The following is a 437,039-nucleotide window of genomic DNA, read 5'->3' on the forward strand; positions in this document are numbered from 1 at the left end:
CGGAAAGCACGTGCAAAACGTATTGCACGTCTCAAGGACGAAACCATTGACGTCAAGGAACGTGGCACGTGCATGCATGTTGGATACATATCACCGATCTCTGAGTTCAGTTTAAATCCTTATGTGTTTCCACAGGTTTTTAAAAGTTTTCTTTATGTGCCTAGTATATTTTCTGTAATTGTTATTATCATAGATGAACATTGAGATAGTTATTACTGGGTCACAATGTTTGAATTTTGAGTGAAGCTATTATGGGTCACTTTTCGCGTCGTTCACTGGCACAATGTTTTAGCGGCGTGCCTTTTAAGGTATTGCCTTGGTGTTGCCTCCCACTGGGCAGTCCTCTGTGCATGAGAGTGTTTTGACTGTTGGTAAACACAAGGCCGATCGCGAAGGTTCCATACTTTGCTGGAATACTCAAGAATCAGTGGCTGTGTAGATGAATGCTGGTTATTGTGTTGACGACACACAGACGGCCTTACACTCGGATTTATGCTGGAGTTGTGTCATAATTCGGCCTACATACACCTGTCTGCTTCTTCGTCAACACTTAACCTACATTCAAGACCGTCCGCTGTGGAACATTTAGTAGAACCGTTTCTCATTTGAAAACAAGACTATGGTGAGATGATATTATATACATATTTTACCCATTACCTAAGAATTGACTCAGCTTCATTGTACTAGAAACCTCTGTTGTGAATCAGTGTATCTTGCTGTTTGGTCAATATACATTATATAGATTTGTCAGTGTTATATTTTTCAGGTTCCAAAGTGATTTCTGATACCTTTTGTCGCGGCAAATTTTTGACCGTAGCAATGTGTGTGTGTGTGTGTGTGTGTGTGTGTTTGTGCGTGCGTGCGTGCGTGCGTGTGTGTGCACTCACTTTAGCTTCCTACTGATGCGACATAAGACTTACTATCCCAAGCCGAGGCGAACAGCTTCCAGGCAGAGAACACTTGTCATATATGAAACTAAACAACTGCATCATGGATCGCAAACTGTCGCACGCGGTGTTGACGGTGTTTGCAGAACTGTGTTTCACGTGTTTTGCGTAAGATATTCATACAGACTGCTCCAAGGCACATAGCTCTATTGGGATTCGCTTGAAATGATGTTCGACTCGTGGAGGGAGTGAGAGTCTGTTGACTGCAACGTTGCATTAATTCATTCGATCTTCATAATCTAGCGTTGTAATCTAATACGTTTATGGGCTAATCTTTAGTATTGTTGAGAGAAATGCATTACATGCATATATGTTTAGAAGTGTCTTGAGATGCAGTGGCTTTTAGTAATCTAGCACCAGACAATTCAAAGACAATTACATGAACACTGATCTTCGAAAATGGGATTCAATGACATGTTTCAAATAAGTCAGCGAGCCTGAACACTCCGTCTAGTCTTACAAACATTGCTGTTTGTTCGTCCACCAATAATATTCGCCACGGCTACTGCAACATCATGTGACCAGTTTGAGCACATGCCTTTGCTGTCATGATCAGTGACAGTATACAATGGATATGTAGCATATTCCACCACCGCCCCCTCCAAAGTGTTGACCGGTCTCTGAACTTCATTAGCCGTTTCCTCCGTTACAACGGTATTAGTGTAATCTTGCATCGATGTAGTAGCCAGGATTTGATCGAGCTGGGTCTGATTGATGGGTTGAAAGGAACAGAACCAAATTAACACGGTTCTAATCAAAGATAGAATTTGTTGTAAACCCATAATCCCTAAAACCATGTGGCCTTGAAATGCCCTGTTGATCACGGCTGGTACAGAAGCACTGTTATTATTGGTAACATCTTAGTCGATATCTCATACTAGGAAGTTAATCGTGGACAGTTAATTCTGTCCATGACTGTATAGCGTCTCGGACATGTTTACACCAGTACGAGCAAACCAATGATACACGTGAGTGACAATTCCATGCTGGATTTCTTATACAGTGTATACTGTCTGTATGGTTATATCTACACTTAGCTCTCAGTATTCTTGGCATGTGTTTATGTATATTATTATATCTATATATGAGTGAGTGGTTATACGCATTACGTGTCCAGCAATATCACGGGCTTCCCACGTTATACGTGGGAAGTCGAAACCGGCTGTGTGCGTGACGAATGAACACTTTAACTATTAGGCTACACCACCGTCCTTATTTAAGAGTCCTTGCCTTCGGAGCTAATGTTCATACATTGTATATAAGACTCAGGCCTTCGAAACTTAATATGTTCACATTTAGAACTCAGTGCCTTCGGAGTTTATGTCTATAGATGGACCTCACGTTTTTCGGAGCTTGTATTTGTAGTTGGGGCTCTCTGATTTGGGAACTTATGTCTGTATTTGAGACTCACGGCCTTCGTCTATTATGCCAACGTGTTAAACTTCTTGTAGCGTATTTTTCAGCTAAGCGCATGATCACTGTGACGCATGTTTGTATAATTCACTTGACTCAGAGCCTAATGGTCTATCTGACCTGGCATTGGAGACAAGATATCTCTCTGTCGGCGACATCGCAAACGCCTCTATGAGGTCTCATGGTGACTGGTGACTGGCTGTGGTGTGTTGTATGCAGAGGTTTTGGAGCTATTACAAGGTATAATTGCAGCCCTCTGAGCCTTTTTGCCACAGGGCCCATAAGTAGGTCACGGCTTTTCGCGAATAACCATAGTACTTCCGATGACAAACAACACACCTTTTCCGCATGGTCTCATTATTGACAGTTGACAATAGGGAACCGATAATCCTTGCAGGAATACAGAATTTCTGATCTAACATCGCAAAGTTAGCCAACCATTGCGACTGTCAACAGCTGTGACAGTTAAGAATGGTTGTACGCCTAGTTCGGTTTAGAAATGTCACAATTTGACGGTCGCGCAATTTTGAATCACAACTGGTTCTTGAAGCTACGCTTCTCACCGGAAATCCAGTACCGGGGGTAAGGTGGGCAAGATGGCGCTCAAAAAGAGCAGGAAACCAACGTAGTACAGGAAGCAGCGCCTCGCGAGTCCCATATTCCAAGAGCAGCGGTGTTCAAAAAAGCTCATCATATCAGTCACTCTTAAAGGTGTATTTATTACTAAGCGAAGAGCATTTTTTTAAAAAAATAGATAAATAGACAGCACTGACACCGTGTCGCAAATGCGGACGCCACAGAACACTTGCAGAGGAATCACCCGATCGGTGACCGCCTGATTAGGGATAAGTTCCAAGATATCTATTAACCCCGGTCATGTTGTTGTATGACACACTTCTCAGAGTATGATGGGTTAGATAATCAATCTTAAGTTATATCTTCTGGGAAATGTACATAACAACTACAGAGTATGTGCAGAGGTTCTTAAATTATAGTCTTGTGCACTATAATGGCACCAGGATCAAATAATAACACACCCACGTGGTGACTTCGGTGCCGGATGCTTTTGTAAAGAACCACATAACAAGAATATAGACCCACCCAACGAGAATCAAGGCCCGCCTATCGAGACTAAAGACCCACATAACAAACATAAACACCCACATAAGGAGAATGAACACCCACATAGAACGAATGGACAGTAGGGTTCAGGTTTGATACCCCACATGGGTAGAATGGTTGAAACTTATCTACTTTTCCCGACTTGATATTGCTGGTATATTGCTGAAAGCGGCGTAAAACTGTACTTTCCCCTCAGTCTGTACAGTAGTTGTTTTGGCCTGACAACAATTGCTGAAACAATGCAGACCCAGCTTCTCACATGATAAAAGAAGTGATACGCTCGTCTCTGTTATAGTATTAATTATCGTTCATGGCCCTCGCATTATGGTAGTGTCTCTGTTGTCGTCATTTGACGTTACAGCTGGTGGCAACAGTGGGAGACGAGATACGTCGTTATAAGTGATAGTAAAGTTACGTTTGTGACGTCATTTTGACGTCATCTAGTAACAATAGTGTTCGATCATTTTTTCAGTGCACTTAAGAATCGAATGTCAGTCTGCTGAAAAATGTGCTGAAAAATGAACGATGTTTACACGTGGTTCAAACTCTTGTGTGCGAATGAGTTTACGACATTCAATTCTTGTAATTTCGTACTTTGATTTTTACTTATACGTTATTTACCCACTTATACATGATCATTGTTTACATTGATGTGTTTTAATGCCGCTCTGTTCTAGAAAGTATGTTTCTATACCTGACGATGTTTTACACATGTATCTGTGAAGAAACAGTTCTCAAAGCATTCCTTGAAATATCACAACAAATTCGTTATTAGGTTTGAAACTGCTTTAATAGGTATAATGTCAAACAAAAACAAATATGATAACAATAGCAATATCATATAAACAACATGACATTGCATCTTTACAGAATGACAGATTCTTTGGACCGCTCGATAATACACTGACCGTCTTCGAAGTTGTGTGGCTTTGCGAATGAGAAGCAGATCCCATTGTTGTATTCCGTTTATCCGTGATTGTTTAGTGTGAAGTTTTTTAAACAGGCCACGGGGCAGATGAACCCGCAAACGGTTAGAGATCAAACTATTATCAAAAGGGAAAATGTTGGAAACTTAGAAGTGATGAAGTGACATTGCCAAACTTGGAGTGACTTGAAACAGGTTCGGTCGCTAGTCTAACCATCCAATACCGATAAAGTCTATTAATCATTTTTCATAGAGCTATATTCATATGTAAGTTCCAAGGGTCGTCTGTCCGCCCAGCGAACACAACTACAGACACCAAACCAAACGTATCCAACTATTCTTCTCTTCTATGTATAATATACATGTCTCTGGAGATGGTATACTTGTGCGGTTCCGAAGTACCATTATTTATAGACATGTAGTACCACGAACATGTCCTTATTGGGGATGTGCTGTCCAATCCAATGCGTTCAGCTTAAGCTGGTATGTCAGGGGGGAGTCTACGCCATAGCGTCTCTATTGATCGACCGTCACACCTGTCATCTGTCACTGCGATACATCCTCGCTAGTTGGCGGAAGCATATCACAGTGTCTGGTCGTAACCATCTGATCTTCAGGCCAGGTAGGCTATCTTTCAAACTTACAGAAACAATTACGGTGGATTCCATTTCATTTCATGAGTAGTTCGAACGTGTGAATATCTTGTTTCGTCACGAGTGTAGATGCTTGGAGCATGTGATAGTCTTCATCATATTCAGATATTGTAAACCATAGCATGAAATTATTAATAAGGTGTCATGCATGGTCGATGTTCAGTTTCAGTCTGTTTAACATTAATGTGTTCAATGGAGTATATATGTTCATGCCTGGGAGATGTATAACTCCAACACTGATGAAATAGAAATACACGGTGTGATGTTGCATACATTACAGTATGCCAAACTTCCATGAAGCTGCAACGATGTTCTTATCATGATGTTACATGCTGGCGAATATTATATTAGGCCATTGGTAAAAATACATTAAACCCGTTTCACTTTAATTATGATGGAACGTACCATATATGCTAAGCTTAGGGAAGATAATCAAATTGCCCAGTCAAAGACTGATCCAGATTATCCATAGTATGTATGATTATCGAGATAAGGTTCATGTTCTGCTGTCATGTCCATCACAAGAGAAGATACTACGTATCCAAACACTGTTATGTTGGTTCTCCTGTTTACAAGTAGATAAAACGTTTACCTTACATTACGCAAAATACGTTTGAAAGATATTCTGTTTGTTTCGCAGCATTTTTGCACATATATCAAATTGGAATCTATTTGATGTCACTAGCAACCCTCAAAATTTCTACTGTTATGTTATATAACCACATTAGTATATATTTTTGAAAGGGTTCGTTGATAGGAACGTCCGAGAAACACCCTTGCCGTGTTATAACTGTATTAAGGCCGATCAAACAATTATATAAAGATCAGAAGCCAGCCGTGGCTAGAGTCGATAAAGATTGTTTGTGTGGTATATATACGTAGCGCGTTAATACAGCGAGTCGAAGACTCTGGTAGATGGGTTATTATATTATACATCACACGTGTCCTATGTGGGCGATTCTAGCTCTACACATCTACTTTGGATTAGTGGCTGCATGAAAACGCTAGACCAACGCGTGGTTATAAACATGGACTTGAATCAGTCCATATCCCATGACGATATTGTATATAATAGCATACATCTGTCACAGACTTTCACTATTTGTTACAGCATCAAAACGTAGATGAGATGTAGCTTGTGTCTGTTCTAGAATGGTTATGTATGCGTTCGTGTGTGTGTGTGTCTGTCTGTGTCCGTGTGGGTGCGTGTACATGCTCGTGAGTGTCTGTTTGCGCTCGTTTATGTCTCTGTTTGTGGGGTCTGTGCGTGCTGGTATGGCTGTGTGCGTGTATGTGTGTCCGCCTGTGTATGTGTGTGCACATACCTTTCACTTTCCCCTAATCGACACGTGGTATTTCCTGGTATCGATCTCAGTGCCCGCTGGACAATCGCTGTTCTTAATGAACTCAACAACAACAGGAATAATCGTAGTCGACCTGGCCGTTGGATGTCGGCTATTTAGAACGTTTCGTTGACATTTGAGACTTTGTTTCAGTTACGTGTTATGTTATTGTCAAAACATAGTTGCGTTGATGAACACCTCAGTAACCGCTGAGATTTGCATCAAGCCCTTGAACAGCACTGAGAAGGGATAAACACAGGGAGAGTGTTGTTTATGGATATCAGTTGTGGGGAGTGTACGGTTTCTGGCTCATCATGAAGAGGATTATGGGATTAGTATTATTTATAAAACACGGTTGCATTAATGGACAATTGCTACATTTAGTTGACCTATCCGTAATGCGCAGGGTTTATATTGGTGTTTGGTTTGTTTGGATAATGTATGACAGTAACGGGTGAAAGAGGAAATTATGATACAATGGATCATAGTTATGCTATTCACCTGTGCAAGATGATTACTTTTTAAACAAAGTGGACTCGTAGTCCCAGACAAAAATGTTAAATGTTCGCATTTATGGTTGTCAGTTACAAGAGACTTCCTTTTCAAAATGAGTATGATCACAACCATCCCTGTGTGTTCCTCCTCAAGGTCATCAAACTACATGCCTCCGTCCTCAGATGCTGCTGTAGCGTTTGGTCTGATGGATACTAATAAGCATTCCCCTGGGAACTTATTAAGGTTCTGTACTGTCAAAGTTCATGGAGGGAGGTACTGAATATGGACTTGTTTGTTCTTGTCAGAATCTGATGTCAGAAAATGGTTTGGAATGCTGCTAGTTTACCATTAATTCCTCCTCCATAACTAACAAATGTCTTCACGTTGAAGAATGCTATGCACGCCACATCAGTATAGCTGGGATCAGACCAATACAGTTTTTCAGCTGTTGCTCCATACAAAGGTTTCTGCCCTTGATCAGATTATCAACTCAGAGCAAAGCAGTCTTTTGCCAAACCCATTTGACATTGTATGTCAATGATATTTGCTGAAGCGAAATAAACAGCCTGCTTCAATGATTAGGCAGATTTGTGGCACGAACAGGTTATATCGTGTTGATTCGTGCTAGAGGTAATATGACTGACAATGTGCATGGAATACATCTGATAGCTGGTGTCCATTGATAAAGCAGATGTGTCGCATTGACAGGTTATATCATGTTGATTGGAATTTGCGTGTAAGAGTCAATATGATTGACAATGTGTGTGGAAGCACTCGGATATCTGACATTCAGTGAGATTTGTCGCACTAACAGGTGATACTGATTCGTACTTGAGTGCAGCAGGCAATATGACTGACAATGTACATCGGTGGGATCTGATGTTAAATTCAGATGTAAATCATATCAGTGTCTGTAATTGGACAACAGGGTCTTTGTGTTTCAATAAGCAGCTTAATGGGGCATTAAACGAACAGGGAGATGATCCCATGAAACTACGTAACCAAACAGCGAGTAAATGGTACTTAGACATGCACCTCTTGACCAGTATCCTACGCACAAAGTCCAAGTGTTCGATTATGTTTTGTTTTATTGTCAGTCATTCATCGTTACGTGTATTGTTCTAAAGGACTCCAGTGTCTCGACATTACACATACATACCCAAAACTTCTGATACTATGTAGGTTTCCCATGCCATCTAGCTTATTTTTTAATGAGACGTATAGCGTAACAAAGCTTTGGTAAGAGCTTTACATTTTGGCGTTGAAGGTGATTTAGTGTGTAGTTAAATGTACATGTTAGAGCAAATGCTAAATAGCAAACTTAAACAAAAAGGCCGGGGTCCAGACCTATACACAGATGGCGCGTGGCCTCATTGTGTCAACTGTCGTTTGACATAAATCAATGCAGCATACTAGTACATTCCGTGAAATATCCCAAAATTGACTTACCGGTTCAGGCTGATATTAAGTCATAGCATAACAAAGTATGTTATGAAGACTCACAGTAAAGAGTATGGATGCAGAGAGTCTACAAAACGTACATTTTGAAAATATGTCTCTCATTTTCAAATCCAGATTTGAATTTCCCTCTGTGTCCGTCAAGTGGTCAGAGGTGGTACGTTTAGAAACAGGCCTATGAGTGGGGGAATGTTTCATTCATGGTTTCCTATTTCACTCAGGCAGAGGAAATGCCTCCCACTCCCCTAGGGCTGAACACATATCTGATGCGAAGATCCCTTGCTGAAAACTTTATGTTCAGAAAATAAGTAAAATGTGATATTTATACATGATGATAAACTAAATCTCTTTAGTCATCAAACTATGTAGTGAAAGGGTTGTTTGACACTTACTATAAGGCACAGGTTTGGTCATTCTGGAGTCAACTTTTCTTATCAAAGTGTATTTGAAATAAGAGAACAGAAGATGGTATATCTTTAGTCACCTTTCTTTTCAAATGAAATGAGAGAATCAGAACAACCAGACACGAATCTTCTATGGCACCGAACCACGTGTATTAACCAATTCAGTCTCCACGCTCTACCTTTGAGTGGATAATCTCTGTGTGTACACTATGGGTAATGTAGCAAATTATGTATCGCTGCATGCAAGCTAAATTATTCTGGAGACACAGTTCTCCTGTTCTATAATCACGGCCATGTCCTTGTAAAGACTCCCTGGTGTATCTGGTCCCCATATAATCACAGGGTAAGGTAAAGTCATCTATCGAGATCTCCGGGTTCTCATCACAACATCCGTAATTCGCAGCACCAGCTCCTAACCGTTAAACAACATTCTAATGTTCGATCAATGCACTAATGGAACTTCATCTATTACCGTTCTTTACGGCACTATCTGTAAGACAGCTTCAAAGTATTGTCAGTGTCAAATGGTCCTGTGACCCAAGTGTTTATTTCGACATTGTTCAAACTATTTCTGTCTCAAAAACGGGCCTTAATGAAAGAAGAAGAGGGAAGTGTTGTCTGTAAAGTAATGAGGCAGTACGTCTGCACCGGAAGTGAGTTTGCATCAAACTTCGTCTCCAATGATCTCCCCGTGTCATACACATGTTTGTAGGTTTTGCCTGAGTGGTGGTCTTCTGTAACCGGAAACCTTTGGAATTGCTCGGTAGGATAATATTCGAGTAGCCTTTCCCTGGTCCAAGGTTGTCCTCAGGATACTTACAGGTCCATTGGGACACAGGCTGTAGCTGACTTGAGGAAGCTCAGCGGCTGCTCGTCTGATGATCTCAGATTCAACTAAAGATGCTCTCGGGATGACCTACGGATACTCACACGTCTACGTGACGATACTCACATGGTTCACCTGGGATACCAAGAGGACTTCGTGACACTTCCATGTCCACCTACTTTGAATGTGAGTGAGTTTGGTTTTACGCCGCTCTTAGCGACATTCCGTCACGCCGGGGCACACCAGAAATGGACTTGACACATTATACCCATGTGGGGAATCGAACCCGAGTCTTCAGCATGGTGAGTGAACGCTTTCACCACTAGGCCACACCACCGTCCCTGTATGGCTAGGAGGACCACTTGAACATAATCTGGTTCACCTCTGAACGTCGTGGACATACTTTCAGGTTCATCTCGGATACTTAAAGGACTACATTTACATGCTCCCAAGTTCAGTTTAGATACTGCGATGTCTATCCGAGCATGCACGTCGGATGCTACGAGGAATATGTAATGTTCACCTCGGATGTTAAGAGGTCTACGAGAAGATTCTTTCTGATTCACTTCGGATTTTAAGAGAACTACGTGAACATACTCTGTGCTGAGAGAACTATGTAAACATACTTTAAGATGCACTTAAAGAGTTAAGAGGAACACGTAAACATACTCTCATTTTCGTCCCGGATGCAATAAAAACTACGTAAACGTACTTAAAGGTTTAGTTCGGATGTTAAGAGGACTACGTAAACACACTCTCAGGTTCACTTCGTAAGCTAAGAGGACTACGTAAGGATACTTCAGTGTCCACCTCGGGTGTTAAGAGGTCTACGAGAACATACTATCTGATGGATCTTAAGAGGACTACTTGAACATAATACATGCTGAGAGGACTATGTGAACATATTCTGAGGTTCACTTTGGATACTAAGAGAACTACGTAAACGTACTTTCATGTTCTCCTCGGATGGTAAGAGGACTACGTAAACATACTTCCACGTTCACCTCGGATGCTAAGAGGACTACGTAAGCATACTTTCAGATTCACCTCGGACGCTAAGAGAACTACGTGACCCCACTTTCTGGTTCACCACGGATGTTAAGAGGACTACGTAAGTATACTTTCAGATTCCTCTCACACGCTAAGAGGACTACGTGACCCCACTCTCTGGCTCCCCACAGATACGTAGTAGATACGTACTCTAAAGTTTACCTTAGGATGTTCACTACTCTCAGGGCGACCTTATGATATCCTATGGTCCCCAGAGTCACTATTCACACTCATCTTTTCACTTTCTTGGGGCCGTGGAGTAGCCTAGTGGGTAAAGTGTTCGCTTCCCCACATGGATGCAAAGCCCATTTCTGGTGTCCCCGATCATGATATTACTTGAATATTGTTAAAAAGTGGCATAAACCCATACTCACTATCTCATAAACCCATAAACACAAACTCGTTTCAAAATTCACCTATTTACATCCCACAACAACACTAACCTGTGATGACGCATCTGCCACCAACCTTTCCTCACTGAAATATACCGTGTTTTATATTGTATTCCTGTTTGGCATATTTACGAAAAAAGAGGCAAACAAATGCTGTAATTTCATGGTGAATACGAAGTTTAGACAGCATGTTTTATTAGAGTTGAGTGTATAATTTACATATTGCATTAACAAGCTGATGTTATGATAGATTTATGTTGGTTAACCAAAGGTGTATTGTTATCTTCAGGTGTGTCATGTCTGCTTTATTACAGGATACGTCTGTTATGTATGGAATACTGTGAGGGACATTCTCGCGATCCCGCATTCTCGACCTTTGGAAACGCGAAAATGTCCATTACAGTATTCCATAGTTATGATATATACTAAAGATTTAGACACGATTTTTAACGAATTACAAAAACAAAGGAAGGGTCACGATATCTGCTGCGCATGGTGACCTCTATTATGCCTTTGGCATGCGATAAACTCGCAGGAATAGTTGTTTCACACTCAGTGACAAGTGCATGTGAAACAGGTACAGACAAATCCAAAAATAATCACAAATAATCAGCCGCCATGTTGCTAAGATATCAATAGAGTACTGGAGTTACCGTCTCTGGTCATATGTCATGTTTTCAGACGAGTACCGATTCACATCGACGTCAGTGCTGACTTCCAGTTGCACACCATCCACGGAAGGCCGTGGTCAGCATGGAGCCCAGACCTACACCCCCACCACCCTTGTCTGCAAAATGACAGGTGTACGTGGTCGTCAACGTCATATCGTTCCGGTCGCCACTGGGAAATTGATATCCAGTATGTCTCTAGAGTAAATGAAGTTAACAAATTGTGGCGGTATTGCACACAAATAGTCAAAAACTTCAAAATATATTCCGTGTTGTAACATGGAGCCCGTCAAAATCGCTGGTGGGAATAACATCTGCTGTTATACCTCACTACCTTCTGAACTTGTTCTAGTCATAAATGTATTTATAAATGTACTAAAACTATAGTGAACAGCAAAAGAGACGCAACTCTGTTTTTGTCGATTTTTTAGATAGGAGACAAATACATCAACGCTTACTTTTATGCGAATTTTTTTCGACACTTGCGTTTCTTTTGCTGTTCAGTATATTACTAAGTAATACTGTCACTAGAAACTCTATTCCCTATTAGGAAATTATTTTTTGATATTTATGATATATGAGAAAGTAGTGTCTTGTAATTACTGGTTGTGATAACCATGTTGTACTGAGTACAGTTCATGTTGGTGTCGTCATAACTAGACTTTGCATGACAATATAAAAGTAGAGGTCAAGTATTTGTTGACGTACTTAATAATTGCATGTACATATGCAATAAAATTACCCTAATTGTGTTAGTGTACATGTAGCACCGTAACTAAAGCATCATGAAAAGCTAGATATTCACATCGCAAGACAGCTGAAACCAGTCCGCATTACAAGAACTGACTGGTGATGAATAATGCATCCCTCCTTACACAACATTTAGATAATCTTGTCTCCACCAGGATGTTGTGCCGTCATCTTGTCAGCCGTCTTATCAATACAGTTCATTCAAAATGACATGTAATCACATGGTATTATAAGTTTAAGGTACTGGCTGTTTGATGTGGAGTTCAGTATGCACATGTGGTCACATAGGTTAGGTTGCATTCCATGAAGGGGTATTATATACAGCTCTTTGATAGCGGATATAGTTGAGACTCTTGCTTGCTTCAGCTTAGTAGTTAGTATGATGGGAACAGTTAGTGCATGATACTGAGGGAGTCACACTGCTCATATGTTCACTACAGCTTCATACAGTTGTTGTTACACCATACACACACGCACGCACGCACGCACGCACGCACACACACGCACACACACACAAACACACACAAACACACACACATCTGTGTGTCTGTGTGACCGTGCGTGTTTGTGTGGGGGTGTTGTTTTGGGTTTTTCGTTTGTTTGGGGTTTTTTTTTTGTTGTTGCTGTTGTTGTTGAGTCTAGTTTATTCCTTTTTTATGTATGTATTTTTTCCTTTTGTGACGTTTCGTGTCTTACTTGGTGTTGAGGTTATTTTGTTTGATTTTTGTATTTATTTTTGTGTACAACGTTTTGAAACTTCCTTGTATAAATACATAAACATGCGATTTATGCAGCCTTTGTTCTGAAGCAAAGCTCTATTCCTGTTCGTTTTTATACGAATGACTTGAACTATTGGCTTTATCAGAAGCTCATATAAATGTAAATATGTCAAACATTGTTTTCCTTTGCTATACCAAAAAATCACAAATGAAAATGCCAGTATTCAAAGAAACTCAAAGTTACCAAACTGACTGTTACGGATTAACTAGATATGCAACTTCCATAAATTCCAACACCGCCGTGGGTCATATAAGTAAATGCATGTAAAGGAGGTTGGTAAATGTGATAGTAGACCACATGTTACGCTGTCTGCCCAGATTTGATGGTCACCCACCCCGCTTTCCTCCATACCAAAACCAAACCCCTCCCAACCTCTCACACACGGAGTGTCATCTTGTCTTTCTGGCTTGTTCCTAGGGTAATGCTAACACTGGTTAAAACAAAGTTCCTTGAATATTCTTAACTATTTGAGACCTCAAATAGTAGTCACTTGTCTAGGTTATTCAGATAATGTACGAAAAGTCTTGATTAGTTCTACGTGCTTGCAGACTTTGAAATACACCCACCACCACCTCCTCCCATTTCCATCACGTGACTAGAAAGCTACGCAGAATACCTAGTACAATCCATTTGCGACAAAACTAACCCGATGAATCGTTAAGATCGTGGACAACACATGTACGAGAAAGGACTGTAACCAAATAAACATTTTTGATAATAACTGTCCATCGGTGTACCTTGTCACAAACAATTCCAGAAAAGATAACAAACTAAGGTGTCAGGTTTTTAACTGATTCAAGAATTACAACTGAACGGAGGTATGGGCGTCTTTAAGGAATCTCTTCTCCGGAGGCGGTTCACCCAGTGTCGACAGATGCTCGCTGTTGCTGTCTGAATTCTTTTCCTTTGAACGATGTCATCTACATTTCTGGCCTGTCTTCGGACGTTCGCTGAAAGGAACATCAGTGTTGTTAGAGAATCTTCTTTTTAATTGTGTAGAGGTATATCATGTCATTTGTTCAGAAACAGACATTATATGTGAGCTTCAAACAATGTTGTTAATACACGATAGAGATATTAGTCATTTAACCGTAAATCTTGGTATTCATATTAAGGTTTCCAGCTAACTGTGGCATAAAAAGCAGACATGTGTCTACAAACATATTGCCGTACTTAAGAACTGATACCTAACGGCCTCGAACGAGCCTTACGAAACTAATCGACGGATTGAGGACTTTCTCCTACACATAGTGAACACCCAGTTCAGTATTCACAGTCCCATGTCAGGGTAAACACTGTACAATACCACTTCCCTTTCTGTCTGTTGTAGACATGTAAACCTGCAGTCAGCAGTAGTCTTCTGCTGCCACCATGGAGGAAGAACTGGCAGTTGACCTCGGCATCCAGGCTTCTCTCCCTGGTCTCTCCAGCACCTTGCCACAGGTAAATATTGCATGACCATGTCACAAGTAAATATAGCACAGACATGCCGCACATAAATATTACATGACCATGTCACAGGTAAATATTACATGACCATGTCACTGGTAAATATTACATGACCATGTCACAGGTAAACATAACATGATCATGTCACAGGTAAACATAACATGACCACGTCACAGGTGTCACAGGTATATATAGCATAGCCATGTCACAGGTAAATATAACATGATCACATCACAGTTAAATACAACAGGGCCATGCCACAGGTGTTTGTAACATGCCTGCATCAGGATGCGTATGCAGTGGCTCCGTCAGAAGAAGACATAACATGACAGCTCTCGTGAATGGCTGATAAGTTACATAGAACATGGTAATTACAACATTCATATCAGTTATGGTAATATGGAGTACAGGGAGGTGTAATCTCGTTTAAAGAAAATCTGGAGCTCCGAGCTAAATGCTCGAAACAAGATTAAAGCCACTAATACCTTTGCTGTGCCAGTCCTCTCCTATTCCTTTGAAGTAGTTGATTGGACAAAACAAGACATCCAGAGTCTTGACCGCCTGACCAGAAGGATCATGTCTGATAACAGAGCACACCACCCTCGTTCCTCTCTTAATCGTTTATACATGCCAATCAATTCTGGAGGTCGGGGTTTGATTAATGTGGAAGCTCTTCATGATAGAATTCTTTTGTGCACTTTTGCACATATCTATTTATCGGATGATCCTCTGGTGATGCACGTCAAGACTCACGATGAAAGCAAGGAATTCCACAGCTATTTTAAGCGTGCCAAGGTTGTTGGACACAATCTGAAATTTGAAGTTGATTTTGTTGATGGCGATGTACTACTGGACGGTACAGTGATGGGAGTAAACCAGGTGAAGTCCTTCACCAAGTCTGCTCAGAGTCGGTCCTTTGTGGAGAAGCTATCTGAGAAGCCACTGCACCGAGTATACATGCAGTGTACATGCAGGCACAAACAGCATATCTTAAAAGACATGATGGCATGGCTCGCTGCTTTTACTATCGTCTCCGCCATGCCTGTGGCTTTGACCCCGAGGTCCATCCAGGGTACGACCCTGAACATGTCCAGGGCGTCCTGGAAAATGATGCTTTCAAACTTCTTTGGAATAGGCCAATATCCGGCCTGAGACGAATTCCAGCCAACAAACCTGATCTTGTGCTTTTTGATAAAACTAATGAAATTATTTATATCATAGAATCTTCTGTCCCTTTTGACAGCAATGTGACTGGCAAGATTCATGAAAAGCATGATAAATATGCGGACCTCGCCTTTGAAATGTCTCGCCTGTATCCCAAATACACTGTCGTCAGGCTCCCCATTGTTCTCGGTGCCCTTGGTTTGGTACCTCCTGATCTCTTGGCGCAAGTCAGGAGAGTGCCCGGGTTCTCCACCGGGAGCACAGCCCTTCTGACAATCTGGGTAATGCAGAAGGCTGCAGTGTTGGGGAGCCTCCATATTCTCCGCAAAGTTCTTGGTGGGTTCGACGAGGCAGTGTTTCCTGGGAGAAGTCCCATTCGCTGTCTGGGCTGCGTGTAGAGGGGGCGAGGGCCCTGAGCTGATGATGAGCCTTACCGGCCTGACTGTGCCAGGATCACTTGAACCCTCTCTGCTGCATTTCATTTCTAATCTGTAAAACATGATAATAATAATAATGTCATGCGCATGGTAGCTCCATGTTGAATGGAACTGAAGAATCATACAGTCATGAACCATTTTCCTGGTGCTGGAATTGTATAGATATGAATGTCACATCAGTTTCGTTCAATTATTCCTTAATTAAGAATTCACGTCGAACTAGCCCAGTGTATAATGTAACAAACTATACGCAAGCGTCCGTGTACCTAGACAATAATAGTTCAGGGCAAATGCGTCAGGTGTTCACTGTTGTCTTTTCGCCTGCATGATTCCGCAAGTTCTTCCTTGTTTGATGAAAAAACGATGTCATCATATCATGATCAATATCACAGATATAACCACAACCGACAGCTAATGCACTTGGACCACGTTCATTTCAAGTTTCAGGATTGGGCGAGCCCTTAATATTATTTAAATATAAACTTTTCTTACACATTCTGTGGAAGTCACTGTGGCTGAGGGGGTTAGGCGGGTGAGTTAAGTGCTGACGATTAGGTGCCTGACTCTGATGGTGCGGGTTCGAATCCCGAATAGGACTCAAGCGAAAGAGTACTAGAATTTGTACTTTTCTAACAAAGTGTAATCCCAAATATAACATACGTTAAATCTGGAATTAGCTTATAGCCTGTTTCGGCCTAACAAAGTACACACCATAACTTCCTCTCAACTTTTTTCAGCAGTGCAACACGTGAAGTTGTAGTTTGAATCATTAACCAATCAGATTACCGGAGGTCGTTAAGCCCGTCCCTGACGACCTAGTTTCGTATACTTCCGGCACAGCAACTCGGTCTCTTGGCGATTGAATAAAATAACAAAAACAAGTGCATACCCTCGAAAGGCCTGTTATATGCCCCACACACACATTGGAAATGTGGACAGAAGCTTTTGATGCTTTTAAAATACGATATATCCAATGACGAGTACGTAATTGTCCGGTTTTCGATCACCGTGATTTGGTGATGCACCTTTACAGGTTATATAGTAAGGGGGTTGGATACTCATTAGTAAACCGGGATTTAGTTTATCGGTTTTTGGACCCGCGGTGGGCGCCTGTGGTTTAAACATACAATCATGACAATTCTTGTGAAAAATGAAAGCTTTATGTTTTCACAATCTTCTGTCTTTTGATCTTATTTGTCACCTGCTTTGCCGAGCTCCCGAACTTGTTTTTATAGATGATTCAGTCAAAATCGCGTGTTGTCATAATGATTATTAACCGTTCTGTTCCAAGCTGTGTCAAGTAAAATGGCAATGATTCAAAAACATATTTAACTATGAGTAGAAAGTAGTTTTGATTTTCTAACTCGTTGAAAGCAAACTATGCATTTCTAACTGATTCTCAAACTGACTTTAGGCGGTGACACCACGATTTTCAAAAAGTGGAAGCGGGAACATCCGTCAGTCTGAGAATAAATGCTATTTAGGTTTGTTTTCATTGAGTTAAAAAGATTTAATTACCTTGTACTGGTAGTCAAATATGTATTTGATTGTTGGACAATAGGATTTTGCATGACATTGCTTATGACATAACAATTTCAGTTTGAGGCGAGGTGAGTGTCAATATATTACTACAGTAGAACCCCGTTTTTCCGGACGTGTTGGTTTCACTCGAATATCCTCCGGATAGCGAGACGTCCAGGAAACTGGATCAAACAAGCAAACCGTAAAAATTAAGTGAAAGCAAAATATTTCCATGTACGTATATCAATAAATCAACAGTCAATAGTAATAGCAGTGAATCATCCTAACATATAAGTGTACCGATAATACATGGAAGGTGGAACGCAGGTTACCATTTGTCAGGTTGTCTAGGACGTAATCATGTAGCATGTGGAGCTTCAGGTGGTAAGTTAGATGACAAAAAGTCTCTATTTTGCCAGTTGCATTTTCTTTTTAAAATTTTAAATGCCCCCAAAACATGACATCGCGTCGAACTCATGCTGTCTGCAGACATTAAACTTCCGGAATGGATCACGTGACTTATATCATTTGGCAGGCTACCTTTAACTTGCATCGCGACAGATAGTAGTACAGAAGAACTTAAATCATTACTGTCACTTCAACCATAGTTCTATTTTATGGTCCCTGCTTGCACATTTTGTATACAACCAACTGAAAATCCTTCCTCATATGACGTCATTGTGGTTTGCCGCAGTGCGCGTGCGACAGTTACGTAACCTGTCTGTCGTTTCATTAGCAACAGCATGAGCATCGATCTTCGCAATTAGGAACCGATGACATGTTTCAACCAAGTCAGTTGGCCTGACGACCCGATCCCATCAGTCGCCTCTTACGACAAGCATAGTCGCCTTTAACGGCAAGCATGGGCTGCTGGAGGCCTATTTTTTGTTCTTTTTTTTCTTTTCTTTTTGTTTATACATTACTTTTTACAGTGCATGGGGACGATGTTTATTTCGTGTTGGATAATATTCTTTCCTAATTTTATGTTATTATTTTGGAGGGGTTGGGGTTTCTTTAGTTCTTGTTTTGAGGTTACTGTGGTTGTTCTTGATTCTAATCTTATTTTATCTATATGTTTCTAGGGAAACGCGAGCATAAGATGTTTAACCAGCACAGACATCGTCGCCATGGTGAAAATTTGGGCCGAAAGTCCGAATGTGGAGATGGCGAACTCCTCCAACTGTACATACGACGACGTCATCGACTGGCTTGACCACCAAGATCCCAGCAAACCCGCCATCTTGACCATGGGACGCCAGTTTTACGCCTACTTTACCCCTATTATCATGATCGTGGGCATCATTGGTAATTCATTGTCTCTCAACGTCTTCTTATCGAAGAACATGCGGTCCCTTTCCGCCAGCACCTACCTCGCCGCTTTATCCACGTCAGATTTAACAGCGTTGTTGTTCTATGTCATGATAGAATGGCTGATTAGGGGAATCCCCGTATTACACCCAGACAAGCGGGTGACGTTTATGCACGTTAATGGCATTTGTCAGATGATCATGTACTTCCACTACGCGTCCAGATTCCTCTCTGCCTGGCTTGTCGTGGCCTTCACCGTGGAACGCTACATCGGCGTATGTCATCCGTTACGTCGACGGGACGTTTGTACACTGTCTAGCACCAGACGTATTGTAGGAGGACTCGTCATAGCGTCTCTCGTCCTGAACATCTTTAAACCAATACTTAGTATTGTGAACGACGTGGAGAAATGGGGACGGATGTGTACCACAAACCCGGAATACAGACACCTGTCGTTTATCCTAGATAGTATCTTCGCCGTCATGATAACTCTTGTACCCTTCTGTATCATCACAGTCCTCAATCTGCTCATCGTAAGGAAGCTAGTTCGAAGGAACAAGCGGCAAATAGCATGTAAGATCATCACGGAGGAGAGTATCATACGACTGGAGTTCACCTTGATACTCCTAGCAGTGTCCTTGTGTTTCATAGTGTTCAATGTGCCCTATTTCTCCACGTGGTGTAAACTGTTCCTCACCTCCAAATTCGTTCATTTAGCTAAATTCGACGACTTCCGTGACTTTGAACATTTCCAAGGAACACTGTGGATTACTCGTTCTATTTTCTATATTAATTATTGCATCAATTTCTTCTTGTACAGCATCACAGGTGCGTATTTCAGGCGTGAGCTAAAAATGTTATTCTCTTACCGATCTACAAAATACAAGACGTATACACGTTGTTCTCGCTTTCATTCTAATTCCCATACTCCCCAGTCGTGGGTCTGAAGTGCCTGCATGTGTGGCCTGCTCTTACTGTGAAGAAGCATCGTCCTGCTAATATTCATAGTTTCAGATCGTTTTGACTCCACATCATGAAGTAAGACAGGAAGTCTTATTAGATCAAAAATGTAATATATAGATAATTCAGTTAACACTTCTGGATGTACAGCTGGTGTCCGACTCCCACCATTCCATGTTATAAGGATAACCGGGTTGTATCAAGACTGGCCATATGAGACTGAGATAGTTTAATGCTTGTTGTTGATGCTTGTTGTTTGGGTAGCGCACCCAAAATGTGTGTGTATGCGTGTGTGTTTGTGTGTGTGTGTGTGTGTGTGAGAGAGAGAGAGAGAGAGAGAGAGAGAGAGAGAGAGAGAGAGACTGTACTTGACCAAAACATTACAACCCTTACGAAACCTTTACAGGACTGAAAACAGTCGCAAAAAACCCTTCAAGCTATTTGTCTCAATTAAAGGACGATAGCCGGTATAAATGCATAATTTTTGTTTGTTTCGTTTTTGCCATCATCAAACATTGGGGTGTACATTCTATTGCGCGGCAGATATATTGTCGTTTCTATTGATTTATTTTGTCCTTTGTGTTTCTTTGTCTGTGTGTCTACATCACAGTAGCAAAAATTGGAAACTATTTCCAACACTGTATACCGCGGCAACATTCAGTCTCCCATTAGCTCTGTATGTGTATTCACCCTTCTGTCAGTCCTCCGCCTCCTTCTTATATTTGAGTTGTCTGTCTGATGTCGAATCCATTGCTGTCAGGTACTTTTACATTTGTACTTGTTAGTCTCATTGACATCCCATTTTCATAAACGTAACGTAAGTCCCCGTAATCAATTCTTCCGCAGCTCTCATTGGTACAATGTTCCACTTATGACATTGCCACAAACGAAGGCGTAACGCCCATAATTGTTAATATATTATTCTAGTAAAATTCCTCGCCAACAATGCACCTTTATACGAGGCTGTCAGTCACCTGCAACTCATCCACACCAGATACCCATGCTTTTGCTGTCTCCTTGTTCCCTGAGTTATGTAGCTTCATCATCTGTGGACATATGGGACGGGTCCTCTTCCACAGAGCGAGTTGGGTGCTATGACCGTCCAATAGTAATCGTCTATCGCTGAGATTCCTTTATGAGACGAAGTCCTGGGTCCAATCTCATGAAGAAATCTCGAACTTTTGTAGCTTCCGTCCTTTGACTTAAAACCCTTCAACGAAAAGTGGTCCTAGCGTTACGATAGCACCTGTTACTGGAGTTTCGTGTGGCAGCCCCTACTGTTTTCCATGTTGCCCATCTCCCACTGTGTCGCCCATCTCCATCTGTGTTTTATAGTATTCCCAGAAATTATTGAGAATCATGTTGCGTCATGTAACTCATTACGTTTATTAACTTCTGGCGTTTTACTTACATAAACATGTTAAAACATCATCCTTTTACAGTCTCAGTCTAGACCTCCTCGCTCAGCAATGCATGCCTGAATACGCCTAGGCACACTACCCATCAAAGTTTGTTGGTAATCGTGTGACAGGGTATCCCAATATTGGACCACCTCGGCCTTCATATCTTCAATATTTCTCAGTCCCTTTTGGTTTATTCTGTCCTTCATGACTCCCCACACATTCTCAATTGGGTTTAGGTCTGGACTGTAACTGGGCCAGTCTAAAACTTGAACATTTTCGCCCGACAACCACTGTTTTGTGTAGCGCGCAGTGTGTTTTGGGTCATTATCATGCTGGAAAATCCAATCATCTTCATACAGTGTTTGTGCTGTTGGAAGAAGGTGACCATTTAGAATGTCAACGTATCTTTCTTTTGTCAAGTTTCCCGTGAAAACACACAATGGCGTCACTCCGCAAGCCGATATGCCACCCCACATGTGAAACTTCGGGCTATGTTTTGGTCGCTGGTAGATAGGTTTGACAGTATCTTTGGTCCAAATTTTCACACAATTAGGGAAAAGCCAAACAGAACTTTCATCCGAAAAGAAAACATTATCCCAATCTTGATTTTCATGAGCCCGACACCAGTTTAAACGTTTTTCCTTTTGTGCATCTTTCATCAACGGCGAGGGAATTCCACGTTTTTTCACCCAATTAAATCTCTGTAATTCTTGCCTAACTGTTTCATTGCATACCTGAGGACTTCCTCTGCTAATCATTTCATTTCTGATGTTCTCAACACTTTTCAGTTTGCCCCTACTCACAATCTGCCCAAGTCTTCGGCGATCCACAACACTGAATTTCCTAGGCCGACCTGCCCCTGCTTTGTGCTCTATCCCGGTTCCTATTTGAATATTCTTCAAAGTTCTGTATACTGTAGACAGAGGAATACCATGTCTACAAGCTAACACTTTAGCATCAGCCTCACCCCTTTCAAAATCATCTAGAATGAGCTTTCTTTTCTCTCTTGCTGTAAATTGTGCCATGTCAACACAGGAAACCGTCTGCTCAGACAAGGGAGATAACTCTTGACGTAATGAGCTGCCTTCTAAGCCTTCAAGAGTTGTCTCCCTTATTTAGTATGCTTAGTGCATAGTGAAAGCCCTTTTTCCAATCTTAACATCATTAGAAAAAAACAAAGATTTTCTCATTAATTTCTGGGAACACTGTACATCTCAAATTGTTTCTAATTTCCACCAGTGTTTCCCAAACTTTGACTGCGTTTCCCATCACCAACTGTTTATCATCTGTAATTTTGTTTCCCATCTCCGACTGTGTTTCTCATCTTTATTGTGTTTCCCATCTCCGACTGTGTTTCTCATCTTTATTGTGTTTCCCATCTTCGACTGTGTTTCCCACGTTCAAATATGTTCACCATCTTCTACTTCCTGCATCTCTTTCCAAACCGAATTTTCATTCCGACGTAAAGTTTTCCCCTCTTGAATTCCCTTGCCTACGTGGAAATGTATGCTCCAATGTAATCAAACACTCACTCGCACACTCATACGAAACCAACATCAGCTTTATACCACGTCATGGAATACGTTACGCAATGAGATTTTGTTTCTTCTTAATTTTCCATTTTACTTACATTTTTCACCTTTCGTCCACACGCGTTAGTTCAAGTTGGAGTTGAGATACACATAAAGATTACAGATAGCTTCATGCTGGTCCTTCACTGCAATGGAGGCTTAGCCACGCCACACAACTCATCTAAAGGACAATGTCACCGTCCGTCAACACTACTTCTGGCACTGGCAGTGATACGGCACTTAGATACCATGTGAAAGTCTGTTTGGAGTATGTGCCTGTTAAGTAAAAACTGTATCATCATTGTAAAGTGTCGTTGTTCGTTGTTACTGTCATGTTATTGTTGGTTATGCTGCACTTTTTCACATGTTGTTTAAGTCTATTTTTGTTATATGAATAAATATTTGTTTTAATTTTGTTTGTGTGTCACACTTTACACATCCCATCACTTGAGAGGATGTCCAGCAAGATACGTGACTCATCCGAGATAAAGATTATGAGATGCAAGAAATCTTTAGTTCGAATACTGTTTTACTTAAAAGAAACATACATATACGTATTTCCCAGGGCACAACGCGCTATGACAATGTGCATACTCCAGTTAAAACATTCATCTAATTAGAATTTACAATCTTCTGGCTGTGTCTTATTTCTTAAAAGAATGATATCATTAAATCGTTGTAGATGGGACAACGGTAGCATAACAGTTTGCTCAATAAGCACAAGAGCATTCTGAAAGAAGAGTAGAATTGAGGGATAGTTCCTTTCAAACGAAACGGAGGGTACACATTACTGGTTGATTATCTCTTCTGACAAAGCCACTTGGAAACGCCTCAACCACTGAATGGCAAAAACACAATGATCTCAAGAAGACATCTCCCAGGAAACATTGTTCTACCGCATATTAGGACACGTTTTTTATTTCTGTGTTTCTCACCTCCCAACCGACATTTAGTGCAGGCCAAAACATTGTAGGAAAAAAGTAGTTTTCAATACCACCGCCTGGATCTCAGAAAATAATGACTGCTAAATGAATTGCATCCTTCCTGTGTCAGAGCTGGAGGATGAGTGTAGAGAGAGGACTCGTGAAACTTCACAAGACGAATGAGCGCTTGTTTTAAACCTTCTCCTTTAATCACATTATATTTATTAAGACGCTTTCATTTATTAAAGAGTATCGAATTTTCAAAGTTTAACATTTTAAAGACCAAGGTGTCTAACTTTGTGTTGTGACAGTAACTTCTGATCTAAAATATTTTTATGTTCTCCGCTGCTTGTGCTTGCAGTGCAATTAGTGTGATCGATTCAACATCTTACTTGACAACAAATTATTTTACTGCATGAGCAGTTTATTTCCCGAACGTCAAAGAACACAGGATAAATTAAAGGTCTTTTCTTCTTTTCTAATAATTGTCATCTATTCAGTGATGTGTTAGTCATAAAGACATAATGTCTCGCTTGATATTGTGCAACAGTTCTCTTACAACACACATCGTAAATAAAAAATCCCACGCAACATGACGGAATAGATGAGAGTGCTAACAGATTAGTTCTACAGGTAGATGAAACACACGACGTTATAGAAGTACGTCCACACAAAAACCCAGTCAGGTGAGCAAATGTTTCAGTCAGTGACAAAAGCAGGAGTCAGTGACCTTTTGGACAACGGAAAAAAATATTAACGTGCACAAAAATAACTCATCAAAAGCCATCCTCTGAGTCACCGAAAACAGCACAAGCAGTACATCCGAAGGGGTGATTGGTTGGTTGGTCGTTAACTCCAGCAATATTCCAGCTATATGGCGGCAGTCTGTAAATAACTGGACCAGACAGTCCAGCGATCAACAGAATCAGCATCGATCTACTCAACTGGATAGGCTGACATGTGTCAACCCGATCACTGTTAGTCGCCTCTTAGTCAAGCTTTGACTGATGAAGACCAATTCTAACAGTTAAAGAAGGGAGCTTTGAAGACCTGTAAAGTCAGTGTGAAGATAACCGACCGGCGAATGACACGTATTGCTGGTTCAGTAGGCATCTCCTTAGACGGATTACTCGAAATATCACAGACTTCTGGCAATGATAAACGTACCAACTGGTTAGCCTGTGGTGGAAAGGTGCTGGCAGCTCAAAAGAGCACCGAGAAAACCGCAAATTATCGTAATCTACCTCTGTATGAAGCGAATCCAGTAACGTTTTTGCAATGTTTGCAACTGTAGATACAACCTGTGTTCGACACTTCGAACAGGTAAAATACAGTGGAGGAACTGGTCAACATCACATGGTCCAGGCTAGAAAGGTCATAGGAATCGTCTTAGATGCCCAGAGTGACATCACTGATGATGCCCATTCAGAAGTTCAATAGTAAACATATACAATTAACATATTGTGTTGCAGTTTTGACGCAAATACAGAAGTAGTCTTAAACTATGGGGCATGGAAGGTTTAAAAAAGATCTACTCCAAACAGTCACTGTTACGCGACGATCAAGGAGTGTGGTGTTGAACGGATGTGGATGAACAACTTCATCGACGTTCCGTTGTAAGTTATTACTCCGTTGCAGGTTACTGACTGAGAGGCACATATACAAGTGTGAAGAAGTGTTTGTTCAGTAAAGTGGGTATAGGACTGTAATAACATGGGAAGGTTAGTTGACAACAATTCTTTAAGATGCACTGAAACGTTTACGCGTGAAGACGTCAGTATATAAAGTGGATAGTGAAGACTGAGGTATAAATGAAGGGATTATCACTTGGTTCAAGAACAGCTTCTTCCACCACGTCAATAAAACCATCATGTTATCACCATTGCTTTGTCATCTTGAGCAGCTGTCCAGAGCCAAACCATAAACACACAATCATACCATACTGTACAATACACGCTTTCAACTGACCAGCCAGGAGATTCAAATCTCATTTTCCTGTTTCTTATCAAGCAACATGTTGACTCCGGAAATGGAATAAACCCGTCCCGAAGTAAACAAATGTATTCTTCAAGAATTTATTTATCATGTTCAAAGCGGCGCCAATCTTTCATTGTTTTTTACAGAATTGCCTAAAGTATAATTCCGTCAGTTTTACTTGTTTACAATGCATGTTCAGAATTACCTGTGCAGTCAAATAACAGTATATGATCATAATTGTTTTATAGCGGAATGCGTCGATGTTGGCTCGTGCGAGTAATTTTGCTCCTCGAACTTTGTACATGACCATTCAAACTGGTAGAATCTCCATCTAATCGGCATTTACAAGAATCAGCCCCGTTTCTCAAATGTTTTGTAGCGCTACGACTGTAGTACCTCCTATACTGTAACATACGCTTACGGCTGTCGTACCTCCTATACTGTAACATACGCTTACGGCTGTCGTACCTCCTATACTGTAACATACGCTTACGGCTGTCGTACCTCCTATACTGTAACATACGCTTACGACTGTCATACCTCCTATACTGTAACATACGCTTGCGATTGTCGTACCACCTATACTGTAACATACGCTTGCGACTGTCGTACCTCCTATACTGTAACATACGCTTGCGACTGTCGTAGCGCTACGACTGTAGTACCTCCTATGCTGTAACATACGCTTGCGACTGTCGTAGCGCTACGACTGAAGTACCTCCTATGCTGTAACATATGCTTGCGACTGTCGTAGCGCTACGACTGTAATACCTCCTATGCTGTAACATACGCTTACGACTGTCATACCTCCTATACTGTAACATACGCTTGCGATTGTCGTACCTCCTATACTGTAACATACGCTTGCGACTGTCGTACCTCCTATACTGTAACATACGCTTGCGACTGTCGTAGCGCTACGACTGTAGTACCTCCTATGCTGTAAGATACGCTTGCGACTGTCGTAGCGCTACGACTGAAGTACCTCCTATGCTGTAACATATGCTTGCGACTGTCGTAGCGCTACGACTGTAATACCTCCTATGCTGTAACATACGCTTGCGACTGTACTAGCGCTACGACTGTAGTACCTCCTATGCTGTAACATACGCTTGCGACGGTCGTAGCGCTACGACTGTCGTACCTCCTATGCTGTAACATACGCTTGCGACTGTACTAGTTCTACGACTGTAGTACCTCCTATACTGTAACATACGCTTGCGACGGAAGTACCTCCTATGCTGTAACATAGGCTTGCGACTGTCGTAGCGCTACGCCTGTAGTACCTCCTATGCTGTAACATACGCTTGCGACTGTTGTACCTCCTATACTGTAACATACGCTTGCGACTGTAGTAGCGCTGCGAAAGCTTTGTGAAATGGGGATCAAAGTGTCTCGTCTCCTAACGAAGGTATGACAAATAGTGTCGGTATTTCATATAACAGATCTAAAGACGTCAGATGTGAAATCTACCCCCTCGTTCCTTAAGATAACTGAAGGCCAATTTGTGCATGTGACAGAGGCATCTGTGTGTTGTATATAATCGTAAATATAATAAGCATGTGAATCTTTTAAAGTTGTGTGTGATAGTTTTAATGAGATATACAGTTTCCTTAAATGATCTAAATCTTACCTTTTTATCAATTATTTTACATTTAACATTCTATATCATAACCCCTGAGCATCAATCTAGTTTTAAATGTAATGTATTTCAGCAATACTCATAATTTGTACTGCATTCTTTTCTCCCGTCAATCCCTTGTAAAGCATTTCCCATGCTCAGACTAGTGTGTGGGTTCTGTTCTCTGTCCACCCAAGCCTATAAGGTATCGAGGTGTTTAAAGGTTAATTTCATCAGGGCACTTGGTCTGTATCTTAAGGGGTTGTCACCGCACATGTTGTGGTCTTGTTATTCTTGAGGATCGAGATCATGGTGATTTGGACTCTTGCATGTGTATACGATGACATGGTCGTAGATGTGCCGTTTGTGTCTCGGAAAAGTTAAATACACAGTTGTTTAGAGTTATTCTCTATTGCATACCTTGTAATAAACGTCCATCACCTCACACCCTCGTGGTTTTGTGGTTCTTGCCCAACAGAAGTCAGCAATTCCTGTTGCATGCATTAGTACAAACATCTAAGAAACTAATATCTTTTACAATTTCATTGTTTACGTTATTTCCTAGTGTCCTAAACGCGTTTAAAGACTAATCGTACGGGGCAAAATAAGGTGGACGTTGTTTCTGATAATGTTCCCACTTGCTATGTGAAGTCAGATTTTTTCGTAAAAGTTAAATAAACAGTTGTTTAGAGTTCTCTTTAAGTGGTTTTGGTGGCATCTCACATTGTAAAACAGGATAGAGCTCCGTTGTTACAGATACTTGTGAGACACAAATATGCAACCAAAAGTTTCTCTTGTGTAATAACTAAATGTCAAATATTTATTTACAATTATTTCAATCTTTACTCTGAATGTCAAAGAAGACGCTCACTTAGGATAATGTCGGCTGGTGATAATGATGAATGCATACATAATCTTCTTTAATGTCATCCTAAACATCAAAGGGAATGGCCTTGCAGTTGTAAATATCTGTGGCATCCATGTAACGTAAGGTGTAAGGTGTTTCGGAAACAGATGAGCTGTATCAAACTGTATTGACCCGAATTGATTATTCAGAACCATGATGTCAGCGTGAAGTCTTTTGACCATGATTATAACTAACACGGATATAACGTTAATAACATCTGCTTGGAATGTTTCCAATATATACTGAGGGAAACAAAAAAGGGAACACAGCTTCGTCGCAGTGTTCATTCACTCTCAGACTCTCATCCTCAATGACATACAAACAGCATGGAAAAGAATAAAAGAACGCTTGTAATTTTATGTGTTCCCTTATTTGTTTCCTTCAGTATATCTTCTCCTATACATATCATGTATATTTTTTCTGTGTGACCACTTTCGAATTTACAAATTGGTAGAAGACCAAAGCTAACATGTCGGTTTTCCGATTCAAGCAAGATGGTGGCGACCGATTTAAATCAGAGTCTAGTAGTGAAAGCGATCGCTCGTCTCAGAGGTCGAGAACCATCCGGAATTCTTACCTACACCCTCGAATCGCCAGCGCACGATGTCTGTGGTACTTTACTGAGAAAGCATAATCCCAAACATAATGCTATGTTACATCTGACCACTTACAAGCTGCATCAGACATCTGCCTTCCGCACGCTGTAGTCTGTCGTGTTTGTGTGTTTGAATGAAACATGGTGCTGTTGTGTTTCAACTCTATTGTTTTTAACTGTTATGAAAACGAAACTTATTCAGTCGTGTCATTGCATGTTCCAACATGTGCCCTTTAAGCACACAAAAAATTACAGACAGGCAGACAGACAGTATTTTTTCAGGAGAAAGGCCTTCGCTCGTAATACTATCAGACTGACATATTCGGTGAATGCGCAAAACACCTCTACAGCTCTATGTTCTTGTGTTTATCAATTTCTGCTCATAGTATAAATATAGGCCAACATCGTATGTAGGCCAACATTGTAACTAAAACACTGCATTTACCATAGAGTATAAATAACCTCGCAACGTTTAAGTTTGTATATGGCTATCAAATGTTAGGTCGTTCCCATATTTTTTGTACTTTAAAATCCTATCATTAGTAGGTTTACAAACAATTCTTTAGTGTGTCGGAATGTCACTTAAAAGGTATCTTTCAACATTCGTCATATACTTATATTCTATAATGAATGCACAAATCCGTATATAAGTGCATTGACACTGAACGCTATACTAAAGCAAATATCTGTGCTAAACTGTTAAAACACGTCACATTTTAATTCTGGACTCACAATTGTCCAAAAACTCTCCGCACTGACCACTCTCCCACAAGGGACTTGACAAAAATATATATGCAGCTGTTATGAGCGAACAGTGTCCCATGGATAGGCCCATGGGCGAGAATGTTTATTTTCATCGAGAATGTAATAATTAGTCAGTGCTACCCAGCGCACAGCGGTGACAACAAATTGTTGGCTCTACGGACGCTTTGCAAAGCGGTTCCTTGAAACATAAAGAGGTCAACATCTACAGACCAATGACAGCTATTAGACTGAGGTACAGTTGAATGACCAAGTTCAGGTTCCAATGTCAGATCCGCCACTCAAGAACACTCGCCACTCTTTCTTGTGTGTAGTGTTAACAACGAAGTCAGTATCAAATCCACTTCCGTTCTTTATAACTGAATCAATGTTCGGGCTGGTCAGTGGCTTATGTCAATGTTGTCAATGGCTTACATCAATGAATGTAACTATCAACCCACTACTTTGAGCAGAAGCACGAATCAGCCTTCATCATGAGAGGCCCACTTACTCGCTGTCAACAATTCGCTTTGCTACTTGGTGAACTAATTTTGATTGGGTTATGCTTGCGGGACTCTAATCCCATCAGTCGTGTTTATCAGGCCCTAGATCAATCCTAACCCTCTTATGTCGCGTGGATGACGGATGGCTTGGCAACTGTAACCTATTCAAAGCAGACCATTCCAGTTCGTGGAAGTCTGTGATATTTGAAGGTGTTCGGAGACTTAATGTACAGCTTTGTAAAGGTAACTGTCAGATGTTACCATGTATCAAACACCAAGGCCTAGTTTTTCGAAGTTCTCGTAGCCCTAAGATAGTCATAAGGTAATGTTAATGCATGCCTCTTAGTGCTAAGAGAGCCCGGGGCCCGGGTTGTAAAATGCGATGTATGTGCAGCATCTGATTATATCAAGACTGCATTCGGATGGGCCCTATATCTTCGTATGCCACGGTGAAGAAGTCGAGAGAAGGCATTATGTTTGAGACCGTCTGGGTTTGGGTGATTGTTGGAGGGTTGGGTTATTAGAGGGTGATGATGCTACTAAAGTCCTCACATATAACATCCTCCGCTGGTGCTTGTCATTTTTTCACCCTCCTCATTTTTTTTATTATTATTATTTGCATTTCATGCATTACTCTTGACGGCCAGAATGCATGTCATAATAACCTATATATCCATGACAAAACGACCATTCCCAAACAGGCCGATAAAGACGTGAGTTCGAACTGATCTTCAGTAACCCATGCTTGTCGTAAGAGGGTCGGGTGGTCACGCTCGCTGAATTGGTTCACACATTTCATCGTATCCCACTTTCGTAGATCTATGCTCGTGCTAATCACTGGATATTCTTATCCAGACTCGATTATTTACAAACAGCCGCCATATAGCTGGGATATTGCTGAGTGCGGCATAAATCTAAACTCACCCACTCAGCCACCCCTTCCCAAATATTGCTATTATTGCTACCCCAAACCGTTCATCGAGGACGGCCCTCGAGAATATCCCTTCCAGAAGGTACTTGTGACCGACCGCGTTTCAACTTCGCGGCGGGGTGGAACTGCAGAAACGGAACAGCCACTATCTCGTCGTGCACTGGATACACATGCCTGATGAAAAAAAGTTAAATGCTGACGTGAGACACTTGATGATTACAGTGTACGACTTTTCCCTGCTGATGCCGAAAGGGGCACATCATTTTAAGACATTGATAAATTCCAAAAGCGGGCATCAAAAGCTTTAGGAGTATCAGCAAGGGTACTGGCAAATGTTCTGGAACACAAACTTTCTGAGGGTGATGCGAAGCAGACAGGGGTCGTGACAAAATCACATAAATTAAAACATTTGGACAACTTTCAAAAGAACCATGTAAGGCAGTCTATCAACAAGCTCTATTCTGAAAACAAATACATATCGCTGAATTTTTTTTAAAAAGCATTTGAATCAAGAAGACAACCTCAGAGTATCACTCTGGCTACTCATACACTCTTTCGGGTATCGTTATAAGAAAGTTTCTTCGGAAAATAGGTCAGTACTGTGTGAACGCCTTGATATCGTTTATATTTATATACATTTATTTATTTACAATTTCCTCAGGGTTATAAAGAAGAGGCGCGAGGAAGGCTTCGAGCCAATGTACTTGGACGAGACCTGGGTCAGTGGGTATCCGATGATAAGGGGGTGATAAGGGGTCACGTAGGGAGGTGTTCTCCTTGCTGGTTACCCCAGCAAAGGCTTTCCAGCAGACTGCGACTTGGTATTCAGGGCAAAGTTCACAGATAACAGAGACTACCATTCCGCATTGGTGCGGTTTTTCCTCGATTGGGTTAAAAACAACGTGGTACCAGCTCTACCAGAGAATTCTTTTATCGTAATGAACAATGCACCATACCAAAGCGTGCAGGACCCGAACAGTAAAGTCATGACATCGAACAGTACGAAAAGGTGATCTGATATCAGGGCTGGACAAATTTCAGATCGCACGGCCTTTAAAGGCAACGAAGCCTCAGCTGTATGAGATCATAAAAACTCACAAAGGTGAACCTTTCTACAACGTTGACAGTTACATAAAAAGTAAGGGTCACCATATTCTGCGGCTTCCACCCTATCACTGAGGACATGTTACCAGATCAAACACAGCTTTTAGACATAGAGATTTCGGTTAAGGAATCCCTTAACAAAATCACGACTGAAATTTGGCATAACTGTGTCAACAAGGTAGCTAACGTCATTGAACAAGGTTACTGGTCTCGGCGATGGCTTACAACCGGCAACTGGCACCACTTGTCATCCCTCTAAGTCGTGACTATGACACTACGACAGACGAAGAACTGACAGGTCTCCTGGTACAGATTCTGAGATGTCCCGCGCCATGACTGGGTGTTCCGTTTCTAAGTTTCACCCCGCCGCGACAGATAACGTTTGCGTCTTGCAACAATGATAGTTTCTTAAATACCTTTTTCGGTGGAGTCCAGAAAAAAATCAAATATACGAAAGCTGTTGGGCATTAGTAAATGATAAACATGTGTACTGTTAATATTTACGTGACAATTTTGTACAAATATAAAATTTGCAATTCATCGGTCTGTTCAAACGGACTGTATAAGTTGAAAGGCGGTCGGTCATGAGGCCAAAGATACCTCACAAGTACCTTCTGGCAGGGATATCCTGTAGAGATCCCGTATGATCTCAACCCGTCTGAAGGTGGGAAATTAGATTGTTCCCCTAACCGTATTATACCGAACGGCTTTAATGTGTGTTTCTTGATGTTACCCTGGCTGACCACCAGCATATACGTAACAATAGACACACAAGTCAGCACGAGTCGATATAACTGAACTCACTAACAGTGTTAAACTTTGGGTCGGACCTACGAAAGTGGCCTTTCAAGATTAGCAGAACAACAACAAGCATATATTTTCCAACTGAAACCCAATTTGCCATCTCATGACTGCAAATTTAATCGATTTTGTGATCCAGCGTTCCTAGCTCCACGAGCTTGTACCACTACAACAGAGCTGATATATCGGAGCAAAGCGTCAGGCTTGTACCACTACAACAGAGCTGATATATAGAGCAAGGCGTTGGGCTTGTACCACTACAATAGAGCTGATATATCGGAGCAAAGCGTCAGGTTTGTACCACTACAACAGAGCTGATGTATCGGAGCAAAGCGTCAGGCTTGTACCACTACAACAGAGCTGATGTATCGGAGCAAAGTGTCCGGCTTGTACCACTACAACAGAGCTGATATATCGGAGCAAAGTGTCAGGCTTGTACCACTACAACAGAGCTGATGTATCGGAGCAAAGCGTCAGGTTTGTACCACTACAACAGAGCTGATGTATCGGAGCAAAGTGTCAGGCTTGTACCACTACAACAGAGCTGATATATCGGAGCAAAGCGTCAGGCTTGTACCACTACAATAGAGCTGATGTATCGGAGCAAAGCGTCAGGCTTGTACCACTACAACAGAGCTGATGTATCGGAGCAAAGCGTCAGGCTTGTACCACTACAACAGAGCTGATGTATCGGAGCAAAGTGTCAGGCTTGTACCACTACAACAGAGCTGATATATCGGAGCAAAGTGTCAGGCTTGTACCACTACAATAGAGCTGATGTATCGGAGCAAAGCGTCAGGCTTGTACCACTACAACAGAGCTGATGTATCGGAGCAAAGCGTCAGGCTTGTACCACTACAACAGAGCTGATGTATCGGAGCAAAGTGTCAGGCTTGTACCACTACAACAGAGCTGATATATCGGAGCAAACCGTTAGGCTTGTACCACTACAACAGAGCTGATGTATCGGAGCAAAGCGTCAGGTTTGTGCCACATGGATTGTATCAGTATATAGGATGATCTACACAGAGAGCCAGACATGATTAGACCTGGAAATCGACATTTAATACATGGTGAAAAATGTCTAAAGTCAATATTACAGTAACTCACAGGTGTATTCCATCAAGAGCTGTGTTCACCTTTAACACACTGATTCCTGTTAAGGTACGGTGTTTTGTAGGGAATTCACAATTTTGTTCAGGCGACTCAGAACTATTTTCGAGGCCATCAATTGCAAATGTTTGAAACCGGAAACTACCAACCCGTGATTAACTCAGCACAATGCAAGGTGGAGTCACCAGACATAGTATAATTAGCATAGCCGTCATCAAAGCCAGGAAAAATGTTTCAGCTCATGTTACCTTAGTTTTCAGAAAGTTAATTCAACGACATTAGCAACTATTTTCGACATAATCTTGACAAGGGAGATAACTTTTCCATTCCACTGTCGGCAGTCTTTGGGCGCCAGTAAGTCTCTTCTTTTAGCCAAACTGCGCCCTAAATTCAATTACGCCCACTGTTTAAAATGGTGAATATTTAAATCGTTTTCTTCACTGAACAAAAATAAGTTTTGTCGTTCGATAGCTGTAATAGGTCACGTTTTCAGCCTACGATTTTTCCACATTGGTGGATAGTGTGCAGGGGGTTGGAAGTTTCGTGAAAACCGATATTGAGGTCTTTACACAGTGCATTCTAAACTTAAAACTGCGATATAATACCTCGTTACGGTTCTTCCTGAGACAGAAACCCAACGTAAACCTTTGAGATGTGATTTTTGTTGAAGGAATGGTGTGTTGTTATAGAGCATATTAAAGAATCACTTGCTACTGGGCCAACTTGAACGAACAATCCCCCACATACGTGATAAACTGCCCATAGAGCGATAAAGGCAAGTCGTTTATTGAGTTAGGGCAGTTAAAGTATCATACTGCCGGTTTCGGAGCATAATCATAAAGCAGCAGGTCCTAGATTTTCGAAACTCTCTTAGCGCTAAGATAGTAGTAAGTCAAGGTTAATGAATGGCACTTACGACTATCTTAGCGCTAAGAGAGCTTCGAAAATCTATACCCAGGACCTAGATTTCCGAAGCTCTCTTAGTGCTAAGATAGATAAGTACCATACATTGATATTAACTTGACCCAGGGTCTAAGCTTCCATGTACATGGGAGGTAAAGTTAGGATTATACGTTTCATACAGTGAATTTTGACTCAGGGTCTAAGTTTTCAATTACATGTCAGGTAAAGTTAGGATTATACGTTTCATGCAGTGAATTTTGACCCATGGTCTAAGCTTTCAAGTACGTGTCAGTTAAAGTTAGGATTATACGTTTCATACAGTGCACGTTCCACTATCCAGAACCCCTCTCAAGGCGGTAAGGTAGCCTTGTCGTTTTAACCGTTGGATCATCCAAAGTCCGGGTTCGATTCCCCACCTGGGCATAATTTGTGAAGTCCATTTCTGGTGTCCCCCGACGTGATATTGCTGGAACGTTACTAAAGGCGGCGTACTCCAAACTCACTGAGAACCCCTCTTCTGGTATTGCTAATCGAACCACCTACACAGATACACAAGTTATCTTCAAACTATTATTACATACGTCAGATCACAATGAGTGAGCGTCTACCAGTTTTCAGATCATATCAGTTTAATTAGAAGAGCAGGCCGAACTTACTCGTCAGACCTTAGGGCTAACCATTTCAATGCTTGCGACATTTGTCCTGGCGATTTACTTCAGCGGGGAGTTGCTTGACAAGGAAAGTGAACAGTTACATTTACACCAACTTTCAAGGCGTGACCCTAACGGATAGAAGGCGCGTGGCAGTATTTTTTCAGGACTCAGAATTCCAGTCATTGTTTTCTCCCATAACACAAAGCCTGCTAACACCGAAAAAACAACAGGTTGATCAACAGCCTGACATCGCAAAACCTCTGAGGTGTTGAAACCAGCATTGGTCATTGCTTGAACAACGGGTGTGTGTTCTGTCTGTAGTTGACAGAACGCTTCTACCTGCTACAGAGAGAACTGACACGTGGTTTTATCTGTGACAGGTGAATAGGTCATCACTGCGCCGTAAACGTGATGAGGATTTCACAATAAGAAAACCAGGTCTTACAGTCAATAAAGCAATGAACTGCAACATAAATCGATGAATGTAATTCTTTCTTGCCCCACGTTGTCCTAATAATGTGAAAAAGAAGTAAAGATGTCGTATGTTCGTGTGTTCCGGTGAGAAAGTCTGCATTTTACTAGTGTCCTTTATGTGTTACTAAATTACACTTGTGATGTCATTCCATTGTCTTCTCGCGCCATTACTTTTCAGGAATGGAGCCATGAATACCAGGTTCAATTGTTAGACTTTGCTAGACCTTGCTAGACCTTGTTAGACCTTGTTAGACCTTGCTAGACCTTGTTAGACCTTGATAGGCTTATAAAATGACCAATAATTTGAATGCAATTTAAATTGGGTAATATCCTCATAAGTCCCCATTCCTTAAACATAATGTGCCTAGCTTCCAATATGTTTCAGGAACAGATTCGGCTTTTGGTTTTCAGCATCATAACCGTACCGTCAGAGATACAGTATGGTTCAAAATTATTGAGAATAGCTAAAACATTTCATATTATTAAACGAGAACAAATCAGATAAAATTGAATGTATTGTGAAAGTGAACTGACCTTTTCATGTTGTGTAGGTAACAATTTAATATTTTATCAAGTCTCCTTGAGCTTCACGGCACAGTCTAAGACGGGTAGGCATAATTCCTATCAGAGAGGTTAGTGTCTCGTGAGTTATGCTGTCCCAGTATCGGACCACTTCTCTCTTCATGTCTTCAATTTTTGTCAACCCCTTTTGATTCACACATTCCTTCATCATCCCCCAAATGTTCTCAATGGGATTTAAGTCAGGACTATATGCAGGAAATGGTAATGCAGTCACATTTTTCTCCTGAAACCACTGCTTGGCATGTTTTGCGGTGTGTTTAGGTTCATTATCTTGCTGCAAAATCCAGTCATTTCCATAAAACACACGTGCACTTGGAAGGAGAAAATTATCTAATATGTTAGTGTAGCGTTGACTTGTCAGATTTCCCTCAAACACACACAGCGGGGTCGTTCCTAATAAGGATATCCCTCCCCATACATGAAACTTTGGGCTGTATTTAGGTCGTCGATACAACGGTGCTGATGCAGACTTTGTCCATATTTTCACATTATTGGGATATACCCATATTGAGCTTTCATCAGTAAAAATCACATTTTCCCAGTCAAAGTTTTCATGTGCCAAACACCACTCAACACGCCTGTCTTTATGTTCTTGTTTCATGAGAGGAGAAGGAATTCCAGTCTTTTTCTCCCATCCAAGATCAATCAAATTTCTTCTAACTGTAGATTCTGATACAACTGTTGATCCCCTTTCTATCATTTCATACCTGATGTTGGAGATGCATGCCCTTTGCTTTTTAGACGCTAAAATTCCCAGCCGGACGCGATCTGAGAAGTCCAATTTTCTGGGTCTCCCTGCTCCTTTCTGGTGCCCAAAATCCTTTCCCTCTCTATAATTCTTCCTAATCCTATACACAGTAGAAAGAGGAGTTCCTGTTCTCTCTGCCAATGTATTTACATCATCAATTCCTTGATTACACAACTCAAAAATCAACCTTCTTTTATCTTCAGCAGACATTGTTGACAGTGCTGAGGAAAATGACGTCTGCTACAAATTCAGGGGAGGTAACTCTAATTGTACTATACTCAGTAGGCCAAGATGAGTTACCTCCCTTATACCATTACTTAGTTTTAAGTATCAGTGAATCAGTTGTGTTAGGATAGCTCAAAGTAAGAAGAAAAATTCTCAATAATTATGAACCAGACTATAAATACCGTTATTGTACCGTATCCAAATTACGTTAATCAAAATTTATGATGACATGAAATTTCAGGTCTGGACGTTTGAAAGACCGGCAAACGACACATGCAAACAATATTTATGCATGTAAGAGGTTGCGGTTCACGAAGTGATCACGTAATTTATCACGTTCAGATATAGATCATGCCAGTGTAGGTAATGTCTTTTCTCCCTGTATTGATGTTGTTTGAGTGAGTGTGCATATTACGGAGAGGGTAATATTTAGCTTACAGTATAGAGATAAGCAGTTGAGGAATTTACTGTTTCCTATTTGATACTATTCAAGATGAACAAGTTGATTTGCCAGTCACTTTTTCCATCAGTATTCCTACACATTCAAACAAACACTTCTAAACTTCTCTGTATTTTGCTGTCAGATGTGTTTGCGAACACCAAAGCTCAAGATGTTAGGGGTGGCCGTTAAGACGTGGCACCGCACTGTCTAAGCTTCTGACCACAGTTACGTCACCCACTTTTACCATGACCCGGAAGGAAAGTATGAAAATCGCAGGCACACTTTAGCGCAAATGGGGTTGTGCAGCATAGAGAATATGACAAGTCTTCTTATATGCGAGCGAAGCGAGCACAGGTTGGCAACCTACTTTCCTCGCTTCGGATCGAAATATATTTTTCATGTCAAAATAAAATGTCGCCATAATCAACGGTACACTCCCATTTTCTCACTTGGTTGCGCACTTAGATTTCCTACCTCATGGTTTGAAATTACTCACGTGAAATATGTTTTGTTCAAGATTTTAACCGCCACTCGTGGTATTCGGATCGTTCTTCGCCTCCACTACCCCTGCCAGCTTCCGGCTGAATGGAGTGACGGAACAAATATAAGCAGAAATTAAAAAAGAAATGCCATATTGCCTAAAATTATCATGAACTTGTTGGAGTTTATTTGTCTTATCTCTTATCTTCGTCGTCGCTATTGTTAGAATTTTCGTAACATGTATTCTACATAAAACACTTCTGGCGTAATGAGCTAATGGAGCAAGGGGGGTAACTGTAAACATTCAATATGGAATAATACCCTCCTGTTCCTTCACTCCCTTGAAACGGACGCTGGAAGAGGGGAATGGAGACGAAGAACGGGCTGATATGCCACAAGTTGCGCTTAAAATGTCGAATAAAAAATATTTCAAGTGAGTAATTGTTCAGCATGGAGTTGGAAATGTGAGAGCACAACCCAGAGAAGGCATGGGTGTATACCCTTGATGGTGGCGATATTTTATTTTGACATGAAAAATATATTTCGAAGCGAAGCGAGCAAAGGTTGGCAACGTAATTTCCTCGCTTCGCTCGCATGTAAGAAGACTGGACATTTTCTCTATGCTGCGCACCCATTTGCGCTACAGTTTGCCTGTGATGAAAATATAGTGCCTTGTTTAAATGGGCTGTTCTGTCTGTGTTAATGTTTCCTGGATGACTTGAGATAGCTTAAATGAAAGGTCAGACATTGCACTTTATTGCGAATTTATATTGGCTCCTAATCTGCACATGGTATGGACACTGCCATGATGTGACCCCACGTTCAAGGCTGTTTAGCGTGTTTCGGCTCGAAGCTTCCGGTGACCATTGTTGACACTGCATAGAAGGAAATCTCGGTGGTCAAACACGGTGATATTTTGCTGGTTAACTGACCAGAAGCAGGTTGGTCAGCATGCAACAGGTGAACAGGATATGAACGATATTAATTATGGCGGAATGGCATGTCACTGTAGATAGCAATGAGGGAAAATAATTGTGGTCTGAGGTCGTCTCCTCCCAGGGGTGAACAGCGTCACCTGTTGCGGAAGTCACCGCTGGCATGACAGTTGTTTTAATGTTCAAACTACAGTAAATGTCAGTAACAGCAGAATGCGGACATAGCCTTGGTCCTTTCGTCTGTCAAACGGCAGAACTCTGGTAACTAAAACCCTTTCCTTAAATCGTCAATAAAATCAACAATTAGTATACCCAAATTCGGATACTAAACTAGCTCAAGTAAGATGATCAAGCAAGTGTTGTTGTTTTTCTCACGTGTAAAATTTGTTTTAATCCCTTCAGTTTAACGTTTGAAATTCATGATGAAACTTGATGTTGCGTTCGTTTTTTAAAGGAATTAAACCTGAAATTTAATCCACTTTTACTCTTGTAGGAAAATTTTCCATAGACGTAGTGTCAAATGCCAACGCCTGAGAGTATTCTCCCGTGGAGATAGGTAGTACAGCACTGAAGTATTGCATTGTACAGTGCATAAAGCGTACCTGTCTCCTCGCATCATTAAAGAACATATTCATCATTCTGGTCAGCGGGCACTCAAAGAGCAGTTAGCTTTCCCCTTAATCGGAACATCTGCGCAGATTTTATTGACATCTGTCTTTAGGGAATGGCTGTCCTAAAAGGACGTAATTAACAAGCAGTGTGGTGTGGGTGATTAGGGTGAAAGCATGTACTTCCTCTGACTGAAAAAACACTGTAGCTTTGTATGTACGTGCAGGTTGGGTAGCCTAGTGCTTAAAGCGTTCGGTCGCCACATCGAAGACCCGAGTTCGATTCCCCACATGGGTACGACTTGTGATGTGCCCCCCGCCATGTTGTTGCTGGAATATTGCTGGGTAAATCTAAATTCACTCACTCACTATATCAATGCATGTAGGTTTCCATTACATTACTGAGTGAGTAAGAAGTACAACTGTCCAATTTTTAATTCATTAATTTATTTTTATTTGCACTTTTACACCACTTGTGTAAGGATGCTATGTTGTGCGAGTTAGTGACTGAATAGGGTCTGTCACCAATAATATATCATGATGTGTCAGCTTATTGTCGGAGACGAACCGGTTTCAAATTCATAATCACAGGTTCCTGGTCTGTCTAAGGGGCGCAACTCGAGAGGGTTTGCCTCAGACTGCGGGGTCACCTGTGTCCCTTCAAAAAGAACATTTAATGATATTAAGAGTCACGTAAACGGATCCTTGCTCAACTTACCTCAACTCCCTCTCATATACCAATGTATAGTCTGGTTCATAATTATTGAGAATTTTTCTTCTTACTTTGAGCTATCCTAACACCTCAACTGATTCACTGATACTTAAAACTAAGTAATGGTATAGGGGAGGTAACTCATCTTGGCCTACTGAGTATAGTACAATTAGAGTTACCTCCCCTGAATTTGTAGCAGACGTCATTTTCCTCAGCACTGTCAACAATGTCTGCTGAAGATAAAAGAAGGTTGATTTTGGAGTTGAATCAAGGAATTGATGATGTAAATACATTGGCAGAGAGACCAGGAACTCCTCTTTCTACTGTGTATAGGATTAGGAAGACATTTCAAGAGGGAAAGGATTTTGGGCACCAGAAAGGAGCAGGGAGACCCAGAAAATTGGACTTCTCAGATCGCGTCCGGCTGGGAATTTTAGCGTCTAAAAAGCAAAGGGCAAGCATCTCCAACATCAGGTATGAAATGATAGAAAGGGGATCAACAGTTGTATCAAAATCTACAGTTAGAAGAAATTTGATTGATCTTGGATGGGAGAAAAAGACTGGAATTCCTTCTCCTCTCATGAAACAAGAACATAAAGACAGGCGTGTTGAGTGGTGTTTGGCACATGAAAACTTTGACTGGGAAAATGTGATTTTTACTGATGAAAGCTCAATATGGGTATATCCCAATAATGTGAAAATATGGACAAAGTCTGCGTCAGCACCGTTGTATCGACGACCTAAATACAGCCCAAAGTTTCATGTATGGGGAGGGATATCCTTATCAGGAACGACCCCGCGGTGTGTGTTTGAGGGAAATCTGACAAGTCAACGCTACACTAACATATTAGATAATTTTCTCCTTCCAAGTGCACATGTGTTTTATGGAAATGACTGGATTTTGCAGCAAGATAATGATCCTAAACACACCGCAAAACATGCCAAGCAGTGGTTTCAGGAGAAAAAAGTGACTGCATTACCATTTCCTGCATATAGTCCTGACTTAAATCCCATTGAGAACATTTGGGGGATGATGAAGGAATGTGTGAATCAAAAGGGGTTGACAAAAATTGAAGACATGAAGAGAGAAGTGGTCCGATACTGGGACAGCATAACTCACGAGACACTAACCTCTCTGATAGGAAGTATGCCTACCCGTCTTAGACTGTGCCGTGAAGCTCAAGGAGACTTGATGAAATATTAAATTGTTACCTACACAACATGAAAAGGTCAGTTCACTTTCACAATACATTCAATTTTATCTGATTTGTTCTCGTTTAATAATATGAAATGCTTTAGCTATTCTCAATAATTTTGAACCATACTGTATTATATCCTGGATCTGCCTGTGCTCTGTATTGCTTAATTTATCATAATCTATTATCTGAACATGATAGCTTATGTCTAATTAGTTATTATTAATAACTATACACCCATACCTGACATATACTAACTAACTATAAACGCATAATATCACTAAATGTAACACATTTTGTCATCTGCAAACATGCAAATTCTCAACATAGTGCCCATCATTTTTCATAATGCCACACTGAAAGGCACAGACCCAACTGCTTATCTGAGGCCGTAATTGTGTTTGCTCCAAGAATCACTTGTATTGATTATCCTTTAAAGCAGGATCTAGTGGTGATACATTGTGCCGACTGTGGTTTCAGCAGTGGAGAGGAATGGTTTAAAACAAATTTTACTCTAGTCGGAATAAAACACATATTTGATCAGGTCACTGAAGCTTGTTTTGAATTCGAAATTGTGTATACAATTTGAGTAGTTACTTCACTGGTCATGAATAATAGGTTTATTTTATTTTAGAGTTCTGCCATTTCACTGTACAAAATGTCACAACCAGACATTATCCCTCAAATGACCATTTAGCCAATGGCTTGAAAATGCGGTTGTTGTGCGATCGCATCGTTGCCGATCATTATCAGACATCATATTTGCAAGGGAAGCTTGCAATAAACGGATTACACCTATCTGGTACCCAGAGCTATCTTTACGAAGTATAACTGTTATTCAACACCGTCGGGCATTTCTGTCAAATTAAGAAAAGAAAGAAGATATGTTTGAAACTGATCGAAACAGCGGCAGTGTACAAGGTTTTGCAATTTATCCTGAACATCGTGGACTATTCATGGACATGAATTATCACAATATGCTATAGGATACCGACTGTATTGAAAGTTGTTTATTTAGTCTTAACTTAGCCCTGAAGGCTCGAAAAACCTTTTAACATTTAGTTTTCTCGCGATAAAACGTTATTGAGGGCATTTTTTCTACACGATTTCTCGACGATTTCTCGACACTGAGATGTCAAACGGCTGTTCTCGGCTGTTCTGTAACCGGAATAGTGTTTGGATAATAATAAATCCAAGACACAGGGGTGGGAACCTTTTTTCCCTAATGATAACACCCTGCAACAATACATGAGTCAATAAGTACGAAGTCACCAGATATACTGAAGATTTAAAATCAGTCATCATGTCATTTAGATGGAGTACTATTACCACAAATAAACCACAAGGGGCGATCACTCCGCGCTTTATAATCATTAATATTGTTAAGGTAGAGAAGCGTATGAAACTGTAAACATGTCCAGATACAATATGTGAAGTACAAATACAACATAAATATATACTATCAAACTCAATGTAATGTCTACCTGGTGTAAGGCACTAGAGTGGAGAGTACAGCCCCGTCAAACCAACCGTACGTATAATCTGTATGAACAATAATTATAACGTTAAAGTAAGAATAACCTAAACTATATATATTCTACCATTTCAAAACCTTGGATATAATATAACCAGTTCAAACTTATTTCACATTCTTACTTACATTCACATACACACTATAATTTCTCTCATTTATGAAATCAAGAAATCAAACTTCCATATGTGCGACCATCCACTCACAGGAGACTGAAAACACTAAACTAAACGACTTATGTGAATATTTTCATATTAAATATAATACACTTAAACGTCATGGGATTATGATTTAGCTCACTGACCATGACAAGGTGAACCTAACTTGTGAACTTACACAGAAGTTACAAGTTTATATTTACACATACATTACAGCTTATATTTACACATAAACAATAAACAAACATGGCATTTAAAGGTATACACACAGATTAATTACTATATAGATATAATAATTAAAGATTATACTGACTTGTGGTGATGTTTTAAGGTGGATGCATTCCAACACAGAATAAACATTTTGTCGGCAGTGAGCTAATGCAAGCAGTGAGAGTGAAGTGTAGATTTGAATTAGTAAAAGAGGGCAAGAGTTTGATGGTCCATTCAGACTGGGTCAACTAAAGGCCCATGGTAATGTAATGACCCTACCAAACCACCCTCAATGAAACTAAATAACGCTGACCTCATAGCTATTAACCTTTAGCCTGCTGAATTAATTTCAGCATAAGGCGCTGAGAAGAGGGTGGGTAATTTCAAACAGTCGGTGTGTCACTAAATAAGGAACAACTGAAAAAATATTCAGCTCATTAATACTAGATAGAAAAATAAACATTATTATCAAAAAATATCCAGACAATTTCAAACGTACAGATATTAATTGCAAGACAATCATAAATAAAGTAAATTTTATTGAATTTAACTGAACTGCTCGATTGACAGCCGGATGCATTTTATATTAGGAGCCGTATAAATTGTTCAATTATTGCAAACCGATTTCAGTCTTCTTACTACTGATATTTCATAAGTATCTGACTTTAATTTCGTAAATTTGTATCGGCAAATATCCGCGCGACGACCAATTAAAAATTAATTCTGAAAAAAAATAATCGAAAACGTTCGTCGTAATCAAATCATATTTTCGATGTCATGACAGGTCTTACTGAAATGGCACGATTAGGTTTATTTAAACGTGTCATGTCATGAATAAAATACATGATTTATAAACATTCATGAGTGCAAATTTCAAGTGTTATGGTTCAACAAGTTTTGCACAAACCCGCAAAAAGACGGTGTCAGATCGTGTTACACGTACGAAAAACAAACATGGCGCGCTTTGTCCAACTCCTACATAAAATATAGCTTTTTTGGTCAGAAGAAAGATTACAGAACTCTTCTGTGTAAGACCTGGCGAAAGAGGGAGAGTTTCTCATTCTATAAGTGTTCCATGTATCATTTTCCGTTTAGTATGACGAGAGACAGATGAAAATTAAGATCGTGAAATCTAACTTGTTTTCCAGTAAATGCAAAGGTCACCGGATGTGATGTTACAGACAGGGATTGTCTGAGGAAATTAATTCGTTATTGAATATTAACAGAAAAGTTGGAGATATTTCGTCTGACAAACCCAACTTTAGCACAACTAACTGTTCAAAATGATTAATCAGAGCTCATGGATTTTTCTTGGTGTATTTTTGACTATATAATTCGCAAATAGCCGAACCAGTTTGACCTTGTATGCTCCCGTGACCCGGAAACAGTAGTCGATCAACACTGCCGATGCAAGTTTTTCAGTATCTTTATTTGAATTTTTGTTCATATTAGGCCCATTACTTTATTGTCCACTGAATATAAAGATAGCAAAGATATAATTGTGATGCATGTTGATCCCAGCTTATTCATTTTTTCACATGGTCCGACACAAAAACGTTTACAAACATCATTCTCAAGAACAGGTGCGCGGATATGGGCGTGGCATTTGTGTTTCAAAATAACATTCATGCTTTTCTTTTTGTGACGATTTAGTGTAGTAGCAACTGCAGTATACATGTTTTATAAACTAAAATATATTTTCAGTTATAGTTTCACGTAACAACGGAGATGATTTGATAAATATTGCGTTCATATTACATGATTGGAAAAATTATATGTCTCACTTCAGAACAAGTTGAATTACATTCATAATTTTATGCAATAAATTAACGTTCTTGTTGAATAATTATGATAGATTTGTCAATGCTTTATGTTTCATAACTGGTTACAACTTTAAATCTTGTCATATATTTTCAGATGTTAATTGATATTAATAATATAACAATTATTTTTCTGTCCAACATACACAAGGGCAAAGACACTTACAGTCTGTCAATGCATTAGCAACGTGTAAATAACCAAATTTTAATTAATGTCTTTCAGTAATGTGGAAAACTGACAATTTTACACAATTCTTCAATACAACTACATGTATGCCATAAAATATGTGGACAGATGTTACATATTATTTTGTGTATTTTATTTCTTTATAATATCGTGCCAACATGTACATCAAATACAAATGGGTGATGAGCTATTTTTGTTTTCAACAGTACCACTTTGTTTACTGAATTATTTTGAATCACACATGACTAATGTCATTTATGTTGTTGTAGTAACAGTATATTTATCAGAAAATGTTATCATTTGATAAAAAAAGAAACCATATACATATAATAAGTTATATTGTCTCTGGTGAAAGTAAACAGGCTTCATGTTCTGTAAATATATATTATTCTACCTTATTGTCTTTTCCTGGGTTTAGGAGCAATGTCACAATATGAAATGAGTCTACTGAACTTTCAAGGATTGTTTCTGTTTGCTGAAGTGTCTGATGGTGATACTCCAATTATTTAGTGTTCAATAGCCTAAACCATCATAAAACAAGAAACATCAAGAACAGTCTTCTTTGAATAACAAAATGCTAAGGACTGAGCAGTCTTTGGTTTAAGATCTGGAAGCATTTGATATATATGTCTGTCATATAAGTATTGCAATGAAAAAAATCTAAATTGAAATCATAATGAATAGTTCCAAACTGGACAACAAAAACCACTCACCGCAGAGCTCAGTATTAGGAAAAAAGAAATCTACTTGTCCGTGGTGCCACCACATGATTACCTTGATGCCACAGACTAACACAGGTTGCACCTCCTGCTCAACACTTAATTATCTGTCACTTGTAGTTTTGATATTCCATATTCAAAACATCACTACAACAAAATTATTCTAGGTCTGGTATGATAATTTCATATTACTTCATGAAATTTCATCACAAGAAAAAAATGAGTCTGTCTTTCAATCACTGTCAGTATAATCACTGCTCCAAGAGTTTGGATCATCAGTCTGTTTCCCAGATGAAGTCTGTTACAACAGTAAAATATGAACATAGACACTTTAAAAAGTATGACCATGAACATGAGGTACATGTTGCAATATCTAAAAGCTGTATGGACCCACGGACTGAGCCACATGACATGATTTTTCTTTATACAAATATGCACACACGTCAAACAATTTGATCTGAAACATTACCTGCATTATACTAGGTAGAATTAACTCCGAAAGCTCTGCTGTTTGGAGTAACAAACTAATTTCAATTTTGCTCCAAATTCGTGAACAAAAGATGTGATGTTTAGCTGTTTTAATGTCTAAAATAAATACTGATTCACACAGACGATGACAGTTGTTTTCTAAGCAGTAATTAATTTTTATGAAATGCATTTACTGTACGTTACATTCTCACACTAGCTCTGGTTTCGTTCGTTTCTGCTAAAGGAAAATGATTTTTTTCATGACATCTTCAATCATCAAAATTGTACCTCTTGTGACGATATACACAGAACAATATAATGTTATTGTTATGACACACTGACAATTTATAAGTCTCCCCGTGTCAGAACATTCTTCGAAAAAAATAGACCGCGAAAATCATCGACTTCGGATTTGCTAAACTAAAGATCAACACATCTAACTTGAGGAGAAATACTACAACACAAGCAACAAATGACAACTGCTATTGAACACAGCTAACAGTAAATAACTGAGGATGACTGAAAGGTAATTCTGGTGTATAGTATGGATCTTACGGGAATTTGAATCAGTTTAGAAAATGTATCAATGGTCGTTTTCCAACTCGTTCATATTTTACTTCCACGAGTGCCATGCCGTGTGCGTGCTTCCGGTTTCATCAAGGGTGGGTACAATTACAAATATTGTGATATTGTTTCATGATCTGCATTATATAGGTATTGAGTCGTTTTCTTTCAATGTATATGTGTTCAGATTCTGCTTATGAACGCGTAGTTTCAAACATCCTTCGTATCTTTTCATTTAGACAGACCGCGAGTTTGGCCACGCCCTTTCGGGTCACCTACGGCTGTCAACTTTGTGAATGTTGGAAGGTTTATCAAACAAAATCAAAATAAAATCGCTAAATCTGGTAATTTCTGTGCAGAGACAATAACATTTACCTATTAACACCGTGTAATTAATTCCAGATAAAATAATTGGATATGTCAAAAGGATGGCACATTCTCTTCGGCATCACGATACATGTGGAGTTGTTTGTTTACCGCCGTTGCCATGATCGTTTCTGTTCGTCCAATCGATGATGTAACATTGAGATTGGTTTTGTTTATAATTATTTGAGCCGAAAGTTACTAATTTTTAGAAAATGGGAAACTTATGGGCTTTCTCTTCGTCAAGGAACAAAAATATTGATTAAACTATCAAAAAATATTTCATTATGAAGAAAATATTAGACTGGGTACCACACGACGGTGGTGCGCTGGAAGTCAACAATGGCCGTTATTTTCGACTGCGTGCCGAGAAATTCGGCGATCTCATTTTTATTTTGCGGGCGTTTCGTTTTAAGGTATATAAACGTATTGAACATTATATGTTTAAAAAGGTGAGAATTAGTACATTCCATACATAATTCATATGACACGTAAATCCGACTCGTTGACTAATTATTGCAAGTTTTATTTGGAGATGTCATTATCCTGCACTCCTGTCGAATGGGTTCGACGGCAGCATTGAGAGGATTAATAGACATGCGTTAAGATGAGTATCGTCAGTTTCAAAATGACCAGACCTGCTGATAGAAAATCATTCATTACTATAAACAAAAAATGTTATACCTGCAACGCAAAGTGATTGTTAATATACAAATATCCATAAATATCCAAATATGAGTGATATATCTGCATCCGCAGTGAAACGATAAATAGAATTTTTTTGTAGAATATATACATGACTGTAAAGTACAGTTTATACATCTGCCACAGTTCGGACATGTTGACATCAACTTACAAAGGTGCACCCCTTCACAATTATAGACCCAACCAGTTGTGACATGGTCACGCAATGCATTTAGTTTAGTATTCACTCGATCAGGTCAGTTTTCAGACTTCCACTTAGTGCAAGCGGTAATGACTGAGTGGGTAGATCGCTGTTTTTTATGCTTGCTGTGAACTTGGGTTCGAATCCCAAATGGGACTCAATCAAAATAAGTGCTAGCCCTATCTGTACTGTGTGAGTGTATTTCCAAAACAATACATGCAGTGTTTTGTTATTTGAGTACATATGAGTGCAGGTGAATGTAGGTGCAATTGTCCAGTAAACCTGTGCAGCACGGGAACTGGACATCAAAGTATGCATGAGGCACGTGACCACTAACGCAGGGTACGAGTTTGTTATAGAAACTCAGCGAGCAATTGTAAAGAACTAAATTGCCTCATGTGAAAACAATAATCGCCTTATATTAACTCTGAGTGCCATTAATAAAAACATTTCTCAACGACAGCAACTCCACGAGCGAAGTTTATCCCTCCACACACATCGGGAAGTTAATTTCTCAGAGAGTGTCAAGAGTAACTTCCCTTCAGTCTCGCCCTCTCCAGGAGACAAGTTTGCCATTCAAAAAAACCTAGAAAGGTATTGCGGCGTATGGACACAAGAGTTGTCTCCCTTCAACCACAAGCAACCAGTAAGTTGACGAAAGGAGGGACCCAGGAATTTTAAAGCCCTCACATCAAAATTTAATGACGAAGGGATAATCTTACTGCCAAGCAGTGGTGTTGTTCAAAAGAAAAAGATTCCAGATTCACTATATTTAGTTTTATTGATTACTTCACAGTTTTACATTTTGATGTCTTTTGCAAGTAAATAGAAGAAACAAATATAACATACCTCAGCCGTATATACAATCACAGTTATGTGATGATGTTTCTTGACGAGGCTTGCAATTCGCAGAGTGCAGTAAAAAATGTTTGTCTTAGGATGTTGCCATATGTTCCCACTCTCCAATCATCCCGTTTTCTAATTGCCTGATTGCGCTTGATTGGGTGAATTGCGTGATTGGATTTACCCCTAGTAGCATTCGTCAAGCTTGTATCCTCAGTCCTTATTCCTTTCATTTTGTTTATAAATCAGTTAGTACATGAATTGGTACATTTGTATCCCAGGATATAATTAATATTATGTTGCTTCTATTTGCGCAAGATATTGTTCTATCCTCCGGTACTTCTGTAAATTTGCAAAACCAATTATATGTCCTGCATTCATTTTGTTTAATTAAAGACTTCAATTAAATTAGGTCAAGACAAATACGTGTATAGAAGTATTCAGAAATGGGGAAGTAGTTGCAATTGTAAAATTGAAAATTGTATCGTATTATTAATATCTAGGTCCCAGATTGGGACCCGTGAAGGTCCCGGGTTAGAATAGGCCTTCAGCAACCCATGCTTGCCATAAAAAGCGATTATGCTTGTCGTAAGAGGTAACTAACGGGATCGAGTGGTCAGACTCGCTGACTTGGTTGACACATGTCATCAGTTCCCAGTTGTGCAGATCGATGCTCATGTTGTTGGTCACTGGATTGTCTGGTCCAGACTCGATTATTTACAGACCGCAGCCAATATAGCTGTAATATTGCTGAGTGCGTCGTAAAACTAAACTCACTCACTCACTCACTCACTCATCCAGAATGGCTTGGTCAAGAGCTTGCTGACAGTTTCTGTGCATTGCAGGATTCTAAAACCGTTTCCCTTATACGCAGACTATTTTATAACAAGAAACTATTTCGACAGCATGTAATATCTTCGATGGTAAAATTGCATCTATTTTTGAGACATGCATCGGAAACACGTGGGCTTAAATATCAAAATAATTTTACTGACAAAGGTTCAAACATCCTATTTCAAACCTTTAATTTCTGTTGCATTGAATAAGACAATATTAGGCGAAATTGGTCTTACCGAAATGTTTGTCTTCAGCAGGCAGTTTATTTTAACTTATCTTTATTTCAGTATCGGAACTGGTCAGAATGGGTGTAAACAGATACCCACATCAATGTTATAAAATGTTTAAAGAACTGACAGAGGTTAAACGAACTGGGTTTCAGATATCCCTCTGGCTGTGTGTCTTCAAACCTATGATTATACCAAAATACAAAAAAAAATGTTTTTGTATGTGTTTAAGCAAAGATTAGAGGACATTAATGTTCAAAATTGGCAAGTCAGTCGGCATGCTTCGCATTTTCTGGTCAATGATACGGATGCGAAAACACACTTTGTGTAACCATCTTGTAACAGTGGGCAAGTAATGTCATATTTTACTACAATGTCCAGAATATCATGTTCCGAGCATAAAATATTCACCATTTCTCAATGGCAAATATGTATGTAAATCCCAAATGATAAATTTCTTGATTTCACGCAAATGATTACCGATAAAGCAAAACCACATTTATAAAGCGTGTATTTTCGAAAGGATGTTTGAAAAAGTTTTTGTTTCTATTTGCTACACCAATAATGTGGTAACACCAATTGTAACATGGGCCGGTAGGAAAATATTACTGAATAAAATCAGTCTACCTGTCTATGCAGAATTTACCATGGCGGGTGGGAGCAGTAGAAATAACGCCATCAGATTATGCAGACTGTATCCTAACAGGTATGGAACCAGTTTCTAACGCAGTAAGGTTGGTGTCGTACCGGGAGAGTTTACCGTGACGGTTGAAAGCTATAGAAATTACGCCCTCACATTATGTACAATTTACCATGACGGTTGAAAGCAATAGAAATTACGACCTCATATTATGTAGAATTTACCATGACGGTTGAAAGCAATAGAAATTACTCCATCACATTATGTAGAATGTACCATGACAATTGAAAGCAATAGATATTACTCCATCACATTATGTAGAATTTACCATGACGGTTGAAAGCAATAGATATTACTCCATCACATTATGTAGAATTTACAATGACGGTTGAAAGCAATAGAAATTCCGCCCTGACATTATGTAGAATTTACCATGACGGTTGAAAGCAATAGAAATTACTTCATCATGTTATGTAGAATTTATCGTGACGGTTGAGAGCAATAGAAATTACGACCTCACATTATGTAGAATTTACCATGACGGTTGAAAGCAATAGAAATTACTCCATCACATTATGTAGAATTTACCATGACGATTGAAAGCAATAGACATTACTCCATCACATTATGTAGAATTTACCATGACGGTTGAAAGTAATAGATATTACTCCATCACATTATGTAGAATTTACAATGACGGTTGAAAGCAATAGAAATTCCGCCCTCACATTATGTAGAATTTATCGTGACGGTTGAAATCAAACCAACTAAAAGTGCTTTATGGTTCAACTTCTTTATTATACAAGGTCACAACGTTTCGAGACAGATTCTAGTCTCTTCAGGTGAAGTGAGGGTAAAACTAAAGGGTTGTAGTATATATACACATAACAGTAGACAGATAGCAATGGGTGACACGATATACAGGTTTCAATTAATTGATGTACGGGCTTCGATTGATTGATGTACAGGCTTCAACTTATGTACAGGCTTCAACTGATTGGTGTGCAGGCTTGTGTTGATTAGGTTAACGAGTCACATGTAAAGAAGTTGAAAGCAATAGAAATTACGACCTCACATTATGTATATTTACCATGACGGTTGAAAGCAATAGATGCTACTCCAGCACATTATATAGAATTTATCATGACGGTTGAAAACAATAGAAATTACGACCTCATATTATGTAGAATTTACCATGACGGTTGAAAGCTATAAAAATTCCGCCCTCACATTATGTAGAATTTACCATGACGGTTGAAAGCAATAGATATTACTCCATCACATTATGTAGAATTTACCATGACGGTTGAAAGCAATAGAAATTATTCCATTACATTATGTAGAATTTATGATGACGGTTGAAAACAATAGATATTACTCCATCACATTATGTAGAATTTACAATGACGGTTGAAAGCCATAGAAATTACGACCTCATATTATGTAGAATTTACCATGACGGTTGAAAGCAATAGAAATTACTCAATCACATTATGTAGAATATACCATGACGGTTGAAAGCAAGACGGTTGAAAGCTATAGAAATTACTCCATCACATTATGTAAATTTATCATGACGGTTGAAAGCAATAGATATTACTCCATCACATTATGTAGAATTTACCATGACGGTTGAAAGCAATAGAAATTACTTCATCACATTATGTAGAATTTACAATGACGGTTGAAAGCAATAGAAATTACGACCTCGCATAATGTAAAATTTACCATGACGGTTGAAAGCAACAGAAATTACTCCATCACATTATGTAAAATTTTCCATGACGGTTGAAAGCAATAGAAATTACGACCTCGCATTATGTAAAATTTATCATGACGGTTGAAAGCAATAGATATTACTCCATCACATTATGTAGAATTTACCATGACAGTTGAAAGCAATAGAAATTACTTCATCAAATCATGTAGAATTTTCCATGACGGTTGAAAGCAATAGAAATTACGACCTCGCATAATGTAAAATTTACCATGACGGTTGAAAGCAACAGAAATTACTCCATCACATTATGTAAAATTTACCATGACGGTTGGAAGCAAAACTACACAGACGGCTTATGTAGAAGTTACCTTCACAGAGGTGGAAGCAATAGGCATAACGCAGTCAGTTTGTTACAATGTACAATAAGGAGATGTGGAATTTACACAGAGTGAGGTGGTACAGTGTTTCACTCCAGAATCAGTAAGCGAAGAATAATAAAGTTTGAAAGCAAGATCCGTAACATAATCAGGAGATGGGTGTTAACCCTTACACGGATGGAAGAAGGAACACAATCAGGAGATGTAGAGTTAACATAAGAGCAATCTATCAGACCCTAAAGCAAACATATATGAGAAGGTCCACGTAGGTCTAGACAATGTCGAAACTCTAGATTTTCCCAGCTTCATGAATGAAGAAAGTTTCAGGGATCCTTTTCACTATATTTTATTTTGTTTAGTGTGAACCTTTTCTGTTTCAGAGAGTAGATGTTAGTCTAACGTAAGAGAAATTGAAGGAGAAATACACACAGATATATCAGAAAGGCATTTTACTGCATGTTAAATTCAAGTATTTTCCCCACCCCCACCTAGAAAGCTTCAATGATAATAGCCCAGATGCGCATTACAGTTGATCGATTGAGTAAATCTTTAAATTGGTAAAAATAGATTTTGTACGAGAGTGCGATAGATCTCTTGGGGTTACAGCGAGTTAAAAGTACCAATATCGGCCGTCGGCGCTGTACGACTTCCGCGTGTATCTGCTCGCCTGTGTCCTAATCCATCAATACTGTCATGCCGTATTAGGTGATGCGGAAATCTACTGAAACATTCTGGTCACGAAGGTGTGTTTCAGATCTTGCAACAATAATCACATTGGAAGCTTCGTCTGAAAATATGACTTACTGAGCTGTGCGTACTATCATCATCAACATATCAACATATTTGTTTACAGAGCCTGCCTTCCTGCTCTGAACGCAACTCAGTGGCGTTTATCGGAAGTTTTACATAGAAGAACAGAATATGTCAGTGTTTGTGGAAGATCTGTTGAAGAGAGATAGAGACTTTCATCGTTGGAAATGTGACTGACAAAGAACCTCCCCCAGCTGAAATGAAACCCACCAAAACAGCGTCCTTTGCAAACAATTGCAGTCTTAGATTCGAACTCATGACGGCGTATTCACCATGACGAATTGACGCAACTCTCAACAACTACTTTCAAACCCCAAGTAACAATGATGAATAATGGCACTACATTCAGGCCATCAGTATCAGGGGCGAATGAGTCACGCCGGGTTCGATTCCCAATATGTTTGCAATGTGAGAAGCCCTTTTCTGGTGTCCCCCGCCATGATGATGCTGTAATATTGTTAAAAGCGGCGTAAATCTCACACACTCATCAGAATCAGGTTCCCCCTACTGCGTCTTATCAACCTATCAAATCAACTTATCAAATCAACTTATCAAATCTGGCCCACCCATCGCTTGTTATTTCCGTCCCGGCTCCAGTTACTCAGTGTCATGGTAACAAATGCTGTGGAATGATCAGAAAGCTGGTTACCGTCTGCGACCACTGATCAGGATACAAGTAGCCAATGCTTTCATCACGGACGTTGAAGTGATGTTTATGAAATTAAAGTAAGTGTCTCAACACGAAGAATCGCCATGTCCTTGTAATCATGTTTCAACCTTGGATAAAAGCCTTTCTCTACCATTAAAAGGTTAATTGTGCATACCCTTGTGGCGCCGAATTAGACAACACTCTTGCAGTCAGGCCAAATAAGGACACCCTCGAAACAGATTTGTTGCTGACTTTAAAAGGCAAGAGAAACAAAAACAAATAAACTTAAGACTTAGTTTTGGGGTTTTTTTTGTATTTTGGTGGTCAGACTTGGTGAACTGATTGACCATAATCGACGAGATGGGATGATGTTCATATTATCAATCACAGTTTTTTCAGAAGTTACATCGACACAAGTTTTCGTGGGGAAGCTGGAATATTGATGACTATAAGCATAAATGACAATTTGTTCTTATACCCGTATATTTGTCCGCTCTACAGCGAACTGGACTACGTTCACGTAGAGTTGGCTAGTCAAACCAATTCCAAATGTACAAACATTTTATTTATTTTTTTCGTCCTAAACATATATTCATAAAACCTGCATGTTTAATTTTGTCCAATCCCATGTCCGAAAGTGGCCACGGCACGAAGAGTTTCTGGAGTTTTTGAGTCCAGAATGAAACTGTGACGTGTTCAGACAAACACTGCATGAACCGGACGTGATGCAGCGAAAACTATATGTACAAACCTAAATCACTTACTTACAGATACCACAAGTTACAAGTGCACGTATTATTTTATTTTCATTGCACATGACAAGAAATGCAGGTCATCTAGGTACTGACACTTTGCTTACTTTTTAAGTCATAATAGGATGACGTGCCTTCATTAACAAAAACGTTCTTCGACACAGAAATCTATTGTGCACTTTTGCATAAAGTGCACTGAATTGAAAAGAAAAGCAGCGATACTGAGTCTGCCAGTTGGATGAAGTCGAATGACCTAGAAAGTGAAACAGAGGTCACGGTCAGTTAAAAATCGTAACCAGCAAAGGTGTGATTTATGGAATCATGACATGTAGATTATACAATGACACAGTCCTACACCCTGTCATCGGATGCTCATCGCTGGAACAAAGGCAATCTTTTAAGCGAAATAATGGTGTGTCCTTCAGCCATACATGCAGGCCCATTCCAATGCACCCAAAGTATGTAAAGAGCATCATGGAAAGGACAAATTTAACATTCCCAGTAAAGGGTTGGTACACAGTCTCTTACGCATTGAAGCTAACAAACCTGCTCTCGTCGTTTCAATTAAATACGAAGCATTTTATCACCGAATTTTCGGTAATTTTTCACTCTAAACAGAATGATTCAGGGAAAGCATGGGAAATATGACTGTAAACATGGGACCTCGTGTACGAAATACCACGCTTACATACCCGGTATCAAGACCTCTGGCTCCCCATCGTTCTTTGTGTCTCAGGCCCGGTACCTCCCAGTCTCTTGACTGACACTGAGAGTAACCGAATGTTCAGCTCAGAGCACAACCGCTCTCACACCCCGGATGCGGATTTGGAATATCTTGGTTGGTTCGATTATGCAGCTCTCCGTGGAAGGAGTCCACTTTGCTGTAGATTGGACAAATGTACGCATATAAGAAGAAGAAGCAGAAGAAATGTTTTATTTCAAAGTTCGTAGCATGATGCTCAGTATAAACCACCATATATATAACCGGCAGTTGATTAGTACTTGAATTACGTGAAGCTATCCACATACCTTCCTTTGACCAATCATACGTATTGTACAGTATGAGCAAGAAGCCCGTTTATAGTTCTTCGTTAGATCCATTCTTTCCCGGCACATTCTAACCGGCGAAATGGTGTATCATATATCAATGTCATTGACTGATGTATAAGATATCGACCTTTTCACCATCCCCAGAGACAAACTGATTACAGTTTCGTGTTGCTCTAAATACAGTAACTGCAGTGGGTGAAAAATACTAGTCACTGAATTGGACATGTCTTCACGATCTGTTACCACGTAGTTTTCACACGTGAACATCCGGGTCATAATTGCTCTTCAGCAACCTATATTTGTCGATCGAGACGACTAACGGGAGCGGGTGGTCAGACTGACTTGCCTGACGCATGTCGTAGTATCCCATTTGCGTAGATCGATGTTGATCACTAGATTGTCTGGTCCAGACTCGATAATTTACGGCGAGTGCGGCGTTAAACCAATTTTTTTTTATCAAGATCCAGAAATGGGATTTCCGGAACAGGTAAAGACGACAAATCGACCACGTCAGTGGTTGCAATGCTGCAATCGCTGAACACACTCTCACATACTTGAAACCGAGAGCCTGAACACCTGACAAAACACAATGCCCGGTGATAGCCGATGGTAGTTACTGGATTCGTATGTCCACAGCAGGTGGCGGTGATTCACGGGCTGTCAGAATTTCAATATTTTGCAATTTTTGTAGTTTCGAAAAACTTGAAGGTAGCTTAACGTTTATATTTCTTACGGTTTCGGGAGATTAATGATTCTACCTCTGCTGCAATCTGAAAATCTAAAACAAATCTGACTGCCTTTGGTGCAATTTGTACTGATCACAGGTAGCGGTTAGTATTGCCACTTTTACCAGCACATCTACGGAAGCTTGAGATTAAAAACAGTTTTTTAATTACCATCAGGTCAAAAGATGTTGTTTTGTGTTGCAAAAGTTAGAAAATCTGTTTAAATGAATGTTTAAATTAACTGTGATACATGGTAACAGATATAGTCAGAACTGCTGTTGTTTACTTTCCCAGTACTTGAGATTGTTAGTGACCCCTCTACATCACGTCAAACAGTACCGTAGCAAAGTCTTCTAGAGCGTTGAAACTGACCGTGCAGAAATGCGTCCTAAGAGAAATGCTTGATTGTAAGAAACCTTGTCAGAAACCCAGGGGTTCGAATCCTGGTTCGACCTGACTAAGTTTTTTCACCTCAGTACCCGTCGACGTTGGGTTCACCAAGAAAAGAAGGCGTCTGAGATCTGAATCACTCAGCGTATCCGCCATCATACAACTAGGGAACTGGTTGATTCACTCACCCACTCACCCAACCACTCATTCACCCACCGCCTCCCTCACCACTTGGTGCAACCGAACTTCCGTCAGTTTGAGACTTAATGAACAGGCGTGACCCGTATTCATAAGACGTGTAACTACACGTCTAGTCGGCAAAGCTACATACGTTTCATTTAGAGAAGAAAATTGTTGACATTATTTATAGCAAATTAATGGATTCTTTGATGACAAATGGGCGGCTTCCAGCGTCACGCGGCCACGCAGCGTCGTGTTTGTTCTCCGTTGCTCCGATAATGAGCTTAAATGCAATGCCTTAACATGCAACCGATTTAAAATTCTGGAACCAAAGTTAACAAACCGGTTTGAGTTTACCTGTCCATGTCTATGGCCTTCGGTAATGAAGTCCTGTGTCTGCACATTAACCGGAATGGTTTATAGATTTTCCGTGTGTTTGGTTCGTCAGATTGATTGCGTTCGCCGCGTACCTGGTTCCATTTGACGAATTCCTTCGTGACGCTGACATCAGATGTGAGCAGACGACACTCGACTGACAACACAACCAGAACCGTTTTCATTTATCCAGGATTCCTGCAAAGGAGCATCATGTCTGAGAGAGGTAGGCTACATATTATCCTTCTGCTCACTCCTCTCATGGGACGGTTTGAAATAGGTCAGTGGAACTGTGAGTTGTATTTATTGGTCGATGTCAGTTGCTACATCGGCTCTCCAAGGCGTGCAGTAAGTTTATTCCAAAACATCAATAACCACTCTGAGAATGCGAACATCGTCATAGTAAGTGGAATTTTATCACATCAAAACTCATGTCTTGCATTCCGTGACCACGAATCAGAGAATTATTACTATAACGACAGCTCGTTTCTATGACCATCTCTCAGGACCAATGCCAAATCATAAAGATATCTTAGACTTGTACCATCATCTTGAAATTTTGGACTGGAACCATCATGCGACAGTGTGTATCAGTCCTGCACATCGATAATACATGATTGACAAGGCTTTGTATGTTAACTGAGATCACAATGAGAACGTACACAAAGAGATACATTTTCTGCCTCCTTCTCGGACAAAGCAACACGCAGTGTCAGCAGGATATCATGAGTGCTTAATTTGCTCAGTGTTGGTAACACATGTAGCAGTATGTCTTTGGTAAGCTTCCGACGACAGTGAAATGTTTTGATAGTATTAATGCCTTGTCTCATCCCGCCGTTACCAAGACAACGATTATCCTGCTTTTGATATAAACGTTAGAGTGAACATCGCGTCATCTGTATGCACGTACACCTGTGGCCGTCCTCGCTCACGTGGACATAGTCTCTGTTGTTCCTAACCACGCGTGAATATTTTCTGTTTTCCCATCCACATCTCTGTTGTAGTATGAACGTCTAGATGCTGTCGGTTGTCGACAGTCATCTATGAATGTTGACATGTTCTGTTTGACAGGAACGTCGACATCTGACCACACACGAAGGTTGGTCTCCGTAGTTCATTCTTGTTAAATCCCTCTCTGGAATCCTGTACTGCAGGGTCCCGTGGTAGTGATTCTGCACAACAAGCACGCCAGTGGTACTGATCGGGGATTAGGGAGGTATGTGTATCGGTTGATGAAAATATCTGCTTTAATTGTCACAAGCAAATCATAACTTTCAAGTGAGGATAGTGCAAGCATCTGTATGCATCAATGCATCCCCCCATATTATTCACAGTATAGGTAGGTGTAAAACTGAGGGAGTTAAGATTAGTAGCATTCTGTAAAAAAAGAAAAATAAATAAGGTATGAATCAACATATATTTGTCAGGAAAGAAATATAAATGAAATTTTATTTGCTATAATTTGGTGCTCATTGGGCCAATATTCTACTTATTTACTTTACTAATTTTAGAAAATTTATCAAATTTATTTGAAGTGATCGTCATCGTCTGACTGTAAACGTTCTGTACGTGCTTCCACTGATTGTGATTTCCTTGTTGTAGTTAGCGATGACAGCCATTACGCCACTTGCCTCATAACATCTAAAATGAGTGAAGTTGAACGTCTTGATCTCAGCTTTATTGTCATAGGCAGCGGAACAGAACATGCAGTTGAAAAATTAATGTAAAGCACGTTGATCATAACGTTGTATAACAAAAGTATCATGACACGGCATTTGAGAAAAACACACGACACAAGCTTGAAATATAGTTGTTATTAATGCCAAAACGCCTTCGTCAGTAGAAGTATCTTAAAACAGCATCTGAGGAAACACGAAAGCGCAAGTGCATTACACAAGTAATGCCAAGTTACATAGACCATCCTATTCACAGAGGGCCCACAACAAGAAAGTTCATACGGACAGGTCACTTGGATAACATCAAAAGAGAAAAACATAAAAATGCCCCACCTGCTCTGGCAGTTTCCAATATAGCCACAACATGCTCTGTCATTCCAAACGTTGCCGTGTTCCTGAACAGAGTTTGTAATTATGCAAAACCTGTCAGGTAACTTTTCATATCCGAAAAGCTCTTAAAGTGCATAATACTACAAAACATTACAAAAAGACAGTATCATGCCCAACGGTCCAACAAGGCACTAAAATGTATGAATTTACCCTGGAATATACTCTTCACAAAATGAAACGCATAGGTGATGGAGGAAGACTGGATTCGTGTCGCTGCGGCAAAACCAATACAAATGTGCTGTTTGTTTCCAAAACGTCAACTTTATGTGACTGTTAACAGATTCAGCGCCAAAGTGGGTCAATTGTAATTCTTTTTCTCCTGTTTTAGAAACGTTTGGACGTCACCTAGAAACCATGAGTGGCAAAAATCCACATTGGGAAAAGCGGAAAGGCACGCGCTATCGATCACAGTAAAGGCAAACGTTGTGATTAATTTTGTCATTTGTTATTGGCTGGAAAGTATTATGCCACGACTGGGTGCCGCCAATCTAAACATCTCTATAAACCGTCTTGAAGCTAGGGAGTCGCAGTCTGCAGGTGCCTGACATTTCAACGTTTGAGATAGTTTCCTGCAGGAAAGTTCCGACCCCGACCGCCCGAACCCGGCCACACCAGGGTTCTGAGACACGTATGTGCAAAACAACAGGATCAATACAATGGCACGTGAACTGTAATCGAGGCTTTCCACAAGCGTGGTCTGCATATTTACGGTTGTATATTTTGGCCTCTTCCAAAATTATTTCTAGCACAAGACGTTCATCTTTGTTTTCCCCTCATCCTTTTATCGCTCCCGTCTGCTCTTTTGGGATTTACCGCTGCTACAGCAGTAGGATGACTCGAGGTTTGTCAGACACACTGTGAGTTTTAGTTTATGTATGCAAAAATGTTATACGGAGCAAGCTCTTTGGCTCAGCCATGTCTCCCTTTTTGGTAAGACGCATTGTATGACCTTTGCAGAACCATACACGGACATGCCATGTAGCTGGTATCTGTCATACAACACAAAAACTGTGCAAGTATTTTCTCATAAATTAAATCACTGTAATCACGGGTCTGTGGTGCCTCAAAGTTACAGTTGCTTGGTATAGACCACAACTGTTTTCAGACCCTCCCTTTGGAATCCGTGGAAGGCCGTTGATAATGATCGTCGTCACAATTCGACTTGAGTTGCCCGTAAAACAGCTTTCATTTTTTAGGAGTTTATTCTCTTTGATAACTAATATTCATATGTATTTATATATTTACCCGGCGTTTCTTTCAGTCATTCAACCTTTTATTTTGCCTTCAGGTAAACAAAAACTTAGAGAAACGCTTTTCCCTCCGCTGTCTCCAATTTAGGTTGTTTTTGCCAAATTGACATTTGCTTTCGTGACACCAGATTCCTTCACAATTCTTTCATGAAAAGCCAAAGCTTGTTCCGGGACATTTTCTTTTAGGTTACTCGAAACTGGTTTTTCTATGGCGTTTTATTGCCATCGGTGAATGTTTGTTTGTGTTTTGAGGTTTGAGCGACGGCATACACACAACAATCAGGTTCATGTAATGAACATTCCGCAGAAACTAATAAACAAGTAACTTCATTATCATTTATAATTTCATGTTTAACAACAGAATCATTTAGTTGTTTACCGAAAGGTAAATCATATTATTTTAATATATGGAGTAGAGTTTAACAAAATACGAACGGAGCTTAAGCGACTTTCCATTTATGCGGCAATTTTCAAGCCATCCAGCCGGTTTTACTCCCAGACATGTAGACTGTCTTTTATATCTTTTGACCAGGATATTCTTCGTTGTGTTTTGCGATATTACCTGGAGCAAGTCCCATATCACGTATGCATGGTTTGATTACCGAGGGGAGGATGAAAAGGTTGTAGATTTGAAAGTTTTGACTTTCTTCTCTGACTGTAACCCAGTATTGAACCATCTTCAAGGGCTCAGCCCAAACCAGATGATGTACATTTGGTTCATGGAATGTACAAGTACCCAGTCGAGGCCCAAACCTAACTGATGTGCTGACAGTTCAGGGTATTAATTATTCCCCATCGTGGCCCAAATCTGAGTGATGTATTGACAGTTAAGAGTGTTAAAAATTCCCAATAGAGGCCCAAAACTGAGTGATGTACCGACAGTTAGAGAATTAAGAATTCCCAATCGAGGCCCAAACTAGACAAAACTAGTAAACTAGTAAATATTCCCTTATCCTAGCCCAAACTCAACCAGATAGCTTCAAGTATATTTACCTAAGAAAATGTACAAATCCTCAAAAATCCCCAAGCCGCAGAGGTGTACGTCACCAGTCCTTTGGTGTTTTATTATTGTCGTCATACCTATTATTTCTTGCCCAAACCGAGCACACCATCTCAGTCAGTAGCAACCCTTGAACTACCAGTAACGGCAAACACAAATTGCATTGTAAACTGACAACTGATAGTAGTAATCGCCAACTCCCAATAAAATCGATTATCAGAATATAATGACCGTGTTAAAATCGACCCACGTGCTTCCACAGCTGATGGGTGAATCAATGTTTATCTAATCCAAGGCTGTTTCAAACCTTCCACTTCTGCTGGAGCATCAGGGTTTCACAACCAAATACGATATGAGTAATTTCCCCATCTGACATATTGGCACCTCTGTTGGCGTCACACATGGTAACATTCAGCCTTCAATTGTTCTACTCAATAATACGAATATTGACTATTATAATGGAGCCGGGTGGCTACGTAACGTTATGAATCTCTGATGACGCCATCATTGTTCATTATGGCATTACATTCAAGTAAGGCCTGCGTGGAGCTTATGCTTGAATCAGTAAATTGGCCTTTGATATTTTGATTTTTCACTGCTTAAAACGAAACACAGTTAATACATATATTATGATTAGTCTTGTAAACCAATAGTTATAACTATGTATCACGCCACCCCGTGCCCCAGATGCACTTAAAAGTCATTGAATGACTTCATCTTTTATTCCACCATGGTTAGAAGTGTCTCAGTGCAGTCTCTGGGTAATGTGAGCCCAGACAAACCAGTGACTCTAACTGCAACCACCTCCACAGTGTCTCCATCAGTCGACAGGGAAATCGTTTTAAGTGTTATTACACAGAAAAACAAACGGCCTCGGCAGTGCTAGGAGCACAATAGACACTATGAGTAATTTTCAATCCGTAAGGTCACACTTTCAGTACAGGTATTTACGAGATCATCACTTAATTAGGATTCTTAAGAAGATCAAGAGTTCTAAACAACGCTTTATCTGTCCACCCAAGCTCGTCACTCCTGAACTGCGTTCCTGACGTTGATACTAGCTCGGTCTGAAGATTAGAGCCAGGGTGGATACTAATTTCGTGTCTTCACTGGAGCGATGGTAGAGCCTGGTGCTTAATTATAAAGCGTTCGCTTGTCACCCGCAAGACACGGGTTCGAATCTCAACATGGGTTTTATGCGTTAAGCCGAACTCTGGTGTCCATCGCCGTGATATTGCTTGAATATTACCAAAAGCCGTGTATACCTAGAGTCACTCACGTATATCTTTACTAACGGCATTCATCGTGTAATAACTCACACACATCTCCCTTCCGCTTCAAATGGTGATCGCATAACAACAATCCAATACTTTATCATTACACATCAAGGGTCTGTCCCTTAGCAGTGTTCTACTTTCCGACTATCATAAAAGAGCAGAACAGAGTCTATTTCAGAGACTTGTGTTCTACGAGCCCACCATCTTCAGTATAAATAACAGACAGATAATACGTACCGATCATTTACGATACATACATTCTGTGAGACTCTACTAACGCCGTAATTTTTACACACAAATTAACCTTCAAATTACAGAAACGCCATGTTTATTACAAACAAAATCCCTCAATCAGTCATTCTATGAATATGTATCAGATGAGTATATATAATATGATGATCTTAAACGTCTTATATAAAATGCGAGACACGGCGGAAGATAGACAAGATATGTTTCATAGAAGAGACATATTTTGAGTAGTGTAAAATCTCCCCACACAAAAATAGCCTGGTTTGGGGATAGTTTTTTCATCAGTAATACATTGTCTCCTGTACTAATCAGTAATCGATACGTAAATGAATGGGCCAGCCATCGCATCTGTCTCATGGTGGATATGTCACCACAGAATATGTACGCATTCAGTACACAAAAGTCAAAGCACTAATGTGCTATCGACCGAGGTATGAAACGTTGAAACAAGACCATTATTGATTAAACTAACTCTCTCTCTCCCTCTCTCTCTCTCTCTCTCTCTCTCTCTCTCTCTCTCTCTCTCTCTCTCTCTCTCTCTCTCTCTCTCTCTCTCTCTCTCTCTCTCTCTCTCTCTCTCTCTCTCTCTCTCGCTCTCTCGTCGTTTAGTAGTAGCAATTGCTTATCTTTATCGTAATTGATTTTAGCTCACAACGTCCTTCCAGACGCGGTTGTCATGACGACTAGTAATCATGTCGTTCTTTTATCTATCTAACAAATTCAGAAATGATCGGTTGATTGCCTCACCTTTAGACGTCCAAACTTATAAACTTATGGGATGAACTGTGGTGGCATTCTTACATTCAAACGTATAGCTAATCTTAAGATGTATGAAACTTGTGGTCTCCATGCAGCAGCACTGTGCAGGTGAACATTTCCAATACCGTTACGTTACATCTGAACACAACACCTAATCACAATTCAATTTCCCATCACGAAGGGTTGTGCACACTGAGGCCAAAACGTGTGCCCCTGTGGCTTAAGGCACAATCAATCATGAAACTGGGCTGAACATACGTTGGAGACACCGCCGAGACAATGTGCCATTTTACTGACACATAAGGAATTGTGGGTACGATAGAGAGGGGAACGTCTATATCTCGACGTTGGGAAAATGTCTGGCAAATCAAAAACTGATATGACTCAATGTCGGACAATTACCGCCCTGATCAACTCACCCAACGGAAATATTACAGGGTGTAGTACAGTGTGAGGGAATAAGGTTGTGCTGTTGTTAGTAGGGTTTTAATGACTCACTTCAAGTAACATTGCAGAATTAAGTTTGTCATTCGGTCCCTCTTGGATAATGGTATGCCCTCAGATAATGACATATAAAATATTTCAGTTGTTACGATTAAGAATTTGCCGTGACAAACGATGTAGGAAACCCTCTGTGAATCCAGCAAAACTGAACAAAGACAAGTCTAAAACATTCAATTATTGTATTAATAATAAGCAAAGAGAGCAAGGTATAGAAAGTCACAAGTCAATACTGATTTCAAATATAATACAAGTGAGACAAAATCTAAGGCAATGGGTCACAAAATATAATATAGCAAACTCACCAAAGTCTTAGTGCGAGAGAGAAACAGTCATGCAGAATGTAACACGACGAGCGGTCTGACGTACAGCAGTTCCAGGCGTTGACCCATGCAGAAAGACTACTCCAGCTCCGGTAATGTGTCCCCGTCTCAACACGGCAACTAGCCTTTATATATATATATATATATATATATATATATATATATATATATATATATATATATATATATATATATATATATATATATATATATATATATATGTATATATACACACACACACACACATATATATATATATATACACATACATACATATATATATATATATATACATATATATGTATGTATGTATGTATGTATGTATGTATGTATATATATATATATATATATAGCCTGCTACCAAAATCTTAAAAATGTTGACCATCTATTATACGAAATGTGACCCATCATAGTTATTATTCAAAACACTAAACGTTGTGACCCAATAATAATTATTACTTAATTAATAACAAAAATGCAGAAAATACTCGTAACACAATATAAAATTAGATGACTGCATAATCAACATTCACAGATTGTGATTGCTTGATTTACACTTAGACGGGGACTGTTTTTCAATACACTCATTTTAATCTTTCAAAAAAATTGTGTCCAGATATCCTGTCCCTGAACGAAACGCATAGGGTATTTGTATTATTTAAAGATCTCTTAATTACCGATTTCACAGGAAAATGTTGATTTTCATGAGATATTTTACAAGGTTACGAGGATTAGAAAGGCATCGCCACAACGCAACAGAAATCGCCTTCCAGTTGAAACTGTGCAGCAAAGAGCATTCATTGTATTTCACTGCAATAAAAAAATCCAGATTATTTTCACAAACTGGCATTCGTTTTGAAGGAGTGTCAAGGTCAAGTCACTATGACAAGGCTAGACCCTGCGACACGGAACAGCGTCATTGAAAAAATGCATGTCGGAGATTACCACTCTTCTGATGCCAGGTGTCTGAATGATAGTACTAGTCTGAGCAAGATATCATGGCTTGCAGCTCGTTGCAACCAAACAGATATAACAAATGACCGTCCCTGTGCAGGCAGACCTCGAGTTACCACTGCAACCCAAGATAGGTACATCCGGGTACTAAAGTTGTTTGATCGTACTGCCACGGATGAGAGCACAGCAGCCAGGGTGCCTGGACTTCAGAGGATACCCGGTCAAACTGCACGGGAACAGGTTGAAAGAGATTGGTCCCAGAGCCAAGAAACCCGACGTTGTTCAGTTGTCTAGCAAATACAAATACTTTGTACAAATACAAGGTAGACAATTAGTAAAAGCTAATAGTTTATTATAAGTCCACAACAATGTGAAAATGAATGTGGGTGTAAAAGGGTTTCTTCTTTCCTTAGAAAATGTCAGATTGTCTACCAATAACAATAACAATATTCACAAAAACGCTATTTTCTGCGACTGTTTACTCACTGTTGACAGTAGATGCAGCATGCTTCATGTGCATTACCCGGTAGCGATCGTACGGAAAATAGCATTCGGAATCGTTCGGGTATAAACCTTTCGGAGGTAAAGTTCAAAAGGTATGTGCGAATGTCCACTTTCCGCCATTTGGTAAGCTGTGTTCTGATTGGTCAATCTCAAAGGTTACCTGACGCGTTTTTTTAGACCCATTGTTTCTCGCGTTTGATTGGACGGTCATAGGTTGCTCAAGGGTTACCTGACGCGATCTCCTACCAGGTTTTGTTAGACTCAGTAGTCGGGTGTAAGGAAAAGTACTGAGACTGCATATATGAGTAAGTGAAAACATGAGAATAACTTACGTCCGTACGATTACGTCATCTGAAAGGGGATGGTTTGTGTCTCCAAAACAAACTCTGTCAGTAAACATGAAGGGTGGAATCACATTAATAAGCGATTATAATTTCAAATTGTTTTTCTGTGCACTCTGATATCTATGTTTGGTTCTAAGTTTCAAAACCATTCTCTACATTTCTGAGTATTTTGGGCTTGACTGTTGTGTGAACGGGTAACAGGCAGAGGATTGACCCATGTTATCATATTCCAGTTTCGTAGATGGATGCTTATGCTGTTGATCACTGGATTGCCTGGTCCCGACTCGATTATTTACCGACCGCCGCCATAAAGCTGGAATATTGCTGGTGCGGCTTAAAAGTTAACCCGCTCACTCTCTCACACATTATATATACTTGTACACCCCGACGTGAATGTATATGTGTCTAACATGACTGTATACGCGTGTGTAACATGACTGTGTATGTGTCTGACGTGTTTATATGTGTATCTAACATGAATGTGAGTGTGTGTCTAACATGACTGTATACGTGTCTAACACGAATATGTACGTGTGTCTGACATAAATGTATGTTTGTGCCTGACATGAATGTATGTATGTCTGACATGCATGTACAGATATATGTGTGTGTTTCTAACATGAATGCGTATAGAAAGAGAAGCACGTCCACAAATGCCGACAAAGTTTTTGATTCATTAACCTGTGCTGTGCTGTCTCCATCCTTTCTCGCACACCTGGCTGTCCCTTTCTCTGCACCCCTCCCTTGTCACAAACAGTAAACTGTGTCAATATGTTGATGACAGTTTGTTTAACAACTTTTATATTTTTAGGACAAACATACAGCAAAAACCTCACTGAGTTGGTATGATATGTTAATAATGATCAGCTTTTCATTGAGCATTTTATGTTTATTAGTTTTCGAGTTCATCGGTCCGCTTTGGAACCAAACGGACTATTTCATGAATTTATGTGTACCTATCATGATGTCTAGGTGTGCCTAACATGATTGTACATATGTGCCTAACATGATTGTACATATGTGCCTAACATGATTGTACCTATGTGCCTAACATGATTGTACATATGTGCCTAACATGATTGTACCTATGTGCCTAACATGATTGTACATATGTGCCTAACATGATTGTACCTATGTGCCTAACATGATTGTACATATGTGCCTAACATGATTGTACCTATGTGCCTAACATGATTGTACATATGTGCCTAACATGATTGTACATATGTGCCTAACATGATTGTACATATGTGCCTAACATGATTGTACATATGTGCCTAACATGATTGTACATATGTGCCTAACATGATTGTACATATGTGCCTAACATGATTGTACATGTGTGCCTAACATGATTGTACATATGTGCCTAACATGATTGTACATATGTGCCTAACATGATTGTACCTAAATGAATGTATGTGAGTCTCTAATATGAATGTATATGTTTGCCTGACATGAATATATGTATGCCCGAGATAAATATTTGTGGACCTGGCATGCATATATGTTTGCCTGACATGAATATATGTATGCCACACATAAATGTTTGTGGACCTGACATGAATATATGTATGCGTAACATGAATGCATGTGTGCTTAACACAGATGTATGTGTGCCTGACATGGATGTATGTTTGACTGACATAAATGTATGATTGCCTCGTATGACTTTATATGTGCTTAATGAACTCAATGTCTGCTTCAGTGGACGGCAATCTAAAACAAGGACATGGGTGAAGATTACTTAGTAGCGGCGGACTTGACGCTGTACGCAAACCCCCTGAGGGTCCTCCAAAGCACCACCAAGAAGCCTTCCCAAACGAGTGGCGAAAAGAAAGAGCAGGAAGCGGCCAGTTCCAAGGCTGCAGACAAGGGTGGGGACATCATAGCGGCAGATCTGACAAAATACGGAAGTCCACTCGATGACAGGAAGAAATGAATTCATCAGGTCAAATGACAAAATCGGTTCTGAATGCTGAAACATACGCATCTGATGAATTTGATTAATTGTAAAATGTGAATGGGTTGCCTCAGTGTATTTTTAATTTAAAAACGCTTGTAGGAATGTATTTTAACACACACCGTTGATTACCAAATTATATCAATGACACAAATATAATGCTATTTGACAATGGAACATTCAAAGTCTAGTCCATGATACTTTGACAAATGTTAATAGGATGCGTTAGAATAGACACAAGCTTAATCAAGCTAGTTTATTGTGTTTTGGTTACACATATTTTCACACTGGCGTATGCGTGTTATGTTAGACTAAAGTATAACAGGCGACAGTGTGGATTTTGTCATATATTTTGGTTTCTTGCTAATAAAGTCTCATTTCACAGTGGATCACGTGTTCATGGTTTGATTTCTCGGGAGATATTGACGAGGTGACCTCAGACCAGAAACCGCAGTCTCTTAAGTAGGACCCTCACTCTCCATTCCGAGGATCGTTCTTCAGCAGGGGTCATGAGATTGGGACTTGCCAGACAAATTACTAGGACTCGATCGTCACGCTCATTGGACGACCCTTGTGGCCACGTCGACTCATAATTGAGTGTTGGTTCTCAAGCTCAGAACACACCTGCCTTATGCAGACAAATGAGTTGACAGCATGTATTTTCTGAAACTCCGTGTCTTGTCATGTCAAAAAAAGATACTGTTGACTTTGCTGCGTTCACAGCACAAGGATATGCGACCTTATCTTTTCACATATTGACGAGATTTACATGTTCATTCTAGTATGTTAGTGTTCCCGTTTGGAATTTCAATTACAGATGACATTCTTAATTAATATTCATGTGTATATAATACTGAACATGACGTCAAATCCCATTTCATCTCGTCTATTCGTGTGTGTGGTAAATGTGACCATCAGTTCTGCTGTTTGAACTAACTGCTTACACTGGGATCAGTATAATTTCAGTTTCACTGTAACTCCGGTTTTGCTACGTTCGTGGTTACTTGATGTGCTTCCAAGTGGTAATTTCCAAACAACTCAACGCAGCGACGTAGTCCTGGAGGTGTCGACTCTATACTTACGCAGTACTATCAATATGGTTGATGACTGAACACACAGACTGAAGTATACAGGCAGTATAGATTGTTAAGGCTCATTGTTTACTGGCATTTTGCTCAAGGTCAGGCCATTCATTTATTGAACAGATAATGACAGGCGTCGCTATTCCCACGGGTAAAACAGTCGTGGATTGGTAAGGTATTGGTAACTGCTCTGTGTGTGTGCGTGCAGATGCCTGCGTGAGTTCACCTTCATCTTTACATTGTTACCTTTGCACATTAATCCATTAATCCTATCTAACTGGCTTCATGTTATCATGTTATCTTTGTACATTAACATTAACACACACACACCCGCGGCGCCGCCTTCCCCCCCCCCCCCCCCCCCCCCCCCCCGGTTGTCGGTTTTGTCATTACAAAATAGTGTTATCTCTGTGCATTAACCCTGTCTAATTGGCTTTGTTATTATTTTAACGTAATTATACTCTTCAAAGTCTTCAAAAATGTAGGGGAACTTGTAGTCTGGTAGAAAGGAAACCCACTGAGGAACGTTACAATGACATTCATCATGTGTATGCAGCATCATTGCACGGTATCACCACACACAAACACAATGCATGGGAAGCACGTGCACAACGTGGGAACCTCCCACACGTGCATGGAGTGTCATTATGAGTCGTCACGTTTTTCAGACAGGTTGATAGATCACTGTAGACCAATTTTTCGATAATTTTCTTTCTTCTGTGCATGGTCAGAGTTTTCAGGGTCAAATCACACACTACTGACTGAAAATTGTAAACCTGATATTTTCATGCCACACTCCAGTCACTTAACAAGGGGGATAATTGAACGAACAGCTTTGCTTTGAATGAAATCCATGTGGTGATGCATTCTCAAAACATCCACTATTATTGTATCAACATTGATTCAATCCCATATCCCATATATCTCCCCATTTCGACGATCGTACATTGAAAGTACTTTTGGGGAGAGTATATAACGCCGGTGGTAGATTGGACAGGGGCATTGCCAATAACAATGGTGATAAGTGCCACAATCTTATTATCTTTCAGTGATACAAAATGCTAGGTTCTGGAAAACCCTTCGAACAAACGAATGCGTGTATGGTTCGGACAAAACTACAACCCCGGTAAATATGGGATTCCATCCCACGATGAGCAAATTAATGGGCTGTGTGACACAGCTCACTGTACGGCATTGTGACGTTTCAGTCATGATGGGTTTTATATATATATATTTCTGAAAGGTTTTGGGTCCCTGTCAGTGTAATGGTTCACCAGATTGTCAGGTAGGTTCAACGTTTGTTTGTCCACAAAAGAGAATGATGAACTACACATTAACCCAAACTCAGAAACAGTCTACTTTAGTCCGTCAACGCATCTTTTGGTGCCCGGTTTTTCAAAATTTACACAAAGCTTCTGAATAATTTAAAACATAAATCTGTTCATATGGCAATTGTATCCAGTGAGCATAGAAATTTTAAAACAAATATTACGAAAATTGAAATAGATTTGTGATGATTATCCTAGAGGTTTACTTGAAAGCGTAACAATGTAAACAAGGGGCGGGAGTTGTCAACCATGTTACTGGCTGTCCACATCAAGTAATCGATCGATCGACCGGCCCACCCACAATCAATCGAGCAAGCAAGCAAGCAAGTAAGCAAGCAAGCAAGCAAGCAAGATCAAACCCAAATCTGGAAAGAAGCGACGATTGTGCCAGTTCATAAGAAGGGTAGTACTCATGAATGTAGTAATTACTGGCCAGTTGCTTTAACAAAGTTGTTTGTCTAAAGTCTTTGAAAAATTAGTCTTCAAATACGTATTCAATTTCCCTAATGACAATAATGTACTTTAGAACCTGAAATCCGGTTTTATGCCCGGTAACTCAACTTCTACTGAGTTAACATTTCTCTACAACTGTGTCTGAAAATCATTAGATGAAGGCAAAGAAACTAGAGTTGTATTCTGTGATATAAGCAAAGCTTTCGATAAAGTGTGGCATAAAGGTATAATCCATAAACTTGAGCGCTACGGTATTAAAGGTAGTCTATTAAACTGTTTTAGAAGCTATCTAAATGAAAGAACACAGAAAGTTATAAACTCATCTCAGCCGTCTGTATTAGCGGGGGTTCCACAGGGGTCAGTGCTTGGACCCTTGTAATTCATGATCTATATAAATGGTATTACAGATGGTATAGATAGTAATATACGTTTGTTTGCTGATGACACCTCACTATATATCGTTGTCGAGGATCCAGAAGTTGCAAATCGTCACCTAAACAGAGACCTGGCAAAAATTTCGTCGTGGGCCAAAAAAAGTTTCATTTAATTCATCAAAAACAAAATTCATACTTTTTGCTCGGAAAAAAATTCGAATTCTAAACTACAACTCTTTATGGATAATACCGTTACCTGCAAAGTCGAATATCATAAATATTTAGGGGCTACTCTGCAGAGCGACATTCATTCATTCAATCTTTCATTCATTCATTCATTCATTCATTCACTCACTCATCCCGATAGTGCAGAAAAAAGCAAGCCCAGTGATAAATTGCTTACGCAAATATAAATACCCGCCTTAATCGTAAACCACTGAAATTATGTATGAACAGTACATTTTACCCTCGTTTGGCTATTGCGGTCACGTGTGGGACAAGTGTACCAAGGAGCAATCTGATCTATTAGGAAAATTAAACCTGGGTGCTAAACGAACAAAATGTGGAGCTGTACGTGGAACTAGTCAAAACAAATTATATCATGAAACAAATATCAAGCCTTTAAGGATGAGACGAAATAATAATAAATTAATTTTGTTTTACAAAATGGTAAATAAATTAACATCCGACTGTCTAATCATTTTTTCCCCCTCGTATATCGGATTTACACCAGTATGACCTAAGAAATCGTAATAACATCCAAGACATTAACTGTAGAACAAGTAATTACGAAACCTCTTCTTACCCGATACTATTAAACTATGGAACAACTTACCTCAACATCCTACTCATTCAGAGTCATTGTCAAGTTACAAAAGGCAGTTGAGGACCTCAAGTCCACCATGCATGTGTTTCAGTCTCAACTATGGTAGCCGTTTTGATCCTCAAATCGTTCATTCCCGCTTGCGACTCGGTTGCAGTGATTTCAGTGCTCAGAAATATGATAGATACATTCCAGAATGGCCGTTATGTTCATTTGGTCTAGCAAATAACCATTTTTTTCTTTACTTGCCCATTATATACTGTAACACGTAATGCTATGTAGTTGTACCAAAAAGCATGTACATCAAACCTAGTATTATTCGGAAATGTCCATGCAACTGAATCTGCAAACATGCAGATTCTTGAATCTGTTCATTTATATATCGCAAAATCAGGCAGATTTGACGATCTTTCTTCAGGTTAACGATTGTTTACTTTCAACATTTGACGTGAACATACGTTTATTTTTCCTAAGATCCACGTACTGCCTGTAACAGCTTTCACGTAACTATATACGGTTATCTTTTGTTCCTGCAAGGGAGAGGTGTTCTCATAAGGTTTCAGCTTGTTCACCGATCCCTGTTCAATTTCACCTGAATACAATTATGCTTAAACCACAATATCATAGAAAGGAACAATATAGTCTCATCACAATATGTTATATCACATCACATGTATCACATCATACAACATCACATTACACATATCATATATCGTATCGTGTCATATATCATATATCACCACATCATACCATATCACATCAAATAACAAAACACTTTCTATACGTTACTGTGTGTATTTCGTGGAGACAATGCCTGGTGGATAAAGGTTGACAACTTACGGATAAGGACATTGTCATCAGTACTCATTAGCAAAGAAAATTTAACCCTATCAGGTTATCCATAACAATATGTTCGGACATTTTTTTTCTTAACTCACAATAGAATGGGCAAATTAAGAGCACGTGATATTCATCTTCTACACAATCAAGATAATAAAATGTACAAGTTCTATTTTCTCTCTCTACTTCATGATATCTCCCTGTTTCGACTGCCAAGTCATGTGAGGAACACCTAAACCGAGCCAGTGCCTTTAGAAATTTCTTAAGTTGTAGTGAAAACAGATATTTCTCTCTCTGTGCATATGGGATTTAAACATTCTATAATAGAAACTGAGTAAGGTTAGCCCCAATGGTATTCCTTACACTCCTACACTGGGTCTAACAAAACCAGGTAGTAGGTCGCGTCAGGTAACTTTTCAGCGACCTATGACCGTCCAATCAAATGCGAGACGGCTAAACGGATTTAACCAATCAGACAAAGGTTACTGTTTGGGGTTTGGTAGGACTCACAGTGATCTCTCAACAAACGAACATTCGCATATAGCACTGATATCTTGCCTGCAATATATACGCGTTTGGTTTCTGTTGACATGGTTACCATTACCTGTTATTTCCGCAAGCTGACATCCTTGGATATTGCCATAAACGCTATTTTCAGCAATTGCTTATTTACTGTTGTGGCGTGCACCATATGCATCACCCGGAAGCGATCGTAAAGAAAATATCATTCGGAATCGTTCGGGTACAAACCTTTGCGCGGGTAAACATTCAAATGGTATGTGCGAGTGTCCACTTTCGCGGTTTGGTAAGCTGTGCTCTTACTGGTCAATCTCAAAGGTTACCTGACGCGTTTTTTGGACCCAGCGTAGGAGTGTAACGAACAACACTAGTTTTCGTTGGGAGTTTTGAGTTCGAGTTGAGGGTCACATTTCCTAATCAAGGTAATACAATTTTTAGAGGCAGGCCTTTTAAATAGTGCGCCAGGGTTACCTGACCTTGGCAATCGAATGTGCGCTTCCTGCTTGAAAAAGTTTTTAGTGAATGGCGACAGCCACATTTTGCTCGAATGATCTCGACTGTGTGTTGCATATTATAAAAGCGACACGGAAGATCACACACACACGGTCTTACCGGAATCGTGGGCATTTGCCTCTTCGTCTGTCTGGCTACAGCGATTTGATGTGTAAAATTCCACTGTAACAAAATCAGGGGCATGTATGTATGTATGTATGTGTGTCTGTCTGTCTGTCTGTCTGTATGTATGTATGTATGTATGTATTTGCAACAAGTTTTATTGTGTAGCCAGCGAAGTGGTGTTTGAACTTGAGAAGTTTCTTAAGCCCCCTGACTCTGAGACTTTCAGACAGTTGCGCAAATCAGATTAATTGCAAATTTCTTCACATCTCAACCTTGATGCCAAACCTGCGCTGAGGAACTTTCAGATTTTGAAAATTGTTTTGTTACAAAATATAATAAGTATATTTATATATTATGATAACTAAGCTTGTTCGATCAAGATTCTGTCACAGACATTCCTTAAATTAAAAGGTCTCAGTGTTTACAGAATCATACAATACAGTGACTAAATATCACAAGTGACCAAATATCACAGGAAACAAAATAAAAATCGCCCCTTTTGTTGCAGAGGATTGTCTCGCGTCATTGGGACCGTGTACTGGGACCCAGAACTGAGACCCTGTAACAAAAGGTGCCGGGTAAGTGAGAATGGACCGTTTCAAATGACACCGCGTATATTACCAACGCTACATTACAGTGCAATGCCGGTGTCATCACGATCGAAATGGTTTGGAGCCAATCTCACGATGAACATTACCGCACTCCAATACACAGTCCTTTGTCGTGATCATTAATCGCCTTGAATTAGAAACCAAAAGGCTATTTTCGGTCAGTGGACGAGTCACGAGTCACTACCTCGTCATGTAAAATCACAACAATTTAGCTGTGAGTGGAGACAACATAAATGGGTTTTAAGTTGGTTATTCACAGACTTGCCATTTGTAGTAACTTCATGACTTTACAACATGAAAAACGTGTACGAAACATGATGCAGAGGAGGAGATCGGGATTGCCCATGCTTGCATGACCGTCGATGGATGTTTCATGAAGCCATGATCACGTAAGCCCGTCCAAGTAGGAACAGATGCCCTGCCCCGAAGTGGCCACACCCCCGATCACACACCACCACAAACAGAGCGTATTATGTTGATTATGTTGGTTGTTTCTTTAATGGTTGATTAATAGAAAGGTTTGTTTGTTGGATGGTTGGTCGGTTGGTCTGTTGGTCTGTTGGCTGAAATACTCCACTTGAGCTGACCGCCAACTGGATATGTACTGAAAGTGGAATGCCAGGGAAAGGGGGAAGCCACCAGACGTTTTCAATATTTCTTTCACGAAGTGGCGCAATATCGATAGACTATAAACGACTACCAAACATTCCCAAGGATCGCGTTTTGGCCTAAGCAGTTACAGCCGTTATTGTAAGTCTACTTACTGTTCCTATAGCTAGTACACATCATGTCAATGCAGACTTCAATCACAGGCAATTACTGATCGGAGACCGAAATCGACCATTTCCATCAGGAGCCTTGGGCTTTAATGGGTTTTGACATCAAAAACAAGAAGCTTTTACACTGACAAAGATATTTGCTAACTTATTGGAGATAGTGATTTAAATGTCATTTTCCCATGTTGCAGTTACCATGACAACTGGTTTGTTGAGTAAAATGTTACAGCACTATGAGTCATAAATGAAAAGGTGAAAAAGGGTATAAACATTTTATCAATAAAGGGACTTGGGTTGCCTTTGAAACATGAAGGATATTATGTTAGCTATTGATTCCAATCTGAAACACAAAGGCTAACCAACAAGGCATTAGTTTGTTAATTTGTAGACGGTCACACAAAATCAACAATCAACAAATGACTTTTTATCAATCACACAATGTTAGGTTCACATGTTGGAACACAAAGGGTAGCCTGTGTGGTGCTGTGTGGCCTTGTGCATTGAGCTTACGTTACCAATCAGGTTAAACGTCGAACGCGGAGAGTACTTGGATGGGTGACCGTGTTTAGCATCTTCACTCTTGAGAATTTCTGGGACTTCGGTCCTATCCCTACGTAAAAACACATGTGGCAGAGTAGTCTCACCATAGGCACCTCCGTTCGTTCAAACTTGCCTCTGTCCACCCAGCAGATAATGGGTTCCCAGTGATATGAGTCATGGGACTCTCAGCGGTCAGGTGATATCAGCTGGCAGCAGTTCGGTGTGTACAAGAAGGTACGTCCAATCCTCGCCCGTAAAATCGGGGAATAGGCTTCTTTCTTAAACAGGTACCATCGGCCTTCATGAAAAATGTCATCCGGAAACATCACGAAAGATCAGGGTTTCTGGACTAGTACGTTCAGACTGAGAGACGTGTGAATTATATTTTCACTTCCCTGTTGTTGTTGTTGTATTAAGCAAGTCACCTATCCCGAATAGCAGATCCGCCCAGTTGCCCCTTGCGACCAGCACCTGGAAAAGAAGTCCAGGGGCTCCTTCCACGAAGCATCCTTTACTACCTTAACCCCCATTCTTTAACAACGCACTAAGGTTACTTTTGTGACTTACGATCACTTTAGCGCTTTGTGAAAGGAGGCACTGTTACACATTGTACTAGAGTGTCATTACGACAATACGGAGTTGTTTGATTAACCGTGACTAAGCCTGGTCCTGGAAAGTCAAGTGAAGCTACATTCCATGTATCAGTCGTCGTCAATCACGTGTTGTAATTAAAACATAAAATACTCTAACGAAACTCAGCCAGTGTCCCGGTCTCAAGGACCAATGATAACAAGGTTTGGACCTGTCCTGGAATTTGGTAACATCAGGATATTTTTCTTAACTTTTATACATATGTTAAACAACTCTTATCTCAAATTGAATGAAATTCAGAGAAATGAAATTTCACGAAATGACTGTCTGAAATTACACAGTCTGACTGAAACATGTATATCATCGCTATATATCATATATGTGTCCTCGGTTCCCATTTGCGCAGATCGACGCTCATGATGTTGATCACTGGATTGTCGGGTCCAGACTCGATTACTTACAGACCGTCGCCATATACCTGGAATATTGCTGAATGCGGCGTAAAAACAACCTCACTCACTCATCGATACAAACGCCCCCATCAAATACCACGTGACTTTACGAGAAAGCTGTTCAAGGGCTGCATCTTGTAAGAGGTCGGATCCTGTTCCTTGCTCTGAAGCCGACTGTTAATGAAAATGATCAGATACATAAGCATCTCCACGGATTAGAGTGAAATATTAATGTGGCAGCTCACAAGGGGAAGCATGTCACTAACACGCCATGTACATGTCCACTGTTAGCTTGATGGTCAGCAGTGGACATTATCCTCGCCGGGTGTACATTTCCGTTACTTCCTGGTGCATTAGAGTCAAGGCAGCAATGAGACCGTGTTTCTGTACATATGCTGAGACATTCCTGAGCAGGTAATCTCAGAAACCATATAATAGACTCTGGTAATCTGAATTAACTCTTTTGAAGACCATTCGCTTTTACTGATGTCCTTCCATTGGGTGTGACATCTTACTGGACAATCTAGCACAGCCATTAACCTATTGCTCCTTTTCTTGAGACAATACACAGAAATGTGTACATCATTTCTATATCATTATAAACCTCGAGTGACGTCACTCTATTGTTCTCGGGGACACTTTTTCCGTAATATCCTTTAAATGTGATACAATCTCGCTTCCTCTGGCAGTTATTTAAATTCTGTCCCTCTGACAGGGGCATTAACTTTATATTGTCCCTCTGACCCGTAACTTTGAATTTTTACTTGTCATGAAGAGAGACACGACTTTGTCTTGTCAAAAAAGAATACGATCGTAAATTATGATATTATTAGCATTTTCAAACATGCAGTTCCGACACTCAGTTTTGAACAAATAACCCTTACTAGCTGGGCGGTTTTACCCAGAAGGCTGCGAAGGATCGCTGTGAAGAGAGATTGTTTCTCGATATGAACAGTGTGTTTCTCATGAGACTGGTAGTGCGGGCAACGCACGTGCAGGGCACGGTTAGCGCGTGCCAGTCTCATTCCAGTTGATTTCATCGTTGAATACCAAATATTGAAATGATATCTGAAGTACACATCTTCCGTCGGTTTGTAAATTGGATATAACATGACCTGTGGGCATTATTGAAAGGTAAGCCCTCGTCCCTTGGGAAGTGGACTTACTTTTCACACAGGTCCTGCTAAACAGAGCAATATCCTACACTTGCAACCTATGCCTGTTTAGGAACACTTTAATCCTTACTCCCATGAGTACAGGTGCTAAGACACACAATCTCCACTGTACCTATGGGTCCTCCAAGAGCTAAGACAAATATTCAGTCATGTACACATAAGTCCTCCAGGTGCTAATACACACTTTCAGCACTGTACACATCGGTCCTTCAAGTGCTAAGACACACATTCAGTGCTGTACACATGGGTCCTCCGGGTGCTGAGACACACATTCAAAACTGTACACATGGGTCCTCCAGGTGCTGAGACACACATTCACCATTGTACCGATGGGTCCCCCAGGTGCTGAGACACACATTCAACACTGTACACATGGGTCCTCCAGGTGCTGAGACACAAATTCAACACTGTACACATGGGTCCTCCAGGTGCTGACAAACACATTCACCATTGTACCCATGGGTCCTCCAGGTGCTGAGAAGCACATTCAACACTGTACACATGCATCCTCCAGTTGCTATCACTCCTGTACCCATGGATCCTCCAGGTTCTACCAAACATTCAGCACTGTGCACATGGGTCCTCCAGGTGCTGAGACACACATTCAACATTATACCCATGGGTCCTCCAGGTGCTGAAACACATTCAGTGCTGTACACATGGGTCCTCCAGGTGCTGTGATGCACATTCAGCATTGTACCCATGGGTCCTCCAGGTGCAGAAACACATTCAACACTGTACACATGGGTCCTCCAGGTGCTGAGACACACATTCAACACTGTACACGTGGGTCCTCCAGGTGCTGAGACACACATTCAACACTGTACACATGGGTCCTCCAGGTGCCAACACACACATTCACCATTGTACCCATGGGTCCTCCAGGTGCTGAGACACACATTCAACACTGTACACATGGGTCCTCCAGGTGCTGAGACATACACTCAGCATTGTACCCATGGGTCATCCAGGTGCAGAAAGACATTCAGCACTGTACACATGGGTCATCCAGGTGCTGAGACACACATTCAACACTGTACCCATGGGTCCTCCAGGTGCTGAGACACACATTCAACACTGTACACATGGGTCCTCCAGGTGCATGAAACACATTCACTGCTGTACACATGGGTCCTCCAGGTGCCGAGACACATATTCAGCATTGTACCCATGGATCATCCAGGTGCTGAGACACACATTCAATACTGTACACATGTGTCCTCCAGGTGCATGAGACACATTCACTGCTGTACACATGGGTCCTCCAGGTGCCGAGACACATATTCAGCATTGTACCCATGGATCATCCAGGTGCTGAGACACACATTCAATACTGTACACATGTGTCCTCCAGGTGCATGAGACACATTCACTGCTGTACACATGGGTCCTCCAGGTGCCGAGACACACATTCAGCATTGTACCCATGGGTCATCCAGGTGCTTAGACACACATTCAGCACTGTACACATGGGTCCTCCAGGTGCATGAAACACATTCAACAATGTACCAATGGGTCCTACAGGTGGTGAAACACACATTCAACCCTGTACCCATGGGTACTTCTATGTGCTGAGATACACATTCAGCCATTGTGAGACCTCCAGATGGTAGGACACACATTCAGCCCTGTACCAATGGATCTACAGCAGGCTGAGACACACATTCAGCCTTGCCAACCTTGTACATAGGGGTCGACAGGGCTGTAAGCCAAACATCCTGTAGGTGTGGCCCATACAGATATTAATATCCACACTCAGCACTAAATAAGCTAGTACTCTCAGGCAAACACAATTACAGTGGAAGCTGTCTAAACCAGCTCTCATCAGGACTGAAGAAATAATCCGGATTTGACGACATGCCAGATTGTAGAGCTCATAAATGTACATGCCATGGATGGGACTGAGATTTCATGTCGGTGCTGACAACTTGCCGGATTGGAGAGATGCTGGTTTTGACAGCTTCCACTGTACATGTTATTTTCACAGTCAAATCCTATTTCAACCAACAACTCTGTAATTTAGTCACACTTAATAAACTGCATAAGGAATTATACTGCTGGCAGGACTTGAAACCCTCCAGTGAAGAATCACTGCGTCATAATCAGCTCAAGTGAAAATCACAAGACCTGACCCAAAGTTGAACAAAATCTACTCATCCAGCAGCTTCTTTCATGTCAGTACACTGAAGCCACCACTAGATTGCCAACACACACACTCGCCCGACACAGTGGATCCGACTCCTTGGTGTATGATCAGCCTGGAGAGTGGAAGGTCTCAGGTGAGATCCATGGTCAGTCACACCAAAAGACATTAAGTTATGGTACTTGCTAGTCCCTACCTGGCACTCGGCATTCATGGGTACAACAGAGACTGCTCAGCTCGGAGTCAATGGAATGCGTCTGAGTTGGGTTTTTATGCTAAGTCATGGTATGGTATCTCAGTGAGCTAGCAAAATACCACTAGCTTAAATCTGGGGTAGTAAAAGCAGCCATACATAGAGAATCTCACCTAAGTGTCTACTGATATCAAATTTATCAACACGAGTTGATAAAGTAACAAATATCCGAGGACTGCCAAGGATATTTTCACCTTTATAAACAAGTGTTGATATAAGTGATGTCAGCAGACAAAGGGTGAGATATTATTTATCACCCAAAATATTTCTTCATAAGTTTTAAATGAAAAATGTACATCTCTGAACACAGCATTTCCCTTAGATTTGCAGTGCGGCGATGTCATAGCATTGTGACGTCATCAAGTTAATGACTCCTAGCAGATATCATCTGATCTAACACAAGCGATATCTCCTGCAGAACAGTTTTGGATGATAAACACACACACACATGCACGTTGTCATATGTGCAAAATATTCTCAAGTATGACATAAAATCCCATTTCACCTCACCTCACCTAAAATTTTGACAATAACACTCTTACACAAAAAACAAAAACGTTAATTATTATCTGACAATTGTATTCAGCAAAAGGAATACATAGAAAACTATCAATCAACTTGCCTCACTGGTTAAAACAGTAACATAGTTGCTGATTAGTCTGGTAATTAAACAATAAATGTCACATTGTTCGGCATTGGCTATTCCAGTATTCTCCTTGAAGAAACAACCTTTAAGTTAAATCAAAGCTGGTCAGCTGATTACTGGGGAAAATTCAGGGTATATGTTAGGTCACAGAGCAAGAATAATAATATCGGTCAGATCTGTGATTCTACTCAAAGCTAAGCTGATCTTAGCATGGCACAGGCTAAGGGGCTCAACTGTCACCTCCATTGCCCCTTTGAGTCGGTGAGTTTTAGATTTACACTGCTCTCAGCATTATTCAGCTTCATGGCAGCATTTATTTCTCTTCACAAATCAGCATTCAGTCTTCTGACCTGTGGCTATGCTAGGCTGATGTCCATTGCAGCCACAATATCCACTTTGTATTGAAATTACTCAGCATAGTACTAAAAATATGATTGTAATTTTGGTTAGCAATCATGCAAGTTCAGGCACAGTAGCTACTGTCAACACTTAAACCTGAATTAATGCTGAATTACCACATTTTTCATATCAACAAAATGTCAACAAACAATATTTCTTACTAGCTGTATCGTAAGTTGTCACAAGATCACTCGGTTCATCATCACAGGACCTGAGAAGGCCCCAGGGTAGCATAGGCCTTCAGCAACCCATGCTTGCCATAAAAGGCGACTATGCTTGTCGTAACACATGTCATCATTTCCCAACTGCGCAGATCGATGCTCATGTTGTTGGTCACTGGATTGTCTGGTCCAGACTCAATTGTTTACAGACCGCCGCCATATAGCTGGAATATTGCTGAGTGCAGCGTAAAACAAACTCACTCACTCACTCATTATCACGGAGCCAGGTAAGTGTAATGAACCAGTGGCAAATGAAAAGGCTTTGTTACACCTGAGTGCACACCTACTGGCTCTGACTGGGTTCAGTATCGTGGCTGCTTCGTTTCATGGGAGGTAAACGCAAATACAAAATACTGCACTTTTGATTTGCAATTATTCGCTTATAATTTTGTTTATTTGTTTTTCCTCAATCGGCAATGAATTCTGTATATCATGAATAAGTGACTGTGTATTAATTATGTTGGATTTCCTGGTTGCATGTGACCTTTAAATGTGTTATACTTGTGAGTCACAAACCACTGTTGTCATAATTTGTTTTCATTCGGTTTTATCCTCCACACCATTTTCTCCTCATCCGTACATTCTGAAACATGAGAGATGTAACCAGGCAGAGAATTCACATTATCACCATAATCAGTACATCCTCGCTATTATCAGAACATCCTCACTAGAGTCACTAGATCCTCATCATGATCAGTACACCCTCGCTATTATCAGAACACTAGAATCAGTACTTCCCAACCATGATCAGTGCACCCTCACTATAATCAGTACACCCTCACTAAAATCAGTGCACCCTCACTAGAATCAGAACATCCTCACTATAATCAGTACATCCTCACTAAAATCAGTGCACCCTCACTAGAATCAGTACTTCCTCACCATGATCAGTACATCCTCACTGGAATCAGTACATCCTCACTAAAATCAGTGCACCCTCACTAGAATCAGAACATCCTCACTATAATCAGTACATCCTCACTAAAATCAGTGCACCCTCACTAGAATCAGTACTTCCTCACTAAAATCAGTGCACCCTCACTAGAATCAGTACTTCCTCACCATGATCAGTACACCCTCACTGGAATCAGTATATCCTCACTAAAATTAGTACACCCTCACTAGAACCAGTACTTCCTCACCATGATCAGTACACCCTCACTGGAATCAGTACATCCTCACTAAAATCAGTGCACCCTCACTAGAATCAGTACTTCCTCACCATGATCAGTGCACCCTCACTATAATCAGTACATCCTCACTAAAATCAGTGCACCCTCACTAGAATCAGTACTTCCTCACCATGATCAGTACACCCTCACTGGAATCAGTACATCCTCACTAAAATCAGTGCACCCTCACTAGAATCAGTACTTCCTCACCATGATCAGTACACCCTCACTGGAATCAGTATATCCTCACTAAAATTAGTACACCCTCACTAGAACCAGTACTTCCTCACCATGATCAGTACACCCTCACTGGAATCAGTACATCCTCACTAAAATCAGTGCACCCTCACTAGAACCAGTACTTCCTCACCATGATCAGTACACCCTCACTGGAATCAGTACATCCTCACTAAAATCAGTACACCCTCACTAGAACCAGTACTTCCTCACCATGATCAGTACACCTTCACTAGAATCATTGTATTACTCCCTTTGCTGTCTTTTTATCCGATCAGGTTTGTACAATTGGACTTTGAGCATACCAATCACAAGTCTCCTGTCATAGCTAACTTTCTAACTGATTAAACTCAATTGTTGCAGAAATACCCTGAAAGAGGTAGGAGTATTCATTTTTTAATTATTTTTTATGGTTTCACACTTGTCAAATTGTCTGTAAGATTTCTTCCCTAAGCACCTTAGCTGACACCAGGATGTTTGTAATTGATCATCTGATTGGCCTTTGTGAAAAGGAGGTAATACAATTATTGGGCTGAGCCGTAGATGCATCCAGGGTACTAGTGGAGATTTGGAGAACACATACCCTGGAGAATATCGAGGATATACTCAAGACTGAGCACATGGTACATTTATCTCATATGGCTGGGGTACATTTCTATACTCACCAACTTTGTTTTCATCCCTGAGCTTCTTCAGCTGCTGGAGAACATTTCCAGCTGCTGCCATGTGGAGATTCTCAGGTGTGTCCTGAAACACGGAGATACCATCTACACCAAGCCGTGTTCTGTACACATGAACATGGCAGTTTTCCCTATCAAACATATACGCACCCATACCAAAATATTATGCATATTCCAATAAAGAGTAACAGTGCACTAGTTGATGTTATACCATTTTTAATGCAAAAAGATAATAGCATGAATTGTGGTCTCTCCCTTAATCACTGTTTACAGCTGTTGGAACTATATCAAAATTTGTGGAAATAAGGTCAAGGTCACCAAAACTGACTGGCGTCTGCATAATGTCCTAATGTAGGTTGTCACCAAACTTGAAGATATTGGGCACAATAGTTAATGTGTTAACAAGAATCTAAAAAGTGGCCAAAGTGTCGTGGTGACCTTGAAAATAAGCTCAAGGTCACCGAAACTGTTTGGTGTCTGCGTAATCCCCCAGTGAAGATACTGGGTATGGCAGGTCATGAGATATCGCACACATCCAAACATATATACAGACGCCACTGAATACGGCTGGGGACAAATAGCATGCAGCAAATGAGTAAGTTCATAGTGCACCAAGTGCATGTGCCAAGTGCAATCCATGACCTAAAATTTCATGCATGGTGGTTTGCTACATGTCTGTTAAGAGTTATCTTAATAATTTTTCAAATAACTTTAATTTATGCAAATTTCTGTTATGTACTGTTACTTTTCTCCTTCAGTACAAAAAAAACTGCATACAGTTGACCAACTTGAGGACGTCAACATTAATTTTTCATTGCCAATGTGTAACTGTGGATTTGGCATATTCTGATTTGTACAATATGAATTTAACCAAACTTACAGGCAAACATTTCTTCTTTAATACCAGGTAAAAGTTTGCATGTCATGGTTATGTGGTTGTGCAGGTTTCAATGACACATCGATGCACAATACCATAGAAAATGTTCTCCAAAGTACACAAAAAGGGGAAAAGAAGCTTGTCCCATTCAACTACATCTAGTTATTTCACCAAGAAGGAATTCCAATACTCACAACATAAATTGCCTTGACAATGTCCATGATGCTAGCCTCAGGCTGGGTTTGTGTCTCCAGATATCCTAGAATCTGATCCTCTCTCTGTTTGCGGTGTTGGATGTAGTACCTTATGATGTCACATGGGTTGGTGATTACGTAGCCGTGCCCTGGGTAGATGATGCTTGGTGCAAGCTCAAGGATGTCATGCAGAGACTTCATGTACTGACTCAGATCCGAGATTGTCTGAAGTATGCATTGACATTCTTAACTCTACAGACTTGCTGCACCATGCAGTCGGCATTCTACATGTAAGTTCAACATGCACCTGGTTTAGATTGGGACATGAAAACATCTAGATTGTATGTTGCCTCTGAACATGACAACATCTAGCTTGCATGTTGGCTCAGGACATGACAACATCTAGCTTGCATGCTGGCTCATGACATGATAACATCGAGCTTGTATGTTGGCTTTGAACATGATAACATCGAGCTTGTATGTTGGCTTTGAACATGACAACATCTAGCTTGTATGTTGGCTCAGGACATTACAACATCTTGCTTGCATGTTGGTTCAGGACATGATAACATCGAGCTTGTATGTTGGCTCAGGACATTACAACATCGAGCTTGTATGTTGGCTCAGGACATTACAACATCTAGCTTGTATGTTGGCTCAGGACATTACAACATCTAGCTTGTATGTTGGCTCAGGACATTACAACATCTAGCTTGTATGTTGGCTCAGGACATTACAACATCTAGCTTGTATGTTGGCTCAGGACATTACAACATCGAGCTTGTATGTTGGCTCAGGACATTACAACATCTAGCTTGTATGTTGGCTCAGGACATTACAACATCTAGCTTGTATGTTGGCTCAGGACATTACAACATCGAGCTTGTATGTTGGCTCAGGACATTACAACATCTAGCTTGTATGTTGGCTCAGGACATTACAACATCTAGCTTGTATGTTGGCTCAGGACATTACAACATCTAGCTTGTATGTTGGCTCAGGACATTACAACATCTAGCTTGTATGTTGGTTCAGGACATGATAACATCGAGCTTGTATGTTGGCTCAGGACATTACAACATCGAGCTTGTATGTTGGCTCAGGACATTACAACATCTAGCTTGTATGTTGGCTCAGGACATTACAACATCTAGCTTGTATGTTGGCTCAGGACATTACAACATCTAGCTTGTATGTTGGCTCAGGACATTACAACATCGAGCTTGTATGTTGGCTCAGGACATTACAACATCTAGCTTGTATGTTGGCTCAGGACATTACAACATCTAGCTTGTATGTTGGCTCAGGACATTACAACATCTAGCTTGTATGTTGGCTCAGGACATTACAACATCTAGCTTGTATGTTGGCTCAGGACATTACAACATCTAGCTTGTATGTTGGCTCAGGACATTACAACATCTAGCTTGTATGTTGGTTCAGGACATTACAACATCTAGCTTGTATGTTGGCTCAGGACATTACAACATCTAGCTTGTATGTTGGCTCAGGACATTACAACATCTAGCTTGTATGTTGGCTCAGGACATTACAACATCTAGCTTGTATGTTGGCTCAGGACATTACAACATCTAGCTTGTATGTTGGCTCAGGACATTACAACATCTAGCTTGTATGTTGGCTCAGGACATTACAACATCTAGCTTGTATGTTGGCTCAGGACATTACAACATCTAGCTTGTATGTTGGCTCAGGACATTACAACATCTAGCTTGTATGTTGGTTCAGGACATTACAACATCTTGCTTGCATGTTGGCTCAGGACATCACAACATCTAGCTTGTATGTTGGCTCAGGACATTACAACATCGAGTTTGTGTGTTAGCTCAGGACATGACAAAATCTAGCTTGTAATTTGGCTTTGAACATGACAACATCTTGCCTGTATGCTGGACCTAAACTTCATCATATCTACCTTGTATGTTGGAGCTACACATAACAACATGTCTTCGGACAAAGATTTCATCATCCATCCACAGTTCATGACATCCTGGTTGCATACTGAACTCAGGCTGATGTTCAGGTTTGTTTGTTGTTTTACTCAGCAATAAATCAAGCCTGCTGACAGCAGTCTATGAGTTTCAATCTGGGCCAAACAGTGCCATCATTCACTTCAATCAACAGAGTTGGGATAAAATGACCAGAATCCATCCAATCCAACTAGCGTCCTCTTATAACAAGCACGGACTGCTGGAGTCATCTCCAGAGATCCTCACAGGTTACTGTTGTTACTAAGCTTAGTACAGCTGTTACAGTGCAGACCTTTCATTACTACATTTATATATGAAATCCAGCCATGTCTGTACCATGTATAGCATGCAATGAGTGAAATATCACTGACAGGTTAGTTAATCAGTTAACCATGCATGTCAGAATCCTGTTTCCTTCTACTTTTAATTTCTAACATCTAATACGAACTACTATTTACTTTCACTGATGTGGAAAAGTACACTTATTTGTTGTAATGTTTCACTTCATTGTATATTATGTTAACTTCAGGACATGTCCATTGTCTTACTGTTGTTGTTCCTCCCAAAATACTGTCCCCAGAGAACACTGCATTTTCTTCCTCAAGCAGAAGGATCATATGATCGTCAGTGTGCCCTGGATTGTATACTGCCCTAAAAAAAAGAATTGAGTGAGTTTGATTTTACGCCGGTTTTGGCAATACACCTGCAATATCACAACTGGGGACACCGGTAATGGGCTTCACCTATGTGGGGATTCAAACCTGGGTATTAAGCATGACAAGCAAACGCATTACACCACCAGGCTATCCCACCCCTCCCCTGAGAAACAAACATAATGATGACACATGAGTGTACAGTTGGATACTGACATAGAATACAAGTTGCCATAGAATACAAGTTGCATACAAGTTGCCATAGAATACAAGTTGCATACAAGTTGCCATAGAATACAAGTTGCATACAAGTTGCCATAGAATACAAGTTGAGTGTCTTGGATTCAATCTCTTTTTAATAAAGAGACGCATTTTCCTTTTGGTCCATATGCTGGCAATATTTTATAAACGCATGTAGTTCAATTTACAGTAATCTGATGCATGGAAATGACAAGATTTCACTAAAGCATCAGATGTCAGATTACCTAAGTGTGGCTCCATCAGTCTTGAAGATGTGCTTATCATTGATGAAGTTGTACGGGATGTACCCAAGGTCGGCATCTGGACCAGACACCCGCTTAATCTTAGACACCCTGGGATTCTCATCACCTGTGGATATACATATTTCTACTCTAATTATAAATTCATGTACGACATCATGATTTCACATGCCCACATTCACATTCACCTATCATCATACAAAGTGATGAGTACCATCAATAGTAAGGTCTTAATAGCATAGTAAGGAAGTGATACAATATGTATCATCCTAGAAAGTCTCAAATGATTCTGTCATAGTAAGTATGTGATACAAAATGTCTCATCAGAGCAAGGTCTCCATAGGATACCAATTGTCATAGTAAAGTCACAGTACAATATATGTCATCTTCCAAAGGTCTCATGGGTACAATGTGTGAAGCCCATTTTCTGGTGTCCCCCGCCGTGATATTGCTGGAATATTGCTAAAAAGCGGCGTAAAACTAAACTCACTCACTCACTCCAAAGGTCTCAATATGATACAGTGCAGCAGGGTAGCCAAGTGTTAAACGAGTTTGCTTGTCAAGCTGAAGAACGGAGTTCCATTCCCTGCATGGGTACAGAGTGTGAGGTCCATTTCTGGTGTTCCCTGATATTGCTTAAAGAGATGTAAAAACCATACTCAAAAACCCTTTCTATTTGATATCCATCATCATTATGAAGCTTCACAGAAAGGTCATAGAATGATAAGTTTGAAGATATGGAAAAACCATGATAAGTTGACCATGCATGGAAAATTTCAGTATGGTTGAACTAAATAAATCCATTTTCAGCTAAAAGATGTATGGACATGGTACCAAATTACATCAAACATCAAACTTCAATCAAGACACAACAGTACAGGTCACATAATATACAATCAGTGGCCACAGTCTGTTCGCAATGGCGATGTCACAGCTATTATTACCGGAATTGGGTCCCTTTTTAAAATTTGCGTATCTATGTAAATAGTAAACATAGTCACATCACATATTCAGAATCTAGAGACCATGTGCTCTTAGCACATCTTGGTGTCACATTGGCAAACTGTCAAATGGACGACAAATGTATACGACACTTAGCCCAATCCAAATGTCATTCATCACCTGGCTGAGCTCTTGTCTCGAGTTAATGTCACCTAATTTTGCTTTGTGTTGATATTCAACAATTTTCAAAACATTTTCAATGATAATGAGATCTGGGCTTTGTGGGGGCAACGACTAAGTCGGCACTTGATTTGCTTGTTACCAACGGTTAGCCCGAACAGACACATGACAATGGAAAGTATGTCTTTTAAATGCTCAATCAGTTTGCAACAACTGTGTTGACATTGTGGATTTGGTATTGGATCACCACATTGATATGCTAGTACTCGTTGAAACGTGGATTAAACCTTGGGGAGATGAATCAATGATTGTGCAACGAACTCCACCTGGATACACAGTCAAACATTAGCCAAGGATTTCTCGTGGAGGTGGAGTAGCTATTATCTTTAGGAGTAATTTTCACATTAAATTTCTGCAAGTTGACTCCGAGGAGACATCATTTGAATATATATTTTTTCAAACTATTCATGGAAAAACTGCTACCAATGTTTTGGTTTTGTATCGAGCGCCACCTACCAGGAGGAACAAATTAACATTTTCAATGTTTCTTGAATAATTCTCTAATTTACTGGATATGTTGTTTGTCAAGTCAAACAGGTTGTTCATTCTGGGGTACTTCAACATCCACTTTGATAAGAAACAGAACAGTGACACAGTAAAAATGATAGAGCTCTTGCAATCGCACAACTACCTTCAAATTGTAAATGATTCTACATACAAAAATTACCACATTCTTGACTGAGTAATTAGACGTGAAACTGACAAATTCATCACAGACGTGTCAGATCTCCAGCTATCAGACCATTTCCTTATCACACTGCATCTCGACATGACTCGACTCCCGCCACCTGTACACACTGTCAGGTGTAGAAATATTCGAAAGATGGATATGACATCATTCCGTTCTGATATATTGAACACTGATCTTCTTAAACATCCACTGACTCATTGTGAGGACTATGTCAAAGTGTACTATTCTGTGCTTCTTGAACTGTTGGATAAGCATGTTCCTGAGAAAGTGAAAACATTGCCTCAGAGATCTGATGCAGGATGGTTTCTCACTTCAAATGTGAAGACAGCAAAGGCTGAGAGGAGGAGTGCAGAACGACAATAGAGGAAATCATCATCAAATCTATTGTGCCACTTGGAATAATGTCACGCTTTTACTGAACCTGTCAAAACAGGACTTCATAAACTCAAAAATTTCTGAGAGTAAATCAGACACTAAAGCGCTATGTGAAGTTATGTTCAAGCTGTTGGGTAAACAGAGTAATGTCTCACTCCCTGACACTGGGTCTCTATTTCCAGAAGAAAATTGAAGACATTCAACTTCAGAAAACTCTGGATCAGGCAGCATCTGACATAATCAACTCAATTCTTTAAGTCCTTATTTAACAGATGATGTATTGAAGATTAGTAAGGCTTCAAAACCAACAGCATGCATTTTGGACCCAATTCCTACTAAAGTTGTGATCAGTGATATTGATATACTTCTCCCTGTCATCACAGGTGATGTGAACTGTAATCTCCTGTGTGGATCCACGCCTGATTTCTATCGACATGCAGTGGTAAAACCATTGCTTAAAAAACATGGACTAGATGTGGATGTTTTGAAACATTAGAGGCCAGTCTCAAATCTTCCATTCATTTCCAAGGTTATAGAATGGGCTGTTCGAGATCGTTTGGTTCAGTATCTTGAAGAACACCATCTCTACAACCCATACCAGTCTGCATATCGCCCACGACACTCTACAGAATCTGCATTTCTTCACATGGTGAACCCACTGAGACTTGGTATTGACTCAGGAAATCCAGCATTGCTGCCATTGCTGGTATTGCTGGATTTAAGTGCGGCCTTTATACAGTTGACCATTCTAGATTACTTCACCGCCTAAAAACTGACTTTGGAATCACAGGTTCGTGTTTGAAGTGGTTTGAGTCATATCTCTCAAACTCTGTTCTCACTAGGGTCAACTGTCAAATCCAGTTAATCTTACTTCTGGCCTTCCACAAGGATTGGTCTTAAGACCGATTCTATTCACCCTTTATACCAAACAGCTTGGAGAAGTCATTGACCAGTATCAGCTACTTCGTCAACAATATGCTGATGACACCCAGCTATCCACAATCTTCAAGTCACAACCAAGAGAAGCAGCAGCTGCAGCTGAGTGTGTCACATCTTGTTGTGCTCATATCAAGAGCTGGATGAATGTTAACAGATTGAGACTGAATGACAAAAAGACAGTGCATGCTATCTGGACCACGTTCAAGGTGTGAGCAGTCTGATCTACATGGTCTACAGATTGGGAGATGTTTCATTCCACTCTCCACAGAAGTTAGAGACTTGAGAGTAATCTTGGATAGTGAACTATCAATGTCCAAACATGCCACGTACATTGCCCAAGTCTGTTCAAATCAACTTCGCAATATTGGCAATATATGTAAATTCCTAAGTCAAGTTTCTACGGCTACCCTGGCACTTTCTCTTGTGATCTCAAGAATTGATTACTGCAATGGACTGCTCACCAACACTCCAAAGTTGACCATAAACAGACTCCAATGCATTCAAAATACCGCTGCCAGGATCGTGTCTTGCTCCAGGAAGTATGATCACATAACCCCAATCCTTCGTACCCTCCACTGGCTTCCAGTGCAACAAAGGATAAGCTATAAGACCCTGTGCTTCGTGTAACAATGTCAGTTGGGTGATGCACCAGACTATCTCAGTGCCTATATCGTACCATATATCCCGGCTCAATCTTTGAGATCAGAGTCCAAACATTTGCTGACTATCCCAGTTACCAAAACAGTTACCTATGGACAGAGATCCTTTTGATTTGCAGCTGCGGCTGAGTGGAATCAGTTACCAAAATACATTAAAGACTGTGACGCTTTCTCTCTGTTTAAATCCAGACTTAAAACATCTGTATAAGCAAGCATTCTGTGATGAGTCAGGTCAGTGAACTCTTGGACTGTGCGCTTAGAGCATGAAATATTCATGGAGTCATGCACAATAAAAATGCACTATTATTATTATTATTATAACTTATCAGTGTTAATGTTGCCACCAATGACAGTTAAAGTTCCCACACCACACCATACACCAACAAACACACCCAAAATATCACTGACAAACTTCAAATTTCATTCATGATCAGCATGAATCCCCAAACAATCAGGTCATCTGACTTTTTCCACACACAATCTTTTCCATCTTTCATGATCTGGACTTGAGTCTAATCACTACAAATGACATTATCTAGCTGATTTCTTCTCCAATGCAGTTTTGTCTGACAACATTGCCTCTTCTGTCTAGTCTCTGTTAGCACAAGAAATGGTGATTTTCTTGCTTACCATATGTCTATGGTACCCTTCAGTGAACAATCTTCTTCTAACACTACGATGAGACACTGAAGTCTGTATCTGATGTTGTATTTTGCTGTTAAATCCCCATGTCTTTGCTGGCAATTCCTTTTCACAAGACAAAAAAAATCGCCATTCACTTCTTGGTTAAGATTTTCAGGGTCACCCACTTCTCACCAACGATTCAACTGAATCATACTCCTGAAAACACTTTAAAACTTAATGACTTGTACAAGGGTTTGTATCTGTCAAATCAGCAAGTACGTAGCTTGATTGGTTCCTTGCTGAGTCAACTGAACAATTAGATTTCTTTGGTCATGTGTCAGTTCTCAGTTGACAGGCAGCATGATAGCAGATGATATAAATGTAAATAAAACAAGGGAGGTAACTGTGTATTATTGATGCTATGCATATTTTGTGTCCTGAGAAATTTGTACCCCAAATTACATTACGATTGGTGGATTATCAGCATGGCGAAATGCTTTCAAAGCCAACCTATGACACAAAACATAGGCAACATTACATGATTTGCAAATAGACTATTGACCACTGATTGCACCATATATAGTACATAACATTGTAATGCATCTTTCTGTGTCAGTCTAATAAAATCCCTCTATCGAAACTTCCTTCACTTTAATGCACTCATGTAACATTGAGCCATATCCCAATGTTAGGCCAGTGAGTAACTTGTACTCATAGATTTTACTAACAAAACAGCTGCTGAGACTGACAGAGCACCTGCCTGATTTTACAACTGCTTCACTGTTGACCTTTACGAAACCTTTAATCACCAAATGGCACACAAAATTGATTCAAATGATATCAACTGTGACATCAAACCTCACTTCAATGACAAAGACCAGCAAGCTTTGGTTTTTTGTATCTTTCTTCTAATTCATTTTTTTTATACTATTGTTTTTATGATATAGTACAAGTTCCTCAGATTAACAAACAATAGTAGGAGATTGAACTTTTAGTACAGGACTTATAGCAATATTCAAGCAATATCGCAAAATTTGTTTCATGCATTATACTCATTGCAAAATCAAACCAACCCGACTCTGTAGTGTGACAAGTGAACACTTTAACGATTAGGCTACAACACAACTGCAAAAACCAATCTAAGCCTTACTTACATTGAACAACATCCTTGCAAATGTCCTTGACACCACCCACATGGTCTGGGTGAAAGTGAGTGACCACAATTTCCTGTATGGATGCTGCATAATCTGATAGTGTTGACTTCAGAAGAGTGATGTACTCAGGCACATCTGCATCTCCCGTATCAATCAAGATTTTTCTGAAAAGGATTTGGAACTTACATGATCATTATGAGAACCATAACTAATCCCACTCATTTTTCTGCATGATGTTCAATGTAGGTGAAAGGTGGAGTTGGCATGAGTACCCTTGGGTACAATTCGAAATACAGAAATGTATCCAACCCTAAATCATGATACATGCCTGTTCCAAGAATGGTATACAAGTAGATCTTCCTTGACCAGAAACCAATGCATGTTGCAGTTATTGTTTTTCCTGACAGCATTTAACAACAGGTCAAAAAGTGTAAAGGATAAAGGGTCAAAAATGACAAAGTCAAAAGGGCAAAAGAAAACTCAAACTGGCAAAGGAAAAGTCAAAAGGGCAAATGTATCATGAGAACATAATAACCACATTTCAATGGCCTGATGTGTTTTTCTAAAATATTAAGAAAATTTGTAAATTTCAAATTTGCAAATTTGTACATATTTAAAACAAAAACTTACAACTTTAAAGAAATAGTAATACAGATAGCTTGATCCTTCATCAAAGACTACACACTGATACAAATATAATGACAATTCAATGTTAACTGCTGAAACTGTTAATATCTGTTACTGAAAGCCATTCCCATAAAACACATAAAGTGCACATCAGTTTGCATGTTCTTATTTGAATTTTAATGTATGGCCCTTTGACTTTCTTTTGGCCCTTCCGGCTTTTCTTTGGCTCTTTTGACTTTTCAGTTTTTACACTTTCATCCTTTCAACTACAACTCTTTCTGGATAATGTGCACTGCAATATATAACAGCTTATTCAAATTAAATCAAATATAAAAAATCGTAATATCTTTGCAATCATTCAAACTAAGCATATTATGCATTACATCCATAATCAGATGTACTGAATTTGATGCATAAATATTCAAAGAGTTGAAGTTACTAAGTTCAAAGTCGAGATGTTAAAGGGGCACTGATGCGGAGCGAATAATGTTTCTCGCCTACGGTCTAATTACGAAACCAAACTGCAAATTGGTCAGCGCCCGCTCCTTCGACCGTGACGGACAAAGGAACTGGGCTCCTGTCCATATTAGCAGAATTTCTTCACCCAAAATAGTCAGGAGGCCGGATGCCCATCATATGCCATTATTTAAAAATATCCATGGTATTCCTTGTCTGATCCTAACAAAATATCCCAGCAGTGTAGTTCTTTTCGGATGCTTGGATGGTATAGTTACTCAATTTGATCCAATTTCTCTGTTTGTAACCTCGATATTTAATCATGTTACATGAAAATATGATGTCTACAGGCACGTAGCAAGCCATTTGTTTCACTCCGGAAGATTGCAAAGCTTTATATTTAGGTAATTTTGAGTGTTGGTTCAGCTGTGATAGCAAATATCCTACGTAAATTTTGGTAGCTATGGTAGCTACAATGGTTTATTATTTATGATAATAAAAACACACAGTTGATTTATTTGAATTCGTAAACAATAAACGATGACTTTGCCTTTGGTAGAGGAATCTGAAAATTTTCTTACGTAAAAAAAAACTTATTTCACCTATTTACCCAAGTACACAGCAAATGCCTGTATGTATTCCTTATGTAACGAAATTCCGTTGGTATCCTCAAAACATTATCAGCCCATAAGTGTTTTCAGGCTGCATGCAACACAGAGATTACATCTTCCTTGCTGTAACTCGCGTTTGATGGTGTAAACCTACACGTGTTATTTGTCATCATTCCTGGATGGTCAATTAATGAATTTATAACAGGTATAATTAGTAGTAACACCACTTCGGTTACTCAACAAAGGTTCCCATTGGGCATTTCTCCTGTCTGGCGTAAATACTCAACATTATAAATTAAGGTCTGTAATGGCAAATGTATTGTATGTTATGTGATATGTGCATGTAAGTGATGCAAGAGGGTTTATCAGATGAGTTACAAAAACAAACATCGATCAAAGGATTAACCGATAACACACTGATTGATTAATTACTTTTGTCAAAAGGCAGTGTGTGTAGATGACTACACCCTGTCGTAAAGTGTGAGTGTAAAAACAACATCCTCCCTTCAAAGAACTAACCACCCTTGCGTTGATTCATTGATTGCTCATTATTGGTTAACTAAATTACTTAGAATAGTGGACATCATACAATTAATTGCCAGGTGTGCTATCTTGGGTGACCAATGAGGTTTATCAGGTTTTCACCAACAAAAGACGTGAAACGATGTGTTACTTTTTCGCAAATTAGACAGTTGTAAGACACGCGACACAGAGCAGGATTATTTACCAGCTGCAGATGAATGGAATCCGATTTCTTTTACGTGGATATTGATGGATACATTCCTGAACAAGGTAGTAGCCTGACATTGTTGTTATAAAATTAGTCTGTTTTACATTCATTATTTGCATTTTGTTTTAATTTATTTGTTGTAGCATTCAGCAGAATCTGTATGACAGAAAACACACACTAGATCGCGTATGTGTGTGAAATAGGATCCACATTGGCAATCTATACAATGTATAAATGTTGCTGTCATGTTAGAAATTTACTATGAGTATAAGCAGACCGTTAATTTTCAAAATCATACAAATATGACAATAAACTAATTAGGGTTACGAGACAAAATATAGAGACGTACATTGGCTTCCTTATTCTTCCATCCTAAGAGTTTTTTACCATTTCTACCACTGGCAGATGATTAACCTTCAAAGTGTTTCATTTGTTTTCATAATACATATTTAATGAAGTAAAAATGACTTCACCTCAGTTGATCTGTATATAATTAAACTATCAGTTGCGCATACAAACTGCGCAGCAGAGGTCACGAACCAGTCAAGAATTCTGGGATATCATCCGGGTACTCATGGGAGAAAAACAATAACAAAAGTTTACACCAGTCCACGGAAATTGCTCCGCATCAGTGCCCCTTTAACTGTTATTCTCTGAGAACAATGCTGTCCTAATGTTTACCCATTAAAATCTTTCCATTTCTTTCGTCTAAAAAAATCTGTCCTTGCAATGTTTTATTTGTTCTTTCAGAACTGCAAAGTTCAGGCCCCTCTAAGTAATTGAAGGAATTACAGCAAATTTGAAGGAATTGCATCTCATATGTAAACAAACGCAGCCCACTCGCGAAACAATTGCAGCGATATCGGTAATTTAGCGGTAATAACAGAAACACATCGGCCCTATCAGAAGCAATGTCGGTAATACTGGAAACACGCTCGGCCATCTTCGGAGATTTTTCGGTCGCGAGCGGAAACTCACGCAGCAAAACATGGCGTCGTTGGAAGAAACACCCGTCTCGGTGAGTTGTGTTTTTAGTTCCTACTAATACATTTTTATACTTATCCATCTTTGACCACCCGTGTTGAATGCGTTTAGGTATGAGGTGTTGTTGGGACAATAGCTTATGTTTATAGGAAAAGATAGTCACTCTAGACGAGTGTCACAAGTCATGCCCCTGGAGGTTGTTTACATCTGAACATCGAAGTCGTGCCAATGATTACGAACGTGCGCTAGATATAACATCATTTTTTTTGTAAAATGTGTTTAAATTTGTCAATTGCACTTCATAGAAAGAAACATTATAGCTCATAAACTTCTTCATGGCGCACGTTCATGATGTTCGTAATCATCTGCACGACTTCGATGTTCAGGTGTAAACAATCTCCAGGGGCATGACTTGTGACACTGTTCTGCAGTGACAATCTTTTTCTAAAAACATAAGCTATTGTCCCGACAACACCTCATACCTAAACGCATTCAACACGGGTGGTCAAAGATGGATAAGTATAAAAATGTAATAGTAGGAACTAAAAACACAACTCACCGAGACGGGTGTTTCTTCCAACGACGCCATGTTTTGTTGCGTGAGTTTCCGCTCGCGACTGAAAAATCTCCGAAGATGGCCGAGCGTGTTTCCAGTATTACCGACATTGCTTCTGATAGGGCCGATGTGTTTCTGTTATTACCGCTAAATTACCGATATCCCTGCAATTGTTTCGCGAGTGGGCTACGTTTGTTTACATTTGAGATGCAATTCCTTCAAATTTGCTGTAATTCCTTCAATTACTTAGGGGGGCCTGAAGTTGAAAGTCCGCTAGCCGAGAGCCGCGATGCGGTCGTATACAGTGAAGACATGATCTTGACTGTATAAGACCGCATCGCGGGTCTCGGCTGAAAGCCCGCATGTCTGACTAGGCTCATCTTCAGCCTACAGATTTCTGCCAGTTATACTTGGACACTTGACGCATTTTTATAGACTAACATGTTATTTCAGTCTAACATAAATAAGTTTCATGAAGAGAGTTTTGGATGGATCTTTGTAAAATCTGACAGACAAATATGAAGTCATCAGTAGCGCAATAACCCGTCTGAAGCCTCATACTGTATCTGTGGCTAAGATTATTTTTCATATGTGTCAGTTGAAAGATCGTTCATGACTGACTTGGGACCAGTTCCCACGAGATATGTGTTAGTTCCCTGTAGACGTGATCCTCCTGGATTACAGCCCAGAATGCGAATAACACGCTGGGAAAGTTGTTCCAACTTCGGCAACACAGCCGCCATTTTGTTAAATCACATGACCTTCGGACTGTTATGACATAGATTAATCATTATATATGTAATACTGATAATTTTCGGTTTGAATAATTCATAAAACCTGATAATAAGTTTTATTTCATTCTATCTTAGAATTATCGTATTTTCTTTCAATAATATTGCGGTATGAAATAACGGAATGTACCGAACACACATGTTATTTCCGGACAGAAACGGAAGTGCCATACTTTTGTTCAAGATGTCTTGCCGATCGTGATAAGATTGACCAAGTAATCAAGATTGTGATATGACATATCGAAAATGTCGAATCAAAGGTAACTTGAGTTAGTTAGAAGCTATGTGATGTATATACGGACGGATGTTTTAAAATAGATCTGTGAACTGTACGAGGATCTTGTTTTCGCCCTCCCCTGTCAACTTCTAGACCACAAAATATTAAAACATTTATAGTTGTCATCGTTCATTTCCCTTTTGCTGTTGAAATATTATTAGTTCATATAATAAAGTCTAAATATTCTTAACTCTGAACGTAAGCATGGCCTTGATCAAGCTTAGAACGCCTGGTCAGTTGACAGGATACTGAATACTGCACATTGCATCACAGGGCCTTTTCAATTAGGTTGTTCATCTGGCTCACACATTTTCAGTTGTGATATCCATACTTTTGACCATAGTCCGCTGCAAGAGTCATTGTGAAAGTATGTTGGTGCCCTTGAAGTTCTTAGTTTATCTTCATATTAGTTTCTGCTTGCAGTCAAGCCTCCAGTTATTGTATGCATTCACAGAAAGTTATGACAACATTGTGATGGTTTTGGAGTGACAGACATGCAGACATTGCAATATGTCAATGATTAATAATCAACACACGATCATTTGAATGGTTACTGCATACGGCATTGTTGAACCGATGCATATCCAAGAAAACATCTTCATCTAAGGTTGTGTATAACTCATAAAAAAACCCAGCTGGATTCCCTGTTAGTATTTTACCTATCTCTACCTGTCAGCTTCCTCTACATGTGCAGACAGTCTGCAATATGGAAACCTGGGTTAAATAAAACTCCTTCTGACAGTACTGTCTGGTATTCTCCACTGATATTAGTAATAACCTTGATGCTAGTCTTATTATTTACTGGAAAAACACTGAGCAAGTTGTGCTGAAGCACTTTTCTCACTGAACTTTCCTTAATAATTCTGGATGGAAAATAACAAACTGATGCTTTGAGCAGAAACAGGACAGGTAATTCTGTAAAAATAAAAATCGTAACTTTTTTCCAGTTTGTGATTTGAAGTCAGTCTGAGAAGTAAAATGCTTTGCAGATCCTTCAGAATTAATGGAAGTCACAGAGAGATTCCTAATAGGCTATTGTTCACATTGTCCACAACCTACAATTTAAGAACAAGCAGAACATATCATTGTGTAATGAAACTGTAGGCAGAATGTGATTAAAGTGTGGTCATGTCACATGACCATGATGACAATACTAAAAGGTAAGGTACTTTATCATGCTCATGCATCATGTTTATAGTCTTGTGACCATGGTAACCATAATATCAATAACAACTTAATAAGGAGATACAGCAATTTCATGTTCAAGTGACCTGGATAATTTGCCAATGAAAAGGACTATGACTCTGGCTAAATTATGTGATCATATCATTCTTATATTTCTGGACCCTTGCCCATAAGGGGTTTTACCTTTGTGTTAAAATTTGTCTGAAGTTCTGAACATTGTGTTTTCTGGCCTTTAATACTAATTCTGGTGGCACATGCGCAGTGTTACAAAGATCATAGGACATAGTTCATAGTCATTATACCAGTATGAATCATTGAGTGCTGAGGGATACCTGCTTTGAAACACTGTTGAGTATTATCTCAAGCAGCACAGAGACCAAACCACAAACTCTTAAATTTCGGACACTGTCATGTATAAATTGTGTATTTTTCTGACATTAATCATTGAACAAATTTGTTTCCTTTAATTGTTTGTTTTAACATGTCTTTTTCTATTCAGCGAGTTAGTGAAATTAAGTGAAGAAACACTTGCCCGCCAGCCAGATGAAGTGTTTGATCTTATTTGTAAAATTGGAAGGGGGTAAGGACAAGATTTTTGATGTGCTCTCCGGGAATGTGGCCTGCATCATCTAAATCTAGAGTAGAATGCCCTGCATTGATTGACTGTGGACATCGTGAATATATGGATGCATCACTTCTTGTATCAGTCATGTCCTTGTATTCTCAGATATTTTGCAAGTATTATTCTACTTCAAAATCTGCAAACATGTTTGTTTCTGTTTTAATCAGTTTCATTGCCATATTAAATTGACTGAACAAGAGTTGTTAGATATGTTCACAATGTTCACGACCCCATTTCCTGGATCTTACTGCAGTGGAGAGTGCACATGAAATGTATCATACCATGTGATGATCCGATAACACTGACTATTGTAATACAGAAGTGTTTGTTTAAGTTTGCAACTATAAAAATATTATAAATTGCACATGAAAGTGCTTGTTTGTTTGAATGATGAAACGTCTTCAGTGTTGCTGATGATCATATTACAAGATACATTCACCTAATGCGCTTCTCTGCCTTTAGTTAGGCTCAGAACAGTCCTGTCAGAAATTTACACTCACAGTAACCATAGCAACTGACAGATCACCAAGACCATTGTCATGGATATATTACATGAGGAAGTACTTGAGTGTCGGATACGAACAGAAAACAGTTTTGATTTTTTTAAACCAACAGAAGTCTGTTTTGTAATAAATATTGATGGTGGAGTTTAAAGTGGAATTTCTATCACCAATGTGTTGCAAATTGGGAAATTGGGGAATTTTAGATGGTGTGTGAGTTTTGTTGACAGGATTGTTGTGATTGTGACAAGTTCTGATGTCAGAACTGAGCTGTTGCATGCTGTTCCTCTGCTGTCTGACCTCTCTGTTTAATGTAGTGCACACTTAAACCGATTAAGTGAAGAAAGCCTAACCAGGCCGCCTGAAGAGGTGTTGGACATTTTGGGCAAGCTGGGAGAAGGGTAAGCTTCAAGACAGAGAGGACTTGAAACATTCTCTAAATAAGTTTGTCAAAACCAAAACCAATTTTGACCAGACAAAATCTGGTAACTTTTCACAAGGACTAATATATGTTAATATGGTTTAACCAATCTTCTAAAAAGAAAAATACCATAACCATATTTTCAGATAATTTTCAAACATGACTTTTGAGAATGAAATGCTTAGCTATATTCGCATGTTCAGTCAGCATAGTGTTTTCTTGTGAAGTTGCAATTGCTCTGTTTGTTAACAACTCCATGTAATTTTGTTCATAAAACAATAACCAAATTGCTTCTTCTGTTTATGTGCCATTGTTCATTTTCCTGAGGGTTATAATAAGTCATCTAAGTTTTACCTGACACAATGTTTCACCATGTTATGACAGTGGGGTAGCCCAGTAGTAGAAGCAGTCACTGGTCACACCAAAGACCCATGTTCGATTCCTCACATGGGTACAATGTATGAAGCAAATGCCTGGTGTCCTCCGCTGTGATATTGCTGGAATATTGCTAAAACAGTATAAAACCCAATTCCCTCTCTCGTGGTTTAGTGCACACTCTTTGAAATCATCATTATATGAAATATCATTTAAATCATCAGTTTCGTATTGTGCCATATGTGTCTTCCTTGATGATTAAAATAATACAGCCATAACTGTTGGCTAAACCACCTCATCAATACTTCGTTTTCCACTTGCAAAACCAACAAGTTACAAGGAAGGTGATCATTTTGGATGTAAACTGTCATGTTACAGTAAGGGTAGGGTTAATTGTAGTTCAACAGTTCTGCTTATCATCAGCTGACTTTCCTTCCTCTCACCATTTTTTTTTTTTTTTTTTTGTAATTCTAGATGTCTTCATTTAAACACATATCATTGCTCTGCTTGTTTGCTTGCTTTGTTTCTCACTCTTTTGTCAGTTTATTTTTAACTTTAATATTTTACATGAGGTAAGTGTTTTTATTGTTTTTGATTTGTGGAAACTTTGTGTAGGATCTGTGTGTTTTGGAACTTGATCCACAGTAGAATAAAGTAACGGAGCAGAACAGGTCGCACGTGACCAACACTGGTTGTGAGAGATGACAAGGTGGATCTGGTGGTCAGCTTTAGTCACCATAGGTGACTTTGTTGATAATTGAAATATCAACATACACAGATGGTGTAGATAATTGTCTGGTCCATATATGATTCTAGAGGTTATAGCTGAAACATTGCTGAGTGAACTGTTAACCAACAAAGCGCTGTCAGCCTATGTCTGCTTAGTGGTGCCAACACGCACAATTACCTGTTTAGGAATCCATATTCTACTGTACATCATTCTTGTAAAGCATGTTGTGTGATATATTGTTATCTTCTGTTAACCATGATGATTATTATGCTGGTGTATTCTGAATCATAGAATAAATGAGTTGCATGTGATCTCAGTGGCTGTCATCCACCCATGTTTGTTAGCAGTGTGTTATTTTATATTCCGTTAAATCTCTATATTTCATTCTCACCAGTTTTCAGTATGCATCAACTTTAATAATATATGTTTCAAATCTCATCACATTTTCAAACAAGAACAGTTTGTGTAACTTATTGATACTTTTATCTCAAATAATCTGATAATAGTTTTCTTCCTATCTGAAGCCATGTTTTTTAAACAATTCCTGTATTCTTATGTTTATGTCTATCATGTTTATGTTTAGTTTTTACGATCACCTAACATTGACATGACACATACCCTGATGCTCTTCAGATACATTTACATGTCTGCAAGGCTCCTTACAATTCCCTTTGGTCTACCAACCCATTATAGACATGTATCAGTTCTCAAAGGCATTGTTATTGACAATATGAGCAGTGTTAGGGACCACAGATAATCTATGGCTGGGGATGTAGATCACCTGTTTTATTCTGGGCAGGCACGGAATGTTATCAGCTTTGTATGCATTTACATGTATCTTTGATTTTTTTTTTTTATTTCATTTAATTTATTTTTATATTTTATTTTTTCATTTGAGAGGGAGGGAGTAGGTGGTCATTGTTTTTGTACATGACATGCAGGGGGTCACTTACATTATACATCAACTTTAGGGATTTCAATAAGGCCCGACGTGAACTGTAGCCTTGGCCTGTTTGCTATCAGAGCTCTAGATAAGCTGCATATTTGCATAAAATAGAAAAGTTGACTGCAAGCAAAATAAATGCCAGCATATGAAAAAAAACCTAAATATTTACATTTACAGTGTGTCAAAATAACAATGCATATTTACCTAATACATCAAGGTCATGTTACATATCGTATCAATTCAAGCCTATCAAACGTAAAGTTTTTCCACCTCTAAATTTCATGATTGAAAAGCTTCTAAGCATTCATAAAATTGTGCAACAGATATAGAATACCAGTCATGGTTCAACCCTTCACATATTGGCACATCTATAAATAGCGACCAGTCAGATAGCTGTTTTTTGTTTGCAAACAAATTGATAATGGTGAATAAGTGTTTTAGAAAGCTTAAACACTCTGAAAGTAAAATATTTAGTTTCTGATGCTTTACAAACAGAAACCTGCTTCATTAGAGGACAGCTAGATGAATCAATAGTCAAGTACTGTGTTTCACAATCAGAATCAGTTGCTAGTGATATTTTGAATGAACTTGTAACTTTAGCTATTCGTGGCATGGAAGTGAAACAACACGATGGGAACAAGTTTTATTAAAAAAGAAAACTAGTTCGTATCTAAAACTATCGATACCCACCTCAAAATAGAAATATCCACTTAGAAGTTAGATTCAAATGTATAGATATTATGCCCACATGGCCAGAAGCTTATCCGGAGTTCTGTGCTATCATTCTTGTATAAGTCACCTATCAATGTGGTGTCACACATTCATTACATTGCCTAAGTGAACCTCAGACAATTTCTATCCTCAAATAGTTCTCAGACATTATTCCAAGGGTGGGAACTGTGGTTGACTGAGTGGTCAATGTGTCAAACGGTTTGATGGGTACAATGTTGGAACTTGGAAGCCTATTTTTTCTAATGGTGACATTGCTGAGAGTGGTCTAAAACATGTAAAACATCTACAAGGGTGGAGAAGACTTGTTAGTGTTTCACTGTATCACTGGTTGTATTGGATCAAGCTCACCATGTTCCATTCTGTTGCAGTGGCATAAGAATATTCTGAATACATGTAATATGTTTTTTCATATATTCTCAACCACTGTAGCCTTGATGTCTTAAGCTGTGTACATAAGAAACAATCATTCCTGTATGATCTTCCTGTGTATCATGAATTTTTATTCTGCAGTTTCATATGTGAACAGGATTCATTCTAGAAATATTTCCTTCAAGAGTGTTTGAGCATTAAAAATAGACCAAACATTTTTATTTATTTGTCAAGTTTCACTTTTGACGGGGATATTGGTTGATATATGTGAGGTCGGGAACGTGTCTGATACTTTATTATCAGAGACAAGTTTCAGGCAAAGACAAAACATGGCTGATGTGTCTGGGGCATTTGGGATTTGTCTGATATCTGTCATGAATGTGATATCAAATCTCATGGCCATGTGTCCTGCATGTCTTCTGTGCTAAAGACCTGGTAGTACTGATATGTGTCTGATGTGTCAGATATGTTTAGGTTAAGCTTTTGATGTGTCTGAGACCAGGGTCTGATATGTTAGTTGTGTGTCTTTTGTACGTGAGACATGTGATGTGATAACAGTCTGTCTGAGACCAGGGTCTGATGTGTTAGTCGTGTGTCTTTTGTACGTGAGACATGTGATGTGATAACAGTCTGCCTGAGACCAGGGTCTGATGTGTTAGTCGTGTGTCTCTTGTACCTGAGATATGGACATGATAACAGTCTTATGTCAGGGTCATGTGTATGCCTAACGTGCCTAGGCTAGACTACACATCTGTCTTGTGTCAGACATATTCAGTGACAGGTATGGGTCAGACAAGTTTGGGGCGTGGGGAAGCCTACTGGATAAAGTGATTGCTTATCATGACAATGACCCAGGTGAGATTCCCTGCATGGGTACAAAGTGTGAAGCGTATTCCTGGTGTCCCCCGCTGTGATATTGCTGGAATATTGCTGGAATATTGCTATAAGCGGCTTAGAACTAAACTCATTAAGACAAGTTGTTCCATGTTTCATACCAAGAAGGGAATGTCATGAGGGTAAAAGCTTATGTGTCCAGTGTATACGTAGAATGTGTCCAGCTGTGTCAAGGAATGTGTGTGACCAGTCTAGGGTATGTGTCCAGTGTATACGTAGAATGTGTCCAGCTGTGTCAAGGAATGTGTGTGACCAGTCTAGGGTATGTGTCCAGTGTATACGTAGAATTTGTCCAGCTGTGTCAAGGAATGTGTGTGACCAGTCTAGGGTATGTGTCCAGTGTATATGTAGAATGTGTCCAGCTGTGTCAAGGAATGTGTCTGACCAGTCTAGGGTATGTGTCCAGTGTATACGTAGAATTTGTCCAGCTTTGTCAAGGAATGTGTCTGACCAGTCTAGGGTATGTGTCCAGTGTATACGTAGAATTTGTCCAGCTTTGTCAAGGAATGTGTCTGACCAGTCTAGGGTATGTGTCCAGTGTATACGTAGAATGTGTCCAACCATGTCAGGGATATGTGTCTGACCAGTCTAGGGTATGTGTCCAGTGTATACAAAGAGTGTGTCCAACCATCTCAGGGCATGTAAGTTAACTGACAAGCTTAGGTTATATGTATATGTTTACATATAATGTGTCCAACCACGTCAGGGCATGTATCTGACCAGCCTAGGGTATGTGTCAAATGTGTCAAGGCCATTTGTCCAGTGTATAATGTGCATGCTGTTCTACCCACCTGCTCCCAGGTCCTATGGCAGTGTGTTCAAGTCCCTGCACAAGGAATCGGGCCAGGTCCTCGCTATCAAGCAGGTCCCGGTTGACACTGACCTCCAGGAGATCATCAAGGAGATCTCCATCATGCAGCAGTGTGACAGCCCCTTCATCGTCAAGTACTACGGCAGCTACTTCAAAAACACGGACCTATGGGTATGTAGTCAGGTGTTAATTGTCAGCTTCTGCCCTCGGTCGAAGAGGAGCATTTTAATTCACCTAGCTCAGAGTTGAGGCAGAAGGATTAATGTTTGTGGATATTAATTACTTCAAGAAGATCAAAGCTTTTTCAAGGCATTTCTGTTTGTACTCAAAATCCTAGCTGGAAACTTTGTCAGTGTCAGGTATCATTTACTCTTTTGATTAGTCCACTGACACATGAAAAATTCTTTTACTTCAGATGAAACAGTGATACACTGCTTACCGGTATGAAATATTTCAATATAGAGGTGATGGAAACACTGTGGACATAAGGAAATCCCCGACTACAGTTTTTTGTATGTTAATGCCATCGAGCAGGTCATGTGACATTCATGTTACAATTATCTGATTGTGTGTTCTCTCAACCAGATCGTCATGGAATATTGTGGAGCAGGATCTGTTTCTGACATAATGAGGTTGCGGAATAAAACAGTAAGTAGCCTTGGTAGTAGTCGCTCTCATCACTGCTTGTCACAGTGTTTGGAACTGAGTTTCCTTCCTGAAATGTTTTAAGACATGATTAATGGGATCTGGTGGTTAGGCTCGCTGATGTAGTTGACTTATGTCATCATATCCCAATTGCGTGGATCAGTGCTCATGATGTTAATCATTAGATTGTCTTGTCCAGACTGGATTATTTCCAGACCACCACCGTATGGATTGAATATTGCTGATTGTAGCAGAGTCAGCCTACCAGCTCTGGTAACACTACTACATAAAGGCATACCTCAGGCCGTATTACCCTTGAGAGAATCATGCAACTTATATAATCTTGCACAGGGCTGAGGGCTGTCATAGCAATGTACAGTGTTATAAGACAGTATTCAGCCTTACACAAGGCTCTGCAATCAGGGGAGCATATGTGCTATCACACAACTTGAACGTTTTCAGTTTCCTGCACTTCAGCTATTGTTGCTAGTTCCTTGTAATTGCTGTTTATTTGTTCAGTATGCTGTGACAATCCATGTCACATGGTGTCCACAAGTTGTTTTTGAAAAATTGACTAAACAACCATATCATACTGAGTATGTCCATGGAATAAGAACTAAGCCCATGTTGGGAGGGTAGCTCAAGTATCAAAGACACCCATCACACCATAAGTACACAACATCAAGCCTATTTCTGGTGTACCCTCGTTTGAAAAGCAGTGTACAACCAAACTCTCTATGTTCACATTAACTGAAACATCTGAGACTCATACTGATAATCCACACCTTCAGGTAGGGTATATTGGAATGGTGTTCTTCAGTCTTTCTTATCTTCAAGCTGCTTCTCAATGGGCTTATATTTTCTAAAAAGATGTTTGAAGAACTTTATTTTTATACACTGACTGGAAGAGTTCAGAAATCTGTGTCTTAAATTAAGTTTCTGCACAGTTGTTCTGTGCTTTTCAGTTTGTTACAAACTGTGTTGAATAGGTTTTCACAGAAACTGCTGAAATTACCCAAAAATCTGTGAAGCAGTGAGATAATCTCCGTGGAAAGATGTGACATAAAATATTAAAAGTATTCCAGAGTTACTTCCCTTGCTATGTTTTGGTGATCTTACAGGTTACACAACACCAAATGTTTTTCCATAGACTTCTATAGTAACCTTATATTTTTTAAAAAAATATCCAGGCTATCAACAGCCAAGCCATGTACACAGGGTTACAGTCTGACCTTTAAACTACAATAAAACACAAATTCTGTCCAACTTGTCCAGCTGTTTTTCACAGCACAGGAAACGGAACACATCAACCCATCATTCCACACCAAATGTCACGTACTTGAAAATATCGTTGCACACATAAGCATAAGTCAAGGTGATAAAAAATGACAGCAGTGAATACTTGAAATTGTGGTCAGTTTTATTTACTGGATGGATGTGCTTTTAAAACACATAAACATCTTACACTATTTCATCCAATCACAGCTGTCACAGGCCTCTGTCCGTTTGAGTTATTTCCATACGGTCCTCACACTGGGAGCATGTGATATTTATGTAGTGTAGTGGAACCTGTATTTAGCATAGCCATTTCAGGACATAGCACGGGGACATGTATTCTGAAAAAGTACTGAAGTTTAGTGAAGTTGCTCATGAATAGGTTAGAAAATTATTTAAAGCAGCCCTTGTGTCCATGACTCTTGTATCTTCATGTGGTTTTATATCATACTGTCCTTTCAAGATGGCAGTTGCTGCCATACTATTCATTACTACCTAAACAAACATAATTCTAGAGTGCAGATCAGGGATCACACTATGTCCATGAGTGAGTGCATCCGTGAATACATACGTACCTATCTACCTACCTACCTACCTACCTACCTACCTACCTACCTACCTACCTACCTACCTACCTACCTACCTACCTACCTACCTACCTACCTACAGACAGACAGACAGACAGACAGACAGTCAGTAAAGTCAGTCAGTCAGTCAGTCAGATGTGGCAGTTTACAAGTTGTACATTCGACACTCACAATACAAAGTGACTTTTACATGCTGCTGACTGTCTTGTTCAGTCATGTCCAATATACACAGTTTACAAGCTGTGTATTAGATACTACTGATATCTTTGGGTATTAGATGGTTGAATGTGACGACATTACAAGCACTTGTTTGATTCCCCACATGGGTAAAACAAGTAAAGCCCATTTCTGGTGGCCCCTGCCATTATATATTTTTGGAATATTGCTGAGAGCAGCACAAAAGTAAATGCACTCACTCACACATTATTCCCGAGGACATGATCTGGATAAAGAATCTGGTGGTCTGATAGTTTGTCATTGTACCCAGACATGGTGGACTGGTGAGAATATCTTTCTCAGGACTGTCCTGTGCTGTTAGAATTACTTTCATAATACGAAATAATATGGAATATTGCTCTGTTATGTGTTACAAGAAACAAACCTAAATAGATTATGTAGCAAACAAGCATAAATGAGTGATGATGTTGTGTGCAGCTGAATGAGGAGGAGATAGCCACCATCCTGGAGTACACACTGAAGGGACTGGAGTACCTGCACTCCCGGAGGAAGATACATCGAGACATCAAGGCAGGCAACATCCTGCTCAACACGGAGGGCCATGCTAAACTGGCTGACTTCGGCGTAGCTGGACAACTCACAGTGAGTAATCACTATGTGATTATAGTCTTTGTATGCTGGCAATTAGGCTCTTCGCTCTCAGAGTGTATGTTGGAATCCTAAATGGGATACAGGCCCCATCTGAATCTGTGCTGAGAAAGTGTAATCCCATATAAAACAATATGGATATGATTGTGTGCAGGGAATCATGATAACAAGAATCCTCTACTTCTAACATAGAGCATGTCAAGAGACAAGTGTAGATTCATGTAGGTCTACCCAAACTGCTCTTCAGCACCCATGCTTGTCTTAGGAGGCTACAGATGGGATCAGGTGGTCATATCCATTGTTGATGCATGTCATCAGATTATGTCTCTGCTCATTACAGGATTGTCTGGTCCAACTATTGTAATTACAGGCTGATGTCTTACAGTTGAAATATTCCCAAGAGAAACACTATATAAAAGACTAACATGTCATAGTCCATTGATTGATTTTCTAACTTGTCAGGACAGGAAAGAGAATCAACTTTCTTCCATAGGGACCGGTCCCAATTTCAGCGGACACTTCTATTAAAGGTCACATGTAACAAAAAAATCAAGTTCATTATATATAAAATGCAGTGGTGATTGTGAAGAAAAAATAACAAAATTATAACGGTATAATCGCAAATCAAAAGTACAATATTTTGTACAGTGGAAGCTGTCTAAACCAGCACTCATGGGGACTGAAGAAATATTTTGATTTAGACAATATGCAGGATTGTAGAGCCGATGATAAATGTACATGCCACGGACGGGGCTGAGATTTTATGCAGGTGTTAACAACTTGCCAGATTGGGTAGATGCTGGTTTTCCCAGCGTCCACTGTATTTGGGTTTACCTCCCTCAAAACAAAGCAGCCGTGATACTGAACCTAGTCAGGGCCGGTGGATGTGCACTCATGTGTAACTTGCTTTGTCATTGGCCACTGGTTCATTTGCAAATACACTTGCTGGCTCTTTGTTTATGGCTTATGATCCTGATAGGTGTTCATTTCAAATTGCAAATGATCAGTAATTGAAGCTGTGCATTGCAGACAGGCAGGCAGACATAAAGGTGTCAATAAACCAGACATTTAATTTTCTTTGTGACAAGGCTGCTTATCACAATCAACATGTTTAATATGTAATAAGTAGATTATATACCTGTTTATGTACTCAACCAAGATTAGACATCTGCTCATACGCCGGGCAGGCATAGTGTTTCAAGCTCTGTGAAACTACTCACTGCACATGCATTTCGGCACAGCACAGCTGTTGAAACCACTTTTTCCCACAGCATTGGGAGAAAATTAGTGAATTTTTCAACTCCGATTTCGCTGGCTTCTTTTCAACGCATTTTTTTTCTCTACTTTATGGGTTGAATTGGCATTTTTTATGATTTGTTTCTGTAAGTGCAGACTGAAAGGTATCAGAATCTGTTCTACGTTGCATGGGACCTTTAAACATTTCCTGGAGTTGATGCTGATGATGTGTAAGCTGTAGTATGATCTGTGTGTGAGACGTGTCACCATCCAGATCTATACTTTCAGGACACAATGGCCAAAAGGAACACAGTGATTGGGACACCCTATTGGATGGCACCAGAGGTCATTCAGGAGATAGGTTATGACTGTGTAGCAGATATATGGAGTTTAGGTGAGTTAGTTCTCACCACACAAGTGAGACCATCTGTGGAACTCCAATAGTAGTTTGTTTGAAGTATGATGGATTTCACAGCCTTGCACATGTTAACATATTATATAGCTCTTATCTCACAAGATATAAAATATTTAATCCATCTGTCTAGTAAGTGGAAATATATGTAATGAAAGCTTGTCCATAGATCAGACATATGTTTTAGCCAAGTACGAAAGGAAAACAGCTGCTAATAACATATAAAGTACATGTTCACGTGCATCAGATGTCCTTCTTAAGCTGAAACTATATGAATCCGCAATATTCACCATGCTGATCATGTTTTTGTGATCTATGTACTGCAGTGTATGAAGTGGTAAAGGTGTGGTAAAGGAAGTGTGCGTATATCTGTGTGTATGTTTCCAGGTATCACTGCCCTGGAGATGGCCGAGGGGAAGCCACCATACGGAGACATTCATCCAATGAGGGTAGGCAAATGTTTCCAGCCTTGTCTTGAGAACACCTGTCAATTTGAACATGGTTGTGTGACTAGACTGCTCTCTGTGAATTTAGCCTCTAGACAAATTCAGCTACTTGACTGAAACCAGAGACTGGCTGGTCTGTGGAGTATTCCCTCTCAGTAATACAGTATACCATGTCTATGATAAATATACCACCCATCAAAAGTTTAGACTCACTAAAAGCACTTACTATATGTTATGGATGCATATATGGTTACATCGGAGATGAATTTCACCACTAACTTGGGGAAACCAACTGGAAACCTTAGCATGTGAATTGCTTGAGGTTCATGCTTCAAATTACTGAAGATGAATTTTACCACTAACTTTGGGGAACCAACTGCAAACCTTAGCAGGTGAATTCCTAGAGGTTTATGCTTCAGATTTCTGAAGAGCATGTGCAAATATTGTGCATGTGAACAGCTGCATTTTGGTGTAAAGCTTTATAAAGAAATCACCTATTTTCACTAAGTTCATCATTTATTGAATGCATGACAATAATCTTTTCAATGTTACGAATTGGTTTTACAATCCATCAGTTCATGTGTAAAAGTAGCTTTAAACAGTATGTAGTATTTTGCAAAATGTAGTTTAGAACATGCCTTGGTAAGATGCCATTTGAAGGTTCAGTGTAACAAGGACACGTCTGTACCATGTGTGCACTGCTACTGTTTGGGTGGTGATATCGGAGGAAGTAAATACAAGTGTATGGACTGTGGTATTGATTACAGGCGATCTTCATGATTCCCACCAAGCCTCCGCCATCCTTCAGGAACCCAGACAAATGGAGCCCTGAGTTTATTGACTTTGTCTCGAAGTGTCTGGTGAAAAATCCTGAAAGCAGAATCACAGCATCAGAACTTTTACAGGTATGTGATGGATTATCTCCCTTTGGTCTTCTCAAATGTTTGTTCTGCAGCATAGCAACTAGAGGAACATATACTTCATAGAATTGATAGCATGATGACTTTTTAGGACTAAGCTGGTACTGCTTGTCTCTTCATAATGTGAATGTGAGTGTGAGAAAACGTGAACCATTCAGGCATGTAGGAAGCTAGTTATGATTTGATACAACAGGGAAAGACCTCAAATGACATGTGTATATATCAGATTGTATATATTAGCTATGTTCCATGACAGATGTTTTGGTTGAACAATTCAGTCTGTCATAGGTTACCTCCCCTTCATTTCACCTTACTTCCTATAGTTAAATCAAGTAGACATGTTTCAAAGCAGTCTCAAACAACTGTTCATTTGTGTGCCTCAAACACTACATATATGTCGTGACTTCTGTGATGAATAAGCTTTCAGAAAATGTTCAATTTACTTTTCTAAAAAGTAAGACATAGGATATATTCAAATTCAAAACCCAATCGATGTTGAAATTTCCTTCATTTTCATCCTAATTTGGTATGATTTATCATTGAACCTTTTCTTTCATGTCATTCTATAACATGAAGTATCAGTGACTGCCCTTGTTTCATTTTTTATACAAATACCACATCTTTGTGCGACATGCAGCATGGCCATGGTCAGATATAGAAGTAACTCCCATCTCAGGAAGTCACTTATACTCATAATGTAGGACTTGTCTCACGCTGAATTCTTCTTATAGTATGCAGTTAACAGGAAACTGATAAGCATGACAGTGCATTGCACACTGACTGAATGTCCCTCGTACTGATAGAATGATCACTGCTGATAGCAAGCCTTGTTCATCTGAAGTCATATCAGACCCACTACTGTCTCAGTGATGTAGTACATGAAAGATATTGTTTCCTACACCCTTCTCTGTTTTAGCATGATTTCATCAAGCAGTCCAAGTCTTGTGAGGTTCTTCAGAAGATGATTCAGGAAGCCAAGGAGATACAAGATGCTCATTCCATGGTGACGCTCAATGGGGATGATTCAGTAAGTCCAAAACATGTAGCTTGTAGTCTCCTTGGGGTTCCTCAGGGGTTTCCCACGCATGTCTCCTGAACTCCTCCATGACTAAAACTGAAGAAGAAACTTACTCAGAAACACTACAGAACAAGAACTGAAACTAGTGTTTAGCGCTTTCCATTGGAGAATGTGGTTGTTAATTCCTTCAGTGATTAAATATGACCTCTTATGCAGACCATGTACTCTCACACTGTGCATGGAGTTGGAGGGTGTGAATTAAAGGGAGGTAATTTGTAGAATACTGAGGTGCCTCTCTTAGTTGTATTTGTTTTGCTATGGGCAAGGTAGGTCATATACAAATTGTAAAATTTGAGTAGATCCATGTAATCTAGTTGAAAACTGTATAGATTGACATTAATAGAGCTCTCCAGGTATGACTATCTAGAACTGTCTAGATGTGACATTGTATAGAGATGACTAAGTGTAATTGTAGAACTCACAAGATGTAACTGTGTGGCTTGTATTTGCCAGGGGGATGAGGACGAAACAGATGGAACAATGGTGAAGAAGACAGAGGATGTTGATGGAACCATGAAGGCTCAGAGAGAAACTGGTACAGCTGCAAGTTTTTTGACAGCAGTTTTACCCCTGTCACACAAGAGTTAAGCTATGATATGTGTGTGTAGAAAATGTTGTTATAGGCCTAAGGTAGCTTCAAGGTTAGGTCTTTCATTATCAATGTTTTAGTCATAAGTAGCTAAGATTTGTCTTAACGAGGACAGCATTGTGACATAATTGCCAAATCTACAGACAATTTTTATAATTTGTTGACAATTTTCAATGCACAGAGCAATCATTTATTTGTATGCAAGCTGTTCACCTTAAAGGATTTTTAAAAGTGTCTCTACACACTGTTTAAATTCAGTATTAATGTACACCAAGGTACATAAAATATGCACAAAGTACAGTTGTAAACAGTAATATTCATTATACAGCTTCTGTGGCAAATCTAAAACACAAGTCCCTCGAAAGCATTTCGCCATTTCGCAAGATAATGAGGTGGGCAGTCATGTGGGCGCGTGATGTCATTCATGTCAGAAAATACAGGGGTACCAAGCGTGTTGGCTAACTGAGCTCTGCTTGTGGTTTAGCAAATAAATCAATCCAGGAAGTAAGACCTGGATTTGGATGACATACTGGATACAGATAATACCACATACATACAACCTTTTCAATTTGAAAGTATTTCTAGTGGCAAGACTGACATGAATATTTACGACAATTCAACCAGTTTACAACTTACAGCAGTGGGATGATCCTGATCTTGATTAGATCTACGTTTTGAATAGACTACTGCAAACTGGTATGCAAGCCACTTGCCTATCATATGTTGAAAACCAATCAGATGCAGAATTAATACTTCAGCTGTCACGGAAAAATTTGCAGTCATGATAACATCAATGTCCGATCAAGACTATACAGCCAGTATACACCGGGAAGGTAAACACTGAAATAACTACGTTCCTGGTTCATGATTTTAAGGTTTTTAAGGAAGTTAAGATTTTTTTTCAAAATCTGCTTTTTCTGATAAAATTAATCCGTAAAAGTTTTGGCATGGTGATAATCTGCATCATTACATAAGTCGACAAGTTGGATCTCTTTACTGTAATGTAGAGGAGTATCCTAAATTCGTTAGTGTATGTTTTCGTAGTAAGTAGAGATTTTATATCAGTGCATATCTGCAAAATATACATGAAATGTAAAATGATAAAATCCTATAGCGTCCTTAATAGATGTAGTAAAGAAGTATAAGTGCAGTATATTCTGGCAAATCCTCACAGTACTTCTTCATTCTCTTCAACTGTTAGCTAGTGGAAAAGACATCTTCATTGTGTTCTAGTAGTAATGTGTAAAGTGCGATCAGTCCCAAAGAAGGACCACCAATTAAATCAAGAAACAAGCACACAAAAATTATAGCAAATAATTCATTTACATACAAACTGTGTATGACAAAATAATGAATACAGTGTGTACACCAACATCATGAAGGCGAAGGTTGCTTGTATATTAACTGGATGGACTCATATAAGCCTAAGAAAACAAGATCACTCTCCAGTAACATCTGACACAGTGGTGACTGCAATTTGAAAACATTTACCATCTGAACAAGTGACAGGATTGAAACAGGAATAATATAGACCTTATGACATCCGGCACAATTGGTTTCACTTCACACCCTAGACACACACACCTGATTTCATTTTATGTCTTGATGTCAGTGAATTCCCCAGTTCCTGTTTACTAGTTATAAATGACAGTGTCTGGCAGAATATCCTAGAAATTTAGCCTGTTGTGTCCTGCAACTGCAAGGCTGTAGAAAGGAAACATGTTTCTTCTCGAGAATGGCCCTGAGTAGGAAATCCTGAAAACTCTGAATATATCTTTACATACAGTTAGAGGCATTTTGTAAGACAATTTCAAGAAATTTTGTTTTGGCTACCATAATAATAATTTTCTTTGAAAAATGCAGAAATAACGTAAGTATTTTTGTCTTAACAAATGCGGAGAGGAAAAATATAAATGAAGATTAAAAACAAGTGTTTTTCCAAACAAGATTTAGTGTTGCCTCATTAGTTGGAGAAAGCATGCAGTACTAGATCTTTTTTCAAACTGGAGTGTACCAGAGGGAACAAAGAAGCAAAATTGTTGATAATCAGAATTATATTTACAACATGTTGGTTTCTTGTTCACTGACTAGGCCTCTTGGTTTAGCTTTAGGGGTAAGTAATTGCCATCTTGGGTTCCCCAGCCTCGGTCACTGCTGTGGCGTTTAGGCTGTTTCAGTGAAGTGAAATACTGCTATGTACATCCTAAAAAAAAAATTAACGTATCATATTTACATTTACAAATACAAAACCCACCGAAAAAGTACATTATCTGAATGACCATATTTCCCCAATTTCCTATTTTTGGAAGCGGGTTAAATGTTACCTGTAGATACAGCTGCCATGATTATTTTTCAGTGGGGTTCATAAATAAAGTTTTATGCCAGTGCATAAATTAAATTTATTGTACATTGCCTCTAAGAGGGAAAGAATGAGAGGGTGTCAACATCTTAATCATGTTTCAACACCCACCCCAACCCAACCCCACCCACCCCTATTCAACCATTTGAAGGGGACAAGTTCCTGATCGATATGACTCATTATTAATTACTTTTCAGTAATTACGTGCTCTCTCTTACCACCACCTCCATATGTTGCAAGTTCTTATTTGTCCACGCCTGTACCCCTCCCCATTCCTTCATACACTCAACACACCCGTCTAGGGAAATAGATAACTGAATAGCAGTTATAGTGGTGGTAAAAATATACATATGGAAATTAATTAAGCAACACCAAATTCAAAGACACATAAAAACTTAACAAAGTTTAACGAAGTAATTTTGATGATTGATTATTCAATTTTGATGTATTGACATACAGCATGAGCTTTTCATGGGTTGATATGACGCGCGTGAAGCTTGCACAGCGCACGTGCATTGCTTTAACCTCAACTTTCGAAAAATGCACTTTTTCCCTGGGGTGTTTACAAGCGCAGGTTGTCGATTGCATTCGGTTTTTCATTCATTTCAATGTCATGGCACGTAGGAAATTATCAGAGGCCACTCGTTGGCAAATAATCGGCATGAGGAATGCTGGTATGTCTCTAAGACAAATCGGGACTCAAATCGGACGACATCATTCCATAATTTCAAAACTTTTGAAAAAATACCGGGCCACTAATGAAGTTAAAGACCTGCCTAGACCAGGAAGACCCAGGAAGACCACAGTCCGGGAGGACAGAGCTTTACTGAGACTTGTACGGCGCAGGTCCTTCGACTCGAGCTCTCGGTTGAGACAGGAGTGGCTTCCAGGGAGACCCATCTCGAACAGGACTGTTCGGAATCGTCTGAAAGCTGCAGGATACCGGGCAAGGAGGCCAATCAAGCGACCCAGACTGTCTCCAGCCCATAAGGCAGCCCGACTGGCCTGGTGTAATGACCGTTTGCACTGGAACATTGCCTCTTGGAGGAAGGTCCATTTCTCAGATGAGAGCCGGTTCTTGCTGCACATGGTGGACGGTCGTACTCGGGTCTGGAGGCAGAGGAACACAGCAATGGCTCCACGGAACATCCAGGAGACTGTGGCCTTTGGGGGAGGTTCCGTTATGGTATGGGGGTGCATTTCCATGAACTGCAAGTTGGATATCATTACCATCCGTGGCAACCTTAACGGTGTTCGTTACCAACAGGAGGTTCTTGACAGGGCTGTGGTACCTCATTTTGAGAACCATCCTCTGGCAACGAGACCCATATCTATGGACGACAATGCTAGACCTCACAGGGCGCATGCTGTAAATGATTTTTTGCGGCAAAATGCAATTGACAGAATTCCATGGCCTGCCATGAGCCCTGACCTCAACCCCATTGAACATTTGTGGGACTTTATTGGCCGTCGTGTGAGGCAGAGAGACCCACCAGTCCATAATCTCAACGAATTGACGGCTGCCCTGCATGAGGAGTGGAACAGGATCCCCCAGAATCAGATCCGGAGACTCATCCAAGGAATGAGGAGGCGTCTGGAATCGGTGGTGCGTGCGCAGGGAGGACACACTAGATATTGATGAAAGTCGGTGTGCAGACTCTCAGATGACTGTTCTTTCTTTCCATGTGACATTTGTGTTAATACACCTTACAACAACGTCTGTGGATGAATAGTAAATTGTGTCCATTTTTTTATGAATTTAAGACAGTTTTAAGAATTTGGATTTCGTTGCAATAAAGCAAAGTCTTGATACTTTTTCCCTTTAAGTTGTTTGTCAGAGATCGTCTGTTGAATAAAAAAGTGTCAAACTATATCAACCCGGCATATTTTGATTGTCAGAACACTTCAAAGTTGCTCCAATAGAAAAAATTGGGGTGTTGCTTGATTAATTTCCAGGTGTATATATCTCTGATCGAAAATAGGACATTTAGCAGTAATTATGACATACTTTTACATCAACTATTTCTTCATGTTGCTACCTACTTGAATGTTTATGTTGCTCCAAAGCAACTACATTTAAACTCTCACCTGGAACCAACATCGTTTCCAGAATGCAACTCTCTCAGTCTCTGTCCAAAGTTGACATTTCGGCCTCTGATGTTTGTTTAGAATGTCGAAGGAATGTCAGATACATAGCATCCTTATACAGTTTTACCTTTTCATTTCCATGTTTTGCCAGTTGGTAGGTCTCTTTCTTAGCTCTTCTTTAAACAATGTAATGAACACAGGTTACATTGCATGGAGGGGTTCACAAATCCACACAACAGCAGTTAACAATCTATGCCCTTCTTGTCAAAAAGAATTTCTCAGGAAATGTACATCCGTGTTGTTTACACAAGTGGATCATCAAAACTAGAAGTGCAGTTGCCAGTTATCTAATACCTAACCACAACAACGATTTTTTCAAAATATTGCACTTTGTATCACTTTCAACTCCACACTATTGAAATGTAAACACATCAGGCTGACTTTCGGGTATGAAGCAGACTGCAGACTGCTAAACATACAAATATGCATACGAGTGAGCGGGGCTAAAATGGATTTCGTTTTGGTGTATATTCATAATTTTTAGGACATTTTTACATAAATGTATGGTGCAGATGTGTTATATATTCCTTTAAATTACATTATGTAATAAAAATGCATAGGGTTTAAGCTTTTTAAAAACCCTTTAAAGTTTCAATTATCACTTTGAGGCAAGTCAGAAGGGGTAGTTAGTCGTTTATTGTATCAGTAGGAAGGCAAGATGCCTCATGTGTGATGGTCCAATCCTATTAGATGTCTTTAATGCTTTCCACCACCTTTGTCAGTATTTAGCAATATCACAGCAGTCATTGTGGTATAAGAAGGGGTATAGCTGAAGACTTCATGCAGTTGTTCCCTCTGGCAAAGGATATTGTGTTGTATTTTGTAGACACACTTGTCCCTGGCAGCAACAGCGGCACAGTGGTCGTCAACAGCGAGGCCAACACGTTACAGTCAGAGCTTGGCACCATGGTCATCAACGAGGATACCGAGGATGACGATGGAACAATGAAGAGTAAGAGAAACATCTAGCACCTACTGGTTATTGTTATCGCAATCCCTTTTCCTTTGTGAACACAATGCTTTCTTTGTGGTCACAAGCCCTTCTTCTTTTTAGTTACAATCCCTTCTTTTTTGTGATCTCACTCCACACATCTGTGGCAATGCACCATTCTAAATTTATTGTCACACACGTAAAGAGCCTTTTCACTTTTTGAGAAATCAGTTTAGTTTCCACTCTGTTTTCTACAAGTTAATATCTATATAGATCATTTGTTTCAGTGAAGGATGTGTTGTGACTTACATGTGACTGTCTGCTGACATGATTGTAACTGTCTGCTGACATGATTGTAACTGCTGATATGATTGTGACTTTCTACTGACATGATCATGATGCTTGATGACTGCCTCTTCCCAGGACATGATACAGCAACTGCGGGGAAGGAGAAGTACCGTCCAGCGTATCTTGACCATTTTGAAAGGAAGGAGCAAGAGGAGAGACAGCGCTCCACGCCACAGCCAACGTCTGCTCCACAACCTCACCTACAACCCGCCCAGCCAAAACAGATCACCCCACCACACCACTTCCAAAGATCATTCATGGATGGAGACTTTGAGTTTGTGAGTAGCACTTCTTGATACATGATCATTATTCATGCCAGTCACTGGATTATGTGGTCCATTTTTTTATGTTTCCAGGCTGTCATCCAATTTCTTCAGTGTAAACAAAAAACAAACCGATATAAGTTCAAATTCAAAAACTTGTAACTGTCAAAAGAGTCCAAATGTTGCACTTAATATCTGCCATATTGCTGACACAGCATCAAACAGAAATCCCTTATTAATAAGAATCTCAATAAGTTTATTGGAAACAAAATGACAGCCAAGTTTTAGATATATTTTGACATGACTCACCCACATGTGTTGACTTTTATTGCAGCTACGAAACCTTGCATATGAAGAACTGGAAGCACGCCTAGCTGACCTTGACCCTGAGATGGAGAGAGAAATTGACGAGCTCCGTGCTCGCTACCAGGCTAAACGACAGCCTATATTAGAAGCTATTGATGCCAAGAAGAAGAGGCAACAAGTCATCTAACCTTCGGTCATATCGAATAAGTATCTCTGGGAAATGTGTGACTGGCAATGTACATAGCTATGGGAACTTTTTGATCTGATAAACTGAACTCTCATAATATCTTTGTTTACTATCTTCTCTATTTACCTTCATAGTTGTAGCTGAAACTTTATCTTTGGAATCAAATGGATTGGTGAATGGGCATTTTATTCGTGGCTGGTGTATACGGAATAGTAACGGCAATGTTTGTTGATTGCACTGATTCAAAACTTGCATGAAGTCTTCCTTGTTCAAACACACCAATACACAGATGTTAGAGTTCAGTTACATGGACTAGACATAAAGGACTCAAATCATGGTAGAAATTTTTTTTTTACTGTAAGATCAGTCCCTTTCCCACTATTTTTGTCCCTTTAAGGAGACTGCTTGTTATCTATGTGAAGTCAGCATTATGATATTATAAGGACGGTGCTGCAATGTCTGTAAGTGTCTTGCATATTCCCTCCAGTGCAAGGGTGTCACAACCTGTCCACAGCATAGAGGGCCCAGTGAGAAAGATCATACTGTCTCAAGTATTACGGTAAATCAGAATCTCAAAGTCACTTTTAGCCAGTTGGAGCGTTCGGGTAGTTTAGTGGTTAAAACTTGATTCCCAACAGGGGCACAATGTGTGAAGCCTGTTTCTGGTGTCCCCGGCTGTGTAACTGCTAGAGTATTGCTACAAGTGGCATAAAACTACTCTCTCTCTCACTCTTAGCCAGTTGATTCATGCTGATGTTTCTTATTCAGAAAAGTGAAGCATTTGAATGTAATACAATACTACATATATTTTTTTGTACTTTCTTTTGACTTTTTATTGATAGGTGCTGAAATGCAGGTAGGTCACAAAGAATAAAATTTTAAAAGATCATGTCAGATTTCTTTGATATTTTTTTCATCCTCTACAAGTTAGTTGGAAGAAATGAGAAGCTACTGCTAAAAAGGGTAGTTTGCTAGAGTTTCGTTATTTGATATTGATCCACAATTAATACTGAACTTTTCTCGTTCAGAAAGTATTTTTAAGTGCAGTATGCCATTGGCTTATCAATGGGATTAAAGGTGGAAATTCAGAAGAAAATGTCTCCTTTTCAGCCAAATCTACTGTCAAGAGATGCTTAAGCAAGTTTTAAAAAGTGTGGTCTAACATTTTTAATTGATAACCTTGCTTCATTAATATTTCTATGTACATATTTACATGACGCGTGTACTCTATAAGTGTATGTTTACTGATCGGATCAGAAAGTTCCCGCTTGATCTGAAGTGTATGTGTGGTGTCCTACACAGAGATAAATCATGGTCCTTATTTTCAGAACAAAATTGTATGTATTTATTATGAACGGACAGCTGTCAGATTGGCTGTACCAGGTGTGTCTTTGTTACTGACCCTTGTAACCTCTCGTATCATGTGTCACCTGATGTATCACCCACTCACGTACCCTGTAGTGCTGGAACAGTGCACCCAGTCATGATGTTATATCTATTATGGTACTTAATTTTTTATATGAAGCACTAGCTCTGGTGCTTAGTTCTTGACTCTGTTCAAATCCTGGTACTTATGGTATCTCTGTCCCTTTCATGATATAATACAAGTGATACATTTGGTGTCATGGTACCTTTTCATAATATACTACTCAAAGGAGTTAAAGAACATCTGTGTTCCTTCAAAAGTTTTGAGTAGTATTTGATCCATGTTGCAATGAAAAAGCTGTTACATTTGAAGAAGATCATGTTTGTTAAGGACAAAACAATAATGGTCAGTTTGAATGTTATACATATTGAGTGTGATGCTATGTATGATGCACTGTTGATCATTACTAGATTTTTGCAGTCTAAACTTATCCTCAGTGCTTTTCGTCACACTCCACTACCGAGTCTAACAAAATCTTATGGGAGGTCGCATCAGGTAAACTTTGAGACTGACCAATCAGAACACAGCTTACCAAATCGCGAAAGTGCACATTCGCACATACCTTCTGAACTTTTTATCTGGAAAAGGTTCGTACCCGAACGATTCCGAATGCTATTTAGCGTACGCTCGCTTCCGGGTGATGCACATGGCATACATACAACCATGACAACGGAGAGTAAACAGTCGCTGAAAATTTCGTTTTTGGCAATATTCAAGGATGTTATATTGCGGACATATTAGCTAATGGTAACCATGTCAACAGAAAACCCAACGCGTATATACTGCAGGTCAAATAACTGTGTTATATGCGAATTTTTGTTTGTGGAGAGATCTGTGTCAGTGACTTCAATAGTTTGAAAGACCCTCCAATCGCTAAATAGTAGTCGTTGTCTGATTGGTTAAATTTATTTAACCGTCTCGCGTTTTATTGGACGGCCATTTGTCGCTCAAAGATTACCTGACACGGCCTTCTACTAGGTTTTGTTAAACTCAGTGGTGGAGTGTAAGGAAATACACTGAGACTAACTTTACTTTGACTGAGATTTTTGAACACTGATGTTGAGATAAATTTAACAGTTTCCTGAAACTTGAACATTGATTCGAAATGTACATGCTAAGTACATTGTGTATAGTGTTGCTGATATCGCAGGCATCATTTCAGCCACAGTAACCTCAAGGTATTACTCAATGGGTCTGACCACTCTCATATCTGACAATGTGCAATCTTAGTTTTAGATTCAAATATATTTGATCATTATGAATATTTTTTTTTCAAACATTTTACAGGTTGACAGGTATCAGAGGATCTGATTATAACAAGAATTAAATGTTCATTTCAATTTACAATGTCCCTATGTTTCCAAATACATGTTTATGTTCAAGATGCTACACTGATCTTTCTGTACTTAATAGCTAAGTGATCCCTGAAAGCAGCATGCCAAGTCAGTGCTGTATGGCCATAACTATCTGTTTAGTCATTTCATTATGTCACACTGTCACACTGTATCATTTACAAAACAACATGTTTATTACAGCTGGTTTTGTGATGTGATATAAAGTTTACAGAAGCAGACCTTGGTATGGCCTAAAGTTTTAGAAAGTCTGGCTCCACAGCCAATAGTTTTGCTCCAGCATCAGTTGTCTGAGTCAACAGTTTGGCTCCTCTGAGAGTTTGCTGTGTCCACAGGTGGGGTACCTGTGTCCATGGTGTGGATGCACAATGGGGTACTTACAGTTATAACTTTGGCACTGACAAACAGGTAGATGTGGTAACAGTCACTTTAGGATGTCATGGTGTATGTGGATTCTGCTATAATTCTGTTTAGTGAGTTTAAAGCAATGTTCAACTTTGTTATGTTAGATTTAGGCTGTTGTTCATTTTATCCAATGTATTATGCACAGTTTGCACTTCCCCTTTTATCTGAGTCATTTTTGGTTTATGACAAACTGGAACAACATTAGTGGTGTGAGATGTTTTTCTTTCACATCGGACGTATGTGATGTGTTGATACACATTGATGTGTTGTTTGGAATTTGGAGTAAAGTGCAGCAGTCAAGGGATACAATAACTGTGCAGTATTTAACAGAGAAGAACCTTTCTTTTGTTGGTCTGAGAATTTGGCGTTTTAGTAGTGAGTGTCTTTATCTTGTAGCATCCTGGCATTGTGGTGGACCATGGATCTTTGTGACTATATGCTACATGGTGTGCCATTGTAATGTGTGTGGCATCACAGTGGCTGGAGTATAGGACTCGGATTATATTTCCCCAGTCATCCTATGCTCCACTGCATGATTTTCAACAGATGAAAAAAACAACAGTAAAATTTTTTCAAGTGAATGTTTGCTAAAGGAAAGTCTAGTCACTAAAATTATGCGATATAAACAGCGCTGGTTAAGTTTTATTAAAGGTTGGTGCAATTGTTTATCTGAGGAACCTTTCCTGTATTCCTCTTCTGGAGCTTCATATATTATAATGCAACCAGCATTGTTCCATTCCTCTAGACTTTTAGGAACCATTTAGGCCAGTGTTGATGTGAATCGACCCCAGGTCCAGGCTTTAGTAGGCAATCAGGACGACACAAAACTGTTGATCCACCTCTCAAAGTACAGTCCCTCTACTGCTATTTTTGTCTCAAGTTGTCTTATTTTCATGACATCAGCATTATGAAGTTAACAAGATTTTTTTGCACTCTGCTCAGTCCACTTCCATATATATTCCAGGGATCCTACCCTTTTAACAGCAGTATCAGTTGAGACACCTCTTTCCCTTGTCACGGGACTCACCAGGTGGACAACAGTACATTCTTCTCTGGTCTGGACCAATGGGAACTGATCAGATGAGGCCTACTTTTCTGGATGGCCAACAATAAAGGAATCTGTATCAAAACTTAGCATCACCTGAATATAGAAGTTATTCATCCATACAGTTTGTACTTATCTGACTATCCAACTTCTGAAAATTCCAATCTGAAGAGGAACTGATCAGGTCTGTTAATCCCTAAAGTGGGAAAAACATACCACATTTGACCTCAGTTTTGGTTATGTTAAGTATGTCTATCTAGAGGGAATGGTTAACACCATCACAGAGAGGCATGATCCACACAGGCACTAGGTTAAGACATGGACTGTGAATGAGCCCCATGGAGCTTAGTTCTCATTTAATGCTCACATTGAGTGATGTTCCATAGGACAGTAGGTTCAGTGTATCCCACATTGTTCATCACCATATACTGTACTGTGGCTTGCTAACCCTTCATGGACACTAACACTTGTTGATGGAACAGTTCCGCTTTTTGAGAGGTACAGGGTCTTATTGTATAGAAATCAGTGTAGATACATATGAATTGTAACAAAATATGAGGGAATGTTGAACTGTATTAACATGTATATTGAAATAAAAACTGAAAACTGAACCTGTTTTGTTTGGGAGTTTTTTGGGGGTTTTTTTGGGGGGTTTTTTGTGGATTTTGAAAGTGTTGCTGGGATCCCCATGTCCAATTATACCAAGCAAGCTTGGCACTGAGATGAGGTTTGCATTGAGATTATCTTGGCACTGAGATGATGGTAATTCCTGTTTTTAACGTATTCTTCTGGCAGTCCTTAACTGTAATATTTAGATCATGCTGAATTGCCTGAAGATCCAGGGTAGAATAGGCTTTCAGGAACCAATGCTTGCCAAAAAACGTGACAACAGGATCTTGTGGTCGGGTGGCTGACTTGGTTGACACAGGTCATCGGTTCCCAATTGTGCAGATCGATGTTCATGCTATTGATCACTGGATTGTCTGGTCCAGCCTCGATGATTTACAGACCGCTGCCATGTTTGTGGCTGCCATATTTTACTTGTGGCGTTTAACTACACTCATCACGTTCCCTCATGGTGATACCTGGTTTCAGGTTGATCCCAAGCAGCCTATGCTTGTCCAACAGTGAGTTGAGTCATCGCATAATTATGCCACATTATCATTAAAAAAGAGTAATCTACTATTCATAGCCAACAATGCCGTCATCACAGTTCTAAAATACTGGTTGTTGTGATTGTATGGCCTTACCCCTGGAGTTCACAACAGTACCTCTTGCAGGCAACCTCGCACAGATAACATGTGCAAGCTCTCCTTATACGGGCTATCAAACGTTGAAAATCTCAGCTCAGAATTGAAACCCAGGTGATGTTTAACAGGGAGATGGATCTCCAGGTCTTATCTAGGGACACCTAAAAAAGTAATCTTGTTTCTTATCACTTTTTCAAAACAGTATGGGACCGGCGGATTTTATTTGTACGTTTTATTTTATTTTATTTCGTGTCAAAACCATTTCTTTGGAAATTTGCTCATTTCATCCGATAGAAAATCAATTTCAAGAGTCAAAGTTTTCTCAAGCGTAAAAAATACCTAAGCTCGGATCGAATTGTGTCGGGCGATAGTGAAAGAGAAGATTATGTGTATGTATACAGGCAAGGAGACGGTTGTCAAAATGTGGCACAGCGGCGGTATTATGTATATCCTGTCAATCCTGTTAATATCGTTGACCATTGAGTGTCCGAATCACTGTGAGCAGATCCAGTCAGAATTTCCAGTTCGATTCCCCACATGGGTACAATGTGTGAAGTTCATTTCTGGTGTCCCCCGCCGTGATAGTGCTGGGATTGCTAAAACTAAACTCACTCCAGTCATCCGAAACGCAACTCATCGACCCACCACCAAAGGGTTAAATTGAATGGATCATCTGTTTGTGATAAGTCCCTTTACGATCTCTCGCCATGCCGGTCGTTGGCAAGGTGTAGTAGATAGCGACTTACCATTTGACTCTACGGATTGCAACCATGCTAATTTGTGACATGGGAACGTCTTCTAAAGCGGCGTTCACTCCTGCTGGCGCTGGGCCTAGATTTTCGAAACTCTCTTAGCGTTAAGGTAGTCGTAAGTACCATATATTAACACTAACTTACTACTATCTAATTCTAAGAGAGCTTCAAATATCTCGGTCATGGTTTCGAGTCGGACTCCCGGGCGTAGTTCTTCGGAATGGATCATAGGGTTGCCTCGTGCCAGACCAATAATTAGGATTCGATCACCAACATCACTGGTCTTCATCGGTCTTCCGACCCGTGAAGGTCCCGGGGTAGAATAGGCCTTCAGCGACCCATGCTTGCCATTAAAGGCGACTCAGCTTGTCGTAAAAGGCGACTAACGGGATCGGGTGGTCAGGCAAACTGACTTGGTTGACACTTGTCATCAGTTCCCAATTACGCAGATCGATGCTCATGTTGTTGATCACTGGATTGTCTGGTCCAGACTCGATAATTTACAGACCGCCGCCATATAGCTGGAATATTGCTGCTAGCCCCGATGTTTCGACAAGACATCCCTGTGTCATGTATACAAATATGTTGCAATTGTGCATTTTCTGAAAGCAGTTAAGTCGACATTTAATGATGCGGTGGCTTGTAATGCTCCATTACCATGACGACTGTAAACATCCAAGTCCGAAGCCGGCAAGTGGTTGATGACATGAGCAACGATTGACGCGTGGGCCATGTCACAGATTAAGTATTGCTAGCCACACTGTGCACATACGCTCCTAAACATTGACGGTTAGAACTTGTCTTCTGTAAGAAATGCTTGTAAGAGGGGACTAATTGGTGGTCAGACTCGAAGACTTGGTTGACACATGTCATTGGTTCCCAATTGTGCTTATCGATGCTCCTGCTGCTAATCACTGGATTGTCTGGTCTAGACTCGATTGTTTACAGACCGCCGCCATATAGTTGGAAACTAAACTCATTCACTCAGTCACTCACTCACCCACTCAGTCACTCCATGTACAGTCAAAGCTGAGATAAACACAACTCACTCACGTTGTACACAGTATGCAGAACGCAAACCTCTCCCCTCCCGCCCCCTCTGAAGAATTATCATTAATGTATTAGTCTGACTCCAATGTTACACAGCCTTTGAGTCACCTCACTCGACACGAATGCTCCGGAAGCTGGCTGATCTGATAGTGCCGACCAATACCACTCATAATGGGATGCGCAGACCATTGTCTTGTAGTTGACACTATGCAACCTTTGACCCGGAAACGGCCTATGGATCATGTGACCTGGCACTGTTTACTAAAAGAGCACATCCTTATTTCTATAGCAGTGTTTTGCAGCGGAGGGAGGATTTGATTGTTAGTAAGGAAGGTAAGTGTAGGTTTTTTACTGTACTGGTTTGTAGTTTTTCAATCGTTTTCAATCTTCATCATAACATTTTTTTTTCAAATTAAAATTTAATGTTAATATAACCGAACGTTGTTCATACTCATGGCAATATACAAGTAAGTATATGCCATCTAATATCAAAATTATTATTTTTTAATAGGTGTGACTCTTATATAAAAATATAATAGGTGTCTCTTATATATATATTTCAGAAACTACTATGAACAGTCCATTACTATTGTTTTATCAATAAACTGGACAATGTCATTACCTTACGCCTCTATCGTACTGGCATCCATTCGGCAGCATATTGGCATCCCTTTGGCATCCCTTTGGCAACACGACTATGCTTGTCGTAAGAGGCGACTAACGGGATCGGGGGGTCAGGCAAATTGACTTGGTTGACACATGTCATCAGTTCCCAATTGCGCAGATAGATGCTCATGTTGTTGATTACTGGATTGTCTGGTCCAGACTCGATTATTTACAGACCGCCGCCATATAGCTGTAATGTTGCTGAGTGCGGCGTAAAACTAAACTCACTCACTCACTCACCCTTTGGCAACACGGCATGGGGATACGACACCGGCTTTAACATACCATACGCATTTTGATATGGGCTCCCCATTCGACTAATTTATACTGTGTCTGTTTGGACCAGCCCTCGCTTGACCGTCCCATCCATATAATCTCAACGGAGAAATATGAGTTGTTGAAATGTTTTCATTTGATCTCTAACTCGTACGCTCAGTGATTATTTTACTCTTAAAATCGACTTTTCAAGACAGTTTCTGTCTAATGAAAAATCAAGGTGGCTTGACGATGATAAGCGTGTAAATAATAAATGAGGTGTTGTTTGTTAACATCAAGTCTTAGATTTGTTGTCCCTTGTTTATCGCAAGTTTGGTTGCTAACGGGTTTTGATCTGTTTCCGCCAGATGAAAAATCAAGGTGAAATGAGTAAATGTACGGGAGTAAATATTACCTAAGGTGTTGTTTTTATAAACAAGTCTTTGGATTTGTTGTCTCTATGACACCCTGCATGGTTACCGGATATACTTTAGGGGTAATCAGTTTGATACACATGAACTAGGGGAGTCAGCGACTCTGGACCTTGATATATATTGTTAAAATGCTTAAAACTTGGGAAGGGGAAGGGGAGTATTTTTTGTACATGACATGCAGGGTTTGGGGGGTCATTCACATCGTAATGCTTCTCCATAAAAAATATTATCATCCCTCTCGGTCATAAATGACACAAATGCACAAACGTACAGTAGCTCTACAACAGGCGTACGTCTAGTAATGTAGCATAGACTTATGACTGTAGTAGCGCTACAATAGCTTTGTGAAACGGAGCCCTGATGTTCGTAAAAACAGGTTCGTGTTTCTGGTGTGTGCGACTTACTGTGCTAAGTACAACGATACTCATTATAATGGCATATGGTCGATGGTCCAGTAACTTGTTTGGCTTTCTAAACATGACATACTGGCATCAGACACGGCCAGTTACATTTTCACAGTCCTGTCCCTCATCATTTTTATCAATGTTTATCACATGGAACGGTGGGGGTAGCCTAGTGGTTAAAGCGTTCGCCCCTTAAACCGAAGACCCGGGTTCGATTCCCCACATGGGTACCATGTGCTACGTGTACCGACGTGAACCGATCAACATTGACATCGATCTACGTAACTGCTATACGAGGACATGTGTCAACCAAGTCAGCGAGCTTGACCACTGGATGTCTCTTACTACAAGCATGGTTACTGAAGACCAAACCTAACGGTCAATACATATCAGAAGATACCATATACACTTGACTGATTTTATCAGCAAGATGTAGGTATGTTCATAATTTCGGATTCTGAGAAAGTACGGATATGTAACCATTTTTCACATTAATCCTCATTGAAATGGTAACATTTCCTTTTTCTCTTTGATAGAGGATGTAGGTATATGTATATTTTCGGATTCGGATTCTGAGTAAGGACGGATGTGTAATTTTAAGTCTTCTGATAGTGACAAAAGCTGAGAATACAACACAGTATCCGGAGCACTCGTTGAGTTACATTTAAAATACCTTGTCGTCACAATGAAAATTTCAAATCTTGCATCACTTACAAACAGAGGCCAAAGTGTATGTCCCTATTGGGATCCTTACAATCGCCAATGAATTTACCCGTGAAGATCCGGATAGAATTGGTCTTCAGTACCCCATGCATGTCACTCTAAAGTCATTGAAGTCACTCACCTTCGTTAAGCAACCAACCAACAAATGTATCTAAGTATACATCAACAATCACAGCAATAAGTACTTGAGGGCTGTGATAATCACATATTGGGGTATAAATAGGTGATATCAATTAGAAAGTGATTAAATGTAACATAACTTTATAAGTAAAGTAAGGGGCGGTGGGGTAACCGTTTGTGTATGCAAAGTCCAGGGTTCGATTTCTCACATGGGTACAATGCATGAAGCCTCTTCCTGGTGCCCCCCGCCGAGATATTGCTTGAATGTTGTAAGAAGCAGCGTAAAATTAAACTCGCTCACTCACTCACTCACTCACTCACTCACTCACTCACTCACTCACTCACTCACCATCCGTCTTCGTCATGTTGATATTTCCCACCTTTAATATCTGGCCAGCAGGGAATCTACAGATTTGTCATTTCCATGCGCAAATTAATTATTATGTAATTTACATTTACATCAAGTCATGATTAAGAGATGAGACATCCCAAAAACCATCTTTTTCTGTATTATCTGATACTTGTATGTTTCTATTTATCAAAGACACCTACAACATTACAAAACACTGATGACGACAAAATTGTATAAATTGTCAAACTGTGGTTCTTAATGGCACGTTGTTTCTTTGAAACCAACATTCATTGACAGAAAGAAATATTAAATGACGTGGAACAGAGAAAATGTCATTTTTAGGACACGTGGTCGGGATATACCGCTTACTGCATGAACGGGTTTATGGTAAATCAGCACTTCAATTTACACACGGAAGGCGGAGGCGGAACAAATCTGCCCCTCTCTGTTATATCAACATTCTCAGTAATCTGATGTATCTCTCCGGATATCCTAATGCCATGTCCCTTGTGAGGATCAGTAACCCTTGCTTGTCTTTAGAGGCGACTGACGGGTTCGGGTGGTCAGGCTCGCGGACTTGCTTGATGTCATCGTTACACAGCTGGAATATTGCCGAGTGCGGCGTAACACTTACCTCACTCACCCACTCATGAAGAGGGAATGTTATGGAATGATTTGTAGGTTTTGGAGGATTTGTGAGGTTTGACAAAACGAAAGCCTTTCCTGTCATGAAGACTATTCCCCACTATAGGTCATTACTTCTGTCGGAGTGGACAGTGAATCTAAGAAGATAATAATCGTAGTACAATGCCCACAGGAAAAATCACAGAACATCTAAAATCCAATTGCCAGCAAGGTCAGAATGTTGTTCCCCATGTCCTCGACCCCACGTCCAGCAGGACAATGACAGAGAATTTGTCATTTCCGCACTTCCTGGCCGGAAGCTGTAGCATATCAACCCTCTTGGTAAGATGAGTTTCTGCGAAATTAATGTACATCGTAATATCATGTACGCAATACTTATATGAAGCCTTTAACAACTTGCTCCAAAGGTGAAGATAGTGGAAACATTTGTAAACTGCAGACATGTCCATTGTAACACAGCTTACATATGTTAGAATAGACTAGTAGACAATTTACACGCACAAATGTCCATCCACTCAGTGCCTCAATGGGTGCTATATGTTACGAAACAGCTATCGCCATACGCCATGCTTTTCTATTTGAAAACCCGAGATATTCCCTACTAGGTCGATCTCAACCAATCCATACTTGTCTTAAGAGGGGACTAACGGGATCGCGTGGTTAGGACCCGAGAGTCTTGTAATCGTATACCAGTCATGATGTACCAAACACGATGATCATGATGTCAGTCACTTGATTATCCAAACCTCGACAATTTCCGGAACACATCTGGATCGTTGCCGATGTACGTGTTGAACAGCAAATGTTAATAACTATTAGGAAACTACAACAGCGTCTTTTTGTCTTACAGGTCAGACCGCCATGGAACCTCCAAGAGATAATTCAACAACATTGTATCCTAGTTCCATGGGTCTGCATACCGACAACATGTCCGTGTCAACCACCAGTACTCACCCAAACATCGACAAATCAGAGTACCTCGACGGACTAAGCAATGAGGAGGCAACAAAGCTACTTCCGGTTATAGTGTACCTTGGGATACTGATGATCGTTGGCCTGGTGGGTAATTGTCTAGTCTTGTACGTCCACTTCCGGAAGTTCAATCCAAGTACGACCAGAACCTACGTCGTGTCGCTGGCGTTCTTTGACCTCCTCAGCTGCCTCTTTTCAGTGCCCGGGGAAATAGTAGATTTAAGGTATTCCTTCACATTTGAAGCAGTGGCCCTATGTAAAGCAGAACGGTTCTGTACCACCTTCTGCTGCTTGGCATCCGGTTTCACGCTGATGGCGGTTGCTGTTGACCGTTACAGGCGCATCTGTCATCCTTTGAAACAGCAGCTACAGACAAATGGGGCACGGAAGGTTGTCCTTGGGGCATGTCTCCTTTCAGTTCTCTTCTCATGGCCCGTTATCGTCATCTACGGGAAGAGGTCAGTTGACACGGATTATCAAGCTATCAAAGGGATGGAATGTTCCACGGACGATGAATACAGAATTACAAAGTATCCAGCGATATACAATGGATCCTTGAGCCTTATATTCATCATATCCTTCGGTACCATGATAGTTGTCTACACACTCATCGGGAGGAAAGTCTTGCAGCAGAAGAAATTCAGAAAGCATTCTACGAGCAAAAGTCTTCAACGGTCGCGAAGTCTTTCAGGAAGCGACAAAATGCCAGCTTCACCTTCATCACAGAGATCTCCGCCTGAACTGGAGAGGCCCTCCTATGACGAAGGTCCATCGGAGTATTCTATCGGGTCCATAGATCCCCATGCCAAGGATGTCAGTCTAAGCCGGAAACCCTCCTTTATGAAGCGCATCCAAAAGGGAGCCAAGGATTCCAGGAGCAAGAAGACAACCTTCATGCTGTTTCTCATCACGGCGGTGTTTGTTTTGAGTTTCCTTCCTCACCTCATCTTGAAGGGAGTCCAAGCGGCCAAAAAAAGCTTCCCAGGTGATGCCAGCACTGCGGCCCTCATCTTCTACAACATCTTTGTGCGATCTTACTTCCTCAACAGCATCTCAAACGCCTTCATCTACGGGTTCTGCAGTCCCCGCTTCAGGAAAGAATCCAAAGCTCTCTTTCGAGCACTGATTTGTCAAAAGAGATGCGCCTCGCTGTCCATTTCTAAAACCAAGGTGTGAGTGATTTGTTGTAAGAAAGTGCCGAAAATGACGGCAAGAGCACACGTTGGTGAATCACCAGGTGTATATTAACGCAGCTACATGGCAGGTGTTAGAACAGATGAACAGGTGTGCATGGCATGTGTTAGAACAGATATACAGGTCCTCATGACAAGTGTTAGAACAGATATACAGGTGTTCGAACAGACATACAGGTAATCATGGCAGGTGTTAAAACAGATATGCAGGTGTGCATGACAAGTGTTAGAACAGACATACAGGTGTGCATGGCAGGTGTTAGAACGGATATGCAGGTGTGCATGACAAGTGTTAGAACAAATATACTGGTGTGCATGACAGGTGTAAGAACAGATATACAGGTGTGCATGACAGGTTTTATACAGGAACGCAGGCGTGCATGGCAGGTGTAAGATCAGATATACAGGTGCCCATGTGTTCAAACAGATATATAGGTGTGCATGACAAGTGTTAGAACAGATATACAGGAGAGCATGACAGGTGTTAGAACAGATATACAGGAGAGCATGACAATACTAGAACAGGAATACAGATATCAATGCCGGTTGTTAAGATTAAGATTTGCTTGATATGAACTAGAACCGATTCTGGTGTGCATGTGTGTGCATGGTGATTGTAAAAACAGACACAGATTCGTGCAACAAGATGCTACATAGCCGCGTGGCATTGATGTGCAGGTCACATTGACAGTCAGTGTGTTGTAGATGAATATGATTAATATTTTGATGGACAGTGTCAAGTGTGTGGACAGAGTTCGGTGTGACTACTCGAGGGAGTGTACTCTATGGGCACAACGTTCTGCATGACAACATGAGACAGTGTAGTGTGTGGGGACACTGTTCTGTATGACAACATGAGACAGTGTAGTGTGTGGGGGACACTGTTCTGTATGACAACATGGGGGAAGTGCAATATCTGACAACATGGAGCAAGTGCACTGTATTGCAGATAGTTGTCTGGATGACACCACAGGGGAGTCCACTGTATGTAGACTTTTTTCTCCGTGGCAGCATGGGTTTGTACTGAGTGTGAAAAGTGGTAAGATTAACGCGATTGGAAAACATGCAGGTTTCATAGCAACCTCTGCACATCATTCGGTTTGGAACGGCCTAGATGAACAATGGCTTATGTCAACGTATAGATGTTGCCGTGACTCATTGCATGTATGACATCTACAATGGCTGGAGGAAGTCGGACATTGTATACACAGTCAGTAACACAAGTAAATTCAATCTGTGCTTCAAATGATCAGTTTGTATTCTCTCGGATAGGAGGACGTACAATTTCATTTAATCTCAGGGAAGCAGCTACCACTTCCGATTCAATCTAATGTCGGCATAGACACTACAGAATTCTTCACCAGTTTCCTAAAACACTGATAATTGCCAGGCGCACATTTCGGTATACCGTCTTTAGTATGGTACATGAATGAATGCAGAGAGGTACTTTAATAACAATAATGAGTATTCATAATACGTTGTATCCATCCACAAAGCTCATGCTCAATGCGCATTTTAGCTTGTTGTACGGAAATCATATTAAGCTCATATTGCATTCCAATCCAGACGCACTTTCCAGTTTCTTACACAACGTACAAAAACAATAAACAGGATAGCATCAACTTGTATCTATTCTGTTCTGATGCTCACAACGGCACATAATATTTCGACCTCACAGTTTTCAATAGTTACTTCACGTGGGTTTCTCATCGAGTGAAGTGTGAAAGTAGTTTACGTCTCAGGTGAATCAGTTAAGTACCGATAGCACGTGGAACGGATATCAGTGAAGAAGAAATATTTTATTTGTTCATTTCTGATTTATTTCGCATGTAGTCAAGAGATATTTTTTGAGTTTCGATTTTCTGAATGTTATCTTCAAAGTAATACTTTTTTCCTGTACATTTGTAAACCCAATTCCTTATTTAATTTTGTGTCAAATAAAACTTCATCTATGGTAAACCTGGGTGTGTTTTACTTCAGTCAGTCAAAAGATAGAGACGTAGGGATACTTATAATGCGAAGATCCCAACACAGGCTAAAGTGTGAATGTTGATTTACGTCGTTAATGGACATGCAGTGCGCGCATGCGTGCGTGCGTGCGTGCGTGCGTGCGTGTGTGAGAAAGCGGTTGGAAGACATACATGCTGTCACTTCACTGACATTGTGGTCACAGACATGGTATGGGTCAAGCATAGGGGGACTTGACTTTGGTCGTAGACTTTGTTTTCAAGTGCCACAGAGAAGCCATTTCAATGAGTGAGTGAGTATGGTTTAAGGCCGCTTTAACAATATTCCAGCAATGTCACTACGGGGGACACCAGAAAAGGGCTTCACACTTTGTTCCAAGGTGGGGATTCCAGCCCTGGTCTTGAGTGCGACAAGCGAAGGCTTTAACCACTAGACTACCCCACCGCCCACAAGCTATATAAAGACAGAAAGTTTGGCGTGATGAATTTTAAAGTCATTTTTGTCATTTCACATTGTATTGGAACAATTTAAATTCCATTCTGATGATATTGCTTCAGATACGTAGAAACCGACACCTGTGTTTAACATAAGATGCTACATCGAAACGGATATATGGGCATTCACACTCCTTGGGAGATGACATTGAACCGACCCACAGGAATGGTCTGGAGCCACTGTCAATAATCCTTTCTCCTCACCCCGCCACCCACCCAACACATGTAGACATAGACACAGACAGACGGGCACGCACGTACGCACACACGCACGCACCCACACCGTGGGTGTGTTTGATGAGAGGCTACAACCCAAGATAAGTGACCCCTATTACCCGTTAGGCACTTACTGCACTAGCATGCAGCAGGGTACAGGTCTGGTGATCTGGTGAAGTAGTTCGGTTAGCCGGAACCCTCATGGAAGTCCAGTCTTAATGACACTGCCACGATCAAGGGTAAGAGGCGGAAACTCCCTCATGATGAAGTCATCATAACCTGAATTAGAGATGTATGCTTCGAGCCATCTAGATCATGCATGGTTCACTGTATTTAGCAGGCAGGCTTTCGGCCGAGAGCATTATTACTTGCTACTGTCAAAAGCCATAAAATTTCGGTTAAAATCAGAATATTTGATTGTTCCAGAGGCGCAGTCTTCTATAATACAGCCCAGCATCTTGCCAAACTACTATCACCACTGGGAAAAGAGGGAAAAAACCTATAGTGATTCCAGTTCCTTTGTACCACAGTAAGATACACAAAGCTCACTTCTAATGGTCAGGTATGATGCAGTAAAGCTTTTTACAAACATACACGGCAAGCAGTCCTCCAAATCCTAAACAGCAAGTTCAAGACTCGCATTGACCAGCTCGACCGCCCCCTGCTTTACAGCTTTATAGCTTCGTACTTCCCATGGAACGGCAAGATCTGCCATCAGTTTCAGGGCCTCCCAAAGGGTTCCCCCTTGTCACCAGTAGAGACAGGAATATTTATGACCAACTTTGAAGAGGCTGCTTTAATGTCGTCCCCTTTCCAGCCGCTATGCTGGTACAGAAAATTTGATGACACATTCACCATCCTAGACAAAGACCTAGACCACCTCAGCCTACAGCACCACAGAATCAAATTCACAATGGAATCAGAACGAAGCAACCAAGTTGCCTTCCTCGATGTGCAGCTCGACAACAGTCAAGACGACATCCACACTGCCGTATACCGACGAACTAACCCACACGGACCTGTTTATTCATTACCTGCCACATCACCACCCTCAGATCAAATAAGCCATCATTGCCACCCTCACCCGACGAGCCATAGCCAGCTGCAATCCAGAAAGCCTCAGAAAAGAAATTTAACACCTCAAGCACACCTTCCTTCCTCAACAGATACCCTTAACAGCTAGTGGGGAGAAACATGCTCAAAACCCTGGCCTCCCAGCAAAAAGATAATTATAAACCAACCCAATGATCAATCCTTGTCAGTATTCCATATTTAAGTACCATAAACCGCCAGATCTGCAGACTGCTCACCAGAACGGCCAAAATAGAAGTCGCCTTCAACTCATAGAGAAAACTAAAGTATATGATACATGTTAATGGGAAAGGTCCCACTGAGTCCACCCCAAACCCTAGATGACGCCACCCACATATGATTTGTGGATACGAACTGAAATCCAGACCACAAATGTTTTGTGGATATGAACTGGAAACTCTTCCCACAAATGTTTTGTGGATACGAACCGGAGTTATTGGGATGTATTTCTCGCACAGCGTTGACAGTTGCATATTACACTATTTATTTGTACGTTCCTGTATTTTAATGACTTTTAAAAGAGATATCACGTGTACATTGTGCAGCCCTGAGTAGTCCTTCAGGAATATTGCTAAAAGCAACGTGAACCCAACTCACTCACTCTGTCACAATAATCCCATGTAGCAAATCTTTGTCAAACTGTCGATACCACCATCTGTTTACCGTACGCATGTACTTACACGCCTGTAAGAAAAAAGCGACATTCAGGGGTACGTTGATAATTTCAATTTCATAACTTTATTATGTTCTGTTGTTTCAACATGTATCCAAACTGTTATGAAACTCTATCGTGTATGTCTTTATCATGCACTCACGTACAGTTGAGTCCCCCTTCTATCATACAATCTGCTCCCTTAATACCAAACATTATCTATAAGTGTCAAATAACACCCCAAGTAACACGTCACGGAATCTTACGAATGTACATATGTGTTGGTCAATGACCTTGCAATGCCCGACGTAACACCTCTGCCCATTAACCCCGACTGACATAGTCAGTGAGGAATATGAGCGCACATCATCGACAGACGCATATGGATTTTGCGACTAGTTCTTGTGTCGACCAAGGCCGTCTCCTTACTAACTACTACACCCTCAATGAAGAATCTCCCTCACAGTTCTTCACTTGTGCAATGACGGCGGATCACGTCACCGGGCTCATTGGTCAAAGGTTCCCGACGTGCGTTCTGTCAGTTGTTTACCATTAACATGTACCACTTCGACCAGTTTTATTCATCAATAATAAACATGGTTGTTGTCGTACACGTCAACCCTGAGTTCTGTCTTCCTTTGCCAACCCGTGCAACCATCCGAGGGAGCAAGCCGCATGCACTGAAGACGCTATATCCTGACAGTAGGCCTTTTAGAAGCCTTGCTTCGCTACTCCTTCAGCGGCGGTTGGGCAGCCCAGTGGTTAACGCTTTCGCTTGTTACGCCCTGGGTTCGATTTCCTACATGGGTATAATGTGTATAGCCCATTCCTAGTGTCCGCTACCTTGATACTGCTGGAACATTGCGGGGTAAACCTAAACTCACTCACTACCCCTTGACTTAGTTACTGGTACTTAGCCCTTAAACACTGGCATGTGCATCTGTAGTTGTCCTTCGTATGTTTATTAGGCACGAAGAGCATGCTGTGTGTGCATTGCCCTCGATCAACATGCGTTGCTGTTGCAAAATCTCTGTTGAGCATGCAGCGACACTGACATCAAAAGCCGTGAAGGTCCCGGGGTAGTATAGGCCTTCAACAACCCATGCTTGCCATAAAAAGCTTGCTTGTCGTAAGAGGCGACTAACAGGATCGGGTGGTCAGGCTCGCTGACTTGGTTAACACAGGTTATCGGTTCCCAATTGCGCAGATCGATGCTCATGTTGTTGGTCACTGGATTATCTGGTCCAAAATCGACCATTTACAGACCGCCGCCATATGGCTGGAATATTGCTGAGTGCGGTGTAAAACTAAACTAAAACTCACTCACTCACTGCCATCAATATCACTTTACTCACCTGACCCGTGAAGATCCGAGTTACAATAGATCCTCAGTAACCCATGTTAATTGTAAGAGTCGACTGACGCGATCGGGAGATCAGGTTTGCCGATTTGGTTAACACATGTCATCGTATCCAAATTGCACAGATCGATGCTCATGTTGTTGGTCACTGGATTGTCTGGTTCAGACTCGATTATTTACAGACCGCCGCCTTATAGCTGGACTATTGCTGAGTGCGGTGTAAGACAACCAACACACCGACCAACTTCCCCTATCTCTTACACTGTCACCTATGTTGTTTTGTTTTCAGACATTTGGGACGAATTCTGTAAAGGAAACAGGGATACTGCATTTATTTACTTGGAGAGAATGGATAAATTTTAGAAATATTTTATCATTTTATTTCTATTCGATGTGAATATTACAAGCAAACCGACAGTGTTCCACTGAGTTAAATCTAACAGGGTCCAACTGAATCCCGGCATCGGGCATACTCCAGTATCTCATATTGTGCTGGTCAGATAGACTAACAGATCTAAGGCGTAATATACTTGCCTGTATCACCGCTAAGTTCATCGCCTACTGTATCCAATCACAGATACCTCGTATGCAAACGTTGGAATACAATCTGAGCAACTGATCTCAATCATACTGAACTTCAGATATGAACACCGTTATCATCAATACGTTCATCTGGATAGATTATGCAATTCTGTCAAGATAGTGTAACTTTAGTCCACAATAACAACCTTATCACCTCTCTAATCAGAATATATTACAACCTTATCACCTCTCTAATCAGAGTATAGGATTATCTGCAGCAGCTAGAATATTGCACGTGTACGGACGACAGTCAGCCACATATCACCCTGCGAGAGATGTATAAATTCATCAATTATTTGTTAAGGTAAGAAATTTTACTATCTTGTAGGTAAATCTTAACTACTTTGCTAGTATGTATTAACGATAAGCTAGTGTAACTTCTCTGTCCAATAATACCCGTGTCAATACCTTCAGACTTTTTAAAAGTCAGTGAGTGTAGTTTTATGCCGCTTTTAGCAATAATCCAACAATATGACGGTGAGGGAACACCAAAAATGTCGTCACTCATTGCATCCATGATGGGAATCGAACACACGTCTTCGGTGTGACGGGCGAACGCTTTACCCACTAGGCTTCCCAAACGGTTATTAGAAGGACATGATATGTGATGTATGTTTGAAACATTTTCGTGCTTGCTTGGGATCATGCATTTTCAAATTCTGTTCAACGTTGTACGTAGTTTCCCTTTGAATATATTGTTTCTTGTTGAATAACCACTGGGATTAGATTAGGTAGGTTGTGTCTAATGTATTCAGTTCCATTATGTGTAAACTGTTGTCTTTCGTTGTTCACTTTGGAACATGTAACTATCACCGTTTATACTTTGTGTTATTCCTATTTCCTATGTTTTTCCTATATGTATGATGCCATAGACAGATTGTACCATTTCCTAAAACTTATTTGCAGACACTGTAGTCTTGACTAATAATGTAAACATGCTTGTCGTGAGAGGCCGCTAACGAGATCGGGTGGTCTAACTCGATGATCACTTGATTTGTCAAGTCCACATTCGATTATTTACATTCCGCCGCCATATAGTTGGGGTATTGCTCAATGCGGCTTAAAACTAAACTCACTAACTCCATTGTGGGATTCTAAATTTAGCACATGTCGAGTTTTAGCTTGCCGATGCAGCCATAACCATCATTTCCATCCCCATCCGATCCCCATCCGATCCCATTAATGGCCTCTTACGACAAGCATGGGTTACTGAAAGCCAATTCTAAGCCCAGTCTTTACGGGTACCACAATGGAAGTAGTGCAATATAGGCGATGGAAAGAGGATTGTAGCATCATTTAAACTGGAAAATAATGTGTTTGGCCTTCCATTATCCCAACTTTACAAGGAAAACGATGTTGACTCAGAAGAAATCGATAATGAGTGTGTTCTCGGTTTTGACGACAACACAATGTGTCCCCCTGTACACGAGGACCTATCGGAACACTCTGACTGGAAGTCCTCACCATTGGTCAGTGAGTGTTTGCCCATATGCTTGCAACGTCGGGGTCAGTTCATCTGCTCTAATCCTCCCATCTCATCCCAAAGGCCATATGGTCACCGTTGATACTGGAGACGTTGCGCGTCAGACCTTCAGCATGGGGTGTAGAGTTTTCATGTTTAAATGTCCGTGTAGGACGATGAAGCTGCGTCAGTGGCAGAAGGGCTGTTGTCGAAAAATGGTAGTAGATGCTCTTGAGCTACACGCAACTGAGATCCACCGTTGGCACAAAGTGTTCCCTAAACCATTGCGTTACCCACCTCAAATCCGATCAACCTGCCAATGACAGAGGAACACCTTCTTGTGTTCCTCTGTCATTTGCAAAGGACAGCATGACTCGGCAATGAAAACAATCCTGTTCCCTTATCTATGTTTGATTCTGGTTCGTCTGAGTCTGGTCGATTCCTGATAACCTGTGCTGATACTTGTGACTACTGTTGCTCGTGGAGTGTTACCAGTGATATCATGTGCGGCATTTTGGTGTGACGTTACACGCCACAAGACACTAAAGGGAATCACTCACCTCACATTTATTACCAATCATGTGTATGTCAAATTTCAACTTTGCTGGGTAACATGACTTTCCACCCCACCCCAACCACTAATATGATGGAAGACCAATTCCAAAGTAACGTTTAAAAATGATAAACTGTGGATTTATACCTGTGCTCTGAGACCAGCCACAAGTCAGTGCACGACCATTCCCTATTTGTGATTTGTTGAGCGTGGCAATCAATTATCCAGCGTGTTTTATGTGCAGACAATTAAGAAAAACAACCCCGTCCAAATGACCACGCTTATTTCTGTCATCCAGTCAAGTCACTATCAGTAGCGATGCGTATATCGTGCTAAATCAGAGATACGTCGACGGGGCAATGGCGTCACTTCCTATGCGTAAATATGGTGGCGAGTTTGTATCTAAAGAATGGAGAAAAATCAATCTTGGTTCTTGAGGTTGACCTAGAATGGATGTACTTCAAGATGCGATATTTTCTTGTAAATCTCCGTTCTTATGTACAAGAGGGATTGACCAGTGCACGTGACCGCGTGAAGCCGAGGTCAGGTAATTCATACAGTGTTACATCTCGCTCTTGAGGCTTCCGGTTTCCGGTCCACGCGTTCCGGTCTGTGGTGATTAAACATGGCGTCATGTCGAGTAGGTTTGTAGGTTTGTCTGAGGGTGAATCGAGGTGAACTTCGATAGAATAGGCAGACTGAGTGTATCAGAGACAAATACAGAGAGAGACCGAATAAGGATTATAAACTAGTATCTACTCACCCTCACACCCACCCCCACCCCCGCGCCCTCTCATACCCTCTGGGATATGTACTATTGGGTAATGTACAATTGGGATATCCACGATTGTATAGCGCTGCCTAGTCTAATGCTAAGTCTCTGAATATATAATAATTTTGATAGTAACAAACAAACCCATTCTGATTAAAAAGGGGCCCCAGGGAGGCCGGAGATTTAGACCTGAGCATTTAAGGATTTAGCAATGCAGAGAATGCTTGACAGTGGGCAAAATATTGTGGTTCAGGGACTGTGAAACAAACTCCTTTACCAGGAGCCAGTGACGTCACCATTATACAACATCATTTGTAGATTAGATTTAAGAAAGTCCTTGATAGTGTTCGTAGCAGACCCCTCCATAATATCATATGCTGTTCATTGTTAGCGTTATGAGCATACGTGATATGGAGTTGTTGTTGTTGTTGTTGTTGTTGTTGCTGTTGTTGTTGTTGTTGTTGTTGTTGTGTGCTCTCTTCCATACATATTATGAAAGAGCATTAGTGATATAATTACTCAAGGTAGTTTAAATTTTCTTCTTTGATGTGCTGACCTTTCTTTGAACAAAGTCCCTGCCTGGCGCTCGGCATTAATGGGCACAACAAGGACTGGTCGGCTCGGAGTCAGTATAATGTGTCTGAGTGGGGTATTCATGCTTAACTGTGGCATAGTATCTCAGTGAGCTATCACTATAAAACCAGGTCTGGGCTAGTACAAGCAGCCATACATACACACGCATGCACGTCGTCATGTGAGCGAAATATTCTTACGTGCGACGTTAATTTCACCTCACCTCTTGAACAAGGTGAACAAGGTGAGGTAGTCTCATGGTTAAAGGGGTACGCTCGTCACGCAGAAAACCCGGGTTCGATTCCCTACAATACATGAAGCTATCTGCGGAACTGCTGGTCAAGATCTCTCCCCGATGGCAGTAAACCGGTGTTGTGAAAACTCAAGCCTTAGGATTGCTGATGACCAATTTCAACAACCATTGCATTGATTGAATCGGTCGTAAAATATATGCACCTCTCACCGCCCTGACCTTTATCTCCCAGTTATGTCCAAGGTATCTCAAACGGAGCACTTGCTCTCAACTAGTGTTCTGTTGAAGTCTTGACGTTAGAAATGTTGTTTTGTGTAAAACTGAAACGTTGTCATAACCTAATATAATATTTATTGCTCCGCGGATTTAGATCATGCGTGTGAATGAGTGTTGTTTGAATGATCAGGAAGTGTTTCCCTCTTTCAGGTTGAACTACCCACACCTAGTCTGATGCATGTGTAAAAGGAATTAGTGACTTATGAATGTTGGTCAAACATGTGTGGTCAATTGGACAATTTATGACCATCATATTCTAGGTAATATGAAGGCTATCCGTATTTCACTATGTTTCTCGATTTCCATGGCGACCTAAAGCGATTTCTCATATACTTAGATCTGGCCGAGGACTCATAATTGCAAACCACGACGAGCGAGTTGATCTTGTTTCCCTTGCATCATCTAGATTTAGAAATATCCAATTCAGGTCAATTCAATTTATTACCCAAAACACCACCAACGGTGGTACATGATAATGCAATATATTGCACACACACACACACACACACACACACACACACACACACACACACACACACACACACACAGCATGTGTGTGTGTTTATGCTGTATGTGTGTGTATGTATGTGTGTATATATGATGCATACACACACGCGCATACAACATATATACACACATACAGCATACATACATATATATGTGTGTACGTATGTATGTATGTATGTATGTATGTATGTATGTATGTATGTATGTATGTATGTATGTATGTATGTATGTATGTATGTATGTATGTATGTATGTATGTATGTATGTATGTACACACACACACATACAGAGAGAGAGAGAGAGAGAGAGAACAGAGAACAGAGAACAGAGAATGGAACTCATCTCCGCTGCATTAGACTTACATAAAGTGCACAGGCGATATTCCCTAAGAACATTTGCCCAACGGCCAACTTCTGTGAGGAGGTGGTGATTACTTGTACTGAATCCTAAAATCGGGAAATAGATATGTTTGGGCAGAAAGAGATATGTCTCCAAATCCATTTTGTTTTTAGGACACGTTATACAGAAGATTTGGAGCTCTATATCATGGAGGTATGCCATTTCTGTAAAAATTGGTCCTTCAAGATCTCTTAGATCTGAAACGAGAGAAACTTAGCACAGAGAAATGAGTTATAAAACATTTCATTTAAACCACAGTCATTCATTGTTTTTCTTACAAATTCAAGACAGGGAAATATATTGATTTCAGAACTAACTTGCATGATAGAATATATATTGTTATGGTAATTTGGCGTGGCAGGTGTTTTTGTGCCAAGAACATATGTCTTTTGTTTAATTTAATATATCGACCAAATTCTCCATATATCATATAATCTGGAGTTGAATTTCAAAGACCTACAACAAGTTTCATTAATTTTATGAACACCAAACTTCACATCCAGATTATAAAAGTGGTTCTATCATTACATCGAAAGCTGAAAGAATTAGGACTGTGACGGGTACCACGGATACCAGGGACGGGTAGGTAATGAGTTGGTCCCGGGTATCCGTCCCGACCCCCGGACCCGTTGTGATTATGTGACTAACGGATTAAACAATGTCATTTTTTCATGATTGAAAGGTTGTATTGTCTTGAGGATTTAGGCATTATTTACAAGCACCTGCTTTGAATATGATACATCAATAAGATATAAAAAAATAGAAATTAGACTCCAGGTTTTCTTACAGAGTTGATATCAAGAATTGACATATCGGGTATCCGGGTAGGGAAATAGGGGGTGGGATACCCGAGTAGAAAATTTGAACCAGTCCAAACCCTATAATACGTGATTTTTCAGAAGAGAAAATATTGCCCTTGTACCTGCATTTAACTGCATGAATGAATGTTGTATTACGATGAAGGGACATACCAAGATAACAATAAGAGTCTACTCCCTATAAAGGCTGAACACCACAGTAACGTTTCAATTTAGATGACTTTGCAGCACCACTACCAAAACTTTAGTTTTGGATAAACAGACGGATAACTTCCATTCATTACTATAACAATAAAATATACTGAGGGGAGGATCGTGACGATCATCACTGTACGGGGTTGTATGATCGGCGTACAGTAATATCACAAGCTGAAGACAAAGAGCTATATAGAAATCTGAAATTGTAGGTTTACACTGACACACACTATTTACTAAGTATGATTCAAGAGCATTGTGAGGAGTACAACCTTGATTCACCAAACTTTTGAGGTAGATCTCGATGACAGATATTACCTACACAGAAAACCTTGATAAAATAAGCAAGGATATGAAACTTTGGTCCTAAGGATCGCTTACACCTATTGGGAGCAGTGTCTTTCTGAAATCATTAGGTTTACCAAAGGTTAGTCATTGTTTTCTTTTGTACGCAGCCCGCTAGATGATACAATCGACAAACTGCAAAAGAAATACTTAACTTCATCTGGCAAGGTAAAAAAGACGAAAAAAATACAGAAGTGACTTCTACCCAACATATGGAAGACTTAACCTTCCAGTTATAAAACATACTATTGCAGCCCGAAAGTTGATGCGGATATTACTGAAGGAGGATACTTTATGGAAGAATACAGTCCAACATGTCAAGGGTATGGACAGCTGAAGGAGGATACTTTATGGAAGAATACAGTCCAAACATGTCAAGGGTATGGACAGCTGAAGGAGGATACTTTATGGAAGAATACAGTCCAACATGTCAAGGGTATGGACAGCTGAAGGAGGATACTTTATGGAAGAATACAGTCCAACATGTCAAGGGTATGGACAGCTGAAGGAGGATACTTTATGGAAGAATACAGTCCAACATGTCAAGGGTATGGACAGCTGAAGGAGGATACTTTATGGAAGAATACAGTCCAACATGTCAAGGGTATGGACAGCTGAAGGAGGATACTTTATGGAAGAATACAGTCCAAACATGTCAAGGGTATGGACAGCTGAAGGAGGATACTTTATGGAAGAATACAGTCCAAACATGTCAAGGGTATGGACAGCTGAAGGAGGATACTTTATGGAAGAATACAGTCCAAACATGTCAAGGGTATGGACAGCTGAAGGAGGATACTTTATGGAAGAATACAGTCCAAACATGTCAAGGGTATGGACAGCTGAAGGAGGATACTTTATGGAAGAATACAGTCCAACATGTCAAGGGTATGGACAGCTGAAGGAGGATACTTTATGGAAGAATACAGTCCAAACATGTCAAGGGTATGGACAGCTGAAGGAGGATACTTTATGGAAGAATACAGTCCAAACATGTCAAGGGTATGGACAGCTGAAGGAGGATACTTTATGGAAGAATACAGTCCAAACATGTCAAGGGTATGGACAGCTGAAGGAGGATACTTTATGGAAGAATACAGTCCAAACATGTCAAGGGTATGGACAGCTGAAGGAGGATACTTTATGGAAGAATACAGTCCAAACTTGTCAAGGGTATGGACAGCTGAAGGAGGATACTTTATGGAAGAATACAGTCCAAACATGTCAAGGGTATGGACAGCTGAAGGAGGATACTTTATGGAAGAATACAGTCCAACATGTCAAGGGTATGGACAGCTGAAGGAGGATACTTTATGGAAGAATACAGTCCAAACATGTCAAGGGTATGGACAGCTGAAGGAGGATACTTTATGGAAGAATACAGTCCAAACATGTCAAGGGTATGGACAGCTGAAGGAGGATACTTTATGGAAGAATACAGTCCAAACATGTCAAGGGTATGGACAGCTGAAGGAGGATACTTTATGGAAGAATACAGTCCAACATGTCAAGGGTATGGACAGCTGAAGGAGGATACTTTATGGAAGAATACAGTCCAAACATGTCAAGGGTATGGACAGCTGAAGGAGGATACTTTATGGAAGAATACAGTCCAAACATGTCAAGGGTATGGACAGCTGAAGGAGGATACTTTATGGAAGAATACAGTCCAAACATGTCAAGGGTATGGACAGCTGAAGGAGGATACTTTATGGAAGAATACAGTCCAAACATGTCAAGGGTATGGACAGCTGAAGGAGGATACTTTATGGAAGAATACAGTCCAAACATGTCAAGGGTATGGACAGCTGAAGGAGGATACTTTATGGAAGAATACAGTCCAAACATGTCAAGGGTATGGACAGCTGAAGGAAGATACTTTATGGAAGAATACAGTCCAACATGTCAAGGGTATGGACAGCTGAAGGAGGATACTTTATGGAAGAATACAGTCCAAACATGTCAAGGGTATGGACAGCTGAAGGAGGATACTTTATGGAAGAATACAGTCCAAACATGTCAAGGGTATGGACAGCTGAAGGAGGATACTTTATGGAAGAATACAGTCCAACATGTCAAGGGTATGGACAGCTGAAGGAGGATACTTTATGGAAGAATACAGTCCAAACATGTCAAGGGTATGGACAGCTGAAGGAGGATACTTTATGGAAGAATACAGTCCAAACATGTCAAGGGTATGGACAGCTGAAGGAGGATACTTTATGGAAGAATACAGTCCAAACATGTCAAGGGTATGGACAGCTGAAGGAGGATACTTTATGGAAGAATACAGTCCAACATGTCAAGGGTATGGACAGCTGAAGGAGGATACTTTATGGAAGAATACAGTCCAACATGTCAAGGGTATGGACAGCTGAAGGAGGATACTTTATGGAAGAATACAGTCCAAACATGTCAAGGGTATGGACAGCTGAAGGAGGATACTTTATGGAAGAATACAGTCCAACATGTCAAGGGTATGGACAGCTGAAGGAGGATACTTTATGGAAGAATACAGTCCAACATGTCAAGGGTATGGACAGCTGAAGGAGGATACTTTATGGAAGAATACAGTCCAAACATGTCAAGGGTATGGACAGCTGAAGGAGAGTTTTTAGTATAAATATACTACCTAAAATCACAAATAAGTTTGGGGTAGATGTATTGGATAAGGCATGGTCGGAATAGTTTAACTTTGGTCACAAAAAGGCGTCTGGGGGGAAGGATATATTAAGCCAATCATTATAACATCTTAACAGACGGAAAACCTAGTAGCAACTCAGATGGTGACCACTGTACACGTCCATGATGACCGGGAAGCTATTTCGTATATATGCATGTATTTATTCAATACAAAATGCCTGTTGTATGTAAGTCTACCTTGACCTAATGTGGTCCCACATGTAACAATTAACGATGACGATGTGCTATTATTAATCGGATATTTCCACTACTTAGACAATGACCACTATATGATGACCGTGACAAGAAAGCTGACTTGTATGTATGCAAATATACAAGTCTACCTTGACCTATTATGGTCCTTCAAGGAATAACTATATGATTATATACTATTAAATTGCCTGCTATATGCGAGTTTTCCTAGACCTACTGTGGTCCCACATGGAGTACTTAAGGGATGATTTACTATTATTAATCAGATAATATCATTAATGTGATAATGATCACTGTACATTTCCATGATATAACTATACCTAGACCTACTATCCTGCCTAGAATAATTATTTGAGGATGTACCACTATTAATCACCATCCACATGAGATACTGTAGATGAAATCAGCCCAAGAATCCAGACAGGTGTATAGAAAAAAGAGGACAAAATACCCAAGTGCGTGTGTGTGTGCGTGCGTGAGTGTGCGTGCGTGCGTGCAGCGTCCTGTTAAATACATGCAACGTGAAGCCCAGCTCAGTTGCACGCTGTCTGGTCAGAGATTCGGCACAATCCAAGGATCTGGATTGTTATGGATGTTGATGCCGTGGTGTTTAAACGTAGATGCCTCAACCGGATGTAGCTGACACATATCTCAATTGCACTCTTTCTTTTTTTCTCGTAGTGAAGCCAATTTCTGGTGTCCCCCGCTGTTATATTGCTGGAATATTGCTAAAAGCGGCGTACAACTAAACTCACGTTTTCTCTCGGAGCGCCATATCTTTGTTCTTATGTACTGAGTCACCACCGAGTTTTGACTTTTGCCATGAGACCAAAAGGATCGTGTGATTGATGTCATTTTTGTAAGTACTGATCTTATTCAAACAGTGACAATAAATATCAGATAACAATTGAAACTGATAAATGTTTTCCGTTACTGCTCTATATCTTATATTTGTGACAGAACATAAAACTAACAGTCTTTAGTTTACACTTTGGAGAATGCTTGGGTATCGTTCATACAATTTTCAAAGAGAAATGATGTTTTAACTTAATGAAACAAACTTGGAAAGTCACACACTGAGTCGATCAAGCTAATGTGCAGCCAATACAGCGAACCAGACAGCCGTCATATCGTGTATAAGCTGGTTTTTAATCGCATCGTCGACTAACGTGTGATACGAAGAGACGGAACCAAGTTTTTGTCTTATTATCATTGCTGATCATTCAGCATACAGACTAGGTAAAACACGCACATGCAAATATCGGAGAGTTACTAACTTCCTTCTATCCATACGGAAAACATTGCTTAACATTTCTGTTTCCTTGAATTTATGTGTCTAGTGATTAACAGAGGTTAAAGGACTAGCCATCTAAATCGGTTATCGAAATTATATGATGAACTGTCACAGCCCTATACTCTATAAACTGTTAATAGTGACATGAAGGATAAATATTTGTGTGTTTGAACTGCTACAGAGAAGAGTGTTGGTGATGTATGTCACCTTGTAAATTTATAAATTAATAAAAGTTAACATAGCCACTTCTGCCGGATATACATCAGTGACTGACATCTCAGTGAGTTTCATCATCTCCTGCATCTGCTACGCTTCAGCCTTCATATGACCAAAATGTGAATATATGCTGAGTAAAAAAAAAAATTCACATTCTATCTTCATGGCACTATAAAAGAACAAGAGATGGTAAGATGGTTAAATTGTTATTATTTCATTACTGAGATCTGTCTGATGTACTCGATACACTGACAGTGCCACAGTCAGTTCCATTAGGCAACACCGCCGTTCCAAAACATGGGTTTACAGAATGTCAAGTCACAAGAATAAAAATTCGAAATTTCTCAGTTTAATATTGTGTATGGCCGCCCCGTGCATTCACCACTGCCAACCACCCTCTCCTCATCGACTGCCTGATGCTTGTGAAAACGTGGTTGGGGATTCTGCGCCATTGCTCTTGCAAGGCAGCGCCAAGTTCCTGCAAATTCTGAGGTTGGTTCCCAAGACAAGGCCTTCTCCCAAGTGCATCCCAAACGTGCTCTATTGGATTAAGGCCAGGGGACCTCAATGACCAGCCCATGACGTTGATTCCAGCGTTTTGAAGCAAATTTCGTGTGAACATCGGGGTATGCGGTCGAGCATTATCATGCTGGAACTATAGACCTGGGCCATGAGCCGCCATGAAAAGAACGAGTTCAGGGGTGAGCACCTGGACCGCGGTAAGCAGCAGTTGTGAGGTTTCCACGGATGACCAGAAGTCGGGAACGTTTGAAAGCACCCCACATCATGCAACTTCTGCCCCCGAATCTGTCGACTTCCTGTACACAACATTGGGCATACCGTTCACGACGTCGTCTCCAGACTCTATGGTTGTCGTCCGTGAATCTGATCACACATTCATTAGTTTTAAAAGAAAATGTGAAGTTTCTTTTTTGACCCAGTATATTTACTTTAAAGAGTTGTTGAACCCAAAAGTAAGTACTGACGGTGACACAGTGTTTGATGACCTTGTAGATAGGTATGTCGATGAACACGATTCCCACGAGTGTAATGCCTGTATGGATTTTGATTATCTTTCCTTTCACATAACCGTAGTTGAAGCTAAAGCAGCAACAGAGAGATTGAAACCTAATAAAGCGCCTGGTGATGATGGGATACCATCTGAATATTTCCAGAAAGTAAAGGAATTCACTGCACCATATCTTGCGATATTGTTTTCTCGCATACTCTCTACAGGAAAGTTTCCATAAGCCTGGAGTTCAGCAATGATCATTCCAATCCATAAGAAGGGAAGTATTAAGGAACCTGGCAATTATAGCGGCATTTCAATGCTGAATAGTATAAGAAAACTGCTTACAACTATAATTAACAGCAGAATTGATGAACACGCCGAAAGTACTGACTTTATTGGCGAATATCCATGTAGTTGTAGGACACCACTCAACAGTTGACAATATATTCGTTCTACAATCTATTGTACGAATGTATGCAACGACAAAACAGGTATATATTATGTCGATTTTGAAAAGGCATTTGACATGCTAAATAGGAAAAGACTTCTCTACCATCTATTTAAAAGTGGTATTCATTTGAGATATTCGATATGTAGATTGTACCAATTATGATGTAGAGCGAACTATGGGAATATAGGGAGGTGAATCAAATAGAAATCGTCCATCGATGATTTTGTAAATTTGTCTTGAATGTCAGTAAATCCTTTCTGAATGTTGGTATGTACGGAGAATGTGGGAGATGCCCCTTGAATGTCAGTCAATACAAACTGTATCAGAATACTGGTTTAGAGTTATTGCCATGCCAACATATAAATACCCGTACCAATCATATCTTGCGTTGATGTTGTGTCATAGAAAATATTCAAATTGATCATCAAAAGGTTTTGGTCATGCCTTGTTGTATACAGCAGGGAGTAGGTAATAATGATATATTTTTAAAACTATTTAAGGAAAGATGAACTGATTGTGCCAAGCAAGACTGACATGCCCAACTAACAAACAAAACCTCCTTAATGTTCTGTTCTATTATTAAGTCATCACCTACTACAGAACTGTATATCTTTGATGTTAATAATATTAAATATCGTAAAGCACTTCTTGTCTTCAGAAGCTGTTACAACAGTCTAGCAATACAATGTATTAGACAAGGATTTTGTGATTATGCGCTTTATGTAATGTAACGGAAGATGGAAAGCATATTTTGTGTATCTGCCCAATGTATCAAACGCTTCGTGATGTTGTAACTCTTCAAACACAGTAGGAATACCAATGGCTGAATATCGTTAATGAATTCCATTGATCATAAATTCATGTTAGCAAAATATATTTTTAATGTGTTTCGTATCCGTGGAGAACTCCTTTGATACGAATGCGGATAGAATCATGTACATTTTATGTAGTGTATCATGGGTCAATTGGCTTTGAAACAATAAATAATTGGATTGAACTGAACTGAATTAAGTTTGCGCCCTTAGCGACAACTACTTGTTGAAATTAACATAACCACTTCTGCCGGATCCTCACTCACATGCAGGGTTAGCATAATCATTTATGATCCACTCCACATCGAGACTGACTGAAAGGATCACCATGAACAAACTGTGACATATATCACCGACACTTACGTATTGTTAATTGCGTCAAAGATTGCTAACTGTTGTAAACTACGTCAGAATGCTAAACGTTTGCGACCAGCTGCAGGTATTTCCCCATATTATCAATCTTCTTTATTCATTATCAACCTTGTGCGGCAGTTGAGGCATCTTTCAGCAACATCTTCTAGCAGTAAGTATCAGCAATCTAAAGTATTGACTTTAAGGCACAATATTCCACAGCCTTGTGCAGCAGACCTTAGCCACTCAATATGTCAGATACACATACTGCCTGTAGTTTGAACACCGACTATAATATATCGCCCTACCGTTTACTCTGATGTCTTTGGTTGTTTTTAATATAAGGATGATACCTGTCAATCACATACAACGGCGGCTTTTCTTCTGGTGACGATTATATATACTTGCAGTTTTTCATCGGATGGTGATAATATACATGTATACTGGCGACTTTTCCTCTGTTGATGATTATTATTATATACTGCCAGCTTTTCCTCCTCTGATAATGATTTTATACATTATACTGTCAACCTTTCCTCTGGTGATGATTATATATACTGGCTGCCTTTCGTCAGGCGATGATTACTACTATATATATACTAGCTACCTTTCCTCTGGTGATAACTACTACTATATATACTGGCTGCCTTTCCTCTGGTCATGATTATATATACTGGCTGCCTTTCGTCAGGTGATGATTACTACTATATATATACTAGCTACCTTTCTTCTGGTGATGACTACTACTATATATACTGGCTGCCTTTCGTCAGGTGATGATTACTACTATATATATACTAGCTACTTTTCCTCTGGTGATAACTACTACTATATATACTGGCTGCCTTTCCTCTGGTCATGATTATATATACTGGCTGCCTTTCGTCAGGTGATGATTACTACTATATATATACTAGCTACCTTTCTTCTGGTGATGACTACTACTATATATACTGGCTGCCTTTCGTCAGGTGATGATTACTACTATATATATACTAGCTACTTTTCCTCTGGTGATGACTACTACTATATATACTGGCTGCCTTTCCTCTGGTCATGATTATATATACTGGCTGCCTTTCTTCTGGTGATGATTACTACTATATATATACTGGCTGCCTTTCCTCTGGTCATGATTATATATACTGGCTGCCTTTCCTCTGGTGATGACTACTACTATATATACTGGCTGCCTTTCCTCTGGTGATGACTACTACTATATATACCGGCTGCCTTTCCTCTGGTCATGATTATATATACTGGCTGCCTTTCGTCAGGTGATGATCACTACTATATATACTGGCTGCCTTTCCTCTGGTGATGATTATATATACTGGCTGCCTTTCTTCAGGTGATGACTACTACTATATATACTGGCTGCCTTTCCTCTGGTGATGATTACCACTATATATACTCTCAACCTTTCCTCGGGTGATGATTACCACTAAATATACTCTCAACCTTTCCTCTGGTGATGATCGCTACTATATATACTCTCAGCCTTTCCTCTGGTGATGATTACCACTATATATACTGGCAACCTTTCCTCGGATGATGATCACTACTGTACATACTGGCTGCCTTTCATCTTGTGATGATTACTACTATATATACTGGCGATGGTTATACGTTTACGGTCGGTTTTTCTTTTATGGGCAATGTGTGAAATTAATTTGATGAAGACAAATGTGATTACGTATATTTATGCATATGAAATTGCATAGCTTACACTGAATCTGAAATATGTATAAATTGCCAGTTACTAGAGCAAATTCTGAATAACAATCATTAAATTAAATCAAAATTGATTTTGTCATAGGTGACTGATAAAGATACATCCTTGGCATAATGAAAGATGTAAGTAATCCTAAATACATCTGGCATTTAATGCATCAGTTGTGAGTCCCGACGTGTGAAAATTGATAACTGAAAATAATAACAACGTGAGAAAAATATGATAAATTCAATAGAATGTACAATACGGTGACGTCATTGGAAAGTTTACTCACGTCAGACACCATCATTTGAACTGACCCTTCCCTAATGAACGTTTATTACATTCAGTGATGTTAAGTAGGGGCTTTCAATGCAGCGTCTTAAAAATAACCTTCCAAACTCTGGAGAAGAATTTGTTAAATGCGTTTGATATTTTTCAGCCTTTTAGGCCATTAAATCTAAAATGCACCCGTGAAGATCCGGTTTAGAATTGATCTTCAGTTACCCACGCTTGTCGTAAGATGGGACCAACAGGCTCGGGTAGTCTGGCTCGCTGACGTGGTTGACACGTGTCATTGTATCTCAGTTGCATAGGTCGATGTTCATGCTGTTGATGTAACAACTGGTGACTGAAAGCCTAATAAAATGTCAAGATGCGCTTGCGAAATTATGATGTAAAACTCTATTAAGTTCCAGACCAGGCTTGCACATTTCAGATTGCACATGTCGGAGGGGTACACACAGGGCTAGACTACCGATTGTCATACTTCATTTTGTGTAGAACCAGCGGTGGCTGTGTGGGATTGGACGCTGACTTTGTGTGCTGGCAACTAGATGTCTTACTCTTTGATTGTGTGTTTGAATCCATGATGTGACGTGCTCCTAAAACGTGCTAGAAACTGCACCAGACTGAGAATCTGTAACATCAAATATAAAATTGTATGAACACCTGGTTGCCTTCATTTCCTCATCACTACGCTACCCTTAAAATGATAACAAACAGGGCCCTTGTAATCTTCTTCAAAACACACTGTCCTGTCGGTAGGGATTTTGGCTGCTGCGTCCTCCTCCCTAAATTTAACCAAGTGATATCTATCCAGGAGGGATTCTTCAAATGTATACTGTCAGAATATTGAATCCCTTCTTTGAAAACGTACACAAAGAATGATCTCTAGAAGTGCGGGCCAAATTGGAAGTGGAATCATTCGCATTCGGTTGAGCAAACATTTTACACCATCAGCAAGCGAGTCTCCGTCTTCGGCAGGTGTGTGTATGTGAGAGAGAGTGTGTGAGTGTGTGTGAGTGAGTGAGTGTGTGTGTGTGTGTGTGTGTGTGTGTGTGTGTGTGTGTGTGTGTGTGTGTGACAGAACCTTCTTAACATAATCAAACCCATTTTTATAGTCCCCGAGTTGAGCAGCATACATGTTCGGCTACAAAAAACCATCTAACTAAACCTCAGAGTTAGCTGCTGACTCCCCAAAAATGACAACATATAGTGAACACCGAAAGAAACGCAACTTTGGCTTTTTGTCAAGGTTTTAAATAGGAGGCATAAACATGAACGTTTACCTTTATGATATTTCAAATTTCTTTTGCTCTTCTGTATATGTTTTAAACAATTCAAAATTATCAGTATCCCTGACAACAGCAATGAGTCTGGAGCTGTCAGATTGAATCGACACAAAAGGGCCGCGACCGGACATTAACTAAAGCAAAGGAGAAGAATTTCTTGTTACAAGTGTACAATGAGAAACCGTATGCTCTAGCTTTCGAAAATAACTGCAGCCATAACAAGCTACATAGGCAATAACTGTTACATGACGGTGTAATATGGTTACATGATAGGCTGATTATCAAATTGTTTGTTGTTCGTTGGTTTCACAACGAATTCTCCTGCATATAGGTGTCTGGGATCTGAAACCTATCATTAAATTTGGAAATTGACACCTAACATATATTCGGGGCTTGAAAGTTAAGAAAGGCCAGCCCCGATATAACCATGGCAAGAGAACAAAGCCGTTTGCTGTCACTTAAACACCCTTTGTATACAGTGCTTATATGTCTGGTGCAATAAATGAGCAATACACGATGTATATAATATGTGGTCATTCCCTGTGTCATTTCAAGGTTTGACCTTTTCACGTGATCACGTACTCACGTCAGTTCAAGTTTCTGTTGTTTTCCATGTCCTTTTTTATACTAAGCGGAAACTGTAGATATTTCCTATTAATCAGGTTTGATCTTGGGTGCATGTTTTTGAAGTCAGTTGTTTGTTTTCTAGTGATGTAGAAACTATTCAGTACTTCCTATGAGTGAATGGGGTGGGAGCTATGCATGCTTGTGTCTGTAACCAGTCACTATCTTCAGGTTTAGTAAGTTTATTACTTCTTCGGCGAGCTGTATTGTGAAAGTGGTATCTATCTAAGTGGCTGTATCTACTACTTTCAAAATCAAATGAAAATCATAAAAAATGACTTAAAGAACATTTGTATTTTATCCTCATCCAACAGTCGATGCATGAGAATCTAACGTTGGGTTTTTGCATGGCAGGCAAGCACTTGAGCAACTGTGTTTCCCAAATGTTCCTTTTCAAGCTTGTAAGCAGGATCATTAACCCAATTCTGTAAACCAATGGACTTTTATACACATCAGGTTCACTATCTAGAACTTATGAACTTACTGCATTGTCGAACAATGGCATTTGTCGAAGGAGACAGCATATGAAACTTACATCAGTGTGAGACGGGGCTGAAGAACTTTCAGAAGTCAGGCCTATCGATCAGAATAGCCCATCATGACAGCTTTCATGACTGTTACTACTCTTGACAGGACAAATTTATCAGGCTTGATTTTGTGTTTGCCAGAGACATGGCTATCAATGTATCCCTCAACTTCTCGGCATTGACTGGTGAGGCATCATACCTGAGTATGAAAACATCAGTATTTAACGCGGTGTGAGTGGCACTGTTGTCTGCCATTCGCAGTGGAGAGTTGGGTCCCTTCGGTGTACTAGGATCCCTTTCTCGGGGACCTGATGCTACTTACGGGCGTATGTCGAGTTTTGAATTGTCATCGGCACATGCCTGTGTTCATCTGCAATCTGCATCAGTTTCATATTTCCAGTTACTAAACAGTGAGTTAAATACCATGCGCATCTCAAATGAATGGTGTTAAAAGCGGCACTTACGCTCCACGCTAATTAAGGCGGAGAATGCGAATGGTCATATGACAAGCTAGAGGTAGTGACTTTACGAAACAATGTAATCACAGCTGGGACGGTTCCAAATTTTCTACCCACGTACCTCACTCCCTGTTACCCTACCTGGATATCCGATATGTTAATTCCTGACATCCACATACCCGAATGAAACTCATAACCCACCCGCCACAGCAATTTGGCAACTCGTCACTGCCCTGAATGCAATATGTTCCAATCGGTCAATCTGTCGGTATCGCAGTTCCCTTGTTTGTGGCCACTGTGTCCAAAGGATGCAACCATATCTTCACGGGAAAGTGTGAGTGTGATTTTGTGTCGCATTAAGCTTTGAGCACCATACTAACATAGCGCCCCTAAAATATTTGCCTAAGATGTCAGTTGCACTTAAACTGGGGTATCAAATGTGACGACACAGGAAAATTACTGGGATGTGACAGCTTCGCTTTGTGATAAACTCCCTGATCATTTTGTCACCAAAGTATAATGTCGGAAGTGACATCTCAACCTCCCATATAAATTCTGATTGCACTTATTTCTTCCCGCTCGTCAGTCGCATTTGACTGGACGACTGTTTCGTTCCTTTTTCAATTTGAAATTGGGTTAAAACGAAGTTTGGGTCGATGTGTGTATCACACATACCGTGGACATTTATTATAGCAATATAGTTCGGGCATCAAGAGCTTACGATATTGCTTCGTTTCCATGGAATAGAACCCATATCATCTGCGCGATAAGCAAGCACATATACCACCAGACCATCTGATCTGCTCCTCACAATCCTGCTGAAAAACAGCTGACAGTCGTCGTCTAGCCCGAATGGTACACATACCATATAAGCTATAGTGTGTCAGTTCATAAAAGGCATGGACCAATCAATTTCAATGTGACGACGTGCTTCCAATACTGTTACACAAGTTTGATAAACAATATTTTTCAACTATGTGCTCTGGTCCGAAATTAAGTCGATTAGATGAAAATGGCCATATATACTTTATTCGTGATTTTTATATAGTAGCCTCATAGCATTTCATAACTTATCGAAAGCAGTATGGTATAAATGGATACGCCTGGTTTTGAAAAGTGTCCGTTGTTGTTAAGACAGAAACTAGGTCATCCATTGTCCTTGGATTAGACAGGAAAATAAACTCTATTGTTAATCGTAATCCGCTTAACATCACCCGAATCATCTTGTGGCAATCTGCTGTCTGTATTATCCCGTTTTGATTGCAATGATTAAGTTTAATTCCTGGGATTGCCTTCATTCTGTCAAAAAGCATGGATGAAAATACAGCCTTTATTAAACAATAGATTAAAGTTCAACTATTATTTTTACAACTTTTTTGGGTAAAATATCGATGACGCGGTGCGCCGCATCAGCAAATTTAAAAGGCAATGAAAAGATGTTCACTTGATTGCTCAACGTGAAACTAATTACACACTTTACGGCAGAATGAATCAAATTAAGAACTATTCAATTTCTTCAAATTTTACATTCGTCAAAAAATTAAACACTGACAAAGCCTGACACATTATCTGTCATGAGAAAGTAGTTCGACCAGCTGCTGCAAACCTAGGTAAACCCAACGCATACTGATAAGAGAACAAGGTAAACGAGATTGACAAGGGAGACAACTGCCTACAGCAATGACTGATCCGGTACACAGTTCAGCATGCTAATCTTTGCCCCAATTTCTTGGATCAACGTGAATTGTAGCCGTCCGCATTTCCACATACAAAACGCCCACCGAACGCGGTTATCGGAACAATCATTCACGCGCAGGACTGTAATGGTTCGAAATTGATGAACATACATGCTGGTGAAAAAGCAGATCGTGGACGAACGCTTTAGAAATGTTTGCAGTTGTTGTTTCGGGAACTATGTTTCCTGACGCAGTCACATCAGTATTTACATGCGCGAGGAGGCCGCTTAATCCTCTTAGGATATGTAGCTTTATCTGAGAGGGAGGGTAGCACTGCCTTGTAATGTCGTTATGTGTCTCTCCCAGGACCCAAATACTCAACTTAGACACTTATAACCATGACTATTGGGAAGCTGGAAATTTTGTGGACATGTCAACTTGTGAATGTGCGTTTCCCGTGATTTGAGCGACCGAAAACGATAATCCATCTCTGCATATTGTGTCTTAGAGGAACTCTTTGTCAAGCGGCCATTATTTCGGCTGCTGGCGTATTTCAGAAAAAACGTCAGCTTCATCGAGATGGACTTTCACGCGGCGATGGAGACTTTTGCTGAGGCGTGGGTCGCTGCTAACACCCAAACGGCGGTAAATTCAGATCCCCAGGTAAGGCATCCAACTTGTTGAAGTTTTCGTTCATGTTTACCTCTTCTGAGGAGCAAGTGACAATGTCATCTTTCAAGCATGCGACACTGTTTATTTTTGGTGAAGTTTGTAAACACTATTTTGTGTGTCTCTCAAACAAACACAGCACCTGTTTGTATTCTTAGACTTGTTTTATTTTGGCGTTAAACACATCAACAATTCCATATACACTTATTTTCACTGGCATTTAAATCCCATTGACTAAGGCATCAGACGCACATATTTAAGACAGATCAATTTTGAGATAAACAGTTAATAGCTGAATATTTTTAACAGAATAATAATAAATGAAGTTATGTTGAAATAGGGTTTGGAAGGTTTGAGAAGAACATTTAATGTCCATTCATCTCAATGTTGGCTGATCAGTATTGCCACACTTATCCTTCTCAAAGACCATTAGTCATGTATTTATATCCAGTAAAACATTCGAGTTTGTGAAGCATGTTCCCATCACATTTTGTGTGTAGCATGTGTCACAAATATGTTACTATTGATATCTCGTGAATGTTCATGTTAGATGTAACATATCTATGTGTACAACCTTGTTGGTAATATACTACAATGATTTAATCTGAGAATTATGACCGGGGAATATAACAATATAACATCTACTTTGACAGATCAGTGCGATATTCTCACAGATGTGCTAGTTAGTGTATGGTCAAACCCTCCAGCTACTTCATATGGATGATACTATGATCTGCCATGTGTCATCTGTTCTATGGTGCATATTTTCATATGTATGTTAATAATGGTAATATCCCATGTTATTAATAATGCATGTCTTTAATTCAGTTTTGATAGCAAAAGGAATACTTGCTGGATCTGTTGGGACGTCGTCAATTAAAAGTTAAAATTGTATCTGGAATTCCCCTTCTTCCATGCATTCAGGATCAAACTGTCTCTCCAGAAAAATGTGTTGTCTTCAATTTCTCTTAATGCTATGAGCTACTACCAAGTACAGACAGAAGTAAATTCATGACAGTTGGTCTGATATTTTTGCAGTGGTGACAAAGCTTGTTATTGAAAACACTGTCTTGTGGTAAGCTTGTCATGAACTGAGAAAACAAATACTTTTTAACTTTTTTGTCCAGCTTGTGGTTGAAGAACAGTTGTCAAATCTCTTTATTGTGATGTTTCTATTTGTCATATTTGACTCATTTTAAGTAAACCCGTTAAACTTATTTCTCATTTGCGTCACTTCAAACACATCTGTCATAAAGGTTTTTGTGTGTAAGATAAAAATATATTCAGCAACACCCAAACATATCTGTTAAGAGGGCATTTGTGGGTAATATAAAAAGTATATTCCTACCGAAAATCGCCTGTCTTTAACTTGCTGTCTGTGTTATGGGTGCAGGCATTACATGATGGTCAGTTGTGTCTATGACCATACTGGTCAGATCTATGGTTAGGTGTGAGCTTGGTTAACGACCTGTGTATTAGGACAGTGTGTTGCAGACTTGTTATACTTAATTGCTTTCACGTGCCTGGAAATGTTCTGATGATTCGGCCTTGTTGATTAGTGTCTTAGTGTCACCCATACCTCCATAGTAAATAGATGTGATTTAGTGGTTAAAGCGTTTCCTTGTCATGCTGAAGATCTCTGGTATCCCTTTACTTATTATTTCTGGAGTACTGCTCTAACTGATATCACTCCTCTCACTCACACACTCTCTTTCACAGCAAGTCATGATTTTGTGCAACGTTTGGAAGTTTTCCATTTTACTTGGAAGGTGTTCTGTTTTTGACTAATTTTGTTTGTTTCCTTTTGTATCACATGAGATTAAGGTTTGCTTTGAAAAAAGGTAGGTATCTATGCAAACATACTTGTGTCACAATTAGCTTTCAGCGTTTTGGAGTTGGTTCTTTTTTGTTTCATGATATTTGTGGAAATATAACTCAATTTGGTAGAGATAATTAATCTCAAAAGTTTATTATATGCCATGAAGAATAGTTGTTATCATGCTTTCATCTTTAGATAGAGCAATTGATCAGGCTATTGCAGCTGTCCTTGGCAATCCATCAATGAAAAGTTAGCAAATAATGGTTTGTTACTGTGATAACCCATTCGTAGTTTCAGTAGATTTAAAATGTTGATAACAGATATGGGATAAATTATTGAAGCTTGGACATGGTGTTTTAAGCAAGACCTTGGTAGCAGTGAATATGTTGAATATGTATTGTTCTTGGAAGGTAGTTATGATCATCATTTTATTGCAATTCTATGTTTTGGAGACCACAGCATATGTGTTCAATATGAGACAGTACACATGGTACAGATGGAACTCTCTCCTTGAACCTACGAAGTAGTATGCCCTGTCTCATATGGTAAAACATGATTTGACAGAGCATAAAGAAATACAATAACCCCTTTCTGTTTTGACAGGGGTGCAGACACATTATGTTTTGTCTGATTTGAAAAAGGATACAGACACACATCTCCTGTCTGATCTGGCAAGGGATACAGACGCTTATCTCCTGTCTGATTTGACAAGGGATACAGATGCGAATTATCTCCTCTCTGACTTCACAGGGGATACAGACACATATCTCCAGTCAGATTTGACAGGATACAGATGCATATCTTGTGTCTGATTTGACAGGATACAGATGAATATTATCTCCTGTTTGATTTGACTAGGGATACAAACACATATTATCTTGTGTCTGATTTGAGAGGGGATACTGATGCATATGTTCTCCTGTCTGATTTGACAGGATGAAGACACATATTATCTCACGTCTGATTTGACAGAGGATACAGACACATATCTCCCGTCTGACTTGACTGGATACGAACACATATTATCTCCTGTCTGATATTGACAGAGGATATATACATATATTGTCAAATGAATGCTGAAGGTCCATGTTTGATTCATGTAGCAGTTCAAGTGTGAGGTCAGCAGTTGTGTTCAGTTCAGTGTCATCTTGGCTGCAATGTTGCCTACAGTGTCCTAAGACGTGATTGCCTTGCCTGTTTGCTTCTAGTCATAGTGTCATTTGCATCTCCCATGAGAAAGTGATTTGAAACAGAGTAAGGATAATATATGTTTTGTCTTACTATTTAGTAATGCATGTATATCTTGATGCATTAGATATTCATCAAAGCACATGGCGTGCTACTTATGATAAATGGTGATAAATAGTGATGATAAATAAGGTGGGTGACCAGATTAGACACCACCCTGTGACCGACTGATGATAGTGCATCATGTCTTGATGGTGATAGACTTTACAATTTGCCTGCTTTCACACATTTTCTTAGTGTTCATTTTAAATTGTGTTTATTTTGTGAAATACATGCACTGCCACAAAGAGATTTTATTATTTTTGTGGGTCAGTGTGGGTTTTTTATTAATTAGGCTTAATTCCAGTGCAAGATAGTTACAATGTAAAAGAGCTCCAGTGTAAGATAGTTACAATGTAAAAGAGCTCCAGTGTAAGATAGTTACAATGTAAAAGAGCTCCAGTGTAAGATAGTTACAATGTAAAAGAGCTCCAGTGTAAGATAGTCACAATGTAAGAGAGTTCAGTGTAAGATTGTTACAGTCTGAAAAGTGTAACATTGTACAAATGAGAGATAGCTTTTATGATACATGATATACTGTAAGAGGCACAGTCAAAGATAGTTACAGTGCAGGAATCTCATTTGGGGTGTGATAGTTTTGATGGAAGTGAAAGGTTTGTGACTGTACTTTGGTTAACATAAGAAGTATCAAAGTGAAAGGTCAAGTACAGGGGTTTATATAAATGGTACAGCTTTGAATTAGCTCTTAGATATTATGTACTAAGTTTAGAATAAAAGCAATGTCTTTGCTTGTTTGCAATCACTTTATGTAATCCAAGTTAAAGCTGCTAGTGCATGTTATAGCGAACAGTCCTGCTTGTCTATCATGTCTCTCTTGTCCGTGGGTCATATGTCTGCAGTAGGCTGTAGATATAGCTACAGTGGTTTACAGTTTGGATGATGAAATAGTTGCTACATCGATGAAGGGCAAAAATAAGTTTATTTATAGCTTTTTTGACATTTTTATAAGTTCCTTTCAAAATAGTCTTTCATACAATATGTCATATGTTGATGGTCAAGATTACCAAATTTTCTGAAAATATAGAATGTCATTATTCTCCTTTTTTTATTTTAGGGGATCAATGGGGTAGCCAAGTGGTTAAAGTGTTCACTTTTCATATCGAAGGCTCAGGTTTGATTCCCCACATGGGTACAATGTTTGAAGTCCATTTCTAGCATCAGTAATATTCCTGGAATCAATGGGGTAGCCAAGTGGTTAAAGTGTTCACTTTTCATATCGAAGGCTCAGGTTTGATTCCCCACATGGGTACACTGTTTGAAGTCCATTTCTAGCATCAGTAATATTCCTGGAATCAATGGGGTAGCCAAGTGGTTAAAGTGTTCACTTTTCATATCGAAGGCTCAGGTTTGATTCCCCACATGGGTACACTGTTTGAAGTCCATTTCTAGCATCAGTAATATTCCTGGAATCAATGGGGTAGCCAAGTGGTTAAAGTGTTCACTTTTCATATCGAAGGCTCAGGTTTGATTCCCCACATGGGTACACTGTTTGAAGTCCATTTCTAGCATCAGTAATATTCCTGGAATCAATGGGGTAGCCCAGTGGTTAAAGTGTTCACTTTTCATATCGAAGGCTCAGGTTTGATTCCCCACATGGGTACACTGTTTGAAGTCCATTTCTAGCATCGGTAATATTCCTGGAATATTGCTAAAAGCAGCATAAAATGTATTCTAGGAATTTTTCTGTGAAATATATTCATATTTGAAGCTGCTGAAGATCCTATACAAGTACAAATATACTCCATGTTTATCAAATTGGCGCAGGTGACTATATGTTTGTCAGCATATGTTGAGAAGTATACATATACATTGACTTGATTGGCAGTCATGTTCTGCTTTCATAATTAGTCCCACAATAACATTATTGAAGCCCTAAAATATTGGTTAGACAGATCACCTGTAAGATTTGTTTTGTTGTTTATTCATTTGTCACAAGAATTTTTGTTTGTTTTGACTTGCTGACGTGTCAGAATCAGGTATAATTTTGATATATGTGTGACCACCTGATCCATCTAGTGCCTACTATGATCATGAGTGATCACTATGAAGAAGCCCTAGGTTACCAGTTAAGTGCCTATGAGGTTCAGTGATGAAGTGCTGGGATCATCTCAAATGAGACCCCTTCTCTAATTCAGGTCCTTTCTCCCACCAACGCCTCTTTTCTAGCCCAGGTCCCTTCTCCAACCCCTTCTGTAACCCAGGTACTTTTTCCAACCAAGACCTCTTTTTTCTAACCCAGGCACCTTATCTAAGCAAGACATTTCTGTAGCCCAGACTAGCCCCATCTCTTACCAAGGCTCCTAACCAAGGCCAATTCTCTAACCCAGGTCCTTTTTCTTATCCCAGGTCCTTTCTCCAACCGAGGTCCATTTTCTATGGCTTCTTTCTCCTACCAAGGTTTCTTCTTTAACGCAGGTCCTTTCTTCAATCAAGGTCCCTTCTTTAAAACTCTGGTCCTTTCCCTAACCAAGGTGCATTTTCTGACCCATGCCCTTTCTCTAACCCAGGCCCCTTCACTAATCCAGGTCCTTTCTCTAACCAAGGTACCTTTCTCTAACCTGTACCCTTCTCTAACCTGTACCCTTCTCTAGCCTGTACCCTTCTCTGTCCTGTACCCTTCTCTAGCCAAGGTCCCTTTCTCTGTCCTGTACCCTTCTCTAGCCAAGGTCCCTTTCTCCAGCCTGTACCCTTCTCTGTCCTGTACCCTTCTCTAGCCAAGGTCCCTTTCTCCAGCCTGTACCTTTCTCTGTCCTGTACCCTTCTCTAGCCAGGGGCCTTTCTTCAATGACCCTTCTTTTAATGTGCATGTTACTTGTGGTAGTGACATCATGGATATTCATGCATCCCCTGACAGCCTGTGAATTAGCAATACATTTGTGAAATGTTGTGTTCATTTCCCCAAAGAATGTACCTTCTTTTTGGATTGTGCCACCGGTTGAGTAACTTATTGAAGTTTTTATGTGTTTCAATATTATCTCCTCGTCCTTGGTAGGCAGCTGTTACTATATGGATCCATATAGGATTAGTGTGTATGTATTAATAATTCTGCAATCCTCTACAGCACCTACACAACTGAGTTGAATGCATGAGTTAAAAAAAATAGTATGTAATGTATAATTTATTGATGCTGTGCACAGATGCTCAAACGTTATGTGTTTCCATTGGAGATGTGAGTATTGAGAGGAGATATGCCATTGATTGGTAGGTATTCGCAAGTGCTTGACATCCTGAAATGAATCACGTATCACAGTTAGCATGCCACTAGGCAGTATTGACATGTTCTGGTACCATATGGTGCAACTTGATGAAAAGGTTCCTATTAAGCCACAATTCTGAATGCCACGTTATGGTATGGCCCTTACACCATCATGTCAACTTACACATAGAAACATTAAATTAACACAAATATAGATGCTAAAGAATTCAGTACCTTCAATTACATGGAAATTTTATGAAGTTAACAGTTGCATGTGTGTTATAGCTACAAATTAACACAAATTACTTCAAAGCAAGTACACTGGCACTAGACAGTACAAAATTCAGTGGCAGTAATATTATGGTGGTATAAAATACATTATCACTGGTAATAGCAAGAAATTGTGTAATGAATATATTTACCAACCATCAAGAATGTCAGCCTTCCAAAAAGGCGAAGGTACAATATCCAGGTTGATCTTCACACTACTGCAGGTTTTGAAGGATTGGGAGATGATGCTTGCCAACTTAAATCATCTTAATTCCTTTAAGAAGGCTTGATGCAACGCTAGATTCATCACTAGCTCTTGTCAAAGATTCCCAATTACACTTGACTCCAACATTGCCAATATATAGTAACTTCCACACTAGTGCCTACATTACATAGTAATTCATTCCTGTTGTTACAACTCAATGTTACGAAGTTCTGCATGCATTTAGAGCAACAATGAAATACAATGATAACATTGCTAAACATTAAAAATTACCCTGACATTTTAAAATGTATGGTGGGTATCGATGGTTTTAGTAAACCCTACACCCCTTCTAGTAGAGGTATCAATAGTTGGATAAACCATTTACAGGCTTCCGTCCAGGTGGTATCAGTAGTTGGGTAACACCTACACTCCTTCTAGTAGAGGTATCAATAGTTGGGTAAAACCTACACTCCTTCTAGTAGAGGTATCAATAGTTGGGTAAAACCTACACTCCTTCTAGTAGAGGTATCAATAGTTGGATAAACCATTTACAGGCTTTCATCGAGGTGGTATCAATAGTAGGGTAAAACCTACACCCCTTCTAGTAGAGGTATCAATAGTAGGGTAAAACCTACACTCCTTCTAGTAGTGGTATCAATAGTTGGGTAAAACCTACACCCCTTCTAGTAGAGGTATCAATAGTTGGATAAACCATTTACAGTTCCTTCAACTACATACCTGTCCAAGTGGTATCAGTAGTTAAGTAAACCTTCAACAGGTTCTTGTCCAGCTGGCATCAGTAGATGGGTAAACCTTCAACAGGTTCCCATCCAGCTGGCATCAGTAGATGGGTAAACCTTCAACAGGTTCCTGTCCAGTTGGCATCAATAGATGGGTAAACCTTCAACAGGTTCTTGTCCAGCTGGCATCAGTAGATGGGTAAACCTTCAACAGGTTCCCATCCAGCTGGCATCAGTAGATGGGTAAACCTTCAACAGGTTCCTGTCCAGTTGGCATCAATAGATGGGTAAACCTTCAACAGGTTCCTGTCTGGTTGGCATCAATAGATGGGTAAACCTGCAACAGGTTCTTGTTCGGCTGGCATCAATAGATGGGTAAACCTTCAACAGGTTTCTGTTCGGTAGGCATCAATAGATGGGTAAACCTTCAACAGGTTCTTGTCCGGCTGGCATCAATAGATGGGTAAATCCTACACACCTTTATGCTGAGTTAGTATCAGTAGTTGGGCAAACCCCAATACCTTTATGAAGATATATTTCTGTAATTAGATCTAATAAAGACAGTATCAATAAGAAAACCAGAAATAGCATGGCTAGTGTTAGGAGCTACAGGTGAGATGCCTGCTGTGGTGGCAACTCTTCAGTCTGTTTAATAACCTGGTAGAAATGGCCAACCCACCCTGGGATGGGATATGCACACAGAATCACAGTAGGTAATATAACTGTTATCATAAAGAGGATAATAGAAGGTGGTAGGTTATTGACCTGCATAGTATGTTTTTCAGTACTGATGCTGTTGCTTTATAATGTTTACACATTGGGGGTTTCAGTGGTTGGGTCAGTGCCCAGTTACTCTGGTGATTTATAATATAATCATGTGATCATGACGACTTACGCTTATTGCTGAGTGTTCTTAGATGGTAGCCATGAGAACATCTGCTTCAGGCTTCAACCTTACTGACAAAAATCGGTAGCACAGTGGATGAAGCCACAGCATCAATACCCCCAGCTTCCCCCAGCTTCCTCCAGCTGCGTAAGAATTCCCTCACTCACCCTGTTCATGTCCATCCTTGAGTTTCTGTAATGTTGATCCTATCCGTGTTCACAGAATTCTCCAAATGTGATTATTTTTATCACAGATGGGGTTGGCTAGCTTGAAGTGAGAGACCAGTCTTGATGAAGTATAATTCATAAAAGAACTATAATGACACTTATCTTTTATCTGCATAAGATAATATTTTCGACATGTCACTAAAGTGACAAAGACATATTGATTCTAAAACTTTTGTTAGCTAAAGGAAAAATATGCAGAATTATATGAAAAGCGACTGATATTGATGCATGACCTTTAAGAGATCAAAGGACAGGTGGAGAGTCTTATCCAGACCGGCCAAGGTTGTCCCTGTCATAATGCATTGTTTTGTTACCTTCCTCCAATATTCCAGAAACCTGTCATCACTGCTGCCATAGACTTGCAGTGGTAAGTTGGTCAGCATTGTACCCATGCGTTTGGGTTTCATTAAAACGGTAAATGCCAGAAACAACTTTGTTTTTGGTATTAAATTGACATCAAGATACAACAGGATTACAATATAAGGTTTTATTAGTATATTACACCTCACTCATTCACTCACTGCAGCCAGTAATGCACCCTTGGCAGATTGGGATAAGTGGATAAAGCACTTGCTAAAGATCCTTCTTTGATTCCCATCATGACTAAATTTCCTAGGCCCACAAACTAACAGCTCACACATAGATCTGTGATAATGCTGACATTGATACTTTAATCAAACATTTTACCCCAAATGATTTGTTTTTAGATTAAAAAGTATTAAAGTTATTTTATTATTCAGAGTCATTGGTTTTATCAAAACAGTTTTCTGTGCTTTTTTAACAGTTGGCAGTTAATTAGCTTTGATTGTATTCATGTTGTACTGTAATAACAAGATAGTTTACAAAATGGGATGAAGGCTGTAATTTACCTGAGACATGAAAAGCAGGATAAGTGATGCTTTATATATCAGTGATGCTGACTGCTTATTGCCCATCAAGAGTTAAAGTCTTATGATAGAGCAGCTGTTCGTGACATGAACGGCCACATGGATTATAACACAATCAACATCCATCTTTCACTTCAGGATTTCACAAAAGAAAATTAATCATGTATATCTGTACTTAATTTGGCCCAGCTGATGAATTGCTGCATCTGATAACATTTCAAAATCAAAGAAAATTATAAAAAGACACAAAGCTATAGTAAAATGGCTGAAAATTACATAAATTGCTAGAATTTGTCATGTTTGTTAGAAAAGTAAGATCTATGTCACTTTATGATCTGACCTAATCTGTTAGTCGATATGTTGCCTTTGATTTGCAGTCTGAAGCACATGGCTCTACTTAAAGACAAAATCTCTTTAGAGCTGGTATTGAATTCCATTATTGTTTGGAGTGGCATCTGACAGCAGTAATGCCTCAGTGACAGAAGACTCCAGCTGTTTCACTCTCACAGCCAAGTTGTACTGTTGTTGTGAAATTGTAAGACCTGCATCATGAGGTGATCGCAATATTGACATGGCACTGTATCTGCCGGAGTAATCTCCCTTCTCTTGACTCAGTCACCAAATGTTTTTTGTAATCAGATGTCACATAGGGATGTCCGGGATTAAATGGATTAAATATTTATGATTGTGAATGTGAGACATTTGCGTAAAGTCTCAAAATATCATTCCCATGTAATGTAAAGTTTTGTAGCTAAAACTAAAACCCTGAAATGTTATTAACAACATCAATATTCCATTTGGATGAACCTCAGTACTGTAAACAGATATATTTGAACTTTCATGATCTGTGGCTAAACGTCTGTAAATATCAGATTCTTCTGGGTAATCTAAGATAATCAAACACTATGGTGTCATTGAAATCTTGTTTTGGAAAGGTCTGGAGCACAAAAATACATACTTTCTGACTTTGAGTTCAAGTTGAATATGGGGTGTTTTTTTTTTGTTTCTTGTTTTTTTATTTTTCCTTTTCTGTAAAATACAGTGGAAGCTGTCAAAACCATCATCTGTCCAATCCAGCATGTTGTCAATACTGGCATAAAATCTCAGTCCCCTCCGTGGCTCATACACATATCGTCAGGTCAAGATCTGAAAGGCATTCTAAACTGGATTATTTCTTCAGTCCTAATGAGTGCCAGTTTAGACAGCTTCACTGGATTTGAAAAGTGTGACTAGTCTACCACTTTGTTAGTACCGGAAAGTATGAAAGCGATTCCACCACAAATGACATCCTCCAGATGGATTCTTTTGACAATATGCTTATGCCATGCTAGGTTGTCCTTTAACACAGCTGAGTCAGATTTTCAACCCAAACTTCTTGTGAAATGTCCATTACAGTTAATGATGAGTATATTTTGTTAGAATATAAAATCCAGTCACCTGCCTGTTCTGGATGTTAGTGGTAAGTTAATACAATGTTTTGCGTTATTTCTTTTTTTGCTGAAGTGTTGCATTTCTTTCCTACCAGGCCCTGAAGCAGACTTCTGTGGAGGACCTCCCTACCCTCCTTCCAAAGGATCAGCTCATGGAACGTGGCCAAGGCGGGAACAGCAACACTGTACCTGGAGTAGGCAATATGGTCCTTGGGGGTGGCACTACTGGTCCAGGGGGTGCCAACTCATCTGGGGCAACTACTGGAACCGCTAGTGGCAATATCCAAAGAGTTGAAAAATCTGCTAGTCCCAAGAAACCAGACACAACAACACAGGCCAGTGGAGGTGAGTAACCTTAGAAATACTCCTTGTTTAATCATGAACAAACAAAACAGGTGGGGTTGTTCAGTACTGGGGCATTGCCTAAGTTATGGGAACTTTATTTATACTGTATGACAAAATAGACAATGATCATAACGACACAAGTGTTCATTATGACAAGTTAGGATTATGACTCAAGCATTGATCATGACACAATTTATTATCCTAAAACATGATGAGCACTTGAAAACTGTGTAAACACACTTGCATTGCCAATCCAGAAACACTGTGTAACAAAAGCACTACTTTATTGAACTTATATGTCGAACAGTCTCAAAATTCAGACTGACAACACCACAACAATTTTCACAGGACTCCTAAGAGAGACTAAACCTTATCACATCCCACATTAAATAAGAAGTGAGGGAAAATACTTATGATTGTAGTTTTGTCACCACAAAAGAAACACCCTGATATCATGTAATGGCACATAAAATCTGTATATTTGTTTTAGACTATGACAATCCACGTTCTCTCTGTATAATGATAATGAACATGAGCTTATGCTGCTCAAAACTGGTTAAGGACATCTGATTCTTTTGTGTTGCTATAGTTAATTTGTCAGGCAAGGACAGGTCAACTGTACAAGGTATTCAGAAGCTAAAGAACTCCTAATTTCATGCTGCTCTATCACTGTTATGTTACCATACTACATGCTGTCAATCGTATGTTATTTAACTTCTTTGACAAGCATTCATGTGCATGAATTCTGATGTCATGTTCAGAGGATGGGCCTTCAAGACATGGAATGAGCAGAGACAAGGCATTTTAGTCTAGTGAAAATTTTGCATATCTTCAGGTGCAAATATTTAAATATTTCACTACAGCGGTCTATCAATATAGATTACAGAGATTGGTAATGGCTAACTAAATATTCATTGATTATCAATAAATATGAGATAAGCAAAACTGGAAAAGAAATATCAAAAGAAATTAATGTTTCAAGTCACTCATGAGTAATACAACATTTATGCATGGATTACAGCGTTCTGAACATACTTTTTAGTGGAAGTGATCTCACCACACTGTTGTTATGTCGCTGCATAATATGTTACCAGGGATACTGTATGTCTGACATTTGGTGACTCATTGCAGATCTTTGTGTGGATGGAAGTATATCGGAAAGTTTCTCTCACAACTAGATATTTTCAAATTAGAATTGTGATTCAGATACTTTTCTTTGTAAGTAGGTCATGTGGCGTTTCTATTTTACTACTTATGTGTGTGACTTCTAACCCATTCAGAGACCTGGGTACTGTTGTACGTAACAACCTTAGTGCTACGGCTACCTTAAGTCTGTGTTAAGGTATGGGAGTTATAGTCAGTCACCTTAGCAAGATCACTCTGGACAACAGCACCTTGAAATGTTAACTGGCATGTAATGAGCTGCATTCTTCTGGTGTTTTCCACACTTTAGATAATTTTTATACTTAGCTTTTGACATTATTGGTGTTATTGACATATTTGCAACACCTGTGTCATGAAGTTTGTGGTGATTCATGTGTGTTGCTGGGATGTCGAAAGTTAACAGATATTTTCACCACAAAGGCTAAAAGTGAAGTACAAACTCCTCAGTATATAATCCCTATGATCTAAAGGTGTTGTCAAGATTTGACGTGATCACAGATGCATTATTGCTGATTGATGTTACATTTTCTGTCTACTTTAGGAACTGAACATGAATACCCCAGCAACGTGCATACCGTATTCCCTGTATTGAACACTGCAAGTTACATACACGGCAGCTTCTAATTAGCGAAGGGTATACAACAATAGAAATCTTGGATCATTTTAGAAGCCTCAAGTAGTGTCATATTATACACCATGACATGTTGGTGATTAATTATGACAAGTACAGTCTTTGATTCATGTGGGATCATCAAGGTCATGATTTGACACCTGGATTTGGGGGTTACCTATATTTAAGCTGTTTTGTTACTTTTGTTTAAAACACAGGAGCTTTGTTGGAGACGTGTTACCAGAACTATTTTGTTTCATTATGTTGTCAATATGATACAGCTATCTCATCTTTATGATGTCTTCTCTGAGACAATTAGAAATGGATGTGTAAAGTTCAAGTGTGTTAAAAGACCGCCTGGGCAATATTGAAGCAATAACACCAGAAATTAGCTCCTCTATCCTGGTCAGAATAGAACCCACATTTCAGTGTGACAAGTGAATGCATTAATCATTAGGCTATCCCACTTTTCTCAGCTGAGGTTTGTGAATATGATCCCTTTAGGGGAAGTGAATGTTTATAGCATGTAGTGCTTTTGTGAAACATTTTTAATTTTGGGCAATTTGTTCAATATTGATTGATCAGTTTTAGACTAATACCTAGTCTTCTGACTTAGATACAAAGGTTAGGGAGATTCTCTCATCCTGACTGAAGTACCTACTGACCCCTCGCATGACTTGAATATTGCTGTGCTGCTCAGCAACACACAATAAGAACACAGACTAACTAATTTGTCATCCATAATGAACACAAGGATACAGTGAGACGATCTGTTTTGAAATCATCAAAATTCTGTTGAATGTTCAATGCCATGGAACTAGTGGCCCATTTTCGCTTCCTCCATGTAATGTGGTCGATGTTTTTCCTGCCTCTGACATACCCTGATGGATTACTAGGGATTTAGGAGGCCTGATCCTTTCATCCCAAACGTATACAGGCTATGTAAGATGGTTATAGCCTTGGGATTAAGCTTCAGTGACCTGTTTGTGTTTAGCTAATGGATTAGGAGCAGAATATATTAATTCCCTGTGAGGATTAGGATGGGACTGCATTAATTCAGGTCAGGGATTAGCCAGGTATTTATCAAGGAGGACTGACACGTTGCAAATAACCACGCAGATCTACAGTGTTGTTGAGTTTCTCTTGGATGGATTTAAGATCAAGAAAAAATTATGTACAGGAAATGTTTGTGTGATCTGTCAAAAGCAGTGTGAATTTCAGAGTGTGAAATAGGTGTAATCTTGTGACAGTATTGCTAAATTAAGATTCCTAGAGGATTACGAACATTGTCATGCTGGTACAATTATTATTTCTTTCCACTTTATCATAAGCAGATTATATTACAGTGTCAGCATCATCAAAATTACTGTTTAGCTTGAAAAGTAATGTCCTCCTTAGGGATATTATGACCTACATTCTGCTACCTGGAGTTGCAGATCATAACAAAGGTGAACCTCAGTCTTTAGTCGTGTCATTGTTCACCGCTATAAACACTGACATTTTTTCTTGTTTTTCATTTTAAAGTGAAATCACAATGTATGCCTGCATCAAAACTCATTAAATGTATGTATGTATCCAAAAAGAAAGACAAGATTATTTGAATTAATTGTGTGAAATCTAAACAGTGATGTGATATATCAACATCTTCCTCAGTGTTGAAGAATAAATATGTAAATAAATGTAGGGAATTGATTTTTTTCTAATTTTCTTACACCTGTTTCCATAGAAACAGTTCACAAAGATCTATGTCTGTCTAGAAAAGTTTGCAAGTTTGGTAAAGTTTGCAAGTTGCTTGTCTGCAAGGAGACGGCCCAAGATCACAAGATATTACGACACATGCGGGGTGATTTTCTTCTCTTGGTGAAAGAATTTGTTTTTGGAAAGAAATAATCCTACAAAGTCTGAGGCAAATCTTCCCTGTCGAGTAATTATCTGGGTTTTGTCATTCACATCAATATCTGCGAGTAAGCCTGACGGGAAGATAGCAGAGGAATTTATCTGCAGTACTGGACGTCTTGCTACCATTATTTGGGGAATAAAAGACTGGGTATTAAGCTGACATTGAGGAAACGTTGGGATGCTAAATTGGGATTTAAGTGTGTGGAGCAATCATGCCAGGGGATTAATTCTAGGAGGATTAGCCGGCATACCCTAAATGTGTTTGCTTATCGCTCGTCCCTCTGTGTACCTTTAATCTCCCGATTTTAAAGCCCCATTTGCCTAATGCTATTCTGCTGTCAGTCGGAATGACGCGGCAAGCCACTCCAAACGTCCGTCTACAGAATTGCCGGGGATTTGTTTTTTATTAAGCTTGCTCAACAAAAATTGCTGATAAGCCTCTTCCTTCAATGGTCCTATTTTGGAGAGATAGAAATCCCATTTTATCAGGGATTGATTCTCCGAGCTGTTTGTCTCTGGGCCTCTCCTTCGCTGGCAGCTCGCCGCTAAATCCCCCATTTAACATTCAAATTACTCTTCAGCGGAGAAAGTCATGCATGGGACAAGTCTTCATGGCTCAAGTAATCGGTAATCTTCTATGATTGGATTTAACCAAATCGACTTGGTCTCTCAGCCCCGCATTCTATCAGGCTTTGTCACAGGAAAGCCGAGTATTTTCTATATTTGAAACGATGGAATATGTTGGCGCTGTAATCCTCGGAATATCCCGTAGTGATGTGACAGCCTGATTGCAACTGAGAGCTTACGGGACCTCCAACTTGGAAACTTACTTTTTTTTATTCTCTTTGCAACATGCCATAGACATTTTTAACAGTAGTGTAATACATGTGACGAAGATTGGAGGATCTGTCTCACCAATGTTGGTCACTCCTCGCTTAACTATGTCAGGTTCTCACCCACTCACTCACTCACTCACTCACTCACTCACCCACCCACCCACCCACCCACTCACTCACTCACTCACTCACTCACTCACTCACTCACTCACTCACTCACTCACTCACCCACCCACCCACTCACTCGATGACATAATCCAACTCCAAGTTACAGACTCTCTGTAAGATCTCAGTGGGATTTGAGTATAAAGTAAAGAGTGTGAGTCTTATGAATGAAATCCACAGAACTTGTAATTCCATATCAGGTGCCATTCTGCATGCAGGGAATGTAGAGAATTTGTTGTTTATCTGTGTCAGGGTTGTGGCTGATAGTGTCTTGCTTACAAACATGTTAAAATGTCTTTTGTTTAAAATGGAAAAATAAATAAATTATACAAAAACTGTGTTTACCATAATCATCTCACATCACTTCACAACTTACTTCTCTGTAGAGGATGATGGAAGCCTGCTTGTGTCAAAAAGTAACTGAACAGTGCTGTATTGTCTGAGTCAGATAGTTGTCAGTTTTGAGATTAACTGTTTCATGTTATTACTTGGTGAAAAGTCAGCTGTCCTGCTGTGGAGCTGAATTGAAAGCAGGGTGGCTCTGGACCAGGACTGTCTGTTATGCCACTGAGGCTTGATACAAATGCCCTTCCTGTTTGTGGAGCCAGGACTCTCGCAACAATCAGGGGAGGTCCCTCACAGGTATGATCATCAGGTGTGGCAACAGTTGGAAACAGTCTACCCGTATTCAAGATGGAGTATCATAGAGTTAAGAGGCCGAATGATGGCACTTAACATTAGCTTCAAGCGGTTTGCAATCCCAGGACAGGACTATTAGGAATGAGAGGGATCAGGATCCCAACTAGACCCGACCCCATACTGAGTTGTGAAATGAGCTAACTCCATCAGCTTTAGCTTCCCAGTCTGTCAGAAAGGCATTAGCCTTATTATCACAGCAGGACAGTACCCTCTCAATATAACACGACATTCAGGACACATCCAGCTTCTTAAGGGAAGCTTTGTAAAATAATCAGAAAGATTTGATATTTGTACAATTCAATATTTGATATAGGTTGGCTATGTCTTTTGTCTTCAGAAAGTCTAGATTGCAAGTTTGGTGTTATAATGAGGCAGTATGGAAACAGGTTGATTCAGGTGTATAGCCCCTCTGTTAAATGCCATGAAATGAGGATATGACTTCACGAGGGCTTTTTGGTTTCTTTATCTATCCCATTGAGGAATTTCTTTAACTAAACTGCTGGGTTTGAATAAAAGTAACGAAAAATCAAAATGGCAGAGTAGGAACATAATGAGATTCTGTCGGGGCCTGCTGTTCGGGAGATAAAGACTCCCGTGATCCCTAGTGTTTGATAAAGATGACCAAATATTGCATGGGCTCTGGGATAATAGTCTTACGCTGGGGTATCCAGGCAAATCTGTATTATTTTTCAAAATTTTAACTTTTAATATCACCAAGATGAACGGTTTTCGTATTTTCATGCAGAGAGGAAAATTGAAAACGATTAAGACAGGATATTAAAGGCGGGAATGGCGGGCGTAGCATCGACAATGGTGACAGGTCGCAGTTGGGGATTCAGCTTAAAGTTATTTACTTATATACATGATTTAAATTGTAGATAACATGATTTCAAGTTACAGGACACATTTGTGAAATGAGAAAGTTTTATCATTTGAACAGTATCAGATTGTACTGGCTGCCATTGGAACCAAGGTGTTCTTGGTCCTAATTTGATCATGTTTTGTAATCTACAAGATGGGATTCATATTTTGTCAGTGTTTCACAAGAGTACTGATATGCACTGATGTGTACTCATTTTTTCCAATGGTTTTGCAACATGCTCCACAGTTTGATGCAAAAATTGTCTATGGATTGGAAATCTCTTTCTTTGGCTGAACAATCACTAGGTCAGAGTAAATGATCAAAGACAGGCTTATTTTGGGAAGAACTGTCTGTTCAAAGTATCTTAAATTGAGTATTTGGTTATGGATCGGGTTTGGTTGATCTCTGCACCAAACATTTAGAGAAGTGTAGTCTCAACAATATTGAGAATGATTTTAGTGTTTCTGGAATAAGGCACTGAGCTCGGTTAGGACAGAAACTAATTATGTTTCTGCAAAGACAGACAATACCATTAATTAGGGAGGGAGGGAGATTTACAGTGCTTTCAGCAACAACTCAGTAATCATTATGTCATGGTGGGTACAAGGGTTTGGCATCACGTATTGTTCTTATTTTGGGAATCAAACCTTTATCTTGGGTGAATTGCAGATCCATCAACCTTAAGAGTAGTAATCTACCTACCTTGAATTTAATAGAACATTAATTAATTATTGTAATTTATTGTAAACGTTGTAATTATTATGGTTGTGTGAGGTCTATCACAATCAGAAATGTGACTTTGTTACTGATCTGAAAGCAGGGTAATTTGTTTCAAATTTATATACTAGAAGCTTTAAGTCGTACCATTGTTAGGATTGCCATGGCAACATTCCTTGTTGATTTAGGCATGGATCTTCATCTATCCTTCCCCTGGTACACTTCTGTTGAGTGTGTAGATACATGTATTCAGGTGGTATTTTATGAGTCATTACGAGGATGTCTCCATACGTAAAGAACATGCCAAGTTGTCACAGAAAGTTTGGAAAACTTTTTTTTGACATTATGCAATATCATCGATGTATATAGGTTGAGTTTAATCAGGATATCAGCATGGGTTAGCGATACTGAGAAATGATTAGTTTGATAAGACTCAAGTCTGAGGAAGCGGTTTATGGCTGGGATTTACCTTGGCTTTACATCTGGGGCCTGCCAGGGCTGATTATCTCTAATACTGCAGGAATCTTCCTCGGGGAACGCACTCACGTACCCTCCATGGCCTAATCCGTTACACATGAGTCTCGGCAGCAGCTTGGTTATCTGTCCGTCAGTCTTGCAAGATGAGAGGGGATTGTAGATTAATCGGCCTGGGCCCGCTTCCATCTTAATGCCCCTGCATCTGCCTTATCTCCTCGCAGTACAGCTTTTCCTGTCTCCATCTAATCCGCTCCAGATTTAATTTTCACCAGTTATCCTACGTAAAGTAGCTCTCTGCCCTAATCCCCCCATCTGTCTTATTTTCAACCCATTTTCTTGACAAAGAAGATTATTGCGGATCTGTTGTCACTTTTGTGACTGGAGGCTAATCGAGGGGCTACACTTTCCCCAGGAACTTGCAGATACGCTGTGGCTATAAACTGTCCGACGGAGAGAGTGGAGTTAATACCATGGCACTCTGGTTGGAATATCACCACTATCTACCATTCCTCCATTGCTTGGCTAACAATTCACCTTAAGTTAGGGCTCTGTGGAGCTCATCAGATTAAGTCTACTCAGATACATATGTTGTGTCTCTGTTTCTGTGAATCTGTTTTCACAAAAGTCTATAGCTGTGAGATTTTTGTATTGGTGGTATGGTGAAGCAGGTTTGGCTGTATTTGTATGTATAAAATGTCAGTTGATAAATAGTTGCATTGATGGTTGGTAATGTTTGGGTTTGTAATAGGGAGTAGGTTAACAGTTATTACAAAAGAAAATAGCAGTAAAGTAGGTTAACAGGAGAAGAATTGCAAATAATAGTAGATAGTGTTTATGCATTAACAGAAATACTACAAACAAAAGTAGATCAACCAATTGTAGGTGGTACAGTTGTGCTGCTTATGTAAGACATGGACAAACAGTCAAGTTAGGGCTTGCTAATATTTAGCATTGCATCACCTTTACTTCAATGAGGAAGCAATGATGTACAGTAGAAGCACATTTTGTTATTTGTACTGAATGTGAAATATTTAATAAAAGTGTGTTATAAGTGGATTTTAAGCACAGGATAATAGGGATATTCATTGGTTTTTAACAATGCATATTTCACACTGATTAATATTTGTTAATTGTGATTAAAAAGTGATTTTTGCAACATGTAGGATTGAGCATAGGGAACAGTGGTGTAACTAAAGTGCTCTAGAAACACTGCTACATGTGTTCCTTTCTTCAAGACATCTCATTACATTAATAGGCCGTTTTCCTGACTGGTAATACTTTCTTACAACTGCTTAATATAAGAATATCTTATACCTCATGGCTGTTGAGTGATGAGTATTATATATATCATGCTCTGTAAGCCTATTAGTATATAGGTAGGTTATCTTGTCGATCCATTTGCTGTCTAACTCTGAGATTCAGGTGAGATGGAGTGCCATTGGCAGTGAAGTATTAAGGAGAATTCCCATATGTACCACTTTCTTGTGCTGACAGTGTTTTCTTTTATGATTCTAATCCAATTATTTTCCGTGTTTGAGGATTTTGTGATTAAAGTTAGTGACACAATGTAGTAAAAATAAACTTTTCAAAATAGTCTCCAAAAAGGTTTCTGGGAAAGTATGACAATAATATGTATAAAAATGTGTTTTTAAATATTTGGAATGTACTGTCTAGAGCGTGCTATTTTCTTACACTGTATCATTGTTTCCTACCTCAGCAGCTCATTGTGAAGACACATTGTAGCCATTACTTGTCTTAAGAAACTGGCCGTTATAAATCTAGGGAGGAGTGCAAGTCAGTATATTTTGGGGTATAATGCTGTCGACAAATTTTTAAAATCCAAAACAAAATCCAAACATCTCCTTATCATACATGGGGTTATGAAATAGAACAATGTTTGATATCTGGTTTGAGTAAGTGATTTGAGTTTAACTCTGTATAATGTGAAGGAAAGAAGCATTCCGGGATAAAGGGGTCAAACATCTTGATAAAACCAAGAACAGTTATGCTGTTGACATGCCAAGAATCACATATAGAACATTTTGGTTTTGAACCTACAATCACATTATTCTACTATGCCTAAGTAATGCAGTTCTGTACAGTGACTTCTGCTTTAGACAAATCCTAACTGACATACCTAACAATTGCTTCTTGTCCTGAAGATGGTGAATACTCACACCAAAAGCAATCAGCTCCTCTGCTACTGGACCGGCCATTTTCAACACTGAGATGGCTGTGGATAGCCTAGTGGTTAAAGCAATGGCTCATCACGCCAAAGACCTGGGTTCGAATTCCATCATGACTACAATGTGTGAAGCCCATTTCTGATGTCTCAGTACACTATGATATTGCTGGAATATTGCTAAAAGTGGTGTAAAACCAAACTCAGTCAACACTGAGGCTTTTGACCTATGTGTGGTATCCCACATCATTCATTGTTTGCAATCAAGGTTAATGTAGAAGACATCCCCACATTATCTAAATATTGGAGCAAACCTTACTTGACTGATGTTCATTTAGATGGTTGCCTAGATCAGCAGCATGTCAATGTTGTAAGTGACACCTCCACAGATTGCTGTGTTAGACCCTTGCAGACTGAAATAAATGCAGAAGTTGTGGATAAGTACAGGGATTTGAAAGAATCACCCATAACCTTTGGAATATTTGCCAACATGGGAGCTTAACGACCATTGTCGTAGGTAATCCCATCACGGGGAGGATTGCTTCTGTGATAGGCTTGGTGTGTCTTATCTCCTCTGACCGACTTACTCTGAGAATAGTATGATATCACCAGCCAATACGTACATCCTCCACCTTCAGCCGCCAATCACACCCCAATATATGTGGTGCTTCATCGATAAATTAGTATACATTTGCCAATCAAATTTTGAGAAAAATATTTTGAACTTGAAAATAAATGTGGAATAACATATATTTGGTCTCACTGAAAAGATTGTGTGAGTTATGCAAGCATTACATGAAAATGAGATTCAGGTTCTTCAGTTAGAGATATCTGCTAATGCTGATTTGACGTTTTTGTCATTACAGAAACGGTCTTGTAGAAATTTTGGTTATGAAGGCACATGTTATACTTTAGGAGAGTTGGTTCCATTTGGTCCCTTTGCCTTCCATCCAGCCCTTTTGACAAAGCAGTTAATTTGTCATGGTACACAGGTGAACTGTAGAAATTTGATTTGAGGTGTAAATATAGGATGTTAACACTAAATTCCACAAAAAATGTATATATTTTGTATAATTAAAACATGTGTTTGCTATCTTAGATCAGACCAATTTTATTTCATGTTTTACATCTGAGTAACAGTTGCTTCCTGAAGATGGTGAAAACTCACACCTACAGCAGCCAGCTCCCCTGCTACCGGAACAGCCATTTTCAACACTGAGGGAGCTGTGTTTGGCTGTTGTTTTAAGAATACAAAAGAAATACTCTTGAAATCAGTGTGATACCAACACTTGCTTATCTTATTTTTAGTTATTGTGAACAAACCAAAAGAATTAGCGTGGAAACTCATGTGGGATTTGCTTTGACCAGTGATTTTGATTTTTAAAAATGTAGCCCCCTGCCTTTAGGTTTTCTGAGGACAAACCTTTGTAAGACAAGAAATAAAATTAGTCCAGCTTTAATAAGAGAACACGCCTGCATGCATGTAATACTTACACGCATAAGAAATGAAAGTTTTTTATTCAAATAAGAAACAAACTCGGAACCAAGAATTGATATGAGTTTGGGGCATAAACTGAAGCCTGATGGTGTTATCAATAATTTTCTTGCTTTTTGCAAGGTGTGAGTATAAACTCATCAACAGAAGAAATCAGCAAAACGCACCATACCAATGAACATGTGGATACCATGCACATACATGAACATGCACAAATTGTCACCACCATTAGTGGTTATGAAACTGCACAAAAGTTGGATCTATCACTCCTTGATCAACAATGCCACACTTAACTCAGATTGAAAGAAACCAGGCTATTGACATTTGGAAGCTGGAAGATCAGTTCTTGTCAATGTTTTAATCTTACGAAAACTTAAGTCTTGGCATCCTAGAAATGACTTCACTCAATGTTTTGTTGGTCTAACCCTGTTTGTATTTAATGTTGAAAATTACCTACATATTCTCTTCGTACTTCACTTTTATTTTGATGTTTCAATCACATGTCAACAAAGAGTGAAAACACCCCTACCCAACAATAAGTGTATTTAACAGGATGGCGAAAAGCTTTCTGTATTACAACGTCATTGGAGACATTAGGAGACCGTTTTTTTATCACTTAATCTTTTTCAGAAAATTTAATGTCCATCTGCTTCCATGCAAAGAAAAGTATGTAATAATCACTTTTTTTAAAAAAAACCCCATCTGGCCACAAAATACAATGTGCTGAATATAAATCTTAAATTAATTATATTTTGAGTCATATTCGTATTGTTTAGACTAATGAATGAAAGCCAGTTATTATACATCACAACTGGATTCATGGTAAAAACTGCAATATTGAACCCAAATACAATTGTTCAACAGAGTCAGACAAATTTGTTTTGTAAGAATTATGTTTTTTTATTTTCACATTATATTTTTGTTGATTCTTACTAGAATAAACCGTAAAAAATACAAGGCATAACAGCAGGATGTAGCATGTGTTTTGTGTGTTCCATGTAATCATTTGATTGTCAGGGGAAATGTCTAACTCCATATCATTTGAGAATGTTTCATACCTCTTGATAAGGTTCATATTTGTGTATTTTACTCAATAAAAGTCACATTTACTCAGTTAATTACAAACCTGGGACTACAAAAAATGCATAAGAATCACTTAAAATGACCCAATAGGTCTATAATACCTTGCATACATTGCTCAGTTAACTAAATTTGCTCATATGATTCGTCGTGGCATCCAAACTCTACAACAGCATTAGCTAAAAGTGGGCAATTCCTATGTACTGTTATAGCTGTATCCTCTGTACCTGTGGTTTAGTCTAATAGTCACATGACTTCCATGTTGAATATTTAGAAATGGCTGCCAAATGTTTGGCATTATGAAAATTACTAAAAACTTTCAGTCTATTGAAAAGCATTTTATTTATATGTTTTATGTTTACCTAATAAAGATAGGAAACTGTGTAAAAGAACTCAATTCTCCTAACTAGTGGGAGTGCACAAAACGCCAGTCATTCCTCAAAAAATGCAATTACTCATACATAAATAGACATGGGAGTAAATACCCAATTGCTTCAAAATATTATCCAGAGTTCTGATATTTCATAGCCTATGATGGAAATATGGCACTTAAAGGGAGACTAGATCCCAGCAGTGGGACAGATCTGGCAAAATAGATTCCATTTCTTAATACCACATTGACCAAACTTAAGAACCAAACTGTGGAGTGCAGTGACCTCCCTTAGGAAACCACTACATGCAGAGAATGTTGGTTATGTGAATATCAAGAATTGTAGTGAGATTTCTTAATACTACTGAAGAAATTTTGTTAGTTTTATCATCCCTCTGTTTATAAACCAGTGGATAGCCTTCAGTATGTTCACTTCTGTCTGTTCATCACTGATGGCTTTTACTTTCGAATCTGTTTTGTCAGGTACTTGAGACTGATTGTTCAACAATATGACTATATTGAATATAGGTTATAGCAATTTCAACAGAAAGACAGTTTTGACAATTTCATCATCTGGTTGCTTCAAGTTGTTTCTCAGAATGTTGGAGGTATAACTGGAAAATCATTTGATGGGATCTTAGCGTGCCATATAGTCTATGAGAATAGCCTTGGAAAGGTATTTTGTAAAGATTATCGTTGCTGGAATGATTTGTTAGGTAACACCATTGATGAGCTACTTGGTATGGTTCTCAGTAAGCTTGTGTCTGCACGCAGTGGAGTGTTCTGTACACACCTCCACACCATCTTATTCCCTTAAACACCATTACTCATTCCTCCACACCATCACACATTCCTCCACACCATCACACATTCCTCCACACCATCACATTCCTTTACACCATCACACTTTCCTCCACACCATCACACATTCCTCCACACCATCACATTCCTTTACACATCACACTTTCCTCCACACCATCACACATTCCCCCACACCATCACACATTCCTGTACACCATCACTCATTCCTCCACACCATCTAATTCCCTTATATATACCATCACACATTCCTCCACACCATCACATTCCTCCACACCATCACACATTCTTCCACCACATCATACATTTCCCTAACATCATCACACATTCCTACACATCATTATTTCCCTTATACAGCATCACACGTTCCCCAAAACATCATCACATATTCCCCTCTACATCATCACACATTCCCCTCCACACCATCACACATTCCTGTACATCAGCACACATTCCTGTACACCATGACATATTCCCCTCCACATCATCACACATTCCTGTACATCATCACACATTCCTGTACGCCATCACACATTCTCCTCCACATCATAACATATTCCTGTACACCATTACACATTCTCCTCCACATCATCACACATTCCTGTACACCATCACACATCCCTGTACACCATCACACATTCCTGTACACCATCACACATTCCTGTACATCATCACACATTTCTGTATGCCATCACACATTCTCCTCCACATCATCACACATTCCTGTACACCATCACACATCCCACCACATCATCACACATCCCTGTACACCATCACACATCCCTGTACACCATCACACATTCGTGTACATCATCACACATTCTCCTCCACACCAACATGTGTATGGCATGTCATCTTATGCATGATGTCTGAAGTATGAGTGATTTAATGCTAGTATTGAACAGTTCCTAGTCAGTCACCTGTCAGTCAGTTACCTGGATGACACCAGCACTAGTGTTGCAAACAGACACCAGACAAAAGCACTAGTGGTGCAAACAGACACCAGCACTAGTGTTGCAAACATCGTAACAACAGACACCAGTACTAGTGGTGCAAACAGACAGCGGCACTAGTGGTTGAAACAGATTACAAACACCAGCACTAGTGGTTGAAACAGACACCAGACAAAAGCACTAGTGGTGCAAACAGACACCAGCACTAGTGTTGCAAACAGACAACAGACACCAGTACTAGTGGTGCAAACAGACAGCGGCACTAGTGGTTGAAACAGACAACAGGCAAAAGCACTAGTGGTGCAAACAAACACCAGCACTAGTGGTTGAAACAGACAACAGACAAAAGCACTAGTGGTGCAAACAGACACCAGACAAAAGCTCTAGTGGTGCAAACAGACACCAGACAAAAGCTCTAGTGGTGCAAACAGACACCAGACAAAAGCACTAGTGGTGCAAACAAACACCAGACAAAAGCTCTAGTGGTGCAAACAGACACCAGACAAAAGCTCTAGTGGTGCAAACAGACACCAGACAAAAGCACTAGTGGTGCAAACAAACACCAGCACTAGTGGTTGAAACAGACACCAGCACTAGTGGTGCAAACAGACAGCACACTGGTGGTGCAAATCATGGGATAAGCTGGACAACTGTGACACGTCATGGCCAGGACAGAGTCAAACTGTCACCATTACCGATGTAAAAAATCTCTAATAATGGGGACTGTTGTTGTCTGCAATGTGTTCCCATGAGTTAAAATGTAATTGTGGGGAATTATTGGCACCATATGTTACCAGTACTTTGTGGAGATATTGACAACTATTGGATCTGAGAATACTCTAGGCTTTATAGTGTATGATCAATGGGGGAAATAGTCACCCACCTTATTGTGGCTTTCCTAACTTATTTTGATGATAGTTCAGGTTCAAAACATACATCAACCACTAACTATTTTGTAGCAATTAGCTGTTTAAGACAGCGCATGTACACAGTTCATTTGTCTTATGTAAAATATAGTAAATAAGAAATTTCTGTGAAACTTGGACTGTTGTGTAATTCAGACTATTTAGTCCCAAACTGGTATGAATTAGACAGAGTGCACTGTAGTTGCAGCATATTTTTCATAACTGTTTCTTTTTTTAAGCTTTGTTTTGATAATTTGATAAAACTGGAAAGCAAAATATGGACAAAAGTCAGTGATGAGAAACACTCAACGTAAAACTTTTGAAAGTAAATCTTTGCATTGATTGTTTGCCACTGTACTTGCAGCAGCTTGCAAGGCTGTGGCTGTGCTCCATGCATCATAAGCAATATCATATCTATATATCAGATTATAATGTAATAAAGATTGTCCAATTTGCAAGGACGTCACAGACGGCCAGCACTGGTACCTGAGCTTGCCAGCAAAGCTGTATGGCGTGCAGCAGGTGGATTATTCTCATTGACAAGCCTAGCTGATCAATCGCAGTCGAATTTTAACTTAATGCGACCGAAGAGGTTTACTGTTGCTTCTTTGAAAGAAGATTTCTCAAGCCAATGGAATCATGAGCAGTTGTGACGGAATTCCTCCTGAGTGCCGTCCCATCTCACAACTGAGAGGACAGATTTAGGATCAAGTCTTCACCTTGCTGTATCTTTATGTAGGTGAATACTACAAGCAGGCTGGCGTATGCTTGGACCACTCAACCACCATGCTGTGTCAGGTGTGAAGATATGTGAAGGTGTGATTGAACTCTAACAGGACACGTCAGTGATGCGACCCTTTCACACCTTGTGCCATTATATTAGTGTGAATACTGATTGTTGTACCATATTCACCCACACTGCATGATAGTAGTGTGAAGAATTTTTTATTGAACATTGAGAAGAACAGCTCTCCAACAAACATCTCAGTGTATGATGGTAGTTTGAAGATTTTGTAAACATTGAGAGGAACAGCTCTCCTACCAAAGCCTCAGTGTATGATGGTAGTGTGAAGATTTTGTAAGTTTTCAGAAGCACAGCCCTCCTGAAAACACCACACTGCATGATGATACTGTGAAGAGATAGTAAACATTCAGAAGAATCACTCTGCATGGGAAAACACCACACTGCATGTTCATAGCGTGAAGATATAGTAAACATTCAGAAGAATCACTCTGCATGGGAAAACACCACACTGCATGTTCATAGTGTGAAGAGTTCATGATTGAACTCTGAGAAGAACAGCTCTCCATCAAACACCTCACAATACTGTGATAGAAGATTGAGTGAGATAGCTGTAAAACAAACACCACACTTTCTGTAATGCACATATTGTGATGACACTCTGATTGAACTCTGAGTGAGACAACTTTAAAACCACACAAGCAAGTGCCATGATCTCAGCCTGAAGATGGATTGTCTGATGTACAGCTATGATAAACTCTATTCTACCATCCGGTTTCCCCATCCTTGCTACCTGCCATCCGACTCAGACTCAGGTATTTCACAGGTCTATCTTGATGGGTACATTGTTTGTTGTGTTTTCTCATTTTTAATGTAATGCATTTCTACGTTTCGGAAACATGTACTCTGTACTCTGTGTGTTTATCTGTGTGCGTGCGTGCGTGCGTGCGTGTGTGAGATAGAGTTAGAGAGAGAGAGAGAGAGAATGTGTGCATGCACATGCATGTGTACGCGTGTTTGCTCTGTCTAAACTAAGAGGATGGTTTTGTCCCATTACAGAATGACTTTTCTCAGAGAGATTATTCTAATTGTAATTGATTTTTGTCTGATACAACCATTGTTGTATTTCAGATCAAAATGAAGGGAAAAGACAGGGATAAAATGATATTTTGACTAGTCATGCGACAAGTCAGACAATACACAGTTGCAGTATGGTGATAGTTCACTACAGTGTGTAATGATACCTGTCGCAGCATACAATATTGGTCATAAGTGGATTGTAGTCAGACAGGAAGCTTGTTATTGTACAGCGTCACTATGGATATTTGCTTCCAATATCAATCACTGGATTTTCTGGTTCAGATTTGATCAATTAAGTCATATACTTAAATATTGTTGAGTGCAATGGGAACAAAAACACCTTTAAATGGATGAGTGATATATAAAAGTGTCTCATATGATCTGGCTTCCAAATATATTTTGAACCATGGCACATGTTAACAAATGTACAATGAGTTTGAATAAGCCAGTAGATATCAAACAGATATGTCACATGCTTTTATCCCACTATTTAACGTGTAGTAGGTCAAAGAAGACGAAAATGATATTCATCTAACACAGTAGAGTATTATAATAAGAAATGTGTTAGTAAGCAGAACAGTTTGAATTTGAATATTGAAGAAACCCCAAGTCAGCAGGGTTGTCGTGTTTGTTGTCGCCCCACATTCTTGTCTGTAGGGGAATTCTGGCCACATTTCACCATTCAAACCTCAACCTGGAGAATGTGAATCTAAATGTTAGAGCAAGTCCAATAATGCTTCCACATGACTACAAGTCCTACATGGAAGGGGCGAATTCCCCCTTTCTAAGTCTTTGCCGATCTTCATCGTCACCTATGTTTTCAGCAAATATACTTTGTCAGCGAACGTGCAGTCCCTTCATTTATCTTTGATTTAGGCTAATGCACATGCAAGAATTCCCAGGGGGAAAGTGTCACTGCGTTTTCTTACTATATTCTGACAAGAATGCAGGGCTTTCGTTTAAAGGACATGAAAGATTGTGAGACCAAGTTAGGAACTTAGAGCTCCGTCCCTCTTTGATAGATAGACTAATCCCCCCTAACTGTGGTGTATCTAAAATAAATATTTGTTTTGCAATGGTTTTGGAAAGTTTTTGAAGCTGGTGAAATGAGAAATAGATCCCCAGAATTAAGGTGGATAAGACCCCGCAAATTTGGAGGCTTCTGAGGATAAAATGTAATAATTGTGGAATTAGTGGAGGGCTTTGTCGTACGCCTCATTACTGACGGTCTTAGCCAGGATTACCTCGCTATTTCAAATATCAACGATAACCGCCACTGATTCAAATCCTATTACCTTACAAAGAGCCTACTCGGGCATTTTCTATCAAAAAATGTTCTAAACTTCAGTTCAGGATTTTTTATACACTCATTTATCAGAATGAGAAATTGCTGTGCGACAACTTTTCTTATGATGTGATATTTTATCCTAATCCTAATGTTATCTGTTTCTCATTATTGTTGTGCAGCCACGACTAGGATTAACACAATGTGTAGTACTGCTGGCGTAAGTCTTAGAAGACTGGTGATTACAGAACTGGTAGGGTATCACAACACCTAGAGGAGGGCAGAGAGTAGGAAGATGGCCTCACAGGTCCACAGGTGTTTCAGACCATATAGGTCTACATATTGTCATAGACATAGTCGTATGTTGTGTACTCTTTTCATATACTTTTTGGGAGTACAACTACTTTAAAACAAACATTTTAATTGTGATCAATAGCTGTGAAAAACACTTATGAAAGAATGACATTTTGTTATTTGGTTGCAATTTTTTTTTAGTTTGGGGAAAGAATGAAGTTTTATTCTGAATAATAGCATTTTCCATTTTCCAGTGTCTTATCATGGAATAATAATTTATACAAAAATTCATTTCTTACCGCTACAAGCATTATACATTAGGATTCAGATATTAGGAAAATATACATATAGAATATTAATTTTACCATGATCAGTAGTAGCTTGGAGAAAGACACCAGCTTAGAGCAAAAACTAATTTCATAGATCTACAATTCCACAAGGGTTTGAAGTTTGAACTGCATAGTTTAAAGATGTTTGTACATAAATCTTAGCCTGAGGTATTCAAAACACTACTGTTTTTGAACTATGTAACTTTAAACCCTTGTGGAATTGTAGATCTGTGAAATTAGTTTTTGCTTTAAGCTTGTGTCTTTCTCTAAGCTACTGATATAGTAGTAGTAGTATAATGCTTGTAGTGATAATAAATGAATTTTTGTATGAATTACTATTCCATGATAGTCTATTGAATAACCCGAAACATGATTTTTCACAGCGTGTAATTACATGGCCTGCAGTTATTTGATATGTAAATTCAGAATTGTTGGCGTGGAAGAGATGATGATCAGTTCTTAATGACCCACAGGATGTTAACTGTTTCTTCAGCAGGATTTCTGTTGTATATGTGAACTGTTACACACCAGGAAGCACACATTGTTTCATGTGATCAAACTGCGAAATGTACCTTGTTTGAAGTAACTGTACTTACAGGTAGGACATTTGTCAGAGCAATGGCATGTGCACTTAATGTATGTGATACTTTGATCTTCAGTTAGGTCAGACTGGTGTATATTTATGTAAATAAGCCTACTATGTGCATAAATCAAATGAAACTGTGTACACAATTAATAATAAAGAAATACTTTGAAGAAGCTGTTTTTGATGTATGATTTTTTAAGCATATTTTCTTTTTATATCTTTAATTTTTTATTTTATTTTAAGACTTACACCTACTTCAATTATATTCTATTCTAAGATAATTCAGTGAATTAAGGATGTATGTTGCTTATTTGACAATAAAAATGGAATGTATTTTTAATGACAAAGATTCTGATGAGTTTCTACAAGCACAGAGTGGGTGTTTAATGCTTAAGAGATGCAGGTAACAACTATGGACAAATTAACACAAGGGATACAAGCAACAGATTAAGGTGTTTGTCATTCATTAGCATTAACTGGGGACGTGCCCTGTTTGATGCAGGGTCAGCTGATGACTGTGTACAGCCATGTCAGTGCTGAACGTGCTCAGCAGGCAGACTCCCAACAAGACTCTCTTTGTTGTGGCTTGATCCACAGGTAATGAAGGGTAAACTCTGCTTCAACAGGGAGATTGATCAGCGTAGTTTGTACTCTAGCCTTTGTTGTTGCTGATGACGCTTCCTCTTGCAGTAAAATGTTGAAATTTCATTATGTTTCATTTTAAAATGCTTCGACTTGATTTATACTTTGATGACTGATTTAGTTGAGAACAGTTGTGTGTCAAGTAGTATTGGTGTGTTGGTCAGTGTGTGCGATATGTCATTATGTAGAGACAGATTACCGGGGAACGACAGTCCAGAAATGTATCCCCCTGTTTGCTTGTCACCATTTTACAGACACTTTGGATACAAAACGGGAAATTCTTTCGGTTAGTATGTTTTATTTCCTAAGTGCTTTTTTCTATTTTTGACGTATATTGGTTTTGTTTGCAAGACCCAGAACTTTCTATTTGAAACTTTTGCCACTAGTCTGAAGCCGGCGTCCATTAAAATTCTGTTTGGTCTAGGAAGCTCTGGCTACAAAGTCTCATATGACAAAGTAAGATATTTAGAAATGAGTCAAGGGGAAAAATCAAGTCATGCAGACTAAACTATTTTTTTGCAAAGACTGCTGTTTGTGATTTGCAAGTTTTATTGATCTGATTTTAATAAGTATGTGGATATGAAGCTGATCTTTGTGAATATGGTTCTGACACTGTGATGGGGACAGTTACAATTAGATCACAGCTATGTCTTCATCAGAGCAAACTCACATTAACATAATAAAAATAATTCCATATGGAATTTGGCAGATTCCATTCACCAAGTGAGTTTAGTTTTACACCACACTCAGCAGTATTCCAGCTGTATGGTATGGTTTGTAGTTGATTGAGTCTGGACCAGACAATCCTGTGATCAATAGCATGAGCAAGTCAGCAAGTCTGACCACCTGATTAGTTGCCATTTATGAAAAGCATGGGTTGCTAATGATCGATTGTCTTCATGAGTTCCACCAAGTCAATACACATAGCCCTACATTGTCATTGCCACTGTTTATGAATCAGTCTGGCATACAGACCATGCAAGTCTTAGTTTTTAGAAGAATATGTTAAAAGTTAGATTAATTAGTTTCTGAAAATAAAGTCTTGGGGCTCCTTTTTAATATATTTTATGAACAGAACATGGATGCTGCTTCTTCTGCATCCTCGATATCTCCAGGGTATACGTTCCGATAAGTCTCCACTATACCCTGGACGCATCTATGGCTCTGCCAGATACATTTATTACCTCCCTTGACTGTCTTTTGATCCAGTCAGGTGTCTACGCTGGGAAGTTGAGCGAACCAATCACAACTCACTTTCGTTTTTTGAATTATCTAACCGATTGTACTTGGCAACAGAAACCATGCAGAGGTTCTCTGGAAGAGGTAGAAGGCGTTCTTTCATATGTTGTTTTAAAGTTTCGGACCTGTCAATTTGTTTGTATGATTTCCCTAAAATCTTAGACCCACTGCGAGCAATCCTTTGCAGTTGCGCCGCTACCTTTGTTGACACTGGCAAGCTCGGTTATAACGGCGGCCTAGCTGATTGGCTACAGTGAGAAGGCGGAGCCAGCAAAGGGAGGTAATAAATTTATCGGGCAGAGCCGTAGATGCGTCCAGGGTATAGTGGAGACTTATCGGAACGTATACCCTGGAGATATCGAGGATGCTTCTTCTGTAAAATATGGTTGTTTCAGAGATGTTAGTCTGTGAATGAAAGTGTATTCAATTTTCAATCTCAACTCCTTGGGACATATACAACCTTACCTTTGCATGTAAGTTTCAGCAGAGTTGAAAATATAATTTGTGTGTTTGATTCAGCATTAGTCAGGACTAATACAAGCACACAGACATTTACCATTGTGTTTGTACAGTAATCATGAAAGCAGCATTAAACTCTATGTCATACAGTGTAATATTGACAAAAATGCTGTCGAGAGTGACATTTCACCCATGTGCTTCCTGGATGTTCAACAGCTTACCTGCTAAGGGGTGAATCATGTGTATCAGTTTGGCTTGGGGAATAATTTTTTACAGTTAGTGGGACATTTTCTCAGTTTGTGACTGAGTCATTATCCATGTTTCACACATTCAAGTCTCTCGATGATATCATTTTTCTTTGTTTCTCACAGTACTTACTCACAGTAAGAAAACTGTGGAGAGGGGTGTGTGTCCATGTGAGTTTGTTGTGAATCCATTTGTTGGAGGGGGTTGTAAGTATATGTAGTGTTTTTTGTGAGTTCATGTAGAATGACTTATGAGTCCATGTAGAGATTTTTTCCTGTTGAGTCCCTGTGGTGTTTAATGTGAGTCCATTGTTGGCGTTTGAGTCCATGTAGAGATTATTTTGAGTTTATCAAGAGTTTAATGTGAGTCCCATGTAGAGAGAGTTGTGAGTCCATGTAGAGATTTTTGCCTATCAAGCCCCAGTGGTGTTAAATAATGAGAGTCCATTATTGGGAGTCCATGTAGAGATTATTTTGAGTTTATCAAGAGTTTAATGTGAGTCCCATGTTTAGAGAGTTGTGAGTACATGTAGAGGTTTTCGCCAGTCACGTCTCTGTGGTAATGAATGTGAGTCCATTATGGGTATGAGAGTCCATACAGAGTGCATTACAAGTTCTTGTAGAGTGTTGCAAGTCTTTGTTGAATGTGTTTACACTGAGGATACGTTCAATACCAGTTTTGTATAACTGTATACCTCTCTGGTATTATCGAATTGCATTGTGTTATAGATGTGTTTTGATATCCATGTCATGGCATGTAAAACAAGGCCATTGATGGTCTGCTTGTAAAATATCACTATATTCCTTCCTTAGGGAGTGGTATGTATATTGGGTAACCAAGATTGGGTGACACTATGCTACATGTCAGGATGCTAAGTCCCTGGAGCATGAAGTCATCCTGTGAGCCAATTAGTGATAAACCATCATGATCCAGACTCCTTAATACAGTATTGTAAAAACAATTAGCGTTATGTAGTTAGATAATACAAGTCTGAGCTATTACAAAACATCATAAATATTTCTTTTCGAAAATCAATACAACATTGGCATATGAATAGAAACGTGAGCAGGCAGATCAGGTATCATATTGTCAAGTGTGAATGCATCAATACACAGGTGAATCAGGATACACACTTTGTCTCACATTTTACAAAAAAAGACACAAGAAAATCATATGTCATTTAGTATGTCGAAAGTACACTTCCAGCTTACAGTGTTCATGTATATTTATCATTGCCCTGAAATCATAAAAATGACTGCAAGATTGTGTGTTTATTCTCTGGATTTTGACACTGTCTGTCAGACAGAACAGGGAGGACGACATTATACTAGGTTTGCCTAAAGGAATAAACAATGAGGAACAAGGAATTAATGATTATCTGTCTTGAGTGAAGTTAAAGCCTTAGTGATGATCTTGAACATTAATTCAAGAGATGCATATAATCCATAACTCCTGAGTTGCAAGGAGTTATCCCTGATATTACCCACAGCCATTCATGGAGGTTAGTGTATATTCCTGATAATAACCCTAGCCATTTCATGGAGGGGAGTGTATATCCCTGATAATACCCATAGCTATTTCATGGAGGGGAGTGTATATCCCTGATAATACCCATAGCTATTTCATGGAGGGGAGAGTATATCCCTGATAATACTCATAGCCATTCATGGAGGTTGGTGTATATCCCTGATAATACCCATAGCCATTCATGGAGGGGAGAGTATATTCCTGATAATACCCATAGCCATTCATGGAGGGGAGAGTATATCCCTGATAATACTCATAGCCATTCATGGAGGTTAGTGTATATCCCTGATAATACCCATAGCCATTCATGGAAGGGAGAGTATATCCCTGATAATACCCATAGCCATTTCATGGAGGGGAGAGTATATCCCTGATAATACTCATAGCCATTCATGGAGGTTAGTGTATATCCCTGATAATACCCATAGCCATTCATGGAGGGGAGAGTATATCCCTGATAATACTCATAGCCATTTCATGGAGGGGAGTGTATATCCCTGATAATACCCATAGCCATTCATGGAGGGGAGTGTATATCCCTGATAATACTCATAGCCATTTCATGGAGGGGAGTGTATATCCCTGATAATACTCATAGCCATTCATGGAGGTTAGTGTATATCCCTGATAATACCCATAGCCATTCATGGAGGGGAGAGTATATCCCTGATAATACCCATAGCCATTTCATGGAGGGGAGTGTATATCCCTGATAATACTCATAGCCATTTCATGGAGGGGAGAGTATATCCCTGATAATACCCATAGCCATTTCATGGAGGGGAGAGTATGTTCCTGATAATACCCATAGCCATTCATGGAGGGGAGTGTATATCCCTGATAATACTCATAGCCCTTCATGGAGGGTAGTGTACATTCCTGATATTACTGATTGCCCTTCATGGAGGGTAGTGTACATTCCTGATATTACTGATTGCCCTTCATGGAGGGTAGTGTACATTCCTGATATTACTCATTGCCCTTCACGGAGGGTAGTGTACATTCCTGATATTACTGATTGCCCTTCATGGAGGGTAGTGTACATTCCTGATATTACTGATTGCCCTTCATGGAGCATGGTGTACATTCCTTATATTACCCATAGCCCTTCATGGAGCATGGTGTACATTCCTTATATTACCCATAGCCCTTCATGGAGCATGGTGTACATTCCTTATATTACCCATAGCCCTTCATGGAGCATGGTGTACATTCCTTATATTACCCATAGCCCTTCATGGAAGGTAGTGTATATTCATAGTATTATCCACTGACTTCATTGAAAGAAGTCTACTACCCATGGAGGGTAGTAAAATCTAAACTGACACCATTTCTGGTTTACAGTATTACCCATAACCCTTCATGGTGGGTAGTGTACATTCCTAATATTACCCATTGCCCTTCATGCTTGGTAGAGTATATTCCTAATACTGTAAACCGGAAATATTATGTGCCTTGAAAATATTGCGTCAGCATACTCCTAGCCTGTTCTGTGATGTATTATTTTTGCGAGAGTAGTAGGCTTTGCAATAAAACAACATGGTAAACTAAAAAGACATTGCTTCTTACATCATAATGTAACGTCATTGTTTTGATATGATAATTAAACAAATTGAATAAACTGAAGAATAAAATCGATTACAGAACTCATAAAAGTTGCCAAACCACAACTTACTATTTTCATCTTTTCAAAACCTATCGTGATACATCCACTTACTTCCATAATATACGTTAGGTGGTGATTTTTTACGCAAAACATTCAGAATAGCATGTGTTCACCCAAAACTTGCATCTGAAGCTAAAGTTTTCTGTTTGTAAGGATGGTACCCATTGCTGTAATATGTTTGGCTCTCTAAGGACACATACATGATTCTAACCAATCATGGTCCTAATAGTAGACTGAGGCAGAAAAACATAATTAGAAACCAACCTTTACCCCCCAAAAATCACTCCTTACAACAAATGCTCTTTTCAAGGGTCCTGTGATATTGTTGATGTTCAGGGCTTTCGAACGATACCCGCCATTACAGGAAGCCTTGCATGTTATTGGTATGAAGCTTCCAAAATGGAACGTATTTTCCTCTGTTGTGTCCTGTAACCATGCGGAAAGTCACTGATATTGGGAAATAGACAACCATACATATCATTTGAGAAATAATTTTATAATAAGTAAATGCATCTGGTTGACTGGCATTGAAAGAGTTAATATTACTGCACCGCATATTTTTTGCATGGGGAATAGAAATGCAAATACACAAAATATAAACTGATGCAGGATATTTCCAGTTTACAGTATTACCCATTGCCCTTCATGGTGGGTAGTGTATATTCCTGTTATTACCCATTGCCCTTCATGGTGGGTAGTGTATATTCCTGTTATTACCCATTGCCCTTCATGGTGGGTAGTGTATATTCCTGTTATTACCCATAGCCCTTCATGGTGGGTTTTGAAGAGTTCTGTTCTGTGGCAGCATGAATATTTACTATCTGACAGAGCTACTCCTAATCTATTAAAAAAATATGTTCCTGTGTCTTACTATATTTGTAACATAAAAACTGTGATTGATTTTGTTGCAGGATCAGGAAAGTCACTACCAATTCACTGCCTAGTGGAGCAGATATCCGGTGTGCCATCTTTTGCTGGGGTGACTAGTTCCACATGCACAGGGAGTCAGGTTGAGCTGGATAGTTATGCCATCCTCCCTTGCTCAACACTGCTGGGTGATCTGGTCCGCACTGCTCTCCTCAAGCTTGGTTACTCTGCCACAGATGCCATGAATGCAAAAGGTAGTACAACATCTTACACACAGAACTGTACACGTTTCATGTCCCAGGCCATGTGCACATCAACCTGAATCTGTCCCCACTAATCCCATCCAACCACATACACACACAACACCTGTGACCACACCACCAACCTCACCCACCCCACACCAAGTATTGCCACTCCACATCTCTTCGTACACTGCCCCCACTAATCCCATCCAACCACATACACATCCAACACCTGCTACCGTTCCACCAACCTCACCCACCCCACAGCAAGTGTTGCCACCCGACATCTCTTCATACACTGCCCCCACCCAACCCTTCAGAAACTAGAGTATGCACAGCAATCCTGCCACAAAATACACTGCCATTGTAATTCACACACCCCACCACACACACTGCCCTGCCTAATCCCAGTCCCAGTTATCCAACTCCACCTGTAATCTCACTCTACAGCATGCACCCTGACCTCCGTACAATACACCATTCTCCAATCCAACCCACACCAGAATCTTCCTCCACCTCATCCCACAAGTCTCCACACCGTTCCCCTCCACCCCCACCCACACCTGCCTCTTCCACGACCCCATACAACACCATTCCCCCATCCCACCCACACCAGTATCCACCATCACCATCAGGTACCCCTGGTACCATTAGCAGTTATACCAATCTTCAAAATATCTGATTAAATGTTGATATCCATAAGATATATTTAAGAGTTTAGCAATAATAACCACATGACATTGAGGAAATCAAGAGCATGACAATGACAGGGTATTCCTGGCACAAGATACTGATTATACTGCTCCAACACCATATACCCTACTTAACTGCCATGCCTTAGGTGTACATCATCTAGTGATGGCTAACATAATCCCATGCAGACCAGTCATCACTCAGCTACCAGAGAATCTCCATGTCATGTAATGGCTGTCTCCCATTATGGTCTCTCATTGTCCTATACCTGTTTACTTTTCAGGTGCCATTCAGATCAAGAACTGGAAACCACTAACATTTGATGCCATTACTGATGGCCCCCAGTCCACTGTGGATGATATACTCAGTGAACTCACCAATGTTGCCACTCTCAGAATTCGCTTAGCAAGGTAGGAATTTAGAGTTATCTCCGTTTTCAAAAACTTTCCTTCCTTTGTGGTTGTGGTGGTGCTTTGTTTTCTGTTAACAATATAGGTGTTTAGGATTCTGGGTAAATATTTAAGAAAACATTGTGAATATGGTATAGTGGGTGTAATTGAATAATTCAATTTTACTACAGAATTTTCAGTTTGGGGATACTTGTGAGATTCTCAAGCAGGTCCGGTACCTCATGCTTGAACACATACTTACACAAGGATTGGGTGATTACAATTTGTGACTTAACTGATAGTGTATTATCAGGCAGAGGTGGCTGGATTTTTGCTCAAGATGTCATTTGCTGGTTTGATAATTCACAGTCAGTAGTGCATGACAACATTCACTCACTCACACCAAATAACTCTGCCAGATGTTAGTCAATATGTACAGTTAGGAAATAAACATCATGTGTTGGCCAATTTCCGGGTGTTATTGAGTATTTGAAGCATTGGAATGCATTTGGAACCAACGCCATCAGCTGTAGGTTTCAAATGAAATATTCCTGTGCCAGTTTCCAGGTGTTATTGAGTGTCTGAAGCACGGGAATGCATTTGGAACTGACGAAGTCAGCCGGAGGTTTCAAATGAAATATTCCTGTGCTTCAAATACTCAATAACACCTGGAAATTGGCCAACACATAACGTTTATAAACATTGTAAACAAAAATGTGAACCAAAGGGTTTCACTGTCTGCACTCATTTACATCGAGTACAGGTACAGCAGTTATGTGTCATCAGCTGGCCGTTTCAGCTGGTTCCCCTGGTACCATCTGGAGCTGCTCATTTGTGACGTCATTCTGACTTTATGTCACAATATCATTTGAATGACGTCAACACTGTTGATGACACAACAAAACAATTGTTTGCGATGTTTCTACATGTCAATACGCAGCGAACAGTCTTGCAGTTTCCGGGAATCAAATACCATTTGATCATGTTTTTCAACCATTCAGATTATAGAACACAGTGACTTTTGGTTTACAGTATCACATAGCAGGCACCAGTTACTTAGTGTTCTTCATGAAACTCTAGTTATTGATGTCATATGAATGTACATACACTGAGATGGAAGTTGAGCATATAGGATTAGGCCACTTCCTGCCTGAGTCCTTTTTTGAATGTTAATCTTGTAGCAGCAACACTTTGATGCCTAGATTTCAGCAGTCAGTCTGCACTGTACATCTGTAGATAATGTCCCTAGTAGATGTCTGTCACAAGACAGAGACAAGTATCGGGGGGAGGCTGTCAGTGGTAGAGCTATGTTTTAGACATGTCAGCCAAACTAACTGACAAAATGCAATGGCAGCAAGAAGTCTGTTTCTGAACTGAGTGATCTCCTTGACTTTGATTCGCTTCTGCTCAGCCAGATATTTATTTGTTTTTCTTGATTGAGTTTTTATTGTTGGTAGGATGAAACAAGACATAGATGTAATGCATTTTATTGGATGTTTGTAGTCTTCATTATATTTTATGGGTACATTTTAAATCTATTTGTGGCATTTCATTATCATACTTATTCTTAATAAACATCTGAAGGTAACTTCATTTTAATCAGATTATTCTAACATTATTCTTTATTGTCCAAGGGTCTATGAAAAAAGCAAGTCTTCTTCCCCCTGCCTCCCTCGTCATGAATGGTTTGACTGTAGTTATGTGGCACCAGCTACAAAAGTTGAAAGTGTGTGTGGACGAGAACTCTCCCACTGTTCCCCTCCTCCATGATTCCGTATCATCCTGGACTTCTTCCCGTCCAGTTGCACGTGGCGTATGTCCGATTTTGTCCGCTGCGGTAGTTTTGCGTGTTGACCGATTTGTTTCGTCTTGCAGTCCACCCAAAGCAAGCACGGCGGAGGAGATAAAAGATAAGCTCCTGCAGCTCCTGCTGTCTCACTCACAGGGGCTGCTTAATGAGGCAGGATGCCCTATAGAGAAGGTAGGTCCCAACGTCTCATAGTGTCAGTGTCATCTGGGGAATATGGGGCCGATGGGGTAGTGGTAAAAGCCTTTGCTTATCATGCTGAAGACCCGGGTTCAATTCCTCACATTGGTACTATGTGTGAAACCAATTTCTGGTGAACCTGCCATATTGCTGGAATATTGCTAAAAGCAGCCTAAAACTAAACTCACTCGGCCTATACAGAGTTGCAACCCTTGAGCACTCCAGGAACCTTATGTTCATGGGTTAGAATCCCACTTTCTTGGTTCGTCAGCAATACAAACTTTGATGGTTTCCCCAAGGTGATGACATCTGGGACCTCCATCACTCCAGATTTTCCTCACATACCAAGCTATGAACTGTGTAATAGCATGAATGCCATGGGAATTGGCATTGAACTCTCTCACTCAGTGAATCCTGAGAGCTTGGAGATGTTTCCATATGAATACTAGTCTATTTTACAATAGAGCTGTTATTTTTGTGTCAGCTTCATATGAGCTTTGAACAAATGAAGAATAACATGAAATATGGCCAGTTTCCTTAAATTAGGTAAAGTAGTTTATTTTAGTACAGTTACATTGAATATTAATGTACACCATGCCTAGAAAAACTGGTAGCTGTATGGAGATACTTCATTACCATAATGTTGATGTCCACAGGAGTTAAACTTCACTGCATTAATACAGATAGGGCACTTGTCTACAATGGACATTTCACTGATTTATAGGAAGTGTTTGAATCAAATATTAAGGATATCACCATACTTCATGTTAAATATTTATACTGAAAAATCACACACAAAAAAAGAATGAACATCTAGTTTCAAGTTGTTAAAAGATATGAACATGCTTGTCTAAGCAAATAAACTATAAAAAGCATATAAAAAGGTCATTTCCCCTTGTTGGCTGAAAGGGTATAATGCTGCTGATGCCCTGTTTGAACCTACTAGACCCAGCTCTTTCATTGCTGTCTATATTCCTTTTTCCTACTACTACAAGAAAGTCTGCTATCAGTTCAGTCAGATAAGGACATATTGTCAATGTATTCTTAACGCTCCAAAACTTTATGTTAGTCTATGATCTACATAACTATATTGCAAGCTAATGAATGTGTCACAGTGTATTCAGATGTGTTTACTTTTTCAGACACTTCTGTCATCATTGTCCCGGGGTGAGAAACCTGACAGCCTTTCAGATGAAGTGCTGAATGCGTTTGACAAGTGGTACCGGGACCAGTTGACAAGGAGGCAGCGTCCACCTCCTCTGATGCAGCAACAGCAGCAACAGCAGCAGCAGCAGCAACAGATGAAGACTGCAGAGAGTGACAAGCTGATGGAGCCTGTGAAACCGGCCAGTCCCATCATCCCGTCATCTGAGTCCAAAGAGAACCATACCACATCACCACTGTTCAATCACTGCCGCACACGTATCCGCACATCATTTGACCCAGAACACGAGATCCCCAGGCTTCAGAAATGGTTCCAGGACAACCAGCATCCATCAAGGGAGCAGATGATTCAGTACATGAATGAACTCAACTCGCTAGATTCAAGGAAAGGCAGGCGACCCCTGGACCTTACAAATATTATTTATTGGTTCAAGAATGCCCGTGCTGCTCAGAGACGGGCTTCAAAGGCTATGGATGATTCTTTTGAGAATGAAGAAAACGGTGATGTGGCTCCCTCAAGTATCCCCTATCTTCCAAATAAAAATGCTGTGTATATGATTCCGTTTCCATTTAATTCCCACATCATGCCCTCAGATGGCCAGGCCGATGAACCTTGTGACCTCTCGGTTGCTAAGAAACGGGAGGAAGAGGTATCGGAACCCCAGGAGAAATCACAGCCAGTACAAGACAGTATTGTACCAATGAAGTCGTTCAATGGAAATAACGTTAATATGGCACACAGTCCTTATGAGGCAACGATTAAACGTGAAACACCTGATTCTTGTCAGAATGAGAATGAGACTGAAGCCAAGAGTGACATGAGCTATCCATGTATGAATGGCTCTGTGCAGAATAGTGTGGAGAGTAGTCAGAAACAGGAACAGGAAGTGGACAACTTCAACAACAACCATGACGACGACAAGATGGAGGACGTCGACCAGGATGATGTCGAAGATGATGAGTACGAGTCTAGTGATGACATGTCAGATGTGAGCGTCTCCGGTGAAGAGCCTATCTCTATGTTGAAAAAGGAGCAAGACAGCGAACACGACTACCGCAATGCCATGATGATGCCAGTGTCAGTTGCCAACTCGAGTGCTGCCAATATGGCCGCCCTCTCTCTTGCCCAGATGGCCCAGCCTCTACATGTGCCCCAGTTACCTCCCCCACTCATGACCTATTACCCGGTGAATGCACGCTTTTACTCCCCACAGTCAAACTCTTTACCTCATGGCCCTCAGCAACACAGCTCCCCCCACAAGCATCATGAGACGAGAAAGCGACGCACACGTGTCTTCATCGACCCCCTCACAGAGATCCCCAAACTAGAGAAGTGGTTCCTAGAGGACACCCATCCTTCGGCGTACATGATTGATAAATACTGTGAAGAACTGAACAGGTCTGAGTACCGGGCCAAGTTCCCTCGTCTCGAACCCAAGAATGTCCAGTTGTGGTTTAAGAACCACCGGGCCAAAGTTAAACGTATGCGTCTTAGTGCATGATTTGGACAGTATTGTGTTCCTCCATCCTATTGGTCAATAGACCAGTCTCACTTGAGATTATTCTATTTGTCAAGAAGCCAGTCTCCCTTGAGATTATAATGTTGAACATGCAGTTAATCAGACATTTAACCATCCCTCAAGCAAACTATCACCAACATAATCCCCATGTTGTATTAAACACTAGGCTCTGTGACTCGGACATCTGTTTACTTAAACCTGTTTCTGGCAGTAACATTTCTGTAGAATCTTTTGTGTAAAAGAACTGGTTTGAATTTAGCTTATTTATAAAATTTTTAATGAATATAGATTAATTGTTCAATTTTTATTTATTAATGAGCTAATACTGCTGTTGTTTTATTTAAGGTTATCAGCTCATGTTTTTATTTCAAACAGATAGAATTAGATTCCAACTTTTTGTCCTATTTGACCAGTGAGAAACAAGCTTTTCTCACTGTCTAAGAATGTTCTAATCTATACATCAGATAAAACATTTCAGGTATGAGATGTTTTGCTCACGGCATGGTTACTTGGCTTATTGATTGTGACATGAACATGATGTGAGTTGTCTCCCCTTATTGTTGACGGGGACTAGGGGTGGTATAAGTGTTAGCAATAAATACTATTTGCTGGAGGCAGCAGATGTTTATAGCAGATACACTATACATGCTATGTTTTGCTTCCATTGTTATTGTCTGTTGGTACGATCGCACAAGTAACAAGATTACTGATATTATAGTCTAATGGATGATGTTGCTGGCAGTGATATTATTCTACTTAATCTCTCATTTGATTTGTACATTGATATCTGAACAGGGTCAGTGTATTTACCATAGATTGTGCCAAACAGCCAAGGAGTTAGTGTTACAGTGAATAGTGCCTCATATCAATACAACCATTGATTCTGTGCTAAATATCAGGCAAATTTTCATACATACTGTAAATCTGTATGTGCTCTAATGCTAATCATCACATGTAGCAGTGACGTATCTGTACTGACAGAATGGTCAATTAAAAGATCATCTGCTTTAAGAATTAGGAATGTATGGAAACAACAGGTTTATTTACAATGTAATTTTGGGTGCTGCCCTAGATCATGTTTCACGGAAGTGCTTGGATTGTCTTACCTTACAGTGTTTAACATGGATTTATCAGCTGGACAATCAGGAGCCCTGTACTTATATTTACAACAGTCAAAATTCAGCAGCGATATTTAATTGGTTTAACATTCTCTCATGAATTCATGTTCACATGCTTCTCTGTCTGACACGCCCTCTGGGCTTATTTAGACTATTTTCTATCTGAATCATGTTTTTGTTGTTTCCAACCCCTGCTTCTTCCTGGTAAATATCAAAGTTTACTTGTATAATCAGGTGACTAGTTGGTTGGAACTAATAGACTGTTTGTTTCCATTTTGGTCCCTTTCGTTTTGTACCCACTGCAAGCACTGAGCACCTCAGCACTGTTTCATATCTGCAACATCTCTCATCATTCACTTATACTGATCAGTACTCACTAAGAGGAGAATTACTGAACATCTCACTCGATGTTGCATGTGTTAATATTGTTCTTACATTTATAAAATTTGATGCCTACATTTGGTAACTAAATACTTGTGCGTGAATATGTGTGTATGTTTCTGAGAGTGTGTGTGACCATCTCTGCAAGTATCATCTCGTTGCTCCGGAAACCACATGGAAGTGAGGTCCTGATGCTCCTCATCAATCCATCCATGACTCTCTAATACATTGTGTCTTTAATGCTAATTTGCCTTATTTGGAATTTTGGACAGTTTGAGCCACAGAGGTCCAAGTTCAAAATATTTCCATTTTAGACCTGTCCCCAATGACTGATTTGACAGGCTAGTCACATTTTAAGAGCACTTTCCCTATAGTTTGATTACTTGAATGCAATGTCCACATGCTTATATTACCAGTTTCATGAATTACATAACTAGTCAAATGTTCAGAATATATCTCGCAAGGGTGACAACTATTATATGTAAATATGGCGTGTGTGATCCAATACATTAATAATTTATGGTGAAACTGAAAACTCACAAGAAAGAGCAGGGACTGTTCATCTAAATGTTTGTCAATGATTGTTTGAAATTGTTGACTTGTAAGATATGACTAAGGATGACGTTGAGGGGTTGATGTAGAAAGTCAATGATCATTTGAAATACTAAACTGAAATAGTTGACTCATGAAATGTGACTAGGGATGACGTTGAGGGGTATCAGGGTGGACTTCCATGATATGGTTCTGTGTTGAATGTCTGAGTGCAATAACAAAATCATCAGCATATTATGGGTACTCATCACCTGTTGTTTTAGTTGGATCACTAGATCTGTTGTTTGTTGCTGTTATTTTGTATTATGTTAAGTTAGATTTTGTGCTCTACGCAAGCTTTTGACTATCAAAAACAATATGACTAAAAAAACTACCATTAGAAATTATTGCAGTATTTGACCAAATACTTACCTTGACTACCAGGAATCAGTAGGATTGCCAGTACAGGTAGAAATAATCACAACATCTTTGACAGATGTTGAAAACGCTGAGATAGGACATTACCTGATTTCCTTCACATAAGCATTAGATATGACAAATGTCCACGGTGTTTCTATTATGAACTCTATCAGTGATCAAAGACTCTTGTTTCTTAAGTTTCCAATCAGTACAATGTTTTTGTGGTAAGTTCTGCAAATCCATGTTTTTTTTGTTAAACAAACAAAGCCAAATTTGAAATGTGTGTCACCACTGACAGGCCTATATTGATTGCAGAGGTAAGCTTCTCTTTGATACTTGAAAGATCAATGGTAGCTTTCATGTCTGTAGTTCTGGGATTGACGAACAATGCCGCACTGCAGATCTTCTCAGAGGATTAGGTTAAGCTGGGGATGATCACCCGGGAAAATTGTGTATTGATTTCCGTGGCCATACTAAGCTTTAATCTGCTAGATTACATTCCCAGTAAGGATTGACATGTTCACCGCACAGCAATCAATATCAAGAGAGGAGGCACGCTCATATGGAAGGTTTGGGATCTCAATTCCTAGAAACACATGCACAGAGCTATTGTTTAGCATAGGGGCAAACAAAGAGTTTTGAATTCAAACATGCAAAATTGCAGCATTTATTTGAAGGAAAATTTGTTTTTTATTTCGAATTTAATTATATTCATTAATGGAAATATGTATGTACTGATTTGAAAAAGAGTTTTTTCATAATGGAATGAATGCTATGTTGTAGATGTTCACATTTGTGGATCCTTTCATTGTACATTCATATGGATAGTTTCTGCACAGTTGCCTATGAACTATGGTTCTTATAACTGTGGAAATATTAACCTTTACACAATGTCTCTGTAATATCTGTCTGAGGGTGCCCAGAACCCTGTGTCATGTCTCTGCAATGCTCAGTAGATTTATCCTACCAGTATTACCTAGGGGGTAATGGGACGGCAGATAGGGGGAGGAGAATGTGTATGGTGAGATTAAAACCAGAGTAGCAGCAGGGATGGGAGGAAAATGGGGTGGATAAGGTGGGAAGAGAATACAAGAATGTGAAGAATTTGATATTGAGAATTTACATTGGGATAGGACGTATATGTTTGAAAGCACAAACGTGTAGAGTGGGAATACAGTGTGGGGCCCTTGAATATAAAAATGTTTCATCTCATTCAGTCAACATGTTGTGCAATCCTACTGTCAGCTGATTTTATGAGGTAGTGCTTATGTGTGCCCATAGTGCTTGTGTAGCTCCAGGACACCTAAAGGCCAAGGTCAAACTCACCACATACTCAGTGTCTCTTTATATTGGTCAAAGGTAGATAACTCCTCCCTGAATTCATCATTTCAGCACTTTTTGTTATGATTTTCACACTTTGTTAAAGTTTTATACAAAATATGAGAATGAAGAAATAAATGTTTTGTACCAGAAATATTCTATACATCATGTTGACAAGATGTCTTACACATAAACACTGTTGGAAACAGACCTGTAGTTTCTATGATGTGCTCATTGCTTCATGTATGTACATTCTAGTACTTGGAAGTCTGAAGGTGTATATTTCTCCCACATGAGCTACATCTGTATAACTGTCCATGTAAGCTTACTGCAATATTTTGCACCCATATCCTCACATCATAATTTATTATTGTGCATGCCTGTTATTATTATCATCATTACTATTATTGTCTGCATTATGTAATCTAAGCATATTATTATTATCATATTTTGTGTTTTGATTCTAGTCAAATGTAAATTACATAACACTTCCCTCTTTTGAGAATTGTCATTTAAAGATTTGTGCAAGAAATCTATCGGTTCATCCAAATTTTGCAAGTCAACTCCAAAGTGCTATTAGAAAGTGTTTGATATTGTACTGATAGAGTTTGATTGTTGGCTGAATTTGAGAGGTGGGACTCTGCTCTAGTCTGTCATACTGCAAACCACATCAGCTATATACACTGAATACTAAACATTTTATTGCATTTTCAGAAACAAAGTATCAAATTGACGGGAAGTTGAATGAAATTGTAATTTTTTTTCTTTTCTTTTTTTTTTTTTTTTTTTTTTTGTGTTTTTTGTATAAAATGAATGTTACTAGAAGCATAAATATCAGAAAATATTTCCAGATTCTTATGACATTTGTAATTTTTGAGAGGAATGTCTCTACTGACTTCTCCGTAATGTCCAGCATAGTACTGTTTGTGCAAAACATAATATTTTCATTGTTGCGTTTTTTTTATATGCACTTAGGTTGGTGATAAATATACTCATTTTTGACATGAATACATTGCATAGTTGGAAAGAACTCACAGTTGGTTAGTGGTGTACTGATTAACTCAATGCTTTCTGAAATATGTTGTTCCTACTTGTTAATGGTAATTGATATTCTACCTATGGGTAATCAGCTGAGAAAGCTATAGACCCTTCAACACAGCTGTTGTCTTTATCACAACATGTCTACAAGCTAAACGAGTGCAGACATTGTGAACAATGTTAATGCATTTCAGTGATTGTCTCCAGAAAAGAATGTTGCAAGTTACCTCCCATTTTTGTGAACTATGTTGCAAGGATATTTAAATGATTTTCAGTGAACAATGTTGCAAGGACATCTCTCTGATTGTCTTGTGAACAATGTTGCAAGATACATCTCACTGATTGTGAACAATTTTTAGCAAGGACATCTCTGATTGTCTAGTGAACAATGTTGCAAGGACATCTCTCTGATTGTCTGTGAACTGTGTTACAAGATACATCTCACTGATTGTGGAAAATGTTGCAAGATACATCTGACTAATTGTCCACAAACAATGTTGCAAGGACATCTCACCTATTGTCAGTGACCCAGAGAATGCTGGTCAGCATGGTCAGTTGTACTTTGAAATGTTGTCATGACAACATTCTGTTTTTGAAACCCCAATTTTCCACCTTCCTTTAGAAGTTTCTTGCAAGCGACCTGTCATCTGGAGTCTCACCTGTCTGTACCTCCTCATTTTGTCTCTCTTATTTAAGTTTTCTACAACTGTAGCTAGCAAGCACAGTGTCTTTCCGTCACTTTCACTGGACAATCAGGCCAGGTCGACATGATACGCAATGTACATAGAGTTCTATACAACCATGTCACTGTACTGAGACGTGTACTCATGAATATGCAATAAAATGGTATTGATATATGTTACATCAGATCCTGTTGTTTGTCAATCTCATATAGAAGGGAGGGGGTTATGGAAACTATCTGGTTTGAATCCAGGGTGAATACGTGACTGTCATGAAATTGCCACAGTAGTTTTGTCCATGTGACATTACTAGACATGTAGATCCCATGTAACTGTAGAATACGAATCTGGTGGCCACAATGACTGCCCATGTGTATTGTCCTCATATGACATTCCAAGAGGAGATGTACTTCACATGCAACTGTAAAATGGGGATGGGATGGCCACAATGACTGCTGTGTGTGTTGTCCCGATATGACATTAGTAGAAGACATCTCCATCCCATGTAACTGTAGAATGTGTATAGGGTGGCCACAATGACTGCGTGTGAAAATTGATGGCACTTGCCATTCATTGTGACCACCTGGAAAGTGAAAGTGCTGTTGTGGGTACTGAAAATGGTGTGAGACCAAATTACCACTGAATACACAATGCCATTTAGAAAGTGGTCAAATCTAGATACGTGAGTCACTCACTCACTCTATCACTCACTAACTCTGGGATGGAACCACTGGGCAATTCCCATCAGCCAATCTTACCCATCAAGTCTGTAATTAGCTAAACTAAAACACCTCTCTCAGACCCTTCATTTCCCAAGCCAACATGGAGCAGAATTTTCACTAACTTATATGAGACATATTAAAATGCACGTGTGTTAATTTTATACCTGCACACAACCAGATTAAATTTCATTCTTAACAAATAGCTATGCCGAACTTACATGTAACATTGAAGGTTTTAAAGAATTGTCTTCTGGGAAAGTAAAGCGGGGCTCTTCCTCATCACCATCGCGGCATCAGTTGAATGTTTAATGAAGCACCTGGGCTTACAATAGCCACTACATATTTTCTAAAAGCTTTTAAGAAAGCTTGAAAGCTTTCACATATGTCAAAGTCCAACATTTGTAATGACGGATCACTTCTTGAATAACCCAGTCCGTCTGTCTGTGATGACACTAAATGCTTGAACCTAAAATTGCCCATCATCATGTGATCCCGATTTCGTTATGTCATTCAAAATAACGCTTTTTAAAATTATGAGTACCTGAGACTTTTTAAGAATAGTCTTCGGAGGCCAAGAGAAATATGCGGATTTTTGGTTTCCAAACATCATTAAAAATACAGATTACAAAATAAACAAACATGAATTATGAACCATTTGTGGTGCAGACCATGGAACATACCTTGATGGAATGTATGAGTGAGTGAGTTTGGATTTACGCAGTTTTATTTAATGAAGTGATAGCAATATTCCAGCCATTAATGTCACCACGGAAACACCAGAAATGGGCTTGACACATTTGACCCTTGCAGGGAATAGAACTCAGGTCGTAACCTCTAGGTTATCCCACAGCCCAAAATATGTTTAAAAAGAATTAAGTTTATGCTCTTGCGTGGGGTGTTTTTATTGTTATGGGGGACATGAGTAGGTGACTAAACATCCAGGTGAGCTACAGCCCGGTGGCTATAATTGATGCACATGGCATTGTTTTGACTTCAGACGAAATTCCTACAAATCCTGACTGACAGTAAAAGCTATTTTCTAGTTGAGACGTGGTGTTCCGTTTCAACTGTTTAGAAATTCGTGCACAGCACCTGTGTCGACATTGACATAAAGCCACGCTGAGAGCGCAGGCAAGACGATCTCAAAGATGGCGTCGACCAAAGTAGCACCTAGTTGACTCGAGTAGACTACGTCTGCTGAAGAGAGGCATTGGCCGCCTAATCTCTGCTCCTAGTCACCAAATCATTTCCAGCAGAAACTCCGTTCCGTAATCCGTTACCATAGCAACAAAAACTTAATCCAATCTTTTCCTAAATTGACCCAGGTTCCGTAACGTGCCGGTGTAATGACATATTAGTTTTAATCAAATCCATGATGAAAGCTTGATCTGAGTGAATCAGACAGCGTTCCAATCTAATTATCACTTAATCTATTCCGTGGTGGCCGCTTGACTCGCCTAACCCTACATAATCCTTGCCAAGCTTCTGGCGTGTGCAGATAAGCGAAGAGAATCGCGCGTTATTTTCTTGCCATTCCCCGCATCTAGTATTCAAATGTCAAGTATTATTGTGATGGCAAAGCCACGATTAATTTTACCGGGAAGACTCCAATTAAATCCGGTTTAAATCTGGAGAAACTCTCTCCGGGAAATATTGTTCTGAATAGTCTTGACACATTTCACAGTGGCGCTTTACTGGTTTAGTTACTTAAAGGTCTACAGAGCATCTGTCTGTCTGTGTCGTCCTACCCTTAGCTCTAGACAATACGTGAGGGAGCCAAACCCTTTGCTGACTGTGTCGTCCTTAGCTTTAGAGAATACGCGAGGGAGCCAAACCCTTTGCTGTCTGTGTTGTCCTTTGCTTTAGAGAATATGTGAGGGAACCAAACCCTTTGCTGTCTGTGTCGTCCTTAGCTTTAGAGAATACACGAGGGAGCAAACACTTTGCTGTCTGTGTCGTCCTTAGCTTTAGAGAATACGTGAGAGAGCAAACACTTTGCTGTCTGTGTTGTCCTTAACTTTAGGGAATACGTTAGGGAGCCAAACCCTTTGCTGTCTGTGTCGTCCTTAACTTTAGAGAATACGTTAGGGAGTCAAACCCTTTGCTGTCTGTGTTGTCCCTAGCTTTAGAGAGTGCGTGAGGGAGCAAACACTTTGCTGTCTGTGTTGTCTTTAACCTTAGAGAGTGCGTGAGGGAGCCAAACCCTTTGCTGTCTGTGTTGTCCTTGGCTGTAGAGAACACATGAATGAGCCAAACCCTTTGCTGTCTGTGATGTCCTTGGCTTTGGAGAATACATGAGGGAGCCAAAACATTTGCTGTTCGTGTTGTCCTTAGATTTAGAGAATACGCGAGGGAGCCAAACCCTTTGCTTCGTGTGTCATCCTTAGATTTAGACAATACAAGGGAACCAGCCCTTTTCTGTCTGTGTCGTCCTACCCGTAGCTTTAGACAATATGTGAGGGAGCCAACCCTACGCTGTCTGTGTCATCCTTAACTTTAGAGAATACGTGAGGGAGCCAACCCTCCGCTGTCTGTGTTGTCCTTAACTTTAGAGAATACATGAGGGAGTCAAACCCCTTTGTTGTCTGTGTTGTCCTTAGCTTTAGAGAATACTTTTTTAAAATTTTTGCCCTACCCTTAGCTTTGGAGAACACGCGAAGCAGCCAGACCCTTTTGGCGTGCCGGATGCCAAACTGGAGGCCAGGATGTCGTTATGCAGTACGATGGATGTCATGAGCGTAGGATGTTTATCGTATTCGTGTATGCCAATATTTCAGCGTATATTCTTTTTCTTCCAAAGAGTGACAATCAATAAAAGCCCAGTTGAATTCTAATGTACTTGCTGTGTACACTGAGAAAGGCCACGACTTATAAAACTGGAACGCAAGACAAATCTAGTGGTATGCAAGGTGCCTAGAGGAGGGGTTGCGTTTGATCAAATAGGTTAGCTTCTCTGAGTAGCATTTTTAGAAATTGGAGAGTCAGATGAGGACAAACTTTATGGTGGAACAATTGGTTTCTTCAGGTGATGCGATGTTTCCAGATTTGTGTATACTGCGTGACTACGATACAGTAATCTGTATCGAAACGATGCATAATCTAAATAATGAAGTTGTTCATCCGTAACGTTTGCCCTTATCGAAATAGGTTAGGTCAAACCACGCATATCATTATTGTGGACAAGCGTAAACGTCAGTGAACCACCAGTGTCCATTTCGTCTTTTATTCTCTCTCCCGAGTTGGCAAATGAAGACTGTGCGGTCACTGTGTGATCTGGCTTGTCCGTTCGTGCTCTAGATCGGTTGGTTTGTTGTTTAACGCGGTACTCGGCAACATTCCGGCTATATGGCGGCTCGAGACCTAGGACTGATTGGTGTTGATCTAAGTGACTACAAGATACTTCATGTAACATCGAAGAGCAGGTTCTGTTCCTCACACAATGTCTGAAGCCCATTTCAGGTGTCCCCGCTGTGATGTTGCAGAAATCATGTTAAAAGCAGCATAAAGTCATACTCACTCTGCCAGACCCAGACGTATTTACAAACCGCTTTCACACAGCTGGACAATTTCAAACTGGTGTGTGACACAACAGTCCCCCATCGCCAATCAGGACACCCTAGATTTATTACGGCTTTCTCGCCAGTGTTCCCAACAGTCAAAGAATCCCATACTAGGCTTATTTAACATCTCCAGATCTTCGCCACGAGGGCTTAATCACCATGTTATATCATCTCATGAGAAGAGTTATTAGTGTTCCTCCTTTGTGTATTTCGTTCAAAGTGGACGGTTTGGTAGCCTAGTGGCTGTAGCGTTGGCGTGTTACGCTGAATATCCGGGTTTGATTCTCCACATGGGCACAATGAATGTGCGAAGACAATTTTCTGGTGTCCCAGTCGTGGAATGTTGCTAAAAGCGGGGTAAAACCATACTGGCCGACTGTTTACTATTCCGTTGGGGACGAGGGCGTTTAATTCTACCCCATTCTCTATTTCAGAACGTTGGCCCTTATACATGATAATGTACTGATGTGGTATCCCATCATTGATGTTTTCTGAAGTATGTTTATAAAACACAATGTCATTCGAGTAGAAGGATACGCTGAGAATCGATTTATAACAAAGGCATGTCACGTGAAGCCTTTTTTATGGTCCTACGCCGTTACTAACTCTCTCTTACGTCGCACAGTATCCGATTTCCTTAATCTGATGCTCATACTATTGATCACTGGATTCACTGGTCCAGAATCGATTAGTTAATCGAAAACCAAACCTATTCACGTCGACTAGATATGCCAAGTTCAGTATTGCTACACAGGACGCGTTTACAAATTTCAGACAATCATAAGATCTCTCACAAGTCAGTGAGCTGGACTTACTCCGCCGAACAGTTGGAAGCCACACAGATCATGATGACACCCTAGAAACATAATACAAGGGGATTCGAACTCAGGATCATAGAAATCTAAGAGATGCATCTTCACATCGAGTTGTTTCATCACATACAGTGACCTAAGGAGACAATCCAAGATACTAATCATTAACTTGTAACAGGTAGCAATATGAGAAGGTAACTATTGAGTACTTTAAGTTGAACATATGTGACATAATGTGTATACCCTCCCCTTCCACAACATATGTTACACGTGATATGTAATTAGGTTGAAAAGCAACTCTGACTGATTTCCCACAATAACGGACAAAGAAAGAGAAGACATTCGTTGTTAAACACGATTCATGCTTCAAAATTCAAAACAATTTCGATGTAATCATAACCATTGGAATGGCGTAAATTCTGCCCCACTACGGAACTAACCCACTGGGTCAAGTGCTAACACGTGAAATAATGACACGGCATGTGATAATATATCTATATACGTACAAGGTCAGTTGGAGAGGGATATAGGATGTATACACTAACGTATATCTAGTTACAAGTGTTCAAGTGATCGACAACAACTGCTTACTATGGCAAAATACTGTTTAAAGTTCCTGTTTTGAATAAGTGGACTCAGGTCAAACCACTCGTTCCTTACATAGTTCACCAGCGGCAGGTCATGACTGTTGTTGTTTCCAAGTCGCGTTCAGTGCATATGACGAACATCCTCGATATCTCCAGGGTATAGGTTCCGATAAGTCTCCACTATACCCTGGAAGCATCCACGGCTCTGCCCGATGACCTCCCTTGGCTGTCTTTTTATCCAGTCAGGTGTTTACGCTGGGAAATTGAGAGAACCAATCGCAACCCACTTTCGTTTTTTAAATTATCTAACCGATTAAGCTTGGCAACACAAGCTTTGCAGAAGTTCTCTGGTAGAGTTAGAAGGAGCTCTTGCATATGTTGTTTTAAAGTTTCGGGGTGGTCAATTTGTTTGTATGATTTCCCTAAAATCTGAGTCGCACTGCGAGCAAACCTGCACAGTTGCGACCGCTACCTATGTTGACAACGGCAAGTTCGGTTATAACGGTGGCTTAGCTAAATGGCTATTGTGAGAATGCGGAGCCAACAAAGGGGGTAACAAAATTATCGGGCCGACCCGTAGATGCATCCAGGGTATAGGGGAGACTTATCGGAACGTATACCCTGGAGATTATCGAGGATGTCTGACGAAGTGCTTGCTGTGAAAGGTGACTAACGGGATCGTGTGGTTGACACGTGTCATTGTATACCATTTGCCTAGATACATGCTCATGCTGTTGATCACTGGATTGTCGGGTCCAGACGTGATTATATACAGACCGCCGCCATATAGCTGCAATACAACAACATCCCATATGCAGCCAACCCTTTCTGTGCAGAACTGGAGTCTTTTAATGATTTGGGTGATTTTAGATATGCCAACAGCCATTTAGATTTCTTTACCGAATTTGGCATGGAGGGACATTACGCTGAAGATCGGGAAATGTTTCATCTCCTGATAGCTCGTGTGACAGAGTTCCTTGTTGTGTTTATTCTCACTTCAATTAATTTGTTGCTTGATTGCTCCAATGCCAACCGCTGATTCACGAAAGGTTCTTTGTTTTTGACAGTGCCAAAAGCACAATGTTGCTTTAGAAGGTCACTTGTTTGGGTCCACGGCCGTGTGATATATTTTCCTTTGACATGGCTCCTTGTTGTGCCGCTATTCCAATCACTGGTTGATGCAGTTTCCTGTTTTGACAGAGGTCCTGACCCGAAAACGACAAAGGACTGGAACGACCACAACGTCCGTTGTGCAGTTCTCTCGCTCTTAAAGGAAATCAACCAATCGACACTTGCGAAGTTATCTCCCCTCTGTCAGTCGATGATTTCAAACATCGCTAACGGCAAGTACATCAACAAGTTGAGCAGCGACAAATGTAAGGAGTTTGGCGAATGGTATCAGCGTTACACGAAACAGGCAGCAGGTAAGACTAATACTATTAAACGGCAACGCGCTTGACACCCAACGAAACCGATTCCACTAGACTAACAGCGGTGAAAATTGTATGAATGATCACTGAAAATTAGTAATGTCGCCAGGCCCCGATTTCTCGAAACAAACTGAAGTCTGAGTTTTGACTTAAGTCTGAGATTTTACTCAAATTTGAGAAAACGCATTTCTCAGAATGAACTGAAATCGGCACAAAACTCAAACTGTAGGAAACAATTTGAGTTTCGTGAACAGATTACTTAATTTGTTCGGGTTTTATATGTCAAAAATGCAGTTGAATTAAAAATTCAGCTGTTTCAAATTGTGAAACTCAGTTTGAGATTTGAGTAAAAACATAAGTTTGTTTCGAGCCAGGTATTAGAGAAAAACGAAAGCATTTCCTCACAAGATTCACATAGTTTACAAAAAAGGGGGTGCGTTTCAAACGCCGTTTGTTGCCGGTCACCAGATGTAGCACTCTAGTCTGTCTCACAGTCCCTGAACCACATTATTTTTCCAAATGCCAAGTCTTCTCAATAGTGCTAAAGCCTTAGATGAAGCAAGTCTAGATTTCCTCAGGTTCTGAATCTCTGGTCTCCGTGGGGCTCCTTTTCAGTTAAAATGGGTTTGCTTGTTACTATCAAAATTATATATATTCACAGGTTCAGCCTTAGTCTAGTAGCACTCATATGAGTGAGAATGGTTTTACGCCGCGTTTAGCAGTATTCGAGCAATATCAAGGCGAGGGAAAACAGAAATGGGCTCCACACATTTTGCACTTGTGGGGAATCGAACCGGATCTTCAGGGCTGACGAGCCAACGCTATTAACACTGGGCTACCCCACTACCCCCGGAGGCATGTAATTGCAAACAACTAGGTCATAAAATTTCTAGGCGATATGGTAATTTTGAATAAGTCTTCGACAGCTTGTTCAGCTTGACCTGATCAAGTGAATACTAATACATTGCGTGACCGTGGCACAACTGGTTAAGCCTTTCTCAGTTGATTGTCGACATGTCCGAAAAGACAAGACAAGGTCGCCTATGGACATCTCAGTGTCGAAAAATCGTCAGCAATGTCTTAACTTTTTTAAAAGAGAAGCTACAGATTACGACAGGCAACAGAAACATCGACCCAGATCAGATCAATATAATACGTCAACGCAAAACAATAACCAGTCTTAATTATCGAACAAAATACTTGCCTTTGGAAATCAATACACACTGGTAGTACTATCTGTGGGGTGTATCCATTGTTAAATTGTTGTGTGTATTAACAGATTTCCCATCCCTGGACACGAAGGGTGTTCCAAAGGACACCCGGTTGACGTTTCATCCAGATCTGGAAATTCCTCTTCTGAAGACGTGGTTTAAATCCTGCAAGACACCTTCTGCCGAGAAATTACGTTTTTATGCAAATGAACTGAACAAAGGTCATACTCGCCAAGAAAGACCCAAAATTACCCCGGCTAGGTTGAAAATATGGTGGAAAAATGAGAAACAGAAAGTGAGGCGACTTCAAAGAGAGCACGCAGGACAACTTGTGTACCAGCAGACGACACGGTTACCAGGAAGACCTGACTTCGAACAAGAATCACAGTTGCCCGAGCAAGGGACGCGGTCAGTGATGTTGTCCGGCATTGAGTCGTTGCCAGAAAAACCAGACCTAGACAGCGGAGGGGAGACCCGTGACCTTGTGTTCACAGGGGAGCTAAGTTCCATGCAAACAGACGAACTACCTTCATGTTCCTTCCCCGATATGTTGTGATGTCTTCTAATGAACCAATTTATCCAAATACGGTGCTTCTTGTAGGAGATTATTCTTGTGGATTTCAATACAGGCGCGTGTTTATCGGAGCATACGGGGGTCCCAGCACTGCAATTTGCAGTGCAGACTTGCTTCCGTTATTGCTGTACTAGGATCTGTTTATCCTGGGTTTGAATATCCATATGACACGGCCATGATTCTTGATCTGTGTGAACAAATTCCATGCTGACTTCCGGAGCTATATCACTTCCGGTTCTTCTGGCATGATTTATTAACTTCGCATTCCATCAATTCAGAGGAGTATAATATGGCCTAACGTGAACATGCTAATCGATTGTTTTTAGGGGTAGTCATATTTAAGGGAGGTGTGCGCGCGCGCGAGTTAGTGTACAAAGGAAAGAATAGATAGCCTTGTCGAGAAAGGAGTTCGAGATAACACAAATAACAGCATTTGTACCAAGGGTTATTTTACAGTTCATGTCTTAGCCATGTACTTGTCCTCGTGGTGTTAAATGGGCGTTTGACGCCGTGACCAGTACAGAGAGCCGGTTGAAGAAATGGGACGGTTACTATGCTTAACCAAGCGATATGAATGTAAGCCCGACACTCAGCATTGCTTACGATGTCACTAACTGTGTGCTTTTCCCATGCACAATTTCGGAAGCAGAAATATAGATGTATGTGGCTGGCAGAGGTCATCAGCATTAACTCACTTCTTGCAGGAAGAATCTCACGTCGCTGTGATGTACTGGGGCATTTCAGCACAGATATTTCGCGTGAGAGGTAGTCGAAGCTCACGTAAAATAGTCTTGTGGATAGAGGGGAAACCGTCAGATTCTTGTTACATCGATAAGTTACTACAATATATTACATATATGTATATGATTTAGCATTTCACTGCACTGCACACAATGTGAATTTATGATGCAATCAATCAAAGATTTACAAAGGTGAGTGTAAACTCAGCATCGCTATTCGAAAGAAATACACTAGAATTCCCATTAGCCAGTACAATGGTGTCTGGAAACTTCGCGTTCCGGACGATATTTACGTGAATCCAAATATATACCACAAAAACTCATTCATTTAGCCAGGAATTCGGCTTCCGAAATGAATAGCTCTTACCAACTGTGGAAATTACACAGCATTCTTGTGTCTCCCTACACCAATGATGCTTTACGATACGAGTTGGCAATTCATCACCCGGCATTCAACGTCGGGTATCAAGTGATCTGTGCGATTCTACTCGTGTCATTTAATATGCTTGTTGTAAATAAATGTTCATCCCATATATTGACTTATGTCTGAAAGACAATGGTTAATTTTATTCAAATTCCATTAATATATTAACAATATTTTTTGCAAAGTCATGAACGACCAATACAGCTGGATTTACACCAACCACTGGAATATTAACTCAACTTTAGCCATGATACGAAAGTAAGTTGATAATTGAAAAATACATCGTAAATGTCATGGCTCAGTTATAACTAATATTAGTTTAAGTATAACAATCATATTCCAAAATAACATTTTCCGAAATATGAATAGCAGTGCCGAGGAAAGTCTCACGATGACTCGTAAACACTGCCACTATACTATAACACGATGCGATTTCTTCTGGTTGTTACCCTCCTTGGAGGTGACGAGGAAACTTGTTTAAGGGTCAATCACCAATGAAATTAATGTATTTTACATGAAGGTAAGGTAATGGAAAATACGAGTCCTGATACCAAATCGAGTATTAGGTACAAATTATTATGCCATCGTGTCAAACTTCCTTGTGTTACATTACTTTATATTTGTTACATTACTTTATATTTACTGGTTGATTATGAAGTAACATGTGTACACCTGGTAGCTATTTCCTGGCAGCATAGTTTTCATTTTTGTGTTTATATTCAAGGACATATCAGGTGCCTTGACCTGAAACAGGGCAGTGTTCAAAACTGGGATGACATAACTCAATATGGAATCTGGTTGGGCAAAACGGTTTTTTCAAAATTAATAAAAAAAAATAACAAGCGTCAAAGAAACAACAGGGAAGAAACATTCTGTGCTATGTTAGAGATCTGAGCAATGGAGGTGGTTAGGTATCCAGCTTTGGAGTCCAACGGGTTCCATATATGTATCAAACAGAATGGTCATGTTATACTCTGGGTACTTTGAGGAAACATGTCCGATTTGATTTTGTCCTTTATTTTAAAGAAATGTAGAAAATGTCACAGTGAGTGAGTTTAGTTTTACGCCTCATTCAGCAATATTCCAGCTATATGAAGGCAGTCTGTAAATAACCGAGTCTCGACCAGACAATCCAGTGATCAACACCATCAGCATCGATCTGCACAAGTGGGGACCGATGACCTATGTCAACCAAGTCAGCAGGCCTGACCGTCCAATCCCGTTAGTTGCCTCTTGAGACCAGCACTGTTGCTTTTCATGGCAAGCATGGTTTGCTGAAGGCCTACTCTAACCAGGAAATCCATGGGTCAGAAAACGTCACAGGTTGAAAGTGGTCACTTATTTGTTTGGTGCAATAGTAGCAATGTCCCTAGCAAACACATGAATATATGACAGATTTTAAAGGTAAGAAGTTCAGAGCTAATTCTTGCTGAAACACTGCATAACAAATTAAAAAAGACGTTGTTATCCATAAAAGTTAAAACGTGTCATGTATTCATATTGGTTATGCTTCTAATGGCTTTCAAGAACACTAACAAACAATAAGCAAAGACCACGATATTTGGACTTGCCAATACTCATTAATGTACACTTTTAACTGCAAGCATGGTACACAGCTGAATTGTCTGTGAACCATAATTGTTAGTGGTGAGTTTCCACAGTTTCCTAGGTGAGTGATTGGGATCAGTTTATGTCACTTCTGGCAACCCCAACACATTCTTTTCAGTGTTTGGCCATATTTCGGCACATATTTACACATTCTTTCCAGTGTTTGGCCAAATTGAATCCAGGTTTTCGGACAAAGATGAGCAAATTCCCACCAACAAGTCCTAGTTCACTAGTATTTCCACCATCATCAGGTTCCGGAAAATGTGACCCACTACACTTTCCCTCCAGCTGGCTGCTGTTGTCATGCCAAGTGTTAAACGTTAATACTTTATTTTCTGTTACACACTCTTAACATAAACATCAGTTTTAATGACAAGACAAAACTAAAGAACTTTTATGCATGCTTTATTCACCCTCATCATCTTTCATTTTGCCTCCACCTGAGAACAAACTGGAAAGGAATGACTTGCTTGACCCTGCAGCTTTTGAACTGAGTCTTAGCGGCTTCTTTCCACTTCCAAGCTTTTGTTTCTTAGCCAGAATCTCATCTTCTGTGTCTCTCAATTTGAATTTAAAATTCTGTTCCTCAAACTCTTCTCCCTGTTTTCTTTTCCTCTGCTCAATATCTTTCAACATTCTACTCTTTTCAAAATTCTGTTTATGGAAGTCAGCTTCCCGTTTAACCTGAGATATCTCTGTCCTCATTCTTTGTTCATGGACTGCCTTCTCATAGGCAAGTCTCTCATTGAGATGCGCCCATTTGAATTTGGGCAAATATTTAATATTCCAGATTTCTTCAAACCATGGACTCTTTCTTTTGCCTCCTATCTGCTGATTGTTGAGGTTGGCAGCCACTCTCTTTGCCTTCCTCTTGTCTTCAAACTCCACCCAACCTTCACTGAAACATCTCACTTTCTTCCCTCGCTTGTGGCCTTTGGCTGTAACAAAAAGAACAAATGAAACTTACTGAGACAGTTCGGTTACGATGTTTCATTCATAACAAAGGAGCTGATTCAGTGTCAAGTATGATGAGTAGGTGATGTGACCATGTTAACCATTGTCAGAAAGTTGTTAAAACTTCTGTCTAGGTAAACTTAGTCTCAGTGTATTTTGTTACACTCCACCACTGAGTCTAACAAGACCTAGTAGAAGGTCGCGTCAGGTAATCTTTGAGCGACCAATGACCGTCCAATCAAATGTGAGACTGTTAAATAGATTCAACCAACCAGACAACGGCTACTATTTAGGGATCGGAGGGACTTTCAAAATATTCAGATCACTGACACAGATCTCTCCACAAACAAAAATCTGCATACATGTATAGCACAGTTATTTGACCTGCAGTAAATACGCTTAGGGGTTTATGTTGACATGGTTACCATTAGCTAATATTTCCGCAAGACCACATCCTTGAATATTGCCAAAAACACTGTTTTCAGCGACTGTTCACTTGTACGTACGCTGTGTGCATCACCCGGAAGCTACGTAAGCTAAATTGCATTCGAAAGTATGTGCGAATGTGCACTTTCGCAATGTGGCAAGCTGTGTTCTGATTGGTCAATCTCAAAGGTTACCTGACACGACCTCCATAAGGTTATTGTTAGACTCAGTAGTGGAGTGTAATGAAAAGTACTGAGGATAAGATTAATTAGACTGTTAAAACTCAAAATATGATAATTAATAATGAGTTCATTACAACAAATCTATCATGGTAAATAATTGGTTAGCGTCATTTATCAAATTTTCCCTGTTATGTATTTTAATGAACAAGAGTTTGGGGGGGGTTCTTTTTGCAAACTGCACAAAATGCATTTATACATTCAGGATTACTGCTAAGTTAGGAATAGGAATATAAATTTCCTGGAGTCTTTAAGATAAATTCTATCATGACTTGGTATGTTTATGTATCATTCATTAAATGACACAGACAAACCCAACCTTGTGAAAAATATTGTTAATGCAATCAAGTGTTCCAGAAATGTTTGTGTTCAGTTGTGAGAAAAGATTATCGATTACTTAGTCATTTAGTCACTGCAGCCAATCTTTGATTATTTCAATTAATCAACCACCATTATTGTTAACCTAGCATCTCACATGCAGCTGAAGATTCATACCTCTCAGCGTGGGGTGGGGGGCTGAGAATTAAAATTGATAGCACACTGCCCAGATGACTGAGAAACTAATCTTTTGAGCATTCTTTATCATGTTTTTGGTGCAGATCTGATATGTTAAAGATATGCCCTCATTGTTATTATCTTGCCAACAAAAATCACATAATCTCTTTTCGATCAACTTGATGAAACACCTGTTTTGAGAATTGGTATGCATTTTGTTACATTTCCACCAGTTGCTACAGTCACACCATAAACTGATGAAAACAAAGGTTGGTGCAATTACAGAATCTGTTCGCCACCATATTTTGTGACTTTTTTTACCATGCCTACAAATAATCCTCTAACACTCAGGGTTAGTGTCTTTGGGTTGGTTGGGGTTAGAGTTTGGGTTAGTCTTTCTTTCTTTCTCTGCCTGGGAAGCGAACATCCTACAGCGGCACCCAAAGGTCACTCACTTCTGTATCAAAATAGATTCACTTGTGGCAGATTGGTGTACACAAAATTTGTGACGTACTGGTGACTGATCATGCTGATGTTATCAGACATCACATATCTGTACAGTTAATAACCTGTCTGTCACAGTTCGTACATCTTCTAAAGTTTTCAAACCCTGCTTCGATAGGTCACACATACAAGTTTAGTGTGACCTTGTGAGTACAATGTGTACTTCTGTATTGGCCACGCAAAGAATGAGCATCGTATTTTATATCTGAACTTTGATATCACACTAATCAACGATAGCATACCGATCCTACACAACAACATTGTAAGCAAACGTTTGGTTATGAAACGGGATCATATCAACAACAATACGAAAAATAATCATGGACGTTGTGCCTAAAAACACACAACAACGTGCATAAACATGGCCATTGGAAGAAAGCTAATAGGTACTTCAGAAACAAATAACACCGTCAACTCGTTTGTAAAAAAAACCCTTCCGACTAATTATGATCGAATACCGAACAATCTTGGTAGTGCATTTGTACTTACTGTCTGGCTGTAAGAAAATCTTCCCTACTTCACCATACTGACTGAAAATACTTCGGATCGTCGTAACGTTCATCATCATTGGAATTCTACTAAGGTATATTATGCCAGGTTCTTTTGGTTTCTTTGCTTTCGATTTCGATTCAGATTCAGATTCATCAGAAACGCGAACGTGATCCTCGTCGGAAGCCATCTTGGGAGCTCTTCGCAGCGTCGTAGGTCCCAAATGAGGTATGCGCTGCAATAGAGCATTCATTAAAATCCGGAAAATCATAAGGTGTCTGAACCAGGCATGCCCGTGAGAGTATCCCAGATGGTGATATCCCAGAATTATTAGTTCGTGACCTCTGCTGCATAACTGTATGACAAACAAACAAACAAAAATGCGAACAAAAAACCCAAATGAGGGCCTGTAGACAAAAGATGTGCGGAGAACTCCCTTGTGGATAGACAAAAAAGAGAGAAGAAAACAGGACAAAACCACCATGTAGGAAAAAACACAAATCTCAAAATAAACGGGTTGTTTATCATTCAGATGTTAAATTTTGCCGACATCACATACATTATGAGCACCAATGAACACTAGCACAAACTGGGTAAATCGCAATTCCAGCATAATAACGGATGACATTCCAGTGCTCTGCTTTGCATACATATAACCTTCGTAGCTAAAGCTGACACCACAGGGGCTTGTATTGCTGAAACTAATACGTCCTGGATCCAACAAGCGTACACTGATATCCATACACATATAAAGAAGGAAAGGGATGTAACGCGCACAAAGTTGTCAAACACCCCACTCTCGAATATGGGCGAATTCTGTGTGGGGAATTGTGGAATACACAGTCGCGATTCTTACAGAAATAAAGCCAGATAAATTCCCTTTCGAATAAATCCAAAATTTATAAAATCGGTGCACTATGTACCGAGTAACATTGCTTGGAACTCGGGAAAGGACAATTTTTTTCATGTTAATCCCTGTTAATCTCTAATTCAAGCAAAACATGTCTCTTAAGCCAGCCAATCAGCAGTTAAACAGGTTTACGGTTTAGCCTAAGGTCCCCATTTGTCTTTTTTTGTCCTAGGGGACTTTCGTCCACAGTTTCTTTTTTTAATTATTTTTTTTATATGTCTTACAATCGTGCCTCCCCAGCTTTTGTAATGAGATCTAACCTGTATCACTGATAGGTTCAGCTGCATAGATCACTTCTTGATACTACGTCTCCATATTTGACAACAGCTGTGACAACACCTTATAGAAATAAAGCCACTTTCATTCTCTGAAGTTGCAATTCTTTGAGTTTGCACCAGACCAGACGTTTCTCACACGGTACAGCCTCCTTCAAATGGTAATGATGAAGAGTCTGTTCTTCGGCATGGTTTATGATACTGATGTGATACCAGACAATTTTACACCCGTCTATAATGGTCACTGATGTTCAGGGTTTGGATGACAAACTTCACCGGTGTCCACGTAATTTCTCGTAGGCGACAAGATTCCTCTAGGTGGACTAATAGACATGTGGTTACTGTATAAGTTAGCTACAATGTTGAGACAGGGTATAACTGCATTATGAAGCCAGTAGCTTGCCATCATGTATTTTCTGAACGCCTGCATCCTTGTTTGAGATTGCTTTTTACTACTGCCGTCTTTTAAATCCAGTTTATATTAATTCCTACGTTGGAACGATGAAGCGCTGGCTTAAGTTAATGACAATGCATGATGGACGCATCCCGAAAAAAAGGCATATAATATGTTATACTACTTAGACACAGCTGGGTACCACACGTGGGCGGCAGAGATCTGCCATATACATTGCTCGCGCGGCTTTGGATTTGTCTGGTATTCACAAGCAGTCGGTGATCCGTGTGCTTTTATTCACATTTTAGAGAACGCTTGATCAATATGTTTTATCAAAATTGGACATCTACGCTTGACAAAAGCTCACGTTACAGGTTGTATGCGCAATATAAGAGTCTTCTTGAGTCTGAGGGATATCTATCCTTCAATATGGAATATAAATTCCTTAACGTATTGGTCAAATTCAGAGCTGGTGTTTTCCGTTTAAAGAATAACGTGGGTAGGTGGCAAAATAATGATGTATCTCAAAGAAATTGTCCCGCACGTGAAGTAGACCTAGAAGATGAATATCACTTTTTGTTGAAATGTCCAGCTTATAAAGATTTTCGGGAAAGATTTCTGCCTGACAACTTGCAAGTAAATATGATATTGTTTAAAAATATCCTTAAAGAAAACAAAACTGAAGACATAATTAATCTAGCTCGTTTAATATATCATGCATACAAAATAAGAGAAAGGTTAGAATAATAGAAATTAGTATTAAAATTAAATTTATTAAACAATACAGTACCGACACACGTGTACATATATATCATGTGCTCTGACATTTCGCATTGGGGATGTAATTAAAGGAAAATACGTCACAGGCAGACAGGTAAGTGCTGAATCCTTTAAGAACTGTTTCATGATTTTATGCCCGTTTCGAAGATTATATTACTATGTATATGGGGGCCTGTGGCCTTCATACGTAAAAAAGACTTTGATGATGATGATGATGATGACGACGAAATCCTTTTAGGACACTGTAGCGGTACCCCCGGGACCATAGCGTGATGTGAAAATGGGACCCATAGGAAAAGAGCAGTTTGAGACCTTAACAATGGAAAGTTTGTGGACAGACAAGGGCGCCGAGTTAACTGTATGTTAAAGGGGCAAAGAAGAGCTGGAAACAGGAAGAGTCACGTTGAACTCTGACTTGTCAGAGTGTGCATTGGGCGTTAGTCAAATTTAAATGATTCCTGTCAGTATTAAAAGCAATACGTCAGCCATTTCACGCAATTTCATCTCATCTTAATATGGTGGACTGGAGTTTGTGAGATGTGGCTGCTCCGGGCACGACAAGTATCAAACAAACAGGTGTAAATGGTTCACAGCCAAGCTGAAGTGCAATAGTCGCTGCCACAATAATTTAATCTGTTACTGACAATAGGTGATGTTGAAATTGTGATCCACTTTTGTAGATTAAGTTTTCAAGTGAAATTTTATGAAGTGGCTGAAGTATGTTGATTGTCGTTACACTCTTAGTCATTTCACGAAATGACTGATTTCACAATCTTACTGTAACATGTAAAAGCAGGGCGTCTTTATAACGCCCCTTGATATAAGCCACAATGTTTATAAGACACACATTTTCTGCGATAGGAAAGATAACTCTACTTCAAAATGTAATTGCGTGGATATATCACAGGGGAAGAAGTCCAGTGATTCATGTCAGACATTTTCAATGTCTGTTACCTATAAGCCCGACGGGTAGTTTAATTGTGAACTTTATGGGTGTTACGCTTCGCGGGGTCTCCTATCACACATTGTCTCGAATAAATTGGGATATAAAGTTGGCATATCACCGTGTTGTAGGATTATATTGCCAAGTTCGTGCCGTGGAAGAAATACGTGTTAAACCTGCACAAATTATCTGCGAATGCCGACCCAACACTCCACACGTCCCCACCCCATAAAAATGAGACACCGGTTAAGATTACCCCCCTCCCTTTACGGGCAGGGTTGCCCAGATCCACCCCTTCTCACACTCTGTCTCCCCAGCAGGGCAATAAAACGGTTAAATCCACCATTATCTGTTTATGAAATCAATAGCCAGTGCATTCCAAGTCGCACGTATATTTAAATTATCCGGACTTTCCAAGTGTAAGGTGGGTTAGTACATCAGGTCGGGTCCACTGCGCTCTACACCAGCATGATGATCAGAAGCAAGGGCACACAGCGATTTGAGCTTTGTTTCGTAAGTTGATTCTTATAGCCATTTAGCTTTTGACAAAGGTCGAGGGTCGGGGATTATTTTACAAACGATAACAGTGCAAGAGCTGAACAGTTCTCGTCTGAAACTTGCGTTGTTGGATTATACATATATACTGATCAACAAAAGAAGCGCAGATTTTGGAAACAATGAAATCTCTTAAAAGTAAACGTTCATGTCTTCTTAGAAAAGTGACAAAACGTGTTGCGTTTCTTTTGCTATTCAGAATATGTTGCGACAGCCGACCTGTACCTCATTCGCCTAGGAATTCAGTTATTTAACTCACCTGCTCATATTTGAATATACTTTCAAATTAAAGTTTGTTAATATGCCGGGTTATTAATGCACTGGGAATTGAAAATCGGATCGACGACTCAATCAAGCAGATAGAGCAGCTCCAGCTAGGCATGTTCGTTCTACGTAGTGAACGACTCCATACAGTGAGCGACTCCACAAAACGGACGACTTAATTTGTTTATGTCAATAGTCGCTCCAGAAAGTCTCTGCTCTGTTTATCACAAGTACAACGACGTTCAAGGGGATCAAGGATGTGATATATAGAGATTGAGACGCTTTTGAATGTTTTGCAGCCCTAGGTTCAAATAATGCATACGTGGTCATGAACTGCACTATTTGTAACTGTAAAAATAAAAATTTGAGGATGTATAATTTATCTTTTAATAATACACGAGGCATGTAGCCATTTCGGTAGGTACGAATATCGTTGGTTACGAATTAATTTTACAGAATGTTTTGTTTTATAACTTTTTTCTAACTTTTGAATTTTACATTGGCTTTCTGGCCGATGGGTTTGGGCTAGGGAGGATTCAAGAACATTATTTAAATTAAATATAAGGCAGTGTCCGAAAATGATTCGTAAACAAGGTTTCGAAAAATGATTAAACATGTCATTTTCTAGTTACATTCGGACGAATGGACTCTATGAATTTAGTGGTCACTTTCACGTGGCTTACATGAAGACGTAGTAGCCTGTTGACCTGATAAGAATTTGGTTATCACAGTTAACATCAAACTACATGCTTGTGCTAGACAACGGCCGCAGTTTGCGGATGTTCAATAGTTCAACGTTTCTACGCGGGTAATAGAATCCAAGGCATTGCATACATTATTAGTGTGCCATCCTTTCCTACATTTGCAGTCTGCAAGTAACACATCCTGACAGCGTGTCACTTATAAATTGTATTTAAATCTGGAGGATGTGGTTAATAATACAAACGGCATTTTCTGTGGGCGAAGTCCGCTGTCGTTGAAGAGATTTGAACTAAACCATGACACCGCTGTGTAATGCTCGGGTTGACATGACGCTGGACAGAAGATCATGTTTCAGAGATACATTCTTGTAATTACTCCCCTGTAAAAACTAGTGTTACCTTTATACAAAAGAAGATTTCCTAATGTCTGTTTCACCTGGGCCACACACTTGTGGTATGCTGTAAATATGAAATGATCTACTGGAGGATTTCAGCACAGTGACAATAGAGTCATGGAATGATAGAGTTCCATGAATTAAATGATTTTCGCATAATTAGCAGCTTTCAACGAACATAAAGTAGACACACATAGGTTACATTAGTAACATATATCCTTAAAGATGATGTTAAACATTAGTCATTATCTGTGTTTAAATAAGACGGCATCTGTGGTGTAGTGGTTAGATTGTCCGCCCGGAGAGCGGAAGGGTCGCGGGTTGGAACTCCGTCCATGTCATACCAAAACACATTAAATATAGTACTTGTTGCTCCCTGCCTGGTATTGGTGGGTACACCAAGGACCGGTAGGTTCGGAGTCAGTACAATGTTTCTGAGTGGGGTATCCATGCTTAACTGTGGCATGGTATCTCAGAGAGCTAGTTTCATAAAGCCAGTACAAGCTAGTACAGGCAGCCACACGTACACGCGCGAACACGTCGTATGAGCGAAATAATGAAGTACGACCTTAAACTCAATGTCACCCTTCGCATTTAAATCCGTGTTCAAGACGCTAAACTGAGTTTCCTGCACACAATATTGTTCTAGATTGTGATGGCGTTGCTGCTGTATGACGTCAGAACTGCCCCGGATCCTTGTAAGGTAGGAACATGTCGGTGTTATTCTGTCTTACATATACATGTACCTAGTACCCATAACGCTATCTGTTTGTGGTCAGGCGCACACAGATAAGATACAAAGCATACATGAGACTGCTTCAATCAATCACTCCCTCCCTGACCGCTGGAGTGTGTTACGTCAGATAACAACGCTTTATTCAAGATATCATGACTCCTATAAGCTGTAGTTGATGTCACAGTCCATCTTTAAAAAAAGACAAAACAATGAGTAATCTTCTACATCGCTGATGACATTTTTGATATACATTGTACCCGCCTTACGTAACTTTATGTTCTGACCTTGATTACATTTTGTATCTGGACGACTTTGCCCTGGCTTAAAACGTCCAATTTTAGCTAATGTCGGTAATGTTTACACAATGAACACCATCTCTGTCTTAGCTGTTTGAACACTTTTTTCATGATCTCCATTTCATTGCGTTGTTTCAGATGTTGTCTTGTAGGGAAGGGACTGTTTGTAAACTAGTAGAAATATGCGCTCCAGTGTGCGCGGTTGTTCCAGTCTGTACAACTCCAGGTAAATTATCGGCAAATGCATACCAACCAACAGATAACGGTTGAGAACATTCATTTGTCTACGATGTACCCTGTTGCACGTGCTGGTAGCTACGAGAGGTGGTGGGAAGGCTAGAGGTTAAAGCCGAACACCAATAGTTGTCGTTGCGATTATTTACCAACAGGGACCAACAAAATCTTCTGTGAGCTACGAAACGTCTTAGTCCATGGTAAACGTGAATACTTCGATAAACGTAGCTGTAAGAACGCCTGAGACCCGGGTTACATTTCCCACAAGGGTCCCCTATCTGGTCCTCTACCGTAGTATTGCTTGAATATTGCTACAATAGTGTAAAACCACTCACTCCCCCACTGGAAGCTACTGGACCACTGCCAACACAATAGAACAAAGCCAGTTTGTAAAATAGACACACGGATCATATGTCGACATCATCAACTGTTACCAATAAGAAACTGGAGGACCTAAAAATCACGTGACCTAAACATGTTCACTCGGTAATTCCCTTCCATATCATGTCATCACTATAGTTGGACGTACATTTTGCCAATCAAACAATATATTGTTTTCAAAGGTCTACATCAATGCAAAAAATAATCCAAGTTGTATATTCTCTTGGCCAATGTTTCAGCCCCATCCACGACCAGCAACCCATGCGTCGAAGGCAGTCCCTTGATCACCACATTCGGCCTGGAGAAAACTTGCACAGAGGGTGTTGATGAATGTCCCGGGGGTCTGGGGTGTGTCGCAGAATCTGTCGGCAGCCAGGGGCGGTGCTGTCCCACCGGTGGACCGGCGTCAGTTAATAGTAGGCAATATGGAACCCTTGGCAACGTGTTACCTATTTCAGGCTATACACCCTGTAGGATATCATGTGTACTGCGCATGCTGTTTTACGCCGCACTCAGCGTCGCCTCTGTATCACGCTGTACAAAGTAAAACCTGAGTTTTACAGACCAGCCGTCGCGTCAATGTGATGGCACACATATCCCCTGTAACGAACCTTAACTTTCAGGGCCCTTATTCTCGAAACGTTCGTAGCCCTAAGAATTCGTAACATTGATCGTACCCAATGTGTTACGAATAGCCCTAAGAAGCTAGCCAGGTCTCACAACAGAAGGAACTGGGGGCCTCTTCTGTCCTGGAACATCAGCATGGTTCTTGTTCCGTTTAAAGCAAAGTTCCAGTATCTGAGGACACAAACAATGGGACTCGAACGTGCCGGAATGTTTATCCACTTAGCGACCTCACGGCCCTATAAATCTGATATTGCCATCGACACACAACAAACGTCTTAAACCTCTCCTTCGTATATTATTCCATCCCAGATAATTTTTAATACACATGCTGCTCTAAACAGGTTTAGGAACGTCCATAGTTTTTTTGGTTTTGGGGGTTTGGGTTTTTTTTATTTGTTTTTTTTTTTTTTGTGTGTGTGTGTGTTTTTGTGTTTTTTGTTTGTTTGTTTGTTTGTGTGTGTGTGTGTGTGCGCGCGCGTGTGTGTGTGTGTGTGTGCCTTAGTGTAGTATAATCTACAGCAAATTATATTTACCGGTATTTAAGTCTTCACACGCTACATGAACCGTATACCTTTGTCCAACTGTCATATATCATACTTTGTTAAAGGTAAGAAGCCCGGGTCATGTCCTGCGTCAACCGGGAACGGCATCTGTTTCAATTTCTGTGGCCGAGACATCGACTGCGTAGACAGTCAGAAGTGCTGCTTCAATGGTTGTGGCCACGCATGCGTCGACCCTCAAAGTGAAACGTCCCAAGTACAACCTTCTCACCGCAACACAGCTTCCTTGGCGAACTCCCCATCACCGCCTGCCACTCCTGGAACCTGCCCCACAGTGAAGACATTTGGAGAGTGTGTCAGGATGTGTCGGTCTGACAGCGAGTGTTCCAGCGGCACAAAATGTTGCAGCAATGGATGTGGGTGGACGTGTCAGTCTCCAGTTCTCCCACCAAAACCCGGCACGTGTCCACGAGACTACAACAATGAACCCTGTTTCTCACTTGACCAATGTGAGCACGACTCCGACTGTACCGGAAGTCTGAAATGTTGCTCGACAAACTGCGGGAAACAGTGTCGGGAGCCGAACAGTACCCCACCCCCTCGTCCTGGAGTGTGTCCCGCCATTGACCGACGTTCTGCTCTCACCGTTACCTGCAGCGTTCGTTTTGATCTTTGTCTGGTGGACGTACAGTGTCCCGGGACCATGAAGTGTTGTAAATCTGTCTGCGGCAAGAAGTGCCAGAATGCCCTGCCCCACCAGGTGAGGGGCAAGCGTGGTCAATGTCCCGCCCCTAGGGACAACCCGAGCGGGTACGGAGCCTCCCTGTGTGTCAGCTTCTGTACCGGCGACTCCGACTGCCCGATGACCCAGAAGTGCTGTCTGAGGAGCGACGGCTGCAGCCACATCTGCACCAAGCCCATTGGCTGACACATACACTTAATTCTTTTCTACTCTGTAAAATGAATGATATGAATATCGACTGAACAAACACCAATAATTTTAGCTCATACACACGAAACACGAAACCCTCTGGATCGTCTCCCAGACATATATAATACATGGACACGTCGTATCTCAAAGTTTTCGGAGACGTGTAGAGTTATCAGCAATACTAAGGGCATATAATTTAGGAGGATCCATCGAGGTACCACACAGATGACCATTAATATTTAGTTCAATCCAAAGTCATGAAATAGAATACATGTTTTGAAAAATCGTCTTTCGAATGGAGTTATGTTTTGCATATTGTGTTGATTGTTTTGCCTCGACAAGCTCCCGTGGTGTAACACCCTTAAAGGTCCGGGTTAAAACATTGGCCTTCAGTAAACCATGCTTGTCGTAAGAGGCGACGAACGGAATCGGGTGATCAGACTCGGTTCCCAATTGCGCAGATCGATGCTCCTGCTGTAGATCATTGGATTGTCTGTTCCTGACGCGATTATTTACTGACCGCACCATATAGCTGGAATATTGCTGTGTGTGGCGTAAAACTAAACTCACTCACTCCCATAGTATGAAAATTTAACGTTAGTGTACGTTTGGGAACGTCCAAAGGGACATAACCCTCTCGCAAAAAGTCCCGCACTCCTGATGTCGTTACCCGTTCTACATCATGTGAACAGTACATCAGAGTTTATTTAAAAGTGAAGCACGTCAACGGCTAACTGTCAGTACATACCGGAAATGATTCAAGTCGTTTACACTTTTCCCTCATTGCGGGGATTATCAATAAAACAGTTCTCTAGTTACACCAAGACTAAAGCTACGTTTCCTTGTACACGATTGTTTCGTACGACGTCTAGGACGATACACGATTTGTTCATTTTGCCATCCAACGATATCGGTCGAGCTGTCCGATTCGCCGGATCTGACATAGCAATTGTGGCACCCGTTTCCAGACGTTACTGTCTATTGTACGAGCAGAAACTGATTGCAATTCTTGGATTATATCTCATGGTCAAAAAAGAAAGAAGTATTCGAAAAGAACGCATCGTTTTGGGGTTCATCCAATTTTGGTGAGAAGGAAAAAGCAGGGGGCGTATCGTAATCTGGTACAGGAGCTGAGCCTTGATAACATGAAATTTCAGGAATATTTTCGTTCAATGAATTTTTCTACATTCGCCATTACAGAGTTCGAAGCACATGGTCAAAACTGAAAATTGGAATTTCTCGGATTATTTTTAGCACAGTTGCCCCTTGAAACCCGTACGACGGGCTCCGTCACACGACCAGATCGCTACATGTAGCGATAGAAAAAGCCGTTGTACGACGTCGTACCACGTCGTGCGTCAAAAACGCAGAAAAGGAAACAGTTACTGATAATTCAACGTGAGCGAAATCTGTCGTACGACGTCGTACGAAAAAAAATCGTGCAAAAGGAAACGTTACTTAACGTTACTTAAGTTAAAGTAAAACGTGTAGTTGCCTCTGAACTGGAAATGTTGCACTCTCGTTCCAGTCAAAAGTTTAGACTCACTAAAATCATTCACTGTATGGTATCACTCGCCCGTAGAAGATACTGCAGTATAATTCAATTTTCATTGTTTTCATAAAAATTCTGATTGGTTAATTGGGAACATTTCTTTTGATTTCATTTCCCAATGAATCTAAAGCCACGCCCACGCCCACGCCCACCGAACCGGACTACTTTCGGACCTGAGGAATGTCTGGCAATACCTTTACACGGCGAGGGAATTCCCTTGCACTCAGGTACCTTAATGAACTTTGGATAAACATTGAAGTGATACATTGTGGTTACCATAAACAAACAACTCAAAATTATCCGTGTGCGTTAATAACGTTGTAACGTCTCGACAAGAGCATGTGCACGATGAAACATCAGTTCATGACATCGCAATCCCAGTCACATCACACCCTCTTTCCACTTGCGCAAATACTGCTGCCACTAACAATCTCAGTGCCACTAACTCCATGTCATCGGGCTTCATTTCCAATTCTCACTTTTCTAACTGAGTCTTTCAGTTCGCTGGTAACAATGGTTTGGTAGGCGTGTCATTTTATGTAAATGAGTCACCTGAGTCATGTCACGCCATTACCGAATTCTTACACCGAAATTGTTAATCGGAGTTGACAAAGATACCCTGCTTCGATGAATCTGATTATGTTTAAAGGAGCACTGATGCGGAGCGAATAATGTTTTTCGCCAACGGTCTAATTACGAAACCAAACTGCAAATTGGTCAGCGCATGGTATTCCTTGTCTGATCGTAACCAAATATCCCAGCCGTGTAGTTTTTTTCTGATGCTTGGATGGTATAGTGACTGATCCAATTTGATCCTATTTCTGTGGTTTTACCTAGCTCTATGTTAAATCATTTTGTGTAAAATTATGATGTCTACAGGCACGTAGCAAGCCATTAGTTGTGGTCCGAAAGATTGCAAAGCTTTATATTCAGATAGTTTTGAGTGTTGGCCCAGCTGTGATAGCATATATCATACGTAAATTTTGGTAGCTACCCTGGTTTATTATCTATGATAATAAAAATACACAGTTGATTAAACTAAAAACAATGACTTTGCCATTGGTAGAGAAATCTTTTCTCACGTGAAATACCCAACCGATTACTCCTATTTACCCAAGTACACAGCAAATGCCTGTATGCATTTCTTATGTAACGAAGTTTCTTTGGTATCCTCAAAACTGTTTCGGCCCAAAGGTGTAACCGAAGTGGTGTTGCTACTAATTATACCTGTTATAAATTCATGAATTGACCATCAAGAGAATGATGACAAATAACACGTGTAGGTTTACACCATCAAACGCGAGTTACAGCAAGGAAGATGTAATCTCTGTGTCGCATGCAGCCTGAAAACACTTATGGGCCGAAACTGTTACATAAGGAATACACACAGGCATTTGCTGTGTATTTTGGTAAATAAGTGAAATAAGTTTTTTTGTACGTAAGACAATTTTCAGATTTCTCTACCAAAGCCAAGGTCATCGGGGTTTTTTTGTTTACGAATTCAAATAAATCAACTGTGTGTTTTTATTATCATAAATAATAAACCATTGTAGCTACCATAGCTACCAAAATTTACGTATGCTATTTGCTATCACAGCTCAACCAACACTCAAAACTACCTAAATATACAGCTTTGCAATCTTCCGTACTGAAACAAATGGCTTGCTACGTGCCTGTAGACATCATATTTTCATGTAACATGATTAAATATCGAGGTTAAAAACACAGAAATAGGATCAAATTGGATCAGTAAGTGTACCATCCAAGCATCCGAAAAGAACTACACTGCTGGGATATATGGTTACGATCAGACAAGGAATACCATGGATATTTTTAAACAAATGGCATGTGATGGGCATCCGGCCTCCTGACTGTTTAAGTGAAGAAATTTCGCTAAAATTGACAGGAGCCCAGTTCCTTTGTCCGTCACGGTCGAAGGAGTGGGCACTGACCAATTTGCGGTCTGCTTTCGTAATTAGACCGTTGGCGAGAAGCATTATTCGCTCAGCCGCCTAGCCCGCTCAGCCACCGCGACTTCTAGCGGGCTAGGCGGCTGACTTTGTGTGCTGGTGATTAGGTGCCTGACTCTGAGGGTGCGGGTTCGAATCCCGGATGGGACTCAACCGAAAAAAGTACTAGAATTTGTACTTTACTAAGAAAGTGAAATCCCAAATATGACATATGTTGCATTTGACCACTTTCTAAATGGCATCGTGTAATCATTTCGTGAAATGTTTTGGGGGCGTTTTATCAGGTACATTTTCGTGTTGGTTTGGAAGCGATATGAAGCGAGTCTAGATTTCCACAAGTTCCGAATCTCTGAGTCCAGTGTTAGTCCTTTAACATTTACATGGAGTAACTTGTTTGTATCGGATATATAGACATATTTGGAGATTTAGCGTTAGTCTAGAGGCTGATCTACAATAGTCTTTTCCGAGAAATATTGGCTCGAATCTTAAATAATGTAGGACAGTAATAAAGGACACAAAAAAATGTACCTGAAATATTAGAAATTAATACAACATCTCGATCTGACCAAGTGTAAGAAACAAAGAAAAGTGCAATGACTTCTATTTGTTTCATCTGCAAGTAAAGGTGTCTGTCATCAATTAATTATTCATGGCTTGTGTGAGTAAGATGAAAGCAGTGAACGACTTTTGACGGAGCATCTACCGTCACATTTAGGGTGTATAGTCGCGATGTACGTCTGTTTAATAATGGTCTCATACGCTTGGAAATGAACATTCGTATTTTAAATTAGCAGGGACAATTCAAAACAATTATTGCAAAGAATCGCAAAAATGTGATCTCGTCAGTCACCAGTGTGTTGAAAAACATAAAAGTAGCAGCTGCGCATGCGTTCCACGAAGCGGAACCCGCAACAAGCAACAAACTTCAACTGGTTTTATCATGGTAACACGCAGTCATGAATGCGCTATTGTTAACACCAGCTAGGCGGGACCCCAGTCAACAGTCGAAGCCCGACACGCTGCTTGTTTTCATTCGCCAACAGTGGAAATCAGTAGAAGTAGCTACGGCAATCGCCAGCTCACTGACATTCAAGCAGTTCGGCAAAAGGACATCCAAATATGCAGAGTCCGAGTGTGTTAGAACGGCTGCGTCAGTTTGATGCATATCCAAAGACGCTGGAAGATTTCCGGGTGAAAACGTTCGGAGGAGCTGCAGGTGTGCGAAATATGAGTCTCAAAGCAACCCGGGTCTATCTTACGTGATACGTTGTTAGAAAGTTTGATGTGTGTCAATTAAGTCGTGACCTTTCATATCTCATCATATTCTATTTTTAGAACTCAGTGTAAAGCAACCCCGTATGTATTTCATGTGTCATATCCTGACACACATTGGAGGTGGAAACAGGCCACAATCTCTCCAGGCCACCCGTTGATAATCAGAACCCTCAGGACAGTTAAAGAACGTAGGAAGTAATGTGTTCATGGAAGTTGTGCGTTGAATTTCAGACCAGATTTCTAACTCCAAAATACAGTCAACCCAAACAGCATAATAGACTGGATGTAGTCCTCTTGGTAATCACTGATGAAACAAAGGTATTGCTAAAGGTGTATTATGTCACATGTGATCCTTTCTCAGCAAAGTGTGTCAAAATCCAAGGCAAGATAAACGTTGCCTGATATTAGAGAGTAAACAAAAAGAGACAAAACAAGATGTAGAACGACCTTTACAGTGATTCGTGTACTCCAACCAGTCAGCTTGACTTGCAGAACAACTTTCAGTGAAACAGCTGGCTAATACTTACAAATACATACACATAATATCATGTATTGTGGTATACAGAAAACTATGGTTATAACAAACCCAAAGGGAACACAAACTTGTGTTTTATATCACTGTAGTTTGTGATATTCATTTCACTACTATAGCAAGTGACCTGGACCTAAACACAGTTTCTTATATCCATCAGATTGTTGTTAGCATGTTCGTTATTAACATAGTTAAGTGGAGTAATTATTGTGAGGAAATATGTTGATGTTTGGTCATTGTCAAATTACCAGTCCAAGTAATAAGTATATGTGTATGTTATGTTTGTATTGACTAATTGTACATAATGTATTTATCCAAGCCACTGGACATTGATTTTGTTGACCTGCAGTGACAAAAATAATGCCAGTCGGACTGCATTGAAAGTGGCTATAATAAACACTGCCGAGATGAGATGAAATACCATGTGAATCAGTATTAATACTGTTAAACTTTCTTTCCTCTATGTAGCCTCCAGTAAACATCCGGATTAGAACTGGTCTTTCGCAACCCATGCTTGTCGTAAGAGATGGCTCACAAGTGGTTAGGCTCACTGACTTAGTTGACACATCCTTGTATCCCAATTGTGTAAATCAGTTATTGACTCATGCTATTGATCACTGGATTGTCTGTTCCAAAGTACTGTGCAGACATCCGCCATCTAGCTGGAACAATGCTGAGGGTGATGTAAAGAACAACCAAACCAAATCTTTCCCCATTTAGCCATGTATGTTATTAGGACTAGGTTTCTTTCTTCTTAAAAATGTGTATCACTAAGTGAAATGTTGTACCTCAGGACTTTATGATGTTACTGGTATATTTCTACAGTGTCACGTTTCCTTTTCAGTGACTCTGTCCAGTGCAGTGCTGATGTTAATACTGTTTGTGTCAGAGTTTAACTATTACCTCACGAAAGAAGTGCAACCTGAACTATTTGTGGATACTTCAAAAGGCCAGAAGATTCGAATAAACGTTGATATAGTATTTGCCAAGTTGCCTTGTGCATGTGAGTTCTTCCATGTGTTGAAACTATTTCCATTTTGTGAATGTTCATGTATAAAATATGTTTTAAAGTCCATGTTTATTGAGGTGGTTCGGTGTATTTTGATTGATGGAATAGTTTTCAATAACATGATGGGTGCTGAGTTCCATAGTTAAATTTTGTGCAATTATCATAATATTTATCCCATCAAAGCAAACTGCATCATGACATTTCACTAAATTTGATTAGTTTCACAGGTGTTCCTGTCCAATGAAAACTCCAATACTGCCAGTTATAAGTGTATTATCCATAACTGATGTATGATGCTATGAAGATAATCAATAAGTCAGTATGTAAAATGACATTTATGACTGCAACACAATACCAGCAGTTGTATTGATGTGATGTTCCAGATTTAAGTATAGATGCCATGGACGTGTCTGGTGAACAGCAGATTGATGTAGATCACAACCTGTTCAAGCAGCGTCTTGATAGTGGCGGAAAAACTGTTGATGACAAGCCAGAAAAACAAGGTTAGTTTGAGAGAATGTTAGTGATAGTCAGAAAAACAAGAGGTGCTTAAACTTGTGAGAAAAATGTTAGTGATCATGTGATTTGTCAAAGATACAAGTTGGTTCCTACAGCATGGGAGAGGGCCTGTCAATTATAGGCCAGAAAAAACAATAGTCAACCTCTCATATCACTATTATACAATACCACACTTGAGTGAGTCTCTTTTGAGGTGCTGGAGGCTCCAGAAACTCAACAGAGCTGCCAATTAGTAAGGTTCGGATGGGTCCAAATTTTCTACCTGTTGGTACCACACCCACTATCACCCTACCTGGATATGTGTTACTTCCTGACATCAAATTTGTAAGAAACGGCAATATTTTCTTCAACTCAGAGTGTAAAATTTTCTGGTTTTTATATCTTAACCATGTACTATATTCGAAATAAGTGAACATACAACATTTTTATCATGAAAGAATAACAGATTACATTATTTAATTTATTAGTCACATGATCATAACAGGTTGGGGTACTTAGGTGGGTACCCAGCTCCACCCCATTACCCACCCAACCTGGGTAGTTTGGTTACCCGTCCCAGCCTTACTAACTAGGCAAACGTATGACACAGTAATTGTAAGTAGCCATTGAATGAAGTTAGCAAGTATGTCAACCAGTAAACATACATAGATGTGGGTTTCCGGATCACTGGTGAAGACATCGTCTCAGTTGACCTACTGCTGAAGCAGCATCTCATATTAATATAATTGTTTGCACCGTAGACAATGGATGGCCTCTTGTTTGAATTTTTACATCAATGTATTTATGAGAAAATGATTTGCACCTCTTCTGAAATTGTAATTGAGTTGTAATGAACAAGACAGTCAGCATGAAGTGAACATGATAATGCTCCATGTGAATATGTGATAATATCTCTGTAATGTTCATGCTACTGTGTTCGCTGTAAGCTTGTGTGTGCATGTACAGCAGGCATATGCCCCAGCAGAAAGTGGTGAGGTCTCTAGTGGGTTGCGGGGTCCCCAGTAAACATTTTTACATTAAGACATTGTTTCCTTCCTTTTTAGAGCAGGTTGTCATCATTTACAAGTCAAATTAGCTGAGAGAAACTTTTTTCATTTGTTGTTCCTTGGGCAAAAAATTTACGTTTTTCAGTTATTTGTTCCCGAAACACAAAACACTTTGCTTGCAGATCATGCAGGTAGAAAATGTTGCGCATGAAATGTGGATTTATTTGCATGAAACATGCAGGTTTTTGCATTATTGCGAACACTGATGCGCCAAGCAGGCTTGTAGGGAACATTTCACTCTGCTCCATATTTACAGAACTACAGCTTATCTCAATCTCATAGATGCATATACTGCTTGGCATGTTCACACTGAGGAGTAATACAGGATAGGTACACAAATATTCAACATGTTTATGATCTTAATTCCATTTGGTTTTGTGTCAGTGCAAAGGTTTGTTTCTTTACTTGTATCTTGTCTTTAATCGGGTTTCACGGCTTATTCATAAATCTGTATTTCTCTTGCAGTCTTAGGTGATGCATCTAAAGATTTGGCTGCAGTGAGTATGATGGTTAATAAGAACTGACTTCAGTATATTTATATTTTGGAATAGCATAGCAGATTTATCCAAATTATGCAGATTTATCCAAACTCTCAGCTTTTGTTCTTAAGTACAAGAATGTATTGAAGTTATTCCTTATAAATATATTCACATTGATATCTTCACAGACTGATTATTTCACCATCAGTGCACAAAAGACTTAAGACTACCATATGAATGAAATCAACAAAGTCGTTCAGCACAGCATTATAATGGAACATTTTATCATTATCCGATGGAAAACCCATTACGCTAGGGTACATTTTGTGTCTTTTCTCATCAGCATCTTTGGTGCTGATTATTATATTGCATGTTTCAGAATGTTACAAAGCCTAAGGAACTTGATCCTAATCGCTGTGACAGTTGTTATGGAGCTGAGACTGATGACAAGAAGTAAGTACTGTGTGATGACGATCACCTTAGAAAGGTCGAAGATATCGTGATATGTTGTTGTGTCAAATTCTTTCCAATGCAAACAGTGTAAATATATTTATTGTAATTTATGTCTCAATAAGATAAGGACAGAAGGAAGCGATGCCTGTATTTCTTCCCTTTTGGTGGGTGGAGCAGTAGCCAAGTGGTTAAAGCTTTCATTGGTCCTGCCAAAGACCTGCGTTTGATTCCCAACATGGGTACAATGTGCAAAGCCCATTTCAGGTGTCACCCTCCATGATATTGCTTGAATCTTTCTAAAAGTGGTGTAAAACTACACTCAGTAACTCTTAGTCTTTATCCCTTCTGCCATGATGAGTAGCATTCTCTTGCTCTGTAGATGCTGTAACACTTGTGAAGATGTTAGAGAAGCCTACAGGAAAAAGGGCTGGGCTTTCAACAACCCATCTACCATCCAGCAGTGCAAGCGTGAGGGTTGGTCCGAGAAAATGTCTGCACAAAAAAATGAAGGTTGCAGGGTTTTTGGTTACCTGGAGGTTAACAAGGTGAGTCGCTACATAATGGACAGCAGGATATGATAGTTAAACAGTTGCAGGGCTCGAGTTAGTGCTGTGTTACTTGCACTAGTGCAACCCAATATTGCTTGATGAAACCTAGTTATTAGTCTAACGTGCACCAAGTGAAAGTCAAGTTCTAGTGGGTAAACCTCTGAATAAAACATGTAAATAATTCAACAGCATGTTACTTTTATTACATATTGTAATAAAAGCAGTGCAACTGGAATTTGGTCGGTGCAACTAAGGTTTCATCTCAGGCTGTCTCTGGTGCAAGTAGGTGAACATCTCTTAAATCGAACCCGGAATTGTCTAGGACAGGTTGACCATACGAGGCAATTGGCAACTGGTGAGTTTGGTGTTAAGGTCATGTCCTACAGATTTGTAGACATGATGAACCCTAGGTCAAGGTCAACAAGTATGGTGTGTGAAGTCCATTTCTGCCATGATATTGCTGGAATATTGCTAAAACTAAAGTCACTCATTAGTGAAGTTATCATCTCTTACACCACCTCCTTAGTTAATAAAATGGTTGTCCGGTTCAATCCCCAGGCTTGTCATACCAAAAGATTTTAAAAGATGGTACCTATTGTTTCCCTGCCTGATGCCCAGTATTAGAGGCATCTGTGTGTAGGTTTGGGTATCATGTAAAACTACATCATGCATATTTTCCCACTTGCCCTGTTAAATGGACGTTACAATTTACACCCAGACAAGAACTGACAGATTCAATATGATTTTTCATCAATTCTTATGTGAAAACTGCCTCCTCTCTACATGTCAGGTAGCCGGCAACTTCCATTTCGCTCCTGGGAAGAGCTTCCAGCAGCATCACGTACATGGTAAGGATTATACTGAAGCAACAATTGTGTCTACGTCTGTTGACAGCTTACCAGATTGATCGCAAAAATTCAAGTGATAGACACAATCCATAAATTGTCATTTAACAACTATAACTTTATTTGGAATGTTAGTTATCTGGTATTGGTAAAGACAAATAGAATTAAGATTATCCCATCTTAGTTTGATCATGTAATTTAATTATATATTTGTGAGAGATATGTGTACAAGCCAAATCCAAATGAAGTGTTTGTGCTCCTATTAAAACTGACCAGAAAAGGATAGGGCTCACATAGAAATTGTGCGTTTTGAGAAGCCATGTACATGTATATTTTTAGACATTGTTTCTTTTCATCCTATGATGTCAGTGTACTGGTACATGAATATTGGGGAGATATACCAATAAAAGAGTATGAAATGAGCCAGAAACCATGCAGGCATTTGTTATTGCCTCAACCATACCAGACACAATTATAGGGTGAATTTACTCAGATGTATAGAACAATAGGCTGTCCAGCTGAAATCTAGCCCCTCTCAGGCGGTTTGATGGGCCTTTTTTCATACACTGCTAATGACAAGATGAAAGGTCAAGACTTAACTGCAAATAAGTTTCTAGGGATAAGTAAAATACCCCACCTTATAACAATGCATGCTGGTGTTGGAGAGTATATCTGATGATAAAGGATGATGTTTACTTTCAGTTCACGACCTGCAGGCATTTGGTGGACAGAAGGTAAGTTGAAAACACTTCATCCTTTGTAGGAACCCTGTTGTTTGTTTCGGAGCCAATAAACATGAATAAGGTGAAATGTGGCAAGAACATTTACAAGAGAGAAAGGGACAGAAGTCAGTGCAACAGCGCTACACTGCAGAAAGAGAAAGGGACTCTAGTCCATGAGGAAACATCTGAGAGGGTTGGTTGTGTCAAAGAAGCTGCATGAATTTCTGGACAGAATTATAATGTAGACTTATGCTGTAGTGTGAGGCACTATTAGGATGTGATCATCATGGAGACAAATCTTGGCTATGTTAGGGCCAGGCTGTGACAAATTTGACTTGGCACCCTTTGTTTCATTTTACCCAAACACTGTCCATGTTTAGTTAGTATGACATCATTCACTCACTCCTGTTTTCACCCTCTTGATCCCCACCAGGGATTCAGACCAACATACTCTATTCCATGATAGTTGTATGGTTACTGAAGCTCAAGTATTGAGGTTTTTTAATTTGGCCAGTTCTTTTTGTGTAATGTTGTTCATTATATAAGTGAAGTCATTATACAACATCAAAGCGAAAATGGATTGAATTATCATTAAAACACCCACATGTTATCAGAAACGAGGGGCCACTGAAACTGTAATGCCCACAAAATGCATGACGATGGGCCACATAATGTTGTGGAGTGCTGAAAAAGTGGCGGTCCATGGTCAAGGTCAAATGTTGTCTCTCTCTATGGTGATGTCACCTCTATTCTCTGACATTTCCATATTTGTTTCCATATTTATTTTAAAAAAGTGTGTCTGTGGCCTCCATTGGCGGACAATTAATGAAAGTCAGGCTTCTGCAAATGATAATGCTCTGAAAAAAAAGCATTACTGATCTATTCACTCACTTATGCTATGGGGGACGACCCAAAGTTTTCCTTGAGTATTAAGGCTAAAGTATACATTCTCAGTTAGGTAAACATTCATTCAAAGGAAAAGTATATACTATTTAATTAAAAGAACACACGATTCTTAGCTGTTCCTAAAATTCATCTGTTGTGTGAGGGCACATAAGTGATTAACCATGATATACATAAGTATTTCTTGAACAGTTTTAGTGACACATATTGTTATGAATATTTCAGTTCAACATTTCTCATCAAATCAACCATTTGTCATTTGGCATCGACTACCCTGGAATTATCAATCCTCTCGATGCTACATATGAATCTGCGAACGAGGGTAAGATGTGCTACCTCCCCTTTCATTATATTGCGTGGTAGAAGAGTAAGCCTGTGGTCAAAGAATTTGCTCTTGCTGACAGCCTGTGTTAGATTCTGCAAACGGGTGTGATTGGCGTTTCTGCTACTCCGTTTTTCAAGCATACATCCATTCTTTGGAGTAATATGTCAAAGTTTGTTATTCTGTTCAGTCCTTGTAGATTCAAGACATAGTGCTTACATTTGATACAAGTAAAACTTATAAGACAAATATATGGAAGGCAACTTTTTCTTTAATATAAGTATAAAGATATATCTTATAACATTGTTGTACAGTCATGAAGAAGTTGCCATCCATGTGCATGGCACTCATTTTATATATTTTCCAACTTCTAAGTGCCTCTCAAGAATCTCAAAGTATTGTATTGTGCAAGTAACTGCAGCATTTGATGCCTTATAACGGTCATGTATCTAAGTAATGTTGGTTTTCTAACTGTGTCATGTACTCATTATCAGCATGACAAACAGACTTTTCAATCACAGGGCTATCCTACCAGTCATTTGTACTCCCTGCTCAAACTGCAGAGTTGAGTTTATGTCTCTTTAAGTGATATCCCTGTAAAAGCATGAGAGGCACCAGAAATAGGCTTTACAAATCGTATTTGTGTGGGGAATCAAACGAAGATCTGGATGCAGCTCGGGCTCGTCCCGATAATTTTATTACCTTCCTTTGCTGGCTCAGTATTCTTACAGTAGCCAATCATTTAAGCTGCTATTACAACTGAGCTTGCAAGTGTCATCAAAGATTATGATTGCTGTCGTGAAGGTTTGTTCGCAGTGCAACTCTGATTTGGGGGGAAATCATAATACAGACAAATTGACAAGTCTGAAACTTTAAAAAAAATATATGTGCGATATACAAGAACTCCGATCTCTTTCAGAGCATCATTTGTGTTGCCAGGTTTACGTAGTTTGATAATTTAAGAAGCGAAAGTGAGCTGTGATTGGTACACTTTACTTCCCAGAGTAGACACCTCCTTGGATAAAAATAAATGAGGGTTATAGTGGAGGTTTATCGCAGCGTATACCCTGGAGATATCAAGGATGGCATAACAGGCAAATACATTAAACATATGACTAGCCCATCATCCCCCTCTAACTGCAAAGGGTGGTGGAGGTAGCTTAATGGTTAAAGCATTCACTGCACATCAAGGATTGGAAAGTTATCTGAGTATATCATGCTCAAATCACAAAGTGCATGAAGTAACTGGAAAGGGTTGAGGGAGTAAATGAAGATAAACCCACAGGTGCCAAATTTCACAAGAATAAAGTTGAGTTGGCTCCATTATTGTTGATAATGGAATCAAATGTTTACACAGACAAAGCAGGTTTAGAGTTACAGCCAATACTTGTGCAAGGATTTCCAGAAATTATCATGCATTGACACCAAAACTCTTATTTTGTTCAGTGTTATTCAGGTTCACACATATTATCAACCATGAAATCTGAAGCTTTTTTAAGGGCTGTTTCAAGACCTAATCAACAGTTTGAACAATTTGTATTTATTTCATCAACACTGTGCAAACAAAGCATCAAAAACAGTTTTTCAATTTTATTACATATACATTTATTAACACATAATGTAATGATGACATGATAGAAACGCTGCATTCACGTGTAAAACTGGCCATATTGGCTAGAGCATCACTCATGAATGTCAGCTTTGGTGATCGTCAACTCAAGCATGCTTCTGTAAAGTCTACTGTGAAACACAAACTCATGTCAACACCGGATTCCAGTTCCTATTCCCATGAACGTCCCAAACGTCCCTCCTCCCTGTACCATGGTCTTTCCCACCTGCTGCACCAACTCACGACCACGCATTCCATACCTGCAACAATTAAGTAGAAACATGATAATATATCAAGATCTTTATTGTACTTAAGGAGACAAGTTCAACTAATAGCAAAGCATGATTATTAGCCTGAACTAAATATCAACACATACTTCTATGACTGGTTCAATGAGACAAAGTCCTGGTTTGATAAACTAGGTTCCATATACTTGTACCATCATATGTTATTTCCGTCTGACCTCTGATCATGTATTTTGTATCAAAGGAATGATTTTAACTTTCCTTAGGAATCTGCTGACATAACTTGTAAGGTCGTTCAATTTTTATTGTGTCAACTAATGTTTCTTAAAAGCCAGGAACTGTTGATTAGAATATTTCAAACCTTTTAACGGACGATAATTAAAACCTTTAGAAAGTTTATCACCAAAATGCTTGAAATTGGGTTACTCTTTTTCCAGTTTAAATTTCTCACTAATATTGCCTTGATGTGGGGGAACACTTACTTTCGCTCATATGCCAAGATGCCAAGATTAGCAAATATACCTTTCTTAAATTACAAGATTACACCATATTCGTCCAGGTGCAACAATGTTTAGCCAATGTAAATGATTGTAAGTCATAGGTACAAGATAATATGACCTTGCTAACCTTATACAGTTAATAACTAGGATTATCAAACTCACCTGAGAGCTGAGAATCCCCCAAACAGAGCCCCAGAAGCCATGCCAACACAGAATCCCATCATGAAGCCCATCTTGACCCGGTCCCAACAACTGGGGCCATGCCCCATGGAGTAGCTACTTGGCGGTGGAGCTGGCATTATCAGGGCAGATGCACGCTATGAAAGTACTGAAAAATAACAATGGTTTGGATATACAAGTACATGTTTCTGCTGATCAAAAGTATTGATACCAACTTCAGAAAACTCCAGATAATGACAAAATATCAACATATGTCATATTTGGGATTTCACTTTCTTAGTAAAGTACAAGTTCTAGTACTTTTTTCGGTTGAGTCCCATCCGGGATTCGAACCCGCACCCTCAGAGTCAGGCACATAATCGCCAGCACTCAAAGTCAGCCCAATCACATGATTGATTCTTCATTGTGATTGAAGAAGTGAAAGACATATCCCTGATCTGATTTGTTTAGGTGGACAGTTGACAATAATTTTACATGTTTAACAATTGAATTATCTCAGTATCCCACATAACTGCTGTATATGACAGGCCACCTATTATTACCTCAATAATTTTTACTGAACTTGAAATAAAGTTGTGATAATTAAATACTTTGATCACCAATATACTGCTAAAATCTATTAGACTTGTCCTACAAAACATAAGCATATATACTGCAAAATCAATACTTTGGTAAAATTTCTGGTCCTGTTCCCCATCTCAAATAATTTTTATTCATTGATATATACTAGAATTATTATCAAAATTTAACTCAACAATAAGGTGACTCACAAAACAGTAAACGTCCCAACATTAAAGACTCACTGATATGGAGCAGATAGTTTCTCACCAACATTCTAATTACGAAACCAAGCAGCAAATTGGTCAGCACCCGCTCCCTCGACCATGACAGACAATGGGACTGGGCTCCTGTCCACATTAGCAGAATTTCTTCACCCTAAAAAGTGAGGAGGCCGGATGCCCACCACATGCTGCCTGGATGGTATAAAGACTGATCCAATTTGATCCTATTTCTGTGTTTTTTACCTCAATATTTAATCATGTCATGTGAAAATATGATGTCTACATACACGTAGCAAGCCATTGTTTCATATTAGTCCAAAAGATTGCAAAACTTTATATTTAGATAGTTTTGAGGGTTGGCCCCGCTGTCATAGCAAACATCATACGTACATTTTGGTAGCTACAACCCTAGTTTATTATCTATGATAATAAAAAAACACACAGTTGATTTATCTGAATTCGTAAACTAATAACGACGACTTTGCCATTGGTACAGAAATCTGAAACTTTTCACGTTTACCCAAGTACACAGCATATACCTATGTGCATTTCTTATGTAACAACGAATTTCCGTTGCCTCAAAACAGTTTCGGCCCAAAAGTGTTTTCACGGTTGCATGCGACACAGAGATTGCATCTTCCTTGCTGTAACTCGCGTTTGATGGTGTAAACCTACACGTGTTATTAGTCATCATTCACTTGATGGTCAGTTCATGAATTTATAACGGGTATAAATAGTGGTAACACCACTAAAATTACTCGACGCAGGTTCCCATTTGGCATTTCTTCTGTCTGGAGTAAATACCCAACATTATAAATTAAGGTGTGTAGTGGCAAATGTATTGTATGTTATGTAGTATGTGCATGTAAGGGATGCAAGAGGGTTTTTCACCTGAGTTACAAAAACAAACTTCAATCAAAGGATTAACCGATAACACACTGATTAATTACTTCCACAGCGGATTTGTCAAAAAGGCAGTGTTTATGAGTCTAGATTTACGTAATCTATTCTGAATACACCCTGTTGCAAAGTACGAGTGTAAAAACAACATCCTTCCTACAAAGAATTAACCGCCACTGCCTTGATTGATTGATTGTTGCTCATTATTGGCTAACTAATGGCGGACATCCTACAGGTAGTTGCCAGGTGTGCTGTCCTGGGTGACCAGTGAGATTATGGATACACCAGTGTGAAAATTTCTCAAACGATGTGTCACTTTTTCGCATATTAGACTGTTGAAAAACACAAGACATACAGCAGGATTATTTACCAGCTGCAGATGAATGGAATATCGTTCTTTTTATGTGGATGTTGATGGATACATTCCTGAACAAGGTAATAGCCTGACATTCTTGCTATAACTTTCGTCTGTCTTAAATTTAATATTTGCATTTTGTTTTAGTTTATTTCTTCCAGCATTCAGCAGAATCTGTATTACAGAAAACATGCACTAGATAGGGTGTGTGTGAAATATGATTCATGTTGGCAATCTATGCAATGTTTAGATATTGAAATCATGTTAGAAATTCCCTGCAAGTATAAGCAGACTGCATGTTTTTTTTTATTAACTTTCAAAATGTATACAAATGTGACAAGGAACTAATTAGGTTTATAAGACAAAATATAAAAACGTACACTGACTTCGTTATTTTTCAGTCCTAACAGGTTTTTTTTATACCACTGGCAGATGAGTAAACTTCAAAGTGTTTGAGTTGTTTTCATAATAATGAAGTAAAATGACTTCATCTTCTTTTATCAGTCTACACATAAACTATCATCTGAGCATATGAGAAGCACAGCAGAGATCACGAACCAGTCACGAATTCTGGGATATCATCCCAGTACTCACAGGAGAAAAACAAAAACAAAAGAAACCACCAGTCCATGGAAATTGCTCCACATCAGTGCCCCTTTAAGTCACTAAGTGTAACAAATAGGGTTTAACTACTTTGTGTTACCTCTGTTTATCTGTAGAAGAAAGGATATTGGGTAATGGAAGTAACTCTTTCCACAGGGAAAGACAATGATGCATGAAAAAGAAAATGCTAAGTATACTTGTGACTTAGTGAGTGTTTGACCTGTGAAAACTAACACAACTAATGTTAGGTAAATCCAAAGAGGCACAAAAATATAATTTACACAACACTTGAACAGGCTAATATTAGCTCTTGTGTTGAAGAAATCAGATGAAGTGGAGTAATTTTGAATTCAAAGCAAGACACTGACTGCAACACCAATTTTCCCTCTGGTAAAACATCATTTGAAATGCCCTTATTCGTAGAATCTCCGAATCCGTTCGCTTCAGCACGTGCGATGAGCTGGAACACTCCAAGGGTAAACCCAACCGAACTCATAGAAAAGCCGGAGAGGGTGACATTTCTGAGATTTGATGATGACGTATAAGTATACTGTCTACTGGGGTATGGCGTTTAAATGATATTACTTAGAATGTTGCGTTTTCCACAGATTATCGAAACAGTTGAAACCTGACCTTGCGTGTTTGCTTTTTGACCCATTTGACAATAACGATTGCCACCATAGTACGCGAGAAAGAGGATACCAGTCTACTACAGTCCGACTCCGAAACCTAATGAAGTCATTAGCAAAATAGCAATACGATGATTACATGTGTGTACCTTTCCGAATTGTGAAAAAGTTACAGTGGCCGAGGCATCGCGCACCTGCAGTTAAGCTTCGGAAACCATTTTGTATCCCATGAGCACTCTCTTCATTTCCGGTTTCCATGTTTTGCCCTTCGAATTTCGTTTACTGAACATTGATAAGTCTTTTGATCAGTGCGATCGTTTAAAAGAAACACATGTGTGCCTATTTCACGAACATATTTTCAAGTGATTACACAGTCGAGTGCGGAAAAGCATTAATTTGAATGTATTCAATAACAATGTCTCATTGCTAGCGTGCTGGCCAAGTGGTCTAGGGGTATGATTCTCGCTTCGGGTGCGAGAGGTCCCGGGTTCGACTCCCGGCTTGGCCCCAAGTATGTTTTGTTTATGTCAAAATGTAACTTCGTGGCAAGTCTTACTGTCTGCGAGGGTGTGAGCAATGGTTCCTTAGGGAAAAGGTGAAAGAAATAAAAACGCCCACTGTTGACTTTCTGATTTATGTATGTACACATTATTCAGCCCTCTGAATTCTTTTTTTTTTGTAGTGAAACTGAGTAATGTAGGATCAACTGCATGGTGCTTTTTGTCGAACCCCTCTTTAAGGTTTGCCATGAGATTCCTACCTGTTAACTTCACAATATTGCCTCACCAATATCCTCAATGAAGTACAGTTAAGTGTAATTTGCATATTAGGCATTCATCGGTCACATCAAAGCATGACAGGCTTTGTATGGAGAGACATTCCAAATATAGTAAATCATGTAATGAAAATTATTGACTTATTTTTGGGTAGGTTCATTTCATGTATACTGTATGATTGAAAATGTAGACTGTAACTAAATAATAACTCTTTGTTTACAGAACAGATGATGTTTCAGTATTTTGTTAAAGTTGTGCCAACCACTTACACCCAAATTAATGGCAAGGTAAGTGCATCAGGATTTATGTGAAGCTGTATTTGTGGATACCACATGTCAACCTTTATGATCTTATCAAATTTGTTACTGAAAAACTAACACAAAATATTCAACTACAGTAGCAGTGAAAATATACCCCAGAAGTTAAAAAAAATAGTTTAGATTAAATCATGAAATAGCATACACAATACATTTCAACCACATTTTATTCAGTATCAAGCTATATGTGTATACTTACTTCTGATTTAGGTAAGTATGTGGTTAATAGCACATTCCTAGAATATGTATCTTTAATTATTTAATTAAATATGAAAATTCTTTGAAAAGGATGCTACTAATTTTGGCCCCAAAATGCTAATTTTTGCATCAGGTTTTGGCCAAAACACTAAGTTGGGTATTTTGACAAAGTGAGACATTTCGTGCTTTCGTGCATTTCGTGGCTTTTTTTTTTTTTTTTTTCTTTTCTTTTCTTTTTCTTTTATAATAGATTGTAGATTTGATTGCTACATGAACAGATATTGTAATAAGGACAGAGAAACAAGCTCTACACAGGAAACATTTCAAATGTTGAATATAGACTGACATATTGTTTAAGAAATGCCACCCCAAGTGCCACGCACAAATATAACTTAGTAAGTAGACATGCGAACAAATATAAATTGAAAATTTTTAGATTTAAGCAAAATTACTTTGATGTTCAATGTAGGCACAAAGGTTTGGAACATTAATTTTCTGAGTTTTTAAGTGCTTGAACTGTGACCGTTGCTCCAGACGCTGCACACCAATCAGTTCTCAGTGACCAAACATTCCAAGACTGTGGCAGGGGGATCAGGTGAAAGCGGCCTGCCAGGAGTCTTCTTCATGTATGAGCTGTCACCTATGATGGTAAAATATACAGAAAGACAGAGGTGAGTGCTTAAGGAAAACTACTTATCATTCTCAGCTTTGTTCCTGGGTTATACTATATATCACTAAACTTAAAACATATTATGCGTGGAAACCACTGGATCAGTGAAACTGGAGCATAGTGCACTTCTTCCAAATAATGATGACACATAAATTAATGATACTTAAAATAATTTTCAGTTTTGACACTATGGCTGCCATTTTGCAAAAATATAACTGTGGCCTCTACTCAAATTTTGTTTGATATATGTTTGGGGTTGAACATTTATCTCTTGATTTAGCAGTATTTCAAACTTGATTCCAGCAGTTTAATATTTATGCAGAAGATATTCAAATATCATCCACAAAAGCAACTTTTGTCCATGAGTTGTCTTTGTTTTTTCAACTGTTGACAACATATCTAACATATTTTTATGATAAACCAAAGTCTCTTCTGTGTCATGACAGATATATTTTCCTAATGTTATGTTATGTGTGAAGACTGCATCGTTTGTTCCTAGATATAGTCTGTTTGCAGTGAAAATTGTGCCAATGAGTTTCTCTTAAACAAAAAGTAAATTGAATAAAGTGAAATTAAGATTGTGAATCCGCAGAACTCTTCCTTGCCAGTTGAATATTAAAGTCTCGGAAGTTTAATCAACTTATGATATAAGTTGTTTTACAATGACATTTTCAGATCCCTTTATTTGTTTGTATTACAAGGGGGTATGCACATTAAATGAAACACCGAGAACAACAAGGGTTTGACTTAGTTTTTTTTTTTTTTTTTTTTTCTTTTTATATTGGTTCATGTGATTACACATAGTACAAAACACAGGTACATATGGATGGATGATATACAGAAATCATATCAACATTTTGGTAATAGACATATACAGGTTGATATAGGTGATTGGTAGGTATATAGGAAGATTAAAATTTATCCAAGTACTGGGAAAAGAGGGCCCCATTTTTGACTGAAATGATCTATTTTATTAGTTTTTTGGCATATATGTTTCTCAACAAAGAATATTTCTTTTAGGGTTTTTGTAAATGAAGTCATATCAGGATGTATATTCTTAATACTACATATGTAAATGTGTCTTTTGGCTGCAAGGGTGATGTGGTTTAGTAATGTATTTCGGTTTAGAGTACCAAACCAAACCATATGTTTTGTAAAGTGAAATGGATGAGGGAATGAATTGTTGAGCCAAATTTGTAATTTTCTCCAAAATGTTTGGGTCACTTGGCATTCCCAATACACATGACAGACAGTCTCATTTATATCCTTGCAGAAACAGCATGTACTACTATCAACTTTCTTCATTTTAAGCAATTCTCTTTTAGTATAAATAGCACCTTGTAGAAATCTATATTGAAAATCTATGAGTTTTGTGTCTTGCAAATCTTTTCTGTATCCTGTGAATATTTTTTCCCAGTCAAAGTCTGTTTTTGGGAAAAACCGCTGCCACTTTTTACAAACATTTTGGTATATATCATTGGAAATAAGTTTATCATAAAAAGTTCTGCATCCTTTAGATGTTTTTATGAGACAAGTCTGGCAATGGTTAATATTTAAATCCCAGACTGGTATTGAATGACATTGATTTAGAGTATTTTTCCAAGAATCTGGAAATGTGTGTAGTAAATATCTATAATCTAAAAAAGTACCTTGGATATCATATACTTCTTTTAAAGATTCCAATGACAATAGTCCATTTTCGTCACAAATATCCCTAATATTAATAACCCCTTTATCTGCCCAATTCTTTATATAGTTTAATGAATTTTTGAAATTGTGATTAAACCATAATGGTTGTGATAGAATTTCATTGATGTTATTTGGGTCAATATAATGTTTTTGGTGAAATAGTTGCCATGCTTTCAGTGCATCCTGCCAAAAAGGGTTTTCAATCTTAATGTAGGCCTCAGAATTTGCTCCTAAATTAAATATGTCTTTGAAAGGTATGTTGCATGGATTTTCCTTATCACCTTTTCCGAAGTATCGTCGCAACGTGGATAATTTCAAAGCGTCTATAAATGTTTTAATATCGATCATTCTCAAACCTCCTTCTTTATAGTTATTTTTTATTATATTCCTCTTTATTTTGTCATTCTTGTCATTCCAAACAAATTTAAAAAGCATTTTTTCAATAGAAGTAATAAAATCTGCTGGTGGGTTGGGCAGGGAATTGAAAATATGAACCAATTTGGAGATTGCTAGAGTTTTTATTACTGTTATTTTACCAATAAGTGTTAAATTTCTCTTTCTCCAAGATGCTAGGAGTCTATTAATTTCTTCAAGTCTTTTCCTAGTGTTGATTACCCATAGATCTTCAAGATCTGGTGTAAATTTGATACCTAGTACATCAAATTCACCAACTACCCATTCAACTTTTAGATCATGACATATCATATCAGTAGATTTAGCTTTTGATCCAATCCATATTGCTTTTGATTTATCCACATTAATTTTCAAACCTGACATCTTGTAAAAAGTATTAACTGTGTCTATTGCAGAGTACAAACTCTCTTCAGTTCCATTCAGAAATAGTTCAGTATCATCGGCATATTGATTCAGTTTATATTCATTATCATAAATAACTATACCTTTGATATTTTCATTATGTCTTATCATGCAACCAAGAATCTCAGCTACAAAGAGGAAAAGATATGGGGATAAAGGGTCTCCTTGTCTACAGCCCCTTTCATTTGAAAAAAACTCAGATAAGTTACCATGCTGGATGACACAAGATGTTGTTTCGTAAGTTAGTGTATTTATCCATCCTATCAGTTTGGGGCCAAATTTGAATTTATGGAGGACTAGATTGATAAAATCTTTTGAAACAGAATCAAAAGCTTTTTCAAAATCAATAAGGATTAGCAAACCAGGGATGTTCTGTTTCTTTGTTTCGAACATAATATCATATAATAATCTTGTATTTTCACTAATTGTCCTCCCTGGTATGAAACCAGTTTGGTTAGAATGAATGAGTTCGTCTAGGGTCGTTTTTAATCTGTGTGCTATACAGGAGCTGATAATTTTGTAAATAGCATTCAGTAAAGTGATCGGTCTCCAGTTTTTAAGTAATGTTCTATCTTTATTGGTTTTTGGAATACAGGTAATAACACCTCTTTTCCAATTCACAGACATTTCATTCTTGGCTAATACATCTCTAATGAATCTATAGATCCATGTTTTTAATTCTTTCCAAAAAAATTTAAAGAAATCAATAGGAAAACCATTAATCCCTGGACTTTTATTATTCTTCATTCTGTGCACAGTATTACTAATTTCATCTAAACTGATTTCTCTTTCAAGATAGTCCCTCTGTGTTTGGTTTAAGATTGGAGTATTAATATCCTTCAAACAATTTTCATCCTCATATTGTTTGTGAGAGGCATACAGATTTTTGTAAAATAATTTTAGTTCATTCAGTATTGACTTGCTGTCAGTAATTTCACTATTATCATTAGTTACTAACTTGTTGATTGATCTTTGGGTGAACGTTCTATTTTCCAGGTGACAGAAATATTTTGAAGGTTTTTCACCTTCTTCATACCAAAGAAGTCGGTTTCGAATTTGTATTCCTTTCATTTCCTCATTTTTAATTTCTTCCATTTCTTTCTTATATTTTGATAGTTCACTCAAAAGTTCTTCATCTATGTTTTGAAAGTTTTTTCTTATAGTATCTTCAACCTGTTTTATTTTAAGTTCTAACTGTTCTGTATTTTTTGCTTTTGTTTTCTTCAAGTAGGATGAGAAAGATATAGTCTTTCCTCGAATTTTCATTAGTAACGTTTCCAGAAATAAGGAGTTAGAAATATTAAGTATAATATTTTCGGTGTTATTAAGATCATCCAATTTTTCTGTTGCATATTCCTGAACTGTGTCGTTCAAAATAGATCTGACTAAGTTTCCATATTCAGGATTTAACAGCAATGAAGTGTTAAACTTCCAATATCCATGTCCTCGTTCCTGGCCTAAAGTGTTGGAAAAGGTTAATGTAATTGTTGAGTGATCACTTTTATAGCCTGGCAAAATATCTGAGTCTAGAGTTATGTCAAATATATCCTCTGATACAATAAAGAAATCCAGTCTGGCTTGTTGTCTTGGATTTTTTTTCCACCAGGTGTATTTTCTGCATTTATCATTCATATTCCTCCAAACATCAACAAGATTATAAGATTCAATAAATTCTAAAACAGTATTTCTTGATTTAGGGTTGTTTACATGTTTATAATTCTCAAGATCAATTGTTGGATCAATCACCAAATTCCAGTCTCCAACTATTATCAGAGAATCATTCTCAAGATTTAGAATATTTTTAAATAGATTAGTGTAAAAATTACTGTCATCGATATTTGGACCATAGAGATTCGTTAGTGTTAGTCTTTTATCCTCTATTGTTACATCAGCTATTATATAATTTCCATTTTCATCTATTAAGGTCTTATGTATTTTAAGATCAACATCATTATTAAAGAGAATGGCCACTCCTCTGGAATTAGATTTAAAAGGTGCAATTATGGATTGTAAACCCCATTCATTTCTCATGAAATTGCAAGTAGATGCATCAATATGAATATCTTGCAGACATATGATTGAGTGTAGTTTTTTCCGGTGTATGTTCATTAATTCTTTTCTTTTAAATTTGTCTGCAAGTCCTCTACAATTAGCTGAGATAACTTTGATTTTCTTAACATTATCCATTGTAGTCAATGGTTACGAGAACTATCAATATACCTAAAATTAAACTGTCTGACACAGTGGTATCCTTGCCAACTGAATGGAGGTAGAAGCGCTCATAACATGCTTGTGGGAGAGCTTGTACAGTAAATATTTGTGTTGTGATATCGCGAGAACCTTTTTTTCCTGATAAATAGAAAACATGTATTAAAAGAAATAGAGGGTAACTAAAACGAAATAGCGGGCGAACCATGTTCTTGGTCTTCGAAGTCAAGCCGCATGAATGATAGTCCAAATGTGTGCAATGTGAACTAGAGCTAGATGTCCAACTGACGTAATATATATACATTGATGCCGGGACCTGCCTCTAATAGTATTGAAAGAGGAATACTTATCCAGAAACATCCTTATACTGAGTGGAGAAAAAGCGTAGAACGTCATAGATAACATCATACGAAATTCGTCTAACTGTGCTAACACATCCATCAGAGTAACGTAACAACATCCGGTAGCCCCGGGGTGAATGAAGCCGCTATAAATAGATTACCACGTGTATTTGTTTACAAACATTAGAAGCAAAGCAAGGATGGAAACGTTTTGGTGAGAATGGCTCCCAGAAAGCTTCTCGTTGCCAGATCGTCGAATTGTTCGGCACATTTGGGTTGTATAGTCATCGTGCCCAACTTCAACAGTAGTCTTAGATGTATATAAAGTAAATTACGTCGTTTGAATACTTATTTATCCCTTTACCCGAGTGGTGCACATGTTTACATATCCGTGCAAACAGAACACAAAGATTAGAAAGTTTCGTACAGTCCAATTGTTCTCCAGTTATCTTGTGGGTTCTTCCTGACCTGCAAGGAGATGTCGATTCCTTTTTCAAGAATCCGTGTCTGTACTTTATGGGTTTTTCTCAGTTCAAAGGCTTTATTTGCAAGGCGACCACGGTGTTTTTTCAGAGAGACAGGGAGATCAGTTCGGATCGTGACCTTCTTTTCCTTCAGAATTCCCCAGTTCTTGCCTGCAGCACTGTAGACATTCTGTCTATCTATTGCCCTGACGAATTTCACTACGATTGGCTTCGGCATTGAAGCCCTGAAGTTTTGAGGATCCGTGCTTTTTCTGGGTAGTCTGTGCACATTGTCGAACATCATCTCCTTGGCATGCTGTATCCCTAGTAGACTGAAGATTTCTTTTGCGGCTGTTTCAGGATCTTTTTCGTCGGGTATGCCATAGATTAGCAAATTGTTTTTCCTGGAGTAAAGTTCAAGAGTGAGAAACTTTTTGTCATATTCTGTTTTCATCGCCGACATATCATCTTTTAGCTGATTTATTTCCAAAATGTTCGCCTCAATTTGTTCAGCATTGTAGTGAACAGTGGCAAGTATGTCGGACGTTTTCGTGTGTAAATCCTTTATCTCAGTATTCATTGATTCCATTCTACTTACTATTTCCTTAGTTTGTACTTGTAGAGCTTCAGCAATAAAGCTTTTTAAGTCGTCCCGGTCTACCTTGTCCGAGTCGAGAACAATGGCGGCTGGCGTGGTTGACAAGCTAGATGTGCTTGTTGTTTTCTCGGTGATCATACTGGATCTTGTCTGAGCCCCATCATCTAGAATTGTGTGCGACGGCTTACCGGGCGCATCTGTATCTTGTTTTGCTCTGTTGTTTCTTTTCATGTTGGACATTTTTAACTTAAAGCCGGCTTTTCGAAGAGCAAATGGTTAACGTGTTGTCATGTGGTGACTGTAGGTGGCGCTCTCGACTTGGGTTTGACTTTGTTAATGCTCATCACATACCACACATGCGTTAGTTTCACAGTTCCAACTAACTATCCCTTGTAGTACAAACCAATAATAATGATTTGATAATAATAATAATGTTTGATAAACAACTTTTATCTTGTTTATAGGTTAAACAAGATAAACTTATAAACAAGATTATAAGTTCTTGTTCTTGCATGAATTCTGAGACTTAATTTTCAGTTGGCAAGATAAAATTATGAAGATTGGCAGCCTAATTTCACTTTATTTGGTTTACTTTTTAATTTAAAGTGAAATTCATCGGTACATTTTCACTGCAAACTGACTATAAATGATGTGTAATGTACACCAACATGCGTAACTGTTACAATGAAATGTCATCTGATGAATTGAAAGGCAATTAGGAACAGGTTTGGCATGTTTTGTTTGTGTGTTGTACAGCATTGTACCAGTAACTCAAGTGTGAGTCCTCACATGTGATATCTAAAGGCTTTTTCTTCAAGTACGATAAATCCAAACTCCCCCAAACATATGTCAGTATATCTATATATATATATATTGGTATGTGTATGTCGAATATTGTTCAATATTGGCTGTTGTCTAGATCTGTCTGGGAGGTCTAGGAGGACTCAAGAGTTGTCTCCCTTGGACAGCTATCCGGTTTCATCTATGATAGGCTAAGATGATTATGGGCCCCATATCTCTAGCACCAAAAGGAACTATTTGCATGTGAACATGACTTTGTGTTATGATTTTTGAAAAAATCTAGTATTGCTGACCTCGTGCTGACCACTATTTTCTTCACTTTCAGATCCTTCATGCATTTTCTGACAGGTGTTTGTGCAATAATAGGAGGAGTATTTACAGGTAAGTACACTACACCAGTAGTGGTCATACTGATCCCTGAGGAGTCATTATCCAGAGTCTAGCAGTGAACAGCACTGGAGCAAGGATGACTTGACTGAACAGTGCTGTCTACTGGATCCTTTGGACAACTACAAACATGCATGCACACACATGCACACGTAGATATGTCTGCATAAGGGCAATAATCTTGAATGCAACCTTAGACCCCTGCTGTACCTCTGAGTGCCTGAGAGAGAGTATCGTAGCCCAGTAGTTAAGGCATTCTCTCATCATGATTCAGACACGGGTTCAATCACCTACATGGATACAATGTCTGGAATCCATTTACAGTGTCCCCCTTTCTTGATATTACTGAAATTGGTCCCAAATTAAACTCGCTGACTGTGAGTGCCTTGTCAGCTGTTCTAATGCTGTGATATGATATTAAAGTGTGTGAGGGACATTCTTTTTGTAAACATAGCATTATGCAGAGGGCCCTTGGTATCCTGGGTCTGAGGTGGCCCCCAGTACACCATGTGTGTAATGTAAATGTGCTGAATATGATGCATGATGGTTTCTTATTAATGACTGTGCACTGGCAGCTTGAATCATTTTCCAGGGTATTACTTACAGGACAACCGTGTAGTTTAAAGATACTTATCATGCCAAAGACTTGGGTTCAGTTCCCAGCACAGGTAAATGATGTGAAGCCCATTATTTTTGTCCAACAGTTATATTGTTGCTAAAGGCTGCCCCAGATCTATCTGGCTCACTGTTGCTTACAGCCTGATACAGCTTGAATATTGCTGACACACACTCATCACCTGTATGTAATGATCCATTGATTGTGTGTCTCTTTTATCACCTGTATGTAATGATTCATTGATTGTGTCTGCGTTTTACAGTTGCTGGTCTTATAGACGGGATGATCTACCATTCTGCCAGAGCCATCCAGAAAAAGATTGACCTAGGAAAGGCATCATGATTTAACCAATATATTTTAACTGCAGACTATTTGCTCTCAGACTACTTGGCATCATAACTGAAAGTCCCATCTATGGGTATCTGTTGCTTAAGGAGGAACGCTCTGCCTGTGTTTAGCTGTCCAAATAAGAAGGAAACAAAATACTTGACATTACCAGACTGCTCAATGTTCTTATGCTCCGCTGTATAATATTTGAGCTTCAATGTTCACAATCACTTTAATTTGGCTGATTAGTTAGTAAATTCCCTTTGATTAATCAGTTTCAGAAGTTTTGTCTGTCAGAGGCTATTTTTCTGAAAGAGTGCTTGATTAAGCTCATTTGCATTTGCAGTTGGCCGTTTGAATAGGATTTCTAAGAGTATTTTAGTCAAGTTCAAATACATCCGACTAGCAGTAAAAACTTACGGACAGTCCATCATTTGCACACAAGAATCAGTAACCGTTGTGACATATATCAATTTTGTTTTCTTTAGATATTCATCTAACAGCCTCTTTGTAGAGAAATTAAGGAACACAATGTCAAGAACACTGACATACCCTTAAATGTTAGTGATACGATACGATTTGTACACTGTCAGCGCCAAATGTATTTTGTATGTCAAGAGTGTGAGGTAGGTATGATAACACAAGGCCAGTGTGATAGTCTGTGATTCCCATATGTCACATATAGTCCAAGGACTCTCATTGACCTGTGCATTTGAAGCGAAATAGCCATGCATTCCCCCACCCCCGATCTGATACTGCTGGAATATTGCTAAAAGTGGCATGAACCATGGTGATTGGGAAGAGCCTAGAAGAACAGTGTCTTGAACTATAGCTATTGTCGTGGCCATGCTGTATGCCATTTAGGAACAACATTGGCATGTGACAATGTCAGTCTACTTCTAATGCACAGATGCTATGTAAGACCATCCCGATACTGGTATTAACTGACTGGTTGTGAAGAATCTTATTATCTACTAACCCTTCCACTTATTGTCCCTGTCTCGTACTCTATGATATTATGCCTGTAGTAAAAAGCCTCCGAGAGGGCACCAAGGTGGTCTCAGAGCAGATATTTATGGTATTTACTATCTATTTTTGTTGGTATTTTGTTTCTAATAAAAGGTGGAAAACTATCCCGATGGATATTTGTCTGCTTTATCAGTCAGTAACTGTATATCACTGAGAGTATGGTGCGAGGTGTATAATGAGGGTGCGAGGTGTTTAAAGAGAAGTCTGGTCCTCATTTATATCCTTGCAATGACATAATGACGTCTGGATGTGGCGATCAGCAAGTTATGTAGATATAATGACCAATGATAATAAGGCTGAAAGATGAGAATTGGGGTGTCAGAGAGTGTGGCCTGGCGTCTTCGATACTGTTCAACGTGTCTTTATGAAACTACACATATGCCTGCAAGATGGAGATATTATCACCCGCCAACACTCAAAATTGCTACAGCAACTCAGTTGCATAATGCCATACTCATCAATTTTTCAACTCAACAAAAATCGTCTGTAAGTAATCGAGTCTGGGCCAAACAAGTCATTGACCTTGTGATTATCGGTGTGATTCGATGACACCTCATCAACCAAGTGAGAGAGGCTTACACCAGATGCTGCTAATCGCATTTTACGACAGCATGGATTCACTATACTGAACTGCAAAACAAACGCAACTCGTTTTTTTTTCAAGTTTTGAAAAAAAGACATTAACCAATGCTTACTTTTAAGAGAATTCATTTTTCGAAATTTGCGTTTCTTTTGCTGTTTAGAATAGTACTAAACGTGATTATTACGTTGCTTGTGAAAAAGTTTGGCAGTATTGGCGATTTACGACTTCAGAGGACGTAAATCAGTGGCTTACCCAGTCGTCGAAGTCGCCTTGTTTTGCGTATACTTTCTGTACCCCAAATCTTTGGTTGGGGATTCGATTCTCAGATACGCCATGATTGTTTCTCTTAATTTATGAGCATCTACCAGTATGTGTTTAACCTCAGCTATTGGTTATTCTTGGCTGATCCTGTTTGCTATATCCAATCTGATATGGCAATGTGTTCAATGTGGTTTGTGAACACCAGTGGTGTCTCCAAACTCGTGAAGATCATAGAACAGGTTTTCAGTCACAAAAGAGACGACCGGTGGGATCGAGTGGTCTGGCTCGTTGACTTGTTTGACACATGTCTTTGGTGCCCAGTTGCCCAGGTCGATGCTCATGCTGTTGATCACTGGATTGTCTGGTCCAGGATCGTTTATTTACAGATCGCCGCCATATAGCTGGAATGTTGCTGTGTGTGGCGTAGAACTAAACTCACTCACTCACTTGTTGTCACCCAGTTCGCGCGTGAAGTTAGAATTGTTTTTCTGCATCCTATCGTCATAAAAGTGGACCTACTTGATCGGGTGGTCAGGGTTGCTGACCTCGTTACTTGTAGTGATACACAAAGGTAATGCATGTATTGTATAGTTTAATGGAAAGTAACGAGGCCCGACCGCCTTTTCTATTTACAATTCATGATATCAAACATTTGCACAATTTCCATATAATAATTGTGAGCGAATTCTACGGTGCTTTCAAGTGCAGGAGAATCGAGGAATGGGTTTCACACACCACGCTCATCCACAGATAACACAATAAAATAAACTGGAATATTATGCTTCTCTCAAAGTGTAGCATGCATTGTGCCTGTCTACACGTATGACATCATTGTTTCAAACATTCAAACGTTTAATAATATGGCGTAAGAGAAAAGTGTTTACCATCATCTTTCAAGATGGCCGCCAGCAGCCATCTTAAAGTAATACCCTTGATGACAGAAACAGTATAATGTATATTCTAACAGTTTTGTAAACATCGTTTCATGGTTCATTAGAAGTAATCTTGACAAAATATTTATTTCTTTTTTGAACAAGTGTTAAGCACGCGCTCTGAGTTTGACCTGAACCAGCCTGGCAGTCTCTTTGTAATATTTAATGACCATTTTCCGTTGTTTCACTAATTGCCTGGCCCGAACCAAATCAAAATCCAACTGTTTTCCTTTACGGTATAAATAGCCGAGCCCTGACCGCGATATGGAATACAACCGAACCGAAAATAGATTCATGTAACCAGTTCGGAATCCAGACAGACGAATGTGATCCGTTAAGCTGTTCATGACTGAAAACGTACTGAACGTCTGTCCGTTTGTTTACATATCACGCTGATGACGTATGTATTGTATAAAATATATGCACACATCAAACAGCAGTTACCTCGATTTCTAGAAATGTATAATTTCATACTGACTTCTGGTGCTAAAACATATCTTAAACAACCATATACGTGCAACTGTCAAATCATAGATACTTGAAGTATGACATTAAATAACAAAATAGTCAGTTTGTTCTCTTTGGCTACCCTAGTCAGCCGATGGGTAATGCTGGATTAACTACTAGGTAACTATGAAACTATTGGCATTTCAAGTTGGAGAATGAAACGTTTAAACTATAGAGCAATGATTTAGCATATCTAAGTAATTCCTGGGTAAAATACGCCACTTTTCTTTGCAAAGTCAAGCGTGACATATTAGATACCAAACAGTGAATATCTAGTCCCTAGCTTTGTTTATATGCCAGAATGGCTCAAAGTTCGAGTCTAATCACCATAGATTCCCGTGATGTCCACTCTGATGTCGGGACTGAGTGTCAGGTGCTTAGACTCGCACTGTCTGAAGAAAGTGAAACTTCTTCCCTGGACTGCCCGCCATTTGTCCATGATGTTGTAAATGGCGCCGCCATCAACCATCACTCGGTCACAGTCGGAGTTGCCGTCCTCGATGTACATAGAGCGAAATGAAGCAAATGGGTAGTAGGCAGTGTTCTTGTACCGGATGTTGGACACTGTCAAGGTCGTTTCGTCCATTCCCACGTGAAGGTCAAGTCGAGCATATCCACCGTCGTAGTAATGCAAGTCCATGGACACATCGTCAGTGAGAGAACGCAGGATGTCCACACGATGAATAGGAGACGCCGGTCGGAAAGACGTGGGCTCTGTTGTACCCAGAATCATAGACGAACCGAACGGAATCCAGTCTAAACCGGCAGGGGGTAGCTGGAGCAGACGAGCGTTTCCGTCTTGATATAACACAAATACCTGTGCATAACCTTTCGCCCACGGCACTGGTCGCGAGATCCTGAAAAAGTCGACGTCTGCCCACGTTTTTCCGCTTTCGAGATGTCTCATTTTCATTTTTTGAGGCTCACGCCACCAGAAATCAACATCTACACCTTCAATTACGAGTTCGTCACTTTTGTAAATTACAAATGGCCTTTCGGGCTTCATATAGCGTCTCTCCATTCGGAATTCCTCAACGTGCACCTCCACCGGAAAGAGAGACAGTAACGACAGTGACACATAGTTCTTCCAGAACTCGCTCCATGTGAAATCCGGAAAGTTCCAAACCACCTCCCTCTGTCCAGGAAGGAGATATTTGATATCCAGGAGCGTCATATCCCTGTTTTTCCCAGTATATGTAGCGTTTAGTAAAATTGCAAATTTCACTGGACGGATTTTCAGCACCATGAATGACCCTATCTCGGAGTCAATATGGCCACGGCTAGGGCCATCAAGGTCAAATTTGGCCTCCAAACCTGATGTTCGCATTATTTGTTTGTTGTTTCCAAACAACCTCATCTCCGCTCCTTTGGTATATAACGTTCCACGTTTTGCAGACAATTTAAAATCTTTGAAACTCCAGTGAACTGGTGGTAGAAAAGGGCAGTTGCTTTCATCCAGCTCTCGCCTGTTGGAGAATGATGTGTACATCGGCAGAGTGGCTGTCAGGGTATAGTTGGCGATGTTGGCCATGTATATTGGAACGTGTACGTTGTCTTCTTCAGCACATTTGGTTCTGTAGCTGCGCTGGGAGACGGTTGCATTCTTTGTGTAGAGGTTGGGTTTGCCAAGCTTCTTTATTACTGACTCTGCCTGACAGCGTAGTTTACAGTCGAAGACATCTTGAGTAAGGACGCTGTCTGATATCTGTAATTTCACGACGTCAATCTCGACACCGTCTGGTGAACCGCATTCTATGTTCATACTATGAACTCCGTGGTAAAGGCCCATTCCTTTCCCAATCTGTCCACTATTCCGGAAAACGTTCCATAAATTACCGAAATTGCTCTCATTTTTGGACATGAATGATCCAACGACATTACGGTCAATTTTGATGGAGCATTTGTCTTGAAGCCCATCATTCGAGAAGAGTACACCCGTCACGGTTACCCAGCTGAAGTCTTTTCGTAAGCAGAACGTCAGTGAAATGCTCTCTCCATCTCCAAAATACACTGTCCTCCCCAATGTAGCGTTTGAGCGGAAATTGATTGTATGCTCACCCTTTGAATTGGCAGCATGTAGGAGAAGAACCTTCCCATTACATATTAATCCAGCGCCGAGCAACACACACAACGCGGGCACTAAACTGGGCATCGTGCTTCAACGCTGCAAGTACCTTTGTCTCAGTTACGCCTGACTGTCGTTGGATGAAGATATAACCCGCAGCTCAGCCATATAAGACAGTCGGTGTTTTTTCATCTTTAATCACCTATTTAATTACAGAAGTAGTCCTCCGAGGTCGCACTAAACAATGCTATTCTCACCGCCTTCCCTCCTCCTCGTCACCTGGAAACCGCCACTTGGCGCTCTGGCTATTTGTAGATGGATACAGTGTTTTTTGTCCAGCAGAGGGCGTCTGATTAGTCTCCTGCGACTGAAGTGGAAGCTTTCAAATTAACTGTGTTGTATAGCTCGTTTAGTTCTTTGCTTCGTTCGCCTTAAAAGAGCAATAAGTTAAAAGAAACACTTCTTTTAGTTTAATGGTCCTCACTAACCTGTAAGACATAAAACCAACTTGTTTATCGGGGCTTTGTAGGGGAGATTAACAGGATTTACTGATGACGTCATGATAGAGCCGTCCCCCTTTCGCCATCCACATGTCAGTGTACTCCGGCCGGTAGGTAAATAAATGCGCTAGTAGGGCGACGAATGTTTCAAGTTGAGCCACCCATGCGACGCACTGCAGAATTTCAAAGATCCTCTTTTAAAGTAAACTTTCAATTTGAAACTTGTTTGACTCACGGCTCCTATATAGTACTCTATCACTATCCCTCTTCCGCTTTCAGAAAGCCAGTCCCACAAGTACCGCTGTGTTGGGTAATCGCATAACTGCGCGCTCTGTGTTGTGCATCCAGACTGAATATATTTTCTACGCTGAAAATGTTATTCTGAAATACTCTTTCGTGTGTACTTTGCGAAACTTACATGGTCACAACTTGGTATCCATGCAACAGAGACGAAGAAAGCATATTTATAGACTTGCACATATTTAAAAACGTGCACACCTGAAAAATGTTGTATTTTTTTATCTAAATATTCATTTCTAGAATATATGAATAATAACAACCTGATACTACAAAGACATGCATCGCTAGATGTTCTGTCCGATGGCCTATTATATGCATAGAATCACGTACTACTCACCCGTGTACCCGTGTACCCGTGTACCCATGTACCCGTGTACCAATGGATCATTCAGTACAACCCCTAGAGTAAGTCTAGAAGCTTATTGTATTGACAATACATTAATGAGTTTCTTCCACGGAATGTTTCGTAATTTAAGCTGTATTCCGTGACAATATGCGTAGGGAATATTCGTCAAGGGACTGATGAAATGCCAACGTGTCAGCTGTCACTTGCGTGTAGTGAAACCCCCAGGACTGTTGACGTAGAAAGGTCGGAAGAACGGATGTTCGATAGTCAACCATAGAGATATAGAGAATTGGACCTCAGTGTCTACTGGTATCAAATATATACCAGTAAAAAGTAAGAAATACTGGATTTACAGCATTGATAAAATGCGTATGATGAAGCCAAGGGGTGAAGAGAAAATAGGGGAAAATGTGACAATTTATTCCATTACTTTCCCGTGGAAATCTTTCATATTTACTTTATCTTATATGCATTGTCATTGGCTAGGTCTATGTTCGCAAAATAGAATATTCCCTACTTTTTTTTAGTGGTATATGAGTTTTAAACTCCGACGTTTATCAGTGTCTCGATGCAGAAATCAGAAAGTACATCTAACCAGGTTCACTTACAGAGAGATAAGTCACATCATTTCATTGTGAGTTCATGGAATTTAAGTGAGTGAGGTTAGTTTTATGCCACACTCAGCAACATTCCAAAAATATATGTAAATAATTGAGTCTGGACCAGAAAACCCAGTGATCAACATCATGAGCATCGATCTGCGCAACTGGGAACCGATGACATGTGTCAACCAAGTCAGCGACACTGACCACCCAATCCCGTTAGTCGCCTTTTACGACAAGCACAGTTCCCTTTCGTGGAAAGCACGGGTCTAATGGTGTTTAAAGTATTGTAATGTAATTCCATTGAATCATATGGATCTAATATCACTGGATCTAAATAGAGCCACTTTAGGGCGATGAAACAACGTCTCTATACAAAGGTGTGTTACCTTGTCTTACATGATATACCTTGACACTGTTCTAGTTAAAGATGTTTGACCTAATATGTACAGTATACAAGGTCCAAACAGCCTTTTACTCTGGCTGACTTTCAGGATAACTTTCTTTACCTCACTGTGTGCATAGATACATAAATTCATATTATTGCATTGTTAATATCCGCAAATCAGTGTAAAACGTTTGAAAAGAGAATTCAGCCGTCTGTATGATCACTATTCTTTTGCCTGTTGTATGTTTTACATATACATGTACTTTATATGGCAAATCGCAGATAACATGAAGAGAACTGTACGTTGTAGTTACTGCCCCAGCGTTCATTGTAACGGTTGTAACTACGTCCACATTCATCGCACAGACGGATATAATGAGTTTCAAAGTACAGACTAATCTCGAGATCTCTCTGAAGTTAATTCTTCTCTTTTCATATTACTAATCGCACACATACTTCACATCTCACATGCATTATTATGCTCTGTAAGAAATAGCAATGTTGTTAAAAAAAACATAATATTTTTAACAAGTTAATAGGGTTTTTCGATTTCACCCAGTGTGGTAAGTCTTTGTCAAACATTTGCCGCCCGACGCAACTGGCGTAAGATCTTTTTGTTGTGTTTTGGCGGTCAGGGATTACGCGGTAGTAGAGCACTGTGTGTGCGTTTTCCGCAGCTGAATGTTTCTGTCAACAATTTAACCCAAGAGAGGTAACCCCGGATTAGACTTCAATGCCTTTGAGTGAGAGGGGCCGTGTAATATTTACTCACATACTTGGCTTGTTTGTGATGCGACTCGATATGTCCAAGGGTGAATGTGTACATCTACTAAATGAATTAACAAGTGTTCTTATCATCTGACACAGGGTGTGTGTGGCAGATGGTCGATACTGATTGTAATGTAGCCATGTGATCGATGAGCGTTATACCGAGACCTCACCACGATCACACGCAGCAATCCAAAATAGTGAGTGTTGCCTATTTCAATGTATAAGTGTTGCCGTGATGGAGGAGGGTCAGTCGATATACTGTCTTTCTTTGGTAGGTACAAGAGCTGATATGTCGTCACTATTTACATACACCAGTAAGGAAACTAGGGGACATTCCAGTTTGCGAGCATACCACTTGCCAATACTAGTGCATATGAGAAAAAGTAATATATATTCATACAGACAAAACATTTCCAAAGGAATGGAAGAATGTGTCACACTTTCCCTTTTTTTTCATCGTCTGTTTCATTCTTGGCGTCATCAGTTGCATTTCATCAATCTTGTAAATCTACCAAACTGAATGGTATATACACCATAATCATTGTAGGTAACAATATGACCATGTTAGAAATCCATCTGTCACCATGTTAGTGTCGACAATGTTAATAATGAAAAAGAGTGCTAAAGCCAGGAGACACATGCTAAATTGAATGTCCTTTCGAACACGGTTGTTTGAGTAAACTAGGACTGTAATCCATGACCGTTCTAAACACTATCTGCGGAGTCAGTGAGTCAAGAGAAAACGGACTGATATACATTTCAGCTACGCATGTGTTGTTTTAAGTGGAGTCACGAACCTGTAAGACTACGATAAACATCCAATTCTGTCCACACACACGACGTCTTTACAGTAGAGAATACATTGCTATTAAAATGATTGACTCGGTGTTTTCAACAGGAAATGGAATGTACTACAAAACAAGCCTTAACTATTTTGCCCATGTTTTAGCTGTGTTATTCATATATGTTTAGATCCGTTGTCTTAACTGATCAGCTATTACTACCAATGTCAATATTTACCTTGATATACAGACTGTAAGTGCCGATTAATAAGCTAGATGTTGTTTCTGTTTGATTTATACTGTATTATGCTTATTTTGAATGTACCCTGATTATGTATCTCACTGAGTGTAATAAAGAAAAGGAAAAAAGCAATTCCGTCAACACAGAGTGATACTGTGTCAACATGTGCTGTAGTCTGACAATCTCGCCTTGTCCTCGAGGGTTCTGTATCACGGACAGGGCATTATATGACGTCTCATTGTTGTGCCTTTGTTTATCAGATTTCCACAACCGCTATATTTCGCATATCTTCGAATGCATAGTTTAGTAAAGTAAAAAATATGACATGTTTGGGTTTTTCCAACGTCTTTGTCATATACCAATCAACAGTTTTCAAGTAGACCAGATTATCCAGTGATTCACATAATGAGCGTCTTATTAACGCCTGGTCTGAAAATGTATAACATATGACTAGATTTGAAAGGAAGCCGTTTTAAATGGGATATTCAGACCCCGTGGAAATCAAAAGCAGTGACGTACGGTGAGTTTGTAACCACGCCATCGAGAGATACCACACCTTCCTTTGGGTTGTTGAAAACCAACAGTAACCCGGTTGTGAATGAATTTGTTTACAGTTATAGTTTGCATGTACTTACAAAGGAATATAGTGTGGTGTCTTGATAAATTATACCACAGGTTCTCCTTAGCCCATTATATCGTCTGCCTAATTTCCTTTCAAAGTTTATTATTAGTCGGCCAGCAATGACAAATAATGAGGGCTTCTGTGTGTCTTCCATTTATCAGCACGTCCGGGTTGTCGGCAGTGCTTAACTCGCCATGGCAAGAAGACTAGTAATAAGTATTGTCAGTAAAAGTTCTGGCATTACTGGAATTACTGGATGAACAATGGAGGCCTGGATTCGTGAGTCAGGTTACGTAGATAGTGTCAGCATGTCCCACAAAGGGCACACGTGACATTGCCCACGCCTGGTAGCTGGGGACCGGAAGTTATTATGGAAATCACGTGTTCTGATAGATTAATATCCGTTATGGCTGTGTCCTCTCGCTGGTATTATTCATGTTGGGCAAAATGTTTGTGGTATTAGTCATGTTTGGAATTGTCTTTCTGGTATTCATCTGCTGGTATTATCCTTCTGTGCTGATATCGGTCAAGTTCGTGAATGTTTTGTCTCATGAGATTTCTCTGTCGGCAGTGTTCAGTTGTGATTAGCTGATATCAGCCATTCTTGCCCACAGTGTTCCTAAAGCAGTGTTTTCAAGAGAATGTTCTGCCAAAATATATATTCATCTCTGTGTGTTTTCTGAAATAATTCATATCTGACAATTTCGATAGTCTTCTTGAAAAACGGGTATCACTCTGTAGTGGAATATCTTGTCACTGTGACGTCAGTAGCAATATCATTATTATCCACAATTCTCTGAAGCTCACTTTAAATGTTTAATTTTAAGGAGCTAAACTCTATTCACAAAGAAGATATGCGAAACCACAGAAGGATTTAACAGCCAAACATGCCCACTTTACCTTTCCAATTTCTTACGAAATGACAGATATGCTTACTTTATATGGTCTGGCAGTCAGACCATGAATGCATGGAAACAGCTGTTAATATACCACTGGGAATTCCGCAACAGAAATGGTAGAATGAGTGAATCGCGTTTTAGTCCGCTTTTAACAGTCTTCCAATAGTATCACAATGAGGGACAACAAAAACATACTTGAAACATCGTTCCTATGAAGGGAAGCGAATCGAAACTTCGGCGTAAACAAAGTAGAACAATCATGGCGTAAAACCAACTAATGGGATAGGGATCAGTTTTGCTAATTGCATGGATTGATGTATCCCAGTTAAGCATAGTTCGATATTCACGATAGGATTTACGAGTTCCTGGCGTTCCCAAGGGACGCAACTGTGCTGCACAACAAACTGCGGCGCTGTAGCTGGTTTTGTGTAATCGTGCGAAGGGAGAGAGGAAACAAATTTGACACAAAGGTAAACATTTTGAAGACAAATGTATTCAAACATCACTTTCAATAAACAACAATTACGAATATCCGAGGTAGATGACCCGACTATAGAAGATGGCATGAAGTGCTATTCCCGACTGCAATGGTCCTGTAAATGATCCAGATACATACATTGAATATTTGAAGTAAAATACAACAGGAAAAAGCTAGGGAATATAAGAACAAACCACATACGATGTACTGTTCACACAACACGGTCATAACATGTTCGGTAATCCTCGGCAGTTTCCGCATGCGGTCATCTGAAGCCAACGAGTTCAGAATGCCACTCAGTAAATATATTTGGCTCGTTTTCCGCTACACATGCACTTCATCCGGAATCTGGCGGTGTCGAAGAGGCAGTAGCCCCCACACTCCTCACTGCAACGTGTGTAACACACTTCCACCTTGAAGGGGTTATGCTCAGCTGGGGTCCATCGCCGGCTTTGCTTCTGGGATATGATGCCACCTTCACCTGTAACGTACACACACACACACACTGTGTTAAGTTCAAACCAACTTGAACACTTGATATATCCACAGAAAGGGCAGAACCGGTTTAAATGATATTTCCCATGTGTACCCTTAACCCTGAAAAGCTGCAGGCACGAAAACCATATGTTGCGGTAGGTGATTAGAATGTGTAGGCCCGATATTTTAATATGGAATAATACCCTTAGGTATTGGCAGTGAAAAAGCTGTCGGCCATAGGGCCCTGCAGAAAACAACAGCTGTGGGCCCGAGTGGTTTTCAGTTGTCTGCGGGCATAAGAACCGACGTTACTTTCGAAAGCAGAAGATTTCTGTTTCAAACTGGTGTTTTGGTTCCGAATTTTTTTATCATATATGTTTAACAATATCTTTCTTGTAGACACGGTGTGGCCATTTTCGAACCTTGCCAGATAGAAATATAGTAAATGAAATAGTCGGGACATCCAGCAGAAAATGCATACCAGACAATGTCATAACTGCACACTGTTTGATATTTTAAGCTAAGAGAGCTTCAAAAATCAAGGCCCTGGCTTGAGTATCTTACAGTCAGCACTATGCCAGGGACAGAAGCCACACGTCATGTAGATGCTAATTTTACGTTATGGTTGTTAACATACAGGTTCCTTAGACCCAAACCAACTTGTACCCCACATTCGCAAGGCCGAGTGGATCCGCATGTCAAGGGAAAGAATGTGCAAACAAAAGTCTAACCAGGGACTGAAGATCGTTATCGTATGTTTATGCAAGAAAGCATGTTCTTTACAAACTGTTGCAAAACAATAATTAGGCCTTGGATTCTACATACACTCCATAGTTAGAATGGATATGGTGGGTTTTCAAGGTCCTAACTGTTGTTTGATCCTCTTTTTAACAGAATTAGACACATAGTCAGAATGAGTGATGCCCATTCCTCGTAGGATATCTTGCTAATAGCGGCGTAAAACCGAGCTCACTCTCACTCACTATTGGCCCTTACACTAACAATTAGAAATAATAAGATACATTATTGTACAGGCGCATTGGCGCGGTTACAGATTACCGAGTGCATAAACTTAAATTATAATATTTGTAATATAATTAAATATATCGACAGTCCCTACGGGAGATTTAGTATGTCTGTTGTGTTGTGTTTAACAAAAGATGAGTGTCGCCTTCTCGAGGTATGATTCAGACTTGTAGCATTTTAAACAGGATTGCACGACTGACATACGGAGGTTGTCTCACGAGGGTCTCCACTAAGGACAGAAAGTCTCCTCGTCAGCTGATGGCGACTGTAAATAGGTTTGTGATGCTGGCGTGTTCGGTTTGGTGTCCCATAGGACAACAAAATATAATTACCGGTGAAAATACAATCATTAAGCAATGCCAACATTGGTAAACCCAAGAGACGCTGTTCAAACATGGATAGACTTGATCTTGTGTAAATGCACATACGGTATGTAGTGTCCTTGCGGCTGGAGAGAGAGAGAGAGAGAGGGGGGGGGGGGGGGGGGGGCGGAATTGAACACTAATTTGAACACTAATGTGGCTTAATGAACTGTAATGAAGGGGAGTGGCAGCTGTGTGATGTCTCGCAGTTTCAGTCGAAATGATGACACCGTAGTCCCTGTAGAGTCTCCTCTGCGCCACTTCTTTTCTCGTTCCAAACTGTGCTTTAGACTGCGATAAAAATACCGTGGGCCATTTTACCAAGAATTGACCCAGGATCATCTCTCGTCGCTATGAGTGAGTGAGTATGGCTTTACGCAGGTTTATCAATACTCTAGCATTATCATGGTGGTGGACACAAAAAATGGGCTTCACACACTTTACCCAAAGAGGGAACCTAACTCGACTTCAACCACTAGGCTACCCACTCGGCCCCAAGGAGGAAAGCGTTGGCTGAGCTACATTGTAAACCTATAGTATACTTACGACAAGTTCCGAATGCAAAACAGAACCTAAGCCGACTTTAACCACCAGGCTATCCAATCGGCCCCAAAGAGGAAAGCGTTGACTGAGTTACATCGTAAACCTATGGCATACTTACAAGTCGTAACGTTTTGGGCGCTTTGTGGATCGAGACCTTGGAGAAATAGGATTTAACGTGGCCCTCAAGATTAACGCACTTGTATAGGCACATAATAATGATAATGATAGGGCAGGGACGCGGATCAAACTGTCGATCGGCAGCTCTACCGGAAGTCACTCTGACGACTAGACGACTGAGATGTCGAACGTCCAAATATTTTGAAGGGTTATCAGCGACTTACCTGTGTTGAGCAGGGAGAAGAGGAGACAGATGGCAGAGATATAGGCTACCTTCATGTCAGTGACAGTCTGAAACAGAGTACGTGAGTTTGTTGTAACGCACCATTTACGTGGAGAGACAGACAACCAGTCTCTGAAATGGATATATTTCGCAGCTAAAAAGCAGTTCATAATGAAAGAGATAACATATAATGAAAAGGAACCCTTGTCAAATAATCTAGACTTGCAGAGGGTTTCTTGGATATGTTTGTTTCAAAATCTGTATGACAGCCGAAGGGAGAGAAATTGATCTGTATGACACTTTAATGCGTGAACACCCGAAAACACATGCCCGGGAGGATGTGCCTGGTGAACGCTGTAACCCACCAATCACCATCAAGTCTATAAGTTCTTGCCAGACATGGCCGAAGAAGCACATCTTCTTTCTATGTCTGGTAAATGAATATAAACTTCCGAATGCAAAACAAAACCGCAGTAGTGTATTATGGGAAATTCATATAGTCGTCTCAGAGCGCAGTGCCATCAACTGTCAAAAGTGGATTGGTTGATATGTTGTTTAAAGCTGCACTCAGCAATATTCCACCTATGTAGCGGCAGTCCGTAAATAATCCATTCCGGACTAGTTATAAACAGCATAAGCATTCACCGCCATTGCTACACCAAGATGATGACATCGAACGCCGAGCCAGTTTCGACGAACCAATCACATGGCTAACAGGAAGTTGGTAGAAGTCAATAAAGCAGTTCTCGCTCACTTTACAGCACCAGTTCATGAGTTAGCATGCATGGATATGCGCGACTGTTAGCGTCATTCCAGCAATATGCATGCTGGAAAAACATGATGTATTGATGAAACAGGAATAGATGGGCGACTTTACCCCAGTGTCATTGCATGAACGCCCATCATTGTTACCTTTGACATTTGGTAAAGCATCTTACATTGAATGCATGCGTTAACAAAGCGACACCATTCGGAAATTATGGTAAGTCGAAAATAGACGACCATTACACCTGGTCCCGCCATTCATTCAGCAGATCCGTTGATTATTCAGGATTTATGGTTGACACAGACAGTCTCGTCCTGGAGAAAGGGATTTGGGTGCTCCTTTGTTCTGAGTGAGTTTAGCTTTAAGCCGCATTCGGCAATATTCCAGCTATATGGCAGCGGTATGTAAATAATCGAGTCTGGACCAGACAATCCAGTGACCAACAGCATGAGCATCGATCTGCGCAATTGGGAACCGATGACATGTGTCAAACCAAGTCAGCGAGCCTGACCACCCGATCCCGTTATAGTCGCCTTTGTGGCAAGCATGGGTTGCTGAAGGCCTATTCTACCCCTGACATTCGCGGATCTCCTTTGTCCTGAAAGTTTACTCTATGACCATTGACACTCTCGGGGTCGGGTGGAAATGAAGCGGATTTTGTTGTGTAAACGTAGCGCAATACAGCGAGAACCAACGTATATTCTCAAATAAGTGATAGTTTCCTTCTTACGTTTCAGGTAATCCTCTGAGGTAATAATCAGCGTGACCACGTGTCATTAACCATATTTCAGCTTCTTAGCTGTGAGAACAGGAATAGATGGGCGATTTTAATTTCAACTGGAAGTACGGAACTTGTCTGTAAGTTAATTTCCGTCGTAGATTAGCTGGTGATACTAATGATGGCACATGCTCCCCGGGGACCTCCTTGTTGTCAAACACCATCAGACATACGCCATTTTAATGCCAGACCAGGTCACGTGGTTCAGTATGTCGTGACGTCTACGAGACCTTTGGAGCACTATGCTAGAGAGTATGTATCACTTTAACAAGAAATCTTCCCAATTCCAGCTTTGTAATGGAGATGGCGGTAAATCGTTCACAATGGAATCAATACTGTAGAATCGGAAATCCGAACTCACGATTCCTGTTTGATTGTAGAGGATGGATGTTTCTGCGAGCAAAACGCTGACCTTGAGTACCCATAGTCTTGTTTTGGTTGCTGTGTATTGCTGAGTACGGCGTTACAAAACAAATATACAGACGTTCTTCTGTACCGCTGATGACTCTGTAAAAGTCATTTTGAACAGCATCCCAGTAAGATCACCTCGTTTGCGTATCTAAGGTAACATAGCAAGAGTTTCACTTGTATTAAGACTCAGCGGTAAATCTTCCGAAGACTAGCACCATTAATGATGAACGTGGATTTCGAATAATGACGCCATTTTTTATCTGTGCATACTGAATTGTCCTCACTAGTTAGTGTAGCGGACGGAATCCGTCTCCTGGTCGACGTCTAATATTTATCACGACTAACATTTATCGTTCTTCAATATTTGGAACGTTTGCACTTCTGAGTTGCGTATTGGAGAGCATTGGCGGATCCAGTCTCTCTCTCTCTCTCTCTCTCTCTCTCTCTCTGTTCGTTCGTTCTTGTGTGTCAAAAACAGCCCCCTGAATGAGTAAACAAATCAGGAGAAAAATAATAAACTAGATCAAAGAATCAGATTCATGTTTTTTATTGCTCTCTTCTTAACTGAAATTATGACGGATGAAGCGGAAATAGACCGCCAGCAGTCCCCAAGACGCTCAGAAACTCAAGTACAAAAACACACAAAGTTGTCGTCGAACATGGATACAAAACATGTGTCTTAACAATAATTCAGCTGTAAAGACGGTCACAATTTCATGGTTTTGAAAATCGTATATTGCCTGCGACGTATTTTGAAGGAACATGTACTCTGCACGAGGAACAACGTCCTCGTGCAGCACGTGATTTGGAAGCAGACGTGAAAGGAGTTGTGTGCAGACAGTCAAGGACCAACTGCAACGGAGGTGAGTTCTTTCTTGTTAGTTAATTCTCAACTTCAAAAATGGAACGACTCGTGGCACCCTTTGTGTTAATTTCCACTTGAGAAATGTTTAAATAGTAATTGGTAAGAGTTACGCCCGTACCCCCTACGCTCTTCATAAACCAAATTTACAAACTGACATGCATACATCGCCCTCATTATACATCCAATAAAGCAGAACAGGTACAAAAAACCAAATGAACTTATTTCATTGTTGAAACATTACACCAAACTATGTGAAAAGAGGGGGTTACGCGCGGAACTCTTTCCCCGTGGTTTGCCTCAAGGCTCTATCAGTGGTAGTCACCACATGTACTTACAAACCCTTGTACAGCTGTTATCACACCAGAGATATATGTCAATTAATCTATGAGATAATTAAGATACACGCGCTCGATTTACATAAATGATTATTCATGACTACAACAGTGAGTGTTTACTATGGATATGATCCATCTGGTACACCAAGTACGTCTTCACTAGATTAATACAGTGATCTGTGACATATGAAGTGTTGACTGTGAATGTTCACCTTATAAGAGAGAATATTTTTGTAATTCATTATCACGAAACAATATTCTTTGAAGAGGCCGACAAGGAATTAAAGAGTCGTGCAAAAAGTACTGGGCAACTCGACGTCAGTATTATTTCAGTGTAGCATAAATAATTTAAATAAAATTTGACCGTTCAGTTTTCCGACCACAATTATCTGATGACATCACATTTATCAATTAACGTATGGTTCCGCAATGCACAATCCCACAGGCCGTTGTCATACAGTTGTTGATCACTGGATTGTCTGGTCCAGACTCGATTATTTACAGACCGCCGCCATATAGCTGGAATATTGCTGAGGGCGGTGTAAAACTAAACTCACTCACTCATTCTCGTCAAATGGTATGACTAGAATATATATTCCTGGTGTGACAACCATGATTTAAGATGTTCTTTTATCTGTATATTAAGAATATTAAACGTCTTACTGAGCGGAAGTCTTACAAACATGAGTCTATGAAAATTCCGTCAAGTGTCCAATACGTAAGATGTTGTCCATCCATGAGTGAAAACCAGTAGTCCACTGGTTAGTCGCATTACACATAGTGGCAGTTGTCCTTTTTTCATAACAGAGCCCTAAAACACTGTCGGAAATCTGAATCAGTATATATTAGCAATATGCGTTTAATGTTTCAGAGCATTAAATAATGGCACGTTATCTGCTGCTGGTCCTTGCGTTCGCTGTAAGTATAGAGCTGAAGGGGACCGTTAATAATTTATGACTTGGGGGCTTATGATTTTAGGACTGGGTGATGATTTTAAGGGGTGGGGGTGGGGGTGGGGGTGTTAAATGGGGACACCATTCATCAGTTTAAACAAGTGCACTAGGGGGATGGAGGTCAGCAAGTTTGTACATAGACTATTAGAGTGTGTAATATACTCAAGCTAGTGTTGACAAAGTCCATTTCATTCATCATTGGCAGCGTCTAAGAATATCAGGTTGTCTGATATTTGCATATTAAATTGAACATTTTATGTTGTACCTATTCTTACGTATGTGTGGTGTATCAGAAAATTTAAGGACGCCAACGGATGACAGCGTGAAACAGAAATATTCATTGGCGGTTTCTCCTCTTGCATACAAAATACAGTGAGTCTGAAGCACGAAAATTATTGTTGAACAAGACATGATTCAAGCGGCAACGTTTAAGAGGAAGGGCAATACTGTAACACACAACTTAGAAAAAACACGAATAGAGACAATAATACAATGTAGGGTTGAGCCCACCACTGAGCCACCAAGCCTGAGGACAAGACTTGCTTTCCTTGAACCCCGCCACAAGACTACATAATATGGTTGGGAAATCTATTGCAACTGTATGAATGATCTTCACCTTTAGCTTCTGGCACAAAATATACACAGTGAACTTCCGTAACCTACCTAGACATATCTCACGATTGAATGATCCCCTGATTTTGATCCTTTGGAAAATGATTGGTGTTACATAGGGATCCTTCTGGACAGAACCTAGCCCAACTGGAAGCCGCTTTACACTAGCAATGGAGTAGATTGTCCCTTCAGAGGATCAGGAGACTGACAGGGGTATGAATGAATATGGTATTCATACTCACGATAGATTCCTCTACCACTAAGAACCCTAGTCACTGTTTGAATGTTTTGCAACGCGGGAGATGCTGATCACTAGATTGTCTGGTCCAGACTCGATTATTCACAGACCGCCGCCATATAGCTGAAATATTGCTGAGTGCGGCGTAAAAGTAAACTCACTCGCTCATTCTCCACGAGGAAAAGTAAACTCTCATTTTGAATCGACCTTTAAAACAAATGTTAATTTTTTATTCTTTCTCGGAATCCTAAGGCGATAAATACACAATTTACACACGGCCCTAAAACCCAATGACTATTACACGTGTTGCAGTCTAGACCAACCCATTCCCTACCTTGCACATCAATCAAGCGAATGTATATTTCTGTGGGAACTGCACTGCCTGTTTGTCTGAAATATAACGTAACCAATGGAAAGAGGATCCCCACATTAATATCCGGTAATGGGAGGAAAACCCAATGAAACATCCACGTTATAACTTGGATTAACAGAACATCTTAATGCTAGTAAACTCAGTACTAAGGAAGTCCTAGCGCCGTCTCCCCTCTGAATCCGCCTACGATACATAAAGCATTCTTAGCACCACATACAAGTTAGGTGAAACGTTATCCCCTAACTCCCGGAATCGTTGCTTTGTGTTAAAACACCACACCCCGACAGTGCATTGTGAGCACCAACGTGGCATAGCCATCGAAAGACGTGCAAAGAAATGCTTAAAATATGTGTGGTAACCAAATGACGTGGTTATTAGAATCCATGATCGTTCAGCTTATACGGCAAGTCCATTTCATAACATTTACTACGAGAAAATGATAGTTGATGACAACTTCCGGTTGAGCATAGAGAGAGTTTACCCCTGTGAAGCACTCTCCTACCCAGAGTTCCACGCGGTGAGTCAAGTCATAGCTACGTCAGAGTGTGCCCTGTGAATTTGCTGAACAGTTTCCGAAAGCACTGGTTAATAATGTTTTGATTCCAGACTGTCCCGGGTGGTAATAATGGCCAAAACGCCGTCTTTCCAAAAGGATACATCATGGAAGGTGGGTAAAAAGAGGTGCAGATGTCCCCTAGTAATTAGATTTGGTACATATCAACCAGTTCTTGTCGCAGAGGTTGTTCACAATATCAAAAACTTGACTGAATGGTCAAACGAGGCGACTAACGGGATCGGGTGGTCAGGCTCGCTGACTTGGTTGACACATGTCATCAGTTCCCAATTGCGCCGATCGATGCTCATGTTGTTGGCCACTGGATTGTCTGGTCCAGACTCGATTATGTACAGACCGCCGCCATATAGCTGGAATATTGCTGAGTGCGGCGTAAAACTAAACTCACTCTCTGAATGGTCAAGCCTTTGATATGGTAATTTTTATAGGACGCTGTAATAAAGATATATGTGACCCCTGTTAGATCGTCATAATGAATGCCTATATTTATTGTGGCTGCTTGTATCGAATTGTTTCCTGACAGTTATTGCTTGCATTTCAGTCCAGCCGAGCTGTGGAAAAAGCATCTCCGATAGTCCCTCCATCTCTGTCGTTACCGACCTGAAGGCCCAGGCACGAGCCGTGTGTGGCAACGGGGTCTTCTACTTCAACAACGCCAACAAGGCTAAACTCACCCTCCCGGTGTCCTTCAAGGGAAAGAATTCTGGCTTGTGCGAGTTTGTGGTGAAGACCTCTCAGTGGGCTTTGTAACTTGAACAGACTATTATAGAGATTCTCAAACCAGATATATTACTAAATAGGTTAAATGTAATGAGTAAACTATGTTTGCCAGAAGGTATTATTGGACGAAAATGAACGTGTTACTATGGACATGATCATATTCTCGTGAATCCTGCCAGGCAACTATTCTTCTTGTTGGTGCCAACACTGACAAGTATCATGGTTGTTTATTAATAAGGATCAAACTGACAGCGGTTGCTCGGAGAAACAGTGAGTTTAGTTTTACGCCATATGCTTTTAGCAATATCCCAGCAACATTACGGTGGAGGAGCACCAGATATGCGAGTCCCGCATTGTAACCACATGGAAAATTGAACCCGGTCTTCGGTGCGACGAGTTAACTCTTTAATTGCTACTGTCCACCTATGATTTTTTTAAGTTAGATTAGAATTACCAGTACAGGATACGGGATCGATACCAATACTTCTGGCCCTGTCATACATGCGGCAGAATACATTACAGCTTTCCGTATTAATCGATTATAGATATTATTGATACAATCAAACCATGAATGTTTCCATTCAGCGTGAAGGTTTTTCATTGCCATATCTTGTCAACATAAAGGGCAGAGACACCCATTCCATACCTGGGCCTTGATTTTCGAAGCTCTCTTAGTGCTAAGATTGTGGTAAGTGCCATACATTACCTTACAACTGTCTTAGCGCTAAGAGAGCTTCGAAAGTCATTAAGATGTGTGCTGTCAGTTTATGGCTGTACCTGCAACAGGCCTTGCTTCACCGCACTGGTACTGTGTGACGTTCATTTCTTGTTCCCTTTTGTAATATTGCTGGGACATTACTCAAAGCCACACACAACTATACAACCCTATGAGTTGCCGTTACAGAAACGTGCCGGAACCCCGGTGTACGTTGTCAAGGTGATAGTTGTATTTGGAGAAAAGGGACGCATGCTGGCACTGAAAGACCAAGAAGTCACCGTCACATGCACGTACGACGCCAAGAAAACCAAGCAAAGCGGAACCCATAAAGTCCACGGCGCGTGAGTATCACCAAAGACCATGCGATAGACAGACATGATTCCTTGGGTAGGTTCAGTAACGGCCCCTTCCCTGCACGATAAGCAAAGACGTAACACAGATTATGCCTTATGTTACTGCTGTGTAAATGGCTTCGATTGGATGAGACAGGAAAATCAGTATACATGTCGCCCAGTAACCAGTTTGCTCTTAAGAACAGCTATATGATCCCGTCTTCATTGCTGAACTCAGTTTGGAGAAGAGCATTGATTAAAGGCCCACTTGCGTGCCACATACCATTGGTGTCCGTTGTGAGTCCCTGAAGTAACTGTTTAATATGAACCAAGCTTAGGCCTGCGCTGTAGTTGCACCGGTGTTGACATTTGGCGCTCTAAACGATTGTAGCACTACCGACTACAAAGCAATTTAGGATGCTTTTGAGAAACGCAGTCCTTGTGCTTACTCATGCATCAGTAGACTTGAGCCAAGGTCGTTTCCTGCAAGTAGGCATTGGCTTGTCTATGTAATGCAGCTGATGCCGATTTGATATAGACATGGTTAATCTGTACTGCATATACACATTATCATAGAACCCAGGGCAGTGGGGTACCCTCGTGGCTAAAGCGTTCACTCGTCAGGGTGATTGTAATTCCCATTCTCCAACATAGGCTTCAGATAGATGTAGTACTAAGATCGCTTTATGCAAGTAGGTCCAAGCCGAATATGGGAGTTTGATTCCCCATATAGGTACAATGTATGAAGTCATTTCTAGTGTGCAAGCATTATTGGAATATTACTTAAAGCAGCGTGATACCATGTACCAGTGTAATAGATGTGTTATATGTTAGACATGCTGCTGTTTTGAGTTGAGGCTTAACTTTAAATGGATGTTTTGCAGGCTGATTGCTCCTCCCGAACTACAGAAAAACCAGGGCAAGCTGAGCACCACCTCCGTACTGACACTCGAGCTGACCGACATCCTTGGCAACAACATCACGGGGCAAAGTATTGACCTCGGGAGGAAGGTTCAACTAAAGGCAACGACTAACGGTGGGCATACTGCAACGCACCTCTTCCGTTTACCTAGATCCAGTTGGATCTTCTCTGTGTAGATTTGTATTATTCATTTATAGCCGCATGGAGCACTTGCCAAAATGTGTAGAATCTCTCGAAATACATATCTTCACACAGGTCAAGAGTCGATGAGATGTTCTTTGTAACTTTGAAAATTATTGGCAATTATTGTGGATCCTTTCATCTATCAAATAAGCTATATTCCTTGAGGTGCCATTTTGACATTGGGTGTAATGCCTTTGGTCTGGGGATTATCCAGGTGTTTAAAGCCCAGAGTGAGAGCATACGGAGGCCTTGTATGTCAATGGCTTTTTGTCCAACAGGGATTACATACATGATAGCCTACACCAAGGAAGACGACATAATAGGAAATAAGAGTGTTGAATTATTGCATTGACGCCTCGTGCGGGTTCACGACTTCCAGCCGTTCTATTCCTTAGTGCATCCACTAAGAAGTTACAACTGGATTATAATACAATGATATAGTTAATTTCTCACTGTGAAGTACATGTAGTCAGTTCTCTACATCTAATAGGCTTTAAACCAACTGTTGCCTAAAATCTGTCAGGTGGTTCAAAAGAGAAAGGTCTGCATCCCGTGTCGTGCGACGCTGTAGGGACTACGAGCAAAAAGAGATACGCCATTCTTAGGGGAGGGTAAGTATGAAGCACAAGGTGGGACCGTCGATCAATAAAACACACCTGTTAACGGTCACAGTCCAACAGCTGCCACGTTACACTTTCAATAGAAAATAACCTGAAAATAAAATATCACTCTGCAAACCGTGATATTCATTCATCAGATGATTTTTGTTTACTCTTGTCAAGGATCTGTGTGGTGTTTGTGCAGGTGCGGTGACGGCATTGTCTTCAACAAGAGCGCTGGGTTCATCGTGGACGGCCTCACTGCCCGCAGCCCCTACTTTGCCTCCTTTCATCTCGGTGATGACCTCGAATTCAGTTTCGACTGTAACTTCACACTGTGTGTGAAGAAATGTGATGGGGTGAGCGAGTTACATGTAGCAAAGCTCTCTTTTAATGAACTGCTAGATTGCACTTACACAAGTATGAACATATAATGATTGGTTTGATCTTTACATTCATACACAGCGGTTTTAGTCCAGACCCAAGTAAGGTTGAATGTACAGCCACCACCGCGGCTCGATACACGTTTATGTACAGACCGCCGTCATGAAACTGTAGGCGAACAAATACTGTTCCGCAACAAAGAGAAACTGACAATGTTTTTTTTTATATAGGGGCGATATGGGCTTTTCTCTGTGGTGCATCACGGGACGTACTGCTCAGTGCAGCATTGACGTACAGAACTGACTGTTCCAAGGTCATTTCCCTAACCGTGCTTGTATATCTTCTCTTCCTCTCTCTCTCTCTCACACACACACACACACACACACACACACACACACACACACACACACACACACACGGACGGCTCCTTCGTATGCATAACTCATGTCTTGAAGTGACGAGGTAACACAGCAACGGTCTTCGTATATCCAATGGCTCTGTATTAGTGTTAAATACAGGAAATTATTATACTTCAGAGTTCGTGCGCCAGCGATAGAAGGCGGCGTGAGTCTAACCATGGTAGGTATTCCAGAATTGTTGCATACCAGTCATGGAAACTGCGTCACTCATTCGCAACGATGGTTAGTATCAATTTGTGTAGAATTATCTTCAGAAAGTCTTTAAGGACTTTAAAGACAATTTCACCTGCTTGGCCATCTCCACACCATGCCCAGTAATGGCCGAAGCGGTAATGCAACTTTTCACTTGCATGGTCTGTGAACGTAATTGTTCAATAGAATACTAAAATCGGCAACAGATTACATGAAATGTTCAGCCCATGCATCGTAGGATGCCCAGTTGTGCCTGAAATTTGCTCAATGTAGAATCAAGGACACACTCACAGAGACAACAAGAGTCAAGACCCACTTGACTCTTGCATTACAACAGTTACTGTCGCGGCATTAGCTATATTGAAAATGTTTATTTACCTTTACAAATATTTATTTGTAAATATTTTAGTGACCTTGGATATGGGTTTATGGACTTTAACATTTGCACGAACAGTAACAGGAGGTTTTCAACATATGTTCAACAATACAAGCGTAATATTGTTTGCTTCTGACAGCCAGTTCAGACAACTACATCCAGGTGGCGTCGGCCTCCACCATCTTCGGACCTGCTCATGTGGACTTTGGCGATGTGGAACGCGAAGTTGATAACGTTGAAAACGACAATTACGCGAATCGCTATGTTGAGACTGAAGAATAAACTCGGGCATTCCAATACTGGCTTACTTGCTTTTTACGTCACTGGAATCCGACATGGGCTTCCGTGGCTCACTGCTCATTCCTTCTGTTGGTTCAGCTTGACTTGATCAAGAGAAAGCTACAGTGGATTCAGCTGGACTTGATCAAGTGATTTTCTAATGCATTGCGTGACCGTGTCACAACTGGTTGGGTCTGTTATTGTGAAGGGGTGCATTTTGTCAGTTGATTGTCAACATGTCTGAACTGCCAAGACATGGTCGCCATTTGACATCTTAGTGTCGAGAAATCGTAGGCCATATCCTAACCTTTAAAAAAGAAACGGATGGTAGAGAGTGATAGCGAGAATGAATTAGATTGTGAAAGCAACTGACGTCTGTACCTTGTAAAGTTAGATAGCATATGGCTGTATAAACAATTCAGTTAAAACATGACATGATTGGGTTTTTTGTCAGTTGTTCGAGGCAGGTTCTGTAACGTATGCACGTTTGGCGCGAACGAACATTAATAACGTGCTCTGCTCCTGGGTTACCTCGACCTGCCGTTTGTGCAGCAACCTAGACTCAAAATCATTTTGAAAGAAGTATGCGAGGCTAAGTCTCTTTTGTCTGTTGACCCGTGAAGGTCCCGGGGTAGAAGAGGCCTTCAGCAACCCATGCTTGACACAAGAGGCGACTGTGCGTGTCGTAAGAGGCGACTAACGGGGTCGGGTGGTCAGGCTCGCTGACTTGGTTGACAAATGTCATCGGTTCCTAATTGCTCAGATCATTGCTAGTGTTGTTGGTCAATGGATTGTCTGGTCCAGACTCGATTATTTACAGACTGCCGCCATATAGCTGGAATATTGCTGAGGGCGGTGTAAAACTAAACTCACTCACTCACCTTTGTCTGTTCATACATATGGCTAAAACGGGGACTGGGAAGCTTGACAGTCTGAGCCTGTGTGAGTCTCCGTACAGTGTCTTGTCTTGTCCCGTAGGGATGTACATTCCTGACTGGGACGTGAAACCCACAGCGGTTCGAATCACTGAATCACATTTTTAAAAAAAACTACATATTTGGACTTTGCAGTCGCATATTTTTTAATATGTTATGATTAAATATATATGTAACATTTTAGAAAAATTCAACAGCTTGATGCGTCTCAGTCGAAATGCTCAGACCCGGCAATAAGAATCGAGTCTGTAACAGGAGTACAGGAGGATCCGAAATCAGTCTCGCATGAAACTCAAACGGTGAGGCAAATTGCAGCAAACGTGCATCGCCTGTCCGTGTGAGTTAAAGTGATGCACAATGAAGGATATGCAATGTTTATATAAATGAACGATGCACGGAAAGTGTCTCCAAGTCAATCCCGCAATCATTCTGAAAGCGCCTTGCAACCTCAGGACTTGACGCCTCGATCGGCGTGATTACCATGGGTCGCTAACAGTTAATGCAGTACCCAATACGGTAACTGACAAACCCGTGCTCGCATAGATAATGAACAGCTTTTTCTGTTTCATTAACAGCGCGTAATCAAGCGACGGGGATCAGCGGTTGACACGTTCCTTTCTCTCAGTTACTCTCCTTGTATTAACTGCTGCGTGACTTATGTTCCTATTGAAGTGTGTAACGACTTTTCCGATAGATTTAAAGAGACAGCTAACGTCAACCACGGCGTCATTTGCTGAAGACGCGGGGGGAAATCACTTACAATTACAGTTGCCTCTTCCCTTGTAAAACATTTGAAAAAAGTCCCAAGACGATTATTTCAAGACTGCATTATGGAAGCTCTTGCATATGGCTGCCAGGGGATTCCTGGCAGAGATGTCGAAGAGGCAGAATGCTTTGCTAATCAGAATCGAGTAAATGGGCTTCAGGCGGTTAAGCGGTTTCCTTGGTGTTTGGGTGCAGGATTGACAGATTACCCGTGCACCTGAGCGACATCGCCAGATGGTCGGTAGTTGCATTCTCGGCCGCATCATTCCGTCAAGGCGATATGATGGTGCGTCTTGCTGAACTGTGGCAGTTATACGTGGACAGTTGAAAAAACAACCAGTAGTCCCAACGGGAACGAAGAGACATATAAGCATGTGCACATGCGCTAATAGTAATCGCTCTGAACGTCGGAAAGACGTTGACATTAAGGTCGCCAACGCCGTATTCAGCGGCAAGGATCTCCTGATCATATCAACTATAACAGCAGGTTTGGCTCATGTATGTCCAGTAGATGATATCGGTATACAATGACCAATATTTTCTTTCGAAATGTTTCCCAACCAAATGAATAAACCACTGGATATCCTTGGTTGGAAAATGCTTTGACAGATCAAATTATCCTTACGGAGAAATCTCGTTTTTTAATTGATATACGACTTATACGTATTCTCACACATACTCCCCTACGTTGAATGTCAATCAGGTCGGTAGTGTAACCTAGTGGGTAAGCGTTTGCTCGTCACGCCGAAGATCCGGGTTCAGTTCCCCACATGGATACAATGTGTGATATTGCTGAAATATTGCCAATGCAGCGTAGAGAATACCCACTCACTGAATGGCCAGTCCTCTAGGGCTGTTTCTCAATTTTATTCACGAAAAGGGTTTTCGCGTAGTTCAAAAAGGGTTTTACAAATATTCAGAAGTCCTCCGAGAGCGGATGATTACACGGAGCAACGTTCTGTCATTCCTCGCAACCTACTGGTAATTAGTTGAATGTCGAGGAAACATCTGTCATCATTTCCCCTGTAAACGTGGTTCAACAACTGGGACTGGGGCTTCCTCCAAATCCCTCTCTCAAAGGACTGGTCTGTATCGGCGATACATGCTGTCTAAATCAGAGTGGGTCTGCTGAATGAATGAATGGCGGGACGAGCTGTGATGGTCATTTTGTCGCAGCAATGCCCATTGCTGACTTATCTCTATTTCCGAATGTTGTGGTTTCCTTAACATTCAATTTAAGAGGCTTTACCAAACTCAAGGTAACGATGATGTGCTTTCCTGCAATGACACAAGAAGTTTCAAAGGCTTCACTATTTCTAGCCGGAGTAAGATCAAATGGTGTATAATATTGTTACGCTTCAAACACTTAAAATACTATGCGATACAGATGTACTCGGGAACGAACTTCTAATTTCAAAAATCGCAAGGTAACAGCTGTCTTACAAGAATGAACGCATAACAAACACATTGAAACAGGTCAGATTGTGAAGTCTGAAAATACGTGCTATGACCGCTTTGGTCACATGGTGAACTTTCATTTCAAATGGTGAACCGTTTTTTGCCCTCAGTCGATTGATGCACGTATCCAGTAATATGCCACACCGTTTGAGCTTGATGTGTCGTAGAGCCCGGTTTCGGATAATAATTCCTGTACTACTGCATGTCCCAGACACCCTGAACGGGGTCGATCGCCATCGTTGGCTCCTGCCAAGTCTGCCGATGAGGATGTGAAAAAACGTACTGATCACTCCATTTTGACTTCTACTGGTTTTCAGCATGCCTGTGACCCACAGACAATGAATGGAATCAAATCCCAACTGTATATTATTGAACAGCAAAAGACCTTTTCAAAACCATTTGCAAAATCTTATTCTTACAAGATGGTATTTCTGTTGTGACTGTACCGTTTTGTTTTTATATATATTGACATTTATCACCAACATTAGGGTATTTTCTGATGAAAAAGTTTATCGACCAAAACGCACCTACTGGCAACCGAGGATAAGCTGGACCGGCTAAGAGAACGCGTTTACGAGAAGTAAGCGGTGCATGGCAATGACGAACCCATTTGGTTTGTTAACGGTGGGACAGAGGTAGACTATATTCCGTTTACTCCAAAATCGTGAAGGTCCGGGGTAGAAGAGGCCTTCGACAACCCTTGCCTGCCACGAAAGGCGACTAAGCTTGTAAGAGGCGACTAACGGGATCGGGTGGTCAGGCTCGCTGACTTGGTTGATACATGTCATCGGTTCCCAACTGCGCCGATCGATGCTCATGTTGTTCATCACTGGATTGTCTGGTCCTGACTCGATTATTTACAGACCGCACCACATAGCTGGAATATTGCAGAGTGCAGCGTAGAACTAAACTCACTCACTCCCCAAATCGCACCGATGAATTACTAATTATAAGGAGTTGCAAGTAAAATTCGTCAACAAGTTTCACTTCTGTCTGAATTGTTTTTCCGTACCAACTCATCTAAGTTCGGTGCATTGATATAAAATAATAAAAAAAGTTGTTTGACAAATTATCATAACAGTTGTTTTAAGACATTTAGTGACATATATGTATTTAGTATGTATAATCATTGTAACAGCCGACTGTGAAATACATGCCAGTGTGATCATTCATTCATGGAATTTACCCTACATGGTGGCATTCAAGAGTGCACACATCTGAAAAGGAACACTGGGTGTTAGTTATCAAATATATTTTGAATTAAAAAACGTCAGTGGTGAAGAGCTTTATACAGTTAGTTCATACATTTATGCTATCGTACGAAAAGTCAGTTTAAATGAAACCCATGTCTACATAATACATAGCACACGCATCCCATATCCAACACACATCAGAGCTTCAGACAACCTTTCATGCAATTGAGTATTTACTCACGTCTATTTATGAAAGTGATTTCACTTATTGAGGAGTAACTAGTGTTTTGTATAGTCCCGCTAGCTTAAAGAATTGAGTACTTTTACAGTGTTTCGTCTCCTTAGTGGGTTAGCACTTTTAAGTATATAAAAATAAATGATACGAAAATGACCGAACCTTTAAATAATTCTTATATTGCCAAATATTTGGCAGCCAGTTGAAACACTCAATATGGAAGTTAAGTGAATACTGAAGTAAACTACGGACAGTGGCTACAGCTGTAACAGAGCTGTATGTATAGGCCTCACTTAACATTTCCTAACGCTGGAAGCCAATTTAGTTAATTGAATGAAGTAGGCAAGGTGTTATAGACCTAATTGGGTTTTAAGTGATTCTTGTGCGATTTTTGTGCTCCCACAATTTGTAATTGAGTAAATGTGATTTTTATTGAGTAAAATACGCAAATAAATAAATGCGGTACATTATGAAGTTCACTGATTTGCAGAAGCTTGTCTGTCAAGCTTATAGAGTATAGTTTATAGTTTTGTAAGACTGAAAGAGATAGAGTGAGGCCTCTTAACCCTATATATATATATACATATACACACACACACACACACACACACACACACACACATACATACATACACACACACACATATACATACATACATATATATATGTGTGTGTGTCTGTGTGTGTGTGTGTGTGTGTGTGTGTGTGTGTGTATGCATGTATGTATATATCAGAAGCGAGATGAGTTAGACAAGTAACGGGGTCGTCTCAGAAAAGGATTTCAGTTATTTAACTTGACAGTTTTCAAAAGAGGATCTTAAGAAATGCAATCCGAAGATGGTTTGCAGAAAACAAGTTCATTTCATCTCTGAAATCATACATAAAGAACATTCGTTGATTGTGTCCAAACAATGTCTGTAGAAGTTATTGCATTCTTTTCGATACTGCTACAAGAAAATCTCAGGTTAGACAAGACATGTTTTGTGCGAGGGAAATGACGTCATCGCATCAAGGAACAATTACCCTCGTAACCATCAAGAAGAGGGATGCGAGATTATCTACCTTGATGTGACCTGGGTGAATGCCTTCCATACGACAGAACGTCAGTGGGTTGCTTCCCCTTGGCAAAAGAGAGACTAATCATTTCACATGCTGGGTGTGAAAGTAAAGGATTTCTACCGGTCGCCGAATTGGTCTTACGCTCGAAATCCAAGGACAACAGGGACTACCATACAGAGATGAATGGCACTAGTGGACGGAGAAACAACTGCTTCCTGCTCTCCCAAAGAAGTTCCTCATCGTCATGGACAACACCTCTTACCACAGTGCAGGATCTGAACACAAAGATCCCAGCGTCATATTCACGGGAAGGGAGAAATGATTGGCTGCAGTCGAACCGTGTTCCCATTCCAACTAAAGCAACAAAGGCTGTACTGTATGACGTCATCAAGCTGAATGGCACCAAACGTGTATAAAGTGGACAAACTGTTGCATGCACGTGTGACTTGAACCCCATCGAGATGATCTAGGGTATTGTGAAAGGTGATGTCGGCAGACAAAACGAGACGTTTAAACTATCAGATGTTCAAAAACTTGTGACTCAGAGTCTTGGAAATATTTCACATGAGGTTTGGGCCAGGAATGTAGCCATAATTGTGAGAGATGTGGAATCCGTGTACTGGAGACGTGATGGTTTACACCATGCAACAATCCAGCCCATTGTGATCACAGTGGACTCCCGTGTCACTAAATGTCTTAAAACAACAGCAGTTACATGATAATGTGTTAAACAACTTTCTCATTATTTCACATCAATGCACCAAACTTAGATCATGAGTTGGTACGGGAAAAACAATTCAGACAGATGTGAAAATTGTTGCCGCTTTTTACTTGTAACTCCATATATTTAGTAACTCAGCGGTACGATTTTAGAGCAAACGGACTAGAGTGCCCGTGGTGCATGACGATAAAATTGATTCCACGCGTAGGGGTTTCCTGAGAAAGGCCTCGCGCTTCACTTATCGCACTACACTTGATCGCGGAAAAACTGGGGCCCTTTCACTCATAATGGCAAGGGTGGGTGGGACTCCTACAGATTGTTCAGCTTGACCTGGACTATTCTACGTATGCATGACCCACAAGGTCAAATGGCACAGAAGGCAGCTCGAGTTAACTCGGGAGCAGAGAACGTTATTAATGTTTGTTCGTGCCAAACATCCGTACATCGGAAACATTAAACCAGCTGTAGTTTATTAAGAGGTAAGGACATTTCTGACAATTTCTCGACACAGAGATGTCAGACGACAGCCTTGTCTCGGCTATTAACAATCACCTGCACCCCTTCACAACAGTAGATCCAACGAGTTGTGACACGTTCACGCAATGCATTAGTATTTACAAGTCAAGGTCAAGCAGAACAAGCTGTAGGACATGGCGTACAATTTCTCGACGCTGAGATTGGTTCGCCAAATCAGATTTACAATGAAATGTTTTTGAAAAACATTAGCAACGCAAGTATGATGAAACGAATACAATCAAACGTGTGATACATCATGTGCATTCATCTTGTAATTATCTTGAACAACGTACCACCTGAATTCCTGCTATCGCCCAGTGATTATCCAACCAGTGACAAAATGCCTCTGATTCTATAAGATCTATCAAATAAATCCCTTTAGACAGAAACTGATGCATAAATTATATTTCGCTACAACATGTTAAGCTGGACCTGAGCTTCTCTACATATGCAAGACACGGGAGGCACAATCGGCAGGTCGAGTTAACTTCGAATCATCACATTGGGGAGCAGAGAATGTTATTAATGCGAAACATGCATACATGGATACGTTACCGCACGAATCGGGGTAAAAATAACAACCTGTAGTTTCTTTATTAAAGAAAGTTAGGACATTGCTGACCATTCCTCGGCATTGAGATGTCAAACGGTGACCTTGTCTCTGCTGCTCGCATATGTTAGCAATCAGCTGACAAATGTGCACACTTCCATAACCAGCCACGGTCACGCAATGCATTAAGTATTCACTTGATCAGGTCAAGCTGAACATGCCGCCCATGCTATTGCGGATCGATTTCCCAATCGGTGCTCAACTTATCCTTGTTTGCTTGTAAATAACATACGTGGTGAAAGGTTCCGTATAGCATTCTTGAAAATGAAAGCGCACTTGCTTATCCTGACTACCCTAACGACTGTGGCAGCGGTGTCAGGTCACTGTAGTCTGCATGCATTGAAAACGTACCGGTTAATTTCACTTTAAACCAAAAATGAAAATCGAATAAAGTGAAATTACCATTGCATAAAGCAAGACAACGCTTGTGCCCACACTGCCAGGGTGACATTGGACTTCCACAGACATTCCCGCTTGCCATAAAAGCCGACTCGGCTTGTCGTAAGAGTCGACTGACGAGACCGGGTGGTCAGGCTCGCTGACTTGGTTGACACACGTCATCGATTCACATTTGAGCAGCTCGATGCTCATGCTGTTGATCACTGGATTGTCTGGTCCAGACTCGATTATTTACAGACCGCCGCCATATAGCTGGAATATTGATGCGGCGTAAAACTAAACTCACTCATTCATTCAGTAAGACAACATGAGATTCACACCCTACAGTGGCCTGCACTCATTCCGGATCTGAGGCCAATAGAATGCCTTTGGGACTAGATTCATAGAAAACTGAATGGCCTCCAATCAAGGCAGACAACTGCAGCTAAACTTGATCAGGCATATCGCAGAGTATGCACCCAAGTGCCCATGGCCTTCATTAACCGGATAATTCATCCATACACCTGGAGGGAAAATGTTTGTGATGTACTTAAGCAAAAATAAATGCATTCATGATTACATTTGTAATACACCCGTTGTAGGGTCTAATCGTCCAAATACATGTAAAAACCATAAGCTATGTGACCAAGCCACATGGAACTTGTTTGTTATTACTTTATCCTGCAACCTTCATCCTTATCACTACCGCAGCGTACATTGTCTTGTCAGTTACCCTGTACCTCTTTGTCACTTCCTTTGTTTACATACATACATACATACATACATACATACATACATACATACATACATACATACATACATACATACATACATACATACATACATACATACATTCAACGTGTTGTTCATCTTAATCATGAGCTAATATCCCAGTCAAAGACCACATACCACGCAGTGACAACGTTTTAGTTAACTTCAGATCTTGAAATCTCTACGTGCCTACCATTAACATCGCGTATCAATGATAATTCTACACGTTCCAGGGACTCGTGAAGGTCCCGGGGTATAATAGGCCTTCACCAACCCATGTTTGCCATAAAAGGTGACTGTGCTTGTCATAAGAGGCGACTAACGGGATCGGGTGGTCAGGCTCGCTGACTTGGTTAACACATGTCATCGGTTCCCCATTGCGCAGATCGATGCTCATGTTTTAGATCACTGGATTGCCTCGTCCAGACTCGATTATTTACAGACCGCCGCCATATAGCTGGAATATTGCTGAGTGCGGCGTAAAACTAAACTCACTAACTCACTCACACGTTCTAGGTCAAAACTAAAAGATTGCAAGCGTCTTGATAAACATGGACCCTCAATGCCTCCATCTTGAATGGAGCTTCATGCAGCAACCACCTAATGGACAACCTACAAGTGAAGGGTGGAAAGCGAGATACCACAGACTAACCAAGTACTTGCGTCTCTCCTGCAGAGATCTTATCACAGCCATCAACATGGAGATTCATACAGAAACAACCTCACGGACATCTTCAAGACGGACATTGTGTACAAGACAGGTCATCAGGACTCATTTATCTCTGTGTACGTAAAGGGACTCTGTTCAGGATATACTATGTGTTATTGTTGATAAGTGCAGCCTCATTCGTATCATGTGTCAGCATTAAGGCATCAGCAGCAATATTTGGCATTTTAGAATTTTGAAGTAAGAGTTGGGTATTGTTAATATTTTATATTGGGCATAGCACCCACACTATATGGGCAAGCTCCGTCACAGACACGGGAACAGCACCAATCATACATAGTCGCGCGGTAAAGTTAGACACATGGTTTCAAATTTCTTGATGTGAAATATTTGTTGAGACGTTTAATATATACTTTTTATGACACTAACTATTAATCATTATTTAGTACTGAGCCTCACAACAAAGCCAGACTCCAGATTTGAATATCCTTCTCTGAAATATTTATTGAATCTGTCCGAATTAACCAATACCTGAATGTGAAATGTAAATTACAACGATCATATGATTATTATCTGAAGTCTGATTGAGACGATGATCACTCTCCTGCCGTCATTGCGTATATATATTTGCTGCGCGGGATGACGACATCAAGAATCAGACATCAGTGATTATGTACTGTATCGCACTATTGGTATTTACACAGCTTCGTTTGCCCACAGGCACGCTGCAGCGCAAATGGGGTTGCGCAGCACAGGGGATATGACAAGTCTTCTTATATGCGAGCAAAACATGTACCCTTTTTTTTCGTTCAACACTGCGAACATTAAAGGTCACATGCAACCAAAAAATCAAACATAATTAAAACACAATTATCACTTATTCGTGACACATTGCTGCTTGTAAAAAAAAAACAAATAAAAAATCATAAGCGTACAATCGCGATTCAAAAGTGCAATATTTTGTACTTGGGCTTACTTCCCTCGAAACGAAGCCTTTGGGAGACCGAACTCAGCCATAGCGGGTAGGGGTGCACTCAAGTGTAAAGACGGCTGCCGATTGGCTGGTTCATTTGCTGATACGCCGAGGGCTCATCTTGGGTTTTGTTGTTTTGGGGTTTTTTTGTTTTGAGTTGTATTCTTTCATTCAAAACAATTATGTCCATTGTGCAGACAAACGATTAAACTGGCATGTATATTCTGAGGTGGAGACATCACGGCAGTCACCATGGCAGATTAGTTATAGTCAGTTTTAAAAGTTAGGTTTTCAAAATGTGACGGATTTGTAGCCGCCCTGTTTTTATTTGTGTATATGCCCGAATGGGAGCAGGCTACGTTTCAGGAGAATTAGGCATAAACGGATGAAAATGTGTACCAAATATTGCATGACTTTACTACAAATCACATATCGGCCAATCCCTGCGCTAATAATTCTCCTGGAATATACAACGGCTTAGAGAAATTAAGTTTGAAGTTCAAAGCGAAGCAGCTTTAATCATAAGGGTTATGGCAGCTGCCAAATTATAATCAGATAGTCACCTGAACTAATGAAATTTGAACAAATTTTGAGTGGTGAATCCTCCAATTCAGGCCAAGATTACCCAGGGGATAGAGCGGCGCCGAGCCAGGACGCTGGGTCTGTAATGTTCTCATTGATCTAATAGATTCTATTATCCGGACGCTAATTTAATAAACGATTCAAATTACTTTCCCCCACAAAAGCAAACAAAACATGCAGCTCCGTAGACATGTACTTGTACGTGCGTGCATAATAGTACTGTTGAATTTACAATCGTAATATTGTACAGGTCATCTTGGCTTGTTCCCACAGGTCATTCAGGTCATTCAAAGTTACTGATGTAAATCAACACGATCTGAGTTATAAATCAACATATTTCAGTTTCTGATTACTAAAACTGTAATACATGTTCACATTTTATCAGTTACCGTGGTCACACTAGCAAAGACTCAGGATGTACCCAGTTGCTCTGCACATGTGGACAATGCCGTGATGCACATCTGTAATTACAGTTCAGTTATAGTTTGTCCTAGTTAATAAACACAACGATTCTTGTCAAAAACACACACATTTACATTGTCAAGTTTTCATGAACCAAACAGATGAAAAAAACACCAGCTATTTCGGACCAATTTCAGGGACCAACTCTAGCACGTCCACATCACTCAGTCCTATGTCATGGCATGATTACACAATACACCTCCAAAGTAGATGGGGTTAATGCTTCAGAGGTATGACACACCTTTTAACTTTAACGTATACCTGGTGCGGGAAGCAGAGACCTGCATACCAATGCTTAAGTGAATGCTGATGCTCAGTGAAGACTAACTATTAGCATGGATATATGATCACTAAATACGTGGAAACAGGTACTCACATGTTTGGTGACAAGGAATGGCGTGTACTGTTCTGACGATGTCGCGTTGTGTGAGGCGTCCTTGGTCACTACTGGCACCAATAGACTGTGGTCGTCTCCTGTCACGTACCGCAGCTTCAGAAAGAGATCACGGCTCCAAGGGTTGCTCAGCAGTGTCAACGACTGACAGTGGTCGCAGGCCAGTGCTGTTGAGGCATTGGTGTGAGCGATAGGGTGGAATCAGGGAGTTTGGTTTTATTCCGCTTTTAGAAACAGTAGGACAGCGACATCCTGGAAATGTGCTTCATATTTCGTATCGATATGGTCCAACGTCAAACTCTACGCCTTAAGACTGGAGTGTTAAAGTTTAAGATACTGCTCAGTCGTCTTGGAAGCTTTCAGTGACTCCTGATTTCATGGGTTATGAGTTAATGTTGCCATGATGTCCAGTAAGTTGTTATTAAAAAAATATTCACTGACGGATTATTGTTGGACATGAAATAAAGAGTGTAATCCACGGATATCCTCTTGAGGTTTTACATATAGGGTGTAAATATGACTAGTGCCTCTGTTGGTTGCATATCGAAATCTTGCGGTTTCCATGTGTGTTGTACATACAATATTCGATAATGAAAATGTTCGCATTTACTCACAATTAATATTCAGGCCTCCTTTCACAAAGCACTGAGGTGATCGTAAATCACAAAGGTAACTTAAAGAATGGGACTTAAGTTCAGATTAACATCAGTAACAGTTGCTTTGTGGAAGGAGACCCTTAAAGCAGCACTTAAATTGCGAACATGATTGCATAACATGCACATGTAGTAAGCAAAGAATTGAAATGTTGTTTTTGTTGTGCGTGTGCGTGCTTTCTTACTATTCGTCGGTTCACTTGAATGCAAACCGACTTGATATGTCAATGGGGAAGTGTAGACAACCTGAGCTTGCTTCATCTGTAACGTCAGACAAGGCAACAAAAAGTATCAATACTAGGTATGACCGGGCACCAAACCACAGTCATTCCAGTCTCCAAACACAAGCTCTGTCCACTACACTATGGACAGACTGTTGGAGAGTATCAAGTAACCCTATGTAATGGCTTGTGTAACATCTCTTACACTCTTAAAATATACTGTCGTGGTGACATACAAAGAAAGGTCGTTTTTATTCACCCAGTACAACTGTGTGAAGCAGGGTGAACAGTTTACACAGAGACTACCGGGGAAAGTCATGATGACACTCAGCCAGATGAACTAACCAGCCAGTGCTCTCGATCCTTGTCCTTGGCTTGCCATTCTGCTGGTCTGTCCCCCTCTTCCCGTTGTCTGTCACTCTCCTTCTGCTTGCCTTTCTTATCTGGACTGAACGCAGATAACCGGGGTCATAGGTTGGGTGAAGGAGAGATTATTTTTTGTACATTAAGTATTGATGTAATACTCTTGAATGGCACATACCATCACCGCAGCGCTGAAATCCACACCTCAATTAATGATGCATAGGTTGCAAACTGCACACCTGACAGATGATCAGACCACAGTGATACATCTAATTGATTACAACAACCTTTAATAAATAAAATATGGAATTCTGGGCAATGACATAAACTACCCGGAACCCTTAAAGCTGAAGATACGTGTTCCATGTGCTTGAGGCGGGAGGATAAAAAATAAACGAACGGATGACTATTTATTTGCATGTTATACTGCATATCACAGACTCATATTTAACATATTAACGTACAATCAACATCCTATAAATTGTTAAAATCTGACCAAAAGCTCATATGATGAAGACACAAACCTTTTGTCCTTAACCTGTACACATGCAGCAATATCACTTTTAAGTGAAGGTCAAGACTTTGTTCCGATTGTGAGATCAACACTTTCCAGCAGTTGTCAGTCAACTAGAACAGCTAGTATCACTTACAAAGTGTGGTGCAGCTTGCAGACAATCTGCGCCTGATTTCCTAACATGCACAAAGGGCAAGTCCATTCATGCTGTTCCCCAAGGTGAAATAGATAAAACCCACACTCCTCGCACCCAAAAATGCCATGAATGTATGTTTTAGATGGTTTACACAGGTTTGGCAAAATTCAGTGTATGTGGCCTAAAATGATAAAGTAATGTCCTTGAAAGGCATATAGAAGTCAAAGGTGACACAAAAGGGATAACAGAACAGGTTTGAGCAAAAGACATAACAGCCAGTCCAGATAAATTGTTATATCCCAAGTGCTTTTGAACTTTCAGTTTAGTATTGCTGGTAATACTCAAATCATCAGGGGAGTATGACCATCAGAGGATACAAATGACAGTTGATTATTTGCTGTTTTATGCAGTCTATTCAAAATTTCTTGCGTACAGTTGCATGTGCTATTTCATTTCACATTGTACATCCCCAACACTAAGTATTTTTATGTCTAATTTCTTTTTGTATTTATCAGTTGGTTTTGTAAACCAGAAACTGTAAGGTCTGATTTGATAGTAATGATTCATGGACTCAGCCCATCAGATAGGATTATCCCTGACACTCATTTATAAAACAGTAAGAAGCACATTTTAGTTTGTATGAGATGAGTATAGTGTAGTTTGTTATTTTCTGATACTTTGCATATAATTCTCAAGTCAGTGTATGTTTCACGGGGTTTCAAAGTTCATTTCATGTTTCAATTACTACATGTAACATCTTCATGTGGACCTGAGGATCAGTGTGAATAATTTCACAAATACAGGATCCTCACAGCTGGACATTCCCTATTGGATGACTGCTTGTTGAATGTTAGAATGTGTATCAACATTACTTCTCTCTGTTGGCGTGCCATGAACTGTACATAAAGTGACCATCATCCTCTTTGCCCAGTCTGCCATGTGTCTACAAAATGTGTACAAAATTCTCTTCACTGAATCGACCCTGAAGATCAAGGTTAGAATTAATCTTCAGTAACCCTTGTTGTGAGAGGCACCTGAGGGGATTGGTTGATCAGACTCACTGACTGGGTTGACTGGGTTGTAAAACTAAATTCATTAACTCACTCTTCAAAAACAGCTGTCATGTGCCTTGTACAATAACAGAATTCTCTTCACTGAATCGACCCTGAAGATCAAGGTTAGAATTGATCTTCAGTAACCCTTGTTGTGAGAGGCACCTGAGGGGATCGGTTGATCAGACTCACTGACTGGGTTGACTGAGTTGTAAAACTAAATGCATTAACTCTCTCTTCAAAAACAGCTGTCATGTGCCTTGTACAATAACAGAATTCTCTTCACTGAGTCTGCCAAGTGCCTTCAGAAAGTGTTCTCTTCTCTCATTCTGTCATGTGCCAGAGCTGCTGTCAGGTTCTACTAGCACCTCACCACTGTCAGACTTTTCAACAGATAATGTCAAGGAATCAATGCTACTTTCTACACACACTTCACTAGCTTTGTGGTTGTTTTTCCTTTGATTTCTGGGACTGTTCGGCGATGTGTCTCTGGATAATGACCGGAAATATCTGTCACGGAAGGAGGCCCCAGCAAAGTGATCGACATCATACGAAGCTCCAAAGTCATCCTCCTCCTCCTAAAAGATGCACAATGAAATTAAGATGAGGAGGATTCATGGCAGTCTCCAAATGACTATTGCAACATTTAGTGTATGTGAGAACATGAGGAGAGATGCCATCATCAACATTCAAAAACTACTCTAGAGATGCCCTTATTACAAGTGAGGTGTTCTGTGTACAAGGGGGTTTTCTGTCTACAGGGAGGTGTCCTGTCTATAGAGGTGTAATGTCTATGGGGGTGTCATACCTGGTGTTCTTGCACCTTCTCCATGGTGATGAGTCTATGACCCACATGAGTTAACAGGCAGGGAAGGTGTCCTGTCTATGGGGGAGGTGTCCTGTCTATAGGAGAGGTGTCCTGTCTATGGGGGAGGTGTCCTGTCTACACAAGATGTTTCCTGTCTATAGGGGTGGTGTCCTGTCTATGCAGGAGGTGTCCTGTCTATAGGGGAGGTGTCCTGTCTATTGAGGAGGTGTCCTCTCTATGGGGGAGGTGTCCTACCTGATGTTCTTGCACCTTCTCCATGGTGATGAGTCTACGGCCCACACGAGTTGTCAGACATTGTTCTGAGTTGGCCACGACCTGGAAGCACGGGTGTCGTGGCACATTGGCATCAGAGTACCTGCAGGATAAACACTACAGTAGTCTCCTTGCATGAGTGAGTGAGTGAGAGACAGAGAGAGAGAACGAGTTATATTTTTGAGAAAGAGGGAATATGTAATGCCCTTAATGTAAGTCTCACACAATGGGAATATTTCTCCATTCCTTGACACGAATATATTCTCAACTCTACAAGATGTATAGAATGACATGCTGTTAATGAATTAAGCAACATTCTCAACTGATGAATCAGTGAGCTGAATGGTTATACATCCAAAAACTGTTGATCAGCCACAGGGCTGTGTACATGAGGATGTCTGTTACTTACTCTGTTCGGATTGTGGGGAACCAAAAGACTAGACGACCATGAAGACGGAGAAACTTAGCGGAGAAGTTGAGAAGATCCTTAAATATGTCAGACAGCTGGTACTGTTGGCGCTGAGGGATATGATTCTCCCTGCTGTGAAGTGAACAGATAGGTCACAAGTAGGTTTTGCTTGTTTCTTGTTTAATGCTGACTAAGCAATATGTAACAATCAAACTAGAGCCTATAAAACACTGAGTCTTGACCTGACAAACCAGTTGTTGCTATCACAGAGCCTGGCTGACTGATCCAGTCAGTTGCCTTGTATCACAGTGCATGGACCTGGTTTAATAAAGCAATCATAACTATATAACTGCTGTATCTCTACATCAGACATCCAACAGTCACAGCACTACAATCTCTTTGTGAAGCTGGGCCATGGGAATCCCACACCCAGGGAGCATGAACGCTGCATCTACTTGTCTGTAGCTCTGGCGTGAGTCAGTTTAGTATTACGCCGCACTCAGCAATATTCCAGCTATATAGTGGTTGTCTGTAAATAATAGAGTCTGGACCAGACAATCCAGTGATCAAGAGCATGAGCATGAGCATCAAGTCAGTAAGTCTGACCACCCAATCCCATTTTAGTCGACAAGTATGGGTTACCTGCAGCTATGGATGGAGTGTATGGAGAAGACGTTGCCAACAACATTGTATCATGGTGTACACAACTATCATAAAACGGCATGGATTCCTTCATTGATGTCACAATGGCACTGACATATGAAGTGAGTGAGTGAGTTGAGTTTTACGCTGCACTCAGCATTATTCCAGCTATATGGCGGCGGTCTGTAAATAATTGAGTCTGAACCAGAAAATCCCATGATCAACAACATGAGCACTGATCTGCACAACTGGGAACTGATGACATGTGTCAACCAAGTCAGCAAGCCTGACCACTCGATTCTGTTAGTCGCCTCTTCAACAAACACAGTCACGTTTTATGGCAAGCATGGGTTGCTGAAGGCCTATTATACCCCCGACCTTCACGGGTCACTGACATAAGAAGACCTATCAAATGTCTTGTGATTGCTTCCCTGTTTGCAGAATACTGCACTCCCCCAATGTTCCAGCCATATGACAGTAGTCAGCAAATAACTGTCCAGACCAGGAAATCCAGTGCCTGACCAGCAGATTATGTTAGTTGCCATGTACGACAAGTGCAGGTTGCTGAAATACAGTTCTATACTGACTCATCCTCAGAGATCTCCTTCTCATTGTTGCCGATCTTCTTGGCTGGTTCCCGGATTCCATAGGGAGCTGGACATGAAATACACAAGAAAGATTCACATACTTCATCAGACCTGGCAGCACTACTGCAGACTGAAACTTGAGAGGATAGTTTAAAGTAGTTCTCACATAAATATACATAATTCACATAAATATAGTCTCAAAAGAAAATTTTAAAAATGTAAGGTCAAGGACATGTGTAGAGTATGTATCTGGGTCTAGATTGTCGGAGCTGTCTTAGCGCTAAGATAGTCAGAGGTGTCATACATTAGCATTATATTATGGCTGCACTTGACACTCAGGTATAATCATTCTTTCTGTACTTGATACTCTGGTATAATCATTTTTTCTGTACTTGGTACTCTGGTATAATCATTCTTTCTGTACTAGATACTCTGGTAGAATCATTCTCTCTTTACTTGATTCTCTGGTATAATCATTCTTTCTGTACTAGATACTCTGGTACAATCATTCTCTCTTTACTTGATTCTCTGGTATAATCATTCTTTCTGTACTTGATGTTCTGGTATAATCAGTCTTCCTGTACATAGTACTCTGGCATAATCCTTCTTTCTGTACTTGGTACTCTGGTATAATCATTCTTTCTGTACTTGATACTCTGGTATAATCATTTTTTCTGTACTTGATACTCTGGTACAATCATTCTTTCTGTACTTGATGCTCTGGTAAAATCATTCCTTTTTTATTTGGTACTCTGGTATAATCAGTCTTTCTGTACTTGGTACTCTGGTACAATAATTCTTTCTGTACTTGGTACTCTGGAATAATCATTCTTTCTGTACTTGGTACTCTGGTACAATCATTCTTTCTGTACTTGATACTCTGGTACAATCCTTCTTTCTGTACTTGGTACTCTGGTATAAACATTCTTTCTGTACTTGGTACTCTGGTATAATCAATTTTTCTGTACTTGGTACTCTGGTATAATCATTCTTTCTGTACCAGATACTCTGGTATAATCATTCTCTCTTTACTTGATTCTCTGGTATAATCATTTTTTCTGTACTTGATCCTCTGGTACAATCGTTCTTTCTGTACTTGGTACTCTGGTACAATCATTCTTTCTTTACTTGGTACTCTGGTACAATCATTCTTTCTGTACTTGATACTCTGGTACAATCGTTCTTTCTGTACTTGGTACTCTGGTATAATCAGTCTTTCTGTACTTGATACTCTGGTAAAATCATTCTTTCTGTACTTGGTACTCTGGTATAATCATTCTTTCTGTACTTGATACTCTGGTATAATCGTGTTTTCTGTACTTGATACTCTGGTACAATCATTCTTTCTGTACTTGATACTCTGGTACAATCCTTCTTTCTGTACTTGGTACTCTGGTATAAACATTCTTTCTGTACTTGGTACTCTGGTACAATCATTTTTTCTGTACTTGGTACTCTGGTATAATCATTCTTTCTGTACCAGATACTCTGGTATAATCACTCTCTCTTTACTTGATTCTCTGGTATAATCATTTTTTCTGTACTTGATCCTCTGGTACAATCGTTCTTTCTGTACTTGGTACTCTGGTATAATCATTCTTTCTGTACTTGGTACTCTGGTATAATCGTTTTTTCTGTACTTGATACTCTGGTACAATCATTTTTTCTGTACTTGGTACTCTGGCATAATCCTTCTTTCTGTACTTGGTGCTCTGGTATAATCATTCTTTCTCTACTTGATAGTCTGGTACAATCATTCTTTCTGTACTTGATACTCTGGTACAATCGTTCTTTCTGTACTTGGTACTCTGGTACAATTATTCTTTCTGTACTTGATACTCTGGTACAATCATTCTTTCTGTACTTGATGCTCTGGTAAAATCATTCCTTTTGTATTTGGTACTCTGGTACAATCATTTTCTCTGTACTTCATACTCTGGTACAATCATTCTTTCTGTACTTGGTAATCTGGTATAATCATTCTCTCTGTACTTGATGCTCTGGTACAATCATTCTTTCTGTACTTGATACTCTGGTACAATCCTTCTTTCTGTACTTGGTACTCTGGTATAAACATTCTTTCTGTACTTGGTACTCTGGTATAATCATTTTTTCTTTACTTGGTACTCTGGTATAATCATTCTTTCTGTACTAGACACTCTGGTATAATCATTCTCTCTTTACTTGATTCTCTGGTATAATCATTCTTTCTCTACTAGATACTCTGGTACAATCATTCTCTCTTTACTTGATTCTCTGGTATAATCATTCTTTCTGTACTTGATGTTCTGGTATAATCAGTCTTCCTGTACTTGGTACTCTGGCATAATCCTTCTTTCTGTACTTGGTACTCTGGTATAATCAGTCTTTCTGTACTTGATACTCTGGTATAATCATTTTTTCTGTACTAGATCCTCTGGTACAATCGTTCTTTCTGTACTTGGTACTCTGGTACAATCATTCTTTCTTTACTTGGTACTCTGGTACAATCATTCTTTCTGTACTTGACACTCTGGTACAATCGTTCTTTCTGTACTTGGTACTCTGGTATAATAAGTCTTTCTGTACTTGATACTCTGGTATAATCATTCTTTCTGTACTTGGTACTCTGGTATAATCATTCTTTCTGTACTTGGTACTCTGGTATAATCGTTTTTTCTGTACTTGATACTCTGGTATAATCATTCTTTCTGTACTTGATACTCTGGTACAATCCTTCTTTCTGTACTTGGTACTCTGGTATAAACATTCTTTCTGTACTTGGTACTCTGGTACAATCATTTTTTCTGTACTTGGTACTCTGGTATAATCATTCTTTCTGTACCAGATACTCTGGTATAATCACTCTCTCTTTACTTGATTCTCTGGTATAATCATTTTTTCTGTACTTGATCCTCTGGTACAATCGTTCTTTCTGTACTTGGTACTCTGGTATAATCATTCTTTCTGTACTTGGTACTCTGGTATAATCGTTTTTTCTGTACTTGATACTCTGGTACAATCATTCTTTCTGTACTTGATGCTCTGGTAAAATCATTCCTTTTGTATTTGGTACTCTGGTACAATCATTTTCTCTGTACTTCATACTCTGGTACAATCATTCTTTCTGTACTTGGTAATCTGGTATAATCATTCTCTCTGTACTTGATGCTCTGGTACAATCATTCTTTCTGTACTTGATACTCTGGTACAATCCTTCTTTCTGTACTTGGTACTCTGGTATAAACATTCTTTCTGTACTTGGTACTCTGGTATAATCATTTTTTCTTTACTTGGTACTCTGGTATAATCATTCTTTCTGTACTAGACACTCTGGTATAATCATTCTCTCTTTACTTGATTCTCTGGTATAATCATTCTTTCTCTACTAGATACTCTGGTACAATCATTCTCTCTTTACTTGATTCTCTGGTATAATCATTCTTTCTGTACTTGATGTTCTGGTATAATCAGTCTTCCTGTACTTGGTACTCTGGCATAATCCTTCTTTCTGTACTTGGTACTCTGGTATAATCAGTCTTTCTGTACTTGATACTCTGGTATAATCATTTTTTCTGTACTAGATCCTCTGGTACAATCGTTCTTTCTGTACTTGGTACTCTGGTACAATCATTCTTTCTTTACTTGGTACTCTGGTACAATCATTCTTTCTGTACTTGACACTCTGGTACAATCGTTCTTTCTGTACTTGGTACTCTGGTATAATCAGTCTTTCTGTACTTGATACTCTGGTATAATCATTCTTTCTGTACTTGGTACTCTGGTATAATCATTCTTTCTGTACTTGGTACTCTGGTATAATCGTTTTTTCTGTACTTGATACTCTGGTACAATCATTTTTTCTGTACTTGGTACTCTGGCATAATCCTTCTTTCTGTACTTGGTGCTCTGGTATAATCATTCTTTCTCTACTTGATACTCTGGTACAATCATTTTTTCTGTACTTCATACTCTGGTACAATCGTTCTTTCTGTACTTGGTACTCTGGCACAATTATTCTTTCTGTACTTGATACTCTGGTACAATCATTCTTTCTGTACTTGATGCTCTGGTAAAATCATTCTTTCTGTACTTGGTACTCTGGTACAATCATTTTTTCTGTACTTCATACTCTGGTACAATCGTTCTTTCTGTACTTGGTAATCTGGTATAATCAGTCTCTCTGTACTTGATGCTCTGGTACAATCATTCTTTCTGTACTTGATACTCTGGTACAATCCTTCTTTCTGTACTTGGTACTCTGGTATAAACATTCTTTCTGTACTTGGTACTCTGGTATAATCATTTTTTCTTTACTTGGTACTCTGGTATAATCATTCTTTCTGTACTAGACACTCTGGTATAATCATTCTCTCTTTACTTGATTCTCTGGTATAATCATTCTTTCTCTACTAGATAATCTGGTATAATCATTCTCTCTTTACTTGATTCTCTGGTATAATCATTCTTTCTGTACTTGATGTTCTGGTATAATCAGTCTTCCTGTACTTGGTACTCTGGCATAATCCTTCTTTCTGTACTTGGTACTCTGGTATAATCATTCTTTCTGTACTTGATACTCTGGTATAATCATTTTTTCTGTACTTGATACTCTGGTACAATCGTTCTTCCTGTACTTGATACTCTGGTACAATTATTCTTTCTGTACTTGATACTCTGGTACAATCATTCTTTCTGCACTTGATGCTCTGGTAAAATCATTCCTTTTGTATTTGGTACTCTGGTATAATCAGTCTTCCTGTACTTGGTACTCTGGTACAATCATTCTTTCTGTACTTGGTACTCTGGTATAATCATTCTTTCTGTACTTGATACTCTGGTATAATCGTTTTTTCTGTACTTGATGCTCTGGTACAATCATTTTTTCTGTACTTGGTACTCTGGTATAATGAGTCTTTCTGTACTTGATACTCTGGTATAATCCTTCTTTCTGTACTTGATACTCTGGTATATTCATTCTTTGTGTACTTGGTACTTTGGTATAATCATTCTTTCTGTACATGATACTCTGGTATAATCATTCTTTCTGTACCAGATACTCTGGTATAATCATTCTCTCTTTTCTTGATTCTCTGGTATAATCAGTCTTTCTGTACTTGATCCTCTGGTACAATCACTCTTTCTGTACTTGGTACTCTGGTACAATCATTCTTTCTTTACTTGGTACTCTGGTACAATCATTCTTTCTGTACTTGATACTCTGGTACAATCATTCTTTCTGTACTTGGTACTCTGGTATAATCATTCTTTCTGTACTTGGTACTCTGGTATAATCATTCTTTCTGTACTTGGTACTCTGGTATAAACATTCTTTCTGTACTTGGTACTCTGGTATAATCATTTTTTCTTTACTTGGTACTCTGGTATAATCATTCTTTCTGTACTAGACACTCTGGTATAATCATTCTCTCTTTACTTGATTCTCTGGTATAATCATTCTTTCTCTACTAGATACTCTGGTACAATCATTCTCTCTTTACTTGATTCTCTGGTATAATCATTCTTTCTGTACTTGATGTTCTGGTATAATCAGTCTTCCTGTACTTGGTACTCTGGCATAATCCTTCTTTCTGTACTTGGTACTCTGGTATAATCAGTCTTTCTGTACTTGATACTCTGGTATAATCATTTTTTCTGTACTAGATCCTCTGGTACAATCGTTCTTTCTGTACTTGGTACTCTGGTACAATCATTCTTTCTTTACTTGGTACTCTGGTACAATCATTCTTTCTGTACTTGACACTCTGGTACAATCGTTCTTTCTGTACTTGGTACTCTGGTATAATCAGTCTTTCTGTACTTGATACTCTGGTATAATCATTCTTTCTGTACTTGGTACTCTGGTATAATCATTCTTTCTGTACTTGGTACTCTGGTATAATCGTTTTTTCTGTACTTGATACTCTGGTATAATCATTCTTTCTGTACTTGATACTCTGGTACAATCCTTCTTTCTGTACTTGGTACTCTGGTATAAACATTCTTTCTGTACTTGGTACTCTGGTACAATCATTTTTTCTGTACTTGGTACTCTGGTATAATCATTCTTTCTGTACCAGATACTCTGGTATAATCACTCTCTCTTTACTTGATTCTCTGGTATAATCATTTTTTCTGTACTTGATCCTCTGGTACAATCGTTCTTTCTGTACTTGGTACTCTGGTATAATCATTCTTTCTGTACTTGGTACTCTGGTATAATCGTTTTTTCTGTACTTGATACTCTGGTACAATCATTTTTTCTGTACTTGGTACTCTGGCATAATCCTTCTTTCTGTACTTGGTGCTCTGGTATAATCATTCTTTCTCTACTTGATAGTCTGGTACAATCATTCTTTCTGTACTTGATACTCTGGTACAATCGTTCTTTCTGTACTTGGTACTCTGGTACAATTATTCTTTCTGTACTTGATACTCTGGTACAATCATTCTTTCTGTACTTGATGCTCTGGTAAAATCATTCCTTTTGTATTTGGTACTCTGGTACAATCATTTTCTCTGTACTTCATACTCTGGTACAATCATTCTTTCTGTACTTGGTAATCTGGTATAATCATTCTCTCTGTACTTGATGCTCTGGTACAATCATTCTTTCTGTACTTGATACTCTGGTACAATCCTTCTTTCTGTACTTGGTACTCTGGTATAAACATTCTTTCTGTACTTGGTACTCTGGTATAATCATTTTTTCTTTACTTGGTACTCTGGTATAATCATTCTTTCTGTACTAGACACTCTGGTATAATCATTCTCTCTTTACTTGATTCTCTGGTATAATCATTCTTTCTCTACTAGATACTCTGGTACAATCATTCTCTCTTTACTTGATTCTCTGGTATAATCATTCTTTCTGTACTTGATGTTCTGGTATAATCAGTCTTCCTGTACTTGGTACTCTGGCATAATCCTTCTTTCTGTACTTGGTACTCTGGTATAATCAGTCTTTCTGTACTTGATACTCTGGTATAATCATTTTTTCTGTACTAGATCCTCTGGTACAATCGTTCTTTCTGTACTTGGTACTCTGGTACAATCATTCTTTCTTTACTTGGTACTCTGGTACAATCATTCTTTCTGTACTTGACACTCTGGTACAATCGTTCTTTCTGTACTTGGTACTCTGGTATAATCAGTCTTTCTGTACTTGATACTCTGGTATAATCATTCTTTCTGTACTTGGTACTCTGGTATAATCATTCTTTCTGTACTTGGTACTCTGGTATAATCGTTTTTTCTGTACTTGATACTCTGGTACAATCATTTTTTCTGTACTTGGTACTCTGGCATAATCCTTCTTTCTGTACTTGGTGCTCTGGTATAATCATTCTTTCTCTACTTGATACTCTGGTACAATCATTTTTTCTGTACTTCATACTCTGGTACAATCGTTCTTTCTGTACTTGGTACTCTGGCACAATTATTCTTTCTGTACTTGATACTCTGGTACAATCATTCTTTCTGTACTTGATGCTCTGGTAAAATCATTCTTTCTGTACTTGGTACTCTGGTACAATCATTTTTTCTGTACTTCATACTCTGGTACAATCGTTCTTTCTGTACTTGGTAATCTGGTATAATCAGTCTCTCTGTACTTGATGCTCTGGTACAATCATTCTTTCTGTACTTGATACTCTGGTACAATCCTTCTTTCTGTACTTGGTACTCTGGTATAAACATTCTTTCTGTACTTGGTACTCTGGTATAATCATTTTTTCTTTACTTGGTACTCTGGTATAATCATTCTTTCTGTACTAGACACTCTGGTATAATCATTCTCTCTTTACTTGATTCTCTGGTATAATCATTCTTTCTCTACTAGATAATCTGGTATAATCATTCTCTCTTTACTTGATTCTCTGGTATAATCATTCTTTCTGTACTTGATGTTCTGGTATAATCAGTCTTCCTGTACTTGGTACTCTGGCATAATCCTTCTTTCTGTACTTGGTACTCTGGTATAATCATTCTTTCTGTACTTGATACTCTGGTATAATCATTTTTTCTGTACTTCATACTCTGGTACAATCGTTCTTCCTGTACTTGATACTCTGGTACAATTATTCTTTCTGTACTTGATACTCTGGTACAATCATTCTTTCTGCACTTGATGCTCTGGTAAAATCATTCCTTTTGTATTTGGTACTCTGGTATAATCAGTCTTCCTGTACTTGGTACTCTGGTACAATCATTCTTTCTGTACTTGGTACTCTGGTATAATCATTCTTTCTGTACTTGATACTCTGGTATAATCGTTTTTTCTGTACTTGATGCTCTGGTACAATCATTTTTTCTGTACTTGGTACTCTGGTATAATGAGTCTTTCTGTACTTGATACTCTGGTATAATCCTTCTTTCTGTACTTGATACTCTGGTATATTCATTCTTTGTGTACTTGGTACTTTGGTATAATCATTCTTTCTGTACATGATACTCTGGTATAATCATTCTTTCTGTACCAGATACTCTGGTATAATCATTCTCTCTTTTCTTGATTCTCTGGTATAATCAGTCTTTCTGTACTTGATCCTCTGGTACAATCACTCTTTCTGTACTTGGTACTCTGGTACAATCATTCTTTCTTTACTTGGTACTCTGGTACAATCATTCTTTCTGTACTTGATACTCTGGTACAATCATTCTTTCTGTACTTGGTACTCTGGTATAATCATTCTTTCTGTACTTGGTACTCTGGTATAATCATTCTTTCTGTACTTGGTACTCTGGTATAAACATTCTTTCTGTACTTGGTACTCTGGTATAATCATTTTTTCTTTACTTGGTACTCTGGTATAATCATTCTTTCTGTACTAGACACTCTGGTATAATCATTCTCTCTTTACTTGATTCTCTGGTATAATCATTCTTTCTCTACTAGATACTCTGGTACAATCATTCTCTCTTTACTTGATTCTCTGGTATAATCATTCTTTCTGTACTTGATGTTCTGGTATAATCAGTCTTCCTGTACTTGGTACTCTGGCATAATCCTTCTTTCTGTACTTGGTACTCTGGTATAATCAGTCTTTCTGTACTTGATACTCTGGTATAATCATTTTTTCTGTACTAGATCCTCTGGTACAATCGTTCTTTCTGTACTTGGTACTCTGGTACAATCATTCTTTCTTTACTTGGTACTCTGGTACAATCATTCTTTCTGTACTTCACACTCTGGTACAATCGTTCTTTCTGTACTTGGTACTCTGGTATAATCAGTCTTTCTGTACTTGATACTCTGGTATAATCATTCTTTCTGTACTTGGTACTCTGGTATAATCATTCTTTCTGTACTTGGTACTCTGGTATAATCGTTTTTTCTGTACTTGATACTCTGGTATAATCATTCTTTCTGTACTTGATACTCTGGTACAATCCTTCTTTCTGTACTTGGTACTCTGGTATAAACATTCTTTCTGTACTTGGTACTCTGGTACAATCATTTTTTCTGTACTTGGTACTCTGGTATAATCATTCTTTCTGTACCAGATACTCTGGTATAATCACTCTCTCTTTACTTGATTCTCTGGTATAATCATTTTTTCTGTACTTGATCCTCTGGTACAATCGTTCTTTCTGTACTTGGTACTCTGGTATAATCATTCTTTCTGTACTTGGTACTCTGGTATAATCGTTTTTTCTGTACTTGATACTCTGGTACAATCATTTTTTCTGTACTTGGTACTCTGGCATAATCCTTCTTTCTGCACTTGGTGCTCTGGTATAATCATTCTTTCTCTACTTGATAGTCTGGTACAATCATTCTTTCTGTACTTGATACTCTGGTACAATCGTTCTTTCTGTACTTGGTACTCTGGTACAATTATTCTTTCTGTACTTGATACTCTGGTACAATCATTCTTTCTGTACTTGATGCTCTGGTAAAATCATTCCTTTTGTATTTGGTACTCTGGTACAATCATTTTCTCTGTACTTCATACTCTGGTACAATCATTCTTTCTGTACTTGGTAATCTGGTATAATCATTCTCTCTGTACTTGATGCTCTGGTACAATCATTCTTTCTGTACTTGATACTCTGGTACAATCCTTCTTTCTGTACTTGGTACTCTGGTATAAACATTCTTTCTGTACTTGGTACTCTGGTATAATCATTTTTTCTTTACTTGGTACTCTGGTATAATCATTCTTTCTGTACTAGACACTCTGGTATAATCATTCTCTCTTTACTTGATTCTCTGGTATAATCATTCTTTCTCTACTAGATACTCTGGTACAATCATTCTCTCTTTACTTGATTCTCTGGTATAATCATTCTTTCTGTACTTGATGTTCTGGTATAATCAGTCTTCCTGTACTTGGTACTCTGGCATAATCCTTCTTTCTGTACTTGGTACTCTGGTATAATCAGTCTTTCTGTACTTGATACTCTGGTATAATCATTTTTTCTGTACTAGATCCTCTGGTACAATCGTTCTTTCTGTACTTGGTACTCTGGTACAATCATTCTTTCTTTACTTGGTACTCTGGTACAATCATTCTTTCTGTACTTGACACTCTGGTACAATCGTTCTTTCTGTACTTGGTACTCTGGTATAATCAGTCTTTCTGTACTTGATACTCTGGTATAATCATTCTTTCTGTACTTGGTACTCTGGTATAATCATTCTTTCTGTACTTGGTACTCTGGTATAATCGTTTTTTCTGTACTTGATACTCTGGTATAATCATTCTTTCTGTACTTGATACTCTGGTACAATCCTTCTTTCTGTACTTGGTACTCTGGTATAAACATTCTTTCTGTACTTGGTACTCTGGTACAATCATTTTTTCTGTACTTGGTACTCTGGTATAATCATTCTTTCTGTACCAGATACTCTGGTATAATCACTCTCTCTTTACTTGATTCTCTGGTATAATCATTTTTTCTGTACTTGATCCTCTGGTACAATCGTTCTTTCTGTACTTGGTACTCTGGTATAATCATTCTTTCTGTACTTGGTACTCTGGTATAATCGTTTTTTCTGTACTTGATACTCTGGTACAATCATTTTTTCTGTACTTGGTACTCTGGCATAATCCTTCTTTCTGTACTTGGTGCTCTGGTATAATCATTCTTTCTCTACTTGATAGTCTGGTACAATCATTCTTTCTGTACTTGATACTCTGGTACAATCGTTCTTTCTGTACTTGGTACTCTGGTACAATTATTCTTTCTGTACTTGATACTCTGGTACAATCATTCTTTCTGTACTTGATGCTCTGGTAAAATCATTCCTTTTGTATTTGGTACTCTGGTACAATCATTTTCTCTGTACTTCATACTCTGGTACAATCATTCTTTCTGTACTTGGTAATCTGGTATAATCATTCTCTCTGTACTTGATGCTCTGGTACAATCATTCTTTCTGTACTTGATACTCTGGTACAATCCTTCTTTCTGTACTTGGTACTCTGGTATAAACATTCTTTCTGTACTTGGTACTCTGGTATAATCATTTTTTCTTTACTTGGTACTCTGGTATAATCATTCTTTCTGTACTAGACACTCTGGTATAATCATTCTCTCTTTACTTGATTCTCTGGTATAATCATTCTTTCTCTACTAGATACTCTGGTACAATCATTCTCTCTTTACTTGATTCTCTGGTATAATCATTCTTTCTGTACTTGATGTTCTGGTATAATCAGTCTTCCTGTACTTGGTACTCTGGCATAATCCTTCTTTCTGTACTTGGTACTCTGGTATAATCAGTCTTTCTGTACTTGATACTCTGGTATAATCATTTTTTCTGTACTAGATCCTCTGGTACAATCGTTCTTTCTGTACTTGGTACTCTGGTACAATCATTCTTTCTTTACTTGGTACTCTGGTACAATCATTCTTTCTGTACTTGACACTCTGGTACAATCGTTCTTTCTGTACTTGGTACTCTGGTATAATCAGTCTTTCTGTACTTGATACTCTGGTATAATCATTCTTTCTGTACTTGGTACTCTGGTATAATCATTCTTTCTGTACTTGGTACTCTGGTATAATCGTTTTTTCTGTACTTGATACTCTGGTACAATCATTTTTTCTGTACTTGGTACTCTGGCATAATCCTTCTTTCTGTACTTGGTGCTCTGGTATAATCATTCTTTCTCTACTTGATACTCTGGTACAATCATTTTTTCTGTACTTCATACTCTGGTACAATCGTTCTTTCTGTACTTGGTACTCTGGCACAATTATTCTTTCTGTACTTGATACTCTGGTACAATCATTCTTTCTGTACTTGATGCTCTGGTAAAATCATTCTTTCTGTACTTGGTACTCTGGTACAATCATTTTTTCTGTACTTCATACTCTGGTACAATCGTTCTTTCTGTACTTGGTAATCTGGTATAATCAGTCTCTCTGTACTTGATGCTCTGGTACAATCATTCTTTCTGTACTTGATACTCTGGTACAATCCTTCTTTCTGTACTTGGTACTCTGGTATAAACATTCTTTCTGTACTTGGTACTCTGGTATAATCATTTTTTCTTTACTTGGTACTCTGGTATAATCATTCTTTCTGTACTAGACACTCTGGTATAATCATTCTCTCTTTACTTGATTCTCTGGTATAATCATTCTTTCTCTACTAGATAATCTGGTATAATCATTCTCTCTTTACTTGATTCTCTGGTATAATCATTCTTTCTGTACTTGATGTTCTGGTATAATCAGTCTTCCTGTACTTGGTACTCTGGCATAATCCTTCTTTCTGTACTTGGTACTCTGGTATAATCATTCTTTCTGTACTTGATACTCTGGTATAATCATTTTTTCTGTACTTGATACTCTGGTACAATCGTTCTTCCTGTACTTGATACTCTGGTACAATTATTCTTTCTGTACTTGATACTCTGGTACAATCATTCTTTCTGCACTTGATGCTCTGGTAAAATCATTCCTTTTGTATTTGGTACTCTGGTATAATCAGTCTTCCTGTACTTGGTACTCTGGTACAATCATTCTTTCTGTACTTGGTACTCTGGTATAATCATTCTTTCTGTACTTGATACTCTGGTATAATCGTTTTTTCTGTACTTGATGCTCTGGTACAATCATTTTTTCTGTACTTGGTACTCTGGTATAATGAGTCTTTCTGTACTTGATACTCTGGTATAATCCTTCTTTCTGTACTTGATACTCTGGTATATTCATTCTTTGTGTACTTGGTACTTTGGTATAATCATTCTTTCTGTACATGATACTCTGGTATAATCATTCTTTCTGTACCAGATACTCTGGTATAATCATTCTCTCTTTTCTTGATTCTCTGGTATAATCAGTCTTTCTGTACTTGATCCTCTGGTACAATCACTCTTTCTGTACTTGGTACTCTGGTACAATCATTCTTTCTTTACTTGGTACTCTGGTACAATCATTCTTTCTGTACTTGATACTCTGGTACAATCATTCTTTCTGTACTTGGTACTCTGGTATAATCATTCTTTCTGTACTTGGTACTCTGGTATAATCATTCTTTCTGTACTTGATACTCTGGTATAATCGTTTTTTCTGTACTTGATACTCTGGTACAATCATTCTTTCTGTACTTGATGGTCTGGTACAATCATTCCTTTTGTATTTGGTACTCTGGTATAATCATTCTTCCTGTACTTGGTACTCTGGTATAATCCTTCCTTCTGTACTTGATACTCTGGTACAATCATTCTTTCTGTACAAGGAGTAGACTGGTAGTCAGTGTGAGCTCTCCCAGTAGTAAACCAACTAAGTAATACAACACAACACAAACTCATTACTGTAGTGAATGGGCAGGGAAAGAACTTACGGTCAGTAATGATTGCATCAAACATTCCTTGATGCCTCCACAGGTTGTGCTTCGAGGCGTCTCCAACCAACACATCTATGTAGGCCTTCTCAAACCCGTACTGACGAAGGTTGGCTCGGATGCTCTCCCCTGGATCCCTCTTAGTCTGGTTGTGCCGGCTTGGCTTGCCTGGGACACAACAAACTTCTAGTTAGTGAGGAAGATGATCTAGGTTTTCTTACTGACCTTGTCAGGCAAATCTGGGAAAATCAGCAGTGCTTTTATACTTGCCTGATGTCACACAAAGCTTCCCTACCTTCACCTAAAATATAGTACAGAGACAAAGTAGAAACAGATTGAAGTATATGCCCTGCTAACTTTGACCTGTCTACCATGGCCCATGTAACCTAATATTCATGGCCCATGTAACCTAATATTCATGGCCCATGTAACCAAATATTCAGTACTATAGCAGACATAGTATGGACTGCCGTTTTGCCAGCATAATTTAGGGACCGTTCATAATTTATGGGTAGCTGGGAGAGGAGGTAATGATGATTCTATGAGGGCACCTATTTTTTTCTTGTGGGGTCATCAATTTTGTACACATGTATTGGGTGTGGGTGTTGGGGGTATCAGCAAAATGCACGTACAAACACACAGAAGCACACACACTCATAGCCATAAATTATTAATGGTCCCCTAAGAAGAAGATAACATATCCCCCTAGCCCTGACATATTTGACAGGTCAAATCATCTGACAGTTACTGTTTTTAGATATTAAGAAGTTTTCAAGTTGTGCTCCAGAAATGAAGCCCATCCCTCCCTACTGAGACGAAGTCTGAATCATTTCTATGGAAACTGGGAGAATGATAAATCACAAAAACCTGTAAATAGCAAAAGGCACCACTTTAGGTTCTGACTCATACATCTACCAAGTTTTGTAGAAGGTATTGAATGTTTTTTGAGTTATGCTCCAGACACGAAGCTCATCCCAACATTCCATTCCATGGAAAAACAAAAAAATAAAAATGCCAAAATTCTGTAAATAGCAAAAGGCATAGATACAGTTTATTAATTTATTATATCTACCAATTTCGGTCTAAAAATACTGAACAGGGTTTTTGAGTTATGCTCCAGAAACAAAATGATGACGGATGGGCAGACAGACAAGTGTTGACTATTTTGATACATCTACCAAGTTTTGCAGAAAAATATTGAATGGCTTTTGAGTTATGCTCCAGAAACAAAACAATTATGGATGGATAGGTGGTTGGACAGACGAGGCAGTGACTTTATCCCGGGGGAAGACAGGCTTGATTGCAAAGGCACCATAGAAAGATCCACAAAAATCAACAATCAGTGTTGCACAGGCAAAGGTAAATGACTCACCGCTTACATAAATACATACTTCACTGTTTCTACTGTCTGTTCAAACTTCTGTTTGGTTAAGGGAAGCTAAAACACTGATAAGTCTAAGGTAAGGCAAAACATACGATATTTAATTCAAAATTTGATTTTTTTAAATGTTTGTATCTGCTTAAATTCACAGGAGTTTGAGATAGTATTGTTCAAGAAAATGATTCCATAAATAAATCTATGTTTCTCAATATTCTTAACCAACCCTTCTGTTAAGTCCCCTCTTTAAACCAGCACAGGTGCTGTGTTCCATTCTGACAAGAAGTCCCTAGTCTTGTATGGGTACTGTGTGTCCTCACCTCGAGCATGCAGCAGAAGATAGTCGATGTCAGTCCCCATTACATAGCCACCAAAGTGGGCGCTCGCCACCAACAGACTACCTATAACATGGAAACCACACAGATTAATGCATTACTCCCTAAAGGCATGTTATCAGGCAAAGCTAAACCGCCACAGATATTTGTCAGTCTTAAGGGCAGTGTAAAATTTTTCCATTAATTTTCTCAGTTTTAAGATAGTCCTTTGTCAACAAGACAAACATGTTTCCTATGTTTACATCTATCAATTTTATTAAGTTCCAATTTGTACTAATATTGAAGAATTGAGAACTGATTCACAATTACTTTACATACATGCTGGTGGACAAAAGACGCTGAAGACCCTGTTTGATTCCTCACCTGGATACAACGTGCAAAGCCCATTTTGGGTGTCCCATACTGTGATACTGCTGGAATGTTGCTAAAAGCAGTGTTAAGATTCACTCACTCACTCACTCACTCAAGATAATCATTGTGAGTGAGTGTGTTGGGGGGTTAAAGCTGCTTCAAGTAATATTTCGTTTATGGCATGCCAGTTCAAAGCAGTAGAACAAAACTGATAAGTCCACTTGTTTAGGAGCATAAGTATATTGCTGACAAATCACTGGAGTGAGCATGGATTTGAACCATTCATTATGAATTCCAGGCATGCTGCTTGAGATGCATCTCTTCCTTGCTAGTTCCCAGTGCTTCAGACAACATGACTGCCTGTGCCCTCCCAGCCCATGATAATCAGTTTGGCAAGCCATTGCAAATAATTATGACAGGTAACAGATGCCTAAATGCTAAAGGACAGTAAACCTGCTTAACCCACCTGTCCCCACAAAGGGATCAAAGACAAAGGTGTTTTCCTTGACCAGCCCCATGTTGGCCATGATTAGGGAGAGACAGGCGTCCATGCTGGTGTTCCCTGAAACAGACCATGTTGTGGGCTTCATGTTTCAAAAACACATCACTTAATGACTAACGAGACCACAGATGACACCATCTCATGGTGTTTATTTCTGATGTAAGAGCTTGGAATGTTCACTTATCACGAGGGCTGTGATCATGCATCGAACTATTGATGGATTGCAATTGTTGAGTCTCCTATAGCAATGTATAGGTGGAAGAAACAAAAAGCTATTGATACATCAATAGTTTCTGTGATTATTGATAGTTTAGTAATTGACTTTTGTTGATATATGTGCAACATAAAATTCAGGATGTTTGTGTGAAGACTTCCAGCTTCACTGACTTCATGTTTTAACTGTTCACCTGAGCTGGGTTTCAAGTTTCCTGTCAGTTATTAAGAGAGATGGACAGAAACTACTTCAACTTGGTTTTATTTCATATAAAGTGTACAGTCATTTAGAAATTCACTTTAAATGAAGAAACAAGGTCAGTCACAATAGACGATCGCAATCATATGCTGCAATACACTATAAAAATCACGGTAGCTGTTCCCCATCAATAGTCACCCCTACCTATCATATCCCACAAAGACTATTAGGAAACCAGTGAGTTTGTTTTTCCGTCAGACATCTGAAACAATCCCAGTATTGTAACTGATTATGCTTCCTGATTAATACAACACTGCTTCCTGATTGACAACAATGTCAGCGTGGGCCAGACAATCCAATGACTGAAGTTGGGTATGAAGAAATATCTTAAGAAATTTACTTGCCAGCTGTACATGGGCTGATGGAGGTGAGTATACTCTCACAATTTACTCCTAGGTGACATGCATGATTAGCTTGTTATACCAAGTCTCACCAATAAACTGTCGCTTCTGTAGGTGGTAAGCCTGTATCTTGTCTCTCTGTCCATTAGCAATCTAGAAGTAAACATGAATGTGAGGCCAAGGACACATGTAGAGTATGTATCTGGGCCTAGATTGTGAATGGTGTTTTATGCAGCACGCACAAGGTTCATGCAGATGAGGAACACTGAAATTTGCCTGAATCTGTCATTATTTTTTTCAATACCATAATACTTCACTAGTTGAATGACTTAGAAACCAGTATGACTGTCATGATTTGCCAACCTCAAGATGCTACGTCATAAGTATCACTTTGTAAATCTAACTTGTGAAAAAAGAACAAAACAAGTCACTCACCCATCTCCCAAAAAACATGAGGTAGGGCTGATCTGGAGGTGGGGAACCCTCTGGGCCATAATACTCCAGGAGACTGAAGGTGTTGGTGGGGTCCTTCAAGTTGACCTTGCCCTGAAAGTTGACTGCCTCCAGAGTGATGTCCTGCACAGAGGAAGATGTTCAACACATGGTTTGAGGCACAGCATGGGATACAATATATATGAGAAGGGTTAGGGGTAGGGTTAGGGTAAGCACTACTATGACACAGAATGTTTTAAGTATAGTGTTAACATGGCAAAGGCAACTTTACATCAAGGCTTAACATCACACAGACAATTTAAATGTAAGTGTTAATATGACACAGGCAATTCTAACTCAGATGCTAACATCACAGAAACAACTTTAAGTCAAAGGTTAACATTATACAGACAACCTTAATTCAAGGGTTAACACATTGACTGACTATCACAAGTATGCTTGTAGTATCAGTTCTGGTAGAATTTGTCACTACAAGTTATCCCATAGTGCCAATTGAGGTATTTTAGGACAAGTTTCACATGCTGGCAAACAAGCACAAGAAACAACTGCTCATGGCTCTCTTTGTTATTGCCAGGAGACGATTGCTTCTTGTGCCTGTTTGCCAACATGTAAAAGTTGTTTTATAATATACCGCTGATGTAGCTACGGGAAAACTTGTAGTGGCAAACTGGGCCAGACATTGACACGACAAGTATACTCGTGGTGGCACTCAACATGTCAACATGACACAGACAATTTTAGCAAAGGTGTTAACATGACAAACAACTTTAACTCACAGATTAACATGACACAGACAATAATAACTTGAAGACATATTAACAAGATATAGGCCACTTTAACTCAAGGGTTCAGAGCATAATAAATCAAGGTTAATATGATACTGAAAAAGTCTCCATGATGGATTATGATGCTGATAAGTATGCACAAATGTATCCTACCTCAATTTTGCGGATTTTTTCTTTCTGCAACACTTTCTTGTTAAAGGTATCCACCACAATTTTGAATGTGGAATCCTCCATCAAATATGGTTTCTGAAAGAAAAACATCACCCACAGATTTATACCAGTATTGTATCTGTGTCTGGTCATTACTTCTTCTCTTGGTGTACATGATTTTATTCAGAATGACAGATTCTGTTTGATTAGTTTCTCCTGATCATTTTGATACTCCAACATGTTTGTTGTATTTCAGCAAGACAATACATTTATGAACATCATGGCTATGTCAAGTTGGATACAGCGATGTGCACCAACTGAGCCAGCAGGTCTGGGCACGCAGTCAGTTAAGTAGCGGTGTTCCAATTACTTCAAATTATCGAAGATTGGTCGCAGTGACCAAACAACCAACCAATCAATCACATTTTCACATAACTGAATGCAAACGATTTTGGAACTACTCTTTGAAAGTCTTTGTAATGCTAGATGATGGAACGTATGCTATATGTTGGTGGGTCTGAAAATGAATTTATTTCTTAGAGGACTCACTTGACTCACTGAAAAGTCATGTCTGAATATTTCTTGAATATTCCAGCACAATTATGTTCATCATAGATTTGACATCACTTTTAAGTAACAAGTAGCATCATGTTATTATATATCTGCAATATCAACCAGGATTGGAAAACTGAAAAATGATGCTAACCAATTTATTTCGATGATTGCTTGTTGGCAATGAAGCAATCACAAATTATTAGATTTCAACCAATTCCCAACACTACAGTTAAGTCACTCATAACAAGTATGGGTTGCTAGGTATTAATTCTGACCAGTCAATATGCAGCTTTAAGTGATCATGTCAATACAAAGTTAAAAAATACATGTATTGTTGGTAAATACTAGTAATGTGTGAAAAATATGTACACTTAGTTCTATGGGATATTTCCTCAAGTTGCTGTACAGCTCCTGTTTGTTTGAACCCTGTCCCCACAGTTCATACAGAGACCTGAAAACAGACGAGGAGAGTAATGATACTGATATACAGTTACAATGATCTATATGAGTAACTGGTTTAATGACAGTTGTATTGTATAGATCAGTATGGTGAAACTTTGGCTGTTCACAAACTGCTTCTTTTGTCTGAGGTCTTGAATTATTTTTCTCTTTATCATTGACCTTCATCTGCTCATAAGTACTGAAAGAAGGGCTTGTGGCAGCCTGTGCATCATGTCCATCAAAACTGTTGCCCGCTTGGGTTCAAATGTTTTTTTAATGGCCACTTGCCACCGTGCATGTGACTTTAAGAAAGTAACTTATCCTGACTAATTTTCCACCTACGCTGACTTTTATGATATAATCAAATGATGAAATTATGAAAGAATAAATCAACATGGTATTCGATGTTTGTGTTTAGTGGACTATTCATCAAAAAGTGATAAATAGCAAAGAAAGATAACCCATCTTTGTGATCAATACGAAATTTAATTACTACTTTTTTATAAGATATGAAATGAAATCCAAGTTTATTTACAAAGTGAAACTTAAAGCTGAAATTATCTAGAAGCCCATGGACAAGTGAGACACCATTATCTGCATGAAATGAAATTGGACTTGTCGATGAGATTTTTTACCCCTGCTGTCCACTGAATTCAAGGAAATGGTATGGATGAAATACTGAAAATCACACTGACATGAGAGGCTCACAACAATATTGCAGTTATTTAACAGCAACCTCTAAATTCTTGAGTCTGATCAGAGCATCAATCAACAAAATAGCTGAGCTTGACCACCCTATCCATTTAGTCACTTCTTACAAGCAGCAGTGGTTGCTAGGGAACCAGAACCCCCGCAAGGATCCACAAAAGTATGTGTCTGTGGTGGGTTATTTCGACAATGATATGCATCTTCACCTCTAAAAATGTTCTCTGCCCGTTAGAACAGATTTTTCTACTTAGTCTATAAACTTTGTACAATGCTATAGTCTGTTATCTTAGGGACTGTACTTAATTCATGGCTTGGGAGAGTGATGAAGAAGCACGTACAATGTGAGTGACCCCCCACCTCTCCCTAAAATTTATGTACAAAGTAAGTAACCCTCGTTGCATGTGATGCACAAAATCAAAAACCTGTCCTTCCCTTCCCATATTTTTAGCATATTTTCAAAATATTTATGTACAAAAATGCTGACCCACCCCTACCCAGCCCCAGTGCATGTGTACAAAGTTGAATAACCCCCCACAGAACAAAATGGGTGTCTTACAGATATGTTTCTCAAGCACATCCAGAAAGCATGATCACTTGAAATAAATATATTCAAAATATGTTAAAGTATCAGTAAATCATCTAATCAGTAGGATAAATATGGAGACAACAATGCATGACCAATTATATATTCATAAATATGATGTAGCAGAAAACCGTTCCGTAACCATGGTATGCAACAATGATGATGATACTAGATAGCATATTCAGCAGGAGGAAAAAGTAAAAACAGCAAAACGGTCTACAACACATGCCTACTATATTTGTTATGTGATTGTCATTATGCTTTGGTATATACAAATTCACCTACTTGACAAGGACAGTCCGATTCATGATCCGCTTTGCATGTTCCAATGACGGCAACTCAACAACCAGAAACGGATTCTGAAGACAAAAGCAATCACAGTTACTGATGATTCTGCATACCTACTCTTTTGCCAATAATCTCACATGATCATGATAATGTCTATCATCTGGCCATGAAAACAAATGTTCAAAAACATGTTTTGTTGACTCCTAATCATGTTAATGAGAGGATTCTACTCACACTATATCTAATGAAAATTAGGACCTTTCTATCCTGGGTATATGCCATTAGTTACTTACTTTTTTTTCCAGTTTCTCTTCATTTATGGTGATGTCAAATCCCAGCAATGACACAATTGATTTCAATTCCTGAAAGAATGTAAGGCATAATCACATTTCGTCCAAGCCGACAACAAAGACACATAGAAAAAAAATTTTTTTACAGAAACTATTGATACCTAATACCACTCTATTTCTGAAGGAATTGGACATGCCAGTGAGTTTGTTTGTACAAAAGTATCAAGATGCATCACACCCAAAACTTTGAGTTTCTTAAAGGTCACATGCAACTCCAAATCAAACATAATTAAAACACATTTATCATTTGTTCATGATATATAAAATGTATTGGTGATTGTGAAAAAACAAATAAACAAGATTTTAAGAGTATAATCGCAAATCAAAAGTGCTGTATTTGCTACTGCTCGAAACGAAGCAGCTGCAATACTGAATCCAGGCAGGGTCTGTGGATGTGCACTCATGTGTAACGACACCTTGTCATTGGCCACTGGTTCATTTGCCAATACGCTTAGCCAATTCTTTGTTTTTTGGCTTATAAGCCTGATAGGTGTTAAATGCATGTGGTCAGTGATTGAAGCTAGCTGCTGTTAGCATAGCTGTTGAAACCACGTTTTCCCCGAGCACTGGGGGAAAATCAGTGAATCGTTTGTACTCCGATTTCACAGGCTTTTTTCATTGTCACTGTTGGTTAGAAGCAAAATTGATTTCACAGCGCACAATATTGTATCATTCTGAATCCTGATTCTTGTTAGGGTACATGGGGAGTCGTGCACTTTACCGGGCGCACTTTTGGGAGTGCCCAAAGGCTAACGATCTCGAAGGGGGACGGGGAGGACCCAAGGGCTAAGGATACAGCAGCGCGCTCATTAGCAAGGTAAACTGCACTCTAGCTGGTATATGTCTGTATACAGAAACAAACCCGGGGTATGAGTGGGTGCTGTTTTAAGCTAGCAACATCCACCTGACAATATAGTGACAGCACTGATTGACTTAGTTCAGCAAGCTGAACGTCGTGTTCCTGCCAAGGCATACACTTGGCAGGAACACGACGTTTAGCTTGCTGAACTATGATTGACTTCACTAAAGGGCTTCAGACATTGTACTAATTTTGATCGAAGTCGGACTCGGGTGTTAGGCGTGATGAGTGAAAGTTTCACGGGTGTACGGCTATTGGCGTCTCGTCAAGACGGTTGATCAGTGATATGAGTCTGAGACACTCAGTTTCTAAGAGCAAGCCCATAACTAACAAATTAACAATTCCCTAGTTATACGGTGGAAAGATATCTATAGCTCCCGGGAGGTCTCACAATGGCAATAAATCTGTATACTCACCGGTATTTTAAACTCTATATGTTCACTTGCAAAGTGAAAAAGAAATTGAGAACGAATCCCTTTAGCGGGCCCCGAGAGCACACATTTACCCATGGGCGCAGCCATGTTTTCACTCTTTACTGTTGAAAACAGTTATGGTCGTACGTTAAAAAGAGACATGTGTGTTTCCACTAAAACGGAACACAGCGGGTTTATATGTCATAAATGAATTATATAAGAAAACATAGACTAAAATCAAATTACCTGTATACTACATCTTAATGTCCTGTATTTATGTTACAATCATATATGCCAAAATAGTGCAAAATGTAGTTATTATTTCAGTATTAATTCGCTTTCAATTACGTTTTTAAGAAACTGTTACCGGAAGTTTACATCTGCAACTTGCCGATTCATGACGGATGGATTACTTGTAGATTTCATCAAACTGTTGTGAAACATCATTTTATTGGACAAATATGTCCCGGGCTGGCCTCGAACTGCTATTTGACACTGTGTCGGAGCAGCTGACGTGCCAAGGGGATGCTGTCATATGTGCCTTACACTGGAATATTGTTTCAAATGGGTTTAAATGCACAGGAGTTGGAGAGGTATAATAATTTTTAAAGTTAAGGAAAGAGAAAGTAAAAGTAACGTAACCCAGTAGTTAACAGGCACCAGTTAACTGGAGTCCAAGGAAGATGTAAGGCTAGAATCGGCAACAGTGTGGCTCGCCTGCAGTTTTCAGTAGCGCCAATAATCCTAATAAAGTCAATACATTTCGAGGGGTTGTGGGGTTGTGGAGCCATTTTCATGACCCCTAAAGGCTAGGCATCCCTTTTTGATCGAATACAGGATCCTTAGGGCAGGGAACTCATTTCTAGTAAAGCAAAAACAAATATTGAGGAAAGGTAGTACCTTGCACGGTTCTTATTGTTAGTTGTAACTCAGCAAGCTCTTTAAAGGGGCACTTATGTGGAGCGAATAATGTTTCTTGCCAACGGTTTAATTACGAAACAGTCAGGATGCTGGATGCCCATCATATGCCATTATGAAAAAATATCCCAGCAGTGTATTTTTTTTTCAGATACTTGGATATGATAGCAAATATCATACGTAAATTTTGGTAGCTGTGGTAGCTACCCTGGTTTATTATCTATGATAATAAAAACACACAGTTGATTTATTTGAATTCGTAAACTAAAAACAATGACTTTGCCTCTGGTAGAGAAATCTGAACATTTTCTTACATAAAAAAACCTGATTACACCTATTTACCCAAGTACACAGCAAATGCCTGTGTGTATTTCTTGTGTAATGAAGTTCTGTTGGTATCCTCCAAACAGTTCCGGCCCATAAGTGTTTTCAGACTGCATGCGACACAGAGATTACATCTTCCTTGCTGTAAACCTGTGTAAACCTACACATGTTATTTGTCATCATTCTCTTGGGGGTCAGTTAATCAATTTATAACAGGTATAATTAGTGCTAACAGCACTCAGGTTACTCAACAAAGGTTCCCATTTGGCATTTCTCCTGTCTGGAGTAAATACTCAACATTATAAATTAAGGTCTGTAGTGGCAAATGTCTGGTATGTTATGTAATATGTGCATGTAAGTGATGCAAGAGGATTTATCAGCTGAGTTACAAAACAAACATTAATTAAAGGATTAACCAATAACACACTGATTGATTAATTACTTCTATCTTCTACAGCGGATTTGTCAAAAGGCAGTGTGTGTAGATGTACCAATTTATACTGACTACACCCTGTCATAAAGTGCGAGTGTAAAAACAACATCCTCCCTTCAAAGAATTAACCACCATTGCGTTGATTGATTGATTGCTCATTGTTGCTAAACTAAATTATTTAGAATGGCGGACGTCATACAATTAGGTGCCAGGTGTGCTATCATGGGTGACCAATGAGAGGTTTATCAGGTTTTCACCAATTTGAAAGACGTGAAACGATGTGTTACTTTTTCGCAAATTAGACTGTTGTGAGAAACACGACACAGAGCAGGATTATTTACCAGCTTCACGTGAATGGAATTTCGTTCTTTTATGTGGATATTGATGGATACATTCCTGAACAAGGTAGTAGCCTGACATTGTTGCTATAAAATTAGTCTGTTTTACATTCATTATTTGCTTTTTGTTTTAATTTATTTGTTGTAGCATTCAGCAGAATCTATATGACAGAAAACACACTAGATCACATATGTGTGTGAAATAGGATCCACATTGGCAGTCTATACAATGCTTAAATGTTACAGTCATGTTAGAAATGTACTATAAGCATGAGCAGACCGTGTGTTCTTTTATTAATTTTCAAAATCATACAAATATGACAGTAAGCTTATTAGGGTTATGAGACAATGGTTATGGTATACGGACGTACATTGGCTTCGTTATTTTCCCGCCCTAATAGGTTTTTACCATTTCTACCACTGGCAGATCCTTCAAAGTGTTTCATTTGTTTTCATAATACATTTGTTATGACTTAAAAATGACTTCACCTTAGTTGATCTGTCTATAATTAAACTCTCAATTGCGCAAACGGACCGCGCAGCAGAGGTCATGAACCAGTCACGAATTCTGGGATATCATCCGGGTACTCACAGGAGAAAAACAATAACAAAAGTTTAAACAGTCCACGGAAATTGCTCCGCATCAGTGCCCCTTTAATGGAATAGATCGCTGTGAACTTGTCAATCCAACACAGCTCCATACCTTTTAATTAAGATTCTAATTTCACAAGGAAGATGGCAGAATGCAAAGAAAGGTAAACATTAATGCTAATGACTTGATATGCAAATTTGGGAGCACCTTTAGAATTCAGCACCACAGTCTCTTGTGAGGACGTTCTCAGCCATAGGTCATGTCACTGAGACAGGCAACCAGTTTGTGAGAACCCGTGGGATGCGAACCCACGACCTTCAGATTGTTAGCCCGACGGCTAACCGACTTAGCTACGTCCAAATTGTTGCACAATGTGCGGATTTAGCTAGTCATTCCTGTGACGTCACAGAAATGAACGAAAAGAGTTGAATCGGTTACGAACAATTACGAAGGGTACAGGTAGACTTTATGTCTCGTGCTTTCAATCTGCGGACTGTTGCTGAATGGCCCTGATACGATTTGGTCCAATGGTCCTATTCCGTATTCTACCAGGTACCATGTTATGTGGAATGAACCGATATGGTTCTAAAATGTTTTTTGGCCCTGATACGATTTGGTCCAATGGTCCTATTCCGTATTCTACCAGGTACCATGTTATGTGGAATGAACCGAAATGTTTTTTTTGAATGACATGCTTGTATAAAAATCATTGGGTGCTTTTGTGAAAGAAAAGTGTTGTAGGGAACAAAGGAAGGATAATGAGGATCATGCTAAGGAATGAGTGAGACACAGGCATGTCTAGTGACGGCATATGGGTGAGTTAGACTTCAAATCATTACTGAAAATATGTAGATCTAGAGGTGAAAGTGGCTGGAGTGCAAGTTTGAGGCCGTTTTCCATCAGCCCAAAATTTCTACATTTGGCCACCATTTGTGATAGTTTAATTTGTCTTATGGTCATGATGGTGATCAAAGCTATCAAAGTGGGTTGAATCATTTGCATGGTCCTAATGTAGCAGAGCTAGGAGTCTTCCAACATATGTCATTTTATCTTTTTTAACTGGTTAACTGGGGTTAGAAGGCCCATTGTTTAAATCCCAGCATGGGACATAAAAATATGGCAGCAACCCTGGTGCCCAATGTTGGTCTGAGCATGTACATATTAAATTTGAGCAAAATTACTACGTGGCTGCCCAGGGCGTGCCTTCTGTTGACAAAAGACTATATGTAGAGCATGTAGTCATCACACAGATGACATCCTTGATTGGTTAGCTTGCTAAAAGGGTTAACCTCTATTGTCATGTGGTCACTGGACATTTTGGTCACTACACTAACTGGAGTTAGAAAAATTGTACACTTAGTACAGTGCACAAGTCCTAGCCAATCACCCATATTCTGAAGTGCTATATGCAATTTTCATTGTGTAAAATTTACTTATTCACCATGAAATATAGAAGTATAAAATGAGAATTTTATTTCATATTCAGTATTTTGGGTCCATGCTATCACTGCAGTATTTTCTATCTATTGTCGTGATGGCAGTAAAGTGCTGCAAGACCAATCCTTGGTGTAGTAGAATGTAGTTTGGTCCAGAGAAATCATCTAACAAATGGCATATAATAGCAGTAAAATGTAAGCTAAGCAAAGTTCTAGCTAGTGGACTCACAAGGCTTTGGCACAGACTATGGCAGTAACCCATGGAGAAGAAGTATTATATTCCTGCGAATAAGGGCAGGGTACATAAAATATTTTAGTCTGTGTCCCAGGTTTTGAAATCATTTAAAATTGTTAGGATAAGGTACATACTTGCACAAACATGCACACAGACATGTAGAGGCACACACAAATAGATGTAATAATCACTTAATTATTGACACTTCTTGATTATCTTTAAAGATAAGGTAATGTTTTCCTTTTTTGATACTGTCCAATAACCTGTCATGCTAAAGTGATGATAGTTTGTGAAATCATTACTTTTATGACATGTGTACACATTGTGTCACCAGTGATGTCTACATCATCACTTCAGAAGTGTCATTTCTCAGCATGTCAAACCATTGTTACTCTGATATCATGTATTACTGATTTTATTCATAAACAAATAATGCTAAATATATTTATCAAATAGTTTTCAACAGCAACTTTTTGAAGTACTATGGTATAGATATTATGATAATGAATGAAAGAATAGTGTTATTGATTTCAGGATGGGCACCTGCCAAAAAAGACAGAACGTTTACCCTCAGGATGGAACAACTCCAAAGAGCTGTATACACTCAAGTATAACCAAACCAGATCCAATGATGACTTTGTACTTAAAGTGGTGAAAATTGATGAAAGTCTCCTTGTGCATTTCATGGTAGGTGAACAATGTGCTCATTACTCATTGACTGTCCTGTGACCTCTATCACCGTATTCTTAAACAGTGTATAGATTTAACCTTGTTTTTTTTTAACTCTGGTTATACAGAGGTCCCTGACAACTCATCCTCTGCAACAGAACCATTTAAAATGACGAGTTACTGTTAAGAGTTTGTAACTCGAATGATTGTGACTTAGATGGTTGCTCACACTATCAACCACTGGCTTGCCAGGACTAAAACCGTTTACATAGTGTACATGTAAACGTGCTGACTGTTGTATGAAACAGATATGTATTGATTTCTAATTATATGTTTATGGTATTTCAGAGACGGAGGGATGAGAAAGTGTCAAGCATGAATATCCATCTAGCAACATACACAAATCAGGATCTCACTGACGTAGATACGTGAGTTTCCTTTATGTCTGATATCAATGACATATTCATAATTTAAATATCTCAGTCCAGTATCACATCCTTGGGAATCTCATATGTATATTTACCATGTACACCTAACTTTAAGTATAGTCTGTTTCAACATATTTAGGATTGATGTGTATTTATGATAATTACCATGAATATCATGAATACCATGAATTAGCAGCATGTTATAAATTTCACATGTTTGATCAAATTCATTCTGCACTAGTACATGTTCTTTCAGAAATTTCTCTGGTCTGTTTGATTATCTTTGGCTGATCAGGTGGTTTTCAAACCAGGTCTAGCAAAAGTCCAGTCATTTTGACATGCAATCGTGATTTGATAATGTGTCCATGCTGTTTGAACCATTACTTACAAAACCTGAACTTGTATATTAGTTCTGAACCTTTAATGAATGTGATTACAGAGCTTTCAAGAGGTTAGAGGAACTTGAAAAAAACATTGAAAAGGAAATACTCACAGTGTTCCTGTCTGGCACCAACACATCAACTTCACAAGCATCAGTAAAGAGGACACAGAGTAATGAAGGGAGATCACCCTTGTTGGAAGATGATCCATTGCGTGTTCCCAGCCGGAGGCAGCCTGTCCCTCCGGATTGGTAGGCTCATCTTGTCACAATTTAGTGATGGCGATGTGGGCAGAATGTACGATGTTGATAATAGGGAGTGGATTAATGTGAGTTGGATGTGTAAGTTATATCATCACTTGTCAGCTTAGTGTCGTCAGAACACAAGCTCATGTGAAGGTCATGGATGTTTAGCACTATATTGCTAAAACAGCTGGAAGCCATTAATTCTAAAGTAAACAATTGAAATCATTTTTTTCTCCTGTACGTATTTGAGGGATATATTTTTGATGTGATGCACACAGGATGAAAGTCTAATAATTTAGTGCGATCTCATCATGCGTTCTTTATGTTCTCCTAGGATGCCATCCAGTGACCCATTCGCAGTCGGACGATCTGACCTTGACCCTTTAGCAGGTGGGATGGGGGGGATGATCATGGACCCTCGAAGGTCGGGTGTTCCTGGGTTTGCACCAGACCCTAATGCTGGCCTGCCAAGCAGACTCCCTCCGTAAGTAACATTGAGAGACAGGTGTATCTGACCCTACTGCTTGCATACCAAGTACACTTCCTCCACAAGAAGCACCATAAAGAGATAGATGTATCCCAGATCAGTGTAGCATCTTGAACTGATGTAATCTTGGTAGTATTCAGAAGAATTAACATGTTTAAAAGGGTAGATATTGTGCAAATGTGGATGTTGTACAAATGTTTTGTAACATATGAGGTAAATGTAACATTTTGATGTCCGTGTCATAGAGTGGTGTAGAATTTGGAAGAATCAACATGTCTGATGTTTTGATGTCTGCTTCACAAGCAGCAGTGTACTTATGAAACATATTAGTTATCTTTGACTGATTTGTTTTGCGTCAATGACTTGATGACTCAGCAGTTGTTACTTAGAATTTGAATGACAATTTTAGCCAACACCTACATATTTTCATGGATCTCCTCTGTTCATCTCATTGGTTACACTGACTTAATGACATTTCCTGCTTGGTTTTCATGATCAAGGGGAGGTAATCAATGAAGCTCATGCTTGTCATGTAGACCTCAGTCACTTTTGTATATATTGCACTAGTATTGGTTGTGTTTAGTCCAACCATTTGACTGTCTCTCAATTCCATCTATGGACTGCACCCATGACCAGGTCATCGTTGCATGTCATGCTGTTACTGGTGAGAGTCACATGTTGACCATATGTCGGTGTACTAAGGTACAAGTAATCAACAACAGCTTGTACTTTCTAGGGGAGCAGTTCCACCAGGAGCAAGATTCGACCCATTTGGACCTCCTGGAGCCAGACCTGGGTAATAACTGACATCTATTTGTAGTCAGCCTCAATTCTACAGCTCATGCTTTGTAAAAACATTCACCTTTGTGATTCAGTGTAATCTACTACAGTTTTTTTGTTAGCTAGGCTTTAATTCATTTTTTGTTAATAGTGTCCTTCATTTAATGTTTTACACAATGTTGCATATTTCTCTTCACAGGCCTGATCCTGACCACATGAAACCCCCAGGCTATGATGATATGTTCATGTGAACTGGTTAGTACTTGATCATGTGACCACACTATAGCAGGATCATGTGAGCTGGATAGTGCTGTGTTCCTGGCTCTGGTAAACCATGTGACCTGGAAATGGCTAGATCATGTGACCTGGCCACAAGTAGATTATGTGACCTGCCAATTGCTGGTATGATTAATCACACAACCTGTCTGCTACTAGATCCTATGACCTGGCTACCACTGGATCATGTGACCTTGATAGTAGCATTGTTTAAAATACTGGTACTGAGTGATGTGCCCTTGGTCTTACACATGGCTCTCCATCACTTGACTGTTCTCCTTTTGCAATGTGTTCATGGTACTTGTTTAAACTTGGATGTTTTGTATATTGTTGATTACAGAATACCAGTAATGGATGTACAGCACTCTTTTAAACATTCTTAGGACATGCTTGTTGTTGGTTCACGTTCTTGGGAAGTGAAGATGCGTTTGTGAATGTTATGAGTTGGCGAAATATTTAAAAAAAAGTAAATGGCTTTCTGTAATCATAGCTTATGGGTGTCGGAGCCATGCCAACTTTACCCTTTGTACAGAAAGGTACACAAAGTCTGCAGTCTAGACTACCAGTTGTCCCACTTCTCATTTTAGTTGAAGTCATGGTGGCAGAGCTGACTAGGCAGCTGACTTTGTGTGCTGGCAGCTAGGTGCCTGACTGTGAGGGTGGGTTCAAATCCCGGATGGGACTCAAGAAAAGTACTAGAATCTGTAATTTACAATGAAATTATGATCTCAAGTGTAACATGTTACATTTGACCATTTTCTAAATTGCATTGTATAATCATTGTGTAGTCAGATGAGATATTTGTTTGGGGTCGAGTACTCAGTAACTGAAAAACTAAACTTGTCAAACTCAGCCTTGATATTTTTCTGTTCATTGAGCATGTTAAACTTTCTCTCATGTAATGTCCATAGTTTGTTTTTTCTTTCTGAGAAACACTTTTCATGACATGACAGATCATCCGTCGTAGTACAAAAGGATCAAATGATCTGTAACTCCTGTGAGTAGTGCATGTCACAACAATGTCAGAGCATTACTTGTAAACATAATGTTGAACTCAACCCTGGTCATTGAATAATTGCATTGTTGGTTTTAATGTGAAGAACCCCCATACCCTATACTACTTGTGAAGGTTTGGCCAATAACAGGTAGGTCGACTGCAGATTGACATGTCACAGGGACTAGTAACAACACAACATTCTTGTTTATTTTAAACATCAGCTAAGTACATGATTGTCAAGAGAGACTGGAAGATTGACTGCAGATAGAGCTCAATCACAGTGGCAAGTAACAACACAATATTCTTGTTTATTCTAAACGCCAGATGTATATATATGTGATAAACTCCAACATTTATATTCATTGAAACATATAAGGGGATACATGAAAGTACATGTACTAGTGTTCCGTTATGTATTTCCAGGATTTCACCCACAGTACAATACATACCTTGTGAGAAATCTGGAAAACAATAAAGGAGCACTTGTACTTTCTTGTGTTGCCTTATTAGTTTCCATGCATATATACTATATGATTTCAAAGGAATGTTGCTGCCAGATTTAAAAATGCTTTGTATAGAAAAATCAAAACATTGTGTACATGTTGATTATTGTGTAGCATTTTGATGAGATATACATGTATAACACATTGAGGGTAATAATTTACACACTGAAAGTCATATTGACATGTACTTGTGTGTCAGTTAAAAAAATGGTGAATGTTAAAGGGAAACTATGCTGAGGGGTTTGGGCAAAATTGTCTTGTTGTGTTTACCTGGTTTAAAGACTGAAATCTAAAATCACTAATATATATGTACAATCCATGATATTATATCAGATAATGAGATGCTACCATGAGAAAATATATACTTCCTTTCAACAGTTTAGACTCACAAGTGTAATTATAGCCACTTACTTCAGGCAGCTGTTCTAAACAAAATTTTCGAAAATAATTCATACTGTTTAGGGGTACTGTTCACATATGAACTGTTTGTTCGATTGTTAAGCAAATTTGTAACATTGAAATGATTATTGTCATCATCATCATAACAAACTTTACAGATAACTTCTTGATTTCGTAATTATCTACCAGGTTAATATTCCTCAAATTAAAAAATGTCTCTTAAATAAATCATCATCATTATACATTGCAATAGTGAAAGTTAACAAGTCATCACTATGACATGTAGGTATGACAGAAATCTGTGATTGTGGGTTTGAATCCCAAGTACATTCATTCATGTTTCTTGGTTTGCCTGTACCAAGTGGTAGCCCTTCAGACACCACCAAGATGACACCATGTGGTTTAATTCAAATACATACCTATTGAACATATGTATGTTGTACTAAACTCACTCATTCTGTCATATCATCCTAAGAATATATCGTGACACTTATCATCATGGTTAGAATTGGTCTTCAGCAACCCATGCTTGTTGTAAGAAGTGATCTGGTGGTCAGGCCTGCTTACTTAGTTGACACATATCATCGTATGCCAGTTGTGTAGATGGTAGATTGATGCTCATGATGTTGATAAGTGGATTGTCTAGAGAAACATCAACAGACCGCTGTCATAATGTTGGAATATTGCTGAGTGCAGCCTTAAAACAAGAAACACTTATTCACACACTTACTCACACACTTACTCACATGCTTACTCACTCACTCGCTCCCTCACTCACTCTTCAGAGAGTCTGAAAGTAATCATTCTCTAGATCTCGTTGTGGGTCCAACTTGTTTTTCAGTTCCTTTTTCTCCACTGAAACAGACAGAATTATGTGTTATATTGCATACAATGCACATCTCTGGCAACAACCTGGTAGTCTGGAAATGACATCTGTAAAGGGTGGATTGAGTAATCAAATATAGTTAACTGACTTCACCGAGTCCCTGACATACAAAGATTCTTATTTTTGGGTGCACAGGTGAATATGTTTTGGGTATCTCTGAATGAATATGTAAGGAAACTTCATAGGGTGTTAAAAATCCATAAAAATCATTGACACCCCCAAACCGTAAATTATGAACAGTCCCTTACAGAAGAAAGTAGATTCGGTATCTTTAAAAGAATGCTTACAAAGGTAAACACACTTTGGGTATCCTTGGATAAATACTTACACAAGTAAACAGGCTTTGAGTATCCTTGCATAAATACTTACACAAGTAAACAGGCTTTGAGTATCCTTGGATAAATACTTACACAAGTAAACACGCTTTGAGTATCCTTGGATAAATACTTACACAAGTAAACACGCTTTGAGTATCCTTGGATAAATACTTACACAAGTAAACAGGCTTTGAGTATCCTTGCATAAATACTTACACAAGTAAACAGGCTTTGAGTATCCTTGGATAAATACTTACACAAGTAAACACGCTTTGAGTATCCTTGGATAAATACTTACACAAGTAAACACGCTTTGAGTATCCTTGGAAAAATACTTACACAAGTAAACGCGCTTTGAGTATCCTTGCATAAATACTTACACAAGTAAACAGGCTTTGAGTATCCTTGGATAAATATTTACACAAGTAAACACGCTTTGAGTATCCTTGGATAAATACTTACACAAGTAAACACGCTTTGAGTATCCTTGGATAAATACTTACACAAGTAAACAGGCTTTGAGTATCCTTGCATAAATACTTACACAAGTAAACACGCTTTGAGTATCCTTGGATAAATATTTACACAAGTAAACAGGCTTTGGGTATCCTTGGATAAATACTTACACAAGTAAACACGCTTTGAGTATCCTTGGATAAATACTTACACAAGTAAACACGCTTTGAGTATCCTTGGATAAATACTTACACAAGTAAACAGGCTTTGAGTATCCTTGCATAAATACTTACACAAGTAAACACGCTTTGAGTATCCTTGGATAAATACTTACACAAGTAAACAGGCTTTGGGTATCCTTGGATAAATACTTACACAAGTAAACACGCTTTGAGTATCCTTGGATAAATATTTACACAAGTAAACAGGCTTTGAGTATCCTTGCATAAATACTTACACAAGTAAACAGGCTTTGAGTATCCTTGGATAAATATTTACACAAGTAAACACGCTTTGAGTATCCTTGGATAAATACTTACACAAGTAAACACGCTTTGAGTATCCTTGGATAAATACTTACACAAGTAAACAGGCTTTGAGTATCCTTGCATAAATACTTACACAAGTAAACACGCTTTGAGTATCCTTGGATAAATATTTACACAAGTAAACAGGCTTTGGGTATCCTTGGATAAATACTTACACAAGTAAACACGCTTTGAGTATCCTTGGATAAATATTTACACAAGTAAACACGCTTTGAGTATCCTTGGATAAATACTTACACAAGTAAACACGCTTTGAGTATCCTTGGATAAATACTTACACAAGTAAACAGGCTTTGAGTATCCTTGCATAAATACTTACACAAGTAAACACGCTTTGAGTATCCTTGGATAAATATTTACACAAGTAAACAGGCTTTGGGTATCCTTGGATAAATACTTACACAAGTGAACACGCTTTGAGTATCCTTGGATAAATACTTACACAAGTAAACACGCTTTGGGTATCGGTGACGGAGAACCAAGACGATCAGGACAACACTCCCTACCACCAACAGCAGCCCCAAGACCACCGCCAACACCCACCACATGCCAGTCGAAGCTGCCTCTCTGATGCCTGCAATACAACAACGTGTGCTTTATCTTGTAATAAACGTCACCAATAGCAACGAGCCTATATAAAAACCTGCAGCAGACACAGTGAAACAGTGAAACTCGGTGATACAGACAACTTCCAACATCACGGATGAGGTCAGTGTAAGTGACCGGTCATCTTCTCCCGGGGTCGGGTGTCAGAGGACTGAAATCGGGAGTCTCACCGAAATATATGCAAGGGAAACAAGAATGTAAAACATTTGAGGTAGAGCATACAAACATGGGCTTTTTTTGTTTTTCTCTCGTGAGTATCATCAAAAACATAACACCCACCAACAGACATTCAATATTTTCAGTATGTTAGTGCCATGAGCGAATCCATACAGGAAGATATTAAGGATCTCTTTGTACGTTGTACAATGGCACCCTGACCAGTAATCTCACAGCCAGAAGAACACAAGAAGTGGCTTCACACATTGCATCCATATGGGAATCGAAACCGGGTCTTCAGCGTGACGAGCGAACGCTTTAACCACCGGGCTACCCAACCACCCTTCAAGTATACAGACCTTCCGTGACCGGCTGAGCCTCTGTTGTGGTGGGTTCTGTTGTTGACGGCATCCTCCTTACGTCGGAACTGACGACCACGTACTGAACATCATGGCTGACAATACACGCGTACAGCCCCAGCACAGTGTCCAGGTTCTCAGGGCCAACGTTTGTGGTGTTGATGGTGATGACGCTGTTAGTGTCGTTGCTACGCAGTGTAATACCAGGTTGAGAATGCCTTATGTCTTCACTGTTGAGCGTCCAGCGGAACACGAGCGTCCGACTGGGGTCAGTGACAGCAGAGACCGACAACGTCTTCACATCTCCTGGTACAACGCGGATAACTGGAGACGGGCGCGCCTGTATTGTGATTGGGGCTGTAAGAAAACATCTGTGTGTAATTAAAGATGTGTACACGTCATGCATAGACTGACGGATATTTGTAGGTTATCAGGGTCGGCATATCCTTGGCTCTCTTGACCATTATTGATATGACCCTGGACAATTTTCCACTATATTTTTGTTCCGGAAGTGCGTCACCAGCCATTACCCCTAATTCTAACTTAGCATGGAATTTCTCTCGACACCAAAGGTAATTTCATCGGACAGCAAATTTAACGTTGTGTAATTCGAAATTCGGGCATTGAAAAAACAAACAGTGGAGCACATAACTCCAAGGTTTACACTCGTTATTCAGTATAGTATAGTCATTAAATGGCTCTAAACAATCGAGGTTGTGGTTCAATGTATTGTTAACATGTTCCTAGCTCAATCTTCCACTGTATGATGGCGGCGTAACTAAATGTGGCAGGACAAGCAGGGAATGGGTTTAACGCCTTTTAAACTTAATTTCAGTTCTACCTCGGAATGTCAGCTTATTATTATTGGAAGACCAAAGAGAATCTAGCATTTGACTCCATGATCAGCGAATTCATACTTGCTAAGGGGCGTAACCCCACACACGGGCCTTTGGAGACTTCGTCACGAGGCCATCTGATTTACGAAATAATGTATTCACACTATGCTAGATGTGAAGAGAAGACATGACTGACATACACAGAATATTCAAATATGCGTCCTGGAAGATGCTGCCAAACTCGTTCTGTACTAAACACTGCACGTTCATGATGTCCGTGTCACGTGATACATCGAGCAGTCGGAACTTGGTGAAGTCGATGATTCTCTTGTCGTCTGGAAAAAACCCCAACATAGTTACAGTAACAGTAGCCTAAGAGAAACTAGTAATCATCAAGTGTAGCACACTGGTAAAGAGATAGAGCTTACTGTATCGAATAGAATCCTGCACATTGCTGTAACACAGCGACAGATAGTTAACCCAAATAACGAGTGTTTGTTTTCTTGGTAGTTTATAACCCATTCGTTAATAATCCAATCTGAACAAGTCAGTCTAGTCACTGAAATCATGAGTATCTCTCCTCGCAACTGCAATATATGATATCCATCAAACGTGCCAGCATGACAGATATTGTCTCTTATGACAAGCAGATCTCTACAGGGGTGTCATCATAGTAATTTGGTTGGTTTGACGTTGAAGGCCGTATTCAGCAATAATCCAGCCATATGACGACAGACTGTGAATAGTCGAATCTGGACCAGACGATCCAGTGATAAACATCATGAGTATTGATCTACGCCGTTGCGATACGACGACGGCAGACTGTGAATAGTCGAATCTGGACCAGACGATCCAGTGATAAACATCATGAGTATTGACCTACGCCGTTGCGATACGATGACGGCATACTGTGAATAGTCGAATCTGGACCGGACGATCCAGTGATAAACACCATGAGTATTGATCTACGCCGTTGCGATACGATGTCAACCAGTGTTTCACGGGTATCACGATACTGAACGATGAGATGATACGGGTATGTCTAGACAACATGTTACATTGTGTTAGACTGATGCAGATCTCGTACTCTGGGGAAGCTGTTCTCCGTTCTGATACCATATTGGGGGCGAAGGTGTGTTTTCTGTGTCGGCGCCTTTCGATATACAGGTGAACGTGACGTTGCTGCCCTCCACGACTGTCTGTGACAACGGCGGTTCCACCCACATCGGCCGGGCTAAAACATGACACGGTGGTTACAGTTTTATGTTTGCATACCTAACTATGTATGCTCGTATATATTGTGAAAATGTGTATAACACGATTGAAATATTTATGACAGTATTCATAACTATGTATCTCAGAATGTATGACGCTTTCATGACAGCATGTATGAGAGCGTATGTACCGATATTGTGTAGTACCATGTACGACAACTATGCAATAACTGAAGCATATGACAAACTATGTAATTACGTATGAGAAACTATGTAACCATGTATGAGAAACTGTGCAACCGTGAAAGAGAAACTATGTAACCATAAGCAAACTATGTAACTAAGTATGACAAATTGAGTACTAGTAATCATGTATGACAAGTTGTAACCAAGTATATGTGAGTGAGTGAGATGAGTTTTACGCCGCACTCAGCAATATTCCAGCTATATGGCGGCGGTCTGTACATAATCGAGTCTGTATCAGACACTCCAGTGATCAACAACATGAGCATCGATCTGCGCAATTGGGTCAACCAAGTCAGCGGGCCTGACCACCCGATCCCGTTGGTCGCCTCTTACGACAAACATAGTCGCCTTTTATGGCAAGCATAGGTTGCTGAAGGCCTATTCTAACCCGGAACCTTCACGGGTCACCAAGTATATGAAGTCAAATATAACGATATACAGTACCATGTATGACAATATATTGAGTCAAGTGTAACAATGCATGGTACCCAGTATGACACTTTATAGTCATAGGAATGACTGTATAATCAACCATTAGAGTTGGCGTACAGGTAACGTTGAGGAACGTCGTCTCCTTCAATCGCCCTTGTGAGTTGCTGGCTTCACACGTGTAAGTGCCCTCGTCGTAGTCGGTGACCCTGGGAATCTTCACGCGTCGACCATGGTCCTCGATGTTGAAGTGGGTGTTGTTGGGGAATATAGCGTTGTTGTACTTGTCATACCACTGGATATCAGGAACAGGTCTACCACGAATAAAAACATGGATTCACTTGCAACGAGTACCATAGTTCAGTAGCTCAGATCTGTTCTGAAGTTGATCGTTACACGCCGGATTAGAGCATGATCGAAACTGCAAAGTGCTGGGGCATATCATGAAGAAACATTTTTTGGGAGTGTACCGGATTTTTTAGGCCCATTTTTCGAAAGTCCAAGATGGTGTCCAAGATCCTTGATTTTTAGCTGCCATCTTGGACGCCATCTTGGAGTTGACGGAAAATGGGCCCCCAAAATACGTTCTATCATGATATTTCCCGGCACTTTGCCACGGAACTAGCATCTGGCCTTCAATGGCGTAGGCTGCATGGCTGTCGCTCCTAAAAGTGGCCATGGTTGGCACTGATTCTAGTTCACGAAAACAAGAAGATGCAGGCAACTGTCTTCTGGCAACCAACTAAGGGCTACTTGATAGTTCAGAGTTGTCCCAAATATGACATGTGTAACATTTGATCACTTTCTTAATGTCAGTGCGTATTCATATCAATCTATCCTCTAGGCGCGAAAGAGGGCGGAGGGGTAGCATAGTGGTTTAAGCGTCAGCTCGTCACGTTGAAGACACGAGTTCGATTCTCCACATGGTTCAGTGTGTGAAGCCCATTTCTGGTGAGACTCGTCGTGATATTGCTGGAATATTGTTAAAGGCGGTGTACAGCCATACTCACTCAATGAGCGCGAAAGGCAATGCATTGGTGAAAGATATATGAAAACAAGCGTAATCAGCAACGACAAGTATTTTCGAAAATGGAACTACATGAATAGAAAGTACCATGAAAACTATTCGTATGAGAGCATTATCTCTGCGAACAGCGTCATAGATGGATTATCTTACTTTCCACCGAAGAAACATTCAAGGATGACGCTCTTGCCAATAAATCCTTTCTTCACTCCGCTCATGTACAGTATTCGTGGTTTACTGTCACTGGTACCTGAGACAAAATACATACTTATAGAGCTACAAGTAATGGACAAAATGATTTAGGAACAGGTATTTTTATATTGATCAGATTGTCTATGAAGAAATAGATCATTACTCATAATTTCAAAATTTATATACATTAACTACTAACTATATTTGTCCAGTATATTATGTGGATACCGCATTTTGGGAAATTGGTGATGCACGCTCTTGAGAAAGGCGCTGTACTCCCATTTGGATGCGCCTGTACATATAGTGGCAGTTAGATGTACGCGGTAAAACTCGCATCAGCAATACTGCAGCCATTTTAAGATCATATCATAGTGAGACACTCAGTAGTGATATGTAAAGTATGTGGACAAATGCAGTGATATAACTGTTACTAGATTATCACATTGTTGTATTTAAAACTAATATGTGAAAGTACTTAGACGTCACTGCACAACAACCACAACAATACTACACGTAACATAGCTAGTAGATGGCTCGTGGGGTGCGCACCCCTGTACCCCACTCTGGATCCGCCTGCGTTCATGATATTAATCAGTGGATTGTCTGCCCGGGACATATTCTTTCACAGACTGAGATATTGTCAGCTGGGATATTGTTGCGTGAGGTGTTAAGGAAAACAAACCAACCAACCTCAGCTGTCAAAATACGATATATTAAACTGGTATAAATAGGCTATAATACCAAGATAACGTGGTGGTGTTTTACTGAATGCTCAATCTTTTCCGAATTGCCTCACTGCTCTATAATACTGATGAAAACTACATCTTTGGTCTTATCTCAGAGGCACACCCCGTAATCCAGAATCGAATATAGTTACAGACAACTTGTGATTTCTTCTATAAAACCAAAAACAGAGGTCCTCTGAACTGAGTGACGACTTCACTATTTTTCAACTGACCGAAATCTGGCATGAGTCAGAATGTTATGTCAACAGCATAGAGCCAGCAATCTCGACTATAGCCAAACAAACTGGGCTAAAAAGGCAATTGCGAGTTGAACATGGTAGGAATCACTCACAAGCTGTAGCGACACCGGGTGTTCAAGTAGGATAAGCATGTACCTGTACCGACGAGTTGCACCTAATATTCATATCATTTGGCTTGGTTTGGTCAGGATATTGTTTAACGCCGCACTCAGCAATATTCCAGCTATATGACCTCGGTTTGTCAGGCGAGTCTGGACCAGACAATCCAATGACTAACAGCATGAACATCGTTCTACTCAAATGGGATACGATATCAGGTTTGGGATACCAGGCCTGACCACTTCATCGCTCTAGTCGCCTTTTACGACAAGCATAGGTTATTGAAGACCGGTCCTAACCCGGATCTTCACGGGTCCACACAATTTCCATGAAAAGTGTTTCTTGCCTGATGCATGAAATAGGACTTCTTTGCAACATGTGGGTCAGAGGTCGTACCTGATCCAGGTGTAACTGTGAGGTCGACTTTGCTGCCGAGGTAGATGTTGTCTGTCTTAGGGTTGTGGAGGCCGCAAGCATACAGCTTTCCGTCCTTGCGGTCATCCTCTTCCAAGTAAGCAAAATGTAGCGTACCTGGATTAAAGAAACACGATATAAACACCACACGCTGAAAATTGTTACACGTTGTATTTAAAGACTTGAGAATACATTCCCCCAGTAGGGTTTGTGATTACACAGAGAGATCCACTGGCCAACCTGTCTCGTCCACGCCGTATCTCTTTGCTGGGTTGAAACTGCGTTGTTTGTCTTTGCTGTCGACAAGATACCAGGCGAAGGAGCCGAGAGGGACAGAATCAGGGGGATTTTCACACCGCATTGAGGCACTCTCTCCTGCTACCTTAGTCATCGGTCGGAAACCGATGTCATCAAACCTGTTCCCTCCTGTAAACCAATGTACACCGTGTCAACCTCGCTGTAGGTCAGTTACATATGAAACTTTGTATGACATTGTCTCTAACTATGCTGTAACAGTGTATGAAACTATGCATGACAGTGTGTGTAACTGTGTATGACAGTGAAACTATGTTACTACGTAGGGCGGTGTGTGTAACTGTGTATGACAGTGTATGAAACTGTGTAACCATGTATGGCAGTGTGTGTAACTGTGCGACAATATATGAAACTATGTAACCATGTATGGCAGTGCGTGTAACTGTGTATGGTAGTGTATGTAACTATGTAACGATGTACGGCAGTGTGTGTAACTGTGTATGACAGTGTAAGTAACTATGTAACTATGTATGACAACATATAAAACTATGTAGCCATGTATGGCAGTGTGTGTAACTGTGTATGTCAGCGTATGAAGCTGTGTAACTACGTACGACAGTGTGTGCAAATGTATATAACAGTGTACGAAACTATGTAACTATGTATGACAGTGTGTGTAATTGTATGACAATATATAAAACTATGTAACCAGATATGACAGTGTGTGTAACCGTGTATGACACTGTATGAAACTATATAAACTGTCTATGCCAGTGTGTGTAACTGTGTCTGGCAATGTATGAAACTATGTAACTATGTATGACAGTGTGTGTAAATGTGTATGACATTGTATGAAACTATGTAACCAGGTATGGCAGTGTGTGTAATTGTGTATGACAGTGTATGAAACTAACTATGTATGGAAGTGTGTGTAACTGTATATAACAGTGTATAAATCTATGTAAACGTGTATGTAACTATGTGTAACTGTGTATGTAACAGTGTATGACATTAATTATGACATGGTATGAAATTATTTATGACACTGCGTTTAATCACTTATGATCTTGTATAAAATTATTAATGCCAGTGTATGTATACAATTGTGACATTGTGTGTAATTATTTATGACAGTGTATGTAACTAAGTATGAAATTGTTTGACTTTAGTCACGACAGTGAATGAAACTTTGTATGACAGTATGTGACATTAATTATGAAATGGTATCAAATTATGTATAACCTTGTATAAACCGTATATTTCACGACAGTTTATGTAACTATATATGACAGCGTACGTAACTATGTATGGCAGTATAGTACATTATTACTCGCCCATTGAAGATACTGCAGTGTAATATTTTCACTTCAGTATTACACTAGTGTAATACCGCTTGACCTATGACGTCAAAATGGTTCAAAGTTGTGACGTCACAATGCTAATGCTGATGTCGCGATTTTACTAGACCTTGCTTCATTTGAAAGCTGAGAGTCCTCACACTGTAGGCAATTTCGTCGCAGTTTCTGTCAATTTATGTTGGCGAGTAATAAACAGAATACTAAACTCGCATCCGTGAAGTAGCATTTTCATGAAACTCGTTAAAGATTTAGTATCAAACTCGCTTTGGCTCGTTTGATACCAAATCATTAACTCGTTTAATAAAAATGGTATTACACGGAAGCGAGTTTAGTATCCTCTATGTATTAATGACATTGTATGAAATTATCTATGACAGTCTATGAAATTATTCTGTACGTCAGTATGTATGACAGTGTATGCAACTATGTATGACAATGTATTGCATCATTTATGACATTGTACGAATTTTTTTTATGAAAGTCCGTACGTATGACACCATCCGATATATAGACATACCCCACTTCCGTCTTAACTCAGATACAACTGAAATAACTCATTGTCATTTTTCACCATGTATGAACTGTTGCTATGCTCTGTTGCATGATTGGCTAAGGTTTGCGTGGAGTGTGCATGATTGTCTTACTGACCACATGCATTATCCGTGATTGACGTACTGACCATATGCATTGTGCATGATTGACTAACTAATCACATGCTTTATGTGTGACTGATGAAATTCTTCATATTTGATGCGACTTACACAAAGCATGCATTGCACATGATTGCCGTACTGATCGCTTACAGTATGCATGCAGTGTGCCTTATTATATACTGGACCCGTGAAGGTCCCCGGGTAGAATAGGCCTTCAGCAACACACGCTTACCATTAAAGGCGACTATGATTGTCGTAAGAGGCGACTATGCTTGTCGTAACAGGCGATTAACGGGATCGGGTGGTTAGGTTCGATGACTTGGTTGACACATGTCATCATATCCCAACTGCACAGATCGATCCTCGTGCTGTTGATCACTGGATTGTCTGGACCAGACTCAATTGTTTACAGAGCGCCGCCATATAGCTGGGATATTACTGAGTGCGGCGTAAAACTAAAATCACTCACTCACTCACTCACTATTACTTACTGACGAGTAACATCTCTACTTCTTGTGACACCGCCGTGCCCCACGTGTTGGTTGCTAAACATCTGTATCTTCCTTCCTCGCGTATCGTGGCGGACTTCACCAACAGAGAGCCTGTGATTGGGTTGACACTGATGTAATCAGATGTGAAATTCGTGCCATCTTTGTGCCAAGTGTACCTATATTAACACATCAAGCATTAGGGTGAGAGGAGATGTCATTGGAAGGGCGCCGGGGTGTATCTAGATCCATCGAGCTCCCTGACAAAAATAACGTCACTGCCAACGTTTTTAGTCTCCCACCTCATCATTGTCCTACCTACCTGGTTGTATTACACAACCAACGTATGTTAAATATGTATCTCCCGCTCTTTCTCGTCCCCATCACTCCCCCAATCTCTCTATCTTCCCTCCCTCTCTGTCTTTATCGATCCCTTTCTCCCCTCTCGCTTTTTCTCAATCCCTCGCTTTCTTAATCCCTCACCATCTTCCTTCTTCCTCCCAGGCCTCTCTCTCCCTTTCACCATTCCTCTCTCCTACTCCTCTCTTTCACCCTCTCTTTCTCACTCCCCTTCATTCTCTTTTCCCCCCTGTCTCCTCTCCCTCCCTCCTCTCTTTCAACCCTTCACTCTCTCTTCCTCCCTCACTCTTTCTCTCCCTCCCTCCTCTCTTTCACCTCTCCGCCTCCTCTCTCTCTCTTTCTTTCCCTCTCTCATGTGAAGGTGCTGGATGTACACTTACTTCGGTTGTGGAGTTCCAGTCGCATTACAAGACAACGTGAAGTTTGATCCTGTGCTGAAGTAATCTGTCCGTGCTAAGAGAGGTGTATCCACTGTGGGTGGGACTCGAACTGAAAACACAGCGACAAACATGTATCTTCTATAATCCATACCAACATAAACATTGATTTAATGTCTTCCTCTGAAATTCTGTGATCTGAAGAAGAGGAGTATTCACGTATTGTCTCAATGTAATCAGGTGAAATCACCACTATAAAAGCGATAGCAAACACAACTGTGATCGATCTATTAGCTTAAGGACCTGTATTCGTGTAGGTGCACATGAATCAGTCATGCTAATTGTTACTGACATCGCCTGTGTACAAGTCATTCTGCCAAAGCCACATCTTGCCTATGTTAACCGTTAATATGCTGCCTACTTCTTGGTTCATCAATGTTCAGTTAATTCTATCCACATCTCTATTTGTCTTTGTACAGCCCATTCTACCAACATGTGTATTTGTCTGTGTACAGCCCTTTCTACCCACATCTCTATGTGTCTGTGTACAGCCCATTCTACCCACATCTCTATGTGTCTGTGTACAGCCCATTCTACCCACATCTATGTGTCTGTGTACAGCCCATTCTACCCACATCTCTATGTGTCTGTGTACAGCCCTTTCTACCCACATCTCTATTTGTCTGTGTACAGCCCATTCTACCCACATCTCTATGTGTCTGTGCATAGCCCTTTCTACCCACATCTCTATGTGTCTGTGTACAGCCCATTCTACCCACATCTCTATTTGTCTGTGTACAGCCCATTCTACCCACATCTCTATGTGTCTGTGTACAGCCCATTCTACCCACATCTCTATTTGTCTGTGTACAGCCCATTCTACCCACATCTCTATTTGTCTGTGTACAGTCCATTCTACCCACATCTCTATTTGTCTGTGTACAGCCCGTTCTACCCACATCTCTATTTGTCTGTGTACAGCCCTTTCTACCCACATCTCTATTTGTCTTTGTACAGCCCATTCTACCCACATCTCTATGTGTCTGTGTACAGTCCATTCTATCCACATCTCTATTTGTCTTTGCATAGCCCTTTCTACCCACATCTCTATGTGTCTGTGTACAGCCCATTCTACCCACATCTCTATTTGTCTGTGTACAGCCCATTCTACCCACATCTCTATGTGTCTGTGTACAGCCCATTCTACCCACATCTCTATTTGTCTTTGTACAGCCAATTCTACCCACATCTCTATTTGTCTTTGTACAGCCCATTCTACCCACATCTCTATTTGTCTGTGTACAGCCCTTTCTACCCACATCTCTATGTGTCTGTGTACAGCCCATTCTACCCACATCTCTATTTGTCTTTGTACAACCCATTCTACCCACATCTCTATTTGTCTGTGTACAGCCCATTCTACCCACATCTCTATTTGTCTGTGTACAGCCCATTCTATCCACATCTCTATTTGTCTGTGTACAGCTATTTCTATCCACAAGTCTCTTTGTCTATGTACAGCCCATTCTACCCACATCTCTATTTGTCTGTGTACAGCTCATTAAACCCACATCTCTGCCTATATACAGTACTAATTCATTCTAGCCACATCTCTGCTTGCCTATGTACAGTTTCTTCTATCCACAAGTCTACTTGTCTGAGTACAGCTTTTTCTATCCACAAGTCTGTTTGTATGTCTACAGTACATTCTATCCACAGGTCTTTTGTCTGTGTACAACCTATTCTATCCACAAGTCCGTTTGTAAGTATATCGCTCATTCTATCCACAGGTCTGTTTTTTCTGTGTACAACCCATTCTATCCACAAGTCTGTTTGTCTATGTCCAGGTTATTCTCTCCGGTGTCGTACCGGGAAGGCTAAAGTTTATTCTTCAGATGTCCCGGGACGATTAAAATGTATTGTTCTGTTTTCCTGGGAGAGTACCGTCATAGCTAAAGATAAGGTGCCGGGAAGCATAATCCATGTCAGGTGTAGAGAGAATTCTTTTCAGAACATAGTTATAATCTTCGATTCTTTAGAACTTTATACTTCAACTTCAAAATCTTTATTCTCATAAATCACCATCGGTGGTACAAGAACAAAGAATATACAATATTAACAAGTGTACATAAAATATAAACATGTGCCATGATGATGTTTACGTAACAATTTACACAGGTGAGAGGTAAATGGTGATAAACATTTGCTAAGCTTAAAATTGACAGGCGACATGACCTTATGAAGTGTTGATAAAATGGCCCAATAAAAGCCAAATACGTTTAAGAAGACAATTGCATTCCTGTGTTCGTCTGTGTTTGTCTATCTGCCTCTGATTCCGCCTTCAGTCCAATATTCCTGCTGTTTATTGCCTGTTTACAGTTCATTCTGCCAAACCTGAGTTTGCCTTCCTGGGTATGGCTTGACGTCGGGTTGCACTCATTTCTATTGCATTAAGTGCTTCTTTTTTCGTTTTGGCACCAAACACAGATAAGTGAAATCATTCTCACTTTGATAACTGCATATGTCATATCTGATCATAATTACGTACACTGATAAATACTTACCTGTAATAATATTCATTAAAATACTTTCATTCATTATTTCATCAGCTAATGAACTTTAGCGATGACATCAGGCGTGCAGTCCTCGTCAATGTAGTGCACCATAGTTATCAAGTAGATATGGATAACTTTGGACAATGACCTACGACTCCAGAGAGTTGATGTGTACTTAGTGCTCCATTGTCGTGAACCTGGGTATATGTGTGTTTACCATGGATTTTAACGATTGGGTATATAAGAACATACGTATTGTGATATATGTCTGGGAAACTAAGCTTGTTGAAGGTTGCGATGAATACCTTAGAATAATGAATGAATGAACATATTACATCCGTTTTTAGGTTTCATGAGATATTTTCAACTTTCTCGTCATTTTCATGCATTATGGACAAAAGCTATACTGGCAGCTTTACTTGCCAATAAATCTTGTTAACCCGTGGTATAAATTCTTTTAAAAAGTCAAAAAGTTTTACCTGGAATATAGTTCAATACACTCCCTCATGGTAATGCACATGTCTATAGTGTCCCTCCCACTGTAGTCCACGCCCTTTTTTGCGTTCTGAACTTTCTTATTTCAGGTTTAGTCCTAACCTACGCTTGATTGATAAAGGAAAACTCTGTTAATTCTGATTTATCCTACTTGCCAGACATGTGGTAACCTCGGTTGAGTTTATCGTAATATGAATAACCATACGCCTCTTCTCTTTCCTTCAGGAAATGCAGGGATTGTCAATGTTGCTTTGGTCAGGGCTCGGTTGGTAATCGTACAATAGGAGTATTGTATCCATCGTCAAGATTCGTGCCCCATGCGTTAATAACCCTTTCTCTACTCCCACACACAAAGGTACTTTGTGGAAATCTATAAATTGGTTCCTAGATATAGGTCCGGCCACCACTTCGATGAATGAACAATTACAGAAAAGTGAATTCACGAACTAAATGCCGTTACTGCCTTTTGATCGCAATACACCTGTCATGATACAGGATGGCTTTCTGTTCGTTGTTCCTTACTATAAGGATTCACTGTTATGCGACGCAATGCGAAGCGATGGCCACTCATCTCATACGTCTACATAGAATGTATATTATTTTATACAGCTGACAGTTGTTCATGCTGGTATACCGTATATGGCTGGAATATTGCTGAGTGCGGCGTAAAGCTAGACTAAAAATGTCCAGTTGTTCTACCAACATCTACCAAGACGCCTAAGTCCATTCTTACAAGAAGATGATCATGGCTCACTGATATGGCTGCCTCATGTCATCGTACCCCAATTACGTAGTTCATTGCTTATGATGTTGATCACTGTATTGTCTGGTACAGAGTCGATTATTTGCATGGTACCACCATACAGAAATAATGTTGCTGAGTGCAGTGTTAATAAAAGGCAACAAAACTTATCAAATGATCTTCGTGAAACTCGAGGTACTATTACAACATGTTTTAATCGTTTCGTAAACTGCCAAGTAAGCGAAAGTCTACACTACAGTACTACTGGGTTGAACTCGAAAATAACCAACTTTAAGAAAACATTGTTGAGCTAAGAAAGGTAAGGGCGAACTTTATGGATGAACAGCTTCTTCATTCAGGTGACGTGACGTTCGATACAGACTCTTGTCAAGATGGTACTGTTGATATACCTGGTTGACAACGACAAAAGAATCTGTATCGAAACGTCGCATCACCTGAAGAGAGAAGTTGTTCATTCACATAGCTTGTCCTTACCTGACTCAATTTTCAACAGTGCCATCCAAAGAAGGAGTAAACAAGATCGCCGAAACATGGCAAATGAGAGTTCCAAAACTAAGTCAACATCAAATATGTACATCAATAACGAAGAAGTAATATTGAATGGGCATGTGCATTAATTTCACTGGAATATACTCACCATCGGCCTGGTCCTGGCTTAATGTATACCCACAGCACAGAATCACCAACATTCCCGACAGATACGTCGTCAGCATATTCATCTCCAGTAAATACCAGCACCTCTATCTCGTATTAAGGGCTTAATCGTTCTTTCACCAAATCCTTAAATATTCACAGTGTTGCTGTCCGTCAGCAGATGAGGGAGCCGCTGTTCCGGTTGTGCGGGGACGACGTCCGCTGACGTTCTGACTGTGGTCACTGTTGGTTACTAGGATGTATGGCGAGAAGGATGTAGAATCAGAAGACTAGAGTATGATAGCGCACACTCGCCCCTCCCCCTTCCTACATCATGTCTCACTCATCCGGCGGAACTGCAACTCTTCCGATTGGGACAAGGGCGGGGAGCTAGAGTCCATCTCATGGCTACTGATGTCGATCGGAGGGGGATCGTCCACTTTATGGCCATAGATGTAGGAGGGGAACGTGCATTTCATGGCGATCGATGTAGGAGGGGATCGTCCACTTATGGCCATAGATGTAGGAGAGGATCGTGCATTTCATGGCGATCGATGTAGGAAGGGATCGTCCACTTATGGCCATAGATGTAGGAGGGGACCGTGCACTTTATGACCATTGATGAAGGAGGGGATCGTCTACTTTATGGCCATAGATATAAGAGGATCGTCCACTTCATGGCGATCGAAGTAGGGGGGGATCGTCCACTTATGGCCATAGATGTACAGTTAAGGGGATCGTCCACTTATGGCCATAGATGTAGGATGGGATCGTGCACTTTATGACCATTAATGAAGGAGGGGATCGTCTACTTTATGGCGATCGATGTAGGAGGGGATCATGCACTTCATGGCCCTAGATGAAGGAGGGGGTCGTCGACATTATGGCCATTGATGAAGGGGCATCGTCCACTTTATGACCATTGATGAAGGAGGGGATCGTCCACTTTATGACCATTAATGAAGGAGGGGATCGTCCACTTTATGGCCATTGATGAAGGGGAGATCGTCGACTTTATGACCATTGCTGAAGGAGGGGATCGTCGACTTTATGGCCATTGATGAAGGCAGATCGTCCACTTTATGACTATTGATGAAGGAGGGGATCGTCCACTTTATGACCATTGATGAAGGAGGGGATCGTCGACTTAATAACCATTGATGAAGGCGGGGATCGTCCACTTTATGACCATTGATGAAGGCGGGGATCGTCCACTTAATAACCATTGATGAAGGAGGGGATCGTCGACTTTATGGCCATTGATGAAGGCAGATCGTCCACTTTATGACTATTGATGAAGGAGGGGATCGTCCACTTAATAACCATTGATGAAGGCGGGGATCGCCGACATTGTGCTGAAAGTGCTGTGTCCGTGAAAGTACGGCTTAGAACAGACTAACGGGATCGGGTGGTCAGGCTCGCTGACTTGATTTTGTTACGAGAGTGTTACGTGTGTGTGCTTTATGTAACTTGTATTATTGATTAATTGATAATTATTATTGGGTCACAGTGTTTAGAGTCACGGCAATTTTAACCGTAGCGGTTGACACGTCATCGTATCCCAATTGCGAAGATCAATGGTCATGCTGTTAGTGACTAGACTGACTGGTGCAGACTCGATTATTTACAGACCGCCGCCATATATGCTGGACTATTCCTGAAGGAGGAGTAAAACTAAGCTTACTCACTGACTCACTCACTCACTCAAAGCGCTAACAAGATACAATTCATATGTACAAGAAAATACAGGAATCTATGAAACAGCGTTGAAAGACGTGTGCTTTTCAAGAGTGGCAGAGTTGGAACTAGATTTAGGCCTAGTGGCAGAGCGATCTAAAGGGTAGCAGCGGCAAACTGAAAGGAAAGGTTTCTTCTGTGCCATTCGTTAGAAGGGTCAAACCAACTTCACTTTACGATCCCGATGACTGCGCAATAATTTTCAATGAACGAAGCGTGGTTATTAACTCATGAAAACCAGTCTACATCACAATCCCTGAACCACGCCATATTTCATTCCGCCAAAGTCCTTTCTGACATGTAAAGCCCTATTGAGCTAGAACCTTTAGACTGGGAATCTCTCGAAGGAGACAACGAACGGGATCGGGTGGTCAGGCTCGGTCACTTGGCTGACACTTGTCATCGTATCCCAGTTACGCAGATCGAGGCTCATGCTGTTGATGACTGGATTGTCTGGTCCAGACTCGATTATTTACATGGTACCACCATACAGAATGAATGTTGCTGAGTGCAGCTTTAATGAAAAAAAGCAACAAAACTTATCAAATGATGTTCGTGAGACTCGAGGTACTATTACAACGCGTTTTAATCGTTTCGTAAACTGCATACATCAATCCTGAATTGAAGTTGGTGCACCGATCCTTGGCTGAAGCTGGTCGTCGTGGTCTGATGCAAGCCGTCCAAGAGGCTAGGACCAGTCTATTTACACCACCGCTTCCATCAACGCCGCCTGGGACACGCTAAATACACGACAAGAATACACGCAATGCGTGATATTTGATTTCTTTGTTTGATTTCAGTGTTGTATGTCGGGGATCCGTGCCTGCATGATATGCAGGGGAAATGTCTGTGGGATGATGGCAACAAGGCTATGTTGAACTGGGTTTACATACGCTGACCTCTCTCCGTTTTTCTCCGTAGGGACTGGGCTCCCTCCGTTGTAGACAGCGCAGCTGAAGTAACGATCGGCTGATGATCATTTCGTATATTACAATCCACGTGGATGTGTTTAGCTATCAAATGAGGTCAACTGATTCTCATGTTTTGTCGGAATCCAGCTTTCGTTAATTGGCGTTATTGCAAGTTGTATGAATCTTGTATAGAGTGCCAGTAGAGAGCATTCAATTTTACTTTCACAAATACACATCCTAAATATTGCATTCCGTGCTGTCTATCCAACGGAGATCAAGGGGCACGTTGGTTAAAGGCACACGCCTCGTTACAACAGATTCGGGTTAGCACAGCTGTTACAGTGTTCGAAATACCACACATCGATGTTCAAACAATGTCTGAGAAAGCAGTAAATTTATTGGACGCAGCGCTGCTCTGCCGCAACAGCATGTAACAACGTACATGTGCCACAAATGTTGGAGCTGCAGGCCTTACTGGCGGAATTGTAACAATACATTACTTTTTCAAAGTAGGAAACACACACGGCCTACATACCATTGTAGCAATACAAGATGTATAATAAACTGTAGGACTACAAGGTGTGCCACTACAGCCCCTCTACTATAAGATGCTTAACAACAAAATGTAACGCTACGATATGAATCGCTCTCAGATGTGCCAATAGAAAATGTTGCACGACAAATATAGCACTACAAGGTCAGACACTTCAAAATGTAGCACTACAAGGTAAGGCACCACTAGCTGCAGTACTACCAGATAAGCTACTTCAAGATGTATAGAACTACAAGATGGAGCACTGATAGATGTAGCACTTACAGATGTGGCACTACAAGATATAGCATTACAAGATGTGACGCTACAAGCTTTTGTACTGGGAGATGTAGCACTACAGGATGCCCTGTTTAGCTAGTTGTCAACTAACGAATACAAGCACTTACATACGCCACTGTTCATGTGTTCAAATGTTTCAGTTGTAGAATACTTTATTACACATTATCGCGCGAACAGTCGTGACCAGCAAGGAGAACGGCCAGTTGAATCCTGCACAGAATTAAATCTACTGATTTAGGATACTTTCCAAAAAGACAACGTAAACATTTTGAAATGATTTTTATTGTGACTTACAAGTCACAAACTGACAACTGCTTTGCTCACACAGCAGCTGACAATGTGTTTGGTTTTATAGTATTTACGTGTCTTAAAAGCACTATTGCACTCTGTTGCCTCCTAAATACACTTAAGTGAGTGAGTGAGTTAATATTTACCGTCACATCGGCAGTATCTCAGCCACATTGTGACGAGAACATTTAATTCTGAAATGAAATATATGCCTATTATAAAACCTGTCAACGAAGGACAGCAAAACAACTAGAATATCACAGAGCAGAATATAAAACTAGTAACTATACCTAAAACAATTTACCTATAGAGGACAATACAATATAAAAATGGGCTATAGATTGCTAACAACTGAAGGTAGATCACCATACTAGGGACCATGGGGACTTACAGTACCTTTGCTACCTGCGTGGACCCTAGCTGGATTTACATCATCCCCTCAGCCGTCAGCAATTCGGGAAATCTAGCCATTCAGTAAAAAGACACTTATTCTACGATTAAAAACATGGAAAGTTTGAATTTACTTTGAATGTTTGTGGACCCCTAAATACACTTAAACATAATACAATATTGCGGGAAGGAACAAAATAGAAACGGAGACTAACATGATGGAAAAGTAGTATACAATATGTGAATGTGCTCTCGCAGGGGAATGTATTTAAATACACACGCGCGAGCGCATACAAACGCGGATGTGTGCATTCCCTGTCTCTAATCTGCTGGGATGTGTAAATAGGTCCAATTCGTAATTAGTACAATTAGCAAACTGATTGAAAGTGAAATTTGTGTACAACATATGCAAATATTACAAAGTCTAAAACATAATGTCCCATTATTTGCATACTACATTATACAGTGTGCCTGTAACTTAAAGGTCACATGCAACATAAAACACAACTTTGCAGATTCTGGTACCTTTCGGTATGCACTTACCGAAACAAATCATAAAAAATGCCAATTCAACCTATAAAGTTGAAAAAACGCGATGAAAGAAAAGCCCGCGAAATCGGAGTTCAAACGTTTCACTAAATTCCCCCAGCGCCGGGGGGAAAACTGGTTTCAACAGCTGTGCTGCGCTGCCTCCATAACGCATGCGCAGTGAATAGGTTCGAGGAGCTTGAAACAGTATGCATGCCCAGCGTCTGAGGTCGTGAGCAGTAGTCTAATCTTGGTTGTGTACACAAACAAGTAAATAATCTACTCGTTACGTAAAACAACTTGTTGATTGTAGTAAACAGTCTCTGTCACAGAGAAAGCTCAGTGTCTGGTTTATTCACACCTATATGTCTGCCTGCCTGTCTGCTAAAGACAACATGCAATACACAGCTTCAATCATTGACCACGTGCAATTTGAACTTAACACCTATCAGACTATACGACATGAAGAAAATAAGTTGATTTACGACTCCTGCACTCGAGTCCCGTGTCTGCCACATTATGTAATTAGACACATGTGATACACATGACATGTTTTTATGTCAGTTTCAAGTCCTGCTTTGTACTTGGACGAATGACAAATTCCAGCCACGCAGTAGTTTACCATCTCTACTGACATGCTTTTTATTGGATCGAGCGCAAATTCAGAGAACATGTATTTTCCAAACCCAACATCTCTATATACATTCTTCATGGATAACGACTTCTTTTCGTGCATATGATTTTGTTTGACAACAGTATATGAATACACGATGCCATTTAGAAAGTGGTCAAATGCAACATATGTCATTTAGTGTAAATTGGCATGGCTCCCACAACCGAAAAAAGTACTAGAATTTGTACTTTACTAAGAAAGTGAAATCCCAAATATGACATATGTTGCATTTGACCACTTTCTAAATGGCATCGTGTAATCATAGCTTTCGGCCGTGGGAGCCGTGCCAATTTACACTCATCAGAGGGGTACACAAAGTACGCAGTCTAGACTACCAGTTGTCCGACTTTCATTTTTGTGGAAGTCGCGGTGGCTGAGCGGGCTAGGCGGCTGACTTTGTGTGCTGGCGATTAGGTGCCTGACTCTGAGGGTGCGGGTTCGAATCCCGGATGGGACTCAACCGAAAAAAGTACTAGAATTTGTACTTTACTAAGAAAGTGAAATCCCAAATATGACATATGTAACAGTATATGAATCCATACTGAAACGACGCATCAAGTACACAAAAAGAAGTTGTTATCCATAAAGAATCTTACTTTCTTGTGACTGGCTATACTTCTAATATGCCCATCAAACAGATCACCTTTCTGTACACACAACGAACCCTCAGCATATATATCAGCAAATGAAACAGCCAATCGGACGCCGTCGTTACACTTGAGTGCATATCCACCCGCTATGACTGGGTTCGGTCTCCCGAGGGCTTCATTTCGGGGGAAGTAAGCCCAAGTGCAAAATATCGCACTTTTGAATCGCGATTGTACGCTTATAATTGTGTTATTTTTTTTTTAAAGCAGCAATGTATATTATATGTCATGAATAAGTGATAAATGTGTTTTAATTATGTTTGATTTTTTGGTTGCATGTGACCTTAAACGTGAAAGAGTTACAGTGTGTCGAAGTCAAAGTTCAATGATGTTTATTGTACAAAATACCTCAGGCCGATATACATCGGAGTTATAGGTATACATTATACATATGGGGCTTGAAGTAGTAAATAGTGATCCAAACAGCAAATCGTGCTGCCGGCAGTAAATTGCGAACAGGTAGAGAAATACGATGTGTCTACAGAACGCTGTATTTGGGGTATCGTATTTGATCGTGAGAATGTGGATATGTCCCGTGTCCTTAACCTTTAGCAAAATTACAATGGCAGGAATTTGTCATGGTGATAAGGAAGGATATCCTCTATTACCAGTGCAACGTTGTGTTACCAGGAATACATGTGGGTACACAATAACGCCGTTTTGGTCAGTACACAAATAGATTGTGTAGAATGCTATTAAATAACACTGATAGCTGAATGAATTTCAGAAATATGGTGTAAATGGAAGGATATTTTCTAATTTGGATTTTTGAAACTTCAGATTCTTACACCTAAACCTAAATGCAACTTGATACATATGGAAGCATGGTTGTTTCCAGTTAAAGGTCACATGCAACCAAAACATCAAACATAATTAAAATACAATTATCAAATATTCATGACATATGATATACATTGCTGCTTGTAAAAAAACCCAAATAAACAAAATTATAAGCGTACAATCGCGATTCAAAAGTGCAAAATTTTGTACTTGGGCTTGCTTCCCTCGAAACGAAGCCCTCGGGAGACCGAACCCAGTCATAGTGGGTAGGGGTGCACTCAAGTGTAACGACGGCTTCCGATTGGCTGGTTCCTTTGCTGATATGCCGAGGGCTCATTGTGTGTACAGAAAGATGATCTGTGTGACGAGCATTTTGGAAGTATGACAAGTCACAAGAAAGTAAGATTCTTTACGGATAACAACTTTTTTTATTGTACTTGATGCATCGTTTCAGTATTGATTTACATACTACCGACAAGAAATAAGGGTAGAAACTGCTTTAAATATCCACTAAATCAATTTTAGGCGTCAAGTTCAATATCTGGTGTGTCCACCATGTTGGGCAACACATTCACGGCACCTTGATGGCATGCTGTTAATCAATTTCCGAATGGTTGCCCGTGGTATTGCCCGCCATTCCTCTTGGAGAGCTGCACCAAGCTGGGCCAGGTTAGCGGGTCCTGGGTCCCTGGCGTACACCCTTCGAACAAGAACGTCCCAGAGATGTTCAATTGGGGACAGGTCTGGGGACTTAGAGGGCCAGTCCAATGTATGGATACCTTCTTATCGGAGATAAACGGAGACAATTCGGGCCCGATGAGGTTTGGCATTATCATCTTGGAATACAAAATTTCGGCCGATAACTCTAGCCAATGGAGCCACAACAGGACGCAATATTTGGTCAACGTATCGCTGACCAGTCATGGATCTGTTAATGATGACCAAATCTGATCGTCTGTCATGTGTAATCCCACCCCACACCATGGCACTAACACCTCCATATCGATCACGGTCAAGAATTGCTGCTCTGGCATATCGCTCCCCGCTCCGACGCCAACAACTTTTCTGCCATCTGTGAATCGTAGGCAAAACCTTGACTTATCAGAGAACATGGTGTAACGCCAGTGGCGCATAGCCCGTCCCTGATGCTGCCTAGCCCATGCCAATCTTTGGCGCTTATGGTGAGCTGAAAGGGTGACACCCTTAAAAGGCCGTCTTGCTTTCAGACGAGCTTGATAGAGTCGGTTTTAACGGTTGAGGTTGAAATGCGTCTTCCAGTGAGTGTGCGGAATTCTCTATTGATGGTAGGGGCCGATTTAAACCTACCGCGTAGAGCAATTAACGTAATGAGACGATCCTGTCGTGGTGTCGTTGATTTTGGTCTACCACGCCCAGGTCTCGTTGCAACCCCACCCGTTTGACGGTACTTATCCCACAGGCGTGAAATTACACTTTTTGATTTACCCATCTGCCGGGCAACTTCACATAATGATGTGCCTTCCCCCCCCCCCCCTGCCTCGGAGGCATTTCTGTCAGTAAGCCTCAATCTCTATTGCATTAGTGATTACGACTTCTCCAGTACATTTACAGGAGTTAACTTCTGTATGCACGTGTAGCACGTGCTGGGCATGCATTATGCAAAATTCCATTGTCATTGGATGTTGCGTTTGGGAGATACGCCACGATAACGGACCCTGTCACAGTCCAAGTCATCTACATTCAATTTCTTGGTTCCCTTATTTTCTGTCGGTAGTATATATAGTTGTCAAACAAAATCATACGCACCAGAAGTTGTTATCCATAAAGAATGTATATAGAGATGTTGGGTTTTGTAAATATATGTTCTCTGAATTTGGGTTCGATCCAATCAAAAATCATCTCAGTAGAGATGGTGACCTATTGCGTGGTTGGAAATTGTCAGTCATGTTTAGTTGGCGTTAGGCAGGGTGAAAATTTATCTCCTGTTTTATTTTCACTGTTCTTAAATGATTTAGAAGCTTTTTTATGTCCAGTGAATGCCCGAGTGTAATTATCAACTCAGAAACATTCAATACCATGTTAGACTTCTCCCTCAAACTTTTTGTTCTTATATATGCCGAAGACACCGTCCTCCTAGCTTCTTCAAGGGATGATCTCCCAAAAGCTATTAATCATTTTGAAGTTTATTGCAAAACCTGGAAATTAACTATAAATATAAAAAAGACGAACATTCTTGTATTTGGTGGTAATAAAAATGATATGCGTAAAGATATTTTTCTACACAAAGTACCTTTAGAGTATGTGAATGAATATAAATATCTTGGGGTTATTTTTAATAAAAACTGTTCTTACAAATCAACTATAACAAATCTCTGCCAACAAGCTACTAAAGCCATGCATTTTGTCTTACGCAGAAGTAGAACGCTAAATGTGTCAATACAATGCCAACTATATCTCTTTGATTCGATGGTGAAACCAATTTGAATGTACGGTTGTGAAATCTGGGGATATGTTAATTTAAAACAACTTGAAAATGTACACATATGTTTCATGAGAAAACTACTACCTGTTAAATAAAGTACCCCATTGTTCATACTTTACGGCGAACTAGGTAGACTCCCACTTTCTGTTCATGTTAAAACCCGCATGGTAACGTTTTGGTCTAAATTATGTACAAACAATCCACCTAAGTTGTCTTCAGTCCTATATTCTATCGTGTATAATCTCCACAACGAAGGTACCCATGGTTGTAGCTGGGTTTCCTGTATAGAGAACATTTTTAATAACATTGGTTATGTATGGCTCTCACAGTCTCCTATTTCATCTTCCTGGATAAAAAATACAGTTCACCCAATCTTAAATGACAATGCTATTCAACTTTGGAGCTCAGAGGTAGACAGTTCCTCAAAAGGCCAAACATACTCTCTCCTGAAATCTCAGTTTGAATTTGAAAGTTACCTCACGTCTCTGCCCTTCAACAAAGTTATCCCCTTGCTCCAGTTTCGTCGTTCTTGCCACCATTTACCAGTTGAAAATGGAAGAGGGAATAGGATTCCAAGACATGAGAGAAAATGCAAGTTATGTTGTTTAAATGACATAGGTGATGAATTTCATTATATCTTTAAATGTATACATTTTAGAAAAGAAAGATCAATGTATGCACCAAGTCACTTTGTAAAAAGACCAAATATGCTAAAATTTAGATCACTATTTACGTGTAAAAGGATATCTGTCCTGAAAAATCTCAGCAAATGTAAATTCTGTAAATGTATCATGCAAACTGTAAAAACTTCCGGCTAACCACTATTCTGCTAAATATTCACATCTAACTGCCATTTGTACCTCATATGCCGAGGATATCGGCCTGAGTGTAATAAAAAAGTTCTGTTCTCTCCAAGTACAAAGCAGGATTTGAAAATGATAAGAGTTTCACCAGTTTCCTTCGGATCCATTCAGCCGAGAAAAATGGATGTAGTTTTTTTGCAATCCATACATACAAACCTGTCATGTGTACAAGTATCACACCTGCCTAATTACATAATGTGGCAGAGACAGGACTGGTCAATTATTGAAGCACAGAAACCCGATATCGCACTGTAGGTTAAACATAGACCATAGATCTAAAATCACGTCATATAGAGTTAATATATATGACGTGAGTGTAGATCTATGGTCTATGTTTATCCTACAGTGCGATATCGTCGTATGTCGTATGTTCAACCTACAGTGCGATATCGGGTTCCCGTGGACTGAGGCTGTGTATTGCATATTGTCGCTAGCAGGCAGGCAGGCAGACATACAGGTGTCAATAAACCAGACAATGAACTTTCTCTGTGACAGAGGCTGCTTACCACAATCAACAGGTTTTTTATGTAGCAAGTAGATTATTTACTTGTTTGTGTACACAACCAAGATCAGAAGATTAGAATACTGCTCACGACCTCATACTCCGGGCAGGCATAAGTTGTTTCAAGTTCCGCGAACCTTTTCTCTGCGCATGGGTTATGGGCGCAGCGTAGCACAGTTGTTGACACCACTTTTTCCCCCAGCGCTGGGGGCAATTTAGTGAATCGTTTGAACTTCGATTTCGCGGGCTTTTTTCCATCGCGTATTTGTTTTCAACTTTATAGGTTGAATTGGCATTTTTTGATGATTTCTTTCGGTAGGTGCATAAGTTGTGTTTTACGTTGCATGTGACCTTTAAGGCTGAACATGTACGTATATGATTAAATTTCCAAGGATGAATGCCACTCCATAAAAGCAGAAAGCTTTTGCTGAAAATCCAAAATCAAGATATCCCACGGTAAGCTAAATCCAGACTGTACTATATCCTTTGTTGAATATGACATACTCACCGTAGCCCGCGTGTATCTTTCTGCATCACCATGACGTTAAACCGATATGGTAGGATATTGTGTCTTGCGTGTATAAGTCCAGTCTTCACTGGACTAATACCTGTAAAGGCAATAAAGTATTATTAGTATCATTTAACAGTCGGGTGATCCTGGCACAGTCAGCCTGGTTAGGTTCAGCATCAGCTCAGGGCCCTTACCACCTCAACATGCAGTCCAGACAGCAAAAGGTACAGGCACTTCTCCCAGGAAACGCTACCTAATCGCGCGCACCAAGAACTTTCCCGAGTGAATGTAGACTCCCAAACACTACTTCCGGAGAGTATGTAAACTCCGAAACACTGCAGCCTTATGTATTATCCAGGGTGTGAGGATGGCTCCCAGTGGAAAACCCGGGCACTCTCCTGATCTGTGCCAAGAGATCAGGAGGTATCAAACCAAGGGCATCAAGAACAATGGGTAGACTGAGGACAGTGTACTTGGGATCCAAGTGGGTCATGTCAAAGGTGACGTACGCATGTTTAGCGTGCTTTTCCTGAATCTTGCCAATCACATTGTTGTCAAAAGGGAAAGAAAATTCAGTGATACAAATTAATTCATTGGCCTTATCATGAAGGACAAGATCGGGTTTGTTTGCATAAGTTCTTCTGGGGCTGTATATGGACCTATTCTAAAGAAGCTCAAAAGCATAATTTCCCTGGACTGTTCAGGGTCGTACCATGGATCAGGGAGCCTATATAGAGCATCCCTGCATGGATACACCTCGGAGTCAAAGCCACAGGCATGGCGAAGACGGTAGTAGAAGTAAGGAGTCATGTACACGGCATGTACACACGATGCAATGGTTTCTCAGGAAGCTTCTCCATAAATGATCCACTTTGGGCTGGAATAATCCCATCAATTCACATGCTCACCAGAGGATCAAACCCTGACCTTCTGAATGAATTGACATATATAAATGATTACGAGAGGGACGATGGTGGTGGGCCCTATTATCAGACATGGTCCTTCTGGTCAGGCCCTAAGACTGGACATTTGGTTTTGTCCAGTTAACCCCCAAAGGAATAGGCAAGACCTGACACAGCAAAAGCATTGTAGCTTTGACCTCGTTTCGATCATTCAGCTCTAAGCTCCAGATTTTCTAAAGAGTTTTAACTCGGCCCCAAGTTTGTCTTGAACCTGGACATTTTGACGCTTGTGTCGCACTTGCATTCCAATATTCCGTTGCTCTTGTGTAGTACGTTACAAAGGATCTTTGCCACACTCTCCAGGGGGTCCTGTTATTTGAATTACCTTCCTTTGTTAAGGGCAACTATCAAATTGCATCGTTCTTCTTCGGTTATTTTTCTTTATACTCAGTATAATATTTATACTCTCATAGGAAAAAAACTGCTAACATGGATTGCTTCTGCCTCTGTAAATATCAACGTAAATCAGTGTTTTCAGATATTAACCACTGTGAACAGCAACTCATATTTTAGTCAGGCAGGTCAGGATTACAAATCACTGTTTGCGTAGCAAGTTGATTGTCGCGACTGATATTTTAGTCAGCTGCATCCGGATTTCGAAGCAGTGTTCACATATTTAGTTGATTGTCGGGACTGTAGTTTTAGTTTGTAATTCGTCAATGAGAAAGTCCGGATTATAAAGCACGTTTTAATGGTAACTCTTGCTGGGACCTAGAGGGTAGTATGATAACCACGGATTACAAAGAGTCCGGATTTGGCAAATAACCCTGTATAAAGTCTGCAAAGTCTCGATGAATCAAGTCCGTATATTTTCATTTAACCTGTATGAAATTACCCTGACGTCAATATCGTAACACATTATTTCAACTACATGTACCATTCTTTTTACGTTGTCTTCATATGACAAGTGTCTAAATATACTACTCAAAAAAGAAACGCATAGCTGAAAATTGTTATCAATTTATACACTTAAGGTTCAGTAATACAGGGCAGTCATGAAGAAAACCTGAATGAATATTAACGGGGCAATACTCCAAGAAACTGTACGTCACAAATGACAAATGTTCCAAAGTCAAGGTTGCAGAGCAGTCAGTATCTTGTGTGGCCACCATTAGCATCAATGGTTGCTTGGCATCGGCGTCCCATAGGCTGGACCAGATTCCGCATGAAGTGCCTGGGAATGAGTTGGTACTCTTCCCCAAGGCCACAAACAGAGCTGGTAACGTCTGTGGCTGAGGGTCACGCTGTCGCACACAACGATCCCATTTGTCCCAGAAATGTTCAGTAGGGTTAGGATCCGGTGATCATCAGGGCCAATCAAGAACCTGAACTTGTTGTGGGCAAGGAAATTGCTGAAAAATGACGTTCTGACGGTTCATGAAAGGAAGGACATGAGCTATGATGATTTCATCACTGTAACATCAAGCTGTCAAATTGCCCTGGACCTGAATGAGATCTGTCCTGCAACTGTATGAGATGACATCCCAAACCATGACACTTCCATCACCAAATCTGTCAACATCCTGTGCACAATTTGCAGCATAGCGTTCGTTAAGTTGATATACACATGCTCTTCCGCCGGGACGTCGCAGCATGTAATGTGACTCATCACTGAAGATAACAGTTCTCAAACTTTGCAATGGCCATTCAAGATCTTGGCGACATCACTGTCTGTGTTGTTGCCGATGTTAGCGTGTAAGGACAGGTCCTCACAATGGTCTTCTGGTACGAATACCAACCATACGTAAGCAGTCCCTCACAGACTGATCAGAAATTTTTCTAGCACTGTTCTAGTCCTGGCACTACCGATTTTGGGGAGGATCCTGTGGTGAACCTGGTCTGCAAATGTAGAAGCTGAATAAACATGTCCTGAGCGGGCGTGGTCACATGGGGTCAACCTGACGTGTTGACCCTTGCTGCTGGTAGTTGACCCTTGCTGCTATGGCACTCTGTGACGATCGCAGACTGAGATTCCCCAGCCTCCAAATGACCAATCTCATTGTTGCGCCCAGTAAGTCTGGGCATGACTTTAACACCAACTTCAGGTTGTCAACTGTCGCAAGAGCACTGAAATCCCCCGACTTTTTTGGGAAATGATGCATGGAATGTGTGTGCAAAAGGAAACGCATGAATTTCTTCCTGTTTACGATTTATTGCATTTATTGAGGAAAAGAGATCTTGGTGTGTTTTGGTGAGTTGTCCTCAATGACAATGGATTTGAACTCAGTAATGTTTGCCAACGGTGTTCACCATACATATACTGATTACATAGACACCAATGATTCAAATTCAAAAAGTTACATGGGAAAATGCGTCTCCTTTTTTTTTTTGAGTAGTTTAAATATTCCAGTAACTATTAATTTTGGGTAAGATGCAACTAATGGGATTGGGTTGTCAGGCTCATGCACTTGCACATCACCTTATCCCTATTGCATACATCGATGCTAATGATGTTGATCACTGGCTTGTCTGGCCCAGGCTGCGGCCACATGGCGTTGATGTTGTTATACAGGCTGAAAGATTAGAATACATGAGTAGGTGATCTCCCAACTGACAACCAACCATTTGATAGGCTACTGGTATAACGTAACAGTCCACTCTTGAGCGAGTTTAGTTCTATGCCACACTCGGCAATATTCCAGCTCTATGGCAGTGGTCTGCAAATAATTGAGTCTGGACCAGACAATCCAGTGACCAACAGCATGAGCATCGATCTGTGTAATTGGGAACTGATGACATGTGTCAACCAAGTCAGTGAGTCTGACCACCTGATCCTGTTAGTTGCCTCTTACGATAACCACAGTCGCCTTCTATGGCAAGCATGGGTTGCTGAAGGCCTATTCTATCATGGGACCTTCATGGGTCCCACTGACTAGTGAGTAGAATAAGTGAGCTTGAGAAGGGTTCGTTACTGAGAAGTTTGTGTGTAAATCCAACTTTATTGTGATCTCAAAATTGTTTTACTATCAATGACTATTACTGTTACTGGGAAGTTTGACTGTATTTATTGACTGAAACATATTTTATTCATTCAAGAAAGTACGAATTCTCTGAGGGTGTGGGTTCGAATCCCGGATGGGACTCAACCGAAAAAAAGTACTAGAATTCGTACTTTACTAAGAAAGTTAAATCCCAAATATGACATATGTTGCATTTGACCACTTTCTAAATGGCATTGTGTAATCACAGCTTTCGGCTGTGGGAGCGGTGCCAATTTACACTCATCAGAGGGGTACACAAAGTACGCAGTCTAGACTACCAGTTGTCCGACTTTCATTTTGTGGAAGTCGCGGTGGCTGAGCGGGCTAGGCGGCTGACTTTGTGTGCTGGCGATTAGGTGCCTGACTTTGAGGGTGCGGGTTCGAATCCTGGATGGGACTCAACCGAAAAAAAAGTACTAGAATTCGTACTTTACTAAGAAAGTGAAATCCCAAATATGACATATGTTGCATTTGACCACTTTCTAAATGGCATCGTGTAATCACAATCTGATACATGATCTTGATCTTGCAATTCATCTGCAAAATGTTTGTGGAGACATATATCTGAAAACATTCCGATTTTCAGTAATTGATACACCTGCATTGCCATGTATGATAAGATTAATATCAATAAAAGTTCATCTTTCATAGTAAATATTATGTCTTTCTAGACTTTTTCTCTGGATGATGATGTGCAGGTAACAGGTAGCAGCTAATCTGTTTATTGAACTGTAAATGTTGTTTTATGTCATCTGTGAACTGCCTGTGAATACTAGTACTTTAAGTTCTAATCTTCTCAATCAACCTTATGGTTAACCTATCAAAATGCAGAGGGCTATAGTAGACTACATGTGAAAATCAAGGAAAGCATCTATCCTCAGCACCTGATGCTTGTCAAATGAGGAAACTAATCGGATCGCTTACTTTACTGATACAGATACTGTATTTGTCATCATATCCAAAATTGATGCTCATGATGTCAACATCTTGTCCAGGTTCAATTGTTGCCATCTAGCTGGACTTTTCTCAGAGCGACGTTAAACAAACTGTAAAATTCTAACACAGACATTCTTGAGAGGCATTTAGAAGTTGGTATTGAAGTAAAACCCAGACAATATGGATAACAACTTTTTGTTTGTGGCATGTCTCGTTTCTGGGCTATTCCTTGCCCCTTCGTCGGATGAACTGATGGTCATTTCTGGTCAATTCACCTGACAAAGGGGCAAGGAAAAGTCCAGAAACATTGTGACAAACAAAAAACAATGTCATCCATATTTTTCGCCTTTACTTCTGACACAGAAACACAAACTGGAAAACATCAAGTATCAAGCTACTCTACGGGGCGTTAAAGGATGTAGTTCTTGTGGGTGAGCTGATTGTCCATTTTTTGGTGTGCATGTATGCGTGAAGTACTCCCCCATCTGGTCATTTAAGTGGTTTGTATTACACACCCCAATTTGTATATCACAGGTTGTTAGAGGGCACACCCTTTTTTATCATTCAATGAATCGTAATGTTTTTATTGTTTCAGTTTTGTATAGTCACTAATTCCAAATCTATTAAATAACATATACAGACAAATACTATACCACCAAAATAAAAATTATCAAATGCATTAGATCTGTGTCCCATCACATACTCGTGTCCATGGCAATTACATAACAGACCAAGCTGCCAAACTTGGACTCCACTCAAAACAAAATAAAAAATACCTTAATCCAAAACAGACCTAGCAAACAAACTTAAAAGTATAATAAATACATTCAATTACAACTGCCAAAAAGTAGGGTAACATTACCTACTCTACCAAATTCAACAAACACTAAATACAAAATGTGAAAATATTATCACCAAACACACTGAACTGATGTTGCCATGACCAGACTAAAATTAGCATTTTGCAATCTTTTTCTCTATCTACACAAAATCAACCCACATCCAAACGGCAAGTGTATCACTCGCCAAATTTTACTGAAACAACAGCCCACACTATCTTTTACTGCACAAAATATGATAATAATGAAACCCATTTACCAATGCTTTAACACAGTACCTCAGCAATGTTAACTCTTCTGATCTCAAGCACATTCTAACAAACATCACATTAATGATTAAATTTATTCACAGAAAATTACACAAAACAATCTAACAAAACAAAACCCTAATAATACAATAATTCCACTTTTTACCATTTTAAAAAATGTTATAAATATGTGTATATGTTCTAATAACTTTTGAAATCAGTTTTCTCTTTTTACCAATTTCATTTTTTATCATTTTATTTGTTCATCATTACATTATTACACATTATAAAAATGTTTTTAAACATACTAACAAAATACAATAACCATTTATTATACAGCATCTATATTAAATTCCAAATCTCTATTTCTCTTTGCGTATTTCATATTCTTTACTTTAATTTTGCCTCCCATGTAAATCTCCCTATTCCTCAGCTTTTAGTTATTTTATTTTTTGTGGGTAGTAAAATCACCCTTTCAAAATTTCTACGTTTTTTCTCCCCTCCCCCCCCCGACTCATTTCTTAATAAGTGTACTACCCCGTCGCCAAAAGGGAACAGGTCAAAATGGAGCAAATAACTAACAAATATTCGTCAGTAAGCTTCAGATTCTTTCAACATTGGACAGCTATAGCCCCGAGCCCATTCTTGTAAATAAAATTGTGATTAGCTTCTTGTGACCTAAGACACTTTGGTGAGTTAATTTCCCAGAAGCAGACCTGCACATCAGTTAGAAAAGGGGTTTCACCAGAACCCAAGACCTCTATCAGTACCCTACCATGACATTTTTGGAATATTGCATACTTTAAGTGGTGTAGAACTAAACTTACTTGTTATATCTGAGTGAAAGGAAACTGGGATCAGACTGATCATACTTTTCACAACACACTGATATGTGTTGACGTTAGATTACACAAACTGGATTTGACAAAAACCTCAATGCCAGAAATTCAACTACCTACCTACCAAGGAATCACAAAGTCAACATGTGGAAATATACTTAGGTAAATTTCGCGATGTCTGTTGTACTGTGATTCTATGCTTATTAGTTTTCCACTGATGATTTGTATATTATATTACACAGACTGTGCAACTTTGATCTGTAAGCAATAGTCTTTGTTCCATAAAAGAATAATCAATGTATCAACCTAAGTTCATAACAGCACCCTACTGAAGGCTGCTGAACTTATTCGTATCATGAATTAATTCATTCCTGTCAGGATAATTTTGTGTCTTGCATGTCGTGGTCAATCATCAACTTGCAAGGGAGATAACTATTGGGACACTACATACGGGCACTTTACATATCTCGGATAATGGCGTCATCAAAGATGGCAGCCCCCACAGTCGAGGACGATGATGCTTTTGTTTTTGTGTTTGACAGACGATCCACAGATGCACCGGAGGTTAAGATTCCTACCGGAGGGTTATTTAACTTCGTGGATTTCAAAGAGAGAGTCAGAGAGGTATGTGCATTGATAACACTTGCAGAGTACGATTGTAAACCATTGCAATTTGCAATACCCAATTCCAAGATTGCAAGAATATGTTTGTTTAAAAATGAAATACAAACTGTCTTATATGCCACTTGTCAGTATTTTGCACTAATCCACTATTGCAATTTTGCAGGCGCTAGAGATAGCGAAGAGAGACCAGTTTGTTATCGCAACTACCAATCGCGATGAGATCAAGGATGATGAATCTTGGGGTTTGTTTTTGTTTTGATTTGATGTTGTCCTGTTTTCGTGCACGCTATCAGCACTTGTGCTTCCGGGCCTTTGGATCCGGCTTACAATGATAAGGAGCTTTAAAGTCTATATCTGAAAGTGCATGCATGCTTATGCCACTAGAAATTATCCTTTTTCAAAATAAATGCTTTGATTTTATATTTTCTTGAAATCTAAATGTTTCACAGATTATTTTGCATTTTGACAAATTAACTCTTTTCATTCCTTATTGACAGTCATTGTTATGAAAATACACTGGAAAATCTGGCAGCATGTTTTACACATTTTTTGCTAAAAGTCTTTTGGTATCATGAATATTATGTTTTTTCAAGTGATAAAGATACATTTTTGTTTTCTCACTAATCACATGAACAACTGTTGAACATGATAGTATGATGTTATTTTTCTACTACATTGTTGGAGTAAAGTAAATGGAAATAGAACCTAGGTCATTCTCATAAAAGACTGACATATATTATGTCTCATGAAGTTAGAAATGGTCTTTTGCTATTCAAGACTGTCATGCCACCTGGATCAAATGATCAGGCTCATTCGATCACTTGATGCATTTCATCATTTGTCATCTGAGGTAGTTCATGCTTATGATATCAATCAATGAACTGTCTAATCCAGACTTGATTATCGACAGATTTTCATCCTATTGCTTTCTGCAGGGTTAAGAAAATGCAAAATGAACACAATAGATGTCTCCTGTGCATGCCAGTATTTCACCAAAATGGGTTAATCCTGAATTTGCTTTTCATTTCCAGACATGATTGACAAAGGGGACACCCTTTATGTCATGAAACATGTCCAGCAAGAGTTGTGTGCCCCTGCGCAGGAGCGTGTCAACTACCTGCCTCACTATGATACCATTGTCAAAGGTGGCATGTATGAGTATTATGCCTCAGAAGGACAGAATCCTCTCCGTAAGTTGCTATGAAATCAAAGGAAAATGTAATTGTGATCAATTATTATTGTAATTATGAAAATGGGATCTGAATAGAGAAGTGAGGGGAGGTACACGAGTGCATTCAGTCAGCGCTACAGAGGTTATGCTGTAGCTAACCAATGGCTTTATGAACTTTGTTCATGTTCCAAGGTGTTACATGAGACATGACTTTCTGTCAGGTCAATTGCAGTGTGGTTTATGAACACACTCCTCTGACAAAGTGATCATGATTATTACATGAAATCAGGAGAAGATTCCAGGTTTTTAAACCTAAGTGTATGATTTTGGTAAAATTGTAAGTTTAGGTTCCAGTTGTTTAGAAATCAAATTCAAACTTAACTAAAATCTATTATAATTATTTTCAGACAATGTCTGAATGTACAGAAATTAAATGTTGATGTCAGTTTGGGTGGGAACAATCCACGACTTTGTTATATAAACTAGAATATGTTCAATGTATCGGCTGCAGAGTTGTTCAGCATGTTCTCTATGAATACAGTCAGTCTTTGCTTTGAGTATAAGTATGTGAAAACTATGGTTGCTTTGTGTTGCAGCCTATGCATTTGCAGAGCTAATTGATAATGCCCTGGCAGCTACAGCTGACAACAATGGCCCCAGGAAGATTGACATTAGACTTGTGAGTTTTTTCATTTATATTTCCTTATCCTGACTCATGCTTATTATACTTGTCTCCTCCCTCTATGAGAAGATAGTTGAACATTTGAAATCCCTTGAAGTTCTCTTCTAATTGAAGCAGATGTACAATTCACTCATACACTGTAAGCTTCCCTATCCTACCATATGGTCACATGACCAGCCATGCCTGTCACTGTCTACTTCATCGGCCTATGAGGACAGTTGGAGGCAATATAGGTCTTGCTAAGGCGATGAGTTTTTGGCTTATATTTCAGTCCTTTAAAATGCATTGTGTTGTATTCGTTTTTTGGATTGCATTTATTATGGTCATGATGTAAAATTATTGTTGAAATATATAAATTTTCATGTGTTTAAGGCATGTTTTCTTTGACTGAGACCTGGTCTCAGTGGATGTAATCATGCTCCCAATGTAAGTTATGGCTTTCGGCGATTGATCCCCATATATTGTATCCTTCATGCAGACTTATTAGTTTTTCCACCATTTGCTGTGAACTTTGAAGGTCAAACAATGCAGGCTCAAGTCATGTCTAATAAATCAGTTGATTCTGCGTCTAGTAACCGTATGTTGACCACTAATGACACTCATGATTTTAGTGATCAGCCACATGTATCACGGGGGCATGGTCAAGATACCAGCGAAACTTTGTCTAGATCAAAGAAGAGGGTGTCCTCTGAATTAGGTTCATCTCAACCTAAGAAGTTGAAGTCGTCATCGTCTACGACTAAGTCTTCAACTACTAGATCAGCGCTGAAACTACACTCTATGGCTTCTATTAAGTCCTGCAATGTGACCACAATAACTGACACAATCTCACACACTGCTACAGCAAACCTTTCAACTCTACATCATCATCAATATCTTGAACCTTGCACGTTCTCCCCTCCAGTCATTGGCTGCACCTTATTGGCCAGTGAGAGAGAGGTTCTCAATACTCATCGAGAAAATAAGACAACCAGCACTACAGCTACCAGAGTGGAAGAACTTACTCGTCCATCCGCATACCAAACAAACACACAATCCAGCATTGTTCCAGCTTCATGTCTCAATTGTATCAAAGCCTGTTTAAAACATGGAGGAGATTGCACAGGAGTGGCAAAGGTAGTCACTTTAGCTCCACGTAGATCTACCCATACCTTATATGACGATAAAAGAATGTGGTTTGGAAGATACACCAGGAAGAAAGGCTTCACTGCAATGAAGGCCCTACATCCTCAAGTAGCAAACTACGTACATCGTCTTCGACATACCAGAGGACTGAAAGGTTCTACACTTTGACACTTGGCAGCACTCGGCTCTGTTATCACCATGGTAACAGGGATCAAGCTGACTGAAGTACCTGAACTACTCGCCTTGCAACAATCGTTCAAGCTGGAATACCAACAACACAGATTTAAGGCTCCAGCTTGGGACTTGAATGTTGTACTACAATACCTGTGAGTGATGTCTATGAGCCACTAGTCTGGACATTGCTTGAACTATTGACACAAAAACACTGTTTCTACTTACCCTGGCAACAGTGGCACAGATGTCTGAAACACATGCTCTGAACTTCAATCACACACAGTTCGACTGCAGTCGAATGAAGATACTTACTTGTACATGAAGAAGGGTCGCAACTGATTGGAAATCTTGACTTACAGTTGCACTATACACTAGCAGGATGCTAGCTTATCTATATATATCATCATGTTCCAGTAAATGAATGCTTCATGAGAAGACCAGTTTGACTGGATGTGATCCCCACATCTCACAGATGAATATTGGAAGAACAGGACTGAACTCCCAAAGGGGGAAGTAGTGGACCTGCTTATATAGTAGTCAACAGAGTCGAGCATGCCCTGACCCACAGCTGTTTCCATTGGATTCTGTAGGCATAATGAGCATGAGTCAGGATAAGGAAAAATATGTAATTTTCTGAATTAGATTGATATTTCATACTTATCCTGACTCATGACGTCAAGCGCTCCCAACTACTACTCTCAGTCATGCTGTGTGCAGAGTAATTTTCGCTTTGGACTTATGAGATTTCAGACAAGGCTAACTGATCTGCAACCCTAAACATGACCAATTGTTCCACAAATGCTCCCTCCCTCCCTCCCTCAGTCAGACACTCACTCACTCACTTAATGTTATTTTACAGCATTTTGATGATGCCAATCCAAGCAGAAGCTGTATCTTTGTGATCGACAATGGCAAGGGTATGACACCACGGCAGCTGAACAACTGGGCCATCTACAGACTGTCCAAGTTCATTAGGAAGGAGAAAGGCCGGGGGTGAGTGTGGCAGAGGTATATAGAGGTGACTCACGAATAGCTATATTTGAGGACTCATCTTAATATTTGTAAACTGAACAATTTCTTATTTGCTGATAATCTTTTAGTTGATGAAATGACATTGGATATGTTGCAGACACACCTAGAAATATGGATTCAAACTCATACTCATAGGTTATGGCATGCCAAAGGGAGGTAACTTTGCATGCCAAATTAGTACCACCAGACATGTTAAATGAGGGCACATCCAGAAGAATTTTGTTGGATGAACAAAAGGAAGTGTTCATTATATCACACTGGATGACACACTCTAGTGTACCTAATATTATGTTACATGGACTGAGGCTCTGTTCACAAGATTATGTTGAATAGGCATAGTGATGCAGTTGTTGGTGAAATAAAACATCCGTTCTTTTCAGTCCTGGCTCTGAGCCCCGAGATTCCAACAACTTGTCCTTTGTTGGTGACGAGAACATCCCCCGCTACATGAATAGTGATATCTCCTACTTCGGTGTTGGTGGCAAACAGGCAATATTCTACATAGGCAGTTCAACCCGAGTAAGTAACCAAATTCACCTTTGTGTACTAACAATGTTTGTGTGGCGATGACATCCTCAGCTGACCGTGTGCCTCAGTAGTAAAATGATCAATACCCTACACCTATTCATCACAATAGTAGATGGGGCAAGGGGTAGTCTAGTGGTTAAAGCATTTGCTCATCCTGTGAGAGTGATGGGTTCGATTCCCCACATGTACAATATGTGTTGTTTCCTGTTGTGGTATTGCTGGAACAGTGTTGGAAATTAACTTGTGTAGCTAGTACTTGTTAGTGTTACCTGGTTTGAAATAGGTAGCAAAGTCCATTACCTGGTATTGGCATATTTTTGGATTGCATAAAATGCATCATATAATCAGTTCATAGCGTGTGAAGTACCTCTACATACAGGTATTTTTCAAGTTATGAAAAAATAATACCTTGACTTGTATTAGCAGAAAACATTTTGTCGCTCTTATGCTTCAGGAAGTGAAAGCGATAATGTCATACTTCTGCACATGTGCACTGAGCTGACTGGTTGTCTGTTGCAATTATGCGAGTATTGTGATGCATAAGTGACCAAGAAAAGCTATGATCAGCCCTTTTTTAAAATCAAAATACCACTATTACAAGAATTGGTAACTTTATGAGTGAAAGTGCACAAGTGGAGATCTTTCCTTTGAAAATGATGTCTTATTGATGAATGTAAGCATATTTACTGAAAACACCAGGTAGCAAGTTGTTGCTACTGTGTGTTCTTTTTCTGGGGTATCAAAATAGGATTTTGAATATCTAATTTGCTACCTCAAAGCGTTAATTTTGAACCCTGTGGAATATTTGTAAAATCAAAATCAAGGTTAAAACTAAATCCACTCATCGCAAAAATTAGGGTGGGTTTTATACCCAGGGTGCAGACCATGTTATGTTAAGACGCACAGGATAATTGAGGATCACCTTCTTCATTGCTTTATATTGCAGAGACCAGATCATAAACATCTGAAACATACAAAGGAAACACTTTTTCTCAACAATATTGTGACAAGGTCTTATGATTATTAAACTTGCTTTTCATTTTCCCATTGTATTAGCTTGGTTAACGTACTGAAGGTAGACTGAAGCTCTGCCATCAGTCAGACATTCCAACCTCTTGGCCTGTGTTTGTGATCTGTCATTTCTCTGTGCATGATCAGCCTCATGACATATTGGTGGTTTTGTGTCCAGATGATCAGCAAACCAAAAGACTCAAGGGATGTTCATGAGCTGACAATATCCAAAGAAGAATTTGAGAAGAAGGAGAAAAACAATGAAGCAATATACAGCGGATTTATCCGGAACAGAAAGGTCAGTGGTCATACTAAAGTTCGAGATCCAGATAGGAACTGGTCTTCATCAACTTATGTATGTCATAAGAGGTGACTAGCAGGATCAGGTAGTCAGTCTTGATGACTTGGTTGACACATGTCATCGTATGTAAAATACGTAGGTTGGTGCTCATAATGTTGATCACTGGATTGTCTGCTCCAGACATGATTCCCATAACATAGCTGGAATATTGCTTAATGCGGCCCTAAACTACTGCTGACTTGTTTGACAAATGTCATCATGCCCGAGTTGTTTAGATTGAGGCTCATGATGTCAATCACTGGATTGGATTTACGTATTCATAGACTGTTGTCATACAGGTGGAAAATAGCTGATTGTTGCAGTAAGCAAGATAAAAGTGCTTAATGTTACATTTTGTACCTTGAAGATGTGCACAATGGCTCATACTGGAGCATGTGTTTCTCTTTCAGCAATGTGACAACTCTCATATCCCCGTGGAGGATGAGATCATCCGGCGACTAATCCTTGAGGAGAACAAGCGTGAGAGTTTCACAGCTGTAGTGATCCAACTCATAAACCCATCACACATTCCATACCTAAAACACAAGATGACGGAGTGGACACGCCAGTTATCGTATGTAGACTCCAAACACAACACACAGCATAACAATTTTAAACTTCAGATAGATTTCACTGAATCATTCTCAAGTATTCTTTTATTCAGTATGTATGTTTAATCTCTGAAAATTAGTACATGCAAGGTGTTAGTGTTGTGCCTTACAATGTTTTCTTTTAGATGCTAACATTATTGACATGTTATTGTGATGTTAGCATTTACACAGCATTTGCTTAATAATAGTGTTGGCATGTACACCAAAGTTTTACATCCTTTGCTATTTAAAAGTGAACAATCCTTTACAATCTGTTTTTATGTTGTTTACAGGTGTTAAAAGTGCTGCTTGTTTGCTGTATTTAGCTAACATGTCTATCCCTCTACCCACAGTCACATCTACCACTACTATCTACATGGACCAGATGGTAACGTGAATGACGAGAACCTGACAATCAAGCAGAACAACCCATTCAAAAACATAGATATTGAGGTAGGGTGATTTGGCATATTGGTTATATAGCCTGTGTGATAGTGGTACAATTTCTAGTGGTAAGGGACCCATGAAGATCTGGGTTAGAACTGGCCTTCGGTAGCCCATGCGTGTCATAAGAGGCGGATAACGGGATCGGGTGGAAAGGCTTGCTGACTTGCTTGACTCGTGTCATTGTATCTCAAACGTGTAGATTCATGCTGCTATTGTTGATCACTAGATTGTTTAGAGGTCACAAGCAACCAAAAAATCAAACATAATTAAAATACAATTATCACCAATTCATGACATATAAGATACATTGCTTCTTGTAAAAAAACAAACAATTATAAGCGTACAATCACGATTCAAAATGCAATATTTTGTACTTGGTCCTCGGGAGACCCAACCCAGGCATAGCAGGTGAGTGTCCACTCAAGTGTAACGCCGGCTTCAGATTTGCTGGTTCATTTACTAATACGCTGAAGGCTCATTGTGTGCACAGAAAAATGATCTGTTTGATGGGCATCTTAGAAGTATGGCGAGTCACAAGAAAGTAAGATTTTTTATGGGTAACAACTTCTTTTATTGTACTTGATGCGTCGTTTCAGCATTGATTCATATACCGTTGTCAAACAAAATCATATAAACTAGAAAAAGTTGATATCCATAAAGAATGTATATAGACATGTGGGGTTTTGTAAATACATGTTCACTGAATTTGTGTTCAATCCAATCTAAAATCATCTCAGTGGAGATGGTGAACTACTGCGTGGCTGGAAACTGTCATTCGTCCAAGTACAAAGCAGGACTTGAAACTGACAAAAGTTTGCACCAGAACCAGTCATCTGATGAAAATGTACATAGTTTGTTTGCAACCCACAGACATGAAAACATGTCATGTGTACAAGTATCACGCCTGCCTAATTACATGATGTGGTAGAGACAGGACTCGGGTGCACGAGTTACGAATCTGCTGCCGGAAAATGTCATATGACAGTTGTAACAATGTTTTAATCAAACATTGTACAATAAACAAAAAGTCTTTTCCCTCTGTCGCACATGCGCAGGCACCCAGGTAAGCATCCAAGCCCATATCATCATTCCCTCTGCTGTCACTGTGCTGTTTGGACATGTGCTGGAAAAGAATTGCAAACAAGAAAGTTTAACTTTACTTATGCGTACTGTGAAGATGACTGAGTCTTCCTCAACTGTACGTATGGTATATTCGTTCATTAATAGAGAAAACGGAACGTTTATTTAACCAGGAGTTGACTTGTTTGTCAGTGACTTTGTATTTGCGCTGGCTTTCCCATGGGTTACGCACATGTTGCTTTCCCATGGCGGGAAGTCGGCGCCCCTGCGCGTTGAAATATTGCTTCTAGTACCAACTAGTTTACGTAATTTTCAATATTTTCTATGTGTAGAAAAAAAATATTTGCTGCTGTGTTGGCCGTCAGCTTATGCTTTGCATGTTGGCGTGTTCTACCTGTGGGACAAACATTTCTCCACAGGACAAGCATTACAAATGCCTGTGCTGTCTGGAGAAGGTGGGCCATGAGCCCGAGGTGTGCGAATTATCTTTGGGCTTCTACCCCCGGGCCAGTAGACGAAGAGCAGTGGACTTCCTCTTCTATAAAGAGTTGCGGGAGGTGGGAGGGGAGCTGACGGAGCTTCACCCGTCTAATACTAAGAGAGTTAAGCATGATAAGGCTAAAGAAAGTAAGTCTAAATCTAGCGGCAAACCTATGCCTGCCACTACGATGCAGTCCTCTTCGTCTCCGTCTGGTTTTGATATGTCACTTATCACCCAGTTATTTCAACAGCACATGGACTCGTTGAAGTCCCTCATCCATCAATCAGTTGGAGGTCTCCGGCAGGAGTTCCTCACACACTCTGGGCGGGGGACGGAGAGTATTTTGGGGGTGGATCGCCGGGCTCTGCTCGCTCTGTTGGCCTGGAGGTGTTTGTTGATCCATTGCCTTTGACTTCTAGTCCGGACACCTTGGCTACCCAGGATAGGGAGGGTTCGCTCCCAGTCCCCCTGTCGGTCTTGTCGCAGGTTCCGTTGAGGATTCCTTGGGTTCCAGTCTCTGCGCCACCCCTCCCCATGAGAGTTGAGGACTCGGTTTCGTCCGAGCTTCCTCCTGCGTCTCGGGTGGAAGGTTCGGATGGTACTTGATCGGATGGTACTGGAAGGTGCCATCCACTGGGTCTGGATGTGGGTCCTCTTTCCGTCTTGGCCTCAGACTCTGAGATCAAGACTATGGATGTCGGGGAGGTTGAGGAGTCCGAGGGAGCTTTCCGCTTTTCCTCGACCTCAAATAGCACAGTCCACAGTCCTGACTAGCTGCCCAGACCCGACCGAGTTCCGCCTGCCGGGCGAGGCGTTTGCTTCTAGGCAACCCTTGCAGACGCAGTTCCGCCCTCTTCCTTCCGTCAAGTGGGATGTGATGGATCCCCTCCTTGCTGGTAACCCACCTGCGCTTTGCTTTACCAAAGCTTGTTCGGTGCTACCAGCTGGGGGACGATTCTCTGTTCCTAGTGCCGGTCGTGGATGAGTGTGCCTTCACTTCGGGCTTCCTTGGGTGCAGCTCTGGCTGCCAAGCAAGGGTGGTTAGTTCCACCTTTTGTCCAGTTGCCATCACCAGCAGTTCCTCTGGTTCTCTTACGACGGGGTGTGTTACCAATTCACAGTGCTCCTTTTTGACATCTCCACAGCCCCAAGTGTGTTCACCAAACTGGCTACTCTAGCCAGGTCGCAAGGAAGGCGTTGTCACCTTTACCTGGATGACTGGTCGCTCAGTGCGCTATCTCAACCAGCGAGTCTAGATTCTACTCATCCTCAAGAAGTCCGACCTGGTACCCACCCAGTGGGGTCCCTTTGGAGCGCCAGCTCTTACAGCCCTGAAGCAAGGCAGCACGGTGTCCCCAGCGCTTCTTTGGGAGACATGGGAAACATGGGTTCTGTTGGTGTTGGTGTGGAAGAGGGTCCGGTGGCTTCGACCATTTGTGGCTACTCCACCACTTTTTCCACCTTTCACAGCGTTGTCGATGGTGCTCTTCTGGGGCAGCACCCTCACACGCAGCGCTTTTTTGCTTTCATGGATCAGGTGCGACCTGATGTCAGGCGTACCAGCCCACCTTGGGATTTGTCACTCACCCATTGGATGTCCATAAGACCCTCGAGGTCTATATCAAACAAACAAAAGAGATCCGTACGGGTATCTATCTATTCTGCTGTTATGGTGGCGGGAAGGCTGGGTTGCCGACTAGTAAACAGACCCTATCTCGTTGGCTAGATTCGGTCATCTGTGCTGCTTACCAGGCTAAGGGCAAGCCTCCCCTTGAGGGGTTGAAGGCTCACTCGGTCAGGGCAGTCGCCGCTTCCAAAGCATTCGCATCAACATGGCCCATTGAAGAGATTTGCTCTGCTGCTATTTGGAGCAGACCTAGCACGTTTATCAAGCGCTACCAGCTTGATACGCACTCACATGAGCGAGCGCACTATGGCCGTACTGTTCTCTCCATTGGACAGTGTCCTGCCAGCCTGGCCGAGTGAGTCTTGGTTGATTTTCAGTTGACACTGCTGATATACTGCATATAAGTGCATGTCTCCACTGTTGACGTATCTCACAAATGAGATCTCGATCGATTTGTTGTCTTCGGTTGGGTGTTCCCCCTTACAGTACTTTCTATAGAAATCACAATGTGGACAGGCTTATGTTTGCACTTTTACAGTGCTATTTATCTCATGCTTAGCTCTGAAGTCGGTATCAGTGCAGTTCCTCCCTGTCAGTTCTCTACCCGTAATGCCTCACAGAAGATCATCGGGAGTACAGAAGTGAGAATTTTTTGTGTAAGTTAATTTTCAAAATTACTATCGCTATAATTCCGTACTGTACCAGAATTCCCTCCTCTCCAACCTCCGGTCTTAGGGAGTCTGAATTTATGCATATATGTACCCCAAGGACGATCTCTTTGAAAAAGAATTAGACAAACCTGTAGAGGTTTGGGGTAGGGCCACCCACCTCCTTGCAATTCTGTTCACTGATTTATCCAGCAGAGAGAATGATGATACGGGCTTTGATGCTTACCTGGTTGCCTGCGCATGCATGGCAGAGGGGTGATGCCACTAGGTGAGAGGCCGTAAAATGAACAAAAAAGACTTTTTGTTTATTGTACAATATTTTATTAAAATGTTGATACAACTGTCACGGGACATTTTCCGGCAGGCGAAAATGCATATATGTACCTTAAGGACGATTCTCTTCAAAGAATTGGAAACCACTACTGGTTTGTCTAAGTTTTTTTATATTGCGAGTAGATTATTTACATGTTTGTGTACACAACCAAGATTAGACTACTGCTCACGACTCATACTCTGGGCATGCATACTGTTTCATGCAAACCTATTCACTGCACATGCGTTATGGGTGCAGCGCAGCACAGCTGTTGAAACCACTTTTTCCCCCAGCGCTGGGAACTTTCGTTTGAACTCTGATTTTGCTGGGGTTTTTTTATCGAGTTTTTTTTTTCAACTTTATAGGATTAATTGGCATTTTTGATGATTTGTTTCGGTAAGTGCATACAGAAAGGTATCAGAATCTGCAATGTTGTATTTTACGTTGCATGTGGCCTTTAATCCAGACTCAATTATTTACATACCACTGCCATATACTATAATATAGCTGGATTCATTTTCAGAAGAGCTCCTTCTTAACTTATATGTAAGCATTTTTATGTCCATTAAAATCATGTGACAGTTATAGCCATATTTTCTAATAAAACATTTACAAAACATAAACATCATTTTTGTCTGTCCTCTCTTCCCCTTCCCACTCTACACCAACACCCATAATGTTAAATGATTTGTCCTCCATCTTGCAGCAGCAGATGACTTTGGTGTGGTCATTTATCTCGGATACATGTCCGATCTCCAACAGGAAAACAGTATATCCATACAAGGGATTGTGGCAACCCAGGTCGTCTTTTGGAGGTGCCCCTACCTCAGGTTTAGAGTTGTACCTCCTGCCTCCAGGGGAGTGCTTAATCTCAGTGTCAGTTTGCATGACTGCCTCTCTGCCAGTACAGCTGTGTCTAACTTGAGCCTCTTCTCTGCTGCTGTCCAACTCACCAGCAGCAGTCCACTTGGTTCCAGTGTATCCAGATGGTGCTCCCTCAGAGTCTCGGAGACTAGGTTCGGCCTTGAGCATAGGATTGGTCAAGCCAGGCACCTTGGCTCTCCTTGATCCATTGTCATCTATGGACCCTCCTTCCATGACTCTTAATGCAGAGAGCACTGTCATGGAGGAGTGGGAGGAGGAAGCCATGGATGAGGATGGGGATCAGAAACAGTCAGGGCAAGCTATTGGCTTACACACACAATAGTTTATCTCCCGGCAAAGGGTTGAAAGCTCATTTGGTTCGAGCGGTTTGCTCCTCCAAGGTGAATCCTGCTGTTCTTGTTCATTGAGGAAGATCTGTTCCATGGCTATATGGAGCCAACTGAGTATGTTCATTCGTCATCAGCTGAACAAACACTCCCATAAGTGTGCTCGGCTTGACCAGTCAGATCGATCTCCAAAGTGGACAGAGTAGTACCTTTCAAGTTGATAGAGCTTGCCCAGGCTTGGCTGGCTGTGTGATGTGGTTTGTCATAGTTTTGGCAATTCCCTCATACTTACACTTCTCCGAACCTTGGGTTGGGGTTGTTGTTGGGCTTTAATGTGGGTGTGACACCAATAGACCAATCGGCATATAGGCTGATTGACCATTTTTTATGTCTCTGCAAATGTCACTGCAAAAGGATCTGTCTGTCAGACTGAATACCACACAAGAGTTTATTGTCTTTTTGAGTCTGTCTAATGCTTGTATATATTTATATATGCTTATATGGACTTCTTCTGAAAAAGAATTGTACAAACCTGTACAGTGTGCTGATTGTTTGAAGAAAGTCCTCCTTTGGGTACAGCCACCCGCCTCCCCTCATTCTGTCTGATACATTCAGCATGAAAACTGAGGTACAATGTTGACAGCAAGAACTACCTGCTCCTGACTATAGGGGGCCCAGTGTGGCCCTGTAGTGGTGATTTCACAAGACATGAATGAGTTTTTTGTTTTGTAAATATTTTGTTGAAAAATATAGTTACACTGTCACAGGATTTTAAAATTCTTAAAATTATATTATAATGTCAAGCTGTCAATGGTAAATGTCATGGTAAAGGAGGAGTGAATGAGTGTTTTGAATTCAGGTGAGTCTGTACACAAGAGGTGGGCCCCAGCCCAAGGTGGTGAATCTGCGAGATATTGATGACGACATGCAGTCCATGTTCCTACACACAGCTTCAAGCAGTTTTGAGTTCAAGGCTCTCGTAGATGGGACAAATATTGTGGAAGGTGTCCTCCGATACCATCCTTTTCTGTATGATAGAGAGACCTTCCCCTCAGAGGCTTATGATCCACGAAGTAAGATATTTGGAATAATTACAGTTTTGTTTACATACAAGTAAACCAAGGTGTGAGATGTCTCCAGATGTGATAAACTGTTTATCTTTCCTTTCCTTCGTTCAGCATGGCTGATATAGTTAACAAACTTCAAGCAAAAAACACCAGAAACAATTCATCCAAAAATAATTTTATTGCATCATATGATTTAACAGGTCTAACAGGTGGTAAGATTCACTAGTTAAAAACCTGCTGCTGTATTGATATGCTTATATTTTAAGTATTCATTAAGCACTTTCTAAAATTTGTGATGTAAATGCAAAAGTAACCAACATATTTGGAATATTATCAAACAAATCTGTTTTCAGTTTGTATGTTGTTATGTGGGTATCATTAATTACGTTGATAAATTTGATAAGGTTTCCAATTTTCTGAGCCAAAACAGACTACCTATGCAAATCACAAGTTTGCACAGTTTTTGATCAAGGAGGTTCCATGTCTTAACACTGCTGATGGTATGCTTCTGTCAGCTGATATACAGGGTTATATTAGTGCTGTTCCCTAAATGTTCTATAGTGGACCCTGAACCAGAAGATGATCATGACTACGCCATCAATGACAGGCCAGCTAGGGGAAGAAGACCGATATTTGAGTGCTACTGGAATGGACGACTTATCCCATACACCCTAATTGAGGAGTAAGTTGATCCCTTGTGATCTGGGTTTGAGCAGCCTGTGCTTGTCATGAGAGAAAACTAACAGTGTTGCATACTCTTCATGGAGTCGGGAATAGAAGTTGAATGTAGACTGATCTACTTTGAAATCAAAATAATATAGTGGACATTATTTATTATTTCTAATTCATGATATTCATGATGTATGATAGTTTCTGCCTACCTGTGAATATTCTTCCATGTTGGTACCACTGATGTCAAGGCAGTTAATCTGATATAGGAAGATATTCAAGCTGTGAGATGGGCACTGATGATTCCACATCAATGCAATCAAATTTGAACTTAATACACAGGGCTATCATTACATTTTGAACCGAGCATACATCGATCGGAAATTGTCTCATGAGCTTTCATTATTTTCAAACATAGTTTCCTTGCAGTTCAAAACACTAATTCCATATCATTTCCAGGCCAGATATTCCTCATTTCCTGTTTTGCAGATTGTTAACTTTAGGTTGAAATCAGTTTTTTGGTCAATGTTTTTTACTCAAATTTATATGGTACTTTGTAGGGGTCAGATGTGGCCTGTATGGCTGATGGGCCAGATGCTTCTGTCTGCATCTTGCAACATGGCTAGTGTGAGCTGGACCTTTGTCTGATGTCCCCTTGTAAATTCTGTTCATGTAATTTGACAGATGTTTCAATGCATGTTGTATTCGTCAACAGTTTTGAGTGGTGCTCCCCTCCCAAGAAACCCAAGGCCATTCCATCAGATTGTTACAACAGGTAGGTGAAACTTTAGCATTCTCTACACAGATTCGCTCTGTGCAATTTTACAATATCAAACTAATGAACAGTGGTTCACAACATGTCAGAATATACTGAGATGTAATGTTGAATATTGAGGAAAAAGAAATAGTGGCTGCTTTGTGTCTTTCTCCTCCCACAGACAGGAGGGAGATAACACTATGTCAAGCCATTTTTCTAATTGCAGTGGCTTTCATTACAACAACAATAATGTTGGTGTTATCTTTTCATACATATGGAAGAAAGGAACCTCTGTAGCTTAACAAGAGGTGCAGTTGCACATTTCAGTGTACAAGGATTCAGGTTATTATAGATTTGTTTATGTTCAGTTGCTGTTCTGATCCATGATGACAGCAGTATCTTCCTTTTTATGACGCTATGCAGACCTGTGACTGCAGCAATAAAGTGTGTATGCGTGTGTCTGGGAGGCACAAGAATTGCAGTCAGTGTAAATAAGGTTAATGCACATGTATATGGTTTTCTCTGTTTGTGACCCAACAGACCTTGTTTTGAAACTGTAGTAGCTGGAGTAATTCTTTAGGGTGTTACACTGACAGTTCTTCCATATCTTTTCTATCCATGTACTCAGAGTATCAGGTGTCCTCTGGACCAATGACAGCTTCCAGGTAAGCACCAACAAGCTCACCTTCCTGGATTTGGAGATGAAACTGCGAGACAAGTCTACCAGCTTCAGCCGGATACACAGCGGCCATGTGAGTACAGCTTCTACAGCATAGACATGACCCCTAGCCAGCAAGAGAGTCATCTGTACTTAAATGTTCATACAGGAAAGCAAATTTATTGAAGATCAATAAGATCAAAATTAGGTTGATTCAGACTACTTCATCAGTGAGACAATCTGTGCCTGCAGTTACGGCAGCTATAAGATGTTCTAATGTTGATGATCAACCACCTCTGTCATCAAGGACAAGAACAGTGTAGCCTGGCTGCTTCAAGAAGATGAAGACAATGATTCATCATTCATGACCACTTAGACCTCATTCAGTCCATGTTGCAGAACATTGTCCCAGGTGTTTTCATTAAGCAACTTATAATGCAGATGATCACTATGTTGGATCAACTGGGGAAATAGATGCACGCCAGAACCCATTGATTTCACACAACGTTCATGAAAGCACCAAAAGTGAATCTCCGTCACGCTTGCAAACATGACATTCACAGACAGCAGACTGCCGAGACAGAAAGGCCCAGATTGTTATACCTGGCAATTTCAAGATGTACCTCTTGTGGTGGAAAGAGAGATTAAATATTGTGGAGGAAACAATTTACAAGAGCAGGGATTTGATATGCACCTCAGCATAGATGCATCACTACATGAATGAGAAGCACATCTTGACACCGAAGTGATTTTAGGGAAGTGGTCAAAAGAAGAACAACACCTTTACATGAGTCAGCTGGTGTTGAGAGCAGTGATGAATGCCTTATAACACTGTCGCCAACAGAGTAGATACTCCACCCACAGGCATTCCAGCTCAACATTGAGGTAATAGTATCTCTCCTCATACTCGTCACAAGGTTCAACAAGTAACTGTAGGCATTTTTCTCACCAGTACCAGATCCTCAAGTCTGGGCAACAGACACAGTGAGAAGAATGTTATCATGGCAAGGACGAAATGCATACGCCTTCCCGCCTCCTGTTCTACTACCTCATGTATGATTCCGACTCACCCTATCCATGGCAGTTCGGATGTCAGACATATGTGATGAATTTTGGACAAACTAGGTTTCACTCAGGAGACCATGCTGCGGTTTGGGCCTCTTGTGGCACAACAAGTAACTGATCCACAGTTCGATAAGTTGAAAGTCTCACCCTTTATCATGTTGACTTGGCCATAACCTGCACTCTTGCGCACCATCTAGACCAGACCAGCATGAGTGATTAAGACTGTACAGGTAACGATTATGCCTGTATGTTAAGGGGCCGCAACTTATTTATGATAACGATCTTACCATGATCTATGGGTTGTTTACAGAAAATTAGTAAGAAGAAGATACTAGTATATCTAAAATTCACATGAATCTACAAGATTCACTTGTCTTAGAGAAGCATGACAAGACATGGAGTTGACAGCAGAAGTTGGAAGAACAGGATCCATGGAAGGGAAATACAAGACGATATGCATAGCTTCGGAATCCATGAAGTAGCCTTTCGTTTCTGTCAGATTCTGAAAGCACAATAAGCATGAGTCAGGATATGGAAAAACATGTAATTCTTTAAATAAAATTGATATATAATACGTATCCTGACTCTGGCGTCAGGCCCTCCCAACCTCCCTACATCAGACACTTTGAGTTTCCTAGTAAACCCAGGTGCAAGGGCTTATTCGGGGAAATGTGACAAGCATGGCAAGTCACTGTTTTGGCAGGAAAAGGGAGGCAATTTGTGGGTGCGCAAACTTTTACATCCACTTTACAGGAACTACAAGAAAATACAGTGTTCCACTGTCATTGGCATAGAAGGAGACAAGCATAATAAACATGAATCAGGATGCGTATAAATATATCAATTTGACTGAAAATATTACATTTTATCAATTTAACAAACAACTGCTTTCAGTGAAGTTTTTGTTCTAATTTTTCTAATTTATTAATTCTTCTCCTTAAAATCCTAATGAGTTTTAATTAATTGGTCCTTCCTTTGTCATGTTAATGGTTAGTTTACCAAATCATAAAGTTCTGATTGTTGATTGGAACACTGACCCTTTGAAGTTCCGCTCAGTGAGGATAAGTTGTTGTAATATATCCAGGAAAAGAGAACATCTATCGAGAAGGAGTTTGTGTCGTGGCTAAAGGAGTGTCATGACAAGCATGACAAACAGATCCTCTTCAGCAATTTCCGGGGAACCATCACCAGGACAGACCTCCCCAAACACAAGCAGTCCCCATGGGCAGTGTATGACCAGGTGGAGTGGGATGGGAGACTCTACAAGAAGGGATCACTGGTGAGTCAGTTGTGTGAGTCAGCTGCAGTCTTCTGCAGTCTTTTGTGGTGGGTATGGAGTTGGGGACTCTACAAGAAGGGATCTGGTGTGTCAGCTGCAGTCTTCTGTAGTGGGGGTTGGGGATGGGAGACCCTACAAGAAAGGATCTCTGGTGAGTCAGTTGCATGAGTCAGCTGCAGTCGTCTGTAGTGGGGATGAGGGTGGCAGGCTCTACAAGAAGGGATCTCTGGTGAGGAAGCTGTAGTCGTCTGTAGTGGAGGACTTTACATGAAGGGATCTCTGGTGAGTGAGCTGCTGTCTTCTTTGGTGGGGACTTTACCCTGGTAGTGAAGTTGGGAATGGGAGACTTTACAAGAAAGGATCTCTGGTGAGAAGAAGTGAGAAGTTGGAGGAAGTTGTTGAACACAATGTTGTTGGTTACAGGTGAAGATCATGCGCACGTTGCCACCCATGATGGGAACGATCAAGTGTTTCATGTTGTACGGAGACCATGATGGAGAAGTATACTCCACTGGGGGTGACCTCGAGATCATACAGGTAGGAATCACATATTGATCAACAACTACATCATTAACAAATTGCAAAGGCATATTTTGCTTAAATAACTTGGACATAACAATAAGATTACAATATGGTAATGTGTGGTAACACAACGTGTGAATGATGTCATTTGTGATACCACAAATATAGAGCAGCAAGATAGTAACTATCTTCAGGTTTTGATTTTGTGTTTTTGTAACAAAGCATTAAAGTGTTACCTCAGATTATTTAACTTTCAGGAACCCAGAGCACTCTATGATGACACGAAGATCGTACCTCTGTCTCGCCTTGACCGTACAGCCTCCCACCATGTGGTCAAGAAGTTTATTGAAGATGAAGAGGCCAAGTAAGGCAACCGATTCTAATAATGTACCGAAGAAATGCAACAACACACTCCATTGCTGAAGCAATACATAGGGAGCCAGCACTGTTGGTTAGAATTACACGTAGCCTCACAAACTGCTTCTTGATACTTGATGTTGGGTTTGATGGACTGACCCTTCGTTGTTGCAGACTACCCGACAGCTTGATTGTCAGTTGGCCAGAAGGAAATGAAGTGAAACAGAATGGCCGTCGCCCTGCAGGAGAGACTGTTGGTAAGAATGGACTTTGTTGCACTTCTGAACATTTTGCATGAATATTTTTTGTATCATATTACCCACTGTGCAATGCATGTGTTAATGGTGTAGTTGGTTGTCTGCAGGTGATGTAAGGATACAGGTTATTGTCACACTTGTACAATGTAGAGTTGATGGTACAAATGATTGCATGTGATCTGAAGCTTGACATTCTTGTCACACCTGTACTATGTAGAGTTGATCCTCTGCAGGTGATGTAAAGGTGGAGATATGTAACAAGAGGGGTGAAATGATTAGCAAGCTACCCGGGACAGCTGCCACATCCAAGAAGCTGCTGGTTGAGCTCAAGATCATCTGGCATTGTAAGTGACACTCGAACTTACCACTGTTCCTAGTGAACATGGCTTCTTAAGTACTTGTTCTGAATTCTGTACTTGTTCTGAATTGTTGTTGGCAAGTCAAAAGCTCAAAATGTACCTTTGCACACCTAGAAAACACTGACTGCATAGCTAGTAGGCAGTGACCTTCAGTTGACTTCCAGTTGGAAGTTTTGTCACTGATGTGTGTTTTGTTGTTGATGTTGCAGCTCCAGATGGTGATGAGGTTATTGTGTCTCACATCAGTCAGCATGGCAAGAACTGGCCATACTGGTTCAGGAAAATGGGTATGTGCATCTCATGTTTATGCAATTGGGTGTGATGGAGACACATCCTGCCACATCCATCTGTAACATTTCGTAGAAGTCCCTCTACACACGGAGACATGTAGTCAACATCCATCATGGAGATGTTCAGAAAGTAAAGTTCAGTCTGTGACATGTTGCAGAGAATGTGAAGAATCTTGGTCCCCACACACTACAACTGCAGACAGTCCTTAATGAGAGTGGAGCCACAATATTTGCAGGGAGGGAGCTTCCTTCGTACAAGATCCGCTTTACTGTCACAGGTAGATACTCATTATGAAATCATACATTATAAGATAGGGGAGCCTGTGTCCACCTACTAACATTGAGTCTGGTCTGGATACAGACTATTTTCACTTTTCTGTATGGGTAACGTTTATCTCTTATGACTTGTTGGTATTTGCAATACGCAGCTTCATTTTGTTGGTGTCCTTGAACTTACTCATACAGAAACTGGACCTTGTTTTCACCCAAGAGTGAAAGCATTAATTGTTTGACTTAAGTCTGGAGTCATTTCATACAACCAATGAACTACAGCTTGGTGAGTTACCTGTTCATACTTGTAGAGGCAGAACCAGAGAGGTTCACAGTAGGCCTGCTGGATGGCCCGTTTAAGGTGGGCGTGCCCTTCCAGATACCACTAGAGTTCCAGGACAAGTACAACCACCCAGCCAAGCCTCCCTCCAAACTCAAGCCAGACTTCACAGCTGCGTAAGTTCACTAATCCAAAATGTTTGAGGAGTTTTAAGGGAATGACTTATAAAGAGCAGTTACCATGAACTTTGAATCATCCTATGACTGTGACTCACTCAAATGCATACGGAAACAAAATTGCAAATACACAGATGTTAGAGGGAATATAGAGGTGTTGTCAGGCTGCATGTGATAATGTTTACAGAGGCCTTGAGTTGTCCTACAGTGATGCTCACATAAAGGGAAACAGCATCATCATCCGTGGTGTGGAGGCCAGGGGTACCGTTGCAACCAGTGCAGGCAAGGTAAGGGGGTAGACTGATACCAACAATGAACATGTCTCATGTCAAACCTTCTCATGCCATATGGTAGATTTGCAGCTACTAGGGCTTGTCTCTATGGGTATTATCAGAGCCATGTTTACAGATAAGACTTTTTCCCTTTGTATTCAGGGTAGCCATAAAGTTACACCACACATGTTGGAGTGTCACCCCTTAGGATCTGGGTTAGAATTGGTCTTCAGCAACCCATCAGGTTAATAGGCTCTCTGACTTGGTCACATGTAATTGTATCCCAGTCATGTAGATTGATGCTCATGCTGTTGATCACTGGATTTCTAGTCCAGACTGGACTGGCTACAGACCACTGCCACCTAGCTAGAATATTGCTGAGTATTGCATTAAACAGCAAACAAACTCTGAGTGTCTAGGTGTAGCATTTGTGTAATGGCAGATGTAGATATTATTTATGCATGTATTTCAGAACTTCAGTCTGACAGTGAAGATCCCCGGACTGGAGGAAGATTCGCAGTCTTTAAAGATCCGACTGTTGCCAGGTATGGCTTCTGACATTTACACTCCTGGCATCTCCCAGTTGTCTCGTACTCACAGTCTAGTCGATGGAGCACTAGAAGCTTGGTGGTTCAGTGCCAGGCTGCACAAATGTTAAAGGATGATAGTTGTTGTTACCCTGCCTCAGGCTGGGATTAATGTGATGATACCAGAGTTGGTCAGCTAAGAGTCAGTAGACTGTGTAAGTGAATATCCCCTATGAAACTGCCACATTGTACCTCCATGGCTGGCATGGCATACATACATTCGTCCTGACAGTACAAGCAGCTTATCACTTATCCACTCATACATGCATGTACATTGCTTAATAACTGCATTAATCTTGTTATTAAACCCATTTCATGTACTTCACATCTTCCTGTGACCTATCTTCCAGGTCTCCCTAGCTCACTGGTTGTCACACCTGAGGATATGGTTGAGATTGAGAATGGCAACCCAGTGTCCTTCAATGTCATGGTCCAAGATGTCGCCAATAATGTCACATCAGAAGGGAAACAGATCATAACATGCAAGGCAAGTCTACACTAATTGTTTTATTGAGCAATGGTTCATCTGGTACAGCTCAAGAAATCAAGATGTGTCTAAGATAGTTCCAACCTCAGCTATTAGAATAGGGTTGTTGAGTGCATGCATCCAATACTCTGACCCTGGTATGCCCATTGGCTTCATTTCATAAAGGTGATTGTAAGTCAATGTTTTAACATTTGTGCATTGGTAAAGAATAGGGGTTAAAGTTAACCTTAGTAAAGATCGCTGCATGAGAGGAGCCCCTGATGGACTCCTCATTCGTGCTGGATCTTCTCTGATCTGTCCTGACATGCTGTGTGATACTACCCTGAGTATGTTAGCTCTTAGCACTTAGTCTTGGTATCATTCCATACTCATACTCATTGTAATGTACATAGCTAGGCTGTGCCATGAATTGTTGCCAATCATGGCAGCAGTTTGTAGGACCCAGACTGAATAATTAGTTTTTGACATGACTTCACTATGGCTGCCAACCGGTAGCTCCCTCATTGATGTATGCTATAAACAAATCCCCAAACACAAGCGTTTGAATCAAATATGGTCCTTGGGCTCCATTCTCAAATCAACCTTTTCTAAGGTTAACTGTAACTCCGATTTTTTAACAATGCCCTGAGGTTACCTTAGACTTAGTAACCTTAGTGCAGTGTTAAAGAATGGGAGTTAAGGTTGACCTTATTGCAGTGTTAAAGAATGGGAGTTAAGGTTGACCTTATTGCAGTGTTAAAGAATGGGAGTTAAGGTTGACCTTATTGCAGTGTTAAAGAATGGGAGTTAAGGTTGACCTTAGTGCAGTGGTAAAGAATGGGAGTTAAGGTTGACCTTATTGCAGTGTTAAAGAATGGGAGTTAAGGTTGACCTTAGTGCAGTGGTAAAGAATGGGAGTTAAGGTTGACCTTAGTGCAGTGGTAAAGAATGGGAGTTAAGGTTGACCTTAGTGCAGTTTTAAAGAATGGGAGTTAAGGTTGACCTTAGTGCAGTGTTAAAGAATGGGAGTTAAGGTTGACCTTAGTGCAGTATTAAAGAATGGGAGTTAAGGTTGACCTTAGTGCAGTATTAAAGAATGGGAGTTAAGGTTGACCTTAGTGCAGTGTTAAAGAATGGGAGTTACGGTTGACCTTAGTGCAGTGTTAAAGAATGGGAGTTCAGGTTGACCTTATTGCAGTGGTAAAGAATGGGAGTTAAGGTTGACCTTAGTGCAGTGTTAAAGAATGGGAGTTAAGGTTGACCTTAGTGCAGTGTTAAAGAATGGGAGTTCAGGTTGACCTTATTGCAGTGGTAAAGAATGGGAGTTAAGGTTGACCTTATTGCAGTGTTAAAGAATGGGAGTTAAGGTTGACCTTAGTGCAGTGGTAAAGAATGGGAGTTAAGGTTGACCTTATTGCAGTTGTAAAGAATGGGAGTTAGGTTGACCTTAGTGCAGTGGTAAAGAATGGGAGTTAGGTTGACCTTAGTGCAGTGGTAAAGAATGGGAGTTAAGGTTGACCTTAGTGCAGTGGTAAAGAATGGGAGTTCAGGTTGACCTTAGTGCAGTGGTAAAGAATGGGAGTTAGGTTGACCTTAGTGCAGTGGTAAAGAATGGGAGTTAAGGTTGACCTTAGTGCAGTGTTAAAGAATGGGAGTTCAGGTTGACCTTAGTGCAGTGGTAAAGAATGGGAGTTAGGTTGACCTTATTGCAGTGGTAAAGAATGGGAGTTAGGTTGACCTTATTGCAGTGTTAAAGAATGGGAGTTAAGGTTGACCTTAGTGCAGTGGTAAAGAATGGGAGTTAGGTTGACCTTAGTGCAGTGGTAAAGAATGGGAGTTAAGGTTGACCTTAGTGCAGTGGTAAAGAATGGGAGTTAAGGTTGACCTTAGTGCAGTTTTAAAGAATGGGAGTTAAGTTTGACCTTAGTGCAGTGTTAAAGAATGGGAGTTAAGGTTGACCTTAGTAATAGTTGCTTTGTTAAAGGAGCTCCTGGTGTGTTTTAACCTTATTATTCACTATTGTGGACAATATTTCATTTCACCCAAACTGAACGAATATTGAATCAGTTGCATCACTGCATGTTCCAACATGTTGTTTAAAGTGCCTATTAAGCACCCAAAAAGTTGTTTTTACCTCAGAGGGTAAATGACCTCAGCACATATAACTTACAGATGACTACCAAGTTTTAGGGTGTACCCATACTTGCTGTTTGTGGTATATGTTTGTATAGGTCCTCAGTGACCTCATTTAACCCTATCTCACTATGAGTTAATGTTGACAGTTTTCTGGTGCAACTGGCCTGCCAACATACACGGCTGACTGCAGTAACAGCAGCAGCTGCACCCTGACTGGCGACCCCCTTACTTTGAAGAAGCTCCTCAAGGAGCAGGTTATCACAGCCAAGATAGACATTCAGGTGAGACAGACATATTTAGTGCAGTGATAGTGATGGTAAATATTTATTTGTATTGAACTGTTGCTGAAGTCATTTGTGTATTTTCCAGGGAATGAAGAATGTTCCAACAGTTGAGAGGAAAATCCTTGTGAAGCCAAGTTTTCGTGTGACTAGTTTCAACTTGACCTATGGTTCTGAGGTCAACAGCAAAGGAACCAGGGTCGTCATACCTAGCTCAGGGGAGATAACTGGTATTGCCGGACAGCCAATTAAAGATATCTGTGAGTGAAGGAATTAAAATTGTACTGTCAGTGTTGCTATTCTCCTTATCCTGTTTACATGCTACTTCTTCACCAATTTTATCTCTCGTCACTGAGGAACCACTTATTTATTATGTAGTGGTGTTGGGAGGCATCTGATGATCTACATTTGAAATATTGTCCCCTCCCCTACTGGCTGTCATACTTTTGATAGTCCCTTCACATGTCCATATTTCATGAGCTTCTACAAGGGACTGTCACATGTAATGGTGACCCTCTTCTAATGACTTCACTTTTTCAGCCTTATTGTATATGTATCTGTAATAAATCAAACTCCTTGGGTGACTGTGAGAGTAGGTTTAGTTTCACTCTGTTTTAGCAACATTCCAGCACTCTCATGACAAGTGACCCCAGAAGTTAACTTTGCACATTGTATCCATCAGGGTAATCAAAACCCAGGACTTCGGTGTGATGAGCAAACACTGAACCACAAGGCTACCCCACCGCCTTAGACTTATTGACAGAGATTGCAAAGATTTTCCATGAAATCAATGCAAATCAATTGATCAAGAGGTTCGTGTAAATCCAGGAGGAGAAAATATTTAGAGTGTTTGGCTTGTCAATGTCAAGTACCCACATCTGTTTCTTGACTATCAAATTTCAGAATTTCACTGTACTTCTTTAGAGACTTGTTGTGGCCTGTAGACTCCCAGCTGATTTTCAGCTGAAATCACTTTCTCCTGTTGCCATCCTTGTATTGATTACTTCTTTAGTATTTATGAATAATTATTTATACATTCATCACCAACACTCATTTACTGACAGTTATGGATGGCAAATATTATTGTTCATTGCTCAGAAGGTAACACATCGATTATGATAGGTATTTGTCTGATTGCTAGCATGTGTTGCTGTGTCTCTATAACCATTCCGGCACAATGGGGTAGCCAAGTGGTGAAAGTGTTCACTCATCACGCCAGAGACCTGGGTTTGATTCCACCACATGGGTAGAATGTGTGGAATCCATTTCTGATGTCCACTGCTGCGATATTGCAGGAGTATTTCTAAAAGCAATATAAAACCATTCTCACTCACTCATTAGCAGTTCTACGTGGCTGCCAGTGTTCATATTGACCATGTGTGTTTATGCTGTATCTCCAGGTTTCAAGCTGTTCGATGAGGGGGGACGGGAATGTGCGCTTGATGACCAGCTTGCAAGTAAGATCAAGGTCAGTATCTGATGGCAGTAGGTTTGGACCAGCTGTCAGGGGGATAGTCTGTATGAGTTCAGCAGCTGCTTAGTATGAGTGGTAGGATATGCAGTTTACCATGGTAAATACAGGTGACTGATGTAATACCACTGGTACATGTGACAAATGTGAGTCATTGATATTGTCAATAATGAACCCAAGGTTAAAGAAGCCATAAGTGAACATCAAGAGCTGAGTGAGATTAGTTTTACACCGCACTCAGCAATATTCCAACTGTATGGTGGTGTCTGTAAATAACTAAGTCTGGACCAGACAATCCAGTGCTCAATGGCATGAGCATGAATCTGCACGGTTTGGAACTAATGACAAACCTAACCACCTGACCCCCTTAGTCACCTCTTACGACAAGAGTAATCGCCTTTTGTGACAAGCATGGGTTGGTGAAGACCTATCTACCCAGGATGTTCATGGGTCTCAAGCAGAGCTACATATGACATTGTCTAACAAGGAGCTTGATAATGGTCTATCATCAAGCATTTTGCTGACATTATCAAGTGGCCCGCTCATTTCTGATAACATGTGGGCATTGTAATGATAATTCTATCCATTTTAGCTATGATTTATTAGAGAAAAGGGTCTGAGCAACTGAGGTGTAAGGCCATATGATTATAAGTGAGATGTCAGGTCAGTGATATACAGTGTGTTGGGTGACAGGTCAACTGATTGTATGGATGCCACCTCTCTCAGGTCAATGATTATGAGTGTGTGCTGTGTGACAGGTCATCTGATTATATGGGTGCTACCTCTCCAAGGACAGTGATTATGAGTGTTTGCTGTCTCTAAGGTCATCTGATTTTATGGGTGCTACCTCAAAGACTATGAGTGTGTGTTGTGTGACAGGTCAACTGGGTACCAAAGGTGTCAAAGGAGATGATACTACAGGGGAGGCTACCAGACATCAAGATCCCCAACTCTGTCAGTGAGTCCAAATATTGTCATGTCAACCTACTGCAGGGACCTGGAGTAGAGTTCACCTTCACTGTCAGGTCAGTTTTCATTCAGTTCCTGTTCTTGTGATTTGTCAACACTGTCAGCTAAATAAGTTTGTTTGAATGTGTTTCTTTGTCATGATCATTCAAGGACTGTATAGAATGATGCTATGTACAAGTGGTTTGTCTAGTCAAGTCATGTAGCTGGCAGTATCTAGTCTATGTTAAGGTAACAACAGTCTACATAGTCATGTTGATGTTACAGGTGTGTACCAGGACCCCACTCACTATTACCCATGTGAGGGTAATAGTTGTCTGTATAGACATGTTGATGTTACAGGTGTGTACCAGGACCCCACTCACTATTACCCATGTGAGGGTAATAGGTGTCTGTATAGACATGTTGATGTTACAGGTGTGTACCAGGACCCCACTCACTATTACCCATGTGAGGGTAATAGTTGTCTATATAGACATGTTGATGTTACAGGTGTGTACCATGACCCCACTCACTATTACCCATGTGAGGGTAATAGTTGTCTGTATAGACATGTTGATGTTACAGGTGTGTACCATGACCCCACTCACTATTACCCATGTGAGGGTAATAGTTGTCTATATAGACATGTTGATGTTACAGGTGTGTACCAGGACCCCACTCACTATTACCCATGTGAGGGTAATAGTTGTCTGTATAGACATGTTGATGTTACAGGTGTGTACCAGGACCCCACTCACTATTACCCATGTGAGGGTAATAGTTGTCTATATAGACATGTTGATGTTACAGGTGTGTACCAGGACCCAACTCACTATTACCCATGTGAGGGTAATAGTTGTCTGTATAGACATGTTGATGTTACAGGTGTGTACCATGACCCCACTCACTATTACCCATGTGAGGGTAATAGTTGTCTGTATAGACATGTTGATGTTACAGGTGTGTACCATGACCCCACTCACTATTACCCATGTGAGGGTAATAGTTGTCTGTATAGACATGTTGATGTTACAGGTGTGTACCAGGACCCCACTCACTATTACCCATGTGAGGGTAATAGTTGTCTGTATAGACATGTTGATGTTACAGGTGTGTACCAGGACCCCACTCACTATTACCCATGTGAGGGTAATAGGTGTCTGTATAGACATGTTGATGTTACAGGTGTGTACCAGGACCCCACTCACTATTACCCATGTGAGGGTAATAGTTGTCTATATAGACATGTTGATGTTACAGGTGTGTACCATGACCCCACTCACTATTACCCATGTGAGGGTAATAGTTGTCTGTATAGACATGTTGATGTTACAGGTGTGTACCATGACCCCACTCACTATTACCCATGTGAGGGTAATAGTTGTCTATATAGACATGTTGATGTTACAGGTGTGTACCAGGACCCCACTCACTATTACCCATGTGAGGGTAATAGTTGTCTGTATAGACATGTTGATGTTACAGGTGTGTACCAGGACCCCACTCACTATTACCCATGTGAGGGTAATAGTTGTCTATATAGACATGTTGATGTTACAGGTGTGTACCATGACCCAACTCACTATTACCCATGTGAGGGTAATAGTTGTCTGTATAGACATGTTGATGTTACAGGTGTGTACCATGACCCCACTCACTATTACCCATGTGAGGGTAATAGTTGTCTGTATAGACATGTTGATGTTACAGGTGTGTACCATGACCCCACTCACTATTACCCATGTGAGGGTAATAGTTGTCTGTATAGACATGTTGATGTTACAGGTGTGTACCAGGACCCCACTCACTATTACCCATGTGAGGGTAATAGTTGTCTGTATAGACATGTTGATGTTACAGGTGTGTACCAGGACCCCACTCACTATTACCCATGTGAGGGTAATAGTTGTCTGTATAGATATGTTGATGTTACAGGTGTGTACCAGGACCCCACTCACTATTACCCATGTGAGGGTAATAGTTGTCTATATAGACATGTTGATGTTGCAGGCGTGTGCCAGGACCCCAAACACAGCTCATGTGTGTGTGAGGTTAATACCTCTACATAGACATGTTGATATTGCAGGTGTGTACCAGGACCCCCCTCACAGCTCAAGTGTGTGTGTAAGGGTACCAAAGCTCTCCAGGTCGGTCAAGAGTTGGATGAACCTATCTTGATTACTATCAAAGACAAGCATGGAAACACTATCAATGATGTGAGTAGCGAGATTGGCTTAGGCTGGTATTTGTAGGCTCTGTCACTGTTCTTACTTATTTTGGGTTCAGTTGGATGTCAGGAGCAGGCTGTAAAATGTCATGTGATGTCTTCAATGGTGAAATTAACTATTTTGTGTCCTTTCTTGTCACTCCCTGTTTTTGAGAAGTAGGTCAATCAAGAATCCTCTTTTGCTAAATGATTTTAATTCTAGTATTGTTTAGTGCAGCAGATGGAGTATTTAGACTGTTTTAATGGCTGAAGACATGAATCTTATCGATGCTAACTTCTGTTTCATGTGAATCACAGGCATTTACTATTTCCTGAAAAACACATTTACATTTTAACTTGTTACTTAGATAAGCATTTACTGCAAGATGAAAATATGCATGATTCTGAAATGCATGATTAATATACAAAGAGAACAAGTTGATGATGAAACCACAAGGGTTAACAGGTGAGACTTTAGTCCGAGGACAATAATCATTATGTTGTGTAAATATGTCACCTAAAGGGTTAAGAAGGAGCCTGGAAATGTTGTTTTGAACAATAAGGAAGCTGCTTTTAGTTCTGTGTTTTCTAGTTTTAGATTATAATCTGCATGCAGTTCAATGAAGGTTTGTTTAAACTATGATACACTGTTTCAGCTGCCCCCATCCACAGCTCGTGAGATCAAGGTTACTGGATCACTGTTGAACTCTGACAGTGTCCGAGTGTCAAAACAGGAGGTAGGTGTATAGAAAGACAATCTATCGTGTATATCTATTTACCCATTCAGTTGAAGCATCTATTGTGAGCTGAACAAGGAACTATAATGTACACACTTTTCACATTTTATGTCTCAGATATCTCAAATGTAGCATCATCTACCTTTGATGGGTTTATATATGTTGATGTTGATTTAAATGTTGATTTAATGCAACCATAGTTCATTTACTTTAAGAAACTATTATTGCAGGTCACTCATCAAAACCTCTGATTGTTCTAATTCTAAGGGTAATTAATCAATAAATTATTCATATCCAAATATATCATTGTCTATGTTACAGGCTAGATTTATATATGTATAACCTGTTATATATAGTTGTATCCAACAGTTTACTGTTTTTATGTTCCAGAAAAACTTTGTAGTTTATGGAGTAAAGTTTGACAAAGCAGGGGTGGGAACACAGGAGCTGGAAGTCACCTGGAACAGCCTCAAGGACTATGTGCGTCTCGAGGTCGCTGCTGGGCCCCCATCCCAGCTGGAGCTGGTTGGCTGGAAGCTGGAGCAGGTCAGTGTCACCACAACATGTACTTGTCCATCTATCCTTGGTGAGATTAGGCCTCAAAGACCCTACCAACGTTTTGAGACATTGGTACTCAAACACTTCCAGATCAATTATGGAAATGTTATAACCTTCTAAGAGATAATTTTTGACACTTGAAAATAATGTATGTTAGGTGAATCGGGGTTTTAATGCTATGCTTACGATTATTTCGCTCTTTTGACAACGTGCTTGTGTGTATATGTGTGGCCGATTGCACTAGCCAAGCTGGTTTTATAGTGACACATTATACTGACTGCAAGCCAGCTAGTCTTTGTTGTACCTATAAATACTGAGCACCAGGCAGGGACAAATACCATATTTTAACATCTTTTGTTATGTGGAGGCAGGGGATGGAACCAGCAACCTTCCTCTTTCCAGACAGACGCTCTAATCACAACACCAACAGAGGGTGTTTTGTAAATATTGAAAATATCATGAAGTCTTCTTGTCTGATATCATTATTTCTTTCAGTTGGTGTCATGTCACTGTTGTATTGCAGGCTGTTGCTGTGTACAATGAGAACAAGCTGCCCCATCCTCTCAAAATCCAGCTTTTGGATGAGGCAGGGAATCCATCAAAAACTGCAGATGTGAAAATACAGATTGCTAAGGATCCTAAAATAAAGGTAAAAGACTTGCTGACTGATGTGGTTATGATGCATTTACTGTTTTACAAGTATTAGATGAGCCACAGCCTGACAAGTGACACCAATTTGCATACATGGGAACGCCCTCCAGAACATTCCATTTGAAACAAGAGGGAAAACTCTAGCAACCAAGCGTATTTGTCCAGATTACATGCCCTGCCTGCTTGTCACAAACATGTTCACTGCGCTGATTTATCTAATGCTTGTCAAGCAGTATTTGTATACACATGTATACATGTATATAATACACAGATCATTGTCTGATGCATGTTGATGCTGAATGAGTCATATCACATAAAAGTCATGGTGCTTCAGTTAGGTGTTACAGCTTTTCAATCTTTATTGTATTTACCTTCATACTTACCTGATGAGTCCTGATGAGGTATACTGTTTATCTTAAAACTGATCATAGTTTTTGCTAATCATGACATAAGTCAAAGTTTTCTTTAACAAAAAAATGACATAAAGTGTCCATAAACTGTTTATCATAATATTGCTGAAATCTTGTGAAACTTGTAAACATTATGTAACAGTGCTTGGTACTTGTTAACAATGAATTGCAGTATTTAAACAAAAGCAGAACAAGGTATCCCATGTTTCCCTCCCACAGACTCATGATTCCCATTTGTATAGAGATAATATGTTTAACTGACAAGGCCTAAAATCAATGATGAATCAAGTGATTAAAGGATAATATTACTGAATCCTGACTTGTGAAATCTCCCATCAGGACCCTCTTGTATAAATATAATTTGTCTCAGCCTAACAGCTGGTAATCTGGTTATGTAATCATTATATAGTAAAGTGGTATACACCTTGTGTGCTTCTCCAGCTGATACCAGCGCCGCAGCCTCTAAAGACTAATGCTCAGGGTATTGCTGATTTTGGGCAGCTGTCAGTGAGTGGCGCAAGGTAAGGAGTAAGATGGGCCGTTACAGAGATGAATTGTCGGTAGCCATAATCAGGCCCCAATTTCTTGAAACAAAACTAAAGTCTGGGTTTTGACTTAAGTTCAAATTTTTGTTCAAATTTGAGAAAATGCAGGAACATGCATTTTCATATAAACAATTTACATTATTTTTTTTACCTTCAAGATTTGTCTGTTCCAGTGCTGTAACAGCGACTTTTACTCATCTTTCCCCTTATACGTTACTTCAGTTTGGGAATGTTTTGATGTCCTTTTCTATATCATGGCTGGAAAGCCTGTAAACTTTTCACCAAGGATATCAAGTGTTCTTAATTCAATTGAGTTTCAAATATCCTGTAACCTAGTAATCACTTATCTTAGACGCAATTAAATGTGTACAGTGTGTAGAACATGTTCATAGAAACTATTAATATTTGTGTTGAATTTGTGTGATTTTAGAGGAGTGTATGACATTCAACCGAAAGCATTCTACAACAAGTCTGTGATATCAGGACCAAAAATAAAGTTGAATGTGCAGTCGGATCCCACACGGCCTGTGGAGCTGCAGGTGGACTATAGCAAGAATGCTGCCTTTGTAGCGGGGGACATCTTCCCAGAGTTCTCAGTGAAGGTCATAGCTGAAGATGACAGTGTTATGACGACTGCTAATCCAACACATCTCAGCATGAAGTTGTGGAAGAGTGACTCAGCCAATCAGAATCTGCCTCCCTCCAGGGTGAGACTTACCATGTGATGGCCTGTTTTATGTTTACTCTTTTATCAGGTACAGCTGTCAGAAAATAACACACAGCCTGACAGCTACAGGAGTGAGTGAGTTGGGATTTACACTGCCTTTAGCAATAGTTAAGCAATATCAAGGCGAGGGAACATCAGAAATGGATTTCACAGATTGTGTCCTTGTTGAACCCAGATCTTCGGTATGACAAGGAAACACTTTAACCATTCGGCTACCCCGCGGCCCCCGTAAATACCATGAAATGTTTGATGGAAGAGAAGGTGGAACCCAGTACATTAGAATGTTTCTGTTAAAGTATCTGTTAACTTAAACACAAAATTGTCATGTCCCTGATCTCAACCAACAAAACTGTCATGGCTCTATAAAGTGGGAAATGTCCATCAACTTAGACCAAGTTAGAACTTTTGCTTTTCCGACAAACCAACAGACCCTAAAACTTAAGTCAGGAGAAATACTGAACTAACCCAGTGTATGTTTACATGGAATCTTCTTGTAACAGCATACACTAATGTGGATGAGATGACTCAAAAGTATGGCAAGACTGGATCACTGAACCAAGTTGATTGTTGCTTATGCTATCCATCACTTGTTGTTTGCTTGTTTGAAGCAGCATTTAGTTCAACATATACTGAAACATATACTGATGCAAACATATACTGAATAGAAAAAGAAACACAAGTTTCGAAAAAATGAAATCTCATAAAAATAAGCATACATTTCAGTTTATGTGTTCTATTTAAATATTTGACAAAAAGCCAGAGTTGTTTCTTCCGCTGTTCAGTATACATTGTAGTGCATGATACAGTGTATTGGTGGCTGCTGTTGACATGAATTGGGCAGTCTTTTGATGGCCATGGAACACAGACAACAAAACCTTAGCCAGACTCTTGAGCCAGTATCTACCATGGAATTCAGTTTTGAATGGTAAATGTATTTGCACCACACAATGCTTCAATTTCAGACAGCTACGTCCATGAGTCCTGACACCCCACAGAAGTCAGACAAGGGAGTGTTTCATTTCAGGTAAGGTCAGAGAACATTCTCACATCAGCGGCCATGTATCATGTGTATAGCAGAGGGAAAGACTTGAGAATCAGTTACAATCACTGGCTCTGCACATTCCAATTACATTCATGTTGCCATAGCAACAGATAGCAACAAACACATCTTCATGCTAAAGTTGCAACAAAGTTGATTTGATTTGCATTTCAGAACACAAACAACTTCAAGGAACATGACTATTTTATGCACATTAACGGTTGTATATCTGTTTTCTGATTGTATCTAACTCAATTACACAGGGATATGTTACAGAACAGTAACTGTTGAATTATATGGAACCAAAGATGCTGAGCTTTTTGAGTTCATTTGATTTCCTAAATTCAGCCATAGACATTCTTGCTTGTTTGCCGGTATGAGACTACTAACTTGTTCTTAAGACAAGCAAGAATCCAATGATGGTAGTGTTCATTATCCAGCATTTGAGGGCTATAATCCTGACCCAGTTCTAGATGCAGTAATTAATCTGCGAGGAATATCTTGATATAACTGGCTGAAACCAGAGGAGCCATTCCAGTTGGCCTAGACCAACACTCTGAGGTCACATGGGAGTTTTCACTAGTTTCCTGGACTAGTGTTTGAAACTCCCAAACTTCTAAGGATGACCCTGGTCCATATCATCGTATCATCAGCTAGTAGTAACATACAGATTTCCTTCACTAGTTTCCTGGACTAGTGTTTGAAACTCCCAAACTTCTAAAGATGATCCTGGTCCATATCCTCTTATCATCAGCTAGTAGTAACATACAGATTTCCTTCACTAGTTTCCTGGACTAGTGTTTGAAACTCCCAAACTTCTAAAGATGACCCTGGTCTATATCCTCGTATCCTCAGCTAGTAGTAACATACAGATTTCCTTCACTAGTTTCCTGGACTAGTTTTTGAAACTCCCAAACTTCTGAAGATGACCCTGGTCCATATCCTCATACCATCACCTAGTAGTAACATACAGATTTCCTGTAGGCGTTCCTCTGGAATGATGTTTACCAGTAACCTAACACTAGTGTTTGATATGATTTGCTTATCCTACAGGAAGAGAAGCGTGCCAGAGCAAGCAGGGCCCTATAACATCATGTTTGTGTTCTTTGATGGGAAGCATGAATTGTACAGCACAGTGGTAGGTCAGGACTCAGATTAGGTGATCAGTTCAAATCTTCAATGTTGGAAACCTGAACCCAAGACTCAGTTCTGAAAATAGACCATGCCACCTCCATGCAAATGGACAAATATTGGCTTGGTGGTAAAGGATGACAGCTTTTAATTAGTGTATAGAATGTTAAAAAGCAGGTAAAATATCTTGGTTCTACTGAAAACTTGCAGTGCCATAAAGTGTACTTACACATGAACTGAGGAATCAAGATTTGTGTACAACATAGAAGTTTTGAACTGGTCCCAGAGGATATCAAATCTATATTCTGATCATGTACTTGTCAGCCTCTTGAAGCTGAAATAGTAGCCACGTATTTTTTCATATTTGCCATTAGAGAACGTCTGATACAGCCAATTTATTTCCCCATTTTTCTGTCACTGAACCTAGAGTGACAGTCTTGTGGAGATTTCAGGCTTTACTTGAATTAAGTTATCTTTGTGCTCAGACTGTAGTGAGTCCCATACTTTCAACATTGATTTAAATGGTCTTGTTTTCTTTGCGCAAGTAGGTTTTGAGCATAGTGGGTACTCAGTGTCTGATGCATGTCATGAAAGCTAACTGAGCTGATGTAAGGGGGTTTGCAGTGTATCACCAGGCAGATTATGTCACTGACATCAGGGCACAATCTTTGCCTGATTCCAGGGTCTGTTAGTTACTTGTGATATAGCTGGAATATTGCCGACTGTTATGTATCTAAGTAATTCACTGTGATATGTTCATGTAGATCTCCATCAATGTGATGCCTGGGCAGCCAGAGGAAATCTCTCCCCAAGAGTCCCCAGGTACACCGACTGTATCCAACACACGGAATGCCGCTTCACGCTGCCTCATTAGACATCTGAAGCTCACGCTCAAGGACAAGTTTGGCAACCCCATGGGGGAGAAGTACAATGGCCGAATGACGCTGGAGATTACAGCACCTGAGGGAGTCACAGAGATACCCTGCTTTGTAGGCGGCACCAAGTCCCTGGATATGTCCATGGTGAATGGACAGGTGCACCTTCAGGTAAACCACAAACACAACAAACTAGTAGTTAATAAAGTAAAGCATGTCCATATTCATTGTACTTTGTATAACATCTCTCTAACAGTTTCGATGTTCTCAAGGTGAGTGACACGTATACAGTGTGATGTCAAGGTGACTGATGATGTCATGGTGACTGATGCAGTATGATGTTGTCATGGTGATTGATGCTGTGTGATGTAAAAGTGACCAATGCAGTGTGATGTTATTGTGATCAATGCAGTGTGATGTTATTGTGATCTATGCAGTGTGATGTTATTGTGACAGATGCAGTGTGGTGTTATTGTGATCAATTCAGTGTGATGTTATTGTGATCAATGCAGTGTGATGTTATTGTGACAGATGCAGTGTGATGTTATTGTGATCTATGCAGTGTGATGTTATTGTGACAGATGCAGTGTGGTGTTATTATGACCAATGCAGTGTGATGTTATTGTGACAGATGCAGTGTGATGTTAATGTGACAGATGCAGTGTGGTGTTATTGTGATCAATGCAGTGTGATGTTATTGTGACCGATGCAGTGTGATGTTATTGTGATCTATGCAGTGTGATGTTATTGTGACAGATGCAGTGTGATGTTATTGTGATCAATGCAGTGTGATGTTATTGTCACCGATGCAGTGTGGTGTTATTGTGATCAATGCAGTGTGATGTTATTGTGACCGATGCAGTGTGGTGTTATTGTGATCGATGCAGTGTGATGTTATTGTGACCGATGCAGTGTGGTGTTATTGTGATCGATGCAGTGTGATGTTATTGTGACCGATGCAGTGTGGTGTTATTGTGACCGATGCAGTGTGATATTCTCAAGGTGACTGATGTAGTGTGATGTTGTCAAGGTAACTGATGCAGTGTGATGTTGTCATTGTGATTGATGTAGTGTGATGTTGTCAAGGTAACTGATGCAGTGTGATGTTGTCATTGTGATTGATGTAGTGTGATATCAAAATGGCAGAGCAGAGTGTTGTCATAGTGACTGATGCAGTGTGATGTTTTCATGGTGATGGATGCAGTGTGATGTTGTTATGGGGACTGATGCTGTGGTTTGTTACAGAATCTGATGTTACAAGAGAACACGCCTGGCAAAGATGGACTGGAGTATGTGCTGAAGTGCCACGTATCATGTGACATCATCCCCAGAAACAGATCCATTCCACATTATGAAATACCATTCCTCTTCTATAACGGTGAGTACCTGTCTCAGGACGTGGGGAAAGGTCAACACAACATCGAATACAAGGTAGAAAAAACATTTATCCTACATTTATACACCACAGCCATCCTGCAAATACACACTGTTGTCAGAGGTGACGTGTCCACCTAATCATTCCACTGCAAGATGTGAAAATGAGAATTACAAGTAAAAAGGTTACAAGTAGTGAAATAGTTTGGTACATTTGTAAAGTAACTTTCAAGAACAGTCAGCCACAAATCTTTGTGAATAGTGTAAGAGCAAAACCTGACAGACTCTTTCACCTTGGGTGTTTGAACATGAGTTATTCTCTTTCCGGCAAAAGAAAGACATGTTTCTTTAACTAATGATTAAAGTACAACAACATTTAAAGGGTTACTCTGACTATGTTGATGGGAGTTGTACAGTGTCAGTCTGCAAACTGGTGAATAATATACAAGGACAGCCAGCAACAAGAAGGGAGAAGTTTAGGTTATGTTGTTTGCTATGTTGTTGCATGGTCATCAAGAGAAACCAGTGACTGATAGAAAGAGCATCACAGCCCATCATTTGACCAAGCCCGACTTCCTTAACCAATTTTGCTCCCTCCCTTTTTAACATCCTTCAGCATACTGTGTATTTGTGTCAAGGATGTGCAATGATACTGATCAGCAGAACTATGATTATGGTATAGGTTACCACATACAGAGAAAGGCTACCTGTGTTCCGTTAAACAAACAAATAAGTTACTCAATAGTGTTGTGGCACAGTCTAGCATCCAAACCTTGCAGGATTTGACACCTCACAACCTTCATCACATACAATTCAGTGAATCAACATTGAATACAACTTATGTGATTCATATCACACAACAAGTATCTCTGCATTCAGTTACTATGTTTCATCACTGGCAGAGAGAGTACAGCTCTTCTGTATTGTTATTTTAAGATACACCTTGGGTTCATGGCAGACATCTCATTTCAACACTGGTCTATCAGCCAGAACAATGTTCAAGATGACAGTTCTGATATCCAACTTCCTTTGTTTAATCTTTTGCAGTATCTGTCTCTTGGTTATAGGCTCTGAGGTTTGTGTCCTGTTGGAACACACTCATGTAAATCCATCCATTTGAGCACAGTTATTGGCCCTTTTCTATTAGAATTCAGTTGTCTGCCCCTTTGTGTCAGATTTCAGTTATCTTATCCTTTCTGTCAAACTTCAGTTATTTGCCCCTTACTGTTAGACTTCATTTGGCAGCCCCTTTCTCTCAGACTTCAGTTATCTTACTCTCTGTGTCGGACTTCAGTTATCTGCCCCTTTCTGTCGGATTCCGAGACGTTGCAGCAGCTCCTCCATTGACTTGCATGCTTTGTACTTACATTTGGCCTTTGTCACCACAGCCACCTTTCTGAAATGGCAGCACACATTTTAGTTATCTTTTTTTAACTTCATGTTGATTCTGTTTGTCGTGCTTACAAGTGTGCCATTGTTTTGCATGTTTTCAACCAAAGTGTTAATTGCAGTCCTTTGCACCAATGTTGAACTCTAGTACCTCCATACATGTCATGATGTATGTTCATTGTCCAACATAATTATAACTGGCAAACTGATATAGTGTCTCAACTCTTGAATAACGGAAAGGTCAGCATAAGCAACATATGTCATATTTGGGATTTCACTTTCTTAGTAAAGTACAAATTCTAGTACTTTTTTCGGTTGAGTCCCATCTGGGATTCGAACCCGCACCCTCAGAGTCAGGCACCTAATCGCCAGCACACAAAGTCAGCCGCCTAGCCCGCTCAGCCACCGCGACTTCCACAAAAATGAAAGTCGGACAACTGGTAGTCTAGACTGAGTACCTTGTGTACCCCTCTGATGAGTGTAAATTGGCACGGCTCCCAAGGCCGAAAGCTATGATTACCCGATGCCATTTAGAAAGTGGTCAAATGCAACATATGTCATATTTGGGATTTCACTTTCTTAGTAAAGTACAAATTCTAGTACTTTTTTCATATGTCATATTTGGGATTTCACTTTCTTAGTAAAGTACAAATTCTTAGTAAAGTACAAATTCAAATTCAATCCCAAATATGACATATGTTGCATTTGACCACTTTCTAAATGGCATCGTGTAATCATAGCTTTCGGCCTTGGGAGCCGTGCCAATTTACACTCATCAGAGGGGTACACAAGGTACTCAGTCTAGACTACCAGTTGTCCGACTTTCATTTTTGTGGAAGTCGCGGTGGCTGAGCGGGCTAGGCGGCTGATTTTGTGTGCTGGCGATTAGGTGCCTGACTCTGAGGGTGCGGGTTCGAATCCCAGATGGGACTCAACCGAAAAAAGTACTAGAATTTGTACTTTACTAAGAAAGTGAAATCCCAAATATGACATATGTTGCATTTGACCACTTTCTAAATGGCATCGAGTAATCAGGTCAGCATAATTTCAGTTGCTCTGAGGACCCGAGATGTCAGCGTTTTGTGAAAAAACGTCAAACATAAATTCAACAGGATTTACTGAATGAGTAAATGGGTGGTGCAATGGCAGAAAGAATGAAGTTCTACTCACCCTGTTAGGTGCCAGGCGTTGAAGGTGACGGCTCCTTTTGCTGACTGGTAGCCACTTGAACAAGGTGTACAAGAGTTGTCTGCCCTTACAGTCACAACCATAAGGTGGCCACGTCTCATTTCGGGTGGAGCAGGGATGGTGATTGTCACTGCACTGTTGATGACAGCCTGTGACTCTAGAAGCTTGAAATAAATTACGGGACCGACAGCAAGCAGATTTTCAACATAACGATCCATGGACTTAATCTTTGCCAGCAGGCTGTGCTTGATGCGTAAGACCTGTGATTAGATCAAGTGTTGATTGTGAATGTCTCATCTTAGATCATGATTACTAGAAAGTAGATATCTAACATTTGATGTGTGTTATAAAACAGAATGAGATGAAGTTGCATAAATGATTACAGACAGAGATCAAATACAGAATCTCATAAAAAGCATAATCTTGAGAATTCATTGTCAGCATTTTGGAAGAAGAGACGAAACTTAAAGCAAATGTCTTTGAAAATCATTATAATTAATAATAACATAACATTTGAACCTGCTTTATTTACTGTAAAAATGTATATAATATGCACAAGAAATCTACATTGTCGTTTTAAGGGTTTACTAACCAGAACTGTGGGTCTAGAGTGGTTACTGGTGCCCTTTGGATAAGGGCAGAGGATCATAATACAGAAAATGTTGTAAGTCTGAATGGTGTGGACTCACCTGAAGTGTAGCATGTACAGTGTTAATGAAGGCGTTGGTTGGAGCAGTCACTTGTATACGGTTGTCAAAACCAGAGACATAGGAACCCCCAGACTGTGTGATGGTGAATGTCTCAGGCTGACTGTACTCCAAGCCATAATTCTCCACAGTAGCATCCTGACTCAGTCGCCATACACCATTTGGGGTTTTCTGTATGGTGCGGTCATCAGAGAATCTAGAACACACTCTCAACATAACTGGTGTGCAAGGAAATGTGTGACCAAGGCCACTGAATTATGTCATAATGTTTATCTTGTTTCAAGATATCTAAAGAGTAACCCAAGCTTTCTGTAAGAAAATAAATTAGAGATAGTGACTACAATGTATGACATGCCATATGACCTTGTACTAATCTACCCCACCTGTGATATCGTATGATTTGGTTCTAATATTTGGCCATAATTAGAAACACTTCTCTTGACAACTAGAGTGTAAGTGAGTATAGTTCTTTTTTGTTTTTACCATATTTAGCAATATTCCAGCAGTATCACGGCAGAGGACACAAGAAATGGGCTTCACACATTATACACATTCGGTGAATCGAATCCATGTCTTCAGCATGAGAAGTGACCCTTTAATCATTGGGCTACCCCACTGCTCCTGATGACAGTCACCAAAATGGTACATGGTTGTCATACAAGTGAGCAATCACTGTTGTCTGGTCAAACATTGGTAGTCTGTTGAACAGGCAAATCATGGTGATTGAATGTTTGAATGTGCTACAACTGTTGACTAAGAGTCTGTAGTCAACAAAAGTAAAAGCATACAGACAAAAATCTACTAATAAAGTCCTGTACTGACCTTTTGCCTATGGTGTTGTTGGCAATGACAGGATGGAGAAGCTGCTTGTTGAGCAGCATCTCAACCTGGTTGCAGACACCCAGCAGCGTGTAGTCTGCCACCTGGGGCATCAGGTCACCATGTGGTGGCTCAGTCCGGGCCACTCCTGAGTCTGGAGACTTGCCAACCTTTTTCAGGTTTGGCTCACTGTGATAAGTCCTGATCGATGTCCTTGAATCCAGACTCATACTATCTTCCTCCAGAAACATTGTGCTTAGTTCCTTAGTCTGATATTCCAAGGCTGGCTTCTTTCCCGTTGTCTGGTATTCCTCGGGTGGCATTCTTCCCAATAGTGTTTCACTTCTAGATCTTCTGTTTCTTTTTGTTGGAGGTTTGGAAAAGTTATGACCGAGAGTCTTTGAGCCATCTTTTGGGATTGGCCTTCTTGTCAAGGGTCGTGATGATCTCAAAGTGTTTGACTTTGGATTCTCATCTTTAACAGGGTCTTTCTTTCTGAAAATTCCAAACAGCCCCCTTGACTCTTTCTCTGGCTGAACGCTCTTGTGTGTATTCTTGTCATGGACAATGGTGTTGCCCTTGATATTAAACTTTTGCAAGTGTTCCAACTTGTACATATTGTCGGGCAAGGTGTTAATCTTGTTGTAGCTGAGGTCAAGGGTCTGAAGTTTGGTCAAAAGGACAATCTGTGGATTGATGTCATAGATCCTGTTTTGCTCCAGACGCAGGTACTTGAGCTGAGTGAGGTCAAATATCCCCTGAGGAAGAGATTCCAATTTGTTGTTAGCAGCATTCAGGCAGATCAAGTTCTTCATGCGTGACACTGAGAAACTAGTAAAGTCATTGCTAGCGATGTTCAGGTATTGCAGGTTATCAAATTTGTCTGGGATGGTTGTGAGCTTGTTTCCTTGGACGTGGAGCACTCGGAGAGACTGCAGTCGGATCAGTTCAGTGGGAAGAGCAGTAAGTCTGTTTTTAGAGAGATTAAGAAACTTGAGATGCCTCATGCGTGTGACCATGACATTGAGTGATGTGAACTGGTTGAGGCTGATGTTGAGCTCCCGGAGTTGCTTCAAAGAGTCAAAGTCTGGTGGGAGACCTGCTAGTCTGTTTTGAGAGAGGTTGAGGACATGGAGTGAGGACAGCTTGCACACTGGGACGGGAACCTGGTCTAAGAGGTTGTTGGCAAGGTTCAGGAACAGCAGCTTGCTGAGATTCTGGATGGAGAAGGGCAAATACCACAGCTTGTTCTGATGCATGTCCAGGTGTTTGAGGTTGGTCAGTAGCCCAACTTCATGGGGAATCTGCTCTAGATCATTCTCGCCAAGCTGGAGGACCTTCAGGAGATGCAGCATACCTCAATAAAAAACAGAGCTAATTAACTCATATAAAAAAGAATATATGGCCTACTTTTCCCATACTGAGCAACTTGAAGAATTAGGACTATGCTAAGATGTGCTTGACAACAGCACTAGAATCTATGTCAGAACATTGGCCTATACAGAATAAGGAAGTTGTTTATCCGTAAAAACAGCCCTCATTATTCATCTACCCAACTTCTAGAATTCCAGTGAAAGAAGACTGAGCAACTTGAGGTCAGTTAGGGTTGTGCTGTTATCATGACAAATATTCTATAATAATGATTGATTAATTAGGTCATTTGTTTGTGTATTGCTTTTGTCTATCTAGTTTCTGTGCCAAATATCTTCTGCTTAGGACTGATTCATAAGTGATTGCTTGTTTCTTTCATCTTTGAGTCATGCTTATGGTGTTATTGAAAGTACCTCATGAGTCATTGGAGGCAATGGTTTTATGGTGGAAAATGTTTAAAGACAAATAGCTCCCAGGAAGAATTCCCATTTGGTCTAAAATTGTAGCATTCCCCAGCTTGAAATTGTCAAATGTTGTAAAATGTGGCATAGATGTAATGTATGTACGGGTAAATTTGACATAAAGGCTTTGAATTCTGTGAGTATAATTGCAACTTACAAACACACTTGGGTAGCGTTGACAGCCTGTTGTTGGTGAGGTTGAGCTCTGTCAGGTGTTTACAGTTGATGAGTGTCTGTGGTAGAGATGTGATAAGGTTGTGCTGGAGGTGGAGGAGACGTAGACCCCGGAGATAGGACAACATGACTGGAAGCTGCTCAAGCTTGTTGTGGGACAGCTTGAGTACCTCAATCCTGGTGAACTGGAACACCTCGGGGGGCACCACTGACAGATTCCGGTTGTGCAGGTCCAGCTCAACATAGCCCTTAGAGTTGGTCACCACTCGCAGGCGGATACGTGGTTTGCGAGGGACAGTGGATGCATGATCTAACCAGGCATTCACAGTAGCTTTACTCATGGTTGTGTCTGTAAAATGCATTGTGTAATGATTAAGAGTTTGTGAATCAGTAGAGAGTTCTAATATCTTATGATATGAAAAGAGAAGGACTTTACTCAAGCTTACATTGTTTCATCTGCCAAAGGTGCTCTACTCATGTTGACAAAGAGATCTTAGTGTTTTCCATGAACATAACTACAACACATTCAAATAAACTTAGACAGTTGTAGCACTAATTTCACTTCATGCAAGTGGGCCCTGGTCAAATTACACATAATTAATTTATATAGTAAGAACAAAGAAATTGACATGATTTGGAGGAAAGGTGACAACAAGATGTTGTATTTCAGATGCAAAGAAGCAGTCACAGATGGCGGCACTGTCGAAGGAGCGGGACAACCTGCAGTCCACCATCAGAGCCTACAAGTCAATGTTCGAGACCCAGCAGCAACTTGTTAGTGAACTCCGAAGTAAGTGTGGCAGGATAAGGTTGTAATCCTCAAGCAGTTGTGTCGAATGAGGGGGTCCAGATTCGATTATTTACAGACTGACGCGCCATATAGCTGGAAAATTGCTGAGTGCAGCGTAAAACTAAACTCACTCACTGTAGTGAATTGGACCCAAGCTATCAGCATGGGTGTAGAATGAGAGCAGAATGAGTGTAGAATGTACTGAGCCTGTAATTCAGTGATGGATGGAAATATGTCACTATTACAGTGTTCTTTCATTCTCTTTAGTATAGGTGATCTAGTACAGAGTAATAGTTTTCAGCTTTGTTTAGCTAGCAGGCTGTAGGTGTTGAACTGAGAGGCAATCAGTGACTGATAACATCTTGATCAGAGACGGTAATATCCCACTAGACTGAGGCTGTCAGACCATCATGACAACATATGTATTATCTCTCGGATGTTATACTAGGTGAATGTTCATTAATGTTATTCCTTACTTTCCAGTCTCTGTTGTTGAAGCTACAAGGGAGGAACAGAACATTCGAGGCGAACTTCGCAAACAGAACATTCCTGCATCCCAGCTTCAAGATGTAAGTATGATATGTTTGGCTTACATTTCAGTGTCAAGAGCATCACAGTTTGTCTGCATTGGATTTTGTTTATTTGCCCTGCAATGCCACACTCAGTAATGCTCCAGAAATGTGGTGTTTTTCTGAAAATAATCAAGTCTTAGCCAAACAGTAAAGTGGTCAATATCAAGAGCATCAATTCACATATAATGACATGTATCAACCAAGTCTGCTAGCCTGACTACACTATCCCACTATTCACCTCTTACGGCTAGCATGGGTTCCTGAAGAGCAATTTTAACCCTGATCTTCATGGAGTGTCTAAATATGTGCCATGATCTGTGTTTCAGATCAGCGTGGTAGACAAACTTGTGGCAGCTCGTGTTAAGGAGAGAGAACAACTGCTGAAAGTACCCAGACGGCTATGTGGCTTGCCTCCAGCACCCAAGGATCATGAAGTCTTGGGAAAAGTAAGTAACTTGATCTTGGCAGCCAAGGGATGCAACTCTGCATGTCACCAGTAACTCCTGGTGTGTAAACAGAACTGTTTGCCTTGTAACTATATGGCTTCATGTTTAGTTTTGTTTTGTTGTTACAGATAGCACACCTGGGTCGAGTGGAAGATAACGACATTGCACGTGTCATGTCATGGCATATGTCAGCTGACATGGACTGTGTCGTCACTCTGTCCACAAAGAAGGTAAGCTACTCTCACACACCTAATGTATATATCGTTGTAATCTGGTCCCCTCTTTTTATGACAGCTCTCAATTTGTAATACTACCAGATATGATCCCGCCCAAATAATTTAGTCAATACTAATTAAAATATTTTGTTATGTTTATGTTATACATATATAGATACACCTGAGTGTACAATTAACCACACCATATAGCGTCACAGGGTAAATGTTCGTTCTACATTCTGGGAACAACTGTGACAAAGTCATGTTGGTAATGACATTGGACTGAACTTCTTGACACTCTCTGAACAGTTTCATTTGGATACAGACCAGTGTTCTAGGTATACTGGCTGTACATAGAGGATATTATATGGGTACCCGTGTCATACCATGTTTACGACACAAGTACCTAAATGTTGGTATTTCCCGAGCGAGAGTAAGGGATATACCAATATTTAGGTATGAGTGTTATAAACATAATATGATATGGGCACAAATTTAATATTCCGTTTATGACCAAAGTCATCAAAAAAGGAAAATAACCTGAAATCTACCTTTAAACATGGCTACCCAGTGTTTCATCTTGTAGAACACAACATCACAGAAGAAATGTGGCGTCATAACATTGCTCATGACGTCATGTCCCTATGACAAAGTGATATTTTGTCCTAGGACATCATATGAAACATGAAACCCAATATGTTTGCCCTCATAGGTAATAATGTAGGGATATGCGTAGTTTATGTAGTGACAATATTTTGATAGACTGAACCTTGACTGAGTGTGGCTATATGTTTCCTCTCCAGGCCAAGGAAATCTACCACCAGACTAATGGGAAACAGCAGGTGCTTCCCCTCGACTCCATCTATCGAAAAAACCTGCCAGACTGGGGCAAGTGAGTACACATATTGTTTTATTCTTCAGTGTGAAGCACTGCACCTGTGCCATGATTATATTTTCTCAGGTGTAGGGACCTGTGAAGGTTTGGGGAAGAATGGCCCTTCAGCAACCCATGCTTACCATAAAAGTCTGTGCTTGTTGTATGGTGACTAACGGGATCGGATGGTCAGGCTCGCTGACTTGTCATCGGATCCCAACTGCACAGATTGATGCTCATGCAGTTGATCACTGGATGATCTGATCCAGACTCAGTTATTTACAGACCGCTGCCATATAGCTGGAATATTGCTGAGTGTGGCGTAAAACTAAATTCACTCACTCACGCTTTAGTGTAGGCCAGAGTCCTGAAGTACCAATGAAATCAATGATATTGAGTGAGTGATGCACTCAAACTTTGACAGCTCTTAGTGTATAACCATTGCTAAAATCGGGGTAGAGTAGGGATTCCAGTCTCTTAGCTTTGTCACTTGTCCTTTGAAATTATGTAAATTGGGATTGACCAGTCCCTGGCAACTTGTATGAGGTATCATTACAGGGAGGAACCCATCACAAGCTCCAGTCTGTGATCTGATATTCATCAAAAGACTGGGTCAGATTTCGTATGCACCATTCATCAAGTCTTTGTTCCTACAGACTATCCAACAGCTCACTGTTCAGCCATGTATAATGTCAGATAGGATAAGGTTAAAAATGTGAAAATTGTAACTATGAACAAAGTAGTTTATTAGAGATAGCTGTTGACTTAGTTATGAATAGTGTGCAGAGGGTCATGCCTAGACTACATGATAGATGAATAGCATTGTTTGAATATATATGTGTATTTCTACAAAGATTGTGTTTAGCTGTGAAATAGCTTCATCATTAGTGTTCCCCACAGGGTTCAGAAAGGGCAGGGTAAATTCATGGAAAAGGGTACTTCATAACCTCAAAGGGCATGTTGGTGAGGATTTTTGAAACAAACAAACAACAAAATGTGTAAGAAGTCAAATTGTCTTATAATTTCAATTCTGAAGTTTGTTTTTACTCTTCTCAGTTTGTATTTTACGATTAGAATTTGAAAATCTGGAAAATACACACTAGTCATAGTAAACGACTGCAATTGAGGCGAAAAAGGGCAGGGCGCAAAATAAAAAGGGCAGGGCAAAAAAGTCAAAGGGCAGGGTCCTGCGCCCTCCTAAATGTGCCCAGGGGAAACACTAATCATGAGTAAGAGACCGTCTGCCAAGCAGAGGAATTCATTAATACGTAGTCACAGACAGCAAGACCATGGCGGAAACGGATCTAGGCTGACTGCCCCCGTACAACTGCCCTCCAGACAACTGCCCCCTGGCTATCTGCCCCCTATGTATTGTGACAGCAGCCCCCGCATCAAGACAAAAACACACAAACTAAACATAATAGTTTTAGATTTTAAAGCACCATTACTATGCAGCACAACACATCAGTCTTCAGATTCACATAGAACACATTTTTCAGAAAGTTTATAAAAATCACTTCATTGCAATTCCCAAATGTCCATAGGATTATATATTTCAACAACACATGCAAGTCCTTTGGCATTGTCATGGTAGGCTTTCTGTTTGGGGAGAAGCAAATCACAGCTCAAGACATTCAATTTAGTTTAACAATCTTATCAAGATGGAAGCCAGTTTGTTACTAAAGGCATTGTTTGTTAATATAATGTAATTAAGTTGTTATCTTAATTAAGTTGTTATCTTAATCTCAACTCAACACATAGTTGTGTTAATGGATAGAATTCAAGGTTGAGTTTGCTAAAAACAATCCTAGAGTTAGGGGAGTGGGGAGTCACTTTTAGTTTTGATCAGGGGAGTTGTCCAGGGGAGGAAGGGGTGCAGAATTGACTTAGGGAAGATAGTCAGAGGGCAGTGGTTGTATAGGAGCACTTGTCTGGGGGGCATTTTGCCTTATACGGAAAGAAACATATCATTGTCGCCCACTGGAAGCATCATTTGCCATATATACAGGGATTTCAGTCTGTATCAGCTTCAATAAATTACAAATATTTATGTAACCATAGGAACTGAGTGTTTTCTATTTTCACTTTATTTCAGGTTTATTAAGTTCCGTTTGTAACAAAATCTGAGTGCTAAACATTTGTCATAAATTATGGTCCTGGTTGGAATTTTACCTGTTCTTTCAATTTGTCATACTATTCTGACTTCAATGAAGTAACCATACAAGGTATTTAGGATGGGGATTGTACCTCTCATTCAATATAGACAAATAAATGAAACTGTATTCATACTATAAGTGTGGGAAGTTAAAATATGCAAATACCTTAGGTGTTTTGAAATGAAGGTTCACATCTGTATACATGACACACAAGACATAAGGTCATTAATTAAACTACTTTATTATCATTATTTGGAGACCATTTGTTGCTTTAGGACCTTTAAAACTCATGACCTTGACCTCATTCAAAGGCTGACATGAAATACTTTTTGAAAGTATCTGCCTAGTTGAAGTAGCTCAGTAGTTAATGCTTTTGTTCTTCACACTGAAGGTAGGGGTTTATGTCCCAATATGGATACAGTATCTGAAGCCTATTTTCGTCATATAATACAGTGATGTGACAATGACAGCAGTTTTATATAATCCAGTCTGGACAAGACAATCCAATGACTGACATTGTGAGAACAATCTGCACTCTGAGTTCGGTACCGCACATTCAACCAAGTCGTTGATCTTCACCATGCAATCCGTTTAGTAACCCCTTACAACCACTGCAGATTGTTGAGGGCCTATTCTAACCCAGAATCACCTCAGATTGACAATACTCACTTTGGTTAGTAATGGCGCCCCTCAGTGCCAGTGGATGATATTGACCAGTGTTATCCTCTCTCTGTTGTCCTCACAACTAGTACCAATGGCTGCTCCTCTTCCCCACTGATCCCTCTCTACATCAGCACCAGGAATGTTGTTACCATGGTTTCAACCAAACTGATCTCTTTGATTACTGGCCTCATAATTTATTGATAGCTGCTTGATTAAAAGTCAGTCATGGATTGGCCTTGTAATTATTGATTGATCGGCCTTGTTATCGTGTAAGGGCCAACAGGTGGTGTGTTTTGTTCATGTCTTACTGAGTGTAGCATTATTTCTTGGTAGAGTTATCAATGATGTAAACTAAATGGTCATTGAGTCATAGTGTTTGTGTGTTTTGGCTTTGCATTGAAAATAATACTGCTCAAAATATCTTAAGAAACACTAGTTTTTTTTCTTTATAGCTATCGTTAATCCACCATTATCTACAGCCTTGCCAGATCATCTACAGTCATTTAAATATATTCTGTGTTCTTTAAATTTGTATTAGATGTCTATGTGGAAAATTTTAGCTAATTTGTGAAAACTGAAGAATACATTGACTACCCAAGGATTTAAAGGTTTTTGATTGATTGTTTGTAGTATATTATTGTTTTCTTGTGTTTTAGTTGAAATGTTACTGAGATGATAATATTGCTTTAGTTTATTATTTTCAAACTGAACAATTCAGTTTCTGGATTCAACAGTTTTAACCAGTGTTAGACATTATTATGTTGATACAGTCGAACACCGTTGTCGCGATATTTATGGGACCAGGAAAGAATATTGACTTTCCGAATATAAACACATCTGAGGTGGACATCTCATCATATACCAACATGAAAGAAATGAAAACAAAAGAAAACAGTAGATTGCATGTCTATTGTTTACCTGTCCTCATGGATATGGCAAATACTTATGGTAACCTTGTCATAGTGTCCATTTTGAAATACATTGGAAGCTGTCTAATCTGGCACTCATTGGGACTGAAGAAATCATCAAATGTGCTGGATTGTAAAGCTGATGATAAATGTACAAGCCACAGAAGGGTCTTAGATTTTATGCCAGTGTTGACAACTTGCTTAGACAGATGCCAGTTTTGACAGCTTCCACTGGAATCCACTTGGATTTTCTCCACAAATGAAGTGAAGAAATCAGAAAGTTTGAACTGACGTTCATTTGGTGCTGGCATGAACGCAATACTGACCTAGTTATCTCTTTCTCTCATCGACTTACCAGAGTTTGACACAATGGTGTTCCCCTGTATTCCAGTGATCACAGTGATCTCTAATATATCTGCCAAGAGTCATAGCAGTGATCTCCAGAATATCAACCAAGAGCCATCACAATGATCTCCAATATACCAGCCAAGAGCCTTCACAATAAACCCCCAATCAAAAGAGAATTTATTGAGTTGCAACACTTCTGGTGTCTGAAACCCTGAAGTCTGAAAGAATGTTGATTCAAGCGTCAGCCTTATTCTCGAGATCTGATCCCTAATGGAAACAAACGAAGGAACAGAGGAAAATTCAAGCATTCCTTTCATATCTTCCAGTTTTCATCACCAGCTTTGAATCACACTTTGGGAGAAAATCTGAGAATAAATGAAAGAGCACTGCCATGAAGTGGTATTCCCCTATTTGTTTCCCTGGGTATATTTTCAGTTTTGGAAAGGCCTGTTTGTGGTCGTCTTCTTGAGGCACGGGAGTAAACTGACTATTAGCGACTGCTTTCCAACCTTTACCAAACTAGGCTTGAATTTCAGAGCCTGGTCCCATTAATACTGAATCAATATCCAGTTTGTGAACAAGAGGTCTATGTCATGAAGATTTGAAAATATACAGCTGAGAGATTTCCGACAATGTTATTCAAGTCTTCCTTTGTATATATATATATATGTATTATATGAGTGGTTGAATCACAGTAGTCAACAGAAGGGGCGTAGATAGTCATCACATTTGTAGAGCAAATGGGGTTGTGCAGCATAGAGAATATGACAAGTCTACTTATATGCGAGCGAAGTGAGCAAAGGTTGGCATCATACTTCCCACGCTTCAAATCAGAAAATATTTTTCATGCCAAAATAATATATTGCCACCATAAAAGGTACACTCCCATTTCCTCATTTGGTTGTGCTCTCAGATTTCCTGCTCCACCTTTAATAACTACTCGTATGAAATATGTTTTATTCAACATTTTAAGCGCCACTCGTGGCATTCAGATCATTCTTCGCCTCCATTACCCCTGCCAGGTTCCAGTAGAACAAAGTGACAGAACTCAAATAAGCAGAAATTATGAAAATATACCATATTGCTTAATTTTATCATGAACCTGTTGGAGTTTATTTGTCTTATCTGTCGTCTCTGTTGTTAGATTATTCGTAACATGTATTCTAAATAAAAACACTTCTGGCGTAATGGGCCAGTGAAGCAGGGGAGGTAACTATAAGTATTCCACATGGAATAATACCCTCCTGTTGCTTCACTCCGTTAAACACTCTCCTACCCAGAGTTCCATGCGGCGAGCCAGCATAGTATCTCTGCCACAGGCCAGAAAGATGTGACGATTCCTCACATCTTACACAGCTCATTCAATATAATGTGCACATTTCATAGCTGTTTTATTCTTATGAGTTTACACATCTAATTAAATACCATTGTTAAAATGGATCAGTTTCACTGAGAAATTATCCTAAAATGTTTAACACTATTTTGATTTGAGCATCGACCCTTTGTTTACATGGGTTGTTCGGCTCAACGTACTGTCATATAAGGCTTATGGAGAACAAACGATGCAGCCAGTTTGAAATATAAATATGTATTGCCATTAACCTTACTGACGCAGTTGTAGAAGAACATTTACGTAAAATAATATGAAAACCTTGCTGAATCACTTGCATTATGCCAGTCTCAGCTTGTTTACGAATATGCGCATTTGTTTACAAACAAGAGAAAAGTCTGGTCACGTGATATGCGAATTAACCTGTGGAAGTGATGTTATGTTAAGTCATCGCTGCGTGTCCGTTAAACCGGAAGTCAGTGTGTCCGTTAAACCGGAAGCTGAAAGGGGTACTGGAGGTGAAAAATGGTCTCATATACCACGAGTTGAGCTTAAAATGTTTGACTAATACACATTTAACATGAGTAATTGTTCAACATGGGGTTGGAAATATGAGAGCACAACCCAGTTAAGAACTAAGTGTCTACCTTTGATTTTGGCGATATTTTATTTTGACATGGAAAATATTTTTCAAACCGAAGCAAGGAAAGTACGTTTCCTACCATTGCTCGCTTCGGTTGCATGTAAGAAAACTGGTCATTTTCTCTATGCTGCGCAACTCATATGCACTACAGTTTGCCTGTGGCACTGTGCGCTACAGCCAGGCACTGTGGTCAAGCCTCAAAACACCAGCCTTTTTGCAAGGGTGGGATCATTTACCATCATGCTCTTGCCTCAGGAAGATATGTTAGTAAGGGTTAGTTGACAAATCAGTATTTGCCCTTTCACAAATCAGGGATATGCCAAACTGGACTAGTTTATCAAACTGCAAGGAGACTATCTCGCAATATTATTCAGACTTATGACAATGGGTTTCACTGTCTGGGGAAACTCCAGACACAAATATATGAAACCGAAGGTTAATGACAGTGGTGACCTATCTGTGTTTCAGGCCCCTGCCCCACACAAGGTTCCGCCCCAGCTGGAATCCACCTGGTAACCCAGTGTATGCCCGAGACATGCTGCTTTTCCCCCAGGATCAGGAAAACTGCAGAATAGGTAAGATTCAGGACTGATTGGGGTAATGCTTCTTCTAGACTTTGTTAGCTGTCGACATTGTCAGTGATTTCCATTTAATGTTCTGATTAGGCCTGAATTATATCAAGGAAGAAATTGTTGCAGAAGATTTGAAACAAAAGACTGTTGTTAAAATGTGTATTGGTTAAAATGCAAGTCACTCTCTCCTTGTCATGTATGTTCTGTGTCATGTCTCGAACTGTGTTCTGAGTGCCATTGTATGTCATGGTGTTTTGTGTTAGTGTGTCATGTGTCTACTGTGATTGTGTGTCATGTGTACTGTCATGATCTGTAATATGTCATGCGTACTATGCCTTGTGTGTAGTGGTGTGAATAGAACAGACAACCAAGCTAGGAATTCTTCTAATATGTACTGTATTGTTTTGTCTTGTTTGATGGTACAATACAGAAATGCAATGCATATTCTGAAACACAAATAAAGATGTTTGAGTTACATTATCCAACAATGCAACTTCCAACACTAGCTGAAGTGTACATAAATATAAATCAATCACTGCCATTACCACAATCCCTATATCAAATCTTTACACAATGACCTAGATTTATGCTCTTCAACTATGAAAATATTTATACTCTTTACTCTGGACATAAACAGAATTAATCTGCTTTAAGGTGACCTCAAACAAGATATAACAACTTTTAAGGTCAATACCATCTTGTGGGCAACTTGAATGAACTTGTCTGCCAATTCTTGGAAGACGATTCTACGTCACCAACAGGGGTGGTAGGTAATTTTGATAAACTGGCAAGAAAATGTTAACAAGATAATATCACACTTCTGAACAAAGTACCATAATAGTTCTATACACAAGAGAAATATGGTGAAAAGGTTTGCGCACTTGAGGATATGGCTATGAGTAACATGAGACAATATTTACGAAATATTAACCAATGACATTACAACTTGGACTCCTCCAAAGTTGACAAGGCACCTACATTTATACAAATTTCAGCAAATTAACTGAATTCTCATAAGCATGATCCTTACAACATTAATCAGAAACATGTCAATATTGTAAATACCTGAAGGTTTCATTTCAGGGCAGATAATGTTTGGCAAAAGACTCAATAACAACTGGGTCGACAAACTTTTGAACCGCCATGTGGTCTAAACTTGGGAGCATTCCTTAACCGGAAGTTACGTCTAAATAATAGTGAAAAAGAGAGTGGCTTATTATTTGATTATGTGATACGAGCAAACATGATGACACTGATGCATGTTCAATCCATGTAGTATGTCATGATGTGTCATACATCTAATTTGTATACCACACATTTTCTGTGATATTGTGTCATGTTTTTTCTCTAACATATGTGTATTATGTCAAAGTATCCTCTGATGGTGTGTCACGTTCTGTGTCATGTGTGTCTTACACCATGGTGCATCATGTGTGTATTGTGTCATCATGTGTCACATGTTCTGTTATGTGTCGTGTGTATTGTGTCGTGTGTCACATGTTCTGTGTTATGTGTACTGTGTCTTATTATTATTTGTTATTGATTATTATTGGATATTTATATAGAGCACATATCCATGCAACTATTGCCTGATCTCGGGATGTCAGTCTCAGTGTCACATGAAATTATCAATCTCAGCTCCCTGGAGAATATACAACTCTTGTTGCCACAAGGCGCATCAAGTTTATTGTGGCTCTCTTATCCTATCAGGGTAGCCATTTTACAGCTGGTTGGACAGGGACACATAGTCTCAGTATTTTGTCCAAGTTTATTGCATGTCGCTGTACCTGCAACTAGGTTTTTGTCATGTGTTCTGTGTCTTGTGTCATGGTGTGTTATGTGTCTTGTGTCATGTATTCTGTGTCTTATGTCATGTGCTCTGTGTCTTGAGTCTTGGTGTCATGTATGTACAATGTCATGATGTGTCATGTGTTCTCTGTCTTGTGTGTCATGGTGTGTTGTGTGTACAGTGCCGTGTGTCACATGTTCTATGTTTTTTCTGTCATGTGTAAACACTGTAATAGTGTGATGTATTATGTGTCATGTGTTCTGTGTCTTGTTTCATGGTGTGTTGTGTGTACAGTGTTGTATACCATGTGTCATGTTGTGTCACATGTTCTGTCTTGTGCCATGGTGTGTAATGTGGGTACAGTGTTATGTGTCATAGTGTGTCACATGTTCTGTGTCTTGTGTCACTGGTGTGTTGTGTGTAGTGTCCTGGTGTGTAGTGTGTACAGTGTCATAGTGTGTTGTGTGTACAGTGTCATTGGTGTGGTCTGTGTACAGTGTCATGGTGTGTCAAGTGTTCTGTGTTGTTGCAGTGTTCGGCATGCTGCTGGGGGACACACTGATTCTGGACACACTGGACCATGCCAACTCTTACAGACAGGAGGTCAGTCTTGACAGTCATTTCTAAGAACTTCTGATCGCTTATAGTCCATGTTGCATATCAGCTTTACAGTGGAACACAGTTGAGTTGCCACTCATCTAGTACCAGTTCAGGATTGTCAGGTCTACAGGATTGTCAGGTGTTGATGTATTGTTATTATTCTTGGATCTATTTGGATTCTATATTATACTTTGAATATTGCCATGTACAGACAAACAAGTCAAGGTATAGACAGATGTATGATTGTAATTTGTTTCAGATAATCAAACACACACACTGCCCGACCATACTGACTCGTAATGGAGACAGAATTCGCAGCAATGGCAAATTTGGAGGCACAATGAACAAAGCCCTGCCTGTTGAAAAGCTGCGAGGGGCTGTGTTCAGTGAACCTCTGCCTATGGCTTACCATGCTCTGTGTACCCAGATAGGTGAGTCACTTAATGTGGCATAGATGACAAATTGGGAGATAGTATTAAAGATCCTTTTTTCCTTATGATGAGCCCAATGAAAACACAGTTGAAACTGATTAAAAATTAAAACCCATGTTTCCTGACTTGACTGATGCATGTCATCGTTCACAAATTGGATTGATCAATGTTCAAGATGCCTGTCACAGCCTTGTCTAACACTGACTCAGGTATTTACAGACAATTATGGCTCATTGTCACATTAAACTTGAAAACTTCTAATTGTTGCTTGACATAGTTACAGCTGTACATACTGTGAATGAATCTTCCAGTGAGTAACAATGATATATTTCTTTCATATTCACATGGCTCCAGATAATCTTTTGTGATGTGGTATACTTACCCCTCATATTGAAAGTGGAGGTGTATTGAGAATTTTGAAGGAGTACTGACATGCTTTTGTGTGAGCAAGTTGGTTTGTTATTAATAATATTGAACAACAGTTCAGCTATTAAATTTTATATATGTTAGACATACAAAAGTATTTATTTGTGTACATGATATGCTTGAAATCATGTATTACGTCATACTTCATTGACTTATAGGCATATTTTATGCCTGTACACCCGGTATCTGTAGTCCTTTGAAAGTCCATGTTTGGACTGATGTTCAACTACTTATGCTTGTCACAATAGACAACTAGTTGGATCAGCTGGTTGAGCTTGTTGAACCCCAGTTTCAGCAGTGGATGCTCATGATATCAATCACTGGATTTTGATTATTTATGTATAGCTGGTATGTAACTGAATGAAGTGTCATTCCACAGACAAACCTACTTAGGGCATGCATTCCCATGGTTTGCTGTCTGCTGTTACAGATACACTACAGAGTTATAAGGGGGCGCTGGAGAGACAGGCCAAGGCAAAGGCTGACTTGCAGGAACAAATAGATTGCCAGAAACTACCTGAGATGGTGAACAAGTACACAGAGTGCCAGGATGCTCAGAGGCAGCTTAAGGAAATAGAGCACAAGCTTGGTGAGGTCACATTTGAGGTTAAGGGTTTTTGGGTGGTGAGTTAGTGTGATTCGAAGTCATGTAGGATGTGTTGTGTGAGGTGAGACAGGATGATATGAGGTGACGGTGGTGTCCTGTGAGTTTGGGTAGGTAGAGTGGTGTTATGTGGGATGTGTGTGGGTGTTATTTGAAGTTATGTAGGATGTGTTGTATGAGGTGGTACAGGATGATATGAGTGATGGGTGGTTTGCTGTGAGTTTGGGTAGGTTGGTGTTGTGGGGTGTTGTGAGTGGATGTGATTTGAAGTTATGGAGGATGTATTGTGTTAGGTGGATGATGTATGGTGATGGGTGGTGATGAAGGGTTTCCTGTGAGTTTGGGGAGGTTGGTGTTGTATGGGGTGTTGTGGTGTTGTGTTGATGGAGGTGGGTTGGTGTGATCTGAAGTCAAGTATGGAGGGGCAGGATGATGTGAGATGGTGGATGGGGTCCTGTGAGTTTTGGTAGCATTGTCTTTGGACATGTTGGATCTGTGAGACAGCAAAAATTGTGCTGATGCTGAATAGTTGCTCATATATACCTACTGGCAAACAAGGATAAGTAGAGCTCCAACCTGACAATTGACCCGCATTAGCATGTATAAGTGCTGCCAACTAGCGCTTGCCATTGTGAACAAAGGGTCCCCAGCTTGTCTGTGATCAAGTGTGAGCTGCCAACTAGCGTTTGCCATTGTGAACAAAGGGTCCCCAGCTTGTCTGTGATCAAGTGTGAGCTGCCAACTAGTGCTTGCCATTGTGAACAAAGGGTCCCCAGTTTGTCTGTGATCAAGTGTGAGCTGCCAACTAGTGCTTGCCATTGTGAACAAAGGGTCCCCAGCTTGTCTGTGATCAAGTGTGAGCTGCCAACTAGCGCTTGCCATTGTGAACAAAGGGTCCCCAGCTTGTCTGTGATCAAGTGTGAGCTGCCAACTAGCGCTTGCCATTGTGAACAAAGGGTCCCCAGCTTGTCTGTGATCAAGTGTGAGCTGCCAACTAGTGCTTGCCATTGTGAACAAAGGGTCCCCAGCTTGTCTGTGATCAAGTGTGAGCTGCCAGCTAGCGCTTGCCATTGTGAACAAAGGGTCCCCAGCTTGTCTGTGATCAAGTGTGAGCTGCCAACTAGCGTTTGCCATTGTGAACAAAGGGTCCCCAGCTTGTCTGTGATCAAGTGTGAGAGTCTTATGAACAAGACGTGTGCAGCTATCATCATCATGCACTGCACATGCACTAGCCTACTTCTGCTCTCCCTTGCTCAAACCAAATGGTTTTGCTCATTGCTGGGCACTCAGTCCCAAGGTAGAGTGAAGTGATGAGGTGGTATAGGTGAGTTTCGGCATCAGAGGGCAGGGTCTGTGATCAGAAGCTCAGCTCAGTAACTTCTCATGAACACTGAGCATTAGAAATTACAACTGGAAAGGACATGGGCACTTACTCAGAGGGACATTCCTTGGTGAATCTGTATGTAGCTTGGGGCGTGACTTTTGACATGAACCAGTGAACACTTTTGTTTTCTTTCTTCTCAGGTGTGGGACTACAGCCTCGGCAACGGCCAAGCAGTAACAGTGATCCCCGTCTCAAGAACAGTAATACCACAGAAACACCGTCCAAACGCCAGAGGACCTTGTCTGGATCATCCTCAACAACATCAGTTTCCAACAGCCACCAGAACGGAGAGGTGACCACGCCCACACGAGCCAGCAAGAGGATTGCCTCAATGACAACAGTGGTGTCCGATGATGGCCGGAAGAAGTTGCGCAAAACATGATAACAATGTGGTTTATTCCTCTGTGCCTTCTTGACTGTGTTGTGATGGCATCTTGATGGTCTGACTGACTGACCTCAGGTGTACTCTCTTTGTTCTCAACATGTAATGTGGATTTGGCTGGGTAAGCCTGTTGAGGTGTAAGTGATGTGATGAGGTGTAAGGAGAGTAACTCTGTGGATGTATAACTGTGCGGCAAATAAAGTGTTCATGTTACAGGGCCATGGTGTTTCCCAGTTTGGCCCTAAATCTTTATCATTTCAACTTTATTGACACTGTTAAGGGTTGTCAAACAGTTGTAGGACATTACGTGATGAATACTGTATCAGATTCAAGTTTTGGTTATTTGATCAGTTTGATGGGAATGAGGAAACAGGCACGTCAGGGTTTGGTCAGCTGAACACGTTTGTTGACATAGGTTCAAAAGATATTCTCAAAAATGGCACATTAATGGTGTAAAGATGAGAATTTACCCTATTGGTATCTCTGTAGTTGTTTGTAAATCATGGCATTTGTATGTCCACAGTTTGTTTTGATGTAAGTTTATAGGTCAAGGTTGTAATTTTCAAGTGAATACAAACTGCAATAAGTCTGTGACGTATATGTGGAAAGAATATTTTCATGTTCATTGCTAGTCACAACAAATCATTAACTGTGTCATTTCTTGGTGTTCATTTCAAATGAGACCTATTGCTTTCATGTTCCAAAGTGACAGCACACAAGCAACACAATAATATACATCTGCAGCATCACCAGTTGACATTCATTCCATGTCATTAATGCCATCCAGAGTCATCAGTGTCAGAAATCCAAAATTTCAGTTTCGTTTCATGTTTTAGCATTGTGTTCATTTGTCATAAATTTTAATAAAAGCTAGAGCTACTCACCGAGTGAGGGTGTAGGATTGTAGTTTCATTATTGTATGGAGTGACATGTGGAGGGCTTGAACATCATGATGGGTGGTGGTGTCATGATGAGTGGTGGTGTCATGATGGGTGCGTGTGTCATGATGGGTAGGTTTGACATAATGGTAAGATGTGTCATGATGGTAGGTGTGACATGATTGGTAAGTGTGTCATGATGAATGAGTGTATTATGATGGATGTGTGTGTCATGATGGAAGGTTTGACATAGTGGATCGGTGGATGTCATGTCAAATCTGCCATGATGGGAAGGTGTGTCATGATGGGAGGTATTCGTGATGAACTGATGGATATCATGCTAAGTTTGGCATGGTCAGAGTTGTGTCTCCATAGTGACTGAAAATGTATGAGTAAGAGGTGCAGCCTATGAAAGAGTGTTCAGATATTGCAAGAATAATTGACCCAGAGGAATCAATTTGGGAGGACAAGTCTCGTGGATGAGCATCACAGATGAGAATGGAACATGAACATGTCTTTGGACAGCATTTACAAGTGATACACATAAAGGCAAGAATCTGTTGATGGCAACGTCATTATTTGGAGAACACGCTGTAATGGGGTATGTTCTTGCTCCCCCACCTCATGAAAGAGTAAGAATATGCTCTGAAGGTTCATGTTCCTGATATATAGAAGATGACATCCATAAATTCTTGCCTTTACGAATATGTCATTTCCCTATGTCCATTACCATTTCTTCACTGGTCAAGCATCAGTGCATTTGTTGTTTACAGAGAGAGGTCCACCCTGCAGATACAGTGTTTGTTTATATATACTGGAGAAGATCTGTCCCAAGTTTTCCTTTGTTGTGAAATATATATGCAAGCAAAAACCATATACCATGTACTCATGTAGATATTTATTTTGATTCAGATGTAACAGATTTTGTGCCCAATCATATATGTTGTCCAAAGTCCTTTCACAACCATAAAGATACAAGTGAAAACATGAATGACTTGAGAGGTACTGTCATGATCATGGGTTGCAGGTATATAGTTGAAACTTTCTTGATCACCTACTGGACTCTATGAAATAAGGCAGCATTAAGTATCATATAGTGCTACATAATGATAACATTTAAATGTTGTTATGATCATTTGTAGTGTTAATTGACTTGTATGTGTGAGGACGTGTTAATGTATCAATCTTATGCAAATATGATGAAAAACATAGCAAATTGTTTTGATGCACTACGCACATGTAGTGCTGGAGATGCCAGGTTTGGAGTTGACTGTACGTTGTCTGCAGCAATATGACTGTATATTCTGTGTGTCAAGTCCAGTTTTGTTTCAACCAAGGGTAGACACCTGTGGTCAGTTTCAGCTAGTCTCCAGTTCATTTCAGACTAGTGTCTCATGTATATAGCTCTGATTTGTACTAGTCTTGGACTAACCGGCTAGTGTCCATGTCTGTCCATGCTAGTGGTGTTCAAATATTTGGAAAGACATTTCTTGCATCACTCTGGTGATCTGGACATTGATACTGGTTTCCAGATTTATATGAAACATTTTGGAAGTTGTAATATTTTAACGTCATCTGCTTCTAGGTGAAACAAATTCAGTGATTTTCAAACACCACTAAAGCATTATATTTTTAATATTAAGATTAAAAAACTTGAGAAGACCTTTGGTTATTTCTTGAGAATAAGGTTTGATTTTACACTTTAGGGGGTAATCCTGCAAAATCCTTTGGCAGGTGTTGTGTTTTCTGTTGTTGTGTTTGTATGGGCACCAGCTCAGCCAATGCCCACTGGCAGTAGAGGTGTCATGTTCTGTGCTCATAACAATTTCCTCACGTGTAGTTACGGTTTTTAGCTCACCTGACAGAAAGTCCAGGAAGCATATATCATGGGGGTCCAGCGTTAACATCTCTCCACAGAAACCACTGAAGATGACATTTCACAGGCATGTTCTCACCTTTAACGGCATCCCAATTTGTTCCAGTGGATCGTACGTTAACATAAATGTTTACCTTTGCCCTCCGACTAGGTTCCTAAATTCTCCTGAAATGTATTCCATCTTCTGTAATCATCCTCTTGAGACCATGGGACCAATGAAACTCCTTAAGACTTTTTTAACCAATGATTTGTATTTCTGTATTTCTTCATTTGGTTCGAAGCAAATTTCAGTGTGAGCTCTACAGCATCTACTTAAAAATTATGGCCATTATTCTGACATTTTTCATTCAAATGTGTTGTAATCAGCCATCTGTTTTGTCGGGTAGTCTTTTTCTCATACATGTGAAAATGTGTTGATACACATATTTTGCCCAGTAGAAAAATTCATTGAAATTTCAGAACTGAAGTTTGGCATGTGCGTCTCCTGATGATGGCATCATGTTTTGTTCAAATATTCAGGTCACGAGTCTATTTGTAGTTCTCAACAACTTTTCAGAAGTCTTTTCTGACAGTCTAAACAGTTTGCTATATACCCAGGTGAGCTAGAGTCCTGAAGCACAGTGTTTCCCTTTTGAGGATACCTATTGTTCATGTTGGTCTATATTTCTACAGATATCATTCTAACAAGCTTTGTATGTTTACACACTACATTCTATCATTCCATTGTCAACTTATCACTGTTCATTTTAAAAAGTAAAGTCCTAAGGAAGAAGAACTTCTTGATTTTCTTTGTTTCTTCAGAAACTCCAAAAGTGGAAGGAAGAGTTTGAAATACAGTGTGACTCAGAATCCCCACAGGCAGACATGAATCCCAATGAGACATGCATCCTGTATTGGGGACCTGTTGTGGCCAGGAATTTCCCAGTGAGACATGCATCCTGTATTGGGGACCTGTTGTGGCCAGGACTTCTCCATTGAGGCATGAATCCTGTTTTGGGAGCATTTGTGGCCAGGAATTCCTCAAAGAGACAGTTTGAAATACAGTGTGACTCAGAATCCCCGCAGGCAGACATACATTCCCTGTATTCCCAATGAGATATGCGTCCTGTATTGGGGACCTGTAATGTGGCCAGGACTTTCACACTGAGTCACAAATCCTTTGTTGGGGACCAATTGTGGCCAGGAATCCTGTTTTGGGAGCATTTGTGGCCAGGAATTCCTCAGAGACATTTTGAAATACAATGTAACTCAGAATCCCTGCAGGCAGACATGAATCCTGTATTCCCAATGAGACATGCATCCTGTATTGGGGACCTGTTGTGGCCAGCACTTCCCCATGGAGACACAAATCCTTTGTTGGGGACCAATTGTGGCCAGGAATCACCTCAGGACATGAATCCTGAATTGGGGACCAGTTGTCACCAGAAAATCCCCTGAGGCAGATATATATCCTCAATTCAGGACCAGTTGAAACCAGGAATCTCCTCAGGGAGACATGAATCCTGTATTGGGGACCAGTTGAGGCCAAGAATCGTGAATCCTGTATTAAATACAACATTATATTGTCATTTTCCATAGTAAAACTCATTTCTGTCAATGTTTAATACAATTTGTGCCGTTCAGATACATGGTCTGTGTAGGCGATGTCCCCGATGATGTTGTTCACAAGATCATCTTTCTGTGTATGTGGTTGAGAGATGTTCCTGTAACACATCTTCCTGTGAGCCTTGTGTCAACTTCCCTGCAGCTGTTGTAGCTTCACCTCTGTCAGTGACTGCTCCCTCTTGAGTAGATGGACGACTTTTTCAATGTTTGGGGGTTTCTTCAGTGCCACCTTGTTGATCTTGTGGTGGTACTTATCCTTCCCTTCACACACTCATAATTCATCACAAAATATTTATGTTCTGGTGTAATTTGCATAACCATTATTTACACCATATATACATTGCACTGCACACAGGTAATGTTCACTTCCAAATGTTTCAAAGACAATTTTGACAAGTTGTGATTTAGAAATTTAGGGAAACCTTTTCAAATGTTTCAAGAACTTTCCAAAATGATGGTGTGTAGAAGTTTGCATTTTGGTTCTTGATAATGTTTTAATAACATTACCCTGAATGTTTTCATAACATTTCAAATAACCTTTAAACACTTTTTAAAAAAGTTATCAAACGTCACATTAAACATTTCATTGAGAAACCACTAGAAAATGTTTTATCAGCGTTTTGTGTTACCTGAGAAACAATGTTTTGAAAAGAAATCTATCTACTAATGGATTATGCCTGGTGACTATTGTAATGTTTATAAAAGTATATACATCTGAAATACAAATACATTTTACCTTCATCTGAAAAATAAATTTTAGCCTTCTGGGGACGACACCTTGTACCCATCATGTTTCTGGAGGGTAACAAGGGGTGGGGCAGCCTGGTGGCTCAATTATTTGCTCATCAGATTGAAAACCCATGGACAATTTCCCACATGGATACAATGTGTAAAACCCATTTCAGGTGTCATGATATTGCTGGATTATTTCTAAAAGCAGCATGAAAACGAAATCAGCCAGTCTGGAGCATAACTCCTATATGACTCAATGTTACAACATGAAACTTTATTTTGACTCCACATATCATCCTGGATTCTGGGTTAAAACCAGGTCCCACTGACGCCTGTGCTTCTTGTGAGTGGATGATTTTAGTTTTACGCC

The 437,039-nt window shown here is 39.9% G+C and overlaps 17 protein-coding genes, 1 long non-coding RNA gene and 1 other non-coding gene across 20 annotated transcripts; 11 read left to right on the forward strand and 8 right to left on the reverse strand.

The window, feature by feature from the left end:
* The first annotated feature begins 4,968 nt into the window (after positions 1–4,968).
* LOC137277563 (cysteinyl leukotriene receptor 2-like) lies at positions 4,969–23,450 on the forward strand. Its single transcript, XM_067809355.1, has 3 exons — positions 4,969–5,029; positions 14,557–14,669; positions 18,880–23,450. Exons 2-3 carry the CDS (start codon positions 14,598–14,600, stop codon positions 20,050–20,052), a joined length of 1,245 nt encoding a protein of 414 aa, XP_067665456.1. The 5' UTR covers positions 4,969–5,029; positions 14,557–14,597; the 3' UTR covers positions 20,053–23,450.
* Positions 23,451–58,742: 35,292 nt separating this feature from the next.
* Positions 58,743–70,271, forward strand: LOC137279264 (uncharacterized). Its single transcript, XR_010956680.1, has 2 exons — positions 58,743–58,920; positions 69,630–70,271. It is a non-coding gene; the product is annotated as an uncharacterized lncRNA (long non-coding RNA).
* Positions 70,272–83,023: 12,752 nt separating this feature from the next.
* Positions 83,024–100,395, reverse strand: LOC137277556 (endoribonuclease LACTB2-like). The gene is made up of 7 exons (XM_067809349.1): positions 100,242–100,395; positions 95,657–95,820; positions 90,018–90,141; positions 89,428–89,530; positions 86,889–87,113; positions 85,803–85,884; positions 83,024–84,311 (listed from the first exon to the last, which is right to left on the reverse strand). The coding sequence occupies exons 1-7, from the start codon at positions 100,361–100,363 to the stop codon at positions 84,253–84,255; spliced, it is 879 nt and encodes a 292-aa protein (XP_067665450.1). The 5' UTR covers positions 100,364–100,395; the 3' UTR covers positions 83,024–84,252.
* A 155-nt stretch (positions 100,396–100,550) lies between these two features.
* Positions 100,551–125,574, forward strand: LOC137277562 (serine/threonine-protein kinase 3-like). The gene is made up of 13 exons (XM_067809354.1): positions 100,551–100,671; positions 102,373–102,453; positions 108,264–108,444; positions 108,859–108,921; positions 111,435–111,599; positions 113,130–113,235; positions 113,641–113,702; positions 114,467–114,604; positions 115,536–115,646; positions 116,151–116,232; positions 121,620–121,745; positions 122,148–122,350; positions 122,670–125,574. The coding sequence occupies exons 1-13, from the start codon at positions 100,658–100,660 to the stop codon at positions 122,826–122,828; spliced, it is 1,491 nt and encodes a 496-aa protein (XP_067665455.1). The 5' UTR covers positions 100,551–100,657; the 3' UTR covers positions 122,829–125,574.
* A 4,819-nt stretch (positions 125,575–130,393) lies between these two features.
* On the forward strand, positions 130,394–137,831 carry LOC137279265 (orexin/Hypocretin receptor type 1-like). Its single transcript, XM_067811771.1, has 2 exons — positions 130,394–130,441; positions 134,558–137,831. Exon 2 carries the CDS (start codon positions 134,569–134,571, stop codon positions 135,853–135,855), a length of 1,287 nt encoding a protein of 428 aa, XP_067667872.1. The 5' UTR covers positions 130,394–130,441; positions 134,558–134,568; the 3' UTR covers positions 135,856–137,831.
* A 24,653-nt stretch (positions 137,832–162,484) lies between these two features.
* Positions 162,485–208,569, forward strand: LOC137277558 (homeobox protein dve-1-like). The gene is made up of 6 exons (XM_067809351.1): positions 162,485–162,656; positions 173,726–173,975; positions 200,215–200,424; positions 201,389–201,515; positions 203,370–203,475; positions 204,624–208,569. The coding sequence occupies exons 1-6, from the start codon at positions 162,573–162,575 to the stop codon at positions 206,145–206,147; spliced, it is 2,301 nt and encodes a 766-aa protein (XP_067665452.1). The 5' UTR covers positions 162,485–162,572; the 3' UTR covers positions 206,148–208,569.
* A 13,776-nt stretch (positions 208,570–222,345) lies between these two features.
* LOC137277566 (activator of basal transcription 1-like) lies at positions 222,346–226,635 on the reverse strand. Its single transcript, XM_067809360.1, has 2 exons — positions 226,429–226,635; positions 222,346–224,259 (listed from the first exon to the last, which is right to left on the reverse strand). Exons 1-2 carry the CDS (start codon positions 226,616–226,618, stop codon positions 223,727–223,729), a joined length of 723 nt encoding a protein of 240 aa, XP_067665461.1. The 5' UTR covers positions 226,619–226,635; the 3' UTR covers positions 222,346–223,726.
* Positions 226,636–232,300: 5,665 nt separating this feature from the next.
* LOC137278735 (WAP four-disulfide core domain protein 3-like) lies at positions 232,301–235,407 on the forward strand. The gene is made up of 3 exons (XM_067811250.1): positions 232,301–232,343; positions 233,532–233,708; positions 234,527–235,407. Exons 1-3 carry the CDS (start codon positions 232,301–232,303, stop codon positions 235,345–235,347), a joined length of 1,041 nt encoding a protein of 346 aa, XP_067667351.1. The 3' UTR covers positions 235,348–235,407.
* A 4,421-nt stretch (positions 235,408–239,828) lies between these two features.
* Positions 239,829–264,669, forward strand: LOC137277564 (endoplasmic reticulum-Golgi intermediate compartment protein 3-like). The gene is made up of 13 exons (XM_067809357.1): positions 239,829–240,088; positions 241,524–241,682; positions 242,072–242,191; positions 243,719–243,750; positions 244,112–244,185; positions 244,565–244,730; positions 245,524–245,581; positions 246,281–246,312; positions 247,429–247,525; positions 254,327–254,391; positions 255,154–255,290; positions 262,532–262,587; positions 263,472–264,669. The coding sequence occupies exons 1-13, from the start codon at positions 239,992–239,994 to the stop codon at positions 263,549–263,551; spliced, it is 1,173 nt and encodes a 390-aa protein (XP_067665458.1). The 5' UTR covers positions 239,829–239,991; the 3' UTR covers positions 263,552–264,669.
* Positions 249,101–253,561, reverse strand: LOC137277567 (reactive oxygen species modulator 1-like). The gene is made up of 3 exons (XM_067809361.1): positions 253,478–253,561; positions 250,042–250,207; positions 249,101–249,394 (listed from the first exon to the last, which is right to left on the reverse strand). Exons 2-3 carry the CDS (start codon positions 250,176–250,178, stop codon positions 249,286–249,288), a joined length of 246 nt encoding a protein of 81 aa, XP_067665462.1. The 5' UTR covers positions 250,179–250,207; positions 253,478–253,561; the 3' UTR covers positions 249,101–249,285.
* On the forward strand, positions 253,765–253,836 carry Trnap-cgg (transfer RNA proline (anticodon CGG)). The gene has a single exon. It is a non-coding gene; the product is annotated as a tRNA-Pro (tRNA).
* Positions 264,670–265,990: 1,321 nt separating the features above from the next.
* Positions 265,991–269,190, reverse strand: LOC137279266 (uncharacterized). The gene has a single exon (XM_067811772.1). The coding sequence runs from the start codon at positions 268,998–269,000 to the stop codon at positions 267,168–267,170; it is 1,833 nt and encodes a 610-aa protein (XP_067667873.1). The 5' UTR covers positions 269,001–269,190; the 3' UTR covers positions 265,991–267,167.
* Positions 269,191–275,069: 5,879 nt separating this feature from the next.
* On the reverse strand, positions 275,070–302,272 carry LOC137278736 (uncharacterized). The gene is made up of 5 exons (XM_067811251.1): positions 302,226–302,272; positions 301,558–301,660; positions 300,321–300,482; positions 277,592–277,658; positions 275,070–275,323 (listed from the first exon to the last, which is right to left on the reverse strand). The coding sequence occupies exons 1-5, from the start codon at positions 302,270–302,272 to the stop codon at positions 275,139–275,141; spliced, it is 564 nt and encodes a 187-aa protein (XP_067667352.1). The 3' UTR covers positions 275,070–275,138.
* On the forward strand, positions 280,127–288,637 carry LOC137277557 (vitelline envelope sperm lysin receptor-like). Its single transcript, XM_067809350.1, has 10 exons — positions 280,127–280,408; positions 281,617–281,663; positions 283,528–283,588; positions 284,037–284,218; positions 285,120–285,274; positions 286,150–286,301; positions 286,894–286,981; positions 287,175–287,328; positions 287,890–287,932; positions 288,480–288,637. Exons 2-10 carry the CDS (start codon positions 281,628–281,630, stop codon positions 288,620–288,622), a joined length of 1,014 nt encoding a protein of 337 aa, XP_067665451.1. The 5' UTR covers positions 280,127–280,408; positions 281,617–281,627; the 3' UTR covers positions 288,623–288,637.
* On the reverse strand, positions 301,962–328,873 carry LOC137277561 (tRNA (guanine(10)-N2)-methyltransferase homolog). Its single transcript, XM_067809353.1, has 14 exons — positions 328,744–328,873; positions 327,412–327,480; positions 327,116–327,189; positions 325,468–325,549; positions 324,547–324,639; positions 323,591–323,731; positions 323,248–323,308; positions 322,307–322,402; positions 321,475–321,555; positions 319,777–319,944; positions 305,997–306,063; positions 304,768–304,899; positions 304,341–304,461; positions 301,962–303,855 (listed from the first exon to the last, which is right to left on the reverse strand). Exons 1-14 carry the CDS (start codon positions 328,846–328,848, stop codon positions 303,610–303,612), a joined length of 1,536 nt encoding a protein of 511 aa, XP_067665454.1. The 5' UTR covers positions 328,849–328,873; the 3' UTR covers positions 301,962–303,609.
* Positions 328,874–329,082: 209 nt separating this feature from the next.
* On the forward strand, positions 329,083–337,183 carry LOC137277565 (proteasome inhibitor PI31 subunit-like). 2 transcript variants are annotated; one of them, XM_067809359.1, is made up of 8 exons: positions 329,089–329,333; positions 333,551–333,703; positions 334,034–334,113; positions 334,553–334,744; positions 335,073–335,222; positions 335,962–336,021; positions 336,205–336,260; positions 336,869–337,183. In XM_067809359.1, the coding sequence occupies exons 1-7, from the start codon at positions 329,202–329,204 to the stop codon at positions 336,254–336,256; spliced, it is 819 nt and encodes a 272-aa protein (XP_067665460.1). In that variant the 5' UTR covers positions 329,089–329,201; the 3' UTR covers positions 336,257–336,260; positions 336,869–337,183. The 2 variants fall into 2 exon arrangements, with proteins under 2 accessions (XP_067665459.1, XP_067665460.1); XM_067809358.1 differs by having other exon boundaries at positions 329,083–329,333; positions 336,205–337,183.
* A 279-nt stretch (positions 337,184–337,462) lies between these two features.
* On the reverse strand, positions 337,463–355,148 carry LOC137277559 (neural cell adhesion molecule L1-like). The gene is made up of 12 exons (XM_067809352.1): positions 354,889–355,148; positions 350,442–350,550; positions 349,705–349,880; positions 347,188–347,373; positions 346,930–347,064; positions 345,411–345,507; positions 344,354–344,547; positions 343,432–343,578; positions 342,545–342,679; positions 341,509–341,865; positions 340,830–340,961; positions 337,463–339,035 (listed from the first exon to the last, which is right to left on the reverse strand). Exons 1-12 carry the CDS (start codon positions 354,968–354,970, stop codon positions 338,962–338,964), a joined length of 1,824 nt encoding a protein of 607 aa, XP_067665453.1. The 5' UTR covers positions 354,971–355,148; the 3' UTR covers positions 337,463–338,961.
* An 18,132-nt stretch (positions 355,149–373,280) lies between these two features.
* On the forward strand, positions 373,281–432,467 carry LOC137277573 (structural maintenance of chromosomes flexible hinge domain-containing protein 1-like). The gene is made up of 48 exons (XM_067809367.1): positions 373,281–373,436; positions 373,600–373,678; positions 374,468–374,626; positions 375,204–375,286; positions 377,448–377,581; positions 378,001–378,139; positions 379,338–379,457; positions 379,910–380,073; positions 380,443–380,542; positions 386,776–386,989; positions 387,545–387,665; positions 388,368–388,427; positions 389,038–389,161; positions 391,217–391,411; positions 391,835–391,948; positions 392,191–392,297; positions 392,465–392,547; positions 392,781–392,891; positions 393,116–393,193; positions 393,355–393,474; positions 393,778–393,922; positions 394,110–394,209; positions 394,667–394,739; positions 395,132–395,268; positions 397,530–397,664; positions 397,753–397,924; positions 399,065–399,132; positions 400,015–400,160; positions 402,170–402,299; positions 402,946–403,026; positions 403,417–403,572; positions 404,108–404,233; positions 405,087–405,166; positions 405,621–405,897; positions 406,880–406,941; positions 408,010–408,094; positions 408,852–409,133; positions 410,208–410,340; positions 417,116–417,235; positions 417,719–417,804; positions 418,134–418,253; positions 418,382–418,483; positions 419,272–419,360; positions 425,859–425,965; positions 428,284–428,354; positions 428,611–428,782; positions 429,639–429,797; positions 431,337–432,467. The coding sequence occupies exons 1-48, from the start codon at positions 373,287–373,289 to the stop codon at positions 431,576–431,578; spliced, it is 6,111 nt and encodes a 2,036-aa protein (XP_067665468.1). The 5' UTR covers positions 373,281–373,286; the 3' UTR covers positions 431,579–432,467.
* On the reverse strand, positions 410,390–422,211 carry LOC137277574 (protein scribble homolog). The gene is made up of 6 exons (XM_067809369.1): positions 422,168–422,211; positions 416,429–416,794; positions 414,443–415,796; positions 413,603–413,816; positions 412,896–413,173; positions 410,390–411,732 (listed from the first exon to the last, which is right to left on the reverse strand). Exons 2-6 carry the CDS (start codon positions 416,784–416,786, stop codon positions 411,627–411,629), a joined length of 2,310 nt encoding a protein of 769 aa, XP_067665470.1. The 5' UTR covers positions 416,787–416,794; positions 422,168–422,211; the 3' UTR covers positions 410,390–411,626.
* Positions 432,468–437,039: the final 4,572 nt, after the last annotated feature.

Source organism: Haliotis asinina, chromosome 3 (genome assembly GCF_037392515.1).
Source record: "Haliotis asinina isolate JCU_RB_2024 chromosome 3, JCU_Hal_asi_v2, whole genome shotgun sequence".
NCBI classification, from domain to species: Eukaryota; Metazoa; Mollusca; class Gastropoda; order Lepetellida; family Haliotidae; genus Haliotis; species Haliotis asinina.

Excerpts from the sequence above, each read along its gene's own strand:
- LOC137277563 (XM_067809355.1), top strand. The coding sequence starts at position 14,598 with ATGGAGGAAGAACTGGCAGTTGACCTCGGCATCCAGGCTTCTCTCCCT. Across the intron at positions 14,670-18,879 it reads TCTCCAGCACCTTGCCACAG|GGAAACGCGAGCATAAGATG; the intron begins GTAAATATTGCA and ends ATATGTTTCTAG.
- LOC137277556 (XM_067809349.1), bottom strand. The coding sequence starts at position 100,363 with ATGGCGGCTGTGTTGCCGAAGTTGGAACAACTTTCCCAGCGTGTTATT. Across the intron at positions 95,821-100,241 it reads CTCGTGGGAACTGGTCCCAA|AAAAATCTTGATTGATACGG; the intron begins GTCAGTCATGAA and ends AATCCTTTTCAG. Across the intron at positions 87,114-89,427 it reads TTTTGGGAGGAACAACAACA|ACAATCTCGGATCTGAGTCA; the intron begins GTAAGACAATGG and ends TGCATACTTCAG.
- LOC137277562 (XM_067809354.1), top strand. Across the intron at positions 111,600-113,129 it reads GCGTAGCTGGACAACTCACA|GACACAATGGCCAAAAGGAA; the intron begins GTGAGTAATCAC and ends CTATACTTTCAG. Across the intron at positions 122,351-122,669 it reads TGGATGGAGACTTTGAGTTT|CTACGAAACCTTGCATATGA; the intron begins GTGAGTAGCACT and ends CTTTTATTGCAG.
- LOC137279265 (XM_067811771.1), top strand. The coding sequence starts at position 134,569 with ATGGAACCTCCAAGAGATAATTCAACAACATTGTATCCTAGTTCCATG.
- LOC137277558 (XM_067809351.1), top strand. The coding sequence starts at position 162,573 with ATGGACTTTCACGCGGCGATGGAGACTTTTGCTGAGGCGTGGGTCGCT. Across the intron at positions 162,657-173,725 it reads CGGTAAATTCAGATCCCCAG|GCCCTGAAGCAGACTTCTGT; the intron begins GTAAGGCATCCA and ends CTTTCCTACCAG. Across the intron at positions 200,425-201,388 it reads AGATGCCATGAATGCAAAAG|GTGCCATTCAGATCAAGAAC; the intron begins GTAGTACAACAT and ends TTTACTTTTCAG.
- LOC137277566 (XM_067809360.1), bottom strand. The coding sequence starts at position 226,618 with ATGGCTTCCGACGAGGATCACGTTCGCGTTTCTGATGAATCTGAATCT. Across the intron at positions 224,260-226,428 it reads GATTTTCTTACAGCCAGACA|CCAAAGGCCACAAGCGAGGG; the intron begins GTAAGTACAAAT and ends TTTTTGTTACAG.
- LOC137278735 (XM_067811250.1), top strand. The coding sequence starts at position 232,301 with ATGGCGTTGCTGCTGTATGACGTCAGAACTGCCCCGGATCCTT. Across the intron at positions 232,344-233,531 it reads CAGAACTGCCCCGGATCCTT|CCCCATCCACGACCAGCAAC; the intron begins GTAAGGTAGGAA and ends CCAATGTTTCAG. Across the intron at positions 233,709-234,526 it reads TGGACCGGCGTCAGTTAATA|GTAAGAAGCCCGGGTCATGT; the intron begins GTAGGCAATATG and ends ACTTTGTTAAAG.
- LOC137277564 (XM_067809357.1), top strand. The coding sequence starts at position 239,992 with ATGCAGAGTCCGAGTGTGTTAGAACGGCTGCGTCAGTTTGATGCATAT. Across the intron at positions 244,186-244,564 it reads GCTGAGACTGATGACAAGAA|ATGCTGTAACACTTGTGAAG; the intron begins GTAAGTACTGTG and ends CTTGCTCTGTAG. Across the intron at positions 245,582-246,280 it reads CCAGCAGCATCACGTACATG|TTCACGACCTGCAGGCATTT; the intron begins GTAAGGATTATA and ends GTTTACTTTCAG.
- LOC137277567 (XM_067809361.1), bottom strand. The coding sequence starts at position 250,178 with ATGCCAGCTCCACCGCCAAGTAGCTACTCCATGGGGCATGGCCCCAGT. Across the intron at positions 249,395-250,041 it reads GGGGGATTCTCAGCTCTCAG|GTATGGAATGCGTGGTCGTG; the intron begins GTGAGTTTGATA and ends TAATTGTTGCAG.
- LOC137279266 (XM_067811772.1), bottom strand. The coding sequence starts at position 269,000 with ATGCCCAGTTTAGTGCCCGCGTTGTGTGTGTTGCTCGGCGCTGGATTA.
- LOC137277557 (XM_067809350.1), top strand. The coding sequence starts at position 281,628 with ATGGCACGTTATCTGCTGCTGGTCCTTGCGTTCGCT. Across the intron at positions 284,219-285,119 it reads CTGGCTTGTGCGAGTTTGTG|AAACGTGCCGGAACCCCGGT; the intron begins GTGAAGACCTCT and ends TTGCCGTTACAG. Across the intron at positions 287,933-288,479 it reads GCGGCGTGAGTCTAACCATG|CCAGTTCAGACAACTACATC; the intron begins GTAGGTATTCCA and ends TGCTTCTGACAG.
- LOC137278736 (XM_067811251.1), bottom strand. The coding sequence starts at position 302,272 with ATGTTAGGAAATCAGGCGCAGATTGTCTGCAAGCTGCACCACACTTT. Across the intron at positions 301,661-302,225 it reads TGCAAGCTGCACCACACTTT|TCCAGATAAGAAAGGCAAGC; the intron begins GTAAGTGATACT and ends ATCTGCGTTCAG. Across the intron at positions 300,483-301,557 it reads AGGATCGAGAGCACTGGCTG|TCGTTGACACTGCTGAGCAA; the intron begins GTTAGTTCATCT and ends GACCACTGTCAG.
- LOC137277561 (XM_067809353.1), bottom strand. The coding sequence starts at position 328,848 with ATGGCTGCGCCCATGGGTAAATGTGTGCTCTCGGGGCCCGCTAAAGGG. Across the intron at positions 321,556-322,306 it reads TGATCCCTTTGTGGGGACAG|GTAGTCTGTTGGTGGCGAGC; the intron begins GTGGGTTAAGCA and ends TCCATGTTATAG. Across the intron at positions 304,462-304,767 it reads TTCCCCACAATCCGAACAGA|GTACTCTGATGCCAATGTGC; the intron begins GTAAGTAACAGA and ends TTTATCCTGCAG.
- LOC137277565 (XM_067809358.1), top strand. The coding sequence starts at position 329,202 with ATGTCCCGGGCTGGCCTCGAACTGCTATTTGACACTGTGTCGGAGCAG. Across the intron at positions 334,114-334,552 it reads GATCTCACTGACGTAGATAC|AGCTTTCAAGAGGTTAGAGG; the intron begins GTGAGTTTCCTT and ends ATGTGATTACAG. Across the intron at positions 334,745-335,072 it reads CAGCCTGTCCCTCCGGATTG|GATGCCATCCAGTGACCCAT; the intron begins GTAGGCTCATCT and ends ATGTTCTCCTAG.
- LOC137277559 (XM_067809352.1), bottom strand. The coding sequence starts at position 354,970 with ATGAATATGCTGACGACGTATCTGTCGGGAATGTTGGTGATTCTGTGC. Across the intron at positions 350,551-354,888 it reads AAGCCAGGACCAGGCCGATG|TTCGAGTCCCACCCACAGTG; the intron begins GTGAGTATATTC and ends CTGTGTTTTCAG. Across the intron at positions 345,508-346,929 it reads CACAGTTACACCTGGATCAG|GTACCAGTGACAGTAAACCA; the intron begins GTACGACCTCTG and ends ATTTTGTCTCAG.
- LOC137277573 (XM_067809367.1), top strand. The coding sequence starts at position 373,287 with ATGGCGTCATCAAAGATGGCAGCCCCCACAGTCGAGGACGATGATGCT. Across the intron at positions 373,437-373,599 it reads TCAAAGAGAGAGTCAGAGAG|GCGCTAGAGATAGCGAAGAG; the intron begins GTATGTGCATTG and ends GCAATTTTGCAG. Across the intron at positions 406,942-408,009 it reads AAGGGAGTGTTTCATTTCAG|GAAGAGAAGCGTGCCAGAGC; the intron begins GTAAGGTCAGAG and ends CTTATCCTACAG.
- LOC137277574 (XM_067809369.1), bottom strand. The coding sequence starts at position 416,786 with ATGAGTAAAGCTACTGTGAATGCCTGGTTAGATCATGCATCCACTGTC. Across the intron at positions 413,817-414,442 it reads AACAACACCATAGGCAAAAG|ATTCTCTGATGACCGCACCA; the intron begins GTCAGTACAGGA and ends AGTGTGTTCTAG. Across the intron at positions 413,174-413,602 it reads CTGTACATGCTACACTTCAG|GTCTTACGCATCAAGCACAG; the intron begins GTGAGTCCACAC and ends ATCTAATCACAG.